The sequence below is a fragment of the Notamacropus eugenii genome, chromosome 5 (assembly GCF_028372415.1).
Source record: "Notamacropus eugenii isolate mMacEug1 chromosome 5, mMacEug1.pri_v2, whole genome shotgun sequence".
Taxonomy (NCBI): Eukaryota; Metazoa; Chordata; class Mammalia; order Diprotodontia; family Macropodidae; genus Notamacropus; species Notamacropus eugenii.
Window position 1 is genome coordinate 381,069,787 of NC_092876.1, and position 576,716 is coordinate 381,646,502.

General features: G+C 36.6%; 1 protein-coding gene across 4 annotated transcripts; it reads left to right on the forward strand.

Annotated features, from left to right (window-relative positions):
• Positions 1-33,895: 33,895 nt before the first annotated feature.
• On the forward strand, positions 33,896-472,411 carry MID1 (midline 1). 4 transcript variants are annotated; one of them, XM_072614388.1, is made up of 10 exons: positions 33,896-34,003; positions 330,851-331,566; positions 391,307-391,402; positions 422,705-422,812; positions 428,217-428,365; positions 436,480-436,607; positions 444,910-445,053; positions 461,318-461,479; positions 467,360-467,567; positions 471,862-472,411. In XM_072614388.1, exons 2-10 carry the CDS (start codon positions 330,907-330,909, stop codon positions 472,208-472,210), a joined length of 2,004 nt encoding a protein of 667 aa, XP_072470489.1. In that variant the 5' UTR covers positions 33,896-34,003; positions 330,851-330,906; the 3' UTR covers positions 472,211-472,411. The 4 variants fall into 4 exon arrangements, with proteins under 4 accessions (XP_072470489.1, XP_072470491.1, XP_072470488.1 ...); XM_072614390.1 differs by lacking the exon at positions 33,896-34,003 and adding an exon at positions 204,197-204,565; XM_072614387.1 differs by lacking the exon at positions 33,896-34,003 and adding an exon at positions 278,781-279,018.
• The last annotated feature ends 104,305 nt before the right edge of the window (positions 472,412-576,716 follow it).

Sequence of the window (576,716 nt, forward strand, 5' to 3'; positions counted from 1 at the left end):
TGGCCTCATTTACTTTCCCCAAAGCTGGAGCTGTTGTCTTTAGCTTTTGCATCACTTTCTCCTTTCACAAGCATGTGGCTTGGATATAGCTATCTTCTTCAAAATTTTAAGAAAAAGTATTATTTTGGCCTTTCTGGTTTTCTCTTGATGTTGATGTTCATGTCAGGCTGGCATGGTCTCCATCTCCAATTACCATATTTCACAGCATAATTGTCTCAGATTTTATGCCAAATTTTTTAAAGTTATGTAAAGCTTTGAAAATTATGCTGTTATTACTTAAAAATCATTTATCACTAAACTGTCTTTGGTGCAAGATTAGGATGCATGGAATACTCATGAATATACATTAAAATTGAGTAGTGAAAATGCACATGCACTGAGAATTCTAAGCTTGTGACTCCCAATGCATGAGAGATAAATGCATATCCATATGCCACTAGTGAATATGTTGCTGCTCTGCTTACCTTTTAAGCAGCATGACGAACAAAATTATACTATGTTATGATTACACAGTGAAAGGTTATAAATCAATTTTTGAACATAAAAAAAAGCCAGGGTGTGATGATAATACAGTGAAATATGGTACCTTTCCAGCTGGAATGGGTTAGTTTGTGAGCCCACCAGGTTTTCTGTGAATTGCCTTGGATGATTCTTAACCTGTAGGGCACTTACCATGTTTAGTTTCCTTTGACCATGAACCATAAAATATTCTTGTGGTGGGTGGGTTTGAAGCCTTTAAGTCTTTCTATCAAACAATTCATCTAGTTTCCAATCACAAGTCCACCAGCCTTATAAGAATTCTGTTAATTACCCAGCGCAGGCTTTTACCAAGACTTCCTGAGGATGACAAGGGTTTTGTCCTAAGAAACCTCTTAGTGATTATCTGAGAAAGTCAGTCATGCTTCTTAAGTTTATGAAAAAAAGAAGTAACCTAGAAGTTGGAGGAATCGTGAGTTCTGAGATATTGCAAGTTAAGAACTATTTGGAAAGAAAGCTTCTGCAGGGGCAGAGGAAGGAATTTCCTTCTCCTCTGATCCATTTGATGTTAGCCTCATATTTTGACAAAAGGATCAATACACTTGATCTAACTCATTTGAAATGTTAGTAAGTCATGCCTAAACAGCATGATGAGGTAGAAAAATAATTGAATTTTGTCTCAGAAGACCTATGCTGGAAGTTTTGGTTCCAGAGTTGTTAACTAGGAATGTTGGCACCTGTGACAGACTCAAGAGAGCAACAGCTAGGTTGACAGCATCAACCAGAATGTCTGTCATATTCTTCCATGGTTTTTTTTTTTTTGAGACATTTCATTTTCCACCCAACTACACTTATTTTAGACTTCTTTGATTTCTCCACCTGCTCTTATCTTAGACAACTTTGACTTCTCCACTATGCACCCAGCAAACTCATCACTGGAAAATCTCATCATCTTGTGATATCTAATCAGCCTTTGTCCTCACACTGTGTCACCACCCTCTGCCCCTCTGATTGGAAGGTAGAGTCACAAACTCTTCAACTTCCATTTAAGGAGGAGAGACATCTCAGACATTTCCTGATTTTCCACCCAACTAAATTAATTTGGGACTAATTTGACTTCTCTAGCTTCATTTAAAAAAAATTCTTTGACTTCTCCACCTTGTCCCATGCTGGATACATCTACCCATGCCACTTTTCTTTTTCTTTCTTTCTTTCTTTTTTTCTTTCTTTCTTTTTTTCTTTCTTTTCTTTCTTTCTTTCTTTCTTTCTTTCTTTCTTTCTTTCTTTCTTTCTTTCTTTCTTTCTTTCTTTCTTTCTTTCTTTCTTTCTTTCTTTCTTTCTTCTCCTTCCTTCCTTCCTTCTCCTTCCTTCCTTCCTTCCTTCCTTCCTTCCTTCCTTCCTTCCTTCCTTCCTTCCTTCCTTCCTTGCTTTCTGGTTTTCTTGCTTTTCTTTTGTATGTTGCCTTTCTCCATAAAACTATTTTTCTTGAGGACAAGAATCATATTTCTTTTTTGTATTTGTATCCCCAGCCTACACAGGGCATAGTGTCTCGCACACAGTAGGCATTTAATAAATGTTTATTGACTATTTTGGAAACAGGAAGCTCTGGGAGTGACGGTTCAACTTTGGGTCATTAATGGGAAAGAGGAAGTCACCCATCCTCTTGTATTCTTATTCTAACCTCTGCTACAAATGGCCCCATTCTCTTACCCTCTTTAGGGGCCTCCTTCTTTTCTGCTTCACAAGTAAATTTGAGCCATTGTAGTGGCATCAGGAGAAGGAATGGAACACCTTTCTTCTCAGTTCCCTGATTTCTAACCTGTCCTCAGTTCTGCTCTCTCTCTCCCTCTCCCAGGATTACCTTTTTCTCCAGGCACTGCAGGGTTGGAGATGGGAAGTGTGGTGAAGCACTGCTACTAGAAGATTGGGGCAACACTTTCCAGTCTGCACTAAAATGAAAGCACATATGCCCCAGATATCTGCCCCTGGGCCAGAGACCGAACTTGCTTGCCCTAGCTATAGCTCTGCCTAGCTCTGATAGTTATAGGCTTTATGGTGATGAGTGAGTTGCTGAATCTACCAGAGCCTTAGTTTCCTCATTTGTTGAATGTGTGCAATAATTGTCACCCGATCTACTTCATGGGCTTATTGTGAGGAAAATGCTATGTAAATGGTGATATCCCATATAAATGGAAGTTACTGTTGTACAGAAGAATGAAGTTATGTTTTTGGCTTATTGAATCTCTCTGAAACGTAGTCTACTCTATTACTCTGTTTAGGAACCCTCTCTTTCTGTACCTGCATCATCTCTCTACTTCCTTCTGTCTTATGCATATAATCCTTTCCAATACAAAACAGTTCAATAGAAAATGCTACAATTTATTTATTTAATGGGGGCAGGGAGAGGGGAGAGAGAGACATTTCCAGCAGATGTTAGACAGATGCAATGCAGTCACTTAAACAAAAATATTCTCAGTGCATTATAGATTAAAATCTGAGTGAGTTCCTGAGACTTAGGGAGACTTGATTTAAAACAAGATACCTTTTCTCATCAAAATATCTTTAACGAAGTGATATGGACCAATATTGCAAAGTAAGCTTTTCTGGGTGCTAAATATTCCCTTCAGAGATATAGGGGAAAATAGATGGTGGAATTCTGATGTGGTTTTAACTATGAATCTGAACAGGCTTATTGACACAGGCATATTTTAGAGGCAAAGTGGCAGCTTTTACATTAAGTTGTGATCAATTCATCCTCTCAGTAATTTCAAGTGTGACTGCTACTCTCATGAGAATAATATAGAAAGAGGATTGGACCAAGTTTCTTGTTTACATAGAATTTTTGTAGTCTTTCTTTGTTTTGAATAATTCATACTCAGCCCTATTATTAACAGGGGTAATTGGGAGCTGGCTATCACCAGGCACTGAAAAGCATGACCCCCACCATCTTCTTTCCTAATCTTCCAATTCCTTACAAGTCTTCAAGTCACATCTGCTTGCTTTGACAATAACAAGGTTCTTTCCAGTTTGTGCACTTGGGAAACAAGTGAGTGAACTGAATTCCATTCTGTCTCATATAGCACTGAGCAAATTGTAAGCTAAAATTGGATTACCAAATTGTTATTACCAGAGAAGATTTAAGAGGCAGATGGAACACTACCCAGATTTCTCATGCTGGGTTTTAAGACCTCGCAGCTTGAAATAACATATTTTGGTTGGAGTCCTGAACAAATTTATTAGGGAATTACTAAGGAGGGCTAAGTGTAGGATGCTACGCTCTCTTACCGAGAGGATTTTGTCCACAAAAGCTCTTAGAAATCTGGAAAGAAATATTAAAAGAAGTTTAGGTTTTTTGAAGAACACTCAAACAACTTTTGATATTTTAATTACCTTTTTGAAGAACCATGGGTATTTCCATATCATTCTTTTGCATTTGCCTTTTCCATGCATTTAACTGAATGGTTTGGACTTGTGATTTCATCTGAAAAGGAACGTCCAGTTTGAAGATGCATAGCAACATCTCTTCAGCAACTTGTAGCATTAGAGAATTGTTGGTGGGCACTTGGAATTTAAATGACTTACCTTTCATACACACCTACCTAACATATAAACAGAGACCAGACTTGAATCAGGTCTTCCCTGTCTCCAAGGTACCACAACATACTGTCACTCAATTGGATGTGAGTAAATATGAAATTAAACATACTTGCCTCAAAGAAGAAGAGAGGGGTTGGAACCATATTTCTGCTGAAATACACTGAATTATAGCTGGGCACAGGGGATGGAGTGTTGGCCCTGGAGTCAGGAGGACTCATCTTTCTGAGTTCAAATATGGCTTCAGAAACTTACTTATGAGCTGTATATGACCCTGGGCATGTTTGCTTCAGTTTCCTCATCTGTAAGATGAGCTGGAGAAGGAAATGGCAAACCACTCCAGCATCTTTGCCAAGAAAACTCTAAATGGGGTCACAAAGAGTCAGACACAACTGAACATAATGAGCTAACTCTTTGCATTAATCACTTAGTGCTTTGTATATATTAGTTTTCCTGAGGGGGAAGATACTTCTTGAAAAAATATGAAGTAAAAGTCACTGTATAGCATCAGTTGGAATATAAAAATATGTGATACATGAATATAATGGAATATTATTGTTTTGTGTGAAATAATGAATAAGAAATACAGAGAAGCATGGGAAGACATAGAAAATGATGCAAAGCAAAGTAAAAAGAACCAAGAAAACAATATACACGGTAAATGGTGGTGGTGGGTGATGTTGTAATTACATAGGAACTACAACAATGTAAATGGAAAGAACTAATCAAATCTAAATGCCACAAAATTATAAAGAACAAGTTTGGCCACGAAAAAAAGAAATATGAGAAGACATTCCACTCCCCACACTTCTTTGGGTGATTGTGAGTGTGGGTCCCTGCATGTAATATCCAACTTTTTTGATCTATTTATTAGTTTCATTCAACATTTTTTGTTCTTCCTTTTTAAAACTCCTTTATTCTTAGAGATGACTCTCTGGGGTGGGTAAAGGATAGCGGAAGAAATATAGGTGATGAAAAACACACTGTATCAATAAACATTTATTTTTTTAAATGTTGCTATAGATATACAGTGTCTAGTAACATTATATTAATGAATGTGTAGTAAGGAAATATTCTTACTGTAAAATCTTAAATCTGACAGGTTAACTGATTTTTATTTTTATCTAGGAAATTGTCAGACCTCATTTACCTCTCCCAGAGTGCCAGATTCCACAGGGTAATACTGTACAGCTAGTAAATCTCATTCAGAAATTCAGGAGTTAATCATATTTGCCTCCAAAGAGACTAGAGATAAGACCTGGGATCATTAAGGTTATCTGCGTGACTGAAATACACCACCCTTGGCTGACTTGAATGAATTATTTACCTTAATCAAGAGAGGTTTCTGACTGAACATATTAATATTGTAGAGAGAGGAAAAAACTTCCTGGAATCACAGAAGAATGGGAAGTCAGCTTTACTATAGATATGGACGGGTATAGATTAATAAATGTCTAGAGATGAGGACCAAGGGAAGTCTTAACCGTTAACATTTGTGATAAAGTTTAAGACAAATATGAGAACATGTGTGTGTTAAATCAGATATTTTGAAAATAAATATCAGCAATCATGATTCCAAAGAACTAATAATGAGACATACTACCTATCTACTGACAAAGAAGTGATAGACTCAGGATGCACAATGATACACACACACACACACACACACACACACAATTCTGCATCTATATGTGTGTATGTGTATGTGTGTATATTGAACATAACCAATATGGGATTTGTTTGGCTTTATAGGAGTACTTCTTACACAGGTTTTTTTTTCTTTTTCTTTTTTCAGGGAATGGGAAAATGAAAGGGATAGAAAACAGATTTTAGTTAATTGATAAAAGGTATTTTAAGTAAAAAAGGAATATCAGATGATATGAAACTTAAACATATAATATAAATATGGATTCCTACTTCTAATTCACTTTTTTGTGTAAAATTTTTATTCATTTAAGCTTAAATACAAAACAAGAAAAGAAAAAAAATCCATGTACACAGCAGAACATGAGAGGGTTAATATAAAAGAATAAATTTCCATTTCAAGAAAACCTATGTAATAAATGCTATACATTGTGTTCAAAGCTGTCCAGCTTTTCTTTGATTCCTTCTAGGTTTTCTTTTGTTCTCTGAAATGCACTTTTGACTTTTTGTTTAAACCTCCTTCCCCCTACTCCGTCCTCAAGAGGGCTAAATTAGACACAGATATATCTGCAGATTATACATAGATATCTGTAAACATACATATATACATATATATATATACACATACACAGACATATACATATATATAAAACTGTATTATTCAAATTTCTATTTGTCATTTCTTTCTCTGGAAGTGGATAACATCTTCCTTCAGAGATCCAGGTCTTCCCATGTTTTTTCTAAATCAACCAGTTCATCATGTCTTCTGTCACAGAAGTATTCCAACATAATCATATCCTGTCTGAGAGATTGTCTATGAAAGTTTTTTTTCTCCCCAATGTTCTGCTTTCCTTCTATTCTTGGAATTTATACAAGAAAAATTTTAATTTAAAATAATTGAAATTATCTATTTTAAACTTCAACAATTATCTCACCTTACAATATAGTTGAAGGTCTGGTTCTGCTTCTAATTCACTTTTATAGCTCCTTTCTATGATAAGAGAATACCTTTCAAAGGAGTTATATCAAGTCCCAAGACAATTAGAATGGTTTTTACTTTAAATTCTACATGTTCTGCTCCTAAAATCCCCCTCTCAAATGAATTACATCTAATGTCATTGGTTAATCTTGACTAATACAAATTTCCTTGAATAGGGCAACCATTGAACTAGCTAAGACTGAAACCAAAATCAATATCCTGACTCTCACCCAGATAAAAGGTGATAGCTAATAGAGCCTATACACAGGTCAAGTGCGATTTAGACTCTATGCTTTGGCCACACCTAATCAAGCAAGTTGCTGCATTCTTTCATAACTGTGATTTGTGAGGGGTCTCACAGGATGGCTTGAGCAAAGCCAAGCCCTAGGACCCTAATCACAGCATTGCTAAGGGAATTAAACCCCCACATCAATTAATCCATGGCTGTAATCCATATCACAATGTTATTTATTATTTCAATCAAAATGAAATTAAACCAGATCCATTTATCTTCATCAATTAATATTTAACAGCACACCAGTCATTTGGCTTGTGCAGGAAATAACATTGCCTGATTAATTTGTTTTACTCCAGAAAAAAACCCAACTTACATGATTTTTTTCCAAAGATGCTTGACTTGCCTCACAATTTTAGTTATTGTGGACACACATGGTGCTTTCCTTCTTGTTTTTTTTACTTATTCACAGACTCTCAGAATTGAAAGGGACCCCAGGCTATCTAAACCAAATCATTCATCAGCACATATCCCCTTGCTGACAACCTCTTCATCTGTAACATAAGGAAGGTGGATTAGATGACCTCTAAGATCCCTCCTAGATCTCAACTTTTAAGTTTATGATCATCAAGAAGTGACTATCCAGCCTCTTTCTGAAGTTATCCAGTGGTGAGGACATCATTATTTTATGAAGCTACCAACTTCACATTTAGACCACCCTAAATGATAAAAAGTTTTTCTTCATCTCAAGTTGAAATCTACCTTTCTATAATGTCCTAGTTCTGCTCTTTAGGGCCAAATAGAACAAATTTGATTTTTCTTCCAAGTCACTATTTTTCAGATATTTGAAGACAACTATCATATTCTCCTTAAATCTTCACTTCTCCCAGTTAAATAATAGAATTGTTGAATTAGTTGATCCTGCATTTTAGCAAATAAGCCTTTCTACAACACCTCTGTTTAATGGATACCTTTCCTAATGACCCTCATGATGAGGGATCTTCTCCCCTATCCTAAACATCTTCTCTTAACAGGTATTTTTTACACGTTTATAACACAAATACAACATATTATATTTTACAGATTTTCATGTCTTTTATTACAGGTCTATATTCTTATGTCTCATAGAAGAATGTAAGTTTCTTAGGATCAAAAATTACCTTTCATATTTGTTTTTATATCTCTAGTGTCTAGAATAGTATCTTCAATACAATCAGCACTTAATTTAAGTTAATTTAATTGGATACATTTCCTTTCAACAATCTTCATATGGTTTTGAGTTCCCTCACCCTCTTTGGCTCTGTCTTTTGAATACTCTCCAAGTTTTCAATGTTCTTCCTAAAATAGGGCATTCAAAACTGACTATAATAATGTTCAGTGCCCAGAACAGTACAATGCTTCTAATGGGCTCAATAAATATTTATGAGTCAATAACTATGAATGAGTTCCCCAGGGACTTGTCCTGGGGACTATAGATTTGGTCCAAGCAGGGCAGAGCATAGCCGTACTATAAATTCTCTCATTCTCGTCAATACACTTCTATAAATGCAGTCTAATATTCTATTCTATTCTACTCATTTTAACGTGTTTATTTTTTGACTGCTACATCACACTGTTGATGAAATTCATACTAAACTCACAGTCTACTGAAACCTCAAGCTTTTTCTCATATCCCTATCCAGTATTTGTCTAGTTGTTCTTTTGAACCTCAAATGTAGGCAGCTACATTAATCCCTAAAAAATCCATCTTACTAAATTTATCCTAGCGTATCAGGATATCTTTATATTCTGGTTGTATCATCCAACTTGAAACTGATCCCTCACAATTTAATGTCATTCACAAACTTGAGTAACATATTATTTATTCTTTAACTGAAGTCACTGTTGAAGTCAAATGTCAAACAGAATGGAGCCAAGGACAAATCTCTGGGGAATTCATTCAACAGAAATTTATTGAACCTATAATAAACATTGTATTATATGGAGCACTAAGCATTATCTTTCCCTAGGGGTCTTTATCCCTTTGTTATGAAATAAAATTTTCCATTGTAATATCTTGAAATCAATAAAAATCAAGAAGACAAAGAATTGCCAAGGCATATTCAGTCACACATTTTAAAGGATATGATACTATTGTGTAGTAATGTACTCTGCATCATCTTTAATAATGAGGGTGAGATTTCACAAATATGGTCATTGTACAAAGTATCTTTAATGCAATTCCACATTTTCTTTTGACATAGATGATTAGCAATCTCTTTTTTGGACTCCTCTGTTTTTCTTCTTGGCATCAAGCAAAAGATTATTTTCCCCATGATCTTCTCCAAAATATCTCTAATGATAGCTGAAACTATCTGAGTTCTAAGGATGTAATGTTTAAAACACTGATCCCAGAGAGTTAGTGAAGAATCTCAGGGTACCACCACTGCAAAAAAAAGTGGAGAGATGAGTATATATACATATACATACATATGTATATATGCATATGTATACATATACATACATATGTATATATATGCACATATACACATATATAGTATATATGAGTATATATACATATATAGTATATATATGAGTGTATATACATATATACATATATATTTGGCTTGTGTATGTGTGTGTGTATACACACACATACACAAGCCAAATGAAATAATGACAGATATCAGCAATTATGGTAAATCTAGGAATCCCTTAGAAATAGGAGAGAGCACCTTCATTATAATGGCATATGAACACTCAAAGGAAAAAAATAGATTTTTCACAGAAAATCAATGAAGAAATGAAGCAAAAGAGTGAAAAATTGAATAAAATCTTTGGAGGAAAGAATTTGAAGGAAAATAAATAGTTTAGAAGAAAAAGGGGGAAACTGCCTAACTAATGTACTTGAAGAAACCAAAGAAAAATCAATAACTCCATACAACAGCAAGAAATGTTAGAATGAAATCAAAAGATTGAAAAAAAGAGAAGAAAATTTAAGATATCTGGTATCATAAATGACTGCTTTATAAATAAGGTCAATGAGATATCATTTGAAAATTATTGGACTCCTTAAAAACTTCAAAAATAAGTGGCCCATACATTATATTTCAAGAATCAAAAGTGAAAACTGTTTAAATTTTTTAGAACTAGAGGACAAAATAAAAATAGAAAGAATCCACCAATCATGTTGTAAAAGGAACCTCAAAAGAAAAAGTTCCAGGAATGTCATAGCCAAAATCAAGACCATCCAGTTCAAAGAAAAAATAGCATCCAGAAAAAAACAGCTCAAGTACACAGTGACCACAGCCAGGTTCATATAAGACCTGTCAGTTTCTATCATAAATAAGAGAAGATGTTGTAATACAATACGCCAAAAGGCGAAAGAGATAAGCTTACAACCAAGAAGAATCTGTCATGTAAAGTTGAGTATAATCTTATAATGGAAAAAAAATAGATTTCTAATGTAATAGAGGACTTTCAAGTATCTCTGGTGACAAGATCAGAGCTGAGTAGGAATCTTGAAATACAAACACAAGAGTCAAGAGAAATCTAGAAAGATAAATTTATTTGAGCAACTGGAAGGAACTGTGTGATGCTGTAGTGCTAACATTCAATAGGGAGAAGAAACAAGTTTCCCCTCAGAAGTAGAGGTAGCATAGTACCAAGGAGAGAAAAGCCATAAGAAAAACAAACTAACTGACTGTGAAGAGATGAAAGTAGAGGTGGGTGAAAAGAACTAGAATTTAAGTATGTCTTAGATTGTCTCTTGGAAAATTAGAGAAAGTATGTTTATCAAATATTGGTATATGAATGGAAAAGAATATAATTGTATCATAAGAAGTGACAAAAGATATTATTTTGGAGAATCCTGAGTAGTGTGAACTAATCAAAATCATAGAAAAATTACATAATGACTGCAACATTAGAAAATAAATCAATAAATAAGCCAGGTCTTCGTGAGTTCCAGTCCAATGCCCCATTGATTACACTATGCCATACTGCCTCTTAAATCAAAAAATTATCAGACAAATCTAAATAACTAGAGTAAAGCCATCCTCTTTCTAGATTCTGGTTGGTTGGTTTATAGGTTAGGGATAAAGGATAATAGAATCATAGAATTTCAGGGCCAAAAGAGAGCTTAGAGGTCAATTTCTATCTGAGATCCAAATGAGAATATGAAAAGATTTGTCTAAGCCTACACACTGGGAAGAGGAAAATAAGAATTTATATAGAACCAATTATCTTTATTATTTATATAAAGCTAATTAGCACAGTGCTAGGGGTTTTACAAATATTTCCTTTGATCCTCACAACAATTGAACAAAGGAGGTACTTTTATGATGTCCATTTTTCAGTTGAGGAAATTGAGGCAGAGTTAAATGACTTGTCCAGGGTGCATTATTAATGTACTTTTGCTTAATTTGAAGATCTTTCCCATCTACTAATAGGTCCATGTGACCTGCTTAATTCACATTGAAGCCTAAGTCACATGTGGTGGGAAGAGCTTGTTGAACAGGTGGAACAGGAAGAGTAGACCAGAGCTGGGAGGAAGTTGGTGAGGGCAGTTAGGGTGGAGGAGAGAGAGGCCACAGGCAGGCACAGCTAGTGTGATTTAAGTGGCTTGTGGGAAAGCCCCAGAGGAAGAGAGGAGGAAGGCTTGGGAATGGCATTGTCCTCTGCAGTGCTAATATGTATTGACTTCTTGGTAATTATGATAGATTTGACTTTCTGGTGTTGGGATTTGGCTTTCTGGTGTCTGAATAATTGTTTTTTTTCTGCCTTATTTCAGGAAAGTCTGTTATACTTTGTGATTCAGAACTACACCAGCATATTCATAGTTGCCCTTGGTGCTGTGAATATTGCCTTAGTGATACACAGGGTCACACAATATGTAACTGAGGCTGAATTTGAACTCTGGTCTTCCTAAGTGCAGACTCAGTCTCTATTCACTGTATGTCCTAGCCATCATGAATTGATTTACATGAGACATGGCTGTGCAAAGTTACCATTCTCACTCTCTCCTCCATAGCCATCTGGGTCTAGTGACAAGACATAGGTCAGGACAACTGTAGATGACCTTGGATGCAGAGGGTAACTTTGGCTTTTTTAAGCTAAAGTCTTTCCAGGTCTCAGTTTGTCTGAGACAAAAACCCTTCAGTGATTAAAGATAGGTAAGGAAAAAAAAAACCCATCCTGATTCAAATAGGGCCACTTGACTGTGACTTAAACACAAATCATTCAGGATCTCAGTGATTGAACAATAAGGGATCCCAACCCAAGCCTTGGTTGATCATTTTATTGGCTCAGAGTTAGTATAAATAGCAGTTATTTCTGTTCTGACCAGAAACCCAGAGGTTCTTCCCCTCCCATGTTTGTTTATTTAATTATTTATTTGAATAGGTAAAAAAGACCTGGAAAAACATTATCTTGAAAAGGTCCAGGTCTTCCACTGCATCTAGGGCCAGCTCCAGTCATCCTGATCTATGTCTTGCCACTAGACCCAGATGGCTCTGGAGGAGAAAGTGAGGCTGGTGACTTTGCACAGTCCTACCTCACTTAAATACATTTCATTTGCAAATCAAGGCATCATCTTCCTGATGTCATTGGTTCTCTTTGGGAACAAAGGACAAAAAACAACAACCTAGTTACTTCAGCTAACTAATAACAGACTTAGTCCTACTCAGGACAATATGATCTAGTGCAGAGTAGACAAAATTTACAACAGGACACTTTTTCTCTTTCTGTTGAACCATATTTTCTGTCCTTGGCAGCCCAGGGGACAAAGCCAGAAGGTTAAAGTACAAACTACAATAAAGGAATGTATTACCCTTCTACTGAGATGACTCCCACCTTCATTCTAGCCATAACTGAAGCTCCTAGTGGTATAGTGGATAAAGCATTGGTCTTGAAGTCAAGAAGACTTGAATTCAAATCCTTCCTCATATCCTAGACGCATGACCCTGAAAAAGTCACTTAACTTTACTCAACCTCATTTTCATCATTGGCAAAATAATGAAGTTGGACTCAATGTTATCCTGTAGTTAGGAAGATTTAGACACCTGAAGACCTCTTCAAGACATTCTAGCTCTGCATTCTTTCTAGCTATCCCTCATACCTAAAACACTCTCCTTCCTCAATTCTGCTACTGCCTTCTCTGGCTTCCTTTGTTGTGGTGGTGGTGGTGGTAGTGGTGGTAGTGGTGGTAGTAATGGTGGTGGTGGTGGTAGTGGCGGTAATGGTGGTGGTAATGGTGGTGGTGGTGGTGGTGGTGGTGGTTAGTCCTTTCTTTTTGAAGAGGACTAATGGCAACACAAGGTGGTGTCTTAACTTGCTTGTGATGGCTTCCTTTAAATCCCAACTAAAATTCCATCTTTTAGAGCAAATCTTTTCCAATCCCTCTTAATTCTAATACCTTCCCTCTGTTAATTACTTCCTATTTATCCTACATATATTTGTGTATATGCGTTTCCATATTGTCTCCCCCACTAGATTGTGAATTCCATGAGTGGGAGAACGTTTTCTTTCCTCTTTTTGTATCCTCAGCACTTAGCACAGTACCTGCCACATAGCAGATGCTTAATAAAAGTTTATTGATTATTTAGTTGATTGATCTTCACATGATATCAGTGTGATAAACAAGAACTTTCACTGTACTAGCCCAAAGAAAAATCAATGAAGTATCCAAATAAGTAATTTCAAGGTCTGACAAGGGAAATTTTTCTATTTGAGAGTGTGAAGAAAAGAGTTTTGCAGGGTCATTAAATTATAATTTGTAGCCTACTGAAGCTGTGATATTAGTAAATTATAATATAAGTAATATAATATAATATAAGTAAATTATAATTTGTAGCCTACTGAAGCTGTGATAAGACTGGCCTTGCCCTACCTTCACATCAGCTACATTCCTTGGTTTCCAAACCTCAGATTTTTTATATTTCGGTCCTCTAGGAGGTGATGATGCTAATGAAGTACATGCTACAAAATGAAAGAAAAAATGCTGTGACCTAGCATTTGTAAAATGACTTCTTCAGCTGAATTCTAAGACAAGTGAAATATTAAAGTAGCTCATGTACAACTAACATGAAACTAGTTTTAAATTCCATTAAGTTTTAAGCTAAATGATCTTTAAGATTTTTGTTATATGGTTTGGAGCCATGAAATAGTTTTTGGAAAAGGGAAAATGAGTATGACCCAGAGGGAAATGGAGAGACACGTGGTCAGCATGAGTAGGATGAAACATACTACAATCTTGGAATTAAAAAAGAGAACCAGCATAAAGCATGTCTTCAAAGAAAGTATGAGCAGAAAAAAGCTGATGGGGCTGGTAAGAGAGAGAAAAATGGTATAGGACAAAGAACACTGGATTTAAAGTCAGGGGACCTTGTTTGACATCTTGGCTTTCCCACTTACTAACTTTGAGAAATAAATAATTTCATCTTTTGGGGTATCTGTTTCCATAAATGTAAAAATGGAGACATTGGACTAGATGACCCTGTTCTATTTGTGATTCTATTAATTCATTACCATCTTGTATGCTCCAGTGGTACCCTCATGATGTCAAGATAAAGAAAAGTTGTCCCCTGAGCACTCTGGATGGAACCCCTGTGCAAAATGTGTGGAAGGACATGTACAAGAGTCATATAGGATAGGCAGGCATGGATGGGTTTTTATTGGCATCATTTTCTTGATCGGTAATTAAGGAAATGTCCATATTGATCAGATCACAGACCACTGTAGTTTTTGAGGACTGTTTGAGATTGTAGAGATACTGGGCTGTTTTGCAGTCAATTTTAAAGCTTCCTCCTTCCCCACTACCTACCCAGATAGAATATAAGAAGCAATTGTACCAAGTCATTCTTAGGGTCAACTGCAGATTCTTGGGAAAATATTTATTGTAGATACAAATTAGAGCACAGCATTTAAGAGCTAGAAGGTGCCTGAGAGGCTACAGTCTAACCCATACTTGACCAAGCACTACCTCTACAACGCCTGCCAAAAAAGAAATGGTTATACAGTTTATGCCTGAAGATCTTCAATAGGGCAAATGCTAGAATTTCCCAAGGCAGTCCATTCTACATGTCAGTTCCAATTGTTAGGAAGTGGTTCCTACCGTCAAACTTAAATCTGCCTCTCTGAAACTTTATTCATTGTGCCTAGTTCTGCTGTCTGGAGACAGAAAATTTTGCAAACCTTAATAGATAGTAATAACCTTCTATATTCTTCAAATACTTGAAGATAGTCATCATATTAAATCTTCTTTAGCCTAACTCCAGTTTTTCATTGTATCTCTCCAAATAGCATTTTCTCATGTCCAGTCACTATCCTGGTTGTCTTTCTAGTGCCCAGGACATAGTTACCTGAATCTTTCCTAAAATGTGCCCATAAACAGAGGTGTGCTGGAACTGGCTGTTAAATTTTAAATGTGAGCTTTTACATTTGGAAACTGGTAAACAATATAAATCAGCGCTGGATTTATTCTTTTGTTAATTGTCTTGGCTTTAAAAAGTGATAGAGAAAATCTTAATAATGCATATTAATTACCATTGCATATTAATTAGTTAATTACTAATTATTAATTACATTAATAATGCTATATTATATGCTATATGAAATGTAATATAGGATATATTACGTATTATAATATATTACTCTGTTATCTAACACATAAATCAATAATACAATCATTGCAATAAGTAATAAATTATTGATTATTAAATATTAATTATGCACTTTTTTCACCCAGAGACCAATTGTTAAACATTTAGCAGCATACCACTGGCCTGAACTAAGCAAAATATTCTATATATGGCCTGACTGGGGCAAAACATATCAGAACTATTCATTCCTTTCCTCATTTTGAATGCTGTGCCTCTCTTAATACAACCTAGTTTAGCACTAGTTCTGATATCTATTGGTAGGAAGGAGTATAGAAATCTTCAAAGAAAAGAGCAAAAGGTCTGAGAAATCTTTGTCCAGTTAGAAAAGGTAGTCAGAGGGAAATCATGCTGACATGAAGAAGTACTGTGTGACTGCAATTTTTCTTTTAACTTCAGTATGTTCAAGAAAATAGAACAACGTGTGATTGTGAGAAAAATCATGGATTGAAAGTCAAAAACCTAGGTTATACCTCTCTGGACATGTTTCCTCATTTGTGAAATGAGTAAATTGGACTGGATAATCTCTAAAATTCCTTCTACATCTAATAAAGTCTAATATTCTTTGCTTCTATTGGAGATGAGAGGGTGGAAAGTCATACTTAAAGTATCATGATTAATTGAGACCTGTAACTTGGAGCATCACTGGTATGGAATTAAACAGACTAGCAGGACTTGAGGATATAGTGAATTCAGGTCTAGAAATGCAAGAGACCAAGTCAAAGGAAGTCAGGGAAAATAGGGAGGTACTCTAGGTCTTGGTGAATCTGGAAATCAACAAAAGTAGCACAGGTGAGTAGGACTAAAATTTCACAACTGTTTGTCAAGTGATATTTTTTTTTAAATTGCCTTCTGAATATGGGAAGTCCTGGGCCTACAGATCTTCATTGTAGCACAAAATCTACGAGTTATAAGAAGAGCCTTGCCATTATTTGAGAAGCCACAGAAGAAATTCTCTCTTGAGAGTATCAGTTAAAGCTGTTAGCTGCAGAAGGAAGATTTCAGGGCTTTTGATACATAGAAGCCTAGGAGCCATAAACATTTCATACATACACACACATGCATGCATATATGACGGGGGTCGGTCCTAGGCGCCTGGGCGGATAGGGGCCTCCCCGGGAGTGGCAGCCCACCAATCCGAGGGAGACACGGCTCCCATAGAGGAGTTGTGAGCCCACGGGATTGGTCGGGTGGGCTGGATCCAATCGGGTGGTAGGCCTCGCCCTCGGGGCGGGTTAGGATGGCAGCCCGGAAGAACCTCCCTATATAAGACAACGCCCTGAACTGCTCGTGGGACTCCTCCATGCAATAAAGCTATGAACCTCCTGCGCATTGCCTGATTATTGCCTGCCGCCGTGTCCCCCGGGGTAGGTCCGGAGACGTCCGAAGCGGTGCCCACCGAAGGGAGATTCTCACTCGAAGGTCCCGGGGACAGACCCGGGACACATATATGTGTATATATGTGCATATATACACATATATGTGTGTGATTATTTAAAAACAAAAAATCAAAGTCAGTTTCAAAAGAGCATTGAATGATTAAAAATAGAAATAAATGGAAAGAGTGGAGGATTCAAGTTACCAAATTGTACCTTCATGATGTATATCTAATTGTATGTCCCCGTCATCTCTCAAATATGTTTATTTTAGCTAGTTTAATAAAGAGATCTATTTTAATTTTTTAAAAGATGAGTGGAAAGCTTGCTAATTTCCCATCCTTTCTTTCTTTTTCTCTGCCCTTACTCCTATACCCCACTCCTTTCCCTTCTCCTTTTCTCTCTGTCTGTCTTTCTCTGTCTGTCTGTCTGTCTCTCTGTCTGTATCTCTCTCGTGTCTCTCTGTCTGTGTCTCTCTGTGTCTCTATCTCTGTGTATGTCTCTCTCTCCCTGTCTCTCTGTGTCTCTCTATCTCTCTCTGTATGTGTCTCTGTCTCTGTCTCTCTCTCTCTGTCTCTCTCTGTCTCTGTCTCTCTCTCTCTCTCTCTGTCTCTCTGTCTCTGTCTCTCTCTCTTTCCCAACGTCTGGCTTTCTGTCTCTGTTTGCATCTCTCTCTCTCTGTCTTCCTCCTCCCCCTCTTCTACTTTCTCTCTTCTCATGATTAATAAGCAGAATACTATTATTCATGTGATAGCATTGCATCCTAATTTCAGACAAAATACCTAGGAAGAAATAAACGGCCTCCTGAGGGTTATTCTCACAAATCCAAATGCAAAGTGTCAACAGCAAAGCTTTAGAAACTTATTTTCAGCTTACTTGAAAACCAAAAATCTCTCAAATAAAATGAAGTTGGCTTTCTCCAGGACTTACTGCCTTTGGTAATCAGCATTTTTAGGAGTTAAACCACTGAAAAGTGTACTATTAGCTAAAGTTAATTTTCTGGACAGAATACATAGTTCCTAAAACTGATAATAAACTCAGGGCTTAATCAAATTCAGACTTGGTATGCTGTAGAAGTTAAAAAGGAAAACAAACACAGTCCAGTATTTTAGAACTTGGCTCTTGTTAAAGAGTGTATGCAATTTGCACCATTAATGCTTAAACCCAAGCTCACTTGTATTTGGTTTTTGAAATGCAAAATAAATTCTAGGTGAAGTATGAACTCTGAGATCATCTTCCCCCCTCCACCACCCGCACACTTTACACACAGATACACACACACACACACACACAAATATGCCTTTTTTTCTGTGAAATAGTTCTCTTTTGGAATATTGTCTTCTGAGTCAAATTTCACACAAATGTATGCAGATCATCTCTATGAAAGAGTTGCATCTTGCTCTTTGTAAGCGAAGTTTTCAAACACCTTTTCATTGGCTGTCAATTTCTAAACTTAATACTAAACCTTGCCTTACCTTTATTGTCTTCTTTACTGTCATATTCAGCATTGAAATAGTAGGGATGAACAGAAACTTTGGTTTGAACCTTCCATCAGTATTTTCTGGTTTTATGACCATCACCAGATCATTTAACTTCTCTTGGCCACAGTTTTTTCCTCTGTAAAATAAGAATCTCTTGACAGCTTGGTGGTGCAAGTGGATAGAGCGCTGGCTCAGCTCCTTCCTTAGTTCATATCTGGCCTTAGACACTAACTGAGTGACCTTGGGCAAGTCACTTCAGCCTGTTTATCTTAGTTTCCTCATCTGTACAATGAGCTGGAAAAGGAATTGGCAAACCAGTCCAGTGTCTTTGCCAAGAAAACCCTAAATGGGGTCATGAAGTGTCAGACACGATTGAAAAATGACTGAACAACAAGAAAATAGCAATCACAATGCCTGTAGCGTCTACCTCATTGACTCCTTTGTGAAGATCAAGCAAGGTTAATATCTGCAAAGAGTTATTAAATATCAGTCATTATCCTTTTAGCTCCTTACAAGCATTTTTATTATTGTGGTGGTAGTTTTTTTGGTTTGTCTTTTTTTTTTCATTTTTAGAGAACAAGAAGTTATAGAAGAAGCCAAAGGCTTAAAAGGAGAGAGATGTTGTCCATGAATCATATAGAAAGAAAAAGGAAGAGGTTAAAGGGGAGGGAATGACTGGTGTAATTAACACACAGTAGCTAAAAACAAATAAACAATCAAACCAAGAGTTCAAAACAATTTGATTATGAAGAAAAGGAAAAGAGAAGCCATGCTTACATATTTGCATGGAGGAACATGTGATGGTCACAGTGAAAGGGAGACTAGTAAAGGAAGATTTCCAAAGACATAAAAGAAAAAGGCATCAATGCATCTAAACTCCTCAGATCTCAGTCTATTCGTTTATACAGTATAGGAATTGGGCTAGATGGCCCCTGCAGCCCCTTCCACCTCTCACTATGATCAAAGCTCATTCTCCTTTGTGTAACACTATACCTTTAACGATTCTTGTCTTCAGTCTCATCTGTTCTGCAAACTAATTTGTGGAATGAGATCTGGTATCTCGGACCATCAAGACTTCTCTTCATATTTTCACAACAGTCATTTTTTTTATCATTTTCTGGATGATGCTGTTGAACCCAGATCTAGGGATCCTTGGAAAGAATGATCAGAAATTCTGCCACTATGCTCCATTTAATCGATAAGTCAATAAACATTTATTAAGTACCTACTTTATGTCAGGCACTGTGCTGAGCACTATGCTCTATACCATAAATGGTGGTTCCCGGTGCTCAATATGGCTGAATGCTTGACCTGATCGGGTCATCAATTTGCTTTTATCTACAGTGAGGGGCATATTGCTCTGATGTCATCATTATAGTTGCTGGTAGATTCTTATTCTAAATAGCCTGAAATTTCTAAACATTTGATACGAGAAGCTTAAGACCTGTCAATAGTGGTGGACCTAAATTTAAGAGAATTTTCTCAATTCCTACTCTACACTAAGCTACTAGAACCTAACTTCACCATTTTAATGTACCCCTGACCTCAGTGATGTAGATTCTACCTCCAATAATGGTTGCTGTCCTCTGTTCTTGAAGAGGACCAAAATGACACCAAGGCAGAGACTATCTGACTGGAGATTGTGACTCCAAAGGCCTGGCCATGTTGTTGGAATGCTAAATTACATTTGCTTAAGAGACGATTTAGAAAACTCACACAAGGTAAACACTCACATGGAGTTCAGAAGAAGTGAGACAAGGACACTCTCAAGTCTCTCTGAAGAACTTTGGGATCAATTGTGAGACATGGGAGATATTGTCACAAGACTGCCCAATATGAAGTGCCCACGTCACAGAAGGAGCTGGGATGTGTTAACTAATCCTGTTTTTTCCCTGCGCATAGCTTACTTTGTATGCACTTGTTTACCTGTCATCTCCCCTTTTGATCATAAGATTTTTGTATCCTCAGTACTTAGCACAGTAGAGTGACTAACACCTCAAAAAATATTAAGCTTTTCTTTATCGCTTGCTTTCTGCCTCAGTTTCCCTCTTTGTTTCTCTCTCACCCTGTCTGTGTCCTGTCCTGTCTGCTTTTTGTCTCTTCCTCTCTTAACCAGATAAAAAATGGAATTGAAACAGTGTGGCAAAGCAAATGGATTCCTTGCCTTCAGGACAGGAAGGCCTGACTTTTGGTATCCAGTCTTACTTGGGTACTTACTAGCTGTGTGTGCCTGTGCAAAAAGTTACTTATACCCTCAGCCTCACTTTCCTTATATGTAAAATGAAAGGGTTGAATGTGATGGTCTTTAATGCCGCTTCCAGCTTTAATCATAAGATCTAGGATCCTATAAAGTTTTTATTTTATTATTGTTTATTGAATATCATTTTATGTTTCCTGTTCTTAATTTAAAAGCATGTGAATGAAATGTTTTATATTGCTCCCTGCTGCTCATTATTCCCTTTTAAAGAGGACTGATGACATTATGGGGTGATGTCTTGACGCATGTGTGAATTGGATTTCAGTGAGACAGAGGGGTGCAAAGTCATCAACCTCACTCTTCCAGAGTCATCAAAGTCCATCGACAAGACAAAGGTCAGGAAGGCTGGTGATGGCCCAGGAAGCAGGATGACCTTGGTGTCTTTGATGCCTGACCAAGCTCTAAGTGCTCCACAGTGTCTGCTTTAGCCCTCTTCCTGGCCACTGGAACAAATTGTTCTCATCTGCCCATTCCTCCAGGGGAAGTCTTCATCTCCTTCAGGTAGACCAGTGGACTTGAGAACTGTTGGTTGCTCTCAACCTGGATTGGTCATCTGTCAAGTCAGTTTACTGGGCTGTGGCTACTACACATGCTATAGCTTTTCGGAGCCACAGATGAGGACTGGGGTAAAGGTGAACACCAAAGGTAGATGAGCAATCCTGAAGGTGGCTCAGCAAGCCCTCACATCAAAGGTCCTAGTCCTCATGGAACACCCCATATACCACATTACTCACTAAAAAAGGGGGGAGTGAAGAGGGAAAATGCCTTTTATAAGTTTTTTGTTTTTCTCATGTGTGGGAGACCAGAATTTTTTTTTGGTGCATCAGTAACCCTCTTTAGAAAAAAATTGATATCTTTTGTTTTGCATTAACTTCCTTTTCCTATAAATCCACTCCCAACTTCTCTTATTCATTACAAAATCATATCCATAGGAAGAAACAAAAAAGAAAAGAGGCAACCTACTTGTTTTTAAGGCCTAATTAAAATAATAGCAAAGGTGTGATACACTTATGTTCTTAGCAGCATAGTACCAGAATTCTTCTGGTTTCCATGATGTTCATATCCCTTCTGCAACACCATCAGTTGCATGATAATGGGCAAGTCACTTAATATCTCTCAACCTCAGGTCTCTTATCTGCAAAATAGGGACAACAAATTAAAAAAAATAAGATTCACTACCCACCTTACAGGGTTGTTCTAAGCTTTGCAAATCTTAGATCTCTTTATGAATAAGTTCTTCCAATGTAGGATGTTACATAAAAACAATTACTATTTATTTTTATGTTTACTCCCATTCAACTATTACCCTCTCTTCTTCCAACCTTTGGACCAGGGATTCTTTTTGTCTTCCTTTATACATCTGCAATGCTTTGACCAATGCTTTGATACAGAGGAGGCATTTAATAAATGCTTGTTAATTGATTCATCAGTTAAACAGCTGTCAATGACTTTTGATATTAGTAGAGAAGAAAGATGGAAGCTGGAAACAGAGACCATGAATAGAGATGGGAAACAGCTGAGTTTTGAGATTTTTGTTGTCGAATTTCTCTTTTCCTTTTCTCTGCTACTTGAGGACTTTTCCCCCGCATAATTACTTGCTATTTCAATAAAAAAAGACGTCATCCTTAAACACCTGCTTTGCCAAATGGAAGGAAACAGGCTTTTAGGTGGTGTGGCTTTATTTAAATACACATTGCTATGGAGTTTAAATACTTCTCTAGCTTTACTGTAGTAGTAAATTTTAATCCTGGTGACAGAAGCAATTGCTCTATATAAAATAAAAGGAATTGTTTTAAAGTTCAACTTTCTCCATTTCAGGGAAAATGAATTCCCACAAAACTAAATTTAAAAGGACCAAAAACTTCTTAGCTTTTAGAGGAGGAGGGAAGAAAAACCTCTGCCTTTTTGTGCCAAAGCACACAGAAAGCTTATATGGCACTATGGAAAGGTGAGGGGACTAGGCCTGTTTCTGAGGGAGTAAACGTTTCTTTTATTTCCTTTTCTCTTTTACATTGGCTGCTAATAATTTTAAACTGTCCTGGCATTTTGCAGGCAATAAAAGGACAAAATCCCTGAACTTTTTCTGCAAACTCTGTAATTCTAGTCTTCTGTTTTTAAAGCAAACATTCCTGAGTAAAAAGAAGGTGTAAACCTTCTTGTCTTAAATTGGGTCAAAAGCATGAAAATACAGGTCAGAGTCATTTCCAAGAGGGGTGAACAGAGTCCTCTCCAGTCCAAATGCCTTACTGGTCTCTACAGGAGCCTCTCTGGCTCCTCTTCCTAAGAGATCCTAGGTTTAGAACAGGATGGAACATCAATGTTCATGTAGTGTAACCACCTCATTTTACGGATAAAGAAACTGAGGGCCATGGAGGTTGAATAACTAGTCCACGATCATACAGGAGTTTGTATTAGTGAAATGATTAGAAAGCAGGTAAAAATATTTAGTTAATAATAAGAAAATCAAGAGAAGTAAGAAGGTTTGGGACATGAACTCCAAATGCCAGCATGAACATCAGTGTCTAGAAATAAATTCCGGAGATAGACTGTTCCACTGTGGCAAGCTGAAGGCCCAAAGTCTTAGCTACAAGGTTGCAAAAGAAAGGTTTCTTCTGATAAGCATTTGTTTCCTAGTTTTCTGTACTTGGCCCTTTATGATAACTGCTTTGGTAAATAACATAGACGTTGAAACATTTTATTATTGGAACAGAAATACAATTACATGCAGATGTTGCTCTGTGATTCATTGCTTTGTGTTACATAAATGCTAAAGCTGGAGGGAGCTCATAGGTCATCCAGTAAACACTCTAGGCTTAGCACACTTATCTCCTCTAGTATTTTCTTGATTTCCTTATCTAATCTCTTTTGTGAGTGTTTCCACAGACTAAGCCTCTGGGTCCTCTCTTGGCAACAGATTTCTTCAGCCAATTTCTCAAACTACTGTCAAGATTTTCTTCATACCCAATATAAACTCTCCTTACTTTATTTTCATTCAAAGATGGTTCTTTCCCAAAAACATTCCTGAGCTACCACATGCAAAATTACAATTACTTTCAGATCATCTCTTTTAAAATTTGTCCTTGTTTGTCTGCTCCTTAAAGTCTCTTTCATTTCTTTCAGATCTAACTAATGAATTTTCCTCTCTCTCTCTGTCTCTGTCTCTCTGTGTCTGTCTGTCTCTCTCTCTGTGTCTCTGTGTCTCTCTGTCTCTTTCTCTCCCCTTTGGGGGAGAAAATAATAGCTAGCATTTATGTACACTTGACAAAATAATTTATCTTTGGTACCTCATTTGATCCTTACTACAATGCTGAAAGGGCAACTAGGTAGCATAGTAGATAGAGTGCCAGACCTGGAGTCAGGAAGACCTGAATTCACATCTGTCCTCGCATACTCACTGTGTGACCCTGGGCAAATCCCTTACCCCTGTTTGCCTTGGTTTCCTCCTATGTAAAATGAGCTGCAGAAGGAAATGACAAACCACTCCAGTATCTTTGCCAAGAAAACCCCAAATTGAGTCATATAGGGGCAGACATGGCTGAAGTGACTGAATAGCCACAAGTATTATTGACCATATTTTACAAATGGGGAAACTGAGAGATGTTAAGCAATTTGCCCAGGGTCACACAGCTAGTAAGTATCTGAGTTAGTTTACAAACTCAGGTCTTCCTAACTTCAAGTCCAACAGTCTACCCACTGTGCCAACTATCTGCCATCTTACTAAGAGACTGGTGGAGAGATGAAGAATACAGAAGAATAAATATCAAGTTATAGAAACAACTGCAATTCATGTAATTCCAATGAGAGGCAAAAGTGTGAGGTCGATGGATCAGGTTGTTACCCCCATGAGGTTAGAATATGTCTATGCTAATGAACTTTCAGCCTGGTCAGGTGCTGCTTTTATCTTTCTATACTTCAGGGCCCAGCTTAACTCTCATCTCCTCCATTAAGCCTTCTTCCATTACCCAACTTGTTCTTTCCCTCCTTCCACTTCATTGAACCTTTACTCTCTGCACTGTTATTTTTCTTTCTTTTAATATCATGCTATTTTATGTTATTATTAGATGATTTCCTGTCTCTTCTCAAGTAGATGGTAAACTTCTTTAGGGGAGGACACTATGTGTTATATGTCCTTGAATCTGTCTCAGTTCCCAACATGACACTTAAGTCAGTCAATAAGCATTTATTAAGTATTTACTATGTGTAAGACTATTCTAGATGCTCTGACTATAAGGAAATGCACAAACATGGTGCCTGTCATCAAGGGGCTCCCATTTTAATTGGGAAGTTAGTATATAAATAAACAGGAGCTCACATTCCAATGGGACATAGTAAGTTTTTAAAACATGTTGTTAAATTGGAATGGATTCTTATTTAGACCTCTGGTTTTCTGGAACCTCCACACTTGCCAAGCCTTGACTTATTCTATGGTCACTAAAAGGAAAGAGTTTTAAGTTTAGGACTGGAATGAATGTCAAAGACTATATAGTCCAATACCCTCATATTACAGAGAAGAAATTGAGGGCCATGGAAGTTAAATAGAGAATGTTGGAATGTAACCTCAGAGGAATGAAAACATGACTGACTTGAGTGGTGCTTCTTCAATGAAGATTCTGGTAGGAATGATCACAGGAGTCTGTATAAGAGGCAAGATTAGAACTCAGGCTCACTGCATAGAGAGAGTCAATGCTCTTTCCAGAATAACAGGCAAGATCTTTGTCTCCTGTGGAGCTACCCTAAATTAGACATCTGAGTCCAGGGTTCAGAAGTTTCATGAGACAGATCAATTGCAATTGGTCAATTCCAAGACTTTCACCTGAAATTCCATTCTATTTCAGGAAGAAGGTCTAGATCACCTTAAAAATTCAGGTGCCCTAAGTATAGACAGCATAGTTATATCTTGAGATAATTCATAAGGTCCTACTTCCTCAAAATATTTTCCCCACTAGTCTTCCACAAGTAACTAGAATCCCTATAATTAGAATTACTGCACTGTAATGAAAGATTATCTTTAGATCAGTTCTTCTAAAATACACATTGAATATGTATCTTTCACCATGCCCCAGAAACTTACTCATTACAGAAGTTCAGTCCAGCCTTCAAATTCACATACTAGAATTTTCTTTGCCCCTTTGGGTTCTCCTGTGCTCTTACTAGAATCTCCATTGAAGGAGGGACTTCCAAGTCAGCCATGTCTTCATTTCTCTGAGGCTGAACTCCTATCATTATCTATCTGTACTTCATGCCACCTTTCCCACAAACATTCCCCCTTTTCCCATTTTCTCAACTTTCTTTTATGTGTTACCTTTCCCTGTGAGAATAGCTCCTTGAAGGGAGGGGACTGTCTTTCTTTCTACTTGTAATTATGTTCCTTGCACTTAGTGCAGTGTTTGGCACTTAATAAATGTTTGTTGTTGATATTTGAGCTGAGGAAGTATGGTATCCTGGAAAGAACAGTAGATTTACAGTCAGAATATCTGTCTTCAAGTATTAATCAGAAAATCCAATTACTTGAGTGGCCCTAAATTTAATTTCACTTCTCTCAGTTTCAGTTTTCTCTTCTTGGAAATGAAGTTCTAGATGAGGTGATCCATTAGGTTCATTTCTAAATCCTATAACCCAGTGTGGTGGTTTAAAAAATTCAAGAGACATAATTTCTAATAATTTAGTTATGTAATTAATAATGCTAGCATGTTTATTAGTAAAAGGATAGTCATTTGACCATCATTTTTAGAACAAAGACAGTCATGGAGGTGGGCTCAGAGCTTATACTTTTTTTTTTTGGAGGAGGAGTGGCAATCAATTCTGATTGTTTAACACAATATATTAAAATGAGAGGCTGAAAGTGACATCATGTCACCCTTGGAGGGGAAACTTATCTCTATACTCAGACCACCCCTAGCCTTGGTCTATCTGGACCCAAGTTTGATTGAATAGAATTCACAGGAGACTAGAGATCCCTTGTAGGGTTGGGTTGGGTCAGAGAGAGAAGTTAGTTCAGTCTCGTTATCAGTGACGTCCTTCAAGAGACTGAACTTTTAAAATCAAGATTTTGTTGTTTGCTCTTCTTTGTTGAAGAGAACCTTGACATCAGGGAGGTGATGTTGTGACATGTAAGTAAATTGGATTTAAGTGAGGGAGGGCTAAGCAGAGAAGGGAAGAACTCTGGAACTCCCCATAATATTGATTATTAATAATCATTTCTCTCACTAAGATCAACTCACCCAGTCCTCTAATTTATAGACAAGGAAACTTGCTCAAGGGCATGCAAGGTATTGTTAAAACTATGAATAAAAGCCAGTGTTTTTCTTCAAAACCAAAGAAGAAACAGCTAGAATTTCCACCCAGATCTTTTAAATTCAAGTCCAATGGCCCTGCCACCCTAGGATTGCCCTAGTAACTCTAGGAAGTAGGTTCTGAAAATTTGAGTGATTTGGTCAAGGTTTAGCACAGGTAGTAAGTACTTGAATAAGTAAATGAATGTAAATATCCTAATGTCGAGGCTGTTCCCCTACATTCTGATGTCTCAGCTCAGAACTGGGTTTGACAATAACCATGTTACCTTGGGTAGGTCACTTCTGAAATTCTCTAATCCTCAATTCCCTCACATGTTACATGAGGATAATTATACTCTCCTAACTTCGTAGAGTTGTGTAAATAAAGCAAGATCAGTGAGATAAAAGCAGTATGATGAAGCTAAAAGTGTGGCATAAATAGAAGGAATTATGCTGCCTTGAAATTTTGTTTTAACTTCATTTTAATCATTATCTTCATTCTATATATAAACTTGCTCTATTTTCTCTGTTATACTGTGGTCTCTAAAATCCCATGAATACTTTAATCACTATTTTTTGAATTGCATCGGTCAACTCTATTGTGAATTTTTATGTCTACAACCTTTAACAACAAACTTCATTTTCTAGCTTAGAAGGACAAAAGTTCTAATGCATCAAAGTCTCTGATTATCTTAGAGTTAAGTTATTTTAACCATTTTCTACCCTGAATATGCTTTAACCTCTCTTTGCTTTAAAAATACGAAGACCCCCAAATTAAATATAATTTTTTGATAAAGTATACCTTTCAGTGATTAAATGACATTGTAAATACACTCTCAATGAACTTTTAAAATAATAGGCCTAAGCTGCTAACTCATATTCAGCGTAATTACAGGACATCATCATCTCCAAACATGCTTTTATGTTTTTGTTTTGTTTGTTTTTATTCTTCTCTGCTGTGGGCCTTGATTGTAATCCTTTATATGTACTCTTGTCTTTTTCTTATAATTTCTTCATCTTGTCCAGATTGCTTCTAATTCTAATGCTGTCTTCCAAAGTGCTGATTTTCCATGTTGGTGTTGGCTACAAATTTCTTTTGATCATTCAAATCAAAGATAAAAATATTAAAGAATACTTACCTTGAAGCATCCTTGTCAGATTTCACTATTTTCCAAAATAGTCAAGATTGGCCCTAAATTAAACCACTGATGAAATTACTTTAGCTGCATGAATTAATACCAAAAATAAAAATCATATTCAATCATTATTTTATAACTTTGCCCAAGAAGTCTACTGTACTTTGATATTTTCCTTTTTTTTCCTAATTTTTTAAATCAGGCCTGTGATCTTACTGATGAAAGGCAATGGTCTCCAAAGTGTGGGTCATAACATGATCCTCATGAGTATATGATCATCTAATCAAAGGAGAGAAGATGAGTTTCTTCTTGCCATCCATGTCATTGCTAATCATGGAGCATGTTTTTGACACAGAACTACCATTTGGAAGTATTTTCACTCCAATGTTCCCCCATTTCAATCTCTCTAATTTCTGGGATTGCAAACTCCTAATGTCTACTCTTCTTCTCAGGAAATGAGCCTGTTAGGGAAGTTACAACCTAACTCCCATCCTTACAGGCTCCACTGAGAAAATTCCCTCTTTCTACCTCAGTACACCTTCTCCATCATCCCCAAAAGACCACATGGTTGTGGCAAGGAGGTTTCTCTGAGCTCCAGGGAAGTGAAACAGTAAGAGCCACAACACTTTTTTAAATTTTGGGTGGGACATGGTGGGTCACACAGGATGAACATGCATGAGTGGGTTGCAATCTGTATCACAGGTACAGATACATTCTCTTTACCCCACAATCCACCTCTCTTCCAAACTTTCCTGTTACTCTCAAGGGTACCAACATTCCTCAACTTTCCTTTAGAAATGGCAAATTCTTTATATTTCCCTTTAAAAATATTCACAATTCTAGTGTCATTCGTAACTTTTTACTTTCATTCATCCCATATATCTAAGTAGTTGACAATCTTGTCATTTCTGTCTTTGCAATGTTGCTTGTAATCATCTTCTTCTTTACCTCACATGCCCACCACTTAGTTCAGACCCTTATCAACTCTTGCCTAGACTATTATATTGGACTCCTAATTAGTCTCCCTGCCTCAGTTCACTACCCTCTGCAATCTATCCTCCCCTCAGCAGACAAGTTATAGGTCTGATCCAATCATCCTCCTCTTCAATAAATTCTAGTCATTCCCTGTTGACTCTAGGATCAAATAAAAACTCTTTGGTTTGGCATTTAAGTGCCTTACAACTTTGCCCCATTTACCTTTCCAGTTTTATTATGTATTACTATATAGTCCAGCCAAAATAACATTCTTGCTATTCCTTCTACTCACTCAAGAACACCACTAAAATATCCAAATGAATAGAAATTAAAATATGACACTTTCTATTAAGCTGAATCACACAAAGAAAAAGCAACGGACTCATTCTGAAAACTTCTGCTGAGTGGAAACCAGAGGCAATCAACTTTTATTGAATATTTTTTGCTTTGTTCATGATGCATATCTGCACAAAGGAAAACACAAGTCCTGCTGAAAAGTTCAATGTTATATTCATTTACTATCATGACCCAGGATGCAAAGGTTGTATTGTGCTCCTTTTAGTAAAGACTTTCAAGAAAGAAAGAAGGGAAAGAAAGAAGGAAGAAAGAGGAAGAAAGAAAGAGAAAGAAAAAAGAGAGGAAGGGAGGAAGGAACGAAGGAAGAAAAAAGAGAAGGAAGAAGAAACAAATTCATTTGCTTGGCAAGCTATGTTGATCAGATTAACTGAATAATTAATAACCACTATTATTTATAATTCTGCTTTGTCTCTCAAATCGTACCCAATGATTTTTCAAAAATAATGCAGCACATTCAGTCAATTGCTTCTCACACTTGCTTTTTAGAGCAAAAAGGGTTTTTAATATATAAATATTTACATATAAATAAAATAAAAACATTTCCCAATATTATTTATCTCACTGTTTATCCTTTCAACTCATTTATCATTTGGGTATATTTTATAATGGACATAATCTGTTAATGCAATAACGCAGTTAGGTGGTGCAGTACATAGAATTCCAGGTTTGGAGTCAGGAAGATTCATCTTCCTGATTTCACATTGGGTCTCAGACACTTTCTGATTGTGGGACCCTGGGCAAGTCACTTAACCCTGTTGGTCTCAGTTTCCTCATCTATAAAATGAGCTGGAGAAGGAAATGGCAAACCATTCCAAGTCTTTGCCAAGAAAATCCCAAAGAGGGTCACGAAAAGTCAGATACCACTGCAGAAGACTGAACAACCACAAGAATCATTTATATATAAATGACTAAGTATCTGAAGATACACGCTTATTTTTTTTTAACTGATGTGGTGTGCAATGAAAAACAATGTGGAAACCAGTGGTAAGGGACCTTCTTCTATAACTTAGAATCTTAAAGTTGCCTTGAGGGTACTGAGGCTTTGAATGACCTGCCCAGGATCCCATAGTCAATATGTATCAGAGGTGAGAAATGAATGTAGGATTTTCTGACTAAGGCCAATGCCCTATCCACTTCCTACGTATAATAAAACTAAAATCGAACTCTTGAAAGAGCAAGAGGGTTTTTTTCCCCCTTCTCATAAAATGCTTGTATTTAATTTACATTGCTGTGTTTGCCAATTTTCCTCTAGAAACATTATTCAGAGATGGTATAATTAAAGCACATTAAACTTGGAGTCAGAAAACCATAGTACTGGAGCCAGTTCTGTCCCTAGAACCTATGCTGACTTGGGTCTCAGTTTCCTCGTTTGGGTCTGTATAAGATTGCTAATATCCTTACACTCCTCCCTTTCCCCCTTCAGGTCCTTCTCCATTCTCACTCCCTTTTCAGTTTCCATTTAAATGTTGTCTTCCTCAGTTAGAATTGAGGTTAGGAACTGTCTTTCTCTATACTTATCCTCGTAGTCCCTCCACTTGGCACATAGTAAGCGCTTAATAAATGCTTGTTCACTTATTGACTATCAGCACTTAGAATCCATAATTCCAGGATCCCATGAATCTCAGAGTATATTTAATCCATTTGTGCTCTGATGACGTCACCTCCTCCAACAAAGAAGTCAAAACCTTTCACTATCAAACCCATTCTTTGTGGAAATTCATTTGGAAAGATACATTTTATTCATTCCACCCCCTGAATTAAGGTAGCTTATATTTTGTGTTTACAAGTGAAATGACTGTGTGCTTAGAATTGCAGATACAAATTTGGAGGCCAGCTTAAGATGTTTGAAGGTTTAGCCTTTAGTGAGAAAAAAAAAAGGAATTCTTTTGTCTTGCATCAACATGTTAATAAAGTCTAAAGTTCTTGCACAAACAAAACTGACTTCAGTGGGAATTACTTTCACATAAAGGCTTCAGAATCATAAGTAGTGAAGAATTCTTGAAAGCTATTTTTCCAGCAGTCCGGAGTAGAAACCGCTATTATTTCTTACATTGAGACGATCAGGATGAGTCTTAACTTGGTGGAATGGATTTGTATGTACTTTGGAGAGAAAAACAAGAATAATATTTTGAAAGCATTTTTTTCATAATATTTTATGACCAGAACTTATATTGGGCAACCATATACTTGTTCTTCTGCTTTCTATTATTTCACTTTCTGTTATTTCTGGAATCATTTAAAGGTGGTCATTTGAAAAGGCTTTATCAAAGGTAACCAGTTTGCATAAAGTCGTTCCTGATTCCCCAACTGCTGTTGATTCCTCATAAAGCTACCTTGTATTTTTTTTGCTTATTTATGTTTTTACATATACATATATATACACATATATATACATATATATATATACACACACGTGTATTTATTTATACAAAGTTTGTGTGCTTTTCTTCCCTGATAAAATGTAAGCTCCTTGAGGGTAGATATTATTTATTTGTCTTTGTATTCCCCGCTTCTTAGCACATTGTCTTGCATATAGGTGTTTAACAAGTGCTTCTTGATTGATTAATACCTTTTTTAAAAGTTTACAATAAGACATGAGGAAACCAACATTTTTGATGTTTTATTTACTCTTAAATTCTGATTTGCTTTTCACTTTAAGAGAATAAACATGAAAATTAGACCTAGAGTCATGAAGGCCTGAGTTTGAATGCTACCTGCTACTTTTCTGTGAATCTAACCAAGTCTCTTGGAGCCTCAAGTTTCCTCATCTGTAAAATGAAGGTAATAATTTCCATGGCACTTACCTTTTAGGTGGCTCAAATGAGATAAAATCCTTATCCAATTTTTAAGTGTTCATTTTTCATTTAGAAAATACTTAAGCTTACTGGTTTAGCTTGTAATTTAGAAACAGATTTGGACGTGGAAATTAATATGACACCATTGATACAATAATACTCCCCTGACAATCTCTTTCCTCACAGTCCCACTGACCAGAGTTCCAGAAGCATGTTAAGGATGCTGGTCATTGATGTTAGTGAGGAGCAGCCACATTGATAACTATTATGAATGAAATAAAGACAAATCACTAATTTTAAGATTCATATATGTTTTCTATCTGGTGGGCCACTATTGTCTCAGAATATGTGGAAAAATAACTGGCATTTATATAGAGGAATTTCTTGATGTTTAGATTTTCCTTGGTCATTCATCTGAATTGGTTATAATTACAAAGAGCTATTCCTGTAACTATGCAGTACAGTGGATGTACAATGAGAAGTTAATGATGATTATATAATACATATATACACATATATGTGGTATTATATATATAATAATGATTAGGTTAGTGAAATAATAAATATCTGTTTCAAAACCAGACTTGAGTCTGCCAAAGGTGCTTTTGATAAAGTTCATTCTCACATTGCTAAAGTCTTTGACTTATCTGAACTTTGTAACAGACTCTTAGAGCAGGGTGGGGTGGAGGGTAGGGGAATTAGCAATTAGGGTTAAGTGACTTGCCCAGAGTCACTGAGGTGGTAAGAGTCTGAGGTCATATTTGAACTCAAGTCCTCCTGATTCTAGGGGGTGGTGCTCTATTCACTGTCCCACCTAACTACCCCATTTAGGCTCTTAAGATTTAGGACATTTCCTTCAACGTAATCAGATAATTCTGTATTAGGACTTCAGAGCTATAGGCGTGATGATAAACATTCTTCCTCTTATCAATATTAACTGAGAATTATAGAATTTCCAGGAAACACAACTGGGACCTTAAAATCCTAAAATCACAAGAGTGCACAAAAAATATTTTTTTTATACTGAGGATTTCCTGAAAAAGAATGCTAAGTAAACGAGGAATGTTGATAACCATTTCAATCTCCTATTTAAAAAAAGTAATTCAAAATCTTTGATGTACATTCACAAATCTATTATTATGTGTGATATTTATTCCTTTCAAAATGATTTTCTGAGAAACTTTTTTTAAAACAAAGAGCAGAAGCATGAAAAATGATGTCCCACAGCTTTCTCCCTTAAAAAAAAATCCTTTGACTGCCTAATGGTAGTTTTGGAAAGCCACTTAATGTAAAAGCTCAAGTTAGCCACTTACTGAAGTAGCTTCCCCCTCCCCCGCAGTTTCCTAGCATAAAGATGATTTTTATTAAAGTGAGTTAATCCTTTTTTACTCTTCCTCGGTGCTTTGTAGACAAGAATGAGTTCTCATAAGCCGTTCCGGCATGTGGAGAGTTAACCAGGTTAAAAGGATCCCCAGCTAGCTTCTTTCACCAGGAATGCAATTCATGTTTACCTATATAAGGAAACCTGTTAGACTGAAATCAGTTTGGCGGATTTTTAAGCTGACAGAGAGACATGTAAGCACACACCCTGGAGAGTGGGAGTGCTTTGGTAGGCTGGACAGAGCACAGCTTCCTGAATCTCAAACTGACTGCAATTCAGCTGATCCTGAGGAAAACAGCCCAGGAGCCTTCTCCCAAAGCAGGCTGCTTCGAGGAACTATCCGCCTGGTTTCTGAGATCAAACTTAAGGGGAGGGGGAAAGTAAAAGACAAGAAAAATGGAGAAGCAGGTAAGTTGTGGTTTTCTTTCTTTCTTTTTTTTAAAGAAATAATTCCTTGCCTCTTGGAAGTGACACTGCTATACCGCTTTTGTAAGGGGAAGAATCTCTTGAGTGGTACTGCTAATCTGTGTTTCTTAAACAGCAGCTCATTCTTGCCTAACCTATACTTCGGAAATACCTTGAGACAGCTCTTTGCCCCTTTATGCACCCCAAGCGTCCACAGACAATTCTTTCAGCTCCTCAGACATTGTAAAAAGTTTGTTTCTAGTCTGAAACGATCTGGTCTTCGAAATGAGCAAACTTTCTTATCTTGGATACAAACTGAGCAGTGCAGAAGAGTCAGGATGCTTTGAGTAAATGCTTGAATCCCTAAGGAGGTAAGAGCAGATGCGAAGTTTGAGTTCTTAAAACCACAGGCAGCATAATATTTGGCAGACTGTAATTTGTCATTTTCTTCCAGAAAAAAATAAAAGTCCAAAGTATTGGTTTTCATTCATTTAATTCTGCTTCTCCAGGGAGCAAAATTCTCACATTCAACCCATGCAACAAAGGACACCTTCGGAGACACTTAGAGAAAAAAAGCCAAGCTGTGCTCTTTGTTCTATCAAATGTAAAGAAACTTTCTCTGATTCTTTGACAAGTACAGTATTCCCCTTTTGTATATACAGCAAGAAAGATGGATAAAAGTTTTATGCCCTTTGGCTTTGTATTTGATTAGTTAACTCGAGGGGGTAAGCCTGACTCTTTGCTCTCTTCTAAATGTATACAAGATCTCAATCTGAATGCAATTAAACAAGGAAATGTGAAAGCATGTAACAGGCAGACTTAGAGAATTTGGTTCTACTTTGGGACCAGCAGTTGTAAGATGCAACAGCTGGATAAAAGCTAATCAAGTTTTAGTCTGGGTCACAGGTAAAAATTGTGAAAAGGTACTGGTCATTTCAGCTGAAAACAAGTGCCCCAAAGTTATTAAGAATCAGGTGCAAAAGTTTTTGTTTTTGTTCTTAGTGGAGAGGTAGTTTCCTTAAATGAATTATTTTTGATAATTGTATGATTGCTTTGACTGCTCATCTCTCAAAGAAACATTGTAGTTATCCAGCACGTACAGCTGCTTTAATCTGGAGAGCTTGGGGAACAGGATTGTATTACTGGTTACAACAAGTGGCATAATGACCTAATTTCATATTTCTAAAACCTTGACTTTTTTTCTCTCAGCTTTATTTAAATAAAGGTAAGATTCTTCTAAAACCAGTTGGAGTAAGAAAAATACTCTCCCCTCCCAGATAATTGAATTGCCAAGTCAGAATGCATCTTGTAGGTAAAATATTAATTTAATACACGGTATTACATTGGCAATTCCTAAGTGCTGAAGCAGGGACCAGATGACCACCTGTCAAGCATGTTGTAAAGTTCAGTGCTGCCTGCGGTTGGAAGTTGAACTGAATTTCCTCCCCTGGTCCTTCCTACTTTGAGATCCAACATCTCTAAGTGCTTTATATGTGTACACACATAGGCATACACACACCTCTGTGTGTGTGTGTGTGTGTGTGTGTGTGTGTATTTCCTTAAATTTAAAAATAGCCAAATCAGATCTGGAGAAGTTATGCATACAGAGGACCTATTATATTATTGTCGTAGAGGTTTAATTGGGTGTTGGCATAAAAGAAAGCCCAATTAAAACTTTGTGAAACTCTTCAGCTCCCAAAATGACTAAGGAAACTGGGCATTCTTGATATTGCATTAATTTCAATAGAAATCTGCAACACAGGAAACACAAAGTGCTATTTAAAATGTAGAGTCAACTCTTGATCATCTGTATGTGGATGATCCATATGTTGGTTTATCTGCAGCAGATGTTTGATCCCAGGCTGACTTCTTCCTGCCAAGTAGATAACTCTCACCTATCTTACCTTCAACCTCCTCTTACACCACACTCCCACCCCACCAATTGCACACTATTTTTTTTTTATCAGTCCAAAGAAAACATAATTTGGAAATCATTGTGCCAAAATCCAAATGGTTTCTGGATTTATTTTCAATCATGTTTGCCACTGTTTGTTGCATTGTTGAAGGTGATTGATTGAGAGATGACTGTGCTACAGCATTGCTGAGTTTCTGTCTTCAAATGGAGATCTGCTACTGAGACAAAAATGAATGTTCCCCTCCACAAGAACTCCCCCAGGGGAGTTCATTAGCAATGAATTGGATTATTCTAGTGCCCAACCTACTCCCTGGGTGAATGAAAGCTAACTTTCTTTGGATCCTATGTTAACCCTTTCAGGTCACTTGGGTACCATTTCTTAAATGGCTTCAGCACCGGGTATCACTATTAAGTAGCTTCACTTTCACCCAAAGTATGGTTTGGAAACTTGAGGATTCTGGTGCAGTGTGTTAACTTGTGATTTGGGGTTCATTTCAAGGAAAATATCGCTATTTTTGTTGTCTTTCATGTAGTCATGGGAATGGTAAGGATTTTAGAAGGTCAACTAGTCCATTCCCATATTTCTATGGAAGACTGAACTTAAATCATTCCAGATGGGGGGGGTGGGGAAGAAGATGTCTGTTCTTAAAGATCTCTTGGGAAGTAGATTACAGCATGTTTATTCTGATGTTTAATCAAAAGTTGATAGCCCTTCCTAATGCTAGTATCCCTAATACAGTCCTTTCTCTAACGATTTACAGTACTATTCAACTATGTTTCTTCTAGATATCAAGGAAAGCTATCTTCTATTATATAGACAGTCTTAATGAGAAAATCATATGGCTCCCAGACATAAAATTGACATGTATTGCATACAAGGACTTAGATGTTGTACAGAATAAGTAAATCACATTCCTACTGCCACTGAACATCCCCTGAAAACTTTCTTTTAAAATATAAAATAAATAGAATAAAACAAAAAAGTCTCTACCTTTGCTGCATTGTGATCAGAGTGTTTACAAGCAAGAAATTGTTGCTAGTCACCTTGGCCATCTAGTGGGATAGATTTTCCCACTTTTCTAAGTATCAATCTGAAGTCAAATGAATATTTAGAAATAACAAATTTCAAACCAAAACAACTCTTCCTGGATATCTTGCACCCCAAAAGCAAGGGTTTTCACAGGATCATAGATTTAGAGCATCTAGTCCGTGTGTGTGTGTGTGTGTGTGTGTGTGTGTGTCTTCATTCTTTACAGCAAGAATGTAAGACCCAGAGAGGTTTACTTGCTCAAAGGCACAGAGCTGGTAAGCGGCAAAACTAGATATCGAACATGGCCCTCTGACTCTAAAACTAGCATATTTTCTGCTGTACTCATATGCTTTTACTTTGGAAGAAACCATTTTATGTTCATTCTTATCACCTTTTCTTGTTTTTCTTTTGTGACTGAAGGATGATGTATCCTCCGTTCTTTGGGTTTCTCTCTCTCGAGTTTCTCTTCCCCTAGCTTCTTGATTTCTCTTCCTGGATGGCTTGCCTGTCTGTTGGCTTCCATTGCCCTTTCTCAGGTACCCCATTTCAATCGCTGATTCCCAGGTGGTTTATTGAATGCAAGGTACTGTGCTAGGTGCTGATACAAAGACATCCCACTGGTGGATATTTAAAAAACCCTGTTTCTAGACAGCTGGTAGAGCCTCTGAACTGAGAAATCTCATGATTTAGAATGTCTCTTGTCTTAGAAATAATTACACTTTTTAGTGCTAGAGACTATCAGAACAACTCCACTGAAGGAGTTGTGCCTGTATGAAAAAACTTTCCATTTGTGGACAGAATTTCATTTGTCTAAATAGAAGGCAGGTTTTGGAGAAGTGAATTTATTTTTTAAATTAAATTTCATCTTTTTGTCCCCATTAACAAGCATTTATTTTCTCTCCTTCCAGCCTCCTTGAATAAAAAAAAAACAAAAACAAAAACCTTGTAATAAATATGCACCCTCACATAATTTATCAGAGGAAACTACATAGTAACAATGATTACTAACACACAAAGAATCTAAATTTTCAGGGAAATGGCTAAACAAAGCAATTCTTATTATTGGCTCTTATAGATGGACCTGAGTAAAGTGGAAGCTCAAATACACATTCCAGTAAAAAGGACGTGAGCAGCTGCCATTAATCTATAGTTGTATGTTTAAGGCTTAGAATCCGGGACAGAGAATTAATAACCGGTTTGCTCCAGTAGGATTCTTCAAGTATCTAGGGCACTGGCAGAACCAATTTAAAATATATTTATATTTCAAGAAAGGTTAGGTGATGAGATGATAGAATTTATGCAGTGAAGACAATGCCTCCTAGTTAAATGTAAAAGTACATTTCCATTTTTTAATTAATTGCTTGCAATCACATATTAGAAACCTTCAGTGAATGAGCTTTTCAGAGAAACTTAGTTAAGTTAAAAGTTCATTCCAAAGATTTGACTCCAAAAAAGGATGGGTTTTTTCCTTTATGCAAAAGGATAATTATGATAGTAGCAACAAAAGAATGCTGATATCAATATTTCAAAGGATGTGCTAAAAGAATCTAAGTAAAGGTGCAACTCAATAGATTGCCACCATAGGGATGCAGTACATAGACTTGCACACTTAGAGGCTCATCTTCACTTGTCTCAACTGAAATTAAGCAGAGTCTCCTCCATTTGACAGTCTTAAATCTTAGCACATGACTGAATTGGAATTTTTATCCAAGTGCCAGAGTTCCAAAACACACCATTATTTATAGGTGTTGCCCTGTGAGCAAGGCTTCAGCTACTTAAGCTAAAATTATTTTTTACTTAGGAGAATCAAATTCTTTTGCTATTTTGGCCTCTGCTGACTCATCCATTTAAGACCTTAGAACAACACACACACACACACACACACACACACACACACACACACACACACACACACACACACACATACACACACACACACTTAAACAACAGATAGAAATGTGCACTCTAACTCCTCTGTTGACCCCAATGTTGGGAAACAAAAAGTGACCATTGGATTTCTACTTCAATTGGTTCATTCCTATCTAAATAGCCTCTGTGGGCATCATTCACAATGTCATGTCAGTGCTTCCCTCTCTAAAAAAAAAAATTTAAAGTAGAAAATTAAAAAAAACCCCAAAATAATAATACTTACATGGTTGTTGCAGTGCTTTTCAACCACAGAGACAATTAAAAGACAATCTCTACATCCTTTTTAACAGTGAACAGCTTTCAAACAGTATCATAATAGATGAGGTCAGTAGATAGGCGGCAGAAGGGCCAGAGACATTTGAATGAAGAAACCATGTAGGAGTGGAGCACAAAAATGAATGAGGTACAGAAGAAACTCAGCAATGGCAACTTCAGCAAGCCAATATTCCATACTGGCTATGGGACAGGAAATATATTTGATGGTAATAAAATTAGCTTTAGTTTATATAGCTTATAAGGTTAGCAAAGCACTTTACATACATTATCCCCATCCTCACAACAATCCTATGAGTTTTTTTTTACAGATGAGGAAACTGAGGCTCAGAGAGGCTAAATTACTTGCCCAGGTCACACTGCTAATATGTATTTGAGGTGAGAGTTCAAATCACATTTTCCTGACCTCAAATTTAGTGTTCTATCCACTGGCACATGCTTCTATTAGAAAATATCCCACCTAAGTTTTTTCTTTCTTTGACATAATGCTTTCTGAGGGAGAGGTAGTCTTTGATGTTTCCCTAACAGATTCAAACTTTACTCTTTTTGCCACCCTTTCTTTCTCCCTAACTCCCTATGCCTTAATGAATAACATTTACCTTCCTTGTCAAGACCTTGGGCTCTTAAAGGCTACACCAGTGAAACATAAACTCTGGAAAGTACTAGAGAGCTGAAAAGGCTTTGGGTATAGATTGGGGGTTGTCTGTGTACTGATCCAGGCAATATTGGAGAAGCTTATCACCAGGGCAGGAAAAAGGTGATGGATTTTATAGCAATAGCAATACATAAAGACTGTCCTAGTTATAAAGAAGTTGTAGTTGGTGGTGTGACCTGTCATAGTGACTGAAATTCTAAAATTAGAAATTCTTGAAATCCTAAAAATTTAGGTCTTCAGAATCTTCTTATTAAAATGAACATATTTCTAGGGAAAAGGATAACATGTTAAGTTCTTATCAGTTAGCAACTTGACAACAATTGTTTTCCAATCAAATCAATTAATTAAAAGAATGGCATACAGAATAGTGACTGGAGTAAGAAGGCAAGGACCCTGAAATGGGAAAAGATGGATTATCGAAGGGAAATTCTTTTTTGCACGATTGCTGGTTTTGCAAGTATATGTAAGGGTAGTCCTGGTGGAAAAGAATACTTCTCAGATGCCATCTTGTCATGGCATCTAGGAAGGGTGGAAGAGCTGGAAGCCACAATCTTTATATCTCTGCATGTATACACACAAACACACACATATGCATATACATATATACGTTTGCACATATGTACACGTATACATACACATAGATACATGTATACGTGTGTACACCTGTGCATGTGTATGTAAATATATATATGTATGTTTTCACTCTCCATAGTTAAATTGTTCAGTGGCTGGGAATTTTCTTCCCTTCCATTTTACCTTACTCCTGTGTAATCAGGATTAAAGCATCCTAGTAAGCAGACACTGGGACACATCCATTTCTCTACTGAGATGTTTTATCACTTAGAATGGGGCTTTTTTTGAAAATGTAACCAGAGAACTTGCAGTAATAGATGAGCATGCCCTACCAATTTCACACTCATGGCAGGGTTTTGTTAAAAGTTTGACACTGTTATTATGTTATCTGTTTTTAGGGATTGCATGTATACAGCATGTGTCATCACATTGCCCTTAAGTGACCTAAGTAAATTCCTTTCTTTCCACAAAGAACATACCTAATTGAAAAAAGCCATTAATGGATGCACAGCTGTAAGCAATGGTGAGAGAAAAAAGCTTTAGAAACCAACAGGTGTTAGAAAGGGTAGGGCTAAATCCTGTGGAATTCAGTTAGTAGCATCTCCTTGAGTTGTATAAATCTGGGAAAAGTTTGTAAAGTACCTCTAAGATGATCCCTTTATATACTCACACCCACATCCAAGCCCCAGTGCCTATAGTCTATCTATAAAGTAGTGACACTATCTCTGTAAGCCTCTTCAAAGCAACCAATCTCAATGTATTATGCTCAGTGTGTCTGTGTGTATACGTTAGTTATAAGACACATATATCCATATGTATCCCTCTATATGTGTGTGTGCATGAGTATGTTACATATATGTCTGTATGTGTGCGTGGATCTAGGTGTGTGTTCACAAATTCATATATGCTTCCACACAACCTCATTTGTCTCTTGAATCTCCATTTCCATGGACTGAAAAAAAAAGAAGCAAGATCCAAGGACAAACCAATTGGCAGACTGGGTACTGCACTGGTATTCTTATAATATCAAGGGAATGGGAGATGAGCTCCAGAACTTAGTTATATGGTCCCTCTGAGGCAAATTTATGGGCAGACATTGACAAGATGTATACAATATGGATGGATTTCAGTCTGAATTGTTGGAGGGAATACTCACTTTGATGAGATCATACATCGATTGGAAAATTGGAATTTCTTTGTTTATGGGGCAGTATAAGTTGCATAGCAAGATCATTTGAATTCCTCCTTTCTGTTTATTCACATATTTATTCCTACCCCACCCTACCCCCATGCAGCACAACAAGCTTATACCCTACATCCCACAGAAGAGGCACTAAAAGAGATGGTTAGTGTGATATAGTGAAAAGAATACAGTTCTTACAGAATGAAAACCTGTGTTTGAATTTACTCTGTGTGATCCCATGAAAATCATTTAATCCCTCTGAGTCTCAGTTTCCTCCTATGTCAAGGAAGCAGGTTGAACTGGATTAACCTAAGCTATCCCCTAGCTCTATGTTCATTGGGTCAGCTTATGTTATTTTTATACATGGGAGAAGGATGTTGGGACACATTAACTTTTTTAATTCTCCTATTTTATTCCCATATTTTGCTTGCTTCTCATTCTGACTGCATTTATGAGTTCACATTTAGTATTACAAATGAAAGTGAAGTGACTTTTCTGGGTTTTTTTAGGGGGAGGTGGAATTTGTGCTAGATCTATGATTTCATTGGTGTAAGGAACTTGCAATAAGGAAACTCCCTTTGCTAAAGCAGATGGTCACGTTTTACAAATTTGAGTCTTAATTTCCTAGGATATTGAGAGGTTAAGAGGCACACTGCCAGAGGCAAACCTTGAACCTAGGCTGAAATTGGCTTCTTATCCATTAACCATGTCCCCTCTCAAGATATGAGTTGGCTAAATGGCATAGATTAGTTAAGTAAAAAGCAGTTGTCATTTGGAATGGAAATGTCTGGCATATTTTCAAAAAGTTACTTTTCAACTGACCTCCTCCTCCACTTAAAACAAAGCATACAAAATCTTCCAAACAAAGCTTCTTTCCTACTTGAATTCCATTTGCCCCAAAATGGAACCAGAAAAGAGAGGAGAGATTTAAAAATTCATGGTCAAATCTGAATTGTTATTTCCCAGAACAGTTGCCATTATCACTTAATGAAGATTCTCTTGGCGATGAAGTCTCCTAGTTTGAAGTCAGAGCAGGGTCAATGAAAGCCTACAATCTCAATCTTCAAATCTAAGGAACAATACAATATTCCATGGAAACATTGCAGTGCCAGCTGTTCTAAGAACATATGCTGAAGAGGCATGATCCAGAGGAAGATAGAAGGAGTAGACAGTGTTGAACCAGAAAATGTCTTTCCTGTGCCCATGAACAAAATGACACTAAATGATAAAACATCTGCCAATTGCTTTGAGATAATTGAATAACCTGGTAGAGTTCAGGTGGCTTACTGAAGTGCTTTACTTTAGGCTATGGAAATCAGTAGTACATGTGCTAGGTTGGGCTTTTGTTCAACTCATTGCCCCTTCTCAGCAGATCCCCAGTACCAGGAGTTACTTCCCTTTGATGTCATTGGGAGTCCTGTGTTCTGAGCAGTCTTGTGCCCAAGCTCTGGGTCCTCTATGCAACCATCTTAAGTAGAAGGGTGAACATCCTGACAAAGTGAAAATACATCAGATATTTCAATGAATAAATAACAGGTGAGAATTTCTGCTTCTAGGCACACAAAAAAGTCCTTACCAAGATGAAGATGTGAACCTTGAGTGCTATCAGGCATTCTGGAGTAATTTATCCTCCTCCTGAAGGATTGAAAATGAAGTATCAAGAAGGTCTTTGCCAGCAGATGAGGGCTTGTAAATTAGTTCATAAAATCTGCTCTGTGTTATGCTTGAAATCATCTGCCTTATGTGTATTTGTCCTTTGAATTTGTTTTTGTATTTATTCCAGGCTGTAATTCAGTAGCACTCATCACCATATGAGTTTTATCCTAGATTCACATTTAAAGATGAGTAAATTGCCTGTTTTCTATGAGGAAAGGATGCATGAATTTATGTGTGTGAGGGAGAAGGCACATATATGTGTAATTATACATGTATATTATATGTCTGCTGATATCATTAAACTTTTAACTCTTAAATCTGTGTTTATGATCAGTGGTTTGGATAAACCACATACATATGTACTACTGATTTTAAAAGGCTTTTGCATTAGATCACATTCTTATCCTTTTTATTTGAATGTCTTGCAATTGACCTATTTCCCACATTGTTTCAAATTTAGCACTTTGTATATATCTATAGTAATACTGATATTAGTACAAGTAATAAAATACAATATTGTGTATAAAGTACTTTCAAGCCTAAATGTTCTATTTCAATATTATTATTAATAGTTAACAGTGGTTCTCACTTGACCTTTCGGTTTAATTTAAACATCAGAGACCAAACAACTACGTGTATGTGTTTTGTCAGCACTGGATTTTGTGCTGATAAACTTCTTAGTCCAAAATATGTTTTACTCTAAAATTTTCCAATATTTGTTTATATTAGTGGTAATACAAGTTATTGATGGTGATGGGAAGAAGGAAAGAGTCGTATGTCCAGTTTCTTATCTTTATGTGGTAAAGGGAGATCTTGATTATTGAAGTATCAGCCTTCAGAAGTTGAATGAAAATAAATCTAGGAAAGAGGGAAAAAAGAGCCAAGAAGATAAGAGAAAGACAAAAAAAGAAAAGGGAGAAAGTCAATTTTTTCTTTTCTTTGTGAAGCAAATTTAGTTTAATGTTTAATGAATATTTGTTGAATTGAATTAAAACCAATAATTTGAAATTGTTTGGCAAAATATTCTGCAAATATTTGTTGTGTCCTTTCTCTTCATGTTTGTCCTGCTGCCACTAAGTAGAACCTATTGTAAAATATGAGGGGAAGGACAAATGGAGGAGGAGGAGGAGGAGAGAGAGACAGAGAGAGACAGAGAGACAGAGAGATGAGAGACAGAGACAGAGAGATGAGAGACAGAGAGAGACACACACAGAGAGACAGAGAGACAGAGACACACACACACACACACACACACAGAGAGAGAGAGAGAGAGAGAGAGAGAGAGAGAGAGAGAGAGAGAGAGAGAGAGGAGAGAGAGAGAATCTTAAGAAACTTCTATGGAGAATGGGTTGCATTATAAAAGGAGTAGATTCAAATACAAATAAAGTTAAGAGATTTAGGAATGTGCTTAATTTGGTGATTAGGAGGGAAGAAAGAAGTGTTTCAGTGTTTTAAAGAAAGAATGGATAAATAAGTAGGAGTGAAAGAAAGAATAGCTACTATAGTATCAGCAAAAATAAGGAAAGAAGATCAGTAGGATTCTTATGCCTGGGAAATTATTACTCAATGAATTTTCTGATGGATCAGTGATAGGGTGTGGGTACTCCTTAAGAAGGATTTGTGTTTTGCAATCATTGCTGGTTTACTCTTTCTGTAAAACATTGTTGCTATTATTTGTTTTTCAAACATCTGTAACCATCCATGACCCTTTCTACCAATGCTGTAAGTATGGTGTCTGGAATATGGGTTGCTATGACTAATATTCTTCACCTGAGATAAGTGTTCAAGAATATGGACCAGCAAACCTCACCATGCTGAATGTCCTTGATTTGATAAATTTGTTTCTTGTCTGGCAAACAATAATCCAGCAGTCTCCATACAGGGCACTTCTCCCCACTTCCAAGTGCCTTTCATACATTTTGGAGTAATAAGTTTATCCACCAGTATCTGGCTTAATATTTGTAAAACACTTTGAACCACTAGTGGGGATGGGGTGATAAAGTCACAGAATCATTTTCCACCATTAAACTTTAACAGAGCTCCTTCCCACTTCATTTGGTTAATGCCCAATTTTAGAAACTAGACAAATCCGGGATCCCAAGGGTTTTGTCCTACTCATTTAATTTTGCTATAATTTTGGTCATAATAATTTGTAAGTCAGTAACCTAAAGGTTGTTTTTACTGATTTGGGGAGGACATTCTTACAAAGCCACTCATATATTTTGAGCTCCACTTCATCCAACACATTTGATTATCAAGGGCTAACAGTTAATTATGAATTCTTACCTGAAGCATAGAAATACGTCACAAAGTGGTTTGGTATATCCTACCAGTTGTTGACTCAAAGTTATGTAGCCATATTTAAAACTCCAGTGGGCAATCCTGAATAAGTGATGTTTTGCCTTTGATACAGTGCCATATCACCTCCCTTAGTATAGTGGTTAGACTAAAAACATCTGCTTGCTTTTATTACACATATGTTATTTAAGATGTTCTGTTTCTTTATAACATAAATCACTGAAACAGACTGACATTCAAAAAATTCTTGATGTTCCAATAAATTGGTCATTATTTGCTGAATTATTGAATATTAAATAGTTGCTCCTCTATATAAAAGATGCTAAGTAGCTCATGCTATTCTATGATAGTTTTTTGCTAAGCGTTTGCACTGGTGACAATTGTGCTATAAATAAGAAAGTTGACACAAGTCTGCAGGTAGCCAGGCATAACTGGTTTTTCAAAGCTCATTGCCCTCAGCTTCATCTTAATACTTTTGGTTTAAAAAAATCATTTCTAATTGCCAACCTTTAAATTGTTCTCCCAGCATCTGTTTTTTTATACTTTCCTGACACCGTTCCTTTGCTCTGTTGTTCCCTATTCCTAGAATGACATTCCTCTCTTCTCTACTTATGAAATTCCCATCTATCCTTTAATCAATAGATATATATTTATTGACTACTCTGTGCCAATCCCCTCCCTAACTCAAACTGCACCTGCTATGGAAAGCCTTCCTTAATTCCAACTAATAAGGAATGACTTTTCCCCCTTATATCTCACACAGCTCTTTGTTTGCCCCTTCCCCCTTAAGTATTCTTTAAAAAAATTATCATAGTTTGTGTGATTTTTTTATATTAGTATTAGACTTTAAGTCCACTAGAGGCTATCATTTAAATTTTTTATAATCTTCACCAATGTTTTTCACATTATAGATGTTTAATGAATATTCATTGAATTGAATTAAAGTCAATTACTTAAAATTGTTCAACAGCATGTCCTGCAAAGTTTCATTGTGTCTGTCATTTTCATGTTTGTCCTGCTAACAAGAAATAGTACCACTGGGAAGCCCTGTGGCTCTACAGTTTCTGTATATGTCCTTTTCATTAGAACTGGGTGGCAGTGAGAATCATTTTGACTTGACTGAAGAAAAAAGAAAATTCCAACAACTCATTATTGGTGTCTTTTTAATGGTAACAGGATTCTTTCAGTGAGACTTAAAAAACAAACAACTGGTTACAAAAATGGCAGCCACAAACCAAAGAATGGTTTTTGCATGAACAATCTAAGAAAAAATAGTCAGGCATTCTTTTCTTTTTCTTTCTCTCAGTTTCACACATGGATAAGGATCACTGTAAGGTATGATATGTCCCTTCCTTCTCCCAGTTGGAGATTGTGGTAGCACTAGGACATGTTTTTCACGTCTTTGATTAGTTTCTCTTTAAGGAGACAGGAATGCCATCCTTGGAATCTTATAGGTCTAAAGGATTAGGCCTTAGACCAATGGAATGGTTTTTTTATTACCCGGAACATGAAAAACCTAAAGAAAGGGGAGGTTCAGTGGAATTTCCACTACCTTGTTGAAGGTCTTTCGGATACAGCATTGTTGCCCTGGTAAATGTGGAAGCATAGGGCAACAGCATCTGTATTTTAGTAATTATAAGAAGTATCCTTTTAAATGATTTATTGTAAGTAGAGACATTTTATTGCATTTTATGGGCAATGAGTATTTCATTGCATTCCAGTCCTAAGCCTAAATAACTGGACTGGCTTGAACTAAACTTGGTCAAGACTATTTGGCATCAGTCCGCAAGACTGGAACAATGAAACATTTGTGGAGCATAAAATGTAATAAAATTACTTATAATAAAAAATTCACAAAGAATTATTTTATAATTAATTAAAAAATAAAACCTACCCCTTTCTGCCTCTTCATTCACTATAATAGCAGCATTGGATCCAAAAGACTTCCCACAGGGTGATGCGAGTTCCACTAAACTTCCCCCATTTCCTAATAGGCATGGTTCTTAATGCCTCAAATGATGAAGAAGCCCACCAATGGTTCAGGCTTTAGTCATCTCTATCAACCAGATCCTGAGGTTAGCATCACTGCTTCCCAAAAGGAAATCTGCCCTGTCAGTCTATGTAAAACAAAAACTGTTCCTACCACAGTATCATTAGAAAGTCAAGGGAGTAGTCTATGCTTATTAAAATTTTATTTTTACTTATTAAAAATTATTGTTGTTATTTTTGTTTTCATATTGCTTTTATTTCCTAATATATATTAAACTCTCCCCTCCCCATTCAAAGAGCCATCTTTTGTGCTAAGGAGTACAAAAGAAAAGGATAGAAAAGTAGCTCATCAGTTGTTGATTATGACTAACCAACTCCTCAAGGGAATTCAACATTATATAGGTTTTTCCACACTCACTGTCCCTGTTAGCATCGAAAAGATGTGGATGCATTTTCAGATCTCTTCTTTGGGGCCAAATTTGGTTGTTATAATTACACAGGTTTATGTTTGTTTGTTTTTAATTTACACTGCTATATGTTGGTTTCCTGGTTCAGCTTTCTTCACTTTGAATCAGTTCATGTAGGTCTCCCCATGATTCTTTGAATTCTTCATAGTCATCATTTCTTATGGTGTATTCATATATCACAATATGTTTAGTCACTTCCTGACAAATAGAGCTCTACTTTCCTCCCCGTTATGTGCTGTTATAAATATTTTGGTGCATGGGGGAGCCTGCTTTTTCTCTCTATCTTTATCTTCCCTTGGGATATATGCTCACTGCACTCTAAGTATAATGGAGGGTGGAGGAGCTTTATATTGTTACCATATTTGGGAGTTATCATAGTGACACTTTCTTGCCCAAATCCAAGCATTGGTAAAAAGGAGGCTACCCTGGCATTCCTGAGGAGAAACCAGTAAAGATCAGATAATGCAGATGGAGAAGTAGCTTGGGACCATCCAAGAAATTAAGATAAAGATTAATTTGGACATTAAGAAAGATTGGACCTGGACAGATGGGTGATTTCATTAGAATGTAATGATATATTTTCAGTTGGGGTTGTACTTGGGGCCCCTTGATTTTCCTTCAACACTTAGATTCTATATTTCTACATTTTCCCTTTCCTCCAAACCTTATCCTGCTTTTATAATAGAATAAGTTTGTCCTCTGCTTTTCAAAAGTCTATGTACTGGATTTCTAAAATGAGAAAAGGAAAAGCCTGTGTGATAACAGAGGCATGAAGAATAGAGAGGAAAAATGTCCTCTTGAGGACCATTGACAGGAAAAAAAAATTCAAATCTATGAGATGGAAGTATTCCAAAAATTAGCAGTAAGTTGCCATTTCTTCACTCGATGTCATCTTTGAATATGAAGGGTCATAGTACATGCAGCTGGCACAAGGGTGAGCACAGGGGATAGTCCTTAATAAGGACATTTCTTCATATTAAGATATTGAATGAACTCTACATCTTCTTATTCATCAGAGATAGGTCTAAATATTTTTGAGGTCATGATTTTTCTGAGGATTTCCACGCTCTTTCACCTCTGATATTATTCCTTCAGGAGAAAATGAATTCCTTTTCAAATGTCTGAGGAAAGAGTGCAGGAAATAGACCAGGTCAACTTATCTTGTTTATATCATATCACATTACAATCAGTAGTGATTTAGAATTCTACCTGTATCTCTTAAAACTACCTTAATAGTTTAAAGAGCACTGGATTTCAAGTCAGAGATTGTGACCCCATTTGGGGATTCTTGATAAAGGTACTAGAGTAGTTTGCCATTTCCTTCTCCAGATGAGGAAGATGAGGAAACTGAGGGGAACAAGGTTAAGTGACTTGTCTACAGTCACACAGCTACTATGTATCTGAAACCAAAATTGAACTCAGGACTTCCTGACTCTATCCACTGTTCCACCTGGGTACCCTACAATCAGAGGGCCAGGGTTCAAATCCCAGCTAACTAATACATATTGGTGTTACTCTGGAACTGGAAAAATAAAAGTGTAGGACTAGACGATGTCAGAGGGACTTCCCAGCCCTAAATCTATGATTCATAGATTTTATGAATTCCTGGAAATCCCCAGTCCCAATTTGATAAGTCAATAAGAATGTGTTAAGCTACTCCTGTGTTCCAGTCATCGTGCTAAGTGTTGGGATATAAGGAAAGGCTAGCTACAGACAGTACCTGTGCTCCAGGAATGCACGGTTTAGAGTGAGAAACAATATGCAAAAAAGCCATGTACAACAAGGTATATGCAGGATAAATTGGAGCTAATCAACAGAGGGAAGGCATTAGCATTAAAGAGGATTGGGAAAGGCTTTTTGTAGAAGGTGGAATTTTAACTGGGACTTGAAGAAAACCCCAGAAGCCGGGAGGCAGAGATGAGAAAGGAGAGAATTTTATGCATTGGAATAGCACAAAAATAAACACTAAAATATTCTATGCCAACTAAGTGCTGAAAAAGTAAGTGAGGATACAGTGAGGGCATGGGTGGAAAGAAATATGCTGCAGGGGAAGCATTTGTGGTCTTTCCATAATGCTGTTTTCAATCCAAATAGTATCTTAATATCAATTTGTTTAAGCCTTCTTTGGGGATAGTGGGAGGTGATTTTTGTACACAGCTGTCAACAAAAGGAACTAACTGGGATTTTTTATTAGTACTAAAATAAGATAGATATCTAACAAGGGTGATCAAAAATCAACTGAAGAATATTCATTTCTTGTCACACTGTCCATCTAGACCATAGCAGAAAGTCACATATCCTCATATTTTTTGTTCATTGTTCAGTCATTTTGTAGTTGTATCTGACTCTTTGTGACCCCATTTGGGGTTTTCTTGGCAAAGATATTGGAGTGGTTTGCCATTTCCTTCTCCAGCTCACTTGAGAGAGGAGGAAAACTGAGGCAAACAATTAAGTGATCTGCCCAGGGTCACACAACTATTAAATGTCTCAGGTCAGATTTAAACTTAGGAAGATAAGTCCTACTGACTTCAGGTCTGGCACTATATGTACTATGCCACCTAGATGCCCTTTTCTTATAAAATTTTTTTCTTTCTGGATAGAAGTTCTGCATTTAAAAAATTGGGAAAGGAACTAAACCTATGATTTAATTGATAAAAGGAATTTCAAGATAAGGAAACTTCTTCTACCAATTCTGGTTATCACCTTCCCTGCAATTTACTGTCTCAGAGAATTGCCTAGAAAATTGAGACCTAAAGTGACTTGCCTTGGGTCATGCTTCAGAAACAGCACTTGAACATTCATTTGCTTTGTAGCTGGCTCTCTACTCACTACACTATGCTGCCAATGTTTTTTAAAATAGAAATTAAACCATGCTACTAGAAGATTCAGTAATTATAGACAACTGTTGCTCCATATGTCGGCTCAAAACCAGCTTCTTTTGCCTAGAGACAAATTCCCTGTAAAATGCTTGGACAAGTTAAACCCAAAGCTAAAATTTGTTTGGAATATAACATTTTAACCAAGCCTGGTTTTGGATTTCTCTTAGATCAAAAACATGTCAGTAATTTTAGAAATATACTGGGCTCAAGAAAGATGCAAAAAAAAGTTTTAGTAATCAATCCAGTGCCTTGCCTATAAATATTCAATTATGGCACTAACGTTCAATGCAATATGCGAAGCAAGGAGTGCCTGGATCTATTTTAGGTGGGAAGATGCCACATCAATATTCCAGGAAGAAAATAGTCACAAAAGCTTAGCTTATAGTAATAAAATGGCTTAGCACACTTAGCATGATACCAGCACATTAATAGGTGCTTGATAAATGTTTCTAGACTGGCTAGCATAATTATTCATCTGTACAGAGCAGCAGATTTTAAGAAATTCATATATATTATTATATATAATATGCTATATAGTTTATTTATCATGAACTCATTTCTAAGAGTTATGTTTGGGTAAAACCAGCTTACCCGTTTTCCACCTATCCTTTTAAGAAAGAAGGATTAGAAAACATGTGTCCTTCTGCAATGTTAAGAATAATAATAATTCACATTTAAATAATGTTTTCAGATTTTCAAAGTATTTAATATATATGATCTCATTTGAGTTTTACAACAACACTAAAAATGTTTTTTTAGCATCAGATTGGGATATAAATAGGTACTTAATAAATGCATATTGATTTAGATGGATGCTGTTATTATTTTCATTTTACAGATGAGTAAGCTGAGGCTTAGAGCTTTCAAGGATTATACAGTTAACCAGTATCGGAGGTCAGATCTGATTCCAACACTAGCATACTATCTATTCCACTGTTCTGCATTTTAGATCCACCTCAGAGAACACTTAGAGCAGAGGTTATTAGCCTGAGTTCTGTGAACTCGGATAGATAGATGATTGATAGACAGACAGACAGACAGATAGATAAATAGATAGATGATAGATAGATAGGCAGGTAGGTAGACATACAAATAGATAGGTAGATACAGACAGATAGACATAGACAGATAGAAAGATAGATAAATAGATATAAATAGACAGTATATATATATATAGACAACAGTATATTATATATATATGTACATATATATACAATATAAATAGATAGATGTCTCACTGTAATTGGTTTCCTTTGAAATGCTATGTATTTTATTTTATTCACTGAAAAAGATTATTTTCAGAAGTGGTCCAAATGCTTCACCAAACTGACAAAGGAATCAACAACATAAAAAGGTTAAGAACTCCTATCTTAGAGCTTTCTCTTTCTAGAATGGGAATTTCTAGAAGGTAGAAAATCACATCTTATAACCTGAGTTATAAGACTACTAGACTAGTCTGCCTTCATTCATATCCCTTTTATTCAAGGGTATTCTTTCACTTGGTGGAATCTAACTGCTGAAATTTAATTTCTCTTCAGCTAATAAAACGATGAGAGGTAGTACAGTTGCAAAGTTAGAAGACAGAATTCATAGTACTCACTCCCTCAGTGGATAGGTACAGGCTACTTAAGCTGTCTTTGTAATCCCATTTTTCAATTAGTCATCTTGGGATAAGGATGTGGATGACAAGGCAATCTGGTTATGATGTTTGGTCTGGAACTGATTGTCAATTGTTTTTGTTCATCTGGCTGGCTAAGCGTGTGCCACCTTCATACATTAGCCATCCATGTCATTCTACCCAGAACTATGTGCTTTGATGATTTTTCTCCTTTATAGAAGCAGGGTTCTTAGTTATCAAGCAAAAGTTCAAGGACCATTTGAAGGAGAATATAATGTCACAATATTTGTCTTGCATTGCTTTTAAGATCGACCCCATAAGCAACAGAGTACTTTTACTGTTTCCTTAAAATTTCGATAGGGAATAAGTGTGTGTATATATGTATATGTACATGTATATATTTACATATGCATTTGTAGATCTATATACATGTATACAATCTACATATATATAATATATTATAGAAGATATGTAATATATAATTTTATATATAATATATTGAATATATATAATATATCCACATGTAAATGTGCAACATATTTTACAGGGATATAATTCATTTATGTAGAACTAGAATTCATATGGGACATTCCACAGCAAAGTAACTTGGAAGTGAATGCATGGGCAGAAAGTAGAAGTCCATATTCATTCTTTAATCTCATTTTGTAGAAACAGGGTTTAGAACTAAGAGGAAGCTTAGATACCTTCTATTACAGCCTCTTCATTTTACAGACAAAGAAATTGAGTGTATAAGTGACTTGCCCAATGTCACACAGGTAGAAAATGTCAGAATCAGAATTCTTCAGGTGCTTTGACTTCAAATAACATTTCTCCTTCCATGACACCATGCTGCTTCTCCTATATAAATGCTTCTTCTCATCGAATCATCAATCAATATTTATTAAGCACCTACTATGTGCCAGGCACTATGCTAAGCACTGGAGATAGAAAAAGAGGCAAAAGACGGTTCTCTCAAGGAGGTTCCAATTGAATGATTCACTGAAACATTTGTTGAGTCTCTCCTATGTACAAGGAACTGTATGAAGAAAATTTGAATATTTTTCTCAGTTACATGCCTTGTAGATACCCATATAGGCCCAGGCTAGGAAAAATTTATTGCAGACAAGTTGTAAAAGGTGCTGCTTTTGTGTATATTGCTATCTGCTTTGTGATGACAATGGAACTGGAAGAGAGGAAGGACTGATAAATGTTTTGGCAGCTGATAAAATTTTTGTACTTACCTTCATGTTTTGTCTTATATTTCTCTTGCCAAATTGTTTCCAACTCTGCTATGATTTAAGATTCATATATCCTCCAATACAGTATAATCAATGTGGGAAACTTTCCAGTCTCCAAAGAAAAAGTGAAAAGATTAACTTTATAGTGTTTCAGAATTGCAGCCAGTTGAAGAGGGGGAAAGCTGGGAATTATTAGGCAAGGGTTGGAGAAAACCTTCATTTGGATATTCTATTCATGTTTAGTTTCAGTCAAACTAATTTAGTTAATTTCAACTTATTAACTGTGCAGTTACTTAAACCCCAGACATTAGATGGAAGTGTTTGTTGGTTTTGATTGTATAGTTTTAAAAGCTATAATCACCCTGGCATAGTTGTTGTTCAGTCGTTTAGTTGGGTTCAACTCTTCTTGACCCTATGGGCTATACTGTCCATGGACCATGGTTTTCTTGGCAAAGATTCTGGAGTGGTTTGCAATTTCCTTTTCCAGTAGATTAAGGCAAACAGAGGTAATGTGATCTGCCTAGGGGCACACAGCTAATAAGTATCTTAGGCATACATCACGCATTTTTCAAAATGTTGGTTGCCCATACATGGGTGGCAGCATGGAACAGTGGAAGGATCATTGACTCAGGATGTAAAGACTTGTGTTCAAATTCCACTTCTACTTGCCAATGTGAGCTTAACCTCCCCCAGCCTATTTTCAACTATAAAATGAGGGAGTTGGATTAGATGGTCCCTGCATTCTCTGATAACTTGAGATCTCTAATCCTTTGACCTTGACTCAAATCTCAGGAATTATCACTCATCACGTGCCCCAGTGGAAGGATGAACTTTGAATATGGGAGTGAAAAGAGAATCTTATATGCTCAGTGTAGAAAGGAAATCTTTTCAAGATGTCACTGTCATTTGGTGCCAATATATCTAAGTTAAATGTTCTTCATAATGAGAAGCACCATATCTTTTGGCATAGGAAGCTTCAATTATAAGACTAAATGATGTTGTAAAAAACACAGAGTCAAATTGGTTGACCCAGTTTGTAGTCCTGGAGCTGCAGCTGGAGCTGGAATGTAGTCCTGGAGTTGTGTGACCTTGAGCATATCACTTAAACTTTCTGGGACTCTGTTTCCTTGTCTGTAAAATGGGAACATAGCTCGAGGACCTCTTAAGAACCTTTTAGCTCCAAAATTTGATGATGCAATGACAGTGTTATTTAAGTTTTATTTTTCTCTTAAAGGCCTACTTTATGTGTACAAAATGGATGTGAAAAAATTGGTTACTGTTCTTGTTACTATTTCTTGTTATATTAATAATTATAATAACAGCTAATGGCTAACATTTATATAGTACTTACCATGTGCCAGACACTGTGTTAAATGTTTTACAATTATGATCTCATATCTCAGTAAGTAGGTCCTGTTATTACTTCCATTGTACAGATGAGAAAACTGAGACAAATAGAAGTTAAGTAACTTGACCAGGATTACCTTTGTAAAGGTCTGAGGCCAGATTTGAAATCAGGATTTCCTGACTCCAGGTCCAGCACTCTGTCCACTCTGCTACACAACTACCCATAATTATTGTGTTAATGTTAAAATAGTAATATGAGCATTCTTGAAACTGAAACTCTTTAAAGGCCTTTGAAATGTTTGTATTTTAATTAGTAGCATATCAGCAGAGCTTCTTTTCTTTTTTTTTCTAATCTGTTACAAGGTCAAGTACCTAAAAGAGAGGAAGAGCATATAAGTCACAGGAATTAGGACCTCAAATATTCTTTACTAATAATTGAAGGGGACCAAAAGGGGAAATAGTGAGAGCCTTTCTTTTTTCCAGTACTATCACCTCATGTGGCCTTACCACTTTGCCAGTTCTTTACCCATATACACCATGTGTAAAATGAAAAAAAAAATGTTGATACTAAAAGATTCCAGCTTTCTGGGGAAAGGGACCATATGTCTGTCCTTCCTTGAAATAGGATTATATGGCCCTTTGGTTGCCATGCCCTCCACACATGAAGTTTTACAGATGGCACCCAACCCAACAATAGTAACAACTGAGAAAATTATATAGACCTCCACATATACACTTTTAGTTGAGTTTCACAGCATCCCTGGGAGGATATGTTATAGGGATCATCACTCTTGTTTTACGGATATGGAAACCACACAGGTAGGTAGTATTTGACTTCAAATCCACATTTTCCTGATGTCCAGTCTACCACCTACTACATCATACCTCTCAACAAACATTAGGTATGCAGGTAGGACATCTAGAAGACATCAATACGTCTAAGAATATGAAACAGCAATGTTAACTTGAGCTATGAATTTAACTTCTGGTAAATTACCCTCTTGTAAATTATGTAATCAAATTGAAAACTGTATGGTTTGTTGGAAAAATATTGCTCTTCTTTTTATGACTAATTTTGTCCCCATTTTCTTTTCATTATAAGCCTAGGCAATCTGTTTAATGGAGAGTTGCCTTCTGGGATCAGAAATGGAGGTTTTTGAATAAGGAGGAATTTGCTCAATGAAGTATGGACTTCCCATACAAGGATGAGGTCTTTGGAGTCATAATTTTGTCTAGGTTTCCCCAGTCCCTCATCCCCTTATGTTAACTCTGTTACTTATCTAAAAATGGTCATTGACATACATTTTGAAAATCTCTCAGAATCAAGCTACAAGTATCTATTCAGTTCTATTACAACAAAATTAGAACAATTTCCCTCCTCCCTTCCCCCCATAGACTCTCAGCTTAGAGACCTGAGGGGAGGGTATAACACAATGGGATATAAATCAAATCTATTTTTCAATTATAGGATGAAATATATCTTCACTGCTGGGGGAAAACCTGCAGATTGAAGTTATCCCAGTGGACTCTGCAATAGTCTCCAGGACTAGGCCAATTCTGGTTTTAAAATGTTTCCGGGCCTTCAGGTTATAAAGATAACTTTCATGCTAAAATCATTTCAACCTGAAGAGGAGGCACTGGGGGAGATGAACTTTTCCCCATTCGTCACAATGGGACATTAACTTTCAAGTATATTGACTTGTGATTAATTCTCAGCCTTAGATTATCCTGGTCTCAATAAAGTCACCTTCTTCTCAAAGGCCAAGTCAAAGTGACTGAACAGGATGGGCTGAACTGAAGAGTTCTCTGTCCCCTCTTAGAAAAACACAGACAGAGGAAGGGATGGAAATGTCAATTGGAGAAAAGTTCTCCTCGATTAAACAAATAGTTATGGATTCCCTTTTATGTGCCAGGATATGACTTCAGGGTCCTTTTCCCAGGTTGAACAGGAGGGCAAAGAATCTGAGTGGTGGATAGAGCTCTATTGCCCTGATTTTATAAATAATTTGCTAAAATAGCTTTTAAAATTAAGCTCTACAAAATATATGTCAATTTCCAAAAAATTGTGTTTTCCTGGAATTTCTTTCATTTGCATATTACCAACTCAGATAAAAATGTATGGTATGGTTAAAAAAAAAAACCAATTAAACCTAACAACAACCAAACAAACCAAAAAACAGTATCCAGAGAATGAGAGAAGCTGACCTGGGTTCAGATTCGGCCTTTGATAACTTAGAAACCTGTGTGACTTTCAGGAAATTTTTTCCTCTCTGTAGGACTCAATTTCTTTAGCTATATAACATGAAAGGGTTGGGTCAGATTGTCTCTTAGGTCTCTATTTCTTTGTTCCTAAGCAGATCCTTTGATTTCCCAATGCACCTCTTTCCTCATCTGTAATAGAGACATAGCAACCAATTGATGTTTTGGAATCCAGTTGTCAATCAACACACCTCTATGAAGGCCATGCTATATGCCAGGCACTGTAGTTGGTGCTGGAAATACAAAAATGAAAAAGAAACCCTCTAACCCATCAAAGAATATAAAGGAAGAGAAATATCAATAATTGATTTATTTTTCCTCAGTGATTGGACATTTAGTTTAGTTGCTTAAAGGATGGGCTAGTCAAACATCATGAGCTCAGGTGAACAATGGACAGACCATTTCTTCCAAAGGGACCCACACAATGCTAGAACCTGAAGAAGTTTCTCAGAAACTTAGCTGATATCCTCTTTGGATATCTGGTTGGAAATGGGTAAGAGTTGCATAGGTTGGGGAGGCTTAGATAGATTGTGATTTGTAACACTGGAAAGAGTACCCACATTGATGATGAAACTGACCCAAGGTCAGGGGTGTTCAGGTTAGCAGAAACCTAGATATTCCCTCGAGGATGGTTCCCACATTTGTGCTGGTGGTGTTACTCTTTCCCAACTACTACTTTTACTTAAGAGCAGTTAGGTAATGCTTTGGAGAACACTGGCCTAGAATCAGGAAGATGTGAGTTAAAATTTAGCCTCAGACAATTACTAGTTATGTGACCCTGAGCAAGTTACTTAACTCTGTTTGCCTCAGTTTCCTCATCCCTAAAAGAAGCTAGAGAAGAAAATGACAAACCACTCCAGTGTCTTTGTCAAGAATGGGGTCATGAAGAGCTGGACACAACTGAAATGACTGACCAATTTTCAGCTGTGCTAAGGCAGGACTCTCTCTTAGTCAATACCTATACTCCATACCTCACTCAGGACACTGATTCCTTTACTTTTTACCAAACTTCTTTCCCTAACACCATTTTTTTAGCTTACTTGTACCCAAGGGGATATCATGAGATTTAGCAAGTAAAAACTATAAGTCTCTGTATTTAATGAAACCTAGTTTCTGATCTTTTTATGACTATGAAGATATTCAAATCATACAATGCAATGCAGTATTTACACCTAGGAATTCATATCTAAGCAAAAAGCAAAGCAGGAAATGAACAGAAAAGCAAAACCAAGGAAAGCTTAAAAAAAAACCAAACAAAGAATCTATGGAACTTTGAGTATATTTGTGTGGACAAGGGAATTAGGATAATATTTTTAGCACTGAGTATTGACAAGGATTTTTGTTTAGTTTTAGTTTGAGCTTTGATGGTCTATTTACCAAAAAATAAAATAGTTTAAAGAAATGAAAACTTTCTAATCCGGAAGACTGATCCTAGATCATGTGGAAAAACAGACATACCCAATCCATGACTCCCCCATAGTAACCTGGGAGATCAGACTATAGACTGTCTTTTGGTTTGGATGCTGAGTTTTGGCTGGAATTCCCCTTGACTCCAGCCTTTCTAATCAAATAATCTTCTAGATTTCCATCTTTTAGCACAGTATTTATTTATTCTCTGTTAGTACAGAGTGAGGCATTTATTAACTTAATTCATATGTTTGTACAGTATTTTGTTTTCTATTTTAGCTGTGTCAGACCTTGTCAGTTTTGCGGGGCTTAGATTCTAAGCAGGAGCATCATATCCCAGATGGCAAGTGGTTAGCCTGTTTTTTTTTCAAAAAACATATGTTAAGTATGTGGTATGCTATATTATCTTCCATCCCTGGAAGCTTTAACATTCACAATGGAGAGAGTCTATTTGATAGACTTTCTCTTGATCCTAACTTCCTAGAAGACTAAAACTATGTTTATTATCTCTGTGGAAAAGGGAGATTGCTACCACTAGTCGTCCATTCTCAGCTGACATTTCATCTCGACGCTTCAGTTTCTTCATCTTGAATTAGATGATTTCTAAAGTCCTTTCTCAGTCTAAAATTCACACCACTTTACTTTCTATAATGTCTGGCCCATAGTCATGTACAAAGTAAATCCTTTAAAAATCTTTAACTTAAAAAATATTTTAAATGATATAATTTACTTTTTACATCACCAAAATTCCCTCATCTTAGAAAGACGATGGGATCTTCTAGATTTCATGATGTTATAATAGCTTTGTAGCAACTATATCATAATAAAGTAACAGAAGAAAACTTTAGGACAGGATTTATGTACTTCACTTACTGATGTGCTGAATAAATGACTTTTGATTAACTTCCATCAACAAGAAAGACGTCACTGCTCAGTTTGTTGTTAATGTGAACAGAGTTTCTTACTGTCCCTTTTACAGGCTCTCAAAAAGTTCAGTGATGTTTTCCCAAAGGAATGTGTAAAGGAAGCCTTCCTTGGCAGTTTTTTTTAATTGTATAAATTTTTTTTATGTTTCTTTCTTTAGGTAGGGAGGTGAACTAAAAGACTTGGGATAGCATGACATAATGGAAAAGAACACTATTTATAATTAGAAAGTCTTCATTAAAATTCTGGTTCTTCTACATAGGAATTTTCTTACTCTCTTTGGGTCTCATTTTCTCTCTTTTTTTAAAAAAAATAATACTACACTATTTTCCACTTTCTTTCATTATTTTTTAAAATTTGAGTCTTCTTGTACAAAATGACTAATATGGAAATGTTTCATATGATTGCATATGTTGCTTACCATCTCAGGGAGGAGGGAAGGAAGGGAAGGACGGATGGTATTTGGAACTCAAAACTTTTTTAAAATATTAAAAATTTTTTTAACATGCAATGGGGGATAAAATATATATATTTTAAAAAAGAATATTAGACAAGAGGATCTTTAAGGAACTTGCTGGCTCTTGATCCTATACGTCACTTCCAGCCCTACAATCTCTTTATATGGTTTTTTTTCTTCAACAATTTTGCAGCTGGGTCCAATCATATTCACATGACTAAGAAAAGATAGAAAACTCATCTTTTCATGCTAGTACCAGCTCATCCTAAGCTAAGTATCTGGTGGGTACTGGACTCTTTGATTTGTTTTCTATGCATATTATTAAGTAGTAATTTCTGGTCATTCCGTGTTCTGAACAAGAAATACATTTAATTGTATGTTGATTAGATCTTTAATTTCCCTTCTAATTTAATGATTTTATAATCCTAGGTCTTTGATACATACTGTGTGTTATTTATAATATATGGCCATCTTATTTGTTCTCAGTATTGTTTATGACTGTCTAGACCAGGGGTGGTGAACTTGTGACCTTGAGACTCCAGGTTTCAGGTCCCCTACCCCAGTCTAGACTTTTGAGGAAAAAAAAGAGAGTGTTAGAGATGCTTACAGAAAAAAAGAATAGTCTCAGCATTTCTCTATATAATATAAGTAACAAAGCATTCAATAGAGAGGAAGTACCCTAGTAAAATTGTCACTGAAATAAGTGTTAGACTGATGACCTGAATAAAGTGTTACTAACACAGTGGCTAATAATAGAATATTGAAGTGAGAAAAAATAATACAGGTTAGATTTATAAGAAGAAAATAATCAGCTTGAGATTTAACATTTTTAAAAGTCATAAAATTCCATTCATTCCCAAATGCCACATTCAATTAAAGTGTTGGAACGCAAGCCTGACAAAGGGTCACAGAGTGTGCTCTTGGCACATGTAGACAATAAATGTTCTTATTTGGCACAAACATAATCACACATTCAGAAGTAGAAAGCAGAAGATAAGGTTTGTGAAAGAAAAAAATACAATGATGGATACGAATTAAATGAAGAATCTAAGCATGAAAATGACACAACCTTTGCTTTATCGATATCTTGACCAAATAAAGACTTAATGGGATCAGATAGATATTTAGTGCATGTCAACATAGAGAAATTCCCCAAGTTTTTCAGAAGAAAAGTGCTTTGTAGGGAGCTGGCATGGTAGGGTGCAAAGACCATTGACTCTCAGGAGAGAGCACCTTTGTTCATCTGTGTTTTGACCTTTCTTTACCTGTGTAATCCGGGGCAAGTCACTCAACTTCCCTGGGTCTCAGTTTCCTCATCTGCAAAATTAGAGTTTTGAACAAGATGTCCTCTAAGGGTTAATGATCCTTAAAGTACCGTATGGAAGTAGGAAAGGGAATGATTTCTTTAGGTAGCAATTTTAGCTATTTCAAGTAATGAACTACCTATATGGAACAGAATCCACAAACAAACAAACAACACTCATTTAAAGGAAATAGATTTTCATGACTTTTCTGTGTTTCTTACTCAAGGCACTTTATCTCCTCTCTCTGTCCCTTGAACATTCCCCATTCTTAGAATACCCTCCCTCCTTACCATTACATTATATATTACTATATATATGTATACTATATAAACTACAGCTCAGGCACCATCTTTCCTGGTCTTCCCCAAATGTTAGTGCTCATCTTTCCCAAACCGCTTTATGTTTACTTGTTCTAAATACATACATACATGTATACATACAAATAAATATGTGTATATAGGTGTTGGTGTATATGTGAATATATACGCTGTAGATAATTTTATATGTTCAACTGTGTCTGACTCTTTGCGACCCCATTTGGAAACTTCTTGGCAACGATATCGATCACTCCAGTATCTTTGCCAAGAAAATCCCAAATGGGGCCATGAAGAACTGGACACAACTAAAGTGAATGACAACAAAACCAAAATGTTTACATGTACTTAAATCGCCATTAGAATGAAAGTTTCTTGAGGGTGGGTATAGTCTTACTCCCTGTATTTGTCCTTACAATGCCTGGCTTGGGGTAAGTACTTAATTAAATATTTGTTGATTGATTGATTAATCAGCTGCAAATTGCTAAGCCAAGCCAATGAAGAGACACTCCACCAGAAAATACTCTGAAAGTCTACAAACAATAACACCTCAGTCACAACCCTAATGCCACTGGGACTGATCTCCAGATGTTGAACTGATTATCATAAGTTCCTCCAGATCCAATCATCAGAAATTGGGGAGACTCATTTACTCTGCTAGAACTTCTGGGAAAGGACTCAAACCAAGAACATTAACTTTGATCACTTCTCCCAAACTCTGGTTAAGCCAGAAGTGGGCTACAACATATCCCAGATTTGACATTCCCCTACAGTAGAGCTTCTTATTTTATTTATTTATTTGTTCCCCTGTTCATTTGTTTACTTATTTATTCATTCATTCATTTATCTATCTATCTATTTGTCTGTTTATGTATTTATTTGTTAAATAAATAATAGAAATAATAAATATTATTTATTTATTCAGTCATTCATTCCTTTGTTTGTTGGTTTGTTTGTTTATTTGCTTCTTAGACCCTTTGGTGAATCTGCTGAAGTCCATAGACTCCTTCACAGATAATGTTTTTAAGTATATTGAATTACATAGAAAAATTATATTGAAATACAGTTATCAAAATAATTTTAAAAAAATGTTCATAGAACCCAGATTAAGAATCCCTGTTCTAGAACAAACTTGGAAAGTCATAGTTTACTCATACTACAGGGAAGATAATAGGATACCATTTTGACTTGGGAGGCAGAATAATATTGTCTCTACCATTTCCTGTATTTCATGAGTTGGTGGCAAACTTTATCTCCCTCTAAGCCTCTCTGTCTTGTGCTGTGTTAACACTGATTCTCTCTCACCTGACTCTGAAGCTCTGACCTTTCTGTGAGAGGAGATTTAGCAGTTCCCTATCCCTTACCTGGGAAAACAAGGAAAATTTTAGAAGACAAATGTAAAGTGAAGGCAAAATGTAAGATCAAGAAATATTTTCTCGAAAGTATTGTGAGAGTGGCATAGTTTGATTTGATTTGATTTTTTTGAGAGGTAGTGTGGTATAATGGAAAGGGTGCTAGACAGATATAGGAAGAGCTGGGTTTCAATTCAGCCTCTGATGCTTACTAGCTGAATGACTCTGGGCTTAACCTTCCTGTGCCTCAGTTTTCTCATCTGTAAAATGGGATTGTAGTAGTATTTACCACACAGAGTTGTTGTTAGGAATAAATGAGACAATGTATAAAAAGTGCTTTGCAAACCTCAAAGTCCATTTTAAATGTTAGCTAAGACTAAAGATAGAATATAAAGAGCATTTTTTTATTTTGAATAATGACATAATTAAATTGTATTATAAACTTAGGTACAGCATTAGGGGAGGGGGACAGGTTGTGAAAATGCTGCTTTAAGGAGTAACTAAAGAAAGAGAATTAGTTACATCTTTGTTTAAATGAGTCCTTAACTAAATTAATCTGATCCTCAGGTGAGAAACTTGTTGTTCAGCCATGTCTGACTCTTCATGACCCCACTTGGAGTTTTCTTGGCAAAGACACTAGAGTGGTTTGCCATTTCTTACTCTCAGCACTGGGCCTGGAGTAAGGAAGACCTGAGTTCAGACATTTACTAGCTGTATGACCCTGGACAAGTCATTTAACCCTACTTGCCTCAGTTTCCTCATCTGTAAAATAAGCTAGAGAAGGAAAAGGCAAGCCACTCCAATATCTTTGCCATGAAAACCCTACATGGGGTCATAAAGAATCAGACATAACTGTAGTGACTAAACAACTAAAAGAATAAAGAAAAGTTCATTGGCAGAGGATGAGGGAACAGAGCGGTTTTATAAAGTAACAGAACTATACTGGACTTCAGTGCTGGGTTTTATGTAGGGCAAAGAATTTTTCAAGTTTGGAGTTTTGCTTATTGGTTATCTCATCCTGGGATTGGCCTGTAATCATTATCTCTACTTGTACCACACCTTTTATCTTAGAAGCATAATGCGTTTTACACATACTGACTCATGATTCCCTCAAAGGTCTAGTGTTCTATAGAATTTACTTCTACATTGGCACCAAGGTACGGAAAGAATGATGTAAGGATTCTTTCAGGTATCTCATTTCATTTCCATCATCTGTGTCCTAGCAATGTAAACACTGTTCGTATTCATCCCTATGATTCTCGTTCAGTTTTTTCATGTTTAAAATAAAGGCTTCCAATCAGAGTATAAGTCTCTTAGGCAGCCAAGTGTCCCAGTAGATAGAGCACCAGATCTCGAGTCAGAAAGACTTGAGTTCAAACTTAGCCCTTGGACACTTACTAGCTGTGTGACCTTGGGCAAGTCACTTAACCTCTATTTTTCTTAATCCACTGGAGAAGGAAATGACAAACCACTTTGATGTCCTTACCAAGAACCCCATGGAAGGTATTGTCCATGTGGTGACAAAGAGTCAGACACAATGAAATAACAGCAAATAAATCTCATAAGAGAAAGAACAGTGTTTTATCAAAACTGTACTTCCCCTTGTGCTTAACACTAGTGCTGGGTGCAGAGTTGGCCTTTGATGGATCTTGATTGAATGTGGAATTCATAAAATCCGTATATAGTCATTGTTATTTTCATTCATGCTATTTAAGCAATGTGGGTTCTTATATAGTCATCAAATCAACCCAAGATCACGACAATGAATTGTTCTGTAGAAACTTGAGCAGGCCCAAATTAGGAACTATTGTGGCAATAAAAACTCTTCTGTTATTCCTTGGATTCTTCCAGAGGAATGCCCCTACAATTCATTCAACATCTGATAACCAATGGAAGACTAGATGATGTCAGAATAATATAACATGAAGATTGCTAAGCTCCCCCATCCCTCTGCTCTGTAGCAGTTTGAATGGAATATTCCATTTTGTATCTGCAGAGTGACTCTTAAAACATAAGCATAGTGTTTAAAAGTGCGTGGTGAGGCAAGACAATCTGGGGGTTTTAGTGTACTGAAAACTTATGAGTCAACGATGTGACATCATGGCAAGAAACATGAACATGATTTTAGGCCTAACTGAGAGGCATAGTGTCCTAGATAAAGGAGATAAGTCCTCCCACAGTCTGCTTTGGTCAAACTTCTTTGGGCACCAGGACTTAGGAGGGATATTAGCAAACTGGAAGAGTCTTTTACCCCTTCCTCCCTACCATGTACTATATTCTGTTACCCAGAGACACTGTCCTCCTTGCTGTTCCTCCAGCAAGAAGCTTCATCTCTAGACTTCAGACTTTTTAACTGGCTCTTTGCCATGCCTGGAATTTCCACTCTTCTCATCTCAGCCTCCTGACTTCTCTGACTTCCCTTAAGTCTCAGCTAACATCCCATCTTATACAGAAGCTTTTCTTGATCCCCCTTAAAGTTAGTAACTTCCCTTTGTTTTTATCTCCAATTTATTTTTAAACTGGATAATTTGTATCTATTTTTGTATATATATATGTATATATATAAATTGTATGTTTTATATGTGTGTGTGTGTAAAAAACTGTATATATTTTGTTTGCATGTTGTCTCTCCCATTAGACTTTGAGCTCTTTAAAAACAGGATATATTTTATATTTCTTTCTATCCTTAGTGCTTGGCATGGTGCTTGGCACAAAGTAGGTGCATAATAAATATTTTTTTGACTGACTGTCTAAAGAGTCCCTAGAAGAGAGGTATTAAACTCCCAGTTCCCAGCCCCAGCTAACCAGATTAAAATGTGTTTGGGAGATGTTTAACAAAATAAGTAAAATTATAACGCAACAGAGATAATATTAATTTGTGGTTTTCTAAATCAATGTGGCCTACAGGAATCCATTTCTATTTAAGTTGATATCACTTCCCTAAAGCCTCTATATCAACCAATGTGGAAAAACTAAGGCTATTAAGTTGGGCAAAGAGAAGATTTGGGGGGAATAACGTAGCTATTTTTAACCATTTTCATCTTTTTTATACTCCATTATGTTATAGAAATGCTTGTTGTATTTCTTAAGTCAGAGTAAAATAAATAATTTTTTTAAAAAAGAAAGGGGAATAAGATTTGTTCTGATTGGTCCCTGAAGGCAGAACTAAGAGCCAAGCACACAACTGAGTTTGAAGGAGGTAGATTTTAGGTCAATGTTAAGAAAAACATCCTAACAATTTTAGCTATGTAGTAGGGAAAGGGAGTAAACATTGATATAGTGCCTATGTGCCAGGTGCTTTACAAGTATTATTTTATTTGACCCTTTCAACAACTAGGAAGTAGGTGCTACTGTTATCTCCATTTTACAGGTGAGAAACCTGAGGCAAATGAAGGTTAAGTGACTAAGCATATGAGTTTAAATTTGAATTCAGGTCTTCCTGACCCCCGGTCTAACGGTCTAACCACTGCATCCCCTGCTGCCTCAAGAATGTTCAACACTTTTGAGTTCTGTGTTACTGGAAGTCTCTAAGCAGAGTCTAGCTGGCCACTTTTCAGTGACGACATAAAGGAGATTAGGATTCAATATGAATTGGACCAGAGGAAATCTGAAGTTTCTTTTAACACTGAAATGTAGTGAAGCCAGCACACATATCTGCAAATGGTATACAACTGCAGTTAATTGCTTAATTAGCTGGGCAAAAAAAATTCTGATCCCCTCACATGAAGACTACATACATTCATTAGGTTCTTTAATTAGTGCCACAGGATGCTTATTATTTAAATTAGAAATTATACTCAGATTTCTTGGAATTGTTTATTCTACCTTTCATAACTTAAAGCCATGGAGTAAATATGGCCCCAGTAGCTTGAAATGAAAGGACAACAGGAAAGAGTAGAGCTTATTTTGTAATTTAACAAAAGGCTAAAGCTGTCCCTTCTGAAATTTTTGATCAGAGACCCAAAGTTTATACTTCTACTACCCTAGCCATTTGTTAAACAGCCAGTGGCCACTATAGTGTATTTATAGATAACTATTGTACCTAAAGTTTTATGTTTTCCATATCTGATGACTTATATTCTTTCCAGCTGATTTGGTCTGGTCTTCTACTTTATTTTTAAGAAAGGCAAGCTAGTGAATAGGTCATAAATCTTAGGCCACTCCTAGAGAGTGGAAATAAACCATAAGCTGGACTGTGGTTTTAGTTTTCTCAGATACAAATTTGTGTGTGGTTGTGTGTGTGTGTGTGTGTGGTTTGTCCTTTGTTCTTGAAGACGACCATGACATCAGGGAGATAATGACATGAATTGCAATTGACTTTGATTTAAGTGAGGGAGAGCTGTGTAAAGTCACCAGCCTCATTTTCTCCTCCAGGGACATCTGGGTTCAGTGGCCAGATATTGATCAGGACAGCTGGAGATGGCCCAGGATGCAGTGGGAGACCTTGACTCTTTTTATTGGAAGGCAGTCATTGAAGAACAAAATATCATTTTAATCTATTTGCCTCTTTCTGGATTAGGCAACTTTTTCTATTTCACTTTCACTTTTTGGCAACATAAACTACAACTTTGGGTGAACCGTCTGTGGTGAACATAAGGAAATCAGGAGCAAGAGTTGCAAAGGATGGCAGAAATGGATGCTTGCAATTTATACATTGGGCAGCAGCATCCACCTTGAGGAATTCACTGAATCTTTGCAGTATTGGTAATATATCTGGTAGTTACACCTCTGGTTTATAACCAATAACCATAAAATACCATATAGTAAACCCATGAAGAAAAACAAAAATATATCACACTTTTATGAGTATTGGTATTAGTGTTAATTTGGAACTGTGATTGTTTTGTATAAAGAATTCTTTGTGAGGAAACTCCACCAATGCATACTAGTTCCATCTCTGGAATTTAAATTCTTTGATTGCTGCCTGGGACCTTGAGAGGTGAAGCAATTTGGCCAGGATTCAGCTTTGTGCTAGTAAATGTTTAAACCATTGGCTCTCCTCTGCAAAAAAAAATAAGAATAAAGTAAAATAAAATTGTATACATGACACATTTTAAAGCTTAATTTGCATTAACATTTTCTACATCACTTTCTAAAGTCTAGATAATCATCAACAAAACAATAAATCAAACCCTGATTTGCAGTGTTTGCATATTTTCAAAATGTAAATGTTCACACTGAAAATTTAACAAGAGGTTCTCAACTGGCTTCAAGGAACACTTGCCATGGTTGCCCAATCAGTTTGTAAGACAGCAATGGGACTTGAGCTCATGTCTTCCTGACTGAGGCCAGCTCTCTGTCCATTATGCCATACTGGTTCTACCATTGTCTATAATGGTTAGGGTATATGCTGATAGAATTTTAAATAAAGAATTCCTTTTAAAATGATATAACTTGTGTACCTGACCAAGTTTACAGAAACCCCATAGGACAGTTGATTTAAAACTAGAAAGGTGAACAGATGCTCTCTAGTCCAAATGTCTTGCTTTATAACTGAGGAATTATATGGAAATTAAGTGATTGGATTTGAGTCAGTGAGTCCTATACCCAGAGGGTCTTGCAGAAGACAGCATTCCCCAATCCATTGCATTTTATATGAGAAGATTTAGCTAAACTTGTGCTAGATTTCTTTCTCATGAACCTCCTTCCCACCTACCTGGCCCTTTTAGTGAAGTAATAGCTGCATTCCAAGGAGAGAGGGAGGAAGGGAGTAACCATGCAACCATGCTGGCTTGTATAACTCAAGGGTTAAACTGATAAGTACTTCTATGGGGAAGCAGATTCAGATTTGAAGTATTTACTTTAGGATTAAAACCAAGACAATGGAAAAGGGCAGTTGGAAAGCATTTTCTTTAGGGGGCTTTATAGATTGTTTGCTGATTTAATAGCATTCTTCAAAGCACTAAAATCTCAAAAGACAGATGTGCAGTGCATGGGTCTGTTCTTTCAGCATTGCATCTAGAAATAAAGTCATTAAAGCAGGCAAGCTATTTTAGGGAAAGGCAAAGATAAATGATGTTCTTTTCATTGATTTTTAATTCAAAACACTTCCCATCTAATCCTCTGGAAAGGGCTTTCCATGGTTAAATGTTATGGTCTCTGAATGCCTGAATGAAAACCAAGCTTTAGAATTTTAGGGGAGAAGAAGAATGGGTCTGCTGCAGGCCCTGGGGATTTGATGTAAAGGGAGGTGAGAGGAGCTAGTTATTTAAATTATTGAAGGGCTTTTAAATATTTTCTACTAGTATAATAATGCCTGGGAATTGTTCCTGGTTGTAAAAGAAACTTCCATAGAAAAGACAACTTTGTGGTAAGAAATGTTGGAAAGGAGTCAGACAAGGTGACGGTGTTCAGGAAAAAGAGTATATTGATTAGCAGTGGCTCCTAATTTTCATTTTTCAACAGGATTTTATGACCACAGGTTTGGATTTTGGTTCTAGCATGTAGGGTGTGTGTGTGTGTGTGTGTGTGTGTGTGTGTGTGTGTGTGTGTGTGTGTGTGTGTGTGTGTGAAAGAGAGAGAGACAGAGAGAGACAGAGAGAGAGAGAGAGAGAGAGAGAGAGAGAGACAGAGACAGAGACAGAGACAGAGAGAGACAGAGAGACAGAGAGAGAGAGAGAGAGGGAGAGAGGGAGCTGACATGGTTACCAATCAATGCCATTTTAGATGAACTCTTCAAGACAAGAGGGGGAATAACCTATGAAGTGCTGAAATCACAATTTTCTTGGGTTTCTTTGGTTCTCCCTCCTGCCCCCAATAAAAATTTATTTTCTGTGCATTTATTTCCTGTGTAAAGTAATAGCAAGCTGGCCTCAGAGTCAAGAGGACCTGAGTTCAAGACCTGCCTTTGACACATGCAGGCTATGTAAGGCTACGAAATTTATTTAAGCTCTTGCTGACTTGAAAAACTTGGTAACACTATTAGTTGCAGCTTTGTGGTGGCAAAGAATTGGAAGCTGAGAGGATGCCCACAATTGGGGAATGGAGGAACAAGTTGTGGTATATGATTATGATGGAGTATTATCATGCTAAAAGAAATGACGAAGGGGGCCTGTTTCAGAAAAACCTGGGAAGGTTTATATAAGCTGATACAAAGTGAAGTGACCAGAACCAGAAGAACATTGTACACAGTAACAGCAACGTTGTACCTATGATCAAATGTAAAAACAAACAAACAAACTTGTCCACTCTGATCAATAAAGTAATCTACAATTCTAAGACTCAGAATGAAAAGTGTTATCTACCTCCAGAGACAGAAAACTGATGAACTCTGAATATAAATTGAAACATTTATTTTTGCCTTCTTTATTTTTCTTTTGCAACGTGATTAAGGTTGCAAAAGTAGAAATATGTTTTGCATGACTTCATATGTTATTTCATACCATATTTCTTGTCTTTGCAATGGGTGGAGGGGTGGAAGCAAGGAGAGAATTTGGAACTGAAAATTAAAATGAAAATAAAAGCCTGTTAGCTGTGGAACATTTGCTGATCCGCTAGTAAAGGGAGTTTTCTGCATCAACGAAATCCGAGGTCCACAGAGAGGAAAAAATCATGGGCAAGAGAGACAATATGTTATAGAAGATAGTTGACTCTCTTAGGAGTAGTGTGAAGTCCTGCTTCTGACAAATGTATGATTGTGAGGAAATACCTAAAACTCCTAGGTCATAGACAACTACTTTGAGACCAAAAGTTATACACAGCTTCTGACTGGCATGTGGAGAAAGAGTTTTTAATGGAATTTTCATATAGGGAGTTCACTATATTCATAAAATCCACCCCCACCAAAAACAAAACAAATAGGCAACAAATTTATTTTATTTTTTTTTAAATCTGGATTAATTCCTACAGAAAACCAATAGTAGCCATAATCATTAGGGGAGAGCATCCCAGTCATCTCTGTGGCTTTCTGGAAATCTATGGCTTGGCTATGGAGTGGAGTGATTTGCTGAGATGAGTGGTGCAATCTGTCATCTTCTGAGGTGATTTATAGGGTGTGTAACTTACAGTCAGGAGGGTTCAAGTTACTGAGAAGTGTGGACTAGCTCCTTGGTTGCTATGGGGTACAGCTCTTGCCTTGGGAGCAGCTGGTTTCTCTTAGTCGTTTATATATACATATGCCATAGAGCTATGACAATGTGTTCACACCAATATAATTATGGCTGCATTAGCACTTACATTGTAAACCCTATTATTCAAGGGTTTATGAGGAGGCAATAAAAACTTACTTCAGGCTGAAACTTGTCTTGGCCCTGAAACTTAGGAGTAGGGGGTTGGGGTGGAGAACCATTCAACCGTGGGATTTGGTCTGGTCCTCTGAAGTATAAATTTGTTAAAAACTCACATTTATGGGTTAACTCCAATCAGAGCCAAGATTTTGGGAGATATGGAATTCAGACTTTTTAATCCTTGAACTGGTCTAGACAAGATACAGAAGCCAAAAAGATGCAGTCTCCCTTCTCAGTGTTATGTCAGGCTATAATCCATATCTATGAGTGGAAGATATGACTTTAAAAAATAAAACACGATCTCACTGTAAGAGGACTATCTCAAATTAAATGATTATTTTTTATTATCCAGTTTGAACTTTTATGGCTATATATTACGTACATATACTGTGTCATGGAGCACATATTTTCAGAGCCTTGCATCTAACCATTCATCTAGCCATGGTTCTTAAGGACCATTATACTATCTAACCTATTGAAGCTAGAGATCAAAGGGACCTTAACAAGCTAGTAAAATGGTTCAAATGTGACAAGGTAAAATTTAGGAGAGATTAGTATAAAGTCCAGAATTTAGGCTTAAAAATCAATTTTAATAAGCTGTAATGGGGGAAACATAGCTTAACATTAGTTGATTTGGGAAAAAAGGCTTGAGTTTAGTTCAGTCTAATATAGCAATATCTCCTGGAGTTGAGCTGAGAGATTGCTATATTAAAATGAACTAAGGAGCAGAACAGAGATCTGTATACAACGTTTGTAGATCTGACCAAGGTCTTTTACATTGTTATTCGTGAGGGCTTAAGGAAAATTTTGTCACAATTTGGTTGCCCAGAGAAGCTCATCAGTATTGTATGTCAGTTTCATGATGGCATGTTTGCCCAGGTTCTGGATAGTGGGCAATGCTCTCATGTCTTCCCATTCACCAGTGGAGTGAAATAGGATTATGTGCTTGCTCCCATGCTTTTTAGCATGATGTTTCCAGACACATCAAATGCTTTCAATAAGGATGAACATGACATCAACGTCAACTACCATACTGATGGTAAGTTCTTCAATTTGAAAAGGCTGTAAGCCAAGACCAAAGTGGAGGGAGTGTTGGTACATGATTGTCTGTTTGCAGATGATTTTGCACTCAGTGCAGCCTCTGAAGCTGAGATACAACAAAGTATGGATGAATTCTCTGCTGCCTGTGCTAATTTTAGCCTAATAATTAACACCAAGAAAACACAGGTGCTCCATCAGCCACCACCACACCATTCATATATGGAACCATTGGTTACAACAAATGGAGAAGTTTTGAATGCTGCGGAAAAGTTCACTTACCTTGGTAATGTACACATTGACAATGAGCTTGATGCATGAATTGCCAGAGCTAGCTCAGAAGAGGCTCTGAAGAGAAGTTTGGGAGAGAACAGGTCTTAGACTGACTATTGAACTGAAGGTCTACAGAGGCATTGTGCTGACCTCATTTTTATATGCCTGTGAAACATGGAAAGTCTACCAGCACCATGCCAAGAAACTGAATTGCTTGCATATGAACTATCTTAGGAAGATTCCAAGGATCACCTGGCAGGATATGGTACCAGGTACTGAAGTCCTTGCTCGAGATAAACTGCCAAGTATTCAAACTATGCTTCAGAGAGTGCAACTCCGATGGGCTAGCCATGTTGTTCAAAAGCAAAATGTATGCTTGCCAAAAAGACTATTTGGCAGAGAACTCACTTGGGGCAGGTGATCACATGGTGGTCAGAAGAAGGGATACAAGGATACTCTCAGGGTCTCTCTCGAGAACTTTGGATTTGACTATGAAACATGGAAAACAATGGCACAGGAATGCTCAGCATGGTGTGTGCAGATCAGAAAGAGTGCTGTGCTCTTTGAGCAAAGCAGAATTGAGACAGCACAAAGTAAACTTAGGATGTGCAAATTTGGAGTATCCACCCCAAATATTCACGTGTACTATCTGTGTCCAAACTGTTGTAAAGCATTCCAAGCTCGTATTGGTCTGATCAGTCACAGTCAGACACACTGAAACTTAACTTTATCATGGTGATGTCATTTTGGTCCTCTTTGAGAACGAAGGATAACAACCAACCAACCAATATAGCAGTTAATAAGCCTTTATTAAGCATTTTTTTCTTTCTCTAGCCTTTATCACAACGCCTGGCACATAGTAGGTATTTAACAAATGTTTGTTGGCTGAATGACTGACTAGGTGCTAGAGTCTAGAGATGTATCCAACTTCATCTTCAGTGAATTTAATATAACACTCACTGATGGTTCTTTTGTCCAGACCTTTCATCAGAGGCTTGGGGAACTCTCCATGTGGAAAGTCCCACTGTTAGAGAGTTTTCTGGGGGATTCTGAAGACTTTAAAAGTCTTATCCTTAGTCAGAGATACAACTTACATGTAGGGTGACCTAACTCCACAACTAAGGGGCTATTGTTATCTACTGTGACTTTATTAGAGCAGTTTCTCTAATACTTATTGATGTGTATATAGATTACATTAAAAAAAAAAGAATTCCTTGAGAGAACAGAGGCAACAGCCTCATGGAGTCATTAGCTTTTAGAACATCAGAACTGGATAGAGCGTTAAAGACCACCTAGTCTAAGGAAAATGCAGCTTAAAGACACAGTTTCTTGGACAGTATCATCAAAACTAATTGACATTAGAAATGTCAAGACTCAAACCTAGGTCTTCTGAATTTCTACAGTCGAAATGGGTCTATATTTAGAGTTGGGAGCTTTTCATTGAAATTCTGTAACCTCTGATACCTGGGAGATTATTGATATGCTATTTGCTTTTCTGAGTCTCAGTTTCCTTATCTGTAAGAAAAAAAAGAGGAAGGAGGAGAATTGGACTAAATGATCTCCGTCTTTGCTTCAGGGCTCTATAAAAACAAACAAACAAATTTCCAAAGACCCAGGCCTAAGACTCTAAGTTCCATGCTCTATAGCACATGTGCTAAAGATAGAACTTTGGCATATTTTCATTGGCATATGTCAGATGGTTATCCCTACCACACAGTCTTTCTAACTGCTTTCAAGAGCCAGCTGCCATAAGAGCCTGTAATTGGCACCCTTCCCTCCATGAAGTCAAGAGTAGCATGTAGTTGTGAAGTACACACAAATTGCATGGAAGGAAAATTCTAGTTGCCAAGATGATTTTTCAAAAACAGTTTTTTCAGTTTACACATTTTCTTTAGCTTTTCTGTCAGGGTTGATTGCTTATAATCAAGAGAGTTGGATATTGGAAAGCACCTTAAGTGATCACCTACCCCGACTGCCTCCAGGTATAAAAATTCCCTCTATTGGTTGGTTGGCTGGTTGGTTACTGTGTTTTTTGCTTGAAGAACCCCTCTGCTACATTCTTGACAAATGGTCCCCTCTACTGTACTTGAACAATTTTGTGAACAGAAAATTCTTAGAAAGTTGGTTTAAACCCTGAGAAATTAATCTACTTGCCCATCATGGGCAGCTGCTGTTGCTGCTGAGTCATTTCAGTCTTATCTGAGTCTTCATGATCCCATTTTGAGATTTTCTTGGCAAACATAGGGAAGTAGTTTGCCATTTCCTTCTTCAGTTCATTTTATAGATGAGAAACTGAGGCAAACAGGATTAAGTGATTAGCCCATCCAGCTGGTAAGTGTCTGAGGGCAGATTTGAACTCACAAAGATATCTTCCAGGCCTGGCACTCTACCTGCTTTGTCACCTAGCTACCTTATGTATCAAAGACAGAACTTGAACTCAGGGCTTCCTACTCCAAGACTGGCCATCTAGTCATGACACCTTGCTACCTCTTCTGCCCAGGAAAACAATGAAGGGAATTTTAAAAAGCAACATGAAGAAATCATTATTTCAGCACTTCATAGTACATTGAAACTATTACATCCCTTCTTAAAGAGTTACTCTCTATCTCTATTAAGTCAGCCAGAGATCACATTAGATTTTTTTGGCATCCATATCACATTACTGATACATATTGAGCTTTTAATACTCCCAGGGATTTGTGATCTCATCTCTATGGGTCTTGTCTACAATACAACTCATAGGAACTCATGATGAACTAAACCCCTTAAGAACTTTCTGTATAAATTATAGTTAAGCTATGTCTCCTCCATTGTGTACGTTGCACCTAATTTCTTAAACCTGTGTCATATTTTACATTTATCTCCACTACATTTCATCTTTCACCTCCTTTTTTGTAGTCTTTCCATATCTTTTTGCATCCTGATTCTGTCATCCAAAAGAATTATTTTGCAAAATTTTGATTAAAAATAACTTCTGTATCTTTATCCAGGTCATTGAGTAAAAAAAATGTTTAACAGGAGAACAGTTTAACTCCTCTCATCACCCAACCAGGTTAACATCAACCTATTAGTACAGCTTTGAAGACATTGGGCCTTTCTGGATATAATCACTCAGCTAACAAGAACTTTTCCTAATTCTGACACCATATAGTCCAAATCTGTTAATCAAGTTCAAAAGGAAATCATGAGAAACTTTTTTAACTATCCCAGTTTCCCCTTCTAGCAGATTATAAGGACATTATACCAGAAAAAATATTAAACATGAAGTTCTAAGATCATAGATTTAGAACTGGAAAGAACCTTAAAAATACTGAATGAAACTTCCCTCATTTTATACATCAGAAAACAGGCTCACAGCTTCTGAGAAGTTAAAATGGCATGCTCAGATTCAAATAACTAGTGTCAAAGATGAGATTTAAAACTAGATCTCCTTAATTCCAACTCCAACTCTATATCCACAATGTTGGAAGGATTTATTAAGTACCTACAAGGTGCCAGATTTGGTTCTGAGGGCTTTAAAAATCTTGTTTCATTTGATCACTCCCACACAAACCCTGGGAGATATATGCGATTGTTATCCTCATTTTACAGATAAGGAAACTGAGACAGGAGTTAGTTAACTGACTTGCCCAGGGTTGCATAGATAGTGTCTAATGAAGGAACCTGGATTCAAATCTTCCTGGCTCCATGCCCAGAACTCTCTTTTCTATACCACCCAGGTGCCTTCCTAAGGTTTACCTGTAAAATAAAAGACTTGGGCTGCATGATCTTTAAATACTCGTCAGTCTAACAGTCTATGATCCTATGATTCTATTGCTTTTTCTTTAATGATAATAATTTTAATTCTAAACTTAGATGCCAAAAAATGTATTTCTATACTCATAGCAGAACACAAAAAGAGGATTTTTTATGAAACTATTTATGTCTATTTTATCCCTCTTGCTTTTCAAATCGTATATGATATTAGACTGTTATTATAATTGCACATTATTATGTGCTCTTTTAATAGTATATAATAAATTCTATACGTCCCCTTTCGAAACTGTTCTAGTTATCTATGTTTCCTTCTGAACTTTTCTCTATTTTGTTCATTTAAAAATTGTTTCAATGGCCCTGTTTTTTAGGGTGTATCACTTTTGTTAATATCCCTCCCTTCAACTTCCAGTTAATTTTTTTCTTTTTATTAATTAATTTTTAAACTTTTACTACCACAAGATTTTGAGCTCCAAAGTTTTGCCCCAACTCTCCCCTCCCCCCACACCAAGAAAGTGTGCATTCTGATTACCCCTTCCCTCAATCTGCCCTCCCTTCTATCACTCCCCCCTTCTCTTATCCACTTTTCTTCTGTTTTCCTGTAGGGCAAGATAGATTTCTAAACCCCATTACCTGTATATCTTATTCTCCAGTTGCATGTAAAAACAATTTTTAACATTCATTTTTAAAATTTTGAGTTCCAAAATCTCTCCCTTCCTCTCTCCACCCACCCCCATTGAGATGGCAAGCAATCTGATATAGGCTATATATGTGTAGTCATATAAAAACTTCTATGATAGTCATTTTCTGAAATACTAACTATATTTCCCTCCATCCTATCCCTCTCCCATTTATTCTGTTCTCTCCTTTGACCCTGACTGTCCTCAAAAGTGTTTGCTTTTGATTACCCATTCCCCCAATCCATCCTCCCTTCAATCATCCCCTCCTCTCTTATGCACTTCCCCCTTACTTTCCTGTAGGACAAGATAGATTTCCATGCACAATGGAGTGTGTATGTTATTCCAATGAAAGTAAGGTTCACTCATTGCCTCTCATCTCTTCCCTCTTCCCCTTCACTGTAAAAGCTATTTCTTGCCTCTTTTATGTGAGATACTTTACCCCATTCTACCACTCCCTTTCTCCTTCTCAAAGTAATTCCTCTCTCACCCCTTAATATTATTTTTTAGATGTCATCTCTTCATATTCAGTTCATCCAGTGTCCTTTGTCTCTCTGTCTCTCTCTCTCTCCATTTACACACACACACGCACACACACACACAGATGCGTGTGCACACGCATTCCCTCCAACTACCCTAACACTGAGAAAGGTCTCATGAGTTACAAATATTGTCTCTCTTTGTAGGAAGGTAAACAGTTCAACTTTGATAAGTCTCTTATGATTTCTCCTTCTGTTTAACTTTTATGATTCTCTTGAGTCTCATATTTGAAAGTCAAATTTTCTATTCAGCTCTGGTCTTTTCATCAAGAATGCTTGAAAGTCCTCTATTTCATTGAATATCCATTTTTTTCCCCAGACGAATTATGCTCAATTTTGCCTGGGTAGGTGATTCTTGGTGTTAATCCTAGCTCCTTTGACCTCTGGAGTATCATATTCAAAACCCTCTGATCCCTTAATGTAGAAGCTGCAAAATCTTGTGTTATCCTGATTGTGTTTCCACAATACTTGAATTTCTTCTTTCCGGCTGCTTGCAGTATTTTCTCCTTAACCTGGAACTCTGGAATTTGGCTATAATATTCCTGGAAGTTTTCCCTTTAGGATCTCTTTCATAAGGTGATTGGTGTATTCTTTCCATTTGTATTTTATCCTTTGGTTCTAGAATATTAGGACAGTTTTCCTTGATAATTTCTTGAAAGATGATATCCAGGCTCTTTTTTTGATCATGGCTTTCACATAGTTCAATATTTTTAAAATTATCTCTCTTGGGTCTTTTTTCCAGGTTATTTGTTTTTCCAATGAGATATTTCACATTGTCTTCTCTTTTTTCATTCTTTTGGTTTTGTTTTATAATTTTTTGATTTCTCGTAGAGTCATTAGCTTCCATTTGCTCCATTTTAATTGTAAGGAATTATTTTCTTCAGTAAGCTTTTGGACCTCCTTTTCCATTTGGGTTAGTTTATTTTTAAAGTTCATTTTCTTCAGTATTTTTTGGATCTCTTTTAACAAGTTGTTAACTCATTTTTCATGATTTTCTTGCATCACTCTCATTTATCTTCTCAATTTTTCCTCTACTTCTCTTACTTGATTTAAAAAATTTTTTTGAGCTCTTCCATGACCTGTGACCAATTCACATTTTTCTTGGAGGCTTTTGATGTAGGAGCTTTGACTTTGTTGTCTTCTTCTGGTGGTATTTTTCGATCTTTTTTATTACCAAAGTAAGATTCTATAGTCTGAGATTTTCCTGCTGTTTGCTCATTTTCCAAGCCAATTACTTGGAATTTTAGCTCTCTGTTAAGGTAGCACTCTGCTTGCAGTGTGGAGGATATACTGTTCCAAGCTTCAGGGGCTTTGTGCAGCTGTTTTCAGAGATACTTGTAGGAACTTGTAAATTTTCAGTTCTTTCAAGATGGTATGATCAAAGAGAGGTGTTCACTCCTCTCCTGGCCTGTGCTCTATTCTGCCAGTGACCACAAGCACTCTTTTCTGCCTTGGAACTGTGAGGAAGATTTCCTCTCCACTGCTGCCACAAGCTCCACCATGCCAGCACTCCTTCTAGCCCAGGACTGCCACTCAGATCCAAACACGGGCAAAGCAACATAATCCTGTTTCAATGCCAGCAAAGAGACTCCTGCATTCCCCCTCCAATTAGCTGTGTGATACCCCCACATTCTATGGGCTGAAATCTCTGGAAGCAGCTGCTGCCACCACTGCCATCACCATTCCTTGGCTGGACCACACTCTGCTCTCACCCAGGTCTGACAGACTTTTCCTAATGACCTTCAAAGTTATCTTTGGCAGTTTTCGGGTTGAGAATTCTGGAAACAGTTATAGCTGCCAGTGATTCAGTCTCCTGAGGTGTGTTCCAGGTTCGCTGGGACCTAGTCTGTGCTGGTGTGTTTTGCACTGGACTGCACTCTTCTCTCGGACTGGTGAAAGAGACCTTTCCTGTCAACCTAAGGTTGCCATAAGCTGGAGATTTCTTTCACTCTGTCATTTTGTGGGTTCTGCTGCTCTAGAATTTATTGAGAGGGATTTGGGGGAGAGCTTAAGCAAGTCCTTGCTTTTACTCCACCATCTTGGTTCCACCCCCAAACTCCCAGTTAATTGAAAGAAAGAAGAACAAAATCTTGAAATAAATAACCACAGTCGGATAGAAAAATAATTTCACACAAAGATCATGGCCAAAAGTATGTCTTTTTTTTCTATACTTTGTGACCATTACTTCTTTCTAGAGTGGGGTAACATGTTTCAACAGAGATATTTTGGAGGCTGGTTGGTCATTGAATTACTAAGAATACTTAACTGTTTCAAAGCTGTCTTTTCTCCTCTTCTCCCCTCTTTTTATTTTCTTGTGTTTGCTTCAGGATTTGGAAAATAATTTTTCTTGCCACTACTCCTTCTCCTATACTATCCTCCCTCTTAAGCCTCTCTCTCTCCCTATTTTTTCTCCCTTTCCCCCCTTAAATTTGATGCATTTCTATCTCAAACACTTTATATGTGTGTTCAACCATCTTTTCAGACTCTATTATATTTGGGAACATCCCTACAGCTGGCAAAGGCTTTGCTGGCAGTCCTCTTTCTTATTGTTCTTGGACTTCAAGCTGAGTTATAGTGAATTCTGGGTGGAAGAAGTCATTTACTATAGATACTTACTGGATTACTTGATCATTATTTAGTTTGCTGTGAACTTAATGGTTTTCCTGATATAGGTATGTGAGATCTGAGCAATCTATCCCCCATATAGGGAGCCATCTTGGCAGAAAATTTGGCTCTCTTTCCATTACCCCATACTGTCTCTTTTTTAATGTATCATAAGATTACTTTAACAATTACCTGAAATTCATAAATACATGGTTTAAACTTTCAGGGATGTGCTAGAGCTAGCTCCAACCAGCTCTCAAGCTATTGTTAAATTTTTAGTGTGTTTATACCTCAGAAATTGGGAAATGCCACAAATCAGTGCTTAATTTTTTTCTGTTTTGCTGATTAAAAAAGACTTAAGAACATTAATAATGTAAACTAAACTTAAATGTGTGTTAGGGTACTTTGGGGGAGGATGGGGATAGTCAGTTGTTAAACCATTTACCATGACACCATTGCTTAAAAGCATTTCCCTGCTGTAATAAACTGGTAGCCCAATTTAGCAGGACAGTTTTAACAAGCCAAATCCTTGTAATTGTTGCTTTGTTTTCTAACTGGTCACTTAGTGGGCTTGAGACTGAATTTGATGATTTTCTTGATGTAAAGAACTTTTCTTAGATGAGGAATGTAGGTCAGCACCATTTCTGTAACTTATAGTCTCTATAAGTTGACTAGAGCACTGGGAATTTAAGTGACTTGTTCAGGGTCAAACCTTCAACACAGGGTGTATAGCGTGTTCAAGGAAGACTAGTTCATCTGGTCTGAGGGCTTCTGAACCCTTTTCAGGGCTGCTCATCCACCTTTGTGTCCACTTGTCATCCAACTCTCACCTGTGGCTCCAAGAAGCTGTAGCAAGTGCAGCAGTAACCCTCCAATAAAACCATCTTGGCAGGTGGGTTAAACCAGGTTGTGGGTAACCAACAGGCCTTAAACCCATCGGTGAAGCAGGGGGATATCTACCCCAATTATGTGAAGACTTACTCAGGTGGAATGGGTACATGCAAACAATTTGTTCCAATAGCCATGGAGGCTGCTGAAGCAAGCAATGTGGAGTGTTTAGAGCTTGGTCAGGCATCCAAGACACCAAGCTCATCCACTGCATCCTGGGCCATCACCAGGCATCTTGACTTTTGTTTTGCCTCTGAACTTCAATGAGTCTGGAAGAAAGAGTGAGGCTGATGACCGCGCAATTCTGCCTCACTTAAATCCGGTTTACACACAAGTCAAGACATGATCCCATGATGTCATTACTCTTCAAAAACAAAGGATCAACAACTGTCAATATAGGTAGGAGACAGGATATTTTCTTGATCCCAGGATAGATCTCTATGCACCATACCACACTACCTCTCATGCTCATGAATATCCTTCAGCCAACTTCAGAGATCAACAAGAATATCCCCAATTAAAATTTTCACAAGACTTTTTTTGTTCTCATTGGAAATTAGTGTAACATTTGCCTATTCCCTAGTGTCTCAGTGTTCTGCTTGTTTCTCACAGTAACTCTATGACCACTGAAAGCAGTTGTAGACTTAATCAGTATTCAATAAACTTGTATCAAGCACGCAATATGTGTCAGCTATTGATTCACATATTCTAGCAGCAGCTCAGAATATATAGGTATATCCCATGATAACATTACCCTGGACAACATAATTTCAAAAGAATTCACTGATATAAGATGATGAAATCCCACTGTAACACTGCAAGGTCTGGCCACAATCTTGTACTTTTCATTTAAAATATTTTCCATGTGGAACTAACCGCTATCCTCACCCCTAAAAGGCTGTTTGCTTAATGTGTTTTTTGGAGAACCAATTAACATCATTAAATGGGGCATGACCCTAGTTTGTCTGTGTTGGGGAAATTTGAAGTCATTTAGAGAAACAAGATCCTCTTTTACTATCTCCCTGCTTATCTTAGGTTTTAATTCACTTTTCACCATTTTATTCTTCCCTTTTTAGCTTGAAGAAAATTCTTCTTGAGAGAGGCAACAGAAATAGAAGTTCTTATCTCTGTCATATCAGCAAAATCTGCTTTCTTTCTGTCATTTGTTGATATTATGCCATTTGCCCAAAGCAGTGAATCTTGTCCAGTCTACTGGGATATGATAGGGTAAAGAGTTCAGGAATCATAGTCAGGAGAACTGAGTTCAGCTTCTTTCTCCGATACTTACTAGTGACCAGTCACTTGGTTCCTCTCAGCCCATTTTCTCATGCATAAAATGGGGGTGATAATTCTTGCCCTGACTACTTTTCAGGGGTTTTGTGAGAAAAAATCTTCTCTATATATTGTAAAGTACCTATATGGGTATGAGCCTTCATTTTTTCTTGTTTTCAATATATTTATTATTTTACTAGATTATGATGCTATTTCTGTCAAGTAGAATGGTTCTGTAAATAAATTCCATTGCAGTGATTGTTTTTTCAAATAACAAAATATAAGGTCTGTTGTTGGCTAGAATTTCTGTTTCTATTTTTGGTTGGTTCTGATTCTATCCTAATGCTATGACAGCTGCTATTTGTTTTTGGAATTCTTTTTGTTAACAAATTGTGCTTTAGTATCCTATAATCTATCAACCAGTATAACCATTCTGGCATTATAGATAATGATAGTTGACATTTCTATTAAACTTTTTGGTTTGTAAAAAGTATTTTGTACACGATCTTCTTGATCCTCACAACAATCTTATGAGGTAAGAACCAGAGGTGTTATTATCCCCTTTTAATAGATGTGGAAACTGAGACTCATAGACATCAAATGAGTGGTTTACACAGTGAGTAAGTATGGGAGGTGTCCCAGGTCTGTCAAGCCTTCAAGTCCATTGTTTTTTCTTTGCTTAATGTAACCTTTATTTTATTTTATTTTACTTTCAAGTAACAAGAATTTCTTTTTCTTTCTTCTACTTTCTATGCCTTTCAGAAAAATGGAAAAGATAAGGAAAATCCTTGTAGCAAATTGACCATTCCCTAAAATGTTTGTCTAGTTCTGAATCTTGAGTAAGTCTCTTCTTTGTCAGAACAGTGGCATGTTTCATCACTGGTAACTTCTGGAACATGGTTCTAAATTGTTCTCTCTCCTCACCTCTACCTTCCAGCTTCCTTGGTCCCCTTCAAGACTACATGCTAATGCCATCACATAAGAGGTCTTGGTACCTCCCTCGCTTCTCTCCCTACTATTAGGGTCTTCACTCTGTGATTACATCCCGTTTACAGTGTATACATTTTATATGTACATGTTCGTTTACATTTGGTCTATTAGAATGTACGCTACTTCAGGTCAAGTACAGTGTTGTGGTCTTTCTTTGTACCCTTAGTGTTTAGCATAGTATGGGGCACGTAGTTTATCGCTTGATTGAATGACTGACAAATATTGCTTTCCTGGACAATCATCTCCCTTCTTATTTAGTTAGAGGGACTTTCTTCCTAATTGGGGGATACAACATCTTTAGGAGGGTGGTACCTAAAGAAGGATGATTTGGTCTGGGATATCCCAGGCATAGTGATTGGAGTCATAAGTCAATTTATTGACATGCCCTTTCCAAAGGAAAGGATGCTACAGATTTGATTACTTTTTTCAGAGCAACATAGAGCAGACTTGATTAGGAGGAGAGCACACACTCAATGGCATTGTGAGAAGATGATGAGGGTTAATCATGATTGGATAATCTAACTGCATAGAGTAAACCCTCATTCAGCATGGCCCTAGGGCCAGAAGTTCCAAAACTAAATGACTTAAAATCTTAGGGTCTTGCTCTCTGAAGGTTCTGTTTGAAGAGTGTAGCAATACCAGCAACAGTCAAATCAAGTCAAAAAGCATTTGTTAAGCACTTACTATCTGGCTGTCATTGTAAAAAGGCATGGGGATAGAATGGAAAGCAAACACAGTTCCTAGGAACCCTCAAGTAGCTCACAGTCTAATGGAGGAGAAAGCATATGAATAATGATGTACAAACAATATAAAAACAAGATAAATTGGAAGCATTCTCAGGAGAGAGGTGCTAGCATGCTAGCAATAAAGGAAATATGGAAGAGCTTCTTGCAGAAAGTGGTATTTTATTTGAGTCTTGAGTAGAGTCAGGAAAGCCAAGAGGCAGAGATGATCGGAGAGAGAATTCCAGGAGTGGAATGCATGGAAACCAAACAAGAAATGTGCTATGCAAAGAGTAGTAAAGAAATCAATGTTGCTAGATTGTAAAGTACATGAAAGGGAGTAAATTATAAAAAGAAAATAGTGTAAAGGTAGTAGTGTAATAGTGTAAAGGGAGTAGATTAGTCATAATTTTGCTTTAAAAGTAGAAGGATTTTATATTTGATCCTAGAAGTGATAGGAAGTCCTTGGAGTTTAAGAGATTTCCTTAATCCCTTATCAATTTGATAGCTAAATGGTGAATGGATTGGAGTGGTGAGAGAAATGAAGTAGAGAGACCAACCAGAAGGCTTTTTCCACAGTCCATGGATGAGGTGATGAACACCTGCACTAGAATGGTAGTAGTTTCAACAGAGAGAAGAGGGCATCTACATAAAAGTATTGCAAAGGTAGGATTGACAAGACTTGGCAACAGATTAGATATGAAGGATAAGAGAGTGGGAGGAGTTGAAGATGACTCCTAGGAGGGAAGCTGGTGGTAGCCTTTATTATAATAATAGAGAAGTAAGGAAGCAGGAGGAGGGTATCATGTTTTTGTGGCCTGAGTGGTTTCTAGGCTCTCCTGTATTCCCTGTTGTGGTACCTGTTTTATATCTATTAAGTGCCAAATATTATTCATTTTCTTTTACTTTTTTTTGTTTCAATAACTTGTTTAAATAATTTTGAATTCTTTTAAATTACATGTTCCTTTTTTTCTTTCCATCTTTATTCATTTTTCTAATTTGGTGTGAATGTTGATCTTTACTATTATGTCAATAGATGAATGAATAGAAATTCAAAATGATTTCTATACAGAAGTTAGTACAGAGACCATCTGCCAAGGTCACTCAAAGCCTTTCTAGCATGTAAGAATTTAACAGAATTTTCACTGTATTAGAACCCAAGGATATCTTCATTTCATGATGAGACATCAGGTCAGGATGTTTGTTAATTATTTAATTAGAATTGAGATATGTATTTGTTGTTGTTAAGTCATTTCGGTTGTGTCTGACTCTTCATGACTTGTTTTGGAGTCTTCTTGGCAAAGATACTGGAAAGATTTGCCATTTCCTTCTCTAGCTCATTTTACAGATGTGGAACTAAGGCAAACAGTGTGTTAAGTGACTTGCCCAGGGTCATACAGCTAGTGTGTTACACAGGAAATGTCTGAGGCCAGATTTGAATTCAGGAAGATGAATCTTCCAGACTCCAGTAATCTGTAAAATGAGAGCTTTAGATCATGTGACTTTTAAGATGTTTTCCATTTTTTTTTACTCTTTGATTCAATTATCCTATACTTCCTTAAAGTACCCTAGTGTACTTTTTTTGATTTATGACATTTTTAGGTGTTGTAGCAGTCAGGCTATTTCAGAAAATGAGAAATTAAAATAACTTTAACCATATTATTCCAAATCAAGTGTTGCCAAGATACATGTACATATCTATATACATAAATGCCTATATGTGTATATGTGCTGATTAAATATTTAAACTGCTAATTAAAGTAAGATGTATTAATGGCAAATTTAACATAGTAACAAAATAATTAAAACTAGAGCCTTCTTTGTATTTTAATTAGTGGAAAGCCAGCCAACGTTATGATCATGTTTAGTGGGGAAAAGAATTAAGAATAAAAACAAAAGACAAAAAATTCTATAAATAATCTATAATTTATCAACCATAACTCCATGCGAAAAATAGAAAAAATGTTTTAGATAGATTAATTCATATCAGAAACACCCAATGGAGTGTACTAAACTTCAGTGCATTCAATAAATAGTAATTTATAATGTAAATTTGGTACTAAAGGTTGTAATATCTTAAGCTTCTTTTAAAAGTTGTCTTTTTTTAACTTGAGAAAATTTAAAATTGCATCCTGTATCCCGTGGCAAAATACAAAATATTTCTTCAAACATTTTATAATTTGAATTGTGCCTTTAAAAACCTTTATGGTCTAATGGCTGGCTGAAGATTGGAAGTTGGTTTATATTGACTCTGATCAGAGTGATTTGTGATTTGTAATGACTTCTTTATGCATGGGTCAATTCATTTGAAAAATTGACTAAATGATTAATGAACTCACAGAAATAACTGGTTTTGAGTAAAGATTTATGGGTGGAGTTCAAGTGAAAAGAAATTTTTCTCAAAATGAGAAACAGTGTAAGAATTCTTAATAATTTGGCTTAGTAAAAGATTATTATATATGTATATATATATACGTTTGATGGTTATACATAAATATACTGCAATATATGAAAACATCCTCAATGCCAGATAAAGTACTTAAAAATCTTCCTGCACTCACAATTATCAACTTTCCAGAAGTTTTGCGTAGAGTTTTCCATGATTGTTCTACTTCAGGTAAAACAATGATGTCTAGAGACATAATCTTGAGTGTGAAATTATATCATTGCTGTCTTTTCTTGTTGGTATAAAATGTACCCTTTTATCTGAGGCTGAAAAGTCACCCTGGCAGATTTAGGTTTGGTGTTTGTTTATGGTACTTTTACAACATTCTTTCCATCTTTTAAATCTAAGATGTGTAAAGGAGATTTTTAGAATAACCCAAAGCATTGTACCTTTTCCACTCCAAACTGAAATTAATTCTCACTTATAATTTATTTCCAAAGAACTCCTACTTCATCAGGCAGAATCCAAGACTGCCAATGCCAGGTAATCTCTCTTAACACCAAGAAGGGTATTGGGCTGGAGATATCTGTCACCCCTTAAATATCTCTAGTCTTAGGGGCACAATATTTGTGATTCTCTCTAAGTGGGAAGGGTAGCCTACAGCTTACTCAAGCCAGCTTAGCCCCTTCCCACTGAGTGCGAGTTACAAAAAACTATCACAAATAATTAGCAAACTAATTCTTTATCAAATAAAATATCAAAAATTGGAGAAGTTACATATATTAGAATATCCCATAGAATATATACCATAAAGTATACAAGAATGAGGTTCTCAGCTGGGAATAAGATTTTTAAAAAGCTCAACACAAAGAAAAAAAGAAAGAATCATCTCAATAAGGAGATTCTCCTTGAGTTTCAAGTGCTAGAAGTCAGGGGTCATGATAGAGTCCTGCTTCCCCAGTAGCTCTTCAAAAGTTCCTATTTTCCTCTCCTGACCACCACTCTTTTAAAGTTTTTTCTTCAAGTCCACGTCTCCAACTAACTGAAGCCCAGACAAACTTTGTCCTACACAGCATTCTCTCAGCCAAACAGGAGTTACATATGTTTGCAAGCACACAATGCAGTTTACAAGGTTGTCCCTCAAGAAAACTACTCAAGAGTGGAGTGGAAGCAGGTTTATGACTGAAAAATCCAGGGGATTATATTCAAATAATTAGTCATTGCTATTGATAGATAATAATTAACTGAGAATGTGGTCAACTAAACTGACTTTCTAATGAATTACCTTGGGTAATAACTTCCTATAGGGCAGCTAGGTAGTGCAGTGAAGAGATCATTGGGCTTGGAGTCAGGAAGACCTGAGCTCAAATTCAATCTCAGAGTCTACCTATGTGACCCTGGGCAAGTCATTAACTCTGTTTGCCTCAGTTTCCTCCCCTGTATAATGAGCTGGAGAAGGAAATGGCAAACCACTCCAGTATCTTTGCAAAGAAAATTTCAAATGGGGCCACAAAGAGTTGGACACCAATGGTAACTTCCTGTTGGGTAATTATTCCATGACAGTCTGATTCCAGAAAATTCCTGATTTTTTTTTTCAAAAATTCCGCCAACCAGAAATATTGAAGCACCCCTTTTAGGCCAAGAATTCTTAACTGATTTGTATAATGGATCCCTTTGTCAATCTGGTGAAGTTTTTGGACCCCTTCTTAGAACTTTTTTTTTTTTTTTAAATCATAATTGAAAGAAATGCTAAATTTCATTTGGAGGTCAATGAAAATAAAAATGTAATTTTTCCCTAAGTTCAACATCTCTTTGAAATCTATTTATAGACTGGGTCTGTGGACTCCATGATAATAATCCCTTTTTTTAGGCAAAGGTAGATAATTTTAAACTTCCTTGTTCCAAGGAGTGTTTCTACTGCTTCTAATATGCATTGTAAATCCCTCCTACTTTTCTACCCTAAATTTCTTTAAATTTGAGAGACAGGAAAAGTTGCTATATAAAAGTTTCTCTATTTTCTCATTCTTCCCCTCAGTTGTATTATTTTAGATTGTGGCAAATTCTAATAAGGTGAGATAGCATAATTATAGTTCAAGCTTGGGGCTCCAGAGATTTCAACTGATGGCATCCAACTGGATATTCTGCAAATTCAAGAAGGGATCACTGAAGGGATCATTATAGATACCTTTAAAGCATGAAATTCCCTTATATTGTTTGCTTTAAATGAACTTTTTAAACTTATAGGAGATACCACTTGTTGGATATCTGTAACTCATTGTATGCCTATGTAGACAGGCTACACTAATAACTGTTTCTGAAGTACAGCTTTCATAGGTCAGAGATATTAATCTGCTGGTAACCAGTGGCCTTGGTTTCTGAATCTTTGTTTAAAGAACATCTCTAATGACTCTCTCTTGGTATAGAACACATTTTAGAAAGGATCCTTTGTCCAGAGAAGAAACAATTACGTTTGTTTTCTAAGTGACCGTTGCTTATTTAGATAATGGTCTTTTCTTGAGTCTATTTTATGAGCATCTTGTCATACTGAATTGGGTGGTCAAAGTATTATTGCCAAGCTACTGGCATTTTCCAACCCTTCCTTTGTTGAAGGAGAAGCACATTAAATATGTACTTTGTGTGATGTGTTAGGTGTTAGGTGTTTGCTACCTGCTGAAACTTGTGCATTTCTTTACTGTATTCCAATTAGCAAACTAAACATCTTTCCTCAAATGTCAAACGCAAGCAGAGTTGGCATCGATGTCCATTTGAAATGTTCTGTGGCGAAAAACTCATAGAAAGCTGTCATTGACATTCAGATTCTCAAACCTAATAGAATGCTTCAGTCACCTAGTAAAAAGAAATCTGAGTTTCCTCTTTAGTTTTGGGTGAAGGTGTTTTAAGGCTGGTGCTTGTACTATATTGGTGAGTCAATGTGGGTGTGTGATTCCTACAAAATCCTAATGAAGGCTATTGCATGCGTTGAGGAATAGATTTAATTCTTAATAACTTTAATGCTTGGCTTAATGTTCTTAATTTCTCATATTTCAGTTTTACTAGTTTGCAAAAACCAAGAGTGTTAGGTATAATTACCAGAAATAAAGATGGATGATCTTCCATATTCTCATCTCTCCTTTTTGTAACTGTAAACGTCTCCTGTTTTAGTAAAATGTCTGTTCGGAGGTCAAAGTTCTTTCATTTAGTTATGAAAACAGAATGGAAGCTTTTCTGTCACTAAGAATAGAACCCTGCCAACAGGAGTTTAAGAACTAAAGAAAAGATAAACCCAATCTGTTTTTAATCATTATTCTAATTAAGGGACAATTCTAATGGAGTTAGAGGATTGCCAAAGAATAATGGTCTCCTGCTGCTAAATGAATGATGAGGCCATCACAGTGTTTATTTTTATAGCAAAATATTTTGATACTGGGGCAGTGTTTGACCCTAGGGTTTACTTTCTTTTTCCTTTTCAAACTCCATGATATATATTCATGTGACTTGTTTCAGATGCTAATAATCAGATACAATTTTTGATGCTAATGGCTTTGATTTCCAGCATCCTGTATTAATTTTAACATATATGTATACATACATGTGTCAATGTACCATATAATATGTTATGCACATGTACTTTTTTCTCTTTTCAGAGAAAATGTGGCATAATAAATAGAGAGTTGATCTTGGACATAAGAACTGTGTTCAAAAACTCACCTCTGACACACATTGTCCAAAAGATCCTAGACAAGTCATTTACTTCTCAGTGCTCTAGGCAATTCTCTAAAACTATACATTTCAGGGAAAAGTGCTGATTTGCTCTAGTAGGAAGAGTCCCCTGTACCTACGGAATCACAGGTTCAGTGTTTATCCTATCCATCCATCAAATTAGGTTTAAGGTTCATATCTGAGTGTTGATTTTCCACTCATTTAAGAGATAGGTCAGCCTTACAGTCCCTTGTTATTTATATCAGAAGTACAAGAAGTTGGGAAAACAAATTATAGAGAGGTAATTTATAATTTACAATTTTAGAATTATTTTATTTAATATTTTAGAATTTATCAATTTAGAATTATTTAGAATTGAATTTGTTTCCATATATTAATATTACATATGCATATGTATGCATGCATATATGAAAATCTCTGTGTCATAGTGGCTAGGGAGCTGACTTAAGAGTCAAAAAGATGGTCTCATCTCTGGCATATTCTTTGTGACTTCAGTCAAGTCATGTAATCCCAAGTCCCTCTCTAAGACTTTAAATTTCAAGTAATGTCAACAAGCATTTATTAAGTGCTTAGTATGTGGGAGGTAGTATGCTAAATGCTGGGGATACAAAGAAAGAAAAATAAAACCCTGGAAGCTTGTGATTTAACAGGGAAAGACAACATGTGAACAATTCTGCACGAGTAAGATTTATACAGGATAAATTAGAGTTTCAGAGTAGGTACTGATTTGCATTGATAGCAGGAATTTCCTCACCAAAAATTCCTTATAATAATGAAATAGTGGGTCCAATTGAAGAAGAAAAGAAAGAAGTAGAGGGAAAAAAGAGGAAGAAAAGGAGGAATTGAAAGTAAAAAAGGAAGAAGAAATAAGCATGTATGTGTGTGTGTGTGTGTGTGTGTGTGTGTGTACATATGATCTAGACTTGGAGTTTCATGAATATAGGACACTCCTAGTGTACGAACTCATGCAGAACAACAACTGTTCTTGTTTCCTGAGGCCCCCAGAGGTTGAATGAATTGAAATAAGACTTGACCCTTGGCCTTCAAGACTTAAAGGCCAACCTTCAAACTGCTATGCCATGCTCCCTAAAATCTATACATCCTGAAAATTGCACTTTGTAAATATTATACAGAACTGAAAGTTGGCAACTACAGCAAATTTTTGGAATGCCATGTGACCTTAGGGAAACTCCTTAAACTTCTTGGTCTCTTTTATGTTCAAGATCCCCTTCCCAAGAAAAGCAGATAATAATAATCAGAATTTCTTAACCTAGAGATCATGAATTTTTAAAAAATATATATTTTAACTGCATTTCACTATAAAATGTTTCCTTTGTAATTATAAACTCACTATCCCTCTCCATGGCAAGCTTCGAAACCCTTTCACCCTTCCTCAAAACTCCCATGACTTCCCATATTCCCACTCTCTCTTCTGAGAACTTGGCCTCATATTTTGCAGAAAAAACGGCCATTTACTGTGAACTCCCTCTTCTTCCCTCTCCTATCACTCAGATGCCCTCTCTTCCTTCACCCCTGTCTCAAATGATGAAGAGGCCTTACTCCTTACCAAGGTTTACCCATCTACTTGTTCAAGCAACCTTATTCCATCCCATCTCCTTCAACAGATGGCCCTTTCTTTCATCCCCCTTCTTTTTCAATCTCTCCTTGTTTACTGGATCATGTCTCCCCATTGTCTTTTACCCCCAGTATCCAATCTGTTTCTAAGGCCTGTGGATTTCACCTTTGCAACATCTCTCTAATGTGCCCCCTTTTCTCCTCTGACAATGTCACCCCTTTAGTGTAGGCCCTCGTCATCTTCCACCTTGATTGTTTCAATAGCCTGCTAGTGGGTCTGGCTGCCTCAAATCTCTGCCTTCTCCAATCCATCTTTCATTTAACCACAAAAGTGATTTTCTGAAGGTGTAGATCATGCTGTCTCCTACTCAACAAACTTCAGTGACTTCCTGTTGCCTACAAAAACAAATGCAAAATGCTCTGTTGGGCACTCAAAGCCCTTCAGAACCTAGATCATTCCTACCTTTCCAGTCTTCTTACATGTTATTCCCTGACTCATACTCTTTGATCCAGTGATACTGGCCTCCTGGCTGTACCATGAATAGGACACTCCCTCTTGGCTGCAGGCATTTGTCATGGGCTGTTTCCCAAGCCTGCAACACTCTCCCTTCCCCTTTCTTATTATTGAATTCCCTGGCTTGATTTAAGTCCTAACTAAAGTCCCTCCTTCTACTAGAAACCTTCTCTAACTCCTCTTAATTTCAGTTCCTTCCCCCTGTTAATCATTTCCTGTTTATCCTTTATATAGCTTGTTTTGTGTATATTTGTTTACATTATCTGCTTCCTTTGACTGGAAGCTCCTTCAGGGCAGGGTCTGTCTTTTTGTATCCTGAGTGCTTAGCTCAATATCTAGGACTTAGTAGTGTATTTAAGGAGGATTTTGTTGTCGTTTTAGAGTTTAGTTTCTCAGGATCCATGGCCATGGGAATGTCCAGTTTCCAGGTGTTAGATAATAACTCCCAGAACAGTCTCAAGGATCCTAGATAGTAGTTCTTAGAATCATAGTGATGGACAGTCCTACTGAGGCTGCGCTATGAGATATGGGAGTGACATAACGTAACATTTACTATGCTTGTGCGGAATGGCGATTATTGCTAACCTTAACCTGTGAGTTTAATGTTGGCAAGATGCCTTCTTTTTCAGTTGCCCTATAAAAGCAAGTGGGCACTGGTCAGTGAGAGGGGAAAACCACAGGGAAGCCATAGGAACATCAGTGTGTGCCTCAACAGTCCCCCACTGAGGCTTGAGGAGATTTAGGGTTGTCGAGCTATAGGGGTAGTAGCCCCCCTTCTCACTGGCTTCTGCAAGAAGGGTAATTAGGGGATGCTGTAGGAGCTGGTTCTCTCAGCAACCATTTGAGAAGACTAGACTAGAATAAAGCTTATTATTCACCCCTCTGGAGCTGTCTGAACCTGTTAGAAGCTGGAGATGGAATCCTCCAGTTGTCTCCTGTGTGTTATCTGTGAAAGAAGTAGGCACTTCAGAAATGCCCATTCATTGATTAATTAATCCTATATCTTTTATTTATGCATTTAAAAATATTCTGAGAAAGGGTCCATAAGTATTGTCAGAGTGCCAAAAGGGCACAAAAAAGACAAAAAAGAATAAGAACTATTGCTTTTAGTGTAAGCAGACCTACAGAACCTTATAAAATAACTTTTGTTTACCTTTGGAGTTAGCAAAAATTGTCATTTAGTAATACCTTCCTGCTGATCATGGAGCTACAGTTCACAAGTAAAACCAAAATATAAATAAAAACTAACCTGTGGTAAGATCAATGTTAACTACTGAGAAAAGGAAGTACTGTACCTAATTTTGGCATATTCCATTTCTACCAGAATGTTTTTTCCAATTAATTTCCCTGGCAACCTTGACAAAAGTAACTTTTCCTTTTTTTTATTTAAATTGAGAAAAAAAATCTAAACATTCAGACATTAGTGAATTAGAAACAGTATGCTAAAATGAGGTGATTTAGGGTTCTGCTGTGATGTCTATACAGAGAATGCAGATATTCTTTTCCCATTCAATCCTTCCCCCAAAACAAGGGTGATTTTTTTAAATGTGTATTTTTGTAAGATTTAAAATTAGTTATGTTGGTTGTAAGTCTTCTTTCTCAGAGGCAGCGAAATTTGAGAAGAGTGGCATCTGGGAAATAATTGTCTGATTCAGGCCAGACAATTGCCACCAGGAAGGAGGATCAAATCTCAGTAATGCCAAGCCACATGGATAAGTTTCCAAAGACTCTTTCTTAGAAAAGAAAAAAAAAAAGTGTTGTATATCCCATAGACCACTGGGGAAATGGCTGAATGCCTTGGAGGTTATTCTACTTTAGGGTGGGGGTAGGGGGCCTGCAATAATTTAAATGGGTAACTAAAAATGTCTGGGTTTTTCTTCTAGCTATGCTTTTTAATCCTGTGTAACCTTGGTGAGACTACAATAAGAGAGGAGGCAACTTTGGTTTTTCCTCAGGATGCCAAAATTTAGAGGACTGGTAATAACATTTATACTCCTTCAGTAAATAAAAGTATGTGGAGTTTGGGGGGGCAGCAGGGAACTTTGTACTGAGTTAGGAATAGGACCTGTGATTTCAGTATTATAGGGAATTCCTGGATAATAAAACCCCTTCTGCCAATGCACGTTAGAACCCTTTCTGCTGAAAGACTAAAAGGTTAAGTAATTTGCCCAGATCACCAAAGAGTATGTGTCAAAGGTGAAACTTGGTCCCAAGTCATCCTTGCATTGGAGGTCAACTCTCTATCTACTCTGCTAATTAGGAAGGACAATGGAAGCCATTAGGAGGTGCTTCCTCCCCAGTAGGGGCAGCTAGGTGGCACAATGGGTAGAATTTGAGGTCTGAAGGTAGGCACGCTCATCTTCTTAAGTTCAAATCAGGCCCCAGACATGAGCTATGTGACCCTGAGCAAATCACTTGACCCTATTTGCCTCAGTTTCCTCATCAGCCAAATGAAAATCCCAAATGGGGTCACAAAGAGCTGGATGCTACTGAAAAAAAAATGAGTGAACAACAACTTCTTCAATAATATCATTAATTAGCTTCTTAGAACTTTCCGTGGGATCATTTTTCTTTCTTTTGTCCTGAGATCCGAAGTCTTTCCACTAGCTTCTCCCACTCAAAACAAAAAAATTTAAAAACTATACCTTATAACCAATAGGGATTTTGAGAAAATCATGATGCAGTTGGTTTTCAAGTATTTCTAAATCGGAAAGGACTCCTGGGGATTTTTCTTAGTTTATAGTTAATCATATTTACGATGTATTATATTTAGGCGAGTCTTAGTGACTATGAGGTCACCTTCCCTTTCATTGTAGGTGTAGGTGTAGCTTTTGAGACATCAGACTCTTTGCCCTGTCTGACTACATTGAGTCATGACAAGATTGTAAAGAGATAATTAATTCCTCTGTCTCTTCCTAGCCCCAGACACACCCTTTTGTATATTCAGCAGGCTTTCGGAAACTTTACATCCTTTCTTAATTAACTAACTCTACCATACCCTGTTCACTCCTTTACTGTCTGTCTTAGCTTATGTAATTGTTAATACTTATTATTTTACTATTTTAGGGTGTTTTCATATTTCTATATTTTAATTTCTTAACTTGTGGTGTCTAGAATAGTGCTGAATGAAAGCAGCTTGGAGCAGAGTAGAAATAGTTTATGACAGGAGAGTAACTTTCTGAAAAAAAAAATGTTTGGGTAGATAAGGGTTACGGAGGTTGGTTCAACCTCAGAATATGAAAAGTGCCACCCACCTTAAAGATTCTCTAGTATAAGTTACTCATTTTATAAGTAAGAAAATAGGAACAAGTGGGTATAGAGACTTGCCCAAAGTCACAGAGGAAATTAGTGATAATACCAGGACTAATCCAAGCCTCCCAGTGAGTCTGAAAATGGACTATCCTGGAGATATGAATGTGAACATCCAACTTACTGGGTTAGGAAGCCTTCATGGAGGCAAGAGGATAGGAAATACGGCATAGGAAATATCTTGGTTCCTGGACCAATGTGGACCCTATGGCTATAAGTGAGGAAGGTAGCAGATTAGAGGTAACCCATCTAGCTTCAAAGACAAATCACTTGCCCCAGGGGACATGATAGACACTCTCTTGCTGCCAGGTAAACATACTATGGACCCCTTCTACCTAAGAAAGAATTTTTCTCAAGGCTTTTCTCCCTGGCCAATGGTTCTACCTCATTCACATAAGGGAATGGGTAGCCTACTTACCAGGCAGAGAACATCCCTGCATCAAGGTGGTAGCAGTGTCAAACAAAATAGCTATAGAGGATGAGATAGAAGACAGAGAGAAAAAGAGAGACAGGGAAAGAGAGAGACAGAGACAAGGAATTATGCAGAGAGACACAGGGACACAGAGAGAGACAGAGAGAAGACAAGGATGTCACGTAGGTTGTTGGATGATGGAGAGGATGGTGGTGTTCTAAGATTCAAAAATACATTTTTTATTATTTTTGAGCAAGTATTTACAAAACTTTGAAGTATAAGTACATCATTTTTCATTAGTAATGTCTTATTATCATATAGAACATGCTAGCACATACTTCAGGTTTCATTTCCTTCCTACCAAATTCCCTTTCTATGGGGATGGTCAGGCCAGAGACCCAACTTTTGCCTTGTAGCATAAGCTTCACAATCTAAACAAACAAAGAAACAACAACTTTGAGGTATGGATATGAGTCACCCAATTTTTTTTTCATGGGAAGGACTTGATGTTAACATGTCACTAAGACCTTTTGAGTACTATTTCTAGAGAGGTTTTGTAAATAATTTTTTTAAATACAGGAACTCCTCCCCCCAAGTTATGCACATCTGACTAATGAATGTCAATTCCTTCCACTCCTCACCCACCCTCAAGACCACCCACACCAAAGTGAATTTACCCTCAACTCTTCCTACTCGTGGCCTTAGATAGCAATCAGGCTGATAAGGACCAACAGGTGTCTGATGATAAGGGCTATCAGAAAGGCTCTTAAACAATCTCTCTTGTATTCTTCTCTCATGGATTAAACATATGCCATGCTTCCCTTTTTAGTCTATTGAACTGAATAAACATTCTCAAGTATCAATAATTCATGAGTCCCTGTGCTAGCTACACATTTTTTCCCCACTTCTCACAATTCATTTTTTCTTCAGGTAGATTCTCACATGTGTAGGGTCACATAGGACCATAGGTTTTAGAATTAGAATAGACCTTAAAAGCTGTCTAGTCCAAACCCCTCATTCTATAGTTGAGGAAATGAAGGCCCAGGGAAAGTAGGTGACATGTCTAAGATCATACAGATAGAAAATGGCAGAGTTGTGGGCCCTCCCTTTTCCTTTCTTTCAGTTAAAGGGAAAATGATTTCTAAAATCCCTTATAACTGAGGTTCTGTGATTCTAAAAATCTCTTTCCCTCATGGTCACTCTCTTGATCTTTCTTGCATTAGTAGGCACATCATCTCCCATAAAAATATCACTAACATTCAGAAGAATTTTGTGTATCACATAATGAAGACTTAGAGCTACAAGAAGCTTCATATATCATTTAAGTATAAAGGTGGTGTTATTATATCAGTCATCTCTGACTTTTCATGATGCCATTTGGGGTTTTCTCAGAAAAGGTGCTGGAGTGGTTTGCCATTTCCTTCTCCAATTAATTTTACAGATGAGAAAACTAGTGACTTGCCCAAGGTCTCACAGTTAGTAAGGTATCTGAGGCTGTATTTGAACTCAGGAAGATGAATCTTCCTGACTTCAGGCCTGGCACTCTATCCACCTAGCTGCCCAAGGATATGAGTAGTCTGCATCAAAGAAAATGAAATCAATTTATTTTGCAGTGTGTATTATATGTAAAAAAGAGCCCATGTCATCAATCTCCAAAAGCCTTGAAAATACACAGAAGTTGTTTCAATAGTATTGGAAAAAAAACAATCAAATCTTAGATATTAAAGCAGACTTCATATATTTTATCCATAGACAAATAAAAAGTTGAACCTTAGAGGCAGATTTAGAACAAGTAATTTTTAGAATGGAGGAATATTTTGTGGGTGGAGGAATAGGGCCCTCAGAATACTATTAATGAGGGGAGGGAGACAAAGAACAACCAGGATGCACTGGCTGTTGGGGATGGTGGCTTGTATTGGGCACATGAAGGTCTGGAGAAACTCAGCTGGGATACAACTGAGTTAAAGCCAAAAGTGTGTCTTCCTTTAATTCCTGTGGCCCTGATTCCAAATCTCTGATTAAGTCTATTCTCCTTTAAGCAGCAGCATTGAAGATACATTTAAGAATTATTTCTCATTCTGGGTTTTTTTTTCCTACTTTGTGTAATTACTGATACTGCAAAAGCATGCTCATATACTGTTTTATTTTTCATTGTTGTTCATGACATGCAAGACATACGACTGCTTTTCTCGTTTGTCTTACAAATTAGGAAGATCAAGGTCAAAAGCAGTGGTCTCAAAACTTTTTTGGCACATGACAACACCATTGGCAATTGTGTAGATTGCCTGTCAAAGGGACAGTCCTGAAGGCAGCATTCATTTGGAGGGCAAATCCTGGTATATTTATTTAAAATGCCCTCTCGCTATTTTATAGCCATATTCCTCCCAGCATTTCCATTATGTCATGGGTTAAATAGTCTTTAGTGGGAAAGTCTGGGAACTGACCCCCACAGTTATAACATAGTTTGGATGGGAAAATTTGATCTGTGTTCCAAAAAGCCCATTTACAAGAGAACTTTTGAAATGTAACCCTTTAGAGGTTGGTCAGCCTGTAATTAATATGACCGCTGTAAAAAAAAAACAACAAAAAAACTTCCTCCCAAGTTCTTATTGACAGAGTTTAACAAAGTAGGTGATAAAGTTCATTGGGTTTTCCTCCCAAAGGCTATTTGGTGCCCAAAAAGGGACATTTTAAGTCAAGGAGACTTGATCTTACCTCACTGAAACCAGGGAAGGTGTGAACTGAGGGTGGAAGTAGTGGCAGAGTGGGGAGTGGATGGGATGAGTGGGGAAATACCATTTTTAAATGAAGAGTTGCTGACTACAGATTTCCTGAGAATGATGAGTTTTAAAATTGCATTGGTCAGCTAGGTGGTGATGTGGATACAGGCTGGGGTCTGGAGTTAGGAAGATCTGATTCAAATTCAGCCTCAGACACTTAATAGCTGTGTGACCTTGAGCAAGTCACAACCCTCTTTGCTTCAGTTTCTTCATCTATAAAATGAGCTGGAGAAGGAAATGGCAAAACGCTTTAGTATTTTTGCAAGAAAACCCTAGTTGGGGGCGTGAAGAGTCAGACACAACTGTACAACAACTAAAATTGCACTAAGATTTTGGGCCTCCTTAATAGGGTATTGATGATCAAAAGATGACTCTGGCCCTACCCATAGAAATAAGATGGCAATGGAGACCACAAGAGCTCAAAAGAGGTAGGTGGATGAGAGGAAGTGTAGAGCTAGAGAAGGGGAGAAGTAGTAGTTCTCAAAAATGGGGCCCAGCTTCCTGGAAAACAAAACAACTAGACTAGCAAAGAACAGGTGAGTCTTATTGCTTCCTTCAGCAGCCAAAGGGCTAAAGCTGGGCTGGGAAGAGACAGCAAAAAAATAAAATGAGCACATGTGCTTCTCAGTTGTAAGTGAGAGAAAGGAAGTGAATGGCCATCTAACTGGGCTGGGAGATATTAAGAACTGAATAGTCTTTAAATAAGACTTACCTCTTAAACTCAGAGGCAACACGGTGCAGTGAATAGAGAGCATTGAGGTAAGCAACAGAAAGACAGGAATTCAAGTCCCTGGGTTCGTCACTTAAGGCAATTTTCTAAGACTAAAATCCAATGCAGGTGCAGATACATGTTGATAGAGGAAATTACCTCTATGTACACCAAAGAAATTATAGGTTCCAATTTCCCCTTTCCTCTCCGCCAGCCAAATCTTTTTACCTCTGTTCTCCCTATAGTTAACAACTTAAGTGGAGTTGCTATCCTTGTGAAGTCTCATTCCTGAAACAAGAGTATCTTGAGGTGAACCTGAGAGAGGTGTGTGTGTGTGTGTGTCTGTGTGTGTGTGTGTGTGTGTGTGTGTGTGTGTGGTCAGCAACTTACTACAAGGAAGTTCATAGGAGACAAGGGGAGATTTATGGTTTATGAGTAAGGTCACATTCCCCCTCCCCCAAAAAAGCCACATGCCCTCAAGTGGTGGCAGTAAAAACAGAAAACTGATGTGTCATGGCAGAGGTGCATGTAGCCTCAACATGCACACAGTCCTGTTTCACTCCATTGATGACTGGGAAGGCACAAGGGCATTGTCTACTATCCAGAACCTGGGCAAACATGACATCATGAAATTGACGTACAATACTGATGAACTTCTCTGGGCAGCCAAATTTTGACATAACTTTCCATAAGCCCTCATGACTAATAATATTAAAGGCCTTGGTCAGATCTACAAACGTTGTGTACAAACCTCTGTTCTGCCCCCCGGCATTTCTCCTGGAGTTGTTGGGCAGCAAACACCATATCGACTGTTCCTTGGCCTTTTCTAAAGCCACACTGACTCTTAGGTATATGAACATCTTCCAGGTTAAGGAACACTCTATTAAGGAGGACACTAGTAAGAATCCTGCCAGCAATGACTAAGAGAGAGAGCCCCTGTGATTGTCACAGGACAATCTATTCCCTTTACCTTTATAGAGATGGACAATGGAGGCATCCTTGAACACCTGGAGAAGTTTTGAATGCTGTGGATAAGTTCACTTACTTTGGTAGTGTACTTTCCAGGGATGTACACATTGCCAATGAGGTTGACACATGCATTACCAAAGCTAGCTCAGTATTTGGGAGGCTCTGAAGAAAAGTTTGAGAGAGAAAAGGTATTAGACTGACTACCAAATGGAAGGTCTACAGGGCCGCTGTGCTGACCTCATCGTTGTTGTATGCCTGCAAAATATGGGCAGTCTACTAGCACCAGCCAGGAAACTGAAATGCTTCAATTTGAACTGTCTTAGGAAGATTCTGAAGACCACCTGATAGGATAAGGTGACAGACACTGAGATTCTTACTCGAACTAAATTGTCAAGCATTCAAACTATGCTTCAGAGAGTGCAGCTCCCATGGACTGGCCACATTGTCTGAATGAAAAATGTACACTTGACAGAAAGACTATTTTATGGGGATCTTGTGTGGGGTAGGTGATCACATGGTGGTCCAAAGAAGCAATACAAGGACATTCTGAAGGTCTCTTTCAAGGACTTTGGATTTGATTGTATAACATGAGAGATACTGTCACAGGACTGCTCAGCATGGCATGTCCATAACAGAAAGGGTGCTGTGCTCTATGAGCAAAGGAGAATTGAGACAGCACAAAGTGAACTTAGGATGTGCACATTTGGAGTAACCAACCCAAATGTTCACACGGATTATCTGTGCCCAATCTGTGGTAGAGCATTCTGAGTTTGTATTGGTCTGATCAACTACTGTCGGACACACTGAAACTTCACTTTATCATCATGATGTCATTTTGGTCCTCTTTGAGAATGAAGGACAACAACCAACCAACATGTAGCCTCAGCATAGGTCAAGGAAGTAGGGAAGAATTTGAAGGAAAGGAGACTGGTGGGAAAATGTGACCCCTGCCCAGCAGGACTCTGCAGTCATCTTGCTAAGTTTGCAGTGTGAACATTTACACCTTAGAAATCATCAAATGCTACAAATTGATTTAATGTTTTGTTGATTGTCAAAATGTAAGACAAAATGTTAATAATGTAGATTATATATAAAAGTGTGTAACGTGTACTTTTTTTCAAGAGCCAGTACACAAGTCATGTTCACAGCATGGTTTCATTATTTTGTTTGGGAGTTTTAGGTATTCTCCAAAAAGCAGACTCATCCATATTCAACATGAGAATAAGTACAAATTCCCAAGTCAGATGTGTGATTAAAAAAAAATTAGAGATGTTGTATAATTCATGCCACTGTTGGTATAAATAACTGTGAGTTGATTTCAGTGTAAATAATGGGCTTATAGCAATCATATTTAATAAAGATTCTATTTATGTTGTCAGTTATCACTCCTCAGAAAGATGAAGAATTTTCCCAGAAATTGTCCAATGTGTATATTTTAGTTTTTTAAAATACTTTGTGATACATAATATATGAACATTTTGAAATGCTTTCATTTTCACTAAAACACCCTTGGGAAGAACATTCCTTTCCTGTATTTAAATGTTTGTTCTTCAAGCAATTGTGTAAGGTACAAAGGGGAAAAATGTTAATTTTAAAGGGTTGGGCTCTGACTAAGAAATTTGATTATTTAGAGACAGTTTAATTCAGCATGTATGTCTTAATCCTTGTAGATGGGTGGATTGCATACTTACTTCAAATCCAGCATTGTGTTAGGTTCTAAGGATTAAACAAGAAAGTAGAAACCTTCGTCTCTGGCATCAAAAACCTCACAGTCTACTCAAAGTAAACTAAACTAATGCCTAAAATATGTTATAAGAGGCAGTGATGGTGTAGTGAAAGGAATACTGAACTTTGGAATGAGAGAGATCTGGATTATGATGTCACCTCTGAGACATAAACTTTTTTTGTAAAACTGGGATAACACAGGACACCTTACAAGGTTATTGTGAAACTCAAATGAGACAATGTACAACTTAAAGGCTATACTAATGCCAATTATTATTATTAGATAACAATACAAAGTAAAAATTTAGTTCCAAGTGGTGGAGACTAAAAATATTATAGAAAGGATCCTTAAGGATCAAGATAGTTTGAGAATTAATGACAGAGAAAGTACAACTTGGACTTGACTTTAAATGAATATATGACGTGTGAAGGGAAGTGAGCACAGAGAATGTTTTTGAATATTCCTAAAATATACCTCTGGCAATGTCACCCCCTATTCAACCCCCTGTTGTCTCTAAGATAAAATATGAAATCCTCAGCTTGCCACTGAAAATCCCTTCACATTTGAGCTCCTTCTTCACTGTTCTAGTCTTAATTTATATTATTTCTTTCCCCATACTCTCTTTAGTTAGATTGGCCTCCTAGCTATTCCCTATTCATGACATTCCATCTTTTTCTTCTACTGCTTTCACAGGTTCTCTCCCTGTATCAGGAATACACTACTTTTATCTGTGCCTTATAGAATCCCTAGACCTCACCACAGAACAGCTCAGATGCCACATCCTAAATGAGGCTTTTCCTAATCTCCCAAGGCATTAGTTCAATAATTGCTTGAGGTAGGGTTTTAAGTCAGGTCTTCCTGACAGTAAATCTACTGCTCTATCTACTTTGCCACCTAAATGCTTTTTTGGTATGCCAAATAATGGAAATTCTTGAAAACCAGCTAGAAGAGTTGGAACCCAAAGTTGTAAAAATTACAAAAGGTTATCTTATGGAAGATGCTTCTAACCTATGTTCTAGAGAACAGGAAATACAGAGTAAAAATTATGGCATAAAGTTTAGCTATGGAGGCAACCTCTCAGTGAAGAACTACAACATTTGAATATTGCTTGCTGTAAAGAATAGAAAGTAAAAAATATCTTCTTTCTTGATTTTTTCAAGAGCAAATCAGGAAACCATCTGTTTTAAACAGTTTAAATAGAAGGATAGACTGACTATTCCATGAAGTGCTTTCCAGTAAATGAACAGAAGACCTAGATAGACTCTTTCTCCACTGAAATCCTCCTCAACATTTTCATTGTGTTCATATTCCACACAACTTCTCTCTAAGCCTTTTTTCCTTCTGATTCCTTGCAAGTAATGAGCAAAGACGTCTCCCAGTATATAACTTATTCAATAGTGTGGGATCTCAGAAAAGTAGAGTTTATGTCTATGAATCCTTAGAGGTTAATTAGTGTTTGGTAGAAAGTTAAATATATTTTTAAAGTCCTTGAATTTTCCATGAGCTAAATCAAACTGAAATTTTCTCATACTCAGAAATGCACTGCTGTTAATACACAGCATTAATACATTAACAAAGGCAACACAGATCCAAGCAGAGCAAAGTTGCATGTGGAAGAGTTTCCCATGACTGAAGGGATGTTAAGAGGCTCTAGCTGACTGGTTGCCATAGTAATGACATTTGAGTTTATTGGAAGTGGTGTACCTCAGTTAATTCAGTGGTTTCCTTAATTTTATTTTGTTTCATATACCAACAAGAAAATGGAAGAAAGGAAACACATGGAAAACAAAGAGTCTGTGCTCCATTCCATTTGGTTATATGTCTTTGGCATCTAATAGTAGTTTTTCTTAAAAATCTAATTTATCCATGATGGATACCTGATATGGAGATGCACACAAACCCAAAGGTTCATTCAAGTCATATTAATTAGAGGACTGACATAAAAAAATGGATGTTATAAAGTGAGGAGGAAATGTTGTGTTGGCGCCATAACAAATTGAAACATGGTGACAATAGCCACTAGCAAATGGTAAGCTTCATGCTGCAATAGTAACTCAATTAGATTTGGCCAAGAAAAGATTCAAAACTCTGTATTTTCACTAGTTCTTTGGCTATATTAATTTCCTTATTGAAAAGAAGAGAAATGAAAAAAGCAAAACAAATCTTATTGGTAGAGCTTGTTAGTGGAGGTTTTATTTGCTCCAATACATCCATAAAATGTGCATGTAGATGACCAAACCAATCTCAGGTATGTCCTGTCTATTTGTTTAACCAAGGGTGTGGGGTGGAGGAGGAAGGCTTTGAGCCAATGAAAACAGGACAGTTTTGAATTAAAATGGATAATTGCTATCTGCTGCGCTGTGCCTCTTGTCGATTTCAGTGGGCATATGGGCAGACAGCTCTTTGGAAAACAGTGGATGGGATGTTTTTGTCTAGCCTGTTTTTCCCCATTACCATTGTTTGATCTATATGGCTGGAAAACACCTCATGGAACCAGTAGATGGTGCTATTTATTTTACTGATAAATTAAGATATTCTGGCATTGTATAGGATTATAGGATCCAATGCTCTCTGTCATCTTATTGATGAAGAAAATGAGTTTTATGTATTGGTGTAGGTGATGTAGACCAGTCTTCCGAAGCAAGAAAAGAAATGGCTTGTCAATAATGCTAATAGGCAACTGTGACTGATAATGAAATTTAATGTTTGCACAGTTGTTTTTAGCGCAGGCTTACTAATCAAGCCTGTTCATAATCCGTATCCATACTTCTTGCACCAGTGTGTGCTCCCCATCCCCAATTTGCTGACTGACTTTCAGTTTTTTTGAAAGTCAAGTTGCCTCTTTCAGTTTGTTGCAGTGTACCTCCTTCCATAAGTTGAAGAAAAGGACTGTTGATGTGTATGTTCATTTTATATTGAATCAGCAAATATTTCAATGATATCAATTCTCCCTCCTCAATTTATGTAGGAAAATTATATCGACAAACCTGAATGCCATTGACTTGATGAGATTGAGCTCTCATGTTCACCTCTTTGTTCTCCATGGTTGTCCCTTCCCCCTTTTATGAATCACAGCACCCCTGAGGTACCTAGAGAAGTAAATATCTGACAGATACCAATTGCAGTGTGATTTTTATGGCAAGAACATGGTGCCAAGAGTCAGACTTCTTGTGTTAAGTCTTGCCTCTGTCTGACTGTGGACAAGTTGCTTGTCATTTCTACGCCTCAGTAAAATGAAGAGGTTAAGATAAATTATTTCTAAAGTCCTTTCCAATTCTATAATCTTCTGAGAGTATCGATGGAGAATGTAGATATGTTCGACATTAGGTTGGTGATTATAGACTAATCCTTTCTAGTAACAAAAGGAACCACAAAATTCTCTCTTAGACTTCCTATAGTTAGAAGGGAAATGAAGGGTTGGTTCTGAAATAGGAACAGAAATAAGATGGGTAAAATTTTAAATTGGAACCACATCCAGTGACAAAGATTCATTTTACATGGTCATTCCTTCTAGTTATTCTGTGATGAAAGCAGTGGTACTCTTATTATCCTTATTTTACAGATGAGGAAACTGAGACTCTGAAAATTAGGGGATGTGCCAATGATAATGTAGCCAGTATATGTGTCTGAGGTAGGATTCAAACTCAGACCTCCTGAATTTAAGTTCAGGATTTGACCCGCTATACCATGTAGCTTCCAAATTGTACACATATTGTGCACAGGCCATCAGAATTTTCCTTTGGTTGATGCTTGTAGAGCTACTTCTTATCCTTCCAACCTGATAGCTAATGTTTAGAGTACATTATAGCTTTTCTGATTGGGGAATGCCTCTGCTGGCAATAGGCTGTGACTTACTGCCACCATTATATAGTATGTTTATGGAGTATGCCTGCACTTTAGGGTATTCTGAATATTTCTGCCTAACAGCTCTATTCATAGCTGCCTCATTTCATAAGCAGCTGTGGCAGTATCATCCTGTCATTTATCTTCCACACATGTCTGCCCCCAGAGCTGTGCTATGGCAAACATGACTTCATTGTGGCTTCTGATGTCTTCTTTTGACTAATCCCGTCTTCCCTTTGCATTCTGGTTCATAAGTGATGCTTATGAAATTATGGAAGACGCCAGTTGTGACTCTGTGCCAAATCTATGTCATATAGCTTTAAAGAAGACTGCAGGGAGACCCAAACATTACAGATCATCAGCTGGGCTGAGACTACCCCCTACTATCCAGAGAAAAAGATTGATTTTCTTTTCTTTGTAAAATAGCCTAATCAAAGCAGAGTGGACAGTGTGCTTTCTGAGCACTAGACATTGGTCACAGCTTTTTCCCTTTGTATTCTCAACTGTAATATGACTTCTATGATTGAGGAAAATCAAATTTTCTATTTGATAGTTAAAAGTGGATTTTTTTTAAAAACCTGATATTTTTATACTTGACCACTGACTGAAACAGAAGGATTTTAGTAATAACTGAGTTTCGCTAATGAATCTGAGGTTTACTTGCATTTGCATTAATAACAAAGGATGACTTGAAAAATCCATATAACGACTTTGGTTCAATTTACCTAGTACTCTGAACGAATCCAGCCTCTATAACTGGGAACTGCAGATGAGATCAAGGATGAAAGGAAATACTGTAGTGTAATCTATCATGATTCATATAAATTCATTTATTTGTAAAGAAAAAAATAACCTTTGAGTCTGAGTCTCAAGAAAGCAAATATGTAATAATACCCATAGTTTTTTTTTTTCAAAACATATGATGGCTTGAAATTAAGGGTAGATTCAAGCATATGGTGGAATAAATGTTACCTCATCATGGGATTCCTCTTGCTCATCTTCATAAACAATAATGGGAATTTGGAAAAAATTCATTTGTAGATATTTAACTTTGCAGCATATATAATGTTCTCATGGAGGTCTTCACAAACTGTGCCTCAACATCTGTGGACCAAATTTAGCTTGTTCACAGATGCTGCCTTAGCATCTCACATCAGCTGGGTTAGTGTGAAATATGTATGAAAAAAATAGCTAATTTGTATGCTTTTTTCCCATAATATCTTCCTTATACTCTATACTGATTTGCAAGTCAGGATAGTGACAAGAGGGAACTACAGTTGATTACTGACTGTATGACGAGACCCAAATAAAAAGGATGCCACGGTTAAGTCTTCACAATTGGCTGTGAGATTGCTTAGTAGCCAAATAGTGATTCCATATGAAAATCCTTGAAATAATATTTCCATGAATATTCCTATGGTTTCAGATTTGGAAAAAGAAGAACATACAGCATGATAACTATCAAAAAGGGGTGGAGAAGCATAGAGATAATCAGAAATATTAAAGGTCTAGAATAATTTGTAGTGAATGTTCCTGTCTCATTCTCCCAGAGCAAAGACAGTTATATCTCTCTCTCTCAGAGGTTCAAGGGTATCCCTGAGGAGTTGGAGTGTCTCTTCTTTAATGCTCTTAGCTTAAACCACCATGTTGCCCTCCCATTGTTAAACTTCAATGTTACTGCTTCTATTTCATTTATCCAATTAATGTATTTAACTTATACAAAGGGATATTTACTTTTGAAGATATAGCCAGAATAGAAGCACAAAAATTTCCTCCTAGCATCTCCTATACCACCTTAGTCTCTGAGGGGAATGGATTCATATTTATCAGTTTTTACACAGCATTGGTCCTATTAAGTTTGTACACAAATATAGCACAGCCTGTGGATGAAAGAGCATCTCCACTACTACTGGGCTGGGTCCAAAGGTCACACTTCATTCTTTAGGGTCATTGATACTGGACTGGTTGTCTCCTGGACCTCTTGGTGGTTTGCCCTCCTGATATTTCCAAGTTTACAAAGTCTAAGCCTTCTCCAATCTCCCCCACCTAAAATAAAAGAGTAGACATTGAGGCAAAGAACTGTCGCTGATATCCATAGATCATAGATTGGCTGGATGTCAAAAGCCTAAGGCTCTTCTTCTTATAGCATCGTCACTGTTATCTCACTAGAAGGCAGTCAAAAAAAGAAGGAGTTAGGTAAAAGGAGTGTCTAACTTATATCTTTGAGTGACTCTCAGTTCCAGCTACTCAGTGAATCCAAAAACTAGCTTTTCATTATGTGACTAGGAGACCAGAAACAGTTACACAATTTCTATTCATGCTCTAAATCTCTCCAGGGCTTTTCTATTACTTATCATACCTCTCCAGCATCAGACTCCCCAATCTCTTCTACATCTTCCTATCATTTTGATGCCTACTCACTGATTCCCTATTACATATAAACATAAAGAACTCATTTCTATGAATAAAGCCCTACATTTCTATATATTAGGATTTTCAAAGGGCTCTCACATAACACCATGTAATTTGACACAACAGCCCTGTGAAAAAGGCAGGGCATCTGTTTTTAATTATGATTTGCAGATAAGGAAAAAGTTACTCTGAAACATTAAACAACTTGCCTGAGGTCACATAGCCAGTCATCAGTAGGGGTAGGACTAGAACTCACACCTTTGTACTCCTTGCCCAGTGCCTTTTCCGTTACCCCATACTGACTCTACAATTTAAAAAATCAACATGGTTTGATTGCCAGGTGAGTTGGAAGTCAAAGTAGGTCTGTGTAAGCCTGTCCATCGGGATTTGCACCATGGAATTCCATTCTTGTGATTTTTTAAACCATTGGACCATGTAGTTCAAGCCTTTAGATTATAACCCTGGTTTGTTATAGGTAAGAAAGCACATGGGAACCACTCACCATCTTGAAAGTGCCTTGGCATTGGAATTAGAGTTCAAAGGGTTCTGCCCTATGGGTTGTATATATTATATTCGTGAAATGGTGAAACATATGTGACCTTTAGTATAAGTAGCTCTGTGCTAACATGATCAATATGTTTGTGTTATGGTTTGTCCCTCACATGGCCAATGCTGTGGGGAAATAAGGTGCCCTGGAACTTTTCGCTCCATAATTACTTCTACATTTCCATTAGGAAAAGGAAAAAAAAAATGTTCTTGCTTACTGCTTAGTGTCCAAAGTGTAAAGGCCTGGAAGCAGGTGGCATCATACAGCTTCTTGTGCATTGCCTATCTGGGAGAGGCCAAAGAGGAGGAGAGGTAAAGAAAATTCAGATTGCAATGGATAGAGTGTTTAACCCAGAGGCAAGCAGGTGTGAGTTCACATCCAGCCTCTGACACTTACTAGCTGTGTGATCCTGGCAAGTTACTTAACCTTTTCCTGCCTCACTTTCCTCATCTGTAAAATGGGATAATAATAACACCTACCTTCCAGGGCTGTTGTGAGGATCAAATGAGATAAGATTTGTACTAAATAAATGCTATTGTTAATTACTATAATTATTTATTACTGTGTTTTTGCTGTTGTTGTTATGAAGCAACATGTATTAAATTATTTTTGAGGTCATTTCCAACTCCAATATCCTCTAATTCTATAATCTGGTGCTGCTTGCTTTTATTATGAAAGAACTTTTTTTAATTTTGAAAAAAACTTAAGAATACACTTGAACCTGTGCTCAAAACAGCATAACTAGCTTAATAAAACATTGAAAACTTTTAAGTTATTGTCTTTTTGTTTGTTTGCACAATAAAAGTATGAGGGATTTATTTTTTATTTTGTTTTGCTTTTTGGTTGTTAGAAGTGGTCAGATGCTCTAGATGAAAGGGGGGAAAAGTGAGTTTTGTGAAAGTGAAAATAGGAGACAATGGTGAGGATATAGAAGAGAAATTCCTGGAATGACAGAAAGAATGACTTACTTAGATGATGGAAGAGTTTCAATTAAAATTAGCCTTTTCTTATCTAATTAAGAAAGGAGGTAGTTATCAGCAGAGCTATACACTGAAGCCTCATTGTAATACTATCCATCCTCTGATTCCATGCTCGGGGACACGGTGAGACTATCATATAATGAGCTCATTGTGGTACCTCAGTAAATCATCCCCCTATGGATGGGCTACAACCTGAAACTACTTCATACTGAATTGTGTTCAGCAGCAAATGCATTCCAGAGTAGTCACAGTGTACCCACTTAGAGAATGTACAAGTGTGAGTGTCTGTTGTCTTAACACCTACTTTGATGAAGTTATTGTGTGTGTGTTCATCTTTTGTTGCCAAAGAAGGCCATGACATCAGAGAAATAATGACATGACTTGCACTTGACTTTGTTTTGAGTGAGGGAGGGCTAAGTGTTTACAAAAGCAACATACATATGAATTCTTTAACATTCAGTGTATATTTGCTACAATAAAAATGGCATTCTAATACTTACAAAGCATCTTCCATACAACCCTGTGAGGCAGACAATGCCTTATTTTGTAAATGGGGAAACTGAGGCTCAGAATCATTATACAACTTAGCCATGGACTCCTAGCTAATAAGTACTGGGGTCAGGTTTTGAACCTAGCTTCTTAACCCTAAGGCTGTTACCCTTCCCACTTAACCATGCTACCTTTGCAAATGGACTACATAATTGGGGAAGGAGATGCCAAAACTCTCACAGCAATTTACTTGAAAGCATTAATATATTTTTGATATTAAAAAAAAATCATTTCACTGTTGTCAACTGTACTGTATGAGAGATAATGGCCTAGCCTAGTGCTGTGACGAGATAATGACTTCCTGCTGTTCCCCAGCACTTGTAGAGATATTATTAGGAATAAAAGTGATAGTGACGTGGAGATACCTGCATTCAAAGCAGGAGGTACTGATCAATGGCTAGAGTTGATTGATTTTAACCCTGATGGAAAAATGGGCAAGAAAATTCAATAACCATGTAGATGATTAACTGAAGCCAAGAACTTAGTGAGACTCAAACTGCACTGGCAAGAGTATTCCAATGCATGATATCGTCTCTTTTTTTTTTTTTTTTTTTGACAAAGCGAAAGCAATTTCATGTTTACACTTCCCTCAAATAAGACAGTGTATTTGTGCTTCACAAGACTTCCTGTATTCCCTGGCTTGCTTGTTTCATGGTCTAAGCCATATTAGCATACAGTTATTAAAAAGCTCATAAGAACACTGCAAATAGAATAAACCACATTTTCATTTTCCTTGTAATTGTTGGCACAACGAAGACATAATACCTTACAATGGCTTTGGCAGGGTGGAGATAAATTAGAATGTCTTGTGATGTCTTCAGTGGGCATTGACTGTGTCATTCATTACTCTGCATGTACTGAAAAGTTGGGTTCTGCTACAAATGGAGTGTAGAGGAGTAACCAGCACAGAAGTGGTACAATTGCACTTTCACAAAACAGAATGTCATTGCATTTTCATTTGAATGAAACCCGTCCCTTGTCCTTTTCTGTTTAAGGAGCATGGCATTGTTTCTCTGTGCTGGGCATTTCTTGATTGATATAATCAAGGAGCAAATTATTATTGTCCTTCAGTTGTTTCAACTTGCAAAACAGATTTTCAGAGACAAGCTCTTCCCACGATGATAACGTGTTTGGGTTTACGAGGGAGGAGTATGTGTGGGGTGGTTTATGAGTAACCAGAGAAGAGGAGGCAGGCAAGAGCCAATGCATGACCCCAAGCACAGGTCAAACAGCTCGGGGACAGCTCTTTTCAAGACCAATAGCTTAGATTCTAAATAGTGTATAACAAAGTGTCCCTAGCAAAAAATGCCCTCTGACTCTTTTTTCCCCTATGCTTCAGGCAATCAATATGAATTTTTATTAGGATTTAGTTTTTGTTTGACTAGCCATGTAATCATTCCTTTTCTTAGAGGACTTGGGTGCTGAGTTGTCCCCTAAGAGAACAGCCCAAATTGGAAAGCTCACATGAAAGGAATGGATGGACAAGAATGTTTGAAAAAGCAGAGTTCTCAGCCTAATGGAATAGAGGCCTTTCCAAAATAGAAGGCATTGTGAAAGAAATCACAAATGAGGAAAAGAAAAAGGCAAGGGAGAAGTGGAATGAAGAGCCCAGAGCAGAGGAGGCCCAAGAGAATGAAGCAGGAAAATCAAAGGGATTATATGAGAGTCACAAGATGAACAATGAGGGCACATTATAGGAGAGTAATGTAAAGAACATAGTAGTTCATATTTATATTTCACTTTGTGGCTTTATTAAGCACCTTTCTGAAGCAGTCTTGTGAAGTAGGTAGCTTAAGTATTAAATCATATTTCATGGAAAAGAAACTGAGGTTCATAATTTTTTTTTTTACTGCGTTGCCCATAGTCTTGAAATCATTACCATGGGGGAGAAGGAAAGAGGAAAAGGAGCCAGTGAACTCTCCAATTATGTACACTGAAAAATTTAACTGGCTGGCACATATCAATGTTACCTGATTCATGTTCAAAGACGGCATAGATTTCCACTGGCATGTTCTATCTCACATCTGCATTTTAGAAAGCAATTTTTGAAAATCTATGTGCTCATATTTCCATTTCCTTCACACATCAGGAAGAAAAAGTTCTGAAAATAATTAAGGCTTCCCCCACTAGCACCTTCATGAAGTAAAAGCATCACATAACAGTTCTGGCAGACACGACTTTGTAGAACATTAAATTATCTCATCCAAAGATAAGTTGTATTTTTATAGAAAGTGAAACAATAGTACCTAAGGGTACTTTTTAAAAAATAGAACAATATTAGACTTGAAGATATTGTCACATACCCCAAAGGTATAATTAAGAAATCTCATGGCTTCAGCCACACCTTAGTGCATAATTAGGATAATATACATTTAAGTGTCGTGTTGCCCTGGAAATGGGCAATTTTCTATCTGTGAGCTGCTGAGAGAGAAATGACTATTTTCCTGGATATGCTTGAGATTCAAAATCATAGAAAGGTTACATTTTTAGAACATCTGTAATCATTTGACTGCCAGTGCAAAGTTAATTAACTGTGTATGGATTTTAAACAGTTCACTTCATCTGCTTATTATATAGTTATAATTTGTGTTTTGCATTCTTCCAATCTTTACAGCTTTCCCTAAGGCATAAGGAACGAGACTTTAAATCTGTCATAATTACATCTGGTGCTTGGTAGCACTGTACAAGTACAAGTACTACTTTGGAGTTGCCCCCTGCCGTTTTTTTTTTTTTTTGAAGGAACAAAGAGAAAAATTATTTAGAGATTTTTCGAAGTTCTTTACCAGTGGTCTTGAGGATCTCTGACACAAGGAGTCTTTAATTTGAACTCAACATTGAATATACCATTGTATAACAGGTGAAATCATGTCTCTTGTCTCTGACATGATGAATTGGCCTGTAGATCATATTATAACATGGGTTTAAGGGAACACAGGGAACATACATATCTTTGTATATGAACAGGGTTTGGAATCGTTACCAGCAATTAATAAATAATAATTTGAATGATCTACAAACCTGACCTTGAGTTTTTCTTTCTTTTTCCTTGTGCTTATTGAATAATGGGCTTTACTGATTAAGCACTGCAGTTACAAGATAGATTGCCTGTTTCTAAAGGAGTTTACTGCTATGAGTAGCTTCACGTCAGCAGAAGACTTTTTAAAAAAATAATCTATCAAATTAAAAAAAATATTAAATGCTTACTGTGTACCAGACACAATGCTAAAAGGCACAAAGAAAAGCAAAACACAGAAGCAGGCCTTGCCCTTAGAAAGTTTAATGGAAAGGCAGTATGTAACTCAAAAGATACACACATGACACATACAGGGTAGAAGAAAGGTAACTTTAGAGGGGGAATCTCAAATGGCTCGGGTGAGGAGTGGGGTGGCAGTGGTTAGAAAGACATCCAAAAAAGGTAGAATTTGAACTAAAACATGTCATGGTAATAAAAAGATGGAGATGAGGAGGGAGAGCATCCTAGGCAGAGAGTAGAGCCAGAGGAATGGAAAGTAGGTTGGTGTGGTTAGACCTTAGAGTATGTAGAAAGGAATAAGAATGAAAAGCCTGGAAAGATATGAAGGGGTCAAGCTGACAAACTTTAAATGCCAAATAAGGGACTGGATACTTGATTCTAAAAGTAATAGGGAGCTACTGGATTTTATGGAGCAGGGAGGTGGCGTGCTCAGATTTGTATTTCAAGATAATCACTTTAGGAGTTGTGTGGAGAATGGATTGGATTGGGGGAATGAATTGAGGGAGGGAAACCAATTAACAGGTGGTTTCAGTAGTCCAGGTGAGAGGTAGTAAGTACCTGAGCTATAGTAGTGGCTATGGCTATCATATGGAAAGATAGAGATATATAGATAAATATGAATGTATGTATGTATATAGATATATGTATATATATACACACATATATTAAATATCTGGGCCATCTCTAGTCATCCTGATGAATATCTGGTCCCTGGACCTAGATGACTCAGCCCTCCTTCACTCAAAACAAAGTCAAGTGCAAGTCATGTTATCATTTCACAAACACAACCTGTGAGTAGACCGAGTTGCCTGAGTGGGGACCCACCCAGCTCATCCTCTCCCTTCTGTCTACCTCTACCCTTCCTTTGGGGTTTACTGGCTACATGTCATTCCTTCCTTCCTTGCTTCCTTCCTTGCTTCCTTCCTTCCTTCCTTCCTTCCCTGCTTCCTTGCTTCCTTCCTTCCTTCCTTCCTTCCTTCCTTCCTTCCTTCCTTCCTTCCTTCCTTCCTTCCTTCCTTCTCCCAAAAGCTTAAAACCAGCACACTCTGAAGCCCATAGGTTGGACAACAATAGGTCCTTGCCCAAGCTCCACTTAATGGCTGGCTTACAGTGATTATCAATACTAACAGTTTCTCCCTCCCAGTTTGATTTAGTTATTTTTTTCTTTTGCTTATTAAAAAGGCCATTCCCTGATGACTTCTTAAAGAGGTCTATTCACTCAGTGGGTATTACCTCCCTCAAAGTGAGTACATCAAAAGGCCTAGCCTAAAAAGGCCAAGGTCTCCCATTGCATGCTGGGCTGTCTCCCGTCATCCTAATGAATATCTGGTCATTGGATCCAGATGGCTCAGGAGGAGATAGTGAGGCTGGTGACCTTGCACAGCCCTCCCTCACTCAAAACAAAGTCAAGTCATGTCATCATTTCTCTGATATCATGGTCTTCCGGATGAACACACAATATTAAATACACACATACATATTACCTATTCTCTAATACATCAGTATTAAGCAATAATACCCAATATGGTGACAAACATAACTAGGTTCCCAATACTGTTATAGGATTGTAAAGCTGAAACAAAGCTTAGAGATCATTTATCCAATACCTTTATTTTACAGAAGAGGAAACTGAGACTCAGTTATATTAAGTAACATCCAAAGTCACATGGCTAGTTAGTGCTAGATCCATGACTAAAGCATGGGCTCCATGCTTCAGCTCCACATTTTTGTCATGCCACCCACCACACTCCAGTTTGCCAACAGCATTATGCCACACAGGCATCTCAGGGGTACTACCATTGAGACATGGTGTTTCATATTAGGGTAAAAAGGGGTGACTGTTGAGGACAAAAGTTATAGGAGAATAATGAAGTGAATATAAGAGTTAGATCTAATCAAGTTGATTTGAACTGGATTTGTCAATAAAAAAGTTTTATGGCATTTAAAGGTCTTCATTATCTGGTCCCTTCTTACCTTTCTATTCTTCTCATACTTTCCTCATTTTGCACACTCTTTGATCGCTTATACTGCCCTATCCAACTTCCTCAACTATGACATTCCTTTTATGGCTTCCCTGACTTTACCTAAGCCCTGAATATTCTGCCTCCTCACTTCTCACTTCTCACAAATCCATGCCTTTCCTGGAGGAAAGCCTTTCCCTGGAGCTTCTAGTGGATTTGAGATGAGCTTACATTTAGGGAAGAGGAAGGGAATAAGTATTTATATGACACCCACTATGTTCCAGGCACTGTGCTAAGTGCTTAAAAATACTATCTCTTTTACATTTAGTATATTTTGTATGTATTTTTTGAATGATGTCTCCTCCATTAGAATATGTTTCTTGAGAGCACACTTTTTGCTTTTTGGGGGGGGGAGGGGACTATCCCTAGCACTTAGTGCCATCCCTGACACATAGTAAGCAATTAATAAATACCTGTTGATTGATTGGAGAGAAGACAACATGTATAAGAAATGAAGTAAAGGTAGAATTTATAAGATTTGGCAACCTGTCAGATAGATATGTGGTATGAGTGTGAAGAGTAGAGGGAGACACTAAAGGTTGTCAAATTGAGAGACTGGGAGTCTGATGGTACCCTCAACAGTAATAGGAAAGTTTGGAAAAGGAGTGAAATTGTGGGGGAGAGATGAGTTTGGTTTTGGATATGGTGAGTTTGAGACAGTTATGGAATATCTTGTTCAAAATGTCCAGCAGGCAGTTGGAGATATGGTACTGGAAATCAGAAAAGAGACTAAGGATGTATTTAAGGACCTTGCAATTATATCCATAGAGATGATAAATGAAACCATGACTGCTGACAGAGGTCATAAAGTATAGAAGAGGGTCCAGAACAGAGCCTTGGGAGGTACTCATAATGAGGTGGAATTACACAGATGATGATCTAACAAAGGAGACTGAGAAAAGGTTGTCAGAAAAGACCAAGAGAGAGTAGTACTGTGAAAACCCAGAATTGGAAAGGTGTTCAGTACAAGAACATCATCTACAGTGTCAAATGTTGCAGAGAAATCAGGAAGAATAAGAACTGAGAAAAGGACATTAGACTGAGCAATTAAGAGTTTATGGGTAGGAGATGTGGAAAGATAGGAACACTAAATGAATTGTTGCAGGAATTTCTCAAATAAAGTGGCTAAAATATCTATTCCTTTTAGCCCAGGGATTCTACAACTAGTCATAAACAACAAGGCCATTGATGAAAAGGAAGATCCTATCCATAGTCACCAAAATATTTATAGCAGTACTATTTGTTGTAGCAAAGAGTAGGAAACAAATTAGATGTCTGTCAGGTGCAGAGTTGATAAATTAATTATGGCATGTGAAAGTAATGTAATATTACTACCATGATGCAACAAATGATAAATATAATGGGCACAGAGAAGCATGTATAATCAAAGAACCAGAGCCAAGAAAACAACTCCACGAAGCAATCAAAAATATATTTTGCAGATTTATAAAGAACAAGCTTAGTTCCCCAAAAGAGAGGAGTTTGTCTGTCTGTCTCTCTGTCTCTCTCCATATATATATATATGTATATATATATGCATATTATACACATTTACATACACACACATACATATGGGATTAGCTTTACAGACTTTTTTCTCTTTTTCCTAAAAAATAATATTTATTATATGTGATGGCTCCCTGAAAGAGGGAAAACATATAGGATTTCAGTTAGGCTATGTAAAAACAAAGATATTAATGAAATTTTATTTTTAAAAGATAATTGGTAACTTTAAAGAGATAAATTTCATTTGAATGATGAGATCAGAAGCCATATTGTAGTTCATTTTGAAAAGAGTGAAAAGAAAAGAAATGGAAGCACATTTATAGGATGATAGTGGGAATGGCAGGATTACTTGAGGGGTGTTTGAGAAGACAGACTTTTTTTAGGGAGGAGAGCAGCTAGTAGAGAGGGAGAAATTAAAGATCAGAATAAGAGGGGGATGATGGGAGGGATTCAATGATGATTCAAGGTGATGATTCAAGAACTTAAACTTGGCAAGGAGAAAGACACCTCTTCATGAGAGATTAGAGGGATGATGACAGGGATGTAAGCTGAGAAGGAGGAAGATACCACTCTCAGCAAGTGATTTCTATAAGACAAATATGGTTTTATATATATTTACATATATTTTTTCAAATATGCATCTATTTTGATTGAAGGGATCTTAAAATTCTTGATTAATTAATATTCCCTTTATATATGAAAGTAAAAATTTGAATATGAAATTTTGATGACAAATTAAAGAATTCTTTTTTTCAGCTTCAGAAATATTTTAATGACCCTAGTAACCTTTTAATTGCAAGAACATGATATACTTCCAGAACTGTTAAAAAAAAAAACCCTTGATAAAGAACCATATTTTTTTTATATTGGAACAACTCTTTTAAGAAATAAATATTGTGTTTCTTTTACCTTGTAAAATAAGATTGTTTTTATGATCGTTAGTATGAAACTATTTACTTTACAGTGCTTTCCAATATTTTCATTTATTTTTTTACTATTTTCATTAAGTCCTGATAGAGCTTTGGACCCATAACTGAATTGCATGAGTAAGTCTAGTCATACTCAAATTGATTTTTACACATATAATGCATAGTCATAGATAATAAAAAATAGCACCATTAAATGAATTGTTCATAAATAATCATATATGATAACTAAATAGGTACATTTATGTATTTTATCTATAACTTACAGGTCAGGTAGGTAGTGGAACAGATAAAGAGCCAGTTTTGCAGTTAGGAAGGGGGTTCAAATCCAACCTCAAACACTTACTAGCTGTGTGACCTTGGGCAAGTTACTTAACCCTGTTTGCCTCAGTTTCCTCATCTGTAAAATGAGCTGGAGAACTTCAGATGGGGTCATGAAGAGTCAGATAGGACTGAAAACAACTCAACAACAACAAATATATAATAGGCTTCTGTTGAGGGAACATATATAGAAGGCATAAATGTATATGTATATATGTATATATATGTATATGTAGGCATGTAGATGCATATATGTATATATCTAAACCAGACTTGATTTTACAGTGAAGTGAACTGTTGGTGAGGAAATTCCTTCTACCAATATAGACCAGAATCTGTTCTATAAGAATCAGGAAGACCTAAGTTCTCCACTCTAAACACTTACTAGCAATGTGACTTTGAGAATTTTCACTTACCTATTTCAGACTGAGTTAGAGTAGTTGTAAGAACTGAATGAAATTAAATGCACACACTTACTGGGGACCGCACTACCTTGGTTTGCATACATGTTGTCTCCTTCATTTTGTTTTGTTGATCTAGATCTCTGCATTCTGTATATAGCCAAATAAGTTGATGAAACTGAATTAATGGATTTATTTGCACAAATACAAAGAATACTTTGATTTTCTTTTTAAAAATAAATTATGCCTTAAATTACAGGAAAATATACAACATTTTGTTTTAGGTATCCTTTCACATGTTTGTACAAGTGTATGAGAAGACATTTACATACATATAAGAATAATGGTTAATATTTACATAGAACTTCAGGAAAGTTTGCAAAGTACTTTACAAGTGTGATCATTATTTTGTGGCTATAAGGGACTTAGAGGTCATTGAGACCATCCCACTTATTTTACAGATGAGGGAATTGAGATATAGAGAGGTTAATTGATTTGTCCAAGGTCACAAAGCTAGTAGTTAACTGAAATGGGATTTTAAATCCAGACCTTCCTGACTTGAGTAAAGGTTAGTGATTTCACCCTATCCACTGTGTCCCTACACACACACACACACACACACACACACACACACACACACACATATACATGCACATATAATATACACATGCATATAAAACTAAGTGTAGCTATAAGTATAGATACATATAAACATAGAGAGAGAGAGAGAGAGAGAGAGAGAGAGAGAGACACAGATTTACAGAAGATATGTGCCTCATACTCATGCATTGCCATACAGCAGCTAGGTGGTACAGTACATAGACATAGAACACTGGACTAAGTTCAGTTCCAGCTTCAGACACTTAACTTCTGTGTGCCTCAATTTTCTCATCTGTAAAATGTGGATGATAATACCATCTACTTCCCAGGGTTTTTGTGAAGATAAAATGAAACAATATATGTAAAAAGTATTTGTAATCTTAAAAGCACTATTATTATTATTATATATGCATATATAATTTATTTCATATTCTCCATATACTTTCTGTAGTTAGTAAGTTACTTGAATTAGAATGATGACAAGTAAGATTACTGAAATTCTTGAGTTTAAAAACTCATATATGGGGAAATGAATGGGATGTAAAAACAAAAAAAATCAATAAACTTTTTAATTCTAAGGCAAAACTACAAATTCAGGTCAGTTAAACACAACAGAAAACTAATTTTTATGGTTGATATTTATATAATTTTTCTATTTATGATATTTATAATTAGCATTTTATAATTTATATAAATTAGAATATACTATTTATAATTAATATATAACAATGTTATTGATATATGAACATGTAATTCTGATATGAAAACAGAGTCACAAATATACTGTGATGAAGGAGAGATCATAGAATGAAGCTTAGTTGTAGGAACCAAGAGAGAAAATGAAAACAAGCTATCTTTTCTTTGTCATCGATTATTCCATCTAGGTTTTTGTCCTCATGTTTCTTTAATATTAGGCAGTCTTTACCATAATCACATTTTTGAAACTATGTCTTCTCCTGAGATAATGAAGAGAGACTCTCCCAACATGCTTCAGGTCCCATCTGCTGGTAAATTGCTAACATTCTTTACATCTGAACTCTGTTCTCTCACCGTTTATTAGCTCATCTGGAGTTCCTTGTCTGCCACCTGAGCTTTTATTCTCCTGATAAGAACTCGTGACAGCATTTAGTAAGAAATTCAAAGCCAGGTCATAGCACACCATTAATGACAACAAGCCATAAAAGTCCTTTGTCACAGAGCAGAAATAAACTGTTCTTTTTCTCACGATCCATAGAAAATTTCAGACAGAAAGGACTCTCTGCAGCATCACTGTATATTTGCTATGTTAGTTTTTTTCAGATTTATGTTTATGTTTAATAAAAGCTAGTTTAATATCTATTCCTTCAGGAATCTCTTTAATTTTTTAAAATTTGTATCCTTGCCAAATAGTTTTCGGGAAATAGGATTGAAATGTCCATTTTGGGGTACTTTTTATTACTATTTCATTGTTTTCATTACTATTTCATGGATTCCCTTCTATCTAAGTTACTCTTTGAATTCTCATTACTGCCTTGTAGCTTAATGGACAGCAGGTTTTGAATTTTGCTGTCTTGACTAATTACAAGAAGTACCTTTGGCTCATCATTCCCCAGACATCCAATGGTGCTCCTCATTAAAACTGGCTACACATTGTTATAGGAGTATATTTGCTGTTGCACTTAAATAAACACGACTTTGGGGTGAATTACATACATTACATGCAAGAGTCTATCACATTGCATTTTTTATATAAACAAATGCCTAGGAACAATCACATTCTTTAGAAATATATATGCATATATGTATACACACATGTATGTGGGTATATATGTGCATGTACATATATGTGTACATGTAAAAGAGTAAAAGCCTTTATCAGATTTTCAAGTCATTCTTGGCAATCTCTTTAATTTGGATGCTTAGCAAGAAAGGAAAATAGCAAGCTACAAGTTGTGTACACTCTGCATATGGGTGATTACCATTTTTGAATAATGAGACTTTTCATTGTGATGATGTGAACTTTCTAGGGGAAACATTCCCGGGAACTTACACTGATTGTGGAGATTAGATGTTCTCAATAGAAAATAGCCTTCTATCCCCATAGGTCAGAACTAATCACATCTGCTATGTGCTATGCATCTCTTGCCAAGAAAAAGGAATACGAGATAATAGAGAGCTAGAGATTTTTATTTATCTCAGCTTCATCATTTTTTTTTCCAGAAATGTATTTGTTTAAAAAAACAAAGAAAAAAAGAAAAGAAAAAGCTCTCCATTTTAGGATTTCTCTTGATTGAAAATTCAAATAGAAAACTTCTCTTTGTTGCTTGGCAACTTGTTTAGGTTAAAAATATTTGCAAAAGCATTTTCCTTGTATTGAAATTCACCTATTTTGTGAGAAAAGATAAAATTTGATCTGAGTTCTGCTACAGAGGGAATTCTGTTCTTTTAAGCACTTGACAGCTCAGATAATTGCAATTAAAGAAACTAAAAACATTCTGTAGTCTCTCCTTTTGGAAGATGTCAATTCAATGTAAGTACATGTCAAGGATTTTATCTGCCATATGAAAATCTGGATTTATACAATATCTCTTTCCGTGAACGCAGGCTTTTCTCATATATATGTATATGTGTATATATATATATATACATGTGTGTATAAATGTATATGTACATACATATTTGTTTATTTATCATTATTTTTATTACTTGCCCTCCCAACACAAAAGATGAGTTCAGTTCTTATATCTCAACTCTGGAGAAATTTTCCAATCTCTCTTTCAAATAGATGTTGTCCTTGGGATCTTTCACCCAGCTTTCCATGTTGACTCTGTCCTATGAAGGGCTAATTAAAGATTGGCTTGTGGCACAGAAGCCAGAGAGACATATAACATGCCTGACAAGAACTTTAATTTCTTACTTGGACTATAGACAGTCACTATTGAGAATAGATGGTTTGAGTAATGTGGTTTAACTCTCCAAACCTCAAAGGATTTTGCATGTTCAACATTGCTTAAATAGGCTCTTTTCTTCACTCTGGTAATTGGGGGCATTAAAGGGAAGTTAATAAACTTTTTGGAATTTTTTCAATGTCAGTTTTCTCATGTGCTTTTGTACACATAGCAGTTGTCTGTAAATGCATTTTTTTCTTGAGAGCTGTCATAGAAAAGTAATGCTTGTAATTTCTGAACTGTGTCCCGTCAAATACCTTGAACTTTTTTTGAACTCCATAGGTTTGTTTTTTTTTTTTAAAGTTTCCACCTTTAAAGATTTTAGAAAACATTTTAAAACGTTGTATTTCTCCACACACTGGATTGTTTGTCATGGAATATTTTGAAGGTTATTCATATGAAAGTTTAAAATTGTTTTTTTTTTAAATATTTTTAAGGAAAAGTCCTTGAAGAGAGAATTAACTTATTTGTAAATTCAGTTCTCTTTCCATTCATGCTATGGACTTTATTCTTCCTCAGGGTATATATTTAATAACGATTAATGAAATCTGGGGTTTTATGTGTGTATTGAGACTAGAATTTGCTACTCTTTTTTCCAGTGGAAATTTCATAAGGACTTTTGGCATATGAACATAGCATGCGTTGATGGCAGCTAGATTAACATGGTTGACCACAATGGCTCCAAAGGAATCATTATAGTTTATAATCAATAATCTGCTTACTAAGAGAAAAGGAGACTTTCCAGACAAACCAGAAAATATCCTGCTCTTGAAATCAAGACAGTCAGCTATACTGTACTGTCATCCATATGGTCTTGTACTCCCTGAAGTCACAAAAGGAAAGAAAAGTATACAGCTGAATTTTAGATTTCTACCACTAGTTCTACAACCAGCCCTTTTTGAATCACTGGCATATATACAAAAGATTCATATCGGGAACCCTCTCTGATCATCAGTTTTCTTATAGATAAAATGAGAGGGTGGACCAGATTACCTCTAAGATTCCGTTCCATCTTTTGACACCTCCATGTAAATAGATCTGCAATTGTGTTGAGCAAAAGCTCTGGGAAATATGTGGTCAAGGGTTGCTTTTTCTAATTTGGAACCCTTGTCTGCTGATCCTCTCTCCTCACCCTCCTTTGAATATTTAGACATATGGGATATCCTAAATGATTCTAGTTAGGGCTGGCCTTAATTACAGAAGTGGATACCCACCTATGACTCATTAAGCGTGTGAGCACCCTCAATACACTCAGCTATATATACTATATACTTTGGATAAAGAAAGCATAATCTTTAACTTCAAAGAATTTCTAGTCTAGTTGGGGACATGAGGAACCCACATAAAGTAATTAGAGAACAATATAAACTTGTATTAAATTAAGTACTCTCTGAGGTTAGAGAAGCAGGAAATTGAAGAGAGAGATACTCGTCCTGAAAGGCTGTAGAAGCAAAACTTGTAATGGGTTGTGAGACAGCGATTGAAATGATAATAATGTCAGCTTGTGATGCACTTGAAGGTTTAGAAAGCATTTTGTTCAGGTATTATTATCTCTACATTACAAATGAGGGAGCTTAGGTCCCTAGAGGTTAAGTGACTTGCCCCTGTCAGTGAGTGGTAGGATTTTGTTGGTGGAGGGGTAGTATTAGCCGATTTACAAACAAGAGTGTTCTGGTAAACATTTTATCTGGGCAAAACAGAAAGCAATAGTTGTTTATTAAATGGCTACTATTTGTCAAGCACCATTGAATTATTGTGCATTTACTGTGTGTGTGTGTATATATATATATACACACACACACACACACTTACAGAGTTATCTTTCTTCATATGTATGTAGTTACATATATCTCTAATGTTACCTTTCTTCAAATATATGTATATATAATATAAATAAATATATATATTTGAAGACAGGTAAATGTATTTTATGAAAATATCTTATATTTATATATTTGACATAATACATAATTTGTAATTATATATTATATTTATAATATATTATGAAAGGTAAATATATTATATACATATATTTATAAATATATGTTTACCTTTCTTCATATATTATATCTTAGAGGTAACTCATTCTCTCTGTCTGTCTGTCTCTCTCTCTCTCACTCTCCCTCTCTCCCTGTCTCCCTCTCTCTCCTCTATCTTTTCTCATTGGAGTACAAGAGGGAACAAATAGAACAGGAACAGAAGAAACCAAACTTTGGTATAAGAAAATTTAAATCTAATGAAGACTCTTCATCTTTCTCTTTTTCTCTGCTTCTACCATTTTCTGATCCAGATTCTTTAATTATATTCATCGAGGCCCCTTCTAGTTTTGGTGAAGGGCACTTTCCTCTAAAGGGAACACATTCGGGTGATGTCCCTTGGATTTCCTGGACACTGGGGCTTGTATGAAGGCATTGAGTGCCTTTGTGGTGATAAAGGTTCACAAAGGCATTAATGGGCACTGAAAAGAAAGATGAAAACAGATTTTATTAACACGCTCCACAATATTGTCTAAATTCAGTTACAAAGCATCATGTACACAGGTACCTGGATTGCTCTTATGCAAAACATACACACCTCTCATTCAACTTAATTCAATTCAATTTAACAATATTTATGAGTGCCTACTATATTCAGTGTACTATGTTAGGGACTTATGAAATGAAAATGAAACAGACTGCCTTCAAAGACCTTAAATTCTTATTGGGATCAGGATGGGAAGAAGTATTCTCATAAATAGTTACAATATTTGTGGAGTTTACATATAATAAGGGACTACACATGATAAGTAAGGAGGAGACATTCAGCCTAAGAGATATTATTACTAGGAGATATTGAAGAATAAAGATCACTTTCATCTGGGGCTTGTGAGGTCAAGATGTCAGAAAGAGTCATGGATGAGGTGATACTTGACTTAGACCTTGAAGCAAGGGAGAGATTTCAACAGATGGAAGCTGGTGTTGGGGAAAATTAATTCCAGACATTCAGGATAATATGAGAAAAAATTGTAAAGATAGGAGAGAACAGGACAATGACAGGAAACAGAGAGTGATCAAAAGATGCTATTTCTGTGGAGTATCACCTTCCTTCCAGGTTAACAGCCTCAGGGTCATCCTGATTTCCCCTCAATCCACACATCCAATAAGTTGCTAAACCTGGTCAATTCTCTCTCCACTACTTTTCTCACATATATGCCTTCTTTTTATCCACCCTAGTTCCTACACTCATCATTGGAGCTCAGTGGTCCGTGGATAGAACACTGGGCCCGGAGTCAGGAAAATCTGAGTTCATATTTGACCTGAGTCATTTATTGGCTTTGTGATACTTGGCAGGTCACTTAACCTCTGTCTGCCTCAGTTTCCTCAACTGTAAAATGGGAATAATAGTAGCACTTATCTCACAGGGTTGTTTCAAAGATCAAAGACAATATTTGTAAAGCACATAGCATCATACTTAGAACAGAATAGATGCTTAATAAATGCCTCTTCCCCTTCCTTTCCCTTCTTTACCTCTGGCCTAGATTATTACACATCCTGACTAGTTTCACTGATTCAAGTCTCTCCCAAGTGTAATCCATTTAACCCCTGCCCCCACCAAATTACTGAAGTAGTTTTCTTAAAGTGCAGGTTTGACATTGTCCTTCCCCTACTCAAAGATTTCTAGTGTCTCCTTAGAACCTCTAGGATCAAATTCAAACACATTGGAAGCTTATTACAACCTGACCCCAATCTATCTTTCCGATTATATCCAATACCTCCCTCCACACACCTTGCAGTCTAGCCAAACTAATTCCTAAAACATAACACTCTACTCTCCATCTCCTGCACTCTTTGGCTGTGTCTGTGCTTTTGTAGAAATAGGATGAAAAGAGAAAAAAATTTTGAGTAGAATGATAGGTATGGAAGACCAACTACTTTCTAAACTTATTGACTTTCCTCTCCACAAATATTCAAATATCTTTTCATAAATAATGTGGGTTCATATACAAAAGCATTTATAGCAGTTCTTTTTTGTGGTGACCAAGAACTCGAAAATGAGGGGATGCCCTTCAACTGGGGAAAGGCTGAACAAGTTGTGGTATATGAATCTAATGGAATACTATTGTGCTATAAGAAATGATGATCAGGCAGACCTCAGAAAAATCTGGAAAGACTTATATGAACTGATGCTGAATGAATTGAGCAGAACCAGGAGAACATTATACACAGTAAAAGTCACTGGGTGTGAGGACTGATCTTGATAGACTTAGCCCTTCTCAGCAATGCAGGGGCCTAAAACATTCCCAAAGAACTCTTGATGCAAAATGCCAACCACATCCAGAGAAAGAACTGTGGAGTCAGGACACAGAATGAAGCAGACTATTTTCTCTTTTGTTATGTTACGTTACGTTACGTTACATTACATTACATTATGTTAGATTACGTTACATTATGTTATGTTATGATTTGCTTTGTTTTTCTCATGGTTTCCCCTATGTTTGAGATCTTCTGTGCAAAATGACTGATGTGAAAATGTGTTTAATAGCTCGTATAATCAAGTGACATCTTGGGGAGGGAGGGGAAGAAAATTTGGAACTTATGGAAGTGATTGTTGAAAACTGAAAACAAATTAATAAAATTTTTTGGAGGGGAAATATAAAAATAAATAAATAATGTGGGCTGATGGGATCATCCTTGGGCACCTTTGATTCCAGTGACGTCAGTACCACTTCTACAAAGCCAGGTTTTGCACTCTTTTTTATTGTTCTTCAGTACTTTTCAGTCATGTCTGATTCTTCACAACCCCATTTGGGGTTTTCTTGACAAAGATATTGGACTACTTTGTCATTTGCTTCTTTAGCTTATTTTACAGATGAGAAAACTGAGGTAAATGGGCTTAAGGGACTTTGCCCAGCATCACACAGCTAGTAAATAACTAAGACCCAACTTGAGCTCAGGAAGATGAATTTTCCTGACTCCAGGTCCAGCACTCTATCCACTGTGCCACCTAGCTGCCCAAATGCAGTTTTACCAGGGACTAAGATAGGAAGATATTTCTGATCCCCTCAACAAACCAAACCTTGCCCTTGCATTCTTTTACAGCGTATACTACAATTATAAAGCTATCATCATCATAATAAATAAATAATAGCTAACCTTGATATAGTTCTTTAATGTTTGCAAAATGCTTTATAAGTATTATTTTATTTTATTCTCACAAAAAGTCTGGGAAGTAGGTGCCATTATTTTCCCCATTGTACAGAAACTGAGGCAAACAGAGAATAAGTGACTTGGCTAGGATCATACATGTAGTTTGAGGCCAGATTTGAACTCAGATATTCCTGACTCCAAGCACAGCACTCTATCCGCTGAGCCTCCTAGCTGCTTAGCAAATAGAATAAATAGGGGTTAACAAAGGCTGCTTTAGTCACATGAGGATGGTATGATTTATATGTCGGGCTTATTTAAGTGATAACCTTTTAATATATCTTCATATACTTGAGTCATTCTAAATTGGGCTAATGAGAAGGTCCAAGTAAGCCATCACAAACTAATATATAACAGGGTGATACAGAGGGGCCAGCTCTGAAGTAGGTGAAACTAGTCTTTGGAAACTCCTTGAAATTCCATTCAACCTTCCCTACTTTTACCTACATCCCTATCCTTTCTCTCAGATTAGCTCTCAAGTGCCTGATCTGATCAACTAATCCATGTTTCAGCACAAGTAAGAGGACTAGAGTGTCCTCTCCCCAGCCAAGAAACACATGCAATTTGGCAGTGAGTCCTATTCCTTTGCCATATGATCCAAATGAGTAATTTTCACGATGGGGATTCCAGGTAAGAATGAGGCTAAGTTGAGAACTGACCAGAAGGTAGGGCCATAATGAGGAATCTTTTCTCTTAGAGTGATAGATGGGGTGGGGTGAGCAGGGTTGGCTCAAAGAACGGTATGTCTGGGGCTACTGTTGCAGAGGATAGTACAACTTCAGGTACAGTTGACCTGAGATAGGCATCAGCTTACTTCACAGAGATCTACTATTGGTTCCATGGGGGTCCAGAGATGGCATGCTCCTAGGGGAAAAGTGTCATGAGGAATGATGCCAAGGTGAATGCTCTGTGAAAGACCACAAAATCCAGAGACAGAAGTCTTTGGACCACCATGGGGAAGAAAGACACCAAACGGATGTTAACTCTGAAACGAAGCTCAATTAGTTGTTACTATTTGCCCTTCCTTTTCAAAGAGGAGCAGTGACATCATTGACTTGTGGGTGAAATGGATCAAAGGGAGGCAGAGTTGTAGAGTCACCAGCCTCACTCTCTTCCTGAGTCATGCTAGTCCAATCACAAGTCAAAAGTCAAGATGATTGTAGTGACCTGGAATTCAGCAAATGACCCTGACATCTTTGATGTCTGATCAAATGCGAAGTGCTCCACAGCACCTGCTTCAGCCACCTTCACAGTAGTTGGAACACATTGTTCTCGTCTGCCCCATCTGCCTGAGGATTATTGTTTTGCTGATAGGGAAGGTGTTTTTGACAGGTATCTCCTGTAGGAACCTACAGCTCCCCTTAAATTAAGCTACATAGGCAAATAATCAGTAACATGAGACCCAGGATTAAAGCAGAATAGTAAGAGGCATTTGAATTATTGTGTTCCAAAGAAATAACTTTAGTGGCAATGGGCCCCAAGAAGAAAAGATAGAAAGACAGAAGATTATCAAGTTAGCAGTGGCAGTGTGCTCCTTTCTGTTTTCAATAGCTTGTAGTGCCTAATCCTATGGTTCTTAGTTGGCACAGTGGGTACAATGCTTGGTCTGGAGTGAGTTCAATTAGGACCTCAGAGACTTTCTATTGTATATCCCTGGGCAAGTCATGAACCTCTGTTTGCCTCAGTGTTCTCACCTGTAAAATGGAAATGACAATAGCACCCACCTCTAAGGGTTGTTGTAAAGCTCAAAGGAGATAGATAATACTTGTAAAAAGCTTAGTACAGTGCCTGGCACATAGTAGGGTTCTTAGTAAAAGCTTGTCCCCTTACTGTCTTTATGGCTCTGTATAGAGTTATGTCTTGCTATGGTGACATATATTGAGGGGATACTGATTAATACTAGTCCACATTAAGATCACCTGGATAAATTTTTTTGTATAATTCTCTTTCCTTTTTATTGCTGAGAACGTAAAATGAACTATTTTGGGAAATATAGGTTGTCCCAAAAGTCTTGGTGCCATTTAAGCCTTATTAGCATAAATTAAGCTTTATAGCTCAAAACTACACTAAAATTTTTGAAACATCTTGTATCTATTACTCTGCCTGCCATGTGATGATATTATATATAGTAAAGACTATACATAACCAATGAATCCTGAGGTGGAACTCAAAACCCAGTTGTCCTCACTCTGCAGTAGGCTACATGGACACTGTGCCTTGATACTTTCCACTGTAAATTATTCAGCTTGTTGTGATGGCAAGATCTCCAGCTATGTCTTTAACTAGTTTATAATTTGGGGCAAAAAGTTACCCTCTCAGGACCTCAGTTTCTTCATTTGTAAAATGAGCATAATGGTTTCTCTAAGGAACTTTCTAGCTCTGTCTGGCATCCCATGACTCCAAATATGTATTTATGGCACTTTAAAAATTGGTTTTAGATTCAATAATGATCATTAAATTGATTTCATTATTTCTTTAGCATTTAATTATTAGATTTTTCATTTTTTTCTCAGTGATTATGACAATCAAGTAACTAGACTGACAATTTTTCTGAACCATAATCTAATAAATAGGAGGAAGGTCATTTCTGCTTAAATGCTTATAGAAAAAAAATGTATAAATACTGTCTCTATCTAGAACCTCTTCTTAAAGAACTTTTATAAATATTTAATATTCTCTGTATCATTTAGCTATTTTCAATATGATTATTGCTCATTTTTCAAACTTCTTGAAATGTACACAATAAATTGAAGGCATTTTTAGTGTCTCGTCTATATGAGGATCAGTGGGGAAATGCTGTACTTGCATGTATTTTTTGGTTTTAGAATTAAGAGCCACCTTTCCTTGTTATGTCTGTATAATAGCATCCTGGCAGCTTGCTGGATGGTCCTGGGCCAAAAGCAAACAATAGAACGTCTTTTGAGAGGTTCCCCAGGGGTAACAGATGAGGAAGAACCAGCTGGGTGGGAGAAACTCTTGCCGGTTGTCATAGGAAATATATTAATCCCTGGAGCAAGGAGAATGCATAAGCTCCTAAACCTTTGGGCCATTGGGCAACCATTTAATATGATCATTTCCAGCTCATTCAATGGATCCCAGTGGACTGTGTGAGTTAATGAGTGTCCAACAAAGTCAAAATTACCTCTCTTTTTACCTCTAGTAAGGGAGTGGGAGTGGGAATGTTTTTAGAAAAAGTGGGTATCAGATTATGTAGATATCAAATTCATAAAGATTTCTTTAATCCAAAAGGAACTCTCTCTCTCTCTGTCTCTCTGTCTCTCTGTCTCTCTGTCTCTCTCTCTCTCTCTCTCTCTGTATCTCTGTGTCTCTGTGTGTGTATGTCCGTCTGTCTGACTCTCTCTCTCTCTCTTTCATGTAATTTGTTCTGGAGCAAGTATACCCAATTCAACTAATGGAGGCGACCTTGAATGGTCTTTGGAGCACATCCACATTGCCTAATGTGAAGGCCTCCTAGTGTCCCCTACCCCAAGGGTGGTGGTAGCTCCTTTGATTGGCTGCCTATGGCTTTAAAACTGGTAAAATTGAGTCATTCTCTCTCTATTCCGCCCTCAACAACTCCACCCTGCTTCATACATTAATCTCCACCAATAACAAGAACATCTCATACCAATGGGCTTTGGGAATAGGGTTACCTTGCACAAATTTGGAGTTGGAAGAAATGAATGAATCATGTTCTACAGAAGCAGATTAGCATAATAAAGTGCCGAGATATGGTTTGCCCTTGACTCAGCTGAGTGGCAAGATAGATCTGTAAGGTTTCTATGATTTCATCTATAAAGAAAGTTACCTCTACCAACACAGACCAGAAGTGGTTCTCAGGTATATAATATCAGAGAGAGGCACAGAGGCACAGAGAAATTGACTTCCTCAGAGTCACACAGAATGTTTGGGTCAGAGTTGGGGCTTGAAGTCAGCTTGTCCTGATTTTAAGCTTGGCTCTTTAGCCACTAAAGCAGGTTTAACTAGCTCTGATAAAGTACTGGCTCAAGCCAGGAAGAGCATTTAATTTAAGAAAAGAAAAAAAGAAAATGAATGAGTACTGTGAAAAAGCATTAAGTACTTACTCTGTGCCAGGTACAATGGTACCTACCACTGTTTATACAAATGTTTAAAGTAAGACAGTGAATTACTTAGCTCAAGAAGCTTATGTTCTAATAGGGAGAGGACACAACATAAGGGAATGGTGGCTAGAGAGGGATGTTTTGGTCAGGAAAGTCACAGGGGTGATAAGAGGGGTATAGGAAAATGGATTGACATGCTCTTATGATTTACAGAGTATTTTCTATTCATAATCTCACTTATTCCTCATAGAAAACCTATTGGGTATTTTTTTTATCCCAACTTTACTGATTTAAAAAAAAAAGTGACTCAAACAGGATAAGATATTTTCCTGAATTCACTCAGCACATAGAATCATAGAATGTTTCAATTAGAAGGAAAACTTCATCTACTTTGTGGGTTCTTAACTTTTATAGACCCTTCTGGCAGTCTGGTAAAGCCTACAGACCTCTTATCAGAATAATATTTTTAATACAAAAATAAAATACATTAGAATTACAAAGGTAACCAAAGTCAGTGAAAATGCTACGTTTTTAACTCTTGGTGACCCTATTTGGGATTTTCTTAGCAAAGATGCGGGAGTGGTTTGCCATTTCCTCCTTTAGTTCATTTTACAGATGAGGAAACTGAGGCAAATAGGGTTAAGTTAATAAATAATATTTAAATTAAAATAAATACTAAGTTAAGACTTGCCTAGGATCACACAGCTACTAAGTGTCTGAGGCCAGCTTTGATCTTAGGAATATGAGTCTTCCTGTCTCCATGCCAGTCACTGTATCTGCTGTGCCACCAAGTTCACAAACCCCCTAAAAATCTATCTGCAGAAGCCAGGCGACAGCCTCTGGTTTAGTATAACCCCTAGTTAGTAAGTGACAAAGACAAACTATAACCCAGTTCTTCTGGTTAAGTCCCCAAAATGCTGTCCTATGAATAATTCCCCTAACCTCCAGTTGGCCATCTTGCAAAGGTATTATTCACAAAACGTGACCAGATATGTTAGTGATATAGATAGCTTATCATACATCCCTGTTGATAAAAAAAAAAGAAAAGAACTTGGATCCTGTTGAGGTTGGGTCTGGAACATTGTCCTGATAGATGAAGGACAGCATGCTTTGACTTTCCCTTTTTATGTCTTTTTTTTTTTTTACTTCTACAAGACTATTTCCCATCCCATTTTACTCACAGAAGGACACATGCTGTGTTGGTAGCAGAGATATCATTGCAAATTTTCTCACAGTTGAACACCACCTATAGCCATCATTATGTGACAGCATGTGTTCTGTTGCATGTCTCTTAGCAACGACTACACACACTTTCCTCTCTGGTTTTTCATTTGAGTTTTCCTTTGCCATTCTGGGGGGTAAATACTCTGAGAACTGAACCCCCTGCCTTCTCAAATTTCCAAGCAGTGAAAAGCAGAAAATTGGCAATGATTGCATTTTCAGCCTCTCAAAATGATGACCACTGGTTTAACAATATATATTACATATCTTTTATATGTATATAAAACATATGTATGTGTATATTCATATGTGTATATAGTATTTACATGTCATTTTCCCTAGTGATTGACAGTGGTTTTCCAAAACCTGTTAGATTTGTAGCATATCTAAATGAACACTAAAGAAATGAATTTAAATTGAGATTTTATTGTGGAAGGTTGGCAAATCCTACCATTTGGCTGCCTTTTAACACATGGATCATAGTGAAAGATGACTTTAAAGCTAAGGATTTCAAATGATGAATCCGTAATTTCTCATTTCTCCTAAGTTTCATTAACTAACAGTCTGTTTTTGCTTGCAAGCTTTCATAAGCATCTCAGTACAGCTGGCTAATTTCTTACAGCCAGCAGACTGCCTCTTCCTGTTCCATATACACTGGGACAAATAATGCCCCTCCCCACCAGCACTGTTGGTAGAAGCCAGGAACGTAGAACAAAGGCTAGACTTCATTGTGTCAGGGACTTTGGAATCTTGGCTTTAATTTAGATTAAGCTGAGTTATCTTGTTTGTTGGTAATTTTGCAGCCCTGATAGTACTGTTTTCTGTTGGCTCAAGCATCATTCTTCATCCCTCCCCCAATCATTTAAGTCCTTTATTTTAACCTCTGCCACCCATTACTACACATTTAAGTTGTTTGCTACAGCCTCACTAAATTTGTAGAACTGGAAAATACTTCATTAAACAGTGCTTCTCAATAAAGGATATAAAAACATAGTCCCTGTGCATTGGAGTTGAGTTGCTATAATGAATCATGTTCCTTCTAAGCCACAGTGGTATTCTTATGTCTAGACAGAGTCTGTTATCCAGAACAGATGATTGTAATTGAATATGTCAGAACGCAGGGAAGATTTGTTTCTAATAAGCTTTTAATACAAAGTAACAGAATTTAGGAAAATGCAAAGCCTATGCACTGTTTAGAGGAAGCCCTTTGGAATAAGTGAACTGCCAAAGTCAAATCAATCCCATTTGTCTAAGTGTCCCCTACAGGCTCATCTATAGCACAAAAATTCAAGTGCACTTGGTTTTAGTTCATTTGACAACTTAGAGCTAACATTAGGAATAGTTACTGTCTAATTAGGTGTGCTCCAACAAATGAGGCCTTTGATGTAATAGGGACAACTGAGCTACAAGCAATTCGTTTTCTAAAAGTTCCTTTATTTAAAAAAAAAAATGACTTCACCCACATTGAGGCATTTTCTCAAAAAAGAAAAAATGCTTATCAGAGGATAGAAGAAAGACTGGACTTCGACACCTGAAAAGAAAAACTAGTTGTACAGAGTAGAAGTTGGCAGTGGCATGGACTATCCTCTTTTTCTGTTTTATTATATTTAGAAAGGCCCATCTTATTTGGCATTTGTTTGAAATAATTTTTTAAAAAATTAAATGAATTAAATGACATCATCCAACCAATTCATTTACATTTAAGTGCTTACCATGTGCAGGGCACCGTGCTTGTCAGTGACATCCAAAGACAAAAACAAGAGTCCCTGTCCACAGGCAATTTATATCTTGCTTTCCTCTCCATCAAGTGTGGATTGAGAGAACTTCAAGAAAATGTATATGAAAGACTTCAATTTCTAGAGTCAAACTAGAAACACCTTCAAAAGTATACTTCTGCTACTTCACTGAAAACCCACAAGACAAAAACAGGCAAGCTTTGTACTTGGGAAATGTAGAGTCTTAGAGTTGCAAAGGTCTACAAATTTTATTCACATCAACCAAAAGCACTTGGGGAGTCCCTATTATTAGCCTTTCTTGATCCCCCTTAATACCGGTCTCTTACCTTTGTTGATTATCTATCTCCAGCTCACTCTGTATGTGTTTTGTTTGTACTTAATTGTCTTCAGGTTGTCTTTCCTATAAAGTTGTATATTCTTTGAGAATAGGGATGTGTCTTGTCTTTCTTGGCATCTGCAATGCTTAGTATAGTTCCTGGCACATAGCAGGTACTTAATAAACGCTTACTAACCACTGTTTGCTGCTAAGTGGCACAGAGTATAGAAATCTAAAGATCTGAATTCAAATCTGTCCTCAGACACTTACTAGCTGTATGACCTGGGCAAGTCACTGAACCCTGTTTGCCTCAGTTTCCTCATCCATAAAATGAGCTGAAGAAGAAAATAGCAAATTACTTCTGTATCTTTGCCAAGAGAACCCTAAATGCAGTTTCAAAGAGTCAGACAATGGCTGAAACAACTGAACAACAAAAAAGCACTTACTGATTTTGTTAGGCTGGTAGCTATAAAGATAAAATGGGAAGTAGTTCTTGAGAACAAAACTTTTATTGAAGAATTTACATTAGGAAGGATGTAAATAAGTGTTTACCACGTGCCTACGGTATGCCAAGCCCTGCGCTAAGCCCTTTTTACAAATATTGTCTCATTTGGTCCTCACAGTTCTGTGAGGTAGATGCTATTACGATCCTTACTTACAGATGAGGAAGATGAAGCAAACAGAGGTTAAGTGACTTGCCCACAGTCACACAACTAGTAAGTGTCTGAGGCTGGACTTGAACATAGGTCTTCCTGACTCCTGGCCCAGTAGTCTTTCCATTGTGCCAGTTAGCTGTCTCTAGACTGCCATATTGGGAAGGTGAGAGGTGAAATAACTCACCCACTACCCTACAAGTAACAGAGCTAGGATGCTGACCTCAGATTTCTGATCTAATACTCTTGTGTTCAACTTTTCATCCCTTACATAGGAATAGGCAACATTTCTGGAAAATGGGTTCAAACTAAAAGAAAATAAACATTTTCTGGGCCTAGTATCTTTAACCAACCTGAAGGAATAGGGCAAATTATAATACTGTTGTGGACGTGTATATAAGATATGCCCTTGTGCGTTGTACACTATAATTCATACTTGTAAACCACAAAATCCTTGAAGCCCAGGAGATAATCTTAGTCAATTAGGCTTTTTAGAGCCTGGCTATCTCTATAACTCCTTTTTCTTCCTTCCTGTTTCTAGGATTTCCCTTTTCTTCCCCTTCATTGCCATTGTAGAACCCCTTTCCCTTCCCAAGGTCATCTCTACATGTGAATGATCCACTCCATCATTCAAATTCCTACTGCCCCCATGTAGATGGTATGACTCCAAAGTTTCAAATGTGGGTGTCAAGGAGAATGGTTACATCAATAGTGACTGGAAAATTGCAAGGGGTAGTCACCAGGCATGTATTAAATATCTGCTATGCACCAGACACTCTACTGTGTTTGTTTTGTTTTCGTTTTGTTTTTTTTTTGGGGGGGGGTGGAGCGGGGACTAGGGAAGGGAAAATAATAAATTCAGTTTGGATCATGTGAAAATTAAAGTGCTGGTATGGGAAAGGGAACCCAATCACAATTGTGGTAGCTATTGTCTATAGACTTTCAGGTCATTCCCCTTCGTTCTTCAATGAGTTTTGGTACTCCTCCTCAACTCCTGCCCTCATACTAGGAAACTTCAAGACACATTTTAACCGCTCTGTTCCTCAACCTACTTACTTCCCATGACCTGCTCATCCATCCCACTTCACCTACACACAGATATGGTCAAACACTTGATCTTGTCATCACCTACTAATGTACCATCTCCACATTGAAGAATTCTGAAATCCTTTTATCTGATAATAATCCATTAGTTTTTCATTCCTCCTTCTGCCTTCCCTTCCACAATCCTATTCTGTCCACATCCATTACCTCTACTTCCTTAACCAGGCCATTTCCCTGGCATAAGCCACACTTTCCTCTTTTCCCCATCTTGACCCTGAGTACATCAACCCAACTCTATGCTCTCCTTCTCTCTTAAATCCCCTTATTATTTTGCCCATTACACCCTGCCAAGTGTCAATCTTGGATCGTGCTCACCATTCACCACCTTCCTTCATACACACATGCTGCTAAATAAAGGCAGAGAAAATCATGCAATCATTCTGACTGGGTCCACCATAAATCCACAATGCCTGACATATAATAGGGGCTTAATAAATGTTTAGTGGATTGAATGCAAGGGAACATGTCCCACAGGCAGGCAGAAATGTGGGACTGGAGTGGGAAGGGGAGACTGGTGTTTGAGAACTAGAATCCAAATAACCCTAGGAGGCATAACAGTTTAAGCTGTCATCAGTGTTCGTACAGTTGACTTTTAGATCTTTTGCAGAGAATTGTTTAATTAAGTGGAAAGGGATTGAGAATAACAGTACTCACTCCTTGAATGTTGTGGGGGTGGCACCAAAGGATAGTTAGCAGAAGAGACAAATTTTGTCCAATTAATAATTTTGGCTAGAGTTGACTCAGCAAAAAATTGGTATCATCAAAAGACAAATGACATCTGTATAGCACTCTAAGGTTTGCAAAGTGCTTTACTTTTCTTAAATGAGCTTTACAACAGGTTCCTCATTCATCATTATTACTATTATTATTAATTAATTATTAATTTCTGATTTATAAAAGCATAAGCTGAGACTTAGTTTAAGAGACTGACCCATAGTCACTTAGCTCATAAGAGGCAGAATCTCAACCCAGGTCTCTCCTGATCTGTGATGTTTTCAGGAAACAACCTGATTTTCTCTTCCCTGATGTGCTGGCTATCCCTTCTGCATTGTATTATGTTGGACTCTGAGGCTATCACATTCCTTCCTATGCCATTGGCTCTGTTTCCAGGAGACACTGAAGTTTCAAATGCCTTCTCTGCTTACACATCATCGTTCCATTGGCATTCATTCTTATCCAGCCTTCTTAAATTCCCTTCTCTTTTTCCCTCCTGTAGGCATAACTTCATGTAATGCATGCATGCAGACTTTTTAGAGTATTTTTTCATTTGTGAGAGTAACGGTGGCATTAACCTTTCAATCAATCCATCAGCAAGAATTGATTGAGTTCCAAATGTCTGCATAGCACAATTCAGGCAATTATCTCCTTTAAAGGGACTGACTTGTTGTGACCACCTTTCTCCACCAAGCTGTTAATGGTTGTACAGGGCAGTGAATAGATTGAACACTAAAATTCTTGCCTTGCCCCAATCTCCCCTCCATAAAGAAAATAAACGCTTTCAAAAACAAGTCTAGTCCCCCATGTCTGACTGTTATCACTTAGATTAATTCAGAGTTTGCCTTTAAGCCTAGAGCCATATTCCTTGATCTTAACTTTCTTTCCTCACGCCAGTCCCTGGAGTACAAGTCTATCACCACCTCTAAAACATTTCCAGAATATATCCTTCCTTTGACCCTGTTCCTGTTGAAATACCTAGGTTCAATTTACTGCCGATTTCTATCCATGCACTCCATTCTCTTCCCCCCCTCAATCAAATGGCAGTGTTACTAAATGCCAATTTTTATTCATTATCAGTGTTCTTATTCCCTATTCTCCAAGCCTAATTGACTAAAATTATCTTCCAGGTTCCGGGGATTTTTTGGCTCGCAAGGACGAATTATAGTTTACAAAGCAACAGGTATAGCCTATTTATATGTCCATAACATTCTTATAATTTGCCCTTTTCTTTCAGGTTGGTTAAATATACTAGATCCAGAAGATATTTGCTTTCTTATAGTTTGAACCCATTTTCCAGAAATAACTGAGGCAGTTTCCTATTGTTTGCTGTAGAAGATCCTCCATTATGTATTTGGAAACCTTGATGAGTAGAAGATCCTACCTTATATATTTGGAGACCCCAAATTTATTGGACCTCAGAGCTGGAAGGAACCAGTAGATATGTAGTTCATCCTCATTAAATCCTGAATCCCATCTACAGTATCCCTGGCAAGTGGTCACTCAGCATCTTCTTGAATCTTATTGAGACCTTTGGCAGGCAGCCAGTTCTTTTTTTGTGACAACTTTAAATTTTTTCTTATGTTGAGATGAAATCTGCCTCTGTAACTTCAAGATGTTGATCCCAGTTCTGCCATACAGAGCTAAGCAGATTAAGTCTTATCTTTCTTCCAAATGATAGTCATTCAATATTCAAGGAAAGCAATCATGTATCCCTACCAGATTACTTCTAGTGAGGCATCAAGAATTGAACATCATAATCCAGCTTTTGTCTGATTGAGGTAGTTTCTAGCAGGACTTTGCATTGGATGCTATATTTTTGTAAACACAAAGCAAGATTTTATTTGTGTTCCTGGCTATCGCACAATTCTGCTCACTCATATTGAACTTGGAGTCTCCTAAAATGCTTGGGGCTTTTATTTTTTTATATGAATTACTTTCTAGTCATAGCTACCTCATCTTTTTTAGAGACAATGGACTGTATTTTCCCCTATTAAACTTCATATTGGTTTTTGTTGGTCCATCATTTCATCCTGTCCAGGTATGTTTGCATCCTGATTCTGTAAACCAGTATAGAAATGATCTCTTCTAGGTTTGGTTCATCTACAAATTTGATGATTACTCAAAGTGTAACACTGACATGAGGAAGTATTGTACAAAAGGAGACCAGGAAAAGGTTCTCCTTTACAATTCCTCAGACAGAAATCCTCATATATACTCCTCATAAGAGATTACATTTCTTTAGAGATGGACTCTAATAATGATGCCTAAGTAAGCCCTAACAAAAGAGTAATATAGCTCTCTCTTGGAAGCCTGGGGTGAGAAAATTCATCACTAAGAATTTACTCATTGCTGTCAATATTCCTTTTTATAATTTTTATTGTTGTTATGTAAGCGTTTGAAAAAAAATAATACCCTTGTTACTGATTTTCCCTTTCACTTTTCTTTTCCTGTGTGCTATATTTATATTCTAGAGCCTAGAATAGGTCTTCTGAAAATCCTCATGTTCAGTTTATCTAAGCATCCATAGATACATTTTGTGGGACACAATTTATTGTCTTCACAGGGCTGAACCCATCCTTAGAGGAGGTCATGTATTTATTGAAAGCTGAGGTATTCAAAACAGATGTTATTTTGAAGCTTCTCAGATGTACCCTCTGGCTAGTTCACATGCTCTTCCTTTCATAGGTTCCAAGACGTTGTAACTTAGAGTTTGCCATCTAGGAAGAGACATACAATTCATCTTCTTTCAGTGTCCCATGTGTTTGATAAATGTATTTATTTTGTTTTGCTTTCCAGAAGTCTCCATGGCGACCTTTCTCTTGGCCCCATTCATTTTTTCTAAGCTTCCTCACTCTTTCACTGAACCTCTTCCATAATTTTATCCTTTTACTTTGCCTTATATATAATTCATTTGATCATGTTATAAAGGCTATAATCTGAATTTTTACATTTTTTTCTGTTCTTATTGATACATTTTGTTTTTATGACACCTTCATTTTTTTTAATATAGTCCTCACCTACATAATGAGCCATCCCTTGTAACAATTTTTTTTAAAGAGACAGAAATCCAATATTATCAACTATGCCTGACAGCGTACAGAATGTGCTCCCATCTCACCAAAGAAAGGAGGCATTATTTTCTCACATCTTCTTCCATTTTGAGCTTGGTCTTTATAATTACATAGTATTCAGTTTCAAATTTTTGTTCTTTCTATGTTGTTGTAGTATTTGGCTATATTGTGGTCTTGGTTGTGCTGACTTCACTGTATGTCAGTTCATGTAAGTCTTCCTCAGTTTCTCTGAATGTGTTAATATTTATCATTTTTTGCTATACAGTAATATTCCATTATATACATGTACCACATATTTTTTATTATTTTCTGATCAGTGAGCATTTACTTTCTTTATAGGTCATTGCTACCTCAAAAAGTGTAGATCAAGTGATTTTGATGTATATAGGACTTTTGTTTCCTTGACCTTCTTAGCACGTGTGTGAAAGAGTCACTTGAGTCACTTTCTTAGAATAATTTCAAGTTGTTTTCTTGTTTTCCCAAATGGTTGAACCAATCGACAGCTCTCCCAACAGTTTATTAGTGTCTCTATCAATTTAATGCTCCTCTGATATTCACTGTTCTCATCTTTTGTCATCTTTACCTTTTTGTTATGATGTGAAACCTCAGATTTACTTCATTTTTTATTTTTCTTATTGCTAGTGATTTGGGCCAATCTCTCCTGTAGTTGTTAGTCTTCAATTCTTTTAAGAATTGTTTGTTAATTTTTTTTGCTAATTGATCCATTGAGAATGACCTTTAGTCTTTTAAATTTGTGTGTATCATGTCTGCCCCAATAGCAGACCCTTCTCTGAGATATTTGATGCAAGGATTTTATTAGTGTGAACATTTCCTTCCTTATCTTACACTGATTTTGCTAATGTCAATGCTTTTTTTTTTTTTTTCAATTTCCTGTACTTGAAATGACCTATTTTGTCTTTTGTGATGGACTCTAACCCTTGTTTACTTAAAAACTCTCCTTCTAGCAGTAGCTGTAAGTGGTACTTGATCAGATTCTCCTCTAACTTTTTTATGGTGTGACATTTAACATTCAGATTATATATCATGCTTACATTGTGGTATGTGGTATGAAGCTTTAATCTAAAACTAGTTTTTGCCAAACTGCTTTCTATTTTTCCTATAAAAATATAGGAAATATATTCTTATAAAAATAAGGTAATCTTTGCCAAATAATTCATGTTTTCAGGTTTATCAAATATTGAATTATTGAGTCCAATTTTATTTTATTTCTTAGTAGTCTCTTTCACTGAACTGATTTTCTGATTTTTTTAGCCTTTATCAAATAATTCAATATGAAATAATTATGATAATTAAACTGCTTCATTTTAAGTCTGCATGTGCCTTTATTCCTGTTTTTGTCTCTCTAGATTCTATGTCTTCTGATTCTAGACCCAGCAGTAGGGAACCTACCTCCTCAAGGCCACATATGGCCTGCTAGGTCCTCAAGTGCAGCCCTTTGACTGAACCCAAACTTCACAGAACAAATCCCCTTAATAAAAGAATTTGTTTTTTAAAACTTGGATTCAGTCAAAAGGTGTCACCCAAGGACGTAGAAGGTCACATGTGGCCTCCTGTAATCTAGACAAATGATCTTTATTATTATTTTGTTTGGCCCTAGAAACATTTCTTAGTTTTATTGGGATGGTACTAAATCTGACAATCAATTTAGGTAGTATTCTCATTTTAATTATATTGACACAGCCTATGCATGGGCAGTGAATATTCCTCCAATTATTAAAGTAATTATTTCTGTAGAGGGTCTTTTGAGCCTGCCTAGGTAGTTTGATTCCTAGAGGTTTTATAGATTTTTTTTTAGTTGTTTTGAATGATACTTCTGTTTTTCCTTGCATTTTGTTATTACTATACAAAAATACTATTAATTCAGGGGTGGAGGAAAGGTATTATTTTGAAAACTGCTCTTTTACTGATTTGTCTCAATCAGTTTCTTGGTTGATTCATTGAAGCATTCTAAATAAGCCATTATGTCATCAGCATATATGGATAATTTTATATCTTCTTTGTCTGTTTTTACGCCTTTCATTTCTTTCTCTTGCCTTATTGCTGTCACTAGTACTTCCAGAACTGTATAAAAAAGCAATAGGGTTTTACTGTTATAAGTAATGTTAGTTTTTAATATATGTGGTAAAATTTTTGGTGTTAAGTATACATTTTGATCATATTAGAATAGTCCCTCAACACCAGTGCTTTGTAGAGTTCCTTATATGAATACGTATTGCATATTGTCAATCACTTTTTCTGAATCTACGTTTGGTTTGAAATGCCTTTGTTTTTAATGTGATAAATTATGTTAATCATTTTTCTAATATTTCATCACATTTTACCAAACTTAGTCTGTACATTGACATTTATGTTTCCCACACTTATATGTTATGAAGATTTTAATCTTATTGGTTTTTTAAAATATCTGTACTATTTTCTGATGTTCTCTGTGAAGTGATTCTACACAAGTACCAAGAATTTACCTTGATTCTTGTCATTTTAATAATAATAATGACTCTAGCTTTATAGTGTTTCCTCATAACAACCCTGTATAGACATTATTGTCCCTATTTTACATATGAGAAAACTGTAGCTCAGATAAGATGCACAGATTTTCAAAGGTCATAACTTGTGTCAGGACAGGACTTGAACTCAGATCTGATTAATCCCCCTTTTTTATTCTTCTATGATAAAAACCTACACATGGAAAAGTAATTGTTCATAAAGTAGGCTGGTTTTTGTTGTTGAGTCATTTCAGTTATGTTTGACTCTTTGTGACTCCATTTTAAGGTTTTCTTGGCAGAGATACTGGAGTGGTTTGCCTTTCCTTCTCCAAAATTACTATGGTACTTGATATTTTATCTAATTTGACATATGAAAGGGACAGTCTCTTGATATGATCAGAACTTCTGAAAAAGGTCTTTGCCAAGAGAAGGTCATGGACAGAACTGAACACAGAGTAATAAAATCTTAGAATTGGGAAATTCCTTAGAAACCATCCAAACTAGCCATATACTTAATGTATTAATGTCCTTAAAAATAGCTCTGTCATGTGGTCATCCAGTCTTTGAATTCTTCCAGTGACCAGCTTCTTATCACACAAGGCAAAAGATCCTGTTATACAAAGTTCTTTCTTATGTCAAGTTGAAATCGACCAATGATCCATCTGTCCTACTTTTGCCCTTCAGAGCAACATGGAGCAGATTTTCTCCATCTTCCACATGACAGCTCTGTAAATATTTGAAAGAAGCCACAGTCTCCTCTCCTGCCAAAATATCATATAAATCAAAGAGTGATGCAAAAATTAAAGCACACTTAGCAAAACTACGCTGGTACAGAGGTCAAAAGTCAAACAATTATCTTCATTGAGCAGTAAATTGTTATACCATAAGGATGAATTAGCAACCAACAGCTACAAATGAGTTTGAATGAAATAGTGACTAAATCAGTTCTTAAAAAATGATAAAAATCCACAATAAACCTGAAACTTTATACAAACTGACTAGCAAAAAGGCTACATCCCAACAATCAGCTTTACTCCTTCTGATTTCCTTTAATGTCAGCCTGGCTCTTATATCCATATCTATGCCTTTCTCCATTTCCCAAAAATCCATCTGGAAAGTTAGGATTTATGTAACATTTAGCATTTACGTAGTGCTATAGGGCTTGTGTAGCTCTGTACATATATTTTCTCATATGATCCTCACAACAACCTGAAGAGGTAGTGCTACAGTTGTCCTCATTTTACAGATGAGGAAACTGAGGGTGCGAAAGTTTAACTGATTCCATTGGGGTCATACAGCTAATGTCTAGTTGCAAATTTTAACTTATCTTCCTGACTTCCTCTTACCCATTTTTCCACCTAGCTGCAATGATATAACATTAAATACTCACATGAAATAGAAGTAAATTTTGGTTGTTTTGCTATATACTTCTGACTTTAAAGATTAGTCTTTTTGAAAATATAATGAAAGCATTCCCCAAAATATTCATTCTAGTTTTGTTTTTTAGGAAACCTTGTCTCTGGGGGGAAAATGCAGAAAAACACACTCCCTCTTGCACTTTATCAAATCAGTGAAAAATGCCAGAGCAGCAATTTGCCTTATCAAAATATCTATATTTATATGAGATTCAGCCTGACTGCCTGTTAATTAGTGTTACAGATTCATATCATCCTGAGCTCTGCATCTCAACAAGCTTGTCTTCAAGATTTACATTTCCTAGAGTGTAGCAAGGCTGATAATGAAATGATGCTTTCCATCCAAGGAGGGTTGAGCTGTACAGCTGGTTTATGTAAATGTGATTTGGCCAATGCAGAAACCTGGAGCTTGTAGTTCAGACGCTGGTATATAACTCTTTTATGAGTTCACTGTTATCCCTCTCTACTTCCTTCCAAATCAGTACCTGAATGTATTTCCCTCTCTTTCCTTCTCTCTTTTATCCTAATCCTTTCCTCTCAAATTCTCCCTATGGCTTCTCTCCTTTTTATTTCTCTCCCTCTTTCCCTCCCTCCTCTGAGGTTTTCTCCTTTCTTCTTTCTGTCTTTCTTCCAACTTTTCTCCCTTCCCTTTATTTTCTTCTTTCCTTTTTCTCCTTTCAAAACTACTTTCTTTATTGTTATCAATTGTAACTTGAGAGACTCCACTGGCAGATTTCTGTGATATTTGTCTTTCATTTTCCTATTAGAAACATTTAATTTTGAGAAGAGGACCAAAATATAACACATGATTTCAAATGGGCCCCTAGCATTAAGAGTGGTTTATTTGCAATTGTTCATGTCACCAAGTTTCCTTTAATATTTGCAATATGTTTATAAAACAGAGAATACCTAAGGGGTAGTGGTGGTGATACAACTGCATAAAGTACTAGACTTAAGAGTTATGATACCATGAATTTAGAAATGGAAGAGATAGTAGAGGTCATCTAGCTTTCCCCCAACCCTTTGCTTTAGAGATTAAGATACTGAGGCACAGAGAGGTTTAACCACTTACCCAGTTCTTACACATGTAGTAAGAAGAGTTGCAACTCAAATCTAGGGCATCTGATTCCATAGCCAGTACTCTTATTTCACTCCATTAGATTATAAGCTTTTTAAGGGCAAGGACTGCCTTTTTGCTTTTTTTTGGGGGGGGGGGTATTCCCAGTGTTTAGCCCAGTGTATGACATATGATCAGTGTTTAATCAATTTTTATTAATTGATTGATTCTGTTCCTGCAGACTAGGTGTTCACATTCTACTCTAACACTGTCAGTTCTTTTAAAAAGACATTGGACAAGTCATTTGGACTCACTAAGCTTCAGTTTTCTCATCTGTAAAATAGGAATAATAATATCGATAACATTTACCTCATAAAGTTGTGGAGATCAAATGAATAATCCATGCAAAGCACTTTGAAAACTTTATAGGACTGACTGACTGACTGAATGAGTGAGTGAGTGAGTGCAAAGATGCATTTGTTTATTTAAAATGTACAAAGCACTATACTAAGTGCTGAGAATACACATAAAAAAGAAAGATTCTCACCCCTTAAGGAACTCTCCTTCTGAGGAGGGAGACAGCACATATAGAAGGATTCAGCTGCAAGTCAGATGAAAAGGTCCCATGGTCCTTAGGGTCTAGCCATTAAGTAGATGATAAATGACTCTTCTTTAATATTTCAACTGATAAAACTTATCAGTTTCTAATGTTGAACCTTTTGACAGTTCTAAGTCCTTTGGTGGCCAGAACTGTCTTTTCTGAGTCTTCAGTTTCTGTGGCTATGGCACCTACATGAGTGGTTGCCAGGCTACATTTCCACAAGGTTTGCTTCCCAGAAGGATGACCATGGGCATTGGACTGGAAGCATTGCATTTGGGTTCAGGGACCCAGGTTGTCTTCATCAGGATCTGAGGAGATATGGTGATTAAAGTGGCAGTGATGTTTTGATTTTCCTGGCTTATGTTGCCTTCTCTCTCTCCTTTAGGGTATCTTGCTGCTTGAGCCAGGCTAGGTTGCCTTCCCTATGAGGATGGTTGGTAGTTGATGGGGAAGGATAGCTCCTCTCCACAGGAATTACTTCCCAGGTGACTGGAGTGGAAGAGAGATTGGGAATTTGAGGGCTCCTGTTTCTCTTTGCCTGTAGGTGGTGGTTGGTTGGCAGTTGTTAACATGTTGGGTGGGGAAAATGAACCCTTCTCCCTAATGATTTCTTCCCTGAGATTTGGCTCTAGGAGATGGGTTGGAAGTAGGTCTAGTGGCTTGGGAGCCACTGTTATTCCCAGGCTTCTTATGTTCTAAGTAGTAGGTTATCTCCATTGGGGTCTAAAGGAAGAGGGGGGCCAAGGTAGTTGTAGTGGTGGGGATACCAAAAGAGACAAAAGAGGATCCCTGCCTTCAAGATGCTTGCAATTTAATGGAGTAAAGTAAAAGAGTGTTGGCTTTGGGGTCAGAGGCCCTAGATTTGAATCCCAACTCATTAACTTATTACAGGTGTAAGAAATGGGCAAGGATGATATTTATATCCTACCAGCTATTATTTATTTGCATTGTTCTCTTTAAAAGTACTTTGCAAAGAACTCTATTGAATCTGTAAGGCTGATTAAAGTGTGTATTTTATTTGCTGTGCTATTCTAGGTTACATATATTTTGAACAGTTACAATGGGTTCTAGAAATTCTCAAAATGCCACCTAGAGTAGGGGGAACAAAGTCTTAATGTGCTCATTTACATATTGAAAAGTAGATGATATATGGAGAAAATTCAAGAACCATTTGAAACCATATTATATTGATATAGCATATGTATATTATATATCTCTAGTATATAGCTGTAGAGGCCATATGGCAAGGCCCAAAAGCCAGGAACACTTGGGCTAAGTCCCCTAGTCACATAGCTTCTAAATTCTAGAAAGAAGTTCTCTAAGACTATCTCTAAGGTGTTGAGCACTATTATTTGAGGGAGTCTCCTACACTCACGAAATCATAGTACAAGATATTTAGATATCTATATCTAGCTATAGATTCCAATATCAATTAATATGGTATTTTAATAGCTAATAGTCACAGCATTTCTATAACATTTTAGGATTTACAAAGGGCTTTACAAATATTATCTCATTTGATCTTCAGAACAACCCTGAGAGGACGTGCTATTATCCACACTTTACTGATAAAGAAACTGAGGCAAGGATTAAGTAATATACTCAGAGTCGCACAGCTAATGAATATCCAAGGCTGAGTTTGAACTCAGGTCTTCCTGACTCCAGGTCTAACAATCTATTCACTATACCACCAACTTGTCTGACTTTTGTAAATTTTACATACATTCCTAAATCTATTCTGTGGGATGGTTTAAGGTTATAAGGAAGACTTAGAGATGAAAAAATATGCTTTCTTCATTTAGTTTTGACTTTGTTTAATGTAACTATTTGATTTCAAAAATTAATCTCCAAGAGCCTCATAAAAATGGCCTCAAATCATTTTTGAAGCAAGTTTTTGATCAGTTGAAGGTAAATGATATGAAGATAAGAATTTCACTTAAATGTTTTTCAAGTTTAAAGACAAACAAAATACATGTTCCTTATTTGATAGGTGTTACAAGGTTTGACCAAACCTATATTAGTAAGAAAATATGGTACATTATTTTCAATACATGGAACAAAACAAGCATTTCCATTAGGTAGTATAATAAAAAAAGATGATTGCATATATAAAAAAAAAAGAAAAGAAAATATGGTGCAAATGAAAACAGCACTTTATTTGCAGTCACAAGAGTCTAGTTCCAGTTACTTACTTGTCACCTGCTTGACCTTGGGAAAATTACAACCTCTTTTAGACTTGTTCTGGTAAACGTTTAACAAGTATCTTTCAGGGGAAAAAAGTAATGTGTCTCTGACACTCTTTTAAGTTTAAACTGTATTATCAACATTTCATCCATCATTTTCATAAGCATAGACAACCAAAAAAGTAAAAAATCAAATGCTGATGGAGGATTTGGTGATTTCTGAGGTGGAAAGGCTTACACTGAAAATTTAATACTCAGCTTTCACAAACCTGAATGAGCTTCCAGAACACCACTGCTTTTACTCTGTAAAAATAAGGAGACTGGATTAGCTAATCTTTAAGGTCCCTTCTAAGTATAAAACTAAAATACTTATGAATATTACAGAGAAATGCTCTGCTTTGCAGAAAGAAAAAAGAAATAGCATAATGGGGGCTTGGGAATTGTTACTTTAAAAATAATAATAATAACAATAGTGAGCATTTATATAGAGTTTTTATATTTACAGAATGCTTTTTTTTTTTTTACCTATCTTCGCATTTGACTCTCACAGCAACCCTGTGTTGTAGGTACTAGTATTATCTTCATTTTACAGATTAAAAAACGAGGCAGAAAGGGGCAGCTAAGTGGCACAGTAGATAGAACACCAGCCCTAGAGTCAGGAGAACTTCAGTTCAAATCTGGCCTCAGTCATTTACTAACTATCTCACCCTGGAGAAGTCACTTAACAGAGCAGGGGAAGGAGCTAGTAATGAGGCAGAGACAATACAACCAGTAAATATCTAAGGCAGGATTGGAACTCAGGGCTTCTTAACTTCAAGGCTAGAAATCTCTCCACTGTATTACCTAGCTGTCTTAACTGTTATGAAATATTTTAATTACCATCTAATTGATTCATATAAAATAAAAAAATAATTATGTGCTGATTCAGAGTATCTCTAAAGTCTCTTGTTAGATCTTAGAAAGCAATATACTTTCAGAAGTTAACCCTCTTTTCATATGAGAGATACACAATATCTTCTTCTCTGTTTCACGTGTTACCAGGTGTTTTGAGTTAGGACACAAGCAGAAACAAGTAATGGGTAAGTAGACCTTCAATATGGTGACTACCTATGGATAGAATTCAGCATAAGTCCCCTAATCTTAGGGAATGGTCTACAAATTCTCACAAAGTCCGTCTAGAAAAGCACAGGAAAAGGTTCATGGCAACAATATATTGTAATTATGAAACACTGGCTCCAGTGTTTGGAAGATTTGGGTTTCAAAATCCCTATTGTATTTGATGGAATCTGGAAAGGGGCTTGGAGGTGTGGAATCCAAAACAGAAGCAGTCATTGTTAGCTGTTGACCCATGAGTTTGCTATGTTGATTCTTGAATAAGTAGGCAGTCACTAAGAAGCTTTTTCTATTGGAAGATACAGCTGTCTCTAGCACCAGAGCCAGTGGAAAAAAAGGAAGTTTAAAAAATATATATATAAATGAAAATGAAAAACAATTAGTTAGAAATTTTGTAATAAATATAATCCAAATGTTGTTTTCAGCATGCTGTTTGGCCAGGATGTGTTCTGTCTTTGAATTTAAATGTCTTATCAGTGTACCATGTGAATGTGCTTAGAAATAAATGTTTTTCATTACATATTGGTAATACAGGCATCTGAATTAAAAGGGCTACAAATCTGGAAAGGAAAGGGAAAGGGGGAAGGAAAAGAAAATATGGCACGGAAGGAAGGGAAAGAGAAAGGATAGAATTTTTTGTTTGTTGTTTTTGAATCTGTTTTTTAATAGTATTGTCATTCTAAAGTGGTTATGTTATTTGTCCCTCCGCTCCTTCCCAATACAATTGCTGGGTCTACTTAATTTCTACTTTTCCCCAGGGAAATATTTGTTTTTGATTTAATTCTTGCTTAGAATGAGAAAAAGGGAGCAGACAGATGGGTCTTAATGAATAATTGTGGAATTAGAGAAAATTTTAAATGATCTTTTAATCTATCTTCCTTTCTTCTGGCAACCAAAATATACCTTCCAGATTCTGAAATCATGGTAAACAAGTGAACAACGTAGGCATCGAAATTAAAGGGGCTATGAATCACATTTTATTTGTGGTTATTCACAGCCTTTATTTCTTTTAATGGAATAAATCATTGTGAAGATTTGTGCCTTAAACTCTGTATTTGAATAGCTGCCAAGTTAAGTCCATTATTGGTCATTGAGAGTCAGAAAAGGATAAGAATTGTGTGCAAGAGAAATTGTGATAGTTTTTTCCTACCTATACTATGCTAGGGCTTTCCTTAAATATTTTCTGACAGAAACATAGATTTTATGATTCCTTCTTCTATAGAACAGGAATTTTCTGTTGCAGAATATCTAGTTAATAGCTTTCTGAAACATATCTTAGGACATATCAGTGAAGAAATGATAATTCTTTTACATGTACTCAAATTATCCTGAGATTTAATATTCAGCAAATATTCCTAAGAAGTATCTGAATTAAAAATGCTCATGGAAAATATTTTTTTAGTCTTCTTTTTGACCACCGATATAATTTGAAATTTTCCCATGTAGCAAAATACTTCATTTTTGAGACTAGACCTCAAATTTCAGTCTTAAGAGCTAAAATAAAAATTTATGCTAATACATGTATTATATTCCCATAGGATATACTGTGAGGGTGAAATTGTCCTAATGCAGTCATGCATATAACATATATTGAGGTGCACTAGACTGCTTTTGTCAAGCTTGGCTAAATGTAAAATGGACACACATTTTTATCTTATTCTGGAAAAGAAGCTTAAAACCTCAAGCTTATTTCTGGAAGTAAGAAGCATCAGTAAGAATTCTTTTGATTTATGTATTTAAATTCTTCTTAGTATGGCATTTGAGAAAGGATGGTATTGTCTACCATTCATGCTGTGTCAGAAACTTCTTGTAGATCTTGAACCTAATAGCATAAAACTTTAAAGAGGTAACTATTTTATTAATGACAAATTTTATTTTTAACTTTCATTAGGGGAACTTTATCTTAGTTGCTGAATCATGGTTATTTAAAAGATTTTGTTTTTTTCTCTTTTCTTAAAGTTACCAGAAAAAAATCCACAAACTTTAATAGATCTAATCATGTCTTTTAAATTTTATTTATTTCTTTTTATGTAGTCATGAATAAAATGAAAATTAATATTCAACTGCTAACTGAATTTTGAGAGACAACTTGGGATAGGAGAGAGAGAACTGACCTCAGAGTCAAGAAGACCCCAAACTGGGTCCCACCTCTTACAACATTACAAATGTTCATTGGGTGACCCAGAGTAAGTTACTTTACTTCTCATTCACCAAGCAACTAAGACTATAAACTACAGAGGCTTTGCCAATTTGCATTGGTAGAGAGAGTTTCCTTATTAAGAGTTCCCTAAACTGGTAATATCATGGGTTTGGTTAAAAAAATGTACACGATAATAAAATAAAACCCTGAATTTTAAAATTGTATATGAAGTTAGAATTTGTTTTTTTTTTTTTTTGCCTATGATTTTTTAGAGCAAAAAAGAGAGAGGATGATGTCATCCTTGATATATTTCTGGGTCTGCCTGTGGGAGCATGCCCACAGAGAACTGAGAGTGTAGGAGAGCAGAGATGAGGAAAGTCAGTAGAAATGGATGATGGGAATGTCTGTACCACCCCCTCATTAAAGTACCACAAAGGGGGTTTTAGAAATTCTGTCCTTTTGTGCTATGTGAGTGCTTCATATCAAATTTCTCTTAGGTAATTTAATTACATGAGTATGGAAGGAATGACACAGTGGTTACATTAATAAACTGAAGCATTAAAGAATAATAAGTCAGTTATTGTTGAATTATGGGCAACATGTTGTCTATTCATCCCTCATGATATAAGAAGAGACAGGAAGGAGACTTCCTTAGCTTTGCCCTTGCTGTGCTGAAAGAAATGGTTAGCTCCTTGCCTTTCCAGATCCAAAGACCCTGCAGAGTGAATCGCCTGGGGTTATTTTAATTAATGCCAGTCTTTTCCGTAATGCTTCAAATATTATAAGTGAATTCATCTTTTTTAAAGGAACCAAAGAATATTCGCTTGAGCCAGACTCCGTAAGGAACAAGCATTGGTCAAATTTCTCCAAATAGCTTATCCAATATTTGTCATTCGTGATCAATGTTTTAAAAGTTACATTACTTTTTATTCTTTTTTTTTTTTGTAAGAGGGGTGTGCTTTCATTAATAGAATTCAGTGAATATAATTTTAGCCAAATCAGTTTGTAGGATTTCTCCCCCTGACAGAAACATAGTTTCAAAAGAAGGTATTTATCTAGTAAGAACTGAAGTAATTTGCCTCTCAATTCACCCCTTCTAGCAACATAGCTGCTTAGTGAAGACTGCTCTCTTTTTCATTCATATAGGAGGAGGAAGAGAGAAACCAAATTCCCCCCCACCACATAAACCCCTGATGGCTTTCCATTGGTAATCTGGTCTGAGAGACCTAAGATCGGACTGAAACCAGGGTGGGTTTTTTGTGGGGAGGGGATGGAGTGGGGAGGTTGGGTCTGGGGTTAATCTGCTACATTACCAAAGCATAAATTGTAATAAATAAAAATTTAAAAATTTCACGCAAGAGAGAGGCAAGGAAATTCACAAACAATCACAAAGCAAAAAGTGGTAAATGCAGAAAAGAGTAGAATGTCTGGTATATATGAAGCACCTATTAAATGATTGTTGACTGAATGATTGGATGGTAGGAACTTAAGTTTTTGCACGAGTCTCATCCCCACTGATGAAATCACTGGTCCTTGAAATATTCAAAAGTTAAAATTAAATTAAAGCATTCTTAGAATAACAAGATAATTATTATAGAATATTATAGAATTATAGAATAATATTATAGAATAATAATTATAGAATTATAGAATAATATTATTATAGAATAATAATAATAATTTGTTAACACTGGAAAATGATTTATATATGAAAATGAATAAAAATAGAAAATTTCATTTAATTCACTTCAACACACATTTGAGAAGGCAGTCTCCTTATCCAGGAGTTCTCTATAATCGATTATGTCACAGGTCCAGTACCTTTCATTATTCACTGAAATGTTTTTTTAACTCATGAAAAGTTGTGATAATATCAATTATGTAATTTGGAGAGTGGGGAATAGGTCCTAACCACTGTGTATAAAGATAATGCCTGCAACCCAATTTCAATGAGAGAAAATTTTTGGATTATTTATCCATGAACTAGGTGCTGTGTAAAATGCTGGTTATACAATTTTTTTTAAAGTCACTGCTTTCAGAGAGTTTATATTATATTGGAAAAGAAATTATATCTATGTAGAAAATTAAATACAAAATATATACAAGGTCATTTCCATATGGAGCACAATATAAACGCCAGTATATTAATAATAAAATAAGATTTCCAGAAGGAATAATGAAAAATAATCAGGAAGGCTGCTTTAAAGGATGAAATGTATGCATATGTGCAACTAGGGATTGGTGATCAGGGAAGGGATCTTGACCACAAGGATTCTGAGTAGAGCCACAAGGCAGTAGCAGTGGCAATCAATGTGATTATCAATCAAAGTGATTGTCATTCTTTGTGCAGAAATTAGAAAGGAGGGTGTTTGTAGAAGGTTAATACTTGTATTGTGGTTAAGATAGAAGATCAGTTCTGTCTGATGGTCAAGGCAGGGGTCAGTGGAGTCCTGGAGCCCATTTCAATGTTAACTAGATTATCTCTTCCATGGTGAGAAGCTCAGGAGAGTTATTGGTCCTGAGCTGTGGTTATGATGACCGTAAATAAGGATGATACAGTTGAAACAGTGTTGGCCTTGGTTTACTTGTACACGGTTAACCAGTTACTTGACTGTTCAAAACCCTTTACCCCCTGGATCCCTCCTATATTTTCAGTCTTATACCTAACACCCCCACCCCACTCCCACATGTTCTGTTTTACAGTGATACTGGCCTCCATGCTTTTCCTTAAACAAGGTATTCCATCTCCTGACTCAACATATTTTTACTGGCTTTTTCTTGTGCCTGGAATGCTCTCCCTCCCTCCTCTTCTCTACCTTCTGGTTCCCCTGACTTCTGTCAAGTCTCAGCTAAAATTCCGCCTTCTACAAAAAACCTTTCCTGAAAAAATTTTTTTTTTTTTAAAAAAGAAGCCTTTCCTGATCCCCATAGTTTTCCTTCCCTCTGTTAAATATTTCCAATTTATCTTTGCTATAGATTTTTATTTGTTTGCATCCTGTCTCCCCATTAGACTGTGAGCTCTTTGAGAATCAGGACTATCTTTTACCTTCCTTTGTATCCCCTGCACTTAGCACAGTGTCTGCTGTGTGGTCTGTCCATGATATAGGTTCATTGTCTGATTAATTTGATTTTGGTTTCTTCCTGTGTAAGACAGGGGATAGGACTAGACTAGTCTTAGGAAGAGGGAATGAGCATTTATATAACACCATTTATATAACACTATGTGCCAGGCATTGCACTGAGCACTTTTACAAATATCACCTCATTTGATTTTTGCAGCAACACTGGGAGATGTGCTATTACTTTCCCCATTTTACACTTGAGAAAGCTGAGGCAAACAGAGATTCTGTGACTTGCCTGCCCAAGGTCACATACCTAGAAAGTGTCTAAGGCCAGATCTGTATTCAGGATAGAATCACAGATTTAGATATGCAGTTTACAAATGAGAAAACAGCCTGAGAGAGTTATAAATTGTAAAATTATAACATTTACAATTGTAAAGTGATTTGCCCAGGTTCACATAGCAAATAAGTGTCTGAAGGCAGGATTTGAACACAGATCTTTCTGATTCCAAACCCGTGTCCTATCCACTAGGCATTCTTCCATCTCTGTAATTCTATGAATTTCAAAATACTAAATAACAGAAATTATTTGTTTTATTAGAAACATGCCAATACTCTAATGCATTCAAAGTTGCCCAACATGTTTGTTTTCAATACTAGTTATCTTGTTCCTTGCTATTACATGGCTTGAACATGATTTGGAGATGGAATTCAGGAAAACAAAATTCTCTTCTTCATTCAATTAGTCAATCCACAAGTCAACAAACATTAAGTGCCTACTATATAAAACATATTGGCACACAAACTGGCCTTGTGTACTCAAAATAAAACTATCCATGTATACTTGATGGTGGTGGACATACATGCAGTTCATGAGACACTCAAATACTGAATTCAAATCTGGTTCTACTTATGTGACCCTGGACAAGTCATTTAACCTCTGTTTACCTCAACTTTTGGATGGCCAAAAGTTGTCCTTACTGGGTCCCTTCCCTTCCCTTCTCTTCCCTTCCCTTCCCTTCCCTTCCCTTCCCTTCCCTTCCCTTCCCTTCCCTTCCCTTCCCTTCCCTTCCCTCTGTCCTCTCCTTTCCCAAAACCCTAAACCCACTACACTCTGAAACTGGACCTCAATGGGCCCCTGCCAAGGTCTCCTGAACCCTCCTACCTTTACAGTTATTATCAACAGTAGCTGTTGCTGTTTCCCACCCAGCCTGATGTTTTTGTTTTTCTTGACCTCATTAGAGGGGCCATGCCCTGGCTACTCCTTAAACAGGCTTTTTCAATGAATGGCCATTGCCTCACCTTAAGTGAGTACCTGCAAAGACCTTGGCCTAAGGGGCCCAAGGTCTCCCAATGCATCCTGGGCCATCTCCAGTCATCCTGATGAATATCTGGTCACTGGATTCAGATGGCTGCGGAGGAGAAGTGAGGCTGGTGACCTGCACAGCCCTCCCTCACTCAAAAGAAAGTCAAGCGCAAGTCCTGTCATCATTTCTCTGATGGCATGGTCTTCTTCAAAAATGAAGGAGGAACACAGACCTCAACTGTAATACGGGGATAATAATAAGATCAACCTGCCAGGAATGTTGGTGAGAATCAAAAAAGACAAAATGTTTAAAGCATTTAGCACAGTGCCTTAAACTTAAGAATGTTTGTTTTCTCACTTCTTTCATTTTTTTTTTGAAGACAAATTCATTTTTTTAAGCCAAAAATAAGAGTTCTGCCTCCAATCTTAAATGACAAATTATAAAATTGCATGCAAATACGCAGAATCAACACCTTTCCCTTTGGTGTGGTTTGTCCATGTTTCTCTGGTTTGATAGGGATGGGTCTGTCTTAGTTGAAAGAGCAGCATTTAAAAAAAATAAAGGCTGAAGTGAAAGCAACATATATTTCCAAATTGCCATCCAACTTGCCCCAAATTGTGTAAATGGAGATTTAATTGCACATTTTCACCTTTATTTTTGTGAATTTCCCAGAGATTGAGAAAGCAGGCATCACTCACATCAGCTGTTTGTCCTCCTGCCCATTCCCACTACTTGGTGATGCTTGTCAGGCAAAGTAGCTGGGTCTCTGCTACCTTCCATAGATCATATGTAGCCACAAATTATCAAGCAAAGCTTAGTCAACAATTCAGGGCTCCCTGTAGCTCCGGAACCACAATTTGGCCTTTAGAAATGTAGGTTAGCACATTGCCAGAGTCCCAAGGTTCAGTCATTGTGGGCACTGGCATAATGAAGTTCTAAGCATGTGATACCACCATAATTTTAAGATAGAGAATTAAGGGAAGGGTGAAACATTTCTATTTTGGGCCAAGCCTTTCTTATACCAGCCAAACCTAGAATCAGTTGCCTCTTAAGCATTTCCCCCCTATATAAATCCTACCAGAAGGAATATTCAGTTCACCAAAATATGATTTGTAGTCAAAAGCATCGTTGTAGTACTGTTATTTTATCCTTCATGCATGAATACTGTGTCCAGGGAAGAGGATACTGGCTTCTCTTTTCTATTAAAAATATAAAATGTCATGTATTGCTTATTCACCTTTGGCCTTAACTCTAAATAGCCAAAAGGATAGTGGAAATACTTCTACATAAACACACACATACATGTATATATACAGATATTATCACTGCCTTAAACCATTTTCCCCTCTTCCTCAAAAAGAATCTTTTTAATGTATTAAAATAGATTCCTTTTCATTATAGTAGGCAGAATGAGCCAAGCCCAGTAAATTAATACAGACACCAAGTAGCACTGAGCCGATAGGTAAACCAAGATATCTGCCGTTCCAGTCCCAAGTTAACTAAAGGGAAAGCGTATTAGGGTGAGATGAGGCTAACAGGAAAGTACTCTTAGGACGCTATTCGTTGAGTACTTTCCCACGTATTAGATGAAGGTTCCATCAAAAATAAACAATATGGCAGCAATTAATGTTGTTATAATGAAATGTCTTTTTAGAGGTTTGTGCTCTTGGTTCTTCCTCAATGATGATAAAATTATTTCATTTTAAATTGAATGATAAAGTATCACAACCGTGCAATAATCTAGAAAGTAAGGACATACTAAATGGCACAGTGAGTAGAGAAAACTGAGTCCAAATCTAGCCTCAGGCAATTAATATCAGTGCAACCCTGGGCAAGTCGCTTAACTTCCGCCTGCCTCCCTTTCCTCATCTGTAAAATGGGGATAATAATACACAATCCTTCAGAGTTGTGAGGCAAAAAAAATTAGGTATTTGTACAATGTTTTGTAAACTATGTAAATGTTAATTGTTATTATTAGTAGTTATAACACACCCCAAGAAGGCAGAAGTCCTTTTTTCAAGACCTTCATGGTCTTCCCTTCAGTTTTTTTTTTCCATGTGACTTCTTTCCTCAGGTATGCTGGCCCTAAATACAAAACAGATCATGTAAGTGCAAAGAACCTATGGGACAGAAATTCGTAGAATGTTAGAGGAAGGGTCAGTAGAGGTTACCTATTATAACTTCCTCATTAAATAAATGATAAACATTATTTTCTTTTAAATATTTTATTTTTTCAATTACATATAAAAAGTTTTCTGCATTCATTGAAAAAGTTTTTAAGTTCCAAATTTCCTTCCCTCCTTTCCTACCCCCTCATTGAAAAGGCAAACAGTTTGATATAGATTGTACATGTGCAGTCATCAAAACATATTTCTATATTAGGCATGTTGCAAAAGAAAACACAGACAAAAAATAAGAAAAATAAAGTAAAATAGCAGCATGGTTCAATCTACATTTGAATTCCATCAGTTCTTTCTCTGAATGTGGACAACATTTTTCATCATAGGTCTTGAATTTTTGTATTGCTGGAAATAGCTAAATCATCCACAGTGAATCATTATACAATGTTGCTGTTCTATTCACTGATGAGCATTATTTTCAAATGAAACTTACCAAATATAGACAACCTTCATAATAATCCCTTTTTCTCCTATTTGGTCTTCTGAGTCTATTTTCATATAAAGATAATGATTTCTATGCCAAATAATTTTAAATAAAGACTGATTTTTCTGTCAAATATTTAAAAATACAGTTTGGCTCCTAATTTTCATCCTTATTGTATGATTGCCTTTAAAGTAAATTGTTATTTTGGAGGGGATTCATGTGATTTATTTGGCAATTGAGAGAACTGTAACTTAGGCCCTCAACTATTTAAAAACCACGCTATTTAAATAACTGGTTTCACTTGGTATAAGGACTAGAAAGCCATTCCAAAAGCTAGGTTCAACCCCACCTCTGACACATAATTATTGTTGACCCTAGGGAAGCCATTTAAACTTTCAGTGCTCTTGGCAGTTTTCTAAGTCTATAAGTTATAGAGAAGGAGCTGGTTTCCATTGATAGATGGAGTTTCCTTATCTGGAAAGAATCCACGAAAAGGTCCAGTCTGCTGTTGACATATGACTGTGACAGTGCCAATGATATCATCTTTGGGAGAAAAAAAGAAGTCCTGCCCTCTCTGTGTAAAGACAATGTTCATGATCCAGCTTTAGTGGGAGATTTCATAGTGCTTATTCATAATGGTGTTGAACATACTGCACTGCCCAGACTACTTTGTCCAGGTGTCTTTTGTGAATCTACAACCATGGGATAGAGTTTCTGTGCAGAAATCCAACCTGTGTCCTTGGCCTCATATCCTGATTCTATAACCCAACTGAGCTAACCAGATCAGTAAATCGATAAGCCATGTAACTCATGAAATCAAGAGATGTGAATGAGACTAAAGCATGTGTGGATTCATTTTTGATCTTTTCAAAAAATATGCATTCATTTACTCAATATTTATTAAACATGAATTGTGCCCATGATACTGTACTAGGAACTAGAAGTAATAGGGAATTTAGATAAGATATGAACTCTGTCTTTATGGAATTAACCCTCTAGTAATGACATAAAATACACTTATCCCTTTCACATCATGCGGGCACAGAATCCCCCATGATCTGGAAATTTCAAGTAACATTTTGACCTCACCTTTGAACCAGAGAAGTCTGAACTTTTCTTTCTTTTTTTAATGGGGTGTTTATAGTACCTTATTGTAAAATTTGTGTTAAATATTTGGTCATAGGCTCTTTGTTGTCTGCTTGTCTTTGTGTGTTGTCTACAGCTTCTGCAAAATGCCCCCTCCCCAACTGCTGTTTAATTTCTTATGCCAATACATGACATATCAAAACCATTAGAGGGAAAGTTGTGATGTGAAAGGGATAACTGTGCTAATACAGATAACTATAACACACAAAAATTTAAGTGATAAGCACCATTAGAAAGTCATCTAAAAACAATATGAAATCGAGTAGGGACAGTTGTTACTGATGGGAAGGGGGAGGATTCAGGGAAAGCATCATGGAAGAACTAGCATTTAAATTGGCCTTATACATTTTTAAGATTTTAAACATTTAAGGTAGAAAGTGAACAAATGAAAAAGAAAGGGAGAGCAAGATAAGAGCAAACAGAGGGAGAAGGAAAGTATAGGGAATATTATGGAGAAAGATAGTAGTCCAGTGTGGCTGGACCAGCGATTGTATAGAAATCAGAAATGTGAGATAAGAGTAGAAAGGTAGCATGACTATAGATTATCCAGGGCCTTGAATACCAGACACAATATCCTGCACATTGAAGAAACTTAATTTGTACTTGTTTAATTGAACTGAAATTTTCTGGTTGATAGTAGGAAATCATTAAAGGTTTTTTGGGGAGAGGAGTGATATTATCAAATATGTGTATGAGAAAATTTGTTTTGGTAGCAATATGATGAATGAATTGGAGAAGAGAGAGTAGGATGGGAAGACTTTTTAGAAGAATGTTGCAGTGTCATGAGTCGGTAGGAATGAGAACCTTGATTAGGGTACTAGCAGCAGAAATAGAGAGGAAGAGATTGAGTTATAGAAGTGAAAGGAGTAGGATTTGGAATTTTAGGCTGTAAAACAAAAGTGGTAGAGTCAAAGTTTGGAAATCCTTCCTAAAATGATTGCATTCCTTTTTGTACAGATGAACATATTTTTCAAGGAGCCATTGCTTAAAAGTCGAAACCAGATTAACCTGGTTAAGTAAAACCACCAAGTGCTCCATAATCAAAACAAAAACAAATCTTTTAAAAAATTTTCCTATGTTCCTCCTTCCTCCAGTGAGATTCTAGAAAAACCAACTATATCTGAAATATTTCCAAAGAGAATAAAAACAGAGAAACAATGGCGTTAAAAATTCAAAGATTAACCACTGTGCTACTTTGTGTGGGTTGAGAATGGTTAGCATTTTATTTAGAAGATGCTAGGCTTTCCTAGAAATTGTTTCAAGTTTCCTTTAAGAAGTAATTTCCTTTTGACTTTTTAATTGGCAGAGTTTGAAAATTTTTCCTCTAAAAATATAGACATTAAAGAATATGCAGTGGAGATTTTGACACTGCCAAGATACTGTCTGTTTAAAGATGCCCAACCTTATTGCCAGCAGCACAAACTTATAATGAGTTTCCTTACTTTATCATTACAGTTCCCAGCATGCCCAAACATTGATCTACACATCACCATCAACATCAGGGCTCAAGTTTACACAGAACTATATATTTGTGGAGTAATTCATTAGATCCTCATAATAATTTTTGTGAGGTGTGTTCAATTATGATACTTATTTTACAGATAAAAAAAACTGAGGCTGAGAGATTGTGACTTGCCCAAAGTCACACAACTAATTAGTTTTTGAAGGGAAGATTCAAACTCAGGTGTTCCTGACTCCAAGTCCGGTGTTTTATCTCCCTGTCTCATCTAATATTTTTACTAACTAGCTTTACTAACTAGCTTACAACTAACTTACAAAAGAGCTTTTCATACATCACACTATGAAGTAGGTAGTACAGGTATTATCTTCCCCATTTTTAGGAATCTGAGGGTCAGAGTGTTAAAGTGATTTTCCTTGGATCCCAAAGCTAGTAAATTTCAGAGCTGGAATTGTATTGTAAGGTCCTATTGATGGTAAGATAGACATAACACCTATTTTCCAAATTTACATGTGATATGAAATAAACAACACTGTTCTTGGAGTACATATGGAGAAAAGAGAAAGATTAGTCCTAAAAGAAATTTTAAAATATTAAATGAAAAAATAAAGGGGGAAAAAAGAAAACACAATATTTTCTCTGTGCTGGTAAAAGCTGTTGGTGGTGGGTTTTTTTTTTTTTTCGGGAGGGGGGTGTTGTTTTGTTGATGAATGGGAATGGGAGAGAAAATAGAAAGGGAATTTTGACATTCTTATAATAATTTTAATAACTTTGCAAATATTGAAGTGCTATATAAATGCTGGTTATTGTGTTTAATATACTGTTTTACATTTATCAAAGCATAATTAAATAAAATTATCTCATTTGATTCTCATAAAAACTCAGTGAAGTAGAATTCTGTCCATGTTACACCTGAGCAAACTGAGGCCTAAAGTAGACTATATGGGGGGGAATAAAGTGTAAGAAGACTGGAGAGGTAGAAAGGGACCAAGGTGTGAAAGGCTTTACATGTCAAACAGGATTTTGTATTTGGTAAGAGGGAGCCAGTGGGTTTTATGGTGTAGGTATGATTTGAATTTAAAAGCAAAAGAAATCAAAGTTTATTTTTGTCCTACAGAGAAAGCCATTTTCAATTTATCTCTTCAGTCTACAAGTGCTCTTTTACTGAACTTGGCATTTTTATTTAAACCAGTCACTTTCATTTATCTCCTTGGTGAAGAGGAGTCAGTGATGATCATTTCCAGAATCATCTGGTAGCTTCCTTCCTTCCAGACTGTCCATCAGCATTTAATATTTAGATCCTTCCTCTAACCTCTCTCTGAAGTAGGCATTTTTTGCTGTCTGTTAAATTATATATATTTAAGGTAGCTTTCATATTGAACTTGAAATTTCCTGAATTGCTTTATCGTTCAATGATAAGAAATCCTTAAGTAGTGACATATTTAAGATGTTTCTCTGTCTAAATATGGTTGTGAATAGTTCTAGTAGACACCTCAGCCATGGAGAGTGGAGGTGACATTGATTCATCAAAGGATATTCCAGCTAGCACTAACTTATGGCAGGTCCCATCAGTTTAAAAAGCTTTGACTGTAGGCTGGCTGTGAAAGGACTATATCTGACATCCTTGTACAAAGGGGCAACATGACCTGGGAGATAAGGCACTGAATCTGGAGTCAGAAAGACTCCAGACTCACCTATTAGTTGTGTAACCATAGGGCAAGTCACTTAACCACTTTGTGCCTCAGTTTCCTCTTCTGTAAAATAAGGAGATTGGATCCGATGTCCTCTAAGGTCCCTTTTCAGTTCTAAATCTTTGATTCTCTAACTCACTAGGCTAAATTCAGAGAGGCTAAGCACCAGGAGGGACGTGGAGAGGTACAGGGATACTGCAACAGGGATACATAGAGGTCATCAATGAAAACATGTTGGGGGAAGATGGTACTGCAATTTATATTAATGCAGGGAGGACTTGTACCCACTAAATCATAGATCTTCTAATGCAATTATCATGGGTATTAGGAGCCTTGGCACCCCTACAATCTGGAAAATCTGCATAAAATTTTTAACTCTCCCTTCGTACCAGAGAAGAAGTCCCAGTTTTTTTTCTTTTATGGGGTATTTACAGTACCCTACTGTAAAATTTGGTTAAGTATTTGATCATAGGCTACATGTAGGTCAATGTTAAGTAAAAATATTAGCCTTTGTGAGTTATCTGCTGGCTTTCACGTTCTTTTCATGAGTTTTACATTTACTTACTTTGATTTTTAAAAAATAGTGTATGTCATCTGTGGCTTCTACAAAATTCCTATTTAATTTCTTATGCTGAATGGCAATATATTAAAACTGTGGTGGGAAAAGTCACGATGTGGAAAGGATAACTGTATATTGAAGTATGCCCGTATTTTCAATCATGTTGTCTAAGACAGTGTGCCAGTTAAAAGAATGTGCAGTACCTTTGTGCTTACAAACAATATGGTAAAGGAAAGAGGAAGGAGCCAATAGGAAAAGATGGAAAATGGGAGAGGGAGAAGGAATGCTTGATGAACAGTGTCCAGGAAAGATTGTAAAGACATGAGTTAAAAAACAGAGATGTAAGTTGCTTTTATAATCTTCATCTTAAGCAAAAAAGAGGAAAAAGAGATGATGGAAAATACAGACATTTTGAGACACAGAGAGAATGGAATTCACACAGATGGCCCTGAAATAATTTTTGATATATTCTAGTAATGCATTGTTTCTACATGCCAGTCATTTCTAGGTAGAATGCAACCACCCAAACCCATCCTACTCCAACATATAGGAATTCCAGAAATGAACCCTCACTGTAACAACAACAAAGTTAAGCAAAAACACCTGCTAAAATATCTGTCTGAAAAATGTGTGTAGCATTCTGCCCCACACTTGAATCCCCTGCCTTTCTCCTGTGGGGGAGAAATGTTTTATAATTTTTTTTTCTTTAGAACCAACATTGTTTTTTTATACTTTTCAAGAGATTAGTTTCATTGAAGTGTTCCTTTCAATAATAATACAGTAGCCATTGTATGGGCAGATAGGTGATACAGTGGTTTGAGGAAGGGACTTGGGAAGACTCCTCTTCATGAGTTCAAACCTGGCCTCAGACACTTACCAGCTGTGTGACTCCATGCAAGTCATTTAATCCTGTTTGCCTCAGTTTCCTCATCTGCCAATTGAGCAGGAAAAGGATATGATGAACTATTCCAACATTTTTGCCAAGAAAATCCCAAATGGGGTTACAGAAGAGTTGGACACAACTGGAAAAGACTGAGTGACAACAAAAGTCACTATGTATAACTCCCCTTGTTCTCTTCTTTCACTCTTGTATTAGTTTATAAATATTTTCCTATAATTCTTTGAATTCCTTACTGAATATTAATATTCTACTACATCCTAATCATACAATTTGTTTAGCCATTCCCCAATCAATTAATCTTTCCTTATTTTTTATTTGGACAAAAGTTGATGTTAAATTTTTAAATCCTAAATATTAGGCCTGTCTTTCTGTCTTTTACTTCCTTGGGGCATATAAGTGATAGTAGGATGAATGGAAGAAAAGAGTTGGAAAAATTTAATCTCTTTCCTTGTTTTCTAGGATGGTGGATAAATTCAGAATTTCATCAATAATGTTTTAATGTGAATGACCTTGCTCTTAGTTACCTTAAAGCTAAATATAGAGGAAAGGAAAACCTTTAGGCTTCTTGGTTTGTTTTAAACTTTAAACACAAAAATTTTATATTCTCTTAAAATAATATTTTTTTGTGATGGAAAATAAATTTTCTTCTTGTACAAGTTTTAAAAAATTTTATATGATATGCATGTATGTTTATAGATAACATATAATAGACAACATAAAGTTATATGTATGTATGTATAATTTCATTTTCTTTTTATTTCTCTTTATTTACCTTGTATCTCTAGCTAACAATTTTCAATAATGGGATCCTATCAAGTCTCTATCACATAAGATCCTGGCCACTTAACAGTGATGCCATTTGCACCTGAAAGAGCATCTATAGGACGTAAAAGTTGAAAATCAAAACCTAAACAGAGAAATTTAGCAGCTAGAAATTTACTTGTCTCCAAATTGGGAGAAAATAATCATATCCATGTTTGATGAAGGGTTTATGGGTTTAAGATTTTTAGGCTGAAATACAGCTGTTTTCCTATTTCACTGTAAACTCAAAAATCAAGTTGACTTTATGTGGTTTGGGGTTTGTAACCACCGTTTTTTCAACATCTCCTCTCAGAATTGTCAGTTCCCCAAAGTTGTCTGTTCCCCCTTAAACTAAAAGCATTGGTAGGAGCACTGGATGTGTAAGTGGGTCATGTCTAACTCTAGTCAGTAGAGGGCATTGTCAATCCATCCAGTCTGAAATTGTCCTCTAATTCCTCCCCCCAAACCCCAACACACACACATACACACACACACACCCACCACACACACACACACACACACACACACACACACACACCTTCAATATATGTATGCCTTGATGTGTCAAGACACCATATCTGAAAATATGCAAGAAGAGAGAAAGCATTTAGCAAATTGGGGTCATTTTCTGGTTTTTTCCCAAGGTTTATAGTCTCAAGGGGTACCTATCTAAAGCTTTGAAATGGATTTTTTAAAATGCACATTCTCAACAATGTAAAACCCTATTTTTCTTTCTACTTTGATTTGAGAGTGATCACAGATGGAATGATAAAAATTCATTTTTCTCAGATTTCAGAATGAGCAAACATTAATTATGCCAAACCAAGATGTAATGGTTAATAATGTCAAATTCACAGGATCATATATTTAAATCTGAAAGGGACCATAGAAACCAGATTCCTCATTTTGTTGGTGAAGAAACAAGTTAAATGATTTGTTGAGAATAATATAGATAATTGCCCATAGAACAAGAATGGGGACCTGAATCTCAATTACTAGATAGGATATTTTTGAGGGGGACCAGCATTTTTTCCTTCTTAATTGTGTTTTCCTTAGGATAATGTTAAATATGTATTTCCATTTCCTATCATAAACCTTAGTAGTATAGAGATATGCCTAGGGATTCATAGGATTTAAATCCTAATGTCAACGCTAAATAATACAACTAATAAGATGTTCTAAGCCCTGATACCTGTTTTAAGTGAGAGTGCCTCTCTGAGTTAATACATCAGAGGTTTAAAGTATGGGTAAACACTTCCTAGACACCCTATTGAATCAATCAGAAGTGTTTGAATCGAAAAAAATAGATGATACCACCCCCAAAATTCCTTGTGATCAGTATTGATTAAAAGACAAGCCAATTTAGTTTGGAATCTGCCATTGAAATATCAGGTCATCATAATGGTGAAACTGCTATAGCCAAACCCTTAAGAGAAAATTACTTGATAGTGTTGGTCTCCTCCCTACCCTACCCTACCCTACTCACACCCAACAGATAATGACCATCAGAATATTGAGAGGTCAGGAGAAGTGGATTTCCCATTGGCAATGGTAGCTGTGACCCCAGAAGAGGCAGGGCAAAGTAGATGTGCTAAGGAAAGGTAGCCTCAAGACAAGAGTTTATTGTGTATGGCACCACAGAGAGCTATACAAACCAAAGGAGAATTTTGTGAGGTCTCCCCAAAAGGAGAAAGGACTTTGAGAAATCTCAAGATATTTAGAACCCTGAGGGAAAAGTAGTCTTTAGCGTGTGTTAATCCAAATTGCTAGTTCGATGTGAGAGACCAGAGGAAGTGTTTCATTGCAAAGGTCCTTCAGGATCGAGTAAGATAAATCCAGCCATCTCATTAAGGGAACAGAGGCCCATAGATTTTATATTTGGCCAACGTCATGGATGAAGGGTTATGCAGTGGCAGAACCAAGATTTGAATTGAAGAATTATCTTCAAATCCAGTGGCTTGTAAAGAAAAGCTAATTAGAAGTAAAAATACATCCATAGATAATGTACAAAACAGTTAAACTACTCAGAAGTAATTAAAGGACTCAATAAATTAGGGCAGTTAGATGGTACTGTGAATAGCATGCTGGGCCTAGCCCAGAAAGAACTGAATTCAAATCCAGCCTCAGATTTCCTAGCTGTGTGACTGTGAGCAAGCCACTTAACCTGTTTGCCTCAGTTTCCTCATCTGTAAAATGGGGATAATAGCACCTCTCTTCTATAGTTGTGAAGATCTAATGAGATGAATTGTAGAGCACTTAGCACCTAATAAGTACTATATAAATGTGAGTTATTATTATTGGAAAATTTCAGGCAAATCTATAATCTATAATCTATAAATTTCAGGCAAATCAAATCTTACATGAAGATCCTGATGAAAATGACTAATTTGCCTATTCTGTTTCAAGAGGTGCAGTTCCTTCGCATACATACACTCTTAGTTTTGTCAGCATTCAATATTAATGGAGAATAACTTTCCCCCTTATGCTTTATATGTCACATTCCACTTTGTAGTGAAAGGAAATTTGTTTATCTGTTGAAAGAACTTGTGCTTGTTGGTTAATTAGAAAGCAGTTAAAACATTAGCAAAAAAATACTATTCCATTTTAATTGTAATAGAATTGCCAGATTAATTTTGGGCAAAAAATACTTACAAATAAAAATAAGAAAACAATTAAAATATGTCAATATTGGATAAATACTTCATTGAATTTCTGTTCTAATTAGTGTGGGAGTTTTCTTTGTCAAGAATGGAAACTTTCTCTCTTTTTAAAATTATGCCATTGTTTTCCATGATCTCACAAATACATAACCTATAAAACTAAGTAAAATAAAATCCCGCAGATTCTGATGTATGTCAATTCAACTATTTAAAATAGTTTTGTACTTATATGTCAATATAAAAGGATCAATTTATTTAGCATCTTCTTTAGAGTGAAAATTAGCATAAATAATCATTTTTGCAATTGTTATCACTGTAGTATGATTTTAAAAATAATCAAAGCTTTTTTACTTTCCCTGTATTCTTACTGGTTACTTTTGGTAATTACATATCTGTTTGTCTACAATTTGATAACAAATTTCTAGGGCATTAACATATCAGCAAATATGAAATCTTCTTTTATGAGATATCAAGCTTTTCTTTTCTTTGGTTGTCATTGTACTGTGGGGTATTACCTGATCTGGATACTGACGTATATTTTGAGACATTAGTTTTATCTTTATGAATATCAATCTCCCAAGCACAGCCAATGGGATATTAGTACTAATGCTAATATGTGGTATGGACCATATCAGTTCTCCCTTTTGGTATTTTCTGTGAATTGGTATGTCCTGGATGTAAAAGAGGCATGCTGGTTTGAAATTTTCTGTGGCTTCTATCAAACAAACAACTTCCATTTAGGTGAAATCTTTAGGGTATAGTGGCAAAGGGGGGAACAATTCTGAATTTTACCATCAAGGCTATGACAGCTTTATAGATTTTCGAGTTATAATGGCCATGCGTCCTAAGGACAGTTTTAGAATAGAAATCCCTTCTGCCTTCTCCCACGCAATTTGAGCCCTGAACTTTTTTTAACTCTCTACCACCAAGAAGGCACCACTCTTCACCAGGCATATATATTTACAGACAGGGCAGAGGCCCAAGCTAATGACATGCTAATGGACATATAATGGCATTTCACTGTTTGGTTTCCTAAGGACCAAAACAATGTGAGCTTTTTTCCCTTCTCCCCATTTAAAGCATTTAAAAAATGTTTTATTAGAAACATTTTATTACAGTGAAAAGGAAAGACGCCTTGTATGGAGAATCTAGGAAGGAATTTTCACTGCAATGGGAAAGTGTTGTTGGAAACAGAGAACACTGTTCTGCCACCTTCTGAAATTGTATGACTTAAAGCAAGGCACTAGTTCTTTGCATGATGTCTCCCACATGCAAGGATTATGTTTGCCATCTTTGTATCCATAGTGTAGTGGTATCAAACATCAATAGAACTGGGGGCCATTAACCTGTATATAGGGCTGGCACAGTAGGTAAGAATCCTGGACCTGGAGTCAGAAACACTCATATTCCTGAGTTCAAATTCAGCCTCAGACACTTACTAACTATGTGACCCTGAGCAAGTCAATTAGCTCTGTTTCCCTCAGTTTCCTCCTATGTAAAATGAACTGGAGAAGGCAATGGCAAACCGCTCTAGTATCTTTGCCAAGAAAATCCCCAATGGGGTCGTGAAGAGTTGGACAGGATTGAAATGATTGAACAACAACAAACCAACATATAAGGATCCCTGCTGATGACATATTGAGAGGTTTAAAATGTAATATTATCTATGTTTTATCATATTTTTATTTATTTTGCTAAATAATTCCCAAGTGTATTTTATTCTGGTTCAGGCCTCACTCAGGAGTGTGGTGGGTCAGGTCACATTTGGCCCCCAGGCCTCCTATTTGACTCCTATGCCCTGGTGCATAACACTGTCCCTCTCACATAGTTAGTCCTTAAGAAATGCTTGTTTACTTGACTTGTTGATGTAAGCTGTGTGCCTCCTTTTCATTTGTAAAAGCAAGGCATGAGACAAGATTGCCTCAACAATCTATTTCTACTCCAAATTAATAATCTTATGGTCTTAAAATTCAGAGTATTCTGTAAGAAGTTGAATTTTAGGGACAATAAGTCTCATCTTACCTAGCAATTCTAAAGTGATTGCTTTTTCCCTCCCCCTTTCCTACCACTTTTCAAGCCAATTTTTTTATGGTATATCAGTGTTAATGTGTTATTAAGACAGAAAAAAAAAAGCTTGGGTTGGATTCAAATGTACTATCGAAAGTTGTTCTTACAGCTGCTATATCACTCTCAGAAAGGCCTGGATTTCCCCTTAAAAGATATCTCCATGTTGCCCTAGCACAGAATGCAGAAGGAATGGAGGAATGGTAACACTTACTTTTGATTTACGTGCCATCTAACTAATGGACTCTAAGTTTAAACAGCATTTATTGGAGGCAAGATTCCAAGTCAAGTATGCATGAGCAGACTTTTTGATTTATATATTTAAGGTGGGAGAATATTCTAAGCTGTGTACTCGGGACACTTTTTAAGCTCTGAGCTTCCATTAAAGACACCTCTTATTGTATCCATCCTCCCCCTTACCCCAATCAATTTTATTGAGTCAAAAAACAAAATTATTTTCTGGTACCCTTTCCGTCTTGAGACTTTGTAGAGGATTGGATTTATTTGGCTGAAATGCTTTCAGTAATAGCACCCACCAGCTGTTTTAGCCCACTACTAAGATTCTTATTCTATAAACACCTAGAGACTTGTAGAAAACTAAAGCTAGACGGAACCATGTTTGGACTCGGAAACACCTTAGTTCAAATCTGGCCTCAGGCATTCTCTATATGACTGAAGGCAAGTTATGTAATCTCCCCCAGCCTCAGTTACCTCATCTGTAAAACGGAGAGTGTGGTCCTCATTGTTCCTTTCTAGTTTTAAATCTATGATCTGTTGCCAACTTGCTCTAACTTCTTCCTTTCTCCCCAAATCTTGGATCACAAGTTTGGACCCCTGGACCATGGCAGGGGACCGAGCTGGAGTAGTGGTCCTTGAAACTTTCTTTGTATTTAGATATATAGTATCTAAATACTATATATATATACTGATATATAGTTGGTACTCAATAAATGCTGTTGACATATATATACATACTGGTATATAGTTGGTACTCAATAAATGCTTGTTGACTGATTGATAGTAAAGTTCATTACTACTTTGTGGGTTTATGACCCAGTGAGGGGGAGGGAGGGGATAAGGGGATAAGGCATAAAGAAAAGGACCCTAACTTTATAGTTGTATAGCCTATGTAGGATTTTATTTTGAATTTTTCTTTATTTTATTGATTTTTAGATGCTTAATAAACTTAAAAATTAAGGTAAAATTTAAAAACAGAATGATGGAATGAACTAGATGATTTCTAAAAATCTTTTCCATGGCTAAGAGGAAAAAAATAGAAAAAGGGATGAGATCCAAGTAAGAAAGCAAGCATTTGTTCTTGTTGTTCAGTCGTTTAAGTCATGTCCCACTCTTTGTGACCCCATTTGGGATTTCCTTGGCAAAGGAAACCACTGGAGTGGTTTGCTATTTCCTTCTCCAGCTCATTTTTACAGATGAGGGAACTGAGGCAAATTGGGTTAAGTGACCTATGTATGCTTATGCATCTAATAAGTGCCTGAGGCCAAATTTGAACTCAGGTCTTTTGGACTCTGGGTCCAACACCCTTTCCATTCTGCCACTTAGCTGCCTCCAGAAGGAAAGGAGCTTCTTCATTTCTTGTATTTCCATTAGTATTAAGTACCTTACTTTGTTCAGGGTAGGCACTCGATAATATTGAATGAGTGAAGGAATGTGAATAAGCCAGAACTGGCCTAGATTTTTTAAAAACTTTTTTCCCCCCAGCTTTACCACCACATCGATTTCTCAACTTTTCTTGAAATGGATACACAAATTTAATCATCAGCTATCTAAGAATGCTGTTTTCTCGACCTCATTATTTAAAATGAATTTTGTAAATATTAAGACCCTGGAAAAAGGCCTTTTATAAGTAACTTGTTTTTTATAGAAGCAAAGAAATTCATTACTTTATGTAATACATGATGTCCCCAAAGTCTTAGTGTGGTTTTAAGTTGTAATAGAATTTTGCAGCACTCTGTATACAGTTTTATGTCCTTTTAAAGTTTCTTGTTTTCACTGCAAGTGATTTCCTGAGATGAGTATTTAGATTTCAACCTCAATTCTACTATACTAATTGAAAACACATTAGTTCACACAAATTTCATTGAAATTCACCAAAAATTTCAACCCTCATCTTGAGAAAATGACTCAGCTCACTTAATAGGAGCTTAATAAACATTTATTGACTGGCTTTTAGTATTTGGACACACTACAACCTAACATACAAATCTCTCACATGTCTTTAAAGCTCAGCCAGTCATCCTGATGATTCTAATTTGCATCCTTTTTCATTCTTTCCAAGAGAGGAAATAAAGGAAACGAGATGAAAGCCATAGCCCAAATAAAATGTAGTTGTATTCTCTAGGCTACGTGACTGAGGAATAACTAAGATACCCAGATTCCTAAATGCTATATATAGAATCAATATGTCTGTAAATAACTCTTAAATCGTTATGTGTTTTATTAACTTATAATTATAGGGGTAAGTTTGTTTGACTTTGGGAACCATACTAAAAGTCTAAACATAGTGTCTTTTTTCCCCCCTTAGGAACTCTTTCCAAGGATTTTTTTCTTTTTCTTTATTATACCATGGTTTAGCACAGGTTATTTAATCTTGTAATTGATCATTGTTTTATGATCAGATGGTTTCCTCCTTTTTACATAATTAATTTATTTCTAGTTTTCAACATTCACTTTCATAAGATTTTGAGACTTGAACTTTCTCCCACACCCTCTCCTCTGCCCTTCTCAAGATAGTGTGAAATTTGATATAGACTCTATGTATACATTCATATTAAACATATTTTCACATTAGTCATGATATAAAGAAGAATTAGAACTAATGGGAGGAATCATAAGAAAGAAGAAACAACAACAAAAAAAAAACAGCAAAAGAAAAGGAGGGCAAATAGTCTGCTTCCATCTGCATTCAAACTCCATAGTTCTTTCTCTGGATGTGGGCAGCATTTTCTATCATGAGTCTTTTGAGTCGTCTTAGATCCTTGCATTGCCAAGAAGACGTAAATCTATTAAGGTCAATTCTCACACAGTTTGGCTGTTTTTGTGTACAATATTCTCCTGGTTCAGCTCATTTCATTCAGCATCAGTTCATACAAGTCTTTCTAGGTTTTTCTGAAATCCTACTGTTCATCATCTCTTATAGCACAATAGTATTCCATCACATTCATATACCACAACTTGTTCATTTAGTCCCCAATTGATGGACATCTCTTCCATTTCCTATTCTTTGCCACCACAGAAAGAGCTGCTATAATTTTGTACATGTGCGTCCTTTTTCCCACTTCTATGATCTCTTTGGGATACGGACCTAGAATTTGTATTGCTGGGTCAAAGTGTATGCACAATATAGCCCTTAGGCTATAGTTCCAAATTGCTCTTTAGAATGGTTGTATCAGTTCACAACTCCACCACCAATACATTAGTGTTCTAATTTTCCCACTTCTCCAATATTTATCATTTTCCTGTTTTGTCATGTTAACCAATCTGAAAGGTATGATGTGGTACCGCAGAGTTGTTTTGATTTGCATTTCTCTAATCTATAGTGATTTAGAGCATTTTTTCGTAGGACTACAGATATCTTTAATTTCTTGCTCTGAAAACCGCCTGTTCATATCCTTTATATTCTTTATAATATATCAGTTGGGGAATGACTTGTATTCTTTTTTTATTCATCTTTATTTGTCAGATACTATTAGAATTTTAGAATTTTAAACCTAGTGAAATTATTATTTTTTTACTTTAAATTTATATATTTATTTTTTGGTTTTCAACATTTCACAAGATTTGGAGTTCCAAATTTTTTTCCCATCTCTTCCCTCTACCCACCCCAAGACAGTGTGCATTCTGATTGCTCCTTCCCCCAATCTGCCCTCCCTTCTTTCACACCCCTCCCTTCCCTTATACCTATTTCCTCTATTTTCTAGTAGGTCAAGATAGATTTCTATACTCCATTACCTGAATATCTTATTTCCCAGTTGCATGTAAAAACAATTTTTAATGTTTGTTTTTAAAACTTTGCGTTCCAACTTCTTTCCCTTCTTCTCTCCCCACCTATCTCCACTGAAAAGGCAAGCAATTAGATATGTTATACATATGTAGTTATGCAAAAGACTTCCATAAAAGTCTTTTTGTGAAAGACTAACAGTATTTCCCTCCATCCTATCCTGCGCCTCCATTTATTCTATTCTCTCTTTTGACCTTATCCCTCCTCATAAGTGTTTACTTCTAAATATCTCCTCCTCCCATTTGCTCTCCCTTCTATCATCCCCCCCCCACTGCACTTCTCCCCTACTTTCCTATAGCATAAGATAGATTTTCATAGCAAATTGAATATGCATGTTATTCCCTCTTTAAGTCCAATGAGACGAGAGTAAGATTCATTTTTTCCCTCTCACCTCTCCTCTCTTCTCTTCCATTGAAAAGCTTTTTCTTGCCTCTTTTATGTGAGACATAATTTGCCCCATTCTTTTTCTCCCTTTCTCTACCCAATATATTCCACTCTCATCCCTGAATTTTATTTTTTTTATTTTTTAGATATCATCTCTTGCTATTAAACTCACCTTCTCTATCTATCACCTCACTCTGTCTATATGTATATAGTCCCTCCAACTACCCTTGTACTGAGAAAAGTCTCAAGAGTTATAAATATTACCTTTCCATGTAGGAATGTAAACAGTTCAACTTTAGTAAATCCCTTATGATTTCTCTTTCTTGTTTAATTTTCATGCTTCTCTTGATTCTTGTGGTTGAAGATCAAATTTTCTTTTCAACTCTGGTCTTTTCATCAAGGATGCCTGAAAGTCCTCTATTTCATTGAATGACCATTTTTCCCCCTGAAGTATTATACTCACTTTTGCTGGGTAGGTAATTCTTGGTTTTAATTCTAGGTCCTTTGACCTCTGGAATATCATATTCCAATCCCTGTGATCCTTTAATGTAGAAGCTGCTAGATCTTGTGTTATCTTGATTGTATTTCCACAATACTTGAATTGTTTCTTTCTGGCTGCTTGCAATATTTTCTCCTTGACCTGGGAGCCCTTGAATTTGGCTACAATATTCCTAGGAGTTTTCCTTTTGGGATTGCTTTGAAGAGGTGATCAGTAGATTCTTTCAATATTTATTTTGGTCTCTGGTTCTAGAATATCAAGGCAGTTTTCCTTGATAATTTCTTATAAGATGATGTCTAGGTTCCTTTTTTTTTGATCATGGCTTTCAGGTAGTTCAATAATTTTTAAATTGTCTCTCCTGGATCTATTTTCCAGGCCAGTTGTTTTTCCAATGAGATATTTCACATTATATGCTATTTTTTCATTCCTTTGGTTTTGTTTTGTAATTTCTTGATTTTTCATGGTCTTTAGCTTCTATCTCTTCTATTCTAATCTTTAAGGAATTATTTTCTTCAGTGAGCTTTTGGACTTCCTTTTCCATCTAGCCAATTCTACTTTTTAAAGCATTCTTCTCCTCATTGGCTTTTTGGATCTCTTTTGTCATTTGGGTTAGTCTACTTTTTAAAGTGTTATTTTCTTCATCTTTTTTTGGGTCTCTTTTAGCAAGCAGTTGACTCATTTTTCATGATTTTCTTGCATCACTCTCATTTCTCTTCCCAATTTTTGCTCTATTTGTCTTGATTTTCAAAATGCTTTTTGAGCTCTTACATGACCTGAGACCAATTCATATTTTTCTTGGAGGCTTCAGATGGAGCTTTGACTTTTTGTCTTCTGTTTGCATGTTTCAGTCTTCCTTGTCATCAAAGTAATATTCTATAGTATGATTCTTTTTCCAGTTCATCTCCTCAGGGATTTATTTGACTTGTGAGCTCTTTGTCAAGGTAGTTTTCTGCTTCCAGTGGGAATGGGGGGATGTTTACTGTCACCTGCTCCATTCCCCCATAATATGTGGGCCTAGAGCTCCAGAAACAGTTGCTACCTCTACCCCTGCTGCTGCTGTGGCTGCCATGAGTTCCTCTGCCCCCTCCCCACTCTGTCACCCTGGGGCTGGGACTAGACCACTCCACTCTCCCACACCTTTCTCATAAGGATTTTCCCATTGATCTTCCAATTTGTCCTTAATGTTTTGGGGTCATGAAGTCTAGAAAATGCCACAGGTGCCCGAGATTCAGTCCCCCCAAAGCCTGCTCAGGTCCCATCTGTCCTGGTGCAACATACACTAGAATGGGCCCTATCCTCAGCATGCCACAATAGGTACTTCCCAGCGACCTTCCAGGCTGTCGTGCTAGGATTGCTTCACTCTGTCATTATGTGGGTTCTGCAGCTCTAGAACTTGCTTAGAGCCATTTTTTATAGGTATTTGACTGAGCTTGAGGGGAGTGCTCTAGAAAGTCCATGCTGTTACTCTACCATCTTGGCTCTGCCCCCACTGACTTGTATTCCTCTAAATTCATCTCAGTTGTCGATATATTTTAGAAATGAGCCCTTTATCAGAGACATTAGTTGTAAAAATTGTTTCCCAGTTTTCTGTTTCCCTTCTAATCTTGGTTTCATTGACTTTGTGCAAAAACATTTCAATTTAATGTAATCAAAATTGTTCCTTTGCATTTCATAATATTCTCTAACTTCTTCATAGATGTGACAGGTAAACTATTCCTTGCTCTCCTACTTTGTTTATAGTTATCAGTTTTTATATCTAAATCATGTACTCATTTTGACTTTATGTTAGTATGGGGTGTAAGATATTGGTCTATGTTAAGTTTCTGCCATACTATTTTCTAGTTTTCTCAGAATTTTTGTTAAATAGTGAGTTCTTGTCCAAGCAACAGGAGGCTTTGGTTTTATCAAACAGTAGATTATTATAGTCAATAATTGTTATGTCTTAAGTTGTTTTGATGATTTTTGCTTTATAATACAATTTAATATCTGGTACAACTAGGCCACCTTCCCTTGTATTTCTTTTCACTAATTCCCTTGATGTTCTGGACCTTTTATTCTTCCAGATGAATTTTGTTGTTTTTTCTAGCTCTATAAAATATTTTTTGATTGTTTGATTGGTAAGGCACTGAATATGTAATTTAGGTGCAATTCTCACTTTTATTATATTAGCTCAGCCTACTCAAGAGTAACTGATATTTTCCCAATTATTTAGATCTGATTTTATTTGTGTGATAAGTGTTTTGTAATTGTGGTCATGTAGTTCCTGAGTTTGTTTTGGCAGGCAGATTCCCAGATATTTTATAATTTCTACAATAACTTTAAATGGAATTTCTCTTTCTATCTCTTGCCATTTGAGTTTGTTAATTATATATAGAAGTGCTGCTGATTGCTATATGGGTTTATTTTTTTATCCTGCAACTTTGCTGAAGTTGTTGTTAGTTCAAGTAATTTTTTACTTGATTGTCTAGGATTCTCTAAGTATACCATCATAACATCTGCAAAGAGTAATAGCTTTATTTCTTCTTTGCTTGTTCTAATTCCTTTACTTTCTTTCTCTTCTCTTATTACTAAAGCTAGCATTTCTAATACAACATTGAGTAACAGTGGCGATAATGAACATCTTTGTTTCACCCTCGATCTTATATGGATAAACGTAGTGTCTTAAAAGAGTCGCATTGGAAGCTTCTCAGACAGCTCTGTGCCTAGGGTGAACTCTGAAGTTCCATTTTCTAATCGTAAAAAACCATGTAGAAATTTTCCTCTTAAAAAAAAAAGAGATAGATATCTTTTGACCATGCACAAGTCACTTAACACTGTTTGCCTCAGTTTCCTCATCTATAAAATAATCCAGACAAGAAAATGGTAAACCACTCCAGTATTATTGCCAAGAAAACCCCAAATGGAGTCACAATTGAGAAACCAAGAAAACTACTGAAAAACAACAACAAAACACACACACACACACACACACACACACACACACAGATACTGGAAAGCCCCAATACTAGATTGCCACATTACTCAACAAGAAAACTGGATGATTCAGTCAGCCTTCATTAAAACTACTCAATTCTATTAATACAATACAGATCTTGAGATGAAACAGAAAAAGATTCCTCTTGCAATCTCTCTCTTTGATCTTAGGGAGTATAGAGGAATAGAGTTGAGGAGAAGAAAGAAGAGGAAAAGAATACAACCTCTTGTACTGTTATTTGACTTCTCAAATGTGGTCTCCCCAACTAGATTGTACGCTGTTTGAATGCAAGGATATGACTACATTTCTTGCCTATATTTATTCACCAAGTACCTTGGTGCAATAGGTCATTGGTAAGTACCTGATGAATGAATGAATGAATGAATGAATGAATGAATGAATGAATGAATGAATACATGAATGAGGAATTGAAAAGACTCTTAGGATCAGAGATTTGGAGCTGTAAGGAACTTTGGAAGCTGCCAATCCAATTGGAACTGAGGCCTATAGTAGCTAAGTAACTTGTTCAAAGTTACACAGGTATTAAGAGTCAGAGAGGAGGTTTGTACTGCAGATCCTTTATCTCCAAATCCAGAATACTTTCCACTGTGTCACACTGCCTCCTCAAAAATGCTGAAGAATGTTGGCAGTGATGTCATATGGGATAGTAGAAACATGTTAGGCTTGGAGTTTGGGAATCTGAGTTAGGATTCTATTTCTCCTAGGACAAACCTTGGACAAATCACTTAAATTCCCCCCTCCCCCATGGACCACATTTTCCCTATGAGCTAGATGACCTATAAAGCCCCATTTGTCTTCTTAACTCAACTATCCTTGGCTGGGCATGTTCTGGATCTATTTGTATCTGCTTTAAAGTGGTCTGCAGGATTAAATGCAGGCAGAAGAAGTACATCATTTGGCCCCTTTAATTCCCCTCCACTGCCCTTTTGTGGTAATAGTCTAAAATTTGTAAATTAGCCTTCTGTGCCTGACCATGAATTTGAGAAACAAAATGTGAAGGGTTTATTCTATAAATTGATCTCAGGCGACCATCTAAGGAATTCCTAGTGACTATGCAAGCACATACTGACTATCATTTGTTATTACAGAAGGTTTTTAGTTTTTCAGGATGTAATTCAGGATGAGTAATAATCCTTTTGTGTAGTAATGGGGCGGGGAGGGAGAGTGATGTTTATTTTTAAAGATTTATGCCTACATATAGAACTTTTAACCACTTCTTAAAATTGGTTTGATTTCTTATACAATTTTCAATCCAGTAAACGTCAATGGGAAATAAAATATGCAATGTATTTCAATTTGGAAAGAATGATGAATATCAGACATCATTAGGATCTTCTAAATCAAGCAGGACAAAAATCATTAGACCCTGTAGCTACTGAAAGTCCATTACTTCCACAAGGTCATTGGTTGCCTTTCTCCCAGTCCTTCAATGAACCATTACTTTCTTTCCTGCCTTGAGGAAGTCTGTGGGTTGCCAAGAGCATCTAGTTGGTATCAGACTTCCTACACTTGAAATAACAATAGCCCATAATAATATTGGGTATCAAAATAGCTCCTACCCCTGTGTCAACTACCCTTGTGTCTTGCACATAAAAAACAGGGGCACAAATATATGTGTTGAATTTGTTGAATGAATTTGTTGGGTAGATAGAGCATCATTCATTTGAAGCAGTTGAATGGACTTGTCCTGTTTAGAGACAACTGCTGAAAATTGCTAGTCCCACCCTAACCTGCCCTATTCTGCCAATGGACTTTTGGACTTTCTGAATTCTAGAGTTAAAGTCTATTAATTGCATCAAACATGGCATCGCAATAACAGCTATGTGCACATTGATAATTTCAGCAAGTCTAGCTGTAACCTGGGTAGCTAGGTGGCATGGTAAATAGAGGGCTGGGGCTGAAGTCAGAAAGACTCATCTTTCTGAGTTCAAATCTAGCCTTAGACACGTATTAGCTGTGTGACCCTGGGCAAGTCAGTTAACCCTACTTGTCCTAGTTTCCTCATCTGTAAAATGAACTGGAAAAGGAAATGGCAAAGCATTCCCATATCTTTGCCAAGAAATGGGGTCACAAAGAGTTGGATATGATTGAAAAAAACTAAACACCAGCAAAAAGTTGTAACCTGGAACATTGGAACAAAGTTCAGCCAACTCAAAAATGGGGAGACTGAAGGAAAAAGGCAGAGGGTGGAGAAATTTCTACACGTTGATGAACATGTCAAATGATCATATGAAGAGTAAGTGAAATCACATATGCTACTTATTTTTAGTGATGCAGTTAAATCAAACAGGTAATGACATTTTCTGTTCTAATATTTTTCTTCACTTTTTGAAAAAAGAATCCAAGTGACTAATTTCTTTACAGGGTACACACTTTTTTTTTTTTAGTAAGACTTACATACTTAAAGCGTGATGTTAGATTAAAGGATCTAGAACTCTGATAGAAGCTGTCGCTACATGATGTCAATTGCAGAATGCTTCATTCAAAGTAATTTTTCCTGATGTGGTAGAAAAAAAAACAGCAACTTGGATTTAGTTGGATTTAGACAACCTGGGTTTGAATCCTGGCTTTGTCACTTACCTTTGTAATGTTGAATAAGTCATCTTGTCTTTCTGGACCTTAATTTATCTGAACATAATCGCAACAGACTATCAGTGGTATAAAAATCAAATAGAAAGGCGATCATTAAACTCTACATAAGATCTCCTCTGGCATGTATTGACTTAAAAAAACACACATTAACATTACCCACATTCTATTGCATTTTTCTGTATTTTATTAAACATCTCCCAATTACATTTTCATTTGCTTCAGGACTTACTCTGGAGTGTTGCAGTCTGTGTGGTTTATGTCTCTAGACTATAAAACCTCAAAGGTGCCTTCCACCTTCAAATCTGAAGTATTTAATTGTCTTAAAATGAGTTACATCTCTCTGAGAAGACAGAGAAAGTAGGGAAATGTTGAAAACAGTATTGAAAATTAAGTAGGGTTTGCCTTGAAGTGAAAGTGCTTTCTGAAGACCATATTTCTATAGAGTTCTTTGTGCCATGTCCCAGAAAGAAAGGCCTTTCTTTAGTTGTTTTTTCCCCATTTCTTTTCCTTCTATTCTGACCTTGATGATTGGCTATTTATTTAGTTTAGAGCTCTCAGAACACAATAAAAGAAATATCAGTCCTGTTTGGAAACCCTAGATTTTCTTGATATTTGTTTTTATCTTACTGTAGCCCAACCTTACCTGGTCCCCAAATGCAAGTACAGGTCTATTAAACATGTGGAGGCTTGAATCCATTTGAATTATGCATAGTTGCCCTTTGTTTTTCAAAGCAAGAATCTTTTTCATGTTTTCAGAGAATTTAGCTAATCAATTAATTTTTTAACTCATTAGGTTTTCTAAAAGAATCAAATGTTAAATATGTATAAACGCCTGGCCTACCCATCTGCACTATTCAGTTCAAGATAAAATTAAAATTCCCAAAGCATACATCTGAAAAGACTTTTTAAATATTAGTATTTCACCTTGCTAAATTCTAATCCTTGTGATTTGAGGGACATATTAGAAACCAATATACATATGGGCCTAGTTTGGGTATATTGTTGTTTTTGTTTTTTTTTAGAAAACAATAAAAAAAATAATGTGTGTAAGTAAAATGGCCAGATAATTTGCAGAAACCATATTTCTGCTGGCTGATTTATTATTATTTCCCTTTATTCAATAGGCAGGTCATCACATTGGAGAAAAAATTCACAAAGCTATAGCAATGGACTGCCTTTATTTAAACCACACTTGACTTGGAGTATATAAATAATTCCTAAGATCCCTGTTGATTTCCCAAAGGGAATATTAAATGCTAAATAACTTCACCAAGTGGAGACAGCCCCCTCCCTGTTTTCATTTTTGAAGTTATCACCATAATGATCTTGTAACTTACTTTTAATAATTCATATATTGAAAGCAAATAAAATAATAGTGTTCCTGTGATCTGTGAACTTTGCGCTGCATAGCACAGTCTTCACTAATAAACGATAATAAGTTTGACATACTGTCATGTCTGCCATAGATTAGAAAAATACATTGTTTGAAATCTCTTCTTTAAAATCTTACATTGATTTAAGGTTTTGCATTGTTTTAAAAAATGTATCCATTAATAACAAAATCTAAAATGGCAGAACTGGCTTATTTTCTTATCACACTATCATGACCTCATTACCTCTCCCCTGGACTATTATAAGAGTTTACATCCTGGTCTCTGTGTTTCAGGTTTTTTTCTTGCCTTCTTCCTCATAAGTATTGCTGTTAGAGTTATTTTACTAAAGTGTCCCTTTGACCATTACTCAGAAACCTTCCAGGGCTCTCTATCACTTGCCGTCTTTCAATGTCATCTGTAACCTGTCCCCATGTAACCTTTCTTACTATTCTCCTTCGTGATCTTTCTATTCTAAATTAGACTATTCAGTCTCTCCAGAGAATTCTCCAGTTTCTCCCCTCCACTGTTATTCAGGGTTTCTCCTCAGTCTGAAATTCCATTCCCCCCAGTATTAAAATCCGCCCATCCTTCTCGCTTCCATTCAATGTGACCTCCACAATTATTTTGCCCAGTCAGAAATAATCTACCTTCATCTTCCATTTTAATGTGCTTCACTTTGTTGCACTTTGCAGATATTCTTTTTTTTTTTTTTTTTTTCCAAATGGAAGGTTTGTGGTAACCCTGAGTCTACTGGTGCCATTTTTCTAACAGACTGTGCTCACATCGTGTCTCTCTGTCACACTTTAATAATTCTCGCAACAATTCAAACTTTTTCTTTATTATTATATCTGTTTTGGTGATCTGTGATCTGATGTTACTATTATAATTGTTTTGGGATTCCAGAAACTGTGACTGTAAAAGACAAGCGCACTTAATCAATAGGTATCATTTGTGTTCTGACTATTTCACCAACTGGCCATTCCCCTATTTCTCTCCCCATTCCCTGAGACACAACAATATTGAAATTAGGGCAATAAATAACCCTACAATGACCTCTACGTGTTCAAATGAAAGGAAGAGTCAATCAATGATTGTTGTCTTATTTTAAGAAATTGCCAGTCACCCCAACCTTCAGCAGCCACCATCCTGATCGGTCAGCAAGACGCTCCACCAGCAAAAAGGTTAGGACTAACCAAAGGCTCAGCTGATGGCTAGCATTTTGTAGCACTAAAGTTGTTGTTTTTAAAATTAAGATATGTACAGTTTTTTAAACATGATACTATATACTTAATACACTATAGGATAGTGTAAACATAACTTCTAAATGCAATAGGAAACTAAAAATCCATGTGACTCACTTTATTGTGAAATCTGTTTTATTTCAGTAGCCTGGAACCTAACCTACAGTATCTATCAAGTATGTGACGATTTCATGTCTATCAAGATAAAGCCAATTATACTCACATAGCCACCAGGTGGTGATGGTGAGCACAGTGAGGGGACCGTCTTCAACTGAGCCAGAGACCTACCTAAGGGAGACGCGCATATAATTTGTTCCTTGTTCGTTTGTTTGTTTTTTGAACTCTTGTACTGTGGGTTTCCTTAAGGGTTCCTCCAATTTAGACGGATGATCTTCCCTTTAAGCCTAGCATGGACTTTCAGGGCAAAAGGAAACCCTGGCAACCACCTCATGTCTTACCCTCTGTGGCTACTGGTTCATGTGTTCTAAGGTTATCTGCTCCCTAGGTTGTGCTCTTTCTCCCCAAGGTGTCATCTCTCTTAATGCTTAGTTCCTTGATTCTCCTACATTGTAGGGATGAACCCCAATACTTTAAATCTATTTCTCTTCTGGAGTTTTCTCCACCCTCAATTCCCACTATCACTGTTAACATATAAGTATGCTCTTTTGGATCAAATTCAAATAACTATATGGATGCACATGGAATAAGAAAATGCTTAAAATAATAACTTTTGTGGTTTTGCAGTTTTTAAATCTTCTACCATCTATGGCCACAAGGAGAGGGGAGAGGAGGAGAAACAAGAAGCAGCACGATGGGACCACTATCTACCAGGGTTTTTCTCCTTCCTCCTTTGTGTTAGACTAGATTTTTCCCTAGAAGATGACAAGGCTGGCACTTGATAGGCATGTGTGTGGGGGTAGGAGATGAGAGTGGAATGGGAAGGAGGGAGGATCAAGCTGTGCCCTGATACAACTTCCTGGTGGCCTCTGGCTCAGTTGCTATGGCTTCCTGATCACCTAGGAGCATAGAAGGTCCTACACAGGGGGTCAGTTCCCTTCAGACTTGGATGTGAGAAGTCCATTCAAATCAGGACATCCTGCCCTGTTGAATAGTCTCATTTCCATATGGAGGGGAGGGGCAGGACCCATTTACTGTAGTTAAGTGCTACCGTGTCTTTGTTTTACATCTTTACTATGTTAGGGCTAAGCAAGTCTCCTTTTCTTAACTATTCAGTCACCTAAAAGTGCCTCATTTCATCTCAACATTGAGCCTAAACTATGCGATGGGGGTAAGGGTGCTCACTTCAGGCCCTCATTTAACAAACAGTGTGGTGGGATTTCCTTCCATCCAGTTTTCCATTAGGGGATCAGTAAAGCACTAGGATTGGCTAGATAACCAGTGGAAGGGTCTTTGCAGCCCCTGGAAACCACTGAGAAGAAAATAAATGAAAGAGTATTACTACAGACCCATTGCTGTATCTTGCATGGTGAGTGTCTGGTTCTGGGATTCTGTCCCAGACTCTTCAGTGCCTTGCTCTGTCATTGGGGAGCACAATAGCTGGTGATTCTCAATTCAGCCTCCAATGTTTGCATTCAGCATGTAGACTCCAGCTGAGATTCCACTGTCTTCAGTCTCCACCATTTCCCTCCCACCCCCCACAATCAGTCACAGTCTGCTCCTCAGTGCATGCTTCTCTATTTTTTGCTTGCTTGGCTTTTTTCTACCTTCCAGTCCCCTTCAAAGTCAGGGTCAAACAAATAAACACCATGTGTCCCAAGTAATCATCTCAGGGTGCCATCATGGCAAAAAATACATCAACAATAAATGCAATAAACAGAGCATCATGTACGGCTTCTCTTGTCAGGGTGCATCAGTGGCTATATGTCTAAATTACATGCAGCCATGTTACATTCCTGTATCAGCAGGACAAGCATATTCATAGAATGTAAGCAAATATAAACCTAACCACAAGCAATATATATTAGAAGCAGCCAGGTGACACAGCAGGATAGAAAGTTGAACTTGGAGTCAGGGAGACTTGAGTTCAAATTCTGCTTCAGATACAGATTATCTACTGTAATGTAAGTAAATTGTCTTATTCTGTGTGTCACTTTAATTACTCTATGCCTCAGTTTCCTCTTCTGTAGAAAGGGGAAAATAATAGCATCTGCCTCCCTGATTTATTGTGAGGACAAAATGAGAATATTTGCAAAGTAATTTGTAAACTTTAAGTGCTATATAAATGACAGCTATAATAATTGCTATTAATATTATTAATAATTAATACAATGATATAAAAGTATCTTTATTATGCCTATCATTTATATAGCACTTAAAGTTTGCAGATACTAAATAAATAAGATACTTAACTTGTATCATCATATATTGTTATTATATGTACTATTTTATTATATTATTATTATTCTAGCAATATGTTGTCAATAAATCTATAAAATAACTGCTGAAGTATTAGTACATATTCAAGTAAAGGAAGACTTATACATTATCCCATAGACATAATAGAAAATAATAAGGCAGTAGTCTAACTTAGCTATTATTCAGTTGTGTCCAATTCTTTGTGACCCCATGGACCACAGCACAACAGTGTTGTCCGTAGAGTTTTCTTGGCAAAAATACCAGAGTGGTTTGCCATTTCCTTCTCCAGTGGATTAAGGCAAAGGGACGTTAAGTGACTTGCCAAGAGTCACATAGCTAGTAAGTTTCTGAGGCCACATTTGAACTCAGGTCTCCTGACTCGTCCCAGTGCTCTATCCCCTGTACCACTTAGCTGCCTCTGTCTGACTTAGAGCATGCAGCAGTGAACATGTATCAATAAACCAATGTGATTTCTTACAAAGTACGTACCACATGAGAAAACATTATCATCCGTTTACATATATAACTACTTCTTTAGTTTTACCTATGTCATCATAGGCAAATTTGAATGCAGAATGGACAGGCTGAGATTTCATGATCTGAAATGCGTGAACTAGTTAAGGTATTGACCAATAACAATCCCCATTAGAACTGTATTCCAATATTATTAAACCTGAATTTGTGAAGAGCATGGACTGGTTACCCATGTTACAAGACTCCTGTGGTGTACATCTGTATCAAAGGAGTTTCAACAACTGAAGGCAGAAAAAGTGTTACCTTTGGGTTCAGTCCACTCTCCTTATTGGTCATGGTAAATAGGGTCTTCTCTGGAAATAATTTGTTCTAAACCAGAATCTAGCTGGTTTTGTAATCTTTGTATGCCTGAGGAATAATACCTTTTATGTAGTGTCTGCTTAGGGAAATATGCATCGTTTATCTCCAGTTGCTCACTGGAGAGTCTGAAAAACTTCCCTATAGGCAATAAGTAGCTATGATGAATTGTTTCTTACCGGAACCCCACCAGTCTCAGAAGGTTGGCAACAGAGTCTGACGCACACACTCCCAAGACTGGGCTCCTATTGACCAATATTACCTGACATAAAAAAGTGCCTAGTGTTTCCACAAGTAGCAAAGAAGCTTTCTCTCAATCATCTAACTCGCTTGTCTCTTGAACTCCAACATTCTTTATTAGAGGTCTGTCTCCTTGTTGAAGGGGTTGACAATGCAATTGGGAATCCTACTGCTCTTTGCTTCCATCAGGGCTCTTCTGAGTTGAAGTTGTAGCTAGTTGTTAGATATCTTTTAGCTTTCCTCAGCTGAAAGATATACTAATTGTAGGTATTTATCTCTGTTTCATCCTGGGACTCCAAAGCAAAAGTCAACAAGCAAGCATGGCTCTTATCCAAACACCATCAAGTAAGGTCTGAAGTCTGAGTCATCGTTCCTGGCAGACTTATGTATGTATGCTGAATAACAAACAAAATAACATTCTGACCTTTAGAATAAAAAATGACCTCAGTATTTGTTTTTACTGGATTTTTTTTTTACTTAGTTCTAAGCATTACACTGAAATTTCTATACTCTTTCCTTCTTGCTATAATTTGTGTTGGTACCACAAATGGTGTGTTTCTTTAAAACTTTTATTGATAATCAGATTGCCAGACCAGAAGCCAGTTAATTCAGCATAGCATTGCTGATTTTAGAAAGAAAAAAAACCATTTAAAACGGTCTGGAGGCTCATAAAGTACTGGTGAACGGATTGGGGACGCAGCTGGTGGAAGGCCATTTTGAATGTTGTCATACTCCTTGGTGAATCAGCACCAGCCACAGAGCTCAGTAGCACTTCAGAGCTCCCTAGGCTCTCATTAGATGTGGATTTGCATTATAAAAAGTCAAGCTAAAACTTTGAGTGGTTAATGACATCATAAATGAAGCTGATACCTAAATGCCTTTAAAAACTCCATGAAAAAGTAGCAGGGCTACTGTATAACATTCAGGATACATAGGACCGTACATGGATGGAGTTAGTTGGGTGAACAATAACAGTCATTGCCTATGGAAACATTTTATGCAAAGCATTTTGATGAATTTTTAAGAGTCAATTCATTTCTTTTTCCTCAATCATAGAGAAGTGATATTTACTAGCATTAGTGACAAAACTCCAAGAGAATTCCAGGTTCTTTTGATGCTGTAGAATTTAAATATAACTATAATGCCATATTGTCCAAAATTCCATTTCAAATCTATAAAAATGGAAGCTGAAACAAAGTTTTTAGTCTTTTTATTGTGAGTTAATCTGAGAAAAGAAATGCTCTTAGTGCTGTAGGGAAAAGAAAAACGTCTCTTCTCTAAACTTTTACCTTCTTCCATCTCTCAAGCGCTTGGGGTGTGTGTGTGTGTGTGTGTGTGTGTGTGTGTGTGTGTGTGTGTGTGTGTGTGTGTGTGTGTGTGTGTGTGTGTATCTATTCTTGCAGAGGTTTCAATAGCAAAGGTGGTGGATGGGATATATCAGGTAAGGGTGTTTGGGGTAAGGTTGGTTGTGTTGGGTTATGAGCTCAGTGACAGTTCAGATTAGCCATATTTCCCCATTCTTCCTAGTCCCCTCCCTAAAACCCATATTACTCACAACTGTAAGATGTACAACATACAATCATCTACCCCAAAGCCTCATTTTCTTAGAATTATCAGGGAATCATTGTTTCACACAAATGAATTTTTTCCAGTTAATTTTAAAGTGTCTAATCTTCTTATGTCTGTCATTTTTGATAAAAGTCTAAGATCTAAGGCATATTATAACACCTTTTTTTAAGTACATAAAACAAGATTTAGCTTTTTCTTTTTTTAACCCTCATAGTCCAGAACCATTATTATGAACAGAAACTGGTATATGGTGCTATATATAATACAGTGATACCTTCAGCAACTATGGAGGCATATGAATATACTTAACCCTTCATAAAATATCCCAATAGTTAGGTTTTTACCATTTTCTGTCTCCTTTAAAAAATTTTTTTCTGCCTCCACCATCTGTCTTTTTATTATCTTTTTTACTCCTGTTAGCGTGTCTGCCTTCGCAGTCCTACCAATTTCTAACTGTTGTTTTTTTTAATCTATTATGGGCAGAGTGGATAGATAACCAACCGGCTGTTTTTTTGTTTTTGTCTTTTTCCCTGTCTGGTTCTATGGCCCTAAGCACTGCGTCATTAACATGGGTTAACTAAAAAGTGGTGGTGGGGGAGGAGACAGGAAGAGAAAAGAGAATAGTGATATCTGTTGCAGTCAGTTTATTATGATGCTGCTTATGGGCATGGACATTTGGTGTGACGAATACTGCAAAGGATGCCATTCCAGAAAAGATTGATGACGTTTCTCAAAGGTTAAACCTATTGATGTCTAGATAATTTAGAGGGGGAACAATTTTTATGGCTCACATTCTGGAATAGGTACTCTGCACATGCTCCAGGAATCCAGCTGCAGCCGTGCATTTTAGCCTGAAATGTATATAAAGTTCTAAATTTTATTGTTTTTTAATTGCAGGAAAGGGCAAGCTGTCAAATAGAATTTTTGTTAAGTATCAACAAACTCTCCTGGTAGTTATATAAACATTTAGGGGAGGACTTTAATGAACAATGTGTTAGTCCAGGTGCTGAGCCCTAAAACCCTCGTACATATTGTACTCATTGAAGCTGCTTATATCCTTTGACAGCCTCCTGTGTTTCAGAGGTATCTCTGGTACCTTGTGAGCTATCTCCAGAACATCTAAGGATGCAGAACTTTTCATTCAGTTCTTCTTTGGGTCCATTAGAGTATTTTTCACCATGTTCAGTCAGAAGACATAATTGTTTTTTTCTCTGTCTCTTCATGATATTTTGAGACATATTACAATAAACATTCTTGCCATAAAAACAATTTTAACCTGGAACTCTTGACAACTTCATTTTAAACCCAGACAGCTAGGATGTAAATTGAGCTGCCCAAAGAGAGCTGGCAAAATAGTTTACTTGCTGTAATTAAAATAAGGGAAATTTCTAAACCACAGTCGTCTTAATTCAAATGTGAGCAACTGAATGCTATTACCAGTGGGTTTTTTTATTTCCTCATTCTTGGCAAGCTGATGCTGTTTTGGGAAGCTGGGAATCAGATTGTTTTTACCTCAGGATACAAATGCTATTTATGTTCAATGCATAACAGGGCAACCATCATACACATTCAGGATACACATTTAATTCATAAATCTAAATTTAACAATCAGAAGTCCTCTAGTTTTGTGCTGTTAATAAAAATGACAGCAAATGCATTTCTGCATTTGGCTGATCCTATCAGCCAACACAATTGGAACCCTACATGACTGTCACCATATTAATGTTAATGCTAACATAGGCATGTCCTACTATATCTCAGTATATTTGGATTTCTACTTATGAGATTATATGACCTTATTTTATTACTTGATTTGGTTTTAGTTGATGATCAAATATGGCATCAGAAAAAAGAAACAGCAGATACTAATATATAAAAAGGAAAATACAAATGTTTTGATTAAGGATAACTTTGAGATGAACAGTTGAAAAGTACAACCAACTTTTATTTGACTACAAAATTAAATATAGTATATTACCTGGGTACCAGTCATGAGATTAGAACATTGAGAATTTCCATGTGTTTTATATTTGTAGCTATATTTAATTTATTTTTAAAGGGGGGGGTGTTTAAATTTGAGGCTTTCTTACAAAATTTTGCAAAGGGCTTTCCCTCCAACTCAAAGCTCCTGAAAATGGTATCATTCATGTATCCTGAGCATGGGGAGAGGATGAGAGGAAGGCTTAGGGAAAAAGATACAGATTCCATTCTCTAGACCCTGAAATTCTCTCTGTTTGGCCATAGTTAAACCTGTGCCAACCTAAAATCTTCCCAAAAGTTATAATTTTAAGCATGGCTTTCTGGCATGGAGACTACTTTTTTAATGGCTGCACCATTTTGGCATGTTTCCATAGATCATAGCTACCAACCTCAAGAGGTAGTTTGAAGTCAGGTCCTAAATTGGCTGCAGCTAGTGTGTAAAGATGTGATAACACTTTAGCACTAATGGGATTCACACTTTGTTGCAAAACAACCTTGTTGCTGTAACCTTTGCCTGCATCAACAGAGACGGCTTTGGAAAGAATGTTTACTTTTCCTTCTGCCTGCGAGAGAGTATGAATCCTTTCACTCAGCTTAATATTCTGCCTATATTCCATGTTTTAAAAGGTAGTAAAGTTTTTCAGCATTTTATTAATACACAGGATTTAGCTGTTATCAAGTCTTCTGTTTCCTCTTTGTTCAGGTACAAAGCACTATTGTACAGGAGGCTTATGGGATTAGAGCTTTTGTCTCCTACACATCTCCGACTCTTCATGACCCCATTTGGGGTTTTCTTGGCGAAGATTCTGGATAGTTTGTCATTTCCTTCTCCATGATTAGAGCTTAGGCAACTTAAAGCTTGTTTAGCCATTTTTTTTTTTTTTTACAGATGAGGAAACTGAGGTCCAGAAAAGTTTAAGTTACTTGTCCAAAGTCATAGAGGCAATAAGTAGCCTAGGTGAAATTCAAACTCAGGATTCTTCTTTCTGTACTCTACCATGCTCTGCTTCTCATCCTTATTCACAGATAGGAGGGAGCTTTCATAGGTACATTGTGTATTTCCTTTATAAAATTATTTGTATATTTATATTTTGTATATATACCATCACCACTCAGGCTTAAGAATTTACTTGTCTTTGACTCTCCTTGAGCCTGTGCATTCAGGCTGCATGAAAATCCATCAATTCTTTCTTTGACATGTCTTTCATATCTGTCCATTCCTCTTCCCATTTCCAATTTTTTAGTCTAGCTTTTTCACCTCATGCCTGAGCTACCATAATTCTTCTGAGCATCTCCCCACTTCAATCTATCTTGCATAATGCTGCAAGTTTTAAACAAGGGGGTTTACCATCTCTCCCCTTACTTAAGAACCTGCTTGCCTATTACTCCAAGTTTAAATCTTATTTGTAGGTTTCAAGAATTTTCATAGTCTGATCCCATATTATCTAATTTTAATAGTGTACGATCTACTCCAATCAGGCTAAACAATCAGTCAGTCAGCAAGTATATTTGAATCTCCTATTACATGCTAGGCATTTTGCTAAGTGCTAAGAGTATACAAAGACAAAAAACGGGAAGCATCCTGGACTTCAAGGAGCTTTTAGTTTAATAATGAAAACAACACGTACACATAAATGCAAAATATATATGAAATAAATGCAAAATGATTTCTGGGGCGCACTCATGGAGGAGATGTAGTGATACTTGAGTCAAATTTAGGGAGGAACTGTGAACTGCGTCAGACAGAGGTGAGGAGAGAATGAGGAGAGAAATGCAGGACCAGAGGTGTGTAATACAATGTTTTATATAAATAGACCATTTGAATGAAACAGAGAATGTATGAAGGAGAGTAGCTTGTCAGAGGTCTATCTATAGGGGTAGGCTGAAGTCAGATCATGGAGAGCTTTCATTGCCAAACAAGGGAGTTTATATTTTGTCCTTGGGGTGATAAGAAGCCACTAGAGGTTTTTGAACAAGGGCTTATAACAGATAGACCTGTGCTTTAGGATTATCACCTTGATAGCAAAATGGAGAATGGTTTATTGGAGGAATGAAGGAAAAACTATAATTATGGCACATATATATGTGTGTTTGTGTGCAAGTGATCATTTTAGTATAAATATAAGCATATATATATATGCATCTCTATATGCATAAGTATGTATATATATACAATATGTAGGTAGGTAGGTAGATATGCGTGCATGACTGACTGTTGTTTTTTTATATGTTAGTCTTATTTCCTCAAATAAACTTTAAATTCCTGAAGTAAGGATTATATCTTTTCTCCAATTATCTTCCACATGAACTATTTAAGAACAACATATGAATGAATGAATTCATGTTCAAAGCACTGATTTCTCAACCTAACTTTTTGATTCAATAGTAGGTAAAATATTGGAAGGGATGATTTGAAATATGTACAGAGAAAGAATAAAATCCTTTGCTTTACTGTGGCACAGGGGAAATAGTTCTTCAATGAACAGTTACCACGTTTCATAGTAAATAAAAGTAGGGTTGTTTTTTATTTTTTGCTTGTGTCATGATAACTATTACTAACATGTAAACTCCTTGGGATCATAGATTATTTCATTTTTGTCTTTGTATCACCACTTCCTACCATGGTGCTGGGCACATTGTCCGTGATTAATAAATGCTTATTGATTAATAAGCCATGCACAATGTATAAAACAAACCTGTTCCAAAAGTTCAATTGGAAAGGTAGTTTGGAATTCAGAATACATTTTGTCCTGGAAACTACATTATAAATAGTGGCCAGATTCCTGGAATAGCACAAAATTTTTACTTGACCCAACAATATTTCCCATAGATTCATAGCTTTAGAACCAAAAGAGACATTAGCAGTCATTCAAGACAACTTGCTCATTTTACAGAAGAAGAAAATAAGACCCATATTGGTTTAAGTGACTTGCCTAAGGTTGTACACATTGTGAGTAACAGAGTCCAAATTTGAACTCAGACCCTCAGAATCCAAATCCAGTGATCGTTCTAATCCACCTAAAAAGGAACTCCACTCTTGAAGCCATAAAGGCACAATAAATGGCAGTTGGCCACCTGGATAAGGAGGAGAAATATGGCTTAAAGGAATGTTTTTCACTCTCTGGGACTCAAGGAACCACCATCAATACACATAGTGGCTCCAGGTTAGCCATTAACTGACCTTTCATATATACTTGGCATTCTTAAGTCATTGTTGTCCAAGGGTCCAAGTATACTGTTTACAAAAGGTCGTGAATATTGAGCTTCTCCCATGGCCACAATTAATGAATTGTTAAATCATTAACACTTTTAATAAGTTATTATGCATATGAGGCAAACAGTAAATCAATATCTTGTGTGTAGGGTGTGTAGTTTTCTGTGTAAACAACTTCAAGGAAGGTATATTTTTACCCAGTTTCCTAAATTCACTACCTTGCGTATCCCATAAGAATTGCAATCTAGTAAGAGTATATGATTTTCTGATTTTCTAAGCTAGGTTCACCCCTTTTCTCTACATTTTCAGGTTTGTTTTAAGCAGGACTGTGCTGGAGCCAATTTAAACCAGCTCTTGAGAAATGCTTATTGAATTTTCAGTTACACCTCAGAAATTGGCAAAAGCTATAAATTCAGGTATGATTGATTGTTTTGACTGTCTGCTTAAGAAAGTAATGGAGAAAATACCAATAAAGGAGGTAAAATTTTAAAATATGTCATTGGAACTTTTGTTGTTTTTTTAAACATTTACCTGTATATCCCTGGATTTATGAGACCAACCAATTTGCTCAATATAGTCTAAGAATGGGTAAATGGGTTTTCTCTCTTTATTAAAATTAACAACTACTGTACTCATATATGTTCCAAGGTATGTCTCATCTGGTCATTTGGTCTGAAATTGAAACCACTTGCACTAACCTCCTGTATGCCGGACTGTTCTTTCTTTGGTTCCTTTGGTTGGTTGCAGAAGCATTCGTTAGTGCAGCACCTAGAGATCCAGTGCTATGAACTTGGTATCCCTGTACCTCTTCTAAATCCCCATCATCAACATTCCCCAACTTATGAAAATTCCACTTTAGACTAGGTCTACAGTTTCATGTAAATACATATATACACATTCACATTCTTGTCACAATATATACTATGAATGTAAGTGATCCATTAAACTATCTGCCGTTGAAAAAGTAAGACAGACTATCATTTTTAAATTGTTTACATTTTTTAATTCAAGGGGGAAAAATACCAAGTCAGTGTTGTATGTGTTCATGAGAATATTTAATTTCCACATTTCTTCTTGATAATTGTGGGAGATGGAGTTTCACCACATCAGAATGTAAACTTGTCATGAGAGCCTACGCAGTGAATGACCACTTCATAATTCAACTTTAATCTCAGTCTGTCTGACTGCTTTCTTGTCTAGAGGGAAAATTCTATAACTTACTGAGTGGTGCATTAGAAATATTTTCAGAAATAAATGAATCTATCACAGGGTTCAGCCTAGCAGTATGAGTGAGAAACCACTTGGAAAATCTACAATGACTATGTGATTTGCCTGTGTATGGAAATCAAAGCAATTGCAAACCCCAAGCTATGATTAGAGCAAAGAAAAATCTACTAATTGCGTGTAAGCAATCATGCCCATCCCAACACTACTGACCATAGACACACCTCATTGTGTAAGCTCTAATTGCGAACTAACAAAGTACATATAATTATCTAAAAACACACTAACATAGGTTGTGACCATATAGATAATGAATAATTCCAACAATTCAAATGACTAGTATCTCTCAACCGTTCTTGTTCAACTGTTTTTTAAAATCATGCCCCATTATTGATCAGTAATGCACCAATAAACCAGTTCCTGAATTTCTATAATATAACTTCTTGATACAGAATAGTATTCTACCACTGCTTCCATCCCATTTTTCCATTTGCATGACATACATACTTTTGTTACTAGGTCCATCTCATGGCTTAAATGCCTCTGTAGCTTCATTGATACCTGTGATATCCCACTTACCCCCTAAAACTGAACTGTCGAGCTTACTTTTATTTTATTTTTTGCTATTTCTTTGTGTATTGCCATATAGACTTCTTAGATCAGGAATACTATTCTATCCTTTCTTTTCTTTCATTACATCTTGTGCATAGGGCATACTGGGCATCTCCATTTGTAATTTTTGGGTGAGAGCTGCTGTTCTCTATAGTATCTGGTTTAATCAGTCAGCTTTCTCTGTCTTCCTCTATTTTCATTTTAAAGCCATTTCAGTCAAAATTAGCAAGCTTTAATCCAGGTTGTTGGGAGGATAAACATTATGAAATAGAATGAGCTATTTTTGTTACTTTAGTATAGTGGAAAGAGAATTCATTGGCTTGAGTCAGAGAATCTGACGTGACAGTCAGACCCACATCTGATGTTTACGAGTATGGGGACTTGAGTAAGTCACTTAACCACCCTATGCCTCAGTTTTCTCATCCATAAAATGGAGGGATGGAGAAGATGGAGAAGAGAACACATGCCAGGTTCTGTGTTAAATGTTTTTACTAAGATTACCTCATGAGATATTCACAACAATCTGGGGAGGGAGGTGCTATTATTATCCCCATTTTACAGATGAGAAAACTGAGAGAGAAAATGTTACCATTATTATTTAAGTGACTTGACCAGAGTTACACAGCTAGTAAGTGATTGCAACTAGATTTTAACTGTTGTCTTCCTGATTCCAGGCCCTTCCATCCACTGTGCCATCTATTGTCTAGACAGCTTCTGAGGTCCCTACTCTGGATCTATGATTTTATAATCCTTTGGCTTCAAGTATATTGGATCTTTGAGTGAATAATATTTATTAATGAACTAATTAATAATGAACACATAACATTGAAATAAAAATATGATTTTTTTTCTTATCCTAAAAGTAGTTATATGTATAAAGAATAGAGATACCAAACATATTTTAGAATCTTGGTAGCTTCTAATAGGCTACAAGAAAAATGTGTGTTTTATGTAAAAGATCTTTTTTTTAAAAACCATGTGTTTAAAAAAAAAGATTGCTAGAAACATTCAAAGTACAACTTCTTTTTGATGACAGAAAAGTGATAGCGGCATATACTTACAACTACTTTAAAAAATGCAAGGTTATTAGAGGAATGACCTTTTCTTGTTCTTTTTGGCTAATCCAAAAGAGCCAGAGCTATGCAAATCAAGCTTTTAGATAAGGGCTGTAGGATAAGGATAATAGAGTATTTAATTGTGAACAAGTAAGGGGGAAATAATCAGAGCTGAATAGCTAAGCTTGCCAAAGTTTATTCAAAGCTGTTTTCTGTTCAACCAGTTTATGAGTCAGGATAGAAACAGTGTGTCCTTCTCCTATTACCCAAATGATCTCCATAATTTTAGTGTTAGCCCTTTGCATTTTTTATTAATTGGAATGATTTGTATAATCAGTCTTCAGCTAATTACCAGAAGTTTGAAACTGTTCCCATTGACCCTTCACCACTGAATGCTCTTTCTTTGTTTATGACACATACTTTGGATGTTGCTTTGTAGACAGCTAATGCCATGAATACCATTTCTGCCGCCCTTTCCTTTTATATTTCTATTTTTGCATCTACAAATCTCTTCTATTATCTCTGCTACACAGTGGTCCTGAAGGATAGGCTGTAAGCGAAGACAGTGGCATTTTAGCTTTCCTAGAGACTTTTTAAAAATCTTTTAGAAAAAAAGAATGTTAAGGTAAGAGTGTTAATGAAGAACTAAAGATTGAATAATATGATAAATTCATATCTGCATAGTGTTTTCACAATAAACTTGTGAAGTACTTAATACAAGTATTATAATCTCTGTTTTACAGATGAGTAAACAACTTCAAAGAGGTAAATGACTATCTCATGGTCACAGAGCTAGTAACTGTCATAGCAAATGATTTATGATTTTTTTTAACTTTTAATCAGATTGTCAGAGAATTAGCCTTTCCTGGTCTCCCCAAATGTTAATCTTCCACCAATCTTTTATTTATGTATTTTAAAATATGTTAGGTACATACCTATAAATATATATGTTGTCTCCCCTAATAGAACATAGTTCCATGAGGGCAGGGACTTTCTTTTGTGTCTTTATATCCCACGTGCCTAACACAGTACTTAACATACATTATTATTTAGTTGTTTTCAGTTGTGTCGGGCACTTTGTGATCCTGTTAGGGTTTTTCTTGGCAAAGATACTGGAGCGGTTTGCCATTTCTTTCTCCAGCTCATTTTACAAAAGAAACTGAGGCAAGGGCAGCTAGGTGACTTTGTGAGTAGACTGCTGGTGCTGGAATCAGGAGGACATCTCCTTGAGTTCACATCTGGTCTCAGACACAGCTGTGCCACTCTGGGAAAATCACTTAACCATATTTGCCTCAGTTCCTCCTCTGTAAAATGAACTGGAGAAGAAAATGCCAAATCACTCCAGTATCTTTGCCAAGAAAACCCCAAATGGGGTCATGAAGAGTCAGATCCAAATGAACAATAAACTGAGGCAAACAGGCTTAAGTGACTTGCCCAGGGGCACACAGCTAGTCAGTGTCTGAGGTCAGATTTGAATGCAGGAAGATGAATCTGGCACTCTGTCTACTGTGCCACCTGATTGTATTTAATGAATACTTTTTGATTGATCTACTGAGTTCACAGAAGTTTGCTTTTGTATGTCTGATCCATCTATAATAACTTTTGGGAAAATAATAATAATAGCTAACATTTAAATTATCTTTTAAGATGAACAAAATGCTTTACACACCTAAGTTCAATTGCTTCTCACAGCAACTATACAAGAGAGGTGCTATTAATATCATCAGTGTACAGATGAAGACTGAGATTTTAAGTGACTTACCCAAAGGCATGTGAGGCAGAATTTGAACTTGGATCTTTTTGGTTTCAACTCTAGACCTCTCTCCACTATTCCACTTAGTTGCCTCACATTTTTTTCCCCTCAAGGAGATAGTTCGCTTTCCATACATACAAACTTGTTTGGCAATATAAGTGTTAAGAGGAAGACTATTTAACATGTCTATCGTTTAAAACTCACAGCTGCCCCAGCCCGGCCTTGAGATCTTCTCAACCATCAACAGCTTAAACAAAATACCTTGCTGGGAAATATTCCAACTAACCTTTAGAGTTTTCCAAAGTAAAAGAAAGAGTTTTAATAGACCTTTCCAATAATCTGTGCTTTTAATATAAGTGCAGTGTTTCAGAGACAGAACTGAATTAGGACCACTTAAACTTAATATATGTTTTAAAACTCTGGATAGATAATTTAGGTATCTTTTTAAAAGCACAGACTGTAGATGTAAAAGGAAGTTGGAATCAATGCAAGTATGAAAAGTGGTGATATTTCTAACTATAAATAACATGTGAATGTAATAGGATATCATTGTGTAACAAGGAACAACCAAGATGAGGGATTCAGAGAAAGGAGGGAAGACTCAGATGTGAAGGAAGCGAGATCAAGAGAATAAGATCCAAAGTGACCACAAAGCAAAACAATGCTAAAAGGTACCAGAACAACAGAAGACATGATGAAACACATCTCTCTCCTGTCAGCAGAGAGGTGATGGACTGCAGGTGTGGAATGAGACATACACCCTCCAGAATTTCAGTCTCTCTTTTTTTCTTTATTCTTTGCCAATTATGGCTCATCTCCAGTATGACTTCTCTAGCTTAATTCCATCATCATCACCACCTTTCTGCTTCCTTTTTTGGACATTCACTTCTTAAATTGGCATTATGCAAATTTAACTTTATGCAAAGAATTCTGAAAAATCCACATTCCCCCCCCAAAAAATCCTATATTAACTTTACTGTACAATTCTGTGCTCTATCTCTCCACTCTCACCCTTCTGCTCCAAAATAACAACAAAACACAACCTCCAAATGAAAGCAGAACAAACATGGGGAGAGACAACTAGGGCCTTCTGCTAAGATTTTTGAGAGCTTACTAATAACCCCTCAGTTGACAAATGGAATGACCCTTTCTCAGACCTTATTTCCTTAAACCATCTACGGCATTGGCAGAGTTGACCACACCTATCTTGCTACTTGTTCCATCTTTGGCTTCCTGGACACTGATTCTCCTGGTTTCCTTTCTACCTCTCCAATTGATCTTACATTAGTTTGTCTTTCTTTTCTTCTGCAGAAGCGTGGGTTTTCCTTGAAGTCTCCTCTTTAGCCCTCTAATCTGTCTCTGTACCTTCATCTTTAGTAAATCTCATCAACTATTAAACCTTATCATCTCTGTAAGATAATTTCCAAAGGTACATCTCCAACTCAGGATTCTCGCTGAATCACTAATACCATGTTTCTCTTTCTGCTGAGATGTCTTACCACCTGGATTTCCCTTCATCAGCTCAGACTTAAAATGTCTCAAATAAACTCATCTTTCCTGTAAAACCGGCCCCACCTCTTTCTTCTAGCTTTTTTTCTGATGCTACCACCATTCTCCCAGTCATTCTTGACTCTTCTCTCTCTCTCTACAATTGAAAGTTCAATTCAGTAAGCATTTATCATCAACTAGGTGGCATAAAGACAAATTCAGCATGTTCCAGAAAGGCAAAAATGAATTAGTGCCTGCCTTCAAAGATCTTACTCTCTGGAGGAAGCAATATGTTCGTATAATATATGTTTAATAAGTGCAAGGCAAATCCCTGGGGGGATCCAGGAAAGGACTTATGCAAAGGGTGGCATTTAAATAGTATTTTGAAAGCAACTAGGAATTTCTGCATTTGGAGGTGGAAGGAAAAGCATTCTCAGCACGAGCATGTTGTAATGGTATTAATGGGGAATAGGAATTAGGCTTAATTTGGGGCATGAGGGGCAGCAATATGAAATCAGTCTGGAAAGATAGGTTGCAGCTAAATTGTGAAGGATGCTAGATACCAAACTGAGGAGCTTGGTACATTGAGTTAGTTTCCAAATTTCCCACTTCTATTCCCTACTTTCCTCAACCTTTCCTACTCTTCCAACCTAGTCTACTGTAACAATTGGTCAATGATTTTTGCTTCCTCCGGTCAATGGCTACTCCAATTAATGTTTCACTCAGCTGCCAAATTAATCTCTCTGATGCACAGTTCTGACAGTCCCATGCCAGCTCCCTGTGCAAAAATCTTCAGTGACTTCTCATCACCTACCACCTTGCATCTATGATAGAAGATAAGTCATTAAACTACCCAGATCACTTAATCTAAGCCTAAATTTCCTAACTTGTAAGATGGAAATAAATTTATACCAGCTGTGTCAAAGGCTGAATATGAGGAGCACATTTTGCGAGTTGATGATACTCCTTATCTTGGTTTTCAGGGTCCTTGTCTGTAATCTGGCTAGAAAGATACATTCAAGCTTCCACTTCAGGCACTGTCTACTCATGCAAAACTGGCGTTCTGCTCCCTGATCTCCTCCTGCGCTCTCCCACTTCTGTGCTTTTCTGAAGGTCCACTACCATGCCTAGAATCCTCTTTATCTCTTCTCATTAACTATCTTCTCTTGCTTCCAAATCCAGCTCAAGGTACTTCTTCCTCCATGAAGTCTCCTCTGTTTCTTTTCGGTTAGAAATGGGTACCCCCTCCTGGAATTTCTCTGCCCATTTTATTGATCTGTTCTCTGCCCCAATCATCTTACAACTTATATTAGAGTGATCTGTATGACCTGTATACATGTCTCATCTTGTTATTATATTGTCAATTCTTTAAGGGCAGATGGACTATTTTTCAGTTTTATATCCTCACTACATAGCTCAATGCTTTAAGCATAGATAGCATTTAATAAGTGTTTGTTGAATGGAATCTGAATGAATTTAATTGAATTTGAATTACTAGCCTCTGCTCCCTACCTCACTATACAGCTTTGTGCTAGGCTCAAATCTATCACTCTACATATCACTATTTATAACCAATATCTAACTCTGGGGTTTTATTGAAATATTCATGTATAATTGGTTGGTATTTGTTCTGAACTTTTCAATTGTCTAAGTTCAGTTGCATTTGACCATTATGTCTATCCAGTACTCAGTGTGCCCAAGGACATCTCAACTATTCAGTGATAATTGAACAAGACTGATTAGTGATAAAGACATGATCCTAGTGAGATGGGCAGAACACTTCCATAGTGTCATCAACAGACAGTCATCAATCAATGCTGAAACCATTGACTGTTTACCTCAGGTTGAAGTCAATCCCTCCTGAGCGGAAGTTCAACTGAAGAAGAGGTTTTGAATGCCAGTAGGCTCTTTTCATGTGGCAAAGTACCTAATGGGTATATTATATGCCTGGTTGTTTCTCTCACTGTTTTCATAATGTTTTTTCATTAATTTAATAAAGTTTTTATATGATGTTTCCTATGAACTGGACTACTCAAACATGCTACTCCATTTTCTGTTTCTGCCTTTGTATTGATTGTCCGACATGATTGAATGTTGTCCTTCCTCCTTTGATTTTCTTTCAGGCACTCAAAACCCATGTTCTACAGGAAGCCTTTTCTGATTTTCTCTCTTGTATCACCCATACCCCCATTCCCACCCACCAGCTGCTAGTTCCTTCCCCTTTGAGATTACCTTTTATCTATATAACCTTTAATTATTATCAGGTTCCTTTTGCTGAGGCAGGTTTATTTAAAAAATACACATATATTGTATGTACCTCTTTTTTTACACACTGTGTCACTCATTAGGATGAGAGTTTCTTAAAGGGAGGGCTTCTTTTTGCCTTTCTTTTTACCCAGTATTTAACACAGTTCCTGGAACGTAGTAAAATGCTTAATAAATGCTCATTAATTTGACTTGATAAAGCTAAATATAAAAGTCACATGTAGGCTTCAATGGGCAGAAACAGTCTTCCTGAATAGAGATCCAAGCTGGACCTATGATTGTATCAGTATAGAGAACTCCTGAATGAAAACATCCCCCTACCAATGCAGGGCAGCATCTTTTTTGTAACTGTAATCTTAGAGAATTGCCTGGAACACCAAAAGGTTATGATTCACCCAGATTCACATGGTTTCTGTGTGTTAGAAGCAGAACTCAAGCCCATGAATTTCAGGCTCCCAAACCCGGCTGCCTCTGTTACCAATAAAGAACATAACTTTTCTTTTATAGGAGTCTTTTTTACCAAGAAGCCCAAGCTGTTTATTGAGTCATCTCAATTTAAAGATTAGAATCTATTTAATCCTAAAACAGATACCCTCATGTAGGTAGCTAGTGAGGCTCAGAGTGAAGTGAATTGTTCAAGGCAACTAAAGTACAACTAAAGGATGAAGTATGGAAATGTTTCCTAATGAGGCTGCTAGCCGGCTCAGATGGGGAGTAGGAAAGTTGTTCTCCTTGAGTCATTTCAGTCATGTCCGACTCTTTGTAACCCTATTTAGGGTTTTCTTAGCAAAAATACTGGAGTGGCTTGCCATTTCCTTCTCCAGCTCATTTTATAGATGAGGAAATGGAAGCAAACAGGATTAAGTGACTTGCCTAAGGTCACAAAGCTATAGCAAATGTCTGAAGCCAGACTTGAACTCATGAAGATGAGAATTCCTGATTCCAAACCTAATGTCACTAGGCTGCCTGGAATCAGGAAGACCTGCGTTCCCACGCAGCCTCAGATATTTACTAGCTGGACAAGTCACTTAACCTCTGTTTGCCTTAATCCTCTAGAGAAAGAAATAGCAAAGCAATCCGGTATCTTTGCCAAGAAAACCCCATACACAGTAGGGTCCACAGGGTCATGAAAAGTCAGACGTGACTAAATGGCAACTGAGGAAAATGGTGATATTTGATAAATCTGCTTTAAGTCTACACAGAACAACTAAATTATAAATAAGCATCATTATCAAGATACTTTTAAAATCTTTATAACAATTTATAGATGGTTTCATTGTAAATTCTTAAATTGTATCAAATTGTAGAAAACAAAAATGTACTATAGAGTTCAGGCAATCAATGATTATGAAAGAAATAGCAAAAAGCAAGTGTCTTAGTTAACATTGTTATTTTGATGAGACTTTAAAAACCTCTAGCATATGGATTGTTAATTTTTTCTGTGATTTCTTCACTGAGTGTAACCCCCTCTTTTACTTTCCTACCCCCTCAAACAAGGGAAAAAAGAAAAAATGAAGATAACAGAGTAGATGTAAACTGTAGCTTTAACTATGTACACTCGGTTAATTTGAACTATGGGAGAAAGCTTTGTAGCCCATCAAAGGTTGTTTTCTTTTGGCCAAAGAGAAGCAATAATTAGATGGGGTGGGGGGAGGTGGACACAGACAGAACTGTGATCTCACAATTTGCATTGTCTCTCGGGATGCTCATCCATCAAACCATCACCTCAGATTTCTGTGCGGGGTCACTGAGGAATGAAGTGACTTGCCTTGAGTTTGGCATTCTTAAGGGTTAGTATGTGTGTAAAGCTGGTGGTTTGATGTCGATTCATTCTGTTTAAAAAGCCCAAATGGCATACAGCTGAAGACAGGAACAAGCATAGATGCCTTCTTTCAAATAATTACTACAAGGCTAATAGCTATCTTTCCAAATGTAGAACTGGGCCATCTGCTTTTGTCCTCTTTGATTTATTCCCTGCTTTTTTTTTTAATGAGATAGTAGAAAAGGTAAGTCTTTTTAAATACTAGGGAGAAATCAGTTATAAGTTTTAGGCTTGTTACATCATCAATGTAGATAAAAAGATCTCATGAAATTAAATTTGTCATATATGTTTGGAATTATAAGGCATGGGTTTTTTCTTCAGAAATGCAAATTTTGGTCTTTTACCATGATAAATGGATGCGCTTTAATTTTGAAAAAGTTTATATCTTCAAAATGACTTTATAAATTAATTTCCTTTACATTATCTTCTAAAAATATTAAGGAGTAATTGAATCATTAATGAAGACAGTGACTTTCAGTTTCCTTGCTACATCTTTTGTAAGTGTAAATGTGTGGGGATTGGGAGAGGGAGAGTTTGCTTGGTTTGTCTTTCCTGGAATTTTTTAATAAATTTATTTTTAGGTCTTTAGACAAAGTAAAACACAAGCAGATGTCTATGAAAGAGCAGCTCGTTGAAAAAGTGTTAGATAATATTTATCAGTTTCTGGCTGATTTTTAAACGACTTTTTAAAAATGACCTAATTCTGTAAATTACACAGGAAGAAACTGCTCCGAAGTTTTAGTTTTTTTCTGCTGTTGTGTTTATCTTCAGAAATTAGTAGCCAAAAGAAAATGGAAATATCTACTTCTCAGTTCTTTATGAGAAAGCACTAATTATACAAGGCTTTGTGCTCAAGGTTCCAGCGGCCTGAATAGTACAGAACAGTTTTGGATGCTCTCTCCCAGGGATTAGCATACTGCAGTGGTCCAATGCCAGCAGAACCTCTCCCTCTATCCACTCCCATCCCCATCCCCCTCGACCACCCCACCTCCCAGGAGGAGCATTTCTGCTGAAGTCAATTGGTGTGTGCAGTTTTTTCTTGTGAGAGGATTAGGGAATAGGAGAGTGGCTTTGTGAAGAAAAAAAATCAAGGGAAAGATTGCTGAGGAGAAACTAAACAGGGACACAAAAGCCTCCAGCCTTTCATACTTTCCTCAGTCACTTCATTCTAACAGACCCAGTTGCATGTGATAAAGCAGCTGGGAGGGTTTTGTTTTCTTTTCATCTACATACTGTAGGAGAAGCTGGTAAGGTTATTATTTTTTTTTCTGTTCTAACGCTCTGTGATGCTACTGTAATCGCTTTATTGGAGTGATTGTGTCTGGAGGAAGGGAAGTTGCTTAATGATTCTGGCGACACCCTGCTTTGTCCCTCCTTTGTGAAGCTGCTTACTTTGTGAGGGAAGCTCTGTTTGCAGAAAGGGCTGCTTTCTGGAGAGAGAGAAAAACAGCAAAACTTTGTACTTCGCTTTTCTCAAAGTTGATTTATACGTCACTTCTGGATTTAAATAAAACATACACACATACATACATGCACATAAACACACGCACACACCAAGCTAGATCTGTACAAGCTTGCATTTAGCTTAAAGATAATCGCATTCTTTTAACGTGTTTCATCCAACATGTAGGTCCTTTTAGATTGTTTTGGGAGAAGGGGACACTGAGGGCTGGGACACGGAGTATAATTCTTGCTTCCTTGGAAAATTTCCAGGGTGAATTTCCTTTGAGAATTTCTCTTTATCATCATACTTTTCACCTGTTTTATAACTAGCTCTGCTTTAGCTAAAAACCGTTGCTAGCCAGCCAGTAGACCCAAGGGTAATTCTAAGAAAGTAGGAAATAAAGGAAAGAGCCTGATTGAACTGGTTGAAAAACTGAAATCTGATCTAGCTGTAAAGAATTCCAGGTTTTGTATCTGACACCGGCTGTCGGTAATAATTGGAGGGAAGAAATGAGGAGGCTGCCCTAGAATCAGAAAGTACAGGTATGTGTGTGTCTCCTTAGATGTTTTCAAGAAAGTGGATTTAACCTTATTTGGAAAATGATTGTCTAACCTTTTCTTCCCTAATGTCCTGTTATTTTTGGAAGAGTGACTTTGGTATTTGTCTGCAATTTTTTATTTCCTTTCATCGTATCATGGAAGATTTCAGCCTGGATAGTTAGAAATACATGAAGTCAGTTTAGGGCAAACCATCCCACAATTAAATTGCAGAAAATCTCATGATTTGTTGGGCTGTGGGGGAGGGGAAGAGATAAGTGATTGACAGAAGCTTATCTTGTCCTAGTGGAGAAAAAATGACTACTTGGTAACCTTTTATTGGGGGGGGGGAGGAACTAGGAAGCAGCATTTAGGGAGTATTGCTTTGTATTCCTTCAAAGTTTTGTCTTAGGATTTATCCTCTCTTTATGTTTATGTTACTCATAAAACTAAAACTGTAAGTTATATACTGACCCAAGCTTAGGGACAGTGGTTTACAATTTTTAAACTAACAATTCAAATATTAAGTGTTAGCACCCCTACTGGATATGTGTATACATCTGCTCTGACCATATAAAATGACAAATGACATTCATTTTCATGGTGTTCTATTTACTAATATTAGAATTGATCCTGTGGGGTTTTCCAGTTAAATTTGATGAACTCATTTCAGGGATATCAACATTTTTTGTAGTTTTTTTTTTCCTCTTTAGCAAGTTTTATTTTTTAATGCAAATCGACTTAAATGGTATTTCTTGTATGAATTTGATAATGCTAGGTAACTTCTTCTTAAAGCAATATACTGTTTTCTTCTTAGATATTCTAGGAACCAGTAAATCAGTTCCTTTTTAAGTTATAACCAGCTCTGACTCCTTTTAACTACCCCCAAACTGCTAATTCAACCAAATGGTTGAAAGTTTTTGTCCCTTGCCTTTAGGATTTGTTTATTTACTAGGAGCTGACAGTTAATTCTAGACTCCCCAGTGGGGGGTTAACAGTTGTTTATTGATTTATCTGTATACTGTGAAGGAGGACACATGGGTTATTTTCAGATCTTTCTTGGAATGTCTATACCATGGGGCTTCTTATTTAGATTAGAAAGCTTGTCTCCATAAGATATACTTTATTGGAACTGAGACTTGAAAATAAAGAGCTTTAAAATATTTTTTCTCATTACGTACAAATATATAAAAGTAATGATCATCACTATTTTTAAAGGAAGATCAGTACTATTTCTCATATTGTTAAGTGAGGAAATTAAAGTGGAGGCAAAGCTGTCTGTCACTCAGTGCATCTATCAAAAAAACCTTGTTGGCATTGTAGCTCCATCACAGCACTAAATTCCAAATTAGTTTTCAGTCAATAGAAAAAATGCTAATTTTCCTGAATTATAGATAAAAGTTTTAATACATCATTGTCTTCTTATTATCCTTTAACTGATTTAATTGGTAATCTCATTGTATTCCTAATATATTAATCTTTTACTTTATATGGCATAAAATAATTCAAAATTTTTAGTTACTTGTGAATTAATCTAGTAAAAGCAACAGGCCAAAACATTTTAATATGTTTTGTGCTTATCGTCTATAGACACAATGCCTGACATATAATAAGACCTTAGAAATGTTGACTGATACAAAGTAGAGAAATATTTCACTTTTTTTGATGATTCATTTTTGGAATAATCTAGTAGAAATAGCACAAGATTCATAATTATAACTAGAGGGTATGAGTTCACTTCCTGGCTTTGCCAATTAAAAGATATTGACAGTTTGGTAATTCATTTCACCTTCTGGGCCTCAGTTTCCTCATCTGTACATTATCAGGGTTGGACTAGATAAGAGATCAGTCTAGTTGTTGTCAATCCCTCAAGCTAAAAGTTGTTGGATTTTTTTTTTACATTTTTAAGTACAATAAGACTTTATTGAATAAAACTTTATTTAAAAATGTAAACATATATTCTTAGCCCACAGGCCATATACAATTTGTCCTCCAGGGCATAGTTTGTCAATGCCTAAACTAGAAAATCTCTCAGGTACCTTCCAGATCTATATCATAATTTCCTTAGAATAATGAGTGTTCTCACATTACTTTCTTTATATTATCTTTATGCATAGTTAAGCATAGTATATTGATATTTAATATCCCTGCTGATCTCCTGGAATTTTTCATTGTCTCCAGTAACTCATCTTTTTACAAGATTGTATCAACTCTGAAACTGAAGCCTTCTCAATACTTCTGGGCTCTGGGATCCCTCCCTCTGATTGGACTGGGTGGAGGGTAGACATTGGAGAGATTCTCCCTGATCTTTCATTTAAAAGGGGGGCCGAGGAAAGCCATCTCATATCCCACTTGTTTTCAGATCTTCTTCCTACTCTTTTTCCCCACCCCACCCCCATTTCCTTTTTAGCTTCTTTTTTGTGCGTTATTTTCTTCCATTAGATTGTGAATTCCTGGAGGCCAGATTGTCTTTTACTTTTCTGTGTATCTCCAGCATTTTGTACAGTGCTTGGCACATGGTAGGTTCTTAATAAAGGTTTATTGAATGAATGAATGAATGGACATCAGTATTCCACATGTACATAAGTATGGGCACTACTTCTGCTGACATGGTCTCCATGAGTTGCTATTGTCAAAAGTTCATTACCTGGTAGCCTACATTCTGGTGATGGGGTACTCCAGACTTACTAAAGCTTGTCTTCAAATGAAAAACTTACAGTCTTTAGAGCTCTTCCCATTTGGGAGGATTTATCATACCTTGAGCTACTTTCATTTAACCTATGAGTACCCACAGTCACCTCCAGGCCACAATAAAGTATTATAGCAGGGCTTTAGTGGAATATATATACACACACACACACACACACATATATATATATATATATCCTGAATAAACTTCAACTTATAGATATGAGAGGCACATGAAGTAGTGGCTAGAGCAATGGACTTTGAGTCAAGAATCTTTGATTCAAGTCTTACCTCTGACACTAGCTACACTACCCTGGGCAAGTCATTTAATTTCTGGAAGTCTCACATTGTCATCTCTAACATGGCTAGATGTCTTCTAAGGTCCCTTCAAGATCTAAACCTATGATGCTATAAAGAACTTGACAATTTTTATCATCCCTAACACATGTAGAGTAAATATAATTGTATTGTTTTGCAGGGTAGTTCCTGCTGGTTTGTGCTACATTACGCCGAGCCCCCCAAACTGAACATATGCCATGATGTAAAACTCCCAGTTAGCTATTTTTATTTTGTCTTTTCCAGTCTACATATCATTTTGCTGGGCAAAAAAAAAAAATAGGAAATAAAAGGAGAGTTGAGCAATTTTCCCTTCACTTGATTGGTCATGTCACCATTTCATCCACCATGAGTAGTAGTTCTATCATTTTTTTAATCCTTCTCTTTTCCTCAAAATAGCAAAAAAATCTCCTCCTCATGATATTTAGTATTCCCTCATCAGCCTCAACTCATGAACTTCAGTACTCCTAATTCCTTTCTTACAGGACCATGCCATGTGCTTAACTTCATCCTGTTACCTGTCCTTGTTTCCATCTTTTGTAAGTTGCTTTTGAATCTTTTTGTTTTGATTTGTTCCCTGTACATACCCATCCATCTCTTTCACCCTCTTTGCTTATTATCAGAACCACTTCTCTTGGTGTTTTCAGAATTGCGATTCTAAGAGTTTCTCATCCTCCCTATTGCAAAGAACAGCAAATGACAATACCTGCTCTCCGGGAGCTCACAATCCATTTGGGGAAAACAGCGGCAAAAAGCTATGTACAAACCAACTATATTCAGGATAAATTGGAGACCATAAGCAAGGTCTAGAATTAAGAAGTAATGGGAAAGGCTTCTTGGAGAAGGTGAGATTTAGCTGGTAATTGAAGGAATCTAGGGAAGCCAGGAGGCAGACCTGGAGAGCAACTCAGACATGGAAGACAGTCAGTGAATGTGCCTGAAGCCATATTCATATATTCTTCAGAGAATGTGGGAAGGGGAATAAAGTCCAGTGAGTTTAAAGAACGTAGGTTAGAGCCAGCTTAAGATTTTAAATTTCATATTTTATTTTGGAGGCATTGCAAAACCACTGGAGTTGATTAAATAGCACGCAGTCAGATTTACGCTGAAGGAAAATGACTTTGATAGCAGTGTGTACAATAAATTCTAAGAGTTTCCCATCATTTCCAGCATAAGATCCTTATTATCAGTGACAATCAAATTCAAGATTAATTTCTGCCATGTTACTTCCTGCATCCTTTAATGGATGAAATAATCATTAGAGCAAATCAAGAAATTCTAACTGCTCTGCTTTTGGTAGATATCTACAGCAGGTGTATTGGTAACTAAAGACCCCTCGTTACTACATCATATCTCTACCAGGCTTACAACGTCTGCCAAATTCCACACCTATTTCTTCTATCTCTCAAAGTCTATAGTATGCTCTGATGACAATATTGTTTCTCTCTATCTTCATTAATCTTCATTCATACTGCCATACTGTAATTCCTGAATTTTCTCCCATTTGTCAATGTTTTTACTATACATTGCTGCATCACCACTCCTTTTTATCCCTCGCTTCCATTTCTTTTGAATAAGGTATATTCTTTCCAAGCCATATTCTAGTCTTGGGCCTCACCCCCTAAGTCTAATTTTCCTCCTGAAATTGATTTCCTCCTTTAATTGATTTTGTTTTGTCCATTTCTATATGAACGTTTGGTTTTATTGATGGCTATTTTCTTGGATTTTTGTCTCCATTGAATTTATGAGAATCTCTATTGCTATATTTTATACATTTTGTCTCCCCTATGGTATACTGCTTATTGTGTGTATCTATCATACACACTCACACACACACACACACACACACACACACACACACACACATATATATACATACATACAGATAGATAGAAAGAAAGAAAGAAAAAAAGAAAAAAGAAAGAAAGATAGATAGATAGATAGATAGATAGGCAGGCAGTTTTCTCCCTTCTTTCTCCTTTTCAGTTTTGACTCCCTTTGACTAAGTTTTTCAAGACTCCAGGCAAACATTTTCATAGTTGCCTTTGTTGGGTTCACTTCATTACTGAACAGTAACCTGTCATTTGTATATGTCAAAATGTAGTCTAGAAATCCTAAAGCCATTTTCATATACTATACTTTATATAAATAATTTATTGTAAAATATTATTGATCTTTTTGTCTTTGTATCACCTTAGTTCTTTATTAGTCCTTCCCCTTTTCCTGGCTCAGTTATCTATCCCTTGCAACAGAACAAAAGAGGAATATGAAGGTCAGTAAAAATCAACCACGTCCAACATCTTTCACACCTGACCCCTTCTCTCCATTCACACAGCTACCACCTTATTTCAAACCTTCATCACTTCTATATCTGTATTATTACAAAAACTCCTATTCGGTCTCCCTGCCTCAAGTCTCTCATAACTTTTCTTTATTGTACATCCTACTATCAAAGTCATTTTCCTTTAGTGTAAATCTGACTGCTGTTTAACCAACTCCAGGGGTTTTGCAATGCCTCCAGAATAAAATATAAAATTTAAATTCTTAAGCTGGTGGTAACTTACCTTTTTTAGACTCACTGGACTTTATTCCCCTTCCCACAGTCTCTGATCCAGCCAAACTGGCCTTCTCTTTGTTCACCACTCATTATGGTCCATCTCCTGTCTCCATGCTGAGAAGGCACTCACCTCCCTCTCCCTGTCCTCCTTAAGATGCCATTCAGGCACCATCTTATTCATGAAAACTTTCCTGCTCTCCACTCCCCCACCACCCACAACTGCTTGTTCTTTCAATTTCAAACTATTTTAAACTATTTAACCATTGTTAAATATGTATTTGTTAGTTTTATAATTGTGCCATATATATTTTTTGTATGTACTTGTCTCCTCTATTAGGATGTAAGCTCATTGCAAGTAGGGTTTTATTCTTTTTTTCTTGCTTTCACAGCACCTAACACAATGTTTGGCTCATAGTAGGTGCTTAATGACCATTTATTGATTCATTAATTGATTGGTATGTACAATATTCCACACTCATAGTTCCTCAGCTCTTCAAACAAGGAAGGGGAGTACATTCCCAAGGGCCAAACTTCTTGCAAGCATCAGCTATTAATTTCTCAAACCTGCTTTCTGAAACATTTGCCTTTGATAGACAGCAGTGATGGAAATATCACCCATGCCCATACAGTCTTCGGTCTCTTGCCCCAAACTATGGTCTTTAGCAGTCCTTCTGGAAACATCATTTATGTGCTTCACTAGAAGTGAGAAGCAGTCATTCAATTTGATAAGTCTTGGCAGACTGTCACATCTTAAATGCTAGAACATGTGCCTCTGAGGTATGGCTTTATCATAGAATCATAGTGAGGAAGGAGATCATGTAGTCCAACCTTCATTTGACAGATGAAGAAAGTGAAGGGTTGAAAAGAGAACTGACTCGGTCTAAGTCACATAGTTAGAGACAGAGTTGAACATAAAACTCAGACCTCTTGACTTCCAGAAAAGTATTCAGTAGTGTTAGTCTGGTGTATTTCTACTAATGCTAACTCTAGATTCCTTGTGGGTAGATCTTTTATTGCCAGTGAAAGATCACACAGTGTCTCAAGAAAAGGGTGATCCAAAGAGTTTGATCTGAGTTAATTGGTGTGCTCAAGTCAAGATGTGTACATTAAACAATTAATCATACACTGTAGGGAATACAGAAGAAAAAGGAAGAGGCACAGATCCTCCTCCCCTTCCAGTTTAAAAGATGAGGTTTGCAAACACAAAACTAGATAAAGTCTAAACTACTGTAAGTGCAAGAGGAAATTAGAAAAAAGTGTTTTGCATAGCCTGAAGAAGTTGGGCAGTCTGATATTTGCCAACAGCCATTCTGAAGTCAATTTTTGTATTAGCTCAGTTTTTAATGCCAAAAATCCTCATTTCATAAAAAAACCTATAAACTTAGAAGGACTGGCTTCTTCTTCTCCTTTTGTCTTGACCTTACTTTATCCCCTTCCCTACATTCTTTTGCCTGTGTCCCCTGAATATGTAGAGAATTTAGATATTTTACTGTTGAGAAAGTATAGCCTGGGTTCAGAAATATGGATAGATAGAGTGGAATAGAGATCTCAGGGCTAGACGGGCAGAAGGGTGAATGTGTGGTGGCTCAATAGTTAGAACTCAGCAGTCTATTTGAATTGAGAACTCAGCACACCTGTTATCCATATTTAAATATAAGTGCAAAAACCACAGGGCAGCTGGGTGGTGCAGTGCATAGAGTGCTGGTCCGGGAGTCAGGCAGATTCATCTTCCTGAGTTCCAATCTGGCTTCAGATATGTACTAACTGTGTGACCCTGGGCAAGTCACTTAACCCTGTTTGCCTCAGTTCCTCATGAGATGGAGAAGAAAATGGCAAACTACTCCAGTATCTCTAACAAGAAAATCCTAAATGGGGTGACATAGAGTTAGATATGACTGAACAACAATAACAAAAACCACTTTATGAAACCTAATATAAATTATTTAAGTTATCTCTGCCACTGCTCTCCATTATCATAGATAATTGCCTCTTCTTGATTAGGAGTGTCTTTGTAAATAAGTCTGGGATGCCCATTAATGGTTCTCAAGTGCTGTTGACTTCAGAAAATTCACCCAAGAAGGAAATTTACAATTGCACTTAAAATATATGTGTGTGTCTATACACACACATATATCTACATGTGTGTAAATATTTATATATCTGCATGTATGTACATATATAAATACACATATATGTGTGTATATGCTTGACACCTTAGTTATTTATATTGTCTTTTAATGAGTTTATGGAGATTATTTTTACATTACTGAATTCATATGTAATATGAAGTAGAACTTATGCTAATAATAAAATGGAATTATAAAAGGTGTGCCTCTGGCCTTCAGATAACTATTAAGTAATAAAATATCTGCCAAGGATAAATTGCTCAGTTGAAGGTATGCTATATTTCATAGGATTTTAGATCTATAGGTGGAAGAGACCTCAGAGGCCATGTGATCATTTTACAGTTTTGGAAACTGAACACAGGGGACACAACTTCAGTACTATGAAGGTATAACTGATGGTCCTTTTGAAGCTCTTTTCTTAATTTGTTAGGAAAAACTAGTTTCATCATTATCCTTTGTTTCTAATCACTGTAATTTTGGGATATACTTCTCCTTACCAAATGAACTCCTCTTATAATGAAGGAGGAAAATTTAAGGTTTAAATTTTAAGTAAAATATTAAACACAGCAATGAGGTCTAACAGTTTAAGCAACGTGTGAGAAAGTAAGTTCTCCTTTTCTGACAAAGGGAGTTCTTTAGAATCACTAAGAGCAAAGCACCAGAGATTTATATCTGAAAGGGACTTAATTGGTCATCTAGTCCATGTGCCAAGCATGCAAACCACAACACTTACGTATAACCAGATTAAAATACAATTGGGAAATATTTAACAAAATAAATGAAAATACAATAAAACATTTAAAAATATGCATGGATTCTTTACTATGCTTTAGTAGCTCACATGTCTATTTGAGTTTAACACTAGCTCAAACTAAGGGCCAGCTAGGTGGTGCAGTGGATAGAGCACCAGTGCAGGAGTCAGGAGGACCTGAGCTCAAATCTCACCTCAGACACTTGACACTCACTAGCTGTGTGACCTTGGGCAAGTCACTTAACTCCAATTGTCTCATCCTGGGTCATCTCCAGTCATCCTGATGAATATCTGGTCACTGGATTCAGATGGCTCTGGAGGAGAAGTGAGGCTGGTGACCTGCACGGTCCTCCCTCACTCAAAACAAAGTCAAGTGCAAGTCTTGTCATCATTTCTCTGATGACATGGTCTTCTTCAGCAACGAAGGACAAACACACACACAGCTCAAACTAGCCCAGTTCTCTTATTTTGTAGATGGACTAAATTGAAGTCCAGGGTGAAGAATCTACTTACTTGATTCATACTGGCCATAAGTAGCAAAGTTGGGATTCAGACCCAGATTCTGGCTGCAGAAGTAATTAATTTACTACTGCTCCATGTGAAGCTTAATAAGCTTATATTTATGAGTTTTATGTTGTTGCTGAGTCACGCACAACTCTTTGTGACCCCATAAAGTGAAGATACTGGAGTGGTTTGCCATTTCCTTCTCCAGCTCTTTTTACAGAGAAAGAAACTGAGGCGAATAGGATAAAGTGACTTGTCCAGTGTAAGTGTCTGAGGCCAGATTTGAACTCAGGGAAATGAATCTCCTTAATTGCAGGCCCAGCACTCTGTCCACTGCTTCATCTAGCTGCCCTTTGAATTTACATCACTTAGCAAGAAAATGAACCATGCAGAAAGACTTCAAGAATCTCAAATTTTTTGTTTTTTTAAGTCTAGATCTCCTTATCTTACCCAAGCTGACCCTCCAGCAGCCAGGGGGCAGACCTCAATATTGATTAGCATGGGGGTTATAACTTGCTCCATTTTTTCCTTATGTAACTTGGTTTAACCCTTCTTAGACATTCAAGTGGCCCTCAGCTCCAGTGCCCTCACTATGTTGGCACCATATTTATTGTGGATATCACACCAGCTTGATCTTTCCTCCATTTTAGAGCTCCCAAACTAAAACAACCCACCAGGCTCAGCCTCCCCAGAAGGAACACCAGGCACATGCCACCCCAGCAGAATCACAGGTTTTATACAACTCTGGAAGATGGTGCAGTGCAAAGAGGGGCGGGACCTGGAATGAGAGAAGCGTGGTTAGGATCCTGATAGCCATTTACCTCCTGTGTGGCCTTCCTGGGCCTTGGTTTTCCCATCTGTAAAAATGAGGGATGAGGAATTTGCAGCCTCAAAGGCACATATGGCCATCTAGGTCCCCAAGGGTGGCCCTTTGAGTGGATTCAGTCAAGGACTGCACTTGAGGACCTGGGGGCCACATGTGGCCTCAAGGCTGCAGGTTTCCCAGGCCTGGACTAAGTGATCCCTGAACTCCAAACTTATGATCCTCCTATGAGCTCAGAGGCCTCTATTCTAATCCTTGCCTGAAAAGGAACCCCTCTTGCAGCACAATTGAACATCTAGCCTGTGCTGAGGATCACTGGTGATTCCACTTTGGGTTAGCTCTCATTGTTAGGGAGTTGTTTCTGAGTCAAGCCCACTTTGTCTATTTGCAACTTTCTACTTCTACCCTTGGGACATAAAATGAACCCGTTTAATCCCTCTTCCCTCGACCCCAAGTTGCTTATTCATTTAGAACATCAGCTACAGCAAACGGGAGTCTGATTACATTTCTGTAGCCGAAGCTAAACATAAGATCAGGACAATTAGATTGCAGATAATTCAGGTTTATGAGGATGTAGACATAAATATGTGTATATATGTATAAGAATTTGCATCAATACACATATGTATATATGTACATTTCTCATGACTATATATGTGTATATACTCTCTATAGATTATGCAGTACGGTGTGTTTATATAAAGCATAGTATATATGTATATATATCAATAGAATATTATACTATATCAGATATATCCTATATACTATATGTGCAAAATACGTAGTATATATACAATATTAAACACATGATATAAGTGAGTGTTTAAGTGAGCGTGATTTTTCTCTCTTTCAAATTATTCCTAAACTGAAGTGAACGTGATCTGCAGTATGTAATTTGGTTTGATGAATGTGGACAAGAGGGCAGTGGGATATTAATATGCATTAGAGTGATGTGAATAATTTATGTTTATGTTGTACAATTTAATAAAGATTTAATGATTGCCCCACAGCCTTTAAAATGATGAGACATGGACTAGCAAACACTTAATAAAAACTCTGTTTATGGTCAACTATATATGACTTTTAGAAATGCTGAATCATTACATTTTGTGAACATGATTCCGAAGAAGATGATCTCTCTCAGGGTAGACATTAAAAGGCTTTATTTTTCTTTCTTGCAGTTCTCTTAGTCCAAACTATGTGTTCTATTAGTCCAGAGTCAGCTTAATCATTTCCTGATTTATATAGTAATTATCTTAATTTTATGAGTTTAGCAAAAAAATAAAAAAAAGAAATTTCATTTTCTCTAAATGCACACATGTTCTTGTTAGCTGGTGTTCCCCCTTTTAATATTGTCTCCACGTTAGTTGAGTTAAATCCTCTGCACCTTTTATTGTAGTTCATGAATAAGGAAAATTCTCATTGATGATGCTGACAGTCCTAAATAGAGCTGAAAGCTCAATAACATACTGCTTATCTGCAGCTAAACAATTGGGTTTGGAGGAGCTTGGGGAGAATCATTTTAAACTCTTATACATTGTGTGGATCATTGTGATTCTGGTTCCCTCAAGAATGTTGGTTTTCTGAAGGATTTTTCTCCTTATCTACTAAAATGCTTCTGCAAGACATGAAAGGTGCAAAATTTCACAAGCCTCTAGTAAAACATTATGAATTAATTCCTTTTGCAATACAACTAGTATTTTTTTCCAGACGTGTATTTCCATAATTAAACATCCTAAAATACAAATCCCATTATTATTTATGTCTAGTCAGTAATTAGACCTCAGCTGGTAGGGCAATTTTAGAACAGAGTTTACCAATTTACATACTAATCCTGCAGAGTCTGGTGGAACATGATTAGCATAGATTCAGTCAACATCTTAATTAGCCTTAATCCTAGTATGTTGTGTGTATCTATCCACCGCTGACATTTCACTTGTCCCCGCCATCATTCCCTCTAGAGCTGTGGTTCTCCTACCCTAAACAAAATGCACATTTAAAAGAAAAAAACAATTTTCTTTTCCCAGACAAAATTTGACATTTCTTTAATTTGAAACCTTGATTTAAAATGCCTGAATTTAAGAATAGCACACTGAGATTAGGACTGGCTCATGAAAGTCCTTTTTGTAGGACACTCTTATCTCTGAAAAAATGAGAAACTGAGGCAGTAAGGGATTAAAATATATATAAATTAAACCAAAGTACAGGAGTGTGTTATAGAATGGCAAGTCTAGGGTCTCCCCCCCGCTTTAGGCAAAATCATGTTTAGACCATCTCAGTTATGTAAGAAATGTCTTCATCTAAAGAACTTTGGGTGGTGATATTCCATATCCTCCCTTGGGGTCTTCTTCTATTATTTACCAACTCTTACAGTCAGGAAATTCCTTATACCTAACCTAAATCCCCCTTTTTGCAGTTTAAGCCTGTTTCCTCTCTCTTTGTCCTGAATCGAAATGGAGAACAGGTGGTTACCACCCCCTTATGCAAAAGCTATCCATATATTTGAAGAACATTATTAAATTACCCTTTAACCTTCTTGTCTTCAAATTGAATAATTCCAATTCCCTCAGTCTCTCCTCTGAGATCTTTCCCAAACTCTTTAATCTTCTTTGTGGCTTTTCTCTGAACTTTTTCCAAGTTTTCTACATCCTTTTCTAATTGTGAAGTTAAGAACTATATTCAGTAATCTAGTAGTGATTTCAATGTTGACGAGAATAATGGTAGAATTTCTTCCCGGTTCCACAATGTTATACAACTATTTAAGTTACAGTCCTGTCTTTCAGCTTTTTATCTATATTATTCTTAAGTAATTTACTCCAATCACACCTGTCTAGCTCTTTTCTGCCAAATATCTAGGCAGTTTCATTTATTTTCATGTGTACTATCCTATAGCAAAAAACATAGATTTAGGTTCCCTCAGTCAAAACCTTCACCTAAGTATAGTGGGATGAATTTGCTTCATTTGCTTGACTATATTTGGTCCAGGTTTGGGGTGCTTTTAGATATGAAGATAGACATTGCTGCCGTACTCTAGTCTTTTGCTCAAAGGAGGGTATGAGCAGTCAGTCACTCCTTGTCATGAGACAACTTGTTTTTACCATGAGATGTTTCCTAATATTTCTTGATTTATGGAAGATACTGACCCTAGATTCTGATTTTCAAGGCTGCAGCACTTGTTGCTGAGGTTTTACTCATGTGTAAACTGACATTAAGCTATGATTTACACAAATGTATTTTTAAAAGACTTACTCTACTACCTTATCATGATCTAGAGGTGACACTGGGTTATTGAAATGTAAGTTTAACAAGTTCTTCCAACCTGAAATGGCTTCAGGTACATCCTGAATTTAGACTATGTGACTTTCATCTAGGTCTAGGATCAGTCTACCTAAGTTCAGGGGGAGGGATGGAAGGAGAGAGAGAGACAGAGACAGAGAGAGAGAGAGAGAGACAGAGAAAGAGAGAGAGAGAGAGAGTGTGTCATGGTACTCATCAAGAATGAAGGGCAAATAATAACAAACAAACTGCAGTAATTATTGACTATGTCCATCTTTTGCTATCTGAGATTTTCCTAGGCATAAGATAAAACGTCAGAGTTGTTTTGATTTGTATTTGTCTTATTAATGATCTGGATCATTCTTTCATATGATCAGAAGTTGTAATTCTTCTTTTGAAATGTGCTCATCTTTTGACCACTTATCTGTTAGAGAAAGATTTTTGGAGATATCTATAGAGCAATAGATATTTACATAGAGAGACATTGCCACACACACACACATGCACACCTGTGTATAAATATACATGTGTGTATATATATACAACTCCAAGTAAATTTAACATATATTTGACATATTATATAAATATTATATCTAATATATATTAGTATATACATGCATGTATATCATATAATATATTAGGCTACATATGTATGTTTGTACATATGTGTATATGTATATGTATTATTGCATGTTGTCTATATATCTTGGATACCAAACCATTATCTGAGAAATATGATACAAAGATTCCCACCCTACCTACCACACCCATTTGATCATGTCTTAGATCTATTTATTTTGTTTGAAAAGTACCTTTTCAATTTCGTGTATTATTTGTGATTGTTTCAGTTGTGTTCAGTTCAGTTCAGTTGTGTGAAAACCCTATTTGGGGCTTTCTTGGTAAAGATACTTACTAGAGTGATTTGTCATTTACTTCTCCAGTTCATTTTTACAGATGAGGAAGCTGAAGCAAACAGGTGATTTGCCTAGGGTCACCCAGCTTGTAAGTGTCTGAGGTCAGATTTGAACTCAGGAAAATGGGTCTTCCTGTCTTCACTCCCACCACTCTACCCACTATGCCACCTAGCTTTCCATTTGTAATTGCCTCTATCCATTTTTGTTTGTTAAGAATACATTTCTCCCCTTCTTGATCCCCTTTAATTCTAGTGCTTTTCCCTTCTTGTTTCCAAGTTAGCCTGTATATTGCTTGTCTGTACATAGTTTGCATATTGCCTCTCTTATTAGTCTAGGAGCACGTTGAAAGCAAAGGCTGTCTTTTATCTTTCTTTATTTCCTCAATACTTAGCATGTAGTAGGGGCTTAATAAGTATTTATTGGGTAACTGACTTTCTTTGTGTCCCCTATGCTTAGTATAGTGCTCATCACATAATAATTCTTTAATAATGACTACTTATTGATTTACCAAGAGGGGTTGTGTTAATCAGAAATCCTCTAATTATTGAAGTTATATTATGCAATTGTGAAAATAACCAAGAAATACTGCCCCCAGGATACCACCAAAGACCATTTCATTGATTGAAAATGATTCAATACTAAAAGTCTTTTGATTTGACCAAATTGTCTGTGATTTCCGATCTAAAATCAATATAAAATTATGTTATTCTTTTGCTCTTATTCTAATGTTGCTAATACTTGCATTGTGACATGATAGACTAGGTTGTGAAGGAGAAAATTAAATCTGTCCATTATATCGATACTTTTTTTGACAGAATTCCTAAAAATTACGTTGATAGAATTCCATGAAATAAAATAATCATAATTCATTGTTGACTGTTCCTTCTAGAGATTTATTTTATTTACCCCCTAATTAGTTATTAGCTATTGATATCATTGTCATGTTGATAAGGGCAGCCTTGTAACAGTCTGGCATTTGGTGGATTGATGATATCCACTATCCCGGTCACTAATCAATTAGGCTTCTAATTGACTTGTAAACAGTTTGGTAAACCCAGGACAGGTACAGTAGTTAAATATGGATTTTGATGAGAATGGAGGCATATCCTAAAGAAATCTAACTTAATATGTATCAAAATGTGTTTCACTGAATTATTCTGTTCATTGGTGATGTAAGTTGCTTATTAGTGATCAGCTTAGCCAAAGTGCAGATGTAAGTAAACCCTGCTACAACTGACTCATCTGAATTATGATGGTCATCTGAGAAAGAGGGGGCTTTATGATTAAGCCTAGGATGAGGGTAGATGTCTTGAGTCTGAGGTGGTGCTATGCAGACTGAGCCTTGAGCATGGATAACATAGGTCATTCCAGGCCACATCCTGGTTGATTACCAGGTTGAAGTTAGCCATAGTCAACTTATTTCTACACTTGATAGAACTACCTGATTTGTTTTTCAGTAGCTTCCATTCAAAGTATGTGTCAATGTCAAATAGGATATTCTGAATTACTCATTCTCCCCTAGTAGGAGAATGAGGTCCCCCTTGTAATCTGCCTCAAGGGCTAATGTCTTCAAGAAAACTTGAAGTAAATTTTTGGGAGCCAATAGTGGAAACCTGGAGATTTCTTCTTCCACTTAGGAAACTTCTCTGGAGTATTGATATGACAGGATGTGGTTGTGTTGGAAAAAGTTATAATCAGTTCTCTGTTCCAGGGCATAGAGGAATTGGGTTTCCTCACTAAAAAAAAAAAAGTCCAGAAGGTTGTTATTTGCTTTGATTATTTATCTGGTCCTGGGTTTCAGCTGAGTGATTTCCTTAAGATACAAAGATAAGCTTGATTGGCATACTCCAACCCTTTATCAAAAGGAAGATATATGTCGACACTCCCTGTCATGAGGCAACTTGCTTTTGCCATAAAACTGGCTCCTGATTTAATACACCAAGCTCCTTTATTCTTGTTCTCCTGTTACTTCCCTGTTCAGTTAGACACGATTACTCTCAACATCTTATCCTGTTCACCTTGTCTCTTTGGTTTTCCCAGTTAGATATAGCATTTTAGAATATCTGCCCCCACCACTGTAGTTTTAGATTTTGTCACTTGATTGAAGTACTCTACCAAGGCAATTTGGTCTTGCATTTCCTTTGGCTGTTATCTTTATTTCCCTTGCAAAACAAGTCATTATAACCCATGGGTTATAATATATTTGTATAATATATATATAATATATTTATTCTACTGCTTTCTACTTATGATCTAATATCCATGACCAAAAATTTCATCTCTTCAAGCCTGTCCACATAACTCATTGGAGGTCATTGTTTTAAATCAAGTGGGTACTTTTTACCACCCCCAGTTTGAAAATCAGACCTACCACAATATCTCCTACTATCATGCTAACTAGGTAACCTACCCATAAGCAATTTTCTCACTAATAGACGAGAGCATTCTGGTCTTTGACATTACATTAATGATTAGCCTTCAAACTAAAACTCAGACTCCATGGAAGCTTCCTTAGGGAGAACAGGGGGTTATGTTCAGTTTGCAAGTTTTGTCATGCTATCTCTCTTAAGACAAAAGGGTATGCCAAGAGCAGTATAGTCCTCACTGCTGAAGCAGTTGGGGTTGGTGGGTCACTTCAGTTAGGGAGTTCTGACCTTCAGTAAGGCTAAAGCTGATTGAGGGTCCAAAATACGTCCAATCTTACTATAGTGAGCTCCAGGAGTTGAGGACCATCAGGTTAAAAAAATGATGCAGGTTAAAGCTTCCATGCCAATTAGTATTGGGATTCGGTCAGTGAGGGGCTACTGCATTCTAGGACTGGGTGAGATTGGGAGACCCAGTCTTAAAAAAAAATCTGATTCTTCATGTCTTTCAACATTTGTAGAATACGAAAGTATTATATGTAAGAGTATACCTTTTGCTAAGTATTGTATAAATTTAAATGAGCTTCACATAGTACAGTGTCAAACGTGTGAGTTCTGGAGGCAGAGGACTGGAGAGAGAGAGAAGGAGGGAAGGAAATAAACAAGGAAAAAAGGAAGAAAGGAAAGAATGAAGGGAAGGAAGGAAGGAGGAAGAAACAAATGTCTGGTTGGCACAGTCTAACTAATGAACAAAAAAGCCCTAAACCAAAAAATAATAGGGAAGCTACAAGTAGTCATTCCTTGTAACAGGATAACTGGCCTTTGGAACTTTGTACACCTCTTTCTAGTTCCTGGTTCCAATCCCATGGCTTTTTTTTTTATTGAACCCCCTGTGCTTGGTCTGTCTAATTTTGGACACCTGTCGAAATCTCATCTTACTCAACTCTTTTTACATTTTTTTTTCTTTTTGCCTGTTCTTGTGGATTTTTCATCCCAGGCTCCCTTTCCCATCAGTGGATCCCAAAGGAAGTCTTATCCCAGCTTCAAGCTGCAGCTGCTGGCTGTTAACCCTTCATCTCTCATTGCAGAATAGTAGAGCTCTGTCAATATTATCCCTGAATCACATCACTGTTACAGTTTCATTCCTGATACCTCATTCCAGCACTTAGCACACTATCTAGCACATAGTAGGTACCTAATAAATGCTTATTAGATGACTGACATATTTAAGGAACTTTTAAAAATTCATTAATGCCTTTGGCAAATTGCATTTGATTTTTACTGGAGCAAGTCCCTGCCAATTCCTTTGTATTCCTTTTTGGCAGTCTGTTCCAATTTGTGTCTTTTTGGCATACCTTTTTCAGTCTAAGCTAGTCAAGAGAAGATTCTTATTAACTTCTTTTCCTAAGGTAACCTCTGTGTTCTACTCGTAAGTTTGTAAGCACTGAGAAGAAAACCATGAGTCTGCTTGTGCAAAAAGCAAAAATAAGCCCAATAGCTTTTAAGAATAGCAGGTAAACTGGAAAACTAGTACAGTGGATAGAGCACTGGACCTGAAGAAAGGAAGCCCTGAGTTCAAATCCAGCTGCAGATATTTACTACCTGTGTGACCTTGGGCAAGTCACTTGATCAATGTTTGCCTCAATTCCCTCAACTATAAGATAGGGAAAATAGCATCTATCTCCCAGGGTTCTTGTGAGGATACCATGAGATAATATTTGCAATAAATGCTTAGTACGTTGCCCCACACATAGTAGTTACCATATAAAATGCTTATCATCATCATCATCATCATCATCATCATCATCCTACCAACTATACCAATCATTCCAACCCTGAGCATTCTAAACCTAATGGCTTTCAATTTCTCTAAAATTTTATATATGTAAAATTATGTTTATGCATATGAATGTATATATGCATATGTAAATATATATGTATATTCAGGCATACCTCATTTTATTGAATTTTACTTCCTTGTGCTTCACAGATATTTCATTTTTTACAAAACGAAGGTTTGTGTCAACCCTATATCTATCAGCACCATTTTTCCAACAGCATGTGCTCACATCATATCTCTCTGTCACAATTTGGTAATTCTTGCAATATTTCAAACTGTTTTGTTATTATTACGTCTGTTATGGTGATCTGTTATCAGTGATCTTTGATGTTATTATAATTGTTTTGGGGCACTCTCAGCCTTGCCCATATAAGCCAGCAAAATTAATAAATGTCATAGGTGTGTTCTGACTGCTCCACTGACTGGTCATTCCTGTCTCCCTCTCCTTGATCTTTCCTGTTCCCTGAAATACTGCAATATTGAAATTAGGTCAATTAATAACCCTACAATGGCTTCTAAACATTCAAGTGAAAGGAAGAGTTTATCGATGTGGCAAATTTCGTTGTTGTCTTGCTTTAAGAAATTGCCACAATTACTCCAATCTTCAGCAACCACTACCCAGATCAGTCAGCAGCCATCAACATCAAGGCAAGACCCTTTACCAGCAGAAAAAGGTCACAACTCAGTGAATGCTAAGATGATAGCAATTTTTTTTAGCAATGAAGTCTTTTCAGATTAAAGTACATCCATTTTTAGACATAATACTATTGCACACTTAATAGACTTCAGCATAGTATAAACATAACTTTTATATGCACTAGGAAACCAAAAAAATTTGTGTGACTCACTTTATTGCAGTAGTCTGGAACCAAATCCACAATTTCTCTGAGGTATGCTTGTATATAAAATCTGGTCTGTTCATAGTTGTTTACATGTTATCTCTTCTCATTAGCCTGAGTTTCTTAAGACTTTTTGGGGGTGGGTGAAGAGTGGAGGGCCAGTGTGTATTGTTTTCCTTTCTTTGGAGCACAGTACCTGGCACATAGTAGGTACTTAATAAAGACTTGATGATTTCTTCAGATCTGTTTTGCTTCCTGTTTCAAGATCCTCCACTTCTAAGATAAAAGTCTTTCAGAGGGCTTACAAATCTCCTTTCCCTCTTTTATTTCCTAAGTAGTATCAGAACTAAGAAGGACAAGTTCCCTTGCCTTAGTCCTACTCAGAGGGACCTTCTGACCTCATCTTCTACATTCTTTTTTCTTTCCCTTTTCCTTCGTTTCAACCTCTTTCTTCCCCTATCTCTTTTTCACCTACACATATTCTCTGTTTTCTTCTACTGAATCTAGGATTTTTCCTCCTTTTTTTCTTTTTGTTTCTCTCCTCTCCCCCATCCCACCTTCTCCAATACCATGTTTACTTCAGAACTCATAGCTACCATCATGCAAATCATTTCCTCAGCAAAACTATTAGAATCAAACATGTGAAGGTTGAATGGTACAAAAGAAATATAATTGGTAAAGGTTGGCAGGGTCCCCCAAAGGGATAACAAAAAGATTTTTCCTTTTGCCTCATATTAATTTATCTGATGTCTCATCACATTGGCCAGGGGCAAGAATTATTAGGATTCCAGAGAGGTGACTTTTATTGGCTCTATTTGGGATGTGGGTTGGGATTGGTGATGAGAATGATGAAGGAATGAACATGGTAAGTGCAAAATCAACCAATGAAGAGGAAGTTGTTAGGATTAGACGAAAAGGCAATAAATACTAGCGATGTTCTATATTCTCTTATAGGACATCTCACTTACAGTAACTCAAAAGTGACTTTCAAAGGAAACTGTTTGAGAACAAGAATCACTGTGGTGAAGAACATTGGCATCAAACTCAAATAAAAACAGGGACCATTAATCCATATATAAGCATCCCTACAGGCCACATACTGATTTAATTTCTAAATCTAATATTACCTATGTTTAATTGTATTTTCATTTATTTTGCTAACTTGTCTTAATTATATTTTAATCTGGTTTTGAGCACTAGGGTAGCATGCTGTTGGCAGACTTTGTGTTTGACACTTCTGGTATAGAATATAAGGAGCTATCTTAATACTCAGAAAGAAATCAGTTGGATCCTATTTCGTGTTGTTTGCCCTTCATTCTCAAAGAGTACCAATGACATCAGGAAGATGATATTTTGACTTGCAAATGAATTGGATTTAAGTGAAACAGGGCTGTGCAAAGTTATCAGTCTTACTCTCTCCCCCGGAGTCACTGAAGTCCAGTGGCAAGGCATAGGTCAAGACTGCTGGTGATTTGTGGGACATTGTGGGAGATGTTGACCTTTTTTTTTTTAAAGATTAATTTATTTTTTGTGTACAATATTCAGGTCCACAAACTTTTGAGTTCCAAATTTTCTCTCCCCTTTCCCCCACCAATAGAGTGAGCAATATGATATAGGCTCTATATATACTTTCACATTAAACATTTTCACTTTAGTCATATTGCAAAGAAGAATTAGAACCAATGGAATGAACTATGAGAAAGAAACAAAACAAAAAAAGAGAGAGGGCAAATAGTGTGCTTCAATCTGCATTCAATTCTTTCTCTGGATGTGGATACCATTTGCCATCTTGAGTCTTTGGAGTGGAGACTTTGACCTTTCTAAGCCAAGATCTTTCTCAAGTCTCAGTTTATTTGAGGCAACATCCATTTAGTGATTAATGACTAGGTAAGAACTGAGGCAAAAAGTGAATGTAAATAGCAATTGTTTCTGCTCTGGACAGAAATTCTGAGGGGGGATCCTACTTCTAGATACATAATGGCTGTGCAGTGTTCCAAGAAACTCCCTAAGTTGAAATTTTCTTATCAGAAGTGCCCAACATCAATCACAGATTGGAGCACCTGCTTCCCCCAAAAAAATTTAGAGAAAAAGCTAATATACCCCTTTAGTCTCCTACACAGTGTTGACAGGGTTCCTGGCATATACAATACTTTAAACTTTGAAAGATGCTATTTTATCTTTAATGTCACCAGTCACTTTTGAATCCTAGTATATCCCTTTGTAGAAGGACAAGAATCTTCAAAACCAGATAGTTTTATGTAACTCAGTTAACATTGTCCATTTGTAACTGTGTGTCTTTTGGGCAGAACATTCAAGAGCTCCCCAATCAGTCAACAAGCATTTATTAATCGCTTACTATGTACTAATAACTGTGCTAAATGCTGGGAATACAAAGAAAGGCAAGAATTAAAAACAAAAAAAGAAGAGAACACATTCCAATAGTAATGACCACATATAAATAACTATGTATGTACAAGATACCTAGATGAAGGTAACCTGAAAGGATAAGGCATTAGCACCTGAGAAAAAAGAACTAGACAAGACCTTCTGCAGAAGGTGAAATTTGAGTTGAATCTTGACAGAAGCCAAGGAAACTATAAAGCAGAAGTTAGGGGGAAAGAGGTATAGAGCATTCAGACATGAAGAACAGCCAATGCAAAGACATAAAGATGTTAGATAGGGTATTGTGTTTAAACAACTGCAAAAGGCCAGTGTAACCAAGTCATAGTATATATGGGAGTAAGGTTTAAAATGGTTATAAAGGACATGAAACGCCATGCAGAATAATTTATATTTGATGCTAGAGGTAATATGCAGTCACTGGAACCCCTTGAGTGACGGGAGTGATGTGGCTAGACAAAGACTTCAGAGAAATCACCATGGCAAATGAGTGGAGGATGTATGAATGGAGAAGAGAAATTGAGGTAGATGAAATGGTTACTGGTATAAACCAAGTGAAAGGTGATGAAGTCCTGAATTAGAGTTGTGGTTGTATACATGGAGAAGAGATATATACAGGAAATATTGTGAAGATAAAAATGACCAACAGTTTGGAATAGATAGGGTGAGTGCAAATGAAGAGTCAAGAATGACCCTGAGGTTGTGGGCATGTGTGACTCAGTGGTACTCTCAACAGTAACAGGAAAGTTCTTAAGGGGGAGGTTTTCTTGTGGGAGAAATGAGTTCTGTTCTGGATATGTTGAATTTGAGACGCCAGATATCCAGGAGTGAGTTGCATATGTGTAAAAATAACTCAGGAGAAGACTAGGTTAAGATATACAGATGTGTGAACCATTTATATATATAGTCATTAAACCCATAGGAGCTGATGAGATCACGAAGTAAGAGAGTATAGAGCAAAAGGACAAAGTAGACTTAGACAGAAACTTGGGGGTTCAACATGAATGAAGAAGCAGCAAAGATTATAAATAACGAGACATGGACAAGTTATATAAAGAGTAGATGAAGATAATCTGAGATTAGCAACTGGGGAGACTAAGAAGGGTGTCCTATATGGAGATAATAGAGGATAGAAGGGCTGCCTGGTGTGCAATGATCTATGGAGTCACAGAGCATTGGATACAACTGAATGACTGAATGGCAGCAACAACTTGGGGGCAACAAAGAAACCTAAAAGACACAGGTAGGGAGGCAGAACAAGAAGCATCTGGACAGAGAAGAGGAGGGCAGTGTAAGGAAAATCTAGAAAGGAGAATATTCAGAGGGGAAGGTGATCAACCATGTGAAATGCTACCGAGTGGTCAAGGATGATCAGGACTGAGAAACTGCCATTAATGGGAATTAAGAGCTCACTGTTAAATTGGGAAGGGTACTTTCAGTTGAAAGATGAGGTTGGAAACCAGACTGCAAAGGGTTTTAAGAGCGGGGAAGAAGAGGCACTAATCAGTGCCTCATCATCATCATATCAGTATTAGATGGCTTTCTCAAAAAGTTTAGCTATGAAAGAAAGGAGAAATACAAGGTGATTTATTGTTGTTCTGTCATTTAAGAAGTGCCTGACTGTTTGTGACCCCATTTGGGGTTTTCTTGGCAAAGATGCTAGAATGGTTTGCCATTTCCTTCTCCAACTCATTTTTACAAATGAGAAACTAAGGCAAATAGGATTAAGTGACTTGCCCAGGGTTGCATAGATAGTAAGTGTCTAAACTAACACAAACAAAGAATTTGTTGTGTAAATTCGGATTCGGTCAAAAGGCATGCTTAAGGACCTGTTAGTAGGCCACATAAGGCCTTAAGGTCACAGGTTCCCCACCTCTGGTCTAAACACAAGGAGATGTCTTTCTTACTCCAGGTGCAGCACTCTATCTACTGCACCAACTAGCCGTCCCATATAAGATGATAGCTACGATCCTGTGAGGGTTTTCTGAGGATGGGAGAGATGTGGGCATGGTTATAGGCGTCAAGAAAAGGAGACTGTAGAGGAATCTGCTGACTAGCACTGGGTAGCTTCTATGGATACACAGTTTTAATTGTTTTGTAGAAAACAACAGAAACCAAGTGATGGTTACCTAAAGAGTCTCTCCATCTCTCTTCTATTGGTATCTTTCTCTTTACTGATTGCTGTTGGCAGAGCAGATGCATATAATATGTTTTCCTTGATATCCAATTATAACTTTCAGGGTGTATTTAGAAGAACTCTTCCCTCCCTTGCCCTGAAGCATATTAGGAATATGATTGTGTGAACTAGTAACAAAATTTCCAACATCTCCATTTTTTCATTTAACTCGCATTTTCATTATTGTTTACTTCTCTACCTACCTTTTTATCTCCCACCTGACTACATCTGGAATTACAGGGCAATAAGCAAGGATGGAGGGTCAGGTATGACCCCATTAGGGGCTATGAATCTCTAAAATATTATTTATTTTCAGGAATAATTGTGAGTTTTCTATGATCCTGTGACTATGAATAAATTGATGCTACAATTTTCAGAGCCATTACCTCTAAGAGTAAGAAAAAAATTCCAAGATACAGAAGACAAGAATTACTCAATCCCTCGTGGGATTTCACCATGGTGATTTTATAGATAGAGGATGATCAAGTATTCTTATGCATTCAGTAATATAAATGAAAATTTCTCATGTACCTGGAGGTTGGAGGTGTTACAGCAATTTATATATAGTCCTTGTCTTTCAAAGTGGTCCAGTGAAATTGACCTTTGGCTAGATTTGAAATATAGATTGTATTCCCAGATTCTGCCATTAACTTGTTGTAAAACTGAGATAATTATTTAATGTATCTAGGTCTAAACCCACCCCCTCCTTTTTTTTTTTTTTGCAAATTAGAAATATGATGCCTTTTCTGCCCTACCTTAAAGAATTGTTGTAAAGATAAGATGGTCTGTTATATGACATCTCAATATTTAAAATGGCAGAAAAACATAAAAGGATATTTATTTTTAAAAAAGAGCATATGTGAACAAATGATGCCCCACCAAGATAAGGATGAGTGAATAGTTATTCTAGCATTTATTTTATTCATGGCATCTTAGAATACTGTCACCAGTGGGAAAAAGAATCAATTTAATTATATTGATAGGTTAAAATGGATTTTTAAAACATTCTTATTTAATGCTTTGAGTTCCAAAATCTATTCCTTCCTCTCTCCCTTCCTTCCTTCTCTCTTCTCCTCCCTCCTCCCTGAAATAGCAGACAATCATATACAGGTTATACGTGTGCAATTATGCAAAACATTTCTATATTAGTGATTTTGTATAAGACTCATAAAAGAAAAAGAATAAGAAAGTGAAAAAGAGCATGCTTTAGTTTGTATCAATCTATACCAGTTTTCTCTGGAGGCAGATAGTATGCTTCATCATTTATCCTTTGCAATTGTCTTAGATAATTGTATTGCTGAGAATAGCTAAGTCATTCACTGTTTTTCATTGAACAATGTTGCTATTACTGTTCTATTACAACATTCTCCTAGTTCTGCTCATTTCACTATACATCAGGTCATGTAAGTCTTTCCAGATTTATCGAAAATCATCCTGTCATTTCTTGTAGCATGATAATATTCCATTACAATCATATACCACAATTTGTTTAGCCATTTCCTAATTAATAGGTATCCCTTTGATTTCAGATCCTTAGTCATCACCAAAAAAGCTGCTACAACTGTTTTTGTACAAATAGGTCCTTTCCCCTTTTTTGGAATGTCGTTGGAGTATATACCTAGCAGTTGTATTACTAGATCAAAGGGTACATAGATCCTTATAGCCTTTTGGGCATAGTTTCAAATTGTTCTCCAGAGTGGTTGGATCAGTTCACAACTCCACCAACAGTGCATTAGTGTCCCAGTTTTCCTACATCCCCTCCAACATCCAACATTTTTCTTTTTTTTGTCATATTAGCTGCTCTGCTAGTTGTGAAATGGTACTTCAGAGTTGTTTTCCTTTGCATTTCTCTGATCAACAGTGATTTAGAGCATTCTTTTTCATATAAATATGGATAGTTTTGATTTCTTTGTTTGAAAACTGGCTGTTCATATCTTTTGACCATTTATCAATTGGAAAATGACTTGTATGTCTATAAATTTGACTCAGTTCCTTATATATTTGAGAAATGAGGCCTTTATCAGAGATGGTTGTTGCAAAAATTTCCCTAGTTTTCTGCTTTTCTTACAATTTTGGCTGTATTCATGTTGTTTGTACAATTTTTTTAAATTTTATAGAATCAAAATTATCTATTTTGCATGTTGTAATGCTCTCTATATCTTCTTTGGTCCTAAATTCTTCCCAGTTAATAAATCTGACAAACTATTCTACGTTCTTTTAATTTGGTTATGGTATCACTCTTTTTGTATAAATCATGTTCCCATTTTGACTTTATCTTGGTATATGATGTGAGAGGTTGGTCTTCCCTAGTTTCTGCTATACTGTTTTCCAGTTTTCCCAGCAGTTTTGTCAAATGATAAGTTTTTGTTCCAAAAGCTTGGATTTGGGGTTTTTCATACACTAGATTACTATGGTCACTCACTATAATGTAATTTGTACCTAATCTCTTCCACTGATCCACCACTCTATTTCTTAGCCAGTATCAGATTGTTTTGATAATTATCACTTTAAAATGCAGCTTGAGATCTAATACAGCTAGATCACCACCTTGTGCATTTTTTCACTGATTCACTTGATGTCCTTGAGCTTGATATTCTTACAGATGAATTTTGTTATTATTTTTCTCTATATACAAAATAAATTTTGGCAGTTTTGTATGGCATTAAATAAATAGATTCTTTTATGTCATTTTATTATGTTGGCTTGGCCTACCTTATGAGCAATTAATATTTTTCCAGTTATTGATATCTTTCTCTATTTTTGTGAAAAAAATGCTTTATGGTTGCATTAATATAGTTCCTAAGTTTGTCTTGGTAGGTAGACTCCCAAGTATTTTATATTGCTTACAGTTATATTAAATGAAATTTCTCTATGTCTTGCTGCTGGATTTTATATTTGCTTTATTTTTGTTATTTTGTAATAAAATTTTGTAATTTTATATTTGTTAGCAATATATAAAATGCTGATGATTTCTGTGGGTTTATTTTGTACCTTGCAACTTTGCTAAAGTTGTTAATAGTTTCAAGTAATTTTTAGTGGATTCTCTAACATCATATCATTTACAAAGAGTGAGAGTTTTGTTTCCTCATTGCCTATTCTATTTCATTTAATTTCTTTTTATTTTCTTCTTGCTGTAGGTAACATTTCTAGTTCAATATTAAATAATGGAGGTAATAATTTGGCATCTTTGCTTCACCCCAGTTGTATTGGGAAGGCTTCTGGCTTATCTCCATTACAGATATTGCTTTTAATGGTTTTAGAGAAATATTACTTATAATTTTGAGATAAGTTCCATTTACTCTTATGCTCTCCAGTGTTTTTAATACGAATGGGGGCTGTATTTTTTATAGGCTTTTTCTGCATCTCTTGAGATAATCATATGATTTCTGTTAATTTTATTATTGATATGGTAAATTATGCTGATGGTTTTCCTAATATTGAATCAGCCCTGCATGCCTGCTATAAATCCCACCTGTTCATAGTATATGATCCTTGTGATGTATTGCTGTAATCTCTTTGCTACCATTTTATTTAGAATTTTTGAATCAATATTCATTAGGGAAATTGATCTATAATTTTCTTTCTCTATTTTGGCTCTTTCTGGTTTGGGTATCAGCACCATGTTTGTCTGATAAAAAGAATTTGGTAGGACTCCTTCTTTGTCTATTTTTCCAAATAGTTTCTATAGCATTGGGACTAACACTTTAAATGTTTGGCAGAATTTGCTCATGGATCCATCTGGTCCTTGGGATTTTTTCTTAGGGAGTTCATTGATGGCTTATTCAATTTCTTTTTCTAAAATTGGGTTATTTAAGTATTTTTTTCTTCTTTGTTAATCTGGGCAATTTATATTTTTGCAGATATTCATCCATTTCACTTACAATGTCAAATGTATTGACATATAATTGGGCAATATAGCTCCTAACAATTACATTAATTTCCTCTTTGTTGGTAGTGAATTCACCCCTTTCATTTTTGAGATTAGTAATTTGTTTTTTTCTTTCCTTTTTAAAATCAAATTAAACAATGGTTTTTTCCAGTTTATTGGTTTTTTCATAAAACCAGTTTCTAGTTTTATTTATTAGTTCAATGATTTTCTTACTTTCAATTTTATTAATTTCTCCTTTGATTTTCAGGATTTCCAATATGGTGTTAAATTGGAGAGGAGGGGGGCCTTAATTTGTTCTTTTTCTAGTTTTCTTAGTTGCATGCCCAATGCATTAATGTGCTTTTTCTCTATTTTATTGATGTGTACTGCTTTGGCTGCATCCCATAAACTTTGGAATTTTGTCTCATTATTGTCACTTTCTTTAATGAAACTATCTGTTTGTATAAATTGTTTCTTGACCCACTTGCTTTTTAGGATTAGATTATTTAATTTCCAATTAATTTTTAATCTATTTCTACTGTCTATTACTGAATGTAATTTGTACTGCATTATGATCTGAAAAGGATGCATTTACTATTTCTGCATTTGCTTGTGAGGTTTTTATGTTGTAACACATGGTCAATTTTTGTGTAGGTATCATCTACTGCTAAGGAAAAAGTATATTCCTTTCTATTAAATTCAATATTCTCCAGGGATTTATCATATCTAACTTTTGCAGAATTTTATTCACCCCTTTAGTTTTTTTTTTTGTTAGATTTATTTAGTTCTGACAGGGGAAATTTGAGTTCCCCACTTATGAGTTTTATTATTTATTTCCTCTTCAACTCCTTGAACTTCTTCAAAAATTCAGATGCTTTGCCATTTGGTACATATATATGTTTAGTATTGATATGACTTTGGTTTAAATGGATAGTAAATATTGTGTTAATAATTGCTAAACTCAGAATTCTTACAAGAAACTCAAATGTGCCAATCATTAAGAGTTCTTTCAAAATTCCTTTTCTGAATGGAAATGAAAATATTTAGTAAAAAGAATTTTTGGTAGAAAAATGTAATTGGTCCAGTGTTCAAAACCTCACTGCTCCCTGTCTCTGAGGCTAAAATTTGGCAAAATATTATCTTTTGGATTTGAAATAATGACATCCAACTTTTACTATATGAGTATATAAAGAGACACACTCTGATTAATGTCAAAATGAGACTTTAAAATACAATGTAATAAAGATGAGAATGCCTTTAAAAAAAAAAAAACAACTTGATCTTAAGTTCCAAAATAGAAGATTCAAATCATTATCAGAATTATGACAGAATCACATAGCTGGAAAGACCTCAGGAATCACTGAGTCAGACTGCTTCATTTTCAACATGGTGGAATTGAGGAATAAAGAAGTTAAATAAATCATCCAAGGTCATCAAAGGCAAGATTTGTTTTACAAACTCTTACAGTACCATTAGATAAATTTAATAAATGCAAAGATGCAAATTGCAGATGCTCCTTTGCAGTTAACACAATTTTAGGCAGAATTTTTATATTGTCTGAGCATGATTGGCTACCCAAGAAATTGTTTTTTACTTAGAATATTATGCTATTGAAAATACTCTATTTTAGCTCGTTAGTTCCATAGGAATCAGTACATTTGCACTTTTAAAAAGGTATGTGCTGCTTTCAAATAAAGAACAATCACTTAGGTTATTGCACTAAAAATTAATGTTATCTTGTTTTCAAGAAAATTATGAGTACCCTATACTCAAATTGGTGTAAATAGCAAAATACAGTCTTACAAAAAATATTATATTATGCATACATTATATATGTATTCATTACATATACAAATACTTATGGATTTATTTGAAGTGTGAAACAAACAAAAGCCTCTATAAAGAAACTGCTGAATCAGATGAAAAAATGATAATAGTAAAATTTTTTCGTATAACTGTTAGCCTTGATAAGTGCTTTTTATAGTTAGAAAAATGAAGAATAATTGTAAATTTCCTATATAAACACCCTACTCCTTAAGTGAAATTTTTCACCATTCACTGTGTACTTTTATTTCTGGGGAAAGCTATTCTAGGATGTGGTGCTTACTCATGTTAGTGCCTCCCAAGAACAATTCACAGAATATAAGGGCAAGGGCATAGGAAAGAAATAACCTTCCCATGCTGTATAAATGGCATATGTCAGGGGAAAGAAAAAAAAAAAAACAACTAACATTGTGGTGATTGTGGTGAATGAGCAAAGACTGCTCTGGGCCAATTTCCTTTGTGTTCTGGTCATTTACATGACTTTAACCCAACAATGTGCTCTTGTAGTCAATAAAACAAGACATTTCACCATAGCAACTGTAGCAGAATGTGGCACATGTTCTGTGTTCTTCTTGAGAAACAGAGATGAGCCCTAATGGGTAGGATCAGAGATTTCTATCATTCTACTAGTCCTTACTCAAAATTTCATTTGTTTTGCTTATTAAAGAGCGAAGATTCATTTTGGTATGTGCTTTGACAGCATACTTATGAGAAACATAGGTTGGGAAGCTTTGTGGAGAAAAGTAAACTGGAGTGAGGTTGAGGACCTAAAGAAAAATTGTAATAAACATCCAGTTGTAAAAGACTATAGAATTTTAGATTTTGAGCCTATCTATTCTAAGAATACATTTTTACTTGAGAGAAAAGCATAACCTTAGGGGATGTTTCACTACCTCACTTGTTTCTTTGAAGCTGGCTCCCTCAGTGTTTATATTTTTCACTTCTCTCCATCATGTATCGACATGTGTATATAATCAAATTAATTTTAGTAAATTAAAAGGAAATGAACATTGTAGTTATTACTGATTGCTTCAGTCAGTTTCCTTGTAAAGCCTTTATTAATCCATAGATTTTCTTCTTCTTTCAAGTTACATTTCTAGCAAGATGTTTCCAGGTTGAGAAAGATATTCTCTCTAACTCTGTCTGTCTCTGTCTGTCTCTGTTTGTCTCTCTGTATCTCTCTCTCTGTCTCTGTCTCTCCCTCTCTCTCTCTCTGTCTCTCTCTCCTTCTCTCCCTAGTTACCAGTATTTTAAAATTCCATATTTAATATTTTTCATAACAATTTCAAATTTAACATAATGGTATATAGAAATAGTAAAATTTTATTGAAGTAGGATATTCAAATGGCAAAAGTAGATAAAGCATTTTAATAATTGATCATAGTGACTTAATGTATTTTTTTAATGAAATATATAGTACAGGGTTTTTTTTACCCCCTATAGGAGACAATTAGAGAACTTTATAGGTTTGTAGTCCAGTGGGATGAACTCACTTTAGTTTGATGTTCTTGTGTGCTTAAAAGATATATACACCAAAGGGGTTTGCGTGGATGACTACCCCCACCCTTTGTGTCTTCTCTCATTTATTTCTGTGAAGCCCCTACCCCTTAAAGCGGGAAATGCCTGTGGTGATAAATTGGATGCTGAAGCTGTGCACCTGACACCATGATAGGCTATAAATTAGTTATGAGCTAGCAATATGAAATCCTAAATGTTCCCATTTCTTATGGAAGAGCAGACTCTAGGGTCACTGAGCGATGAATAATAAAACTGGACTTGCTAGTGAGAAAACGATTAATTATTTATACACCTGTGATCATTTGACATCAGTATCATTGAAATCAATAGATCATTTATTCTGCTGCATTTGTTTTTGCCTTCAGTGTTGTAGTTGTTAAAATGTCAGATGCACTTTTGTCCACTCAAGCAAAAGAGGAATAAACTTATAGGTAATTTTGAGCCCCAAGTGTATTAAATTTTGGCATGTAAGTTAATACTCTGTGGGAAAGTAATATGAAATGTTCTCAAAGTAAGCTTTGAAAGTACATGAAAGCACATGGGAGATTTCAAGTCAGGCTTTGTAATTCCTTTATTTCAGTCCAGTGGAAGCAAATTAATTTAGCCAGGGCTGGGTAGAAGTCAAAAGAGAAAAGGCCTTCTGAGTAAAATTCCCACTGGAGACGCTTTAGTATAGTCTGTTCAGAGGGGCCCCTGCTTGTTTTTCTCACTTACTCTGCCACACTCTAAATGATCTTTCTAGCACAGCAGGCACATTACTGTTACCATAAAAGCCTCTGGCTCCAAATAATGTATGCATTATTGAAATTAAGTTGGCTATTATGAGCATAAAGCAAGTCTTCCAGAGTTGGTGGTGTTCCTAGTATTTGATGTTGTCTAAAGGCTGAAAATGTTTTCTTTTTGGGGTGGAATTTGGTAAGACAAATAATTATTGTTTTTTATGTTCTGTAATTTTAGAGGCTTTTCACAGTTAAGAGCTATCTTTTGAATGCTAAGGATTTGGGGGCCACTACAAAAACAATGGGGAAATTTTAGTAGGTTGTGCCAAGGCCAATTTTCCAGCAGTTCTAAGACATCTTGCATTAAGTAGGAGAGAAGACTTGATTTCCCACCCTACCTTTCATGCTTGGAATATCTCAGAAACCTTAACAAGGCAATGGCTGAAATTCTGAGTCTAAGCAGTGGAAGTTTAGTTAGATGAACGCATTAGTTTTTGGATGTTGAAATCTGTTTTCCTCGTAGAAAGATTGCTATCCAGGACCACTAGGGCTTTCCCCTCTTTCTTTGAAAAATATGTTAAGGATTTATTAGGTGCCAATTAAAAAAGAGAGAGTTAGCCTAAAGGCTTGGCAAAGATGTCTTGATGCTTGTCTAAAAAGATAGTGGTTAAAACATGTTTGATGTTTCATTCATATTCACACCTAAGAGTGCTCAGTTTTCTGGACCACACACAAGGACGTCCAAAGTTTCAGGCGCAAATTTGGCTTACAAAGAAGTCAATGGAATCTGAAGGCACTTGACAACAGCCCTTCCACAGGGATAACTTATTTAAACTCTAATACAAAAGGAAAAGAACACTTCATTTGTGTCTAAATACTTGGACATAGTTGATTACTACTGGAAAACTTATAAAGCTACACATTGTTCTTTTGTTAGAGAACAATATATCAGAGTGAATTACTGCATTCTCTTAAAAAATTTGTTAGAACAATACAGTAGCCTCATTTTACTAGATATTAAATTATAATATTTTTTGATAACCAGGTTATACCTCTGTTATATCATAGTGCAAAAGAAATGTAATTACCAGAAGACTGGTCATCATATAATAATTCCTGCCATTCCCATTCAAGAAGAATATTTACTGTGGAATGGAGAAATTGTGACCTGCACTAGTCCCGAGAGTGCGTCAATTGATTCAGTTGAAGTATAGCTGAATCAGGTAATATAAATAAATGCTCATAGAGTATTTCTAATTCAGTTGTACTTTGTAAACATTTGTTATGAACCAACTAGTGTGAAGAACACTGTACAAAGCTTACATAATACTTTGCTCTTTACCTTCATGGAATTCATAACCTAGTAGTAAAGTTCTGACAGGAAAACATGAATCAGAAAATAGAATGGGAAGATTAAAAGGAGAGTCAAGGGACTAGAGGTCAGTTGAGGGAAAGTTTTTCTCTATCTTTTTCTTTCTATAGCACATTCTCATGGATTTCTAAGAGTCTTCTTCCTCTTTCCCCCTCACTCCATCTTCCCTTCGCTTCTCCCTTTTCCTCCTTTCTTCCCTTTCTCATTCTTTCCTCTCCCTCTCCTTTTCTCTGTCTCCCTCTTCCTCTGTTTCCTCCTCCCTGTACTTTTCCTTCCCTCTCTCTCCACATACTCTCTCCACATATGCAAACACATATAAGCACAGACACATATTTAGATTCCTTACATTTATAGGTTTTCAAAAATCTGTCCTCTATATATTTTTCATATTCACTACTTTGGTGATCTCATCTGCTCCCATATCTATAACTACCATCTTTATGAGAATGTCTCCCCATCTTTCCCTGAATTCCTCATTTCTGTTAATGGCAACCTCAGCCTCTCAGTCATCTGGGTTTGAAACATCCCTTTGATCTGGAATAACATAGAATGTAATTTGTAATTTCATTCATCAGAATCTGATCTTCCTATTTTTTAAATTTTGTGTAGAAAGGTAATATTCTAGTGCTCTGCATCTGGAGAGATTTAGTACTTTGGTAAATTCTGTGAATAATGTCTTAGGTTCTTAGATTTAGAACTAGAAAATTCCTTAGAGATTATATATCACAAAATACCCACTTTCAAAGCCAAAGAAAATAAGTGACTTGCCCAATATCACACAGATGGAAATAAGAAGAGGAACCAATGAACAAGAAAGAAAGGTTAGAAAAGTAGGAAGAAAACTAGGAGAATTTAAGTAATAGAATTCAAGAGGATTAAGGAGTATCACAAAGATGGAGGGGACATATGATATCAGATGCTATGGAGAGGTCCAGAAGCATGAGGTCTTAAAAAAAGACCATTAGCTGTGACAGTATTTGGAGTTTAGATTGCAAGTCAGATTGAAAGAGTTTGCGTGAATGGTTAGTGAGAAGTGAAAGGTAAAAGTAATGATTATAGACTGTCTGAGTTAGTAATTTAAAGGAGAGAGGTGGCATGGTAGGTAGCTCAAAGGGAAGCAGAGCTAAAGGAAGTTTTTTTAGATTAAAAGGGAGTTAGAAATGTCTGTAGTTGGGGGGTTTATATTCAATAGAAAAATGCTAGCAATACACAAAAGACTGGTAATGAAGAAGACCTAAAGAAGGTAGGAGGGGATGGGTTTGAAGATAAAACCGGGATTTGCTTTGGAAAGGAGGAAGAATATAACTTCCTCTAAAACAGGAAAGAAGGATGAGTGAACATTCAGACATTTTGATACAGGAAGAAGGGGAATTAATAAAATTTCATATTTGGGAGAGATCTCAAGGGTCAAATACCACAGGATTTAGAGCTCTGAGAGTGCTTAGAGATTGCTTAGACTGATCTTTTGATTTTGCAGATGAGAAAACTAAAACCCAGGAGAGATAAGTAACTTTCCACAGGTAGTAAATGACAAAGTCAGGTTTCAAACCAGAAAAAGAAGAAATGGTTGTTGAGTGACAGCCACAGAAAAGTTGTCTCAAGGGAACTGAGCTATATCGATTCCTACTGAGTTCACAGATAGAAAGATGTGAGAGGAGGAGACTCCATTGAAGAGGTTTTCCAGTGTTATGTTTCATTCTGGGGAAGTTGAATTCCAGTTCATTCATGGAGGTGGAAAGTTACTTGAGGAAAAATATTCAAGGATGCTCCAAATTGTTTTCTTAAAACAGAATAATGGTTTTAATGATATAGTGGAAAGGAGAACACAGGGACAGAATGGTCCTGTTGGGGTAGCAATGAGCTAGAAAAGGATGCATATATAGGAAGAAATGGTTAAAGGAATAGATTTTTCCCTTAAAATAAGTTCCTAAGACCATAGAGTTAGATCTAGAAGGTACTCTAGAACAGCAGTGTTAAAACCAAATAGAAATAGATGCTTGCTGCCTGCATACTGGCTTACATAACCACAAATTAATATTACCTATGTTTCTAACATTTCCCAAATGCATTTTAATTTGGTTTGGGCTCCACTCCAGATTTTTTCAGACCTTTTGTGGCCCTCCAGTAGCATGTTTGACACCCCCTTCTTCCCCACCCTAGAAGTGATTGAGTCTAACCCTCCTCCCATTTTGCAGATGAAGAAACTGAAGTTTAAGTGGTATGTCCAGGATCACAAAGCTAGTAAAGAGTCTGAGGGAAGATTTGAACCCAGTGCTCCCTGACTCAAAATCCAAAGCCCCATCTGTATCATACTGTACAGTAGAATATATTCCTTCCCTTCTCATTTCATGTTACTTTTCATTTCCTCTCCTTTTCTTTCAAATGTTAGAAATCAAAGAAATAGTATGTTGACAGGTAGACTGAAGGGGGTCTATCGGTGATAGGGAAAGTGGAGTTCTGGGCAGCCAAAATTTAACAGAAGAGCTTGTTGAACTAAATAGATAAAATGTTTCTAACACAACTTCTTTTTTTTTGTTTTATTTTCAAATGCTTTCCCTCCCCCCCAGGACAAGGAGAATACAATATTCATTATACATAGGAAATCATGAAGAACTTATTTCTTAATTACTCATGTTCTAAAAAAAAAAGAAAAAAGAAAAGAAATATTCTTCAGTTGGCATGCTGAGGCCATGAGTTCTCTGTCTAGAGGTGGATTACATTTTTCATTATGAGTCCTTTGGAATTGTGGTAAATCATTGTATTGATTAGAGTTACCAAGTCTTTCACAGTTGGTCATCTTTACAATATTACTGTTACTGTGTACAATATTCTGGTTCTGCTCACTTTATTTTGCATCAGTTCATATAAGTCTTCCCAGATTTTTTGAAACCATACCCTTCATTATTTCCTATACCATGATAGTGTTCCATGATATTACCATACCATAACTTGCTCGTCCAAGCCCCAGTTGATAGGCATCCCCACAGTTTTCATTTTTTTGCCCTGCAAAAAACTACTTTAAATATTTTGTACATATGAGTTCTTTTCCTTTTTCTTTGATATACTTGAAATATAGACCTATTAACACTATTGGCAGGTCAAAGGCCATACTGTTATAGCTTCTTGGACATAGTCCCAAATTGCTTTCCAGAATGGTCACACTAGTTCACAGCTCATCTGCATCCCCTCCAGTATTTGTCATATTAGTTTTCTGTTATCTTAACTAATCTGATGTGTATGAGAGATTCTTCAGGTATTTTAATTTGCATTTTTCTAATTATTAGTAATTTAGAACATTGTTTTACTGACTTGTTGAATAGCTTTGATTTCTTTCTCTAAAACCTTCTTGTTCATATTCTTTGACCAATAATAATTGGGAAATGGCTCTGTTTCTTATGAATTTGGCTCAGTTCTCTATATATTTGAGAAATGAGATCTTTATCCATGAAACTTGCTGCCAAAATGTTTCCAAATATCTTACTTTTTTTCTAATCTTGCACTCATTGATTTTTGTTTGTGCAAAACCTTTTTAATTTTATGTAATCAAAATTACCTGTTTGTTAATGAACTCTTTCTCTTACAAATATAATTTCTTCATGAAGGAATATCTTTGTAGTGGTGTCTTTCTGACCTGGTCTGGTTCTTAATTAGGATGTTCTGAAAGTGAAAGTGAACTGGTATCTTTCTTCTGCAAAGATGAATCATGTAGTAATATAAAATAAGTGTAATTGATATTGGTGATGATGACAGCGATACTTAGCATCATTTGTTTTATCAGATATATTTGTCAATTCTTATATGATTTTGTGAACTACATCTAATATTATAGCTCTCAAATTCCACATGTGTTGTGATGCTATTGAGAAGGATAGCTTCTGAAATCGCAATTATTCTTCTATTCCTAAAAAAACTTAAAGTTTGAATTTTTTAAATCAATTATTGACTATGCACTTTCTCCTCTTGAATCTGCAGTTTAATACAGTATGTGGCATAGAGTAAAGGAATAATAAACTCTTGTTGATTGAAGAAATAGTATTTTAAAAGTTAAATCCTTGACATAAACTTTCCTAAAAATTTAGGTCAATTTAGTGCTCATTGAACACTCTGATATGAAAAAATAATTATCTATCATAAGAAGAAGTCATCCAAACAAGGATATCAAAATGTGGCAACAAATATCATTTCTCTTATGTGACTGAGGACACTAAGGCACTGAACAGTTAAATGACTTTCTCAAGACAAGTCAGTGAATTACTAGTACATCTGTGATTAAACTCAAGATCCCTAAACATCTGGCCCAGCGCTCTATCCACTGAGTAATGTGACTTTGCCAGCAAGGATTTGCTTCTATCTCCTCACATCAAACAGACTTAGCAAAGAAAAACTCTTAAAGCTTTCCTAATTACATCCAGGCACTAAAACTTTAAAACTTGTTTCAAAGTCCAGCTTTAGAAAAAAAACAATCAATGAGAACACCAGCTTCAGGGTGATAGCTGATGTAGCTACAGGCTATCAAAAGATGTTAGGACAATGGAGAAACTCCAGTAATAGCATGTTTTTTTAGAAAATATTTGGAAAAAAATCTAGAAGTTCCCCTTATTCCTTTAGCTTTGTTTTGTTTTAATGTAGAATAATGCATGAAGGTGTGGTAGAATTTCTCTGAGATACGGTATAGTAATAACAATAACTCATTTTTATGCATAGCATTTTTTAGCTTATGGAATGTTTTCATTGGAGTCTTGTGAGTCGGTATTGGAAATATTATTAGCCCCATCTCACAAATGAGTAAATCAAAGATCAGAAAGATCAGAAAACTCACTTTAGATTAATTCCATAAATATTTATTAAGTACTTGCTGTATGCAAGTATTTAACTTTGTGCTACGTGCTAGAGAAAATGCAGCATGGGTTGTTAACTTCACAGAATTCATATTCTAGTAAGGGAATGTGAGACATTGCTTAATAACTGTAACACAAATACACCCATATGTGTGAGGATGTGTGTTTTTCTTATAGCTTGAGGGACTGATTAGGAGGGACATAGACAGAAAAGTATCAAAGTTAGGACTCAAAGCCAGATCTGATTTTAACTCCCATTTTCTTTCCTGGAAAGTCAACAATTTCACAAAAGTCCTACATATCTCGTTGTGGCACCCGATTTTCTGAAACGGTACTGGAAGACCATGTCAGATATTAAGAAGGCTTCAAGTACAAATCCAATAATATATTATCTACGGTCCAAGGAGCAGCCTAGCAAGATTCAGAGAAGCTCTCATTATGAAGCAGGCTGTCAAGAGATGATAATTTTGACTGCAACAATTTAGCTCATCACCTACTAAAATGTAGAAAGGAGTATATCCCTGAAGAAATCATTTTTTCTCAAGTATCTCAAATCAAGTAACCAGCAAATTTAAGTACTTAATATTTGTCAGGCAAAGAACTGTTTTAAAAGTCGTGGCATCATCACAAAACCACATTATTATTCTTTCCACTGTAATTTAAACTATAGTTCTCAAAGTATCTCTAAGAAGGGGTCTTCTAGGTGGTCTAGAGGTCTAGTCTACTTGTGGCATTAATATTTTCAATGCAATATTATTGTCTATGTGTTTTGACAACAAAGTAATATGAATTTAAAAAACCAGCATCAGAATTTCTATACCAAATGAGTTTTGTCAATTAAAATATTTACCTGTGTATGATGAGAATGCTGCCTTTATTCATGATATTTTTAAAATGTGCTTATATCATTGCTTTCTAAAATACGCATTGGTCTAATTTCTTTATAACCATATCTAATTTTTAAAATTATTTCTTTTAAGCAAATATATATTGAATGAATTTTATGTCCTGGATATTGTTTAGCATAAAGCAAAAATTCAAAAAAGAGACATGGCCCATGTTCTTAAGGAGCTTAAAATGGTATTTGTTAGCCTGGTCACAGTCTTTATTCATCAGATTTAGCTCAGAATAATTTTGGGTTGTGTGCAAAACTCAAATCTACTTCCAAAAGATGAAGATTTGCCACTACTAAAAATATTAAAAAGAATGTGCTTCAGGCTTTGAAAGCCAAGCCAAAGACATGTGCCAAGAATAATTGGAGCAATGGTGATATTGTTCAAATAAGTAGATAGCCTTCTAGGAGGACTACTATGAGGAAAAAAGCACTAACTTAGACATGGAAACGCTGGTACCCCAGCTCTACTGCTTCCTAGTTGTGTGGCTTTGACAAATGATTAATCCTCCCTGGGCTTTATTTTCGTCAGCTATAAAATGAGGGTTAGACAATCTGTAAAGTCTCTTCTAACTCTGAATTGTATGGTATATTTATTAAAATATAAAGCACACTGTCCTATTTTGTATACATGCCACTTAGAATAATAAATAATTTATATTGTATTTTAAAGCCTGTAACCCACTTTATGTACATTATCTCATTCAAACATATTATTAGAGTGTGACTTCTCTGAAGTATGAGTTTGAAAGGTGATATAATTCTTCTGTCCTACTATTGTATAATACAAACTGTTAAATTGAAAGCATTCATTATTTCATCTCTTATGATTTGCTATGAGCAATTTATTTACTTTATATGAAGGGTAGCTAGGTGGTGCAGTGAACAGAGTGCCAGGTGTGATGTCAAGAGGACCAAGTTCAGCTCTGGTCTCAGATACTACTGGCTATGTGACCCTGGACTAGTCACTTAACTCTGTTTGCCTCAGTTTCCTCACCTGTAAAATGAGCTGGAGAAGGAAATAACAAACTGCCCCAATATCTTTGCCAAGGAAACCTCAAAGTAAGAGCTGAACATGACTGAAAAAGAACAGAATAACCACAATTTTATATGAACGATGTTTTCTTCCCTCAATATCATCATCTGTTTTATTAGTTTTTAAAATGTTACAACAAAAATACAAAACAACAAAAACAATTTATGGTATCAAATCAGAAAGAAATTTATTCAGTCACAAAGAAATTTATTCAAAGACATATGACTGTTGGAAGAGTCTACATCAAAGTACTATATAGAGACATGACCCAGGAAAGAGTTCAAAAAGAAGTCTCCATTCAGTCAGCTACAGATGGGACCCTAGAGAGGAATCCCTCTATGAGACAGTTCCTGGAATTTTCTAGAGAAAAATCCCATTCACCTCAAATAAAGTAGCTAATAGTTCATTGTTGTTGTTTTTATACACCAAAACAAACAATTTGCTCTTTTTGCAGTCATTCATCCTATCCTTACAGATAGGACAAAGAGACTTGTTTTCTCTACAAAAAGGGGGACAAAGCAACTTTTTCCCCTTTGTTTGTCTGGAACAATTCATCATCTCTTGCCTCAGCACTGCAAAGTAAACTAGAGTCATGGGAAAACCTAAACATAGGAACCTGCTCAATCTACACTGAAATTCAGGGTAGTTCAAAATTGGAGTTTAGTTTGTTAGGAGAGGAAAAAGAAGGGGACCTTCTCTCTTTGCCTCCACAGAAGGGAATTCTAGCCATGTCTGTAAACAAATAGTCAAGGGAGGCTGCTATTTGGGGACATCTGGATCCCAGACTGAAGTTTTTCCTTCTACTTGGTACGTTTGGAATGACTCTCCGTCCGTTTGGGGGGATCTGTTCGTCTAAAATTCCTACAGCAAGTGGATGATGAATCATATTGTGAAATTTCTGCATTCTACTTGTGATTCATTCAACATGAATTATTCGAGCATTGTGGGAGGCACTGAAAATTCAAAGATGAAAATGAAACTCCCTGTCCTCAAAAAACTTACATTCTACTGTGGTTTACTGCATATGGTATACTATTCTCATCAAAAGCTTTACACACATGGACTGGATAGGCTGTAGACCTCTACAAATTTTCTTCGTATCTCATATTGACTTAGAAGGCCCAAAGCATAGCAGAGAATATATTATATATCACAATATACAGTATGCCTTATTCACTACTTCTGTTGCTGAGGATAAAGTAGAGATATTCTATGAAAAACCTGACAAGATCTTCCAAACTATATTTCTCGAGGCTCACTGATTTCATTGCAGATGTGAACATAAGGGAACATGAAGAAAAAAAATCTTTGCTGATAAATCTGGCCCAGGATTTTTCTTTTTTAAACTTTATTTGTTTATTTTCGATTTTCAACAATCACTTCCATAAGTTTTAAATTTTTTCCTCCTGCCTTCCCCCTTCTTCCTCAAGACAGCATGCAATCTTATATGGGCTCTACACATACATTCTTATTAAACTCATTTTCGCATTAGTCATGTTGCATAGAAGAATTAAAATGAATGCGAAATGGCATGAGTAAAACTAAAAAAACCAAACATAACAAAAGAGAAAATAGTCTGCTACATTCTGCATTCCAATTCCTTAGTTCTTTCTCTGGATAAGGATGGCATTTTTCATCATGAATTCAGGATTTTCAAAGAAAAAAAAGTCCAACATCATTATCCCCATTTTACAAATGAATATGTTCAAGTGACCTACCCATATTTACTCAGCTAAGAGCAGTAATTCAAACCAAATTCTCTATACTCCAACCTCAACACTCTTTTACCATGCCCTAATGGCATTCCAAAGTTATGTAAACATGTATGTATGTTTGTACACACATGCACACACACACAAACACACACACACCAGTATCACAGATATTTTGCAGAGCTGAGACGTAGGTTACATAGGTTGCAGATATCTTCCTAGTCACCTTTGTGGAGCAAAAGTGATGCCTACAATATTTCTGATTCTTTTATAACCTTTTTTTTAAAATATCTTAGAAATTGGTCCCTATTTGCATTTAAAATTGGGTTGTCTCCCAAAGGAATGCATTCTATATGTATTTTGTAGTGTACTACCTACTTCAAGGGGTTATTTTGAGGAAGTCATCTGTAAACATTTTAGTAATGTGTGTGTCAGTAAAAATGAATTATTATTTTTAAGTTGTCCACAGACTACATCTTCAGTTATACAACTAAGGGGCATTCGTTGGTCAGTGATGTACTGAATATCACCATCAAGTGAAGCATAAAATCTTACTTCTTTATTGGAAGGAATAAATGGGGGAAAAAGAACATCAAATATTTGCAAAAAAAAAAAAAAGTCATGTCAGGCTAACTTATTTCTAGGCTCTGGTCAGATGCAAGGATAAAGGAAGGATGCATATTTTCTTTTTCTAGTTCATTGAGGAATTTAGTAAAATGAAATTCCCATGAATAAATTGGCAACATTTTCTAATTCTTCTGTTAGAATTTTTCATGGGACCTAGGAGCTGTGGTTTAAAAAATATTTTAGGTTTTAAAAAGTTTTCATTTTTCCTTTGTATTTTTTTGAAGTAAAGCCTTTAAGACATGCCAGATAAAGATGATTTTGTTTAAATGTCTTCATCTTTAGCTGAACTCATCATAGCATAGAACTCATCAAGCATCTTTTCCTTTTTCTGTTAATGAGACATTTGAGTTCAGTTTTCAGATTTTCTTCTGTTCTCTATTTCTGTTTTTCTGTGTCTCTCTGCTTTTCTGTCTCTATGCCTGTGTGTGTGTGTGTGTGTGTGTGTGTGTGTGTGTGTGTATCTTATTGGATGACATTTCCCTGTAAAAGGTTTAAAGGGTTTAATTTCTAGTCAAAAAAACCCAATGTTTTTGCTTTTTTGTGAAATATTTTTGAAAAACCCTTTTTGCTCTGTGATTTAAAAGAGAAAGAAATTAAGACGGCATTTAAGAGCAAATGATTTTTTTTGAGTATGTTTCATTGATTTTGCTCATTAAAATTACCCTGTGTAACCACATTATCTTAGGGAGATAATATGTTGCCGTAGAAGGATTTGATTGACCCAAATTGATTTGACCTAGATTTGATGGGCCTAAGATGAGAGAAAAGGCAAGAGCAAAGGACTACACAAAGATATTGCTGCAGGAATCTTCCTTTATATTAACAACTTTGGTCTAGATGATTTAGCACTTTAACAAAACCCTTCAATTTAATTGAGTGAATATGAATTAAGTGACTTCTATGTGGAATTCTTTATCAACAAGTATCAAGAGCTTACTATGAATCTTACTAAGTCGACACTTGAAGGAAGCCAAGGAAACCAGAAAATAAAGAAGTGGAAGAGAATCACAGGAAGAAGGAAAACCAGTGAAAATGTATGGATTTGGAAGATGGGAGTATTTTCTGCAACAAAAAAGCAAAAAGACCAGGGTCAATGGAATGTGGAATATATGGAGTGGAGTAAGGTGAACAACTGGAAAGGTAGAAAAGGGCCAGGTTATGATCACGGATAGGGCACAGAACATTTTGATTAGAGTACAGAGTATGTGGAGAGATGTAATATAAGATAAGGCTGGAAAGATAGGGTGTTACCAAATTATAGATGGCCTTGAATATCAAATAATAATGTAGAATTTTACTCAACAGACAGTAGGAAGCCACAGAAAATTTTAAGCAAAGCAGTGGCATGTTGAGATCTATGCACCAGAAAGGATAAAAGCTGTAAGATGCATTAAGATGTTAGCGCAATGGTATTTGGGTGGAAATGAGTGTCTGTATTATATTGGGAATATAATATAGTATGTAAATACTATAATATAATATGTAAATACCATATTATATTTTATATACATAAATATATATACACATATACATATATACATATTGCATATATATATAATCATCAGAACAGAGAGGAGGAGTCATTGAAATCAATTTTTATTGTTCAATCACACTGACTCTTCATGACCCCATGGACACATCAATACTGTCTAAGGGGTTTTCTTGGCAAAAATGCAGGAGTGTACTTTTCCTTCTCCAGTGGATTAAATCAAACAGAGGTTAAATGACTTCCCCACAGTCACACAGCTAGTCAGTGTCTGAGGTCAGATTTAAGCTCTGGTCTTCCTGGCTCTATCCAATGAGCCATTTAGTTGCTTCCCTTGCATCAACAGGACCTGATAAATGACTAGATTTTAAAGCTGAGGGAAATCAAAAATAGCATAAACTAATCTGTTAATAAGCATTTATTAAACATTTACTATGAGACAGCCACTATATTAAGTACTGGAGAGAAAGGTAAAAAACATTATCTCTGCTCTCAGAGAGCTCACATTCTAGGAGACAAATGTAAAAAATAACTAGGGAGACTAATGTAAATAACTAGGGGACATACACAATACATAAAATAAAAATGGAGTATAATTTCAAAGGGAAGAGAGTAGCAGCTAGGAAGACTGGGAATGGTCTTATGAAGAAGGTAGGGCATGAACTGTCTTTTTTTAAATGAAATTTTATTTTCATTAATTATTAAGCACTTATTTTCCCTCTCTCAACCCCTTCCAAAAATGAAAAACAGAAACAAATCCTCATAACAAATATGCAATGTCAAGCAAAATAAATTCCCATATTGGCCATGTCCCAAATTGTATGTGTGTATCTATCTGTCTGTCTGTCTATGAATGCATGCATATATGTATGTATGTGTGCATATATGATGTATGCATATGTATATGTGTGCGTGTATGTATATATACATATATGTGGGGGTATATATGTGTTGTGTATATATATATACATGTGTATAAAAATAAAATCACTCTTCATATTACTAGTCCATCAACTCCCTGTCAGGATATAGTTAGTATTCATCACTGGTCCTCTGGAATCATGATTGATCATTTCATTGAGCAGAGTTTTTAAGTATTTCAATATTTTTCTTGTTCTTTCTTTCTTTCTTTTAACCGTATTGATGTTATTGCATAAATTTTTCTCCTCGTTCAGGTCAATTGAACTGAGTCATGAAGAAAATCAGTGAAACTTTTAGTCAACAAAGTGGGAGAAAGAAGAACATTCCAGGCAAGAGGCAGCCATTGCAAATAAATGTAGTTGGGAGATGCAGTGCTGAGATTGAAGAACTGCAAATAGGAAAGGCTGGATTGAAGGGTGTGTAGAGGGAAGTTTTGGAAGGAATACTGGAAAAATAAGAAGGGGCCAAGTAGTAGAGTTTTAAATGTCAAATAGAAGAGTTTATATTTGATCTCACAGGAAATCGCTACTGGAGTTTTTTGTGTAAGAGGATAATCGGAGGTTCCCAAAGTGAGCAATACTACCCCCTGTAGTGTGTTGGAATGATGAGGTGGATGGTGGTAGCTTTGGGTACAATTGAGGGGTATTGAATAAACTGAGGAATAAAATAAGGAAAGAGGAGAACTTTGAAAAAACCATTTGTACATGTTTTGTCAGTTGTATAACAGAGTTAAAGATGTAGTGATTACATTATTTTCCAAATAAACACATAAAATGCAAGTTATAACTGATCAGCGGTCAAGTCCTCCAACAGGTCTTAACAAGCAAGTGTTGGCAGGTGAGCATGTCACTCATTGTCGGGAAGTCTAGCATGCATTGGCAGGAATATGTGTGTGTTTACAATATGATACTATATGGCTACATGATACAATATTGCATCATCAAAATTTCAATGCTGTAAAGAACCCACAAATTTACAATAAATTATTAAATTTAAGATGTCATTTTTTAAAAAAATGCAACATTTTGAAACTATGCAAATTTCAAAAAAATTAAAACGTTAAAGAAAGTAGATTTCCAGGGGGGTACTGAGTAATTTTTAAAGGGGGGGTGGTGGTAGACCAGATAAGTTTGGGAATCTCTGGATAACATGATCAGACATGAACTTTAGAAAAAATCACTTTGGCAATTGAGGGGAGAATTAATTAGTATGGAGAAAGACTTGAAGCAAGGAGAAAAAACTATATAGCTGCTACTATAATACAAGCTAGATCTGATGAGGACATGTACTATGTGGTGACTAGGCAAGAATAGGACATATATAAGAGGAGTTGAGAATATAGAAATGAGATTTAACAACATAGTGAATATGTGGGGTGACAGTAAAGAGTGATGGTTGACACCAAGCTTGTGAACCTAGTGACTAGGAGAACAGTAGTGCCTTTGATAGAAACAAGAAAGATAGAAAATGGAGTAAAGTTTAGGAGGAAAGAAGATGAGCTCTGTTTCTAACATGTTATGTTTGAGATACAGCGCATTCAATTCAAGGTGTCCAAAAGGCAATTGGAGCTCAGGAGAGAGATTAGTCCTGGTTACATAGCTCTGGGAAATCAACTGCCTAGAGATAACAGTTGCACTCAAGAGAGCTGATAAGATCACCAAGTAGGACCATAAAGAAGGAAAAGAGAAAAGGACCATGGCAAAAGAGACTAAGGGCTAGTAGTCACAAAAACCTAGAGAAACCAAGATATTCAGTAGGAGAGGGACATTACAATATCCAGTGCTGCAGAGAGGTCAAGAAGAATGAAGACTGAGAAAGACCTTTAGCTTTGCCAATTAAGAGACCATTGGTTTGGAGAGAGAAGTTTCAGTAAGAATGATGAGGGCAGAAGTCAGACTCCAGTGAGTTGAGAAGAGTGTAAGAGGAGAAGTAGATTCGCAGACCACTTTCTCAAAGGAGTTTATCAAAGGAGAAGAAGAATTAGGGTGAGAACTAATATGAATGGTTGACTCAACCATGAGAAGTTTTTTTTTTTTTTTTTTTTTTTAAGAATGGTGGAGTCATGAATGTATTTGTAGACATCAGGAAAGAAACTGTAAACGGTGGTGCCATGGACAGAAATAGTAATTTCACAGGCAGCAGCAAGTTTGTGAAGAAAGATCTGAGGTTTGATATGCCAGTGGGTCATAGAGTTAGAGCCATCCTGAGTGGAGTTGATATGCAGATCTAGAACTTAGAAGAAAGGTCAGGGCTATAGATATAGATGAGATATTAATTGAAGCTATAAAGCTTTTTTTTTTTTTTTTTTAACGTTTGACCTATTTTATTTAGCCTGATTTACTTTGGTTCTGACAATGGAAAGAGTTTAGAGAAAACAAAGGAAAGAGTGAAAAACAGCATTTATTTCTCATAGTGTCCATGAAAGAATATTTACAATAGTATATACTGAGAAGGCATATGAATTACATAGGAAAATTTATTCAGTAGCTAACATTTGGTGATAAATTATCACTGAATAATAAAGGGCATTTCACAGTTTCTTCAATAAATTATGTGCCAAATGTTTTTGCAATACTCACAATAAAAATCATACTCTTCTAAAATAATTTTTTCACAATATTTCACTTCATCTTATAGCATCTTAAATAACAAATATCCATTACATTCAAGGATTCTAATTTTTAAAAGCTTTAGTTTCATTTTTAAAAAAACCTATTCCTTCAGGTGTACATTTACATCTGTCTATATATAGGTGTAAATATATGTATGTATGTACACATATATGTATATTGTATGTAAAATGTATATTCAAATGGCTTTATCTGGCATGATAACATAATAGCACTTTAAAGATCAAACTATATTGTGACTTTTCATTTCCAAAATAATTATCATACCTTTAAGACCTGCTCCATGCAAATAGGAAAAAAAAGGCAAAAATTCAGATGAGTGAATAGATTATTTTTCATCTAGCTAAAGCCGCAAAATCTTTTACACATTTTAAAACAATATTTCCTATACTTAATCTATTATTCAGATTAGGAGTTACAGTAATTATAGTTCTTTGAGAAAGATAAAGTTTGTCTGTATATTTTAATTAATGTTCATGGAAGTTATCTTCATAGCATTTCTTTGCTAATAGTATTAAAAGACTGAAACTACATCTCTTTCTTTAATATGCAGGGCAAGTACCATGTTCTGCATTAAGCCTTTCCTAATTGTCCCAATTGCTCATACCTTCCCTATCAAATTACTTTGTGTTTATTAAATTTTTATTTATGCTGTGTGTTTTTATATGTATATGTTATCTTCCTCATTAGAATGAAGGAATTTTGTTTTTGTTCTTTGTAGTTGGATCCCCAGCACCTAGCAGGCTATACTTATCTATCAGTTAATTAATACAGAGATCAGAAATAAGTTAATGAGTCTCGTAGATACTGATAAAAGAGTAATAGGTAGAAGAGATGGTACATAAAATTAGCAAGCTCACATCCTTTTCCAGTGAGAACCAGCAGAGGATTTCTTGTAATTAAATGAAAGACCATGCTGCCATTTTCCCCTTCATTTCATCAGGTTATAAGCCAGTAAAAAGAAACAATAACAACAAAAAACACCCCTACAGAAATAGAAATGGGAAGTCTTGAGGTGATATCACAAAATTTCAAATCTGTCCTATCCTTCAAGGTCCAAATCAGGCACCATGTCTTCCTTTAAGCTTTTTCAAGTTCTCCCAGACAGAAGAAATCACTTTTTCCTTAGCTCTATCAAAACACTTTGTATCTCTCTTGGAATCTTACCCTATTCTATTATGAATTACAAGTTATTTTTGTTATGCACATTAATTCATTTTCCTTTTAGGTTACAAAGTCCTTGAGGGCATAGGTCCCAATTTTTCAGGTCTTAGAGATAAGGTCTGGGCACATAAAGCTTATTTACTTGCTAGCTACATTCTAACTTTAATTCTGTATTCCAAACCCCTTGTGTAAATACATAATGCCTCTGTGGTATTCTTTTTTAGATATCTTCTAGATTTCTTATATCCACAGTAACTAGTTCAGTACTTTGCACAAAGGTAACTTTTTGAAATCCATATTGAATTACTTGAATTTAAGTACTGTATCTCTTCTCAATGAGCCAAGGTGTTGGTTTTTTTTAAGGTTTGACCTATTTTATTTAGTCGGATTTATTTTAGGTCTGACCCAATTTTTCTCAGATACTTATCTTGTGGCAAGTTAATTTGCATAGCAGTAGTTTTCAGTTGCTTATTTCTTTTACCTTGGGAAAGAATTCCTGATTACTGTGGACAAGTAATGCGGAGTGGTACAACCTAACTGCCAGCAATTTCACAAATCTGTATGCATGTGCCTGCAGCCAGGATACATTTTCTTTACTGTTCTTTTTGTGTGTTTTGCTCTAGTTATGACTAAACACATAAGAAGAGATGATTGCACATTTTTAAAATCTCTGCAACATGACAGTGCCTGGGCATGCCAGTTCTTATGATATCATCTGGAAATGAGCAAAATTTGTTACATTCCTAATATATTGAATGGAGTGGGAGTTTTATGCAGCTTTTCTACCCACAAATCACCCATATGGTTCAAATTTTTGTTGTGAGATTCATCTGTTATTACCTTGTTTATGATCTTGTACATAAATAACTTGTCAAACATCTTAATAAATTGTCATTTTGTTTTTCTGATAAGATTCAATGTTTGTGGCATAAATAATATATAAGAAACTATGGGATAGTTCCTATAATCTTGTTGTTAGTGCATTAGAAACTAACAAAATAGGCATGTTGATCAATTTTCTCCTATTCAAATTGGACATGTGCTCATAAATATCTGTTACTGGCTATCACCCCACTTACTATGGCTACAAGAACAAAGCCCGTAGTGACAATCTGTCTTATATGGGGGAGGGCATGCCAACAAGGCAGTGGATAGCATTGATACAGTATCCTTTATAAAATACTTGACAGGGTAAGTGGTTTGACAGTAGATGAAAGAGTATTAAGGAAATTCTAACAAGATAGAGGTTGGATGGGGTGGGGAAAGTTAGTAGCAAGCAGTTCAAACTAAGATGGTCCAGGACAGGAACTTAAGTGGCACAGTTTGTGATGTGTCAAACAGGCAAAGTAGCTAACTTTTGAGGCTCAGAGTTGGCAGGGCATAAAGGGAACCTAAACAGAAAACAACAGAAAATCAATACAGGCAGAAACAATGGAGGTCAGGACCAGAAACACCAATGTGTGAGATTTATGGTTGAAGAGAAATTGACACATTTTCCTAGATGAGTTGTACCAAAGGTTACCTCTTCTGTTTAAATGGACAGATCATAGGTAGCAGATTTTCTCATCCTTAGGAAGCAGGCTTTTGACTTACAGTTAACAGAAGGAAAATAATCTCCTACAAGCCTGGGTTATCCTCATGGAGGAGGTTTGGAGGATGGGATAAAAGTTTGGGAATCCAACTTGGCTAGGATTAGATTTTTTTTGGTCTGACTGAATTTCTAGGAATATAATTCTTTTCGGGGTGGGGATGGGGGTTCCATTGGAAATAAAGCGTTCACCCCTTGCCTGAACACAACTCCTAGTATTTTTCTGTCAGATATGAGCAGAGAAAAATTGTAACCAAACTAACAGCAGCCTAAAGCTGAAGATTGTTGAGGTATTTTGTTAAGGTTATGTTCAATACTTCCTCCTAATATAAAGATGGCATTCATGCTGGGATGTACACAAGATGAAAAGAATAATGAAAGCCTGGCTAACTAATGGAAATCCTTAGTCTTAGAATGCAGAGATCTGGAAGAATAATTCTTGGTGGTTTTGATCATCTTTATGCTAGATGTATGATGTTCTGCTGTTCAGTGACAGGAAATTATATAGCTCTGATAGGAAGGCTTAGAGAGCTCATTATATTTTCCATAGTAAGGAAGTACAAAGGGGCAGAATTGTTCTGGGAATGGAACATGCAAAATCTTGTGAATTCTTAAGCCTGTAACTAAAAAAAATTACAGCATATCCATTTCTTCTCAGTACTGTAATTAGTGTATGTTTCCTAGCCCTCCATTTTCAGTTTACTACCAGTTGGCTCCAGAGTTATAATTTTTTAACATATATTCATCTCCACTCTTCAAATGCTGCATTCCCTACTTGTCATACAGTCCTGAGATTTTAAGCTGAAAAGGACCTTAGACATCACTTTCACTTTATAGCTAAAGAAACAGGTTGAGAATCTTATTCAAGGCCACACAAGAGGTCAATATCTGTGCTATTTAGAATTGTAACCCATGTCCTCTGTTCATTGTGTGATATCACACTATATTATTCATATGTTGGACATTCTTAATGATCTTTAATTGAAGCTTAATATTCTCCCTGCTGTCTTATTTGATTCTGTATGAAGAGTATGCTCAGAAAGTTAAATATAGCTTCCCTTCTATAGAAAATTCAGAAGATGACCTAACAAAATTGCAAAAAATGCAGATGTTATAAAAATAATGATTAAATCTATGGAATGCTTACTATATTCTAGGCAGATGGCTAATAATTATTATTAACTCATGATTCTCACAAAAAAGTTCCTGGAATTTAGGGGCTATAGCAATCCCCATTTTACAGATGAGGGAACTGAGATAAACAGGGGTTAAGTGACATGTTCAGGGTCACACAGCAAGTAAACGTCCAAGAACAAATTTGAAATCAGATATTCCTGACTCCATGCCTGGCACTGTATCCACTGTGCTGACCCTGGCAGTGGAAAAGCATAAGACTTGGGTTCCTATATTATTTGTACCATACACCAGCTTTGTGACATTAGACAAACCACTCTCTTTGGGTCTCAGTTTCATCCATTCTCTATTAAGTAGGAATGATATTAATTATACCAATAATATTGATTATAATAACATATTATTTGCTAATCTAATCTAATAGGGAGCTAGGTGATATAGTGGATAGAGTGCTGGGCCTGAAGTCAGGAACTCTCCTTTTCCTGAATTCAAATCCAGCCTCAGATACTTACTAGCTGTGTGACCCTGGGCAAGTCATTTAACCCTGTTTGCCCCAGTTTCCTCATATATAAAAAAAAATTGGAGAAGGAAACTATTATCTTTGATACTCCAGTATACTCCAGTATCTTTGCCAAGAAGACCCCAAATGGGGTCATTGAAGAGGTGGAGAAGACTAACCAATAACAAAATTAATTACTAACCACTGAAATAAGTAGCTAAAGTAGGTTTCCTAAAGTCAGATCTCACTACACCACTTCCTTACTCAATAAACTCCAGTGGCTCCCTCTTGTCTTGATCATGAAATAAGTTCCTCTTTTTAAAGCCCTTTACTACCTTGTCTCAACCTGTCTTTTCAAAGTTGTACATTTTTTAGTTTCCCACGTTCTGTAGTCGAACCAAGATGATCCCCTTCCCTTTCCTCATGCTTGATCTCTTCTCTCCATGCGTTTGCATTATGGCCAAAAAGAAATAAAAGGAATATGATTAGGAGTAGGATAAAAATAGAGGTTAACATAGAAATGATCCCCATGAACAGGATGATCCTGGCATACTAAGGTTTTCAGGGATTTCTCACATCCAATTAGCTTTCTTTCAGTATACTTTCTGAAAGATGCTCTACCTGTCAAGAGTTGTTAATGTCCATGCAGCAGGAGGTGTTGACCAGGGCACAGACACTCTCACTAGAGGCATGTAGGTAGTCCAAAGCTATTCCATACCTAGAATATGCTTAGAATATCTTGTTTCTTTCAAAACAGTTTTTATGACACTTACTCCATAGAGGTGTTCCTGCTTCTCCTATTTTCCTCTCCTGAAAAATAGGCTTTGCCTTTATTTTGAACATAAATGTCTGTGTTCATGTTCTCTCTTTCAATAGAGTAGGTGCTCCATGTGGGCAAAAATGGTTTCATTTTTTCCCTTTGTATTACAAGCACCTAGCATCTTGCCTGGCACATCGTAATAACTTAATACATTCTTATTGATTGATTTTTTCCCTTTGTTGGAAGGACAAAGAAGTAGCAATTCTTCATAGCAGCCTGTCTTCATGAGGATAAAGTTTGCTTTTGCTAAAAATAACCCAAAATAACCTGGTATCCAGATGCCAAAACATTGACTGGTTTCCTCCTAGGGACTTAGAACAAACCTAAAGATAACAAAGTGGATCCTAATGGCAACAACTGTGTTAGGATGCAATTGTGATCTTTTTTTTTTTTTAAGCCATCAATAGCTTACCTGCCACCTTTATATAAATATAAACAATAAAAATGACTAATAAAACTTAGTGGTGGTAAGATCCAAAGCAATGGTTATGAGGGCCATCACAGAACTCACAGCAGGGGGAATCCAAGAGGGACTCTTACAGGGATACACTAGAGCCTGAGACAACTGTTAAATTTTCAGTGACCATTTACACCACGGAAATTGGCAAACACTACAAGTCAGGGCTTCATTTACTGCTCTATTGATTATCTAGACTTAAGAAAGTAATGGGAAAAAAATTAATAATGTAGATTAAACTTAACAGTATGTCTAGCTTTTTGGAGCAGCCAGTTGTTAAATAGTTACTATTATACCCTTGGATTGTTGGCATGGGAATCAATCAACAAGCATTTTTTAAACTGTCTTGTATGTGCAAGGCACTATAGATTCAAAGACAAAAGTGAAAAAAATCCCTTTTCTTAAGGTGCTTGCTTTCTATTGGGAATCAAAAGAAGAGTGTCATATTATGATTCTAGTGGTCACATTTTATCTTTGACTAGATTTCCCTTATATAGTTGTTCCTTGTGTCATTTAGTGCACAACTGTATGTGTGTGTATTCTTGCCCAAATGAAATATACACATAAAATGAGCTACTTTCTTATTTCCCAAAGTGTACTTTGTCACAAGTTCCTGGTTTTTTTTATTTTCAGATGCCTTCTTTCCTTTCCTTTTCTTGTAATGACCCCCTCACATTGTGAATACGACCCTGTATCCTCAAAGGCTGTGTCAGCTATGCAAAGTTCCTTTAGATTTTACCAAACTAGAAAGTTTTCATGTATGGGCCTCATGATGGACTATATGTCTGCTGCCCAAAGATCATTCTAGCTAAACTGGCTTCAGAGTAATACATTCTTTGTCCACAGTTGCTCTCCAGTGACAACTGCTATGTCATAGAGAGTTTTAATCTGCATGCATAAGAGAAATGTTCCCACTTATGGGAACATTATCAGAAAGAATTGGCTCACACTGATGAAATAAATCACAGGTCTTTGATGTATTAAAATATTTCTTTCCCTAGCTTTGCCTTTTGTGTTTTTCCCTCCTATTAAGGTTTGCCTATATATACAAACCATACCTGTTGTAGCATTTTAGTCAATCTGTGGTCCTGTTCAACTGTGTGATTAATAGACTATGTTTATACTAATTCTGCCACTTATAAGAAGAAAAAGCCTTTGTCCTGTAGAAGAGAAAGACCAGATTTTAAGGGCATGCCAGATTATTCCAGATACTGCCCCCTAGATACAATTAACCTTTTAAAAACTATTCACTATTCATTCAACCTGGTGACATTTTGATCTGATGATTTCCCTCATAAAACCAACTTTGAAGCTTATCTACAAACCCTAGATATATCCATCTTGAAAATGATGTTTGGCCATTCTTACTCAAGAAACACTAAAGACAGAAGAAGTAGCCCAAACCTAGGCTTAAAGTTACTTATGTTGGACCTGTGTTGCAGCTATGTGCCTGGTAGTTTGCTATTTCTACTGGAATTGGAAGGAAAGGACAGCCCTTCTCCTTATCCCTCACAAGAAAACTCCTTTTCACACAGAAAGTCTAAGGACGAAAAGAGACAAGGGGACAGTAGCTCTCTTTTTAAAGATCCATCTCTGCTCTGGATCCACAAATGTGGTCTGGACCAGTTTTTAGTCTTTGCAGATCATGACCTCTAGTGAGAGGGGAGAGGCTTTTTGGGTCATTTCATCCTCACTCAAGTATAAAGTAAACAGGAAAGGTTTACTTAAACCTTAGGTTTTGGCTTATGATGATGGTATTCCCAAAGAGGGAATATAAAGGTACTTTATGTACAAAATGAATCAGGAATGGGACAGCTACTTATTTCCTAATCACAAAAGAAATGCTAAACAGAAAGTAGAGCATGCATTGACAGACTTATTACAAGGTTCAATAATTTATCCTCTTCCTGAGTTCAAATTCAGCCTTAGACACAAGAGCTGTGTGACCCTAGGCAAATTACTTAGTCATGTTTGCCTCAGTTCCTCATCTGTAAAGTGGGCTGGAGAAGGAAATGGCAAACCATTCCAGTATCTTTGCCAAGAAAACCTCAAATAGGGTCACAAAGAGCTGGACACAACTGAAACATCTCAACAACTGTAGTTATCCTACCACTGAGAAGCTGATATATGAATCATATCAAATCGTTATGCAGTTTCTGACTGCTAATTAGGCATTTTGCATTTTACTTTGACTCAAAATCTTTGTCTTTATTCCTGCCCAGTCAGGAATTGGGCTCATTTTCTGAGTGGTTTGTTTTTTCTAAGAGTGCCACCTTAGTTTCTGGGGACTTCATCTGAAGTGCAGCCAACATTGACCGGGGAGCCAGGATCTCCAAATCTCTCAGACAAACATGGTTGTCTCCAAATCTAGACGCATCCATCTTGAGAATGATGTTTGGTCATCCCTATTCAAGACCAAAGACAGAAGGAGCAGCCTAACCTAGGCACAAACTCATGTAGGACTTGTACTTTTATCTGCTATGTCCCTGGCACTTTGCCATTATTTCTCCTGAAACTAGGAGAAGGGCAGCCCCTCTTCCCATCCTGTTCTGGAAAGCTCCTTGCCACATAGAGCATCTAAGGAGGAAAATAGCCAAGAAGCCAGCCAGTCTCTCTCTCTTTACCTCTTTCTGCCCAGTGGCCAATAATGGGAAGGGGATCTTGAAGATTTTGAAGATCTTGATTCCTCTGATTTTGAGTCAAACAGGAAGTATATAGGGGCTTGTCATCCCCAGATCAAAACTGTAAGTTAGGTCATGTAGTAAGCCAAAAGTAGGCAGACAAGTACTGACAATCTCTGGTTACATTAGTATACTTAGAACATTACTTTCATTCTGTTCTGTTTGAAAACTTCTTTAGAACCTTTCCGAAAAGCGTATTACCTTTCTTTGCTCTGAGAATTTTGCAATAGCCTTTGGCTAAAAGCGATAAAGTCATGATCTACTCAGGTACAATGAATGCTTTAGTATCATTTTAGAAAACTCTAACAGATAAGAAACAATGGAAATCTAAAAAGTTTTTCAGTTCCATTGATTTCTTTCCAGAGCAATTTGGAAGGGACACTTTCAAAAAACAGATGATTTACAGCCAGGGAAACTATGACAAGAAAATCTTATTTCAAAATTTCAATTAAAAAACAACTTAACAAATAGCAACTTTTCTAGATTTATGAGTAGAAATTTGCTGCTTAAACAGAGTCCCAGAGCAAATACTTTTAGCTGAGTGATTAGAAACAGGAAATAATTTCCTGGGCTTCAGTTTCCTCATATGTAAAATGAGGGACCTGGATTAGATCAGAGGTTCTTAAACTGGGATCCATTTGTAAAATCCATTATTTGTAAAGTATATTTTGATAATTGTATTTTAATACAATTGGTTTCCTTTGTAATGCTACATATTTCATTTTAGGCTTTTATTTTGAGAAGGGTATGAGGGAGTCTGTGACACAGCAAAGTTTATACTGTAAACTCCCTGGATTAAATGAATTCTGAAGGTCCTATCAGCTCTGAAGTTCAATGGTTCTGTGAAAATAATTTTAGAATTTCAGTAGATATCCATCTTCTGATGAACAATGAGTTAAAAGCTCTAGATTGAGATCATATTAGAAAACTAGAATAGAGTGTTTTACTTGCAGTGCTTTGAAAATTGGGAAAATTTGATTGTTAAACTCCTTAATTTATCAGGAAGTGAAATCGAAGACTCTACAAAATGTCCAGCATGTCACCATCAAATCCCAGTATACCTATAATCAACCTTGAGACTGCTAAATTAATTCCATATTCCTATCAGGTCTGTTTTCAGTAAATGCATGAAGTTTCTCTAATAATAACTTGCATTTGCACCAAACCGTAGGGAATTGAGAAGCTCACGTTGGAGGTAGAGGAGAGAAAGAAATAAATATGTGGACATTGATATCTTGAGATTTTGACACATAACCACCAGAGGCTGCTATGAGACCACCAAATTCATTTCACTCAGGACCAAAATCCCAGTGGTGAAAAGAGTAAAGACCAGTTCTACTTCCATTTCTTTGACTATTTTACTTACTAATGCAGTTCCCTGGTGGTCTGCTGTTTGGAGCAGATGATTAATTATAGCTGTAGAGGAACTGCTGGAGGAGGAAAAGAAGCCAGATGACTGTTTTCCCCTCCTCTTTATTTTAAACTCTTAATCTCCTATTTCTTTTAAGTAAAAGGGAGTTGAGCAAATGTGGGAGGGGAAAAGTGCTCATAAATAATTGATCTTTCAATATTGCTATTTACTATGGATTCAAAAAACTTTATTTCATGTTTATATATATTCCAAGTAATTTTGTTAATTCTTTCCCTATTTATTCTTCATTATTTCCTAAAGAAAAGTTTTTTGGTCTTACAATTCTGACAGGGCAGAATTTTGATTTGCTATTTCTAATTTGGAGGGTATCAATCTCAATTTGGGCCATTTACAATGGGGATAAAATTTTTTTTAAAAGCGAAGTATTTTAAAGGTATCATTTTACCTTTTTTCTCCCCTTTTCACTATTTTCTCTTCCCTCCCTCATCCCTGGTGAAAACAAGTTGAGACTACTGTTAAGAATTATCTTTATTCAAGTCAAAGGGATAAAATTTTAATGGACCCTTGAAATATATTTTATCCCATACTGTTTCAACTTGGTCAAAGAGACATAGATTCAAACTGTAGTTAATCAATTATGTGGGGGAAAATGCTATTAAGAGCAAGTAAGTGGAAAAAATGTATGACCATTGTAGACACAGTTAACAGTCTATCAAAAAACAATGGTTTGTGAATTCATATTCTAGGCACAGCTCAACATAGTGTAATTCTACACTTAGGATAGTAATTTCATATAGTGAGTTGTAAGGCTTTTATGCTGTGAAAAATCTCATATTAATAGTTTTTACAGAAGGCACCAAAGTTGTTAATGTATTATTGCCCAGTTTGAACCCTAGAAATATACCCATAACTCAGTGAAAAAAAATGTATAAATGAAGTTCACCTTTACTATAAGTTGGCCATGTCTGTTTACTATATTAGTTTCCAGTAGTTTATAGAGTAGTACCTACTAGAATTATAAAAATTCATTGTGCATAACTGAAAAATAGATCAGTATTTGATAAAGGAGAGGCAGCATGATATAATAATAATCCTAGCTACCACTTATATCACACTTTAATCTTTGCATAGTTTTCTACTTATGTTATTTCACTTGATCCTCGCAACAACTCTGTGAGGTAGGTGCTACTATTAGCCCCATTTTAGAATTAAGGAAAATGAGATTTATGTGACTTGCCCAGGATCGCACATCAAAGTAAGTATCTGAGGCAGATTTTAACTCAGATCTTCCTGATTTCTAATCCACTGGGCCACCCAGTTGGTATATGGGGAGAATCTGGTTCTTGGAATTAGGTGATATTTAGGTTCAGTTCTAACTTCTAACTCACAGCAAGTGTCAGAGGTTAGAATTGAACCCAATAGTTGAGGACCTTAAAACCTTATATAAACATCAGCTTTTATAGACAGGAAAGAAAATATAAGAAATAGACCTTTTTCTCAGATCTGAATTTTTTTTTAATAGAGATGCCATAAAAAAAAACTTCATGAAATTGTTAAATGACTGACATAATTGCATCTAGAAAGTGGGGCTACCTTCAAAATCACTTCATTTTTCAAAAAAATATTTTATCCCCATCAGAAATGGCACAAATGGAGATTGATATCCTCTAAATTAGCACACGTCTGTCCCCAAGTCAATTCCATTGTATAATTTAAGCAGAATAATAAAAGTAGCCATTGACAGAAATCCAGGTAAATATGAAATCAAAATTTCTAAATTCCTCTGCTCCATTGAATTGATTGAGGAGAAAAATACCAATGAAATTTACTAGAACTCTTTACCATAGGGTAACGCCTCCAAACTTGCCCTGACTAAGAGGAGTGAGTGAAAGCATTTACCCATGAGTAATACCTTATTAAACTGTCAGGATTTAATGTGGCAGGCATATTTTTCTCTCAATTTGCATGCCTGACAAGAGACTTCCTAAATATTACCTTCAAGTCCATGGGAGAAAAAAAAAATTAGCTGGGTCAGCAGTGTGAGATAACACTGGTGGCCTGTGTGAATCCCGGCACAGGACTTGTGTTAGCATTACCAGCCAGAAGGGCTCACGTTGAGGTCTTTTGTGTGGAGCAAAGCTGTTGCCTTGTAAATACATTCCAGGACTCATTATTAAACATGCTGAGAAAAGAAAAATTCCAGTACAGTGAAGCCAGGCATTCAGTGATTAAACCATACTCAGGGTGGATAATGTGATATTCATCTTGCCTGCTTTTTTCTTAAGCAACTCCCACATAGTTACCAGCCATTCTTGAAATGGCACCTCCATATAAAATACACAGCATATTTTTATTAAGATAAAATTGTTAGCATTTGAAAATAGGTTCTTAAATTACTTTAGCCGTTGGGCCAGGAGTACTTCACTCAGTTCGCACAGGATTTAAAATACCAGCATTCAATTAAAACACACACACACACACACACACACACACACACACACATTCACACAATGTATCCATAGCAACCTCTTTATCAAGGGAAATAGTTACCTGAGAGAATCTTCTTAAAGGAAAAGACAAAAATAAAAGCAGCATTAACAACTCTTATTGATTTGGGGCCAAATAACAGTTTCATTAGGTATCTAGAAGCACTGTAGAAAGGCACTGGACCTGGAGTTAGGAAGACCTGAGTTCAGATCCCACCTCAAACACTTACTAGTTGTGTGACCTGGAACAAGTCATTTTCAGCTCTGTTTGGTACAGTTTCCTCAACTGTAAAATGGGGATGATAATAGTGCCTACCTCCTAAGGTCATTGTCAGGATCAAATGAGATAATATTTATAAAGCATTTAACACTGTACTTGACATATACTATATACTACATAAGCGATAGGTATGATTGATACTAATAACAAAGGAGCAGAGGTCCTCTTGCAAACTTTTACAACTTTGGATTGCTTTTCAAATAAAATACTTTCCTGTTCTTTCTTTGGTGTTAAAAGTGTTCATATGTGATTTATTCAAGTAGCAGCTCGTAGTTGTGGGTTTCAGAACTTTATGACATGTGGGCTAAATATAAACACTTTTCCTTTCCCTGCCCAGAGTAGACCCATCATCTTTTAAGGCAGTCCATTCAGCATTCCACCATGAATACCATCCTATATTTTTTAAGTAGGCAAAGTGCCCAGGGATGTCAATGTTCCTTTTGTTGTCATTTCATGAGAGTGTTTGCCACCATAAGGATTATGGGATAGGATCCAGGAGCACATTCCTTCTATTGTGAAAGCCATGAGATGGGTACGTTCAGTCATGTGTTAATAGGAAGGCATGTTCATCTTAGGTTTATGCTGCCTCCAAGATACTGAAAAAGTCTATGCTGTGACTGGCCAATATTAGTGTCGTGACAAAGAAGGGTCTTTGTGGGGCATTAACTTTGTAAGTTCCTTTGAGAGCACATTTCCTAGAAGCAAACTGAGATAGCATTAAGAAGGGTTTAAGTTGCTGGGCTAGAAAGTGTGACTCCTACAAGTCTCAGCTTCCCACACTGTCCTGATAAGGAGGTAAACACAGCCAGGCATCATTACCATTTGCACCAGTCTATGCATAGCATGATGCTTTCAATCCAACAAAGGGAAAATTAAATTGGGGATGGAGGAGTGATGATGAAGATGCTGGGAGAACAAAGAATAAAGCTACTTCTCAAAGGACAAATGCTTGATTTCAAGGTTGCCTTAGTCACCACATTTGTAATACTGGTATCATTTTTTATGGTTTTATGAGCCTTGTGATAAATATGCCAGGTGCATGTAAATGTACATGCATACATTTACACTTTAAATGAATTTTTCAGGATCTCACCTAGAAAGAATCTTAGAGAACTTTGACTTCAACTTTCTTATTCTATTGGATGATGAAGCCCAGAGAGGTTAAATGTTACTTACTCAAGATCATACAGCTAGTTTGTGGTGAGATTAAATTAGAGCTCAGGTCATTTGACTTGAGCAATATTGAGCCTTACAAATTGAAAAGTGGTTGGTCAGCCAGAAATTCTTGGGATTGTATTATCTTTTATTACTAGAGCTGTTTAATAAAAGGAAAGGTACCCAATGGAGGAAACATATTTGGAAATGTGACCTAAATAAAATTTAAAAAGAAAAAAAAAACTTGTTTTGGAAACTAGTGAGCCCAGACAATGCAGTTGTAATTGGAAGAAATAAGGTACAGTGGGTCATAAAAGTGACATCTGAAAGTACTTTAAAAGTTAAGGGCAAAGATTGCCAAGTAAACTAACATATCAGACTGCATTTCATACACTGAAATTACTTTCAAGTGTAGTTTAAAGCTCTTTCCTATGTTCCATAACTTGAACTTGAATAAATATTTTAAGTATTAAATATCATTAATGACAAGAAACAAGCATTTGCATGCATCCAATGAAGGTTTTTCTTAAATGTTTCATGTGGCACTTTGAAACTAAAATATTTGTTGTTTTGTTCTGATTTCCTTTGCAAAATTTTAATCATATCGGTATATCAGGGTAGCAGAGAGCAATTTAATTCAACAAATATTTGTTAATCTCCTATAATATGTGCATAGATAAGCAAATATAACATAATTTGAGGAGGAAGAAAGCTTTATCACTGGGGAAGCAGAAAAGGCACTGAATCAGAGAGGTCACCTCATTTGAAACTTGAAAGAAGCTAGGAATTTTTTTAATATATAATTTATTTATTTCTCAGTTAACATTCACTTCCATAAGAATTTGAATTCAAAATTTTCTCCCCATCTCTCCTCATCCCAGGACAGCATGCAACCCATCCACCCTTTCCTCCAATCTGTCCTCCTTTCTATTACCCACCCTTCTTCCATCCCCCTTCCCCTCTATTTTTCTGTAGGACAAAATAGATTTCTATACTCCATTGCCTATATAGCTTAATTTCCAGTTACATGCTAAACCAATTTTTAACATTCATTCTTAAAGCTTTGAGTTTCATATTCTCTTCCTCCCTCTCTACCCACTGTCAATGAGAACACAAGCAATTCAATATAAATCATACATGTGTAACAATGCAAAGCACTTCCATAACAGTTATGTTGTAAAGACTAACTACATTTCCCTCTGTCCTATCCTGCCCCTTATTTATTCTGTTCTCTCCCTTGACCTGTCCTCCCACAATGTTTGCTTCTGATTATCCTTTTCCCCAATTTCCTGTCCCTTCTATTATTTTCCCCCTCCTATCCCCTTCCCCTTTGCCTTCCTGCAGGGTAAAATAGATTTCTATATTCAATTGAGTGTGTGTTATTCCCTCCTTAAGCCAAATCCCATGAGAATAAGGCTCAATTATTTCCTTTCATATCCCCCCTCTTCCTCTTCATTGTAGAAGCTCTTTCTTACCTCTTATATGTGAGATGATTTGCTACATTCTACCTCTCCCTTTCTCTTACTCCTAGTACATTCCATTCAACAGTAAATTTTATTTTTTAGGTATTCTCCCTACATATTCAGCATTCCCTGTGACCTCTTTCTATGTGTGTATGTATATATACATACATGTACATATACATACTTACACATATATAATATGCATATACGTACATATCCATACACATCTACATATATATATTCCCTCTAATTACTTTAATACTGAAAAAGGTCTCATGAGTTACAAATAACATCTTTCCATGTAGAAATGTAAACAGTTCAACTTTAATTAGTTCCTTAATGCTATTCTTTCCTGTTTACCTTTTTATGTTTCTCTTGATTCGTGTATTTGCAAGTCAGATTTTCTATTCAGCTGTGGTCTTTTCAAAAAGAATGCTTGGAAGTCCTCTATTTCATTGAAATTTCATTTTTTTTCCCCTGAAGCATTATGCCCAGTTTTTCTGGGTAGGTGATTCTTGATTTTAATCCTATCTCCTTTGACCTCAACATTATATTCCAAGCCCTCTGATCCCTTAGTATAGAAGTTGCTAAATCTTGTGTTATTCTGATTATACTTCCATAATACTTGAAATATTTCTTTCTGGATGCTTGTAATATTTTCTCCTTATCCTGGGAACTCTGGAATTTGGCTACAATATTCCTAGGAGTTTTCCTTTTGTAATTTCTTTTAGGAGGTGGTCAGTGAATTATTTCCATTTCTAGTTTTCCCTCTGGTTCTAGAATATCAGGGCAGTTTTCTTTGATAATTTCTTGGAAGATAATGTCTAGGCTCCTTTTTGCATTATGGTTTTCAAGTAGATCAATAATTTTTAAATTATCTCTCCTGGATCTATTTTCTAGGCCAGTTGTTTTTCCAATGAGATATTTCACATTGTCTTCTATTTTTTCATTCTTTTGGTTTTGTTTTGTAATTTCTTGGTTTCTCATAAAGTCATTAGCTTCCATCTGCTCCATTCTAATTTTTAAAGAACTATTTTCTTCAGTGAGCTTTTGAACCTCTTTTTCCATTTGGCTAATTCTGTTTTTTAAAGCATTCTTCTCCTAATTGGCTTTTTGGACCTCTTTTGCCATTTGAGTTAGCTTATTTTTAAAGGTGTTATTTTCTTCAGCATTTTTTGGGTCACCTTTAGCAAGCTGTTGACTCACTTTTCATGATTTTCTTGCATCACTCTCATTTCTCTTCCCAGTTTTTCTTCCACCTCTCTTACTTGATTTTCAAAATTCTTTTTGAGTTCTTCCGTGGCCTGTGACCATTGCATATTTTTTGGAGGTTTTGGATGTAGAAGCCTTGACTGTTATGTCTTCCTCTGATGATATGCTTTGTTCTTCCTCATTCTGAAAAGATGGAAGAAAATACATTTTCATCAAGAAAGTAACCTTCTATTCTTATTTTTTTCCTTTTTTTGAGCATTTTCCCAGCCAGTTACTTTACTTTTGAGTCCTTTGTCAAGTGGAGGGTTTACTCTATGGACCTGTAAGTTACTCCTCTCCTGGCCTGCTCTCTGGTCTGGGAGCAACTGAAAACTTTTCTGCGCAGGATCTATGAGTAGGATTCCCTCTCCACAGCTACTGCCAGCTCCACCATCTCCACTTCACCAGTGTTCCTCCTCACTCCAAGGATGCCACTAAGAACTGAGACCCAGATTGGGCTGCTCAGTTCCCCCAGGGTCTTTAGACTGAGGGCTCCAAAAATGGATGCTACTGTAACAGTGGCTGCTGCTGTGGGGCCTGAGCTGGGACCAGATCATGTTCCCTTCTCACCCAGGTTAAAGGGCTTTCTTACTGACCTTTGAAGCTGTCTTTAGCATTTGTGGGTTGGGATATCTGGAAAATGCAGCTGATACCCTTGATTCCACACCCTGAAGCCTGCTCCAGTCCTGTCCATGCAGTGCTACAGGCCAAGGCTGGGCTGCACCCTGCTCTGAGCCTGGTGTGATAGACCATTTCTGTTGGCCTTCCAGGCAGTCTTGGACTAGAAATTTCTATCACTCTGTCGTTTTGTGGCTTCTGCTGCTCTAGAATTTGTTTAGAGTCATTTTTACAAGTATTTTATGGGTTATGGGGGGAGAGCTAGAGTAGGTCAGTCTTTCTACTCCATCATCTTTGCTCCACCCTGAAGCCAGGAATTTTAAAAGGCAGAGAGGAGGAGGAAATGCACAACCTGTGCAAAAATTACCAAGCTGGTGAATGGAATTTTGATCATGAATAACATCTAGTAACCCAGTTTGACTGGAAATGGCACATGAAGAGGGAATAATATCAACTTGGAATGGTAGGTGAGATCCATGTCGTTATAGGGCTTTAAATGTCAACCTGAGAAATGTGTATTTTATTGACAATCAAAGTGAAGGCAAGAGAATAACATGGTCAGCTTTGTGTCTCAGAAATACTAATTTGTCATATATGTGGAAAATTGATTGAAGTTGTCATTGAAGAGGGAAGAGATTGGAAACTAGAAGGCAAATTAGAAAACTATTGTAATAGTGTTTGTGAAAAGAGAGTAGATTAGATAATAGGATGGATATGAGATGCTGTGAAGCAAGGATGCTATTATGCCTAATGCCCCAGTGCACAGCTAAGAAAAATGAAGTACCAAAAAGTTTATTTGCAAAAGAGAAAAATCCTTCCCTCAGCATTATAGTGAATGGATCAATAAATGAGACTTGAATCTGCTTGTTCTTGTTCAGTTGTTTCAGTAGTGCCTGACTCTTCGTGACCTCATTTAGGGTTTTCTTGAAAAAAATACTGTAGTGGTTTGCCATTTCCTTCTCCAGCTCATTTTGATAGCTGAGAGTCACATGGCTAGTAAAGTATCTGAGGCCAGATTTGAAATCAGGAAGGTGAGCCTTCATGACTCCAGGCCTGACACTCTCTTCACGGAGACACTTGGCTGCCCTGGAATCTTTTGCATTTCCTCTAATGTCAAATATTACTGAGCTAAGTAGGTCATTATCATAAAAAACAACAATGGTGGCAACATCGAATCAAATACCATACTGATAGTATGTTTTATGGGTTAAGCACCAGGGAGACAAAGATGAAATCAAACATTATCCATAACCTCAACGAACTTACAGTCTAGTACAAATAGCTGCACAAGGAAGAATGTAGGAAATGGAAAGGATAGGTTCAAACAGTATTCTATGACAAATTTGAGGAAGAAGACATCACTTCCAGATAGATTAAGAAAAGCATTGACTAATAATTCCAGATGGAAATATTTGATGCTAATTAGGTCAAGGTTAGTTGGTGATCATCAAAAGCACCATTTTATCTTTGAATGGAGAAAAATCTGCTTAGTGACAAGGCTCTAAAGAGAATTGTTACTAGCTCAGCACAAACTAGCCCTATAGCTAGATGGATTAAATGTGAAAAAAAAAAAAAGATTAAGTATCTAGTATGGTCCAGGCACTATGCCATACATTGGAAGATACAAGGACAAAAAAGAAATTATCAATGACCACAAAGAGTTTACTTTCTTCTGCACAAGTCAAGTGATGGCATATTCATTCTTGAATCATAGAACATTACAAACCATATGTAAAAACTTACACATTTGCAATTTCCTATTAATAAATGATTTGCTCAATCCAGCCTAAATTTGGAGAAACATTCAGTATCATTTAAACCCAATTAAGGCTATTTATTAGAAGGAACTTTAAAGGTCAATTCTATCCTTCTACATGACAGAAAATTAAGGCCCAGAGAGATAACTTGCTCAGGTTATGGAACTAGTTAGTAGTAGAATAAGGGCCAATACTTTTGGTTCATTGTTGGACAGATTTAATAATTTAAGTAATAAAGATAGGTATAGGTACTGGATCTGTAGTTTCAATGATATTGAGAACTCCAAGATGAAGAACCTCCATCTGTCAATGCAAGATGCCATCTTTTTGAGAAATGCACAGAATACCAAGAGTTTAAGTGACTTGCCCATGGTATTATAACTTGACTACTATGCCCATGGTCTTATGACTATCCCTTATGTATTCAAGAAGTAAGACTTCGAACCAGGTCTTCTTAGCTCTGAGTTCTCTATCGTGCTAAGGTGCCTCTAGTAACTTAAACTGTACATATTAAAGTAATTTAAGTTACTTGTACTATTTATAGTCAAACTGATAAAATTCCTTTTTCATATTAAAGAGTCAAAGCAGGAATTGAATAAAATCACATTTGTATGGACTTTCTCAGATGCTTAGACATCTCTGTAAGTTGTGGAAGAGAGTTCTTAATGCACGGACTTTAAACTTTGTGATATTTTTTTCTTATAATACTTTATTTTCATTGCACTAAGGAAATTAAGTTGGAAAACCCATTTACAGCTAAATCAATATATGTACATTTTCATAAATTGTTGCTCAAATTACATAGCTTAGAACAGGAAAGACTCATAACTACTTATTAACCAGTAACCAAGAATGAAGATAGACTCTTTCCTTAGATAGGCAAGGAAAGAAATTATCCTGATCTGTGATATTTCTGCAACTAGCAGAAAGGAGTTGTACTAATGTTTTAAAATATCGCTAAGCCTCATTCCCATCTTAAGTATGAGTTTAGATATTATGTTTGTAATCGTAGGAGAAGAGTTGGCCTGAGTAGCGAAAAGAATCCATTTTTTCAGGTTTTCTACATGACTGTTTCTGAAATGCAAATCTGAAAGTTAAATCCTTTACCATTTTGCAATGGAAATACTTAACTCAGATCCTGTTCAAAGCATTTTTTAATGAAAATTTCTATTTACTTCATTTCATCCATTTCACATACTTACCACTACAACCCCTTTCCCCCTTAAAGTATAAAAAAAGAACCCAATGCAAAGCATTCCATGTATGGAGTATTTGTGAGTGTGTGTATGTGTTTCCTTCCAAGGCCAATTTAAAGATCTAACATGTGCATTTAAAAACATGATGTGTGTTAAGGGGTGTTAAGTGGTCAGTTTGTTCATGTACGAGAATATGAAAAGGGAATCCAGAGGATAGCAGTGAAAGTTAGTGAACAATTAATAAGCTGGAAAAGCGGGACCTATGAAGAAAGACAAAAGAATTGAGACACTTTTACTGAGATGAGAAGACAAGATTAATGACGACAGAAACTGGTTGTCAAAAGGAGAATGGTACCTAATCGTTTTCTAATCATACTTAATAAGTTATTAGATTAATATATTCCCCCAAAGGTGGGTTAGGCTAGATTTTCCCTAAAAGGAAAGAAAGCCAAGACTTCAGAGGGGCAAGGCCCAAGTTGTACCTCCCTTGATCCAGTTTCCTGGTGGCCACTGGTTGTGTTGGTGTGGCTTCCTCATCATCTAAGGGCATAAAAGTTTACACCTATATGAATTGGGTATCCTTCAAATTTGGTACATGCCAGAAAAACCCCCAAGTCCCCACACTCTGCCCAGCTGAACAGATGTGTTTATGTATCAAAACAAGTGAGAGAACCACATCAGTAGAAACAAAGTGCTTCTTAACAAGTGCTTCATTACATCCCAACACTAAATCTTCACTTAAAAACTTCACTAGAGTCAGGTCCATGCCACACTGAAGCTAACAGAGTGTATAAAGAACTTTATGACTAATGAAGGTCATTGATTCACTGTTATAAGTCACCATGAAAATTCTGAAGGACATATATCAAGAATGTTTTAGATTAGGGTTGCCCATTACATGGGTCACAAACCTCTTCTTGGGGGGGGAGGGCGAGTGAGAAAATGTGAAGATACTGTCAAGTGTAAAATTATGGTGACATTAACATAAACTATCATGGAATGTATGTGTATATGTATATGTACATGCCTATATATACATATATGTAATATATGTATAAAATTATATATATTAATATATATAAATATATTATATATATATAAAATTATGGCTGTAATGGCAAGAAATTTACAGCCATTCTGAAGCCAAAATTTAATTGAAAAACATTTAAAGCAATTAATACCTATATTATTTTTGTTAATTAAGTAAATGAATGAATCAGGTCTCCTGGTTCTAAATGTTCAGGTAAACAATTAGTTTCTTGGATTCTCCTATTCCTGTCTTTATTCTGGCTTTCTTACCACCACCACCACCGCCTTTCTCTATCCCTTCCCACCCCCTTAGCCCCATTGCTGGTACAACATTTGACTGGATGCTCAGATAATTCCACTAATTCACACTGACTTTACTTGTAGATAAATGATAGACATTAAAATATCTGAGCATCTTCCATTTACATATTTCTGTAACATACTAGTATATATAGGTCCCTAATGCAAATAAAAGTAATAAATGAAGAGGAGAAAGAAGAGTGTAACTATATAAATTTTTAAAATATATGTCAAGGAAAGTTTGAAGATTTGAGCTCAAATCCAGATATCAAATTGAACCAATGGACTAAGGCAGGACTTAAAAATAACTTGGTTTACTCCAACCAAGACTGTTGGGCGCAAAGCTGGCAAGGAGAAAGCTATAGTTATGTATATCAAGAGACTGACTACAAGCTTGAATTCAAAACTCAACTGGAAGAGTACATTTAAAGTAAGACTGATCAAAAATACTTTAAACAATATTTTTAGTAGATATCATACCGAATTCTTGTAACTGTAACAATGGATTCAGAAAAAGCTTTTGAAAAATACAATATGCATTTGATAAAAGGCATGCTTATGCTTATGCTTAGTGTTTAATTCTAACTCCAAAGGTTAATAGATATGTCATCTTGGGCAAATAATTTCACTTCTTTCAACTTTAATGTCCTCATCTGTAAAATGAGGATAATATCACTTATCTCTATCCTGAGCTTTATGGTGAAAATACTTTGTAAAGTGTTATATAAATCTGAGATAATATTTATTCTTATTGTCATTGTTTTATTATTCATTCTCTCCACTAAAGTGCTACTATGATGGCTAATACCTTAGTATTTGCATATTGTTATAATTTAGTAATCCAATGATGATTTTCTTTTTCCTTTCAATTATTTTTTGGTCACAGAAACTTATGAATGTCATAAATTATCATTAGAAAGGCTTATGACCTATATCAATGGAATAAGTACCCACTTCAGTGAAATTCTTTATCTTTCGAAGTACTGATTTATTCATAATATTCTGCCCAATTCTTTCCTCTCCCCAAGTAGTAGAAAATTATGTCTGTTATAGAATCTCAGAGTCCAAAGAGATCTCAGAGACCCATGCTCCATCTTATCTGAATAAGAATCTCTTTTATAATATCAAGTAATCACTGTGTAAAGACCTCCAATGAAGGGGAATTTACTATTTCCTAAGGCAGCCCATATCTTTTTCTGACAGATACAATTGTTAAGAAGTCTTGTTTGTTTCATTTTTTCTTTTACCTCAAGCCTAAATCTACTTCTCTACAAATTCTACCTTTTACTCCTAGTTCTGCCATCCAGAGCCAAGAAAAACAAATCCTCTTCTATATGTTAGTGATTTTGAAACATTATATAAGTAGAAGATGTACCTCAGGGCTAGAAAGGGATAAAAGTCACATTTTTTTCAGAGAAGACGATATAGTCTGCAAACTATATGCCAGTAACAATTCAATTCCAGTCAAAATTCTAGAATGCATGGTTAGTCTAGAACTATGTAGGGATAAAAACGTCTCACCTCTTATAGCCCATTCATTATCCACTTACTGCTTGATTTGAATCTTAATGGAAGCAAGTTCAGTTTTTTAAAGGAAGTTGGAGATTCTAAGACTCTAAGTTTAGGAGGCATAGCATTCCAGGCATGGGAGCACTCACTGTAAAGGTTCAGAGGGAAGGGATGGAGCACTGTGTATGTGGAATGGCCAGTGAGCCAGTACAGTATGTGAGAAGGGAATAATATATTAAAGGATTGGGAAGATAGGAAGGTGATAGGTTGTAAAGAACTTTAAATACCAAAGAGAGTTTATATTTGATCACAGAGGTAATAAAGAACCATTGTAGTTTACTGAGTAGGAGCATGACATGGTCATATCAGTGCTTTAGAAAAATCACTTTGACAGCTGTGTGAAGGATAAATATGAAAGGGGAGACACTTGAGGCAGGGAATCCAATTAGAAGACTATTGCAATAGACCAAGTGAGAATGTGAGCTAGGATTGTGGTTGTTTGAGTAGAAAAAAAAAGAAAATGTACTCGAGACATAACCTAGAGCAATGGTGTCAAACTCAAATAGAAATGGGGGCCACTGAACCATGTGGAAGAATCCCCACAGGCACATACATATTGAGCCACATATCCACCACATACTCTTTAAGGAGTGGTGAGGGGACCATTGGCCAGGGGCCATAATGACTGGTATGTTTGATACCTCTGCATTTGAGTGGTGGTTCTCAAAAGGGTGATTTGGGGGTCCCTGAGGGTTCCCAAGACCTTCTCAGGATATCTTCAAAGTCAAAACTGTTTTCATAACAATACCAAGACCTTTTCACTTCTAATATGGTAAATATCAATTAACACCACCCATATTAAAAAAAAATTCTTTGGACATCCTCAGTAATTTTTAAGAGTTCCAAAGGGGTCCTGAGGCCAAAAAGTCTGAGAATCACTGCTCTAGAGAAAGAAATGAAAAGATATTGCCACTGATGGATTGGAGATGTACGATGGTCAAAAGAAAGGAATCAAGTTTGACTACAGTTTTGTCAAGTTAATTTAATTAAATTGAAACTAGTGGGACAAATGTGATAAAATCATAATAACTATATGCACACAGCACTGTAATGTTTAAAAAACACTTTCCTTATGACACCATTATGAGTAAGGTAGTGCCAATATTATGGTCTTCACTTTACAAATAGCAACTGAGGCTTGGAGACTTAAGGTGACTATATGAAGTATTACACATGCAAAAGTAAGGGAAATAATGATACCGAGCCATCCCAGGGCAAGATATGTGAGTGTAATATGCTAATGTCCCTGGTAAACATGAGCTACATATGATCCAGATGGTGTGGAAAAGCAAGATGTTGGAGTTTAAAATGAATAGATAAGCTGTGGGTTTTAGAGAGGTGAAAAGCAAGGACAGCATAAAAGAACCTAAATTGATCAGATCGTAAGCTTAACCTCCAGGGAATCAAGTAAGGTGCTGAGAAAAGACTCATCAAAGAATTTCTACCCCTTCTTGACTACTACCAATAAAGCAATTTTAACTAGAAACTAAGGAAATAGAACTCTATATTGGGTGTTTTTTTCTTTAAAAAATGCAGCTCTTATGCTGTAATCTTTTTTTGATATCTCTTTACTTGATTCCCTAGGGCTAAAGTTTTAGTTTGAGTAGTGTAGTAGATACACCAGCCTTGGAGTTTGGGAACATCTGAGTTCCAATTCTGCCTCAGACACTATTAAGTGTGTAATCCTGGTCAAGTCATTTAACCCTCTTTGCCTCAGTTTTCTCTTCTTTCAAATAAGCTGGAGAAGGAAATATCAAACCTCTCCAGTATCTTTGCCAAGAAAACCCCAAATGGAATCACAGAGAGTTGGACAGGACTGAAATAACTCAACAACACTGACCTTGCTTTTAATGTTTGTTTTTATTCTATTAAATAAGCTGATGTCACCCTTCATAACACCCATTATTACCATCATATTATCTGATCCCATGAAGGATTTTTCTACCACAGGTTGGAGGATGGACACCACTCAAGAAGGAAGTTAGGGAAGGCTGAGAATTCCTGTGCTTTGGGAGAATATTAAGTAGTGATGGAAGAAAATTACACCAAAGAATTAGGAACCTAAGTAGGAGAGCTATGTAACTTAGGAACTATCTTAGAGGGCAGCCTGTTTCATCAGTTACATTCAACCACATACTCAGGAACACTCAGTGACAAGTCATCTTTAGAAAAGGTCCCTTTGCCCAGTGGATCAAGCAAGTCCTGCCTGGAGTTGTTACTGAGCCTGGGAGTCAGGATTAGGAGATGGACCTTTGCTGTAAAAGCTTATGTAACAGGATGTCAAATTACTGAGTATTCAATGTGCTGGGGAGACATAACTTGTGCAGTGAAACATATTTATGGTATGTAAGATGCTGATTTTTCTTGCTGGGTGAATGATGTCAGCAGCCAGAAAAAAAAATTATATTTTAAAAATTATTCTTCTGAACAGGTTTTATTTTACTGTTAACTGCTGCTGTTGTTACAGAAATGAATAGAAATTATGGGCACCTTAAAAAAAAATTCCATCTTTATGATACCCAGATTTTTTGTTTTCCAAAATCAAAAGGTCAGTTTCAATTAGTATAGTATTAGCTACAGGTTGGGGAAAGCAAAAACTCTGAAGTGATTGTGAAATAGTATCTTACTGGAAGAGTTCATCCCTTCCTCGCTCGAGGATTAAGACGAGTTCTTAACCTGGAGGTCTGAGAATTTGATGTTTAAAATATTTGGATAATAATATTTCAATGTATTTGTTTTCCTTTGCAATCCCATGTATCTTATCTTATACATTTTAAAACATTGTTCTAAAAAGGGATCCAAGACAAAAAGGGGGCTCTCTGCTAGAGGCTCATGTTTAGAACGAGTCCAAAAGACTCAAAACATGTGTCTATTGAGCAGATATAGGAGAGGTAAAAATATTTTTCTTTAATTGTTTTTCATGAATTATATATGTATATTTAGCATGTCTAAGAAGGTCAGATATATGTAGATACTTACCTAGATTAAATAGATATATTCCTCTGGAGTAAGACAAATTTCTTAATCCTAGTTTTGCTGCATTACAATGGATCTGTTTGCATTTTCCTTTGGATTTCATTCAGATAGATTTACAGTTAATCTATATGGAAATGAAGTAGATTACTTTCTTCCTCCTTCTACTGCTTGTTTTGTTTAAAACCCAATGGGTAACAATCTGGTTTCCTCCCTTATGGCACTGGAAGAGAAGTTAGTTCAAAACAAAGTCTCCTTTTTAGAAATAATGTCCTAAGTGATGAAATCTTTCCCTTAAAAATAATTTCACAGCTTCTAAAATATTTGACTTTTTTTTAATAGTGAGCATTTAAGATTCAAAGACTTAACTCTCTGCATCCAGTTAAACTTTGAGCAGACCCTGAGCAGTTAGATAAGAGTGGAAATCATCTCTTATGCCACAAATTGACTTCCCTCTTTGTAGCCTTAGACACAGTTTCCAGCTGCTTTCAGTCTTTTAAACCCTTGAAAGCTTTCCTAATCCTCATGTAGGCAGCCTTTATGTGTTATACTTCCCTCCCCTTCATTCTGATTGGTGAAGCTATTTCATGGCCTAATTCAGCCAACTACTACATATCCGAGCCATGATTTGAAATAAGAGCCAGGCGGTCGGTTGCCTCCCTATGCCTGACTTTTAATAGGCTAGAAGGAAAAGGTTGAGAAACTTGACATTGTCTTAGGGAGAGTTCCGGTAGCAAAAAGATTAAAAAAAAGGAGGGAGAGAAAACTTGCTGTTCGCCTCAGAAACCTTTCATGGATTTTGCTGCTATTTTACGACTCTGAGCTTTCACTGTGAGTTTAAATGCTGACTGTTGCGTGCTGGATGGATGATGGGATTCTAAACATGAGGCAGGTAAGGTACATGTTGGGGAAAGAATGCTCAGGGCGCGGTAAAGAGGAAAGAGGAGCTTTGGGGCACCAGGGCAGTTGGCTTTGGGGAGCTTCAGAACTGTCACCTTTATTTCTGGAATTTATAGTTCTCCTGAGGGAAAGAGAGTTGACTTTTGTGTTTTTAAAAACTGCAGAATAAGCAGCAGTTGAGGAGATTCTCCCAGACCCTGCTTGTCCCAGGCTCCAGTTGTTCTTAATGTTGGGTTGCTTACTAGACCTTGTAAGGACAGAGAACCTAGCTGTAAAACATGTAAATCAATTCCAGTTTGCTGCAATTGATCTGTATTGTATGGAGGGTGTCTCAGGTTTCTTGACTGCATCTGATGTTTCAGGTTTAGAATAAAGAAAATTGAATGTGGAGAAAAAAGAACTGCATGAAATAGTTTGGAGTATTTTAACATTTAAAAAGTGAAGACAAAATAATATCAGTTTGTGGAAAACACAAGTGAATATCTAATTTTTTTTTAAAAAACAAACTTGTCTTTTAATGTAGTTTATGAATGATGTTTTAGCTTCTTGACTTGTGGAAGCATTATTGAAAATAAATGGAGATCATCTTTAGGATCGTTAAGAAAAAGACTCCTGAAGGAACAGCTTCTTCCCATAGTTATGGGACGTTTGACAAAATACTTGATCCACCTAGTAGTTTACAGCTTTGCTGTTTAAAAGCAGGCTATACAGTACAAAGCCCCCAAGGCATGTAACTTAAAATTCAGTCAGAGAGTTATGAAAAAGTTTTGAAAATCAATATTGAGATCTTGAGATAAATACTTTGTTTAAGGAAGAGTAAAGATACAAATAACTCTTTGCATTAGATGCAGAATTTTGAAAATAACACGTTGGCACCTCAGAATCTAGAGTTCAGTGGGAAAAGTTTGCACCTGCAGTGAAACCAGAAGAGTTAATCACCTTTTCTTTTTTTCTGATTGAAAAATATGTTTTGTTTGTTTGGGTTTTTTTTTTTTTTGTTGGATTATAGATGCTTAAATTTACTTTATTTTTCAAAAACCATAAGGAGGTAAGTCAAGGAAGGCAGGTCTCAGTTGAATGATAGCATTACTACTTATTGTCTGTCATTTGCTTGTTCCACATCAAAAAGTGTGCTGTAGAATAAATAGGCTCTTGAGAAGTTTGGGTTGAGTAAAGGAAAACATGTTTCAGTCTAGAAAGTGATGTGTTCTGAGTGGGTGCTTCTGAGATATTTCTGGGTGGAAATTCATTGTGTTGAAATGAGAAGACCTTTATTTTTATGTAGGATAGTCAGAAGGTAATAGGGAAAGAAAGCTCAGTATAAAGGGATTGAGAAAAATTTACAAAAAGTTCATAGCAAGAAACAAAAAGTTACTTGATACTGTGTGGCTGCCACCTGTCTCTCTTGTAAGATCTCCTTGCTCTTCACAATACTATCTCCCACCTAGTTCTCCTGGGTGACTGGTGACCTCTGTATTTGAGTCCAAATGACATCCAAAGGTTGGGGGCAGTTTTCTGAGGAGGGTATTCTCAGCCAGCCTTTTTAATCTCCCTGGCTACCCAATTGGAAGAGCCCATGAAGTCAGGCCTTCTGACTTTACAGAGTTAAGTCCTAAGGTAGGTTGGTTTACCTTTCGTAACCACTGAGTATTTGGTAAGTGGAAAAAGGGAATAAAATGCGCAGGGTGGGGATGAGAATTGGCAAGAAACACTCAGACTACTGAGCCTTGGAAATCTGTACAGAACGTTCAGAGGACAGGCTGAAGCAGAATCCAAGTACTTGGAAACTGAGATGATACAGAGTTATTGGCATGGACTTATCTTAATTTTTTTTATTTTTTAATTTCTCCAAAGAAAAATGATCATGAAGACCAAACATGTTCTATTGGGTCCACCAGTTAATTTGTCATCACAGGCCCTCAGCGCTAGCTGGATTTGCAGGGTTAACTATCAAACAGTCCCATGTGTCATCAGCTTAGCAATGAAATTCAATATCATGTTGATGAATGATCTGTCCCAGAGGCTGCTGAACAATAGTGTGTGGGCTCAGAATAGATCTCTGCTATGGACTATCCTCAATAGCAGACTAGGAATTGCCAGCAGAAATAGCTGCTTGTTAAAATGATAAGATTCAAATGGTGCTGGACTCCCTCTACCAGAATGGCAAACATGGAATGGGTAGGAGGCACCATTCCTTGAAGATTCTTTAGGGCTGTGCCTAGATCAGTCTGAAGAAAGGTGTTAAATCTCCTTGCTTCCTTATCAAGAGGTGATTTCCAACTATAATCAGGCATATTTCTATTCTGATTACAGATAGAAAACCTGACTAAAACTTCACTGAGAATAAAATGCTCAGTTCCCAGGCAAATACTTAGCTACAACCACCTGTTCAGAAACCTTGGCCAAAAACAACAGGTTTGGCATTTGGCAGCCTTATAACTCCAGGGATGTTCCCCAAACAATGAAATATCCTTTGTCCCCAAAGATGGGAACAAATGTGCATTTCTCAAACTAAAAATATTTTCAGACAGAACTGGTCAGAGTTGATGTGCTTAACTTCGCAAGAAAATTCTGTTTTAAACACCTGAGGCTTACAACTACTTCTCAGCAAATAGGCTGTATTAAGTTGCCTTAAAATAATCAAAAGAGACAAAAAGGGGCTGATTCAAAATTTAAGCACCTCCTAAATTCTCTCAGGGAAGGCGATCCTGCACTATTAAGGAAACTGTGGCTCTGTGTGATTAGACTGTTTTGCATTCTTTGGGTTGGTATTAACATGCCCAAGGGTATCTGGTTTAATAATGAAAGACTTTGTATTAATCTTTCCTCTGAGGATTAGAAAGTGCTTTACAAACATGATCTATTTATTCACTAGCACATCTCTAAGAGGGGTAGGTGGCAAATATGATCCCATTGGACAAATGGTGAGACAGGAACAGTGAGGTTAAGTCCAAAGATATACAGGGAGTTAGTGGCAGGATCAGTAATGTCCAACACTGCTGTAGTCACCAGAGCTAAGCTCTCTTTCTAGACTTAGGCTCCCAAAGGCTGTTCTAGGGATTAAAGCAGATCCAACCTTATCTGAAATAAGTGCCTATAAGCAAATCTCATGGTTTAAAGAGGTGCAATTGGAGATGGAATTATTTGATAGGACTTGAGTTGAAGGTAAAGTCTTAAAACTCAAAAGGGTATTTCTGTGCTCATTTGTTACAAGATATGAGATCATGCAACTTTTATGCCATTTTATACAAAGAAAACTAAGTAACTGGAATTCTAGATATGCATTTGAAAAACAGACTCTTTAGACTGCAGATGTTAAAGTTTCTGCACATGGTTTGTATATTCTAACTTCTTTAGCATACTTTTTACATCTTAATTTCTTCCTTGCCTTCACTGTTTCTGGATACATTACAGCCACAAGCCTCCCTTCCCCCCATAAGCTGAGAGATCTTTATTCGTCATTTTTTTCTTTTTTAAAATATTTTTGAGATGGCCTATGTGGGGTACATCTTACTGTGTGCATTATGTTTTTTTTTTTAGTATATGGAGGCCACAAGCTGCAAATAAAGTTAGTTAGTAGCTGAATATTTCTAGTAGACAGTCTGACAAGTTTGGGGAATATGTGTATATGTGTGTTGTCTGCTTGCTTTGATCACTTATGTGGTAAATAGACATGCAGGGTAACTATGGCAACCTGTGCTGTAGGTTTGTGAGAACAGAGGGGACTCAGTTAATGGACAAAGGGTAGTTTGTTAGAATAGTTGGTTATGATTAGAGAAAGGTGGCACCAATCAGGACACTTTAGATGCACGTGTTTTCAAGAACACAATTAATCCAAATAATTTTACAGTATCTATAGCTATAAAAGAAACAGGTAACTAAAATGATTCAATTTTGTTTGATTTTTAAAATTCAGGGGTATTTTTAAATGCGTTGAGAAATTTAAATTTCATAAAGCATTTTTGAAGCTAAACTTGACTGACTTTTTAAAAAGAGTAATTGGGATATTTATTTTATTCTTTCAGTGTTTCTTTTTCTCCTAAGTCTTTCTTTCCGCAATTTAAAAAGGTTAAAAAAATAAACTCAAGACTTTGATGATTGGCAAACAAGTATTTTCATTTACCTACCTATAGAGGTCAGGCTTGAAGTTTAGATGATGAACTGCCACTGGAATGGTGAGAAGATAGACTTAGGTTGATTTGCTTTTCGTTTAGAACAATGAACTATCACATCTTTAATCTTGCAGTAAGGTCATTATGAAATGAAGTTGGTTCTGGGAATGGGATATCAAGTTTGATCTAGATTAGGAAGAGGAAGGTGAAGGAGAATCAATTTAAATTCTAATCTATGGCTTTGGGAAGTTTATCCCTTCCCTGTTTTTTTTTGCCAAGAGTCTCTTTTCTCAGGAGATTAGGTCTAGAACTCCTTTTCTTGGCTCTTGTTTTATGAACTGGTCAGTTTTGAGGTCTCTAAGAAGTCAGAAGAGGAGCAGAGTGTTGAAAACACATTCAAAGCTATAAATCCCCTTTTCTTCCTTCCCTTCATGCTAATCATCTCCCCCCAAAGAAACTGTGTTGCTGTGATATTTATTTTATGAAAGATAGTGACCTGATCGAGGTCAGAGAGGGTTGAGGAACCTGCCAAAGGCTGAGGGTTAGGGTTAGGATGGAAGGTCAAGGAGACTTGGGGATGTCAAAGATACTAAGTTGTAGTGATCACTTAGAAGAATCTGTTCTGATTTAGTCTATTAAAGAAAAGGATAAGAAGAATAAAAGTAGAGGAGAGGTAATATGATATAAGCCTTGTCACTCCATGATGGCAAGCACTAGTGCCATATTTGTTTTTGTAGCCCTGGTCTTGTGCAGTGCCCATTATGGAGAAGAGCCTTAGTAAGTGCTTGTTGAACAGAATTGAATTGATGGATATATGAGGAAATGGACTTTTGGAAGTTTACCTGACTTCAAAACTTTTTAAAGTTCATTTGTCATACAAATTATGGGATGATATTTTAAATTTAGGCCAAAGTTTAGTTTGCTGGACTCCAACAAAACTTTTGTTACAGTCATTTGCATCAGAGATTATAACTGTATAATCATATTGAAGAGTTTTACTTTTGTTAAAGCCACAATAAATTTGAGAGGTTTTTATTAACATAGTGGTTTTTTTCGCTTTTAACCACAAGAAGGTATCCATTTGTTGAAAAATGTTGTCTCAGACTTTAAAATGTTGCTGTCACCATTAAATAATGAAATTCCTAAGTGTGGGTGACCATTCAATCTGAAGGATACATAGTCTGTGCCCTCAAATCTATAGTCTGATGCTATTTATGCAGTCACATAATCATTGAATCTTAGCCTGATAAGATGTCAGCAACCATCTAATCTAATCTACAACTGAAAAAAAGATTTCCCGGACTAACATGACCAAGAAGCAAGTTACCTTGCTTTACTGAAAAATCACCTGATAAGAGCTACCTTTCATGGCAACTTGTTCCCCCAATTTAAATAGTTTTAATTGTTAGGTTTAATTGTTTAATTGACATCAAACTTAAATTTGACCCTTAGCAGTCTCCCTCTACCATTCCTATTTCTGCCATTGTGGATCAAATAGAACCAGTCTTTTTTTCTTTCATGTGACAGCCCTTCGGATTCAGGCTAACCATGGTAAATTCCTCATAGGCATGAACCCAAACCCTTCACCCTCTTGGTTGCCCCTTTTCTGGATGCTCTCAGTTTAAATGTCTTTCCTAGCATCTGGTGGTGAGAACTGAATATAAAACTACTGGGTGGTTCTGAAATTGAGCAGAATACAGTTGTCTTACTTCCTTAATTCTGGACACTTTTCCCCTCTTAATGCAGTCGAGTGGTTTAGATTTCTTGGCTGGTATGTTGCGTTGTTGACAACTTACCAAGCAAAGCAGATTTTTAATGAACTTGACAAATATTAACAACATTAACAGCTTTACGTAGTCCTTTAATGTTTGCAAAGTGCCATACATATGTTATGTTATCTCATTTGATAACAAATATAAACATTCCCATATTCAAAGAAGACCGTAAAATGAGGAAAGTACATGAAACTGAATCTATATACAGCTATGTTTTAAATATGTATTAAATTTAACATGGCACTCCAACACTGCCCTGCTTGTCTATGTCTCCTTCCACACTTCTTTCTGCTCTTTGTATTTTTTACTTTGCTACTTTTTTGGCATTACTGTCATTCTTCCTATTCCCCATCACCAATAAAATAAAGCAAACAAAGCAAATCCACACATTGGCTGCATCTAAAGACTTGTGTCTTACTCTGTTAGTTCATCATCTCTGTCAAAAGTGGGGGAAATCATGATTCATTATCAGTCTTCTGGAATAATGATTTGTCACCACTGATCAGAGTTCTTCAGTTGTTTCAAGTTATTTTCCTTTGCGATCATATTGTACTCCTGTTTTTTCTTTCTTTGCTCTATGTATCAGTTCACATGAGTCTGCCCAGGTTTCTCTGAATCCATGCCTTTCATCATTGCTTATGACATAATAATATTCCCTTACCTTCATACACCATAATTTGTCCTTTCATTCCCTGATTTATGGGTACTCACCTTGTTTCCAGTCCTTTGATACAACAGACAGTATTGCTATAAGTATTTTTGTGGATATTTCTTCTTCCCCACTTCCTGTGACCTCTTTGGGACATATGCATTGTAGCAGTATTGTTGGGTCAATAGATATTCACAGTTTATCAACCTTTTAGGTACAAATTGCTTTCCAAATGGTTAGACCAATTCACAGCAATAATAATGATGGTGGTGATAGTGGTGATGCAAATGGTAGTTGCATTTATATAGCATTTTTAAATGATCTCACTTTAGCCTCACAGCAACCCTGGAAGGTGGGTACTATTATTATCCCCATTTTACAGACAGGGAAAAGAAACAGAATGAGGTAAATTAACTTGCCTAGGGGATACAGCTAGTAAGTGCCTGAGGCTGGATTAAAATTCAGGTCTTTTGGATTACAAGTCCTATGCTCTATGCACTGAATGACCTAGCTACCATCATTCACATCCTTTTCTACTTTTCAGAATCTGTATCATTTTTCAAAATTCCTGAGACATGATGAGGTTCTGGGATGGGGATGAATCCCGTGAGTAGACCCTAGCTCTGGATAGGTATACTTTATTCATAGCCCCATCAACAGTGCTTTACTGTTCTTGTCCTTTCCCAGTTCTTCCAATGATCATCTTCTTCCATTTTTGTCATCTTTGTCAATCCAGTTGTGTGAGATAGAACTTCAGAGTTGTATTAATTTGTATTTATCTTATTATTAGTGATTTGAAGTATTTTTTTCATATGGTCATTGATAGCTTTCCTTTTTTCAGAAAAGTGCCTATTCATTTTCTTTGATTATTTAGGTATTGGGGAATGACTCCTGTTCTAATAATGGGTTTCATTCCACCAAGTAACAACAATAACCATGAGACAAAGTTTGCCTCCTTGCATTAGGATCCCTAGCCCATCTTTCTTGTTATTCAATATTTTGTACAATTGTTTAAAGAAACATAAACCTATTTTTTAAATGACTTTTTCTTGAATTTTGTATCCTATTAATTTCTGGCTATAAGCACTCTTCTCCCTTCATTGTACCTACTATCCAAGGCATCAAAAGCTCAGAATAACCAGAGACTTGAAGAGAAAGCTAAGAACAATAAAAATATGATTAAAAAAGCAAATCAAGAGAAAAGATTTCAAAAAAAGGATAAGATTTTTACTTGGGGTTGCTTGGGTGATTTATGCTAACAACTGAAAGAAGGCAATCTTTTTAAATTATTTTCTTTCAATTTTCTCCATAAAAGAAAATGCCTTTTACAAGGAGGAAAATAACAGAACAAAAATAACCGGCATGAAGTTCATACCCAAGATAAGTAAAGAGTTAGTAAGAGGCTATCTTGATGAACTCAAGACACTAACCCTGTGCTACTGGTAGGAAAAGAGTTGGCAGATGTGATTGCTAAGACATTGCTAGGAACAGTCAAACGTTGATGAAAAATGGAAGAGACTTGCAGTATTAGAGAAGGGCAAATGTTTTCCCAATTTTCAAAGAGAACAAAGTCTGATAACTGTAGGCCAGTGAGCTTGTTTTTGATTTCCAGGAAAATTCTAAAATGGATCATGAAAGAGATGAATCATTGATTACAAAGAGCCAACATGACTTCATCAAGAACATGTCAATCTAGACTGACCTCATTTCCTTCTTTGACAGAATGACTGAATTAGTAAATGAGAAGAATGTTCTGGCGATAGTTTATGTAGATGGTAGCAAAACTTTCAAAAAAGTGTTTCCTATTCTTATGGATAAGATGGAGAAAGATGGATTGGGTGATAAGACAAACATTCACAACTGGTCCTGTCCTAAATTAGTTAATGGTTCAATGTCAACATGGCAGGAAGTCCCTAGTGGAATACTCCAGGGATATGTATTTAGCCCTATGCAATTTAACATTGACTTAGGTGCAAGTATATATAGTAAGCTTATCCAATTTGTGGATGACTCCAAGCTTGGAAGGATAACTAACATAGTAGGTGATGATTAGAATCCTAAAAGGTCTTAACAGGCTAGGGTAGTAGGGTGAATTAAATAACACTGGAATAGGGTTGAATGTAACATCTTGCAACTTGGAAATTCAACTTCACAAATTAAAATGGGGAAGGCATAGTTAGACATAAACTGTTCTGGAAAAAATTTGAGGTTTTAGTTGATTTCAAGCTCAATATGAATCAGCAGTGAGAAATAATACTTTAAAATCTGTGTGATCTTAAGTTGTATTAAAAGGGAAAGGGGCATAGCTTCCAGTATTAGGGTGGTGATAATATCACTACCTGTTGTCTGTATTAGATCTGATCTTATTTCTGTTCAGTTCTGGGCAATACAGGGGCAGCTAGGTAGTGCAGTGGGTAGAGCACTGGACTTGGAGTCAAGAGCATTCATCTTCCTGAGTTCAAATGACCCTGGGCAGGTCACTTAACCCAGTTTGTCGTGTTTTCCTTGTCTGTAAAATGAGCTGGAGAAGGACATAGCAAACTACTCCAGTATTTCTGCCAAGAAAACCCCAGATAAGGTCACAGAGCTGGACAAGACTAAAAAATGATTGGACTGGGCAATGCAGTTTAAGAAGGACGTTGGTATTCCTAGATATTTTTTCAAGAATTACCTTTCTCCACCCCTCCCTTCCCCCACCTCCTTCTACCTTCAAAAGGAGAGTAAAAGAGAGTAAAGAGAAAGGTTCTGTTAGGAATCTCATTTGGCCCACTGTCTGAGCCTCAAGAGACCTACCCAAATTCCTCTGAGGTCTTGACATGTAGACTAGTGGTTTACTTTAATGTATTAGCATGTTGAATTGATTCATTGTAGTTTATAATAGGCTAGTAACTTATAGAGATACAGAGGATAAATACTTTGCCCAAGGCCACTTAGAAAGTTATAGCTGGTTGTGGAAATAGAATTGACGTTTAAAAAAACTTCTAAGTCCAATGTTCTATGGGTTTGATAGTGTTTATATAATACGTGTCAAGATTTTGTGACAACAGTGCTACATTTTTATGCATTTCAAAATGAATTGCGTGTTAGAGCTCCATTACTTTTGGGGGTCACTGGATTTACTGACTGAGTCTTGGTGGCCCAGATGGAACAATAGAGAAATGAAAGCTGTCACCAGATTTTGCTTCTTTGATCTTCCAAGAAATCAAAAAATGTTCAGTAAAGGAAAATTAGATATAAGTCTTTTAAACCATGAATTTTTATTGCTTCATTCTGTTCACCCCCAAAGATATGCCCAATCTGTCCTCTTTTCCATTCCACCAATTCAACCAGCAGGGCTGAATAGGTCAAGTATAAACAATATTGTTGTGGTCCAATTAACACATGACAATCAGATATCAACTTTGTATGGCAGCCCTGTTTATGGATAAGAGGATATTAATATCTATTATAGAAGTTTATTTTTTAAAAAATGAGACTAATAAAATTTGACATTGAAATTTAATCAGCAAAAAATACAGTTTCTTTGTGATCTCATAACTGGATGGATGTGTGATGAATTAGAAAGTGCCTTGAATTTGGAGTCATGACACCTGGGTTCAAATTTCAGCTCTGACACTTACTATTTGTGTGACTACAGGCAAGCTACCCTCCCTGGGTCTCAGCTTCCTTTTATATAAAAGAGACGGACTAGGTAACTGCTAAAGTATGATGACCAATCTTCCCCAAATATGTAATTGGATAAACATGTTTGATAAATATCATTTGATGGATTGTACTAATAGAAAGTACTGTATCCAGTGACAGACAATACCTGAAAACACTTTGTAAACTTTAAAATGGGCAACTACTAGGGGTAGCACTGGATCTGGAGTCAGAATACCTGAGTTCAAATCAGGCCTCAGACCCTTATTAGCTGTGTGACACTGGCCAAGTCTCTTAACACTGTTTGCCTCAGTTTCCTCATCTGTCAAATAAACTGGAGAAGAAAATGGCAATTCAGTCAAGTATTTTTGCCAAAAAAACCTAAAACAGGTTCATGAAAAGTTGGGTATGGCTGAAACAACTGAACAACTATAATGAACATCAAACTTTACAATATCATTCAATGAAAGGTTCAGTTGTCTTATGCTATAACTGAGCACAGTGAGGTATTCCAGACAATAATTTGTGCTGATAAGATAGGAGGCATTTACTAAGTGTCTGCCATGTTGTTAGTATACCTAGTAATAGGTGATGTTCAGGAAGACTAGCGCCTCTGGTGTGAGGGTTTGCCAAAGCCCTTTTCAGGGCTGTTCATCCACCTTTGGTGTCTGCTTGATTCATCCAAGTCTTACCTGGGGCTCCAAGAAGCTGTAGCATGCTCAGTGGCCACATCCCAGTAAACTGTCTTGGCAGATGAGTTAAAGCAGGTTGAAGGTAATCAGCAGGTCTCAGAACTGTTGGTGAGTTTAGGGGGATGTCTACCCCAAGCATGTGAAGACGACTTCCCAGGATGGAATGGGTTAATGAGAACAGCATTGTTCCAGTGGCCATGAGGGTGGCTAAAGTGGGTGCTATGGCATGCTTAGAGCCTGGTCAGACATCAAAGAAGCCAAAATCATCCAAGATGGCATCCTGGGCCATCGCCAGTTGTCTTGATTTTTTTCTTGCCAGTAGACTTCAATGACTCAAGAAGAAAGAATGAGACTGACACAACTTTTTGCAGCTCTGACTCCTTTATATCCCATTCAATTAGGAGAAACAATATGTAAAAATACATAAAAGTAAATATAACACATGCAAAGTATATGCTAATACATTTAAAATTGAGATCAAGATAAAAGTAATATGGATCAATCAGTAAGTACCCACAATTTATCATTAGGTTTCCAAATTTTGACATTTTTACGATTATTTCAGTGATTCAATTCATATTGAGTTCAATTCTGACTTGAATGCTCCTGAAACTGAGAGGTGCCCTAATTATTCCAATAATTAATAAAGTCTTCAAAACCAGAGAATGAGGTAAAATGAGCAGAAGAGTGGTATGACTTTGCATTCACATTTATATCCCCCAAACTTAACCTCATTCCTTGTCACATCATAAGTATTTCAGAAATGCTTTTTCATTCTTATAGTGAATGTACAAAATTGTAAGAACAATGCTTTCATTCAGTCATTTAATATACCCTATTAACAGTGGTGAGTACAAACTCCTCAGAATTGTACTGTCAGAATGAGAAAGGCCCTTAGATACCACCCAGTTCAATTTTATTCTTTTTACCAATGAGGAAACTGAGGCCCAGTGAGCAATTAAACTAAACTAGTTAGAGGAATTGCTTGGTCTAGATCACTTGTCTAGGACTCTTTTCTGTGCCCTATATAAGAGAGAATAGTTAGCACAATAATTGGGAGAATGTGACCTTTCAGGTAGATAAAAATGGAATAGAAGCCCTTCAAAATAAACCATGAATATTAATTGCTTAATCCTCTCAGTCTCACCATGAAAATCCTCTCTTTCTCCTTCCCTCTTTCCTACAGTACCCACTCCTGCTCCCCCTCCCCCATTCAGATATCAGAGCTAACCAATTCAAATATAAGCTATGTTTTGTTGGTCGAATTAACACAAACTGATGACACCGATGCTGTATGACAGCGGTGTACATGGATAACAGAGGACATTAATTCCTGTGGACGCAGTCTACATTGTAAAACTCTGGGGGGAAAATGCTTATTACATTGGGTCAATGTGATTTGACCTACTTTTATTTTTCTGCTTGGAAATGGTGTCAGAGTTAGTTATATCATCCTCGTGACCGGACTGTTTAGCATCCTTTTTCCTTTCAGTGTCTTCATAAAAGTTTGTATATTTATTTCTGACTTCCAAGAAAGTAGAATAATCCCACCGTGTCTATGGAAGAGGGGGCCCTATTTACTAGCAAAACAATCTAAAGTATACTTTTCAAAGGCAGCTATCTTTGCTTTGATCAAGAGGAATTGTCATTGAAGTTGAAGATCTGAAAGGCCATTCCAGGTTCTATTTATCAAAATTTGTTTTCCTTTCTTTAATGGGGGTTGGGAGGGTTAGTCACATGTAGCTGAATCATACAAAAGCAAATCTGAAGTAATCTCTTGAAAATTATGATTAATTCCAACCATAGGCTGGAGGTTTTCCTAAATGTGGTCATTTACCACTCCTTCCTTGCCATAGTAAACTAGGGCAAACAGTGGTACTATAGAGAGAGCGATGGTTTGAGAGTTAGAAAATCTGGACTCAGATTTATTATTCCTTTATTATATCCATATATTTCTTGTACTGATGTTTTTATAGGATCATATGTTTAGACCAGAAAAAGCCCTCTGAGGTCATCTAGTTCCAATTCCTTCATTTTACTGATGAGACAACCAAGACCCATTGGAATGTAATGAAAAGATTGTACTATATTATTCACAGAGTATCCTCCCTTTTCAAGCTTACTTGACTCCATGTAACTTTTTTTTTAAACCAATTTTGGAAGCAATGTGGTATAATGAATTGAGTGCTAGATTTGGAATTGGAAAGGTATGAATTTAAATCCTGTCTTTGACATTTAATAGCTGTGTGACCATGGCTCAGTTTCTTACCCTCTCTGAAGAGCTGCTTTCCCTTTCTGTAAAACTGAAATAATGAAATTTTTGGCATCTATTTCATAGGTTTGGAATGAGGCCACTATGAGAAAATATTTTACTATGAAATACTTTGTAAACTGTAAAGCTCTGAATAATTTTCATTTATTATTAACATTATTGTTCTAATTTTACCCTGTGGGGCAAAGCAAAATATATGGCTGTTTCCACTTCCATATGAAAACCTTTTAAAGTATCATGCTTCCCCAGGTCTTTCCCAAGCTAAATTTCCTTTAATTAGCTCTCAGATATCATGAGGTTAAACCCTAGCATTATCCTGGTTTCTGTCCTCTGGATATGTTAATGTCACTCATAAAGCATAGGTCAAACTGGACATAGCATTCCACATATGGTCTAACCCAAGGATGATTTGTTCTCTGAAGTTTGGATTCAGTCAAAAGGCCCCACTTGAGGACATAGAGGGCCACATGTTACCTTGAGGTCACAGGTTCCCCATCCCAGTCTAACCAGAGCAAAATGGGTGGTTCTCAATGCTCTAATTCTGTTAAAGCTATCTGTTTACATTAGCACCTCAGTAGGTACCCCAAACATTTTAGTGTAGTTTTAAGCAAACAAAGATATTTTGGGGGGAACACCCTGTATTTCTGTGATAAATTGTTCTCTTTGTGAATTGTTATCTAGACACAGGTTTCACTTTCTTAAATTTGAACTATATCATTTCAGAAAATTTGATAAGGATATTATTTGTCTTCATTTGAATATTGATAAGGACAGAACCCTAAAGCATTCCACTGGAGACCTACATCTAGATTGTTAAAATGACCCAGTTTCCTTTTTTAATAGACATAACCCTCTGAGAAAGAGAGCATGATTTGGAAAGGACTATGAGGCTTCCACTGATACCAAGTCAGGATCATGGCAGCTAAATTCTTTTTGTGCTTATAATCTCTCTTACAAAGACCTTGGATACCTTGGGAACATGTCCTGGCATGTGAATATCCCAGGGAAGCATTTGTACCACGAGGAAATACACCCACAAATACAAGTGGAAAAACAGCCTGGGGCATCAGTACCCACCTCTCTTCTCTCCCAGCTGTACTCCTGCTGCTCACTCAATCTTACCTGTCTCCTTTTCCTCCTTATTCTCAAGCCTTATAAGGTTCTGCATAGGCAGTGTGGTAAATACTGGTTTCTAGATATCAGACATTTGAATTTTACTTCACTTACGATGTACCTGGGGTGGCTACCTATAACCACAACACAGGAGAGAGGTTGACATAGTCTGGGACTGTGGACCATAGCTCCCACTTCCCACACCCACCACTGCTCTATCCTATCTTCCTTTCTGTGCTAACATAACTCTGAGTACAGTCATTTAGGCAGTTCAAATCCCTCTAACATCCACATCTGTCCTCCTCCACAAAGCAGTCAAACGCCTTACTGCAATTCAGTCCTACTGTGACTGTGTCATTTCCTAGATCTACCAGTTTAGTAAACCTGCCAACAAGGAAATGAGGTTGCTTTGCATGAGTTCCCTTAGATTTGCTGAGCACAATTCACGAAGCCAAGTGTTTACTTCTGTTCTGTAATTCGTTCTCACCTCGTTCCAAAAATTTCTATCAACCTCAACCATCTATAACTGGCAGAATTCTCCTCTTTCTTCCAGGACATGGATAATGTGTCCTTTCCATAGTGCCTTGCATAGAGCTTCACACCTAGATACTCAATCTATGTGCTAAATAATGAACAAAAAAAAGAAATTTATATTTTCACTTGAAATATAATCATAATATCTTTTCTGGTAATCTATATTTCTTACAGAAAGCTTAGAAGGATTTATTTGTGTCCCATAAAATTAAATGATTTGCAATACTTAACATCACTGAAATTACACTTGTAGAGGAATTCCTTTTGTTCTGTTCACTGGCTTTTCAGTTATTTCCATCCTCTAATACATTTTAGAAATGAAACACAAATTGATAAAGTGTACCTAGGCCTTTGATGGAATTTGTCATCAATTCAATATCATCCATGTTCTCTTTCTGCCTGTAAACTGGACCATAAAATTCTTGGGAATGTTAAGCCAACTAAACAAGAGAACATTCCTTACCTTGCAATATAGATTTGCAAGATGCCCTGGAGGTAGCACTATTTCTAATAAAAGGTGTGTCATGAGGAGTTCTTATTTCCCAGAGGGCATCATAGACCTGGTCTTGATAGCTTCTTCATATGATTTGCTAAAATGAAGTCATATAGGTGAGTCAGAAACATTATAGCCACCGTGAGTCAGAGAAAAAACACAATATGTATGGCAAGCAACATAAAATGTTATTTTTCTTAAAAAATATGTAAAGTGAACACAAATACTCTGCTTAGACTATTACCTGTCTTCTAGGTGGCATAGTGGATAGAGTGCTAGAATCCAGAAGATCTTAATGTCAGTGTTGCCTCAGACATTAGCCTTGTGACTCCAAGCAAGTCACTTAACTTCTGTGTAATTCTGTTTCCTTATCTGTAAAATGGGAACAATAATAAGTATAGTGAGGATCAAAGGAGAAAATGTGTGTAAAGCACTTTTGCCCACCTTAAAGCATTAAAGAATAGGGACTAAATCACTGATTTCACTGGTCTATGGATCCCTAAGGTGAAGGGAACTCTATCCACCAATATAAGTCACAGCTTTTTCTGCAGTTCGGTCTTAGAAAGTCACTGGAGCCCTGAGAAGTAGTCACTTCCCTCCAAGGTCACACAGCTATTACGCATCAGAAGTAAGGCTTAAATCCAGTTCTGGCTGGTCTCAAGATCCACTCTCCATCTACCGCCTATATTATATAAATGAGAGTTATTATTACTGTTTTATTAGTAATGTTATCTATTATCATTAATCTCTTCTTTTAAGAAGCGGTCGGAATTATAATTGCATCATATTCTCGTGGGGGTTCACATGAAGTTATCACCTGTTAATCCTTTCATACACATCCCATTTCTAACAGTCCTGTGAACATTTGGTGGCATTATTACCCTTCATTTTCAGATGGAGTGTATCTGAGAGAGAAGATGCTAATTATTTTCTGGAGTCATGTAGTAAGTTATTACAGGAGCCAATAATAAAACACAGCTCTTCTCATTTTTAATGTTGCCTGATAAAATGTCTGACATTGTATTGAATAATTAGAAAACTGTGGAACAAGAGTAATTAATGATCATGGCAACGACCTATGACTGTTCTTTGTACATTCCCTTTCAGATAGTTCTTTACTCTTTGTATAAGGGATATGAAAGGTACTTGAAATTATGACAAACAAGTCAACTTTTTGCTATGTTTGTACACATGTATATTCTCAATTAGTCAACAAATTATTGAGCATTTACTTTCTTTTTTTAAAGTCCTGCAGTGCTTTGCCATTTCCTTTTGCAGCTCATTTACAGATGAGGAAACTGAGGTAAACAGGATTAAGTGACTTGCTCAGGATCACCCAGCTAGTAAATGTCTTAGACCTGATTTGAACTCAGTACTTTATCTACTGAGACAATTAGCTGCCCATGAGCATTTACTTTCTACCAGTCAAAGTACCAGGTACTAAGAATACAGACAATAGTACCTGACTATTATTACCTTTATGTTCTCTCTGCCCTCAAAGATGGGTTGCTTTATAATAACTAAAGGAAGACTTATTAATGCATGTCCTTATCTGTTAGAATATTTTAGAGACTTTTAACTAATGAAGAAAATTTAATTTCAAGAAATAGGCACTAGTTCAGATTTCTTTTGCATATAAAATTAGTTGCAGCCTGAGGTAATGTAGTACTACTGCAATTAAAATTACTGAGATTTTCTGAATTAACTTCAAAGTAGAGGAATGTGTGTATGTGTGCTTACATGTGTTTCCCTGTTATTTAATATTGCATCGTCTTAAAATTTGAAAAATAGACTTTCTCATGAATTACAATTCTAATGACAAAATGGATTTATGTATTTAGTGGTAAGGATTTAGAAAAAGCAATAAACATTTGTTAATATGATCTTATTTTTCCTCTAAAAATTCCAATAGCTATACATTTTATCTTTGATCCAAATATAACTAAGGATGAAGGCAATAGAGTAGTAAAAAATAAAAACATTTAACTGTTAAGCATGGCAAAGATCAATTTCCATGTTAATCACTGAATTCAAGAAAGAATATCATTATAATATATATAATTATATAATATATCATTATAAACTGTATGTTCAATTTGTTGTTTAGTTGTTCAGTGATATCTGACTCTTTGTGACCCCATTTGGGCTTTTCATGGCAGAGATACTGGAGTGGTTTGTCATTTCTTTCTCCAGTTTATTTGACAGATAAGAAACTGAGGCACACAGTGTTAAATGACTTGTCCAGGACTACATAGCCAGTAAGTGTCTGAGACTAGATTTGAACTCGGGAGAATGATGTCTTCCTGACTTCAGGTCCAACATGCTGTACCATCTAGCTCCCCAAAAGGTAAATAGGCTTTGTATATGCCAGGTGCTATGCTAAGTTCAGAGTCTACAAGGACAAAGATAAAATGGCCCTCCCAGAAAGGAGTTTATATTCTCTCAGAAAAATTTACTTGTGCACATTTAAGTAAATATATAATATCATACCAAGTAATTTCAGTGTGGGCCTAGCAGCTGAGGGGATGAGGAAAGGCCTCATATAGAAAGCAGAGCTTGAACTGAATTTTTAAGGAATAGGATTCTAAGGGGCAGAGGTGAGGAGAGAGTAAATTCCAACTATGGCAGGACAATATGCAAAGGCACAGAGATAGAAGATGGAATTGTGTTGTCTTTGGAGATCAGCAAGTAGATTTGAATTGGCTCATTTAAGAGTGCATAAAGAGGAATATTGTTCTGTTAGCCTGTAAAAGTAGTCTAGAATTCAATTGTGAAGAGCTTTAAATGTCAATCAGGACAGTTTATTTTTTGATCCTACAGGAGGGTATAGGCATCCACTGGAGTATTTTGAGCAGGAGAGAAATATGGTACTTGGGAAGATCACTTTACCAGAGGACTATGAATTGAAGAAGTTTGACTTAATACATCATTTTACAATGTGATTTTCTTTTGGTTAGAAATACAACGATTGTGGGCCCCAAATTCTTTCCCCACACTGTTTCTCTTTTTGTCTGTGTTCAATTCTAATTGACTTCTCTGAGGTAAATTGATTTTGATTACTTTCTATATGCAAATGATAAAATTTAAGGGCATTCAATTTCTGAATCCAAGAAAGACTAACTATAGATATTTGTCCAATTTGGTTTTAGGAAGCCTCCAATTATTACTTAATGAATTGGAATTCTAAAGCCCTTTTAGTGGAATATAATGATTGACAGAATTGTTGACTTTGTCCTTGCTTGGTATTGTCTAGATACAGTGATATCTGTACTGCCTTGTAACGGTTGATTTATGTGACAATACTCAGTATGGCTTTGGCAGAGGAATATTTTTTCCACGATAATAAAGGAAGAAATAAAAAGAAAGGTAGTAAGTAGGGATATTTGGAGCTTGTGTTGGAAATCAGGGATATTTATGTATTTAGCTTATAAGTAATTATGCTTGGTAATTTTCCTTCAATTCCACTAAGAACCAGAAAAACTTATTTAGTGGTGTTTAAATATTTTTTTAATAATAAGCAAGTGTTTTTTATAGATGAAGATGAATCCAACAGCTATTTTTTTAAGGTGCCAGATATGTCAAATTGACAGTATCATGATAAGGGAGAATCAGATCAGATCACACACATATACATACACATACACATATATCCATATATACACATACACATGTATACACACACATCCATATACACACATACACATGTGTGTATATGTATACATATGTATATGCATATGTGTGCATGTATATACATATATTTATAGATATACATGTGTATATGCATACATACACATGCATGTGCTCATGTACATATATACACATAAATGTTATGCAAATATTTATACATATTTAAGCATACAACATAGAATGGACTATCAACAAAATTCCTGTCCTCAAGGAACTTAGTCAAGTTCTATAATAATAACGAATATTTGTATATTGCTTTAAGGTTAACAAAGTGCTTTCCTCACAGTAACCTTATGATGACTGTATTTTCCCCATCTAAAATATGAGGAAACTGAGGTTCAAAGCAGTCAACTGACTTGCCCAGAATCACATAGTAAATATTAGAGTCAGAATTTGAATCCAGGCCTCACCTGATTCCAGTTTCAAGCCTCTTTTAAAAAAATTAATATATTTGTTTTCAATTTTATTCAATCACTTCCACAAATTTAAAATTTTCTGCCTCTCCTTCCCCAAGACAGCATGCAATCTTATATGGGTTCTACACATACATTCTTATTAAATTATCAGTTTCAAGGCTCTTAAAGCTGCAATGTATTAAATATTAGAATCTCAATTTTTTCATTTGTAAAAGGAGAATAATTATATTTGTACTACCCAAGATACTGAATGATTGTTGTGAAGATCAAAAGAGGTTATTTACATACCTAAAGTACTTTGTAACTGGGACAATATTTTTATAATCTTGCACACACAGCCATCAACAGAACATAAAAATGCCATGTTATGGGGTAAGCAAGGGGGTTGGATTAAATGACCTTTAAGATCCCTTACAACTCTAAACTTATGATCAACAATTGCAAATTAGTGTAGTCCAAACAGAATAGCATCATGGTAAAAGGGTACCAAGTGGAGAGTCATTCAAAGAGAAGGCAGGTGGGTTCAATCACAGAAAGATCCTACAGGATATGCAGGTCACATTCTGAAGTCAAAGAAAAATGTGAGGTTAATCTTGGTTTAAGCCCTGGCTGCCCAATAATAATACCATTTTACAGAGTGAGATCTTCAGTGGGCTAATGGGTAAGTCTTTGCAACAAAAGTCTGCACACGTGTCTTTCCACTACTCTATTACTGTGTTGCTGTTGGCTAAATGGCTTACATGAAGATTCTCAACCCTATCACATGGGATATTGTGAGTGTGGCTGGTGAAATAAATTGCATTCCTAGGACAAATGCGCCATTGTAGACAAGAGTGGAAAATTTTTTTCATAGGTATTTTCATAGACTGTCTTGTCTGCACTCCACTGTACAGTCAATTACATAAACTGAGTACCCTTTATAAAAAGTATTTAGAGCACAAGAATTCTACCTTGTTTTGTAGGTTGTTTTGTTTTTTTTTAATCTGGATTTATAAAAGCTATTGGAATTCCTGAACTTTGTCCTTCAAAAGACTGCCAAGTCTATGAATTTTAAAGTTATAGGAATCCTGAATTGCCCTCATCTGTTGAGATTTAATAGTTATGTTTCATTAAAGTAAATATAGATATAATATATATGCATATATGTGTGTATACAAATATATATACATATATGTGTATTCAATAATACTTTTACATTTTTCATATATATATATATATATAGATAAATATTTTATATGGCTCCAGAAAGATGATATTTCATTTGACTAATGAGTGGCCATAGCATTATTTGTTTTAATGGAAAATGTGTTGAAATAGAAAATCTCTTTGGCTATTTGGAGTTTTAAATCTCTAAGTCAAAGAAATTGGTGTTATGATCCATGAAGGAATAGTTTTATGAGCTGAATGACTTGTACATGGCTCAGCCACAAGAAAAGTGGAAATGTTTCTTGTTTAATGAGCCACAAATGCTTTGGTTCTGAGGGAGGGGAAGAAAAATCTCTGAAATGCTTCAGTATTTAACATTGTTAGATATTTTTTAATGAACAAAATGTAAATGTAGGAAAATATAGTTCAGCCAGCCCCTTTTCCCCTAAACCCTTTTGCTCTGATAAGGAATCATTTGTAATGTACACTTCTCTTCAGAAGTTTTAAAATCTGCATATCAGATTACCTAGGATGACAAATTAAGATAAATTATACTATGACAAATGCTGAGATGACTAAATTTTTGTTTTAAAATTAGAGCCTCTAAAAAGATGAATGACCTTGGGCAAGATGCTTAAAATCCTTGGATTTCAACTTCTCTCTTTGTGCGATATGGAGTTGAACTAGATGATCTATAAAGTTCCTTCCAACTCTATCTTTCATCCAACAGGCATTTAGTAAGTATTTTTCTATATGCCTGTACTTTTTTTTAATAGAGTATCATGTTTTATCATTTAGTCATTTTTCAGTTGTGTCCAACTCTTTGTGACCTCTTTTGGGGTTTTGTTAGCAAAGATACTAGAGTGATTTGCCATGTCCTTCTCCAGCTCATTTGACAGATGAGGAAACCGAGGCAAAAAGGTTAAGTGACTCACCCTTGGTCACATTGCTAGTAGGCATCTGAGGCCAAATTTGGCCTCAAGAAAACAGGTCTTCCTGACTCCAGGCCTGCTCTACCTACCTTCCCATAGAGTGTTATGCAAAGGGACTGGAGTAGGTGACCTCTAAGATCCCTTCCATCTCTAAATCTATGATCTTATGGTCAACAAGTACAAAAGAATATAGTACAAACTGAGTAACATCAAACCAGAAAGACTGACAGGTGGAGAATTACCCAAAGAGTAACAGGTGAGACAAAAGTGCTAGGCACTTTGGATTCAAAGACAAAAATGAAACAATCCCTGCTCTCAAATATTTTCTATTCTATTGTTTTTTCTATGCTTTTCTCTCTGCTTTAGAAAACAAACAGCTATTATATTTAAACTATTGTAGACATGTTCTGTAACTATTAATATTCCTTCCTTGTTCTGAAAGTGACTTTTTTTAATTCTTAAAGTAAACTCTACAATATTATACTGCCCACTGTCAACTTAGAACTTTGTCAGTAAAGATCTATGCTTATTGATATTATATGTAGTATCGTACGTGTAAGTAATCAACAGTGAGTGAAAAAGCATTAAATGCTTATTATGTGTCAAGCATGTTCTAGGTGCTAGGGATACAACAATAAAAGTGAAATCATCTCTGCCTCAAGGCTGTTGTATCCTAACAGGGAAGATAACCCGTACTGGAGAGTGAAAAGCAGCCTAAGAAGAGTTCCAAATCAGAGGAATACTGGACAGAACAATTGAAGAGTTCATTCATAGTCTTTTCCCAGGTTGATTAAAGTCCTCTAAGGAAGAAATGGAGAGGGAGAAGGTGCTACCTTTTCACTTTGGCCAAAGACCAGGGTAGAAAGGGATTGGAATGCACACACGTGCACACATACATACACATGCATACATAGATACATACACATATGTGTATATATACACGTATATATACATATGTGCATGATTTTTCTTAACCAAGTGACCTTGTGACCAAATGACCTTGACCAAATAATCTTGGGAATTCTAGTTTGGAGGGTACAACAGCAGCAGCAGGGTGGGAGAAGGCCACAATGAAGATAAGAAATTCTAGCCCCTGGGAGTTTAGAAGCTGGTAGCCTAGTTCTTCATGTCAGTAGTCCCAGAGGTCTAATATTAACTCCACAGGAGAAAGTGAGGCTGGTGACTTTGCGCAGCCCTCCCTCACTTAAATCCAATCCACTTGCAAGTCATGGCATCACTTTTCTGATGTCACATTCTCTTTGAGAACAAAAGACAACCAATAAACAACTGTGTAGCAAGAACTTTTACAGTAACAACAATATGGTTTTAAGAATGACTTTGGGTGACTAAGTCATTTTGAGTATTATAAATACATAAATTAAAAATAAAGGACATATAAAGAAAGGCACTGTTTGCATCCAGAGGAAAAAACTGATAGAGATATGTATAGAATATTTTACATATATACATATATATGTGTGAGTGTGTGTGTGTGTATGTATGTATGCTTATTTGGGTCTAGTGTAGCCATCTCTAGGGCAGGGCAGGAAGGGAAGAAAACAAAGGGGGAGAATTCACATAATAACGTTATTATATATTTAAAAGCAATAGCAAGTTGTCCGTAATAGATTTGCTGTTTTGTGTGCAATCATCTTTTTATATACTATGTGTTTGTTTTATTTCATAAATTAAAAATAAAATACATTAACTTTCTTTAAAAAAGAACTTAATGTGTAACAAAACATGGAAAGACTGTTGGATCCACAGTTAGATTTGGATTTGAGTCTTAGCCCCATCTCTTCTTAGCTGTGTGACCATGGGCAAGTCTCTTTATTTCAATTTCCTCATCTGTAAAATGGAGATAATATTTCTATGCTTTGTTGTTGAAGAGCTTTTCTGAGGAAATTGAATTATAAACCTCAAAGTGTTATATAAATGTGATAGGGACTGGAGAGGAGGGATTGGACCTGTGATTTCATTGGTATAGGAAACTTCCTGATGAGGAAACTTTCTGTCAGTGAAGCTTGTCAACTTCTACACAAGTTATATGCTTATTGTGAGCCTACATTATTTAATTATTTCTAAGCAACTTCTTTTGACATTTAATTATTATTTACATTCTCATACGTCTTGCAGTATTCATATGTTGCCTTTAGTGAAAAGAAAGCATTGAGGAAAGAAAAAGTTTCTATAGGTTAGTCTTATTCATAATAGTAATGCATTTTTATAGCAGCCTTATTTACAAAGTATTTTTCTTCTAATTACCTTGAGAGGTATCCAGTCCAAGCACTGTTATCATTCCCATTGTACAAATGAAGCCGTCAAGGCTCACAGAGATTCAATGACTTGGCCGACTGTTGGAATAGGAATTTGAACACAACTCTTTTCTGACTCCAATCATGATATTCTATCCATTATAACAAAGCATTTAACCAACATTTTCAAGAACATTAGCAAATAATAGAGGATAAACTTTGAGAAGCAAAGATACAAAAAGAATGTCTGGATAGGGACATTTCACCCTGGTTAAAAAGAAGATGTAGATGGATATTTATAAGGATTTAAGGATGGAGCCTGTATTTGGAGAGGGATGGTCATCTCTGCAGAAGGAAGAGTTCTCAAAGCTAAGATCAAGGAATATAAACCTGATCAAGTCTAGTGAAGAGGATAGGGCACTAAATTTGTTGGTCTCTCTCGGGTTAGAGAGGAGCAAAGACTAGCATTCCAGATCATCTAGTACAGAGGTTCTATGCCTGGTGTCTGTGAACTTTAAAAAAAAATGTATTGGAAACCATATTCCAATACAATTGGTATCCTTTGTAATTTTACACAGACACACACAGACAGACAGACACACACACACACACACACACACACACAGAGTCTAGAAACCCTAGATCTAGTCTAACCCTATCATTTTACAGAGGACACAGGGGATCAGAAAGAGGAAATGACATGCCTAAGGTCACACATTTGGCTGGTAGAAACCACTACTCTTATTTTGGGAAGTCATTTGCAGTGGCTCCCCACTCCACTAGAGGGCAGCAAGGTGCAGGGCCTGGAGTTCAAGGAATAAACTACCCCAACAGCAACTTTCTAAAACCTGTTTTCTTAGTGCCTTCTGAGTAGGTTTTGAGATTGTGCTAACTGAACCTCTATACCCTCAAGAGAAAAACCATGGCATTAGCCTCTTAGACTGTGTGTGTGTGCGTGTGCGTGTGTGTGTGTGTGTGTGTGTGTGAAATGGAGACCAGGACAGATACAAGAAATGGTGAAAAGATATTCTTATCAAAAGGATAAAAAAGTTGATCCATTTTCCTTTCTCCTTGTGCTCTACTAGTTTTTGTTTGTTTGTTTTAGCTAGCATTATTTAGAACAGAGCACCATAGGTATACGCGATCATTTGACCACAGTTTCTTCAGTTGTGAAACAGAGATTTTCTCATAGGCAGGTAACTCTTAAATCCTTTTCACATTTAAAGGGCTTTACTGAAGACTATAATAGTGCTTCTGAAATTAAGAACGAGGAGAACAGATTCCTTTCTGATGAAGTATGTATAAAACATGTCCATAGACTTTTGCTACAGTTACAGGAGCACAGTAAGAGAGTGGTGGAAAGACATTTCTGCAGACTTTTGTTGAAAAGATCCATTAGCCTGTTGAAGATCTCCTTCTGTAAAATGGGATCATTATTACTGAGCACCCAGGGCTTAAACTAAGAGCAAATATACGTATGTATACACACACACATGCATGCACGTAATCACACGCGTGTGCACATACATTTCATTTGCTGAGGTTGTTCTCAAGAGTACATCCATACCTTGTCCTTTGCATATCCCACAGTGCCTTATGATGATAGGACAAACTCAATAAATGTTTGCTGACTGATTAGACAAATGAAGGAATGAAATGAAAATTATTTATGAAGCGCCAAGACTACAAATAGAAAAGCAATACAGTCCCTGCTCTCAAGAAGCTCTAACTCTAATCAGAGGAGACGTTTACAGAAAGGTTGAAGGGAAGAATGAGTATTAAAGGATAGCAGTATTACTCTCAAGTGCAAATTGGCTATTCATCCTTCTTTAATTTATTTTTATCATATAGAATCAGAGTTCATATGGGATGTAGCCTCACCTATCCAGGTGTGGTCAAACAAAAGAGGACTTTTATGAAACATCCAACGATTCTCCGTCATTAGTGGTCCTCCACTTAGCAATGTTCGGTACAATGACTGGTCCCTAATAACTATCCAAAAGATGAGACTTACCATCTCCAAAAAAAGAAATAGGAGTTATAAGTAGTTTTACTTCTCCTTTGCAACTAAATCTTTATATTTCTTAGGCATCTTTAATCTTGATTTTTTTAGGTTCAGTGATTGTCTTCCTCTAGGAAGAAATGTCAGTTCTTGGACATTTAATGCCCTTCACAGTCTGAGTTCTACTCATATTTCATCTTTTCTTCATCTCCCATCTCTTTTCCTTTCGACAAGATGTTTCCCAAGCCTGGAATGCCCTCTGTCCATATCTTTACCTCTTGGCATCTCCAGCTCCCTTTAAAACTCAGCTCAGTATGACACAAAACCTTTCATCATCCCAGTTGATGATGCCCTTTCCCCACCACCCTAACTCTTAAGTTTATATTTACTTACTCTTTCTACTTTGCCTCACCCAAGTAGAAGGTAGGTTTCTTAACAGCAGGAGCTGGTTTTTGTTTATTTGCTTTGGTCTTTGTGTCTCTAGCACCTAGAGCTGTTGGAACACAGTAGGCATGTAAGTGCTTCCTGAATTGGAAAATCAAGGGACTACTTCATCGGCATTTTTTAAGCAAGCTCTTTAAATCAATAAAATCTCTCTTCCTTTATAGGTAATTGCAGTTATGCTTTTAATGGCTTCTTAAATCTGACATTTTTTAGCTACGTTGAGATGTGCTGTTTCCATTCCAAGCACAGGACTCCTACGTATGAACTCACATATACATAGAGGAATGTGTGTGCGTGTGCGTGTAGGTTCAAATCAAGTATGTAGAAAAATGGATCTTCATGTTTCATTAAAATGAAATGGGTTCTTGGGAATGCTGTGTGTTTTTACATATTTACATTTGTTGAAGCAAACGCCAGTTATGGGTGAATATTTGTTCTCCTGTGACCACTGGCTGGGTGGGTCAGAGATCATTGTTCATCTGAGTAGAAAGGACTGATGACAAACAAGGTCTTTTTACAAAGAGTGCTTTAGGGATACTAGTGACCAAGTTGATGGAAATGAGCCAATGCTACAAAGTTGTCTTTTTTTTTTAGAAAGTTTTTTTTTCTCTCTTTTAAAACACTCACCCTGTCAATACTGTCCAGATGTCGGTGATCCTAGGGGAGAAAGGAGAGTATTATAGCCTGTAAAATTTCCCGACTACTTCTGATGGAGAAATGACTTATGGTCAGTGCTTTACCATTTTTCTATTTCTTTTGGTATCTAAAAAAATTAGTTGAAGTAGAACCATACCAAACAAAAGGGGGAAGTTTTCTTTCCTTTCATAAACTAAGTTTTTCCAGATTCCTTTCTGATGAAGCATATACAAAATTAAATTATCAGCATAAGTCTTTTATATATTCATTCTGTGTGTCAACTAATCCCAGAAATTTCCAATATTGTTAACCCATGATCATTTTTTTAAGCCATGAAAACTCTGCTCATCAAATTATATAGCTGAATATTTCTTTACTATATCCCTCCTGAAAACATAACAGTAACTCCTCACTATAAAAGGAAACAATGACCAAATTATCGAATCAGGGCCTCTTTTGTACTTAGGTCATTGTCTTATGCATAGATTACAAGCACATGAGAGTGTTAACTCTCATGTTAACCAGCCTGGCTGGTTTAGAAGGTCAAGTACAGTTATGAAAAATTTAAATATATTTAAATTTACCACTGGCCACCAGTTACCTTAATTAATGACAACATACTACTTAAGATGATGAAGCATTTAACTTTGGTAATAAAATTATTGAAAGGACAAGGTCTTGAACTGGCTAATTGGTCTTCCCTGTTCAAGGTTTCCATTCCCTACTCCTTTCCAGTCTGTCCTAAACTCAGTTGCCAAAATGATCTCCTTAAACTGCAAGTCCTAAAGTGCAAATCTGATTAGCTTTACCCATTAAAGTCCAGTAACTCCCTATTACCTCTTGTATCAAATATAAAAACATCTGCTGAACATTTAAAGCCTTTCACATTCTGGGCTTTCCTACCTTTCCAATCTTATTATACTTTCCTGTCTTCTACAAGCTCTGTGATCCAGTGATATTAGCCTTCTTTCTGTTTCTCACTCAAGGCAATTCCATCTTTCAATGACATATTCCTTTTACTGGGTCTCCCCCATTCCTCTAATGTTCTTCCTCCATACCTCTACCTCTGGACTTAAATCTCTGCAGAAGGCCTTTTCTAGTTTCACCTCTCTGACCCCAACTTCTAGTGCCTTCCCTCTGACCTTCCATTTTCACTGTATATATCATGTATATTTGAATTATTTGAATATTACTTCTCCCATTAAAATGTGAACTCTCTGAGAGTAGAGGCTGTTTTTATTTTATTTTATTTTATTTTGTATCTCCAATACTGGTTCATTTTTTAATGTACCTAGACAAATCAATGGTGATACCAAAGTTGGTATCTTTAGTTCTGTTGCCCAGAGCTCTCTATAGGATATACATGATTGATATGTTCTATCAGGTCTGCACTGAAAATGAGAAAACCTGAGTTTAGTCATGGTTCTGCCATTGATTCACTCTATGACTTTGGACAATTCACCTATTTTCTCCTCATTTTTCTCATCTTTAAAATGAGTGGTTTATATTAGATGACCTCTAAGATCCATTCCAGGTTTCCTATTCCATGATTTATGGCCCAAGATGAAGTTTATCCAGTTCTCTTCCATGGAACCCTGGTGTTGTAGGTGATTTGAATAGAGGAAGCTGAGTGAAGTTTTCTGCTTCAGATATTTTTCCACTAAAATATTAACAATGAAATTGCATTCCAAAATATTTATTACATGTGGCAATGTTTCAGTATGAAAAGACTTTAATTTTCTCTTTTAAACCTTGGAATATCTTCCCCTTTTCCCATACCAGCATATATGGGTTATGTTTCAAGGCCGAAAGTATTCCATGGATAGATTAGTTTGAGAAATGCTAATGTTCAAATAATTTCAGTTTCATTCTACTGAATTCAGCATGTTCATGATAAGGTTTAATATGTGTCCAGTACTGTTTGATAGTATAGAGAATAAAAAAAAGAATACATAATGGATTTCCACTGTTCAGATCAGGGAAATTCTACAAGAGATTCTTGCATTGGATAGGAGAAGACTGATGCGTCTAATTTGTCTTTTCATCCTATGATTCTAAGTAAATTACAATGTAGTTAGAAATACAATATTTTCACATATAAAACAATTGGAGGACTGTATAAGAACATGGTGTGTGATACAGATAATAAATTAATGCTATTGGAAATTAAGGATGTATCAGCATGTGCAAAAGTTGTCCAAAAAAAGCATCATGAGAATGCAATTGGTCCTTAAATTTCCAGTATTCTTCACAAAATAGTAACGTAATATAAAATCTTTCTTGGTGACATTTCCATGTATCAGATTCATTTTATTAGGATTTATTTATAAAATATGAAGATAACAAGAAATTTAACAGATTTTGCAAATGGTAAATAAGCTAGAGCCATAACTGAACAAGAAAATGAAAAGTCTAGATTACCTTTGTGAAACTGTACTCTGCTTTTAGTGGTCACAGGATTCTCCAAAACAAAAGCAAAAAACTGTGTTTTTACACCTACATTCTTCTATTGGTATTGTTTAATTATAATCATGAAATACCAGTCTTCAAAAGATTGAAGTTGAGGATTATCCAAAGGGAAATGGAAAGGTCTGTGGTAGACATGAACAGGTTCTAGCAGACTTCAAATATGGAACTGCTCAAGAGAAATAGTAGAAATGATTGCAACAAAAACCATATAAAAGGGGAGTGGGGCAAGAAATGGGTAAGAGCAAAAGATGACCAACAGAATGCCCATTTACTCTATGCAATGTCAGAAAAACTGGAGGAAGCTTCCCAGTATATTAGATGGCAGTCCCAGTACTGAATGTACAGGAACATGTTGACAAGCATCTCAGAGGAGGGGAAGGCATAGATGGATTATAATCTACAGTGTTGGAAACAAATACCTATATTGATGAGATCACCATTCTAATGTAGTATTGGAGTAAACTAAAATTTGAATCTGGAGTCTTTTGAAATGATTAGATATTACCATAGATAGAGGAAATGGGTATGAGTAAGACAACCTTAAGGTCGTTTTTTGTCTTCTAGTAAGCATAACCCTCAATCAGACATTTCCATGCCCTATTTTTTGTAATTTATTATAAGATATTTTAGAATATTATATGGGAAATAGCATATTTTAGCTTAATTGCATTTCCCTAAAAGCAAAAAAATAATCTTTATAACAACACTGAGAAACTACAAGTTCCTGAATTCTTACATTATGGACAGTATATGTTACTTAATATAGGAGAGTGGACTTGGACATTTTGGAAATGGTGTTAACAAAGGGTGACTCACAAAGGGTTCCTTGGAATGCTTCATTAACCAGAAAATTAAATTAACCAACACTTCTCATTCTCTGGGCATTCTAGTCTGTTGAAACTCTACTAGTGCATCTGGACTGGTGAAAATAGAAATGGATTTCAATATTGACTTTACCTCTTGGTTAGTACTTTTTTTTTTTAAACCACTCTACACTGTCTATTGGTCTATAATGACAATACCACAGACCTAAATAAGCAGTGTTTTTAGTCACAGTGGAGAGAGTGCTTTGGCAAATATTGTCCCCTTACTATAAGCTTAGTTCTGTCCAGTGCCATCCAGTCCCTTTCAACAAAACTGAGAGTCATTCAGTATTACACAGGGGAGGAAAACATATGTTAAATGTTTTGGCTTTCCATGATGATGTTTAAAAAAAGGTAGGGGGAGTGTTTTCATCATTAAACACTGAACAAAGCGTTCTACGTGCTTTGTCAGAGAATCACAGGGAAGGAAATAAGCAGTGTGATAAAAATAATTTGCTAGTGAAATTATAATGTTTTTGCTTAAGATATCAGCAAAGCAAGAAAATCCCAAAGCAGCAGAATGGGGCCAGATGGCATATTATATTTATGCAATCCCTAGGCAGGAAATTGTGCTTGATTAAGAAGATGCTGCCCTTGATTTCTATTCAGCAGTTTTGAAGTGAGTTACAGAAAACTCATTCTGTTTTCATTCAGCCAAATTATCACTCATGCCATTGCCAAGCTCATAAGATGAGAATGTGAAGCTTTCATGATAGGGAAATCTCAACTACAAGAAAAAAGCTTGGAGCCTGACCATTTGTCTGAATGCTGTCTGAAATGCATTGCAATACTTAATTCCATTGTTGTAAGGTTTGGGATTTTAGGATCTTTTTTTTTCTTCTGGTAACCAAGCATGGAAGAAAAGCCCTATACCACAGTGACTAGCTAGGGCTTTGCAAGATATGGGCTAGAACTAGAGAAAGAAAGGGGGTTTAGAGTTCAGCACCCCAGGGGGCTAATGTGTATAAAGCTACTGCTCAAAAGGACCATAGTTTAATCCTTGGGGCTGCCAGTCAGGATAATGATTAAAAATCACCCATCCAGAGAATTACTTCTGGATGTTGATATGCCAGAGTAGGGGACAGAGAAAAAGGGAGGGTTTGTATTTGGATGGGTGATGTTTTAGCACTTGATTTTCAAAGAGGGAGGGGGACTTTGGCTGGCTGTGTCAAAGAACAAAGCCTCTCTCTGTAAATGCCCTGCTATCCCTTCCCTAATTCCACATCCATCTCCTCATTCCTCGGGAGTGTGCTTGTACCACTATCCATGTTCTAAGGAAAGACTAAGTTTGTGAAACTAAATATTAGGACTAGTTCATGGGAGGTTTTTTGTTGTTGTTTTAAGAAAGAATACTTTCAAAGAATTTTTGAATGGAAATGGACATTTTAACTAAGCATTCCACAAAATCTGATCTGAACTTTTTTTTTATTAGCTCTTACCCTGAATATCCAAAATCTAAAGTACTCTCAACTTATTCCAAACCCTTTTATGTAATGATAAAACCATTCTTTGATAGGGTACCAGTAATCTAGACAAACTAAAAAGCAAAAAAACAAAAACCAAAACCAAACTTGAAAAACTATTGGTTAGTTTAGACGTATGTTGTATATGTTTCCCAATTTGCTTACTTTCACATTTCTTAAGAGGTTTTTAATGTTCATTAGGAAAGTAAATATAATCCCATTTTATGTTATCTTGGATAAAGAATGAACTCACTGCCTCTAGCATTAGACCACTTCCAGTACTGAATATTTAAGTATTAGAACTAAATATATTCTGCTTCCCTCCTTCATAACTTTGAATTCTAAAATCTACTTTTCTGTGGCACTAAATGCAGACATTTTGTCTTTTCATTGTCATGATAATAACTGGAATTTTGATTACTGAAATGCATCAGTCTCTTAAACTATCAACATCAACAATCAGATGCCATGAATCTGCTTCTCTGAATTCTCTGGAAGAAAAAGAGAGCCTTGTAAGCCTGGAATATTTTGACCTTGAGGTGGAAGCAGACTGTATGATACTGGAGATTGTGATGTACTGGGTCCAGACACACACATGTACACAGTTCTTTGAAACAGACTTGTATGTTTATCAACTACAAAAGAATAAGATTTACACTGCTTTACTTTGATGAAATTTTGGCTCATAAACAGATATGACAATTGGCAAGAAACTTTATCTTTGATGTAGAAATTCTAACAAATATTCATTTACATATATGAATATTCATTAGAATCATGTGTGTATACACACATTATATACTCCAAATCCAATGATCTTTCTGTTATACTTGAGTCCAACTAGCTATATTCAATATTTTATGTTTTCATTCTTTTGCAAATAAGGCTTCTAAACACCAATGGCAAGATCATGAGGCATTGGAGATTTCACTTTTTAATAGGTCTTCCTTCTCCCACAACCCTGAGAAGTGTATTCACTTTATTGTAACTTGAACCCCAGCCTTCTCCTCCCCAAATCCCCTCTATACTCTGTAGCTCTACTTCCTCCAGTTTCCTTCCTAAGACTTCTACTTCCAGTGAAGAGAAAGCCAGGTGGATGGAAGCCAGGTGGGTCTGATTTTCAAAACTAGTTCTGTGACTGTTCTAATGTCTATATTCATTTCCTTCATGCTTCTCCCTTTAACCCTAACATGTAAAAGTGATTATTTTAAATTCTTGGTTAACATCTTAGGATCAAATAGTAAGTCAGGAAACTTTAAGTGCTCTCTCTCCCTTTCTGTCTCTCCTTTTTCCTCACCCTCTCCTTCTCTTTCCCTCTCCCTATCTCTCCCTATTTCTCTCTCTCTCTCTCTCTCTCTCTCTCTCTCTCTCTCTCTCTCTCTCTCTCTCTCTCTCTCTCTCTCTTCCTCTCTCTCTCTCTCTCTCTCTCTCTCTCTCTCTCTCTCTCTCACTTGTCCCTCTCAATTTTCATTGCTAAAATAATTCTAAGTAAAGAGGGCACTGTTCTGCAATAATCCATCATATTTTTCCTTGACAGTGAAAATAATAAGAGTTGCATTTTAATATTATTTAAAATGAAGTCTCACCACAAGGAGATTTTATGGAAGGGGTACTTTTCTTTTTCAAGCATTAAACTTGTAACAAAGTGTGAATTTTAAAAATGCTTTCTAAGCTTCTGCTTGTTTGTATAAAAGAGTGAAACCAGTGATGAAGAAGGCTTTCAGTTTCACCAAGTTCAATCCCAAAGGAATCAATGTGGAATAAAACATTTCATCGAGGAAAGTGGAATGGCAGTATGTAGAGAACTTCTAATAGAAGTTAGTCCTTAAAACCAGTGAATGGTAAGATGATCAATTGAATCTATATTCCGTAGTTAGGCTGAGTGTGGGAATACTTACATGCTTGATGCCAGTGAGGTAATTCCAAGGAGATGCTGTGTATTTGGTTGGCTGTAGGCAGAGGTCACTCTGTGGCTTCTTGGATTATTCCAAAATCTCCATTAGAGAAAATGCTGTCATTACTGTTCTTGAACTTCCCTGACTGCCATTAATCTTCACTCAGTCAATAAGGGTATATTATGTGCTATATACTATATGCTAGGCATCGTGCTAAGTGCTGAGGATACAAAAAAACCGGCAAAAGACAGTTCTTGCTCTCAAGAAGCTCACAGTCTGATGGGAAAGACAACATGAAAACAATTATGTACTAACAAGCTATCATCAACCAAGGGAAGGCGCTACAAAAATTAAGGAAGAATGCAAAAACACCTTCCTATAGAGGATATGGTTTTAGCTGGGACTTGAAGGAAGCTTCAAAGACTTGAATGCTTATTCCCTCTACCATTTAATAAACTCTATGTCTGTGGAAACGATGAAAAAATAGCATGTTAAGTGGCAACAGCACATTTTATGACCTGTCATGGAAAAACAGCTAGCAGAAGTCTTTTTCATATAGGCATTCAAGGTCCCAGAATTCTGTTGAATAGAAGCACACATAAGAAGATGGGAGGAATATTGAATTAACAGTGGTCTTCTGAAGAGAGCTGGGCAATAAAAATAATAATGGTGGATTGAGAAAAAAACGGAAGCAGAGAATCTGTATTTTAATGCTTCAAGGGTTTGTGATTGCCTCCATATGGGGAAAGGAAGGAAAGGTTTTTTAAGTACTATATGCCAGGAACTGTGCTAAGCACTTTACAATTATCTCATTTCATCTTCATAACAGTCCTGGGTAGCAGATGCTGTTATTACTTCTGTTTTACATTGAGGAAACTGAGGCAAAGGTGAAGTGACTTGTTTTGGATAAGTGCATGAGGCCAAATTAAAAACTGAAGTCTTCCTGACTCCAGGCACAACTTTCTATTGACTGCACCACACAACTGCTCTTGTGTTTGTCCTTCGTTCTCAAAGAGGACCATGACCTCAAGATGATAACATGGCTTGTAGTTGACTTTGATTTGAGCGAGGGAGGGCTGTGCAAGGTCACCAACCTCACTATCTTCTCCTGAGCTATCTGAGTCCAGTGGCATGATATTCGTCAGGATGACTAGAGATGGCCCAGGATGCAATGTGAGACCTTGGCCCTTTCAGGCTAAGGTCTTATCACAATCTTACTTTGAGGGAAATACACCCATTCAATGAATAGGCTTCTTTAAGTTTCTCAAGGGATGGTCTCTATTGGATGGTTTTCATGAGTTATTGGGAATGAAAACAATTAAACACTTTATGTGAAACCTTCCTGTTATAAACCTTTCCAATGTTAAATAGACCAGTCCTCCAATAACAGTCATAGAATTCATTGCCAAAAATGTACTCTTAGTCTTTCCAGCTTGGTAGGAGCTGACCTGCTGGAAATTGTTCTCTGTTGGTATATACTTTGAGAGAATTCTGGGTTACATCTCCCATGATGAAGCACTGGAAAAATATGGAGATCTATGCTAAATAGAACATCGAAATTGATATGACAGATTATCAGGGGAGGGGAGAGATGAAGTGTGTCTAGGAAGGGATATAGCAAAGATATGAGGGGGTAGTTAAGTGAATAATATAAGTTGAAAGAAAAAATGTTATAAAAACAGAAAATTCAGAATTTCAATTTTTTTAGCTTAATAAGTGAGTCCTATATTTGCCATAAGCAAAACTAGGCATCTCAGATAACACCCTGTAAAACACATTATACTAATTGCATGATGTGTATTTGTATATTCATAAATAAACAGATCTTTACACACACATATATACACACATACAAATATTTATACACACACCATATACATACATAATCTCCATACACTTACTACACTGTTGACTGACTAGGGCTTGACAAAAATCAGTCCCTATTAGCATTGGTTAGGTTCCGTTGATTGTGTAAATTAGGTTACAGAAGGATCATATAATTCATTGAACAGTTCTTGGTATCTTTGCATTTTTTTAAATGTAGGTTGAAGTGAGCAACTATAAATGGAAAGGCAGTTCTCATTAAAAACAAACCAAAAAAACTCCTCAAGAATTAAATTGCTCTATGTTTGCTAAGTGCTTAGTTAAATACAAAATCCTCCTATTTTGTCTAGTAATGAAAACAAAGGAGATAAGGGAGTTTCTTAAACAGCATATCAGACTGAAATTAGATTAATTTAGTATAATCTTAGTTTAGTTTGTATAACTGTTTTGTTACACAAATTGCTTTATTTCAGATGAACATAATGTAATATTACTACCCTCAATTGAAAGATTTGTTATTGCCTAGAAAACTGTGGGCCATATATTAAGACTGTCATGACGTAGATACAAATACTTCTTCCTGATTATCTCCAGAGAAACATCATGGCCCTTTTTCTGTGCAGATGTACATTTACCATGCTAGTCTCCATATCCTGTTTTCCTATGTAAGTGCTGGCATCCTTTCTACTACCAGTGTTCCCATCATTCTTTTCTTTCATGTGGCCAAACCAGAATTTGATGCTTTTACAATAACAATTTAGAACAAGAGAATGATTTCTCTTTCTGGGGTCTTAAAAGACAAAAGAAAACAAAAACGGAAAACTTCAGTCACTGAGTGCACAGCTCCAATGATCACAGAGGAATTTTAAAAGCATGTCCTTTATAATAGTTAACCAAGAGTTGGGGGCAAGGGTTAGTTTTTCCATTTTTTCATGATCAGAAGTACTCTGAATGCATTGTAACCTAGGAGAGTTGGTGTCTGACTTTAAAGTCAAGAATGAAACTGTTTTCCTTTGAGGAAGAGAAATATGATATTAGATGGTGTGTTTCACAATCTATTTGTACTATGGAGTCATGCACCATGCAGTGTAATTGTTACTGCGGTGAGTCAAAAGAATCCTATGTATTTTGGTGCTGAGTTGAGGTCTTGTTAGTTTCCAGAGAGCATCAGCAAAATATACCACTTTTACCATCAATGGCTTTTATTGAGCCAACATCTCCCAATGTACCAGGAAGGAAGAGGAAAGAGAAAAGAGTCCAATAGTTTTGAAAGCCAGGTACCTTTATTCAACCTCTAGAGCTTTATTTAGTAAGGTAGGCCAAGGAGAAATTCTAGGTACACAAATCTCCTTCTGAGATGTTGAGATTCTGGCTCTTCAGCCATATGTTTTTAGCTCAGTGAATGTGATTTGCTTATGACATGTTGCTAATTTCCAGATAAAATTTATCAAATATTTAAGTGATGCTACTTTCAAGAAGACCATATATTCATGCTCTTACACAGGAAGAGAAATTAGAAGAATTTCTGTCCTGTCAGCAGCGATGTAAGATGAGAATGAATAGTACCACATAACATCAAGATGTATAGATATTGATAAAGAAAAATCATGTTCCAGTTCTGTGACTCTGTCACTTGGAGGAAAACTTATTCAGTAGTGGAAATGGTGTGAGGAGCTCAGGGGAATACAGTGCTAACACCTTCAAGCCCATAAATGATTTAGCAGGAATCTGTGTAGGACCATAGATTGAGAGCTGGAACAGATCATCTAATACACCCCCCTCAATTTTACGGTTCTTCTCAGCCAAATCTGGTGAGATTGTCATTGACTGCTAATGTTTTCAAGTCAGGCAATGGAGGAAGGAAATAAACATTTATTAAGCACCCTACTATATCCTAGCAACTGTGCTAGGTTCCTTATAAATATTAACTCATTCAATTCTCTGTGAAGTAGACGCTTTTATTATCCTCATTTGAAGAAATTGAGGCACACAGAGGGTAAGAGGCAATGCCGTCTGCTAAATTTCAACTACTTTGCCTTCAATCACTGGCAGTATTTTCAACAGGAAATATATATGTATCTATATCTTTTGCAGTCTTCATTAAAACTGGACTGAAACTTTATTCCTCAAATAAGTTATACAAGTGTTGGGATGAGAAGTATTTGTGTTTCTCCCCAAATAATTAATTAGTATATATGTGCTAACGGATTATGATACCCAGAAAAGTATTTGAAAAAATATCGGTGCACTCATATGTCAGTTAGGATAGAGTGCTGGGTCTACAGTCTTATCTTTCTGAGTTCAAATCTGGCCTCAGACACTTACTAGTTATGTGACCCTGGATAAGTCACTGAACCCTGCTTACCTCAGTTTCCTTCTGTATAAAATGAACTGGAGAAGGAAATGGCAAACTGCTCCAGTATTTTTGCCAAGAAAACCTCAGGTGGGGTCACAAAGAGTCAGACATGACTGAAACATTTGAACAACAATGCACTCATAAATTGGGGGTGGAGTAACGTTTTTATTTTATGGTGGCCTGTTTCCAGTCTCATTTTCCCATTGCAATGCCAAAATGCATATCCACTTAGTTTGGAACGCCCAGTAGACCTATTGGCAATTTAAATGGCTCATAACGAAAATAATGCTTTGAGATCCCTTGATGAAAGGTACTTCATAATTACTACATGTTGATGTATACCTCTTTTGAGTCCCCCTTTTTTTTCAAGGAAGTTTTACATATGGGAAATTAATCACTCCATTTGTTTGTTGCTAAAAAGAATGAAATGCAAGCTCACTTGCAGGCCACGGAGCCAAGGAAATGTATGTTTTCATCTTGATGTCCAAACATCTGAAGTGTGTTTCACTGGGCAATGTTGCAATGGCATGAAAGAAGGCATTGCAACGTGAAATCCGGAGAACACAAGGAAGCAATTCTTTCCTGCTGTTTCCACTTTAACAAGAATTTTTTTTTTTAACACCTTTGTTGGAGTCCAAATGTCTGGTGCCTACACTGAATCACTCAGGTTTATGCTAAGTTTTCTTTTAAAACACTTTCTTGGTGATTAGATTGGTTGCAATTTCTTGTCTTGCATAGATATAACCCACATCTTTGGGGAAAAAACAAAACAAAACTGCAGTTTGCACCAGATCTGTATGTCATCATTGTGCTTTGGCATTCATTCCCTATTGGGGAAAAAAATAAAACATTTTTTCTTAAAGTTACTTCTTTTCTCTGTTTCTTTTCTCAGCCATCCTAAAGTCTCAACTTTGGGATTCCCATTACTTTTTTTTTTCCTATTTGATATTTGGCATTTGTATTTTTAATTTTTTAATATTTAATATTATATCTTTAATGTGCTCCAGGAAGATGATTCAGAACTTGACCTTGAATTTTGGAATGGGGGATAGCAGATCATTAATTCACTGCTTTATTATCTTTATAAGGTAGACAATTCTCTCCCGTGACACTGTTAGTCTAGCTGTTGAGACTTTTAAGTGACTCCATGCCAAGGTTTGATTCAGAGGTGAACTTTGAGAGAGAGAGTGAGTGAGAAAGAGAGAGACAGAGATAGAGACTGGGGGGAGAGGAGACAGAAGGGCAGGGAAGGGAAGGGAAGGGAAGAGGGGGGAGAGGAGGAGAGAGACAGATAGAAAAAGACAGAGGGGGAAGAGGAAGAGGAGAAGAGAGAGAGAGAAAGAGAGGAGACAGGGTAGAAAGAGAAAGGGGGGAGAAGAGAGAGAGACAGGAAAGAGAGAAACAGAGACAGAAAGAGACAGAGGAGGGGAGAAGAGGAGGAGGAGGAGGAGGAGGAGGAAAGAGAGAGAGAGAGAGAGAGAGAGAGAGAGAGAGAGAGAGAGAGAGAGAGAGAGAGAGAGAGAGAGAGAATCTCCAAAGCTTATTTAAGGTAACATTCATTTTCATTTGCCCTGAATGACCCCTAATCGGCAAACAGGGAAAGTGCTCCACTGTTCACCTTAGGCAGCAGCTTTCCTCAGCTCAGGTCAGTCTCCTGTTACACACGTAGGGACACTTTTGTTCATTACTCAGCGCCGGCTTAATTACACAGTAGGCTGAGCTCCTGTCCCTTCAAGCACTGGGTAGCCGAGTTCAAAGTCCCTCTTTAACGGATAAGTCATAGGGATGCTCTGCCAAAGTTCCTGACCCATATCTTTTTTTTCTCCCCCTACTCAGTTTTGGTTGAAAGTTGAGAGAGAAAGGAGATAATCCACAGCAGGGGTCAGTAGAAAAGGCAATGGGAATGCTGAGGGATTTTTAATTCTTAAACTCTGGCGGAGGTGATTAGGTGGAGCTGGCTTTCCTGGAATTGTAGGGCAGATTTTCCTGTTGTGTTTCAGTGTTGACTGTCTCACAGTTACAGACACAGGGCTGCCCCAGGATTACTGGGATCACAGGCGCTGCTACCATCTGGTGCCTTTGGCCTGTCAGTATCTTTTGAGTGGGTCTCCGTGGTCTATCTACAGCAATGTTTCATCAAAAAGAACCAGGTCGAAATCCATCGGTGCGTATATGAGTTGGTATTTCTGTAAGTTTTTAAATGTTGAAAGTAAAATACCTAAAGAAGACAGCGCTTAAAAATGTTCTGTACTGTTTTGCTCTGTCTTGTAACGGAACACATAGGCTTTCTGAAGGCTATTAGAACAAGTTTCCTTAGCTATTTGGCAGATTTAGTACAATGGAATTGTTTCTCAAGGAAATGATATTTTTTTTTGGTTTGTTTTTTACATTTCCAAATGTATAATTTTTACTTGCCCTAAAAGAACATAAAATGAACCCAAAAAGGTTAAAGTCTGTTTAATAATTATGAACCTTACGCTTTAGTTTGAAAAAACCCCTATAATATGTGAACTTCTATTTTTCCTAAATGACAAAATTGTGTTTGTGTCCCCCAAGTATGTCATCTTTACTTTCAAATTTTTGTTTATATTAAATCTTCATTCATTGATAATTCAAATTACATAGTCAGCAGATATGGGATGTTTTTGAATGGCATGCTAGTGTCATCATTAAAGGGCAAATATTTTATGCACAGTGTGTTTGAGGTGGTAGAAAAAGAGCTGTACAATCTGTTACTTTCAATTTGCACATCTTTGCCAAATGTGTAGAATGAAATTAGATGTATGCATGACTTTAAATTTATTATCTTGCATTTTGAATTGTGCAGTCTAAAATTTCAGCCTAAGTTGTCCTTATAAATGAAATGACAGGTCATAGGAGATAATTATTAACCTAATTATCTTATATAGGTCCCTGGAATGTGATTTTATTGGTGTAGGAAAAGCTTGTTGAGGAATCTCTCGTTTACCAGCACCGGTTTCACCTTCTCTTAATGTTAAGCTGTAGCCTTACTTTACTTATTGCCTAGAGTGCTAAAAGGTTGTGACTTGGCTGAAGTCACACAGCCATTATGTGTTAGATTGGGGTTTGACAATGTCATCCTGACTACGTCTGGTTCTCTATTCCCCACCCCCACCCAATGCTTCTTTAAATATTGGGGCATTAGGACTCTTTAACTTCTCTAATCATTCCAGTTGTTCATTTCAGTTACCAACCATGAAAATGCATCCCTACATTTTAGATACATTGGGGAAATTTTCTGAAAAGTAATTTTTTCGACCACCTGCTGAAACTTAAAATAAGTTGACCATGGTTTCATAGTTTATATTGCAATGAGCTGTTAAAAGTTGAAGCTGAGCCCTGGATAGAATGGCATAGATGGTTCATGGTTTGTTTTTTTTTCTCATCTTTAATTTCTATAAAGTAAATTATTTCTCCTATTTCTTTAATAATAAACTTTATTTACTTGCTTTTTTGACTATTGTCTAGTTTGAGCTAAACAATAAATTTGCCTGTGGCATCAGTCTCTGCCTAAATTAGTGTCATTAAACTCAAGCAAATTGATCCTCCTTTCCACTTTGCTCTTCTGTTCAGCATTTACTGACTTCTCTCTTCTCCTTTTAGGCAAGATTAATACCATTCAAAGTGGTATTTTAGGTTTTGTTCAGTCCATGGTTTGAGGCTAAACTGTACCACAGTAGACTATGCAGATGCTCAATGTTTGTGTTATGGTTTGTGTTTTTAAAAAAGAGTAAATTTGTAGAAAATTCAAAATAGATGCAACTTCAAGTTTTGAGTGTGTGTGTGTGTGTGTGTGTGTGTGTGTGTGTGTGCAATTAGATTTCTGTCTATTTATACTTTTCCCCCACTTTGGATTCAGGGGAGAGACACAGGTGCTTTTTTGAGGTGAGAAAATGAGTAGATGCCATCTCACATCTTAGACTTTGACTGTAAATAGCTCACAGCTTTCTAAGCCCCTTCTGTGCTAGCCATGCTCCTATTGAGAGAGATGGTCAAGAGCTTTCCCTATTCCCTAAGAGATAAGTTTTTGTTAAACTTAATGGGATGGGAAGAGAGTTACAAAGACCTTTGGATGGGGACAGAAGGGAAAAGGAGAATATTCCTATCACAATTTCTTTAATGTGCATAGTCACACCACAGGAAATTGAAACAGCAATACCTATGTTATTAATAAATTAGCATTCAATTATCTATCCTAACAAAGAATACAGTAGGATGAATAATACACATTTGTAGCTAATCTAGTGAATCTAATTGTACAACACTTAGATTAACCTTGAAATTCTCATGTTAGCAAATATGTTCCCTTCTATTAAGATACTTTTGATGCTTAACGGTTGCCCATCTACTTTGGTAGAGGTATAGGAGGTATTAAAATAATATTTCTGATAAAATTTACAAAAGCTTTAAAAGTATGTTCTTTCAAAGAAAAGAAAAACTCAATATTTGGCTAGATAACCTACCAATTTTTGCTGTCTTTAATTATATTTTGCTGAAGCTAATTAATACTCAATTCCACTCCCCCCTTTTTTTAAGCATATGGTGGCTAAGAAGTAGAAGCAGGAGGCTTAGGAGTAAGCTGGGTAGTTGGGAAAGTCTTCCCAGGATTAGCTATAGACAATTTTAATAGAGCTGGTAATTATCCTTATTAATGATAATCAGTTATATTTACTTAGAGCTTTACAGTAACAAAACCCCTTTTTATGCATTATCTCATTTTGAGTATCTCAATAATGTTGCATGATTTTGTGAATAAGGAAAGTAACCTTGAGAAGATACCTAATTTGTCTTATGTCTCCAAATCCTATGTCTTTTGTTCAGCACCTGCTATATTGATCAATTTCACTATGATACCTAAAGTTTGGTCAAAATAACTAATGGTGGGATGGTTGAAAGGGTGCCAAACTTAGAAGACCAGTTTTGAATTCTGATTCTGACATGTCTTGTATGCCTATAGACTAGTCAGTTAACTTCTGATCCTCAGTTTCCCCAGCTGCAAATGAATTCCTACACTATCTACACTTCAGGGTTGCGGTGAGGAAAACATATTGTGAAATGTTAATTTGTCAATGTGACTTATTAGTAAGCCACTAAGAAAAATAAAATTTTGGATGGGTAGAAATGACTGAGCGCATAATTGCGGGCTAGGAGAGGTAACAGTTCTGTAACTTGAAGAATGATTTTATTGATAGGTTACATCTGATTCCAGGAAATCAAAAGTCACTATTTCAGGTATTAACTGTAGTGGCAAGATATTTCATGTCCTTGGACTCCTCACCAAGACAACACTCCTCTGAACTTGGCCTGTTGAATTGTTAGGATAGATTCCTCTAATTGTAGCTTTTTAGAGCAAGACACAACTCCTAAAGACCATCTGGTTCAACCTACTCATTTTACAGGGGAGGAACCACCTTAGGTAAAACACCTTGACCTAAGGTCACAATTCAATAAATATTTAAATGTCTGCTCTGTATTAGGTACTGAGAACAGCTAGTTTGTGGCTGAAGCTAGAGTTGCTTTCAACCACACTACGAAGACCTCCTAATTAGTTCCTCTAGCTTATATCTCATTCCACGGCCATAAAGGTTTAGACAGCATAGATGTGAGGAGGAGAATATAAGTAACTGCAAAAATTTTAGAATGAACTGCTGAGGCAGACTGTGGAACTTACTTCCAAGATCACAGACTATCGAATGTTAAATCTGAAAGATTATCTAGTACAAACCCTCTCTTTTTCCATTTGAGGGAACTGAAGCCCAGATAAGTAGGATAGTTTCCCTGAGGTTGTAAGTAGAACTGAGAGCCGAGCCCACCCAGGTGTTGCTGGGGCTTTGTCCTTGAAGGCTGCCAGTTTGGCTGTCTTAAGCGAACTGAGTAGTCAAAGCGAACTCTCTTCCTAAACTCTTTTTTGTTACTGAAATATTAGAATTACAGCTTGTATTGGCATCACATAGTGAGAGGAATCATTGCAAAGAGGCTAAAAAGCCAGACCTGGAATCAGGATGACTTTAGTTCAAGTCTCAACTTTTAACACATTCTGTTTGTGGGAGCCTGGGCAAGTTAAACCTCTCAGTAATATAGGCATCTCTCTCAGTCTCTGAATTGCAGAGAAAGTGCTGACCTGGTTTGATCAAGGGAGTTTGAGATTTCTCTCTCCTAATGGAAACCACTGGCCAAACCCCTAACCCTATTGCAATCAGATAGACTTGTCCTATGAATAACATAGATACCATTTATCTGGAACAGTTTAGGCACACTTTTCTCTGGAGGCAACAAGTGAATTAAATGGTGCTTGGGGGTGGGGGCAGAGATTCTTTGAATGCTATTGTTTGACTTTAAAAAAAAAATCCCATGATTAGGCCAAACATTACCTCATGTTGGATCCTAGTTGACAGTACCAATTACAAATAATCTTACAGCATGCTCCTTTTCATCTTCATGTCTCTTTAGCACTTTTCACCTCCTTATAAATAGAACTGTCTTGGGATAAAAGTTAGATGTGTTATAGAGAGTCGTGTCTCAGTTTGTCAGAGTTTCAAGCCATTTTTCAAATGCTCTGTCAGGAAAATGTTTTTAATGCATCGTACTTTATATGTCAAGAGGTTGCTTAGGTTCAGTTTCCAAACAATTTAACTTATGTGAGTAGTTCAGTGCTTTGTATCCAGCAGACAATATATGGTATCTGAAATTCCTTTGTATCCATTTTTCTTTTAGAAATGGATAACTGTTTTGCCACAATTGTTTTGAGGACAGTGGAAAGAGAGAGCTCTGGTTCTGAAGTCAGGGGACTTGGGCTGTCATCCTAGCCCTATTACCTGTTTGGCATTGGGCAAATCACTTAAATTCTCTAGGCCTCAGTCTCTTCATTTGTACAATGGGGTTGTTGGACTGGAAGGACTTTGCTCCTATTCCAGTAGTCAAAGCAGCAACAATCTCAGTTTGGCAAGATCTCATGTCAACAGTATTACTACTAAGTAATTTTGCTGGTTTATTTTGATAAAGCTTATTTATCTGTAAAACAGGAATCACTTCTGCATTACCAGGATGTTAAAGCAGGAATGTGGAAAAATGGGATGGAAAGTCTGGAAGGTCAAGAGAATGCAGACCTCAACCAAAAGCTTGGTTTACTATTTTTGGGAAAATGTCTTTAAAGTGAATTTGTGGCCTTTGTGTCTGCTCTGTGTAAAACAATAACAAAACAAAAACAAAGAATATCTCTACTTAAAGCAGATGTTCTTAACCTTTTCTTGTTAAGGACCCCTTCACCAGATGGTGAAGCCTCAAGCATGATGTCTTTAAATGAATAAAGTAAAATACAAAGGATTTCAAAGGAAACCAAAGTTTAGTGAAAACGAAAACTCCCTTGATCTAATGAAGATGTTATTTATTTTTCATCCTAGTTCATAGATGCCTAGAAATATATCCATGGACCTTTTGGGGATCTGTGGTCCCTTGGTTAAGAATATAGTATATCTTACAATATAACAAAACAGTATAGTGCAGTATAGCATAGTATATAGATATCGTAAGAAGTCCCATTAAAAATTAAGTTAATGAAATTTGCATAACCTGTGGGATTACTGAATAAAATTGGAAAGAACCATTAGTATTTAATTTCCTGTTATCAAAACTCAAACTCCATACAGTCACTAGATCCGCGCATTAAATTCTGTCACTATAATTACTAGTGTAATTGTATTAACACATAAAACTTTTTCTGGAAAGTGAATTACTCTCATTACCTGACTTGGAGATGAGATAGAGAACAGTTGTTTAAGGGAATCTGGAATGATAGTGGAAGTAACCTGGCCTGCCATTATCAGAATAATCTTTCTAAAATGTGGCTTCATCATTTCACTCTGCTCAAGAACTTGAAATGGCTCCGTGTTTCTTAATCACATCAAACCTCAGACTAGAATTGAAAGTCCTTCAACAACATATCCATTGCCTAGCTAAGCTTTTCATTGTAGTTGAGCTAATCTCTTGTCCATTTCTCATATATGGTGTCTCATATTAGTCTCTGATTCTTAGCTCATGTTATCGTCTTTTCTCTAAATCTGGATCCCAAACTTCATTTAATGTCCAACAAAAAATTAATTTCTTCTATGATGCCTTTCCTTAAAAATCCTATTCAAAAAAACAAAAACCCTATTCCACACATACCAAGTCATAGCCATTAGAGCCAGAAAAAATATTAAAAATAATTTTTGTCTAACCTTTTTACTTTATAGATGAGAAAATTGAGTCCTGGGGAGATGAAGTGATTTGCTCAGAGATTACACAGGCATTAAAGTAGCCAAACCCCATTCTTCTGACTCCAAATCTTGTGTACTTTCAGATAGGGATGTTTGCTATCAAACCAAATGAATTAAGATTTATTGAGTACCTGATATATTTAAGTCATTGTGATAAAAAAAAAAGACATTATGCTATGTACCCAAATATGATTTTTCTCAATGACGTTCCTTTCTTCTTTTCAGCCTGTATATTACTGTAATACATTTGTCTATATGTTACCTTGTAGCTATTCTCAAGTTATTTCATATGATTGTATTGTTTATAACCAATTATATTGTAATTCCTGTTTTCCTGAGGTCAAAAACTATTCTCTACCTGCTTAGTATTCCCTGATAATGCCAAGTATCATGATTCTGCCCTTAAAAATTTTTAGTAAATTCATGAATAAATGAATGAATCCTATACTTAAGATGCAAGAGAAATCAAAACAGATGTTGTCCCCATAGCTTATGTCCATGGACACTTCTCTTTTTATAGAATCATAGAATGTTACTGCTGGTAGCAGCTTTAGTGAACAACTTTGTTTACTTCCCCACCCCTTTCATCTTATAGATGAAAGAACTGAAGCCCAGAAAAGTAAAATCACTTGCCCAGAGGCACTCAGTTTATGGGTGAATGAATTAATGAACAAAAAACCATTTTTTAAGCACTTACTACTTACCAAACTCTGTGCTAAGTGCTGGGATGTAAAAATTTAAAAAAGCAGAGTTTTTCTGACTTCCCAGACCTTCATTTGAATTAGTTTATTTCTTATACACCCCTAGACATCCCTATGTGTGTAACACGTGTTACAAGAACATGACTAAGCATGCTAAAGCAACAAACTCTGTGAGCTCTTCCACATTATTAATTTAATACATAGTGTTATGTTTTCTTGAATCCTCTTTAAAAATGAAGAACAGAGCACATAAATTAACCTTAAGATTGTGGTGCTCATTCATAAAAATGTGAGGTAGAGAACTTCCTGGCAATGAGATGCAGGTGTAATTTCCTCCCATTGTAGTGAAGACTGAGAATCCTATTTTCCTCTTGGAAGCATAGAAAATAACTTCCCAGAGTTTAAAATAAAGAGGGAAAAAAAACATCTGATTACATGCTTTTTGTTTCTCAAAGGAAAGCATTTTTGTATGGGAAAACATTAGGGATTGGTGCCTTAAAGCCTAACAGCTTCATAGGCAGAGAAAATAGTTAAAACTGTGCTTTAAAGATCCCTGAAATTTAAAATTATTTTAAAATTAACAGTCAGAAAACTTAAGTAGCTAAAAGATACTGAATACAAATAATGAGAATTTGTACTATTTTTCTGTACTTTCACAAAGAACAGTCTGGGTTGTATTAGTGAGTAATCGATAGAATTGTTACTGATAGTAAGATTCAGTAAGAAAAGTGGATGATAGGTTAAAAAAATTAACAGACATTAGTTCCAGATATGTGAGTGTTTAGCCGTGTTCAATTTTTAGATATTCAACAAAGACCTACTGTGTGCAAGGTATAATTCAATTGGCTGATGTTTTTTCACTTTTCATTCAGAAAATTTGACATCCTCAAGAGATCTTTGGAAATCATTTTTCCATGAATTGTCCCTACCAAGTTGGCAATGAAAAATCTCCACTACCTATCCTTTCTGATTAGAAATTCTATCTACTATCCACCATTAGTACTTTTAACTTTCATTTGATTCTTTGAAAGCAGGTGTTTTCTACTTGTTTCAACTGGAAATATAGGGGGAATAGGCCTTATAATGTAGGTGGAAAATCCCTGGCTTCAAAATCAGACCAGTTTTAAGTTCTGACATTTATTAACACGCTTTTGGGAAGGGGGGGAAGAAATCACTTAACCTCTCCATGCCTCAGTTTCTTCATCTGTAAAATAGGGGAAATAATCACTCTACCTTCATATTCTGAGCACTGTGACTTGCAAATCTTATAGTACAATACAAATGTGAATTATTGTTTATGAACAACATACAAATATCTCTTCAGTCATTTTTCGGTTTTATCTGATTCTTCATGAACTCATTTGGGGTTTTCTTGGCAAAGATACTGGAGTAATTTGCCATTTCCTTCTCCAGCTCATTTTACAGATGAGGAAACTGAGGTAAACAGGATTAAGTGGCTTGCCCAGGGTCATCCATTTAGTAAGCTTCTGAGGCCAGATTTGAACTCAGGAGGATGAATCTTCCTGACTCCAGCTCTGGTACTCTATCCTCTCCACCATTTGTTGTTGTATTCGTCCCTTGTTGCCAAAGGAGACCATGCTATCAGAGAAATGAATGACATGACTTATGCCTGACTTTGTTCTGAGTGAGGGAGTTAGCTGCCCCATGAATATCTCTAAAGTAGAATAACTCATGAAATTCAATGCAAAGATAAATCCATTCTTTCTATGCACAGTGAATAAGATCATTCTGGAGAAATGATAACCTGTTGTATTTTACTCTAATAAGACCACATCTGGAAAATTGTATTCAGTTCTTGATGCTGCATTTCAGAAGTGACGTCAGTAAGCTGGAGCACACCCATATATGTGGCATTGTTGTTGTTAGACCTTTGTTAATAGAGGACTGATGACATCAGGAAGGTGATGACTTGACTTGAAAGTGAATTAGATTTTAAGGGAGGCAGGACTGTGCAAAGTCATTGGCTTCACTGTCTCCTCTAGAGTCATCAGAGTCCAGTGGCAAGATATAGGTCAAGACTGGTCACTGGATGCGTTGGGAAACCTTGGCCTTTTTTAGCTAAAGTCTTCCCTATGTCTCAGTTTGTCTGAGGCAACCCCCAGTCAGTAATTCCACATCAGGGTAGCATGTATAGTGAACAGCATTGAGATCATTTCATATGAAGATAGGTTGCAAGAACTATGAATATTTAGGTTAGAGAAGAAAAGACTTGAGCAAAAAGGAAAGCTATCTTCAAATATTAATGTCCTTCCCTATGGAAGAGGGATTAGATTTACCCTATTTTGCCTCAGAGAACTGAGAGTAATAGATTGCAGAGAGATAGATTTCAACTGTAGAAGTTCTTAACCTTAGTCCATGAACTTTTTTAAAAATTGTTTTGTTTCAATACAATTACTTTCCTTTGTAATCTTATATATTTTATTTTGTACATTTTAAAACATTGTTCTGAAGAACAGTTCCATAGGCTTCATCGGAGTGCCAAAGAACTCACTCTCACTCTCATTCTCACTCTCTGTCTCTTTCTCTGTCTTTTTGTCTCTCTGTCTGTCTCTGTCTCTCTCTGTGTCTCTCTTTCTCTCTCTGTCTCTCCTCCTCTGTCTCTGTCTCTCTCTCTGTCTCTTTCTGCTGTCTCTTTCTCTTTCTTTGATTCCCTCTGTCTCTGTCTCTCTCCTTTTCTCTCTCCCTCTCTCTCTCGTTCTCCGCCCCCCATTTCTCTCTCTTTCCGTCACCACTTCTTAGGAATGTTGTCTACAGAACTCTCTTTAGAATGGATAAGAAAAGATGCTCTCTGACATCCCTCCTGACTCTGACATTCTGTTTCCATACCTAATTTAAAACTTCATCTTTCTTCCCTGCTTTAAAGTCTTTACTTCCTATCCTAAGTGATAGGGTGGGACCTGAGATGTTAGGTTTAGTTTCTAAGACAGATTTGACTGAAGAACATTTTCCAGTAGAACAGGGTAGAAAGGGAGTTGGAAGTAGAGAGTTCTACCCTTTTCAACCTCTCATCAGCTCTCCTACTATCATTTTATTTTTATTGTAATATTATAAGTGATATAAACTAAAAGATTGGGTTTATGTCACACCAATTGGTTTTAACTTTTAGCAGTCATAAAACATAGTGGAAGTATTTGATGACCAGTTTTAGTTTATTCTATGGTAGGATGAGCCTAATTTTTTTAAGCAAGAGCACCATATGGTTAATTCCAAGTGTTGCTATTTGAGAATGGGTCACTGCCTTAGAGAAATCGCTAATTTTTCAAATAAATGGAAGGGTGAATACAAAAAGGCATATTGTTTGAATTGCTAAACATAGGTTTGGATCAGAAGTTTTGCTGGCCTTCTCACAAAGCCAGCCTGAATAAACCATAGCGGGTGATTTGAACCTGGTGTCCATTTGGTGAACTGTACTATTCTCTTATAGACTGCAGTGGGCTGAACATAACATTCCTGTCACTGTTACTGCAAGCCCCGTTAATTGTAGCGCAACAGAGAGGGTTTAAAGAGATCTGGTTCCCAAGCTTGCTAATGAGCATAAAGCCCTCTTCACTCTTAATGAACCAAGATTGGTGTGTGGATTTTTTTCCCTCTTCTTTTTTACATGGGGGTGAGTGGTGGGGAAAGGGAGAGAGGGCGGCAAGGGTTCACACAACCAAACAACGACTTTACAGTGAATGGAGTGCGCAGCTGTGCCATCTGAAGCTGTCCTGAGCTGGAGATGATTGTACTGTGGAAGTACAGCCCTGTGAACGTGGGGCTGAGTCCTTTGCTTCTGCTCCACTGGCCTGTCAACTCATGACAATGACGAACTCTTGATGAGAGAGTTTTAGGAAGGGAGAGCTTTAGGGAGGGCAAGTTGCCCTCAGCAATCACTTCTTATAATTCGCACAGACAGGAAGGAATCAAGTGTCATTTTGGTTACGGGGGAGGTGGGTGCTTTCACATATGCACAGGGGCATGCTTCCTATCTTAAAATCACAGATCCTTGGAATGCTCAGGTCCCTGATCAGCTAAGACCAGTTTAAAAAAATGGTTTTGACCGATCACCCTTCAGCTTCTAGCTATGAGAGTTGGGGGACAGGAGTGTGTGTGTGTGTGTGTGTGTGTGTGTGTGTGTGTGTGTATGTGTGTGTTCGTCCTTCATTGCCAAAGAAGACCATGCCATCAGAGAAATAATGACATGACTTGCACTTGACTTTGTTTTGAGTGAGGGAGGGCTGGGGGACAGGAGTAACAAACTGGGAAAAATGTTTCTGTTTTCCGCAGAGATCATTGTGAAGCTACATGTAGTTATCATTGAACATTTTGAAAGTTGATATTGCCAACTATGACTGCAATCACTGATGCATGTATATGTGTGTGTGTTTATTTTTGTCTGTGTACATTAAGGGAAGTACCCATCTTTCCATTTAATTCAGCCACCTGTGCTGCACCATTGAATAAAATATCATTAAAATATATATGCTAGCATGAATATTCATGGATGAGAAACCATAAACATAAAAGGTTCTGAAATTATCTGTAATAGGTTGACTTATTTCTCCAGTTCTTCTGTATTTTGAACCAGAGTATTAAAATACTGCTGTTAAGGTAGCTATTAACTGAGTAAAGGTGCTTAACATATTTTTATCATGGATGGATTTTTTTGGCAGTCTGGTGAAATCTTTGGACCCTTTCTTCAGAGGAATGTTTTAAAGTGCTTAAAATAAAACACTTAGGATTACAAAGGAAACCAATGATATTGAACTACAGTGAACAATTTATTTTTGTGGAAAAGTTCATGGACCCTGGGTTAAGAAACTTTTTTTTTTTAAAGGAAACCCTTTTATAACCCTTCTATGAGTTTTAATTACTCATCTATTTGGACTTTCCCTTTCAATATTCAAATTTTAAGAAATCACTGGTTTCTGAGGGGAGGAGGAAAGTGTCATAGAGAAAGTGTCATACCCTCATTAAGTTAGGTGTATTTTTTTTCATTGAACCAAACAGGAAGAGAAGCAAAATCAGTTGATGGATATATCTGCTAAATCAAACTTAAGGCAGTTCTATAACAGGGTCATTGGAAGTATTGTGAGAGGCAGCAAAAGTTGACAGCCCTCCTGACTGACCCCTTGTGCTTTCTCATGCCTAATCGAATTTTACATTGTGTTTTCCAGATAGCTGATCAGCTTCCCTGGATTTCGCTGACGACACAGGAAAGCTTTGCTTGAAGATGGAAACATTGGAGTCAGAACTGACCTGCCCTATCTGTCTGGAGCTGTTTGAAGACCCACTACTGCTGCCCTGTGCCCATAGCCTCTGTTTCAACTGCGCACATCGCATCCTAGTCTCCCACTGCGCCACCAACGAATCTGTGGAATCCATCACTGCTTTCCAGTGCCCTACTTGTCGGTATGTCATCACCCTCAGCCAGAGAGGTCTAGAGGGACTCAAGCGTAACGTCACCCTGCAAAACATCATCGATAGGTTTCAGAAGGCTTCTGTGAGTGGGCCCAATTCTCCCAGTGAGACCCGCCGAGAGCGGGCCTTCGATAGCAACGCCATGACCTCCAGCGAGAAGGTCCTCTGTCAGTTCTGTGACCAGGACCCTGCCCAGGATGCTGTGAAAACCTGTGTCACTTGTGAAGTGTCCTACTGTGAGGAGTGCCTGAAAGCAACTCACCCGAATAAGAAGCCCTTCACAGGTCACCGTCTCATTGAGCCAATTCCAGACTCTCATATTAGAGGACTGATGTGCCTAGAGCATGAGGATGAGAAGGTGAATATGTACTGTGTGACAGATGACCAACTAATCTGTGCCTTATGTAAACTGGTTGGGCGACACCGGGATCATCAGGTGGCAGCTTTGAGTGAGCGCTATGACAAGTTGAAGGTTAGTGCCATCCATGTTGAATAAGAAAATGTCATGGGAACAAAACCCTTTGCTCCTTATTTTGTTGGCAGACAGGTGAAGGTTTTCCCCTCACCTGTGTTATCTGATTCGGATTAGCATTTTTTTTGGCACTTTCTAAATGTTACACAAGAATGGATCTTGTAGGAAGTAGACTATTGTTTGTTATTTCCATGTTTGTGAATGTGTAGGTGATTTCTAGAATTTTGGATGTCAACCTTTTTTTTTATTTCATTTTTTTTGCTTTTCTTGTTTTTAATGCAAGAACGTGATAGATATAGATAAAGAGATAAAAATATAGCCTTGGGATATTTACTTCATTCAGGGAAAATTTTTTCCATCCTTACTGCACAGCTAGAAGTGGAAAATTATGTCATTTCAGGAGAAAAAACCCAGGATTCTAAGGCTCATGGAACTCCTCGTTCTATGGTCAAATGGCATTTGGTTATATTCCTTAAAATTAGGTTTCTTGAGTTTCACTGCCCAAGTATGAGGTTAGGTCTTAATATAATCATGTAATAAGTCAGAAAATGTTTGAGGTCTAGGTTCAATATCAGTCTACCTCATCCCAAACTCCAGAATACCTAGATTCTAAATCCCCAAATTAGAATAGAGTATTTTTGAATAGAAAGACCAAGCAAGGCTGGCCCCTGAGGTCTGTTCCATCTTTCAAGAGAATCCAGGTATAATTTTTAAAAGTACTATTGCAGCTGAGATATTGAGACCATAAAGATTAAAAAAAACTAGTACTTTATGTTCACCGGCTAATTTTACGTGAGAAGGCATCAATTAAAGGGAAAGGAACTGCATATTAAAAGCTTTAAGTAAATATACATTGAATCTCTTCCTCTCAGGAAAAACACATACTGTGGTGTTGATCAAACACAATAAATCACCTGATTGCTTTATATATTATGAGTCAGAGAAAAATCTTTCCTTCTAACTTGGCTGCCACAAAGTTCTTCTTTAGCAGTAAAGGGTAGCTATGTTTACAGGTCCTAGGTAGTTTATTTCTTGATAACAGGATTAAATGAAACACACCTATTGTTTAGGTTCTTTAATTCTTGACTTACTGAAGGCAATTTTATCTATGATGGAGTCAATCCCTTCATCCAAGATCCCACAAAGATCAAGAGCTTCACCTGTGTAACACACTACACCTGAAGAATCCAAAGAGGGAAAGTCATCAGTGTGCTCTCAGACTACTTAGTGGAAAATAAATATTAAGGACTTCACTAATAAGTATAAGGAAATAGATAGTAACTGTTATTTAGAGTAGTGAATGGAGGTGGCACCAGGAAGATATGTTGGACTTTATAACAGGTAATAGAAATATGAATCCTGTAGGATTCTTTTAACTAACATTGCTTTGCAAAAACAGTTTGAGAAAACTGACACTATCAGTTGTTGGGTTTTTTTTGGTAATTTTTCCCACCAAAGTCTCCCCAACTTCCCCCCAAAGTGATACATGCAGGGTTAGAATTAGGGAGGTTCCAAAGTATCATATATGTTGAGTCATGATATATGCTAAACTTCTTTTTCATGTTTTCCAAAAAGATCTACTAGTTGGATGATGTGACATTGTCTTTTAATGATCCTTAATTTTAAAATTATGAACATACTTTCATTCAGCCACCTTTGGACTTAATGCTTAGCCCTGGTTGTCATTATTGCTAATTATTTAAATTATATCTCCTCCTTTATTAACTACAGGACAGGACTTGCCATTAAGAATTACTTCTTTAAGTGATGGAAATAAAACCCCTTCAACTGAGAGTTCTGGTACACTGGTTTTATCAAGACAGTGAATTTAACAGTAGCTATAGTCAAACCACAGAACCTGAAAATTAACAATAGCGATCATATGTTTTTTCCATCCATTATTTTGTTTCCGAAATGTAAGTGTATACATTAACAGCAAATGTGAGACACTATTCCCTCAGCCCCATTCACTGCCAAAAATATATATATATAACAAACCCTTCCAAAGCTGTATTCAAAACTGTAATAAATTTGTAATCAAATGACTAATGTTCCAGTAATGTTTATGTTTGTCCTAATCTGTTTTTTTTTTTTAAGATTTTAAAACATACACTGAGGATAGCTTCAAAAAAGTCACATTTTATAAATGTAAATAAGGTGTCTGTACAAGGTCAGGAATTAGCAATATGAGTATTTATGTTTTCTTTTGGTTTAAAGAAATACCTCGAATATAGCTAGTTCCTTAAAACACAATAATTAGTGCACAGATACACTCACAATAATCTGTAAAAGGAGATATTATATGCTCTGGAAGGACAAAACCATATGTATAAATAACTAAAAAATGCGTTTTGGAGGATTCTCACTTTGATCCAATAAAACAAGAATGTAGCACACATCTGGTTTTCATGCTTTAGCACCTAACAATACAGAAAGACAAGCCATTTTGGGGAGTGGGGGTGAGCACAATAGTAGGGCAGAAAAAAGGGTGGTAGTGCTTGTAGGAATAAGAAGGGGAATTTCCTTTTAATTCACTTGGATCCTTAGGGATATATACAATTTCTCTGGGCATTTGTTCCTCCCTCTGGTTATTAACAACAGTTAGGCAAATATGAAGAGGAAAAGGAATCCATTAATAAAATTTTTTATTAGGAGATATTTCTTTTTTTGCCTTGCAATAACACCAAACTTTTGAGAAAGCAATCTTCAAGAAGTATATTTCTGGACAGTATTATGCCATTGGAACAAAAAGGAACATGATTTTTATGCTGGAAATATTTTTCTGCATGTCAAAGAGATGTCATACACTCATACACATACCCTAAAATCAGACATATAGAATCCATGTAAAGAAAACCATTTCATTCTGCCTGGCATAAAATTACTTAACAAATGTAATGCATTTAGAGAGTATTGCATTGGAAAGCAACCACAAAATACCAAAGTAAGGAGAAAATTTACCTTTCATGAAAACAGTTTTAAGCCTATTAAGAGAGGTCCTTCTGCCAAATGCTATGCTGGCTAAATAGAGCATATTCAAACATGTACATTTCCTCTTTCCATTCATTTGGAGGTTAAGAAACCTTTATATCCGTCACACAAGGAGAAAAGTACAGTGTGTGCTAGATAGCTTGTGTCCCAGATAACATATTAGACAATTCAATATTATGAATTCCAGAGTGAGATATTTCTCTGACCTTCAACATCGTTAGATTTTCAATTTAGTTGCAATTTAAGCTGCAGATAATTATTGGGTTGCCCTGATTATGAACATTGATTTTAAGGAATTCATGTTCATGTACCATACTTCAGTGACATTGTAGTTATCAATGTAGTTATCAAAAATGCTTTCCATCCCATAGCCTATATTTTACCTACTTGGGCTAGTTACCGAAGTATTAAATCACTTGTTCTAATGCTTTCTGTAATGCTAAGTCTTATACACTTAGATTTGAGTAATGAATGCTAAGTTTTAAGATTTATAGTTTTAAAGGAGAAAAAAGTTGTTCCTCTAAAAATAATTATGTCATTACAATACAGGGAAGCTTTAAGCAAGACAGAATTCACTGTCTCATTTAGTACAAAGGCATCCAGAGAGGGAAAATACATGTTTTAGTTTAATTCCACAAAAATTTATTTAGAGCCCACCGTATATAAGGCACTGTGCAAGGTCCTTGGAGATATTGTTGCAACAAGGGAAAAACTACAAAGTCTTTGTTCCTAAGACTTACCATTTGGTGAGGTTGAGGAGTGAGACGTTGTATAATCTAAAAGCAATGACGTAAGTCAGAAATATTAAGTGAATTTTCAAAGGTGGTATTTTGACATAGCTCGGTAGCGTAAAGGTGAGGCAGAATGACCAAGGTTTCTGTTATAGTTATTGGGTGATTCAGGGGAAAGATTCTTTGAAAGGCGAGGACTTCAAAAAGATTGTATTATATTGATTAAGTCATCGGGATGATTTCTTCCTCCATTGTTACTGATTATAACCGGTCTTTGCCATCTTATACAAAAACAAAAGTTCATAATTTGGATGGAGAAGATGAACCAGCAGCTTCTCATCCTTCATTCTATTATTATATATTACAGTTGGAAATAATACTTATCAATGAATATTAATGAGGTAAATGTAGAAGGAAAATTTGGTATTATTCAGGCATGTACTTTACTAAATATCATTGGAAATGGAAACGAAAGTGATCAGAATGTAAAGGAGTTAAATCAGGCAAGAAATCCTGTTATTCATAAAGATATTACATATCTGTTGGTAGTAAAATATATCTAGGAAGATGTCCAAGGGACAACAAGGTATTTAGATCCAGGTAGACAACCAGCTTTCAGCTGCTGATAGTATATCTTGTTCAGCCCCCATGGACAGAAGAAACATGGACCTTATAGAGCAACTTATTCAACCTCTTCATTTGATTGATCTAGAAACTAAGGACCAGAGAGGGCCAAGACATTTGACAATAATCAGGCAACTGCAGCTAGAACCTAGGTCTCCTGACTCCCAATTCAGTCCAATTTCCATAATCCTCAGTGTTGTTCTGTTCTGTCCTTCCTTCTAGAGGAGGATCATGACATCAGGATGATGACATGACTTGCAGTTGACTTTGATTTGAGTGAGGGAGGGCTGTGCAAGGTTACAAACCTCATTTTCTTCTCCTGAGTCATCTGTGTCCAGCAGCCTGATATTCATCAGGATGACTGGAGAAGGCCCAGGATATAATGTGAAATCCTGGCCCTTTTAGGCTAAGGTCTTATCACATTCTCACTTTGAGTGAGATACACCCATTCAATGAATAGGCTTCCTCAGTAATAGCCTGGAGGAAATTTCCAGAGACTATCTAGCAAATGAGTTCCTTATAGCCCTAGAAACACATGACCATTTCCATGGTCATTCACTTACTGTTGAAGTTCTTATTCAACCCTACTTTAGTTAGGTACATGCATCATCTACTCTTATACCTCATTCCCAGCCTTACTGCTGCTATTTTGTATAGAGGTTTGTATTTATGAAGGAAACTTAACATTCTGCCCTATGTGAGGTTTCCAGAATTCCTCTGTAGGATTTCTCATTATGGAAGCAAATGTTCAAATTAATATCCTTCCCCAACTAGGAGGAACCTCAAAGGCTATTTAGTCTAATCTTTGTATTAATAGGAATCTCATCTACAAAAAAAGTGTAGTCATTCCAAGTTAGTATCTCCTGACTTCTCTAATGTCCATGACTGCTGGAAACATAGTGGTACAATGTCAAGGGCAAATGGTTAGGTCTTTCAAAGTGTTGTTCAGATGCTAGAGTATGTCTAGAACCCAACCAGAATAACAAGAAGACTTGAAATAATGTCACTTTAGGCCTAGGCCCAGTGGAATAGGTATGTTTAGCTTAATGAAAAACAGGCTTAACAAATGAGAGAGAGAGTATAACTTCTAGCTCAATATTTAAAGGCTTGTCAGGTAAAAGTAGGACTGGGCTTATTTTGTGTGGTACCATAGAGCAGACAAAAAATGGGTGGCTGGAAATTCGAGGAAGGATTTCAGTGCAATGTAAAGAAGAACTTTGTAACCATTAGATATGTTCAAAAATAGATTGAACTCTCCCATGTGTTGGTTTGGATGCTTTCAAGCAGAAACTGGAAGACCATTTGTCAAAGTTATTATTTTAAAGGTAATTTTTAGAACGGGGTGGGGTAGGACAGGTTGGAGGAGGAAGAGCAGTTTGCTTGAACTTAAAAGCCCTTTCCAACTCTTAAGACAACTTGAGACTAAGCTTCGTAGCATATTTGCAACATGACCTCTGTGCTGAGGAAAAGGTAGTATTAAAACACATTGCAGCATATTAAGTAAAAGATAGTATAATATCATTATTACATAAAAGAATTATAAAATCAAATATTCATAAACATATAACTATACATTATTATAAAAGAGATAAAAATACCAGAAAAAATGAAATCCCAATTTAGACTAAAGAAATTGCAATTGAAAACTAACATACCAACTAATTTCTATGTCAGGGTAACTTTTCCTGAAGTAACCTAAATAATAATTTAATCATTTCTATTTAAGTAACTATTCAAAATGAGTAAATTCCAAAGGAATGCTTACTCCGTTCATTTGAGTGATATTTTGGTACTGTAGATATACCAAGAAAATAAATTCATTGTCTATCCACAAAATGACAGTTGTAAATTCACTAGCATTGGACTCGCTAATTATATTCTTAGTTTTTAATGTGTGCACTGGAAAAAACCCTGAATTTGGAGTCAGAAGTCTTTCTATTCTCTAGCTAACTAACCTTGACAAGTCACCGAATCTGAGTGTCAACTTCTTCATCTAAAAAGTAGAAATGATAATACTTGTACACTTCCCTCAGAGTTGTTGATTAAAATGCTTTGTAAACAGCAGCCAAAGTCAGTTTCCTTGTTATGAAGAGCCAAAGCTCTCCATTCCAGTATCACTCATTTATTAAACACCTGCTATGAACTAGGCACTGACCTAGATTCTAGAAATAGAAAAACAGATATAAAATTGTGCCTTTCCTCTACCTTAAGTTCTTCTGAGGTTAAACAATCCACAAAAGTACAAAACATAGAAAGAAAATATATAAAATAATTTCAAATGGGGGTAAGCACTCATAGTCTTGGGAGTGAGAAAATGTTTTGTTTTGTTGGTTTTTTTTACTTTTTATCCACAGCATCTGGCCCAAGGCCAGGCAAACTGTAGTTGTTTAACAAATGTTGTTTTATAGTTTGATTGACAGTTCAGAAAGTAAAACTTGAGTTCCAGTATGTTTACATTTTGACGTCTTTCGGGGTAGTGTAAGACCTAATGGGAACACTGGTGTCATATCCAGGTGGTAAGGTAACTGGTGCTTGGAAATGTTTTGTGAGCCTTTCAGAAAACAGATCAAGAATCTCCTAAACTTAAGATATATCTGTTTTGAAAGAGGTAATGTGGCTAAGAAACTTATTTCTGATTCAACTGCTATTTGCAAGTGGCATCTTCTTAAAACTACTCTATATTTAAGAAAAGCATCTTACTTCCTATATTATTATATTCTGGGCCCATGGCTATGATACTATGAAGTGACTTAGGAGACATTGCATAGGGATGGCCATGTGTTGTAATGGTGTGGTTAGTGGTGTACTTCAAGACTTAACTTTGTAAAATTGTGCAAAATGACTTGGAGGTTGAATGGTTGATTTGTCCTGGAAAATTACCTTAGATCAGGTGTTCTTAACCTGGATCTGTGAATATGTTTTAATAGCAATTTCAGCAAAACTGGTTTTCTTTGTAATTCTTGGTATTTTATTTTGTGGATTTCTAAGAAAGTGTCCTTAGACTTCACCCGAATGTGGAAGGGGTCCATCAGTGATGGGAATATTCTTATTTTGCTTAGACATGTTCTTCTATGCTTTCTGACTTGAGATGGGATAGAGAGGATGCCTCACGAAAAAATTAGTGATGAGAGTTGCAGGAAGATTAATGAAAAATATCAAGCCAAGTTTTGAATCGTCAGCAAGAGGACTTTTTAGAGAAAAGTTTAAAAAGTAGCATACCCTGAGTTTATTTAATAAAGTCAGCACCAGTGAGCTTTATTAAACTCCCACTGTGAATGGGGATGTCTTTGTGACAAAAGTTGACATTTTACTTATAAAATAGATTGACCCATTCAGACATATCTAGATAGATGAGACAAATGTGGGTGAACAAACGATAGGGTCATATAACATTTATGTATTTGCAGTTTTGGATTTTTTGCTACAAATATGACCTTACTACTTCTGGGTTAGTAAATAGAAAATTTTACTTTGGTGGCACAGTGGAAGAGCACTAAACTTGGAACCAAGGAGACTTTTCTTCATGAGTTCAAATCCAGCCTCAAATACTAGCTGTGTGACCCTGGGCAAGTCCCTTAACCCTGTTTGCCTCAGTTTCCTCATCTGTAAAATGAGCTGGAGAAGAAAATGGTAAACCACTCCAATGTCTTTGCCAAGATAATGGAGAATCAGACACAACTCGAAAACAAGTAAGGGGTAAATAACAGGCAATATTGAATAGTGGATCTGGAGGAGGGTGGAGATATTAACATGGAGTATATGTAGAAAGGACATGTTCTAGTTTTCTTCAGTGGTTCAGGAATTTTCCCTTTTATAATCATCTTCTCTTTCAGCTGAAGAGAATGGAGGTAGCAGCTGTTATGATCACTTATCTACATCCTCATGTGTGCTTGAAAACTGTGCTCAATTGATTTGTTTCGGATCAATTTTCTGTTACTTTGTTGAAAAAACAATCAGGAGAAAAAAAGAGTATTGATGTTTATGTTGGCACCAGATAGGACTTTGTTCCCTTTATTCAGGTTCCCTTTTCGTGAATTCACTTAGTGAATGTTTATTTTAGGCAGAACTTTGAACATCTTGAGATCTAGGGACCGGACTGTAATTCCATGGGGTTTTGATGGCTCGAAGTGAGTGTAAATAGCAATTGTTTCTTTTCTGGCCAGAAACTGTGATTGTCTTCCTCTCCCAGAGTGAATTTGTGTGTGTGTGTGTGTGTGTGTGTGTGTGTGTGTGTGTGTGTGTGTGTGTGTGTGTGAAGGCAAACTAGGTTATCTTTTGCCTTCATTCTTACTTAGCCTTTCATTGCTGAATGGGTGTTGCTTCAGGCAGACTGAGACCTGGGAAAGACCCTAGCTTAAAAAGACCAAACTCACTGCATCTGGGGCCATCACCCCACTGTCTTGCCACTGGATTCCAATGACTCGGGAGGGGAGAGTGAGGCTGATGACTTTGCACAGCTCTACCTCACTTAAATCCAATTCACTTGCAAGTCAAGACATCACCTTTCTGATATCTTTGATGCTCTTTGAGAACATAGAATGAACCACAATAATTGCACTGATATAGGGAAATCTGAAAGCCTTAAGTAACTTGCCTGAGGTCAGGCAGCCAGTACACTTCAAAGACAGGACTTGAACCTGACCAAGTCTTCCTGGGTCTGAGATCAGCCCTCTCATATTCTTCACCATGGCAGCCTCTTGTAATAGTTGAGTTTTGTTTGTTTTACTCTCATACAAGCCATATCCAGTCTTCATGAAAAAGATCCATAGCTAAGCCATGAGCGATTATTTTTAATTTAAGACTAGTCAAAACTTGTTTTAATTTTTTTTATAAATGATTTAATACTATGGAATTTCTTACATTTAAACTGAAAACAAACCAAAATACTCCTCTCAGAAAGGAAAAACAGTGGCAAGCTTACTTTGCATTCCTTTAGGGTTATCTTCTGAAAAGACTACCATTCACATACTAGTCCATTAATCTGTTGTCATGTGCTTTCCTTGGAGGAATCCATTTCCTTCCTGAGGAGGTCCAATAGGTCAGGTAAATATGCAGGCTCGGAAATAGCCTGGATCATGCCCAGTCTGCCAAACTACTAATTTCTATAAAGAGACTGTTAGATGTACACTCTAGGAAAATCCTATTGTGCAGTCAGACCATTCAGTAATGTCCTTGATCAGTAGGGTGACTAGCCTTAAGCTGTTACAGTATTTTCACTATTCATTTCTACGGAAATACTGTTTAATTCTTTTAGTTAAAAACCTGTAGTCATTGTAAGCCATGCTTAATGTCTGATATAGTGTTTTGAAACTCGTAGACAGCTTGTAATTGTTAAATGAATTAGAAGTTATTTCAAATAGTTGGCTATCCCATCTATTTAAGTGAGTGTAATTCTTCTACATTTTGAAGGTCATGGAAACTTAGCCATATTGTTTCTTTGTGATGTAAACACACAGATCAAAACATCATGGTACCTGATTCCACGTAAAGTGAATGATTCAGTGCTAAGTACATTATTCCAAGTTCCTTCAAAATAGGGAAGAAAGAAGCTCGAAGGCCAGCACTAAACTGTTTCAGTACCAATCTTGACCCTGATTTACCTTTTTCTCAAAGGGAATGGGCTATCATAAACTCATGGAACAAAAATAATATACATGATGACCACAACAATATAAATGGAAAGAACACAGAAATTAGAAACAATGCTATGTGATTCAAATAGCCAAGAAACTTGATCCTGGACAAAATTTTTAAAATACATTTCTTTGCAGAAGTAGGGGAGTTTGGGTGTAGAATATTGCATACGCCATTGACGATACTGTAGTTGATGTATCAGTTGGTTTTTCTTTCTAGAATTTTTATTGATAGCTTTTGTTTTACATCAGGTCCACATAAAAACATTACTGTTTGTTTCTCAGCCTCATTCTTGTAATAGTAACAATAGCATTAGTAATATTAGTAGTAGTTTTCACATTTATACACCACTTTAAAGTTTACAAAATACTTGCATGGTATCATCTCATTTGAAAAAAATTGTCATCAGGATTAATGTGCCCATTTTGACAATAGGAAAAATAGATGGAAGCTAACTTGCAAATTACACACATTTTCAATCCAATACTTATAATATCTACATGGATATTACTATCAACTATTAAAATATAAACAGGACAACCAATCTGTAGAGATGTGAAGAAGTAATCCAAACTCTGTAGGATGCTTTTTACTCCCTCACCCAGTGGATAATGTAATCTTCTTTCATTGTGAGGCATACTGAAAACAAAGAAGAGGAAGGAAGTCAATTGAGAAGAAATCATTCAGTATGGGAAAAAAGATAACCAAGAACTGTTGAAAGGCTTTTAGATAGGTGAATGCAAAGAGAATTTAAAGTAAATTAAAATAATAAAATAATTTTTAAGAATCTGGTTGATTTACCACATTATAAAATGTTGGTATCTTTTAATATGATTAAAAATTTTACTTTCTATCATACAGTTATGAAGTTTCTTATTACTGGAAGATAAAATTATTACTTATTGTTATTAATGTAATATATTTATTATATATAATATATGTTATTTATTATATATGTTTTATACATGTATATTATATTATGTATTATATGTGTTATTAATATAATGTTTGTTATTAATCAGTTGTATCTGACTTTTTGTGACCCCATTTGGGGTTTTCTTGGAAAGGATACTGTAATAATGTATCATTTCCTTCTCCAGCTCATTTTACAGATGAAAAAACTGAGGCAAACAGGGTTAAGTGACATGCCCAGGGTCACACAACTAGTGTCTGAGGCCAGATTTTAACTCAGAAAGTCCTTCTAGTTCCAAGCTCTATCTCCTGTACCACCTATTATTTGCTAAGGATGCTGTAAGGCTTTCTGCTCAGGTATTGGTTGAATCAGATAAATTTTGAGATCCCTTTCAGTTCTGAGGTTTTGTGATCTGGTGATTCTGTGATTTAATTCTAATGCTAATAATATTTTAGCTATTATGCTTTAGCTATTATAAATTATTAATGCTAATAATTTAATGCTAATAATATTAGCAAACATATCAAATACACAAAATAATACCAAACCATTCCACCATTTAAGAGCATATTTCTTGCTCTCCTGAAGTAGTTCTAGTTTTTTATTCTTTCTGAAGTTGCCCCTATACTTTGCCATACCAGGAAATTATCCTTTTTTTAGGAAAAAGGAGAAAATCTGTCCCTTCTCGTCTACTATAAACTGTTTTGACATGTAGCATATATGTGGATAGGTGTTTATTAAAAATTCATAACATGAATAAGGAAAAAAGGAAATAATTGTTCACTTTCTGTCTTTAACAAAAAAATTTGATGTAAAATAACCCTATTAAAAAATATAGCTTAAGGTACTCCTACTTTGCTTCTCAGTAGATGAAGGCTGCAGGCCAAACAAAATAATTTCTAGTAAAATTGTGGCTTGATTTAAGGTTATCTACTTCCCAGCCTCTCCCATTTAGACAGAGCCAAAGAGTAAATTTAAAGTCAAGTATGGTTTGCCTCAACAAAATCCCCATTTATGTCAATGTAATATCAAACTATTTGATAGTTGCATAAATTGCTTTCTGGTGTGAGGTTTGGATTCATTATTGTTAATATCCTTTTTCATTTCAGCATCTTAAGTCATCATTTTTTCTAGTTAAAATAATATTTGAGACTTTCGGAATTGCCCTCTAGGAGTTTTAAATTTCGCATCTGTTAGAATCCCCCCAAAAAGACTTATTCTGTCTTGTTTTCTATTTTTAAAAGTCTTCCTAGCTATGCCACCACAAAAATCTGCCCAGTTAGGGGCATGGACATGACCCTGGACTCTCTAAGGCTCTGGAAAAACTCTGCCACCTCAACAAATTGGAAAAAGCAGGTAGAGTTCAGGTGCTGAGCTATTGCCTATGAATCAGTCCTGGAACATGTGGATTAATCTTTTGGCCATGGCACCTTCATGAAACAAGGAAAAATAAAAGATGACTGGTACTCTTTATCTATAGTAGCAGTGGCAGAAAAGTCATGAGAGGATACTAAGACTCATGAAGTTTTTAGACTATATACAAATACCAGTTGAGCTTTTAGATGAACAAAATGTAGGATTGTAGCCCAAGAAAAAGAGTACTTAGAATTAAATGACCAGGATTCAAATATGTATACTTTCTCTTTTTCTCTAAGTTAAATGCAGGCACACATGCCAACAGCCTATTGCAGTAATACAGGTGTAAGGTGATCAGTGGTACCACTCTAAAACAGAGTGGTAGAGAAGAGAAGAGGTCATATTTGAGAAATATTGCAAAAGTGAAATGGATAGGCATTGACAACAGATTGTATGGGGGCAGTGTCTGAGAGATAGTGAAGAATTGAGGATGACATCTAGATGGTGAAGCTGAGGGATTGGAAGGATGATATTGCCCTCCAGAGTAATAAGGCAGGTAAGAAGGAGGAAAAATTTATGGGAAAAGATGAGTTCGGTTTGGGCATGTTGAGTTTAAGGTGATCAAGCATCATCCTAAAACCAAACAGAACTGATTTGATCATGGAATATGGTTGTAGAATTTGGAGGAGAGGAGATGAAATAGAAAAGTTATACAAGAAAAAGTGTAGAGATTAAGGAAAAGATGACTGGAAAAAGGGAGTGAAATAAAGCTTGGTGACTAAATGTTCCTAAAATAGTGGTCCAGGAGATACTTGATCATTTCTGATTCTCCTAGTAGCATTTATAGGTGAAAGAGAAATGACAACAAATAGAACTTGTCTGTCAATATTTCTATAACAAACTATCCCTAGGGTATTATATGAGGAAGCAGAATTAACACTAAAGAAGCTTAATATGGGAAGGGCTCTAGACTATGAAATACATACTAAATGTGACACAATTTTGACTCCAATAAGGGATGAATTTTCAAGATATCTAGAAGATGGAAAAATAGCAAATGATCAGATCATGGTAAAGAAAATACCTATCAGACCTGTGTATCCAAAATAAGCCATTATCAAATAAGAAATAGGAAGGATGAAAGAATATAAAATGAATAATTCTGATTATACGAAATTTAAAGGTTTATGTAAAAACATGTTCAGTAAAGCTAAGATTAAAAAAGGAACAGTTAACAGAGGGGAAGAAAAGTTTTTGCAATAAATTTCTCAATAAAGATCTCATTTCCAAGTGTATGAAGACCAGATTCAAATTTATAAGAATAAGAATCGCTACTCAATTGACAAATGGTTTAAGAATATGAACAGGCATTTTTCAAGGGAAGAAACACAGGCCATCTCTAGCCATATGAAAAAATGCATTTGATACCTTAGAAAAACACAGTCTTTAAAGCTTGTCCCCAACAAAGTGTTGCCCATCCCTATTCCATAATTATACAAAATTGTTTGATAGATGCCACAACAGAGATAATTATGTTTGGTGATGGACTGATTATTAATTACCAGTGAAAAATAAAACAAAAAAATGTAGTCTCACCAAGTGTCCTGAACCAAGTCCAAATGAAAGAGGGATTTCCTAATGAAGGTGAAATACTCCAGATGTTCCTGTTTTTGGATGACATTGTGCTGACCAATCCAACCTCTCTAAAGCTACTCACACTTCTTAGTTAGATCTACAGGCACTTGAAGCAAAAACCAGTCTAAAATTCACATAGGTGAAAATCAAGTGGAAAAAGTATGCCCATAGTTCAGGTATTTGGGTAGCCATCAATTTAGTCAATCAGTGTGCACATCTTGGTCAGATGATATGATTGGACAATGAGGTGGAATCTAAAATAATACAAGGAAGAAAACAGACTAGGTTGCATTTGTTACATTTTGCAAAGCCTTAAACAATTCCAATCTGCTCCCTGACACAAAGTCTCATCTTTGTAATGATAGGGTTTTTCCAATGATGCCATATAAGTTCCACAATATGGTATATCACAATCTCCAAAGAATCCACAATGTGGATAATGTAAAAAAGCAATGGAACTATTCATGTCAGGTGAAAATTAGTGAAATTACTGGAGTTGGTTTGGTTTCAGCAAGGGGAATAAAAGACATCCAGGTAAAGAATGTTCCGGGGGGAGGGGGGTAAAGTAGTGGTTCTGTAGCAAGAGCAAGTGATAATAGATGACTAGATGGGTACCCAGAGGACTATACTGGTATCTAGAGAATGTTTCAAAAAATATCTAGAAAAGATCTCTGAAATATTGGATTGATCTCTGCAGAGGACTTATGGGAAGATGTAGACAAAAATAAACACATGGATTACTGAAGTATTTATTGTGAATGACAATATCCAAGCTTATATATCATGAGTGTTAAGAGCATGATTACTGCCTATCTCAGTTTCCTTATAGAGAACTAGATTTGATAGTAGAAGATCAAGACTCAAATCTTAGCTGTGTTGTTTGCTAGAATATGACTTTGGGTAATGCATTTCTTCTTTTGAAGCCTCAGTTTCTGTCTCAGGTCTCCCCTCCTTCTAATTCCATTCCATCCTTGACATGGCTGCCAAATCATTTTCCTATATCACAGATTTAACCTTGTCACTCTGTTACTCAATGTCTTTTAAAAATACTTTATTTTATTTTATAAAATTTATAAATTTTATATTATTTTAATTATATAATTTTATATAAATTTAATTTATAAAATATAATTCCATAATACAGAATTTTTTTAAAAAGAAGATTGTGAATGAAGATACAAATCTATTATGTACAACTTGTTATTCCTTTTAAATATATAATAAAATTATCATAACTTCCCTTTTTTTCTCCTCCACCCTGCCCTAGAGATGGCTACCATTAGACAAAAATGTGTGTGTGTATGTATGCATGTAAAATCATTCTATACATGCTTCTATTTATCAGTTTCTCCGGATGCAGATAGTGTCTTCCTTCATAAGTCCTTTGTAATTAATTTAGTTAAAATGACTTATTTGCTCAAAGATGTTCTTAAAAATAATATTGCTGTTACTATATATATATATATGTATATATATATACATATATATACACAATATTCTCTTGGTTCTTTTTGTTATTTCATTCAAGTCTATCCATATTTTTCTAAGATCATTGAGCTCATCGTTTCTTGTAGTAGTATTCCATCATAATCTTATACCACAACTTGTTCAACCATTCTCCAACTGGCAGGCATCTCCACAATTTCCAGTTCTTTGCTACCACAAAGAAAGCTGCGGTAAATATTTTAGAGCCTATAGATTCTTTTCTTTTTCCCCTGATCATCTTTGGAAATAGACCTAATGGTGATATTGCTTGGTCAAAGGGTATGTAGGGCAGTTTAATAACTCTTTGGGAATAATTCCAGATTGCTCTTCAAAATGATTGGATCAGTTCACAGTTCCACTAACAGTGAATTGCTGATATAATATTATATCATCTTTATCTCATCCTTTTTTACTTTGCATTTTTTATTTTTTAATCTATATTCATGAATTATGACAGTACATGAATATAATGTATCAATCAGTAAATATATACATATTATTGGATTCATGCCCAATTTTTTAATAGGGATATAACAATAAAAAGTTTGAGGACCACTCTTTTAGATGACCTCATAGGTTCATAGGATTAGAGTTAGAAGAGACTTTATAGATCATTTAGTCTATCCCTTTCAATTTACAGAAGGAGAAACTGAGTTACACAGAAGGAAAGCAACTTGTCTGACTTTACACACGTAGAAAGTACCAAAGCTGTTTGAATTTAGATTCTCTCATTACCACCAGCATAGCACTTTTCCCACCACACCACATAGTTCATATTATGTATTCAAATAGACTTTCTAATAGCTTTTCTTCCAGGAACTACATTACTTAATTAATTGATGGTTTTCTTTGATGATACATAAAAAAACTTCAAGTAAAAATGATGATAAACATTCAGTTACTTAATAAGGAATTTACCAAAAAAATGGTCCTTGTATTTATATTTAGTGCTTACTTGAATCCCAATTTGAGTTAAGATTGCAATAACCCTTGCTGACCTTTTGATAGACTTTCCAGTCATCTAAGTGCCAAGCTGCTTGACCCAGAAGTGTTTTTGCTAAAAGTGAAGTACAGAGAAAAATGAGGGTTTCTTTTTATAGGTCAGTCATTGATTAAATGTCACTTTTTTGGCTTGTAGCTTTCCAAACATAAATCTATTCTGAGATCTGCAAAGCTAAGGGGATTTTTGTTTTTTGCCTGTTTTTTTTTTTTATCTGAACAGTAGTCTGCCAGCAGCCCTGGAAATAATCCAAAAGTTTCCAAAACCTCAAGTTGTGCCTATGTAAAATCACCTACCATCATTCAAAGTGGTAGTAGGCCTGCACACGTAGAACTTTTGGCTGGTTAAGTAATATTTCTGTCTTTAAAAGTTCATTTAATATTCTTAAATTCAAACATAACACTCAAAATATTATCTAGGTGCACTGCATATTACCTGGTATCCCTTGGTTTTCCTGGTGTTTTTAAGATCAGTTTCAGGACTACATACCAGGTGTTCTATCCAATTTCAGAAAATGAGAAGCCCAGGCTTTTTCTCTAAATAGGGATTCTAAAGAATCATAGAACTATATAACATGTTAGCTCTGAAAGGGACCTTAGGGATCCATCATCTTCTAATCCAATCCTCTCATTTTACAGAAAAAGAAATTGAGGACCAGAGTGGTGAAATGTTTTGTTTAAGGTCAAATGGCTAGGAAGCCTTTGAGCTGGAACTAGAATCCAGATATGCTTCCAAGCCCAGTGCTCCCACTATGAAATGAAAAAAGGCAAACAAACCACTAATTAAGTCCTTACTATGTACCAAGCACTGTGCTAAGTGCCAGGGATACAAATGTAAAAGCAAAACAGCCCCTGCTCCTAGAGAACAATGTTTTTAAATGCATACAATAAACTTAATAAGATTACCAAAAATCCAATTCATTTAGAAACAATTATCAAAATTAAAAAGTTCATGAACCTCTCCTATGAGAGACAAGACATAAAGGAGGTTTGCAATTCAAATGGAAAAGTTTCATGGGCTTTAGAATACAGTAATAAATTGGGTAGAAATTCTATTACGTTATGTACTGTGTGCCTATAAATATGCATTCATACATACAGATAATTCTTCAGTTGTTTTTCAGTTGTGTCCAACTCTTCATGACCCCATTGAGGTTTTCTTGGCAGAGATACTGGAGTGGTTTGCCATTTCCTTCTCCAGCTCATTTGACAGACGAGGAAAATGAGGCAGACAAGATTAAGTGACTTACCCAAGATCACATAGTGTGTTCTATCTGAGGCCAGATTCAAACGTAGGAAGATGAGTTCAGCACTCTATCCACTGTGCCATGTAGCAGCACACACACACACACACACACACACACACACACACACACACATACACACACAATTATATAATATTATATTATATATATAATATAGTATATTAAAGTATATAATATATTGAACACTATAGAACTGGGCTGTATAATATAATACATATATTTAATATAATATATATTATATACTATATTATATACATACAGCATAGCATATATTATACATATAGCATGGCATAATATGGCATATTATATAATACTATACTATAGTATTACATAATATAGTATATTATAATATGTAATATGGTATATTACAGTATTATATAATAGATTATATTGCAATATACTATATTATACAGTCCAGTTCTGTAGTGTTTGATGAATTATAAGCATTCATAGTTTTAAATAATATGTTATGTCCTCTGTTCTGATTAATAGGAAACTCTATCCAAATATAGCATTTTGTGGGGATTTACCTACTAAGGAAATCATGGAAAATGGAAATTGAATTTGAAAACTACTTAAATTCATCTCACTGAAAGTAGACATTTTTCTGTTTGAAAGGAAGTAGAAACTTCAGTGTCTCCCCTCCCAAGGAAGACATAAATCATAAATTTCAAATGATATGGTTTGGTTGTTCCTTTTGGCCCAGAGTACTCATAGTGACTTTAAAAAGAAAATTCCTAAGAGTTGTAACATTTCAGAAAACTCTTAGAAATCAGTATTAACTAAATGTTATTGGCAGGTTAGCATTGATTGTTTAGTGTTTGGATTCTATTGATTTTCACCTCCTTTTTACTTACTTTGTAACCATCCATGACATATTGAGACTTCAGAGTCACAATATCCTTTTTCTTCAAAATGAAATAAAACTAATACTAATATATTGCTACCCCATAAGGTTGTTGTGAGGATCCAGTTAGATGTGGGAAGCCATTTGTAGACCAAGGATGTCAAATACAGTCCTCATTCTATGTGAATGACCTCCAAGGGAAGCCTGAATGAAATTAAATGTAATTGGGAAAATGCAATTGGAAAATATAGGTCTCTCACAGCATCTGGGCGATTTCCAGTTGTCCTGATCCATATGCCTCGGGAACAGAGAGAGGTTGGTGATTTTACACAGACCTGCCTCACTTAAATTCAATTCACTTGCAAGTCATGACATCACCTTCCCAATGTCATGGTCTTCTTTTAGACTGGACAAACAACAAACCATGAGTAGTGGTTGCCCCACTGGGGACCCAGCTGGGCACTTCCAGTTGGGCAACACCATCGCTTCTTTCCTTCCTTCTCTTCCAATGTCCCATAGGTAATTGTACCCTTACCAAAGGGCACTCTGCCCAAAGGAATATAAATTTTCCACCAAATATATGTGATCAAAGAAGATAATAATTGTAAAGGACTTAGCACTTAATACCCTCCTCCTCCCCCCTAAAAACCCCTTCAAGTTCTCATGTACACCATTCAAAAAAGAAACCTGTCTTTATTGTTGCTATGTCTTAAAAAAAAAAGAAAAGAAAAGAAAGCTTAAAACAGCCAGGAAGACAATGCTAAATTCCTTGGCATAATATGTCCCCAGACTAGTCACAGATGAAATCTGAATAACTTACGTGGCTAACAATAGTTCCCTGATATTTCCTCTGATTCAGGAATCTGGCAGCAAAGACAAGAAGGAAGTGTTTCAATCCAATATATGAGGACAGAAGGATATTATGTATATGAAAAGAACACAACTCCATTCATTTTAGTTGTAAAATTGCACAGTGGGAGAAACATATAATATTAAAAACTTGATTAAAATGAGAATTTCAAATATTACCTAATTTACCGTATTCTTATATTTACAAGTTCCCAGTTTATGCTTCATAGTCTAGACCTGAATTTTATCTTCTTAGTGGTACTTGGGTCATTGTAGAAAAAGAAATGAAATGTCTGCTGTTTGACATATGGCTAAAATGCTGTAGTGATGAACATTAGATGAGTAACTCATTTCTCTAAAATTTAATATCTTCACCTGTAAAATGAGGGATACTTTGCTTACCTACTTTACCCCCTGAGGGCCAGGTCTGGTGCTCTCTCAAATGAAGAGTGAGCAGGGCAAACCCTTCAGAGGGGGAAGGACCTGGAGCAATAAAAGGAACTAACAAAGATATAAGTTTAGTCATAATATAATGAGAACCTTTCTAATAATTTGAGCTATCCAAATGTGGAATGAACTTTATTGAAAAGTGGTGGATTCTCCCTGCTGAGAGTTCTCTAAGCAGAAGCTAGACAGCCACTTGTCCCAAAAGTTGTAGTGTTGACCTGTGGGGGGGGGGGGGGGGGAGCGGGTTTCCTCTATACCCCCAGAGATTCCTTCCCAGCTCAGATTCTGTGTTTCTGTAAGTATGAGCCGCTGGAGTCCAACCTAGGTCTTAGAGGACCTTATGGTACAGAATGCCTAGGGACCAGAAAAAATTTATCCTGGAAAAGTTCATGAAGAGCAAATATCATCACACTACAATCATGTTCTCACTAATGTGGAAGGCCATTTAATTTAATCCTATTTGAATTGGCCAAGAAAGGAAAAAGCCCCTTTTCTCCCTGACTTCACTTTGGAACGTACTTTGCTTCTTCAAGACCTGAATAAAAGGATTCTGGTTGCAGGGAGGGAGGAAGAAGGGTAGATATGAGGATAGAGGCAAAGCAAATGGCAAAGAAAATCAAGCTGAGAGTAGAATTTAGATATGACTACTTTTATTTGCTAAAAAAAAGTTTCTAGTCTTTTATCCCTGCCTTTTAAAAGTACCCAGTGCCAATCATGACCTTACTCTTTTCTTGCCCTTCTTGCCCACTGCCCTCATTAGGGCCAAGACTTATTATGTATATGAGCTAGAGAGCAGAAACGGATATTGGGGTATGTGTTTCAGGATTATGGATTCTCTTATCCATAGTTACAGGTATTGAAGCCTGCCTCACAGGGTTATTTGGTGCTTGACCCTAACACCAACAGAAATGCACTGAAAACCTTAAAGTCCTCTGTAATTTTTCTGTGGGTGTTTGTCATTATTATTCATTTGTTTGATTCATGCCAAGGCTTCAATAGACAATCATCAGGGCTGTGCTCTGTCCTCACTGTCCATGCCCACTCAGTGTGGTGATGATACTCATCTAGCAAGCTAAAACATCATGACCTTGATTTTCTGCTATCTGGAACGACTTGGTACCCATGGAGACCTTATTCAGTGGGAATCAGGAAACAAGTAGATGTGCCATTCAAGGACCTTTTCCAGGGGAAGTGTATAGAGTAGGAGAAAGGGTGAGGAATGAGAAGGAAGCACAGGTAGGAGGGAGATGGGCTACTGTTACTGGACAAAAGTCCTGTACTACTGTTTTTCAGTGAGTATATGTATGTACATGTACATGTGTGAGCACATGCTCATTCACATTGATGGAGCTGTATTATGGTATCAGAGAGCTTTCAGCACTATTGAGAAATACTATGTGCTGTGCAAAGCCTACTGGATTAGGAGTTGGAGATAGCAGGTTCAATTTCAGCTCTGCTTCTTACTAGCAGCATAACCTTTGAAAAGTCACTTAACCTTAGGACCTCAGTTTTCTCATCTATAAAACAAACCCCATTTGTTGTTGTCTGTCCTTTGAAGAAGACCAATGACATCACAAAGGTGATGACTTGAACATGAATTGGACTTAAGTGAGGCAGAGCCGATTTAGACTAGAAGGCAATAGACTGGGGCTGGGTTAGGGACCATCATGATCATGGTATTCAAATATTTAAAGGGTTATCATATGGAAGAGGGATTAGACCTTCAAAACGACTTTAAAGAGTAAAATTAATACACAAGAGTGAAGTTACAGAGAAGCAGAAGATTCAGCTCATCATAAAGAATTTTATAAAATTAGAACTGTCTAAAAATGAAGTAGAAGGCAAATTGGCTAACATGACAAAACAGGAAGATGCTAAATGCTGAAGAAGATGTGGGAGAGTTGGAACACTAATTCATTGTTGGTGGAGCTGTGAGCTGATCCAACCATTCTGGAGAGAAATTTGGAACTGTGCCCAAAGAGCTAGAAAAATGTGCATACCCTTTAACCCAGCAATATCACTTCTAGGGCTGTACCCCAAAGAGATCATAAAAATGGGAAAAGGTCCCACATGTGCAAAAATATTTGTAGCAGTTCTCTTTGTAGTGGCCAAGAACTGGAAATCGAGGGGATACCGATCAACTGGTGAATGGCTGAACAAGTTATGGTATATGAATGTAATGGAATACTGTTGTGCTATAAGAAATGATGAACAGGAGAATTTCAGAGAGCTCTGGAAGGACTTATATGAACTGATGCTGAGTGAAAGGAACAGAACCAGGAGAACATTGTACACAGTAACAGCCACAGTGTGAGAGAGCTATTTCTGATAGACTTAACCCTTCACATCAATGCAAGGACCTAAAACATTCCCAAAGGACTCTTCAGGTAAAATGCCATTCACATTGAGAGAAAGAACTATGGAATCAGAACACAGAATGAAGCAGACTATTTTCTTTTGTGTTATGTTTTGGTTTGGTTTTTCTCATGGTTTCTCCCATTCATTTTAATTCTTCTGTGCAACATGACTAATGTGAAAATGTGGTTAATAAGAATGTATTACAGAACCCATATAAGATTGTATGCTATCTAGGAGAGGGAGTTGGGAGGGAGGGGGAAAAATTTAAGACTTATGGAAGTGATAATTGAAAACTGAAAACAAATAAATTAATTTTTTTTTAATGAAGTAGAAGGGTAGAGCCAAGATGGTGGAATAAAAGCAAGGACTTGCTTGAGCTCTCCCCCAAACTCCTATAAATACCTGTAAAAAATGATTCTAAGCATATTCTGGAGCTGCAGAACCCACAAAATGATGGAATGGAGCAATTCTCCAGCCCAAGACAGCCTGGAAAGTCATCAGGAAGCATCTATTGCACCAGGCTGCAACTGGAGTGCAGTCCAGTGTGGGCTATACCAGCATAGATGAGCTAGAGCAGGCCTCAGGGGACTGAATCACTGGAAGTTGGGGCAGTTTTCAGATTTCTCAACCCCAAAATGCTAAGGACAACCTGAAAGGTCAGTGGAAAAAGCCTTTCAGATCTATGTGAGAGAGTAGTGTGGTCCAGCCCCAACCCTGTGGCAGTGGAAGGGGTAGCAGACCCAGTGTTAGTCACAGCAACAGCTGCTGTTTCTTAAGCACTAAGCCCTCAGACTGTGGTGAGATCAAGTGGCTTATCAGAGAAAAATAGCAGGGATATTTTTGCCAGTGCTGAGGTGGGATTCTCTTGCTTTGCCCTACTTGAATCTGGGTCACAGAATCTGGGGTGAAGGGTTGGCTTGGTGGAGCTTGTAGCAGTGGTAAAGAGGGCATCCTCACAGTTCCAAGGGAGAAAAGAGTGCTTGAGGTCACTCCCAGACCAGAGCACAAACTAGGAGAAGAGTAAACACCTCTCCTTTGATCATACAACCTTGGAAAAACTGAAAATTTGCAGGTCTCTAGAAGTATTTCTGAAAACAACTGCACAAAACGCCTGAAGTTTGGCACATTTCCACCACTTGCCTGCCCCTATCCCCACTGGAAGCAGAGAACTACCTTGACAAAGAGCTCAAAAGTCAAGTAATTGACTGGGGAAATGAGAAATCACCAAAAAATGACAATAGATTCTTACTTTGGTGACAAGGAAGACCAAAACACACAATCAGAAGAAAACAAAATCAGAGCTTCTACATCCAAAGCATCTAAAAAAACATGAATTGGTCTTGGGCCAAGAAGAGCTCAAAAAGAAAAAGAGCTCAAAAAAGATTTTGAAAATCAAGAAAGAAAAGTAGAGGAAAAATTGGGAAGACAAATGAGTGATGCAAGAAAATAATGAAAAACCAGTCAATTACTTTCTAAAGGGGACCCAAAAATGCTGAAGAAAACAACACCTTAAAAAAATAGACTAACCCAAATGGCAAAAGAGATCCAAAAAGCCAACGAGGAGAAGAATGCCTTAAAAAGCAGAATTGGCCAAATGGAAAAGGAGGTCCAAAAGTTCATTGAAGAAAATAATTCCTTAAAAATTAGAATGGAGACGATGGAAACTAATTACTATGAAGAATCAAGAAATTATGAAACAAAACCAAAAAATAAAAGAAAATGTGAAATATCTCATTGGAAAAACAACTGACCTAGAAAATAGATCCAGGAGAGATAATTTTAAAATTATTGGACTACTTGAAAGCCATGCTCTAAACAAGAGCCTAGACAGCATCTTTCAAGAAATTATCATGGAAAACTGCCATGATATTCTAGAACCAGAGGGTAAAATAAATATTGAAAGAATCCACCAATCACCTCCTGAAAGAGATCCCAAAAGGAAAACTTCTAGGAATATTGCCAAATCCCAGAGTCCCCAGCTCAAGGAGAAAATATTCCAAGCAACTAGAAAGAAACAATTTGAGTATTATGGAAACACAATCAGGACAACACCAGATCTAGCAGCTTCCACATTAAGGGACGAGAGGACTTGGAACATGATATTCCAGAGGTCAATGGAGCTAGGAATAAAACTAAGAATCACTTATCAGTATAACAGTATAGTACTTCAGGGGAAAAAATGGACATTCAATGAAATAGATGACTTTCAAGTATTCTTGATGAAAAGACCAGAGCTGAATAGAAAATTTGAGTTTCAAATATAAGAATCAAGAGAAGCATGAAAAAGTAAACAGAAAAGAAAAATCATAAGGAACTTTTAAAAGTTGATCTGCTGACATTCCTACATGAAAAAATAATATTTGCTGCCCTTGAGAGTTTTTTCAGTATTAAGGTAGTTAGAGGGAGTGTGTGTGTGTGTGTGTGTGTGTGTGTGTGTGTGTGTGTGTGTGTGTGTGTGTAGACAGAGGGCACAGGCTGGGTTGAATATGTAGGGATAATATCTAAAAATTAAATTAAAGAGTGAGAGAGGACTACATTGGGAGAAGAAGAAAGGGAGAAATAGAAAAAGCATAATAGAAATAGAAAAAACATAAAAGCAAGAAAAAGCTTTTACAATGGAGGGGAAGAGGGGAGAGGTGAGGGGAAATGAATCTCATCGGATTTGGCTTAAGGATGGAATAATCTGCACACTCAATTGGGTATGAAAATCTATCTTACCCTATAGGAAAGTAGAGAGGGAAGGAGATAAGAGCAGGAGGATGATAGAAGGAAGGGCAAATGAGAGGAGAGGTAATCAGAAGTAAACACTTGAGGAGGGACAGGATCAAAAGAGAGAACAGAATAATGGAGGGCAGGATAGGATGGAGGAAAATGTGTGAGAGTCTTTCACAATATGACTGTTATGTAAGTGTTTTGTATGACTGTACATGCATAAGCTATATCAAGTGGTGGGTGAGGAGGGAGGAAGGGAGAGAATTTGGAACTCAAAGTTTTAAAAACAAATGTTAAAAATTGTTTTTACATGCAACTGGGAAATAAGATATACAGACAGTGAGGTATAGAAATCTATCTTGTCCTGCAAGAAAATAGAGGGGAAGGGGATAAGAGAAAGGGGTATGTGATAGAAGGGAGGCCAGATTGGGGGAAGGGGTAATCAGAATGCAGTCTGACTTAGGATGGGGAAGGGGAGAGATGGGGAGAAAATTTGGAACTCAAAATCTTGTGGAAGTGAATGTTGAAAACTAAAAACAAATAAATTAATTTTTAAAATCTACGGAAAATAAAAATGAAGTAAGTGCCTTGTAGAGCAATGAGTTCTCTCCACTGGAAGTCATCAAGCAGAGGCTGCCATGATCACCTATTGAGGTTCTTACATTAGACAGGGGGTTCATTGAATGAACTCTCAAGTCTATTCCAAATATGATTGGAGGATCATAGCTCTTATGTATGTCATAAATATAGTTTGTTTTAATTGCACCTAGCTACATTTATACTCACTGAGTCTTCTATTGCTTATGGAGAAATAATGTGACTTTAAGAATTAGGAAGGTATAGGTTCAAATCCTGGCTCTGACACTTATTAGCTGTATGATGATGGTCAAGTCACTTAATTTCTCTGAGTCCTCATTTTTTAATCCATCAGTGAGAAATAATGCCTTTAGTATAAACCTCACAGGATTGTTTGGGGATTAAGTATTGAAAATGCTTTGCAAACCTTAGCACTCAAAACAAATGTTACCATGATAATGGTGATCTAGCTTGGTTGTTCACAGCGAATAAAAATTAGGAGTATTTTTTTTGCACTGACTATTTCCCTCCCTAAGAGTAAGCTCTATTTCCAAAATACCCCCCAATGCCTTCCTAGCATAATCTAGTCTAGTCCCTTAATTTAGCATCAGACTGAGTAGTGTTGAAAGCTATGGAAGATATGACACAAATATCATGGAAATTTACCCTCTAACTATGTGGCTATGGCAGATGTCCTAATGGTTACACCCCTGTTTTTGACTTAGTTAAACCCCATAATTGCTTTGCATTAATCTCTGATCCCCTTGTCTTAGGAGAGAGTCAGTTTTTTCTAGAACTTATGAAAGTTGTACAGCCTTGAGCATTTCACAAAATGACTTTCAAGATGTCTACATGAGGATAAGTGTTTTGTGGAAATACCAGGCGTGTCTTTTGAGGAGGAGGAGATGTAAAGATAAGCAACTGAAGATTTAGCTGATAATTATCTGGATTGTTAAGACTAGTAACTGAAAAAACCTATTAAGGCAACTTAATGTTTATTCAATAAATATACATATAGGGAGTACTATAAAGAAAATAGTGTCATTTCCCCATTTTTCTTGTAACCTTTTTCTAATGGGAAAGCTTAAAGAAAGTGAGTTTGATAATAACATTAAAAATACTTGGGATGAGGGTTTCTGTTTCATTTTTTTTAATGGACCACAGACATAAAAAATGGAGAACATCATTTTTCAATTTTAGAAGACAATTACCCTCTGTTTTATTGTTTTTATGGCATTATTTTGGCGTACAAATAATAAAGACTGTTTGCCTTAAAATACCTCAGAAGGTTTTCCAAATAAATAACCTCTGCCATGTATAAAAATGTCTAGGCCTTCTGTCTCCTGATGTCTTAAGCATGTGTAAGAGGGAGTTCATTTTAGGGAATTTCTTTTATTACCAACCAAGTATCATTCCTATTTATTGCATAGATTTCCTAGTGAACGCACATACTATCCATTTCTGAATAGATATAGACAGTTGAGAGATCACAAATTATACAATGGTTTGTAAAAGATGCCAATCCTAGGGGCAGAACATTATTAGTACAATAGTGAAACCAACTTAGAAAAAATAGAAAATCAGACTGAGAATAAGTATCATTGTAAACAGAAACACATTTATACACTAATCCTTGTCACTAGGTGCAAGGGCATGCCACTATATAAAGCAGCATTTTCTTAGGTGTTGCTTTTTTCCCCTTGTTCATCCTTAGAGTTATCATGTCACCCTTAGGCAAATATCCCATTTCGAACATGATTTCTATATGTCGTTTTCCTCCCTTTCAATTTTGCAACCTGAAAACTGTTGCAACCTTCTTGTTTGGCAGAGAGAAGAATTAGTAGATATACTGAGTGAAAACATGAGCCCTTGTATGTCTGGAGACTTGGCAGAGGATGAAGAATGGGAGTTTGTCTCCTGTTTTCAAGTGTGCAGCTGCTACAAAAGGGGCCACTTTCATAGAAGTGGCGTTGTCGTTAGACAGCTGGGATCATGGATTAACTTGCTACCTTTAGGAAGTTCCCTGAACTAGAGCAAAAGTTCATTTACTGAAAAACAGAAACAATGCCTCACCCACCAAAAAAACCCCACCAACCTAACCTTCTTTTCTCTTTCTTCTTCCTTTTAGGTTATCATAAGACAATTTAGGTTTTGTTATCTCCATTTTTATCTCATTAAAATCTTTATAAAAAGTCATATATTTTAAATGATCTGCAACCAGTATGCATACATATATATACATATTCATTGTATATTATTTGAATATAAAATATACATTTATATAATATATATTCTTCTTGCCCAGCTTAAGTATTGGACTGAATCTAATAAGATGAAATTCAACAGAAATAAATGTTCTGTCTGTCTGTCTATACCTTTCTCTCCATACACACACACACACACACACACACACACACACGTGAAATCAACAACATATTTAACCAAATTAGAACTACAAATAACATAGAATTTGCTATAAATGACAGTAGATCATTTTAAAAGTCAACTAAAGAGGTTTTACTAATATTTCACTGGAGTACCATTCATTATCTGATCTCATTTATCTATTAGCCCTTCCCTCAGAAAGTCCGCACTTGACATCAAAGATTTGTCAGTATGGTTAGAACTCAAGAGTAAATTCTACAAAGCTTCTTTCACCTAAAACTGACCTAAAAGTGCAAAATGAAAATCAGTAGTAATGTTTGTCTGGCAGGACCACCACCTAAATACATCTACCCCATGAAACTAAAGTCCATTTTCATCTATGTTCCAGGGTAAAAATTCATCCCAATTTTTATCCTGGGCCATAGGTAGAATCTAATTGTTCTGCTCTGAGGAACATGGTATCTGTGATAAAAGGTATAGATGGCCTGCTCATCTGTAGATGCTGCAGTACTGGAATAGAGAGCACACTGTCTGACAGAACCCCAAAAAGATATTGACAGACTAAAGCATGGAAGCAAATCCCATAAAATGAAACAGATATCTTTGTTATTGGTATATTTACCCTTTTTATTCTTAATATTAGTGATTTGGTTTTCTTCTCTTTTTCAAAATCAAATTAATCATTTTATTCCATAAAATCAACTCCTAGTTTTATTTGTTAATTCAATAGCTTTTTTTTACTCTCAATTTTATTAATCACACCTTTACTTTTTAGGATTTCCAATTTATTGTTTTTAATTGAGATTTTAAATTTCTTTTTTGTTTCTAGTTTTTAAATTGCATATCTGGTTCATTAGTCTGCTCTTTCTCTTTTATTAATATAAGCATTATGTCTAATGGTAGCCATCTCTAGGGTAGGGGGAGGGAGGAAAACAGGAAAAAAAAACAAATTGACATGATAATTTTGTTGTACATTTGAAAGGAATAGCAAGTTGTACTTAGTAGATTTGTAGTTTCATGTGCAGTATTCTTTTTAATTGTACTATGCTATGGGAATGCTTGTTTTATTCCAAAAATTAAAAATAAAAGAAACTGTGAAAAGAAAAAAATGAAATAAATATATTTAAAGCATTTTAAACTTGGATATAAAAATTCAACTTTACAATACAAATACAGCAGTTCTGAAAAAACTCTAGAGGTTTTAAGAAAGTAAGAGTTCAGCATGATATAATGATCAACCAGCTAGTTCAACATTCAGCTGTATTAAGAAGCGTAGCTTTCAGAGAAATAGGGGAGTGATGGTCCAACGATATCCTATCCTTATTAGACCTCTTCTGGGGTAAATTATATTCAGTTCTGGGCACAATACTTTAAGAAGAACATTGATAAACTGGAGAGGAGGTCCAGAAGAGATAAAACCAGGATGGTGAGATCTTAGAAAAACTGAGTGTGTTTATCCTGAAGGAGAGAAGACTGGAGTGGAGGGTTGTGTGTAGGGGATGGAAAAGGAGTGTCTTGAAAGGGAGATAACTGTCTTCAAATATTTGAAGGCCTGCCATATGGAAAAGACTGTTGGATTTGTTTTATTTGGACCCAAATGGCAGAACCAGGAAAAATGTGGAATCTTCAAAGAAAAAAATGTAAGCTAGATATAAGAAAAAAACTTTGTAACAATGAAAACTGTCCAAAGGTAACTGCCTAGGAAGGTGGTGGGTCCCCTGTCTTTGGAGATCTTTAAGCATCTGCTTTTAGAATATAAGCTCCTTTCAAGCAGTGATCATTTTATTCATTATATCTGTATGACCAGAATACCTGCCATGTGCTTAATAAACTATTGATCAATTGATCAATTAAATGGGTGGTGTCAAACTCGGATAGAAATTGGGGTTACTAAACTGTACATAAGGATCCTTGTCAGCCACATGTTTACTTAGAAAACCACACATATTATATATATTATATGTATGTATATATATTGTAATATATGTATAATTAATACATCAGCACATTAAAATTAGAGAGAAACTGCATTTTGATCTGATTTGGGCCACACTTGGAAGTGTTTTGGGCTACACATGACCAAGGTCCATGTGTCGTTATCTCCAAACTAGATGACCACTCTTTAGGATGTAATAGTAGGGATCTCTTTCGTAAATGATGTGAACTTGATTACTGCTAAACTTCCTGATAACTTTCAAATTCTATAATTCTAGAAGCATGTGGGAAAGTTATACCCCGTTATACTTGCTTTTTAAATTTTTATCTTTTATCTTTTTTTTTTTGTTCTTTTTGATTTTTACTTATTTTTATGTCCAGATTATAATTTAATTGGTTTAGGGAATTCTCAATGAGACATTCTCTACCATGGCAAGTGGCCAATTATTAGAGGTTCAGAAACTTCCCCAGGATCACACAGCCTATAGAGGTGGTTAGATTCTAGGTCATCCTGAGTCTGAAACTGACTCTCTAACCTCTATACCATGCCCTATCTCTACGTACTTATATAATCATTTGTATGTTCTCATGCTCTCTCTCACAAGCAAGTTTTAGCATAATTCACCAAGGACACTTGAAATGAAAACATTTCCAAAAAGAAAGACTTCCCTTCCTCTCCCTAAAGGCACACCTTGAAGACGTTGTAGACTTTACAAATTAAACAGATCTTAGAGCTGGAAGGTTCTTCAGAGATAAATTAGTTTACTCTCATTATACACATGAGGAAACTGAGGTCCACAGTGGTCAAATGCAAATGCTTTGCCTAAAGTCAATCACCTAATTAGTGACATAGGAATGATTTCTTTATGAGGATATTCTGAGAGATTATTAGCATTGTCATGGACCCAAGAGGTCTACTGCTTCCATTTCAGGTGGGAATATAACGTGTACACGGGTAAGTGCTTAAAGGGCTAATTAGAACAAAAGACAGTACTACATAGGGTGATCAGCAAAGCCTTCTTATAGGATACGAAATCTGAGCTGAGCTTTGAAGAACATTAACCAAACTAAAATGCAGAGTTCAAGGACAGAATACATTCTAGGCATGAGGAAAAGTTCTTGCAAATACATTGAAGTGGGAGATGAAATAATAACAGCAAGTGAGTCAGTCAACAAGCATTTAAGTGCCTATTGTGTGTCAGCCATATTATGGGCAGCTAAGTGGCACAGTGGATAGAACGCTGACCTGGGAGTTCAAATTCAGCTTGAAACACTAGCTATGTGACCCTTGGAAAATACTTTAATCCTGTTTGCCTCAGTTTCTTCATCTGTAACATGACCTGGAGAGGGAAATGGCAAACCACTCCAGTATCTTTGCCAGGAAAACCCCAAATGAGCTAATGAAGAGCCAGATACAACTGAAACAACTCAACATCAACAGTGTGTATCAGACACTGTGCTAAGGACTGGGGATACAGCAAAAGCCCCAAAAAATGGCCCCTGCTTTCAAGGAGCTCTGTCTAATGGGAGATAGAATGTCAATAGCTATGTACAAACAGGATATGTATAGGATAAATAAAAGAGGGAAAGCATTAAGATTAAGGAAGATTGGGAAAGTCTTAAAGAGGGTAGGACTTTAACTGGGACTTGAAGGATATCAATAAGAAATAGCCACAGGGTAGGTAGCATTCCAGGCACGGGGAACATCCAAAGGAATTTCCCCACAGAGTTGGGATATAGGTTGTCTTGTGCAAAGAACGCCAAAGAGATCGGTGCCACTGGACTGCAGCGGGGTAAGAGGTGGTTTAAGTTATAATAAAGACTGGAAATGTAGGAAGAGGCCAGCTTATACAGAGCATTAAAAGTCAAACAGAATATTTTATATTTGATCCTGGAGGCAATAAGGAACCTCCAGAGTTTTTCAAACAGGAGGGTAATATGGTCAGTCCTGCACTTTAGGAAGATCAGTTTGACAACTGAATGGAGTATGCACTTGAGTAAGGAGAGACTTGAGGCAAGGAGACCAGTCAGAAAGATACTGCAGAAGTCTGGGTTTGAGGGGACGAGCCCCTGCTCGTCAGGAGAAAGAATGAGAGAAAATGTGAGAGATGCTATAAAAGGACAGAACTTGACAACTGGTTGCATGTAGGGCATGAGAGAGAGAAAGAGAGTAAGGTAACAAGGATGATGTCAAAGTTTCACACCTAGGTGACTGGGAAGATGGTGGTAAGCTTGACAGAAATAGGGAAATTAGAAAGAGGGTGGTTTGGGGGGAAAGATAATGAACTCAGTTTTAGACAGGCTGAGTTTAAGATGTCTACAAGATAGGCTGTTGGAGATGTAAGACTGGATGTCAGTGGAGCATTTAGTACTGGACAAATAAGTGTAAGAATCATATCGTAGAGATTATAGTTGAATCTGTAGTAACTGATAAGATGATCAAATGCAATAGTACATCAGGAAAAGAGAGGAAAGCTCAGCATCAGGGGAACGCCAATGGTTAAAGGGCTTGACTTGGATGAAGATCCAGTAAAGGAGACTGAGAAGCAGCAGGCAGACAGGTAGGTGGAGAACCAAGAGAGAGCCTTGTCACAAAAACCTGAAGAAAAAGAGGGTGATGAGCAGTATAAAAGACTGCAATGAGGTTGAGAAGGATGAGGCTAGTATAACTAGAACAGCGTGCTTGGATGGGAGCAAGGTGAAATAAGCCTGGAAAGGTAAACTAGATCTAGATTGTGAGGGGCCAAAGCAAAGAGAATATATTATTGAAGGGAATGTAGTAGATACAGTATATACTTTATCCACAGGCAAACAGTTGGTGCAGTAGATAGGGCACTGAGTCTGGAGTTAGGAGGATTTGAATTTTTAAAAATGACCTCAAACACTCACCAGTAGTGTGACCCTGGGCAAATCACTTAACCTCTGTTTGCCTCAGGTTTTCAGCTGTAAAATGGGGATAATAACAGGACCTACCTTTAAGGGTTGTTATAAGGATCAAGCATTTAGCACAGTTAGCTCAATGCTTGCCGCATAGTAGGCACTCTCTAAATGCATATTCCCTTTTTCTTTTCCTCTTCACTTCATGTGTAGAGGAGTGGCATGACCAGATCTGTGTTTTGGAAAAATTGTTTTTACAGTTGTGTGTGAGGTATAGGTGACTACTGTAATAGATCAGGCAAGAGATTCCAAGATCCCAATTAAGAGTGAATGGAGAGAAAAGGGGGAGATGAGAGATATAATGGAGCTACAATTATTAACATGTGGCAGCTGATTGGATATAGGGGTGGGAAGGATGATGATGGAGAGGGGATGACTTGGGTGAAAGGAACTATTTGTGTCCCCAATGGAAATAGGTTTTTGTGTGTGTATGTGTGTGTGTATGTGTGTGTGTGTGTGTGTGTGTGTGTGTTGGGGGGGGAGTGGAGAGTGCTACAGGGGAGAGGAGATGATAAGTTATATTTTGAACATGATTAATTTGAGCTTCCATTCTAACTGAAGAGGACAAGGCACAAAGTGGAGTTACCCAGGGGAGAAGGGAAGTACACCCACTGATGCATAGTATGGAAATGACCATAAAGTAGCATAGGTGAGAAAAGGGGAAATCTCACCTCTTAGAACTGAGAGATCCAAGGATGGAGATTTTATAAAAAGCATGAGAAAATCTTAGCTCTCCTGTTCCCCCTCTTTTCACATCTCTGTTCATCTGTTGTGGAAGATTCTGCTACTAGATAGCAAGTGGAGCGTTGGAGTCAGGAAAAGCTGGGCTCAGTTCTTTTCTTGGGCACGATCTGGGTAACCTTGTACAAGTCAACTTATTCTCTTAATCTCAATATCTTCATCTGTCAAATGGGGATAATAGCACCTAACCTCACAGGATTGTGGTGAGGATCAAATGAGATGACATATAAAGTGCTTTGCAATGCACTTTAGGTCTAAATATTACAGTTGAATTCTGCTCTTTTGAATATCAGTTAGTTGATATTTCTTCAGATGCTTATTTACCACAACCCAGGGGGCCCTGGATCTGATCTGATCAATGTACCCAGGTATCTTAGTCTTTGCTGTATATAATTTGTACCTGTTGATCACACAGGAGCCAGAAATTACACAATTCGTCCCCTCTCCACTGGGCTAAAGAGTAGCAGAAAAATGGCTTTAAGCCCATTCAGCAACTATGGTAATAAACTCACATCTGAAAATAAGTTTGCTTTTCTGACCAGGAAAGTAATTATTTAGTAGAGTTTATAGAAATGTTTCCCAAGAATTTCTTAGCTTCTTTCATGGGAAATTGCCCCACTTGACTTCCAACAGAGTAAAATAGCATTGGGAAGTAACTGCCATACCAAATTCAGACCTTCTGTAGTCTAAATGGGATCCATGAGTAGGATGTGCCAACTGTTTTCATTTTTTCTCCTTTGAGCTTTTTATACTTTTTCACTATCCCTAAGTAGTACATTTTGATTCCTCTTGCCAGGTGTATACAGTCAAATGTTAGCTGTTCACCAATGGAGTATTAACAGTGATGTACGCAAAGTCATTTGGGTCCTAGCTCAGCTCTCCCACAACCATTTCCATCATATTCTGTTGCTAGCTTCCCACCCTGACCTTATGTCTCAACTCCTAATTAGGGCTTAAGAAAGAGAAATAAGCAAGGCAAAGAAGAAGAGGGAGCTGGATGGTGCAAAGGGCTGGCCATCGTACCACCTAGCTCCCTCAGATCTTGCCTTAGACACTTATTAGCTGCGTGACCCTGGGAAGATTATTTAATCTTTCTCATCCTTAGTTTCCTCATCTCTAAAAGGAGGTTAATAATGATACATTTCTCACAGGCAGGTTGTTGTGAGGATGAAATGAGATAAAATATGTAAAGTGCTTTGTAAATAGATAACATTTGTGTAGAAAATTTACTATATGCCAGACACCATGCTAAGTGTTTTAAGATCATTATCTCATTGATCCTTGAACAACCTTGGTAGGTAGGTGCTATTACTACCCCTCTTTTATAGAGAAGGAAACTGAGGCAGGCAGAAGTTAGCAATTTGATCTCAGATCTGGCTGACTCTGGGCCTAAGCCTCTATATACTATGCCAAGTAACCGTATGATGATGGCTTTGTATTTCCATTCAGAAGGATGGATTCAAGAGATATTTTTTCTTTTTAAAAAAATTTTTTATTACATTTCGAGTTCTCATTTTCTTCCTCTCTCCCTTTCCTTCTGCATAAGAAAAAGCTAGCATTTGATATACATAGATTAGATAGATAGATAGATAGATAGATAGATAGATAGATAGATAGATAGATAGATAGATAGATAGATAGAAGATAGATAGATATGGAACCATACAGTATGTTTTCATATACTAGTTCTGTCTCTGCAGGTGGATACACTCTTCGTTCATAACTAATTTAAATGATCATATTACCCAGAACAGCTTAGTCCGTTACCCTTTGAACAATACTCCTGTTACTGTATACAATGTTCTCTTGGTCCTGCTCACTTCACTCTGCATTACTTCATCCAAGTCTTTGCATGTTTTTCTAAAAGCAACCTACTCAAAGTTTTTTACAGCCCTATGGTATTCCATCACAACCATGTACCACAGCTTGTTTAGCAGTTCCCCAATCGATGGGTGTCCCTTCACTTTTCAATTCTTTGCCACCACAAAGAGAGTTGCTATAAATATTTTAGAAGCTATAGATTCTTTCTTTTCCTTTTTTCCTGGTCACCTTGGGAAACAATAGTAGTGGTATTGCTGGGTCAGAGGGTATATACAGTTTTATAACTTTTGGGTATAATTCCTAATTGTTCCCCAAAGTGGTTGGATCAGTTCACAATTCCACCAATGGTGGATTAGTGTCCCAATTTTTCTACAACCCCTCCAGCATTTGTCATTTCCCCCTTCTATCACTTTAGCCAATCTGATAGGTATGAGATATTACCTCAGAGTTGTTTACATTTGCATTTCTCTAATTAATAATGATTTAGAGCATTTTTTCATATGACTATATGCAATTTTGATTTCTTCGAAACAGTACCTGTTCATATCCTTTGGCCAGTTATAAATTAGGGAGTTGTTCATTCTTATCCATTTGACTTTTTTCTGTATATTTGAGATATGAGGTCTTTATCCAAGAAACTGGCTATAAAATATTTTCTCCAGTTTTTTTTCCTTCTAATTTTGGCTATATTGTTTTTGTTCATACAAAAACTTTTTAATGTAATGAGAATTATCCATTTTCTATCCCACAATGCTTTCTATCTCTTGTTTATTCATAAATTCTTCCCTTATCCATAAACCTGACAGGCAATATATTCCATGCTCCTCTAATTTGCTTATGATATCTCCCTTTATGTCTAGGTCATGTATTCATTTGATCTTATCTTGGTAAATGATATAAAATATTGGTGTATACCTAGTTTCTGCCAGATTGCTTTCTAGTTTTCCCAGAAATTTTTTTTTTAACCAAACAGTGAATTCTTATCTTGAAGGCTTGGATCTTTGTATTTATCAAAAACAAGGCTACTATCATAATTTATTACATATATTGTATGCCTGTTGTATTCCACTGATCCACCATTCTTTTTCTTAGCCAATACCAAATAGTTTTGATAATTATCACTTTATTGTAAAGTTTAAGATCTGGTACTGCTAGACCTCTTTCCTTTACAGTTTTTTCATTAATTCCTTTAACATTCTTGATTTTTTTGTTTTCCAAATGAATTTTGTTATTTTTTTCTAACGTAATAAAATAATTTTTGGTAGATTAATTGGAATGACACTAAATAAGTAGATTAGGTAAAATTGTCATTATTATATTGGCTCAGCCTACCCCATGAACAGTTAATATTTCTCCACTTATTTAAATTTGACTTTATTTGTATAAAATATGTCTTATAATTATGTTCATGTAGCTCCTGGGTTTGTCTTGGCAGATGTACTCCCAAATACTTGGCAGGTATTTTATATTGTCTATAGTTATTTTGAATGCAGTATCTCTTACTATCTCTTTTTGTAGGGATTCTTGCATTCTTTCAAAAGGGAATGATCATGTGTTTGCAAGTTTATTATCCTTATATTTTTTTTCTGATGATTGATTGGGGTTGGATGGTCACTTGTCAGATATGTTGTAGAAGAGAGATTTTATTTTAGAGGTTAGCTTTGGATTCAATAGTCACTAAGTTCCACCACAACTGTGTGAAATTACATGATTCTGTAATCTGGGTGGGTTGCTCCCTCCACAATCTTTTATACAGCTGGAGACCAGAAAGATCTTCTCATTGGATCTCCAGGTGTACTTCTTGACCTCTGTGGCTAAATTCTACCCTCAACCCTGACTCTCAAAAGTAGATAAATAGATTTCAAAGCCAACTACTCCAAATTGTGTCATCCAGCAACAATTTTTATTGGCTTATTCCTTAGGCTGATGGTGCTCATATAGACAAGTTTCTCTGTTTGACCCTTTAGTACTTTGACTGCAGAGTAATTGCTATGATTTTGTAGGTGTACCAATAACACATTTATATTGTACTTTCGAGTTTATACTGTAGCAGGGGAACCAAAACTTCCATTCAAAAGGTTGGTGGAAATGTTCAGTTCTAAAACTGGAACTGAGAACCAACCAAGTTTTTCAAGTGTAAAAGAAAACTCCTGCCTACCCTGTCCCCCTCCTCACAAAAAAAAGAAACATGTGATAGTGCATGCTGGTGTGAACTGGTTTGAATCTCTGCAAGCTGTTATTAGTTTGAGATGGAATAGGTCCTGAATCATTTCATCCTCAGTTTGAGCCTAAAACTGTACAACTAAAGCATTTGTATTAGCTATTTTTCTGCACAACTTTCTTCAGCCTGTAGGGATACAGATTCACAGTGATTTACTCACAGAACAACAAAGGTCCTCCCATCTTAGACTTTTAGTTTTCTCCTCTCATTGTTCTTATTGTCATATTAATTTTGCAGTGTTATATTTTTCCATAATTTAATTTCTTCTGAAACCATATCAAGTCACAGATGGTGGTTGATAATTAGCTACAAAAGGCTCTTAAAATCCCAGAGAGTTATTTGAACAATAGAGAGTGACTGTAGGAATCTTGTAGACCTTAATATATTAGAGAATCTGTTTCTTATCTTTTTTATGAATACACAAGAAAACCATCAGTTTGCCAAAGACAACATATACGTGCTTGGTATGGAATTATCATTATGTTTTTAAAAAATTATGAAACTTGTTCATCATTGTGATGTACATACCTTAGGATATTTTTCAGACACCATGCAGCTGTTCATTCATAATGTGTTATTTAGGTAAAAAAAAAATCTCTGAAGGACTTAATTGATGTGATCTAGGAGTTTGGTCATTTTAACTCTCTGGCCTCTGCTTTTGCCAAATTCCATTCTATTACCTTTCTCTCCTCAAAAAGAAGTGTGTGTGCATTAGATTCCTCTAAAGGGGATAAAATGCTGCTGAAGATTTGACCTTTTTATATGCTGAAATGGTTGATTGAAAATGGACCCAGAGTCCTATGGATTCTGATTAGGCTCAGAAATTCCATTGCAAACACCTAGCAACAGATTGTCTCCAAACTCTTTGGAATGGAGCGCTTCTCCCCAAAGGCCCCCTGGGTGCTCTGCTATCCCTTTTTTCACTGATTATAAATGTTTGCACTAAGAAAACTCTCAGCATTTCAATAAATTGAAGATTGAAACTTGCATTTGCAATTTTCCTATCACTTTGTTAGAGAATGACTTTAAATAGGCATGCTTTAAACTGCAGTTTCACATTTATGAATTTAAGTGATAATACTGACCAGATACTCTGCTAAAATAGGACATTTGGTTCCTCTAAGGGTAGCTTCAGGGGACTCTGGACTGCACATTGCTAAAACTTTATTACATTCTTACACCAAGTTTTCTTGAAGTTTCATGAAGTTTCATGTCAAATATCAGTGAGTTTAAACCAGCCAACCGTTTGGTTCACAATTTATGTGTAAATCTATCAATTGCAATCTCTTTTATGATAGCAAATATGCAGAGGTGTGCTGGTACATGTTTAGCACCCAGCTCTCTGAAAAACAAACCAACATATACACATGGTATGCTTTTAAATTTAATCTTCTTTGTTAATATTTTCCTAAATCAAGACAATTGACAAAACAATAAATAATTCCCTGATTTGTGGCATTTGCTGATTTCTGACCTGCAAATGCTCATACTGAAAATTTAACAATTCCCTCTCAAAAGCCCTAACCCTAACCCTATATGCATGCTGGCTCCATCCAACGCACCCCTGCAAGACGAGTAATAGAGTCTGGATCAGAAGACATTAATGTGTATGTATGCATACACACATATGTACATGTGTATATATATATATATATGTATATATATATATATATATATACATATATATATTTATCAGACATTAGAAAATGATATGATATACAGCCTAGCTTCCAAGCATAACACCTTATAACAAAGAAACCATTATTGCAGTAATATTGTTTGAATACCCTGGTGTCCAAAATAAATTATTAGGGTTTGGTTTTTTTGTTGTTTTGTTTTTGTTTTTTTGGTGTACTCTGCTATATGGTCCTGATTTTCCAAGGAAGGTGAGTTTAAAGGTGAGTATAGAGAAAGAAGTAGAAGTTATATCCATCATGCCAGCTCTTTCTTTTTTTCCTACTTCCTTTGTCTTTTCTTTTTTTATTATTATCATTAATTTATTTGTTTTCAGTTTTCTACAATCACTTCCATAAGTCTTAGATTTTCTCCCCCTTCCTCCCCACTTCCTCCCTGAGACAGCATGCAATCTTGTATGAGTTCGACACATACATTCTTATTAAATACATTTTCGCATCAGTCATGTTGCCTATCGGTGCAGTAAGTAGAGCACGGGCCCTGGAGTCATGAAGATTTGCCTTCAAATCCAGCTTCAGACCAGAGGTGTCAGACACTTGAAACACTTATTAGCTGTGTGATCTTAGGCAAGTCACTTTACCCCAATTGCCTTGCCTTTCCCCCTCCATAAATAAGAAACAGTTCATGTATAGGATCTGAGTTCAAACCCAACTCTTGGATATGCAGAATAGGAACACAACAGGAAAAGATTTTTATGGGCCTATCAAATTTTGGTCCTCTCACATAGAGTATACTCTCACAGAGAGTGTAGCAGGGGAATTGTTATACATCCTACAGTTGGGAAAGAGGGAAAAGGAGAATCCATTGAGAGCAACACTGGTTTGGTAGGAGGTCCTGAAAGAATACTAGACCCCTAGAAATATAACTACATCCTCTTTACAATGTGAGAATATACCAGAGTTCCACCCTATCCTGAATACTTTGATTCCCAGGTGTTAGATCAACCTTTTAAGCCCTGCCAGACCTAGTAGGTAGGGGCCTCTTATACCACCTACCCTAAGAGGCAAGGGAGAGCTGGCTGACCTTATTCTTCTGTTTACATTAGTAAACAACATCTAGCCTACAAGTGCTGTTTGATCAGGAGATGGTCTAGGTGTTCCTCTTAAGGCAGAACTAGCCTCTGAGATCCTCAGGACAGCCAGGCTGACAAGTCAGCTCCTGATTCACTCCTAATACACTGCCAGTCATCCTAGGAAGGCTTTCAAACCAAGAGCCTCCAGGGTCCCTGCAAGTGAATCAGAATTCTGAGAGGAGCCATGAACTCACATACCCACTAGTCTTGAGCAATTCAGGCCACAAGTGACCTTAATACTTAGTTGACTTACTATTAATTGTCCAAATCAGAATGAATTTCCCAAGATCATGTCTTTCCACATATAAATACCCTCAGTGTTCAGGCGGGGCTTTGAAACTATCAAGAATAGATGTGTTAAATTGTTCAGAAAATGCCATTCCATATTTTGAAGGGAAAAAAGAGACAGCACTTTTTAAGCATCCCGTAAGGAACTCAAAATTGTCATTTCTGAGTCAGGTGTCACTCAGGTGCCTCATTCAACCATAGCACAATTTGTTTCTTCATAGAAGGCTTTTATCCTCAATCAGATTATTCTATGTGAAAGCACTTCAGAGTTTCTCTGTAGAACCATAGCCTATTAGAACCAAAAGGGAACTGGATCATCACTTATGAAGTCTAACTCCTCTTGTTACAGAGGGCCCTGAAAGATTAAATAGGTTTTTAAAAGATTATAATGATCAGATGCTACAGAAGTGAGATTGGAACTCAGGCTTTAAAATTCAGTGCCTTTATATCCTAGATTTTAGAAAAGCTATTTTCCCCCATGATAAAATCACTAGAGTCATTTTGGAGCACATCTTTTGTCTTTAATGTTTTGGCATTTGTTTGCTTGATGATTGGAAAGATAATCGTGGCAAAAAATAGTATTGTTGATAGTCATTGAATTATTTAGAGCATGGAACTCAAAATGCCTTTTTTGCAATGAATTCCACTAAAATCACAGAGGATGTTTGGAACAAAGATGATTACCATGTGACTCTGATCTCTTTTGGTTATCATCAAATATAAATATAGCCACGTAAGCACTTGGTAATGGACTGCCTCTCTACCCCCACATGAAATCAGATAAAATTGTGAAACCGCAGAGTTAGAACATAATTGAAGCAATTTTGGAAGTCACAGTTGGAGTAAATTCTCTAATGCTCAAAGGCTAAGGCAAGTGTTTTAGAATAGGTTGATCATTTAACCATTTGTCTGATATAGAGCCAGCAGCCCTGATGACCTAATGATTTCATTCCTCTGTTATTTTTAATATGCAGAATGAAAGCCGTATTGAAAATGCTTACTATTATTTTAATAGTACAGCTCTTTAATAAATTGCTTTTGTTAAAGTAAAACAATATTGCACCAGGAGAGAATGTGTAACTCTTCACAGTCCCAGGTTCTAAAATTCAATAAATCATCTTTTATCTGTCAACACCTGCAGTCTAAGATTTATCGCATAGATCATTCCGTAGTAGATCTCTGCTTGGGCAGATGGCCACCTCCAAAACTATAATTTAATCAAGTCATTTTTGTAATTCAATAGACCATGATTTTGTAACTCAAATATTTTTCCACCTCCTTAGAGCCTCATGCATCAATTATCATCCGGCTATCAAATATAGAATCAACTTTCTACTTAGTATATTACCTTTTATGTCAATAAAACCCTGTATTGTTTTAATACAGTTTTAGGCTTTAATAACTTACAAACTGCACTAAAACTTTTGGGACATACTACACTATCTGTATGTTCTTTCATTCAACATATGCAGTGAATGTTTTCTATATTTGTAGAGCTATGCTAGTTGCAAAGCAAGAAATGAAGAAGGATAATTTCCATAGGAATTTGTGGTCTAATTGGTCAGGGGTTGGGAGGAGACCAGTCCACAGTAAAACTCTCCGTATGCGGGTTTTTTTTTTTTTCCCCTTTGTGTTACAATTCCATTAGTACTTTGTCTTTTGCACATAGTAGGCACTTAATAACTACTTATTAGATTGGACCTGACCAGTCATAGAATTTTAGAGCAGTTGAAAAATAATGCATAGCACAAAGGAAATTCAAAGTTAAAATAAATAATATGAATAAGAAGTGTCTAGTTAAGAGAATGGGAAATCAGTGTCAGATAGGAATGTGTGGCGATAGCACTGTGGAAGATAGGGGATTTGAGCTGAGAGCTGAACTAGGGATTTTGGTTTATAACTTGGCCAAGACATGGATGGCAGAGGCAATGAAAGAGCAATCTAATGAGAAGGAAGAGGAGAGAGAAACCAGTGGGGATTAAAAGGAGAACAGCATGTTTGGGCAGCGGTAAAAGAGAATGGGTAGGCTAAATGGGTTTATTTTAGGAAGCTATAGAGAAGTTAAGGTAGGACTAAATACTGGACTTTGAATTTCACCTGAAAATTTTGGAGTTTATGAAGCAGATATGGATATAATTGGAGGTTTGTTGTTGTTTAACAAAAATAACACAAAATAACCCAAAATCACCATCTTAGATTATTCTGGTAGCTATATATAGAATGAGTTCAAGCAGGAAAACTACTTAGAGGACTCTTGTAGTGGGCTTTGGACTGGGGAATGGTGTTAATAGAAAGGAGGAGGTGGATGCTGGAGATGTTTTATAGTAGAATTAATGAGATTTCCTGATTGAATATAAGAGATGGTGAGGGAAAAAATCAGAGATGCTTCTGAGCTTTTCAGCCCAGGTGATTAAGAAACTGATAGGTGTCATTGACAGAGATAGAGAAGTTGGGAGCAGTTCATGGGAAAAGGATAATGTTTATGACAATTTCATTTGAGATGGTCAGGAGTTGTCCAAGTGGAAAGCTCCTATAGAAGATTGGAGATATGAGACTGGAGCTTGAGTGAGAGGTCTTGATTGGAAATGGAGATTTGTGTCATAAGTTTAAAAGTGATAGTTAAAGACAATGTTACTTCAGTGATGGGAAGAGTATAGAGATGATCATAGGCTTTGCTGGACTTCATATATGGAAACTAGTGACCTGTACATGCCAGGAGAGTCGCTTTGATTGTAATGTACTAAGGCTCATCATTAGAGACTCCACTAATAGTTCCCACATAAAGAGAAAGTTTAGGGCAGCTAAGTGGTGCAGTAGATAGAGCATGGCTCTGTAAATGGGGAAGATGTCATCTTTCTGAGTTCAAACCTGGCCTCAGACACTTATTAGCTATGTGACCCTGGGCAAGTCACTTAACTCTATTGGCCTCAGTTTTTCGTATGTAAAAAATAAGCTGAAGAAGTAAATGGCAAACCACCCCACTATTTTTGCCAGGAAAACCCAAAAATCAGATCACAGAGAATCAGATAGGACTGAACAACAAAAAGAGAAAAGTTGATGCAAATACCTTTTATTTAAGAATATTTGTGAAAATATTCTCTCAGTGGTATTGGCTAAGATTTTCTAACAATTTCTAACAAAATTCTTTTACTTATTTTTCCATGTTTGATCAGCTGCCTCCCTGGCATTCAGAGTTGACTATTCCTGGATAGTTGTCAGTCACTTCTTTGTTTTTGTTATTGTAATTGCAGTTTTTTAACATGCTAAGATGGAAAGAAAATGTCCTTTGGCTTAAAAAGGAAAACCAAACTTGCAGACAGTTATTCAACGCAAAAAATCTGTCTTTAATTATAATACAAAGCATGTAACTTTACAATTATTCACTAGCTATATTATGTGACAGAATTTATTTAAAGAAAAGTAACACATTTAAGAAAGACAAACGTTAGCAGAAGGCAAATACTGTCTCTGTTTGTTTTATCATCTCCCATTGATTATTGAGCTATCCTTACAATCTCACAGTATCACCACTGAGTCTCAGTGATAGCTTATGACTAAGTTTTCTGACCCATCAAGAAAACAGAAATCTACATCTTATCAAATAGCATAAATAATAATGATGGTGTTGCTAATAAAACGCCTAGAGCAAAGTTTAATTTATTTCCTTCTGGCTTTGCATATTTTGTTTAGAGGAATTTGAAAGAAATATAGTCACTTTAACCAATGGGGAAGAGCACATTCATATTTACTCATCACAAACAGATGACTCTTCATAAGCTTCTGGCTAACTGCTCTCTCTTCCTTTCAACACCACTTTAAAAAAAATTTTTTTAAGCAATATTTATGGGAAATTGGGAGCACACCAAGGCTAAACTCCCTTTTCTTTGGCACAATCGAAACATTTGAATTCTTTTGTATTTTTTAGAATCAACCCTTAATTAGACAAGGTATCAGTCTATGTGCATTGAAGATCCACACTTCAGTCTCACTGTCTCAAATGGCTAAAAAAAGGAAAAAAATGTGGGAGTGATCAGGAGTTAAGATGGGGAAGTATGGGCTGCTTTACATTTATCTCAGTGTATTTTGCATAGTTCCAATTTTGCTTAGTGGATTAAGAGCTGGTCTGGAATTCAAGAAGACTTAGATTCACATAAATGTCCTACTGACCTTGGGCAAATCACCTCACGTCTTAGTAACTCAAGCAACTGTCTTAGATGATAAGTTACAGAGAAGGTGCCAACCTACATTGGTAGAGGAAGTTCCTCACCAAAAATCCTTATGTGGATGAAACTGCGAGTCTGATCATATGTGTATTTGTATAAGGACACACGTACAGAAGCAGACTACTTGCTCCTTAAGGATGGGATCATTTTGTTTTAATAATTATATCCCAGTGCCTACCTAGCATGTACCTAGTAGGTGTTGCATAAATACTTCTTGACTTGAATCAGCAGAGGAAAAATAAGAAAGAAAGAAATATGGGGTAGAAGTAATTACTTCTGTACATATAACTCCCTCTTTTAATTTTTCTCCTATACTTCTCTACAACTCTTTTGGCACATCAACATTAATTTTCTAACAGCTTGTATTTGCCAGAATTATAACATGAGTTTGCTGCAGATTGTGCTTAGGATTCAATTCATTCTAACAACCATTTTGTGCCCATTATGCTCAAGGTGATTTATCAGGACAAATGTATTCTCACGTCAATGCTTTTTGTATTGCCTAAGACGTTAAACAATCTTTTTGGCAACCAATAAGCTAAAAAATAAAATTTTCAAAAAGTAGATTGACTTGTTTAATTAATGAACATCTCATTTAACAATTCCCTCTGCATTCAAGCTTAGAAAACTGGTGTATGGAATCTAAAAGACAGAAAGCAAATACCCAACACACTTCTATATCAATTCAGGAAAAGTACAACTCACAATTCTCTAGTACTTTCAGGTTTAAAAAAGCACTTTGCCTTACAATAACTGGGGAACTAGATACTGTGTTACTAAACTCATCTTACAAAATTAGCAAGTGAGACTCAGAGAAGTTTTATTTGTTCAATCTGTGTATTGTCACATCATAGCATAGTGTGCTGGTCTTGGAGTGAGAAAGACCTAAGTTTGAATCTGCCTCCGACAATTACCAGCTATGGGAGTCCTTGAACAAGTTGCTTATCCTTTTTGGCTCTCAGTTTCTTCATTTGTAAAATGAGAATAGTAATAACACTTATTTCACAGAGTTGCTGTGAGGATCCAGTGAGATAGATAGTATATGTGAAGTGCTTCGAAAACTTTAAAGCGATCTGTGATTGTGAACTATTATTTTTATTGGACAGCTAGGTGTCATAGGGGATAGAGCACCAGTCCTGGAGTCAGGAGAATCTGAGTTTAAATCCTGCCTCAGATACTTTCTAGCTGTGTGACCCTGGACAAGTCACTTAACCCTGTTGGCCTCAGTTCCTCATCTGTAAAATGAGCTGGAGAAGGAAATGGCAAACCTCTACTTTGATAAGAAAACCCTTCAAATGGGGTCACAGAAAGGAGTCAGATATGACTGAAACAACTCAACAACAAGCAAAATTATTGTTATTACAGTTATTAATCTGATTCCAAAGCTAACCTCATGTACTGCCTCTCAAAGAAAGGATTAAATAATGACTGCTATGTCTGACTGTTAGTAAAGCCCTAAACTTGACCCCTTATATTAAACAATATTTAACTAGTGTGTTGGAAGTGATTGGCTCAAGTTTTAGAGGTAGAATTATTCTTTCATTCATTAGAAAAACATGTTTACTGGTGTAATTAACTTATATTTTAGGGACATGACAGTGTTAATTCATTTTCAGAATACATTTAACTTTTAAATAAACCATACCCTGTTCACTTAATTATATATATATATATATACATACATATACACACAAATTATAGGTAATTTTATTGTGACAGTGGATTAGGAAATTGGAATGAAGTACTGAAAACTAAATCACTCTTAAGAATTCTCTGTTATTCATAGGCAAGAGGCCAACAAATCCAAGAGAATGAGAAATGCAAAATAAGCACTGAAAAAAGACAGAAGAAATTTCATTTTAGCACACTGACTTCCCACTTAGCAAATGTCAGTTTTCTGTCTTTTACTAGATGAATGAAAAACGTTTAATGATGACATATTAGGTAAGGCAGTGACTGATAATGTTGATTAGACCGTGAAACTTCCTTTGTTAAACAAAAAAAAAAAAAAAGACTCCATTCTTAAATTGTTTTCTAAGTTTTGGTTAGGCATTAAAAAATTATATGCCATGAGAAAAGAATGTATTTGTGTTAGTGAAATTAAAAATCTTTATATAAAATTCCTTTATATTCTTAGTGAGAAGATAATTTTATTGCAAATTTACAAATTTAAATTACCTTGAATTTCAAGAAAATGCCTTGGGAAGGGTTTAAATCATTTAACAAGATATCTTTCCTAAACATGAATTTGAAAAGCCCCTCTAAATCTCTTAATATCAGCCACCAATATTTTCCTACTGAAATACTGTTTTCATAAGGTTACTAGGATTTCCTATGACAAATTCACTTGAATTGATACTTAAACATGATTTCAGATTTAATCCTGTATTTGGAACATATATAGTCCTATTGCAAGAATGCTACTTTTTCTCCTGAAAAGAAGTTCTAAAATCTAAAAATGAAAAACACCAGAAATTGGAGTAAATTAGATGTTTCCATATTATGTGTAACAGTTGGTGGTCAGACATGAAAAGAGGTTTAACCAGTTAACAGAATGCCCCTAATGTAACTATTGTATGTCACTGTGCATACTCAGATATATTCCTTTTGGGGCAGCAATTCCAAGTAAAGAAAAAGACTGAAGTGATTGCTTACGGCTTTAAATAAGAACAGCATATGAGATTCAGTCTACATGTTAACAAATCAAAAACTATAGGGAATATTTTTGTCTTCTAATAATAATAACAAAACATAGCCTTCATTGTGGGTATTTGTCATTCCACCACTAGTAAAAAGTGGCTACATTCTTCTGTTGATTCCATGTGGACTATCTGGATGTCCCAAATGTAGGATCCCTTTACATAGCATTGCTTTTGTACATTCTTAACATATTTAGGATGCTTTCTTTCTTTCTTCCCTCCTCTCCTTTCTTTCCTCCTGTCCTTTCTTTTATCCTATCTTCCTTTCCTTTCTACTTTCTTTCTTCCTTTCTTTCTTTGTTTCTTTACTTATTTCTCCTCAAAGATCCAGCTTTATTTCTTTCTCAGGTGTTCATAATTTTTTTTTCAGATGCCCTTTCTTTTGCATTACTGTAAACTTGACAAACGTTAACGGTTCGTTATGAAAAAAGAACACAGAGACACTTGTAGATAACATAAACTGGTTTTTAAATGTTTTTTAAATTCAGCATAATAGTTCTTAACACTTCTCTACTTTTGTTTGTACTCTTTTGAATTTCTTTTTGCTCTCCTCTATGATTATTTTTCTTTTACCATAAACCTTTTCTTTATTTAAAATTTTTTTCAGGTGAAAACCCGCTTTCTCTCCTTTCTCCCCTCTCTGTTCCATTGTGAAAGCAAGAAAAAATTCTCTCTTACAAAAATATATAGTCAACCAACACAAACTGTCACATTGGCCATGTCATAAGTGTGTGTGTGTGTGTGTGTGTGTGTGTGTGTCTGTCTGTCTGTCTGTCTCTCTGTCTCAATCTGCACTCTGAGTCCATCACTTCTTTATTAGGAGGTGGGTAACATGTTTCATCATAATCTGTCTGGAATGGCGATTAGTCACTGTGTGGATCAGGATTCCTAACCTGTTCAAAGTTGTTCGTCTTTACAATATTGTATAAATTGTTCTGATTCTGCTTCTTTCACTCTGCATCAGTACTTAGGAGACTTCCCATATTTCTCTGAAACTGTCCTTTTCATCATTTCTTACAGCACCATAATATCATGTCACATTCATGTACCATAACTTGTTTGGCCATTCCTCAGTTAATGGACACCTCCTCAGTTTCCAATTTTTGTCACTGTGAGAAGAGCTAATATAAAGTTTTTTGTACATGTGGTTCCTTCCCCCCTTCTTTGATCTCTTTGGGGTTTAGAGCTAATAGTTGTATAATTATGTCAAAGGGTACACAATAGTTTGATAGTTTGGGGGGACATCATTCCAAATTGCTTTCCAGAATGGCCAGACCAAGCATAGTATTTCTGCCTAATTTCTGATCATAATATTCCAACTTTTCTTGGATGTAAAATTCCCTGTGCAGTTTTCATGTATCGTGATGTATGTTTTAGGAAAGGTGGTTCTTTCCCGGGATAGGTGGAGATTTAAGAGCATTATGCTTAAAATTCAAGCAAAGATGATCATAAGAATATTTTTTTCAGCAAATTTAGGAACATTTTCCTCTAAAATTTGGTTGCTTTTGAGGGTTGAAGAAAAATATAATTCTTATGGAGAAGTTAAGAAAAATGATAATGATAACTAGCTTGCCAAGCACTTTACAAATATTATGTCATTGGATCCTGACAACAACCCTGGAAAGTAGGTGCTATTATTATCCCCATTTTACAGTTAGGGAAACTGAGGTAGAGATTAAGTGACTTATTCAAGATCACACAAGTTAGTAAATATCTAAGGTAGAATTTGAACTTTGCTCTTCTTGATTCAAAGTATGGCCCTCTATCCACTTCCCTACTTACCTGTCTGTGGAAATATGTTTCATTTGATTTAGAAAAGTGCTGTGCAAACATAAAATAATAAAAGCGGATCAAGAGTCATATATAAGGTCTTAGTGTTGTAAGAGGAAGCATTGAAATGAGTTGGCCAAAGAGACATAACTAGTCAGTAGATGTGTTGAAACTCAAAACATCTTGAGGCTTCAGATCCCAGGTTTGTACCATTACTTCATCCTGGTTCTTCATGCTGCATTCTATTATACATAATCTAGAAGTAAAATATAGCTAATTAATTAATATCCATTTACTTCCAAATGTGCTTCTGTTAAATGCAAAATCATTTCTGCATGTTCCTGGACAAAATTCTGTATAAAAAACTAATTTAATATTCATCATGGAACCCCATGCAAGGGTGTATGTGAACAAATTATGGGCAATTTGAAGGATTTGCCCTTTAGCAAGCCCACTCTTGCATATCAGGCAAGAGAAGTACAATCATCTGCTAAGGAACTAGGAAAAAGAGTAAGATAGAAATGATTCAATTTATGACAAGATGAAATAAGTCCTGGAAGTGGTCGATATGTGCAGTGTTTATAATAGTCATAAAATTCTCACAGGACTTTATTGATATTAATTACTTGCAAATTTAAACACTTCTGGTGTTTACTTTAGAATTAAAGACAATTAGACCAGGAAATTAAGATGACTTGCCAGTGACATTCAGCAAATGCCAAAATCAATATGAGTGCATGTAGCATACAACGGTGAGTAATTGCTAATTTCTGAGTGTATTTAGACCCCTGGGCTATACTTCTTCAATGACATGAAAAATTAAATGATTTGGGACATATGCAGTTGGCTAAATTTTTACTACATTTTATTTTCAACAATCGTGGTTGAGCTAGAGAAGAGACTTACGTTGTTTTCTGTAAATGCATATATAAGATAGTATATTCTATATAATCTGTATACTTATATGTAACATATGGAAATTAAGTATAATATATAAGCCTTCCTTGAAGACTGAAAGACTTGACTTCAAGTCCTTCAGAGGAAGCCTCTTAAGTACTTGATACTTTCTGCAAATTTCTAAGAAGGTCATTTGCCTAAGAAGGTGCTGTCCTGCTTTGACAGAAAGAATGTTCCAGTCTGGAAATTTCCTGTACCTATGAATCATAGAAGACTTTCCTGCTACAAGCAGAAAACTTTATTTGATGTCTTTTTGCACAAAAGTATCCAATTTGTTTTTCCCTTGTAGTTCAGCAATAGCCCTAATTATAACTGCTATTTATCACAGATGTTGAAGTTATTTTCCAGATAAGATTATTATTTGATGCACCCAAAAAAAATTGATTTGGATTAATGAACTTGTGGATGGCATTTACAAATCCCCAAAATGAGTTCACCTTTTCTTTTCCCATTTTTTCATAGTTACACCATAGTATAAGGTACATTAAGAGATTACAATTAAGAAAAGTTATTTTTTTTACCAATTAAGGAATATCAGGTGATAAGGATAGAGACTGGACTGTGATTTCAGTGGCACAAGGAATTTCCAGAGGGTAGAAGCACTCTCTCTACCCATACTGGTTAGCACTTTGATTGTAACTCCCTCTTGAAAGTTGTTTTGAAAACTTCAAGGTTAAATGATTTGTCCAGAATTTCACTCCTAGTATGTATCAGAAGGACTTGAACCCAAGCTTTCCCAGCTCCAAGATTGGCTTTGTGTGCGCTATTCTAATCTGCCTCTCTAGTGTGTATAAAAATGCCTTCAAATGTCATAATCTGCCATTAAAGGAAAAAGAAGTAATATATACCTTGCCCTTTAAAGTTATCCATAACTCATCCCCAAATACATAATTATTATTATCTAAAGTTTATAAACTGTAATTCTGTGATTATAGATTCCAAAAATGCAAGTTGCAACTTATTTGTCCAAAATTCATCTCCAATCATGAATTTTCAAGCCAGGTTCTAAGATCCTCATTATTATCATCCAAGTAAAATAGAAAGAACTTCAGCTTATGCGTAAGAGGGCTTGGGTTCAAATCTTTCCCCTCTGACATTTACTTGAGTGAATTTGAAGAAGTCACCCATCCTAAATCTGACTTGTTTCACCCGTATGGTGTATAATAAAAATGTCATATGAACTCCCATCCATCTCTTGATCTATATGGTTCTATAATCAACATTGCTCATTTTTAGCACTTCAAAGATGTAACAATGGAAGAGTGACTGTCAGTCACATTGACCCACCCCCTTATTTTACAAATAAGGCAACTGAAACTCACAATAGGAAGGTGGCTTACCTAATATTGCATAGCTAATAAGTTGGAGATTTGAGATTCAAACTCAGGTAGTCCAAGTAAAAATTCTAGCATCCTTCCCTTTGTGAGATGTTCAGAGGTCTCTATTGAGCCAGATAGTTCTCATTAAATTTTGATGTGATACAATTTAGAGTGAAAATTTATGTAATATATCATATATCATAGTATAACCAAGTTCACAGGATAATAATAAGAAAAAAATATATATGCCTGTCTATAATATGAATATCAGATCCTACATTAACTAAAATTATAGTTAGAATAAGAATCCATTCATCCAACTTTTTAGAAAGTATTAAGGATGATTATTAAATTTGAAAATATAATGTTTCTATATATTATTTATTTAAAAGTGAAACTCTGAGCCTCAGTTGATGATGGGATTTATAAATAAGAGAGGCAGATTCTGTAGTGTTAACAGAATGGTCAAATAAAACTTGACAAGGTAAAATACAGGATCACATATCAGACTCTCATAAATTGTGCTTCATGAAACACTAGACTTAAATTTGTATGCAGATTGTATTTTTATTAGTTTTTCTTTTTGTAATTCCCTCAAAGGTATGTCACACCAGGGTATTTGGATACAGTAACTATCACAAGCAATGAAAGAGACATTAGGAAAAATAAGACTGATATAAATCACACATAGTTGTGGTCTGTTGCGAGTTGAAACTAAAGATAGCCTTGTATGTCACAGACATAATTAAAACATCTGAAGACTTTAGCTACCTATAAAGAATTTCACGTTTTATGCAGGTGGTATGTGTTAATAAGGGTGAGTTTTCTTATTAAGAAAAGTGATTAAAGTTTCTCAGAAGAAAATATGTGGGTCGTAGCATTAAATGTGTTCATATCCTGGTCTCACTTTAGCACTGTGGTGTTGGGTGTCAGGAGTATGAACGCAGTTCCTGAATGTCTCCCTGAATATTCGGGAATGAAATAAACCAGATCTGTGTTTAGTTTGAATGGCATCCAGACTCTAATGTTCTACATTAAAGACACACTCTAGCACAGACTTAGGAATAAGAGCAAACATTCTTTAAGACCTGGGCAAGTCCAAAAGGAATTACTGAAATCTCCTGTTTCAGGCATACATTTTAATGGTAGTGCTCAGTGACAAGTCATTAATTCCCTGCAACCTGACTCTAAAGCATAGGTCTCAGAAGGCTAAAATTAGGGGTATTTGTCTGCTTAACTTACTATTTGATTGTGTATCAGTGTGATAGGGAAACACAACGTACTTCTGTTAGATTGGATTTACCTTCCTCCGGTGATGCTCATAGCCATGCTCTAAAGACTGCATTGAGAATGAACTCCATCAGAGATATTTCCATAATCATCAGCTGGATTCATTCTCCCATAAAGTGGCTTAGGATGATGAACAATGACATGGATTCCATGTAGACTAGTGGGAAAACATAAAGGGAAGCAGTGTGGTACATTGGAAAGAGCAATTGATTAAGAGTTGAAAACCATCTTGGGCAAGTCATCTCTCTGTTTCTTCATCTATAAAATGAGGCAGTTTGGGCTAGGTGGTTCCTAGGTTCTCTTCTAATGCTACAACTTTGTTCTAAAGCTAAAGGCAGAAGTTAGAGGAGAAAATAAATCATGAAATATTAATGTGTGAAATGTGGAAGAATAACACTTTATGCACATTTGGTTTTCCAATGTAACTTGCATCCTCACCTTTTGCTCAACATTCACACGTTAAATGCTTTTGGTTGTATTTATTTACAAGTATTAGGCAGAATCTTCCAGAGTTCAAATCCAGCCTCAGATACTAACCCTGGGCAAGTCACTTAGCCCTGTTTGCCTTAGTGTCCTCAAATCCCACTCTCTATAAGAGGAAGGATCTCTCTTCCCTTCTCCCTCCTTCCGCTGAGATTCCCTTCCATCTATATCTTATATATTTTATATAAATATAATTATTCACATGTTGTCTCCCTCATGAGAAAGTGAGCTCCTTGAGGGCAGAGATGGAGGTTTTTGCCTTTATATACTCAGCACTTAGTACCCTATTACTGTCTTTCCAATTCTCCAGGCTTACCACCCAGGTGTTTTCCTCAACTCTTTCCTCTTCCCTCTGTCTCACCTTCACTCCCCCTCATTTCATTGATTGACAAAGTCTATTAATTTTACCTTCTTGACCTCTCTTGAGTAGTCCCCTTTATCTTCTCTGACACTGCTACCACCCTGCCACAAGCTCTAATCACCTCACACCCAAACAATTACAGTAGATTTCTGGTTATTTTGGGCTGCCACAGGTCTCTCCCTACTTCACTTCATTCTCCAGTTAGCTGTTAAACTGCTTTTCCTGAAGCTCAGATCTGATCATGTCACTGTCCTACTCAATATACTCCACTGGCTCCCTATCATCCGCAGGATCAAATATAAATGAAGCTTTTGTTCCATTGGTATGGAACTCTCTCCTTACTGGTGAAGATGAATGCCCTGCCTTGTAGTGAGGGACAGGACATAGTTGGCAGGAGTCAAGAAGGCGTCAATTCTTGGCCAGTCCCCCTTCAAGACTATTCAAGTCCTGCCCCTTTGAGATTCATCAGGCTTTGTTCAGCTTTGAGAGAGAAGATGGAAGAAGCCAACCTCATTTGAGGTTGCTGAAGGAAAAGATTCTGGAAAAACATGAGAGGAGCTGACAGTTTCTATCATGTCACTATTCTTATATTGCTGTACTAGAGACTTTTGGGTGAGATCAAGGACAGCACCTCTTGGTTGAGCTGTTATCCTGATCCCAAAGGGAGAGCCACTTTATTCTGTATTGTGTTTGGTATATATGTCTACCTTCTCTGATTCCCATTTTGTTTGATTTGGAAAAATGGATATTCACTATATGTGTTCATTTGTGGAAATGGTTTCCACCAAGGGGGTCAAGCCCTGGATATAGAAGTTAGGATCTCCCTTCCCATAATAATAACAAAGTAATCAGAAGTTAGCTCAAAACCAATCATATCCCCTGGTAACAATATTTAAGGGAGCAGATAGATACACTTCCAACCTGAGTAGAGCAAAGTTGCCTCCAACTTCCTGCCTCTCCTCCTGGAAGGAATTAAATTCTCACTTGAAGAAGGGGGTAGGGTGGAGAAGTGGGTAAGGTTGTCTATTTTGTCTCCCTTCAAGCTACAATAGCCTGACTAGATATGGACTCACCTCTGTTCTCTACATAAAATCCTCTGTTTGGCATTCAAAACCCTTCTTGACCTTGCCCTCTCCTCCCCCTTCCACTCTTATACTGTATGATGTCCCATGTACTTTGTGATCTAGTGCTACTGGCCTCTTTGCTATTCCACGTACCAGAAATTCCTCCTCTTGACTTAAGACAATTTTTTTTTTTGGCTTTTTGACTATTCCCCCATGCCTGGAATGCTCTCCCTTCTTATTTCTGACTTCTCATCTCCCTGACTTCTTTCAAATCTCAACTAAAACCCCACCTGGGGGCCATCTCCAGTCATCCTGCTCTGTATCTTGCCACTGGACCCAGATGGTTCCAGAGGAGAAAGTGAGGCTGGTGACTTATCCCTTCCTCACTTAAATCCAATTCACTTGCAAGTCATGACATCACCTTCCTGAAGTCGTGGTGTTCTTTGAGAATGAAGGACAAACAACAACAAAATTCCACCTTCTGTAGGAAACATTTCCCAATCCCTTCCCTCTAGCGATTATTTCCCATTTATCCTGTATAAAGCTCATTTGTGCATTGTTATTTGCATGCTATCTCCATCATTAGATTGTAAGCTCCTTGGGAGCAGAAACTTTTGCCTTTATATTCCCAGCATTTAACACAATACCTGGCACATAGTAGGAATTTTTCCTATTAAATTCAACATTTATTGAGCTTAACAAATGTTTATTGACTAACTAGCATAGAGCTTGGCATGTAGGAAGTGTTTAATAAATGTTTATTGATCGATTGTTAACTATTCAAAATAACATACATTTCTTATTGAAAATTGATTGGGACAGCTAGGTGAATAGAGCACTGGTCCTGGAGTCAGGAGGACCTGAGTTCAATTCAGAATAAGACATTTGGCATTTACTAGCTGTGTGACCGTGGGCAAGGCACTTAACACCAATTGTCTTTGCCTCCCCACCCCCCCCCAAAAACTGACCAACAGTATAGATGCGGAAGAATGCAGCAGTTAAAGAGAATGAGAGGAACTACAAAACACAGCCAAGCTTTAAGGGAACTAAATAATTAGCTATTGGGGAGCATGAGGTTTCATCATTGAGTAAGGAAATAGATGAGAGAAGTAAATATTTTTAAGTGTTGAGTGTCCCAATCATAACTGAAAAGAGATTTACAAGATCTTAAGTGCAAAATATGGACAATGGACCTGACTCTGATGCTTGACCAATGCAGCTCAAATGACCCTTGAATAATTTATCTTGGCACAAGGAAGAGGAGTTCTTACAAAAGCAAATTGAGTAACTCTGTGGGTCATATACTCCATTAGGTTAGGTTGCGAATGGATATGAAACCACGGTAGTTTTGTCCCACAGATTCAAATGTCGTAGGTTGGCTAAGTTTTTGAGCTGAATGAAAAAAGAAGGTTAACACATGAGCAGTCCAGGCATTCTGGACATAATTTGAGGTTTGCTGTTCTGTTGCCGCCTCCAGGAAAGACAAGCAGCCCATGTGGCCTCTCTTTTATGGAATCCAACTCAAGCATGCTGTGCTGGTCTGCTGGAAGGTTTTAGAACTGTCTGTGACTAGTCATGGACAGGTAGCAACAGAAGACTTCATTTTTTACAGAATTTCCAACACGGCCTTCCCACAGGAGAAGGCTCCTGGAAATGTCCCAGAAGCTTACTATCCCACCAAATAATAAAATGAATAAACCTGTTTGGTTTATCTTCATTTTTCCCCAAGTAACTTTAAAAAAAGTAGACTATTTTATTAATGCTTAATTTTTCTTTTAAATTAAAGACATTTCAAAAACAAGAAGAATGAATTTGGAAACCAATGAGAACAGTTTATAGACTTGGTTGATTTTTTCTTCTTCTGAGGATTGATTATGGTAGTATAAGACTATTAAAGTTTCTGACTTGGGAACAGGAAACTTGGTAACTATTCTTTCCAGCATATAGAAGTTTTTGAACCTCCATAGCCAAGTGGATACATATATCTGCTTATTCACATGACAACCTAGTGAAGCCAAAAAAAGGGTTCTTATTCTCATTTTTTAGTCAAAGCAGCTGAGACAAAGAAATTATATGAGTTGTTGAATGCTATACAGGAAGTTTGTGGCACCATTGGAGCCAAGAAAGCTACCACAAATTTACAAACAGCCAGAGTTCATTAATGTATAGTCTAGAACTAAAGAACTAGAGTCTCCCTTTCACCTTCCCAGTCCTGGAATATTCTATTCACGCATTGTCAGCCCCTTTGGTACAACTTGAACATGAGTCTCTCTGCCAACCTTATTTCCCTTTATTGTACCTTAGAATCTCTCTGGTTTTCTCTTCCAGCTTGGATAACATATGTACCATTTGACTTTATATAACCCCAAAGGATCAAGATAGGTTTGTGTTTTTTAACCACAGGCTTTAGTTATATGTCTTGGTTGATTGAAAGCAGATTTTCTTCATAGTGTGTATTTGAAAAGAAAAAAAAACGCCAACAGATGTCTGTAAAGCCAGAGTGTTAGATTATATTTAGTAAGGCATCTTTTGCCTACTAGCTTTAGATAGCGCACACATAAGATATTGACCTTCCCAAAGTTTCGATAGCTCAATAAACATCCCAATTTTTTGCTTCAGTGTTCTCTAGAAAAGTCAGTTTCCAGCATTTCCTGCTTATAGCGAGTTAGCTTTTGATGTATGTTCCAAGAAACATATAAAGATGCCCTAATATTCATATGAGAAAGTTAATGGAGGGGCAAAATATTTTGGCTTTCTATAAAAGTTTCATATTTGAAGTAAGGAATGACTACAATGCCAAATAAGCTTTTGTGGTATTGAGGGTTTTTTCCTGCGTGTATGCATCTAAATATACATATATATAATACACATACATATACATATATGTGTGTATATGTATATATGCATATAATTTCATTATATATTTACAAATTATATGTAAAATATTTTAACATTCATTTTTTAAAAAGTATGGAATTTCAAATTCTTTCCCTCCCTCCTACCTGTCCCTCACCCCTTTTGAAGATCAACTATATGACATTTATTATACATGTGAAGTCATTTGAAATGTATTTCTTTATTAGCCATGTTGCAAAAAGCAAACCCACAAAAATAAACAAGAAAAATTAAAAAAATGAAAAAAGTATGCTTCAGTCTGCACTCAGAGTTCATTAGTTGTCTCTCTGGAGTTAGACTGCATGTTGCATATGCATTTGTAACAGATGCTGGGCTATTTTAAAAACTGACATTCCACAGTCATTTTTAATAGAAATTGTAAGTAAACATGGGCTAATTAAGATTAACTACAACACAATTAAGAAACATCCTAACACCTGAGGTCATTGTTTGAGGGTTCTTTTTTTTCCTTCTTTCTCTATTTAAGTAAACTATGAAATTTTCTAAGTTTTCTTAGTAAAATTTTTGGCTCTGTGGACATGTTTTTGGATCTGTGATTTTGTAGGATCATAGATTTAGAGCTAGAAGGAATCTTGGAAGCTGTGGAGTCCAACCCCCTCTTTTTATAGGTGAGGAAACTTAGACCCAGAAAAATTGACTGGGATCAGTCACACAGTATCTATATGTCTACACTAAAATGGATGAACTTTGGAAAAGGAAACTACAAGAGAAGACTTGCTAATGTAGATTGGCAGCTAATCTTCAAATTATTAGTACACTTTAAGTACAGTACAGAGATACTTTACTGTCCTCTGTCCATCGCCTCTCATCACAAAGAAACAACTCTAACTTAAAAATGATATTTAAACAAGGGACAATTGGCAATGTTCTTGATTTTTCTAGAATTAACTTAAATTCAAGACTGGAAATTTCCCTAAGTTTCAGAGACCAAAACTTATAGGTTTATGTTTTAGTATAATAGATATCTAAAATAATTAAATATATATCTTCTTTAATGGTTTTGTATGAATTATATTGGTTCCTGATAATGTGATAGCAGTGTATTCAATTTATAGGAATCTACAAGTATATACTGAACAACTGTATGTCCAGAACAGTACTAGGCACATTGTGGTTTAAGAAAAGTAGCATTAAGAATGGAATATATACTATGTTGATTCATATGAAGAAACATGAATGAGAATAGACAGACAAAGAATCCTGGTGGGAACTTAGTAGAAGGGACTAAAGAATTTTGAGGCATTATACATTGGAAAATAATTTAAATGTAAATAGCATTGGAAGCAAGAAAAGACATAACATTTTGTGGGAAGACAAAGAAAAAATTATATTCAACTGGGGGAATAAGGGAATAGCTCATGGATAAGGAGGTATTTGAATTGGGCCTCCCTGGATAGGTAAGATTTTAATAGGTGAAGTTTGTGGGACCTGAGTAGCAGAGCATAAGTTTGATACTATATAGGAAAAAGGAACATTGTGGTTTATTAAGCAAGGGACTGACATGATGAAAGGTATGTTGAGGGAAAATTAATCTGGCAGCAGTATAAAAAAAGCAGAAACCTCATTAGCATATGCAATTAGACATGCTATGACTCCATGTAAAGAATGTCCAATGGGAAAATTTCTAAGCACTTTAACACTGCGAAGTTTTAACCTAACTGGTTTTAGCTAACCTCAGCAGATAGACCAAAATCCCCAAATCAGCAGTTGTATCTAATATACTATTTGGATATTTTATTAACAATTCTAATTTAGGAGAAGTTATATATAAATCAGCTAACCTTCTTTCTTTTTAGTTCATGACCTAGAAAGTAACTTATAAATAGATGCTCAATTGTATCTTCCTCAGAGAGTCAAACAATAAAAGGTAGAAAAGGAAAAATCTAAGTATCACATTCTCACATTTCCAAGAGGTTCATTAAAATACAACCTTCAGAAAGCATTCAAGCATGTGGACTGTGACCTTTTTAACACTGTGCAATTGGAGTTGCTTAAATGCCATGTTGGTTTTTTAAGAAGAAAACTCATATACCAATTTACTGTGGGTATGGCATTTACTGTGTATACCAAGCTATTATGATACAGAACGATAAAGATTTCTTCTTCTTTCCCCCTTCCTTTTTTGTTTTGTATCTAAACAGCAAAACTTAGAGAGTAACCTCACCAACCTTATTAAGAGGAATACTGAACTGGAAACACTTTTGGCTAAACTCATTCAAACTTGTCAGCATGTTGAGGTAAGTGTATCTACCAAAATTTTTTTATTAATGTTTCTAACCTAATCAATTAGGGTCTACACTGCATGTACAAAGACTCAGGTTTTAAACACCATGCTTAGGAAGAGCAATATGTTGTACATATCATGGCTTTCAGAGACCCTCCAAGGATTTGCAGATAGGCAGTTTGTATAGAAAACTTCAAAACTCAACGAAACTAATAATAAATGTTTGGAAGGCAAGCTGCTCTAAGCACGAATTTTAAGTAAAAATGGACTGGGATCACACTTTGAAATTTGGAGAGGACCTTACAAGTCAACTTAGTCCAACTCCCTCATTGTGAAAAAAATATATGTGACATCCAGAGAGGTTAAGGTCTAGGTCTAGGTCATATAAGGAGTAAAGTGGAAGAGCCAGGATTGGCACCTGGCTCTTCTAATACCAAAATACAAGACCCAAATACACCATGCTAATAAAAATGTTGTAAAAATTCCTTCACTGACTGTCATTCTCTCAATGACAGCCTTCCCCTAAGCCATTTTAATCAGCCACAGAATCATAGAATTTTTTCAGTTGAAAGGATTCTTTCTGTCCTTTCTAGTCTGAACTCTTAACCCCAATGCAGAAGGGGGCCTTAGAAACAAACATTAAACACACAGTCCACAAGTGCAGCTGGAATCAGATTAAAACATGATAGAGAAATATTTTAAAAAATAAATAAAAATAGAATAAAAATGTAGGTAGGTGCAGCTAGGTGGCATGATAGAGTGACAGCTCTGGAGTCAGGTAGACACATCTTCCTGAGTTCAAATCTAGCCTCAGACACTTAATAGCTGTGTGACCCTGTGCAAGTAACTTAATCCTGTTTGCCTCAGTTTCCTCATCTGTCAAATGAGCTGGAGAAGGAAATGGCAAACCACTCCAGTATCTTTGCCAAGAAAACCCGAAATGGGATCACAGAGAGTTCAATGTGACTGAAACAACTGAACAAATACAAAAACACAGATAATATTAACAGGTGTTTTTCTTAGACTAAGTGGGGCAGTGGATAAATTTGGTGCGGTGGATTCTCTGAATCTGTTGTCAGAAAGACCTGAGCTCAAATTTGGCCTCAATCACTTACTGTCTGTGTGACTCTGCCTCACTTTCCTCAACTGTAAAATTATTTTTGTCCCAATAATGACATCTAACCTCACAGCATTGTGAAGATCTGATGAAATGAGGTTTATAAAGTGCCTGGCATGTCCAGTAGGCACTATGTAAATGTTAGCTTTCATTGTCATGATTAGTATTGCTGTTTGGATATGTATTCACAGGGATCCTCATGATTGGTTTTGTGTCCAAACTTGTATTTGAGTTTGACCCCGCCACCTTACAACATGCTTGCAGGGGATTCCTAAATTGTGTGATGTCTTGTAAAGGATTATGACACTTCCAAAATGTCCCTGTACATTCCTGTATTATATAAGATGGAGGGGGTGGGTGAAGAACCTTCCTCTACCAATTCAAATCAGTACATTCTCCTCTACTTTTGGAACTGGCTAGGACACTGAGGAATAAAGGGACTTGTCTATGAACATGCATCCATTATGTATGTCATAATAAGATTTGAATTCAGACCTTCCTGACTCTGAGGCCAGCTTTCTACCAATAATAACATAATTAATTATTATATTGATGTTTAGTGCATATCTTAAGAAATAAGAGTGCTGGGATCTGGATCCAGCTGGAGGGATCTTCAGAGAGAATATAGAGATTGTGCCTCACCCTGAAGATTTTTAAGGACCTTGCTTTCCAATCTGATCTGAGGACAAAATCTTAGTTTTGTCCCCATGATTTACCTATGCTGTCAAATGCTGCATCTTAAATTCACCATAAAGTTCCTATAAAAAGTCCCTAAACGCAGTTAGGTGGTACAGATCACTTCCTCAGATCAGGAAGATCTGGATTCAAATCTAGTCTCAGATACTTCCTAGCTGTGTGACTCTGGGTAAATCACTTAATCTCTGTCTTCTCCTCTGTAAAGGGAGGATATAATAACACCTACCTGCCAGGGTTGTTGTGAAGATCAAATGAGGGAATATTCAAAAGTTTTTGCAAACCTTTAATTGATATATGAAAAGTAGCTATTATTATTAATTACTATTATTAGACCTAATGGTGTTCCAGGATTTTCACAGTCAATAATGATATTTGGAAGGAAAAAAATTTTAATGACATTTTCAAAAGAAAAAAAATCCAGTTAATTTTCCAGGTAACATTAGTAGCTAACATCTGTATAGCTTTTTAAAGCTTACAGATCCTTTTATGTATAGTGTCTTATTTGACCTCCACAATTACCCTGTGAGACAGGTACTGTTAATATTATTAATAATAATAGTTTTCCTTTTAAGGTGAGTAATAATAATAACTAACAGTTATATAGTGCTTGCTTTGTTACAAGCATCATTCTAAGTTTTACAATTAGTGTCTTATTTGATCCTCAAAACAACCCTAGGAGGTAGGTGCTATTGTTATCTCCATTTTTACAGATGAGGAAACTGAGGCAGAGACATGGGTTATACAACTGACACAGGATTCAAACTTAGGTCTCCCTCCCTCTAAGTACTGTGTTATGCCACCTAGCTAGCTTTATTCCTACTATTTTTTTTTCATTTAGAGCTCATTAAGCAATGCTCATTCATTAAATATTTACTATATACCAAGCATCTTGCTAAGTACCAGAAATGCAGAGGCATAAATGAGACAGCAATTGTCCTCAAGGAGTTTATTATATTGTAGTGGAGGAAACTCTGTGTGTGTATACACATATTTATATTGTCCTATTGGACATGCCATGTATGTGTATACACATGCATGTGTATGTTGTACAATATGATAGCTATAGAATTCATACCTTATTCATTGTATGCACACACATGCATATATTTCAAGGTAATTTGGGAAGGAAAGACACGAGCAATTTTTTGAGGAGCCCTCTCACTAAAATTATAATCTGATGTTTCATCATAGTGTAGAAGTTATCCATGGCTCTTAAAGACCCAGGAAGTGGAAAGTCATATTTAGCACATCAGGGCTGAAGTGAATGTAACAGTGGGACTAGGAATGAACAGTTTGTTTCTTATCTGTTAGCCAAATTAGTTAAATTTGGAGAGGTGTTTTACCAGAATGTTGTCCACTATTGAGTGGATTTTTTTATACCATGTCTATTCTTCCGAATTGGTGGAAGAAGAATCCATCCAGTGAAATCACAAATTCTAGAAGTAAAGAGGAAAAATGTAGATTTAGATTCAAAGGACCCGGATTGAAATTCCATGTTTGCCACTGTATAAGTCACTTAGACAAGTCACTTAACTCCTCTGGATTCCTGTAAAATGAAGGAACTGTCCTGCATGACCTCCAAAGTCCTTTTTCCAGCTTCAAATCTATGACCACCCAAACCATGAGTAGCTAACATCTGTATAGATTGAAATGAAAGCAGGGCACTCTTCTCATGAATTCTCATCTATTGCCTTTCTTGCTTTTGTATCTTAGGTTTATAGTAGAAATAAAAGAATCTGAAAGATTTCTCCCGTCCACTTGACTCATATTCTCCTTCTCATTTATCAACTGGACATTTTGGAAGCAGAGAGCACAGGGAGAGTGGAGACAATATAAAAGGGGGAAGATAAAGAGAGAAAGAATAGGGAAAGAAAAGCCAGAGAGGAAGGAGGCGGGTGCATATTTGAAGGATGAACCAGAGCACCAATCCAGTTGCTTCCCTACTCCAAGTATTATCCTAATAATCAAATGAAAACCAGCTCTTGATGATATAAAGAAGGAACTGAATTGTAGCAGCAGCTAGAGCCATCACAGATTGTGGTGCTCATGTTTTCCCTCAGTCCAGCTTTCCATAGCAGAGGTTGCCAATTGCAATTCTCGGAAGAAAAGGTTGAGTAGTGCTGATTAGACGACAATGTAAATAACAATGAAACTATCCATAATGTTTTCATTTATGTTGAAAAGGGCGAATGTGTCTTAAAGGAATGAAAGAATGGGGAAAATTGAATGATACAACTGTCCTATATTTCTGTTTTTATGATGTGATGGCATTTTATATTTGAGACAATAACAAAGAGTTATGTTTCCTTGGTTAAAATTACCTGAGTCATATAGAGGAGTCTTATAAATGTTTTACGGCTTTGGTGCTTTTTTATGTTCAAGTCAAGCCAAACTAGTTACCAAAGCATCAACCTCTGGTTTTCATTATTGTCTTCAGTGATTTCAGATCGACTGACTTGCTGTTGATTCGTTATTAATAATGTTTGAATTTACATAGTGCTGTTCCTCTTAATGTTGATATAAAATTATGTTTTTATTAAGATGAGTAATTTCCCAACAAGAGATGAAGATTTCATTCAGGAAATTTACAAGGAGCTTTCATTCAAGAGATTACATTTTACTTTTCTCTCTATATCTGTAGCTTTGTAAATGAAACTGTTATTGGGTAGATTAGGCACCCTTGCATCATGAAGCATGAACAATTTGTGCCAGACAAGTAGTAAAGAATGCTCTCATTTCCGCTGTGGTTTTCTTTTTTAATGCTATCTCCACATATCCCTTTGGTGTTCATATGGATGCTTGTGAGTGGATACATTTTGGAATCATTTAGGAGACTATTGAGCTAAATGGTATAGTGAACAGGATTTTGGATTTGCCATCAGTAACACCTGAGCTCAAATGCTGCCTCAGATAGTTATTAGCTCTGAGATTTAACTTCTTTCAGACTCAGTTTCCTCTTCTACAAAATGGGGATAAAGAGTTGTTGTGAAGTTCAAATGAGATAAAATATGCAAAACATTTTGCAAAACTTAAATTCTACCTGTTTATATTTAAATGCGTTACTTTTATCTTTAAAATGTAATATATTTATAAATGCTTGATAGTACTATTAGAAGTAAGTAGAATAAATTGAGGAAGTAGAAAAAATACTGATAAGGATGTTAGTACTGTCTCTCTTTAATTTTGTTACTTTTGGAACCTCCTTAAAAGACAGTGCTGTGGAATGGAGTGCTGGGCTCTGAGACAGGAAGAACTGGGTGGTTCAGATCCCAAATCTGACATCGATTAGTTGTAGTCCTCTGGGCAAGTAACCTAACCTCTCTCTTCTTCAGGCAATTCCTCCATAGCTAGATTTCAGTATTCTTTGGTAGATGCAGTTTTCACAGCAAAATCACAGACTTTGAGCTAGAATAGATCTCAGAAGTCATCTGATCCAGCTTCTTCATTTTTCAGATGAAAACCTGAGGCCCAGGAAAGTTCATTGATTTGCCCAAGTTTACACGAATAGTAAACAGAATAGCCTGGATTTGGATCCAGATTCTCTGATTCCAACCCGCTTCTCTTCCTATTGTCTCATCATTGTCTTTTCACTGATGGCACCACATATATATCCTAGGGTTTGACCTGGTTATAGATCTTTATTGCTCTGAAGAATTCTCTTTTTTGGTGGATAGTGTACATTTGAAAACAATGGTCGCTCAGTAGATGTTGTTGACTTGCTATGAATATTTCTCCATAAATGTGGCTCCAACCTAATTTTACAGGCTTATTTCTATTTCCATTCATGTACTCTATATTCCAAACAAACTGTAATACTAGGCCTTGTTCAGTTTCATTTATCCATTCACAGGCACAAGGGAGGGCATAAAATCTGGAGAAGACCTAGTTCTGCCCTATTCTGCCTTTATGAATCAAACTCATCATTCCCCCCAATCTGGACCACCCTTGATCCACATTAATACCTATTAAAGTCCTGTTCTTTTAAGGCGCATCTCAAGTGTCACTTTGTCCATGTCATTTCCTTAATTCTACTAACTAATCTCCCTTTCCTCATTTTATATATTCTGCATAGGTTGCATTTATTTCTGCAAGTATTTTATTTCTCCTATTAAATTGTAAGGACACTAAAGGTGGAGATTATTTTTCATCTGTTCCACTCATTGTTTTTAATGATTTTTTAAAAATCTGAACCTGTAATTTCATTAGTGTTGAAAACCTCTAATACAGAAACCCCATCTCCACTGTTACATCAGGAACTTGTCTGAAATTTATAGTCTGAGAGAGTTACCTGGGGCCCTTACAGGTAGAAGTACCTGCCATGAGCACCCAGATCTATGTTTCAAAAGCAGGCCAGGAATCCACGTCTTTATGATTCTGGATTCAGCCCTCTATCCACTGTAGCAGAGGTTCTTTATCTGGGGAATTTGAACTAGACAGGTAGATAGATAGACAGACAAACACATAGAGATGGATGGATAAACAGATCCAGGTAGACAGATGGACAGGGATGGGTAGATAAATGCATAGATAGATGAATAGAAATGGATAAGGATGGATAAATGAATAGATAAATAGATGGATAGAGATAATAGAGAAATATGGATAGAGATAGGTGATAGAACTGTATCTCAATATGACGGGTATCTTTTGTAATTCTATGTATTTTAGTATATTCATTTAAAAACATTATTCTGAGAATGGGTCCATAGGTTTCACCAGACTGCCCGCAGGTGCCAGGACACCAGAAAAGTCAAGAACCTTTTCCCCATATCATTCTGTTTCTTATATAGATCATGTTCATAGTAGGTGTAGGTACTTAATAACTGTCTTTGAAATTTAATTGAATTAAGTTTGAGGCCAGACATCTCAGCTGACTATAGAATGATACGAATGAGGGCTAAATTTCCATTTTATTTAGTTTCATTCTATACCATGTTAACTAATGTTAACAACCTAGCTGCTTCATAGCCTTGCTCCTAAGAAGGACTAGACAAGAATAAACAATCAGTAAACATTTATTAAGTGCCTACTTTGTGGTAGGCACAGTGCTAAGTGATGCTTAGCGCAGCTTAATGCACAAGGGAGAGCATTAACTCAGTGAAGAAACTAACTACTTTTAGAAAACTAAGCCAAGTCACATGTTCCTCTGATGGAGCTTCAGCATCATTATCTGTTAAGGACAAGGTTTACACAAATTGCTCACAGTACTAAGACACCAGAAAGACTTTCCTCTCTCTTCTCAGCAGTCAGCCTTTTGGTGGGTATTGCCAACCTCAGAAAAATAAATCTTATGCCATCTGGAACCTGTATATGTAGAAAGGGTGGGGAAAACTCCTAATGACAATAAATCAAATCACTGAAAACAAATCCTTTCAGATGAGGAAATGCCACTCCCTCCCAACATCCACACCCCTACCATACTCATTTCCAAGGCTTTCATTTATAATGCAAGAAGTTGGTGTTTTGTATTTTCTTTTCTTTCTGCCTTTTTTTTCTTTCTTCCTTTGTTGTTTCCTTCCTCCCTTCCTCCCTTTCTTCTATCTCTTAACAAAAATACAAAAAATCAACACTCCTGATTTTGAATGGGTAGTTTTGAATTACTTTCTGACCATAAACTCTAAATATCCTCAGAGATCAACAAAGATTCATTTTGAGAACAGGGAATTAGATAGGTTTTAGAGGGAATGGGCAGAAACTATTCATGGTTTGTCCTTTATTCTCAAAGAGGACCATGACATCAGGGAGATGATGACAGGATTTGCAGTTGACTTTGATTTGAGTGAGAGAGGGCTGTGCAAGGTCACCTGCCTTACTTTCTTCTCCAGAGCCATCTGGGTCTGGGGGCCATATTCATCAGGATGATTGGAGCTGGTCCAGGAGGCAATGGGAGACCCTGGCCCTTTTAAGCTAAGGTCTTTTCATGTTCTCACCTTGAGTAAGGCAAATCCCATTGAAGAGACCCAATGGATTGTTTGTGAAGTTTGGTAAACAGGTTTCTAAAATCTAAAAAATTTTAAATCCTCTCACAGGATTTTCTTCAGCAAGAAAAAAAGTTTTACAATAGAAATCTCTGTTGTTAAAAAAATGAGGATGGAATGAATTATATTAGGAATTGAGGGCAAACTCTGAGGAGAGAACAAAATGTGGAGCAGGGCTTAATTTTGTTCATTCGGTCCTGATAGACAACACAGGACTTGTTTTAAGTGTTTCCTAATAATTTTAGAGAGCATGTTTTATTTCTCCTGGAATTAACAGCTTGACAAATATTGACTCACAGCTGAAACTGGAATCTTATTGTCTTTGGGACCTTTCTTTCTGAGAGTCTGAAGGTCAAATCTTTACATACAGGTCACAACATGGCATTGAACATTCACATCTGCACCACTGGTTGGCAAAGTCTTAAATTCATTGCGGGATATTGAGCAAGAGAGAAAGTACAGCTGTTGCCCATACCAATTTCAAATGAAGGCCAAAGCGACCCTACTGTCCTTGTCTAGTTTCATGTTCACATGATAATCTTTACCCTGAACATCTTTTTCCAAGCTTCTTTGAGAAAATATACCTGACACACACTTCTTTGACTCATCTTAACTGCTTTGAGATCACTTTGTTTTCTTCTCAAAGAAATTGTTCTTTACTCATTTTTTCTCTCAACTAAGTTTACAGACCCTAATTCTCTCTTATTTTTTAATAGAACATTTGCTTTCTTACTATGTTTCTCTGAATTTTTCTAGCACTAGCTGTACATAGTCTGAAAAGCCTTTTGTGGGTGAATTAAGTGGCATTTAATGAGATTTGTGCTTAAACTAATGTGTTGTATGATGGGCACAGTAAATGGAGACAGATAAATTGAATATTACAGTAGCTTGTTAGGAACTTACGAAAAACCATCTTGGCAAAAAATGAAGGTCCATAAAGGACTTTTAAAGCAATTCTAGCAAGTTCTTTAATCACTCAACTGTAAATTTTAAAATAAGAAAAAAATAATTAGGTTAGAAGAAAGCAACATTTTCTTTTCATTTTCGTTCTCTGCATTTTTCATAACACCAGAGAGTTGTGTCTTAATGGAGCCTCTGGCAATAAGACTGTTCTTGCTAAAGGACCAATATCCATACACAGAGTATTCTATCCATGTCTGGAGAACAGGTGTCTGATTTTAGATTTACTCCACCATGCTGGGGGGCAGACGTGAATGTCAGCAGTCATAATCTGTTGGCACTCGCATCTAAGCATCTGATTCTCAACCAATTTGACTCCGTGGGAGAATGCTCTCAATATATAATTAGAATCAGATCCTGTTCTCATTAAACAAGGCTAGTAATCTAAAACCATGCAGACCACTGCCCTACTAATGCAAAACTTGGTTGAGGATATGATGGGAAGGAAGGAGGGAAATGATGTTAAGCATATAAAGCCATGTTCAACCACCCATTCTAGTCAAGGTCATAATCCTGGATTCAGGCTATAAGATATTCATGACCAAATCAGCAGTGAATGAATTGAATTCTACCCTATTTCTTATGTCTAAGGAAGACTATCCTTAATGTCTGCATGTTAAGTTTGGGTTTCTAGATTCTTCAGAATCTAGTCAATGTCATGTCAGGGTAACATTTTTTATCATTGCACAGCCTGTCCTCCTTGTCTGAAATGCTCCTTACTCATTGTTCTTAGAACCTCATTTTTACAGTTGAAATCAAAAGCCATCTTTTTGAAAGGGTCTTTCCTAACCTTCTCAATTATTAGCATCCATATACAACCTACCCTCATACCTTTAGTGACTGTGTGATTTTTTTTTTACATAAAGTCTGTATTTTTAATCTGAATATGTATCCTTCCTTGGTATAATATAAACTCCTGAAGTGTAGGTATTTCCTGTTGTATTTGTATATCCAGCATTAATTACATTACCTGGCATACAACAGGCACTTAAGTAATGCTTACTGATTGATTTTTTTTAAAAGGAAGGAAATAGGCATTATATATACATATATATGCATATATATAAAATCTATATACATATACATATATATATGCATACCATGTGCCAGAGACTAAGTCAAGTCCTTTGATCCTCACTACAACCTTGTGAGGTGGGTGATATACTTATTCCCATTTAACAGTTGAGGACATTGTAGCAGACAGAGGTTGTGACTTGCCCAGGGTCACAGAACAAGTAAGTGTCTTAGGATCTTTCTGATTTCAGGTCTGGTCCTGTTTTCACTGTCACCTATCTGCCCCTATCTAGCTTCTATCTGATTGACTTTTTAGTTGGCTATATTTTGTAATAATCATTATGCCCACAAATTATTTTTGTTCTCATCATCTTGTAAATAATTGCAGCTATTGATGATGCAGGATTTTTTTGACACATTCTCCACTGTGGTGGAGATTTTTGTGCCCTTTTCTAAAGAATGAGACTCAGATTGAGACTCTGGTAATTCATTGACTGGATTCTCTTCTCAAAGATATATTTGAAGATAAGGAGTTCACATGAATACAAAGCAAATTAACTGACATCGCATCAGCCCAAGATTCTGAATGTTTACAACTTCTACTTAGCTTGATACAATTCCTTCAACATATACTTATCTTTCTAGTTTAGGTGGAATACCAAGATGATATTGGGAAACATGATGCCATATGTCTTAGATTGAACATGTTAGTGTATATATATGCTTCTCTGAGATAAGTTCCTCGGGCATATCATGGCTTATATTTCTTTTTAATCTGATTAATGAAAAAATTTCAGAGTTAATAATCAAGCATGGTGAAATGGGAAACTTGAATTAAGACCTGGGTGAAAGAGGAATAAGAGACATTATAGCATGTCAATGAAGTAGAAAATAATTCCCTATAAGAAATGATGAAGGGAATGGCTTCAGAGAAACCTGAGAAGACTTATATGAGCAGAAGCAGAGTTAAATAAACAGAACCAAGAGAATAATTTATATAGGAATAGTGAGAGGAAAAAAGTCAGGTTTTGTGACTTTTCCTGTCATATTTGAATTCTAAAGCAGGAAAATTCTCTTTCACCTCAGTCTGTACTGTCTAAGCAGAAACTTTTTCTTCTTCTTTGGAGGCAATCAAGGTTAATTGACTTGCCCAGGTTCACACAGCTAGTAAATGTCTGAGATGGGATTTGAATTCAGACCTGCCGCCCCATCCACTGTGCCATTCACCTGCCCCTTTGGCAAAAACTAAAAGTCCAGGTCTTTTAGGCCAACCATGACATACCTGAATTTCATATCTATATTCATCTCCTCCATGAAGGTTGTAATTTGAAAAAGTACCTCCCACTGGTCAACCAATACCCAATTCAAGGACTCTAGAACTCTCTCTTATTCACCAGGTAACCACTGAGGCTGGAAACATCAATCTCATGATCTCTTGTTTGATGGCCTCTGCTCTGAGAGAGAAACACAAAACATAAGAGGCAGCCAGGGACTTGAGGTTCACTGTTAAGGTTACTTCCATGTGCATGTTGCCACCAATAATGAGGAAGAGAAATTCCTTTCCCTCCTCAGAGAAATCCAAGGAAGTGAAGAAGTTGGTTGTGGTTGCTTTAATAAAGAACAGGAACCCTCTTTCCTTATTCCTCATAGACCAGAGTGGGTGGCTCTTCCTGATTCAATTAACAGTACCCTTCAACACATTCCTCTCAACCCTCCACCATCATACAGATCAGGGCAACAACCAGGAGCTGCTGGTCGTGCATGTTCTTTAGTCAAAAGTCCCGGTGCATGTGAGCCCCTAGCCATCTTCACACAAACTCCTTAAGATAGCCCTTGTTGCATTCATAATTTTTTTGGCAAGTGTTAACGAAATAATTGTTTTCTTTAAACCAATGAAGCTGACACTGTTTCTGTATCTCTGTAATGTGAAATATGGAAAATACGAATTGAGCTCTAGTACTAAAGTTTCTTTGGTCAAGTTCAAATTTTTAAGAGCTAAATATCACAGGAAGAAATTCTGGGTTTTTGTTAACAATTTCGTTCTTCTCTATCAGAATAATTATGTCATACACATGTAATTTTCCTTAACAAAAGCTCAGTTGTGGTGACAGTTATTTGTTTGTAACAGAAAAGTGAGGTTTTAAATTCCTCTATGAAAAAAAATAAAAAGCCTGAGGCTGCATTTGAATGTAAGGTTCTCACTGAGATGCAATGTATTTACAGATTTTTTACAGTCCTGCTTTGTAACTTTCTGTAGTAGAAATTTATGATAGGTCTTTATTAGTCTATTAAAAGTATTTTCATTATGATATAACTGAAGTATATATATATAAAAAGATATGACCTAAAGGGCAGGATTGGGTTGTCATAAACTCACAGAGGAAAGTCTTCTTTCCCTTTATGTGGGAGTGGGAACATTTCTCTTCCGTGCAGCCTGGGGAAGTAGAGGGAGAGGAATGTTTTCTGAAGATGCATTTCATGAGGGAGAAGATACTGCAACCCGTAGTAGTCAAAAAGGCAGAGCAGGGTGGGTGTCTGCTTGCTCAGTTACACTGCAGTTAGTAGTTTTGTAGGGACCTTCTCTTCTGCTTTCATAATGTTCCGGAATTCATTTACCATCTTCCGGTTGCTATTTCCAGACCAGAAATGGCAATTGTTGAATTGATTGTTGAATCTTGATCTGGAAATAATCATATATGGCTGTCCCCTCATTTTACAGAAGGGGAAACTGAGTCCTGAGAGCTGAAGTTATTTTCCTGTCCAAGATCACATAAGCAGTAAGGAGCAGACCCTGGATTGAAACCCAGGTCCTCTAACTCCTAATTCAGCCTTCATTCCATTCTAACATTGCTATTTGAGCATCCTCAGCACAAAGATTAAATAGAAGCAGAACTATAGGGGCTGATGGGGTTGATAATTTGTATAATGTACTCTCCCTAAGGCTCAGCTGTTTTATGTGGGCAGCTTGCTGCTGAGTTAATTCTGCTCAGAGTTCTAAGAATGACAGTTCCTGAAGCAATTACTCTGATTCAGAGTCCTGAGACAACCAGTTGTTCATTTTTAAATGTGTCAAGCGATAGTGCACTGGTGACATGTGGATATCAGAACTGCTTTAAAATTAAGAGATGAAAGTAGTTTACTTTATTCTACAGAGAAAATAAGAATCTGATTAGTGTCTGAACCAAAAAAAACTATAAATATATAAAGAACATTATGAAGGATTTCAGTCAGTCAATAAGCTTTTTTTATTAGACACTTGCTGTGTACTAGGTACTGTGCTAAGCACTGGGGATATGGGAAAAGGCAAAAATAATCCTTGCCTTCCAGGAGCTCATTTTATGGGGTCTTAGACTGGGGCTGAGGAAAGGGGAAGAAGAACATGCAAAGAACTATCTACATGCATGATATATACAGAGTAAATCTCTGTGATCTCAGATGTAATCTCAGTGATTAGTTGGAAGAGAAAAGGAAACTAGAAAAGGTCTGTTATGGAATGTGTGTTTTGAGTCTTGAAGGAAGCCAGAAGGCAGAAATGAGGAGAAAGAGCATTCCAGGCATAGGAGATAGTAAATGAAAAGTCATAGAGTGGGGAAGTGTGTGATGATGTTCCAGGAACAGGAAGATCAGTGTAACTGGGTCAGAGAGTGAGTACAAAGGAGCCAGTGGAAGGCAGTAAAGTATATGAACACTGGTAAGGTAGGAAGGGGCCAGACTACGGAGGGCTTTCAAAGCCAGGCAGAAGATTTTGTATTTGATCCTAAAGGCAATAGGGAGACACTGGAATTTCTTGAGTAGGGGGATGACATGATTAGAATGTATTTGAATGGAACTGGGGTGGGGGGGCAGGAAGAGCAAAGACAGGAAGACCTATTGCAATAGTGTAGGGCTGACATTTGGATGATGGCAGTTGTAATACAAAGCAATAGGGCAGGGGTAAGATGGTAGTGGTAAGTAGCCAGGATGGAGATGACAGCATCTTGTAACTGATTGGGAATGAGTGGTTAAGAGCCAGGATCAGTGAAAGTTAACCTATAAGAACTTGAACATGGGAAAAAAGATACAGGAAAGAAAAAAAAAACTGAAGTCAGGAGGAGAAGCAGGTTTCCAGGAGAAAATACTCTCTGTATAAGAGATAATTATGTAGAAATGTCTTATAGATTGTTGAAACAGTAGGTGTCTGCTGTACAAAAAGGGTCAAGACATGGATGGAGTAAATGAGATTGCTGAGAGAGAGAGGGTAAAGAGAGAAGACATCTCTGAGGAACAAATTATGGAAAATAGAATATCATGTATTATTAAACATAACATATTATTGAATATTATTGAATGTAATACAATATTATTGCACTGTAAGAAATGACAAAAAAGCTTCTGAGAAACTTGGGAAGACTTGTTAGAACCAAAACACAATGAGTTGAGTAGAAGCAGAAGAATAATTTATACAGTAACAAATTAAAGGAATGAAGATGAGGATGAGGAACCATGAATAGAGAGAGGGATAAAAAAGTAGTAAGGGAAGGAGAACCAGGAGAATGTAGTGTCTCTGCAGCCAAGAGAAGAGGTTCCAATAGGTGGAAGTAGTCAGTAGTATCAAAAATTGAAGAGAAGTCAAGAGGGGTATTTGAAAAAAAAAAGATCATTGCATTTGGCAAGTAGGATGGCTTTTCAGTTTCAGTGGAGGGATTCAGATGAAAGCTGGATTGTAAGGGATTCAAAAAAAGTGGATAATGAGAAAATGGAATTGTTGTTTACGGACAATTTCTTAAAGAAGTTTGAAAATGAAGGAAATGAATGCAAGCAGAGAGGGATGCAAAAATAGATAAATAGGAGAATGATCAAAGAATGGGTTCTTTTCATGTGTTTTTAGTATTGGAAAGACCTATGAATATTTTATATATGTATGGGGAGGAGCCAGCAAGAGGGTAGAACTAAAGAGTTAGAGAGGCAGCATGGCATGGTATTTAGAGCACTGGACTTGGAATTAAAAAGAGCTGAATTCAAATCTTGCTTCAGACATTCACGGGCTTGCCATCTAAGGCAAGTCCTTAATCTTTGTGCCTTCATTTCTTTAACTGTAAAAATAAATAAGAAAGTTGGACACCAGTTCTAAATCTATGTTCTGTGATTCAGTGTATAAGAGAGAAGGAAAAGGCCTGCAGTAATCCTGGGAATGGCTTAAGTAGATACTAATAAGGATTAAGTCACTTCTGTGATCAGAGTAAAAGAATGAGAGTTAGTGATGGAGTAATCCTTTTGCCTCAGATAAGTAGCAAGGGAAAATCCATCAACTCTAGAATGACTGAAAAAATTATGGTATATGAATATAACAGAATATTTGGGGTTTTTTGAGTCATTTCAGTCATGTTTGACTCTTCGTGGCTCCATTTGGAGTTTTCTTGGCAAAGATATTGGAGTAGATTGCCATTTTCTTCTCTAGTTCATTTTACAGATAAGGAAACTGAGGCAAACAGGGTTAAGTGACTTGCCCAAGGTCAAACAGCTAGTTAGTGTCTGAGGCCAGATGTGAACTCATGAGGATGTCTTTCTGATTCCAAGCCCAGTGTCCCACTGTGCGTTCTAACTGTCCTATAATAGAACATTATTGCACCGTAAGAAATGATGAAAAGGATGGCTTCTGACAAACATGGGAAGATTTTTTGGAACCAATACAAAATGGAGAAGAACAATTTATGCAATAGTAACATTGTAAAGAAAAACAAATTTGAAGGATGTAAGAATTCTGGTGAATAGATTGAACATTCCAACCAGGATTCCAGAGAACAAATAATGAAGCATGTTACCCACCTCCTGGCAGAAAGGTAATGGACTGAGGATGCAGAATGAGACATATTTTTTGGACATGGCTAATGTGGGGCTTTGTTTTTCTTGATTATGCATATCTGTTACAAGAATTTTTGCCATGGGGAAGGAAATGAAGAATTTGGGAATCTGCAAATGAGAAGAAAATAGAAGGAATTTTAAACAAGTAGGATGGGTTTAAAAGTTACAACTTGAATTTATAATATACTGAAGAAAAAAGCTTGGCAGAATAGTTCCACTGCTGCATGTATAATCTTCCCTTCTGCAGTGTTGATGGAAATGTTCATTTTATTTGAGTTTAAGTTTAGAATTTTTAAAAATTAAAAAAATAGAAACAGATCAGTGCTATGTCCGATCTGTGTCCTACTCAGTTCTGCAAATCAATGCATACAGGGGATGGATGGAAAGAGGAACCACTCCAGATTGCTGCAAGAGATAAAACCAAGAATATAATTCAAATGAGATTAAGATTTTTTTTGAGTTAAAATAATCCTTCTCATTGCTTGTTCTCAAAAAATAATGGTATGAAAGTTACAGTGTCATAAAAAGGGTAGCTTCTATAGAATCTTTGAAATTTCTTTGGCCCCAACTGTATCTACTCCAAGTAAAAAGGTAGATTAATGGAACTTTCCCAAAAAAAGGATTTTCCATATAAAATGAAAAATTAAAATGTTAGTATTTAATCAGGCTTTGGCTACTTAAACTAAATTCTGCTTTTGGTTTTTACAGAATAAAGTATTTTTTTTCCCTTCTGTTTTCCATGAAATAGGCTTAGAGAATTCTTCTTGTTTGTGGTCTAGGAAAAATTAAAACTATGCTGATGGGGTACTCCCTTAAGGGTTCTATTAAACAATCAAAAGGCTTTGTTCTTGGCAATAATACTAATGCTGGCAATGTTTTTGTTATCTGGCCTGGTGCCTTCTTTTTCTGATTCTGACAAACTGGAACCTAGCTCATTCCCTGGCAGGTAATTGGCAAGTAAGAAGGATAGAGAAGGGAAGGTAGCCCACGAGTTTGGTATGGAAATTGTGAGTTTTCCTGGGCTTGTTAGAGTTGGCATTTCAAACAATCTAGAATAAAGCATAACTGAGCTCTTTTGGGTAGTATCAATTTCAAAATTAAAAAAATAAAATATTTTTTACATTGCAACACTGCTTAGCTTATGACTTAAGTCTTAGTTTAAGACTTAAAGCAACATTGAAAATGAGCTGAGGTGATGGAAAATCAAGAGTATTTTAAGAAGAAAAAAAAGAAACACAAATTTTGTTGTCCAAGTAACTGGATTTCATTTATCATTCTTCCAAACAAAATTTTGCTCACTATTACTCAAATATAGCTCCTGTCGACTTCATGGTAAGTTACAGATGAACACCTGTATGTAGCTTTTGGCCCTTAAGTCATGCATGACCAAGGTCAGAATATAAAATGCCTGCCAAATACAAATCCCATTTGGCCTCATAATTAGTCTTCAGGCTATAGAGCTATAGGGAAACTAGGATGAGGGTAAAACCAGCTCCTGTTCTGCTCTCCAGTGGAACCAATCAACCAAACCAGAAATGTTGCGGTAGCCTTGAATATTAGCACTCCACCATGAGAAAGGACTTCCCGTGCTCTTTTATTCCAAAGTAGCTCACCACAGGCACAGCTTCCTTCCCCTGCCACCCCCCCCCCAACCTAGCCTTCTCTTATATTTTTGTAACTGAACATTAGAATTCAAAGCAAAACAAAACCTGAAAACCACTTTCAATTCAGTTTACCTTTGAATGTAAGTTCAGCAGTGATGACATTTCAGGATATTCAGTAGGCATCATCTGTGGATGCTTCATGATTACAGAACAGAGCTAACATTTTAATGGTTTGTTAAAATTTCCAGCAATTTCATTGATACAATCAGCCCTATTTAAATTACAAGGGCAGGGATCAGATTCATCCCTGAAGCTTTGTGGGAGAGATTTCATCTGTTCCCAAGTAACTCAAGCCCAAGGAGAGGTCCAGTTTCATTTTTTCCTAGTACCTCATGTCCTTAGGAATTTCAGTGATAGTAATAATACAGTGTGAAGTAACAAAATTTAGTGACTAATATAGTAGTATTTGATAGATACATCCCCTCTCTACAAGTCTGCCTCCCTTCCCCTGCTCAGACACAACTCCCCCACTATCCTTCCTTCCCCCCGCCTAAATAATGTACATCACTTATGTTATTTCTGTGAAGACAGAGTTAGGAGGCTGTTTGTCCAGTTGGTAGAGGAAGGAGAGGTTAAGCATGTAATGGGAAGTTTGATTTTTTTGGAAACTTATTTGAAAAGACCCTGGGGAAAATGAGTACCAATGACAGATTAATTGAAGAGTTTTTTTTTCTTTTTCTTTGAGCCCTGACCCAGAAGAAAGGACTCATATCATTTGTTTCCTAAAATTTGAAGTTAATGAGAGAAAGGAAGGGAAGAGTTTATTGTTTTTCTGAATGAATTATGTGGCACCTTCTTATCTCTTTATTTTGACATTTTGGAATAGAGGTTTCTTTTTTTTTGTTTTGGTTTTGGTTTTTTGTCATGAGAGCAGAGAGAGCATAGTTCGGTGGTGCTAAGCTGAAAAATCATGAGACTGAACTCAGATAGTTTTTCTCTTGGGGAAAAAAATCAGACTTCAAAGAGTCAAGAGTTAAAGTAATTTATACAGAAGCAGGGATGATGTCATGTATTTCTATAATGGAAAATTAAAAGCAATATGGAAAGTGTACCATCAATTTCAAACTGAAATTCAAGTTGTTGATTGCTGGCGATTATTTATTACTTTTCCAGTCTCTCAATGGAGTCCTTGATATCGTGTTTTAGTAACCTTCCTTTACAAGAGTCTATTATACACAGACTGCCAAGCTTAAATTGGGTGTGAAAGTTCTGTAATTGGTCAGCCTTCCCTGTTGTCTGTGTTGTTATAAATATCTTATATATGTATAATGTATAATATAATATATAGTAATATATATAATACATATATTATATATATTATATAATATGTATAATAATATAATAAATGTATAATATAAATGTCTTATAAATATTCTGATTCTTGCTTCACTAAGGTTACCTTCTATCTACTTTGTAGACATCATGTTATCTTCCTATTTATATACATGTTGTTACCTTGGTTAGCATGTAGTCTCCTTGAGGACAGACACGGCTTTTGCCTATCTTGGTATACCTAGTAGTACATATTTAATAAGTACCTCTTGATTGATGGAGGCCAGGGTGCCCCTATTTCTAGAACTTACAATTACAATTCTGTGTCTGGGTACTTGTGAGATAGAACCTGATCAACAAGAAAGAGTATAGCAGGCAGAAGAATGAAATAAGCAAAAACACTGAGACAGGAAAGCAGGGGTGTATTAAGGAGATATCAAGTATTACACTATTCCAATTTGGATGGAGCCATAGGATACACATAATAGTAGGAAATAAAAGCCAGAAAAGTGAATTAATACTAAAGTATGGAGTCTAAAAATTCAAATTAAGTTTAGTAGGTAGAGGGGAGGCATAGAAGGTTTTTGAACAGAGGAAAGATTTGTTACAGCATGACATGGAGCTCTCAGCTGAAAGGTTTCGCTGTTGGGATTAGATGGTAGGAAAGGATGCTAAAGAGAGTAGCACACTTCACTGTGGTACTAAGAATGTCAAAGAGAATGTACTAAGAAAACAATTCAAAGTAGAAAGTAGCTGAAGACCAATTTCATAAATCAGTAAGCACAGTGTAGACTGGCCTTCAATATCTGCTTCAAGTCTCTCCAAGCTCCATTCTATCATCTTCTCAGCCAATAAAAATGTGATTTAACCATGTCAACCTCCTATTCAATGAATTCTAGTAACTCCCAGTTACTTTCAGGATCAATTGTAAAATCTTCTGTTTGGCTTTTAAAGCCCTTCCTAACCCAACCCTTTCCTTTCCAGTCTTCTTATAATTTATTCCCCTGTATGTACTCTGTGATCCAGTGTCAAGGCCTTTCTTGAAGTTGCTTTCACAAGATACTCCATCCCTGCTTCTGAATTTTCAGACTATCCTTGTGTTTACAATGGTCTAGTGCCTAGCATGTAGCATTGTTGGGACTGTTCAGTTGTTTTAGTCATGTCTCCATGACCCCATTTGGGGTTTTCCTGGCAGAGATACTGGAGTATTCTTTATAATAAATTAATTTTGTAGAAAACTTTACTTCCTTTACAAGGAAGTAAAGATGGAGAGCTCTGAACATAGCATATAGTATTTATTACATAGGCTTTCTTGAAATGGAAATTTATTGCTGTATATTTTGAATCCTCTCATATTTTGCTATGCACATGGCAATGCTATTTTTTTCTCTTTTCTTATTTTTGTATTTAAATTTTAATATTTAAGTTTATAATGTTTCTTTTTCTTTTCTTATTGCGTATTGAAGTTTGAGAATTTAAGTTTAAAATAAATTCATAAAAAATTAATTTTGTTATTTCTTGTTGTTTAGTCAATTAGTCATGTCTGAATTTCCTTAACCACTTTGTTGGGATTTTCTTGGCAAAGCTGTTGGAGTGCTTGCCGTTTCCTTCTCCAGTTCATTTTACAGATGAGGAAACTAAGATTGATAGGGTCAAGTAACTTGCCCAGGGTCACACAGCTAGTAAGTATCTGAAGTCAGATTTGGACTCAGGAAGATGAGTCTTCCGGACTCCAGGCCCAGATCACTATCCACTGTGCTGCCTAGAATGTAGAAAGCCCTTAATAAATATTTGCTGAGTTTAACTGAGATAATCAGAGTAGTACATGAGGAAAATGGTTGGGTAGCAGTAAATGTAGAAAGAGAAATGATGAGTATACTTACAAGGCTCTTACACTAGATCCTGTAAGAGGCAATTCATGAGAGCCCAAATGAAAATGGGGTGACAGCAGTAATAAAAGAAGGGGACAAATTCAGGAGGTGCCAGTGATAGAACAAGTTACTCAGTGTCAAGAGGACAGGGAGACTATGGAAAAAAATAAGATCACCTTTTTTGCTAAAAATTATTCATGAAAATCTTCCTGATGGACTAACATAATGTAACACTTTGAAAATAAATCTGTTTAAAGGTTTTTGTTTTGTTCCACTTTTAATCCACAAAGACATTTAAAAGTGACTATTTACTTTGAATTGTCCGATGTATGGCCTGAGGGGGTTTATTTCTTCTAAGTAATTCGCTCACCTCTGGTCTCCATCGAACACAAATGTAGTTAGCCATTTTTATAGCCTTTTGCAACCTAATCACTTCAGTCTTTGAAATTTGGAAGACTTTTTCATGAGATTTCTGGTGGCTGTTTTGAGATATCACAGAGCAGAAATAAAGTAACATTCCATTATAATAAAGCAACATAGCTACTACATATGGTGAAACTCTCAAAAACACAGCCAGTGAAGTATGCATTTCTAGAGTCTTCGAATAATAACTTAACAAAACCACGTGTTGGAGTTTTAGTTATTTTTAATACTTGCTATTGCTTCTGCTAATGATAAGACAGTATGCTTCCATCAATGGAAAAGAGTGTAGAACATGGAGTCAGAGGACCTAGGATCAAATTCTGACTCCTTTAAACATGTACGAGCCCTGTGGATTTGAGGGAAACAAAAACAAAAAACCATGACTTGGAATCAGAGGACCTCAATTAACGTCCTGCCTCTGCTACTCACTCCTTCCATTACTCTGAACTAATTCACCACAGTAAAGTGAAGGGATTAGACCAGATAGCCTAGGACTTCCATGGTGATGCTCCAGTCCAGTCCCCATGTGCAACTAAGGACCTTGATGCCCAAAGGCAGGAAGTTGCTTCTCCAAAAACCATACCAGCTGTTAGAGACAAAGTCAGCCTATGAATTCAGATGCCCCAACTCCCATTCTAGTGTTCTGTTAGAAGACTAAGGAGCAGAAAGGTATAATAGCACCATTTCAATGACAGTCCTCCCCTTTCTTAGACTTCTCTTGAAATTAAGCATTGTAGAGGGTTTTAGGCAAAGATTTGTCACGCACTGCAGGCATCTTAACCTTTTGTGTGTGTCATGGACTCCAAGACAGTCTGGTGAATCCTATGGGCCATTCATGTTTTTAAATGCTATGTATTATGCACGCACGCAAACACAAATTACAAAAGAAGTCAATTATATTGAAAAACATATATGTACATATACACACACACAGTGTGTGTGTGTGTGTGTGTGTGTGTGTGTGTGTATCAGTGACAGGGTCTTAGTTAAGAACCCTTGGATCTTGTTTCCAAACATGGCATGTCTTGAGAAAACCTATTAATGTTGAATTAGAAATCTATTTTCTGAGCCTCCAGCTTCATAATAGCTTAAAGTATTGCCTTCTCAAAGAGAAGATCTTGTAATAAATCAAAACTGAATATTTAAGGGGCAGAGAGATCTAAGAGGAATTTCAAACATCAGCTGTGAGCAGGGGAGCAAGGGAGCATTGAGGCTTTACTTACAAGGAGGAAAGAAGGAATGGAGGGAGGGAGAAAAAGGAGAGAGAGAGGAAAGGAAAAAAAGATGGAAACATATTTATGAGGCACCTATTCTATTTCAAGCACTGTGCTAAGGGTATTTACAAATATTGTCATATGATCCTTACAACAAGCCTTTGAGGTACATAGGTACTATCATTATTCCCATTTTATAGATAAAGGAACAGAGATTAAGTGACTTGCCCAGGGTCACACAGATAACAAATCTCTGAGGTCAAATTTGAACTCAGGCTTTCTGGAGACCTAGCATCTATTCACTGTGCCACCTAGCAAATTTCCCATTGAGATGACCTCCTCTTCCCACAGCCCTGCTTCCCATTGTATTCCTAAAAATACAGTGGCTAAATTTTCATGAAGTCTGCCCACTAGTGGCAGTTAAGTGGCTCAGTGAATAGTGCATTTGGCTTGGAATCAGGAAGACTTAATTTTCATAAGTTCAAATACAGCCTCAAGAGACTTTCTAGCTCTGTGACCCTGGACAAGTCACTTAATCCTGTTTCCTTCAGTTTCCTCAGCTATAAAAATTGATCTGGAGAAGGAAATGGCAAACCACTCCTAATATCTTTGCCAAGAAAACCCAAAAATGGGGTCATGGAGAGTTGGACACAACTGAAATGACTGAACAATTAACAACAGCAACATCCGGTAAAGACGAGGTGGAAAGATTTTGACTCTGCTGATCTAACGAAATTTTACTTTTATTACAGAGGACCTTCAACTGGGAAGATGAAATGTATATTTAGTTAAGTTGCATGTGTGAGAGGTGGCATTACATATTTTCCCACTAGTATTTGTATGTACATTTTTCAGAAAATATTTCTCAATGCTTGACACCTTCCTATGCCTGAAATATGATCATGTTTGCACTACATACCGAATATCCTGTTGCAGAGTTGAAGACAAGTCAAATTAAGAGGGCAAGTTTTTAGAAATAATAATACCATAGGAGTAGTTTACAGACTGGGAGAGAACATTTCACAGACATATAGTCCTCTTTTATGTGCATGCGTAATTAAATCCCTTTTATGTTTATACTCATGTGACTAGGAGAAAATAAACTGCTCTTGCAACCCCACCTCTTGTTCAAAATACTCTAACACCATTGAGTTGCTTTAGTTAGCTTGGCAGTCATAATCTTTGGCACAGGAGGGCTTTTCAATAGAGTCTGTGGACCAAATATTCCAGAGAAATTAACTGAACCATTAATACTTTCATTGATTAATATGAGAGAGACTAACTCTCTCCCAGGCTTCATAAAGGGCTGGAAACTCATCAGTGTACAAAGTTCAGGAAGTCTGAGAAATTCAGCCACACAGACTGTTGATTAGATTGGTTTCTCATAATGTTAAATAATGTTACAGGAGAGCACTAGCAAGGCCAGGTGAGACAGATCTGCCAGACCAACCCCAGTTTTAATTTGTAAACCCAGTGCTGAGCCAGAACTAAGATACAGGGACTTCAAGTTAAAACAGGTTCAGTGAGAAATAGTCATTCATTCTCTTCATTTTCAGACATTCATATTTCATCTTCATGATCAGACTTTAAAGGATTAAAGGGATATGGTCAGCTTGTAGATTGGTGAGTGGAGGAAAGAGACTTATCAGGATTATACTTCTATAATACTTTTCTCATCTTCCAGTAATACTTAGCAGTCTTAGACATAATAAGCACCCAATAAGCCCTTGATTAGGACATCTAGGTGGCAAAGTGGATAAAGTACTGGGCCTGGAGTCAGGAAGACGGATCTTTGTGAGTTCAAGTCTGACCTCAGATACTGACTAGCCATGTGACCCTGGGCAAGTCCCTGAACCCTGTTTTCCTCAGTTTCCTCATCTGTTATATGAGCTGCAGAAGAAATGGCAAACCACTCCAGGATCTTTGCCAAAAAAATTCCAAATGGAGTCACAAAGAATCAGACACAACTGAAATGACTAACAAGCCATTGATCAGTTGTTTCAGAGCTGTATCAAAAGTGCTAATCTTCTGAAACAGAGTCGCAGGTAGCCAGAGAAGACAAGTTGCTGGGTTAGCAGGGGGTCATCTTTTGACTGTCCTTGAAACCCAGAATCAAAAATTGAGGACCTGATATACAATGAGATGACAATAGTGCTTGGTAGGAATTTAATGTTGATGTATACTTTAAGAAAAAAAGATGATTAGAGATTTGTTGTTGTTGAGTCATTTCAGTCATGTCCTACATTTTGTAACCCCATTTGGGGTTTTCTTGGCAAAGATACTGGAGTGGTTTGCCATTTCCTTCTTCAGCTCATTTTACAAATGAGGAAACTGAGGCAAACAGGCTTAAGTGACTTGCCCAGGGATTTGAACTCACAAAGATGAGTCTTCCTGACCCCAGATCTGGGCTGTTCTACCTCCTGCCCCACTGCTACTGGAGAGCTATTAAAAAGATACAAAACTGTTCCCAGGAAGGAATGAAAGGAAGTGATATATTTTTTTTTTAAGTCCAGGAAAGAACTGACCGAAACTAAGATGGGAAAAGATAGATCTAGGTGGTTTTGGGAGATCAAAGTGACATGCTTATCTAACTTATTACATAAAAGTGACCAAGGATAAAGAAGAGTCAAAAGGGGCTTAGATTCAAAAGAGAGAATAGGATGGTATACTGAAAGGATAATGATAATCACTAGCATTTATATAGCATGCCCCAGACACTGTGCTAATTGTCTGACAAATTTTACCTCATTTGATCCTCACAATAGCCTTGAGAAATAAGTGCTTTTTTAAATGTCCATAATACATTTATTGAAACTAAGGCAAACAGAGGTTAAGTGATTTACCTAGGATCACACAGCTAAGAAGTCTCTGGAGTTGGCTTTGAACTTGGGTCTTCTTGACTGTCTGGATTTGTAACAACAGAATCTGGGATCATGTACCAGATCGCCATGTACTAGCTCCATGATGTTAGATAAGTCGCTCTTTTGGGTCTCCAAGTTTTCTCATCTGTAAAATGAAGGGATGGGATTTAGGTCCATTCCAGTATTAAATCTGTGATTCTCTGATCTTAGGATTCAGGCCTTGAGGGACATTTAATGATATTTGCAACTCCAAGATGTGATACTGAAGAACAGCGTAATCCCTGCTTCCTGATTTTTATCTTAGAGACATTCATGTCAAGTTTGACTTCTTGAAGTAGTAGAGAAGTCAAGCTCTGATTTGTAGGTGCCCCACTTACAGACAAATTTGTAAGAGGCCCTGAGGCTGCAGTGGATGCATAGTTGTAAGAAAGGATACCTTCTCATCGCCCTTACAATTATATGCCCAAGCTTGAAATTTTGATAGGATGGTATATATGAAGCTGAAAGGGTAGGCTGTGGTTCCCAATATTTCAAGTTGGTTGTAATGGGTTGTCCCTGACTCATGCTAGTTTCTGATAATTTAGGCATGAAAAGAAATACTCATAATCTAGCAAACAGTTATCAAAAGAAGGTTTATTTAACCATAGCAGAGGAAAAGTTTTCAGAGTAGGGAAATATATATATTCAGAAAAAACATTGATTCAGCTGAACATATATTGCCAAGTGTTGTACTTGCTAGTGGTCAAGAGTCTAAAGTCTCAGGGAGGGGACCCAGCTTCTCTTATCCTGCTTGTTTTGTACTCAGGTGGCCAGAATGCTAAACGAATGGCCCAAAGCTTAGTCCTATGAACCAATTATATCTCAAAGACAACTCTAATACTATTTAAGGAAAAAGTAGCCTAACTTGTATGAGTGTGATGGAAGAGGGGACATTTAGGATGCCATGCCTACCACACTCTCTCTACCTCAGAATATTTCTATTATCTTCACAGAGTTCTGAATAAAAAGACAAAGCTCAGAAATCACAATCAATCAACATGACAGATTATAAAGACACTAGTATCTATAGAATAATTAATTGCCATACAGTAATTTGAAGTCATTTTTATATATATATAATATTCAAATAATTAAATCTGTAAAGACTATGGCTATTTCCTTCATGCTCACAGAGGACCAAAATGACATCAATATTTCAGGGTGAAGGTACAGAGTTTACTACTGTGGCTGATCAGACCGATAGGAGCTCAGATACCAAAGACATCAGGCACAAAATGTCCATAGGAGCAGTTGGAGTGGAGATGCCTCTTAATTCTCACATCTCACATTTCTTTTGAGCTACTACAATTCTGCTTTGCTAACAGAGCACAACTCCATCTTTAATGCAGGCACATCATACTGGGCACTCCTATGCCAGTGTCTCCCATGTCTCACAATTGATTCCAGAGTTCTCCAGAGAGACCTTGAATCCATGTATCACCTCTGTCTGAGCACTTGCCTTGTATGAGTTCTCTGTAAAATGTTAAATGGGCAAAGATAGTATAAGCAACAGTAGGGAAATTCTCTGTAGTAGATTAATTTTTGGAACATTATTAGAATAACTTTTTAATAATTACATACTACTTTTTAATATAAAAATGTATTGGAGTTACAGAGATTTATTTAAAAGAACTCAAGGTAAGTCAACTTCTCTGGTTTCAAAAAAAAGCAAAGAACTGTATTCATTGGAGTCCAAGTCATGCTTCTGACATATGGGCTGTGAGACCCAATTCATTTAATGCTTCTGAACAGCCTTGGTGAAATGAAGAAGCTGGACAAGGTGCCTTACTGCTCTAGGCCCTCCCAGCTTCAAGTCTTCAAGCTCTTGAACAATATTTTTGATTACAGTTAGTTTAATAAATACTTATTAAGAACTTAGAATTCTTAGGAACTTTGGAGTTCTTTAGCCAGACGTGGCTCAGTTTGGATTATTAGCTTAGGTCTGAGATTAGAACAAAAAACATCCTCCTAACAGTTAACAAAAGGTTTTCTTATCCATAGTAAGGTAAGGACAGTCAAAGGAGAGAAGGGATGTTCATGGAGGATATCTGAATGTAGCTGCTGATCTGTGGTCAGGGAAGAGCCCTAGAACAACAATTACAAAGTAAAGACTCAACTGATCTCTTCCCTCAGAAAATTTGCTTTCTGTTTAGGGAGTTTCATAGTTTTTCTAAATTATGAGAAAAGCTTTGATGTTGTATTTCTGAAAATTTATTTGGGACTGAATAATAATTGATGAACAACTTTTTGGCATGGTGTAGTAGTTAAAGAGCCTAGGTTCGGGATAGCTAGGTGGCGCAGTGAGAAGAGCATTGTCTGCGTGACCTTGTGCAAGTCATTTAACCCCAATTGCCTTGCCTTTCCCCCTCAAAACAACAAAAAAACCCAGGTTCAAGACCAAGGACTGATACATATTGACTTGGCGCAATATTGGTTCTTGGGCAAGTTACTTAAACTCTCAATGCCCTGAGCAGTTCTATAAAGTTAGAAGGTAAAGAGCAATTGATTAAATAGGTGGAGGGAGCTTCCTCATTGGGAAACTCCCTGAAACAATGAAATCATAAGTTCAGACTTTTCTACTCAACACCCCTCCCATTCCCCAAAATAAGACTTCCCAAGAAATCCCATAAATGAATATCCAAAATTCAAGTCATATTGGGTCCAGCAATATGCCTTAAATGAACATTTTGATTTGATTGCACAATGACCCACATCCTCAGGACTTTGGGATTTAAGATTATCTTGAGCTGGTCTAAACTACCACAGTATTATTCTGTTGTCAAGGTGAAGACTTGAAGACTTTTACTGTATGGGATTTTATTTTCACATGGAAAAAGTGTTTTATTGAGAATCATAGTATTCAGAGCCAGAAGGGATCCCAAATATTTTCCAATTAATCTTTTTCAATATATTTTTAAACTAAATTTCATTTATTTTTCAATTAACAAGCATTTTTTTCCTCTCCTCTTTATCCCCCTCCTGTGGGTGGGAGAAAGAAAAATATGACTCTTGTTAACAAATACGCATATTCAAGCAAAACAAATTCCTTGGTTGAACATGTCCAAATACCATCTATATGTTACAAAAAAGAAATTGAAACTCAGAAGCCTGGGAATAAGGATTTGCCCAACATTACAAACCCAAGTCTTCAGGCTCTTTTTCTGGCACCCTTTATGCTTTCAGATGATCTAGAAAAAAAATGGCAGCCAGATGGTACAGTGGATAGAGTGCTACAGTCTAGTCTAATTCTCTTATTAAGAGGATTTGTTCTGTAAAGTGTGGATTGAGTTAAAAGGTTGCACTTGAGGACCTAGAGGGCCACATGGCACAGGTTCTCCACCTCTGTGCTAGACAACTCAAATCCTACCCTAGATACTTAACTGCTTTGTGACCCTGGGCAAATCACTTAACCTTTCTCAACCTCAGTTTCCTCATCTGTAAGATGAAGATAAGAACAGTACCTCCCTCCCAGAGTTATTGTCAGGACTAAATGAGATAATGCAAGTAAAGCACCTTGTAAACCTAAAAGCTGTAGCAATTATTATTTTTAACCATCTAACTAATATTACCACTATTATTAACTATTTTACTATTATTATTACTATTGTTATCTAATTATTATTATAAATTCCCTAGCTATTATTATTGTTATCATTATTATGGACATTATTCAATATATTTTGTGTTATTAATTTAACATTTTCATTATATTTAAATTTAAATACATCATATATGGATATATTTCAGTGTATACTGAAATGATACACTATTACAGTCCATGCAAGGGCAATAAGATGGAAAATATGAAGAATACTGATGTGACAACATTTTAAAATAGTTACAATAGGCATCTAATTTTGTTTCTAAACTCTCAAGAGGGACTTTTTTTAAAAGCACATTGTCTTCATCTCCCCATTTTCTCTATTATATTTTTACCTTGCATCATACTTATTTTTGTACTGCTCAGATCATTTCTGTCCCTTTCCCCATTTAATTGTGAGCTCCCAGAAGCCAGGGACTATGTCATTTGTCATCTCTGATCCCCAGTGCTAACACAGTATAATCAGTACAGAGAATTCTAACATGAAGAAACAGCCTCTACCAGTGTAGATTAGCACTTTCTCTGCAGACTCTAGTCTGTGCCTAGGGCAGTAGGACGTTGGGAAGAGCCCCCCACCTAATCAGTCTGTGTCATAGGTAGAACTTACACCCAGGTGGCTTTCCAGAGAATATGCCAAAATGCCTGCTCATCTTGCACAAGGAGTCATTTAATAAATATTTGTTGAAACGAATTATTGAAAAGTGGAAGAAATGCTAAGAAAAGCTGACCCCAAAATGCTATACAAGTTCCCATAGTTCCATTGAATGCCCTCTTTCATTCATGTTTTGCTGTAAGCCAAAGTGCCACATGATTTACTGAGTGCAGATCACCTGGAGACAACTTCTCAGTGATAGTGATGCATCTCCAAGTCATCTCCTCAGGGTAACCTCCTTTCCTACTCCCTATCATCCCTGTTGCCTGACGACAGGAGTGAAATCGAAGGTATTTTAGAGATTCCAGCAGTTGAAGCAGTCTCAAGTTTCATCCTCTTTCCCATGGCTACTTTTACTTAGTTTTTAGAAAACAAAATCATTCTAACTTAAATGCAATATCCTAAATCAAAACTTGATTGCTGAGCTATGTCCTCTCCCAGAGATGCACCAGAATTGCCAAGGTTACAATAATTCTTTGTTGTTTTGAGGTCAGTGCCAATGGAAGAAGGCTCATACAAGGCTTGAGCCAAAATAGTATGATTTAAAACTGTTATCTCCATCTCTTACAGCTGTGTTTTCTGTCTTGTTATCTGTAAGCAAAAGTATCAGAACTATCTTTTCATGAAAGAAAACAGTATGTTCTAAGTGTTTCTCCCAGTCTGGTGACTAATAGTCACCTGATTATAAAGTTCACATGTGTTCTTTTAGATAAAAAAGCTAATGAAAGCTGAATACATCCAAAGTAAAGTGTAAAGGATAGTTGATAAATTGCACCTCCTCATGTCCCCATCCTCCCCAAATATGGAACTGTGGTTGTGGAATAAGACAAATAACTGTATGGTTACAGTAAAATATAATAACTGTCAACTGTCATGGCTGATATTAGTTAGATTTCCTGAATCACTTTCTTGTCCTCTTTCCTTTAAAATCTCTGTTCTAAGAGATAGTTCATTGGATGGGGGAGGGGAAGATATATTCAGAAATCAATATGACATCAAAACAAAAGACATCAATAAAATAATATTCATTAAAAAACTATTTAAAGTATTAAGTGACTTGCCCAAGGTCACACAGCTAGTGAGTGTTAAGAGTCTGAGGTGAAATTTGAACTCAGGTCTTGCTGGCTCACACTGGTGCTCTATCTACTGCACCTATAGAGCACCAGCGTAGGAGTCAGGAGTACCTGAGTCAAGTGAAAGTCATGTCATTATTTCTTTGATGGCATGGTCTTCTTCAGCAATGAAGGATGAACATACATTTAAAGTATAAAGGAAAGCTTTAATAGACACCCCCCTTTTTTTTTACTAGAATGATGCAATTTCTTACTAGAACTTTGTGCAGTTGAAAATGTGCTGTCCTATTTTTTTTAATTACGTAATTAGCATATTGAAAATTCAGCCATCACAAGATCTTTCTGCAATAGGGAGCAAGGTTAGGGATATGTCACTTTACTGTTGTAGTGATCTTCCTGGTGCGAAGCTCCTTTGGTCAAAGGCAGCAGGTGGATAGGTGTTCTCTCTGCAACTTAAAAGAGTCTTAGAGAATTGCCTAGAATATTGAGACTTAAAGTGACTTACCCAGGGTAATACAACCAACACATGTTAAAGATGGGACTTGAACTCCTAGGTCTTCCTGGGTTCAAGGCCAGCTCTTTATCCATAACACTAGGTTGCCTCTGGGAGGTAGAAAGTTAGACTAATTAAGGTGTGTATATAAAGAAGGTGTTAATGATATTTATGGTAATGTAACCTCACTCTAAACCTCCAACCTAAATTCTTATTTATGGGGCTAAACTTTAGAATTAAGAAACATTTCTTTGGAATAATGTGAGGAAATTTGCTGAAAGGATATTCACATAGTCTAACCACAACGAAATCTTCAGATTAGCTTCTTACTTCTATTAGTTTCAAATTTCAGACACTTTTGAAAAGAAGAAAGCCAAGAAAAAACCAAAATTCCCCAAAGCTAGAAACTATAATAAGGAAAGCTAAAGTTTAAAAAATTTTTCAGATGCATGTTCTGCCACCAGAAACATATTGCACAGAGCCAAAGTAAACACTGACTGAAAATAAAGTCCAGATGTGCACTGACCATTGTGACTCATTCTCTAGGTCAATGCATCCCGACAAGAAACCAAACTGATGGAGGAATGTGACCTACTCATTGAAATCATCCAACAGAGACGCCAAATTATTGGAACCAAAATCAAGGAAGGGAAGGTAAGATTCTCTGGTTGAATATTTCCTCTGGATAAATGTCCTTCCTTCCCCATCCTCTATACCACCCTCCTCCCAAAAGTTTCATTATAGAAGCTATTCACAAAAATCAGTTATCCTAAATTAATATATTAACTTTAGCCATTGCATATTGTCTAAGATTCAATTTTGAATCTGCTGTTGAAATTCAAAATTTTCACTCTTTTCTCTTCATCATTACTCCAAAGTACTTAGAGGTTTTGTTTCTTTTTCTATTGGACATTCAAAAAAAAAAGTAAATCACATATCCATGATATCTCACCAAAGCACTTAATGTTAAAAACCAACAAAAAGTACATTTCATTAAAATTTACAGGTCAAAGTAATTAACCAAGAAATTTGTAAGAATTTTGATCATAGTATTAAAAAAAACGTTTCTCTATCATATATCACTATTCTGAAATACCTTGGAAAAGATTTCACAAAACTGGCAAAGAGAAAGTTCTTAATAAATGCTTATTGACAAAATTAGAGGGATTAGACAGATTAGTCTGTTAGCATAAGGAGTATCTGCATTGATTAGATGACAGATGCCCTGTAGTGTCAAAGTACTCTGAATTAAATAAATTTATTTAAGTCACCCAATATTTTTTGAGTATCTACTGAGTATCTCTCACAATGTTGTGAGGGACACAAGGAGATCACAGCTCAGAAAGTATTTCCAATTTTTCTATTTTATCTAAAAGAACTCTTTAATTTTGTCCTTCGTTTCTTATTGCCTTATTTCTATGACCTAAATATACGTCTGCAGGCTAAATGTGATAGGGTGAATGGCCTAAAAAGTTACTAGAAGAATAAATAATTCATGAAACTGTCAAGATACTATCAATGGTTGATTGTACCATCTTTAGAAATTACTTTTTCCATACACATATTGTCAGATCTAGGACATCACTTTAATGCAAACAAAGCAATGATGCCTCCCAAATGTCTTTGCTGTAATAACTTTGAGCTTCAATATTTTATCATTGCCAAAATTTGTTTTTCTTCCATCACCCATGTACAAATATCAACTCCTTAGTGTCTTAAATTTTTCAAACTGTCCAAAACACTATAACCCTCTATACATGTGGCTGAAAACAGTAAGTAGCATGTCAAGTCCTATATATAAGCAATGTAGGCAGCTGTCCCTTGACTGGCTGAATTGAAAGGAGCTCAAGACGAGATCCTCCATTGGTCCACCACTGGTCCACCGTGAGGTCAGAGTCTTCTTCTTACTAGTCTGAAATTCCTACCATTATATTTATTCTTTTGAGAAAAAAGAAAAGTTTCCATTATTTTGTTCATATGCTCTAAAAGCATAAATGTCAATGTTAAATGTAACAGGAAGAATGACCTGAAAAAAACCTAAAACATTGTTTCTATAAGGTCACCAAATTTATTACCTGGAAAAGAAAGTCTTGGACAGTCTTCTCTATAGGAGTCTCCCATTCACAAGGATTAGTTTACTTTTCTCATGTTATTGTTGACTTGTGTGAGCCAAACAGTTTAACTAAGACTATGTGAGGGAATTTAAAGAGGAAGGATAGCATTGAGTACCAATTAAAGATACTTGAGTAGAGTGCTCCTATGAGATTGTTAGCAATTATGGTGTTAGAAATTTCTTAAAATCTCTGTGCCTCAGTTACCTGATTTGTAAGCTAAAGAATTGGACTGGATCATCTTTTAGATCCCTCTTACTGGTAATGTTCCATTCATCTGTGAGAGACCTGGCAGAGTTTGAATGGCCCTTAAGTACTTGGTACCATTGGATACTAAAGGAGGAGATGATCTGATACAATAGCCAGTAGTGGGAGTTATCAAGCATAGTCATCAAATTCATACCAGATCAGGATAGTCAAAAGGATGACTAGTTAAAGGAGCTGGAGAAAGAACAAACTGTTGATCTTAACTGGACTGGTCAGAAACTAAGGAAATCTTGTCTTGACAAGAGTTCAGAATTGTATTATCACTAACTGGCAGTTTGTTATGGTGTTCATAAACCTGCATTGCTTCATCCTTTTGTAACAAGCTTGTGTTTGGGGTATTGGTCCCAGTTGCTTATTAAAGGGCCACAAGGAAGCACAATGTGGAGATATTGGGGCAGGAGACAAGATGGAACATGTAGAAGGAGTACACAAGTTGAGGTGAGCATGGAGATAAGCCAATCAGTAGAAGATGCATATGATATTCAGTGCCTTTCTTTGAGTGACCCTTATTTCTGGAATATTCTCCTTCTTCACTTTCTTGGTTTGAAATCTTCACAATGGAATATAAAATCCTTGAGATCAGAGACTTTCATATGCTTTTGAATCCTCAGTGGCTAGTAGTTTCTGGCACATAGTTTATTGAATGGAATTAAAGATGTGAAATTAAAATTTATTTACAAAAGTTTTGCCTAGGCCCAGCTTTAATAACTAGTAGCATGACTGCTATATTACAAACAACAACCTTTGAGATCCCAATTTAAAAGATGTCAGATAAGTAGGAGGCAATGTGATAAAACTCTGTTTGCAAATGTCGAGATCTAATCTAATATGCATTCCTAGAGTAAATGCCATTGATGACATGGAGAAACTGAAAGAGGAGCATCATGTATTCCATGGAAACCAGTTTAATTCATTCGGGTCAGCATGTACAAAGTGAAATCAGAAGTTGATGGTGAAATCCAAAATCTGACTAACCTACTTCTGATTTTCAGGCTGCTATAAAATATGTGCTAAATTAGTAAGACCTCAACTAATAGAAATAGTACCTTGCCTTAACTTATTTTGGTATGCACTGAGTCTTCAAAATTCAGAGCAGTTGAGAAAGTATAGATTGAAAATCTGAGAAAAAATGTCTGTTTGGCTGTTTGGGCTTATCCCAAACCATTTCCATATGCCATATCACCCACTGAAATATTTGCCTATCTTGGCAGGATTTGCTGGTGTTTGAAGATGGCAGTCATGAATTAAGTTTCCTGTAACACACATATGAGAGTTGGGATGGGCTTTTAAAATAGATATAAAGTATAATAAGCTAGCAAATAGAGATTGCATAAAATGTACTTATTTTCATATTAGATATCCACCATAGTAGGTAAAATATTTCCATGATAGTCCTAGAGAGATTTTAAAAGGTTGTGAAGGAGACACTTATTTCCTGAAGAAGATGAAAAAAAGTGAGTAATAATCTATGGTATATAGACACCTATTAAGGATTTTACTTTGTGTCCTAAGGTTATAAAATGAAATTGTTTCGATAGCAAAGTAGTCACACATGGATATGTGTGTGTGTGTGTATATATATATATATATATATATATATATATATATATATGCATGTGTATGCACACATAAGCATGTACATTGTGTGTACATATGCATGTAGAGCATGTATATGTGTGTATATATGTACATATATATGTATATATATAAACTTTTTGGTTGTCTAATGAAAGAGAGCTATTTTCAAAATGTCCATGATCTGACTAAGAAAAATTGTACCCTTGAGGGCAGCATACAGTACATTATTCTGACATTCTACCTCTTCATTTTAAGATTGTGTCCCCCAATTACTCTCTGAAGAGCAATCCTATGATATTTAAAGAACAGTCTAAATTTTACTTGCTTCAACTTGCCCAAGATTTGGGTCTCTCTTCTCCCTGAGGCATTGTAACTATCACTGACATGATGGAAGATATATTCATATATTTTTAAGGAAGGCCAGCATGAAGTGTGTGCATGTCTTATTCACAGTCTGCCCAATACCATTAATGAAAGACATTATTGTTTGTAGGAAAAAGAGGTATTGACACAAAATTATCTTGATAATGGTATATCCTGGCCTTACCAGTTTTTGCCAGTTTTTCCTGGAAAAGTTATGGTGAATCATATCTCTCATCAGTTGATGCCTTATGATACATTTCTGAGCATCCTTCACACAACATAAGGAAACATTATTCTTTATTACTATCAGGAATTTATCTCAATCAATTTACCCAGTTCATTTATTGAAGAAAATGTCAGCCTGTCTTATAAGGATAAAAAATGTGTTCAGAATAATCATTATTAGGATACCTAAGATGGGACTCCACCCTGAGCTCTTGGTAGTGATAGAAGCTAAACTCTAGTCAATTCAGTAAGTATTTTCAAGTATCTATTTTATATCTACCCTTGCACTCAGTACGAATTCTATCCCTAGGCAGAAAAGTCTATTAATACATTAACAGGGTCCTCATTTTAAGGATTTTTTTCAGTCTTTAGACCAAGATGTTATTTCTTCTTATCAACTGAACATTCATTTCCTTATTTGCTATAATAGGTAATCAGGTCTTGATGTTCATCCAAGTCTTAAAGTTGTAGTTTTCCTGCTCTATTTTTCTTCTATTAGAAATTAGGTGAGGGTGACAAAAATGACATGGAGTAAGGAAGAATTTGTAGAGGTTAAAGGAATTTTGGAGGAAGCCTGAGCCAGTATTATCTGGAAGACAGATGAAGTAGCCTCCTCCGTATTTTTTTACCTTGCAATATTATCTCGAGAACTGCCAAGACCTCTAGCATGTGGAACCGAGTCCCAAGCATATGCTAATGCCAATTAGTTGTCTATTTTTAACTCAGGTTATAATCAGTAAAGAAAAAAAATCACCTCCCTGGATAGTTTAAGCACCAAAGGTTAAAATCAAGTGTGTTTCCTTGGTTTTATCTTGGATTGTAGCAATGGTTTTTGCCAAGAATATTCTGGGGTCATTTCCAAGGAATTAAAAGGTAGGAATATGGCACTAAGGTTGTGAAACAAATGTGTATTTTCATCATTGCAGGGAAATGCTTATCAAAATAGTCCTTAGTTATCATGAAAGCACAAAGTGCCAGGAAATGACGTCTTGGGTGAGGGGAAATGGGCCAGCTGTGCTTGTTTTGGCTCTCCCTGATGTTTTCAGTTTGGAAAAAATTAATCAGTGGAAAGAAACACTCCCATTTTGTTCATTAACACATGGACTTTACATATTTGAGAGGAAATAATAATGCTTAATGCTTTTCTAGCAACTTTCACCTCAGGATCTCAAAGAGCTTTTTGAATTTTTTTTTCGCCCTTTAACCTTAAAATCACAGCGACCAAAGATATGTTGTCTTCGTGGTTCAGCTGAAAAAGCATAGGTAGAGACAACTTACAAGTGAGTGTCCAGAGGTGACCAAGTGATCTGATGGAAAGCTAAAGCAGTCTAGCACCCTTTCTTACTTGCAAATGGGCCACATCTTTTTTTAATATCAGGGAAGCCATTCAAAATTAAGAGTTTCCTTTACCCAACAGATTAGCAGAACTCTAGCCAGGAAAATAAAAGGAGTGTGTAGCCAGGTGTAGTACACAGTTGTGATTTTAATTCACTCTCTCTCTCTTTCCATTCAAGGTGGTGAGACTTCGAAAACTGGCCCAGCAGATTGCGAACTGCAAACAGTGCATCGAACGCTCCACATCACTCATCTCCCAAGCCGAACAGTCCCTGAAGGAGAATGATCATGCCCGATTCTTACAGACAGCTAAAAATATCACTGAAAGGTAAATGATGGCCCAGCCTGGGAAACTCCCTGGTGGTGCACAGGTGGTCGTTCTCTATCAGGGCAGTCGGTGGGTTCTTGAAGCTCTTTCCTTACCTTTTGTTTAGATTCAAGTGCTGCACAACTGGGGAGAAGAGAGGCTTGAAATGGCTTTGTTCAATGCTGTAGATGTTTCGCTTTGAAATGTCAAAGGCCTTTTAATAATAGTCATGAGGTGCTTATTTTGGGGACTAAAGTCACCCAGGTAGAAATAGAATAAGACCATGTTAGAAAAATCTTGTGATGGACAAAAACATGATTTATTTTGAACTTCAGAGCCAATCTTATTCACATTTAAAAAAGATTCAAACACCAAGAATAAGAGGAGTAGGCAGGAGAATTTTGTTTTCTATTTGGTGCCTGGTTTTTACACACACACACATGCGCACGCACACACGCACACACATGCACACACACACACACAATCACCTATTGCTATCTCTGTTGAATGCAATTTATTTTATTATTGATGGCATAGGTTCAGATTAGAGCTGGCCCTAAAAGAAGCACAAAGTTCTATTAAGTAACCATTTCTTTTTAAAATACATACCCTCCCTCTGTAAGGTGCCTGAAAGTCTTGTAGTATGTCACTATCAATGCTAATAGGGATTTAGCATTACAAGATCCTTTTTTTTCCCAAAGACATCATCAAATCAGACAATTGGGAGGCCTGACTGAATTCGTCTAATTCCAGAAAACTATTTGTCTAACTTGCCAACTTGGAATTTTTAAAAGCAGGATCATGAGAGCATTGAATTTTTCACAACTATCTCAAGAGACAGATCTATCAGAGATTCTTCACTGACAAAAGGAGAAAAAAAGTTCTTCCTTATATCTAACCCAAATCCCTCCTGCTCTTAACTAAGCACGTCTGTTCTTGGTTCCTTTCCAGAGAATATGGACAATAGCTGGTTATCTTCCACATCATATTTTTCAGGCTTGCTCTTCTCCAGTTTAAATAAGCCCAATTCCTTTACTCAGGGGTCCTATTTTCCCAAACATTTAATCATTTTCATTGCTCTCTTCTGGACCTTCTCCAATTTTACTATATCCATCTTAAAGTTCAAAACTGGAAACAGTACTCCAATAAGGATCCTACACAGTAAACTCAAATAGGACTAGTTTACACTTACGTCATACATTTCAGAATGAGATCTCTGAGTACTTTTCCAGCTATAAATTGCAAAACACTCTTATGAAGTGAATATTATGGCCTTCATTTTTTAGCAATCTCTCCCACCACCACCACCCCCAAAAAAAGAAACAGAAAGATTTAGTATTCTACGTTACTTTGCCTCAAAGAAGGGAATTCAACTATCCTACAAGAACAGTTCTCAATGCAGTTGGGAATTGGGGGAGGCGGGGGGTAGAATACAAATAGAAAAATGTACCTCTGTGGGACAGTGAAAGCATCCCCTGCATATATAGATCAAGGTCTGTCCTCCATGTGACTATCTTTTTATTATTTTTTTTTACCAAATATGGATACAATAATTTCATTCAACTAGACAGGCATAGTTCACAGATGTGCACGTACTGGAGACTTTTTTTGATCCAGAATATTGAGCTGATAAGCGTCTTTGTCTCTTCTCTCTATTGCTGTCTGTCTCTCTGTCTTGTAATTTTTTCCCTGAGCTCTTTATCTGATTCTGCATATCAGCATTTCTCGTGGCTCCTGGGCCTCTTTCTATCTACCTTTCTCTATGTCTCCCTCCTTCTTTCTGCCTTATCTTTCTGTCTCTCTCCTCTCATTTAATCTGTCTTGGGTTTCTCCATATGGGCACTTAAGAGCTTTCTCTTCATTACTTGGCACATACTTGGCAGCCCAGGAGAAAAGATTTCAGACTTGCAGACATTACATACCTGTGAACATCCCAAAAAGTGCCTTTGGCATTGTGAACTGTGTTCTTGTTCATTCTCTCTCTCTTTTCTCTCTTTTCTCCCTCCTTTCTCTACATATACATTTGTCTATGTATATCTATATCTATATGTACATACATATGTATATGCATGTATTATATACATACATACATATATATATGTACATATATATATATATACATAGAGAGAGGGAGTTATTTAACAAATTAAATTCATCAAATGTTGTTAAAGTGCTTACCCTATACAAGGCTCCATGCTAGTGGATAGGGATATAGAGCCAAAAAATGGCATAGTCAGTCCTGAGGAAGTCATGATTCCCCTCAAGGAGATTTCAGTCTGATGAGGGAGGGATAACACATATTCTCAGACATGTATGATACAAAGGGGAATGTGATATAGGCAAAGGGGAGGTTAGTATACTGATGGAGGATATTTTGAGGAAAGAGAGGTTTCTATCAGTTGGGGGAATCATAGGCTGTTTGACTCCTCACTCTCACCTCTCAGAACCAGTCAGTTGCCAAATCTTGTCATTTATAACTTCATAACATCTCCTTTATATGTCTGCTCTCTCCTAATACAGTTACTACCCTAGGTCAGACCTTCATTATGTCTCACCTGAACTGCTATAATAGCATTCTAATTTTCTGCAATCCAATGTAGGGAGGAGATGATGTGACTACCTAGCTGTCTGAAATGCATTCAGATGGCTAAACCGAGGAAAATTAGCAATGAAAGCAATGAAAAAAATTTGCAGGTGTGATCTAATTTTTAGCAATAGAGAATAGGAGATTTTGAATCAATGGAGATGGTCAAATGTCCTGATTTTCAAAAAGGTAGGATGAGGTAGATTCTCAACTGCTAGTGATCTTCTGGCAACTACCCTAACAAAATCCTTAGCAGAATGAATTATTAAATGAATGATCTGTGTTCTGATACTATAATAAGTAGTGATTCCCCTGTTCACTTAAAAAAAAAGTAGAAACAGCAATCACCAAGAACCAGCATGGATTCCCTAAAAATAAAGCATGTCAGATTAACCTTTTTTGGCCATATTACAAATTTTGTTCTTTTCAATATCTTCTGTTTTTAAAAATAAAATTTTTATTTTAAATTTTAAAAAATAAAACAAAAATGTAGGCTATTCAAATTTATGGTTTAAACTTGGAGCTGGGGTGGAACTTAACAAATTCTAGGAGACAAAAAAGTAAACTAACCTGAACCAATAAAATAAGTTACCACTGGCAAAGTTGGTGGTACTAATAGAATAAAAACGAAAATTTAACACAATTAAAAAATAACACCATACAGCTATCACAATAAAATCACTTTATTTCGATCTGTTCCAAAGGTCTTCACAAGTTCATTTTAAACATAATTTCATAACTATTTTATATTTCCAGAAATTTATTGACTGAGGAATGTTATAGACATAACGCATTTGAATTTCAGGGATGCATTTGAGAGAATATCAAACAGTATTCTGGTGGGTAAGATGAAAAAACATGAATTGAATAATTGAATAATAACACAATGAGATGAATTCATAAAGGTCTTATTTTGTCCATATTCAGTGAGTGCTAATTAAGGGATTAATACTGAAGTATATCTTCAGTGATTTTTGCAGGTCTCTATGCCTAGTTTTTTCATAGTATCTTAAATATAGAACTGGAAGTAACTTTGGAACTCAACTATCAAACACCTAAATTTTACAAATAAGTGAACTGAGGTCAAGAGGGAGTCAGGATTTGTAGAAGCCAGAATTTAAATCCAGCTTCTCTGCTCAAAACCAGTCCTCTTTCTATGTGGTAAGGTTTTGCACTTTGCTATAAAAAAGGTTTTATCAATAATTTGGATGAGAATATCTATCTGCTCAGTAATTTATTTTAATTAATATTTAAGACACCCCAAAAATCACAGTGCACCCTGCATGGTGTAGGAAGAGATACAGAGATAAAGACAACATAGCTCATACCCTCAAGGAACAGTTTATCAAATTTTGTTGATCCAAAGCTAGACCATTCCAAAGTTTTAGTGACTATAAATGCATGATGTTAAAAATGTGATTACCAAAATGGTTTATTCTAAATAGTAGAACCATGGTGTCCAGAAAGAGAAAATCATGTTATCCTATTATCATCTATGCTAGAGTATTTTAACCACTTCTGAGCGCATTTTAATAGAGACATTGACAAGCCAAAATGCATCTAGAGGAGACTCAAAACCATATTGTATGATGATTGGGTGAAGAAACTGATTATATTTAGTTTGGAAAAGAAAAGACCTACGGAAGCCAAATAACTATTTTCTAGTAATTGAGTGATTGTCATGTGGGAGAAAATGGTAGATTTAGCTTGTGTGGCTCCAAAAGACAAAACCAGGTCAAATGGGTAAATGTTATGGATGGGCAGAAGTTGATTCCAGGTTCCCCACATGCATAGCTTCCCCAGCGTGGGCTGGGTATCCCACTGGGCAATCACTTCACCACCACCATAAGCACTGAAATACAGACTGTATAACATTAAGAGATTTTTGAAATCGGATCAGTGATATTCTTGAAAATAATCCTATTACAAACCACTAAATAAGGAGGATGCAATTGTTTGATTTTATTAAGTATTTTATAATAAATGATTCATAATCTTGTAAGGTGACTCACAATAATTTGCACTCCTACACACACACATTTAATCCAGTATTTGACGTTAGTTTGACAGCTTATCACATTTTCACTTGAAATTGTACATAGCTATCTTCAAATTTGCAGTTCTCTTGTATTTGGGATTTTCACACTAAATTATTAATGCTTTTGTGATCTTGTCTTTTCATATTTTTATTTTGTTGAGTTAGCCAAATTGAGAATTAGTACAAAAACATATTTATAGTAAAAACATAAATTAAGAATATAAGTAGAAAGTTATTCTTTCATGTCTTCTCTGCCAAGACAAATGAATCTACAAATCATATGCTATATATTATTAATTATATATCTATAATGCATTTATACATTTAATATTAATATATTACACATTTAATAATAATAATAATATTGGGCACATTAGATTCCAAACTAATGAGATGTCACTTTTGTTATATGATTATCAACCATTCTCCAGCGCTCTCCACTTAAGCTTTAAACATACACTGAGTGCAGCAGACACTGAGATTTTTGTACTTATTCACTGTTACACTTTTTTTCTTTCTGGTACCCCAGGATTCTGTAAAACAGAAGTATCAGACTCAAAACTGCCAAAACTCCTAACCAGATTAAAAAGAAATTGGGGAATATTTAGCAAAGTTTTTAAAAAATACAATACAACATAGATAATAGGAAATTTGTGGTTTTCTAATTCAATATTGTGTCTCTTAGGCATCTGTTTCTATTTGAGTTTGATGCCACAGCACATGATTTGAGAAATTCTGAGATTGAACCAGAACTGCAATTCTTAATATTTTTGTATTGTGGACCCCTTTGGCAATCTGGTGAATTCTATGGTCCCCTCTCAGAATGTTTTCAAGTGCTTAAAATAAATATGTAAAATTACAAAGAAATTAATTATATTGAAAGTTACCAAAATATGTATTTAAAAACAAATTGACAGACCCCTGTAAATAACTAAATAATCTCTCAGATCCTTCTCAACTTTAAGACTATTATTTTAGATACAAGTGGGAAGATTTAACTGCCTGGAAAGTCTTGAAAACTTGCTATTACTGTTCTAGGGATCAATGTGCTGCAATGCCATTTCCTAGTGTACACTATTAAATACAGGGGAAAAAATATGTCTTTAGATACCCCACGACATTAGGAAATACTTGACTTAAAGGAAAAATAACAAAGAATAAAATTTTGAAAGCTAGATAGTAGTCAGAAGTTTGATAGATTTTAACAAGTTATCTGAAAAGGAAAGGAATAGGCAATGAGGATTTAGGAAATAAAACTATGCCCTGAAATGTTGACTTCGGAAGCATTTTCTTAGCTTGTCACTCCAAGAGAGGGTTTGAAATCCTAGCCAGAGATAGTCATCTTTCCTACATTTTAACAATGAGTCAGCTTTATAATCAAGAGTAAAACTCAGCTACCCTTTTCATAAGTTTTCTCTTAGGAACTCTTTCCTTTGCTACGGTCTGTCATCTTCAAGGTTGCTATAAATTTCTTATCAGAAAGCAAGTATTTTTCTGATAGGAAGATTCGTAGAACTGAGTTCACTCATTTTTATGGTTATTCCATGGCTATTCCAGAGAGAGAGACAAGGAGACACTAAGAGAATGAGTTAAGGGCCACTAGAGCAGACAGACCTCCAGTAAGCTGATAACAGTAAAGTTTCAGAAGTGATTGGGAGGGGCAATCAGGTGTTCTGGCTTTCCATGTGCCATATCCATGTGTGCCTTGATGGACGTAAATGGTGAGTTGGAGGTTATGCTCTGAATTTCACGTTCTCCCAGCAAAATCCTCCCTGTTATATTATATTATGTTATATTAATGTGATAGAATCAGTCTTTTTCCTTTTTAAATCTCTAAGTAGTTCAAAAGGTCCAATAACATTTTTATACTGTTCTGCCTGAAGTCTTTGAATTTTCGACTTTGCTTTTGCAGTTTGAGTTCAGGCAGCAGGCATTTGTTGAATTTCAATGTCTTGATATGTATATAATAAAGTATGATTGATCTCCTGTTGAGAATAAAAGTATAGACTGTCAGATTACCTAGTAGCAGGAAAGTATGATAGAAGGAGCACTGCTCGGAAATTCAGATCCCTGCTCTACCATTTACTAAGGGCATGTAGGTGGTAAAGTGGATAAGAGTACCACCTCTGAAGTCAGAAAGACTCATCTTCCTGAGTTCAAATCTGGCCTCAGACACTTTCTAGCTGTGTGACCCTGGGCAAGTCACTTCACCCTATTTGCCTCAGTTCGTTCTGGCCCTTTTTCTCTAATTACCTGTGTGACCTTTGGAAAGTCATTTAACCTGTTTGCCTCACTCAGTTTCGTCATCTGTGAAATCACTGATTTGAACTAAGTAATTTGAGTTCTACTCCTATGTTGAAATTCCTAACACATACATAATAAATTATTGTTTAATTATTGTAACTCCTATCTGGAATTGTTAAAGGGTAAAAGGTCACAAAGACAAGAGAATTTGAGAAGCGCAGAATATCCAGTGTGTCATGATTCTTTTTTCAATATGTTTGATGCAGCCAGTGTTGTATATTAATGAAACATTTCAATACATTTACTCAGATGGACTAGTATGTCTCCTCGAAAGCACAGTCTGCATTTTTATCTTTCAATCCCTGGTGCTTAGCACTGTACTTGGCACAACATTACTAGTAATGATTGATTGATCACTGCCTTTCTCTAGAATACACCCAAATAGGTTGATTTATAGAAATAGTTTGTATTGTAGTCTTTTCAATGGAGCCTCAAAGCGTAGGAAAAAATGTGCATCTATGGGGAGAATTTATGAGAAAGCTCATGCATATATCCCATGGTTTATGCAGTGAGTGAATGAAAAAGAGTCCCATGCAGAAAGGAGTGAACTGAATAATAATTACTTTTAAAAAATATTCCAAAAATGTTCACTTTTTACAGCTGGTTGAGTGATTGGCCAAAATAAAACAATATTTGGGAGCTTTTAAAAATCCTCATTTTGTCCTTTATGGATTTCACATTTTGATAAATTTCTTTTGAAGTCGAGAACTTCTGGAGACTGAGTCCAACAGTTTTTCAGACAGATGTGTGAAAGAATGCCTGGAACAATAAGCTTCTTGCTAGGGCTGCCTTTGACAGTGCCAAGCTGTTAAATACAGAGCAGCATAAAATAGGAATATTCTTTAGTTTCCAAATAGAACTTTGCTATTTAGCAGTAAAATGGGGTGGGGGGGTGGATTTAATTCCTTTCTCTCAAAGAAGGAAAAAGGGGGAGAAAAGGAATTTAATGCTTGAACTCTTTTGTTTCAAGTTAAGAGGTAAAAGCATTGTGTACCATTCTGAGGGACTAAATATGTTAATACAAATTTCCAAAATATTGAAATATATTCCTCTTTGGCTATAGTGTGTGTGTGTGTGTGTGTACATGTGCATGCATGCATGTGTGTACATGTGATTGTATGTGTGTGATAGAGAGAGAGAGAGAGTATTTTAACAGATGAATGTGAAAGCTATCTGTAAGTTTCTGAAAATTTTTCCTTTAAATCTTAGGGTCTCCATGGCAACTGCATCCTCCCAGGTTCTAATTCCTGAAATTAACCTCAATGACACTTTTGATACCTTCGCATTAGATTTTTCCAGAGAGAAGAAATTACTAGAATGTCTGGATTACCTTACAGGTATTGTATTTTTTTATCTCACTCTTTACACAGGGTTCCATCTCTACCCTTTAATTTTTTTTCTCCCCTTTGGTAGTAGACGTTTGGATTAGAAAGAAAGTTCAAACTTCCTCTTAGCCATGATGTGCACGACTGTTTTATCCCCAAGAAAGTAGATCCAAATTAGGGTTGGGGGGAAAAGAAGAGACTTTAATATTAAGTATCTCATATATACACTGCCACTATCCCTAGCCAAAAGCAATAAGGAAATGAAAATATCTTGATATGCTGGTCAGATCATCCTTACTGAGGTAAGCAATTTTTGTATTTATTTATTATATTTAGTCAGATGGAACATATGATTCTGATGATCAGAAATCTCACTTTGTTTCAAAGCTTTTTATGAAGACTTTTAGCAAATTCAGTAAAAATCATGTTTGGATTCATTAAGATTGTGTGAAGCAGAAAGGTGTCTCAGTGGATAGAGAGCATTGGGTCTTGAGTTAGGAAAACCTGAATATAAATATGGCCTCAGATACTTGCTAGCTAGCTATATGACACCGAGCAAAATACTTTAACCTCTATATGCTCCAGTTTCCTCAACTGTAAAATGGGAATATTAATACACCTGCCTTCAGAGGTTGGTTGTTGTAAGGGTTAAACAAAATATTTGTAGAGTGCTCAGCACAGTGCCTGGTCTGTAGTAGGCCCTTAACAAATGTTTGTTTACTTCCTTTTATAACAAGCATTTTTTTGGGTCACACACATAATGCTTCTTTTCCACTTCTTGACACCTAAACACTGAAAGTAAGAACATTGACTAATAGAATTTGCAACCTGTTATTTTGCTAGCAAATTCCTTTTAGAAAAGATTCACTTTTTTCCTAGGAGGAGGTTCACAGGGTTATGCATAAGCATTTGCTTCACTTCACAGTATCCCAGATTGAGAGCTGGAAGGCACTTCGGATGAACGCCTTGATTCAACAAATGACTTGTCCAAGGTCATACAGTAAGATTGAGAGGCAGGATTTCAACTCTAGTTCCCTAATTTCAAAGTCATTACTGTTTCTACTGGGCCGTGTGGCTTGTGTTTCAAGTCAACAAGCATTTATTAGGTTTCTACTATGGACAAGAAACGTCCAGGCCTTAGCTGTATAAACATGAAAAATTATATAACCTCTATCCTCAAAGAGCTTATAGTCAGGTGGGAGAATATGTATTATTAATCTATGGAAAGTAGAATGTGATGGATGCATAGGTCAGACAACTACAAAAGTTAAGAAAGGAAAAGAAAGTTTTGCCTTTCAGAGAGAAGATAGCTAATGTTGTAGGCCTTGATGTAAAGAAAGGAGGCCAACAAGTAGAGAATGAAGTGTAGAACATTTAAGTCTTCTGGAAACCACCCCTCCCCTGCCACACACACGTATACACACACATACACACACACACACACACACACGTATACACACACGAATCTACAAAGTTTGATGGAAAAGGGAGCTGCAAAGAGCTGGGAGTATTTTTTCATAGATTTGAGTACAAGAAGAAAAACAGTAAAATAGAATCATAACTCATAAATATTGACCAGGCCTCAGAGATCAATCTAGTGAACCTCTGCTCAAATTATGGCTCCTGTCTACAATATGGTCAAGAAGTGGTCATCCAGCCTCCACTTGGAAATTTCCAGTAAGCTGTCAATTTAACTACCCATAAAAGAAGCTCATCCCTTTTTTTAATCAGCTCTAAGTTTTAGGAAGTTTTTTCCTGCTTCTAGAGTCAAACAGAATGAGGTTACTATCTCATGCATATTTCAGCCCTTGCAGTATTTGGAGAATACCATCACATTCCATTAAGTTGTTTCTTCTCCAGGCTAAATATCCCTCCTTTATTTTTTTTTAAACTGAAGTATAAGGCTTTATGTTCTTCTCTATTAAATTTGACCTTGCTTAGTTCAGCTCAGCTGAGGTTGGAAAGACAAGGTAGAGCTAGATTGTAGGGAACCATTATTGTTAGCCTTAAAAATGTCTATTTTATCTTGTATACAAGAGGGAGGCATTGAATGTTTTTGAGCAAAGAAGGAAGGTGATCTGGTCTATATATTAAGAAGGTTAGTTGTGAAAAGGACAGACTGGAAAAGCAATTGATAACAGGGTGAATTATTTTTAAATAATCTAGGTTTGAGTTAATCAAGCTTTGAAAGAGAATGGTGGCAGTCAGAGTAGATGGCCAAGAGGAAACAGATACAAAAGATTCTATTGACAGGTCTTGGCAATCACATGGATGTGGGAAATGAAGGAAAAGGAAGAGTCAAAAATGACTCTAAAGAGAACAGGTTGTGCCAGACTAACTTCATTTCCTTTTTTGATAGGATTGCTGAACAGGTAGATAAGGGAAAGTCCTTGATTTTAGCAGAGTTTTTATAAAGGGTCTCATATTATTTTTACAGAGAAGATGAAGAGTTATGGATAAGATGGAAATACAGTTAGATGGTTTCAGAACTAGTTGGATAGCTGAGCTCAAAGAGTGGCTATTTAATGATTCAATGTGAACAAGGCAGAAAAATGTCCCCTGGTAGTACCCCCAAGGCTCTTTGCTTGGCCTTGTGCAGCTTGATATTTTTAATAACTTGGATTAAGGTAGAGATTATATGTTTTGCAAATTTTCAGATGACGCAAAGCTGTCTGAGCTAGTCACTCTTCTGGGTGACAATGGGAATCCAAAAGGATCTTGATAATCTGTACCATTGGGGTGAATCTAATAAGATGAAATTCGGTAGAGATAAATGTCAAAATTTGCACTTGAAAAAAAAAATTTACCAGTAGAATATGGGGGAAGTATGGATGGACAAGAGATATTCTGCAAACACCTAGAACAGAGATTATTATTTGAGGCCCACATCACTTCCAATTATAGCCCATACCAGAGTTCCTCCCTAAAGCAACTTAATACTATTTCTATACTGAGGGCTTAACTCTAGTATCTTCCTGAAATAATAAAAAGTATTAGATATGAAAAGTAACAAATGGGTTTATTCCCCAGTAGGCGCACAAACCAACACATGTATGCTGGCAGAGTGCTATTTCAAGGAAAATGTACTATTACTAAGGCTTAGTATAAAGAATTTTCTTTAGTAGACCATGTATTTCAATTTTGGGTTTGGAAAATATGGTCACAGTAACCATAGATTATCCTTTTGACTTGGCATGTGTTTGATGTGTCTGTCTGAGATCAATGTTCCCAAAGCTATATTTCCGTTCAGTATGATTGGTGTTTATCCCATACTAATGTGAACATCTGGATACCTATTAAAGAGCTCTTTCCCCATCAATTACACCTTGTTAACCATCAATTCCAGATGGACATTTGGTTTATTTCTAGACATAACATAGACCTTCCTTGCAACATATGACTTTAGACCAAAGCTGCCAAGTCCAAATAGTTTATCAGACATGTGTGAGCCGGAAATGAAGCATTTATGCACTGTTTGCTACTGTTCCGTGTGTCCTGTAAGAAGAGGCAAATATGGTTTCTCTAGCACTACATCATTATACATTGAATTTGGCTTCATGAGACTTAGGATGCTTGTCTTATAAAATGTGAAATATCTAGCAATTTTTCAAAACAACAAAGTCCTTAATCTATTGAATGGTTTCCAATCAAATAAGAATAAAGAACTTAAATTTGCACATAGTGCTTGACAGTTTACAAAGTACTTTCCTCCCAAGTCCTATGATGGAAAAAACATCTAACACTAGCAAGCATGCCTTTCTCTGAAAGGGAAAGCTATTATTTTAACTTGTGACTTGCCTCAAAGTGACATATCAAGCTAATAAACCAGAAAAGTGACATTCTTTCCCTGGCTGTTGCTGTTACCATGTGTCATGCAGTACTTTGTATTTTGCAGATAGTGTTTCCTTGTATTCAGTTAGAAAGATAGATATTGATACATCTATAAATACACATATTTTCTTAAATGGAGAAAATGTCTTTAATTGTTTATATAAAAATGAGTCAGTGAATGATTTAAAGTGAGAGTAGAATATAAGGAAATCAACATATACACACACACACACACACACACACACATATATAAAATTCTGGCCCCTATAGAAACCAAGAAAATAATTAACAAATACATGCTGAACCTGGTCCTTCTACTGTGGAATGTGTTTTTTCAGTGGATTCTTTGATATAGTCAAATATAAAGTATCTCACTGTGATGAATTTTGGATTTGCATCTTCCACCTAATGGATAATTTAAAATCATACCCCATAGAACACTTTATGGATTTTGCACTTAAAACTTGAGTATTTTTGATCCAAGTATCATTCCTTGTGCCCTATTTATTCTAAGTTCTCATAAGCATTTTGGTCTCCAGCAGAACTCCACAAAAACTCTGAGGTGATCAGGTATCATTAGCCTTTTCCTAAGTACTTATCAAGCCCAGTCTTAAATCTAGCCTGTATTTATCTTAATCTCTTTTGTGTTATGGATTCTTTTGGCAGTCTGATGAAACATGTAGATCCCTTCTCAGAATATTTTTAAATGCATAAAATAAAATACATAGAATTACAAAAACAAAGCAGTTATATTAAAATGCAGTTGTTAGAATATTTTTAATAAATAAGTTCATGAACCCCAAATCAATAACTCCCCTAATCTAGAGCAGAGAAATGCTTTAGGTCAGATAAATGTTATAAACAAACATTCTAACCTTTGGAATTTATTATTCCACTTCTGAAGTTATGCATACATTTACTTAAACTCATAACTGATTACTTATGGACAAGTTTCAAAAACGCTACTTAGTGTTAATGAAAATGTCCTTCATCTGTTCTGTTTTCTTGCCCTTGAAAATAGCCATGAGTATCAGTTACTATGAAAAGTCTTTAAGAATCACCAGTAGGAATTAAACCATTTTCTTCACTGCAGTGTTTTGAAGAAATAAACTTCAAATGCCTCCCTTATCTTACACATTGAATTACATAGCATATGAGCTGGAGGAAACCTCAGGGGCCTCATAATCCAACTCTCTACCTGAAGAAGTCAGTCAGCCAGGAAACATTTATTAAACATGTGTGCTAAATGCTTAGTACAACCCTATACCTGAAGAAACCAGTCAACCACGAACAATTATTAAGCACCTAATGTTTGCTAAGGCACTCTATTAAAGATACAAAGAAAAGAAAAAAATCCCCAAAACCAAATCAAAACAAACAAAAAGTTACTGCCGTGATGGAGCTCATGTTCTCATGGGGGAGAGAATATGTACAAATAAGATACATACAGAGTAGATGGAAGATAAACTGAAAAGAGAGGCCTTAGTATGGTGGGGACTGGGAAAGGCCTCTTACAGAAAATAAATTTTGAGCATAGTTTTCAAAGAAACCAAGAAGTCTATGAAGCTGAGGTAAGATGATATTTCAGACATGAAACACAGCCAGTTTAAAGGTTTTCATTGAATAGGCAATAAGATGCAAGGCTTTGTGGCTCATTGTTTAGGTGTTGATGGTTTAGAAAGTGTGTAAAAGTTTTCTGTTCTGGCTAGAAACTCTGAGAGTCTTTTCCTTCAGTTCAATATCTTTGGGATGGTAAATTGGGCCATTGTTTGTCTCAATTCTTACCTAGCTCTTAGTCATTGAATGGGCATTACCTCAGACAAAGTGAGATCTAGAAAAGACCTTAATTTTAAAAGGCCAAGGTCACCCACTTCGTTCTAGGCTATCACCAGTCATCTTGACCTTTGTCTTGATACTGAACTCTGAAAATTTTGGAGGAGAGACGACTTTGTACAGCTCTGCCTCACTCAAATCCAATTCAGGTGTAAGTCAAGACATCATGTTCATGATATTATTGTCCTCTTTAAGAATGAAGGATGAACAACAGATGAGAAATGAAGTGTTGGGTTTGAGGAACTCCAAGTAGACCAGTATAGCTAAACCCTAGAGCGTGTAGAAGGATGACATGACTTGCACTTGATTTTGTTTTGAGTGAGGACGGGCTGTGCAGGTCACCAGCTTTACTTTCTCCTCCTGAGTCATCTGGATCCAGTGACCAGATATTCATCAAGATGACTGAAGACAACTCAGGGTGCAATGGGGGACCTTGGCCTATTCAGGTACTCACTTAGAGTGAGGTAACGCCCATTCAGTGAATAGGCCTCTTAAAGAAGTAATCAGGGAATAGCCCCTTTAATGAGCAAAAGAAAAAAACAAGTAAATCAAGCTGGGAGGGAAAGAGCAACAGTTATAGAGGAGAATAAAATGTAAGAAGACTAGAAAGCAGCTAAGTTAAGAAGAATTTTAAATACAAAACTGAAGAATTTATGTTTTATTCTAGAGGTAATATGGAGCCATTAGAAGTTGTTGAGTGTCATGGTCAGATTTTTGATATAGGAACATCACTCTGGCATTGCAGTGGAGTATGGATTGAATTGGGGAGAGACTTGGAAGAGAGAAATTAACAAGAAAACTACTGCATTAGTCTAGATGAAAGTTGATGAGGGCCTGGACTAGCATGACTGAATGAATTAAGTGAAAGGACGTATGCAAAAGATGAAGGCAGTTATGATAAGATTTGGCAAGAGTGATATATAGGGAGAGTGAAGAGTGAGCAGCTAAGAATGCCAGTGAGATTTCAAGTCTGGGTGAATAGATGGTACCCTTCACACTAATTGGTTGTTCTTTGTTCTCAAAGAGTACCAAAATGATATCACTAGACTAGAGTCAAGTTTCAATGTGTCTGATTGTGGCTGATCAGACCAACACAAGTTTGGAAGACTACCACATGTCAGGCACAATATTCAATCTGGATACTCTAAATTTGCACATTTCCTTTGAGCTGTTTCAATTCTGCTTTGCTCATAGAGAGCAGCTCCTTCTCTGACGTGGGCACGTCATGTTGAGTGGTCCTGTGCCAGTGTCTCCCAAATCACACAATCGATTCTGAAGTTCTTAAGAGAAACCTTGAGAGTGTCCTTGTATCACTTCTTCTGACCACCGTGTGAATTCTTCATAAAAGTGTTTTTGGCAAGCATACATTTTGCATTCAAACTCAAAGATGGAAGATAATTATAGCTACCATTGTACAGTACTTTAAGACTTCCAAAGCCTTCCACGTTCATTATCTCATGTGATCCTCACAATACCTTTGTGAGTTAGGTGATGTTATTATCTTTATTTTGAAGACAAAGTAAATGAAGCTGAGAGGTTTACTTGCACTGGGGTCACACAGCTGCAAAGTGCGGGAGAATTTGAACTCAGGTCCCATCAACTCCAAGTCTGAAACTCTATCCATTATATCTAGCTGTTTCTCAGATAATGAATTCTCTTCTAGACATGGTGAGATAAACCTGCTTTGCTTTTCACTGTGTGACATTGGACAAAGTACTTAGTCTGTCAAGGCCTCAGTTTCTTCAAGTGTAAAATGATGAAGGTGGAAATAAACTAATTTTCCTCCAAGGTCCCTTCCAAATCTACATTTTTGCTTCTATCATGCTTACCCAATAAAAGGTTATCCATCCAGTGAGGAATAACATCTCCCCAGATTGCCCATCATACTTTTTATGTCACTTCCTTTTTTTTTTTTTTCTGTTGGGTGAGATGGGGATTGGGAGGAGCAGAGGAGAAGTTAGTGAACATAAATGGATTTATGTTATCATTTTGCCTTTGGAAACATCATTTGATGAGTGAGGTATAGTTCAGGAAGAAACTTCTAAAGCAGAGATTCTTAACCCAGGGTCCATGAATTGACTTTTTTTGAAATATATTTTTGATATCTATATTCAATATAATTGTTTTGCTTTGTAATCCCAAGTGCTTTATTTTTGCATTTGAAAATATTATTCTGAGAAGGAATCCATAAGGTTCACTATAAGGACACCATTAAGGGGTCCATAATACATTCAAAAATGTTAAGATTCCCTGATACATAATAAAGTGAGAAATTCAATTTTCCAAATTGCTCAAACATTTTTCCAATATCTCACATAAGCATAGTCCTGGTATTTCTGCACTTTATTCTGGATTTTTCTCTTTACATGCTAGGAAAATTCTAGTAGCTTGTCTTCTTCTTCCTAATGGAATGGTAAACTGATCTCCTAGCTCAGTAAGAGTATATCTGGCCTTCCCTAGGCAGCCTGTAAAGAGAAAAGAAAGAAAAGATTCCTATGCTCGACTTTGATGAAAATCTCACTTGTAGTGGTATTGGTAGAAGTCGATGTCTATGGAGGACTGATCTTTTCTATCAAGCCTCCAACCTGCTCTGGCATGCTGGTCTGAGATGATTCAGTTAATTAATCATCTTATTCTTACTTCCAAACAGCTCCCAACTCTCCAACAATTAGAGAAGAGCTCTGTACAGCCTCGTACGACACCATCACTGTGCACTGGACCTCCGATGATGAATTTAGTGTGGTTTCATATGAGCTTCAGTATACTATCTTCACTGGGCAAGCTAATGTTGTTAGTAAGTACTGCCAATCTGGCTCATTTCTTAACTTAATCAGAAGGTCCACTATCTTTGGCTCTAATTATAAATGAAACTCAAGAAGGAGGAAAGGTAAATGTAGAATTAATGGTACTTATTTTTCCCTTTCCTGTCTAAAAAACCTCTAAGTCACCTTCTGACTGATTTCATAGATTTGATCACCAAGGAAACCTCCATTTCTTCAGTCACTACATTCAAAAAGAATCCTTCTTGTTGCCATATACATCAAAAGTGGGTGGGTAGTTGATCCTGCCAGGAGGAGTATAGAAACCATAGAGAATGACTCAGAGAAACACCAGAGGGAATAATTCACTATCCTGGACTAAGAATTCATGAGGCTACAAATAATTTTAAAGTTTAGTATCTAGGACTATTATTTGATAGAACTTAATGAGAGCTTATAATCAGGAAGACTCATCTCCCTGAGTTCAAATCTGGCCTCAGACACCTACTAGCTGTGTGACCATGGGCAAGCCATGTAACCCTGTTTAATTCAATTTCCCCATCTGTAAAATGAACTGGAGAAAGAAATGGCAAACTACTCTAGTATCTTTACCAAGAAAACCCCAAAAAGGATCATAGAGAGTCAAACACCACTGAAACAACTGAAAAACAATGCCATTAATTAGAGGCAGCGTGGTATATACACGGTACATGGTATATACTTGGTACATATAGAGCAGCCCTTTGCAGACCAAGTGGTTCAAAGCCCTACCTTGAACACATATTAACTGTGTTACCCCTGGAAAATCATTTAATTATTCAGTGCCCTCAGAAATTCTCTAATATTACAAGTCCAAGAATAGGTTCTGATGTGCAATAGAAGAAGGAATTTCCTCATGAAAAGCTTCCTATACTGATGTTATTACAGATCCTAAAGTCATTATTTTAGTGCTAGAAGGAACCTTAGGTGCTATAGACTTCAACTTTTTCACTTTCCAGATGAGGACAATCAGTCCCAGAGATCACATACGATCTCTATCATTAGAGGCAAAGTTGCCTCTAATTAATATTACTTGATGGTGTGTAGCATAGCTTAGTGAGTTTTCAGACCAAGCTATAGATCTGGCCCCTTTTGTGTTTCTCTGCTATTTCTATATATTTCCCTTAAGGCAAGGTCAACACATGTAGACTCCAAATGATACCAATGCACTAGCAAATGAAAATATTCACAAGGACCAAAAAGAAAGTTGATATATTAAGGGCTATGAGTTTATACTGCGAGTTCCAATGCACTGAAATTTTAAGTTACACCTTGTATAATCTGTGTTAATGTAAAATGCAGAGAACCAAAATAAATCCAAAAGTTTAAAGTTAATCAGGTTTAAGCTATATAGAAAATAGATGGAGAGAGAAAAAAAAAGAGAAAGATAGATGGTGAATAGAGAGATTGATATAAAGGTGTATTGTAATGTATGTGTAATATATTAAAATTATGCAATGTATTATACTATAAATTAAATACATATATATTCCAATTGAATCCAAATCAAGTCAGAAGACATTTTAAAAAGTACTCTTCTAGGTATTGGTGAAATAGAAAGTGTAGGTATGACATAGTCTTTGCCTTCATCAAGTTTATAGTCTAGAAAAAAATGGATTCTTGACATTTTCTGTGTCAAGGAATACAGTAAGAAGATGCTGTAGCCTGTAGGCCCTTTCTCAGAATATTTTTAAATTAATGAAAGAAGATACATGGGATTAAAAGGAAAACAAATCATTTTGAAATGTAGTTAAGAAAATATTTTAATTTATGAACTACAGATTAAGAACTCCCTGATCCAGAATGGGATATGACCTATAAATAGATGTGTAAAAATAATCCAAAATAACACAAGTGCTCTAGAGACATGCAGACTTCTGTGTGATAACCATGGGAAGGGATGCCACCAATGACTGTACTTATCAGTAATCATGTGATAGAGGTCGTGGCATGTTACACAGGCTTATAAAAAGACAGGTAGGAATTCAAAAGATAGACATGGAATTGGGCATTTGGGGTGCAGAGTGAGGCCAGGCATATCAGCAGCAAAGCTCAGGAACTGTCTGGAGGATGGTAAATGGTTCATTCCAGCTGGAAGGAGGAAGAGATTTGTAGATAATATGGTTTAAAAGGGCTGAATTTTGTTAAATAATGGAGTTTCCTGTCAGGCTAGTAAGTGGCAGTAGTTTCAAATTAGTTTTGCTTGGAATAAACTTATATTATATTTCATTGCATACATTCTTCCTTGAATACAAGACTGAAGCCAAAGACATGAATGGGGAAAAATAGAAAGTAGTTCTGATGCTTAGCAAAGAAATATGTTTCATGATGCACTCAAAAATCCCCAATTCCCTTATACTGGCATAAAATATGCCAATATTTTGTCTGCTCCTCAAGGTCACATCCATCTTTCCTCAGGAGTCCTGGTTGTGTTTCTGCCATAGAAACTATTGAGGAAATGGGCACAAGGATTTGAGCTTTAAAGAACCAGTGAGTTCTAAGGTAGCTCAGTGGCTAGAGGACTGGGCCTGTAGTCAGGAAGATTCTTCTTTTTGAGTTCAAATCTGGCCTCAGTTACTAGCTGTGTGATTTAGGCAATTCATTTAACTCTGCCTCAGTTTTCTTATCTGTAAAATGAGCTAGAGAAGGAAACAGCAAAACCACTCCAGTGTCTTTGCCAAGAAAACTCCAAGTGGGTCATGAAGAGTCAGACTCTACTAAAACAACTTAATAGCAAGAGTTCTAAATAAAGTAGTAAAATCATGAAGTAGAAATAATGGAGAACTCACCCCAAGTTACTCAAGTTTATTGCTTCTTTCCTGGAGTACTAGATAGAATTCTAGGCTTGGAGTCAGGAAAACATGAGTTCAAATCCTACCTCATACACTTACATGCTGTATGACCTTGGGCAAATCAGTTAATTTCCTTGAGTTTCTGTTTCCCCATCTTTAAGTCAACAAGCATTTATTAAGCTCCTACTACTTACCAGGTACTGTTTTGAGTAGTGTAGCACAGGAATAATTATGGCATCTACTTCAAAGAGTTGCTGCAAAGATCAAATGAGAGAAAATGCACAAACCTTGAGGTATTATAAAATGTGAATTATTATTATTAATTCCATTGGTCCATGAACTGGCACTAGTTGACTCTATAACTAATTTTTACTGATCCATAAAACCAAAGATATCTTATATGCTAAAACTTCCAGAATTTCAAAACCAAAAATACAGAATTTTTTTTTCCTATTCTTCTTAAAATCATCCCTCTCCCACCCTCTGTTCCTCCATCAGACCCAGTTTGTATTCATCATCCCTTGAGTCTTGGCTTTGAGACTGCTGAGAACAGATTATTTAGATATTTACTGGTAGGCTGGAGAATCCTTCTAGAGGTTGCTTATTATGAGTATGCCTCCTGCCTAAAAGTATTTCACCAATTAGAGTCATTAAATGAGTCTCCTCTTTAACAAATGCAAATTCCTCTAGGTATGTAGTGATTCAACATTTTGTATAATTTAATTGTCTGGTTGCTTTCATCTTAACAATTTAGAGAAGTTAGTTGCAGTGAAAGAATGAGAATTTTGATTGGGGTAGGAAAGAAAAAGGAAGTTGATAAACTCAAAACCATATACTTTACGCCTGCCATCATATTTGTAAACTTTTTGCAAACTTTAAAATGCTATATCAATACTAGCATTATTTTTTTAAAGACTAAGGGAGTTCAGAAGAAGAAGTTCAGCAGGAGCATCAAGGAAGGCATGATGTCACTTGTTCTTGGCCTTGAAGAATGGAAAGGATTTTATAGGTGCGAAATTGGGAGAAGACATTCCAGTACAAGGCATGCTAACAGTTAAAGGCATGTCAACAAAAATGTGGGGACAGGGAAGGCTAAGGGCACCCAGGGAACAGTGAGTAATCTTGATCGACTGTAGCATGGGGTATGTATAGGGGAGTGATATGAAGTAAGACTGGAAATGAGGATAGTAATAACTAGTGCGCAAGGTGATAAAGTCATAAAAGCTGAGGAATCTGGGCTTTATTTGGTAGGCATTGGGAAATCACTCAAGTTTTTTGAACAGGGAAGATAATACGATCAGAGATTCATCTGGATGTTTTGCGTAAGGAATCTTGGAAAGGGAAGAACTTGGAACAAGTGAGAATATTTGGGAAGCTATTCTAACAGTCCAAGCCAGAAATTATGAGTGTTTTATCTAAGGTAGTAAAACTAAGGAGTTCAATTCAAGAGATATTGTGGTCATAAAATCAATACTCCTTGGAGTCTGATTGGCCCTTTGTCGAAGTAATGGCAAGGAATCAAGGAGAAAAATTCAACTTGAGAAACTGAGAAAATATTGGTGCCAATATTGGGGAAAAAAATAGAAAAGTCAAGAAATGGAGCAGGTTTGGAAGAAGGATGTATTTAATTGTGGACATATTAAAGTTGAAGTGCTAGTGGGACATTTGGGTGGTGATATCCAACAATAAGAACTGAGGGCTAGATTTTTTTTTTTTTAATTTGGGGGCTAAAAACATAAAAGTGATAGCTTATGCTTTGAGATTGGATAAGACTGCTGAATAAGAACATATATAGAGGAAAAGTCAAAGAACTGTGCCTGGGGGAATACTTACATTTAAAGGAAAGGAAAAAAGAAGAGGAACCAAAAAACCAGACAGAGAAGGAGCAGTCTGAAAGGTAGGAGAGTTCAGAAAGGTCACTGTCATGGAATTAAAAAGTAATGAGGCATTTCAAGAAGGATGTTGTGGCCAGTATGCTTTGAAGAGAATAAGGGAAACCATGAAGTATCTATGAAAACTTATCATTAGGAGGGACCAGGTAACATTTTCAGGAAGACATAATATTTTCTGAGTATTTTTTCCTTGTTGGGTGTGTATCAAAATACGATTAAGAAAAAAATGTATTCTTTTTTTAAATGTCTTCATGAGCTTATACATTAGTTATTACTTCTGATAAATTTTTTGTTTCCAGCAAATTAACTGCTCAGCAAGTATATATTAAGGGCTTACTAGATGTCAGGCACTATGTTAAGGGCTGGAGATAGAAAGAATTTGAAATCTAATGGGGATGACAACATACATTATGAAAAAATCCCAGAGTAGGTGGAAAGGAACCTTTGGGGAGAAGGCACTAGAAACTGGGGAGAAAGAAAGGCCTCTTATAAAAGTTATCATTTGAGCTGCCTCTTAAAGGATATCAGAGATTCTAAGACAGTTTAGAAAGGAGAGCATCTTAGGTGTGACGGACAATGAGGGCAAAGGCATGAAGATGTGAAAAAAAAGTAAGTTGATTAGCATAGCGGACCTTAGAGTTAGTAACAGGGAGTAATGTGATAAAAAAACTGGCAAGATAAGAAGGTGCCAGGTTGTAAAGGGCTTTAAGTTCCAAACAAGAGTTTATTAGAGTGATAACAAGGAACCTTTGGAGTTTATTGAGTAGGAGGCGTACGTGTCACATGTGTTCTATAAAAAATCACTTTGGAAGGTGGGTTTGGGAGAAACTTGAGAAAGGAAGTCCAATTAGAAAGCAATTCCAATAGTCCAGATAAGAGGTGAGGGGAACCTGAATTACAATGATAGCTATGTTGAGTGGAGGGAAGGGGATGTATGTGAGAGATATCGTGGAAACAGAAAAGAAAAGATTTGATAACTGATTGGATTAAGCAAGAATGAGAAGTCAAGCCTGACATTGATGTTTTGAATCTGGATCAGGATAAAGGTGCCCTCAATAGTAATATGCAAGTTGGGAAGAAAGTAGAGGTTATGGAGAAAGGTAATGAGTTCTGTCTAGGACATGCTGGATTTGAGAAAAATAGGGGACAGACAGTTCAAAATGTCCAACAGGCAGTTGGTGACATAAAACTAGAGATCAGGTGTAAAAAGCAGTGTTGGATAAATCTGAGAATTATCTGTGTGGAGATGATAATTGAATGATCTTAGAAACAATGAGTCCAAATCTGAAGGGGCAAGTGTCCACACAGTGCAAGTACAGGAAAATAACACAGGGGTAGTAAGGTAGAATATATGACTTCTGAAAAAATCAGCCTAAGTCAGGGTCATTTGACGGCCCTGGTAAATAACCACCCTTACTCCCCTACCTTTATTGCTACATATACTTGTAGTTGAAGGCAACATAATAGGTTTAGATTAAAAAAAGCTATTTTTTTTTAAAAAAGTTGTTATTCAGTGTCTGACTCTGTGACCCCATTTGAGGTTTTCTTGGTAAAGATACTGGAGTAGTTTGCCATTTCCTTTTCCATTTTACAGATGAGTAAACTGAGGCAAACAAGGCTAAGTGACTTGCCATGGGTCACACAGCTGAGGCCAAATTTGAACTCAGGTCTTCCTGATTCCAGGCCTGGTACTCTATCCACTGCATCGCCTAGCTGCCCTAAAAACAATGCTATCGATGCTCAATTATTAATGTTTAGGAAATTTAATATGTCACATATTTTCTTCCTAGCCACATTTTTAAAAATCCTAGTAGTAATTATGAAGTTTTTCAATTATTGCTTTTAACCAGATCAGATATTATCAGATATAATCAGATATTAGCAACTAGAATATGAGAATCAATGTCATATTCTATTTTTACAGTTCCAAGAGTATATTACTTGGAGGAAAAACCAGTTCCACAATTAGCAGAAATCTGAGTTGTGGTTTTTGTTTGTTTTTTTGAAATCAGTTTGGGAAAGAGTAAATTTTATTTCTTCTATGTGCAGCCTCAGTAACAGAGTTAGTATATTTTTTAAAATAAATAGTTATAGTGCTAAAGTAGAATAATCTCCTCAAGACATGCAAAGTATAAAAGTCTTGTCCCTTCTAGAGAGAAAAACAAAAAAATCTTTTTCTTTTGTTTGTTCTTATTTTTTGGTCTGCATCAACTCTGTATAGAAGGAAACTGTTTTGAACCTTTTGAGTTATGACCAATGTACTTTTACCCTCACTACTCCTTCCTGGGAAGTTGATATGCTCTGCATCGTGCACCTAATGAGCCCAAGCATTTCTTTGAAACAAAAGCCCGCATTTCTTTTGTATTTGTTCTCACATAATGTCAAATGAGCCAGAGAAAGGACTACAGTATGTTAGGTGTGTCCCATCTGTGTGAAGATTTATAAGAAGAGACTGAGAAGAATTACGTTAGACTGTGAACTCCTTGAGACACAGGTAGTGTCTTTTGTCTTTTTTTTTTTTTGCTGTCTCCAGCACCTCAAATAATGCCTCAAATACAATAGGGGCTTAAGAAGTGCTTCTTGACTTGATTTGACTCAGGATGAGAGAATGCAAATTGGTTTTGATCTGAGATCACCGATCAATGGCAGTATCAGAGGTGATATGATCATTGGGCATCACATTGTGTTAAGCATCTGTGTATATAGAAGAGCTATCCATGTATGATAAAAAACCAAGGTTAATCTACAACATCTCAGGATGGAAGCATGCATTCTAAAGGGTGCAATGATGATACAGGTGTTCAGCCAGAGAGCACATGGGAACATGAGACTGAGCCAGCTCAGTCTAATGAGGAATTTCATGGTAGAAGCTAACTCTAGAAATGATAGGCTTAGTATTGTGGGATGGATATTGCTCATAGATAATATTCTAAGAAGGTGTATTTCAGAAAGTGTTAGGAAGTATGGGAAATAGCATTCAGGGAGACAGAAGATTTTATAGGTTCAGAAAGCCAAGTAAAAGGAGCAGAATTGTGATTCACCCCAAAGAGTATAATAACCAAGATTCTTCACAGATCTACAAAAAATTAAAAGTTAGACCAAAGTTCTTAAGTAACCATGTCGTATAGCTAGAATATGTAATTTGGAACAAGTTCAACTTAATGAATGGCTACCAGTATAATTTCTCAACCCCAGTTGCTTCATCTGTAAAGTCAAGATCCCAATCCCTGACCCTGTCTACCCCACCTCAAGTTGATGTGTGTGGGCACAGCAATAATACATTACTTTATATAGCCCTTTACAGTTTATAAAGTCCTTCCACATGCATTAGCTCACCCCAGATTGGGTCATTTGTAAAATGGGGATAATAACACTTGACCTTTTAAGTAAGTAGGCCAGGTATTATTATCCCCACTTTACAAATGACTTAATCTAGGTCCAAAGAGAGGAAATAGTTTCTTGTCTCTGGGTCACCTAGCCAACAAATATGAAAGCCTAAGTTTCTTCTCTTGAAATTCAGCCTTTTCACTATACATGTGAAATCACTTTGTAAACCATAGTGTTCCCCATATTTGTAGTTGTTGTTGTTCAGTTGTGTCCAACTTTTTGTGACCTTGTTTTGGGGGTTTTCTTGGCAAAGATACTAGTCATTTTCTTCTTCAGCTCATTTTACAGATGAGCTGAGACAAAAGGGTTAAGTGAATTATACAAGGTCACGTAAACTAGTAAGTGTCTGAGGCTGTATTTGAACTCAGGAAGAGGAGAGTTCCTGATTCCAAGCTCACTACTCTATCCACTGTGCCACTTAGTTGCCCTGCTCCCTACATATATAATTATCATACATAATAATAATTCAGTGAAGGAGGAGGAAGGGGAATGACAGAATTATTATTTGAGAAATACTATAGTCTTGTATACATTTCTCTGAAGTCATTTTTCCTTGGTCCTCATAAGGACAAAATAGAAAACTTTCCTCGAATTTTTAAAAACTCATGGAGCTTTGGTTAAGCAGTATTATCCCATCATGAATCAATTTACTTGAAACCAGTACTAAATCCTAACCTCATGCTAAAATAAGCCGTATTTCAGGACCTACTGCATGAAATTAGTCTCTGCAGATAAAATGGTTTTCCACCTGGCTAATTCATAAATTATTTAAATGCATAAGCACATAAAATATGTATAAATATTGTATAATAAAGTGTCTGGGAACTCCCAGATTTACATTAGATGATTTCAGGAAAGTTATCTGCCTAATGTTTGATACATAGCACCCGTTGCCAGAAAGGACTTTATGCAAGGAAGAAGCATTACATTCCAGGTCTGCCTCATTTACTGTTCAGGTGCTAAACAGATTGGTCCTCCCAAAGCTGATGTAAAACAGGAATGCAGGTGCTGACTTGACTTGGGAGCACATGCAGTGTTCTTAGCACTCATTTTTTCTAGGTTCTTAATTCAGCCAAACCATTGTAAAGTCCTGAACATTTCCAAGTACAACTGCCAAAGAAGGAGCTAAAATTAACCAACTCAATTACATAAAAGGTTGTTAGCAATTTTGTGTCTTAAAATAATAGGCAACACTAAGGTTCATCAATTCTTTTGACTAAAAGAAGTAGAGTTTGGGTTCCATTTTGATGAAAGTTTTTGTTATTCAGTTGTTTCAGTCATGCCCAACTCTTTGTGATCCCATTTGGCATTTCCTTGGCAAAGATACTAGAGTAGTTTGCCATTTCCTTCTCCAACCCATTTTACAGGTGACGCAAATAGAAATAAATGACTTGCCCAGGATCACATGGCTAGAAAATGTCTGAAGTCAGATTTGAACTCAGGAAGATGAATCTTCCTGACTACAGGTCCAACACTCTAGACACCCTAATTAAAGATTGCTTAAATCAAATTTCATGGGATGGCCCAACTGAAATGGGCCTTCAAGATCCTCTAGTCTGACTTTCACTATATACTTTATTACTTCAATTTAAACCATGATCTCATCTATTTGGGAGCACCCTGTGACTGCACATCTCACCAGCCTCTCATATCTTCTTATCCTGTACTACTCTCTTCCATATTGCCTTGTAAATCCTTTGCAAGATGTCTATTCAGCATATTCAGCACAAATCTGTTGACAATATGTGGATACCAGAGTAGCATCACAACCATTCATATCCTTTTTGCCTAGTTTCTACTGCATGGCTAACCCACCTCCTTCTCCTATAATATAGCTCTTAGATAATTATTTAGCACAACCTTTTGCTTTGTTGGTTGTTGAAAACATGTTACAGCCTACCTATGCCGAGGATACACTTTTCCACATTCTTTTGTGTGAACAACAATTTTGATTCCTTGGTGACCTGTATTGTGTGATTTACAGACATCACACAGCACTAGAAGAAAATTCACATGAGAAAAAGGTAGATTTGGGAGAGAATCCCCAAAGTCATTGAAAAGCATTGAAGAATTCCCTTCTCCTAGTCAATTCTTGGCCCAGTTTGCTGTGCACATGCAGTGTCTGTCCAAGAGATACGTACTAATGGACCTGTTGTATTTCGCTCCAAAATATATGATAGTTATTGTTTACTTTCAAATCAACAACAAAGACAGATGAGGAAAGCAGTTCTCTCCACCAAAGAACTTAAAGACTCAGAGTTTTTGTTTTGTTTTGTTTTTAAGGAAGAAGCAGCATAGCTTCATGAAACAGATTTTAGATCACGATTTGTCATCAGAAGGTCTGAGTTCAGTTCCAGCTGTGCCTCTTACTATTACAGAGGTTACTAGTTGATGCAGAGGATGGTGTGTTATACTTGGAGACTGGAAGGTCAGAGTTTAAAATCCTGCCTGACACACTTACTTATTAGCTGTGTGACCCTGGGAAAATCACTTAACCTCAGCTTAAAATGGGGATAATAACACCTACTTCTCAGGGTGGTTATAAGAGCCAAATGAGATAATCTGTGTTAAGGGATTTGCAAACCTCAACCTACTATTAAATTGCTGTCTATTATTAATATCTACATAAGTGAGGGTAAGCCCCTTCACCTTTTTCAACCTGACTGTCTCCTTCTATACTTAGACTATCTCACAGAATTGTTGTGAAGATAAAATGAGATCATATATAGGAAAAAATGCTTTATGGTTTGAGATAACACATAATTTCTGGTAGTGTGATTCTGGGAAAGTCACTTAGCCATATTTGCCTCAGTTTTCTCATCTATAAAATGAGCAGGTGAAAGAAATGGGAAACTACTCCAATATCTTAGGCAAGAAAACCCCCAAATGGGATCACAAAGAACTAGATGTGACTAATCAACTAACCAACAAGTAACAACCATAAAATATAATTTATGATTATAAATTTGTACTTATTTTTAAATATTTCTATATTTCAAAAATTGTACAGAGTGCCTTTTTTAAAATGTGAGGTGTTAAATGAGGCTTATTTCTAAGGACTTCATATTTGACTAGAAACATAAAAATCAAAATCCTTGCTAGGTCTTCATATCAGTGTCATCTGTATTTAATCCATGTAATTAAAAGAAGTTCATGAAAGGTCATTAAACATAATGTTATTTTTAGAAAAGAAGAAGAAATGTGCAAATCTATCACATCTTTACAAAGAGAGAAAGGAGGTTAGGAGTTGGTTTACAGCTTCTCCAAGGGTTTTCCGCATTGGCTATGTCACATAATGTTTTATAGCAAGATGGCTGGCTTGAATACAGGGCTCTGAAATCCCAAATGTAATTAAAATCTTATAATGAGCTATATAGTATTGAGAAAAATGTTCCTTGCCTCCTGATCTTATATGCTTGGAGACAGAAAAATGTATGATTGAAAAAAGGCAATTAAAGTTCATTATGAACTAATTATCTTGCAAGTTCCATCAATGTTCTTTAACGCTTTGGGTTATATTAGAAAATTTGAACGTTGGAAGATCACTTGATTCTACAAATTGGTTTGGAGAAAAGAAAAGTTACCATCTTTGGAATAATTTGTGGGAATTTTCTTGGAAGTAAGATGTAAAACTTAGCCTTCTTTCTCAACACTACACAGTGGGATATCTGAGTTTGGGCATTTAGAAAGAAGCTAGAGAAACCAGGCACCAGATGCAGGGGCAAGAAAAGCAAAATATTAGTAATAGTACTCTCCATGTTTTCTTCTTCCACTTACTCTGAATTCCAAAAGAAAAAATGGGAAATGTATCTTTCTTTCCATTCATCTGTTATCTCAACAATCACTTTGTAGAGTTGTTACAAGTTGCTATTATCCAAATATAAATTTACCCAAGCCACTTTTGCCCTGCAATAAACCTTTCTGTTGTTTTAACATTTTCTGAAAATTTAGTGAACTTTTCTAAGTAATGAGGATAGCCTACCTCCCTTTTTTATTTTGAAAAGATTAAAAAAAAATTAAATCATTGTTGGGCTAAGACCTTGGCTTGTATGCCAAGTTTCAGTCTGAAGCAATTTTAGACATCTGTGTTATAATGTCCCTGAAAGCATTCCCACCACTAAATTAAACCTGAGCTTTGGGGTTGCTCTGTGATATAAAGTTTATTGAAACATTTTTACGTTCACTTGCCTAGACCACATTAGCTGTTTTATTTCCACACATGAAACTAAACAGTAAAATTGTAAAAACAGAACAGCAGGTAAGAGTCTCGTTTTATTCTTTTCTTGTCTTTGTTCTATTTTGTCATTGTTGTCATCTTGATTACCTAGCTCTTGTTGAATAATAACGGTGCATTTTGGTACTCCAACCCCGGACAACGGGCATGCTTTGTTAGGATTTCTGCATTAATACTGTTGTTGTCTGCTTATTAAATTCCAAAATGAAGTTAAATGCCATTCAAGGCCCAGGGTGCACAGGTCAAAATTTTCCCTTTTTGGTGAGATTTAAATTTAATAGTTAGATTTTTGCCTCCACTAATAGGCCCTTTTGATGCCTCAGGGTGGTATGGAAATGGAACCAGGCTTCCCGAGGCTATGCTAAAAGAACAGTCCTACTGAACTGGAATGCCAGTATCAGCCTGGCAATTAACTATCTATCTGTCTGTCATTCAAGGACCAAGGTAGTTGGATGTCTGGAGAGGCTGATGTTAAGGAAGTTGACATCTATGAGACTATACCAATAAAATAACAAATCGTTGAAGTTCCAAAGCAAAATTAGCCATAGGGTTCACAAATCTCAAGGATTCTAGAGAACTGAGTTCATTCCATTCACATTAGAGGAGGAGGGAGGTTGAAAGAGATTGAGTTTGATAAGTAAGGGGCAGGGAATTACTCTGCTTTGCTACATTTTATGGCTGTCAAGTCAGGTTTTTCAAGAAGAGGCTTGCTCAGTAGGCTTTCATAGACAAGAGACAGAGAGAGGAGGAAGAAGAAGAAAAACACTGGGTGTCTGGCTGCTTCTTCCTTTGTCTTTCCCACCTTCAGATCTCTAAATAATACAGAATATTAGGCATTTACCATAACTTTAAAGAAATTAAATATTTTGTTAAAAACTTAATATTAAAATATAAGCTATACTTTCTTGGGAACTATTTTCATGTAAATTAGTTAATTGAAATGTCTAAGATTTGCTAATACCTTTTGAGTTCTTTTCTCTAAGTCCTTTTCAGGATCTTTTGTCATTTTCATTCACTTTTTCTTTAAGATTGAAGTTAGTGTGTAATTCATTCTATTAGTTCTTTTTTTTTTGCATGATTTCATAAAGGTCTTTCCAGATTTCTTTGTCTTCTCATAACTGTCCAGCTTAATTGCATTATAGTATTCCATTATAATAATGTGCAATGGGTTACCCTCACCCTGTATATGAAATCTTACAGAGCTGAGATTTGGAAATAGGACAGATGGAAAAGTTGCTCATACTAAATGACTGAAAATACATTTACTACATGCTTAATAAGTGCCAAGCCCTGTGCTTATATACTGGTAGGGGAGAAAAATCACTATCTTAAATCATGAGAAAATGACCAGAATGTCCAGTCATTAGAGATACGTCCCATCTGTATCTTATTTTTTTGACTTGACTGATTATCCCATGGTTCAATCAGTATCCTTTTTAACTCAGAAGACATGCTTTTGTAGAAATAAGTAGTTTTCACCCTTAAGTACATATGTTTTACCCACAAATGAAGCAATGTATGGAATTCCAAATCAGCTCAAGGGCACTTGTAGACTATTTTCAGCGGAGGTGGGAACACTTTCGATTAAAAAAAAGTTCCCAAGAGGTGTATATTCCTATATAGCTCAAAGAAAGGAGAGACCCAGACTTCAAATTCCAATTGATTGAGGAAATTGAGCAGCCTCCGGAAACCTACTGACAGAGCAGTCACCAGGGATAAGAGGAAGATTTTTTTGGAGTGGTGACAGATGGGGGAAAGGAAAAGGTAGGCCCTGCCACTGAAGTACAGTTTCCAGCATCCGCCAGCTTTAAAAAGTACAAAGAGAAAGGCTTGTCCATACTCCCATGATCATAAATCTGCCTGCCTCCTAACCCACATCCTGCAGCACCCCGCCATACCCAAGGCCTTGTTTTAGTTTTGAGGCCAAAAGATAGAAAGATAGCGCTAGTCAAAAGCTTTATTGACACTTTTCAAAGATCAAGCCTAGGCCTTGAGTTTCCTTTTGCTAGTATTATTATTACTGAACTAACTTAACACAGTTATGGTGTCTTATCAGGTATTTGCCTCAGTTAATGAATACCACCTCTGCTTTTCCCCCTTACTGGTTTCTTCTTTTCTCTGTCCCTGAAATCTAAGACTCAAAAGGCCTAGGGCCCAGGAGTCCATAAACTTGTTTCTGTAATATTGTGATAACAGAATTTCAACATAAGTGATTTCTTTTGTTCTCCTATGCATATTTTATGCATTTAAAAACTTTATTCTGAGGAGGGATCCAGAGACTTCACCAGATTACCAAAGAGATCCATGACATAAAAGATGCTAAGAACATTTGGCCTATAAGGATGACAGGACGGGCAGTGGAAATGTATTCTCCACTCCATTCACATGAGAGGCTGCTTAATAAAGATTTGTGGAATTGGATTGCAGGAGTTTTCCTTGTTGTTCCTAGCAATACTAATTGAAGTTTATAATCATATGAGGAAATCTTTTAAGATGGAAAAAAAATTTCCTCTACAACATGTAACTGTTGGAAATCAAATCAAATGTTTGTTCAGAACCTACTGTATGTGAAAGACAGTCTTATGCTTATTATTCAGTTGTGTCCAATTCTTTGTGACCTCATATTTTCTTTGCAAAGATACTGAGTGGTTAGCCATTTCCCTATTCAACTCATTTTATGGATGGGAAAACTGAGGCAAATAGGGTTAAGCAACTTGCTCAGGACCACAAAGCTAGTAAGTGTCTGAGGCTGGATTTAAAGTCAGGCAGAGGAGTCTTCCTGACTCCAGGTCCCATGTTCTGTCTACTGCAACACCCAGCTGATCCAGGCTTAAACAAGAAAAGTTTCAAATAGATTTTGTATATTTTCACTCTTAGATAGAATAAAACAAAGGGTAGGATAAGATTATAACATCTGAATACTTATTTTGGTCAATGGTTCATTCCATATACCATGGAATAATAAGTCAAGTCAAAAAAATAAGATACAGATGGGACATATCTCTATTGACTAGACATTCTGGTCATTTTCTCATGATTTAAGATAGAAATTTTTCTCCCCCATCAGTACATAAGCACAGGGCTTGGCACATAGTAAGCAAAGTGTGTTCGTCCTTTGTTGCTGAAGAAGACCATGCCATCAGAGAAATAACGACATGACATGCACTAGACTTTGTTTTGAGTGAGGGAGGGCTGTGCAGGTCACCAGTCTCACTTCTCCTCCAAAGCTCTCTGAATCCAGTGACCAGATATTCATCAGGATGACTGGAGATGAGCCAGAATGAAGCAACTGGGGTTAAGTGACTTGCCCAAGGTCAAACAGCTAGTGAGTGTCAAGTGTCTGAGGTGAGATTTGAACTCAGGTCCTCCTGACTCCTGCACTGGTGCTCTATCTACTGCACCACCTAGCTGCCCCAACTTGCATAAACCTTGGCCTAAAGGGGCCAAAGTCTCCTGGTGCATTCTGGGCCATCTCCAGTCATCCTGATGAATATCTGGTCACTGGTTTCAGATGACTCAGGAGGAGAAGTGAGGCTGGTGACCTGCACAGCCCTCCCTCACTCAAAACAAAGTCAAGTGCAAGTCATTTAGTAAGCAAGGTACTGGAGAGTCAGTGAGCCAACTCACTTGCAAGTCACAACATCACCTTCCCGACGTCATTGGTCTTCTTTGAGAATGAAGGACAAACAACACTACCATTCTATATACTAGACATTTTTAAATTAATTAAATTAAAAACATTTTTGGAGGAGTTAATACCCCCACCCCCAAAAAAGCAATACCTTTCAAATACCTTTCAGCTTACTTCAAATTATGCAGCTCTTGAATGCTGGTCCTTGAGTTCTAAAGTACAGTTTTTATGGGGAGAAAGGAGAAGAGAGAAAGGGAGAGGAAGAGAGGCGGGGGGAGAGAGAGAGAGAGAGTCACGACAAAATGTGTTTGATTGAAATTACAGGTTTGTGTAACTCCGCCGACAGCTGGATGATTGTGCCCAACATCAAACAGAACCACTATACAGTTCACGGGCTCCAGAGTGGCACCAAGTACATCTTCATCGTCAAAGCTATTAATCAGGCTGGCAGTCGGAACAGTGAGCCAGGAAAATTGAAGACCAACAGTGAGTGACATGAAACCTAGCCCCATCTTCTTTTACCTTCCCTACTTTCTACTGTCAGTGTCCTTTTCCCTTCTTTCCCAGAGTCTCTGTGATGCTTGACATTTGAAAGGCAAGCAATTCAAAGCAGAATATCAAGTTAATGAACCCTTCTACAGGAACCCATTATTTTGTCTCCTATATCTGTCCAAATCCTTTCACCTGTCCAGGCCCTAGATATTCCCCTCCTCCCCTCCCCCCCGCCTCGATAATTTTGTTTTTCTGGGATAGTTCTTTTTGTTTCATTTTTTCTTCCTCTCTGTTTCTCAGCTCTCAAATAGAGAGGCACTGTGGTATTTTGAATAGCGTGCTGGCTTTGGAACCAAGAGGAACTGGGTTCAAAGCCTGACTCTGAAACTTACCAACTCTGTGACCCTGATTTCGTGGTTTAACCTCCTTGAACCTCTAGTTTCCTCATTCTTAAAATGGAAATGCTTTCCCTTCTCTATAAGGAACTGTTGTTTGGATCTAAATTTGTGATTTCAGGGTGGGGAGCTCTCATTGTGTAAACCCCCAACCCTGTGAATGCTAGTCAGTAACTCATCTGTAACTTACAGCCAGGAGGAACTTTTAGTTTTAGAGTTTAGTGACTTGCTCATGGTGATATAGTCAGTATATATGAAAATTAGGACTTGATTTGGATCTTTTTTGTATCCTATTTATTTATTCTATTCTATGACATCTCCAGTGGTCCTGATCTATATCTTGCCACTGGACCCAGATGGCTCCTGAGGAGAGAGTGAGGTTGGCGGCTTTGCCCAGCCCTGTCTCACTTAAATCCTACTCATTTGCAAGTCATGACATCACCTTCCTGATGTCATGTCCTCTGCTAAAATAAAGAACCAACAACAGCATTCTATATGCTTGACTACATTGCCTCTCATACAGGGTTGTTCGTAAGATTAAATGACATTAAGCTATGTTGTTTAGTTGTTTTTTCAGTGGTATTTGACTCTTCATGATTCCTTATAGGGTTTTCTTGACAAAGATACTGGAATGGTTTGCCGCTTCCTTCTCCAGATCATTTTTTTATAGATGAGGAAACTGAGGCAAGCAGGATTAAGTGATTTGCCCAGGGTCACACAGCTAGTAAGGGCTTAGATTTTCCTGATTCCAGGACTGACACTCTATCTACTGTGCCACCTAGTTGCCAAAGATTGAGGTATAGAAAAAGTTCTTTGAAACCTATAAAGTATTATACAGATAGTCAATGGTGGTATTATTAGAATTTTATTGCCATTATCTCATTCTCACTAACTTAATTTGGTTGGGAGTTAAATAGAAATAATTAGAAGGCAAATGACTGTTCTACTATTATTTTTGTAGAGTTAGTATTCTGTAGACTTTTGTACAAGTGGCTTTTTTTGATAATTAAATATGGATAATAGAAAATAACCTCATCTTCTGTAGACTCACAAGAAATATCTGGAAAAAAACTATAGTAGTGCATAGAACACCTGTACGTACTTTGTCTTGTTCTCACACAATTTTAATTTTTCTGCTTTGTCTCTATATTTTATTTTTTTTTATTTAACTTTTAACATTTATTTTCACACAATTTTGGGTTACAAATTTTCTCCCCTTTTATCCCCTCCCTTTGCCTCTATATTTTAAAAGCTTTTCATTCCATATAGTTTGGAGGTTGAAAAACAGCATATGGTATATTGATGTGTGTTAGAAACATTGTTGCTTATATGTATCAATCAGTATCATGTCCAGGTAATTATGGGCAACAGCTGTGTTCGTAAAGATGCTTAAGTTCCAGTACAAGTTATTTGCTAAATCCTGAAGGATATTTGGGGTTTGTATTTCCAGGAGTGCAAACATGGCACATATACATTAGCTGTGTGATCTTGGGCAAGTCACTTAATTTATTAAAGATCTAGGCAGTTCTCTCATATTAAAAGTTGCAGAGACGGTACCAACCAGCCCTGGTAGAGGGTGTTTCTTCCCCCTGAAGTTCCACATACAAATTGAAATCTAGCCACTCTATGGAGCCCTTCTGAATATCTGATATGCTAAATTTTTGTAACTTGTAATAATAGTATTGCACAGTTTGCATCACTTCATTGTATAATCTGAATTAATAAATCTAGGAGCATAAAGGCTAGCCTTCCAATAATTTAACGATTTAAATTATCTGACCCTGAATCTTTGCTATAAATCCCTCCATTTCTATAAATATTTTTTCTCATTCTTCTCATTTTTGAGGGGATTCAAAAAGAAATGGTCTTGGAGTAGGCAATTATCCTTTCATGTGTAATGTTCTATGGATGGTTATACAGGCAGATAAAAATTGTTTTTTGTTTAATAAAAATATTATCATTATTCATATAGCTCTCAAATTAGTTTTTAAAGCAATGGCAAAGCAGGGTTTCCATGGCTTCACCTGTCAATCTAATTAGGAGCAAGTAAGCCTAGCAAACACAGAAACAAACCTAAGTTAGAGGAGGAAAACTATTAGACCCATTTGATTGGGTTCTATTTTTAATTGTCCTATAATTAATTTAAATTGTTCAATTTTTAATTCTTTTCTACTATCATTTGATAACTGACATGTACAGAGAGCCAAAAACATGACTCTGAATATAAGTAGGATCATATTTGGTAGTGATTTGTCTTCTTTGTACATCCTGAGTGCTTTTCAAGTAGCTATTCACTAAATACTTACATTAGTTTGATTTATTATGCACTACTTATATTCAAAAAAACCCAAACCTGTTATTTCAAAACTCAATCATTGCATATTAACAATTCTTTTTTTTTGTAATTTGAGGTCATACAGGGCTGCCCAGATAGAATTTGAATCTTTCATTTTTGGAGCACAAGCAGCTATTTAATGTTTGACTCAATTTTCAAAAAGATATTTTAAAATTGTAACATTTCTAAATAAGAGCAATAGAGCAAGACAACTGAAGAGTGTGCCATGTAAAAGAGTTTGGCTGGGTACAATGGCACCCACCTGTAATCCCCAATACTCAGGAGGCTAAGATGATAGGTTCCTTGAATTCAAGAGTTCTGAGCTAGAGTAAGGATAAAGCCCATTAGGTGTCCTCACCAAGTCTGGCACTAATATGGTGAGCCTCTTGGAAGCTGAGGGCCACCAAGGAGAAAGAGAATTTTAAAAAAAGACTTAATTCAGCTTGACCTCAAAGGACAGAAACATACATTGACATAGAGCTAAAATGACCTGAGAGCTTATCTAGTCCAGGAGTTCTTAAACTGTTTTCATGGATTGTGACCTACAGTTTATAAGAAGCGTTGAATTCTAGCTCAATAGGAACAATTATTAGAAACTGCAGAGAGGCAGAATTCTATTCAGCGGGAGGAAAAAACCTCAAAATGTGTTCCAAGTAGAATGAGCTTCCTCGGAAAGGAGTGACAAACCTATTTTCAAATATGTGTTTCTATGGGCATCCTGATAGATAAACATAATGGAAAATATCTGAGTATTTTCATCCAAATGATATGTATTCACTTATGGTATAATAGAAAGAGTGCTGGATTTGGGATCAGGATCAAATCCTGACTCTCTAATTTGCTGCTTGCATGACCAGGACATCACTTTCCTCAGTCATATAATGAGAGGGTCAGACTAGAAGACTGTGAAGGTCTCTTCCAAGTCGAAGTTCTCTGGGTGTCATTTTTTACCCAGGTTTTTGTAGCTATTTTTACAAAATTCTCTGAGTTGCTTTTTCCAGTGTAGCATAGAGCTAAGCACACTATATTTTAAACACTGTTTAAGTTCACAATGTCCCCACATCTTTGGAAGCTTTTCCTTAACATGGAACGGATGTTCAAAAGGAAGGACTTTTGAAGGTGACAGTGTCATAGTTGTAGCCCAGTGGTGGCTACATTTTCTTCAGCATGAATGAGTATATTACTGGACTCCTCATCAGGTTCAGAAAGGCAGCCATATGTCTTGGTATAACTTTGTTGACCATGATTATTGTCTGTGAGTTCTCACTAAGGAGAAGATATCTGCCAATAGCAACAGTTTCTGCCATGTTTTTACTCTGTATTATTTTGGATGAAGTTGTAGCTTATTTCCTGTACTTAACTGCCTTATACCTAATGTTGTTCTACAGTACAGGCAATCTTCCAAGGTAATATTGAATTGTCATGATAATAATAATAGCTATCATAAGAGATGGAATCAACAAGAAAAGGACTTATTGAGAATTTTCAACTGTGCCTCTGCCCAGGGAGGTTTTTAATAATGCCCAACTCATTTAAATGTAAATATGGATAATAAAATGGGCAGACATAATTAAAGCCTGGGGAAGGAAAGCCCAGACCAGAAGAGCATGTATACCACCTTTGGGGATAAAATACGGCACGTTTTTATGGCTGTCCTAAGGTCGTTGTATTAATACTTCATCCATTGCAAATTAAATTAATGTCAGCACACACACACACACACACACACACATATGTGTATAATTAAAATCCATAATGTTACTGTATTTGCTTGCTTATGGTTTGGATCCTATTACATGATCTGAATATATGCAGTCATTCCACTAAAATTAGCAGAGAGGAGATAATCAACATGAATATGATCTTTCCCTCTCTCTCTTAATGTTAATCTACAGAAAGAGCCATTCCATTGTTGGTCGGAAAGGACTTCTGCAAATATACCTCATAGAATGCTACAATAACATTTCAGAAATGTTGGCTATTAAGAGAATTTCTGTAAAGTGGTATTTTCACATTACCTTGCATTCACACTCCCTGTCATAAGACAAATTGAAAATTGTGATCAATAAACCTTCTTTCTCCCCTCTCTGATCCATGCTCTAAACAGTTGTCAGTTATATTCTTCTTTAAAATGTCTTTAATTTTTTAATCAGCAACAACAACAAAAATATCCTTTCTTTGCATACTTCACTAGGGAAAAGAAAAACAAAACCCTTGAAATAATGTGAATAATAAGAAAAACATTTTTGCATTGGTCGTGTGTAAAACATGTCTCAGTGTGCACTGACTTGATTACCTATCAGGAAGTGGGAAACATGCTTCATCATAGGTTCTTCGGAATCACATTTGGCTATTGCATCAATCAGAATTCTTAGCAAGGGTGTGCTGGAGTCTGCTTGAACCTTCTCCCCAGAGCTGGTTGTTAAATGCTTTTATTTGAGCATTTGTACCTCATGAATTGGTGAACTACAAAACCAGGATGGGAGATATCATTTCATTGATTCTTTTGATTCAAGAAAGTGTTGGGGAAATATGAGTCACACAGGTTAAATTTAAATTTGTCCTGTGCTTTTTTTGTTAAACATTTTCCAGCATACCCTGCTTCTTAGTGATTCATTTGTGAAAGTTCTATTTATGAAGTGCAGCTCTGACCTTGTCATTCCCCTGCTCAGTCAATTCCAGTGACCTCCATATTGGCAAGTTCTGTGGCATATTAAATGCTATTGTAGAGCAGCAGTGATGTTGAGAATGCTTTACATTGTGAACATCTCCTTATCCCTCCCCCTTAGGACATTTCATCTATCCTCACCTCCTCCTTTTCTCACCATTCTTCTGCCCCAGCCCTTTTAAGATAGGAATTTTCCCTCATCCTGGGAATCCTGACTCCATACTCACAATTTCTGGAAGTATGCTCCATGATTTAATTTTCTGAATTTTTACAATGATTAATATAACTTCACCAGTGAATGACAGAAAGTTCCTTAATTTGGATGCTTTGCATTATGCAAAATGAACTGAAGGAAAAAGCATATAAGATATGATTAGGAATAGGTTAGCTGGTCCAGTTCTTAGACTATATGATTAATCTCTTCAAAATAAACAGAATTTTTTTTCTTTTTCTTTGTTCCACAAATGTCTTTTCAGGCCAGCCATTTAAATTGGACCCCAAATCTGCTCACCGAAAACTAAAGGTGTCCCATGACAACTTGACAGTAGAACGTGATGAAACCTCATCAAAAAAGAGTCACACACCTGAGCGCTTCACCAGCCAAGGGAGCTATGGTGTAGCAGGCAATGTGTTCATTGATAGTGGGCGCCATTACTGGGAAGTAGTCATAAGTGGAAGCACGTGGTAAGCCTCATATTTAAATTGCACTGTAGTTACCAAAGAAGACTCTTGCATCTGTATTTTGACATAGAACTTAACCAAGGCAAAAAAAAAAAAATCTGCTTTTATTGGTATTTCCATATTAATTGTTTGTCTTTCATAATAAGAATAAGATTTTTAAAAATATGTATAGAAAGTATAATCACTATTCTGTTTCTGAGATGTATCTATGGTATGGATTACCATGTCCATGGACATCTTGCTTGTTCTATATATAGTCATGAAAAATCCTCTAAATCATTATTGACTGGGGAAATGCAAATTAAAACAACTTTGACAAAACTCACACCTATCAGTCTGACTAAAATAAAAGAAGGGGAAAATGATAAATGTTGGAGGGGATGTGGAAAAATTAGGACACTAATATATGGTTGGTGAAACTATGAACTGATCCAACCACTATGGAGAGCAGTCTGGAATTTTGACCAAAGAGTTATGGAACTGTGATATTTGACCCAGCATTACTACTATTAAGTCTGTTTCCAAAGGTGATCAGGAGAAAAGGAAAAGAACCTATATGTTCTAAAATATTTATGGCAGCTCTCTTTGTTGTGGCAAAGAACTGCAGCTTGAAGGGATGTCCATCAATTGTGGAATGCCTAAACAAACTGTGGTATACAATTGTGATGGAATACTACTGTGCTTTAAGAAATGATGAGCAAGTTGATTTTAGACAAACATGGAAAGACATGCATGAAATAATGAAGAGTGAAATGAGCAGAACCAGGAGAATATGGTATACAATAAAGCAATGTTATTCAAAGAAATACTGTGAATAACTAAGTTATTCTGAGTATTATAAATTCTCAAATCAACTACAAAGGAATTATAAAGGAAGATGTTATCTTCCTTCAAAGAAAAAAACTGATAAATGGAAATATTCATAATTTGGTTTTGTATATATGCATGTATACACACACATACAGAAATGTGTGTGTACAAAATGGTGGCCTTCTCTAGTGCAAGATGTGGAGAGATGAAAAAAGTTTAGAACTCAAAATGTAATAATAAATAAAAATAACTTTTAAAAAGAGCATATGAAGATCCCTGGCACACTTAATGGAAGGATTTATGGGTAGACAAACATGGAAGGTTTCCATAACCACAGGAGGGAGTCCCTACATCAGTGAGATCATAAATCCATGGAAATTTCACAGTCCAGGATTCCAGTATTCCTCTTCCAGATACAACTTGCAGAATCCTCTTTCATGCAAGAAAGGGGTTTGAGTTTTTGTTTTTTGTTTGTTTGTTTGTTTTGCATTAATCTCGAGTAGTGTCTATGTCTTTTACTGATGCCATTACAGATTATTTAGCCTCAGTTAATTATCAGAAAGTGATACTCAGAGGGACATTGAAAGATTATCTGAGGCACTTACCTGCCCTCAGGCACAAAACTTTCTAAAATATCTAGGACATGGTTACTAGTTCTTCTGTCAAGGTCATAGATTCGATCCCTATCAATCAGCTTTACACAGAATGAAACCTGTCACACAGCCTCAGGCTATCCTCCTAACACTATGCATGTGTCTTGTGACTGTTGGTCACAAAGAGAACTAAGGAAAAGGATGTTATCATTATCTTCAAAACAACGCATATATCTATAGTGAGTGGCTATACTTAGCCCACATCCATCACCACCGGTGGGAAGAAAAAAACCTCTAAAGTAAATGTCCTTTTAATAGTGTGTGAGTAACTCTCTCTCTCTGTATGTATGTATGTATGTGTATATATATATATATATATATATATATATATATATATATATATATATATATATATATATATATATATATATATATATACACATATATACATATATATGTATGTATATACACACATATATATATCTATACATAGATATACAGTTTGAATATAGGTGTATATACACAGGTACACACACATATCACCTGCAAAACATGTCTTTCCCTGTAAAGAAATTGAATTGAGTACAAGAAAGTAATAAAACGTATCCACGGTCCCTATAATATGTCTAAACCTGGCTTTACAATGAGAATGTGAGCTCAGGTATCTCCTTTCCTAGAGTTTGATTCCCACAGTTCCAAATGATGGCTGTGAGACCTAGTAGGGACTTCTTCCTTACCTTTCAATTGTTTGGAATTTTCTCATTCCAAACATCTTTCCTGAGATTGGGAAAGAGGGCCTTCTGCATCACTAGGCTATGTGGTAGACTGCTACTCATTTTTTCAAACGTAATAAAAGCATAAAATAATAATGATAATTACAAAAAAGCCTAAAATCGGATTGACGGCAGATACAAAAAGGAGGGAACTAAATATGTCTCATGAACATGCTCTATTATTCTGACAGAATCTGATATGAGGCAAAACCCAAGCTTCACTAATAATCATTGATGATCACATTTCAGTTTATTAGTAGTTAGGAGAATTCTGCCAGAGTCATGTAAGTACCACAAATATTACTCAGCTTTCCTTGAACTATCCAGCAGATGTAAAGAAATTAATAATATGTACAAGGGAAAAAGCAGTAGAGGTTTAAAGTAATCCCTATGTTTGCCCTTTTAAAAGATCTGATTTGCTTTACTTTCTGGAAACGTACCCTTGGAAGTTAGTTAGAGGTAGCTAACGGGGAGGGAAGGAGACGGTCACGAAGATTAAATTTGTGTGGACACCTTGTTTGAAATGTGGATTGAGGATTGGCATTTCTGTCTTTTCAAGGACAGCTACTTAAGCTTGTAAATAAACATGTAATTTTAGGATAGGTGCAATAGGGCATGTTAGCACCGCTCTGAGAAACATTGCTTGGAGACTTTTTGACTTCTTGGTGTTTCAGAGCATACCTTAATGGATCGTTAGCATTCTTCCACTGCCTTGGAAGCACTGTGGAAATATGTACATGGTTTTCAAGATTAATGATAATTTAATAATACTCAATTCCTTTGGTTAATGGACTATAAACTTAGTTATTTTGTTACACAAGCTAACTGGCGTTAATGATTGTTGGGTGTTTTATGGACTGGTGCTAATGAAGTTGGAGGGTGCTTTCAGGGAAACATCGGCAAGTTGGAACGTCAGGAAGTCTGGTTTCAGCTCTGACTCACTCTAGGAACCTCTAGATGCCTAACTTTCCCTCTTTATATAACAGCATGCGGAAAACCTAGGAATGGAACCTCCACCATAGGATTAAGCTGAGGATTCAATGAAATCGTAAGAGTCAACGTATTTGGAATAAAAATAATTAAAGTGGAACAAATGCTCATTCATATATTCAGGAGCACTTAGTAAATGGTTATTGATTGATTGAGCAAATGGGCGCAGCCTTCTACCACCAATGCAAGTTGTAACCTTTCTCATCCTGTGTAATTAGATATGTTAAAAGTAGTAAATCAGTCGTTAGCAAATGGTGAACTACTTTCAAGCAAGAAATACAACCAGTTTAAGGGCAGAGATAATTTATCAGAAATTTTTTTACATCTCTTTCCTCTTGTTTTTGTTAGAATTCTAGTGTTTTGTTAATTTTATTGCAATTAACTATGAGTAGTTAGTTGTAAATAGCTATTAATTAGAAGTGTCAGGTTTTTATTTAAACCTTAGAAACAGTGGCATTTGGGAAACCCTTTTTGCCATCTTCTACATTAAGCATACCTGTTCTTGAGAAGATCCCCAAAACTAATTGCAAACGGCCTTGCTTCTGGCTTGACTGTCCTCTAATATGTTCATTTTTGAGTAGAAGCTCCGAATCAAAGCAAATGAATTTTGTTTAGTCTACAAAAAGTCATAAGAATAATGGACATATGTCCCAGGGGGAAAAAATTAGATTAAGGACTCAAAATATTTAAGGAGAGAATGGGGGTGAAGGGAGCTCCCCACATCATAAAAATATTAAGAATGTTTTTAAAGCAATTATGAAGTGTGATCATTATCTAGGCTGTACTTTGTCATTTTCTTTAAAAAAAATGAAAAAGATTAATTTTTACCATTTCTCCTTGGTGGGGAGAGAAAGGACAAAGGCAATTATATCACATCAGGTTAAAAAAATCTGGTGTGGCATGTGACTCGAAAACAAGATTTTGAATGTTCCAATGATCTCTTCCTTATCAGATGGTTGGGAATAGAATAAAATGTGAAATTATCAGTAAATAGATATCTTGATAGATTTTAATTTAATTTAAGCTCACAAACAGGTCACCTCTATGAGCCTCGGAACTGGGCAGAATATAGGTTAGCTTTCATTCCCAAGACCCAGAGTGTATCCTTGACTTTCATTTTTGTTTCTGCAGGTATGCAATTGGTCTCGCTTACAAGTCAGCCCCAAAGCATGAGTGGATTGGAAAGAATTCTGCTTCTTGGGTGCTTTGCCGCTGCAATAATAATTGGGTGGTGAGACATAATAGCAAGGAAATTCCCATCGAACCAGCACCCCACCTCCGGCGCGTGGGCATTTTGCTAGACTATGATAATGGCTCCATCGCTTTTTATGACGCTTTGAACTCCCTCCACCTTTACACATTTGACATTACATTTGCACAGCCAGTGTGTCCTACCTTCACTGTGTGGAATAAATGTTTGACAATTATAACAGGCCTTCCCATCCCAGATCACTTGGACTGCCTTGAGCAGCTGCCTTGATTTTTGAAACTCGGATGGAACAGAAATGATGCAGAACGTTCAGGACTGGTGGTGAATGTGCAGTCCACAAGAGCTTGACTAAGACTCTTCAACTATGTGCCGTAAAAAGCGTCCATAAATTGGCTGAGACGGGCCTGGAAATGAGAGTCTCTCTCTCCTTTAACTGTGTGTTTTGTATTAAAGTGCAGGAAATGGCTTTAATAATTTCTTGGAACATTTTTTGTATTTACGGGAAGATTTATAGATTATTTATAAAAGAAACATGATCTGGATTACAACTCTTAGGAATTATTTGGTTTTGCACATTAAGAGGCCCATTTACTAACGTTTACCAGCTTTTACACACTTATTTCATCAGAGTGTATGGTCTCAAAATATAGTTTTGTAAGTTTTTATCCACCTTCTTGCTCTATAAAAAAAAAAAATACTCGCCTCATGCAAGGTCCTGTCATCTCAACACTGCATATAAGAATGTGCAAATAAAAATAGAAATACTCTAGAGCCAAGTTAAGAAGTATAAAGAAGATGGAGGTCCTTCTTGTTATGATTCAAATGGGTAGCACATTTCCATTTTTAAGGGGAAAAATTTGCAATATTATTACTGTGAAGTAAAAAAATAAAAGTTACTAAACTAGGAAGCCAGGGCAGTGGTTATGATGGAGTTCTATAGCTAATTCTTAGTATCTCAATTTGTCATGTTTAACTGTCAAATGATTTGCATCCAGGTGGAAGCAATAGTTTTTGAAACTTCCCAAACATGCCATCAGCTTCCCACCTATAATTTCTCCCAAAAGGAATTCCACTGTTGGCTCTTTCTTTCTTTCTTGGGAATTCTGGGTAAACATTGTATTAGGCCTAGAAAAGCAGTCTCTAAATCATACCAGTTACTTAAAATCAAGAGTAATTTGAGTTAGATCAAGAATTGGATTTTCATTTTCTATAAATATTACAATGAAATCTATCTTATCTTGAGCTTTAATGGCTTATCATGGACTCATAAAAGATTTTCCCTCACATTTTATTGTCCCCCGCCTATAGTGCTTTCTTAGTCTCTTGAGAAAAGAAAATGAACACATTCTGTAGCAAATGGAAATAGCAATTTGGACAACTTTCTGCTTTGCAATACGTTGAGTATACAATGTGTACTGGAAGCATCAGGTACAGTGAAATGCACCCAAAGGATACGTTAGGAAATGATGATGATGATGATGGTTATATTAGGTACTATCCATTCTAACACATACCCCAACATATGTTAGAAGTGGGCTTTATGATACAAACCCTCCCTTAAAAATAAAATAAAATCTAAAGGCTTTCATTGTCCTAGGGAGCTGCTATGTAGTTTGGAAAGAAAGAACTCAAGCTTGTTACTCATACTCATGGTGTGAAATGCCTAACCCATCATTGTTGTTTGCTTTTGACGCACTGGAATGAGTCACTGAATCTTCTCTCAAGTTCCTTTAAAATAGGAGAGAGATCCAACACTCTGGCACCATTTAGATTCAGTCCTGCTCTGGGGGAAACAAGGGGAGGGGAACTGACGTCTTTAAATTGCTTCTGTCCCAAAGATGCATGTTGTGTCTCCCCCAGATACCAGGGTAATCACTTCTTCAGAATGGACCAAGAAGTTCAGGTTTGAACAGTTTCTTTTTTCCCACTGAATTGACCCAGTTATTTTCCTGAACCAAAACCAGATAGTTGTGTTTGCTTCATGTAGACAAAAAAGCCCATTTGAATGTTTGTTTTTGAATCAGATACACAGGACTTTATCATCTCATCATGTTCTGTCTCTATTACTGGCACACTCTCCCTTCCTTTTCTTAACAAATAAGGTTATATTTACTATAAGATTTATACCTAAAGGATTATTTTACTAGATAATGGAAAAAAATACTTTTAAAGGACTGTTTTCTGAAGAAATTAAAAATAAGGGGTTTTTTTCCCATAATAAACAATGTGAATTTTCTTTCACTGAATAAATTGAAAGGTTGCCTCAGTAATTTTTAATGTTGCTTTGGGAAATCAATATTAGAGGATATTTTAATGCACTTTGTTCACCGAAAGGCTCAAAATAAATGGGCCTTCAGCTCAGCTTCTGAGTTTTCAAACACTCAGTATACTGGTACTGATAAGCCTTCCGGTTTGCCTTATGATACCAATTCTAAAGAATAATGATGCTTCCACACATATAGTTGTTTTCCCAACATTAAAAAAAATCCCGTGCAAATCTCCACCTATGCAGTCTTAAGTATGTTCTGGCTATTTTTGTATGGGCAAGACAGGTTGAGTAAATATCGATTGTTGAAACACCAATGTTTCCATTATGGAAACCTTGTGGCCAATAAATACCACTCAGCAGTGATTTCAGAGTTGACATATTTGAAGAAAAAAATATGTATATACTCTTGCTACAGTGTTTCTTTTAATGACTATAATAATATAGAAAAAATTCCACAAGGATTTTTTTTGGAAAATAAAAAAAAGTATATAGACAGATGCTGCAGCACAGACCAGGTTGGTCTGTTGAGATGGCTGGGTTTTTCTGTTGAACCACAGCTGGGATAGTTCTCAAATCATAGGGAAGTAATGCAAGTGAAGAGATGTGGAATAAAGGAAAGCGGGTTCAGGACCAACTACCATGAATGAAGCAGAAATGACACAGGCATTAGAGAGAAGGTGACTGTGTAACATGCTTTACCTCGTGATAATCTTCCTCTTGGTGGATGAATAAGAAAATGAGGCTAGAAGGACAGATGAAAGAGACTGGCGGTACAATACAAAGGAATCCATTTGGGTTCAAATGAATACCTAATGATGATTTCTATGTTTTGTTTTGTTTTTGGTCTGGCCCCTTTAGATTAAAAAAAAGTCAGCTCAGATGGAGACATCAGCTAAGAGTGTTGACAATGATTTCTGTTGGGAAAGAGAAAAAGACAAGCTATTTACAAAATGTCATTGTGGTGTTGCTATTTGAACTTCACAATCAATAAGCAACATTGCTTAAATGAGCTTTTAATCCAATAAGTTCTTGGTGTATACGTATGTGCCTATATGTGTGCATGTGTAGACACATACGTGCATATATAAGTATGGATTTGTTGTTGGAGATTTCAGTATTTGGCCTTTCCCTTACTACTTGTTTGTGTACGAATTAGATATGAGGGCAATGACAGAAGAGAAAAATTGTTATTTTACATGGTCTTTTTTTGAAACCAAGGTCAATTTATTTTACAAGACTTCATTCAATACAATAAAAGCATCACTTATGTTTAAACCTCTGTTCCTGTGACTCCTGTATATGTTAAAACCCTTTAAAGAATAAAACTCGACTATAGAAAAGAAAACTTGTGTGAATACAACACATGAAAGCATTGAATGTGGAATCAGGGGAATTGAGTAAAAACCCCAGCAAACCCCACTTTGGCAAGTCATTTCCCTTCTCTGGGTCTCAATTTCCTCATCTGTAAAATGATGGAGTTGGCTGAGGTGATTTCTTCAGGTCTCTTCCTGCTCTAAATTCTATGATCCTTTATTTATAAGAGAGGGTAAAAATAAGTTCTCTCTGCTTTTGGAAATGAGAAATTTGTTTTTATGTCATACCTTTCACATTTGGAAGTGAGGAGAGAATACATATTTCATCAAACTTAAACCACCTTTCCTTGGCTTTAAGACCTTATGTTGTTATTATTCAGTCATGTCCAAGTCTTCATGACCCTTCTTGGGGTTTACTTGGCAAAGATATCGGAGTGATTTGCCATTTCCTTCTCCGGCTCATTTTATAGATGAGGCAAACAGGGTTAAGTGACGAGCCCAGGGTCATAAAGCTGATAAGTGTCTGAGGCCAGATCTGAATTCAGGAAGATGATTCTTCCTCACTTAAGGCCCAGTGCTCTATCCACTGAGCCATCTAGCTGTCCTTAACCAATATTACCTCCCCTCATTTCTCTATTTTCTCTATGCTACTCAATCTTGTTGTTAAATACACTGTCATTTCCTTTTTCTTCTACCCTTGTATCATTGAATCAATTTGGTCTACAATAAATGTTTGTCACAGTGCCTTGATCCCACCTCCCTCTTCATTGCAAACAGTTATTCTGGAATATATTGCTAAATGACCCTGCAAGAAATCATAGATAGGATTATGCCTTGAGCAAACTATCTTTCAGCACCCAAAGGACCAGAATATGAGCAGAGGAAGAGGGAGAAGGGAACGGTGGCAGAGGTGACTTTATCAAACTTGGTAGTACCGAACAATTGGTATAGCAGGCATCTAATTTTTTTTGGTGGTTTTGTTACCATTTGAGCATCAGTCCCTGTAGCAACTACTCCAAACTGTCTTCTCAACTTTCAACACTGTCTCACCAACCCATTTTTCAAGAGATTATATTTCTTTCCTACTTTACTATGAAAATTCAATTCAACAAATATTTGTTGGTGTTTGTGGTTAATGTCTGTTTGATAATTTTATCCAAAGCACAGAACTAGGTGGTAGAAAAACACACATACATACATACATACACACACACACACACACACACACACAGAATATTCCTTGTCCTTAAGAAGCTTAATTCCACTGCCAAGATATAATATATGCACAAATAATAGTAGGTATATAGTAGAAAGAGCTAACTGAATAGATAAGGAGAAGTTTCAGAGCTCTTGATCTTGGTGTTAAAGAAAAATAAAGATTTGATACTGAAGCAGAGCTGAAAAGGGAATGCATTCTAGTCATGGAGGCCAACTTATAAGAATGCATGAAGATGGAACATGGATCTTCAAGAGTTCTGAGGATAACTAAAAGGCTAATTCAGCAAGAACAAAGAACGTGTAAAAGAAAGTAAGGTGAAATCAGATGATGGAAGGTCTTAAATGACAGGTTGAAGAGTTTTTATTTTTTTCTACAGGCAATAGGAAGTAACTGAAGTTTTTCTGAGTGGAAAATGGTATGGTCAGACCTATTCCCTAGAAAGATTATTTTGGCACCTATATGGAAAAGAAATGGTAAAGGGGAGAGATTAGAAGCAGGGAGACAAATGAGGATGCAATCATAAAAGTATAGACAAAAGTTGATGGGTGCATGAGCTAGAACAGTGGCAGTGTAGTTAGAAAGAAGGTGAGTTTTCTAGATTATGTGAGCAACAAGGAGGATTAGACTTTTTCTTTGATCTTCATGACCGCTCAATCTCTCCAAAAATGGAAATTATGTGCCAAAGATGATGCAATTTCAGCTTTCTACCACGAACCAAAATGTGGTGAAAACTTCATTAATTTACAAAAAAGAAGGCGAATAATCCCTAATCTGTAATGCATCACTTAGCACCTCCTCCTCCTTTCCTACCATACTCAAGCAGCAGAGCTACACAAGCCAAAAAACTTGCAATATAAATCAACTACTCCTGAATTGTTCCTCCTCTCCTTCCAGTACCACAAAGATTCAAACTTCAAATTCCTGAAATTTGATCAAGCACAGATAGCAGTATGACAACACTTGTTCCTTCTAGACCAGAGAACTGAGGAACAGAAAATGAGAATAGAACCCATGTTAGGAAACAAGGAGGGTGGGGAAGAAAAGAGTCTGCATGACACTCCACTAAGTCTGAGGGAAAACACCTAGCATCCATCTAGGGTCAATTCTATCCTCTAAAGTCACTTGGACATAGATCAAGGCTGGTGAACTATGAATTGCCAAAAGTGGCAGGAAGCTGAGTTGCTTTGAGACTTAGCTCCCAGGGAAACTGTCATCAAAGGGGAGAGTCAGAAAATGAACAAAAGTGGGGGTAAGGAGCAAAGACTAGAAATAGAAAAATCTCAATGGGAAGAAAACTCAAAGATTTTTGGTACAAGTGGATAAACTGATGGGGAAGATGTTAATAGCAGGAGGAAATTTGACTTCCAGATCACATAAAAAAAATTGAGACTTCTATAATAATGAAAGACAAAGAAAATTAATCAACACCTGATAAGGCAGAGGACCCTAGGGTAATACCAGGGTGAGAACTGGATCATGCTGTGATGTTCCTGAATGGTTTAAAAGAGAAATATTGATTTTGAAGACAGGACGCATAGAGACAATTTAAGAATTAGAGGTCTCTCAGAAAAACAAGACAAGGCAAAAAAATCTAAACAGTATAATGCAAGAAATAATACAAGAAAAATGCCTAGAACTTTGGAACATAGTAAAACAAAGCGCCAAACGAAAGAATTCACAGATCATCTCCAGAACAAACCATACTCTTCTAACTCTAAGACAGAGATTTAACAGTTCTACTGAGAAACAACAAATTCTGAAAGCCAGCTTGAGAAGACCTTCAAATTTGAATACAAGACTATTCTGCACTCACTGGAAAACATAGATGAGAATGTATTCTGAAGAGTACTCAAATGGAACTCAAGATGTAGCTCAAGGTGTCTTAGTCTGCAAATCTGAGCCTAACTATAAATGAAAAGGGGACATAAAGTTACAAAGATGGTCAAAACATTCCTAAAAAAAACTAGATCTGAAGAGATTCTTTCTGAAACATCACAGACAACAGAAATACAAGAAACATAAACAAATAGAGCAACAAAGGATAACAACAAAAATGAGAATAGAGATGATTAAAAGATTTCTTTCTGAATGTACACAACAAGACAAGGGTGAAAGTGACAGTGGAGAAACAGACTTGAGTTGTACCATGCTCACAATACCTTGCCTAGAGATGGATCACTATTCTGTTTTGGGTTTTTGGGGGGGAACTAAATTACAGAATGAGAGGACACAATAAAAAGAAGGGAAAGAAAAAGATAGAAGGACATATATGATGTACCCTTGTGTTTGTCCTTCGTTTTCTAAGAGGATCATGACATCGGAGAAATGATGACATGAGTTGCACTTAACTTTGTTTTGAGGGAGGGAGGGCTGTGCAAGGTCACCAGACTCACTTTCTTCTCCTGAGCCATCTGGATCCAGAGACAAGATGTTCATCAGGATGATTGGAGATGAACCAGGATTCAATGGGAAACCTTTTAGGCTAAGGCCTTTTCAGGTACTCACTTAAAGTGAGATAATGCCCATTCAGTGAATAGACCTCCTTAAAAAGTAGTCAGGGGATGGCCCCTTTAAAAGAAAAGAAAATTATATTTCTAATGAAATCAAAGACTAACAACAAAGGGAAAATAACTCTTACAGTCTCTTAGGAAAGGAAAGCCTAAGAATGAACAAAGATACAAAGGGGAAGGTTGAAAAAGGAAGAAAGGGGCAAATCTTATTTCCTAGGAGAAGGGAGTACCATTGATCAATGTTCCTAAGGGAAGAGAGATATTCCATAAAGGGAGATGGGAGACTTTATAATGGACATTAGTGCTTAGAGACCACTCATCCTTCCTCAAGAGTAATGGAATACAAGTTCCTAGGGCCAACTGATACCCAAAAGAACAAGAGGACAGAGGCTCAGGGAAGAGATTTTTGAGGCAACAGGAAATAAATAAGGAGTGGGAAAAGGTCAGTAATGGAACTTCATGATTAGAGACATGAGAAAATTCCTATCATGGGTCAATATCTTCCTTATCACTTGTAGGAACTGGTATTTTTAAGAGTGAGGCAAAGCAGAGAAAAAAATTGACTAGACCTATCAGACAAAAACAGAAAATATTTAGAATAAAGATTAAGTTGGACTCAAATGAAGAGATATGAGAAGACACATCCAACCTACCACTTTGCAGAGGAGGAAAGTCCATAGGTATCAAGTATTTTCAGACTTTTTCAATGTGTTAATCTTTTTTGCCTCTTTAAAAAAATTACTATTTGTCATTTGGGATGGCTTTTGGAGAGGGAAAAGGAGAGAGATACATGGGATTCTATGGTAATGTAAGAAACAAAAAACATCAATAAAAATTTGTTTTTAAATACATTTTAATAGTGGATGTTTCATAATTATAAAAAACAAGCATGACTTCAAAGAAGACATATGAGAAGATACTCTAAACCCACTTCTTCACAAAGGTAAGATGTCACCAAGCATTGCACATTGTGCAAATTTTTAGACTTTTTTAATTTATTGACCAACTATGCTCATTTTCCTCTTTTCCTTTCTTTTTTTTTTTGCTTTAAAATACTTTTTGTAATATAGATGGCTCTCTGGGAGGGGAAGGAACACTGGGGGTAACTGTGGTGATGTAAAAAGCAAATCTTTTTTTAAAAGAATGGAGGTACATGTAAAAGATGTAGTAAAATTAAAAGTAATTGACAATTAATTGGCTGACATATGTAAAGAGGAAGAGTCAAGGGCTCCTCCAAGAATGAAAATCTGGGTGATCAGGAGGTTAGGAATTAGGAGTTAGGAAATTAGGAGGAGGTGTGGGTTTAGGGAAGAAATGTCTCTATTTTAGACCAATTGATTTTGAGGTTAGTAGTTCGTGACATTAGACTGGAGTTCAAGAGATTAGAGTTGAATGAGTAAATAAGACAATCATCTTCATGGAGCTCATAATTAAACCCATGACAGCATATGAGACCAGTGAAAAAGAAAAAAAAACAGAAGACAGCCAAGGGCAGACCTTTTAAGTGTGTACCAGTTTCAGGTCGAGGAGACAGAGCGTGATCCAGCAAAAAAAACCAAGAGGATAGTCACACTGGAAAAGTACCAGGTAACCAAAGTTACCCTATCAACCAAACAATAAACTTATTTATTAAGTACCTACCATGTGCCAAACACTATGTTAGATGCTGGAGATAAAAAGACAAAAATGAAACCATTCCTGCCCTTAAGTAGCTTGTCTTGGGAGAAATAACCCAAGGAAGAAAGGGCATCCAGGAAAGATAAAGGGTCAACAATGTTCAAATCTACAGAAATGTCAAAGAGAACATTTACTGAGAAAAGACTATTTAATTTAGTACTTGGTATCCCAGTTAAATTGAAAGGAGGCAAGGAGTATACAGAGAAGAGATACAGAAGGGATAGATAGCTTGAGGGGATGACAGGACCAAGAGAAGATTTATTAAGCATGTTTGTAGGCAGCAGGAATGAGCTAGGGAAAAAAAGGGAGAGAGGGAGGGAGAAAGAAGAAGGGAGGGAGGGAGGAAAGGAGAAAAGGAGAGACAGAGAGAGAGGAGGAGGAGGAGGAGGACAAACCAAAGGGAGGAAGAAATAGGAGTTGATAAAAAGTGTTTTTGAAAAGAGGGACTAGAGAGCTCATGGCAAATTGCCTTCAAGAGGGCAATAAAAGACAGTTTACATACACTTATTAAATGCTTACTACGTAGGAGGAACTGTGCTGTAGGTGTTGTATCTCACTCCAGGTAGCCAGGTGTATGAAAAATTTTCATCTGTAATTAGGGTTTGGCACTTGCTGAGAGAACCTGGCTCTAGGAGACTGAAAAGCTGGTGAATGAAATTACATTCTACACAGATACAGCACATATATGGTTGGGAGTAATCTTTTTCCATTAACTGTGTAGCCATAGTTGTCTGTCTTTGAAACTACCTGACTAAGTACTTTCAGGGTTTTTTTCCTTCATGCAAGTCTAAGAACAAGAGATTCCTTCACTCATAGTCAGTGAGACCCCTGTGATAAGAGGGAAGAGCCATGAGGGCTGCCACCTTTCCTGTTGCCATGTGACCCCAGGAAATAGGCCTGAGGCTTTGGTGTTCCACTTGGTGCTTGTCTACTCTAGCCTAGGAAGTGAGCCATTGGGATCAGAGTTCAGGAATTTAAACTTGAAGTTGCAGCCAGCCCAGAAGATGCACCCTGAAAAGCAGAGAAGCTAGTTCTAATATCTTTAGACATGAACTTGGTGAGACTAATGCTATGTAGCAACTGAGCCTAATTCCCTCATCCCACCTCACAAAAGCAATAGAAGGAGGTTTATATCCCTTAGGTGTCGCAGAAAATGTGCTTTCCTTGCCATTTCTTTGAAATAAACATCCCTTTGTAAGAGCTAATTTAATTTTATCAATTATCCTCATTCTCCCACAGGACTGAAAGTTCCTCTCGCTTCACCCAGAATTGAAAAGCGCAGATGAAAAATCTAATAAATTCTTATTGACTTGACTTATTACATGGTTAAATGGAACTGAGATGACAGTCAAAAATCCCTAAAAATTGTCTTGATGAAAGGGTGGGAAACTAATCAGTGGGAGCTCCAGTTATTTGTAGAAAAGAGACTTTCCAACCTCCTCAAAGTATCAGAGAACTCTGGGGGTTTAAAAGGTAACAGGCTTGGCCCCGAGGCAATGGGGCCAGAATGGTCATGTTACACATGTACTAACAGCCCTGTTAAAGCAAGCAAGAAAGCAAAAAAGAAAAGAATTAGTTTGAGATTAGAAATACACCCAAAAACACAGTCGATAAATTTGCTACTTTATCCTTCCCTACCGTGGAATGTACCTAGGGCTCACATATGTGTGCTGGAGTGCCCAGGTTCATGACCCAGTGATTTATTTTTCCATTTATTAGATTTTCGTTTTTGTAATACCTGCATCTTTCAACAGTGCAAGCTACTTTTTGTTGTATTTTCTGCTTTCTCATCTTGTTTTGCTTCCCCTCCCCCTCAAAAATGATGGCATATTCTTTTCAGACAAGCAGGGATTTTTAGTGCTTCCTGGATGACTGCAAAATCTTTAAGAAAGAACTTTATGGTATCTCCAACACTGCTTATACTTGGGCCAGCCGGTAAGATATATATTGGTTTATGTCACCAAAGTCTAGTAGATATGTTGGTAGAGCCAATGAGAGAGCTACATCTACATCTACATCTATTTCTAACTTTTACAGTTAATAATTCTCTCTCTCTTTCTCTTTCTCTCTCTGCTTTCTCCCCTATCCGTCTCTCATTCTTCTCTCTTGCTCCTCTCTCTCTTTATAATAAACAATAAACAGCTAGCATTTATATAATGTTTATATAATATTTTAAGGTGTTCAAAGTGCTTTATATGCATTATCTTATTCGGTCCTCTAAACAACCCTGTGAGGTGGGTACTAATATTATCCTTATTTTACAGATGAGGAAACTGAGACTGAGAGAGATTAAATGAATTTCCCAAGTTCACATAGCTGTTGTTTTGAGGCATGTTTCAAACTCAGATGTTCCTGACTCCAAGTCTAGCCCTTGATTCACTGTACCTCTAAGCTGCTTGCCTGTCCTTCTCTTTGTGTCTCTTTCTTCTTCCTTTTTAGGTGTCTGTTTCTCTCTGTCCCTCTCTCTCCCTTATAGGCAGGAAATAAAGTCACCAAAGTCAAAATTTCTGTCTCTCCCCTAAAGTCTTGCTTTGAAACCTCCCTCCAGCTCAATCAGCCTCCCCCAGGGTGAAGACAGCCCTAGGTTCTTGAAGACTGCCAGTAGGATGCAATCTCAGAGGCTATGACATATGCAGGCATCAGGGTGCAAGGATTGACTTGGTAGCCAAATCTGCTTTATAAGAACCAATCCAGGCAACCAGATCAGGGAAGCTTGGCCACCAAGTGATGAATGCTTTGCCACAACTCATAATTATTATCAGCTGAGTCATGAAAGTCTGAAATCTACCTTACCGAGAAATGTATCTTTGCTGAAGTTAGATGGGATCCTTAAAGAAATGGTTTGGTTATCACCATACTTCCCCCTTCTAATTTTGTTCAGTTATTTAGTCATATCTGACTCTTCATGACTTTGTATGGAGTTTTCTGGGCAAAGATATTAGAGTCGTTTGCCCTTTAATTCTCCTGTCGACTAAGCAAAGAGAGTGATTTCGCCTAAGTCACAAAACTAGTAAGTATCTGTGGCTAGATGTGAACTCAGGTCTTTCTGACTCCAGGTCCAGCATTCTACCCACTGAGCTGCCTAGCTGCCAATAACCACCATTTATTCATTGGCATTTAACACAATAGATTCCTTTGTAAGACTTACAAACCCATAATAATGTCAAAGAATGAAATGCTAATGCAAGAATTGAAGCTTAAAACCAGTTGCTACATTCAGACCTTCTTGACTCATCTCACTGGTCCCATTAAATATCTTATACTTAAATATCCAATTAAATTAAATTAAATATCCTTCATATCCAATATTTGCAGCAGCTGAAGATATGGCAAAGGTGAAATGTGCACAGTCATATTTCTGGCAAGAATATGATGTAATGGTTCACCTGTCTCCCCAACCCTTGAATTCCTCCTACTTGTCAAACTGGGTCTTTGCCATTCAGTCAATCAAGACACATTTATTACTATTTGCTGCACATGGTTCTGAGGATATAAACACAAAAGCTGAACTACTTCCTATCGTCAAGTAGCTTATACACTATAGGGTAAGAAATTATCAATTGCAGGTTCAGCCTTGTCTTAGACTGATGTGGCAGTTAGGGGCAGAAGAGTATAAAAGAGCTCTATGTCTGTTTCTCAAAGGTTCCATCAGTTCTCACTTTGACTTTGATACCCCCTTTTCTCTGCTCGATAGCCCAGTTTCTGATTGAACTTTCTGTTCTGATTCCCACTCTCTTTTTGACTGGGATCTCAAACTTTCCAAATAAGTTCTTGAGTGATGCCGGCTGCCTTAATGCCTACTCAGTGCCCAACGCTTAAACCTCTGACAAACCCTCCTCAGATAGACACATTGGTCTTGGACTATATTTGAACCTTAACCAATGGTGCTTGTGTCACACTGGCTTTTCTGCTGTGGATTAATCTCTAGTTCCAGATGGGCTTTGGGTTCACGTCCCTACATTGTTCAAATCTAGTGTAACCAACTGCTGGCTCCCATATTCAGACTCCGGCATTTATCCAACTCTGGAGGCCTGCTTAGACTCCTATCTGCACATTTACTTCATTTCATCCAAAGCACATCTACTAAAGTCCTGACTGTGCTATCTATTGAATGTGTATCTTTTAAAGAGGCAATTTTAATGGAATACCTGGTACCCCAAAACTCCCCCAGGTTCAATATGCTCTGTGGTTCTTCATCCACTCAAAATCGTGGTTTATAAAATCCCTAACAATGTTTTCAGAAATTGGTCAACAAGCATTTGTTAAGGATATGCCAGGCACTGTGCCAAGCACTTGATCAATATTTGATCATTACAATAACCCTTGGAGGCAGGTGCTTTTATTATCTCCATTTTACAGCTGAGAAAACTGAGGTAGACAGAGGCTTGCCCAGAGTCATGCAACTAGTAAGTATCTGAGACTGGATTTGAATTCAAGTCCTCTTGACTTTGGGCCCAGCATTCTGTCCACTGTGCCACCTACCTACCTCTTAAAGATAACTGATAACTTTGGAGAGAGCATTCTCAGCTGAATGATGAAATCAAGAGCCAGATGGTTGAGAGGTGAGCATGAGAGGAATGGAATTTGAAACACTGATTGTGGAGAGCTTTTTTAAGTAATGTAGTTACAAAAGGGAGGACCAGTGTAGGACAATACCTAGTAGGATTAAGTGAAGTGTTTTTGAGACTGAGAAATATGTGGGTATATTTGTAGGCAAGAGGAAAGCAGCCAACAAAGAGGGAGAGCTGAAGATTAGTGAGAGTGGAGGGAGGCACAGGGCAATCTGTTAGAGAAGACAAGATAGGAGGGGATCATTTGTGCATGCAGTTTTGTTTATCTTAGCAAAGAAAAGGGTTACCTCTTCATGTGAAATACCATGAAGTAGAAGACAGTGGCAGAAGACATCTGGGCAATGTGAGATGAGGAGGAGGGACAAAAAATTAGGTCTTTGAGAATGGTTTCACATGTTTCAGTGGAATGTGAGGCAAGCTTCTTAGCTGAGAGGGTACTGAGAGAGAGCTACAGGGAGCTTGAGGGAAGAAGAAGAGATCTGGCAATGACAGTGCTAAGCAGGACAATGAGTTAATGGGGGGGATGCCAAAGGATTGCCTTGCCCCAGGGAGGGACCAGTTGAGATTATGTAACATAAATTTGTAATTTATTACACAATTAGCACAGTTTCATGATTTGCTCCAGTTTCATCCACCAGCATATAAACAGGCGCAAAGGCAATGGTGGTGGTCCAAGGCTGAGACTTGGAAGGACAATTTCAGCTATAACATAAGGGGACAAGGGACACAAGCAGAAAATAATGTAGAGTTGAGGTTCACCAGAGGGTTAAGATGGGGAAGAAAAAGAGTACAGTTAATGCAGTGGTGATGGCATAGGAAATAACTGAGGGATGGAGGGATCAGAGGTTACAGCTCCCAATGGAGTTAGTTGTAAGGCAGAAGGGAGAGGTGAAATGACAACAGATTGTGATTAGATAACATGATTCCAGCATTTTTGAACATGGGGCATTTGTGAGTGATGACAAGATCAAAGGCATGACTATCTCTGTGTGTTGGATAAAGGGCAGATCATTGGAAATGAGCTGAGGAATTGGGAAAGTTAGAGTATTTGAGGGGATGTCACTATATGTTGAAGTCCCCTATTATTGGGGAAAGGAGAGAAAAATTGTGAGTTAGGCACTGAACTCATTGAGGAAACTAAGGAAATATCCTAGGAGTTGGTAAATAACAGCTTGATTGAGTGGTAGGTATTGAGTGGGATAGGTTTAGTGAAGACTTCTCAGATTGTAGTTCTTCTCCCAGGGGTGAGGTAAGACTGAGAGGCTCAAGGTTACTATATTTTTAGAACAGAATAATTCCATATAAGGATATAAAACTGTGTAGTACATTAGGGTCTCAATGATTGGATAAAGTTTACCTAATTCTTCAATGTCTTCATTTCAAAAGGGATTGGTTAGATTTTGTGTCTAGAATGTAAGCTCATATTCTCAGCTAATGAGAATAATGGTCAGTGGCGGGGGGGAGGGACTTGTGTTAGAGTCTTTATAAATCAGTGCCTTTTCTTTGTCTTCGGCTTTCCTACTCCAGGTGAACTGCTGTAGGATTGTCCAGATTCTTGAGAATCGAATAAATCTCTTTTCTGTCATCACTTTGAGAGGCCTCTGAGTAATTGATTTATGTAGGGACCTGAGCCATCCCACACAGTTTGGGGGCTCGTCCGGGATCTGTGACCTTTCTGAGAGACGGCTGACAGCTCAGTTCAAGGACTGGGCGCCGGTGGGGAGATTTCCCCATGGTCTTTGAAAAGGGCTGCTGGGCCTCCCTCTCTGCAAGGTAATGACCCAAAGCAGAGGAACTCAGTGAAGACAGAAAAGAATAGAGATAGGGACTCCAAAGACTCCGAAGCTGTGAAGTGTGTAAAAATGCCAACCGGTTGGTGTTGAAGGTTGCAGTCAGGCAACTTGTACGCGTACAACCCAGCGGTAAGCGCGGGGGGGGGGGGGGGGGGGGGCCTGGGGGTCAATTCGTTGAGTCTTAGATAGACTCGGGGAGAAGGTGACGACTCCCAACCAAATTGGTGGACTGCAGGACCCCAGGGTGAAGGGCCCCCCCAAAAACGTTTGCTGGGTGACTGTGGGTGGGTGGGCGACCCCCACTGAGAGCTAGCGAGGGAGCTAGCAAGATTTGTTGAGTCATAGACTCGGAGGTGTTGGTGACAACCCTCGACCAAAAGAATGGAGAAGGGGCAGTCCAAACCCCACCGAGCTCGGAATGGAGTCAGGAAATACCGGTAAATAGTCCTTTGGGAAATCAATTACAAAATTGGCACGAATTACCAAATTATAGAGGAAAGGACAAGAAGAAGATGATTAAGTATTGTTGTTTCATATGGGGTGAAAAGATATCAGAGGAGGAGGCACAATCTGGCCAAAATATGGTTCCTCTGAGGATTGGGTTTGCCAGAAATTTAAACCTATATGTACTATTCTATTCTGTTAAATGTTTTGTCTGTATATGTTGTGTTGGTATTTCTGTGTGAATGAAAGTCTGTGTGTCTCTGTTTTTATCTGATAAGGTTGTAAATTTAGCCAGCCAGCCAGCAAGAGCAGAAAGGCTGAGCTGAACTGTCCTTGAAATTCTTTTTACTCCCCTTCCTCAACCCCTCCATATTAGTTTCAGAGGGGCGGAGGGAGAAGGAGGGAGAGAAAGGGAGAGAAAAATTATTTTACTGTTCAGTTTATATAGTTGGTAACAGCAAGTAAAAGAATGTAGGAGAAGTAGAAAGAAATAAGTTATGTGCAGTTTCAAAGTGGCTTGAGGGAAAGGCAGCAGAATTTAAGCAGGTAGAGATGATGAACGGGGGTACTGTGTAATCAGAAGGCTTGGAAGAAGTACAAAAGGGAGGGAGGGAATTTATCTTTTTCCCTCAGATCAAAGAGGCATGCTAGCAACCATTTAACCATTTCCTGCCTCACCCAAAAGAAGAAATTTTAGTGTAATGGGAAATAACAGAAAGTTAATTGAATTCATTCTGGTTGTATTTGGAATTGTGAATAGGTGGAATGTGTCATTCTTAATTTAATGTTTAAGACAGGTTAGAATTTATTAAAGTTTGGTGTAAGTAAGCAGAAGATTAGAAAGTAAAAGAAAATCTCAAGTAAGCAACTTAGAGCTGAGAGTTTTGAATTTAAGTTTAATTAGATCAATATATTTGATGCCAGACAATGTATTTAAAGTAAAAAGGTGATAAGTTTAGGTTTTTCTTTTTCTTTGCAGAGTGGGAGGGCCAGAAAGGGGTGGCCTTGGGAATCCTGGCACAAATAAGAGGAGGGCAGAGATACCCAGTAGCATTTCTGCCAAAAATGTTAGATCCAGTAACAAAAGGATAGGTATTTATTAGATGCAACATTAATCTAATGTAACTGTTACACAATTTTAAATTTTGTAATTTATTACATATAGACTGGGGTTTTAAAAAGATGTGATAGAAATTTGATAATTTGAAACTTTCATTTGGTTATAAAAAAAGGAGTTGAATACATTAATGGCTTATTTTAAGTTTTAAGTAAACTTAAATAGGTTTAAATTTTTAGGTAATTCACTTAAATATTGTATTAGAAATTGCATTGTTAAGTTAATTAGTGAATTGGTTAAAAAGAGCTGTTATGAATTTTTTTTTGTAAGAGTTTTCTTGTTGTAGCATTCTTATCAAGAAAATGAGAATGGTTTAAAAATGTACATACATATATATGTAGGTGTGATTTTCAAGCCTGTTCCATCTGAGGATGTATTATGTTAAAAGTTTATTTCTGCTGTTGAAAAGGAAATTTTAGCTAAAATTGTTTTTGCCATGAATCAAGCATTTACTCTAAAGTTATGTTTGTAAAAGAAAGTTTATGGGCAAATGTGAAAAGGCTGTGGGTTTAGGTCTTTTCTTGTGATTTCTGTCAATTAGTTTCAATGGGATTGTGATAAATTGTAAACTGTTCGTAAGAGAGGAAATATTTGTTGTATTAAGAAATACTTTGTAAAATATTTCGTATGGTTTTTTTGGAAGGCCTACCTATCCAATTTGTATTTGTAAGTTACAAATGTGGGAAGAATTTAGTTTCTCTAATAGGATATGAAAATACAATTGATGTCATCTGAAATTTATTGTTCAGGTTCATAGCTAAAACAATTTGTTATCACTTCTAAAAATTATGTTTGCCATTTGTAGTTCTAATGCTAAAATCTAAAGCTGGTACACTGTGTGTATATGTGGGGGAAAGAAGCAGTCCTCAGGCTAGTAACAAGTACAGCCCCAGCAGTTGGTGAGAATTTGAAAATGTATAAGAAATGATCTTCAGTGATTGGCTTTTTAGGGCAAATTTAAGATCTAAGAGGTAAATAAAATCGCTGGGAACATTCTTTCTAAATCTAATGGGAATAAATAGATATTGTATCACTGTTACATAGAACAAGATTGGGAATTCAAGTTAACTATAATTGTATTTTATTTACAGGGGGATTCAGGGAAAGGAATCCCTTAAAAAAAAAAGGGGGGGGGGGGTGGCCCCAGGTGGTCTGGGAGCTCCAGGAATGGTCTTGATGGGAGTGGCCAGTAAACTGGAGATTTGGACTGATAGAATTAAGAGTGGGAAGTAGAATAGACTTGGCCATAGTGATAGAGTGGACTTTAGGAGAGTTGGTTCACGTGGAAAAAAACCAAGGAGTTTTCAAGATGAGGTTTTCCAGGGCCTTTAGACAAATGGGACTAAAATTCTTTTGGGGTAATGGATAAAGGTCCCAACTTGGAATGAGATCTTTACAGGTTACAAAATGATGTAAAAGCAATTAGTATTAAAACAATTGACTGAATTAATTACTGAGACTAAATCAGAGACATCTTCAGTTTGGGTAAAAGAATTTCAGTCTAATTTTCTTAGAGGTAGGTAGTCTCTGGTAATATTTGGCATTAAAAGTTAAATGACTGTTTTGATTTGAATTCATTGCATGAACATAAAAATTCAAGTTAGTGTTTGAACTTATCACATGTGTAGCTCATTCTTTTAGATTGAGCAGGGTTAGAAAGGGATGAAGTAGCTTGGGAAACAGATATAAATCTATTAGAGCAATGACTTATGATTGTTATTCAATCAGGAACTAGAACATGTATAGAAAGGCATGTAGGCTACTTAAGACCTGCTTCAAAAGATGTTCCTTGGCCAATGTGAAATTAGTCATGTTTGAAACTGATTATTGGAGCTTGCTATATTAAGATTTTTGTGGGACTATTAACTGACTGTTCTTCTGAATCTAACTCCAGGTGTGGATGGCAAGAGAGGCGGTTTGAGCCACTGATCCATGATGCCAGTAAGCCTGGGAGATGCTGGTATGAACTGCAAAAGGTGATCTCATGGGAAGGGTGGGAGAGCGGCTGTTCAGCCTGAGCTGAGGTAGGATTCTCCTGACTCAATTTCCCCACTGACACCTGGCAGACTTGAAGCCTGGCTGAATGCCAGTTGACAATCTACTCCTGCCTGGAACTGACGTGAAGTAAGGGAGATGTTGTTTCCCTGCAATGTCCCTACTCTTAGTGGCAAATTCCTAAAATCAGAAGTTTTGTAAGTAATAATACCAGATCTGTTGAATAATAGATTGTTGGTAGGGGAACATCTGAGGTTAAGTCTAAAACTGAGCTAACAGGTTTAGGACTTTAGACCAACAACAATAAGTTAGGGTCCTCTAATTCTTAGTAATAGTGTGGAGATGATTAGGTCAAGGGCTTGTGAGACTAGCATGCATAGTTATTATTTTGTCCTAGTTGGTTAATGCTAAATGAAAAATGGTTCGTGGACTATATTGTAAATGCTTTAAAAGAAGCATCACATGATCAGAAGTTGGAATTGTTTTATGATGTGATATGCACTGTGTTAAAAATGGTTATTTATTGTATTTATATAAGTACTGGAGCCTGGTATTGACTTCTTAGTGAAATCTCATCTTCCTAACGAGGGAATGAATGATGAATTACTGTGAAATGTAGAAGCTGCATTTTAATGTGAATTTTCTTTTCTTTTAAAAAAAATGACAATTTGTCAAAGTTTCAATTTTGATTTTTGTAAGAGTGATAGGAATGGTAATCTAAGATGGTATTAAGTTCAGTTCTGTAGGAGAGTGGACATCTGGATTTCTACAAGAAGATGAAGAGAAGAAGATGCTGAGATGCTGTGCTGAAGACTGTTTGAAGGAGCATCCAGATCAGAAAACTGCATAAGATGATACTTCTCCCCAGACTGCTATATGAGATGGAACCTCTAAATGGACAATTCATTAATTTACCTTTCCCTTTGAATCTCTGTATGAAGGGAAGGATTCATAAGGGAATGAATGTGAAGGGGTCATGACTATGACTATTTGTAGAGTTGCATATATATATGAATAGTACTAAGAATAACACAATATAAAGGATGGGTATGGAAGTGGGAGAATGGGACACATAGGATGATGTTTGATACTTTCTGGAGTGTAATCAATAGAACTGGGAAGAATTATCAACATTGTATATGGAAGAGGAAGCAACAACTATGGAGGTGTAAGTCAGAGATCATGAAAGGGGGACCATTAGGCCCGGAAGATGTGAAGTACTTTCTGGCTGTGGATTATAGGGTAAGACTGTTTCTAGAGGAAAATCCTGCTTTGAGAGGACATTATTGGATATGTGGACAGACAGCTTATACTCACCATCCGTTAAACTGGAGGGGTGTTTGTTATATTGGATTGGTGAGACCTAAATTCTTTTTCTTGCCTGAATCAGGGAAATGGCATCTGGGGGTTCCTCTATAGGATGATCTAGTCAAAAGGAAGAGGAACATTGACACCTCCTTTACTCACTGGAAATGCAAATGGGTGGGGTGACACTTGGCCACCTAAGAGGATAATGAGAGAGTATGGGCCTGCAACTTGGGCTCAAGATGGGAGTTGGGGTTATAGAATCCCTATATATCTCTTAAATAGACTAATCAGACTCCAAGCAGTACTTGAAATTATTACCAATCAAACAGCAGAAGATTTGGACTTATTGGCCGATCAAGCCACACAAACTAGCGAAGCAGTACTGCAACATAGGTTGATCTTAGATTATTTACTTGCAGAAGAAGGGCGAGTTTGTGGAAAGCTCAATTTATCCACATGTTGCTTGAAAACTTGATGATAATGGAAGAATAGTGAAAGAGATCACCAAAAATATTAGGAAGGTTGCTCATGTTCCTGAACAAACTTGGAACTCCCTTTTCAATACGTCTTGGTGGTCCTGTTTTGAAGGGAGCTGGTGGAAGAGATTACTGTGGTTTGGCATCATAGCAATTAGTGGTATCATATTACTTCCTATTTGTTTACCTTGTTTGATTTCACTTATTACTAAAATAGTTAGAAATTCTCTACTAAAACTTGCTAGAGTAGAAGAGAGGACTGAAGGAGCCATTTAGTTGATGATACTAAAGAAGGAAGGATGGGCACCTGCGCAGGGAGGCAAAAGACAGGAATGATCCTGATTGGGATGAGGAGATTAATAGACAGTGTGAGATCATGTTACAGAGCTGTGGTTAAAATATCCGTGAGAAGTCTTCAGGTTAATAAATAAGAGGAGGGATTGAGTGGGATAGGTTTAGTGAAGACTTCTCAGATTGTAGTTCTTCTCCCAGGGGTGAGGTAAGACTGAGAGGCTCAAGGTTACTATATTTTTAGAACAGAATAATTCCATGTAAGGATATAAAACTGTGTAGTACATTAGGGTCTCAGTGATTGGATAAAGTTTACCTAATTCTTCAATGTCTTCATTTCAAAAGGGATTGGTTAGATTTCGTGTCTAGAATGTAAGATCATATTCTCAGCTAATGAGAATAATGGTCAGTGGGGGGGAGGGACTTGCATTAGAGTCTATATAAATCAGTGCCTTTTCTTTGTCTTCGTCTTTCCTACTCCAGGTGAACTGCTGTAGGATTGTCCAGATTCTCGAGAATCGAATAAATCTCTTTTCTGTCATCACTCTGAGAGGCCTCTGAGTAATTGATTTATGTAGGGACCTGAGCCATCCCACACAGTATGGACTGAGTGTATCCTAAAGTAGAAGAATTATTAATGATGGTGGTAGAGGAGAGACAGGAATCTGTTCATTGTTGAGAAATAAATTCAGGTAGCCTATAAACATCCCACAAGAATTTGGTCTCAGGGTGGAGTCCTCTTGGGGTATGAGGTAGCTTAGAATAGGGGAGTTGAGGGGGAGCTAATGAAATGGTGTTTCTCTCCCTCCTGGGTGCACAGAAATAGGATAGAAGATAGATAGGGAGATTGCTAGAGGGAATCAGTTCAAAGCAAATTACTTAAATGGTATAGATAGAAAAATAACAATTGAACAGTCCATCCCATTCATAAATATATAAACTGTCAATTAAAATGGTACACACAGAGAGAGATCATGTGCAGAGACTCACACATAGGGCACAGGTGACCAGCATACACATATGGAAGGACACATACGCAGGAATACATGTGCTCAGGGAACATATGTAGTTGGAACTCATGCTTTGGCAGTGAGTCCAGATTTGATGAGGAGATTACACTGATCTTCACTGGGTTTGCTCCCCACTGGGCACCGCGTAGGTCTACTTCCTACTGGGTACCATATGTCTACTACTCCCTACTGCACATATATCCAGTTGAGTGTGTTTTGCTGGGTTCTGTCCCCCTTCTTTGGCTCGTGCTTTCTCCCTCTTTTTTCCTCTCTCTCTCCCTCCATCCCTCCTTACCCCCTCCCCACCAAATTTCAACTTCTGCTACTGACCACTTATATGACTAACAAATAAATGAAAAGGAATTTAATAGGCACTCAGAATACTAGGCACTCTGCTAAACACTCAGATTTGTTGTTGTTCAGTTATTTCAGTCATGTCTGACTCTTAGGGACTCCATTTAGGTTTTTCTTGGCAAAGATACCAGAATGGTTTGCCATTTCCTTCTCCAGCTCATTTTATAGATGAAGACATTGAGGCAAACAAGGTTAAATGACATGCCCAGGGACACACAGCTAGTAAGTGTTTGAAGCCAAATTTGAACTCACGAAGATGAATCTTCCTGACTCCAGATACGCTCTGTCCATTGAGCCATCTAGGTCACAATGAAAATTTTAAAACTGGCTTCTGTGAGTTGACTAGGCCTATTCAGATGGTGTCAGCTGTGTTGCATTTTTATTGAATTCATTAAGTGTCTCATGACTTCTATTCTGCCACTAATTATGGCTGTATATTCTGCTGGGTATTAGGAAAGCAAACATAAAAAACAATTTAGTCTCTATCCCTAGAGAGCTTTTGGTGAAAGAGGGCCAATGAGAAATGTATAAAATTAAAGGTGATACAAAGTAGAACGTAACAGGGACAAAGAATCATCCAGATTTTATATGTGTACGTATGTGTGTGTGTGTACGTATGTGTGTGTGTGTGTGTGTGTGTGTGTGTGTGTGTGTGTGTGTGTGTGTGTAGGAAAACAATTCCATCTGGAAAAATCAATTAGGGAAATTTTTATGGAAGGGGTGATGTCTGAATTGAACAATAAAAGAGGAAAAGAATTTAAAGAGTTTAAGATCTAGGTGGAAAGGATTTCAACCACGAGGGATGTCCTAAACAAATACGCAGAGATGGTAGGGAGACTGAAGAACTATAGCCAGAATATAAGATGAGTAAAGAGGAGATGTTATGGAATGAGACTAGAAAGACAGATTGGATTGCATTTTTTTGTATTTTGTGTTTTATCTTTCAGAAAATAGGAGCCACTGCAGATTTTAGAGCAGGCGAATGACAGGGTCACACCTTGGATAAAGTTTCAGACGGCATTCAGTACATGAGATAATGGTGACGATGATGGCGATGAAGATTCTTGGGTGAATTATGATACAGACTTTGGAATCCCCCGCTCCCCGCCCCCAGGATTGGACCAAAGGACAGAGACCACAGAAGAGAGACAAAGAACAAACATTGAGCCGACAGCTTGGAATGATGAGGCCAATAAGAGACTTCTGACCCTTCTGGATCCCTTGGGGAAAGATAAGAGCAGGGAGAAGAGGAGAGGTTGTCCAAATAACTACATCTGTTGCTGGTTCCCGCTTGATACCTTGCCACATTCCAGTATCCACATTCAAGACATCCTGAAACAGAGAAGTTCGCTATTTTGGATATGTTTGAAATCTTAAACTGATTGACTGAAACCAGGAGTGCTAGGATGTGAACTCTCAGCCTCAGGGTTCAGTAGGGTCAACCAGCCCACAGAGCCTGAGCTCTTGATACATTCAGACAGGCAAATCACATTAAATCAGGTCTCTGGACTCACTGCCAAAAAGATATATTTTTAATCTGTATATTTACTAGGGCACTAGATTTCAGGCCAGTCACAGGTGTTTTAAAATTTATCTTTTAACAGCACTTCTTGGCTGACTTGTTTGGCCATACTATCATTTCCTGAGTACATTCAAGGAGGACGATTGTCTCAGCAGATGGTGTACTGCCATTCACACAGACACTAAAACCCCAGTTGAAAAGACAGAGAACGGTTCCATTGGTTTGATGTTCTTCTCAGGGAGGAATCTGAACTAAGTGAAACCTTTACGGGCAAACGTCAGAGTCACTCTGATTGTTCGACTGAAAAGCTTCACAGAGCTATTGCAGATGCCCTGAGAGACCACCTTTCAAAGAGAGTTTATTCTCCATGAGGTTTTTGCCATTGAAATCAGGAAATCCTCAGGGATACCATAGGCTAGAATCAAATCAGCAGAACTGACTACAACCACATCCGGAATACAAATGTGAATAATTTTCAACTATTCCATTCCTAGGTACCCACTGAAAAGCACCCCTGGAACAGGCTGTAACAGCCACATTCTTGTTCACAGAAACCTCTACCAAAGGCATTTCTCTTTAATGAGGTGGTTGGATCAGATAGTTGGAAAACATGACACCAGGCCAGGGAGGGAAATTTAGTAACTATATCATTGTGCCCTGGTGGTTTGGGTCAAATCAAGGAAGTTGTTCACTTTGTTGATTAATTTTTATGGAGGGCAGAGTTTCATCTTCAAATTGATTTCCATATGTTGCAGCAAACATAAAGAGGAAGTTTGGTCTAGTAGATTAGAGCACTGGGCTTGGAGTCAAGTACACCTGGGATAGCTGCCCGAATATATCTCCTGTACCTGATGATGTACCCAAAAGTACCCAATGCACTTCAGGCAATTTTTCAGGACTTACTTACTAAATCTGTACGAGAAAGAGCCCCTTTATCTACACATAATTTATTCATGGACTCATACATAGCTCTTCAATATTATTTGCAGTTTCCAAGATCAGTGAGAATGCAAAGGTGTTTATTATCCATGCATTCGTCTCTCAAGTTTCCCAATCTTCTCGATAACAGCCTCCTATGTAGAGAAGAGAAAAAGAGAGGAACCCTGAGGGTCTTACTCTCCCAGTTTGATTTTCTTTTTAATTAAAAGGGCCATCCCTTGAATAACTACTTAGAGATGCCTATTCACTGAATGGGCAGTATTTCACTCAAAGTAAGAATCTGAAAAGGCCTTAACCTAAAAGGGTCAGGGTCTCCCATTGCATCCTGGGCTATATCCAGGCATCCTGATGAATATTGGCCACTGGAGGCAGATGACTCTGGAGGAGAAGTGAGGCTGGTGACCTTACATAGCCCTATCTCATTCAAATCAAAGTCAACTGCAAGTCGTATCATCATCTCCCCGATATCATGGTCCTCATTGAGAATGAAGGACAAACACAACAACAACTACTAAATCACAGTTGGGCATCATAGTTTTCCTAATCAGATGAAATGACAAGATTCTTGGGGAATTTCAGTAGCAAACATTAAGAACATTCAGCTGCCATTTCTTTATTCATGTGTTTCTTTGAATTTACCTTATTGCAATGTTTGCATATGTTGCTTTCCTATGTTTACCTCACTTTGTATCATTTCATCTGTCTTCCCAAGCTCTTCTATAGTCTTCATATTCGCTATTTTTTTTGGCTCAGTAATATCTGTCACATTCAAGTACCTCAATTTATTTAGCCATTCAAAAATTAATGGGTATCAACTTTGTCTCAAGTTTCTTGCTACTAGAAGTTCTATCATAAAATATTGTGATGTTTGGGTGATTTTTCTTTTTTTAATCATTTTCCTCTTTGAGGCATGTGTATAGTATCAATGGTCAACCTATTGACATTTTATTCACATTCCTTGAATAATTCAAAATTGCTTTCCAGTATGATCAGATAATTTAATTTCCACCAACAGTGTATCACTGTACCTGTCTTTCCATAGCCCCTTCACATTGACTATTCCCATTTTTTTCATTTATGACAAATTGCCCCTGAAGCAAACGCACAAAGGAGCTCCATTCTTTAGAGAACAAGAAAATGTCTTACATATTGTACATACTTAATGAAGGCTTATTAAATTGAATCTCCTCTGTGGGCTGGTCTAAATGCTACCTCCTCCCTTATTTCATATTTTTCCTTGGAAAACAACTCCTTTTCTCTTTCTTCATCTCCTGAAATGCCTCAAGCTCAGAATTAATATTAGCTATTGCCTCTGTGAATAGGACACCTATTTACTTGCCTTCAATCCTTCTGAGCATGTTCTGTGTGCTTTATAAGTTTATACTGAGACCTTCAGAAACTCATTCCCTTCTCTGAATCCTGTTCCCAGATATGGAGCCACCAGTGGGGTTCTCCAAGTATACAATACAGACACTGTCCTAATTACAGAAGTCAGTGTTCTGGGAGTCTCTGTTTCTACATGGAAGGCTGTTATCCAGAAGATCAGGAAAGCTTGTGGGATAAATGTATGAAGATAAATACCTCCACATTCTCACTGCTCCTGGAAACTGCAAATAAGCAAATATTGAAGAGTTATGTATGAGTACATGAATATATTACATGCAGATAAAGGGGCTCTTTCTGGTACAGAGTTTTGGATGGTTTAAATTTTACTTCAAAAATAGGTTTGATTTACAATGCTGTTCTTTGAGGGAAAGTTAACAGAGCTCCCTTGGATTCTCAAAATATTTCTAGAGTAAAGATGGTCTGCAGGAAGTCTTTCAGCATAGTAAATATTGGCACTCACATCTTGTAAATGAGATCTTAAAGCCAGGATATTATATTCAGTCATTGCACATTCCATCACGTTATTTCTCTGGAATCAGAGAATTAACTACCACATCCCCAGCCTAACATTGAACATGCTATGATACAGTGATACAATAGTAAGAACACTGGCTCTCAAGTTAGAAGACCTGAGTTCAAATCTCAAACCTGATGTAGGAACTTAGAAAGTTATGATGAGTAGACAGTATTGAAATATGGAAAGAGTACTGCATATGAGAGTTAAAAACAACTTGTCCTTGAGCCCCCAGCTCTATCACTCATGAGCTGTGTCACTCTGGACAAATCATTTAGCCTGAGTGTCAATTTCCTCATTTTTAAAATGAAGGAGTTGGTCTAGATCAGGGGTGCTTAACTTTTGGTGTCATGGATCCCCTTTGGCACACTAGCGAAGCCTATGGACATCAGAATAATATTTCAAAATCCATAAGATAAAATACATAGGATTTAGAAGGTAATTAATTATAATGAAATACAGTTACCAAAATATTTTTTTAAAAAACAGGTTTATGAACGCTAGGTTGGAAACCCTTAATCTAGATGGTCTCTAAGATCCAATTCTAGGATTCTCTGACTTTAATGATAACACTTGATAAATATGTAGCACTTAGTATTTAGTATAAAAATAACGTATTTCTGTAGCACTTTGAAGTTTACAAAGCACTTGGCTTACAACATCCCTGTGACAATGTACAGATATTATTACTCCATTTTACAAAAGAAGAAACCAATTTGTCCTCAACTGAGACCTAGGGAAATTAAATGACTTAAATAGTACATCTTTGTACAAAGCACTTTCATATATAGATAGATCTATGTCTATATAGATATATGATACACATGATACACATATGTATATCATAGGTGATATATGATATATGCACATTTATTAAAATGTGTGTGTCATACACATGTATATATACATACATGTTTATATATAAACATGTATGCATATATATTAACATAGTTTGCGTATGGTGATCCTCATCTTACAAAAGAGGAAATTGATACTCAAAAGAGCTAAGTGACTTGTCCAAGGTCACACAGTTCATTTGCAACATACTTAAAGTCGATTTGTCTTTAAATCTTTTTTCCACTCTTCCATACTGTTCAGGCATTATAACTTCCTAAACAGGCCCAGCCTCTCAGGAAACAAGCCCTTCTAGCCTCTTGACTACTGTTCTAATTAACAAAGGGCAAAGGTGATCATTCTGTGTATCTTGTTGGGTAGCCTGGTGGTAAGAACTGTATCATTCCATGTTGTTCATTTTGTCAGTAAAATACAAAGTGATTTTCCATATCTGGAACCATTGTTGGCTCAGGTGCACCCTCTAGGCTCTCAGATTTATAAGAGCTCATTAAGTTTGTATATTCAGTAAGTACTCTTCAGTAAGTACCCTGTGGGTCCGCATTCTGCCACCCAACAAGCTAGAACTTAGGCATCCAATTTCAACTTTGTAATAGCTCTGGCTCTAATTGGCACCAGGATGGAATCTTAGAGAGAAAATATCTCTGTAAATGGTCCCAAAAAGGATCCCAAAAAGAGAGGTATATAATTAAGGAAATTCCAGTCACTTACAGGACAGCTTATTTATTTCAGATACCACATTTTCCCTTCAGCTCAGTATTCAAAGAGGCTACATAGGAAAAACAAAGATCTTCAACCAGGATAGAATCATGGGATCATAAAAAAAAAAAAGAAAACCGGACAGAACCAATAAGACCATTCCGCAACTTCATTCTACAGATGTGTAAAATAAGTTCCAAGAGATGACATGACTAGATCAAGTTATACAAGTACTAAATGGAAGAATTGAGAGTCAAATCTAAGTCTTTTGACTCCAATCCCAATGTTCTATTCAAGATACCAATAGGTTCTTGGAATTGGAGGGATGAGAACATCTTAAAGGTAAGAATCTTTTTTTCCCTTCAAACCAAGATGCCCTTAGTCAAAGGAGTACCTTTCCAATATTACGGACTTTGGGGATGCATGTTTCTAATTTTAGGAAGTTCCTTCTCTCTCATTTAAATCTTCCATTCCTCTTTACAAGTTCATTTCCTCTTGTTTCGTCTTCAAGATAGCCATATGTCTAGTGAATATTTTCACCATAGACTCTATAAATCATTCAGCCACTAAAATATATCATTTCTATAATATATTTCTGCATGAATCATTCTGACCGTACATTCTGATTTAAGATCTAAAAATTTAGCTTCTGTTAATGAGGAGTGCTGCACGTTTTTTGAAGTGTATTTAACAGTCTTATTTTAGGAAGTGTGCCAACAAGGCAAGGTTATCCCACACATTAACCTGCTACATAAACTTTATATCAATATTTCCTCTGGGAAAGGAAACTGACCTGAAACTAGAATTACCCATTTTAATTCTTTCCTACCAATTCTTTCAAGTCCAGTTTGTCCTCATGTAATCAGAATAAAAATTTCTAGAGAAAGTTTTATGCCCTGGGTATAATGGGGAAGGTGGGGCTCAAAAAAATTAATTCTTGCTAAGAACTCCAATTGCTTGTGTTCATCAAGGAAGCTGGGTCTAAATAGGAATTAAACATGGAGTTTAATCTTTAGTGATGGCTTATAAAGCCCTAAGGAGCTTTCAGCCAATCAAAGTGATGATTTGGGGGAATACTCTTAACCCTGTCATTCTGAATAATGTGGGCCTCATGGCACCAGTCTGCTACAAAATAAAACTATAGCCCTAATTCCAAAGGATTCATCAAAAAACCACACACTCTTCCATTTCCTTTCATGTGCGGAAAGGGAATTGTTCATTTCAGTTCCTATAAAATGAATTTGTTTTTCCATTCCAGGTGTTTTATGAATGTTATGGGCTTGGCAATTAGAGGGAAATACAGCATCCAGAGCTCTTGCCCTAGAGCTGAACTGCTCAGCTTCACAGTTGTGAGATGTCCCAGCAACCAATGTGAGAGCCAGAATCCTCCCATTTCCCCATCACATAAGCAGGGACATCAGGGTGTCCTATTGAAGCCACATGCCCTGGCTGGTCCCTTGCTGGTCAGAAATACTGTGTGTGATCCCTGAGCTTGGACTCACAAAGTGCTTTCTGCTGCATTGTCCTGGCTATTTGCTCCTTGGCCTTGGCACTCTGGGCTGTCATGATCACTGCCAGTTTTGCTCTGCAATGCGATCTGACCTTGTGCAAAACAAGTAAAAGTTCCTACGTCCAAGACCCTATATCTGAAGAACCTGGTAAGCACATGGAGATATAAATTTCCAAAACAAGCTATAGAAAAACATCTGAAATATGGTAAAACCTTGTTAATCCAATATTGCTTTATTCAAAATAACACATAATTCAAAGCAACTGGTTTTTTTCCCCTAGTACTATTGTTCTTTAATAAAAAAAAAACTATCAAATAATCTGATCCTGGTTAATTCCAAGCCTTTTTTTTCTGGTCCCCTCCATTTCAAATGAATAAGATTTTATTAGAATTCCCCTTTTGTGTTTTAGGTATTATGTATTATTTAGATACTCTAATCAAGCTTTTCCTAAGAAGCTTAATTTGGCATTTTCCACTTTCCTGAAGGAAATCTTTATTCTAACTAGAAATCTAAGTTTTTGTTAATAAATGAACTGTTTATTAGATTGGCTTGTTACACTTGGGTTATCATCATCACCATCATCATCATCACAGGACATTGGAGTCTCCAGTAAATGATCTTCACTGTAGGGCATAGGTCAGGATAACATTCATTCATCCTGGAGTCCTCCTGAGAGCATTTTTGTTCATGCGATACCACGAAAGGACTTTTTTGTAACTAGAAGGCAATCCAATGTATGGTGTCATAGTGTCAGATGCTATGTGCGTGTGTACATAGGAATAAAAGGGTTTGAAAAAGGGCTCCTCAACCTGAGGTCCGTAAACTAACTTTTGAAAATTATGTATTTTGGTAATTATATTTCAGTGTAATTGGTTTCATTTGTGATCTTCTGCATTTTATTTTATACATTTAAAATTAGCTCTATTCTGAGAAGAGGTTCATAAACTTCATCCAACTGCCAAAGTGGTTCATACCAAAAAAAGAAAAAAAGAAAGAAAGAAGGGAAGGAAGGAAGGAAGGGAGGGAGGGAGGAAGGAAGGAAGAGAAAGAAAGAAAGAAAGAACGAGAGAGAGAGAGGGAGAGAAAGAAAAGAAAGAAAGAAAGAAAGAAAGAAAGAAAGAAAGAAAGAAAGAAAGAAAGAAAGAAAGAAAAGAAAGAAAGAAAGAAAGAAAGAAAGAAAGAAAGAAGGGAAGGAAGGAAGGGAGGGAGGGAGGAAAGAAGGAAGAGAGAAAGAGAGAGAGAGAAAGAAAGAAAGAAAGAAAGAAAGAAAGAAAGAAAGAAAGAAAGAAAGAAAGAAAGAAAGGAAGGAAGGAAGGAAGGAAGGAAGGAAGGAAGGAAGGAAGGAAGGAAGGAAGGAAGAAAGAAGGAAAGAAAAAAGAGAAAGTCCACTGGTTTTAAGTTTGAAAGCAACTTAAAGATCAACACTCCCACTTTCCATATGGAGAAATGGTCCCAAAGAGATGAGTTGCTCAAGGTCATGTAGGTAGGATACTTGAACCCAAGTGATTTTTCTGCTGTATCTAACACTGACCAATACAAAACAGAGCGCTAGATAGTAATTACAAACTAACCTCCTCCCTCCTCTATGCGCAGCTAGGTGGATAGAGAGCCAGGCCTGAAGTCAGGAAGACTCATCTTCCTAAGTGCAAATCTGGCCTCAATTACTTACTAGCTGTGTGACCCTGGGCAAGTCCCTTACCCCTGTTTGCCTCAGTTCCTCATCTGTAAAATGAGCTGGAGAAAGAAATGGCAAACCACTCCAGTATCTTTGCCAAGAAAACCCCAAATGGGGTCACTAAGATTCAGACATGACTGAAAAGATTGAATAACTGTTGTTATTCAGAGCACAAATATGTGCTCTACCAAGGCTACAGATTTAAAGCAGGCACTGCTGCTGTAGCTCCACAGAGGAGGGGAGAGAATTTGCCAATGTAAAGCATTCTGATAGCTAAATCTAGTAATCTCAGATGCCTGAAGTTTTTAGGTTATAGAGATGTTCTCTAGTTAAATAGACTATTCTGAAAAACTCTCTAAACTGGATTTTCCTCTTTTAGGAATCATCTGAGTTCAGTTAAAGAGAAATGCATTTCATAAACAAAAGCCTAGAATGCCATAACCAGTAATACTGTAATCACTTTATAATCAGCTAGCCTATGAGAGTGTTCAAGCTATAGGTCACAATCCTGAACTCCAGAACATTCTAATGACAAATACTTAGTGAATTTGTGGTAAAGGTTGAAGTGATACTTTCTTGACCAATTTTCTGGCCTTGTCTTTCTTTTGCTTTAGAATCCCAGCCAGCTATCATCTGGTCATCCTTTCCAGCATTAACTAATCACCAGTGAAAAATACAAGTGTCATTTGCAAATCATATCAAAGGCTGGAACAGCTGGAATCAAATTCATGTGACTGCATCATTTGATCATCTTGACATTAATCATTCTACACAGATACCACAGGCAATCTGGAGCAAGGAATAATTTATGGTGCAATATGAAAATTAACTGTTTAGTGCCAATAGCCTAGCTTTTCCTCCCAGCTCTCAGAACATCTTAGATCCAAGGATTACATGGAAATATTTTGTAAAATATTACTCTGGAGAAACAACAAAAGATAGGGAAAAAAATGAGAGCTTCCAATGAATTCTCGTCACCAAGTTGTCAGCTTACTGCTAGAACTATGATAGTTTCTTTCTTTTGGGTATTTTAAGTAGAAGCCTTTCTGGGAGGCTCTGGGCTATTTCCCAAATTTGGTATATAATTAAATTATATCATACTCTGGTTATTATTAATTATTGTTGTTGCCCCATGGAGAGCATGAGTGGCACAGACTAATGCTACTTGGGATACTGAATGTTTGGTGAAGAGGTGTGCCAATGCATATGGGGTGACCAAAACCCCTCAAAACTGCTTTCTCCCCACCCTCTTGTCTCAGATTAAGAGTGCCTTTCCTTTTGGCAGGGACCAACACACACACACACACACACACACACACACACACACACACACAACCCTTTGCCTCTGATCTAATCCTCTCTTGTCTCCTTCCAAATTGAGTTCCAACCATATTTTTGTTCCCTTTCCCATGTCTTTTTGATCAAAGGAAGACAAAGTCTACATAGCTAGACTTTCTCCATACCATTCAAAGTGGGAAGGGAAGCAATAGCAGTTAATAGATAAAGTGTTGAACTTGAAATCCACAAGACCTGGGTTTGAAACCACAAGAGACATTTAGTAAGCATGTGACCATGGGTAAGTCAGTTGACCACTCTGAAACGGTCTGTCGAGAGGAGGACTAGGGAAAGCTCGTTGGTCATTAGGAAATTGCTGGCATTCCTATCTATGAGTTGCCATTGGCTCATCTGTCAAATGGAGATGATGATCATTACTATCATCCCAAGGTCATGATGAAGGTCAAACAACACTATATAAATATGACACTTTATGTCAACTTGTCAGCACTAGTTTTACTGGTACAGTCCCAGCCCCTAGGAAGCAAGCATGCTAAAGGGAATGAATGCAGAGGCTGGACATTAACCTTTTTCTGGCCTCTTGCTGGAATAGGTTTAAATTCCCTACATTACAGTTCCTCATCCATATCTCCCTGATCCTCATTCCTTGCTTTTTTTTTTAGGTTATTTAGAAAATACCCACTCTATTGGTCCTGTAGATAATGGAATTAATTACTCTATTGGTAGCATATTGGTTCTTTGTCTCAAAGAAGTAGAAACAATAAAGCTTACAGACATCTTCATCTCTGCCTCCTGGCTTTCCCAGTTTCCTTCAAGATTCAGATCATATCCCACCCTCTATAGGAGACTTTTTTTAGTCTTTGACCACCCCCACCTCACCCTTAGCATTTAGCACAGTGTCTGGAACTTAGTTGTTGTTACATCCTTCATTTTTGACAGGGACCAATGACATTATGGGCAATTTCTTGAAATGCTCATGAATTGGATTTAAGTAAGGTGAGTCCAGTGGCAAGACAAAGGTCAAGGCAAATGGAGATGGTTCAGGATGCAGTGGATGATCTTGATAACCTTGGTGTCTTTGATGTCTCACCAAACTTTAAGCACTCCACAGTACTTATTTCAGCTAACTTTGGCCTTTGTAACAAACTGATCTCATCCACCCATTCTACCATTCTTCATGTACTTGGGATAGATGTCCCTCTAACTCACTAACAGGTTTGAGACTCGTTAGTTACCCCCAACCTTGTTTAACCTGTCTGCCAATAGGTTTTACTAGGGTGTAGCTGTTGTGGGTGCTATAACTTCTTAGAATCACGGGTGAGAGTTGAGTGAAAGATGGACACAAAAGGTGGATAGAACAGTCCTGAAAAAGGCTCAGAAAGCCCTCAGACCAGAGGTGCTAGTCCTCCCTGAGTACCGTATACATTCCCTAGCACTTAGTATCAATTTAATAAATACTTAGCCCCTGACTGACTAAGTACTTCCCCATAGCAGAACCCTCCCTATAGTAGTCATTGTGATGAGATCTATATCAGATAGATAAGGGACAAGGAACTGCCACCCAAACCAAAGTATCTTTGTGGGAGCTTATTCCCCTGTAAGTGTTTATGGATTTTGTGTGTGTATGTGCAGTTAAAATGCTAGACTTGAAATAAGGAGGACCTGGGTTTGAATGTTGCTTTAGACATTATTATGATCCTGGGCAAATCATTTAACTTATTCTCAGTTTCTGTACCTGAAAAATGACAATCACAACAACTACCTCACAGGGTTGTTGTAAAGATCAAAAGAGATGATATATATGTAAATTGCTTTATAAACATCACAGGACTACACATGTGTTAGATATTATTTCCATCATCATCCTTAATCTCCAGCTCTTAGCAAAGAGTCTGGCAAATAGTGAGCAATTAATAAATGTTTTTTCATCCATTCATTTGCAATGTGTCAGTAGCACCGAACTGGTGAGACTATGAGATATGGGGTTCTACCTTACTGTTTGTGTGGGGAAGGGTTGGAAAGAAAGGCAACAAGTTGAAAATTCCTCTTAACCCACTGTTTTTTTTTCCTTCAACCTCTTGATGTCTGTATTTAGGACTCAAATCACCTGTTTCTCCTCTTCTCATTTGGTAGGTGTACATTGTGACAAAAATCAGGGGCACATCTTCTACAAAAAAAAGTCAAAAGAGTCAGGAGGGGGTACTTAAAATAACAGTACCAACTCATGTCAACAGATTCCCCAAGGAAAAGATACCAATGGTTCCCTCTACACATAGCACAACAGAAGGTAAAAGGAACCACCATGTGCCCAACTGATCACCCTCTCATCACATATGAAGAGCAGTTTGCAGAAGGAAAGGGTATTTGCTTGACCTGAGTCAAAGTTGCTTTCCCAAGCATTGCTATTTTCTAAACAAAAAGATTGATTTGAGGGTCTGAGTTTCAGGTAATGTGCTCTTAGACAACTCTTTGTTATCGTAATTATAAAAAATTGCTAGTTATCACTCTTCACTGTCTTCATTAAAATTTTTAAAAAACGGTCATTAGTCAAGTCTGACTCTTCATGATCCCATTTGGAGTTTTCTTGGTAAAAATACTGGAGTGGTTTGCCATTTCCTTCTCCAGTTCATTTTACATATGAGGAAACTGAGAAAAACAGGGTTAAGTGACTCATCCAGGGTCATACCACTAGTTAGTGTCTCAGACCACATTTGAACTCAGGTTCTCCAGACTCTAAAGCTGGCATTCTACCCACTGCATTAAGCCGTCCTATTCTATACTTAGGTATTGCTTATTTTGTCAGTCTTTCTGGTCTTCTTTCTACATGATCTGCCTAGGGGATTTCACCTCTGATGTAAGGGTTTACTGAGTCCTTTATAGGGCTGCTTATTCACCTTTGGTGTCCAACCAGTCACCTGGCTTTCATCATGGCTCCAAGAAACTGTAGCATGCACAGTAGATGAGCTAAACCAGGTTAAGGGTGACAGATCTCAAACCTGTTGTTGAATTAGGGGGATGGCTACCTCAAGCATAAGAGATACCCAGTGGAATAGGTGAATGAAAACAATTTGCTCCAACAGCCATAAAGGAGACTGAAGCAGGTACTAGGGAGTACTTGGAGCCTGATCAGACAATGAAGAAGCCAAGGCCATCCACTGCATGCCAAGCCATCACTAGGCTAACATTTGTTTTGCTTGGATGATGCTTGGATGATGCTGAAAGACAGTGAGACTGACTCTATCTCACCTAAATTCACTCCTCTTCAAGTCAATACATCATAACATGATGTCACTGGTCCACTTCAAAAAACAAAGGACAAGCAATATACCTCTCTCTTGAAGGTGAAACCTACCTTTTCAAATACCAAACTGCTGGGTATTAGAATCTGGATATCTTGTCCTAATCTCAAAGTTAATATATGTTGTCATTGAAATTGAACTTCTTGTATTTCTCTTCAAATCTTTTTCTCCTCCTGATTTCCCAAATGGTCTCACCTTTGTGCATTCAGTTGTTTGTTTGTTTGGTTTTTTTTTGCTCTATTCTCTGGGTTTAAAATGCATCCCCCACCCAAATTCTGCCCATTGAAATCCTATCCATTCTTCCATCTCTATCAGGTGTTCTATTAGTATTTCACAATAACTACAGTTCGGGTTTGTATTTAGTGATTCAGTTTTGATCTTAAAGATATCAATTTAATTAAGCTTTGACATTAATTTCATACTGCTTATTTTGACTTTAAAGGAAAATAAAGAAGGAAAGAAACACAGGATTCACTATTCACAATAGGAATGTGGCTTTAACTTTTACCCACAAAAATAAGGGAGATCTGGACAAAATACACAAACTATAAATGCAAAATTTACATATTTTGTGGTTTGTGAATTGCTCAAAGGAAAGTAAAGGAATTCTTTTTTCCCCTCTCCTCCTCTTCATGCTGGTATTCTTCAAGAATCTGTCTTGGGACCTCTTCTCTTCTCTCTATACTAACTGAACTCAGTGCTAAAGAAGATAAAACTTCAAGCAATGGTGGAGAAAAGCAAGCATGGCTTGCCCTGAATATTTCAAGAACACCAAGGGACATGAGAACAAAGGCACATGGGCTGAGATTCAGAATATACAAGTTTCAGACCCACTTCTGCCATTACTAGCTGTGTGATTGTGGTCACATTTTACCTCTCTGAGCTCCCTAAAATGAGAGATTTAAGTCACATCATCTCCAAGGATCATCCTAGCTTTAGAATTTTATGATTCCTTGGAATGTAAACTGTATTTAAACAGTATTACACAGAACCACAGAGTTGAAAGGAAGCTGAAAAGTAGTCCAACCAGTACCCAAACAGGATCTCTCTACACTAAAATATCCCAAACAAGCCATCATCCAGTCTCCACTAGAAGACTTCCAATAAAATTGAATTTGGTACTTCCCAAAGTATTCCACTTCTGGAAATCTTTGTTTTTCCATCACTGAGTTAAATTTTCCTCTCAGAACCGTCCAGCTCTTTCTCCCAGTCCTATCTTACTGGGTCAAGAAGAACACAATAGTTTTCTTCCACCAAACTACAATTTGGGGTACATTTCTTAACTAGTAAATAGCATTATCTCTGATAATATTCTAAAATTAGGCTATGCTCTCGTGTCCACAAGAAATATCTAGATTAGCAATATCATCTGAATTACTTTATCTGGGTTACACTTTGCATAATTATTCTTTTTTAATTAATTTATTTTTCATTTTCAATATTTACTTCCATGATTTTGAGTTTCAAATTTTCTCCCTCTCCCTCTCCTTCCTCCTCTCCAAGATGGTGTGAAATCTGATATAGGCTCTACTTATGCATTCATATTAAACACAATTTCACATGTCATGATGTAATGAAGTATTAGAACTAGTAGGAGGAACCATGAGAAAGAATAAAACAAAACAACAAAGAAAAGGAGAGCAAACAGTATGCCTCCATCTGCATTCAGACTCCAAAGTTCTTTCTTTGGATATAGATAGCATTTTCCATCAAGAGTCTTTTGGAGCTGTCTTAGATCCTTGCATTGCTGAGAAGAGCTAAGTCTATCAAAGTCAGTCATCACACAATGTGGTTGTTACTGTGTACAGTGTTCTCCTGATTTTGCTCCTCTCACTTAGCATCAGTTCATATAAACCTTTCCAGGTTTTTCTGAAGACCACCTGCTCATCATTTCTTATAGCACAAGAGTATTCTGTTACATTCATGTACCACAACTTACTTAGCCATTCCCCAATTGATGGGAATCCCCTCAATTTCCATTTCTCAGTCACTGCAATAAGAACTGATCTAAATATTTTTGTACATGTGGATCCTTTTCCTGCTTTTATGATCTCTTTGACACACAGACCTAGAAATGTTATTGCTGGGTGAAAGGGCATGCAGTTTTATAGTCCTTTGCGCATAATTCCAAATTGCTCTCCATAATGGTTTGATCAGTTCAAAACTCCACCAACAATGCGTTGGTCTTTCATTTTTCCCACATCTTCACCAGGATTTGTCATTTTCCTGTTTTGTCATGTTAAACAATCTGATAGTTGATATGATACCTCAGTGCTGTTTTGATTTGCATTTCTCTAATCAATAGTGATTTAGAGCATTTTTTCATATGGCTAGAGAGAACTTTAATTTCTTCCTCTGAAAACCGCTTATTCATATGGGGATAAGATGAATACATTTCCAATAAGATCAGAGGTGAAACAAGGATGTCAATTATCACCACTGTTATTCAGTATAGTACTAGAAATACTAGCTTTAGCAATCAGAGAAGAAAAATAAATCAAAGGAATTCTAAGAAGAAACTGTTATCATTCTTTACAGATGATATGATGATATACTTAGGGAATCGCAGAGAATCGGCAGAGCCAAGATGGTGGAGTAGAAACACACACATATGCAGGCTCTCCCTACACAGCCCATAAAATACCTGTAGAGAGCGACTCTCAATAAATTCTAGAGCAGGAGAAGTGGAGAACAACAGAGTGGAGGAGATTTCCAGACCAAGGTGACCTGAAAGGCCCACAGGAAACCTCTGTTGCACAGGACACGGAGCGGAGCCCAACCCAGCCTTGGCCACTTGGCACAGCTCACAAACAGCCCTCGGGTGTGGAATCTCCAGTCCCAGCAGCAGCGGTTTGCAGATCCCTAAACCCACAGATGCCAAAGTTCAGTGACAGGGCTTTTTCAGCTGGCTGGGAAGGGAGAAGGGCCTTCCCATAGCTCTGGCCTCAGGCAGCGGCCTCAGAGGCCACATTGGGTGGGAGGTGGCAGATCCCACAGCAGCCCCTGCAATGGTCTGCATCTATTGTTGGATCGAAAGACCCCTGGGGCACTGAGGAGCTGATTCTTGCCTCCAGCCTGTGTGGAGGCCCTGTGGGAGCTGGTCTTTATCTCACACTGAATGGCGACCCTGCCCATGCAGCTTATCTGAAAATCAGCCCCCAGTGCTGGCTTGGCAGAGGTGGCTGTGGAGAGGAAACTGCTAAGATTCTGGGCACAGACCAGTGTACACACTTGATTGTGCCACCTTAGAGGAACTGAGATCTTACAGACCCTCAGAGTATACCCTACTCTTGACAAAGGATCCAAAAGTCAAGTAACTGGTTGGGAAAATGCCCAAAAAAGGGAAAAAAATAAGACTATAGAAGGTTACTTTCTTGGTGAACAGATATCTTCTCCCATCCTTTCAGAAGAGGAAGAACAATGCTTACCATCAGGGAAAGACATAAAAGTCAAGACTTCTGTATCCCAAACATCCAAAATAAGTATTCAATGGTCTCAGGCTCAAAAAGGATTTTGAAAATCAAGTAAGAGAGGAAGAGGAAAAACTGGGAAGAGAAATGAGATTGATGCAAGAAAAGCATGAAAAGCGGGTCAACACCTTGCTAAAGGAGACCCAAAAAAATGCTGAAGAGAATCGCAGAGAATCAAGTAAAAAAACTACTTGATATATTAACAGTTTTAGCAAAGTTGCAGGTCACAAAATAAACCCACATAAATCATCTGCATTTCTATACATCTATACATCTATGCATTACTAACAAACCCCAATAGCGAGAGATAGAAAGAGAAATCACATTTAAAGCCACAGTAGACACTCTAAAATATCTGGGAATCTATCTACCAAAACAAACTCAGGGACTATATGAACACAATTACAAAACACTTTTTGAACAAATAAAGTCAGATCTAAGGAAGTGGGTAGGCCGAGGTAATATAATAAAAATGACAATTCTACCTAAATTAATTTACTTATTCAGCGTCATACCAATCAAACTACTGGAAAAATATTTTTCATATCTAGAAAAAATAATATCAGAATTCATCTGGAAGAACAAAAGGTCTAGAATATCAAAGGAATTAATGAAAAAGAAATGCTAGGGAAGGTTGCCTAGCCCTGCCAGATCTCAAATTGTATTATGAAGTAGCAATCATCAAAACCACTTGGCACTGGCTAAGAAATAGAGGGTAGACCAATGGAATAGATTAGGTACTCAAGACACAGTAGTCAATGAATACAGTACTCTACTGTTTGATAAACCCAAAGAACCCAGCTTCTGGGAAAAGAACTCACTGTTTGACAAAGGCTAATGGGAAAACTGAATAACAGCATGGTGGAAACTGGGCATAGACCAATGCCTGACACTGTACATGAGAATCAAATCCATATGGATGCATGACCCACTTATAAAAACTGATAGTATAAATAAAATAGGGTCAAATTTATGGAGAATGGAGAAATTTATGACCAAACAATAGATAGAGAACATTATGAAGTACAAAATGGACAATTTTGATTACATTAAATTGAAAAGTTTTTGCACAAACAAACCGAAAGCCGAAAACTGGGAAAGAATTTTTGCCACCAGTGTTTGTGATAAAGGCCTCATTTCTAAAATATATAGAGAATTGTACAAGAATACAAGTCATTCCTCAATTGATAAATGGTCAAAGGATATGAACAGAGAGTTTTCAGAGAAAGAAATTAAAGCTATCTGTAGTCATATAAAAAAATGTTCTAAATTGCCATTGATTAGTGAGATGCAAATCAAAATAACTCTGAGGAACCACATCACACCTATCAGACTGGCTAACATGACAAAACAGGAAGATGATAAATATTAGAGATGTGGGAAAGTTAGAACACTAATTCATTGTTGGTAGAGCTATGAACCGATCCAACCAGTCTGGAGAAAAATTTGGAACTATTACCAAAGGGCTACAAAAACATGCATACCCTGTGACTGAGCAATATCATTTCTAGGACTGTATCTGAAAGAGATTATAAAAATGGGAAAAGGTCCCATATGTACAAAAATATTTACAGCAGCTCTCTTTCTGGTGGCCAAGAACTGGAAACGGAGGAGATGCCCATCAATTGCGGAATGACTGAACAAGTTTTGGTATATGAATACTGGAATATTATTGTGCTATAAGAAATGATGAACAGGAAGACTTCAGACAGGCCTGGAAGGACTTGTGTGAACTGATGTTTAGTGAAAGAAACGGAACCAGGAAAACATTGCACATAGTAACAGCCATGGTATACAAGGACTGCTTTGATGGACTTAGCCCTTCACAGCAATGCAAGGACCTAAAACATTCCCAAAGGACTCTTGAGGCAAAATGCCATCCACATCTAGAGAAAGAACTATGGAATTAGAAAGCAGAGTGAAGCAGCATATTTTTTCTTGTATTATGTTTTGTTTTGTTTAAGTTTTTCTCATGGTTTCTCTCATTCAGTTTAATTCTTCCATGAAATATGACAAAGGTGAAAATGTATTTAATAAGAATGTAGATGTAGAGCCCATATAAGATTGCATGCCATCTCAGGGAGGGGCAAGAAAAACCTAAGACTTAGGGAAGTGATTGTAGAAAACTGAAAACAAATAAATTAAAAAAAAAAACAACAGAAAAGAACTCTGGAATAATAAGAACCCCAAATAGAGAAAATATTCCCTGGGAATTTTTACATGATGAATAAAATTGACATGAAATTGAAAAAAAAACTGCCTATTCATATCCTTTGACCATTTATCAGTGACTTGTATTCTTATAAATTTGGCTCAGTTTTTTATATATTTTAGAAGTGAAACCTTTATCAGAGATACTTGTTATAACAATTCTTTCCCAGTTTTCTACTTCCCTCATCATCTTGGTTGCATTGGTTTTGTTTTTGTAAAATCTTTTCAATTTAATGTAACCAAAATTATTCATTTTACACTTCATAATGTTCTCTATGTCATGTTTGGTCATAAATTGCTCTATTCTCCATAAATCTGATGGGCAAACTATTCCTTTCTCTTCTCATTTGCTTTTAATATCACACTTCATATCTAAATTGTGCACCCATTGGGACTTTATTTTGGTATATGGTGCAAGATGTTGATCTATGCTCAATTTTTGCCATATTATTTTCCAGTTTTCCCAAAAGTTTTTGTCAAATAATGAGTTCTTATCCCAGAAGCTGAGGTCTTTGGGTTTATCAAACAGTAGATAACTATACTCATTGACTACTATATCTTGTGTACCTAACCTATTCCAGTGAGGATAGGGGGATTATGGGAAAGGTCCCTCTTGCTATGGCTGAAGGGGACCAGTACAGGACAGAAGGTGCCCCAGCAAGCCAGAGGCAAGTCCCACTTCAGTGGAGATCCTGAGCCCCAGGGTGGTAGAGAAGGCAAGCATCAACACCAGGACCCCTTGCTTGCCTTTGCACAGTCAGGCCAACTAGCAGACACCACCCTGGAGAACCACCACTTGAACGGCAATAGTGCAGCCCCAGATGAAGAGGCAACATCCAGTGGCCAGACCACCCTACCACCGCAGCTCACCCTGTGAGTTTCAGGGCAACCCAGGGAAACACAGAATAACCCCATCTGGCCTTTGCGCACATCAGCCACCATCACCAGCTCTAACTCAGCACCAGGTAAGCTACAGCCTCTACAACCTCCAGCTGCCAGAACCTGAGGTCCCAGCAGACAAAGCCAGTAACCAGGACCCTAGCTCCCGGGGGACAGCAGCCCATATGACCCAGAAACACAGATCAATCTTAAAAGTCAGGAAAAAGACAAATAGCAATAGCATAAAGCAACATAGAAAAACAAAGACCACAGATCCTTACTATGGGGACAGGGAAGGTCAAAACACAAATTCAGAAAAGGACAGCTGTACAACCAGGGCATGGGAACATCTGAATTAAGTTCACCATTTATCCTGGATTATGTGGTAGACAGGATCTCAAAGGGTGGAGACACAGAAAAGTTTGCAATTTGGAGGGGAAGCTGCTGGTTGCCAAGTCTATGCTTGAAACAAAGTTGGCTCTGCAATGGTGGACCTCCACTCTAAGCTCCATCATGATGACCATTTGGGGGATGTCTAAGTAATTTTCTGCCTTTTGCAGTCACCAGATTTGAAGTAGGAATGGGAAGGGGAGAGATGAATCATCCATGCTGCCCTATAACCTTGGGCTAGACCAAACCTCATCATCCAGCCAGACAAGGAGGTAATCCCAAGCCTAGGACATGCCTTGGGGGCAGTCAGCCTCGTGCCTCAGCATCATTTGTCCTGCTGTCTCCAGAGCCCTCTGTGCAGTCTGGGGACTCTCTTGGCTGCATAACCACTCCCTGGCCCAGGATGCTATGGAAGTGGCCTTCTTCAGGATTCTCAAAGCCCTCTACAAAACCATTTTGGCCAAAAAAAGCTCAGAGGATCTCTCCAACAGTAAGATGAGGTGTTTAAGGGCAGATGTAGCCTGACAATGTCATTCTTCTGCTACAACTATATACTTTCCTCTCACTCCCAAGCACCATGAAATGGGAACAAATATATAGTAGGTACATAATAATACAACAAAAACAACTAGCATTTTCAGTGCACTTTAGGGCTTGCAAATCAATCGTTATTGCTCTGATATTTGGATTTAGGATTTTTTTGTTCTCTGTTGCCTTAGAAGGGCTGAGAGTCAAGGGGAAAACTAGAAATAGTGGAAATATTTTGCAAGGAGGCCAACTTCAACTCACTGTAGATACAGTGAAGCAATTTGGCTTAGGACAGGCTAGTCTCTGACCCATGCTAGCTGTGTGACTATAAGCAAGTCACTTAAAATCTCAATGCCTTAGGCCAGTATTCACTGATCTAGTTTGACAATGCATTTCTATAAGTAAGTAAATAAATAAACAATAAGTAAAAAGTTTACTTACGAATTGTGTTCATGCACTAATTCACTGTTGACAGAGCTGTGAGCCGATCCAACCATTCTGGAGAGCAATTTGGAACTATGCCCGAAGGGCTACAAAAATGTGCATACCCTTTAACCCAGCAATACTGCTTCTAGGACTGTATCCCAAAATTCCAAAGAGATCATAAAAACAGGAAAGGGTCCCACATGTACAAAAATATTTATAGCAGCTCTCTTTGTGGTGGCCAAAAACTGGAAATCAAGGGGATGCCCATCAACTGGGGAATGGCTGAATAAATTGTGGTATATGAATGTAATGGAACACTTTTGTTCTATAAGAAATGATGAACAGGAAGACTTCAGAGGCCTGGAAGGACTCATATGAACTGATGCTGAGTGAAAGGAGCAGATCCAGGAGAACTTTGTACACAGCAACAACCACAGTGTGCAAGGAATTTTTCTGGTAGACAATACTTCGTTGCAATGGAAAGACTTAAAAAATTCCCAATGTTCTCTTAAGGCAAAATGCCTTCCACATCCAGAGAAAGAAATATGGAATTTGATTGCAGAATGAAGCAGACCATTTTCTTTTGTATTATGTTTTGGTTTGTTTTATGATGTCTCCCATTCATTTTAATTCTTCTATTCAACATGACTAAACATTTATAGGAATGTATGTATAGAACCTATATAAAATTGTATGCTGTCTCAGGGAGAGAATGGGGTGGTAGGGGGAAGGAGAAGGAGGGAGGGGAAAATATCTGAGATATATGGAAGTGATTGTAGAATACTGGAAACAGTTAAAATAATTTAAAAAAGAAAAAAAGAAAAGACTAGACTAGAATAACGATTATTAACCCCTTAAAAAAAGAATTATGTTCATGCACTACTATACTAATTAATGTCTTACATTATGAAACATACTCCAAAATAGCCACTAGAAAGGAGGATAAAAGTGAAGCAATTAATGTCCTATTTTAAAATTTTATTTATTAGTGGTACAAAAATCCTTTTGGTCTTCCTATTTTTATCTTTAAATACTGGTATTAGCAGCATATTTTCTATATTCTGAGCAGTTAACTGTTTCTGATGCCTTATATCTATTTCTTAGAATTTCTAATGTATCCCACCTTGGCTGGTTAAAAACTTTGTGTGCTTTGTGGGAAGGGCAAGAAATAAGCATTTATTAAATGCCTTCTACATAAAAGGCACTATGCTACTTACTTTACAAATATTTTCTCATTTAATCTGTACAATAACCCTGAGAGATAGGTGCTATTATGATCCACATGTCAGAGCTGAGGAAACTGAGGCAAGCAAACACTAAATGGCTTGCCCAGGGTGGCACAATTATTTTATCTAAATCTGGATTTGAACTCAAATCATCCTGATTTCAGGCCTGGCTTTCTCCATTGTACCACGGAACTGCCCTTTGCCAAAATTCTTAATAGTTCACAAAATAAGCCACAACTTCTTCATATTTTTAAAATTATATCATAATTATTAATATTATGACTGTAACTGTAATAAACTTAATTTTTTTAACTGCTGCTATTTAATTAGGGGAAGATTGATGGTTGCCCTCAAAGTGAGAATGCTGGCTCGCTTATATAGTGAAGACTCTGCCTTCTGTTATGTAATATTGTTTTTGAGACTGGAATATTTGGTATAGATCAGAATATTTTAATTTTGTACTGTTCATGTTTGTCTTAAACAACAGTGCAAAAAATGGTGTTGAACAATTTTAATATAAGAATATTCTTAAAAGTTAGTTCCAATTCATTGTATTAAATTATAATTTTCATCCATGTCATACACAAAGAGATCAAAGTTCAAGAAGAGCGTTATTGTATCTGTGGTTCCTTTTCTTAAAGTTTATTAATTTTTTAAAATAAATTTATTTATAACTTTTAAAACAAATTTCCTTTCTCTAGCCCTTCCATCACCCATTGAGAAGGATGCAATATGATATTCATTGTATCTGAGCTTTGAAAGGCAGATCACTGTGAAATGTAAAGAAAGTGCTAGCATCCAATTTTCTGGTTTATTAGTATTGCTAACACGGCAAATAATATGTAAAACAGCAATTTAACTTTTTGTGTGAGATGCAACAAAATCATCTTTTAAAAAAATTAATGTTATTAGCAGGGACCTTCTTGGAAAGACCTTTTTTCCACATAAAATATGTTGAAAGAAGGTTCTAATTGACAATAAAGTTTTTATTCACTGTTTTATTCTTTGAAATATATGAAATATTTCTCTTTTTCTTGGAATGTGAATTATTGGGGAGGTCTATGAATATATTTTAATCAAGTATGCCACAAAAAGTATTTGCCTGAGGCCCTACACATTATTGAATTGAACTTAATGTCTTCCTTACTCAAAAGCTATCTCTCTCTCCCCACTATAACATATAAAAAGTATTTGGTGTAGCAAAAAAAATTGTAAAATACTTTAAAAGTTCTAAATTAATTATTAAGATCTACACTTTTTAAAAATATTTTTTCTATTATTATTTGGCTTTTTTTGTCATTTTAACTAAAATAGGAAATTTGTCTTCTATGTAACCCAATATACTTCTAAGATAATGTTCATTAGAAATTCCAGTCTCTTGTAAAAATAACTCACTAATTCAAACTAACAGGGAAAGGTCAAATAAACAGGAAAAAAGTTCAAGTTATATATTTTATAAGATTGTATCTCTGCTGCTTAACTGCACACACACACACACACACACACACACACACACACACACACCTCTTTCAGCTGGAGAAAAAAAGCAGTCATATTTGTTACAAGTCATCTTATAAAAGCAAATACAAAGTGTAGTTGTAAAATCAATTTTCCTTCATTACATGATGTAATAATAGTAATGGTAATATATAGTAGTTTGTGGCAAGTAAATTCAACAAAAGATAGACTGAGAGAACCTTCCTCAGTTTAGTCAAATAGCCCAAGGAGAGACAAAGTCCCTTTTTATAAGATTAGAACAAAGAACAGAGCAGGATAGATAAGGAAAGAATAGAATTGGTTACAGCATCCTGGCATCCTTGGACAACATGATTGGTTACATAGCTGAGGTATGGGGAATAATATGATTAGTCAGAAGCTGGAAATTTGGGGCTAGCAATAATTTCTTCCTTCCCTCTTACAACTAAAAAATGTTCATTTTTTGAGTCTACCTGCAAAGTTAGAGATAGTGGACTAGACTTCTTTGGATAGTAAAGCAGAACATACTTGAAGAATGGCTTGGTGGAGTAAAAGTACTAGACCAGACTCCTTGTTATCCACCTGCATTTCCCAAGAGTAGCATATTTCCTTGAAGCATCAATAGAATAGTGATTAGCAGAACTGGACTTCTAAATATAACTCACTACAAGCTAGCTGAATTTCTGAACTAAGTTCAGAGACAAAGAACCATGACTTAGACAGTCACGGGACAAAATCAAATACTTATGTGTAGCATCAATAAAAAATAAATTTAATCTCCTCAAGTTTAAGGTTTGCAAGAATTTTTCATAAATTATTTCATTTGATCCTCAAAAGAATCCTCTGAGATGGGTACTATTAGCATCTTCCTTTTACACATAAAGAAACTAAGACTGAGAAACATTAAGTGACTTGCCTCAGGTCAGTCATATGAGATTGATACAGAATGTGATCTCAGGTCTCCTTGATTCCAGGTCTAGCTCTGTATTCAAACTACCTCCCAGAGGGTCAAGAATAGGAGAAGTAGCCTCAAGGGAAACAATGCAGATAATAGTTAATTTTGAATTACACTGTGACCTTCTGATTTTATGTAGTATAAGAAAATAAATTCCATCTTAGGCTATGCAATACAGTACGATAGAAAGTGATACTCGTCTCCTTATTCCCAGTTACTGTCTTTGGTGCCAAACGCTTAACAAATACTTTAAAGCAACAGAGGATAACTAGATGAGTGTTTTGAGTCTACTCTCAGCTTTTTAACTGGTTCACAAAAATCTAGTATAAAGCCATTGTCAAGACTGTCAACAAAGGTGACAGAAATTTGTCAGGATGCCAAATGGAAAACTTAAACAATCTCTTAGTCATATCTCAGGAATCCTCAAGAAAAGAGAGATCCTTATACACCCTCTCACAGCCCTTGCCCATTCATCTTTCATCCCTCAGTTCTTTAGGTTTTCCCCATGGACTATCAAACACAGAGCAATATTTCTTAAGAAGACTAGTTAAAAGAAATAGATCTCCAGGTCAGTTGTATTATTAAATCGAAGATTTTCTTTCACTTTATGTCCTTGGGGCAGAATAATAGTAATAACTCACACTTATAGAGAATTTGAAAGTTTGAGAAATGTTCTCCTTGCTACTCTGAAGTATTTATTGTAAATATTATTGTCTCTGTTTCATAGATAAATAAACTAAAATTCAGAGAGATTGTGGGTCTAGTATCACATACTAGACAGTGAGTAGGAGAAAGAGAATTTGAACCAAGGACTGCAGGCTCCCAATTTAGTGCATCTTTACATTCTACTTCACTTTGAGCATTTTAGTTCAGCAAATCAATAAGAATTTTGATTTGGCCTCAGGCTCCTAGATTTAGACCTGGTGAGGATCTTAGATGGTCAGTTAAGTGACTCAGGGGATAGAACACTGGGCCTGAAGTCAAAAATACCTGAATTAAAAATCTGTCCTCAAACACTAGCTGTGTGAGCTCAGGCAAGTCACTTAAGCTTGTTTGCCTCCGTTTCCTTATCTATAAAACGAGCTGGAGAAATGTATTAGCAAGGACTCTGGCATACACAGGAGGGCCTGCTGTACAGTTCTTAGATCTGCTTTTCTAGAAGGAAAGCAACTTTTGAAGGGTCAACAATCACTTTAATCAGGCACATATATCATTCACTTAGTTCAGGGGGAAAAGTCAGCACCTTGAACTTCAGAGAAAATACATAGAAATAAAGACCAACAGACAAGGCTTCCAACTGTATGACCATAAGTAATATACATCACAAATCAACAGACAGATCCAACTCTCTGACTATTACATACAAACATAGTTACCAGAGGGAAAGAAGCACCAACATCTGAGTTTTCAAAGCCAGGGAGCTCCTCAACCAGCAACCCAGAATCTCATCTGGCCAAACAAACCCTTCCAATGAGTAAGCCCCAAAACAAAACCTCACCTCAGAGTACATATACACTTTTCAGAGCCAGAGGGCATCACACCCCTTGAGAACCAGTGCTTCATTAGAAATTAACAAAAGTTATGGGCCTTCCTAAAACACAAATCTCTCCCAATCAAACTTCCCTTAAAGAGCAGGTCCATTAATGAGTGGGGAAGATCTTTAACTCTCATTAACATAATTAACATTGCAAGAGGTAAATGGTAAACCTCTCCAATATCTTTGCTAAGAAAACCCCAAATGGGCTCAGGAAGAGTCTGACTGGACTGAAGGACTCAACAACAATAAAATTTGTTACAAGGATTTTGGTTTTTCTTCTCTCTTTTTTATTCAGTGTGATGGGAGCTGGGAGGGAGGAAAAAATGAGCTGATATTAGTTAATTTTTTTTTTTTTAAATAGAGAGGTGAGCCAGGTGGAACTACAGATGTATAATGTCACATGCTCCAAAGGTTTCTGTATTGTTAGTTTTACTCAATTGCTTTATTCTGTTACCAGAGACCTCACACAAAGCAGGAGCAATCTAGAAATCTTTGTAATATAAAAATAGAAGACACCAATAAAACTTTTTTGAAAACATTTGAGTTTGTATCATGTAAGATTTCTGCTCCAATAATGTAACACAAATGTTCCTTTATTAGTGAGTTCATGCTATGTTATGTTGTTGGTAGAGAAGTCATTGAGAAAAGAGATGGCCTTTTATTCTGCTTGATTATTTTTAGGACCTCAGTTCTAAGTATCAATGAGAATAAACCTTTAAAAGGGGATGTGTGCCAATTTATTTTTAGAAATTAAGAATTTTTAGTCAGATCATGTTTATTGCAGGTTGAGCAAAGTATAATGCCTTTTTTATTGGTTAAACAAAATGTTCACTGCTCTTTTTCATCAAAAAACAAGAAGTCTTTTGTGCTCAATTCAACTTTTGGAAATGTGGGGGAGGGGAGGAATATCAGGATGGTGTTTGCCAAAAATAGCCTTAGGTCATGTCTGCATAAGACAAGGGTTCTCAACCATGCCATGCTGTTGGACTCAAACATTTTTGTTTTTTGCTTTGTGTTGAATGCATGTATTGTTTACATACATGCTGCACAACGAAACCTGAGGAGTGTTGTGTGGTTTTAGGCAATCCAATTAATCTCTCTAAGACTTGATTTCCCCATCTGTAAAACAGAGGATAGGATTATATAATCTCTACTGTCCCTTCTAACATGAACATCACCGGAGTCCCTCGCTAAGATTCCGTGAAATGGTCTGTGATTAGGTTCCTACTGAACGAACACAGAAACACTCTTGCTTCCTTCGGTCTGGGTGGGTAGATTTTCAGACAGGACACTAACAGTACAGGTGCCAGTATTTAGGATATTTAAACTATGGAATTAACTACTCTGTAACAAAGACATAGGTGGATAAAGACAATGTTTGTTTTAACATCATTTTAGCACCCTTTCTTAGTGCAAGATACCCATATAATGAAAGATACCCACATAACCTAAGCTCCAGGATTAGGTATATACAACCGCCATTTGCTAGAAATGCAATGACTTGAGAATATAAACAGCTTCTGAGATCACCTCAACATTTGAGCCCAATCTCTTCTCCTTTGCTCCAGAATCAGAAAAAGAGATGAGCCTGATTCTTGTCAGATCCTTTTAATTGCCTTTGATCCCATCTTCATCATCCTTTCCTGGAAATTTGATTCTTATAGTATTGACGATAAAATATTAATATTATACTCTGTATTTTTGGAACACGTCCTAATACTATGTGTTTTATTTTATTTGGAGGTTCCAGAGGTAATTAGAGTTAATTGACTTGCCCAGGGTCACAAAGCCTAGTAAGTGTCAAGTGTTTGAGGCTGGATTTGAACTTCAAGTCCTCCTGACTCCAGGGTTGGTGCTCTTTATCAACTGTACTACCTAGGTACTCCTCTGTGTTTCAGACATAGATCCTCTTCCAGAAACTATTTGTATTGTCATGAATCCATATTCAAGCACTGATTTACTTGAGAGACATCCAGACCAATAGGATCCAAACACTTGGTGTTTTGGCCATGTCTCAATAAAAGACACAAGGCATTTTAAAGTAACAAAAGACACATGACTAAGGAAAATGTCACAATATTATAAAACACAGTTTTGAATTAATATTCTACTCTAACAGCACAAGTCACTTCATCTTTCCTAAATGTCCTGAAGAGTCAGTCCCCTAAAACGACTTCATCTCCTTTTAGCCACTCCCCTCAGGTAGTAACTAAAATCAAGGGATGAAGGATGAGGATACTGGCCTTAAGAAGATCATTACTCTAATCCCTTTTGCAGAAGGGAGAAGATATGATCCTCACTAGACATGAAGTATTTCTTATTCTAAAATTGACTGCCATCTTTAATTTATTTTTTTCCAGCCATTGTTTACTTTCTTGATCCTTTATATACTTCCTAAACAAAAGAAGTTAGAACTCAAAGAAAAGAGGGAAAGTATGGAAAGAACTTTAGACTGGAGAAATAATTTTTTCTTAACATTTTCAACTAAACTAAAAAAGAGATTTTTTTTTCATATATCATATCCTCATTGTTCAGTCATTTCAGTTGTGTCTGACTCTTCTTGATCCCATTTTGGGGTTTTCTTGCTAAAGACATGGAGTGGTTTGCCATTTCCTTCTCCAGCTCATTTTTTTTTTACAGATGAGGAACTGAAGCACACAAGGTTAAGTGTCTTTCCCAGGGTCACACAACTTTAGAATTGGCATTCTATCCATTGCATAACCTAACTGTCTTTCATATGTCATATATGTTAGATAAGGAGGAAGAGTGAGGGAGAGGGGGAGGGAGAAGCAGGAGACAGAGAGAGAGACAGAGACAGAGACAGAGACAGAGAACATTTAAGTACTAATTGTACCACATTCTGCTAAGCATTGAAAAAAAATAACCAAGCAAAATAGTTGTTGCTCCCTCCCCCACAGAGAAAGGAACTTACATGTAAAGAGGAGCTGTAAAGAGGAGTTTGGAGGAGAGGGATAGTGGTATAATATGAAAGTTGCACGGAAACCTGATTCCCAGCAAGACAAGGCAAAAGTTCACCTCCTAGTGTCAGGAGACTGAAGAGTGTAGGTTGGGGTCAGAAGAAAATGAAGATGAGCATGGTGAGTAGGTAACTAAGATCAACCCTGATCCCTCATCTTCAATCTCTTCTTATCCAGTGGCTCCTAGTCCACTGCCTATAAATATACTCAGATAGCTCCACCCATAAAAATAAAAATAATAATTTCTTCATCTAACTCTACTATGCCTTGAAACAATCACCTTATTTATCACTTTTCTTTTGCAGTCAAAAAAACAAACCTGCCAATATTCATTCCATCAACTTCTATACATCCTATTAATTTCTCAACCTCTTTTAGCTTGGTTTTGGATTTCCCCTAACACTTTTCTCCAATATTACAAATGATCTCTTAGACGCCAGAGCCAATGGTCTTTTTCTCCTCAATAATCATGCTTCTTCACTATGGAGGTAGAGTCACTCAGTGGCAGTGATGGGAATGGGGCCAAGTAGGGTGAACATGGAGGACAGTTTAGAACTTTTCTAAGGAAAAGGAATCAATATGAAAGCAGGGATCTGGGACCCAATGTGTCATTCACCATTAAGAGATTCCATCCTGGCAAGGGAAACAGAGAAAGAGTAGGAAAATGCCACATGTTTGAGAAAAGCCACAGGGATGATACTGGACCTTAAAGTACCACTAAGTATAGCACTTTATGGACTTGAGGAAACTCAATTTTTCTGATTTTTAAGTGTTCCATATTCTTTCATTATACCTTCCATTTTGATAAAACATTTTTTTCCTTATAATCACTGCTCTTGTAGGCAGGGCAGTGGATGCCATATGGAGATTTCCTCATTTCCCCGATTTCAGTCATGTCTGATTCTTCATGGTTCCATTTGGGATTTTCTTGGCAACGATACTGGAGTAATTTGTCATTTCCTTCTCCTGCTCATTTAGCAGATAAAGAAACTGAGGCAAACAGGATGAACTGACTTGCCCAGGGTCACACAGCTAGTAAGTGTCTGAAGCCAGATTAGAACTCAGGAAAATGAGTCTTCCAGACTCCAGGACCAGCACTGTATCCACTGTGCCTCCAAGCTGTCTTTCATTGGTGGAAGATTGAGTCAAAAGCACTGTGAACAGCCTTTTAAAATGTACCCAGGACTTTGTACATGTTTTGCACACCCTAATTTCAAATCTTACCTAAGGAACTTTGAAATAACAACAAAAATAACAGTAACAATTAATACCTATACAGCACTTATATTATCTCATTTGAGGCTTACAACAACCTTGGGAGGTAAGCACTATTGTCATCTCCATTTTACAAATGAGGAAACAGAGGATGAGAGTTTAAGTTACTTACCCAAGGTCATATAGCTAGGAAGTGACTAAGGTCACATTTGAACTCAGGTCTTCCTGACAACAAGTACAGCCCTCCATGCACTGTGCCAGTTGAAAGACTCCTTTTAACCATTGCCTCTTTATTTTTAAAATTCTCATTTTTATTCTTTCTTAAGCACATTATCCTACATCCACGCATTCTTAAATATTTTAGAATGCTAAGATTTCCTCAGTGTAGTTACTCAAAAGAGATCAAATAAGATAATGTACGTTGATAGGATAATGGGATAGCCTGGTTTAGGGATTTTTCCCCCTAAAAGTGACAAAGCTATCCCCAGGGCACAACCTGAACTTTCCTTGAAGGAAAGTGATAGCTTCTGGATCCACTGATGTGACTTCCCAATCATTTAAAAGAATTTAAAAGGTCCATCCAAGTGGAGTCTGGGGTATCTAAGTGGTATAAGAGTACTGAGTCTGGAATCAGAAAGACCAGAGTTCAAATCCATCCTCAGACACATATTGGCTGTGTGACCTTGAGCAAGTAACTTAACCTCTGTTTGCCTCAGTTTCCTCATGTATAAAATGGGAATCTACCTCACCAAGGTTATTGTGAGGATCAAATGAGATTAATAATTATAAAGTGCATAGCACAGTACCTGGCACATAGTAAGTATTATATAAATGTACAAATACTAGCGATTATTATTCAGACTTAGTGGTTTTCCCAAGACCAAGTGAGTCACCACACCATGGCCTGATGACTGGAGACATTTTGATACAGGGGTGGGAGAAGAATCAGATTGACTCAAGATAAGTGTTGGAGAATCCTTGTTGAACATACTTTCTATGTTATGGCTGAATAAATCTCTTTTTTAAACTGTAGATTGACTTATGAGTGCCTCATTTAATTCTAGCATCAAACCTAGACTGGGAGGGGGGAGGTAGTAGCTTGGATCAAACTTCCCCATCATAATTTAAAGGCTTGGTGAACCTTAGAGCGCTGTGTAAATTTTATACATACATACACACATACACACACATACATACATATATACATATATATGCATATACATGTGCATATAACTTATGCACATACACATATATACTTATGCATATGCATACATACACATACATATATACACATATATACATACACACATATATGGTCATTACTATTACTTCCTTCACCAACATTATGGCTAAAAAATCACATACGGCCAAGTAGACAATGAGCCTCTCAGAAACAGCAAGCTAGTCTGCAAATGACAGAAACACACCCACTCCCCGAGCTTTTTCAGCTTGTTTAAACTCCTCTGGCAAAACCTTCAAGAATTCCAGTTCAAGGTTAGGACCCTGAGTCTGCCTTTGTAGTCTCTCATTTCCTTCATTTTATATAAATCCTTTGCCCTATGCCCAGGAGCCACTCAACACATTTTTATTATTGTTGATGGGGGTAATGATGATGGAAAACCTAACGCTGAGGACCTGGGGAACAGAGACTGGGTGTGGAAGGATTAAGACCACAAATCAAGGACTTTGGTCCTCAGGCTGTCATGTTACTCATCTTTCATATGTTGACAGTTGACAGGAATTTTATTCATCATTATAGAGAGCTCACTGAGAGCTTGAGACTTGTCATTCAAGAGGAGTGAAAACCTGAGATTCCAAACTGTTCCTGACTAGCTGAATGAGGTTTTAAACTTCTTTGGGCTTACAGAGAGTTTCAGGCTCAGAAACCTCCCCAGGCAATATTCTCTCTCATTCTTCTTTCCTTTTGATAAGACTTGCTTTCCTATTCTCACTATGCTTCAAATAGTTTAGGCTTAAAACCTTGCTCTGGGTAACAGAGCAAAATATTGTCAATCACTTCCATTGGGATGATTTAACTTCATTATTATAATCTTTCAGAGATCAGTGAACTGGCAAGATTCAACAATTAGTCAATCAAAAAGCATTTATGAACAGTTCTATATTGGGGCAAATGCTGTGCCAGGTCATGGGGATGAAAAATCAAAACAGATCATGGCTTCATGAAGATTCCTTCAACGTTTATAGACATATATGTGTGTTTATTTATGTAAATACAATACACAAAAAGAATGCAGATATAAGGTAATTTGAAGAGGGGTACAAGGAGCTAGGATAGGCCTGAATGGAGGGAAAGGAGAAAAGTATTAATATAGCACCTACTTATGTGCCAAACACTGCACTAAGCACTTTACAAATATCATCTCATTGGTTCTCACAGAAACCCTGTGAGGCAGGTGCTGTTATTATTTCCATATTGCGACTGAGGAAACTGAGGCAAATACAGGTCAAGAGGAATAAAAACCTAGGATTTCAAACTATTTTTAGTGAGTTGAATGAAGCTTTATAACTCAAACAGTTGAGGCTCAGAAACCTGCCTAGGCAATGTTCTCTCCTTCTTTCCTTTGCATAAGACTTTCTTTCCTATTCCCACTATGCTCACAATGTTAAGTGACTTGCCCAGAGTCACACAGCTACTAAGTGTCTAAGGCTAGGTTTGAATTCAGGTCTTCCTGACTAGGCCCAGCCCTCTATCTGTTCCACTACCTAACTGCCTGTTTGATGGAGAAAGTACCATCTGAACTGAGCCTCAAAAGAAACCAGGAAAGCCAAGACATAGGCATGAGGAGGGAGTGCTGGATGTGAGGCATGGCAAGGAGGCCTGTATTGCCAGACAATAGGATCTGTGGAAGGAAATAATGCTCAATAAGGCTGGAGAGTGTTTAAAGTGCCAAGTGGTAAAATTTATATTTAATATAAAAGGCATAAAGAGTAGCTAGAGCTTATTTAGTGGTGTGATTTAGGAAAATCCTCTTGAGAAGATGGCTAGGAGTAGGGAGAGATTTTAAGCAGCAAAGGGAGAGAGGAGAGCCAGAGAGTTCAATGTCACAAAAAAGGGATGAAAGAGAGTCCAGGAAAGGCTTTTCACTAGTTTCACATGCTGTAGAGAGACCAAGGATGAGGATTAAGAAAAGTCCATTAGGTTTGACAATTATGAAATCATTAACCACATGGAAGGTAGATTGAGTTGTGGGACATCAAGTCAGTCTGCTGAACGTTTAGAAGACAATGAAAGCAGAGGGTAGAAAGAATAAGGGGAAATGGATTTTTCAGAGTTTAGTTAAGGAAAGAGGGAAAGATGTAAAAAGAAAGGTGATGGAGATGATAGGGATTAGTTATTTTTGTTTGTTTTTAAATTCAGGAAGGCTTATGCATGTTTGGAAGCAGCAGGAAAAGAGCCAGTAGATGGAGACTGAAGAATTGTTATTATTAATAATAATCATATGATTGCCCCTAAATCACTAAGAATTAGAGAGATAATCAAAACCACGCTTTTGAAATTACACTCAGCAAGTTGGCCACAAAAATGACAAAAGGGAAAATTAATGAGATTTAGAGGGGCTTTCGGTGGCACAGCAGATAGAGTGCCAAGCCTAGAGTCAGGAGGACCCCCATTCAAATCCAGCCTCGACTCTTATTAGCTGTGTGACCCTGGGCAAGTCAGTTAACCCTATTTGCCTCATCTGTGAAGTGAGTGGAGAAAGAAATGGCTAACCACTCTAGTATCCTTGCAACCACTCTAGTGTTGTGTTCGTCCTTTGTTGCCAAAGAAAAGACCATGCCATCAGAGAAATGATGACCTGACTTGCACTTGACTTTGTTTTGAGTGAGGGAGGGCTGTGAAAGGTCAAAATGAATGGTGGCACAACCACTCTAGTATCTTTACAAGAAAATCCCAAGAAAAGGGATCACCAAGAATCGGATATGATTGATATGACTAAACAACAGCAGGAGGGGTCTTATGAAGACATATTTATAATATTGTACTTCAGTTTTGTCTCCTACATTGCCTAGAGTGGGGTAAGCCTAAAAAATTAGTGAGTACAGTGGGAATGGGAAAAAAAGTCTTATCAAAAAGAAAGAATGAGAAAACATTGCCCGGGGGGGTTTCTGAGCCTAAACATTTGTAAGCCCAAGGAAAGAATAAAAACTTCAACTAGTCAGGAACAGTTCAGAAACAGGTTTTTACTCTTCCTGACTGACAAGCCTCAAGCTTTCAGTGAATTATCTATAATGGTGAATAAAATTCCTGTCAACTGTCAGCATGTGAAAGATAAGGAATGTGACAACTTGAAGAACATTGTGGTCCTGATCCTTCCACAACCAGTCTCTGTTCCTCATGTCTTAAGAGCAGACCTCAAGGTTAGGTTTTCTATCATCATTATCCTCATCAACAACAATAAAAATTGATTGAACGGCTGCTGGGCATAGGGCAAAAATTTGTTAAGGGTGTTGTGATTTGGGCCAACCATTCTGGGAAGCCATTGAACTGGTCTAAAGAAATAAATAAAATGTCCACAGCCTTAGGCTTATGAATGCCCCTGCTAACACTGTACCCCTCAGGAGGTCACAGAGAGAAAGGTCCCATACATACCATACTATTCATAGTATCACTTTTTTATGGTAACAAAGAACTAGGAACAAAGCAGCTACCCAGCAAATGAGGAACAAATTTTGGTAAATGAACATAATAAAATATTATTGTTGTTCAGTCACTTCTGACTTGTCATGACCCTATTTGGGGTTTTCTTGACAAAGATCCTGGCAAATTACTCCTTGTAATTTGCCATTGCCTTCTCTACCTCATTTCACAGATGAGGAAACTGAGGCAAACAGAGAGAAGTGACTTGTCCAGCATCACATAGCTAAGTAAGGATCTGAGGCCAGATTTGAACTCACAAAGATGAGTTTTCCTGACTCCAGGCCCAGTACTTTATCCACTGCATCACCAAGATGCTCAATAAAGAAAAAATATTAGTCTTAAGAAACAACCAACATAATGGGGAAGCATACAAAGACATAAACTGATGCAGAGTAAAGTAAGCAGAACTAGGAAATATGTAACATATATATATATTATATGTATATGTACACACGCAGATATATACACACACACACATACACACATAACAATATAAATAGTTAAGAACAAAACAATCTAAGAGTGAATGCTTGTCCCAGACTAAAAATTGAGAAAAGTGTTCTCATTCTTGTTCTCTCTTCCTCTCCCTTTCACTTTCCCTCTTCATCCCTTCCTCCATCCCTCCCTTTATGTCTCTTCATTGAAGAAGTTAGGGACTATGTATGTGAATTATCACATATATTTTAAGAAATGGTTAGTTTTATCCAGCTTCTATTTTTCCATTCTTTAAAAATGTTTGTTACCAGTAATAACACACAGTCTGGAGAGACAAGATGATATATTTGAAAATGAATGTGCAATTGAAATAAAAGATTACAATAAAATATATTTTTTAAAGTGACCATTTAATCCCCCTTGTGCATTAGTTTGTTCTATCCCCAAATGTTTCTTTTCATTGTCACATAGGTCTAGGCTCAAGAATTCTACTTACAGAAGTATAAACCTGTAGGTGTTTATATATACATGCATATTTTTGCATGCTTGTAGTGACATATGTATATATGAACATAAAACAAAGATAAACATATATATTATTTAAGAAGGTTTGCATCATTTCTCCCCATTTTATTTGATGTATTTGACTCATTGAGATTATGTGGGATAGCAGATATAATGCTAGACTTTAACTCAGAAAGACTTGGATTTGTATGTTACCTCTAACACAGCTGGTTGACCTTGGGTAAATTATAATCTCTGTATGCCTCAGGTGACCTAGGACTTACCTACTAAGTCATCAATAAATCGTGTCATACATTAATAAATAAAATTTCTATACTAAGGGTTCCTCTTCCTGAGGAAATCATAGATTTCTCATGTTTGCTCCATTATTAGACAGGTTCTGTTTTTGCTTTCCCATAATTGCTACAAATTCTACTGCCTTCTCTTATTCTTACTGATCTCTCTGACAAACATATGAGCAAATATGCCCCAAACATGGTTATTTATTGAGAACAATTTCTCCAGGTGATTTGCTAAAAGAGTGTCCACATATTTTCAATGCAATTTAAATCCTTGAAGCATCTCCCTGGTTTTCAGCAGGATTGAATGTCCCCAGATCTTTCTTACCTCAGAGTGCAGATACTGCTATTCAATTTGGAAAGTCATTTGTGATGCCTGGGATAATGATTTTCAAAGGTCTCCTGTTGGGGCAGAGCCAAGATGGCAGAGTAGAAGCAGGGATCTGCTTCAGTTCTCCCCCAAACCCCTCAAAAAACCCTGTAAAAATGAGTCTAAACAAATTATAGAGCAGTAGAAGCCACAAAATGACAGATTGAAGCAAATTTCCAGCCCAAGACAATCTGGGAAGTCAACAGGAAATGTCTTTTGCACTGGGGTTGAAACAAAGCACAGTTTTGTGTGGGCCATGCCAGTGTGGACAGAGCTGGAGCTGGTCTTATGGGACTGAATCACTGGTGGGGGTTTCCAAATTTCTCAACTCACAAATGCCAAAGACAACTTCAAAGGTCAGTGGAAGGAGTTTCTCACCTGGATGAGAGGGGAGTGTTATATGGTCCAAGCCTGAATCACAGTCCCAGCCAAAGGGCGGCAGCAGCCACTACTGAAGTAGAGGTTGCTTCTGAGGCCCTCTGCTTAACAAAAAACTCAAAATTCAAGTAATTGACTGGGAAAATGAGCAAAGAGGGGGAAAAAACACACTATAGAGTCTTACTTTCTTGGTGAAAAGGTATTTTCTTACATCATTGGTGACAAGGAAGATCAAAACATACAATCAGAAGACAATAAAGTCAAAGCTCCTGCATCCAAAGCCTCCAAGAAAAATATGAATTGGTCTCAGAACATGGAAGAGCTCAAGAAGGATTTTGAAAATCAAGTAAGTAGAGGAAAAATTGGGAAGAGAAATGAGAGTGATGTAAGAAAATCATGAAAAATGAGTCAGCAGCTTGACTGACTCAAAAAAGCTAAAGAAAATAACACCTTTAAAATTATACTAACTCACCAGAGCAGGCCTCAGGGATGGAATCCCCAGCAGCAGTGGTGCTTCACAGATCCCTCAACCCAAAAACATGAAAGGCAACTTCAAAGATCAGCGAGAAAGTTTTTTCACCTCTGTGACAAGGGAGCTGCTTCCTCCCCTAGTCTCGGCCCCAGGTATTGGTGGCAGCATCAGGAGTCAGTGGCAGCTGCAGTTACCGTGGCAGGCAGCAGCCAGCATTAATTGTTGAAGCCCTCAGCTTAAAGCCCCCGGGGAACTGAGAAGCTGATCTGAACCTCACCCAAGAGCCAGGCCAGTGAAAAAATTCCTCTCCCTTGATTGTGCCACCTTGGAGGAACTGAGAACTTACAGGTCCCCAGAGTATACCATACTCTTGACAAAGGACCCAAAAGTCAAGAAACTGGTTGAGAAAATGCTCAAAAAAGGGAAAAAAATAAGACTATAGAAGGTTACTTTCTTGATGAAAAGGAATTTTCTCCAAACCTTTCAGATGAGGAAAAACAATGTTTACCATTAGTGGAAGACATAGAAGTCAAGGCTTGTGCTTCCCAAACATCCAAAATAAATATGCAATGGGGTCAGGCCATGGAAGAGCTCAAGCAGGATTTTTAAAATCAAGTAAGAGAGGTGGATGAAAAATTGGGAAGAGAAATGAGAGCAATGCAAGAAAATCATGAAAAATGAGTTAATAGCTTGTTAAAGGAGACCCAAAAAAACGCTGAAGAAAATAACACCTTGAAAAATAGGTTAACTCAATTGGCAAAAGAGGTCCAAAAAGCCAATGAGGAGAAGAATGCTTTAAAAAGCAGAATTAGCCAATTGGAAAAGGAGGTTCAAAAGCTCACTGAAGAAAACAGTTCTTCAAAAATTAGAATGGAGCACATAGAAGCTAATGACTTTATGAGAAATCAAGAAATTACAAAACAAAACAAAAAGAATGAAAAAATGGAAGATAATGTGAAATATTTCATTGGAAAAACAACTGACCTGGAAAATAGCTCCAGGAGAGAGAATTTAAAAATTATGGGACTACCTGAAAGCCATGATCAAAAAAAGGGCTTAGATATCATCTTTCATGAAATTATCAAGGAAAATTGTCCTGATATTCTAGAAGCAGAGGGCAAAATAAATATTGAAAGAATCCACTGATCACCTCTTGAAAGAGATCCAAAAAGAGAAATTCCTAGAAATATTGTAGCCAAATTCCAGAGTTCCCAGGTCATGGAGAAAATGTTGCAAGCAGCTGGAAAGAACCAATTTGAGTATTGTGGAAATACAATCAGGATAACACAAGATCTAGCATCTTCTACATTAAGGGATCAAAGGGTGTGGAATATAATATTCCAGAAGTCAAAGGAATTAGTATTAAAACCAAGAATCACCTACCCAGCAAAACTGAGTATATAATACTTCAGAGTAAAAAATGGTCATTCAATGAAATAGAGGACTTTCAATCTTTCTTGGTGAAAAGATTAAAGCCAAAAAAAAAAAATTTTTGACTTTCAAACACAAGAATCAAGAGAAGCATGAAAAGATAAACAGGAAAGAGAAATCACAAGGTACTTACTAAATTTGAACTGTTTACATTCCTACATGTAAAGATAATATTTGTAACTCTTGAAACTTTTCTCAGTATCTGGGTAGTTGGAGGGATTATACACACACACAGAGAGAGGGAGAGAGAGAGAGAGAGAGAGAGAGAGAGAGAGAGAGAGAGAGAGAGAGAGAGAGAGAGAGAGAGAGAAAGCACAGGGTGAGTTGAATAGGAAGGGTCATATCTAAAAAAATAAAATTAAGGGGTGGAAGAGGAATATATTTGGAGGAGAAAGGAAAAAATGGAATGGGGCAAATTATCTCTCATAAAAGAAGCAAGAAAAAGCTTTTTCAATGGAGGGGAAAAGGGGGGAGGTAACAGGGAAAAAGGGAAGCTTACTCTCATCACATTTGACTCAAAGAAGGAATAATATGCACATTCAATTTGGTATGAAAATCTATCTTAAACTACAGGAAAGTAGGGGAGAAGTGGATAACCCAGGTGGAGGGATGATGGAAGGGAGGGCAAATGGGAGGAGGGAGTAATTAGAAGTAAACACTTTTTGGGAGGGACAAAGTCAAAAGAGAGAATAGAAGAAATGGGGGGCAGGATAGGATGGAGGGAAATATAGTCTTACACAACATGACTATTATGGAAGTCATTTGCAAAACTACAGATATATAGCCTGTATTGAAATACTTGCCTTCTCAGTGAGGATGAGTGAGGGGGGAGGAAGGGAGAGAAGTTGGAACTCAAAGTTTTAGGAACAAATGTTGAGAATTGTTTTTGCATACAACTGGGAAATAAGAAATACAGGTAAAGGGGTATAGAAATTTATTTTGCCCTACAGGACAAGAGAGAAGATGGGAATAAGGGAAGAGAGGGGTGTTAGAAGGGAGGGTAGATTGGTAGAAGGGGTAATCAGAATGTAAAGCATTGGGGTGAGGGAGGAGAGAGATGGGGAGAAAATTTGGAACTCAAAATGTTGTGGAAATAAATGTTGAAAACTTAAAATAAAAAAAATAATTAGACTAACCCAAATGGCAAAAGAGGTCCAAAAAGCCAATGAGGAGAAGAATGCCTTAAAAAGGAGGATGACCAAATGGAAAAAGAGGCTCACTGAAGGAAATAATTTCTTAAAAATTAGAATTCAGCAAATGGAGGCTAATGACTTTATGGGAAATCAAGAAATTACAAAACAAAACCAAAAGAATGAAAAAATAGAAGACAATGTGAAGTACCTCATTGGAAAAACAATTGACTTGGAAAATAGATCCAGGAGAGATAATTTTAAAATTATTGGACTACCTGAAAGCCATGCTCAAAAAAAGAGCCTCGACATCCTGTCAAGAAATTATCAAGGAAAATGACCCTGATATTCTAGAACCAGGGGTTAAAATAGAAATGGAAGGAATCCACTGATCACCTCCTAAAAAAGATCCCCAAAGGAAAACTCTAGGAATATTGCAGCCAAATTCCAGAGTTCCTAGGTCAAGGAGAAAATATTAAAGGCAGGCAGAAATAAACAATTCAAGTAATGTGAAAACACAATCAGTATAGCACAATATATACCAGCTTCTACTCTAAGGGATCAGAGAACTTGGAATATGATATTCCACAGCTCAAAGGAGCTAGAATTAAAACCAAGAATCACCTACCCAAAAAAACTAAGTATAATACTTCAGGGGGAAAAGTGGAACTTCAATGAAATAGAGGACTTCCAAGCATTCAAATATAAGAATCAAGAGAACCATGAAAAGCTAAACAGGAAAGAGAAACCATAAAGAAATTATTAAAGTTGAACTGTTTTCATTCCCATAAGGAAAGATGGTATTTGTAACTCATGAGTCCTTTCTCAGGTTTAGGGTGTGTATACACAAACGCAAACACACATACACATTATATATATATACACACATATATGAGTGTGTATCTTTGTATGCATATGTATATATAGTGTGTTTGTATATGTGTGTATGTATATATGTGTGTAAATATATGTATATACGTATATATATATGTATTGTTGTTGTTCTGTTTGTTCTTTGTTGTCAAAGAAGACCATGCCATCAGAGAAATGATGGCATGACTTGCAACTTGCACTTGACTTTGTTTTGAATAAGGAAGGGTGCATATATATATATATATATATATATATATATATATAAAACTATTAAAATCATGTGAAGGAAAATGCTGTCTTCATCCAGAGAAATAACTGATAAAAGGAAGTGCGTATGGAATGGTTTTACATATGTGTATGTAGATAGATATAGATATAGATGTAGATAGACAGATATACATATATACACATATTTGTGTCTTATGGTAGCCATCTCTAGGGCTGGGATGGGGAAGGGAAGAAAAAAAGGAAAAAAAGTCATATGATAACAATTATATATTTGAAAAGAATAGTAAGTTGTACATAATAGATTTGCAGTTTCTTGTAAAATCATCTCTTTTTTTCATTTTCCTATGTTATGGACATGCTTGCTTTATTTCTTAGGTTCAGAATAAAATAAAATTTTATTTAAAAAAACAGTCTCGGGGGCGGAGCCAAGATGGTGGAATAGAAAGACACACTTATGCAGGGTCCTCCCCACAGCCCATAAAATACCTGTAGAGAGGGACTCTCAACAAATTTTGGAGCAGCAGAAGTGGAGAACAACAGAGTAGAGCAGATTTCCAGCCCATGGTGACCTGAAAGGTCCACGAAAACATTGGTTGCACCAGATGCAGCGCTGAGCGTGGTGCCCAGCCCAGCATTGTGGTGGCGCAACAAGACTCTGGGAGGAGGACTCCTTGGGGGCAGAATCTCCAGTCACAGTAGCGTCCTCAGATCCCTCAACCCACAGGCACCAAAGGTCAGTGACATGGTTTTATCAGCTGGGCAGGAAGGGAGAAGGGCCTTCCCATAGCTCCAGCAGTAGCCACAGAGCCTGCACAGCAGCCCATACAGACTCCTCCATTGTTGGAGCGTAAAAACCCCTGGGGGCATTGAAGAGCTGAGTCTTACCTCAACCCCGGGTGGAGGCCCTGGCCCAGCTGGGTTTTGCCTCAAACTGAATGGTGGCCCTGCCCATCCAGCTTATCTGAAAATCAGCCCCCATTGCTGACTTGGGAACTGGAGGCCAGGTGGCTGTGGAGAGGTAACTGCTAAAATTCTGGGCATAAAAATCCCTCTCTGAGTCCAGACCAGTACACGCTTGATTGTGCCACCTTGGAGGAACTGAGATCTCACAGATTCCCAGAGTATACCCTACTCTTCACAAAGGACCCAAAAGTCAAGTAACTGGTTGGGAAAATGCCCAAAAAAGGGGGAAAAAAAAGACCATAGAAGGTTACTTTCTTGAACAGCTATTTCCTCCCTTCCTTTCTGATGAGGAAGAACAATGCTTACCATCAGGGAAAGACATGGAATCAAGGCTTCTGTATCCCAAACATCCAAAATAAATATTCAGTGGGCTCAGGCCATGGAAGAACTCAAAAAGGATTTTGAAAATCAAGTAAGAGAGGTGGAGGAAAAACTGGGAAGAGAAATGAGAGAGATGCAAGAAAAGCATGAAAAGCAGGTCAACACCTTCCTAAAGGAGACCCCAAAAAATGCTGAAGAAAACAACACCTTGAAAAATAGGCTAACTCAATTGGCAAAAGAAGTTCAAAAAGCCAATGAGGAGAAGAATGCTTTAAAAAGCAGAATTAGCCAAATGGAAAAGGAGGTCCAAAAGCTTACTGAAGAAAATAGTTCTTTAAAAATTAGAATGGAGCAGATGGAGGCTAATGACATTATGAGAAACCAAGAAATCACAAAACAAAACCAAAAGAATGAAAAAATGGAAGAGAATGTGAAATATCTCATTGAAAAAACAACTGACCTGGAAAATAGATCCAGGAGAGACAATCTAAAAATTATGGGACTACCTGAAAGCCATGAGCAAAAAAAGAGCCTAGACATCATCTTTCATGAAATTATCAAGGAAAACTGCCTTGATATTCTAGAACCAGAGGGCAAAATGAGTATTCAAGGAATCCACTGATCACCCCCTGAAAGAGATCCAAAAAGAGAAATTTCTAGGAACATATTGGCCAAATTCCAGAGTTCCCAGGTCAAGGAGAAAATATTGCAAGCAGCTAGAAAGAAACAATTCTAGTATTGTGGAACTACAATCAGGATAACACAAGATCTAGCAGGTTCTACATTAAGGGATAGAAAGGCATGGAATATGATATTCCAGAAGTCAAAGGAACTAGGACTAAAACCAAGAATCACCTACCCAGCAAAACTGAGTATAATACTTCAGGGGAAAAAAATGGTCTTTCAATGAAATAGAGGACTTTCAAGACTTCTTGATGAAAAGACCAGAGCTGAAAAGAAAATTTGACTTTCACACACAAGAATCAAGAGAAGCATGAAAAGGTAAGCAGCAAAGAAAAGTCATAAGGGACTTACTAAAATTGAACTGTTTACATTCCTACATGGAAAGACAATATTTGAAACTCTTGAAACTTTTCAGTATCTAGGTAGTTGGTGGGATTACACACACACACACACACACACACACACACACACACAGAGCACAGAGTGAATTGAATAGGATGGGATCATATCTTAAAAACATGAAATTAAGGGGTGAGAGAGAAATATATTGGAAGGAGAAAGGGAGAAATGGAATGGGGTAAATTATCTCTCATAAAAGAGGCAAGCAAAAGACTTTTCAGTGGAAGGAAAAAGAGGGGAGGTGAGAGAAAAACATGAAGCTTACTCTCATCACATTCGACTAAAGGAAGGAATAAAATGCACACTCATTTTGGTATGAAAACCTATCTTACAATACAGGAAAGTGGGGGAGAAGGGGATAAGCAGGATGGGGAGGATGATGGAAGGGAGGGCAATGGGAGGAGGGAGCAATTTGAAGTCAGCCCTCTTGGGGAGGGACAGGATCCAAAGAGAGAACAAAAGCAGTGGGGGGCAGGATAGGATGGAGGGAAATGTAGTTAGTCTTACACAACATGACTATTATGGAAGTCATTTGCAAAACTACACAGATATGGCCTATATTGAATTTCTTGCTTCCCAAAGGGAATGGGTGGGGAGGGAGGGATGAAGAGAAGTTGGAAGTCAAAGTTTTAGGAACAACTGTCAAGTATTGCTCTTACTACTAGGAAATAAGAAATACAGGTAAAGGGGTATAGAAAGTTATCTGGCCCTACAGGACAAAAGAGAAGATGGGGACAAGGGAAAGGAGGGATGTTAGAAGAGAGGGCAGATCATTATAGGGGCAATTAGAATGCTTGGCTTTTTGGGGTGGGAGAGGGGAGAAATGGGGAGAAAATTTGGAACCCAAAATTTTGTGAAAATGAATGTTAAAAGTTAAATAAATTCTAAAAAAAATTTAAAAAAACAAAACAGTCTCCTGCTTATTTTTAGTTTTAAAAATGATGATTTTGCCTTCTATTTACATGACATTTTCTTCTAAAGTATTTTATCTCTGTTCTCTAGGCTTCACACTTCCAGTCCAGATTCTGAGTCCCTTTTCTAGATGCAAAGAAATTAAGTGACTTGAATAAATTTGAACATGTCAACAATCAAGGCCGTCTTCTAACTACTATGTCAAGTCTTTTGCTAATTGTAATGAAAGACAGAATTTGAACATAAAACAATAAAAAATTCAGTGAGAATCATATGGTGTTTTTGTTTATGGAAATGTTTTGCTTTTAGTGGGGTTTGTTTTCATTCAGGTGGGAGGACATTTTAAAGACTTGTAAAATAAATTTATCTTTAAAAATCTCATCTGAAAAGGAGATAATTCCATCAACCCATTTAACTTTCACAATTAGGAGCCATATCTATTCTCGTGTGGTTTAGCCTAGTATTTCTTTAAAAATTTTAGAACCATATTCTAATTCCTCTAAGTGATGAAAGGCTTGAACCACTGGTGCAACTTCATAGTAGAAAAGGCAGTGTACAAGGAGACAGGCATTGCTCTCTCAGATTTGGTTCATGTTTCTGACCAGGCAGAGGCCATCAAGGAAGATGAAGACAGAGAAGCCACACCCAAATGAATCAATGCTATATCCTTACTAAAAATTCTGTCTATGTTATTATTGCTATATAAACTTGATTTTGCTCATTGTTAAATGGTCTACAAATGCTTTACGTTGTTTCAGTTTCAAGCCTAACCAGCCTAAATCAAGACTGGCTCAGAACAACAAATTAACCAATAATTGTGATGCTGTAAGGGATGGGTACCTAGGCATCTGGGCAGCTAGATGACTGTGCAGCTAGATGGCTCAGTGGATAGAGTGCTAGATCTGGAGTCAGATGCACAGGGGTGTTGGAGAGGAAGACCTGAGTCCAAGTCTTGTCCTTCACACACATTGGCAAGTGACTGTTTGTAAGTCACTCATTTTCTCAATACTTTAGGCAATTCTTTCAATGTCTCAAACTGCAGATATGGTATTGACCTGCAATGACAGGGGAAGTTTTCTCACCCAAATGTTCTATATATATATAAACTTACCAGTCCAATCTCTATCCCTGTCTTTAAGTAGAGAAGTAGATTCTTCTGTAGAAGCAAGGATAAATAGCAAAGTAGAATGAATTCCAAATAATGGCCTGATCTTATTAAGAGGTCCCCAGAATGACATAAAACTGATAGGGACAACCAAAGAGAGTTTTTTATAAGCCATTATTAGGAACAAGACAACTTTTAACAGGTTAGAAATGCAGCTTAGAGTACATAGGTCAATTGGGATAGACTACTGAAATAGTTCATAGGGTCACAAAGAGTTAGACAACTGCACAACAACAACATTTAGGGCAGCATAGATTGCTGGATCTGAAGTCAGGAAGAATCCTCTTCATGAGTTCAAATCTATCCTCAAATACTTAGTAGCTGTGTGATCCTGGACAAGTCACGTAAGCCTGGTTGCCTCAGTTTTCTCATCTATAAAATGAAATGGAGAAAAAAAAAGGCAAATCACTTGCATCTTTGCCAAGAAAACTCCAAATGGGGTCACAAAAAGTCAGACACAAGTGAGATAACTAACAACAAAAACAGGAATGAAAACTTGTAAAATCTTCATATGTTCCTATTGTGATTTTTTTCTCCTTACTAAGGAGACCATAGTAGGGAATAAAAATAATTAATAAGAAATTTAAATCAGAGGTATGCTAGAGTCAGTGATACAGTGATATAGGGTCTAATTGTTAAATTTTCTGTGTAAACATTTGTACCTCAGAAATCAGCATAAACTACATAGCAAGCCGTGATTTATTCTTTTGTTGAATATGTAGACTTAAGAAGACAATGGAGAAAATTTTAACAACAAACTACATTTAAGTGTGCTGTGCATACATGTTCCACCCAGAGAGTTAGTGGTTAAACATTTATCAGCACACCCCTGATTGAAACCAAAGAGAACTGAAGAGATGATAAGAGGTTACTTTGCCATCTTTAAGGATTTCAAATTACTGAGCCTGGAAAAATTATATCTTAGGAAACTAAAGATTTGCTGATGTGAGTGCTGAGCCATTAACAGTTATATGTAGGGGCATTTCTAGCTCTAAATTATAAGACTCTACGATTTTGAAAAATCATCAAGAATCTGAGAGAAAAGAGAGAATGAGAAAATTCTCAGACATGTTAAAAGGATGATTTGTGAAGGCTGAAAATGATATCGTGGAAAGCCAACATATTTAAATACTCAAATGGATATGTAATCTCATCATTCTGGCTGTTTTCTTTAAGCAGATTGTAAGGCCAAGCAAAGAAGAAGCTTATGTTGTTTTTATTTTACTAAAAGTGCCTCTGAATAATGTGATTAAGGAGGATCTTTCCCACCCATTGTGGGGACTGGGAAGATTTGTAGGAAGGTCTAAGCTTTTTGTTAATGAAGCACTGGTTCTCAAGGGATGTGATGTCCTCTGACTCTAAAAAATGTATAAAGACTCTGAGGTGTGGTTTTATTTTGGGGCTTACTGACTGGAAGTGCTTGTTTGGTCAGACCAGGACTCTGGGAGGTTGCTAAGGAGGGCCCCCCCAAATCCCCTCCCCTGCTTGGAAAAACCAGATGTTGCATCCCTCTTTGGTAACTATGGTCAGACAGCTGGACCTGTCGAATTATAATGTACATATTGATTATGGTTAGGCAGAGGAAGCCATGTCTGTTGATCTTTGATTTCTCTGTATTTTCTTTGAAGTTCAGGGTGTTGACTCCCCTGAACTAGGTGAATGATATATGTGCCTGATTAAAGGAATGATATATATACTTCACTAAAGTGATTGTTAGCCCCTCAAAAGTTGCCTTTCCTTTTAGAGAAGCAGATCAAAGAACCTGTGATAGCAAGCCCCGTGTGTATGTTGGGGTGCTTACTGATACACAGATCACAATTTATCCATGCCTGACTTTCTAGTGAGATGCTTGTCCATTCCAATCAAACAATAATTAATCAATAAGCATTTATAACAGGCCAACTAGATGGCAGTGTTAGGGCTGGACTCAGGAAGACTCATCTTTCTGAGTTCAAATATGGCCTCAGAGACTTATTAGCTATGTGACACTGGACAAGTCACTTTACCCTGCTAGAGTCAGGCTCCTTATCTATAAAATTAGCTAGAGAAAGAAATGGCAAACCACTCCAGCATCTTCGCCAAGAAAATCAAAATGGGGTCTTGAAAAGTCAGACATGACTGAAAAATGACTCAACAACCACAACAAATTTTATTAAATATCTTCTGTGATTAGGCACTGTGCTAGGCACTGAAGACATATATATATGTATATATATATATGATATATAGACATCTATATATATATGATATAAGATATAAAAGTATAAAGAATGAACCAATAAGTATTCACAATGGAGTCATCATTTCTATATAAAAATATATACAGCACAAAGTTAATAAATATAAGTATATGTGAAGTAATTTATGAGGAAAACCATTACTGGCATTTGGGATGATGAAGAAAGGTTTCCCCAGAAGACTGTACCTAAGCTTCATCTAAAGGAAGAGAGGAAGACTATCAGGGAGTTCATCCTATGTATAAGGTGGGGGGGGGGGGGGGTGACAAGCTCAAAGACTGAGAAATAGATGGAATGCCATATATGAGGAACAGAGAGAAGGTCAGTTTGATGGTATTGGAGGAATAATGTTTAATGAGACAGGAAAGATAAATTTTAGCTAGGTGGTGTAGGAAATCTAAACAGAGGAGTTTATCTTTTATCATCAAGGCAATAGGAACTCATGTAAATTCACTGAGTAGGAGAGATCTTCACTTAAAGAAAATTATTTTGGATGCAATATGTAAGATAGACTTGAGTGATAAGAGACTTAAGAGAGGGAAATCAATTTAGGAGGAGATTTTGAGATTGTGAAAGCCTGAACTAAGATGGTAGCTATATGAGTGAAGCGAAGAGGTTGGATGCCTAAGTAAACAGTCCAGAATAACGCTGAAGGGAAAAGCCAGGAAAAAAGGATGTATGGTTCATCTTAAACAGAAATAGGGAAGTTTTAAAGAGTCAAGCATTTAGGGGGTAAATATAAATTTGGGGGTTTTTTTTGTTTTTTTGAGGCTGATGACTTTGCACACCTTGGCCTCACTTCATTTCAATTCATGCTAAGTCAAAACAAAACCTTCATTGGTTGTCTTTGAGAATGAAGGATGAACAACACCAACATCAAGTTGAGAAGTTCTCTGGGATGTCCAATTTAAATTGTCCAATATACAATTTTTGATATGAGACTGACACTCTGGGAAAGAGCTTAGGGCTGGATACAACTATAATGGTTAAAACCATAGGAGCCTATGAGGTTACAAGAGAGAGTGTAAAGGAAGGGGAGGGCTTCAGTCATACTGAAGAGACAACAGACTTTTTTTGGCCCCAAGGGAAGAACCAAGGTTAATGGGGAAAAGTTACAAAGAGGTAGATTTCTTCTATTGAGGAAATTAAACGAAAACCAATATTGGGCACTTCCTGTACTAAATGCTGGAAATATAAAGGCAAAACTAAGAATGGCTCCTGCCATCAAGGGGCTTAATATTCTGATACAAAGATATACATGTATGATGTGCTGAACAAGGAGGGATATTTTGGTTTGAAAAGTTCCAAAAATGATGAGTAGAACCACAAGGGTGTGGATTGAGACACTTTCTGAAATCAGTGACAAATGTGGTTTATCTTTCCAGAACTGGACAGTAGGGTACGTGCTTACCATGACCTCTAGTGAGATGGCCAGAGTGTCAAGTGAAGCATAGCAGGAGTTGGTCCTTCTTGTAGCGGGCGACTTAATCAATCAGCAATCATTTCCCAGGATGAGAGTTCTGGCAATAAAAAGGTTAGGTGCTCCAGGTCTTATTTTCTGTTCTGGTCAGGATGGCTATTGGTGAGACAGCCAGTGAGTGGAGAAAAGTATTAATGATGTACAGATATGAGGCTTTGAAATAGTCTATAAGTCTTTGATCTTCCCTGTTCATTTCTTTTTATTTATTTGTTTGTTTGCTTGTTTATTCATTTATTATTTTTAGTTTTCAACACCCTGTTCATTTCCTGATCCTGAACTATATTTTCCAGTACAATTTTTCCCATTCTTTGGGAAATTCCCATTCTCACTGAAATTTCCAGATATTAAGATATACAAAATCAAATAATCCAAAAACTGAAAGCATCCTCAGCTGTTAACTAGTACAAACTATACCTGTACTAATTCTCTCACATCTCTATTATAACCCCAACAAGTGGTCAAACAGCCTCTGCTTAAAGAACTTCAATGACAGAGAACTCTAATTGTAAAGATTTTGTTTGTTTGTTTCTAACAAATGGATATCTACTTCTTTGCAGTTTTTCCCTAAATAATCTTGGTTCTTGCCTCGGGGCCAAGAAAACAAGTCTTTTCTCTCTTCAGTATGAGTGCCTTTCCAATACTTGGAAACAGATATCATCTTCCCTCTAAATCTTCTCTCCTTTCTGCAAAACATCTTCCAGTTCTTTTCATCAGTCTTCTGGAATGATTTCAAATCCCCTTCCCATCTTGGTCACTCTCTCTTAGATATATACCAGATTGTTAACATCCTTCTTTAAATAGAGCACCCAGATTAGTTAGATGTCCTGATTTGGAGTCAAAAGACCTGGGTTGAAACTCTGACTTTATTCTTTATTACCTGTGTGATCAAAAGCAAATTACTTAACTTCCTTGGGCCTCAGTTTCTTCATTTGTATTCTTAAATAGATGATCTTCTGATGCAGATGATTTTAGTTCAGAGAGGATCTTGTCAAGTTCATATAATTTCCCTACTTCATTTTATACAATTGATGTTAGCACATGAGTTACATTGATCAAAATGATCTGTTTGCTTCTATTCATTCTGCAAGATTTTATCTCTTTGACGGGAGGATGGAATCATGCACTCCATAATCTTCATTTAAGGAGGGAGCTCAACTCAGAATATCTCATTTCTTACTTTGTGACACTGCTATGAGATTTCTCTCACTTTTCCACCATTCCTTGCTTTTGGTTACCTTTCTCACTTTTCAACCTCCTTTTGGGTAGTGTCTTCTATTAGATTGTGAGCTCCTTAAGGGCAGGAACTGTTTCTCTTTTTCTTTTTTTTTTTTTGTATTTGTATCCCTAGTGCTTAATTCAGGCCCTGGCACATAGTAAGTGCTAAATAAAAGTTTGTTGACTGACTGATTCATTGTACGTACTGCTAGTCACAAGTAACCATCCCATAAAATGATACTTTTTATGGTATTGTGAACATGACAAAACCAGCTCCATCAATTTCTTTCCTATTTCTCCAAAGAATTCCCTTACGTCTTCTAGGTTATTTTATCACAAAAATGTCTATTAAGAGCTTATGTCTTAAGAGCTACATGTTTCTTAGTGTTCTCTGTCTGCTATTTCATCATTCTATGGCCATCACTTTAGTTTTAGGAAGAAAAAAGAAAGACTCACAGAAGACTGAGAGCCATTTTGCTTGTTTGTCATTTCCATGGGTGGCATAGCCAAACAAATAGAACATCCTCACCTGGTATTCAGGTATTGGTGATAAGCTTTCCTGAACTTGAGTCCAAATCATTTCTTTTTTTAATAAAATTTATTTATTTTCAGTTTTCAACATTCACTTCTACAAGAATTTGAATTCCAAATTTTCTCCCCATTTCTCCCCTCCCTCACCCCAAGACAGCATGCACCCCAAACACCCCTTTTCCCAATCAGTCCTCCCTTCTATCATACCCCACTTCTCCCGTCTCCCTCCTCTCTATCTTCTTGTAAGGCAAGATAGATTTCTATACTCCGTTGCCTGTACATCTGTTCCTGTTCATGCAAAAACAATTTTTAACATTCATTTTCAAAGCTTTGAGTTCCATGTTCTCTCCTTTCCCCCTCCCCACCTTCATTGAGAAAGCGATAGGTCATACATGTGTAGCCATGTAAAACACTTCCATAAGTTGCAAAAAGTCTAATTGTTGCAAAAAAACTAATCGCATTTCCATCTATCCTGTCCTGTCCTCCATTTATTCCATTCCCTCTTTTGACCTGTCCCTGGACCATAGTGTTTGCTTCTGATTACCCTTCCCCTAATCTGCCATCCCTTCTATTATCCTCTCTCTCCTATCCCTTTCCCCCTGCCTTCCTGCAGGGTGAGATAGATTTGAATACTCATCTGAATGTGTGTTATTCCCTCCTTAAACCAAATCTACTAAGAGTAAGGCTCACTTATTCCCTCTCACCCCCACCTCTTCCCCTCCATTGCAAAAGCTGCTTGCAATATTTTTTTGCAACAATTAGAAACTCAAAATTTTGTGGAAATAAATGTTGAAATCTAAAAATAAATAAATAAAACCATTAAAAATTTAAAAAAAAGAACTTATGCTCTGACATGAGAGGAATACAGGGTCACATTCATACCAGAATAAAGGAAAATAATTTGTTAAAGTAAAATATTAAAATAACTGCTTCTTCAATAGTACTTTAAACAAATTTCCTCAAAAGAAATATTTTCTTTCATTGTTATTTCATTAACATAATTAAATAAATATTATTTATCATTATTACCAACCAATTCCAAATCTTTTTAAAGACTTAACTGTGATCTTACATAGCCAAATTTTGTGTTAACTCAAACTATGTTCTAAGTGATCTACAGAAAAAGTAAGATTGAGCAAGAATCTTATTAGAAATTTGATGAAAATTTGACCAGAGCATTCAGCTAATCGGAAGTGGATGAACAATAATGTGTGGTGTCCTCAGCAACAGTTAGCAAATACCATAGTGAAGATCCTATATGAAAAGCAGGGTTGGGGTAGGGATTGGACTTGTGGTTCCATTGGTGTTCAGAACACCTGGATGAGGAAATTCCCTTTACCAATGAACATCACCATGTCCTCTCCAAATTATAATCTTAAGAGAGTTGCCTATAGCATTAAGACATTCAGTCAAATAAAGCTGAGAAACATTTATTAAGTACCTACTATGTGCCAGGCACTCAGATAAGCGCTGTATAAGTGATTTATTCAGGGTCACACAAATAGTATGTATCAGAGATGTGTCTTGCACATAGGTCAACCTGCCTTTGAAGCAAGCCCTATCCACTGTATAGCACACTACTTTTGTACTTACCAAAAGTAAGTGTAGAAAATCAAAATTACATTAACCAAAATAAGTCATAACCATGATTGAGTTCTTACCTCACCTTTCTCCTCCTCCTTTCTCTTACTCCTTCCTTGCCCCAAAATGTTCTGTTTTGTTTTGTTTTTTAAGGCAGTTTATTTTCCTCATGTTACAGCACCCTGACACTTACCTGATTTCCTGATGTCAACTCATAACCTGAAGCAGTCAAAATGACTAATTACTAACAGCTAGATGAGAGTCACACTGAGTCAAAAAGCAGAAAGGTAGGGTTGGAAATAAAGGGGAAGGAAGGCAAAAGAGCATGAGACATTGTGAGTAGGGGGAGACTTGAGTTCAGTACCAATATGGGGGACTTGGAATTGGCTGGGATAATATGAAGCCCAGTGATCAGTTGGACCTAACACAATGATTCTTGTGTATTGAGTGGAGCTGCTGTGAATACTTAACTCCCACAGGTTTATGCTTTAAATTTTACTGTCTGCACACAGAAAACCAAAAGTAAAATATTGCCTTCTCACATTTGGGGGCTGCTGTAAACTCAAATGTTAAAAATATGAATCTACATTAAGCCCTGGGTCCCTACATAGTACTATTAACCTTTATGGCAGATGCTGGAAATATGTCATGCCAGAATATTACTCTTAGATATTCTGTCAAGATCTCACTCAGTTTCCTTTTTAAAGCTTTATGTCTTCATGAGATTGGTCTTAAAACTCCTTGTATTTCCTAAGTACCAAGCCCATTTCTCCCAGCAGCAGAGCTTTCAATTGTCAGAGTCCTGTCAGCATACATGAGCAAACAGAGGTCATATTCACCCATCATGTGCTATCTATCAATCCTTTCCCATCCCAGGGCCAACATAACCTCATTTTATATTCCCTCTGTTCCCATGAATTCCCATTGGAATTTGATTGTGAACATCAATTCCCAAGGAAAAAATTTATGCATGTGAGGATTACCAGACCAAAATTGTTAAATAGACCTGAAATGTGACTGTTCTTTCTACAAGCCATAAGTAGGGTGGGCCTAATTCTCAGGAGAACTGTTAAGCAAAATGTGAAACATATGACGACTCAGGGGCTGTTTGGTAAATAACTTTTTCTTTTGCAAACCATTCTGAGTTGGGAGAGAAATCTTCTGGTCCTTGCCCACAACATTGGCCAGGAGTCCTCCTCAATTCTTTCTTAACCAGTTATCAGCTAGGAGCAAGCTCCTATATTCCATTTTTGTATATTTATTTAGGGGTTGACAGATTTTCCCAATAATAAGTATACTGGTGTTCTGGGTTCCCAAATGAACTATTTCGGCCTGGGCTGAGGGCATAACCCCCCACCTACCTCTTGGAAGGCCTCAAGAAAATAACTTAAACTGAAGAAGAAATAAGGGACTTTTGGAACCTAATGATTTATTGCTTACAGTTGGCTGCACATATTTCTAAAGTTATATCAGTGAATAAACCGCATTGTAAATGCATCCAGACTCACAGAACTTTTCATTTTTTTTATAAATGCAAACCTTCAAATCTAAATATGTTTTGGTCATTATCATAAAATCCAATTGATTTAATAACAAAATTATCCAAATTAGATGCCTTAATGAATACCACAGCTCCTCCCAATTGGCACAATTCTATACTTCGGGGCCTTATGAATATCTACGTATATTATTTAATCATTTTAATGTAAATAATGCTCCTTGAGCTTCAGTAATCTGTCATTTCCATAACAAATGTATTTACTTTTTAGTGAAAACACATTTTCCCATTAGGAATTGTGCTTTAAATGAGGCTTCACTCCTCAAAGAAGAGATAAGAATCTAATTAAAGATTTCTGAAAATTCCTGCATGGTATTTGATCAGATGGCGTATTATATATTCTTTAGCTCAAAATGCCTGGGAATCTATGAATGAAAATAGATCTTCTCTTCACTTGTCACATTTTCAACTTTAATCTCTGCTATTTAAAAAAAAGTATATTGATAGCCCTTAAAAGCTTCCATTGTGAAGAAGAAATATAATAACCTTTCCTGCTTCTACACCAGGTGTTCTCCACTAACAAGCCATGGTGATAGAGTGGTGTGTCATCTTTGACAGTAATGCCCTTGCAATATTATTGAGTTGCGGCAAAGACACTTACAGACTCGGGTTATAAAATGTATGGGTAAACCATATGAGTTCACACAATGGAATCACACTATGAATGATTGTGCTATGGAGTTTTTGGAAATATAATAAGCTTGATCCCCCATGTGGGAAAATCTATGGTGTTTAATAGCTTCCTAAAGTGGCATGCTTTTGTCACTATGTATAAAGTCAACAGTAAATTCTTGCATTACTGCCATTATAAAACATGGCAAAAGAAACTCAAGTTATGCTATGTGATCTCCTATAGCAAAGATTAGTGATGGTTCTCTTTCGGTGCCATTCAACGAGGGTGGAGAATATCCAAATTCATAATAACTTTTTCCCAAGAAAACACAATTAGAATGAAATTTTAATAGACTTTTTGACTATGATTTTCAGCCTTCATGTGCTGCACACCCAGACCAAAACTGTAACACTTCAAATAGAAAAATGAAAAGAAGGAAAGGATGAAAGGTTAGAAGCAAAATAAGCAGTGTAATCACTTATGTTTATTGGCTTCATGGCACTACTTCAAGAAAGCAAACCATATGTTGTTGCATATGATTATATGATAATGAAAAGTGTTCAATTCACCATTTTGAAAGACCATCATTCACCTTATAACTATAATTTAGGCATGTTCCTTATAGCCCATGATTTGAAGTGGATATGGTCATTTCCATTTAATTACCATGACAATTAATCACAGTAGCCACTTTCATAGATCTGGAGCCTTGCTAGTCAGTCAATCTCGGTCAATAGCATTTTCCAAGCACTCCCAGCGTGCAGGATGATTACATGGCTGGATGAGGTATTGTATCAGAGTGATAACCTGGGATATTTCTGGTGCAATTCCCAGCTTCATCACTGACTTCCACTGTTACCTTGGTTAAACTACATAATTTCCCTGTCTCAGTTTGTAATTAACAAACAGTGTTAATTACTGTGATAATAGACTACCTTACAAAGGTTCTGGGGAGGACTTAGTTTGCCCAGTTAACTATTATCCATAGAATTAGACAATGGGGTGCTGTGGTTAGGCAAATATCAGATTGATCTGAGAGTTACCATATGTGCCATCATTAGGAATTAGTATGCTATAAAATATACTTAATACTAAAACTATGTGGAAAATAATTTCATCTTTCTTTGATGATACAGAAAGTATGTCTGGACTGTTTAGTGCCTCAGGATCATCATTAAAAATATCAAATATTATTATATGGGTAAAATTCAAAAATTCTGGGGTTTTTTAGTTGAAAGAGAAGTTTACTACAAACATAAAGCTTTGCAGAAAAAAAAGACTAGACATGTGAAAAACATTTTGCTCTTAAAACAACGACTATGCACTTTGAAGACCTTTATTGTCATAAAATGAAATGCCAGACTTGTTCTCTCAAAGCAAGATTGATTGTATCCTCCCTTCAGGATTCTAGGGGCGCCTCTGTGGAGTTGGGGTGTCTTTCTCTAAAGCTCTCAACTTCAGCCCCCATTCTGGTATGTTCTCTCTTCTGCCCCACCCACCCTCATCCTGTCATGTTAGCTGAGAGCATTTAGTGCCCCAATTCCATTTGATCACTTAATATAAATTAGCATTTATAAAGGAATATTTAATATGAAGATATAGCAGGAACAGAAATTGCAAATATTTTTTCCTAACATCTGAGGGCATAATCTTTCCTATACCATAGCAGTCCTGGAGAGAGTGAGCTCAGACTGAATGCAGTTCCTATACAGTATTTGCCTGGCCCATAAGTTGGTGAATCTGCATTCTGTTACTTCTGGACTGGGACAGGCAGAGTACTCAGCAATTTGCTCATTACCTGGCTTTTGCAAAATATTGCAATACATTCTACACCCAGACTTCTCATGTCTTGTCATTCTAATCTTCAGAAGCTCACAAGGTCATAGTTCTCCCCAGTCTCCTTAACCTAAAATCTGAAAAAATGAATGCAAAGAACCCAAGATCAAAGGCCTGTTTTCATGGGTCATGCATCAGCCTTGGATGAGAAGGGTCTGAGGACTTTCCTCTTCTATCATTGTCCTTGTCGTGGAACATAGAGCCAGCTAGGGAAAAGACTAAGCAAGGGCAAACTACTGGCTAACTAATGCCCTTTGGATGTTCTCCAGACTGTACTTCATAATTAATTAAAAAGATTTCTCTTCACCCTATGGTTAGGGGATAGATAAAGAACGTAAGTTTATGCTCCAAAGTCCATTTGGGCTTTGCAGTAGTGGAGCACTTTGTGTCTGCTGATAAGGACTAGGCTCATTAGCTAGGCGCCATGATAGTTATAAACCGTCAACTCTTTTTAAAATATCACTTTATTTTCTCAATTAACTAATATAGGTTTTTTCTCCCTCCTGCCTCCCCCTCATGTTCCAGTATCAAGATGGGGAAAATTCGAGGAATGAAGGGGACAGTGAGTTTGCCAAACCAGATTTTAGGTTGATGGTCAATAAAGTGGGAAAGGAAGATTAGGGACATGCCTTGGAGGCCTATAAATACAAGAATTAGACGTCTGAAGTCTGCAAGAGTTAGATTTTGTTGTTTTTGTTCTAGTTATTATTTTACTGTTGTTGCTGCTCAGGTTTTTTGTGGGGTTTTTATGTTTGAAGAGAGTAACATAATGAAAATGATGTTTCAATTGGTTTAAATTTACTCAATGGAGAAAAAGTTGGAAGCCAAGTGAAAAGTTAGGGAGATATTGCAATTAAGGCATGAAATCAGAAGTGCAACAGTAGCAAAAAAAAAAAAGGAAGAAAGAGAAGAGAGAGAAGAGAGAGACACTTTTAATGCATAAAACCTGGTCAAGAAGAAAAAGCACCTTAAGATAACTTGGGACATTTAAGAGGATCAGAATAACGGGATCATTAGCAGAAATAGTGAGATCAGAAGAAGAAGGAGCCAGTTTGGAGGAAAGAAAATGAATACAAATTTTGATGTGCTAAATTTGAGTACATTGGGACATCCAAATGAAGATGCCCAACAGGTAATCGAAGACTAGAGCTCAGAAGAAAGAATTGGGTACATAAACTGGGGAGTCATCAGGACAGAGATTGTAGTTGGTTCCCTGTGATCAGATAAATTTGATGAAATAAAAAGAGGAGAAGAACCATGGGGAATGCTGAGAGTTAGAAAGAAGGATCAACTAAATAAACAGAGAAAGTAGTCAGCAAATTAAAAAAGAAAACCAGAAAAAAAGAGAAAGCTTTAAGGAAGGGGCAGCCAATGGTGTCAAAAGCTATAGAGAGTTAAAGGGGAATTGAGGAGCGAAAAAACATGCAATTCTCAGGAAGCGGAGATAGGAAAGAGGGCAAAGACCTGCGTTCTCTAACAATGGCTGAGCTGAGTGATAGAGAGTCCAGTTCAGGGAAGAAAGGTAGTGGCAGTAATTAGTAGGCATCATCATCATCAAGTTTTGGAGCTTGCTGGTGGAAAGAAAATAGTGCTTTGTCTTCTCTTCCATCCCAAGAGACACATGGAAGCTAGATGAGTTGTGTGATCATGTAGCCACAGAAGGTCATTGGTGACCTTTGAAAGAGCAATTTCCATAGCAACAAAGGGTCAGAAGCTAGATTCATAATTATTGGTGAGTCAAGACAGGGCTGTGTTGAGTTTTGAGGAAAAGAGATGGTAGGTATGTGCTTCACCTCATTCTACAATGTCACAGTAATAGGAAGGAGAGAAATAAAATTATAAATAGCTAAGAGGACAACTGAAGGGTTTTGCCAGATAAGGGAGAATATGCACATGTGAAGAAAAATGTTAGGAATCTTGTTCAGAAAGAGACTGAAGATACTGGGGTAGGGAGGCTCCAGGCAGGTGGAGGTGGATGAAGAATCTTTTATTTTTGTCATTGCAATCTCAAGTGCTTAGTGCAGAGACTAGTACATAATAGGCTCTTAATAAATGTTTACTTATTTGAATTGAATAATTGAGAGAGCAAAATCCCTCAATTACTGTCAAAATAAAAATTCATAAATCAGGGGAATGCTATATAGTTTACCTATATTTTAGCAAAACATTTGATAATGCATCTGATAATTCTTGCTGAAAAGATAGAAGGGTATATGAACTAGATGATAATACAATGAGATGAATTTGGAACTCAGTAAATGACTGGATTAAAAAATAATCATTAATGATTCCATGTTCAATTTCATAAGAATTTCCTAGTAGGGTACCCCAAGAATCTGTGCTTGCTTTTGTGCTATTTTAAAAATTTAACAATGACCTAGATGAAAGAACAGATGACATACTTATCAAATTTAGAAAGATAATTAGGCTGGAAGGGATAGCTAACACCCTGGACCACAAAGTCAGGAATGGAAAAGTTACTGAGGCTAAAGCACTGGATTGATTATAATAAGGTTCAGTTCAATTGGGATAAATGTAAAGTCTTACACTCGGGTTCAAAAGTTTAACCTCACTTGTATAAGATAAAGGACCCTTTGTTGCTATGGAAATTGTTCTTTTAAAGGCCACCAATGATCTTCTGTGGCTCCATGATCACACAAATAAATCATCTAGCCTCCCAGTGTCTCCTGGGATGGAAGAGAAGACCAAGAACTGTTTTCTTTCCACCAGCAAGTTCCAAAACTTGATGAAGATGGTGATGCCTACTAATTACTGTCACTATCTTTCCTCCCAGGACTGGATTCCCTATCACTCAGCTTAGCCACTGATAGAGAACTTTTACCCTTTTTGTACATTTTCCTTATTTTTTTAAGCAATTACTAGGCGCAAGATACTTTGCTAACTGCTTTGCAAACATTATCTCATTTGATCCTCACAACAATCCTCGCAGGTAGGTGCTATTATGATCACTGTTTTGTAGTTGAAGAAACCAAGGCAGATAGAGGTTAAGTGACTTGCCCAGAGTCACCTAGCTAATATGTGTCTGAGGCCAGAACTGAACTGAGGTCTTTCTGACTCCAGGCCCAATACTGCATACTTTGCACCAACTGCCTCTAGATAGTGATTTGTCTGAAAAAAGATCTGGGGATTAAGGGGAATCTAGCTAATTATGCTAGCCATATGATCAAGTAGCCAAAAAAAAGTCTAATGTACTCCTGGGCTATGGTTAAGAAAGACATAGCTTCTAGAAAGAAGGAGAAGATAGTCTTTAGCCTCTACTCTGTTCAGACAGCATTGAGAATATGTGGTCAGTTCTGAGCACCACAGTTTAGGAAAGTCATTGAAAAACTGGAGAGTGTCCAAAAGAAAGAAACTAGAATAATGAAATGCCTTGATTTTATGGTATTTAAGAATCAGTAGATGAAAATGGGGATATTTAGCCTGGAAAAGAGAAGATGGGGGTAGGGGAGTGAAAGGGAAGCATGATCACTGTCTTCAAGTGTATGAAGGATTGTCACATGAGAAGTTTAAGAAATCAGAACCAGGAGCAGTGAGTGGACATCCCAAAAAGGAAAATTTAGGCTTGATGTTAGAAAGGACTTCCTAGCAGGGATTTCCAAAAGAAGAAAGTACTTCCTTGGGACATAGTGCCTCCTCCCCACATGGGCTATCTTAACAAAGGCCAGATGATCTTTTTTCAAGTGTTACAATCAAAGTTCTTTTTATGTGAGTTGGACTAGATGGACCCTGAAGTCCCTGAAATCCAGCGATTTTAACTCTAAGATTCTGTGATTCTGTGGAGGGCCACAAATCCAATTAGTATTTTCATCCTAAAAGGGGCTTTAATGCACATGGCCAGATGACCTAAGATTGAGGAGCTCTACATCTAGAAGACATTCTGCATCTCCCCAAGTAGGAGCATCCTCTTTCCATTGACTACAGAGCCAGAACAGGCTGCAACTTTGCAACAACCAGATGGGGACATTCTCCCTCTCTTTTTGACTGTATCTAGAGGAGAGTTAAAATCCTCTTCACCCACAGTATAGAAGCCATGAACTGAACTGGGTGAAGGCCAAAACTACCTTCCCTTTCCTCTTAAATAAACTCTGTGACCTGGAGAATTGGACTTGGGGTTTCAATTTGTTTCGTTTATCCTTTTCTGGTCTAGACACAAGAGCTCCTTGGAGGAAAATTTCAGGCTGTATGTTGCTGCCAACCCAGATGGGAAACATTGAGAATCCAAGGTGCCAGGACTAGAATAGGAGGAGGGGGCTCTGGACTTGGAATTGGTGAGACTAATGCTATAGTAATAACTGAAATAATCTTAAAACTAATCCTTCTCCTCTCCTTAGGGATTAAAGTGGTTGGTAAAAAGAAGAATTATAGCCCTACTTGTTTGGGGAGGGTGATATTTGTATGTTTTCTCTAATACCTTTGAAATGTATATTCCTTTGTAAAAAATACTCTGACTGCTAAAAATCGTTAAATGTGAAGTGGAGTGAAGAAAACCCCTAAAATTTAGGGAACACAATCAACCTGGGCTGGAGCCAATGGCAGAGACATTAGATATCCTTCCCTAAACCCCTTTAAAAAGACCAGAGAATGATGGGGGGGATGGGGAGGGTGAAATGTAACATATTTGGCCCCTTCAGATAGCAGGGGCCAAAGTTGTCATCATTACACTAAATTGTATAGTATATACATATACATATGTATATACTATACATGTAGCATAATATATATATACTATATGTAACACATGTGTATATATATAATATATTACATATAGCATACATAAATATATACGTATATAGTATACTATATATGTATATATGCATATATACATATATATAGTATACAATATTAACTGTTTTCCTTGTTTGTTTAGGCCAGTAATTTCATCAATGCAAGTAACCCCCAATGTTTAAAATATCTTTAGAGATATAGATCAGAATTTTTGAGATTTACCTAGTGGCACCAAGCAGGAAAGTGACTTGCCCAGGGTGCCAATGCTAGGATGTGTGGACAAGATTTGAACCCAGGTCTCCCTGACTACGAGGCCCCAGTCTTGTCTCTAATATATCCCAGACATACAATTTGAAACTTCAATGTCATTTTTCTCTTATTCTGAATTCTTTCATTCCTTCAGCATAAATGTATTGAACCTCGACTGGGCAGCTAGATGGTGCAGTAGATAGAGTACCAGTACAGGAGTCAGGAGGACCTGAGTTCAAGTGTCATCTCAGATACTTACCACACACTAGCTGTGTGACCTTGGGCAAGTCACTTAACCCCAACTGCTTCATCCTGGGTCATTTCTAGTCATCCTGATGAATATCTGGTCACTGGATTCAGATGGCGCTGGAGGAGAACTGAGGCTGGGGACCTGCACAACCTTCCCTCACTCAAAAAACAAAGTCAACTGCAAGTCATGTCATTATTTCTCTGATGGCATGGTCTTCTTCAGCAACGAAGGGCGAACACACACATTCAACCTCAAATACCCTATCATGATTTCTTTTAATGCTAGCTTTGCAACATTTCTCTTATATGCCCTCTTTCTTCTGACACTGCCACCACTCTCAAAATAGCTAATAATAGCTATCATTTATATAGCACTTAATATGTGCCAGGCACTGTGCCAAATTGCTTTGCAATTATTATCTTGTTTGATCCTCACAGCTCTGCTAGTATTATTCTCATTTTACAGATAAAGAAACTGAGGCACGTGGAGGTTAAGTGATTTGCCCAGAATCAGACAGATAGTTAAGTGTCTGAGGCAAGATTTGAACTTAGGTCTCCCTGACTCCAAGGATGGCTCTTTATTCTCTGTGCCTCCTAGCAATCCCAATCACCTTACATTTGAACTGCTGCAATAAACTTCTCATTGGGCTTCCTCAGGTCTCTCTTTCCAGGCATCATCTTTTCAGTTGTCAAATTTATTTTCCTAAAGCACGTCTGACCAAGCCAACCCCTTCCCCCATTCAATACATTCTGGTGGCTCCCTATATTCCCCAGGATAAAATATAAATTTTTCTTTGTTGATGTTTAAAGTCTTCATAACCTAGTCCCTTCCTATGTTTCCAAGTGCTTTACAACTTTTTTCTCTCCATGGATTACAAGATCCAGGGACAATGGTCTCCTTGATAATTCTTACCAAAGGAATTTGGCATTTGCTGACTCTAGGCATTTTCACTGGCTGCCCCTCATGCCTGGAATTCTCTCCCTTCTCAGCTCTGGCTTCAGGTTTCCTTCAAGCTCAGCTAAAGTCCCACCTTCTGCAATAAGCCTTTCCCAGTGCTCCTTAAACTTAGTGCCTTTACTCTGAGATTATCTCTAATTTATGATAGATAGATGGATAGATGGATAGATGGATGGATGGATAGGATACATAGATAGATAGATAGATACATAGATAGATAGATAGATAGATAGATAGATAGATAGATAGATAGATAGATAGATAGATAGATAGACAGACAGATAGAGATAGATAGATAGATAGATAGATAGATAGATAGATAGATAGATAGATAGATAGATAGATGGATAGATAGATAATCTGTTTCCACATAGCTGACATTATTTTTTTGCCTTTCTTTATTGCCCAGCATTTAATACAATGTCAGGGATATAACAGGTGCTTAATAATTGTCTGTTGATTTGTGTTGCCTACATATTTTCTTAAAATTGATGTTTCACAGGTAGATTTGTGTAATGTCTGTACACCAAAACTACACACTTCTCAGGGAAGGGACTGTCTTTTTTTTTATATCCTTCATCATATGTGGCATAGTTGTTAGCACATAGTAAACATGATAAATGGTTTTTATTGAATTAAACAATTGAAATTTAATGTATCCAAATAAGCAAAGTACTCCTGAACAAGATACTCTAAATATAATTGTGGCTTATTTTCTAGCATATGTTACAAAGAATTAAGACTTAAAGATATGCTATGAAGAAGCAGAAAAGATCTTCCAAACCAAGTTACCATTACTTAATCAACAAATATGTATTGAATGCCTACTATCTGTCAGTGTTAGACACTGTTATACAAGTATGAAAGTGAGACAGTCATTGCTCTCAAGGTACTTACATTCTATTATGGGGATACAGCATGTAGATAGGCATAGGATTGCATTCCAGGCATGGGGGACAAACAGTGCAAAGGTAGAGAGATAAAAGATGGAGTATCATAGGTAAGGAACAGTAAGTAGGTTAGAATGGCTGGACTATAGATAATATGAAAGAGATAATATATTAGGAGGCTAAAAAAAAGCAGAAAGGCTCCAGATTATGAAAAGCTTTAAATATCAAAGAGAAGCTTTTATCTGTTATCCCAGAAGTAGTAAGGAGCCACCAGAGTTTATTGAAGAATTTGGGTGTTATGATCAAGTCTGTGCTTTAGAAAAATCACTGTGAGAGCTGTATGTAGGACGGATTGGAAGACATAGGAACATGTCTCAGGGTAACCATTTAGATGGCTATCTAGTTCAGGCAAGAATGAAGTGGCTGTGTGAGTGGAGAGAAGGGTACAGATGAAAAAAAATGCTATAAAAATGGTAACTGTAAAGGAAGAGAAAATAAATCTAAAGAAAATTTAACATGAGATCCAAATGAGCAATATCATTCCATTCATTCAGAGATGAAACTTGCAGAAAAAAATAAACAGGCATAAAATTTGACAAATTTGCCAGCCTTTTTATAATGATCATTTTTCATCACCAGTGACAGAGGAATTGCCACATATATACTCTCACATCTTAATTTCCAAAATGTTATATGCAAATAAGAAATGGCAGTACCAGATTTTAAGCTATATTACAAAGTAGTAACCATCAAAACATTCTGGTACTGGCTAAGAAACAGAATGATAGATCACTAGAATAGATTAGGTACACAATACATGACCATAGCAATCTAATGTCTGATAAACCCAAAGATGTAAGATTTGGGAGTAAGAACTCACTATCTGACAAAAATTGCTGGGAAAATTGGAAAGCAGCTTTGAAGAAACTAGGTATAGATTAATGTCCCACACCTATACCAAGATATAGTCCAAACAGGTGCATGATTTAGATATAAAGGATGTCATGAGCAAATTAGGAAATTGTGGAAAATCTTACCTGTCAGATGTATGGATAAGTGGAGAATTTATGACCAAACAAGAGATAGAGAGGAACACAAGAAGTCAAATGAATAATCTTGATTACATTAAATTTAAAAGATTATATATAAACAAAACCAATGCACTCTAGTTTAGAAGAAAGTAGGAAATATGAGGAGGAGGGAATTTTACAGCAAGTTTCTCTGATGAAGGGCTCATTTCTCAAATATATGGGAAAATGAGTCAAAAATAAGAACAATTATCCAATTGATAAGTGGTCAAAGGAAATAAACACTTCTCAGAAAAAGAAATCAAAACTACCTATAGTCACATGAAAAATATTCTAAATCATTAGAAAAATGCAAATTAAAGCAATTCTGTGATACCACTTCACACCTAGCAGATTGGCTAACACAATAGAAAAGAAAAATGACAAATGCTAGAGGAGATTCAGAAAAATTAGGACACTAATATACTGCAATTGACAGAGTTGTGAACCAGTCCAACCATTCTGGAGAACAATTTACAACAATGCCTAAAGGGTTATATCAAACTGTGCATACCCTTTGACCCAGCAATATCACCACTAGGTCTGCCTCCCGAAGAGATTTTAAAAAAGAAGAAAGTCCTATGTATACAAAAAAATGTATAGCCATTCTTTTTGTGGTGACAAAGACTTGGAAATTGAGGGGATGCTTATCAGTTGGGGAGTGACCAAAGACATTGTGTTATGTGAATGCAATGGAACACTATTGTGCTATAAGAAAAAATGAGCAGGATGTTTTCAGAAAAACCTGAGAAGACTTACATGAACTGAAGAAAAGTGAAATGAGCACAACCAGGTACATAGTAACAGTAATATTGCAATGACAATCAACTGTGAAACACAGTTACACTGATCGATACAATAATCCAAAACAATTTCAAAGGACTCAAGATGAAATATACTATCTACCTCAACAACTAATGAAGTCTGAGTGCAGACTGAACCATGATTTTTGTTCCACTTTGCTGTTTTTCCTTTACTTTTTGCAACATAGTTAATATGGAAATATGTTTGGCATGATTTCACATGTGCAGTTGATATCACATTGCTTGCCTTTTCAATGAGTGTGGTAGGGATAGGAGGGTGGGAGAGAATTAAGAATTCAAAAAAGAAAAACCTTGATTACTATTTTAAATAAATAAATAATAAATTTACTTATGGTCAGGAAAAAAAAGAAGAAATGATACTTAGAAAAACAAAGTCAGGAAAAGTGATTGGACCAGCCCAAAAACTTGATAAGGAAATTTGTGCTATAGGTGATACAATCTTTATATCACTGAGGGGTCTTTTTGCAAGATGTGCCCAGGATAGGAAGACATTTAAAAATTAGGAAAAGCAAGAACTGTATCAATGTAAGAAAATATAAAAACAATTAATAGATATATGTATCTATCTTTGCATATACATACATACAGATATATGTGTGACCAAAAGTCATTCCTCAATAGATGTGTTCAAAAAAATGTGAATAGTTCATAGGGAGTGTCTTTTACAAAGAACAGCAAAGAAACCAGCATCACTGCATCTCCAAGTACTTGGATGAGAAGTAATACATAAAATAACCAGAAAGATAGGAAGAGGCCATGGTATTGAATGCTTTAAAAGATAAACAGCATTTTATATTGGAAGTCGCCAGAGTTTGTTGAATGGAGGGAGAGCAGATTTAGTCTTTAGAAAGATCACTGTGATAGCTAAGTAGAGGTTTGATTGGAGTGGAGAGATTTAAGACAAGAATATTACAACATTCCAGGGATGGGGTGATAAAGGCTTGCTCCAGGGTAGTGGCAGTTTCAGAGGAAAGAAGATTATGTATGAAAACTTCATATATATTTTTCAAGATATATATAGATAGATAGATAGATATAGATATATAGATATATATGCTTCATATGAAATACTTCAAGATATACTTCAAAGGCAGAATCAACAAGTACTGGATATTGGAGATGAGAGAGAGTGAATAGTTGAAGATGACATCTAGGTTGCAAGCTTGGGTAACTGGGAGGATGGTAGTACCCTCTTAATAATACATTGTAGGATTTTCCTAAGAGTTTCTAATTTCAAGGGCCTATAATTTTTCAGACTCTATGTCTTCCATTTTTTTCTAATTTACACTTTTGTCCTCCAATCCTGTGGTATCCCTATTTTCCATGATCTTTCAAAGTTCTTTGTTGCTCGGTGATAAAATAACATCTCCTAGTTATCTCCGTGCCTCAAACAGGGGTAATCTGTGTCTGATGACTTAAATTCCTCAGTGGTACTTTGTTATTGTCTTACTATTTTCCTAGGAAACTTAGTTGTTTTCCACCCCTCTGAATAGTTTCTACCCTTTAATAATTCTGTTTCCCTAGTCATGGCTTCTGCCTCTCAGCTGGGCCTGGCTTTTGCTCATTTACCCCTGGATCTCATATGCTGAATCCCAAATTCCAAACATTAATTACTCCATCTTATATGCACTCTGAGAGGAGGAGGTAAGGGTTTGAGGGGTAGACTACAATTCTCAAGATACCCTTATGCTATTCAAAATATTTACTCCAGTGAGGTCTCCAATGCTTGCCTTGCTATAGGACACTATCATCAAACTCTATTGGAAACAGGGGCCACAAAACCATACAGAAAGGTCCCTGTAGTTTGCACATTAACTTAAAATACCACTTAGAAATATTATCTATGCTTTACTGTATTTTTCTTTTTTTGTTGCTAAATGTTTCCCAGTTACATTTTAACCTGGTTCAGATCCACTCAGGAATGTTATTGGCCAGACCAACAAGTCCTTGTCTGACAACTCTGCTATAGGACATTATAATACTTACCTTAGGTATCTACTCCGTTAGCTATTTTTATTCTGTTCTCTCCAGTCCAAATATAATTGATCTTGACAGAGAAAAATGAAACATTGTAGAGTTGATTAACTCTGTTTTCTTTCTTTCATCCATTATCATCATTCCATCCACACTACCAAGTCATAAGATATTAGAATCAGAGATTTAGAGCTGGAAAGGACTTCAGAAGTCACAAAACCTAACCTGTCCCAAACCATCTCCCTCCCATTTACCCTAGCCCACTTTAATTAACAATGCCCTAGTTTTGTTGTTTTTTTTTTTAAACTACCTGAATCCCAAGCCTGGAGTTGAAACAAAGATTTGAGAATCATTGGTGAACTCTGAAGAGCTGGGATCAGAAATAGGGCATAGCAAGGACCAACAAATAGGACTGGAGAAGGAACCAGGAGTGAGATCCAAATTTCTACATTTTCCGTTCATTCTTGTCAGTTTTCATCCAAAGCACCCATATGTGTATGATTATGTGACATCCACTGCAAAAATACCACTGTTGTTTCAAGTTTTCCTTTTTCTTGTCTGATTAAAATTTGTTTTGAGTTTATTCCATAACGGTTACCAAGTGGATTTTTTACATTGCCACTGCGAATAAAGAGGCATAGAATTCAAAATTTTTTCTAAAATGGCCTGGTCATTTTTTGTCTTTTTACAAGAGCTCCATTAATAGTCACCCTGGAACATTTGCTTCACTTCAAAAGTTATAATTATGAGAGGAATGTTTTCTAAAATCTCAGAATGACTCATAACATTCAGATTGAGGGGAAAAGTATAAAAACTCTCCCTTCAGGGTCCCAGGAGTTAGTCCGACTCAGGTCCAGAGTGATAAAATTGATTGACAGCTGAAGGACTTCAATGAAGCATTCATTCATTCAACAAACATACATGAGATGACTACTAAGCTTAGAACTGAGAGAGAAAAAAAAGATAAATGACGCAGGGTCCTTCCCCCTGGGGATACTTAAAATGTGTAAGCCAAATTTGTGGTTGTTTTTTGATTCAATTCATTTTTTGTTTGTTTCATCTTTTTGTTTTGTTTTCAGATTGGTCTGTCTATTTTGGGACAGCTAGAGCAAGCAGTGGATAGATTGCTGAGCCTGAAGTCCAGAAGATTTATCTTTCTGAGTTCAAATCTGGCCTCAGACACTTCCTAGCTATGTGACCGTGGGCAAGTCATTTAATCCTATTTGCCTCAGTTTATTCATCTGTAAAATGAGCTGGAAAAGGAAGGGCCAAACCACTCCAGTATCTTTGCCAAGAAAACCCCAAAAAGGGGTCACGGAGATTAAGACATGACTGAAATGACTGAACAACAACTCCCTATCACGCTAGGATGGAAGTATATTGACCATTCTCAGGTCAATCAGATACACTGATCAATTTAGGAGCTTTGATCTGCTCTGTTTCTGACTTGGGGTGGTTTAACTTAGGAAGCCTACTGACACACACACACATCCCCATTCTTCCCTAGGAAGCCACCAAATTGGTACTGGACTTAGTGTGGACATCCAATCAGCTTAGTCCACTAAAGTTCAGATTTCCTCAGCTCAAGTGATTCCCCCAGCCTCAGCCTTGTAGCACAGGTTTAATAGGTATACACCACCATTCACACTTCAGTTTTAAAGTCTAACCTCCCTAGGTCAAAAATGAAGGCAACTTATGCTATAATCCCATTCAATGCATAAACAGAAAACCTGTCAGTCAGCCAACCTCCATGAGCACAAAATCCACTTTTTAAAAAAATATAATTTTATTAACTTTTGCATATATTGTATCACCTGCATTTCCCAATGTATCCCTATGACCACCTTTTCCACCTTCCAGGAAAAGATACCTCAAAACAAACAATAAAAAATAAAGGGAAAAAAAATTCAGCAAAACTAAGCAACATACTGAAAAACATTTGACACAATCTAGAGTTTTACTCACAGTTTCCAATCTCTGCAGTAGGAGGGAAGTGCTTTCTTCTATGTCTTCTTTGCAGATGTACACTGTTCTTAAAATTTTCCAGGATTCAACTTTCATGGTTTTTTTTTTGTTTTGTTCTTTCCTTTTTGGTTGTAGACAAGTCAAATCAACAATTATTTATTAAGCACTTACTATATGCCAAGAATTATGCTAAGTGTTGGAGATGCAAAGAAAGGCAAAAAACAGGCACTTGTTCCCAAGGGCTCACATTCTAATATGCAAACAATTGGGGGGGGGGGATAAAAATCAGGAGGCAATCTCAGAGGGAAGCATTTGCAGAGGTGGGAACAAAGAAATTCTCCTCCACAAGATTTGAGCTAACTCTTAAAGGAAGCCAGGAGGTGGGGGTAAAGAGGGAGAGTACTTCAGGAAAGGGAGAAATCTTGATAATAAATCAAAATAAAATTTTTGTGTGATGCATATTAACTTTGCAATAGTTCAAAGAAGTCTTCTTATGCTTCACTATCATTTCGTATTCATTATTTTCTACATTAGTAGTAATATTCTATCCCATTTGTATGCCACAACTTATTTAGTTATTCCTCAACTGATAGGAATCTATTTTGTTTCTAGTTCTTGGTACTACAAAAAGTGCTATTAAAACTATTTTGTTATACTTAGGATCTTTCTTTTTATTATTGACCTTCTTTGGATATATGCCTAGCAGTAGTGATGAGGTTTAGGGGTGCTGGAGACTGCAAAATACCAACATGCCGGGTCCTGCTCAAATGAATTCAACTCAAGACTTCTTTAAACCGAGGGGGCGGAGCCAAGATGGCGAAGTAGAAAGACGCACATACACATAGCTCCGAACCCACAAACCACAGAATGGCAGAGGAGACTAACCCAGGGCGAATTCTGCACCCAGAGACCACGGAATATTGGAGCGAGGGAGATTTCTGTTCCGGAGAGACCTGCAAACCTCTCGCAGGGGGACCTTCGCGCCGGGGACTGGGCGCCGGGGCGGGAAGAGGAAAGCAGCCCTGCCGTGGCAGCAACACCGTGGGAAAGAGATCCGAGAGGGCTGCGGAACGGAGTCTCCAGCGGCCACGCGCATCCCCCCACCCACAGAGGGACCTGCAAACCTCTCGCAAAAGGTCCGTCGCGCTGCAGACACGGTGCCCAGCCCAGACCTGCGGCGGCAACGGCGGCCGTGGCTCTGAGAGACAAAGTTCTGAGAGGGATCCGGGGGCGGGATCTTCAGCAGCTGCACGGGCCCCCCACCAACAGGTGACTGACGGGGGTAGGTGAGAGAGTCTCTTTGGTGGGTTGAGAGGGGAGTGAGGTGCCCCCATAGCTCGGGCCCCCCCGGGAGGTGGGGGCTGAGAGGCGGCTGCGGACGGGGGCTCCCCAAACGGGCGGGAGCCTGGATCCATTGTGGAAGGTCTGTGCATAAACCTCCTGAGGGAATTGAGCCAGAGAGGCGGCCCTGCCCCTGACCTCAGCACCTGAATTTAATTCTCACACTGAATAGCAGCCCTGCCCCCGCCAAAAAATCCTAAGGCGGGAAGCAGCATCTGAATCTCAGTCCCCAAACACTGGCTGGGAGGACCAGGAGGCGAGGTGGGTGTGAGGAGAACATTCAGAGGTCAGGCCACTAGGTGGAGACAATGCCAAGAAAAGGGAAAAGAAATAAAACTATCGAAGGGTACTTTATCGGAGAAAAAAAACTTCCTCCCTTCCTTTCTGATGGGGAGGAACAATGCTTGCCATCAGGCAAAGACACAGAAATCGAGGATCCTGTGTCCCAGCCCACCCAATGGGCTCGGGCCATGGAAGAGCTCAAGAGGAATTTTGAAAATCAAGTTAGAGAGATGGAGGAAAGACTGGGAAGGGAAATGAGAGGGATAAGGGAGAAGCATGAAAAGCAGATCAGCTCCCTGCTAAAGGAGAACCAAAAAAATCTTGAAGAAATTGGCACCTTGAGAACTAGCCTAACTCAGCTGGCAAGGGAGGTGCAAGGGGCCAATGAGGAGAAGAATGCTTTCAAAAGCAGAATTAACCAAATGGAAAAGGAGATTCAAAAGCTTACTGAAGAAAATAGATCTCTCAAATCTGGAATGGTACAGATGGAAGCTTTGGACTTTTCGAGAAAGACAGATATCTCAGAACATACCACACAGATTCGAAAAATGGAAGATAATGTGAAATATCTTATTGGAAAAACAACTGACCTGGAAAATAGAATCAGGAGAGACAATGTAAAAATTCTGGGACTACCTGAAAACCATGATCAAAAGAAGAGCCTAGACATCATCTTCCATGAAATTATCAAGGAAAACTGCCTTGAGATTCTAGAACCAGAAGGCAAAATAAATATTCAAGGAATCCGCAGAACACCGCATGAAAGAGATCCAAAAAGAGAAACTCCTAGGAGCATTGTGGCCAAATTCCAGAATTCCCAGGTGAAAGAGAAAATATTGCAAGCAGCTAGAAAGAAACAATTCAAGTATTGTGGAAATACAATCAGGATAGCACAAGATCTGGCACCCTCTACATTGAGGGATAGAAGGGAATGGAATAGGATATTCCAGAAGTCAAAGGAACTAGGACTGAAGCCAAGAATCACCTACCCAGCAAAACTGAGTATAATACTTCAGGAGAAAAAATGGTCTTTCAATGAAATAGAAGACTTTCAAATTTTCCTGATGAAAAGACCAGAGCTGGAAAGAAAATTTGACTTTCTAACACAAGAATGAAGAGAACCATGAAAAGGCGAACAGCAAAGAGAAATCATAAGGGACTTACTAAAGTTGAACTGTTTACATTCCTACATGGAAAGACAATATTTATAACTCTTGAAACATTTCAGTATCTGGGCACTGGGTGGGAGTACACACACACACACACATGCACACACGCACACATACATAGAGACAGAGTGCACAGAGTGAATTGAAGAGGATGGGATCATATAATAAAAAAAAATGAAATCAAGCAGTGAGAGAGAAATATTGGGAGGAGAAAGGGAGAAGTTATATGGGACAAATTATCTCTCATAAAAGAGGCAAGCAAAAGACTTATTAGTGGTGGGATAAAGAGGGGAGGCAAGAGAAAAACATGAGATCTACTCTCATCACATTCCACTAAAGGAAAGAATATAATGCACACTCATTCTGATAGGAAAACCTATCTCATAATACAGGAGAGTGGGGGACAGGGGCACAAGTAGGAAGGGGGGGAGGATAGAGGGGAGGGCATGGGGAGGAGAATGCAATACGAGGTCGACACTCATGGGGAGGGAAAGGACCATAAGAAAATAGAAGTAATGGGGGACAGGACAGGATGGAGGGAAATATAGTTAGTCTTATACAACACAACTAGTATGGAAATCATTTGCAAAACTAAACAGATATGACCTATATTGAACTGCCTGTCTTCCAAGGGGAAGAGGTAGAGAGGGAGGGAGCTAAAGAAGTTGGAACTCAAAGTGTTAGGACCAAATGTAATGTTCTTACCACTGGGTAACAAGAAACACAGGTTAAGGGGTCAAGAAAGCTATCCGGCCCTACAGGACAAAAGAGAAGACGGAGACAAGGGCAGGGAGGGAGGATAGAGGAGAGAGCAGATAGGTCACAGGGGCAATTAGAAAACTTGGGTCTGGGGGGGGAGGGGGAAAAAAGGGGAGAAAATTTGTAACCCAAAATTGTGTGAAAATAAATGTTAAAAAAAAAAAAGACTTCTTTAAACCAAAGAAAAACAAAATTTATTAAAGATTCACCATACTCGGTTGACTCTTAAGGAGCCTAAGCATTTGTAATGCTTGTATTCACAAGTGGGCCAGATAGAATCTCAGCTAGACAGAGTCTGAGCTGAATTGAATGAGTGCCTTCATAGAGGCAAGATGGAACTTACATACAGAAAAGACTGTAGGAGGGATCTAGGGGTGGTCTGGTAGACTAGGGTGATGGGAGGAGGTGGTTTAGGGAGGGTCTTGAGAAGTCCAAGGAGGGGGTTACTGGTCAAGTGTTGGAAACAGCTGGAGGCAATCAGAAGATATCAGACAATGGAGGGCCTGGGCCAGAAGCAGGTATCACCAGGTAGTCTGGGATCCCAGGGATGGTCTCCATAGACCAACCCCAGGGAGGATCCTGATGGGAGTGGCTGGTAGTCCAGACAATCCACAAACCAGGCTGGGCAACTTGGACTTCAACAGAATACTAAGTAGTCGGCAATATCAAAAGGATGCTAAGGGTCAAAGGAAGAGAATGCTAAAGGGTGATCAGATAGGAAGTATCCAGGCTGAGAGAAATGGAAGGGGAATCCAAGGAGCCCCCTCCCCCCGAGGCCAGACTTTCTGGTGCTCTGAAGACAAATGTGACAAAAGTCCTCTTGATCCAAGGGGAAAAGGTCTTGGCTTGGGCTTGTACCCCATCAGTAGAGTTTCTGGATCAAAGAGTGTCAATATCTTCATTACTTTATTTGAATAATTCCAAATTTCTTTCCAGAAGAGTTGGATCAATTCACACTTACACCAACAGTGCATTCATGTGCCTCTCTATTCACTTTCACTCCAACATTAAACATTTCAATCTTTCATCTCCATCAATTCACTGAGTTTGAGATAAAATCTCAATTATTTTAATTTGCAATTCTCTTAATATTGGTGATTAGCAGCATTCTTTTTCATGGTTTTTAATAGTCTGCAATGTATTTTTTGAGAACTTTTCATGTTCTTTGACCAATTATCTAATGGAGAATTGTTTCTGGTCTTATCTATTAAGATGATGATAGATACCTTGAATATTAGACTCTTATCAGAGATATTTGATACAAAAATATTTTTACCCAATCAACTGTTTTCTTTCAAGACCTGGTTGCATTAATTTTGTTTATATAAAAGCTTTAAAAATTTCATATAATAAGAATTGTTTTATTCCCTGTGATAAAATCTGCCCCTTCTTTGATTAAGAATTCACCTCTCTCATCCTAGGTATAAAGGGTAAGTGAAGGAGTTTTCTGAATTTCTTTATACTAACATGTGGTTTGGGATATTTGTTTTAATATAAATATACACATGTTTATATTAAATATGAAACATATATCAAAATCTTTACATATATAAGTATATAGTTTTCCTAATGCCTTACTATCTCTGGTATAAATTAAACTTGATGACAGTGAATGATTTTAAAAATAATAATAGCTAACATTCATTTAATAGTTACTATGTTCTAGGCACTGTGCTAATCACTTTCACTATGCTATTATTTCATTTGATCTTCACAATAACCCTGGCAGGTAAATGCCATTTATCATGCTGTAGTAATGTTTTTCTCTAGTCTTTGGAAGATTTCAGTTTAAAGTTTTGAATATTTGTTAATGATACTGGGACCAAAGTTTTTTCTTTAGTAGTTCCTTTATAGTTCAATTTTGTTTTCTGAAATTTGAAAGTTTAAGGTCTCTATTTGGTATTCTAATAAATTTGAGCATTTACATTTTACAGATAATCTTTTCTTTCCTTTGAATTCTCAGTTTTGTTGACATATAACGGTGGGTAGAAAGTTTTGATTATTCTTCTTTTTTTGTGGTTTCAATGTGTTCATTTTTAATTTAATTAATCTGATTTGATTTTCTTATTTATCATCAGGTTAGCTACAAGTTTGTTGATTTTGTTTATTATTTTGGGTTATTATTATAGATATTATAGGCTTATTATTTTTTCTGTGGTAGAATGATTAGGTCTTCTACTTCTGGATTTGCTTGAAATTTTATTGCAGGCTCTCATTTTGATTGTCTCTGTCTTTGTCGTTTAGATGTGCTTCATGAATGCAAGAGATTACAAGGTGCTTTTTTTTTTAACTGTCATGTGGTTCTTCCTTTTTTTGACTTGTTTAATCCATTCACTAACATAAAAATGTTAGTCTTGTTTTTTCATGTTTTTTTTCACAGTTTTTTATCCCTTTTTTTCTTTTAAATAAGTCTCTGAGATTAGTTTTGCCTAAATTTCTCTGATGCTAATCTACTCTAACAGCCTCTCTCCTACTTCTAGTCATTCCCTTTGCTTACTCTTTCCCTAGTTTGGGAAAATTACTGATTTCTCTTTCCTTTGTCTATTTAGTTATTTCTTCTTCTCTGTCTCTTCTTTTTCCCTTCTTAATTAACATACTAAAATCCCCACCCCCTGCCCTCCAACTTATTTTATTAGTTCTATTTAATTGTGACTTTTCTAAGTTTTCATTTATTTTGTTCTTTTTATTAATTCTCTTTCCTTCCCATTTATTCTGAAATTTTATTTGTGTATACCTTTATTGCTCTCTCAGTATTCTTCATGGGTTTAAAACTTTGGAAATATCAGGCTGTTGTTAACTCTTCTAACAAATTTCTACATTACTGAACTTTATATATCTTGACCCATTATCCCTTTTTTCAGCTTTCCAAGCTTCCAGAAGTATCATTCCCTGAGGGAAACAACGAAGCAGTTCTAGGTGGGTGAAATTCAGTCCAGCCCCTACCCTCACCATAAGTCTCCTTCACTCTAATATTGCTATCTCACCTGTGAGTCCATCTCTGCTGCCCCTGCTCACCATTCTTGCTTCCAGTTGCTCCTAGAAACTCACATATCCCTTTCTCTTGGGTGAGGAGATTTTATATTGCTACTCGTAGGTTATTTTGAAGGAAGCAAAAACACATGGAATTGTAGATTATCAAAGTTAGAACAGTCTTCAGAGGCCCTATAGTCTAAGTATGTAAGCATGAATTCTCTGTGTAATATCTCTGACATGTGCTCATCCAAGTCAGTCCATTGTGATTTTGGATAATTGTTAATTATTAGAATAGTTTCCCCAAATCAAACTTGTATGCAGTGTCCTAGGTTCAAATTCCAGCTCAGCCATTGATTTGCTGTATGGAATCACAGAATCTCATTATTGGAAAAAACTTCATAAATTGTCAAGTCCATGTAGTAAGCAGTAAATTACAGTAACTCACCATATTCACCTCCAAACTACCATAAGGTAATGCCCAAAAATAAAGCCTAAAACAGCAGAACCAGCAAAAAAAAGTGGCTGAAGCAATATTTTAGCCCAAGAAACTTGGAAGATCTGCAGGAAAGGTCTGTCTTACTCAGAAAAAAAAGGGAAGCACAGGACAGGAAATGTCCCAGCAACCGAGCAGCAAGTCCTGCCTCAGCCAACCAGAGGGAGCGTCTGAGACCCAGCAGAGTGGAGTAGGCAAATATCAATATCAGAGCACAGGGTTGGGGGTGGTGGGGGAGTTTAAGGGGGAGGACATCTTTCAAGAAATTATCAAGGAAAACTGACCTGATATCCTGGAACCAGAGGTCAAAATAGACATTGAAAGAATCCTCCAATCACCTCAAGAAAGAGATCCTAAAATTAAAACTCCAAGGAACATTGCAACCAAATTTCAGAACTATCAGGTTAACGAAAAAATACTGCAGGTGGCCAGAAAGAAACAATTCAAATATCAGGGAGCCACAATCAGAATTTCACAGAACTTAGCAACTGAAACATTAAAGGATCAAAGGTCATGGAATACAATATTCCAGAAGGCAAAGAAGATAGAATTACAACCAAGAATCACCTACCCAGAGAAATTAAGCAAAATACCTCTAGAGGAAAAAATGGTCATTCAATAAAATAGAAGGATTTTAAATTTTCATAAGGAAAATATTAGAATTGAACAGAAAATTTGATCTCCAGTAGCAAGAGAAGCCTAAAAAAGTAAAAAGGGAAAAGAAAACAAGGAATTCAATGGAGCTGAACTGTTTACATCCCTACATGAAAAGATGATACTTGTAATTCTTAAAAAATTGTGCCACTAATAGTACAGCTAGAAGGAATATACACAGACAGAGGGTATGAATGTAAGGTGAATTTGAGGGAATGACATAAAAATAATTAAGAGATGAGAAAGAAGAGTACACTGGATGCAGAAGGAAGTGAGTGGTAAATTATTTCACATGAAGAGATGTGAAAAACCTATTACAGTGAAGAAAAAGATGGGCATTGCTTGAACCATACTTTCAATAGCATTGGCTTGCAGAGGAAATAATATACATGATCAATTGAATATAGAAATCTATCTTATGCAAAAAAAATAGGAAGGGAGTAAGGGGGGTAGGGCTGACAGAAGAGAGGACAGACCAGGGGAGTGGGTAGACAGAAGCAAAACAGTGAAAAGAGGGAGAGCACAAATAGGAGGAAAAATAGGATGGAGAAAAATACACAGTAAGAAATCATAACTGAATGTTAATGGGATAAACTCTCCCATAAAACACAAGCAGATAGCAGAGTGGATCAAAAACCAGAATCCTCCTCGTTTCTTAAAATTTGCCTCACTGATAAAGTGAGTCAAATTTGTAAAAATAAAAGCCCTCTTCCAATTGATAAATTGTCAAATGCTATGAACAGTCGGTTTTTAGATTAAGAAATCAAAGATCTCCATTGGCATATGAAGAAGTGCTCTAAATCACATTTGATTAAAGAAATGCAAATTAAAATAACTAAGGTACCACCTCATACCTATCAAATTGGTTACTATGACAAAAAAAGAAAATGATAAATGTTGGAGAGGATGTGGGAAGATTGGGATGCTAATGCATTGTTGGTAGAGTTGTGAACTGATCCAGCTTTTTTGGAGAGCAATTTGGAACTATGCCCAAAAGGCAACCAAACTGTATATACCTTTTGATCAAGTAATACCACTACTGGGTCTGTATCCCAAAGAGATCATAAAAAAGAGGAAAGGACTTAATGTGCAAAAAACATTTACAGCAGCTCTTTTTGTGGAGGCAAAATACTGGAAATTGAGGGGTTTTCCATCAATTGGGGAATGGATGAACAAGCTATGGCATATGAACATAATGGAATACTGTTGTATAACAAGAAATGATGAACAGAATATTCTGAAAATACTTGTATGAACTGATGCAAAGTGAAATGAGCAGAACCAGAAAAACATTGTATCAGCAAAATTGTGGGATGATCCACAATGAATGACTCCATTCTCCTCAGTTTGAATCTCAGTGATTCAAGTAAAAAGGACTCATGAAGAAAAATGCTATCCACATCCAGATAAAGAACTGATGGACTCTGAATATACTTTTTTCACTTACTTTACTTTTTTTTTTATATTTTTCAAAATATACTTTTTTCACTTACTTTACTTTTTCTGTGTTTTCCTCCTATGATCTATTTCTTCTTTCACAACTGTGCCTAATACGGAAATATGTTTTACATGATAGTATGTATATAACCTATATCATATTGCCTACCATTTTAGTAATAGGAAAGAGAATGGAAGAGGGAAGAAAAATCTTATAAAAAACGAATGCTAAAAATTGTTTTGATGTAATTTGGGGGAAAAATAAAATATTATTTAAAAATAAAAGATGAATGACAAAAAAAATTGTCTACTCCAGTCCCTCCAGGAATTCCCTATGTAATATTCCTGACAACTAACCATGATTCTGTCATTTAATATAATCTCTGAAGAAAATTATTTTGTGAATTTTCTATATTTTTCTTTCAAAAAATATATAGTTTTAACTCTATCCTTCAGCAAAATGAAATTAGATCCTATGATTCTTTCAGCCAATAGTACTAAAAAGTTAGCTGATTCTGTAACTAAAAAAAAAAATTAAAGGGTGTTACAAAACAAACTGGATGGATATCAAACCACTTACCACTGGATCACCAGCTCCAATCCAGCTCTCAGCATTAGCGACCAGAAGTCCTTACCGTAAGTCAACTGGTAAAAATCAATCCCATGATGAAATGGTATTTTGTGGCTAAGTATTTCAGAGAGAATTGAAAACTATAAATATTGGCAGGCTGGATTAGTGCCAATGATAATGAACTGGGGATCAGAAGACATGAATTTGAATCTTGGTACTCACACTAATTAGTTCTGTGAACTTGGACAAATCATTTCTCCCCTGTGTGACTCAGTTTTCTCCTTTAAAATGAAGGGATCAGGGCAAATGTGAAATTTGAGCTGCAGTTCTAAATTTTATGATTTACAAGTGTACTTTACCTGGGATAAGAACAGATACTGCATTCTATCAGATGTTTTACATCTTCTCCTGTAAAGTATAGGTGGTTTAGAGATAGTCCCTCTCCATAATGATTGACAGAAAAAATGAATCTGAAGAAAAAAATTGCAAATTTTGCTCTCCAAGAAAATTCTAAGGAATAAATGAAGGTGAGGAGGACTTGGGTTCAGATCCTACTTCCTCTTATTTAGGATCATAGATATTGAGTTGAAAGGGACCTTAAAAATATCATCTAGTCCAACTGCTGCCAGCATGAGGATTTCTCCCATTCCATGACTTGTTTTAAAAAATGCCTATGCTCATAAACCTTTGGCAGTTTTCCAAATATTGGAAGAAACTAGCAAAAACTTCTGAAAGAAGTTTTCCCCACTGCACAAAGCTCTCAATCAAGTCTCTCCACAAAGGAATTGAATAAAAACTTATATGAGTAGTTTTTATATAAATAAAAGAAAGAAAAAAGAACAATCTCCCTATTTTACACTGTCATTTTGAATAGTTCATGTTTTAATACTATTGTAGATAAACGTAGTTTCAGAATTAACAAAAATTCAGGGAAGACAAGCTCTTCATAGGATGGCTTCATTAATTCTTAATGAATCCTTTTGTAATAGTTTATTTGATTTTATTTTATTCTTTCAGTTCCTAAGTGTAACCTGATCCTTTAGAAAAGGAAAATTCTCACCTTGTGGGAGGATGGTAAGACAAACATTTAATTTTGTTTAAAAAAATTTTTTTTTACTTCTGATCCTAACAAATATTAAATAAGATGACTACTTCCATTTACAAAGTAGAACAGAAAAAGAGGACCATACAAGGAACAATGAATGTCTATTAGATGCAGCTTACTTTTCCTTTTAAGCATATAATAAATTCAACATGTAATCTTCAAAGCTGTCATGCTTTTCTCTGTTTCCTTCTGGCTTTCTTTCTGTTCTCTCCTATGCTTTTAAAAAATGCTTTGATGACCTCTTTTTCTATCTTTTCTTATACCAATATTCCCCTACTTCCCCTCCTCCCCACTATATTCCTTGCCACCACTTAAAAAATAGAGAAACAAAACCGTCATAATATATATATGGTCAAGCAAGACAAGTGTCTCCATTGCCAATGTTTGAAAATGGATGTCTTATTTTGCATCTTGAGTCTATCACCTCTTTGTCAGAAGGTCGGTCTGATGCTTCATTATTTAGTTCTACAATCATGATTGGCCATTATGTTACTAAGGGTTAAGTCTAGAGTCATTTGTCTTGGTAAGGTTGTTATTGTAAAATTATCCTCCTGACTCTTCTCACTTCATTCAACATCAGTTCATACAAATCTTCCAAGGTTTTTATGAAATCATCCCTCTTGTCATTTCTTATGGAACATTAGTGTAATCATACGCCATAGTTTGTTCAGCCATACCTCAACTGATAAGTACCCTTTTTATTTTCAGATCTTTGCCATTACAAAAAATAACATTTTATACAAATTCCCTTGCCTCATTTTTTGATCTCTCTGGGGTATAGGCCTACTAGTAGTATCTCTGGGTCAATCCACTTGATACTATGTCAATTCAAACTGCTCTAGGTATCTCCCTAATATCTTTGCTTGCCGCCAATCCAGTTGGTATTATAGGAGATTGGTGTGGGTGAAGGCTAATTCAAGCCCCCCCAATTTCACCAGCACCCTGGTCTGTGTCATTATAGAACACAGACAACAATTGAAGAAAAAGAAGATATAAATGGGTTAAGAAGAGGACTGTTGTGAGTATATACACTACCAATTTCTGTTTTCCTAGAAGAAGCATTTGATTTCAAGGTAGTACTTTCCAAAACCCAACTCACAATAGAGTTAGGATGATTTTTTAAAAACTTGTGATTTCACATGACCCGGCCTTGAGTGGGGAGAGGGAATATTACCAGGTAATAAGTTGGCACAGTGAATAGAGTGTTGGGCGCAAAGTCAGCAAGACCTGAGTTCAGATCTGTCCTCAGATACTTACTGTGTGATCCTGGGCAAGTAACAACCTCTTTCTGCCTCATTTCCTCAACTGCATAAAGGGGAAGATAATGGCACCTACCTTACAGGGTTGTTTTGATATAATAATTGTGAGTCACTTAGCACATGCTAGGTTTAGTATGAAGTAAGCACTTAATAAGTGCTTATTCCCTCCCCCCACTTTCATGTACTACTCAATCTCAGTCAGGAA

What these genes read in the sequence shown, in the direction of transcription:
- MID1 (XM_072614388.1), top strand. Translation starts at nt 330,907, where the DNA reads ATGGAAACATTGGAGTCAGAACTGACCTGCCCTATCTGTCTGGAGCTG. An exon ending in CCAAAATCAAGGAAGGGAAG is followed by an intron (nt 422,813 to 428,216) that starts GTAAGATTCTCT and finishes TTTCCATTCAAG; the next exon opens with GTGGTGAGACTTCGAAAACT. An exon ending in GTCATAAGTGGAAGCACGTG is followed by an intron (nt 467,568 to 471,861) that starts GTAAGCCTCATA and finishes TTGTTTCTGCAG; the next exon opens with GTATGCAATTGGTCTCGCTT.